Genomic DNA, 471,452 nt, shown 5'->3' with positions numbered 1-471,452 from the left:
CGAAGCACTCTATTGGGGTGATATGGTACAATGAGGTCCCTAAGATAAGATGGGACCTGATTATTCAAAACCTTATAAGTAAGAAGAAGAATTTTAAATTCTATTCTAGAATTAACAGGAAGCCAATGAAGAGAGGCCAATATGGGTGAGATATGCTCTCTCCTTCTAGTCCTCGTTAGTACTCTAGCTGCAGCATTTTGAATTAACTGAAGGCTTTTCAGGGAACTTTTAGGACAACCTGATAATAATGAATTACAATAGTCCAGCCTAGAGGAAATAAATGCATGAATTAGTTTTTCAGCATCACTCTGAGACAAGACCTTTCTAATTTTAGAGATATTGTGTAAATGCAAAAAAGCAGTCCTACATATTTGTTTAATATGCGCTTTGAATGACATATCAGATATATGTCATTAACCTGGTAAGCTGACACAAATGTATACTAGCTTTATCATTTTAAGAGAAAATGATCCTTGCACAATACTAGTTACATAATAGGAGACTGTGAATGTTAAACTTCTACTTTTACATTTTTGAGTTTGTAAACTTTAATGTCATGTATGAGTAGAGAAAATACCTCTTTGTAATAAAGGTATACTGGTATAAAAAAGTTTTGACTTTTGCATTTACAATGATCGATTTGATAACCTCACAGAATGTGAAGATACTTAAAACTGTGCATGTAGTAATTAACTTTATGCTAACAATATGTTCTATCAATTGATATAGTCACAAACTACATTTTATCATCTCAGATGCTAAAAGTCCTGTTAAGCACAAAAGATATGTGGAAAAATTGTAAAATTTGAGAATGACCTTGACCTTTATCAATGACCTCGACCTCTAATCACCAAAATAACCCTATAAATTGATTCTGCATACTGGAAAACATAGGAAAGGCCATCTTATGTGCTGAAATAATGAGAAATTGACTGATTTATGAGAAATGTCAAATTTCCCGCTCACCCAGATTTGATCCTGAAAGTGCTCACCTATAGGATTCAAAAAGTGTCAATTACAGAAATATAGGGAAATATGCCACAGAACAAACAGTGGTTTTTTGAAGGTCACTGACACCCCATATGAGGAATTACACTCACCTTTTCTGTTTACCCGTTAAGAATTGAGAACTGATATGTCAAAGTTGGCCATTTTTACTTTATTTTAATGTAACACAATTCTGAGGCCATTTTGACATCAAATTTTGAACTGACCAAACTCAAATAAAATTTTGCCTGATGGAAAAATAACTTTGCCATTCCTAATCAATCTACTTGAAGGGTATATAGTGAAAATTGAATCAAATCAGAGTCGGCCATCCAGCCACCTCCGCATGATTTTCTCAGAGACAGCTCATTAATTATTTAAACATAGCAAAATGTCCCTTCACGTCACTGTGCATGTATTTCTGTTATATTTTGTTGTACCATAATGCATTGCTGCTGAATGCTCTCTGTATTCATGTGTGAATATAAGAGACCTTTGATCTGTGCTTTGCAGCCCAGTACTTTGCAACTACCATGGTGATTGTGGGTCTGTCTGTCATCGCCACGGTTCTGGTTCTGCAGTATCATCACCACGATCCGGATGGCGGACACATGCCACAGTGGGTCAGTCTGTCCACTTTTTCTCCTCCACCTTCTTCTCTTATTTTGTCCCTAGCCGCTGCCATGTCGTCTGCAGTCAGCTTCAGGATATAATGAGCCAGAAGGTCTCAAGATGTGTGCTGCAAACCAGCACCGGCAGTTAGAAGGTTCACTCCCATGTCTTACTTTTATTTATTTATTTATTTAATGTTTCACTGATTAAGGTGCTTGATCCTCACACAGTTCTCACTTTATTGTTAATACCCTCATTTTAAACCAGGAATTACAGTAACTCAGTGGGTTCCATGGAGACAAGCCCACTTCTTTATGAAAACACATTGAAAACTAGAAGACACATCAAGAGCACATCCCTCCACCAAAGACACATATTGCTTAAAAAAGATCTTCTGGATCCTGGATCCAGCATATGTTCCATAACAAATTCAAAATAAAATCCCTCATTTTCTAGGACATCATTCATCTATCCATCCATCCATTTTTCTTCCGCTTTATCCGGAGTTGGGGTCGCGGGGGCAGCAGCTCAAGCAAAGCCACCCAGACCTCCCGATCCACCACACACCTCCTCCAGCTCCTCTGGGGGAACCCCAAGGCATTCCCAAGCCAGCCGTAGAGATGTAGTCCCTCCAGCGTGTCCTGGTCTTCCCCGGGGCTTCCCAATGGACGTGCCCGGAACACCTCCCCAGCGAGGCGTCCAGGGAACATCCGGAAAAGATGCCCGAGCCACCTCAACTGACTCCTTTCGACGTGGAGGAGCAGCGGCTCGACTCCGAGCTCCTCCCGAGTGGCTCCCGAGTCCTCTCACAACTTTCTGAGTTATGTTCTGCTGTTACTATGTGCCAAATATTCTTCTGGATTTAACTTCCAGAATATATTCCAGATCACCTCCAAATGAAAATCATATATTACCTGTTACATTATCTATCTGCTCACCAAATTTAATTGAAATCTGTGCATTGCTTTTTCAGATCATCAAATAAGCTGCTGATTCATTTAATACTCAATTAAGCCTTTAAACTGTAAAATAAATTGTACATTTCTAATGTATCAGCATCTACGGACACAGAAGCAAGTCTGGATATATTGAATTCTGAAGTAATTTGATTTAAACAGATGTAATCCAGATGTAATCTAAATTGTTCTGAAGAAATCAGATTTTAGATTTAGAAGTTATCTGTTTTGATCTGAGGTAATCTGAATTGATTTGAAGTAATATGACTTGATTTGAAGTAATCTGAATTGATCTGAAGTAATATAAATTGATCTGAAGTAATCTAAATTTTTCTGAAATAATCTGATTTAACCCAAAATAATATGAATTAATCTGAATTGATCTGAAGTAAACTGAAATAATATGAAGTAATTAGAATTGTTCTGAAATAATCTCAAGGAATCTGATATAATCTGAGTTAAAATGAAGTAATCAGAATACTTTTGAGGTAATCTGATTTAATTTGAAGTAATCTGAATTGATCTGAGGGATATGAAGTGACCTGAATAACCAGAAGTGCTCTGTAGTGATCATTCTCCACTGAGTCTGAAGGTCTTGGTTAGTATCATGGTGAGGACACACACACACACACACCACACACACACACACACACACACACAACACACACACACACACACACACACACACACACACACACACACCACACACACACACACACACACACAAACTGATCAGTACAGGGCGCACAGTAATTTGGGATTACAATCTGTGTTTGCCGTTATGTCAGGAATTATGACAGTTTGTTGCGGTTTTGTTCTAATAACAAACCCAGAGTAGTAGACAGAAATCACGAGAAGTATGCAATCAAAACCCAGAGTGATTTATTGGTGAAGCCAAGCGCAAACAATTCATGAATTGCAAAAACAAAATACAAAAGTTAATCCAAAAAAGCAGCGGCAACAACAGGAGAACAGCTGAGCATGCAAACTCAAAACAGTGACAGAGCAGGTGACTACCGATAAACACAGAGAGAAACATAATACTCAATGAGCACATGGAGAAGAATAATGGTGAATGAACCCACAACCAAAGACTAACAGGTGACAACTTAAATACCAGATGACCTAAATGATTACAGGTGAGGGGAATCAGCATGAACAGAAGATACACGGTGGAAATGAACAAACACCAGGTGACTGAACATGAATCAGAATATTAGGTGGTGCAGAACAGCACAACTGATTTCAAAGGATGAGTGGCCATATAAATAAAATAAACAACCATCAATGAAAGAAGGAAAACTCATAACCCACAATACAACATAGAACTCAGGTGTAATAAAGTGCAAGGGTAGAGGAACTAACATAATGACATAACTGATGTGAACTCATAAACTCACAAACCAAGCTAGAACTCAGGAGCAAATAAAGTGCAAGGGTAGAGGACTAACATAAATGATGTGAAAAAGAACAAAGCTTATAAGGACTAATAATGACCAATACTTAGGATTAAGCATTGTGGAACCAGACTGAACAGTGGAGGATAAAGGGGTGGGACAAGGGGGGCCCAGACCACTGACAGGAAACAATCATGAATAAATAACCTATACAGAAAAACCACCATACATCAAATCCACAAAAACCGAACACATATAAAACATAATCTTTAATAGAGCATAGACAGGGAGCAAATCCCAACAGTGCCCCCACCCCAAGGGACAGCCCCGATGGCCCACAAGACCCCCCCCCCCCCCCCCCCCCCCCCCCCACACACACACACAACACAAAACGGAACCAAAAAACACAGGGGGAACAAAAAACAGACACCAAGAGCAAAACAGCAGAAAAAACCCCAAGACCCCCAAAACGACACAAACCCAGGAGGCAGGGACCACCACCAAACAATCCCGGAACACCAACAAGACATGCAAAGTATAATACAGAACTAAAACAAACAGTCCAAGGGTCTGCAGGAACCTAAGTCCATGTTCCCTGACCAGCTGGAGGCGAAGGCAGGAGGCGGGGTCTGACCGTGCAGACAGGCAAGATCCAAAGCAACAGTCGAAGGGTGACCATGTGGCTGCCAGCAGAGGCCGATGGGTGACCGCATGGCTGGTAGGAGTCTACAGCAGCATCAGGAAGGCAACTATGTGGCTGGCAAGTGTCCCAAGCAGGGTCAGGCGGGTGACCACATGGTCGGCAGGAGTCTACTGCAGCATCAGGAGGGTGACCAGGCTGCCGGCAAAAGTCCACAGTGATGGCAGTGGTGTCACAGGCAGGCCCACAGAATTCTGCCCCGCCACAGGTGGTTTACTGGACAGTACCCTGGGAACTGCCGCTGCCCTGGGCGGATTGTCTGACGGCGCCACTGAGAACCACTTCAGCCGCAGGCAGATGCTGGATGAGCCGCCGCGGCCATAGGCGGATTGCCGGACGGTGCACTGAGAACCGCCGCGGGCAGATTGCCGGACAGTGCACTGAAAACCGCTGCTACCACGGGCGGATTGCCAGACGGCACAATGAGAACTGCTGCTGCTGTGGGCAGATTGCCAGACAGCTCACTGAGAACCACAGCGGGCGGATTGCCAGACACCGCACTGTGAACCACTGCTGCCGTGGGCGGATTGCCGGATGGTGCAAAGAGAACAGCTCCGGCAGTGGGCGGATTGCCGGACGGTGCACTGAGAAACACCCAGCTACAGGCGGATTGCCGGATGACATGCTGAGATGCCAAAGTCGACCCAGGTGTGTGACCAACCGGACAACAGAGGCCCACAACAACATCAGGAGAGTGGTCACCAGGCCCACAGCCAACTGCATTGAACAGAATGGCTCATCAGAGACATCCATGTCATCTGAACCAGGGGCGGACGGCTCCATCCGGGCACAGACACCCCTGAGCATGAAGCTGCTTGGCTCCTCTGTGCTCCTGACCCTCTCGGGTGCTGGATCTGGTGATCCCATGTCTGCTGACTCCCCAGGACCACTAAGGTGGTAGGACCTGAGGGAAAGCTGGCCCTTCAGAAACGATGCAACCTGTAAAAGTCCAGACTCGTTCCCGGACCTGCAAAAACACAGCAGAGGAGGCGCATCACCTTGCGACTACCCCCAAACTGGAACAAAAAGCAACAGATAGCTCACTGACTGCTCCCAAGTCAGACCATGATGGCGGTCTTGGCTCAAGAGCAGCAGCCCCGTCAGAAGTTGGCTGATGGTCCTTCCTGCCGGATTTGGGCCGGCGTTTCTTTCTTTGTTTGGGAGTGCTACACAAACCGGAGAGACCTTGAGTGCGGGCGGCAATAGCAGAGCAACTGGTGGCTGGGGGTGCCAGCCTGGTTACCGACGGCGATGGGAGAATGTGGTGCGGCAGTTGTGGTAGACAAAAAAACAGAGTCAAGGTGCTGTGGAGGTGAGTTAATTGGGTCTGTGTCTGTTGTAAGAGAGCGGGGCAAACAGATCTCAAAGTGAGGGCTTACTGATTGTGATATGTTTGTCAGTCTGGGTGTCTGTCAGTAAGGGGGACACTAAATAGGAAGGGAAAACAAGGGAAGATGGACTTTGGGCCAATGAGGAAGTCAGACAGGACGTGGACCTCCCTACTATGGAGGTCTTAACACAAAGGTCAGTGGAATCCTGTGGGTCCGGTGAATACAAAAAATCCATGGGGTTGTCAGTGTATGGGGTCTTTGTATGAAAAGAGATCTAATATGGTGGAGGTCTGGATAACTGTCAGAAGGCCAGGTTCAGCGTGCGTGAGGTTGTCTACTGAATCCAAGACTGAATATTGTTCAGTCGGATCAGTGCTGTCTACATAATCTCAATAAAGATCTTGAATCTGAAAAAACACCTCTGCTGTGTTACGGAGGTCCAGGACTTCAGAGTCCTCTTCAGCCTCCAGGAAATGGTCCCCTTCCTGGTCAGAAAGAAACCCGTCCTCTGATTCAGAGCAGTCATGATCAATTTGTGGAGGAACAGTTCCAACTGGCTGGTGGGATTCTGGGTTCCAAACCCAATCTGGAAGCTGATCTGCCTCAAACAAATCATCCAACTCATAGAATTCTGGAAACTGATCAAAAATCCAGTTATTTTCCTCCACTAAATCCACACCTAGACCAAAAACCCATACCGCCAGCCCGGTGTGTAACTGTGAGAAAAGCTGTCGAACAGCTGAATTAACCGTGAAAAAATGGATTGGATTGCTCTCCAGTCTGAATTAGTGGGCGCGTTTTGCTCTGCAACACACTGGCTGTGCCGGGGGGCGTGGCTGAAAGGCTGACGACAGCCAACTGTCAGGTGTGGTTTAGAATGATAAAGTTCGTGGGACCAACAGTACTGTTCAGGATCCCATGCCCATTCGGGGAGTCTGTCCTGGGCAAAAAGCCCCTCCAAAGTAAATAATTCTGGGAAGAAATCAAAAGCCCAAGCATATCTGTCCAAATAAATCCCACGTTTGAGCCAAAAAGTCCTCCGTGATAGCAACAGCGATAACAACTGTTCACCGAAGGCTTTAAATGCCACGACGTCGGGGTAACTGTCTGCTGGGTCCATATGTGTTGGTAGGTTCATTTCTGTGACGGTTTTGTTCTAATAATGAACCCAGAGTAGTAGACAGAAACCATCAGAAGTGTGCGATCAAAACCCCAGAGTGATTTATAGGCAGAGTCAAGAGCAAACAATTCATGAAGTGCAAAAACAAAAGACAAAAGTTAATCCAAAAAGGCAGCGGCAACAACAGGAGAACAGCTGAGCATGCAAACACAAAACAATGACGGAGCAGGTGACTCCGTCATTGTTTTGTGGGAGAAATCTAATACTCACTGAGCACATGGAGAACAAATAATGGTGACCACTGACCACTGACAGGAAACAATCATGAACAAATAACCTATACAGAAAAACCACCATACATCAAATCCACAACAACCGAACACATACAAAACATAATCTTTAATGGTGTATAGACGGGGAGCAAATCCCAATACAAATAGTAATTTAGAAGTATTTAGAAGTCACTACTTTCTATAATTTTCTGTTTAAAGAAGTATTCATCTGGTGGATGTAAACTGCGGACTCACTGAAAACCTGACAAGTGACACTTTTCTTTCCAGATGTCTTTGACAAACTTCTACCTCAAAGACAACAGGCTTCTTCTGGTGGCATAATCCTGCTGACAAATAAATGTTGCATGACTGACTGACTGACTCCCTCCACATGGTGACGTCCAGCCCATTGGCTGCACCGTGGCCAAAAGAAAACAACGATATGTAAACTGAATCGGGTTGAAGCACAATTTCAGGCAGAAAGAAACCTTCCGAGTAAGTATCCCACAAAAAAATTAAAAAATTCAACAGTTCAACAACAAATTGACTAAAGATTAACAACTATAATAATCATAATTGTGCCTGTGACAGAGTAGCGTCTTGTCCATGGTGTACCCCACCTTATGACCTGTGACTTCTGGGATAGGCTGCAGCCCCCCGTGACTCTTTAATGGAGTAGGCGGGTATTCACTGCTTTAACATTTCCCATAATCCTCTTGGTGGCCCTTTGCACTTCCCAGAATGCACCAGCAGAGTTCTGGCATTTCAAAACCATGTAAACAATGCCTAGTGAGGATGTGGATGGCGTCAATGTAGTGAGTTCACGGGCGATTAGGATGATTATATGCCATCCCAAGTTGAGAAGGTTATCTAGAGGAGGTGCAGCACCTGTGATGAACTTCTGCTGTGCTCCGATGTTGTCTTGTTGTCCTTACTTGATGAGTGAGTGTTTTTACAATGTGCCCTAAACCGGAACACTGCTGAAACCGACCTCTCACATAAGTCACAGACCGTGAGATAGCATGAGATTCACAACTGCAACACAGCGAATAGAAACCCAGGTATACCAACATGTTGTTCTTGGACTTGACAATTCATCTGCACTTTCCCAGTCCACCCAGCTGTAAATGGGTGCCAGTCTTGGGTGGGGAAGTGACCTGTGTCTGAATGGTTTGTCCAGATTGTGATCCCAGTGGACCTCAGAACCTGGGCAGGTCTTGAGTGTCGGAGATGGACACTTTACTCAATGTTTAAATTGACTCCGAATGAAGTCTTTAAGTTATTTTTGTTTGCTCTCTGCTTTTCATGCAGGTTTCGAGTGATTTTGTTGAACTGGTGCGCCTGTTTCCTGCGGATGCGACGTCCCAGTGCGACAAAGGTTCGTGTGGCGTGCCACAACACCACCAGACGTCGGCACGGCAGCCTGTCCAGCCTCGAGCTTAGCGTCAGTCAGCAACGCTGCAGCATCACCCACAGGTAACCAACGGTAACCTCCTCTATGTAGGCTTCCGCGGCATTGAGGGCTTACACTACGCCTCATCAGCTGAACCGGAATGCCTCTGCTCGCAGTTGGTAGAGGGAGTGTGAGTGAGGAGGAGGTGCTGAGAGAAGGAGCAGCTGGAGTTGGAGGGAGGGGCCGAGCCGCGAGCTTCACGCTGGAGACAGAGCTGAACCAGATCCTGGAAGAGGGTCCGCTACATTGCCAGACGTTTCCCGCGGACAGGATGAGGAGGAGACAGTCTGCAGCGAGTGGAAGTTTGCTGCGGCGGTAATCGACCGGATGTGCCTGGTGGCTTTCTCACTCTTCACCATCCTGTGCACCATCGGCATCCTCATGTCAGCCCCCAACTTTGTGGAAGCCATTTCGAAAGACTTCTTCAGCTGAGGAGGAGAGCGACGGGAAGACCGACATGAGTTGTGGCGGAGGAGGTAAAGACTCTTACCGTCAAGGAACCGTTCTTCACTGGGTGTTTTCAACACCATCCATTGTTCTGGATTGTGCATTTTCACATTATAGCTTAAAGAGACGTTAGTGACTTTATGTCATTTACAGCAACACCTTGTGGTGAGGTTTCAGATTGCAACCCAACCAATGCCCTACACGTGGTGAGAAAGTCGTAGAGCCTGTTGACACCAATCAATTGCTAACTGAGCTAAACTGACGAGATAGTTAATACCATAGTTTGAAAAAGTTTCAGTATAAAGTGAGATCATCTTTATTCACAATGGTTGTCTTTTGTACCTCTGCATATCTGTGTTTCAGTGATACCAGAATGCTTATTCATAAGTGACATTGACTGAATAAGTGCAGTCTGACTGTAAACAACATAACGCACCTTTAAAGAAGTCAACAGACACTGATCAGTCATACCATTGTGACCACGTGCCTAATATTGTGTAGGTCCCCCTTTTTCCTCCCAAACAGCCCAGACCCGTTGAGGTTTGATCTCCACTGGGCCTCTGTAGGTGTGCCGTGGTATCTGGCACCAAGATGTTAACTGACAGTTCTGTACGTTGTGAGTTTAGGTCTCCATGGATCGGACTTGTTTGTCCAGCACATCTCATAGATGCTCGCTTGGATTGTCCACAAGTTTTTCTTTCTTGGACCAATTTGTTTTTGTCAGTACTACATACTACAGCTTGGGAACATCCTGTAAGAGCCGTAGTTTTGGAGATGCTCTGACCCAGTCGTCCAGCCATCACAGTTTGGCTCTTGTCACTCAGATGTTTATGCATCCCCGCTTTTCCTGCTTCCAACACATCAACTTCAAGGACAAAATGTTAACTTGCTGCCTAATATATCCCACCCACTGGCAGTTGCCACTGTAATGAGATAATCACCATTATTGACTGTGGTCACAGTGTGATGGCTGATCTGTGTACATTCCTACATGATTCTGTGTTTCCTTCAGCTTTCACTGGAGCCACTTTCTACCTTAAACATTTCAAACCTTGGTTGGGGTTCTCGATGAAAATCAACCTCAAGAACTAAGAGAGTTTTATATGAGTATTTCTACAATTATCTTAAATGTTTTGTGTTTTTTATCATGTGTAACACTTCTGAAGGAGCTCGTGCCATGTGTGCTGTTGGCTGTGTAGCCAGACAACCGGCCCGGCTATGAATTGGGCCGGAAACTGGCCTCCATTTTGGAGTGAGATTCCCCACTCCTAAACGACCAAAAGGAGATCAGTGCTCGTGCCCCATCAAAGTGAGGCTGGCGTCAGCGTCTCGCCGACCAATCACAAAGTGAGCTGTCCATGGTGCTGATCACAACAATATGTGTGTGTTTTATGTGGTGCTGACAGGAATTATTCTAATAAATGTATATGCTATTAGATATTATTTCAGAATTAAAATAATACATAGATATTGTCTTTTTGAAAAAGAACACATTGCACAGTCTGGATTATGTGTAGTAGGATTAAAAAACAAATAAAACCTCAAACTGATCTGCAAAACATCAGGAAAAGCATGAGATCAGTAGGATGGAACTGATATACGAGGGCTGTCAATAAAGTAACGGTCCTTTTTATTTTTTTCAAAAACTATATGGATTTCATTCATATGTTTTTTACGTCAGACATGCTTGAACCCTCGTGCGCATGCGTGAGTTTTTCCACACCTGTCGGTGACGTCATTCGCCTGTGAGCACTCCTTGTGGGAGGAGTCGTCCAGCCCCTCGTCGGAATTCCTTTGTCTGAGAAGTTGCTGAGAGACTGGCGCTTTGTTTGATCAAAATTTTTTCTAAACCTGTGAGACACATCGAAGTGGACACGGTTCGAAAAATTAAGCTGGTTTTCAGTGAAAATGTTAACGGCTGATGAGAGATTTTGAGGTGATTCTGTCGCTTTAAGGACTTCCCACGGTGCGAGACGTCGCTCAGTGCTCTCAGCTGCCGTCGTCAGCCTGTTCAAGCTGAAAACCTCCACATTTCAGGCTCTATTGATCCAGGACGTCGTGAGAGAACAGAGAAGTTTCAGATTCAGCATTTTATCCGGATATTCCACTGTTAAAGGAGATTTTTTTAATGAAAGACGTGCGGACGGGTCCGCGCGTCGGGACGCAGCTGCCGCGACGCTCCGCCACAGGAAAAACACCTCTGTTGGAAGCCTTAAGGACAAGTTGGAACATGTCCTGCCTGTTAAACAATTTCTCATATACTCACTCCACTGAAAGCCATCAAAGGCCGCCTGGATTTTACAAATGGTTATCAACACGGAGGTGTTTTTCCTGTGCCGCCGCACCGCGTCGGCTGCGTCCCAACGCGCGGACCCGTCCGCACGTCTTTCATTAAAAAAATCTCCTTTAACAGTGGAATATCCGGATAAAATGCTGAAACCGACTTCTTCTGAAACTTCTCTGTTCTCTCACGACGTCCTGGATCAATAGAGCCTGAAATGTGGAGGTTTTCAGCTTGAACAGGCTGACGACGGCGCCTGAGAGCGCTGCGCGACGTCTCGCACCGTGAAAAGTCCTTAAAGCGACAGTATCACCTCAAAATCTCTCATCAGCTGTTAAAATTTTCACTGAAAACCAGCTTAATTTTTCGAACCGTGTCCACTTCGATGTGTCTCACAGGTTTAGAAAAAATTTTGATCAAACAAAGCGCCAGTCTCTCAGCAACTTCTCAGACAAAGGAATTCCGACGAGGGGCTGGACGACTCCTCCCACAAGGAGTGCTCACAGGCGCTGACGTCACCGACAGGCGTGGAAAAACTCACGCTTGCGCACGAGGGTTCAAGCATGTCTGACGTAAAAACATATGAATGAAATCCATATAGTTTTTTAAAAAAATAAAAAGGACCCTTACTTTATTGACAGCCCTCGTATGGTAATATTATATCATTAAATCCACTAATAAAAGAAGTGATAATATCCTTAAGATAATACTATTAATTAATTAATTAATTAATTAATTAATTAATTAATTAATTAATTAATTAATAATAACTACAGCACCACGCTCGTAGAGCGCAAACCTCCGCCAAAACTACTTTCCAATTCCACTAAATTTTACCATGGAAAACATTTTTAAGGTCAAAGTCCTGTTATACGTGGCTATTCATAAGCTAAATTGGATGTGATCAAATGTCAGGCGTATGTGCTAATTAGTTCATGCACTTGAATCCAAGTTTTGTTGTGGCATTGTCAGGGTTTTTTTTTTTTTCTTTCCACTTTTCGGTTTCTGAATTCTAATTTTCACAGAACATTGGTTATCTCTGCTATGCACAATTTGTCATTGCTTTTTGCCACTTGGATTCCGACTGATAAGACAGACAAATAGGCGTAAAAATGGAACCTCCATCCATTTTTGGTGGTGTAGGTAAATCCAGAACAGAAAGATGAGAGTGATTGAGGCACGTTTGATTAAGATATAATGTAAAATATACATTAAATGGGGTTTTCAGTGTTAAATTTAAATGGCCACAAAATCTGTCATCTGGATCAGATCTGGATCAAACGTCAGTTGATACCAACCTACAGTACATAAGGCTCTCAAATATTAAAGAAATTCTATGTTTTATGACAGAGTTATAAGTTTTTGAAAATTCATTCAATGTTAAAGAAAAGGGATTTTTTCCAATTCCCCAAGATTTTTCCTGACTTTGACCTTGACCTTGAAAACTGAATCAGTTCTTGCCTATCAGGATATGAATCCTCTGTAAAAATGTCATCTGAAAAATTGTGGGTTCCAGGCTGTTCACAAACAAACGGGGTGAAAACATAACCTCCACCCAACTTGGTTGTCAGAGGTAATAATAATGCTGGTTAGCACTGTTGCCTCACAGTAAGATGGTCGTAGGATCGCTACCCGCCTGTTCCTTTCTGTGTGGAGCTCGCATGCTCTCCCTGTGTTTGCGTGAGTTCCCTCCAGATGTTCCGGTTTCTTCCCACTTCCACAGACATGAAGGTTACGTAGGTGAATTGGGAACTTTAAATTGACCATAGGAATGAGTGTGTTTTGTTTGTCTGTATGTGGCCCTGTGACAGACTGGCGTCCTGTCCAGGGTGGACCACGCCTCTTACGCCTCCTGTGACTGCCAGGCTCCAGCCTGTGATTTTTACGACGCAGGGATTACGTTTTGTGTAACTGCACATCCACAACTCCACTATCCACTGTAAATTTTACTGAGTAAAATTCACTCTGCCGAGGTGACGGTTGGTTCCATTCTGAATAAAGTTTCATAAACTCTATAGAGTGAAATCAACTCTGTCGTGGTGTAAATGACTCTTATTATACTGTGCGTTGCTGAAACGGGGTATGTTCTCACTAGTGTGAGATAATAATGATTTATTTTCTTTTGCAGAATGAAATAAATTATAATAAAGTTATAAGAAATGAGTAAACATGTCATGTTTAGATAAGATAATGAACTTGTTGAGCATGTTTGTGATTAAATGGTGTATCCTGCTAATGTTAGCCTATTTCTAGAACATTATATTCCTAATTAAATTATCTGCAGTTGTGTGTTTAATTACTGTGTGGTGATTAGCTTCAGGTCTGGAACCACAAACGCTGCTGCACAGTCCACTTAAACTCAGTGTGAGTGGCTGAGATGATGCTGCTAACTGCTGTGCAATAAAGATGTGCGTATGTATGTATGTGCTGGTTTTTTTTTAAAACTGGGAACTGAGCTGTAACAGTTGAGGGAATGCTCCAGTTCTATTCACAGCATGAAGTGACATCTGATTCCATGATCTCAAACTGCATCTAGCAACAAAGAAAATGGCTGCAATGATCGTGAAAAGCCGTGTACAGAGTGCTAGAACAGTCTTTGGGCGAGGTCCTGGTCCTTGTGGTGAAGGGGTACGTTGGTTTAAATAAAGACCAACTGGTGGCGGAGGAAGCATGTCCATCCAGCCACTGCAAGCACCAGAGAGGTGACTGAAAACTGGCCTTTTTAAATAACATGTACATCTCCTATCAGCTGTGAGTTGATGACCAAAAAGAGGGTCAGCTGCTGGTCAGGTGAATCTGAATGAAAGCTTTGAAATCTGAGTCTTCTTGGGAGAACTCCCACTATGTTACATTTTTCAACAATTGAGCAGGCATGCTGCAATTAGACAAGTGAGGGAAGCCACCAAGAAACCCAGACAGCTTTGTAATCATTCTCAGTTTCTGTGGATGTGAGCAGAGAAACTGGGAATGGTGCAACATCCACATTAGTATCTTATTGTTGGAGTGGAGCAGAGAACGACTGTAAAACAAGAAAATTAGATCAAATCTACGTTTGGGTTTGTCTTTGTGCCTTCAGAGTTCATAGTTTTCTGGGTGTCTTGGTGGCTTCCCTCCCAACTCTCCTTCCAGCATGGTCACTCACATGAAGTATCTTCGGTTTATATCATCTGCAGTCAAACAGAAATCAGAGCAAATGTCAGGATTGCTGTGTTTTGTTTTTAAATGTGTATTTTCCACGTCGTCACCAGCTGCTTCTGATTTGGGGCTGTACACAGTGTGTGTGGGCCTGATTCTGCTCTGTCAGTGTGAGCGACGAGAGAACACACAGCGGATGAAACATCATACATCTGAGTGATGTATGAGAAACTTTGTGGTGGTTTGCGGGGTGCCAACTGAGCTCTGAGGGTGGTGCTGGTAACCGTTGCTAACCCCGCTGGAGCTGGCAGACAGACAGACAGAAGAGCAGCAGATGTTCAAATCGTGTCCTGATAAAAAACAACGAAAAGATGCGGGTTGTGAGAATCTGACAGTATTCTCTGTCTGTGTGAATAGAAGTCATTCTGCAAATTGTTCTCGAGGTGGGGGGGCGGCAACTCATTTCCTTTCCCTCTTTTATTATGTGTCATTTCCAATTTGGCCGGCTGCAGTGGCAGAGCCGAGGCAGAATGAGCCCCGCTGTTATTCACTGACCGCTCAGCCAGCAGGAGAAAAACACAAGCAACTGGCTCCATATCTGCTGCAGGATTCCAGCTGTCAAAAAGCACGTTCTGGAACAAGATTCCACAAGAAATCCAGATCATCTGTATGCTGTAAATATTGTTAACGTGCAACAAGAAGGAGCAGGTGTGGGTCCGTATCCACAAAAGCCTCCAAACTAAAATTCTTAGAATCGTGGGTGAAGATCAGAGTTATTCATAAAGTGTCATAACCCTTAAAGGAGCTCCTGAGATGATTAAATGGTTTGGAGTTCAGGAGTTTCTTCAGCAGAGGAGAAAACCCGATCAGGCTGACGGACAGAGACAGAAGAGTGAGTTAGTAAAGTTACACTACTAAACTTACTCTAGATTACATCTCGCTTGTGACTGATTTCATTAAAGATGCATCTACATCTCCAACACAGCGCAACAACACCATAACGTGTTGACCTTTGACCTTTGCAAATCTCCCCATGTGGGACTAATAAAGGAATACCTTATCTTGACCAAATTACTCCAGAATGCAATCACCTCTCGGTGTCTGCCCTTGTCTCCATTATATGGAGAATGAGCAGGGGTGGGGTTTGAACCCGGGAACCTTCCACACTGAAACCAAGTGCACTAACCACTTGGCCATCAACCAATACGCTACTCATAATTACAGCATTTTCAGAACCTCATACTGTGTCACAGTTCATTTCTTTTCCACTTGTATTCATGAATAAAGCAGATGTTTCAGTGTTCTTGGAGTAATTAATGGAACCCACATCCCAATTATCACAGTCACACAAAATTGAGGAAAAATAAATAAATAAATAAAAATCTACATTTTACAGAATTATTGGCACACTTGTTTTTTAACTATAAAATTTTTAATATTTTCTGAATTTAATGCGAATGAACAAATTGTGTATATTTGGAATATTTAAATGTCTAAAGTTAATGAACACCAGCAAAACTACATTGATATAGTAAAAACAAAAATAAAGACATCAGCGGATGGATACAAGTTAATTTACATTAATGCAAACTGTGGTGAATCTGTCTGGAGGAGGGTGTTCTCAAAAACTAAACCACCTTGTAAAAAGGAGACTAATGAGGGAAGCCACCAAGACAACACTGAAATGTTTGTGTGTTTGTGGGTGTGACTGGAAAAACAAAACAAAACACTGTACTAGTTTGTCAGTCACAGCAGCGGGAGTGGAAGAGGGAAGAAAATGCTTCCGCTCTAAATTGAGATAAATTCCACAAGGAACCTGAAACTGATTCATCATGTTCTGACCTCAATCTTAGCGTGATAGCTCCTTCTAGTGATAAGCTTCAGCAGTGCAGCCAAAAAAAAATTAAAAAAGAAAAAGCTAATGTTTCAAAAACAGGAAAAGTCTGGAATACTGTCATTGTGTTTTTGGTGTTTTTGTTTTGTTTTTTTAAGCGCACTGGTGCATGTGCCCCACAGCCACATGCGCTCTCTGACTGCACTGATGCTCTTGTGCCTGATCACATTATAAATGAGTGCAAAATTCTTTTTTCCCCCCTGAGTTTTACAAGATCATCAAAGGTGCCATTCTCATTTCTTTCTACTGCATCCTATCACCCAATCAAAAGCTGTGCTGTCACGTGGACAGGTGTGTCAGGTTGCACCTGCTCTTATTTGTCTCACTTCACCACCTGTCTCTGTCTTTGTCCTCGGGGTGTCCGGTCTGTCAGGATGGGCAGCGGGGCATCAGTCTCTGAACCCTACAGGCCTGAGACGGAGGAAACCGGATCCACAGAGCCCGAACCTGCTCAGGCAGCCACACCGGCAGGATGCAGCGATGATGACACCATGCAGGTAAACAAAACAACAACAAAAAACTCTATACGATCAATTTGACTATAAATGTTTATGTGACGTTTATTTTCAAGCAGTGAAAAATCTGATGACATCACATAAGTCTGATGTCACAAAGGATTGAAAATTTAATTAAAATATGTTCAGAAATAAATACAAATGAACCAGTTTTGATTAATCGGACTATATCATGAACTATTAAAAGACATAAATGTACATGTGTGCGTTACTGTCACAATTTGATGAATTTACAGTAAATGATCACTTTTACAGCCAGTATTCACTGAACAAGTCGAGGGTGAATAGTCATGAAGAAATGCAAACAGGAAGAGACCGCATATTAAATCTGTGCAGTTGGTAGAAAAAGTGACCATGCAAGAAAGAGTCTAGTGAGGGAAGCCACCAAGATGCTGCACAGGGCAAATGGCACAAGCCCACTTGGAGGGTGTGTCCTAGCACAGTTTGTTATTAAAGTGTAAAGTCAGGTGCAAAATGGTTGTTTTTTACTGTGTGTATTATTCATGGGCATTTTATAGTTTGAATGTGATATCAACCAATCAGTGAGTCATCTGTAATTTGTTGAGTTCGACCAAACTTTGTATGTCAATGCAAGTTGACCCTGAAATTGCCCTTAAAGAATTTGTTTTGGCAAAGCTCAAGGAATTTGATTTTTTTTTAACCCAAGTTGGCCCAAATGTGGCCCACACTTAGGTGGATTCCAGAATTGCCCTGGCAAGGTTGGCCAGCTGCCTATCATTTAGGTTGAGGTCATTGGGGTTAAATTCCCTTTCACCTTTATTGTTGGGACTTTGAACCACCTACAGTCTTGCACATATACTTGCAGTTATGTCCTTCAAGTTCTCTGGAATAGTATTCCTGCAACTTTACCAGATCATGTCTGATGGGATGAAGTGCTGTGTGGTGTTTGAGATTAGAACCTGTGACCTTGTCCTTCACGTGTTTTTTCAGGCAGATGTGGAGGTGCCGCAGTCTGAGAGTCACGCTGTGGAAATCCAGTCTGTAAAAAATGAGGGGAACAAAACACAGTCCCAATGTGAAGATGAGCATGGAGGAGGAGGAGAAGAAGAAGAAGAAGAAGGAGAATAAGAAGGAGAAGTGCATACGATTCAGAATCCAGGCGTGACTGTGAGGTTTTAAAATATTCACACAAACATCAATAATGCAGCTGTAATGTTCTCGATTACAACAGCAGATTATCACGCTGCTACATGTAGTTAAGTTTAACCTGATACCATTAAATGGCTTATAAAATATTATTATTATTATTATTATTATTAATAATAATAATAATAATAATAATAATAAAAATAAAAATAATAAATTATACTTATTATATTCACTATCCTACATATTATATAAGCATGTATTATTTGTACTACACTCTCTATAGGTTTAATATAGTATACTTTTACTTTCATTACCGGGCATGGCAGCAGTAGTGCAGAGTAATGTAATCACACGTGTATGTTTGTGCACAAAATAACTCCGACATGGGTGAGCATATTTTCACCCAGCTTTGTAGGAATATTCTTTAGGTGACTATCTCCAGATGATTAACATTTGGAGTAGATCAGTGAAAGGTCAAGGTTATAAAAACACACACAAAACAGCATATCTCTGCAAACCAAAGGGCTGCAGACACAATGGGAAGCTTACATTAATCAGAAAATCATCTGATATCAAAAGGTATGAATGACATTAAGATAATGTCACAAATATATCACGAAGTTGTCATACTCGTATTTTGCTGAAAAACACATTTTTTTCCCAGCATATCTCTGCAAAACTTTGACTAAAGAGGTGATCTAAAGTGTATATTGATTTGCTAATCATCAATCAAGTGACACTGTGAAATGTAGACACTGATTCTGTGCGTCAGGTATCCCTCACACCAGTGCCTTGCTGTTATACTAAATTACATGATAAATAGTTAATTTATCTGCATTATACTACATTTTCTTTTGCCATGTTATACCCGATCATATTTAATTTTTATATTATAATGTGCACACTTGGCTCCTGTTATATTAAAAAGTGTTAATAATATGATGAATAATAACAACAATAATGGTGTCAGAATATAGAAACTGTTTCATTCCTGTGTGTTAACCAGGAATAACTTTATTAATTTGGTTGTGTTATTATTATATGTTTTCTCTGTCTTCAGGAAAATGTGTCGGAAGGTGAGGAGATGTCTCTGGATTTTGAGAGTTTTCTCCACAATAACGGGACACTCTACAGCTGCTTCAATCTCCACTGCAACAGAGTTTATGTGGACGAGGCACAGGTGCAAACATCTGTCAAACTGATCAGTAATTGACTGCAGATTATTGAACGTACACTCAAAATATAACACAATGCTAAAATACCATTGGCCGTATGAGCATTGTGTTCTTTATAATTTGCAGTTGATTAATTTGTACATGTTCAATAAAGCCCCTCTATCAATCAGTCAGTCAATCAATCAACAATATTTACGTTTAAAGAGCATAAGTTGTGCAAATCAAGGAATATTTGTAGATCACTCTCTGTGCATTTGCAGGTGAGGCAACTTTTGAGGCAAATTTTACTCCATAGCAAGTTAGCTTTGAGTTAGCAGAAGTTACGGTGCACGCTATGTCTGCAAAATGTCTTGTATATTACTACGGAGGTGTTATCAGGTTACAAAAACAGTGTTTTCAGTTTTAAAAGTGTTTATTTCTCGCTAGCTTTTACATAATATATGACAGGATATATTTACACACAAACGAAACAGTTTTACAGCTAGCTAACAGCCTGTGACGTCACCATGCTAACATCCGCGAAATGTCTCGCAAATAAGTTCAGAGGTGTTATTAGTGTTTATATATATATATATATATATATATATATATATATATATATATAGCTGTCGGATCCACCGGAACCCATCGTACCGGAGTCCACTACCGTGGCCACCCTTACCTGGGACGTGGAGAAGACCGTCCGGGAGGCCCTGGCACGGAGCCCGGATCCCGGAACAGGGCCAAAGTTTTCCGCGCAGGTTTGGAGAAGTTTCTGCCGGGAGCTGGGGGCCACCGTGAGCCTCTCGTCTGGGTATCACCCTCAGACCAACGGACAGGCTGAACGGGCTAACCAAGAGCTGGAGCAGGCCCTGTGATGTACCACATCCGCACACCCGACGGCTTGGAGTGAACACCTGGCCTGGATCGAGTATGCGCATAACAGCCAAGTGTCCTCTGCCACTGGCCTCTCCCCGTTCGAGGTGTGTCTGGGGTACCAGCCCCCTTTGTTTCCTGTGGTGGAGGGAGAGGTCGGTGTACCCTCGGTCCAGGCCCATCTGCGGAGATGCCGTCGGGTGAGGCACACCTCCCGGTCTCACTGCGGATCCATCCAGTTTTCCACGTTTCAAGATTGAAACCACATCACACCTCACCCCTCTGTACACCCGGTCCGGCGCCGCCTCCTGCCCGTATCATCGACGGGGAGCCGGCTTGGACAGTGCGCCAGCTCCTGGACGTCCGTCGAATGGGCCGGGGTTTCCAGTATTTGGTGGACTGGGAGGGGTATGGACCCGAAGAACGCTCCTGGGTGAAGAGGAGCTTCATCCTGGACCCGGCCCTCCTGGCCGATTTCTACCATCGCCACCCAGACAAGCCTGGTCGGGCGCCAGGAGGCGCCCGTTGAGGGGGGGGTCCTGTTGTGTGGGCCGCCAGAAGAGGAGGTACTGCTGGCCCACCACCAGAGGGCGCCCTGCCTGAAGTGCGGGCTTCAGGCATGAGAGGGCGCTGCCGCCTCACAGGAACAGCTGAGGTGACAGCTGTCACTCACAACTATGACAGCTGTCACCGATCATCTGCACTTCACCCCGGATAAAAGCAGGATGACACCTCCACCACGTCGCCGAGATATCGTTCTCCTACGGAGGTAATACTCTCAGCCTGAATAATATTGATTCCAGTAGATACATTGTTGCAGCTGTCTCCCCGGAGGACCGGCGTGGGCCGCGACTGCTTCGCTCTGCTTTCCGTCAGATAAGTGTTTGAGACAGGAGCTGCACGAGTGTGTTAGAGGTGGAGGTGGAATTCCCACCGTTGTTGTTACTGGGTGTACACACACCCACACTTGACTGTCTTTGCTCTTCGCCAGCAGTACCAGATCCGACACGCGGAGATGGTGGCCACCTGGGGGACTCGGGACCTGGCGGCTCCAGTATCCTTCGAGTTCGGTGGCGGAGGACATCGTGTGGTTCCGGTTCTTCTCTAGACGGGCGTCTCCTATCGTCGAGCCTGCCCACACGACACCTTTATCCATTGACTTTGTATTTATTCTATAATCTGCTGTGTGTGGTTGTGGCATTCACAACAGTAAAGTGTTCAAATTTAACTCCTTCTATTGTCCGTTCATTTACACCCCCTGTTGTGGGTCCATGTCACTACACTTTCCCAACATGAGTGGCTGAGTATTAGGACCTCACCCTGAACACTTGAGGCTTGTTTTCACGTGCAGGTCATCAGGGCTCACAGCTGTGGTGTATTCTGTCTTGATCAGAGATTGCTGCACTTAGACCTTGAATGCACAGTGTGTGATTGCCAGAGACTCGACCTTGTGAGCAGACGTGTGAGATCGACGTCAGGAGAACAATCTCACCATTACGGACGCAGAGACCGCTCCAGGTTTGACGCCACAGTCTGTGAAGGAGGATTGGGTGAGGTCTCACGCTCTTCAGCACACTTCCTGAGGTAATTTGGTTTTGGTGACTTTTATGAAGTAATGACAGTGGATTTGGTGTCCCTCACACCTTGTGTTATTGAGCTGTCACGTTATGCTAATTGTCTAATCAGCTTCTGCTGCAGTGGAGATTTGAACTAAGTTGTTCCGTGCCTGCAGGGTGAGAAGCTGATATATATTTAAGCCAGGAAGTGTTTGCTGATTGTGTGCACCCTTTTGAGCTGTGTCTCTCTGGGTGGAGAGTGGTGGACTCACCTCATGTTTTCTTTCTTCACAGACTCGGTTTGTCGCGGCCACCTGGGGGGTGTCGGCGGGGTCCCTGGGTCCAAACTGCTGTGGCTCCGGACCGTTTGCGCTGCTGAGAGCGCGCCGTGTTTTCACCTCACCAGACCCGCGGACATTTTTGGTTGTTTATCACTGCACTTATTATGATTATTAAATTCTGTTATCTTTTGAACCGTGCTCTGCTTATTTCGTGCTGGGTCCTGTCAAACGCTGGGTCGGTGCGCCGACCGCGTCCGACACATAACACTTAGGAGTGGTTAGCTTATCCATTATTGGTTAGCTTGTGCTTGCTTGGCTATATTCTTGAATTTCCTAGTGCACAAAGTACACTACTTTACCTACTTATCTACCTCCATAAATCCTACGTGATGTTGGAAGATAGGGTTGCTCTCTTAGAGAGCCGTGTCCGTAAGATAGAGCAGCTTCTTAGCGCAGTGGAGTTAGATGTTACGGGCACCCCAGATGAGGTTAGTGCTGGGCCTGCTAGTGAGCCCATTAGCATTAGCCTAGAAACGCCGGCTGTGGAGGACGGTTTGCAGACTGTGTCGAGGCGGAGGAAGCCCCGTAGGGCTTGGTGCCCAGTTGTGGCACCCCGATCACACTCGCCACTGCGAACTGTGAATCGGTTCTCCCCCTTGGATTGACCTGATGTGAATTCTCCGAGCCCACAAGTGACATCCACTCCTATCTCCAGGCCGAAACTGGAGACGTCGGCTGACGTTAAATGTATTCCTGGGGCCAGAGCTCCCAACATTGCATCCCATCTTAGGGTGCTGACGCTGCAGAAGGGAAGACAGACGAAGGAACATGACATGAGATATAGTCACATAGTTATTCACGTCGGCACCAATGATATCAGGATGAAGCACTCAGAGGTCACAAAAATGGACATAGAGAGGACTTGTGACCTTGCCAGAAAGATGTGTCGGCAATAGTCTCTGGTCCCCTCCCCTCCCAGGGTACTGATGAGGCATTTAGCAGGCTGACATCATTAAATAGGTGGCTGGCGCAGTGTTGTCAACAGCAAGGCTTTAGCTATATTGATAACTGGCCTTCGTTCTGGGGCCGCCGTGGCCTGCTGATGCCGGACGGCCTCCACCCTACTGGGGAAGGCGCCGCCATCTTGTCTGCAAACATAGATAGAGTTCTACAGGGAGGGTAACATTAGGAATCTACAGCAGGCCACGGAGCAGGTGATTAGAGACCCTGCAAGGCTTATGACAAATGTGGGTGTGGAATCCATTAGCTTAGTGGGGAAATTAGTGCAGAAAATCCACTGTGGTGATAGTGCAGTTTATCTGCCAGGGAGGGAAATTCAACAAGTTGAGGCTGTGGCCTGCTCCCGTAGACGTGTCCATAAAAATCATAGAGGGATATGCTTTGCAAACTTAATACCAATTGCTATATTGGATCATATTGAAATTGAGGATGGCCCAGTGGTTGTTCCAGTAACAGCAAAGATTTCGTGTCTGCTACCTACAACACACGTGGAATGTCTCAAACCTAAACCTACTTCTAGGCATCTTATATATGCCACTCTGGAACCACCCCTAAACCCAAACAATTCAACTGTCAACCCCACTGAGGTCCTTAGACTGGGTCTCATTAACATAAGATCACTGTCCTCAAAATCATTGTTGATTAATGATTTAATTATTGATCATCACTTAGATATGATTGGGTTATGTGAAACCTGGCTTAAACCTACAGCTGTCCTCCCCTTAAATGAAGCCTGCCCACCAGCATACACATTTAGTCACGTCCCTCATGATGCGAAGCAAGGCGGGGGTGTTGCACTTATTTATAAATCTAGGTTTAGCTTATTAGCTGTTGGGGGTCACAAATATAACTCGTTTGAGCATCTGATTCTCCGCTCTGCTCAGGATATTACACATTGCCAAGGTCAGAAGAATAAAAATCAGCCTCCTGGCCCATATTCTGAATTCTTAAATGAATTTGGTGTGTTCATCTCTAACTTGTCAACTAGAGCAGATAACATTCTGATCATTGGTGACTTTAACGTTCATATAAATAAGCCTTCTGATCCCCTCTGCAAATCATTTATGGAAATTGTGGATACATTAGGATTTCGGCAATGCATTCGGGATTCGACGCACATTAGTGGAAATACCCTGGATCTGGTTCTTGCACGTGGTATTGCTGTTACGAATATTGACATCATGCCTCTTACATCAGTGGTGTCTGATCACTCACTTATTAAGTTTACAGTTTCGCTGCCGTGTTTAGTGGAACAACAACCTTATTTATCACTGCAGCAATGCATCAACTCCTCAACTAAGACTGAACTAGAAGCTAGACTGCCTGATGTCTTAGACTCACTTTTGACAAATACCCAGTCAGTAGACAGACTTGTGGATAGTTTAAACTCAGTGCTCAAAACGACACTCGACATGATTGCACCACCTGTGTTAAAACCCAAATCCCCCAAATCGCAGTCACCTTGGTTCAATGATTACTTGCGTGACCTCAAGCATAAAGCAAGAGGTCTAGAACGGAAATGGCGTCGTTCAAAATTATAAGTATTCCACCTTGCGTGGCGTGATGCTATCTTAGACTTATCACACCCATTTTGGCATCTTTGCACTGGCTCCCTGTCTCTGTGAGAGCAGATTTTAAGGTTTTGCTATTGACTTATAGGGTTGTTCATGGACTGGCGCCATCTTATCTGGCTGATCTGGTGGAACTCTACGTGCCGGCCCGGGCTTTGCGGTTGCAGGATGCGGGACTTCTCTGTGTTCCCAGGGTGAAGAAGAAGTCAGCAGGTCCAAGAGCCTTTTCGTATCGTGCACCCACCCTGTAGGAACAGTCTTCCTGCGACCGTGAGGCAGTCTGAGTCTGTGGACATTTTTAAGTCAAGACTCAAAACCTATTTTTATTCTCTTTCTCATGGATAGTTTTTATTTTTATTTGTTTTATTCTTTTACTTCTGTTTTTATTTATGTATTTGATTTTTTTTTATTCATTTTTAATTATTTATTCAATATTATGTTGACTTGTTTTATGTAAGCCTCCTTGAGACGGCTTTTGCTGTGATTTTATAAGCTAATTAAATTAAATTAAATTAATTAATTAGACTATAAGCATGCATTATTGGCTACAAAGCGGACCTATTACTCTGATTTGATCAACAAAAACAAGCATAACTCAAAGTTCTTGTTCGACACGGTGGCAACACTTATTCATGGGCAACCACCTGTAGCTCGCTCTCCTTTTACAGCACAAGATTTCCTAGATTACTTTGAGAAGAAAATAGATGACATTAGGTTGAACATATCCCAGCATGCCTTAACCCAGCCACTACTGTTATGTGTAGGACGCTGGTGAGAACCGATCCAGCGTCTAATCGAACCCAGCGTTAAATAACCAGAAGCAGTTCCAAAAAAAACCCAAATTTATTTTCTTTCCCCCTGTGCTGCACACAAAATACTAAATAATAAATCTGGTGAGGTGAAGAGGCGGCGCACTCTCTCAGCGTCACAACGGATCGGAGCCCGAACATTCTGGACTCAGGAATCCCGCCGACACCCCCCAGGTGGCTTTTCCCAGGACTGTACTCTGCGAAGCAAACCAGACAATTTTCACCAATATTTAAATATAACTGCGCAAAAATGCCAAATTACAATCACATATGATCTCAAAAATAATCACCTTTGACATGTGCTGACAGCGTTTGCCTCTCAACCTCGTCCTCCTTCACAGGCGCGATGTCAGGACCTGGAGCGGCCCTCAGCGTCCCTCAAACGGTCGTCACAAGGTCGTATTCTCCGGCAATTCAGCCCTGATCACTGCTGGCTTAAATGCAGTTCTTCGTTTCTTCATTGGCATCAGCTGAGAGTCCTTAGGTCCGCACGTGAATGCCACAGGTGTCGTAGATCGTCCTGATGGAGAGCCGCACGTGAATGCAACAGGTGCAGCAGATCGCCGTGACCGAGGTGAGAGACTCTTCTGCAGCACACTCTCCCCAGAGATCAGTGTTGTGTGGGCCGCCAGAAGAGGAGGCACTGCTGGCCCACCACCAGTGGGCGCCCTGCCTGAAGTGCGGGCTTCAGGCACGAGAGGGCGCTGCCGCCACGTACACAGCCGGGGGTGACAGCTGTCACTCATTATCTCTTGACAGCTGTCACCCATCTACTCTACATCATCTCACTCCATAAAGACCAGACGTCATCTCCACCTCATTGCCGAGATATCGTACTTCTTTGGAGGTAATATCCTCAGCCGTTTGTGTTACAATATCATCTGTATATTGTGAGTGTTTGCAGGAGTACCGGTACCTCTGTCGGTGGAAGCTGAGCGAGTGCTGGACGGCACTCTTTTCCCCTGAGAAATCACTGCGGTACTCTGCAGAATATTGAGTGAGAGGTGGAGGTGGCATTCCCACCGTTGTTGTTACAGGGTGTACACACACCCACACTTGACTGTCTTTGTTCTTCGCCAGCAGTACCAGATCCGACAGTCGGGGACGGTGATCACCTGGGAATTCGGGACCTGGCGGCTCCAGTATTAACCAGGTTCGGTGGCGGCGGAAATCGTGTGGTTCCGGCTCTTCTCAGGACAGACGTCTTCTATCCTCGAGCCTGCCCACACATCACCTTTTTGGATTGACTGTAATCATATTCTGAGATTGTCTGTACGTTCGTTGTGCACCTTCACAACATTAAATTGTTATTTTTTGGCTCATCTATTGACCGTTCATTTGCGCCCCCTGTTGTGGGTCCGTGTCACTACACTTTCAGGATATCTCGGCCAGCGTCATGGACTCCGAGGGGCGTCACCCGGCTGTTGAACGACCAATGGGAGAGCAGGGAGCACAGGCGTCTGCAGGAGGCGTGATTGGTGAGCTGCAGCACATTCTCACTGCCTTTACGGCTCGGTTGGATCAAATGACCGAGCAAAACATCCTCCTGAACCGCAGGGTGGAGGCTCTCTCCGCGCAGGTGGCGGCGAGCGCTCAGGGCGCTGCTGCAGCTCCTCCTCCTGCCGACCCTGTGTAGGATATGAACGTTCCAGTGGTGGTTCAACAACCCCTCCCACCATCCCCTGAAGCATACATAAGCCCTCCTGAGCCGTACGGAGGTTGTGTGGAGACGTGCGCGGACTTTCTCATGCAGTGTTCGCTCGTCTTCGCACAACGTCCCGTCATGTACGCGTCAGATGCTAGTAAAATAGCTTATGTGATTGCTCTGCTTCGGGGTAAGGCACGCGCCTGGGCTACGGCGCTCTGGGAACAGAACTCACGGTTGTTATCAGCATACACTGGGTTTGTGGGGGAGTTCAGAACAGTGTTTGATCACCCTAACAGAGGAGAGACCGCTTCAACAATGCTGCTGTCAATGCGACAGGGGCGCCGGTGCGCAGCCAAATATGCAGTCGACTTCCGCATCACGGCTGCGAGGTCCGGCTGGAATAACGTTGCGCTCCGCGCCGCCTTCATAAACGGACTGTCATTGGTCCTGAAGGAGCATCTGGTAGCTAAGGAGGAACCGCGGGATTTAGATGGGCTTATCGATCTCGTTATACGGTTAGACAATCGGCTGGAGGAACGCCGTCGGGAGCGAGGCGAAGGACGTGGCCGGATACGCGCCGTCCCTCTCCCTTCCGGGTTCGAAAAGGGGCCGCCCTCCCCACGCTCCACAGCCGCAGCGCTCTGTGGGGCAACAGCTCCCCCTGCTGACGTTGTTAGGGAAACGCACAGGGCCAAAATGAGGAGGCTGATCCGCGGGGTGTGTTTTCTCTGCAGCTCAACAGAGCACATACAGAAAAACTGCCCCAAACGGCCACAACAACAACCGCCCTCAGAGACTGGGCTAAGGGGGGGTCAAAACATTCACGTGGGACACACACAGATTGCCACACGACTCCCAGTTACAATCCTGAGCGGGGATTTAACCCTTCAAGCCCCAGCACTGGTGGACACGGGGTCAGAAGGGAATTTGCTAGACAGCAGATGGGCAAGGGAGGTAGGGCTCCCTCTGGTGGTGCTTCCTTCGCCATTGCAGGTGCGGGCACTAGATGGCACCCTCCTCCCTTTAATCACACACAAGACACAACCAGTAACTCTGGTGGTGTCTGGAAACCATTGGGAAGAGATTGAGTTTTTTGTAACTCCTTCTACCTCCCGCGTGATTTTGGGCTTCCCATGGATGTTGAAGCACAATCCCCGGATTGATTGGCCGTCTGGGGTGGTGGTTCAGTGGAGCGAAACCTGCCATCGGGTGTGTTTAGGATCCTCGGTTCCTCCCGGTTTACAGGCTAAGGAGGAGGTCAAAGTCCCTCCCAATCTGACGGCAGTGCCGGTTGAGTACCACGATCTTGCTGACGTCTTCAGCAAGGATCTGGCACTCACCCTTCCCCCGCACCGTCCGTACGATTGTGCCATTGATTTGGTTCCAGGCGCTGAGTTCCCGTCCAGCAGGCTGTACAACCTCTCACGACCTGAGCGCGAATCAATGGAGACCTACATCCGGGACTCATTAGCTGCCGGGCTGATCCAGAACTCCACCTCCCCGATGGGGGCAGGTTTCTTTTTTGTGGGCAAGAAAGATGGCGGACTCCGTCCATGCATTGATTACAGGGGGCTGAATGAGATTACGGTTTGCAACCGATACCCGTTGCCATTGTTGGATTCCGTGTTCACCCCCCTGCATGGAGCCAAAATCTTTACTAAGCTGGATGTGATAAGATACCTCCTCAGAAGAACAACACTCTTATGCCTCGCTCCCTGGTCTTCCCCCCTCCCCTCAGCTTCTCCAGCTCTGACGTGAACTGTGACTGTCCAGGACTTTCTCAGCCTGCGCAGGGCTGTTCCCTCCCCCCCCCCCAGACTGTCGAACAAGGCCGTCGACGGCGCCGAAACTGGCTGCCTTCCGGAGTGTTCTGATAAACTGGTCCTTTCAAATCTCGGTTGTCGTCCTGTGTCCTTGTTTGTCTCTGTGATTATTGTTTTTTTTTGTGCTGATGGGATTTTTTTTTTTCCCTCATTGCCACTGTGTAATGCAGCGGCTATGAGGGTTTTTTTTTTTCTTCTCCTTTTCCCTCGTGTTTTGCTTTATATATATGTTTTATGTACCGGGCCGGCCTATGTGTTGTGTGTTATGTGTGTTGTTTGTTATGGGTCGGTGTTGGTTTGCTCAGCCCTGCTGTTGACCAAGGCAGGGATGTACATCTGGAGCTGGTCCCCGGGCGCCTAATGGCGACCTCTGCTCCTACTGGCAAATAGGATGGGTTAAATGTAGTAGCCACATTTCATTGTGCAGGAAAGTTCTTCTGTTCTGTGCATATGACAATAAAATTTCCTTGATCCTTGATCTTAGAAATGCGTATCACCTGGTTCGGATCCGGAAGGGAGACGAATGGAAGACTGCATTTAACACCCCGTTAGGTCACTTTGAGTACCTGGTCATGCCGTTCGGCCTCACCAACGCCCCCGCGACGTTCCAAGCCTTGGTTAACGACGTCTTGCGGGACTTCCTGCACCGATTCGTCTTTGTATATCTGGACGATATTCTCATCTTTTCTCCGGATCCTGAGACCCATGTCCAGCATGTACGTCAGGTCCTGCAGCGGTTGTTAGAGAACCGATTGTTTGTGAAGGGCGAGAAGTGCGAGTTTCACCGCACGTCTTTGTCCTTCCTGGGGTTTATCATCTCCTCTAACTCCGTCACCCCTGATCCGGCCAAGGTTGCGGCGGTGAGAGATTGGCCCCAACCAACAAGCCGTAGGAAGCTGCAACAGTTCCTCGGCTTCGCTAATTTCTATAGGAGGTTCATTAAGGGCTACAGTCAGGTAGTTAGCCCCCTGACAGCCCTGACCTCTCCAAAAGTCCCCTTCACGTGGTCGGATCGGTGCGAAGCCGCGTTCAAGGAGTTGAAACGACGGTTCTCTACTGCGCCAGTTTTGGTGCAGCCCGACCCTAGCCGCCAGTTTGTGGTTGAAGTGGACGCCTCTGACTCAGGGATAGGAGCCGTGCTATCCCAGAGCAGAGAGACCGATAAGGTTCTTCACCCGTGTGCCTACTTTTCACGCAGGTTGACCCCGGCTGAACGGAACTATGACGTCGGCAATCGAGAACTCCTTGCGGTGAAAGAGGCTCTTGAGGAGTGGAGACACCTGTTGGAGGGAGCATCTGTGCCGTTCACGGTTTTCACTGACCATTGGAACCTGGAGTATATCAGGACCGCCAAGCGGCTGAACCCCAGGCAAGCCCGCTGGTCACTGTTCTTCTGGCGTTTTGACTTCCGGATCACCTATCGCCCCGGGACCAAGAACCAGAGGTCGGATGCCTTGTCCCGGGTACACGAAGAGGAGGTCAAAACCGCACTGTCGGATCCACCGGATCCCATCCTGCCTGAGTCCACTATCGTGGCCACCCTCACCTGGGACGTGGAGAAGATCGTCCGGGAGGCTCTGGCACAGAGCCCGGACCCAGGCACAGGTCCGAAGAACCGCTTGTACGTCCCACCAGAGGCCAGAGCTGCAGTCTTGGACTTCTGTCACGGTTCCAAGCTCTCCTGTCATCCAGGGGTGCGAAGGACCATGGCAGTTGTCCGGCAGCGCTTCTGGTGGGCGTCTATGGAGGCCGACGTCCGGGAGTACATCCAGGCCTGCACCACCTGTGCCAGGGGCAAGGCAGACCATAAAAGGCCCCAAGGACTTCTCCAGCCGCTACCTGTGCCTCATCGCCCCTGGTCCCACATCAGCCTGGATTTTGTCACGGCCCTCCCGCCATCCCAGGGCAACACCACCATCTTCACGATAGTGGACCGATTCTCCAAGGCGGCCCACTTCGTGGCCCTCCCGAAGCTCCCAACAGCCCAGGAGACAGCAGACCTCCTGGTCCACCACGTCGTCCGTCTGCATGGGATACCCATCGACATCGTCTCTGATCGTGGTCCCCAGTTCTCCTCACACATCTGGAGGAGCTTCTGCCGGGAACTGGGGGCTACTGTGAGCCTCTCGTCCGGGTATCATCCGCAGACCAATGGACAGGCAGAACGGGCCAATCAGGAATTGGAGCAAGCTCTGCGCTGTGTGACGTCCGCACATCCGACGGCCTGGAGTAAACATCTGGCCTGGATCGAATATGCGCATAACAGCCAGGTGTCCTCTGCCACCGGCCTCTCCCCATTTGAGGTGTGTTTGGGGTATCAGCCCCCGTTGTTTCCCGTGGTGGAGGGAGAGGTCGGTGTGCCCTCAGTCCAGGCCCACCTGCGGAAGTGCTGTCGGGTGTGGCGCTCCGCCCATTCTACCTTGTTGAAGGCCCGGACGAGGGCGAAGACCCATGCAGACCGCCGGCGATCCCCGGCCCCTGCTTACCAGCCCGGGCAGGAGGTGTGGCTTTCCACGAAGGACATCCCCCTCCAGGTGGACTCCCCGAAACTTAAGGACAGATATATCGGACCATTCAAGATCCTCAAAGTCCTCAGTCCTGCCGCAGTGAAGCTCCAACTCCCGGCTTCACTGCGGATCCACCCGGTTTTTCACGTGTCACGGATCAAACCTCACCACACCTCACCCCTCTGTGCTCCCGGACCGGCGCCGCCTCCTGCTCGGATCATCGACGGGGAGCCGGCTTGGACGGTGCGCCGGCTCCTGGACGTCCGTCGGATGGGCCGAGGGTTCCAGTACTTGGTGGACTGGGAGGGGTATGGACCCGAAGAACGCTCCTGGGTGAAGAGGAGCTTCATCCTGGATCCGGCCCTCCTGGCCGACTTCTACCACCGTCACCCGAACAAGCCTGGTCGGGCGCCAGGAGGCGCCCGTTGAGGGGGGGGTCCTGTTGTGTGGGCCGCCAGAAGAGGAGGTACTGCTGGCCCACCACCAGTGGGCGCCCTGCCTGAAGTGCGGGCTTCAGGCACGAGAGGGCGCTGCCGCCACGGACACAGCCGGGGGTGACAGCTGTCACTCATTATCTCTTGACAGCTGTCACCCATCTACTCTACATCATCTCACTCCATAAAGACCAGACGTCATCTCCACCTCGTTGCCGAGATATCGTACTTCTTTGGAGGTAATATCCTCAGCCGTTTGTGTTACAATATCATCTGTATATTGTGAGTGTTTGCAGGAGTACCAGTACCTCTGTCGGTGGAAGTTGAGCGAGTGCTGGACAGCACTCTTTTCCCCTGAGGAATCACTGCGGTACTCTGCAGAATATTGATTGAGAGGTGGAGGTGGCATTCCCACCGTTGTTGTTACAGGGTGTACACACACCCACACTTGACTGTCTTTGTTCTTCACCAGCAGTACCAGATCAGACAGTCGGGGACGGTGATCACCTGGGAATTTGGGACCTGGCGGCTCCAGTATTCACCAGGTTCGGTGGCGGCGGAAATCGTGTGGTTCCGGCTCTTCTCAGGACAGACGTCTTCTATCCTCGAGCCTGCCCACACGTCACCTTTTTGGATTGACTGTAATCTTATTCTGAGTATGTCTGTACGTTCGTTGTGCACCTTCATAACATTAAATTGTTATTTTTTGGCTCATCTATTGACCGTTCATTTGCTCCCCCTGTTGTGGGTCTGTGTCACTACACTTTCACAACAATCAGCCCCAAACCACCTGGGAAGGAAAACAAACACAAAAACAGCAAACAATGTCCAGCCAAACCCCCCAACACACAACAGTACCCCCCCTTCAACGGGAAGCCTCCCGGCGACCGCACAGACCTGGCCCGAAAACAGCCCCTCTCTCCGGGGTCCAAAGCAGAAGTCAGGCAGTGACGAGGCCCCCAGTGTCCACAGCAGGCAACAGGGCCAGGAGATGCAGCTGGAAGCCCGGCTGGCACCAAAACAAAAACACTCCCAAACAGCCCCAAAAGAGTCCCAACACAAGCCAACATGAAAATAAAAACAGAAAAAAACCCCAACATACCCCCCCCCCCAGATAACAGTACAAACACACCCCAGGAAAGCATACCGGGGAAAACACAAGATAAAAACACAACACCCACCCCAACACCTCCCCAGAGGACCGTCCCATCAAACCCCGGGGAGAAACGAAAAACATACAAACCCAAAAACCCAACAAAGCCCCAATAACTCAATATAACACAAGCAGCAGCAAGAAAAACCACAAACACCCTCCCTCCAACACGCAGAGCACAACACCCCCCAGAGGACATTACCACCAGCTCCAGGAGTAACAACCATGGCCGGGGCCATCCAGAAATCCCCAGGCATACACGGGAGTCTCAACGCCCCCCAGAGGACCGTCCCATCAACCCCAGGAGACACCCCCATGACCCAGAAACCCCTACCCCAGCCATACACGGCTAGTTGGCCCCACAGTCAACTTCCCCCCAGAGGACCGTCCCATCAAACCCCGGAGGTGGAAAACAGGAGGAAACATAAATTACATAAAGATCCCAAACCCCCAGGGGACCCCAAAAACCACCCCAGGGCCAAATAAAAACAAAAGGGAGCCCTGTTGACCCCCCAGCACCCCGAAAGACCCCAGAACACCCCCAGAGTCTATCGGCAGTCACGTCATGGCAATCGGCTCAGGACTACTGAGCCGGGTGGAGACAACAGGAAAAACTTAACCCAGTCCACCCCCAAGTGTAGAGGAAAACCGGAAGTACGTCCAGTGTCGTCACTCCGACTATACTCCAGCCTACCGGGAGGGGTGGACAGCGGAAAAGGCGTACGGCTCAGATTGGCCCCATCGCTCCGACTGAAGCATGTTCCCACTGCACTACACCTCAGTGACGCCAATGGCGAACGGTCAGAGGCTCACTGAGGCTGGAGTGGAACCGGGAATCAACTAAACCTAAATAAGGACCCTGACCCCCCCCCCCCCCCCCCCCCCCCCAGGTGCAGAGGTTTTCTCGGAGACGCCCAGCGTAACCAACCTGCACCACCCCACAACGCTAAAGACGAACGGTCAGAAGCGTGTGAGGTTGGGGTTAGGGGACAGGGAAATAAAAATCAACAAAACAAAACAACCCACCCCACTAACAAAAACTAAACAACTACAAATAATAAAAACTCACACTTACCTGAGTCCAACGAACTCCGATCTGCCAGCCTGTTCACTCCACCAGAACTGCCTCAAGTGCTGTAGTTCACAAAATCAGTCAACAAGAAAAACAAACAAAAACAGACCAAAAAAAATAAAACAAAAACATGTGGTCTGTTTTTTTTTCTTTCTTACTACGCGATACACAAAAATTTCCCCATTTATGTCCTAATTAATTTCCAAAAACACCTGTTTCCTGACGCTCATTTGATCGGGGCAATATGGCTGTTCTAACCCTTCCGAGTTGCATTGGCTCATCTACTAGAGGAGCTAGAAGTCCCGTCGGAGGAGTCTCAGTGGAGCGAAGAAGAGGCGGTCCGGAGTGGTGTCGGGGAAAGCCCCGAGACACAAAACCCAGCTCGGACGTTCGCCCTCTCTCCCGTCCACGCTCCTTAATCCGACCGTCTAGACGAATAACCAATGATATCAACTCATCTAATTCATTCGGTTCGTCACGGACTGCTAGCTCGTCTTTCAGGGACTCATTCAACCCGTCTACAAACACCCCCCTCAAAACGGCAGCATTCCAGCCGGACTGTGCGGAAAAGATTTGAAAATCCACAGAATAATCGGCTGCGCTTCGCCGCCCCTGTCGGAGGTTCAGCAACCATTGAGCCACGGTATTTGTTTGCTTCATTTGGATCGAAAGGTGCTGTACTTGCTCCCAAATCATCTCCAGGTGTTTTTGGACTTTTTCCTGAAAAGGAACTGCCTCTGCCGCTGGGTCCATACTGGTTTGGCCGGAGAATTCTGTTATGTGTAGGACGCTGGTGAGAACCGATCCAGCGTCTAACCAAACCCAGCGTTAAATAACCAGAAGCAGTTCCAAAAAAACAACAACTTTATTTTCTTTCCCCCTGTGCTGTACACAAAATACTAAATAATAAATCTGGTGAGGTGAAGAGGTGGCGCGCTCTCTCAGCATCACAACGGATCGGAGCCCGAACGTTCTGGACTCAGGAATCCCGCCGACACCCCCCAGGTGGCTTTTCCCAGGACTGTACTCTGCGAAGGAGGAACAGAGGTGAGGTTATTCAACACTGTTGCCAAGAAATACTATTTAGAGGCACACTTATCAGCAACACGTTCAGGTCTGACTATGGTCTTAATCTAAAAGGGCAGCTGCTCACAACCAGTGGAGGATTATTGATCCACGCGCCACAGCCGTGAGGAGCAAACCAGACAATTTTCACCAATATTTAAATATAACTGCGCAAAAATGCCAAATTACAATCACATATGATCTCTTAAAAATAATCACCTCTGACATGTGCTGACAGCGTTTGCCTCTCAACCTCGTCCTCCTTCACAGGCACGATGTCAGAACCTGGAGCGGCCCTCAGCGTCCCTCAAACGGTCGTCACAAGGTCGTATTCTCCGGCAATTCAGCCCTGATCACTGCTGGCATAAATGCAGTTCTTCATTTCTTCATTGGCACCAGCTGAGAGTCCTTAGGTCCGCATGTGAATGCCACAGGTGTCGTAGATCGTCCTGATGGAGAGCCGCACGTGAATGCAACAGGTGCAGCAGATCGCCGTGACAGAGGTGAGAGACTCTTCTGCAGCACACTCTCCCCAGAGATCAGCCCCAAACCACCTGGGAAGGAAAACAAACACAAAAACAGCAAACAATGTCCAGCCAAACCCCCCAACACACAACAACTACACCCTGCTATTGAGGTGGGCGCCACTACTGAGGTATTACCTAGATTTACAGAATTTGATAGTATCTCTCTAGACATGCTGACGAAACTCATAACATCAACAAAAAGCGCAACCTGTTTATTTGATCCTATACCAACAAAACTGTTTAAGGACCTGTGGCCCACTTTTGGGCCGATTGTGCTGGAAATTGTTAATCTTTCTTTAACTTCTGGATCTGTTCCTAAACATTTCAAATCTGCAGAGGTGTCAAGTAACGAAGTACAAATACTTTGTTACTGTACTTAAGTACACTTTTTAGGTATCTATACTTTACTCCATTACTTATTTTTCTGGCTACTTCTGACTTCTACTTATTACATTTTCACACAAGTATCTGTACTTTCTATTCCTTACATTTTTAAAACAAACAGCCTCGTTACTCTTGGCTTCAGCGCCGGTGGATGTGCGCAGTGCAGCGCAGCGCACATCCACCGGCGCGGCTCCACCTGAAGCCCGAGGCGCCAGCGCAGTTCCACTGGCGCGGCTTTACCGAGGTGCCAGCGCGGATTTATCTGACCATGGGTCCGAAGAAGGCACTGACGGCGGAAGAGGGAGACGATATCAAGAAGTCCCTGGACTTTTTGTCTGAGGAAATCTCTGTTGTTAAAATGCAGCAGAAATCCATTATGGAGCTGGTGGAAGAAGTGAAGGCTCTCCGGATCCAGAATGCCGAGAAAGACCGGCGTCTGGTGTACCTGGAGAACCATGTTGCGGAGTTGGAACAGTACACAAGGATGAACGACGTTATTATTACAGGAATTCATATTAAACCTCGATCCTATGCACGGGCGGTGTCAGAAGACAGCGGAGGGGAGGCCAGTGAGCAGGAGGCCAGCTCAGTGGAACAACAGGTGGCTGACTTCCTGCAATCTAAAGGTATTCAAATGGACTGTAATAACATTGAAGCGTGCCACCCCCTGCCCAGGAGAGAGGATGGAGACAAGCGAGCAGTTATAATGAGGTTTGTCAACAGAAAACATAAAATGGCATTGTTAAAACAGGGACGGAAACTCAAGGGAACAAACGCATTCATCAATGAACATCTGACCAAAAGAAACGCAGACATCGCCAGGAAAGCTCGTCTCTTAAAAAAGCAGGGAAAAATTCAACAGACATGGACATCCAACTGTAAAACATTCATCAAACTGAACGGAACACCAGAACAAGTGAAGGTTATGGTAATCAGGAACATCGAGGAACTGGACAAATACGATCAGTAAGGTATGAGGACACAAACACATCACAACACCATGACACAGACCAGAGGAACCTATTCATCTACTACATCATCTACATCTGGAGACAAGAAGGATATAACTCAAAGGCTTGCTGATCATGGAAAACTAGAACTGAGAACATTTAAATACACAGAACACAATGTACTGGACTTGGAGCACGATATAGACCCGGACAATAATTTCTTCTCAAATATTAATGACAGTTGTTGCTATTATACAGATGGAGACGATATCAAGAAATCCCTGGACTTTTTGTCTGAGGAAATCTCTGTTGTTAAAATGCAGCAGAAATCCATTATGGAGCTGGTGGAAGAAGTGAAGGCTCTCCGGATCCAGAATGCCGAGAAAGACCGGCGTCTGGTGCACCTGGAGAACCGTGTTGCGGAGTTGGAACAGTACACAAGGATGAACGACGTTATTATTACAGGAATTCATATTAAACCTCGATCCTATGCACGGGCGGTGTCAGAAGACAGCGGAGGGGAGGCCAGTGAGCAGGAGGCCAGCTCAGTGGAACAACAGGTGGCTGACTTCCTGCAATCTAAAGGTATTCAAATGGACTGTAATAACATTGAAGCGTGCCACCCCCTGCCCAGGAGAGAGGATGGAGACAAGCGAGCAGTTATAATGAGGTTTGTCAACAGAAAACATAAAATGGCATTGTTAAAACAGGGACGGAAACTCAAGGGAACAAACGTATTCATCAATGAACATCTGACCAAAAGAAACGCAGACATCGCCAGGAAAGCTCGTCTCTTAAAAAAGCAGGGAAAAATTCAACAGACATGGACATCCAACTGCAAAACATTTATTAAACTGAACGGAACACCAGAACAAGCGAAGGTTATGGTAATCAGGAACATCGAGGAACTGGATAAATACGATCAGTAAGGTATGAGGACACAAACACATCACAACACCATGACACAGACCAGAGGAACCTATTCATCTACTACATCATCTACATCTGGAGACAAGAAGGATATAACTCACAGGATTGCTGATCATGGAAAACTAGAACTGAGAACATTTAAATACACAGAACACAATGTACTGGACTTGGAGCACGATATAGACCCGGACAATAATTTCTTCTCAAATATTAATGACAGTTGTTGCTATTATACAGATGAACAGTTTAATCGTATCATTAAAACGGATAACAAATTATCAATAATCCATTTCAACAGCAGAAGTCTGTATGCAAACTTTAACAACATTAAAGAATATTTAAGTCAATTAAAAAATTTTTTTAACATAATTGCTATATCAGAAACATGGATCAATGAAGATAAAGGAATGGATTTTGAACCGATCGAAGCAGTGGTTCGCAGATTGAAGCAATGCTTCGACCTATTGTTTCGTTTATTCTTTCTTTCTTTCGCTTAATTTTCCCCCGCTAAAACCCTAAAGAGCATACTTCTGTGAGTATTATTTACCTTTTCTATGTTAAACCGACCTGTTATGGTCTTCTGAAACAGTTGATAGATTGATAGATTTTATAACTTAAAAATGGGAGCGACGCTAACACGTTAGCATGTCTATGGCATTTTCAATGTTAAAAGTTAGCATGAAGCAGTTCCAGCTGTCTTCACGTTCGGGTGCATTTGTTTCAAATTGTAATATTTCTTAAATTTATTTTTGTTTATATATTAATAATCTAATGATTATTATATACAATTTCAGAGAAAGAGACAAAAAGAACCTGAATAGAAACACAACAGAAAATAAAATATAAAAGCAACTAACAATGAACATACATACATACAGAAATAAATAAATGTTTCCTGTGAACACCTAGTGACTCTTACACCTCCATTTCATCCCCGTTTTATTTAAGTTTAATGACAGTTTGTTTCGGTCAAACCATATTTTCAATGTGTTAATTTCTTCAGTGATTTCCTCCAGAACTATCTGACAAACTAGAAAACTGCTGCATCCTAGTAAGAGCAGAATACTACTGGAATGAATCTGAATAAGGAAAGTTGTTTTTTTTTTCTCACTAAATGTGCTGCACTCACTGCAGTTTATTGTCTGATAGTCCCAGATTGCATTTCAGAGCTTCTTGAATTGAAACATTTTCATGCAGGTGGTGTTGGGGGTAATTTTGGGTTTTGGGTCTGGGCCACATGTAGAACGAATCAGTTTTAAATTAAGCTTCAATTCATATAGTGGCATCTACCTTCTTTTTTTTTTCTTTTTTTTAAAGGTTACTTTAGTACTTTTATACTTTAGTAGGTTTGGAGGCACAATACTTTTTCACTTTTACTTGAGGTAAGAGGTCAAGTTGATACTTCAACTTGTAACAGAGTGTTTTTAACTGCAGTATCTTACTTCTACTTAAGTAAACAAATGTGTGTACTTTGACACCACTGCAAATCTGCAGTGATTAAACCATTACTTAAGAAACCTAATCTTGACCCTAGTGTATTGAAAAACTATCGGCCGATATCAAATCTATCATTTTGCTCTAAAATTTTGGAAAAAGTGGTGTCACGGCAGCTCGTAGACTATCTTACTGAGAATAATCTCTTTGAGCCAATGCAGTCTGCTTTTAGAAAATATCATTCCACAGAGACGGCTCTCACTAAAGTGGTGAATGATCTTCTGCTTACAATACCACCCTCTACTGTCCACAGAGTGGAAAAACAAAAAAATTGAAAGTCTTATGGCACTTGGTATTCCCTGCAGAATGAGTCGCGTGGAGGAGTGACAAAACATCTCCAGAGCTCTGTCTTGTTGAAAAAGTCAATATCACCCTCGACTGTCTAGAGTGGAAAAACAAAAATCAAAAGGCACCTGCTATTTTCAGGTGGTTTCCCATCCAAGTACTAACCAGGCCTGACTCTGCTTAGCTTCCAAGATCAGACAAGAGCAGGTGTTTTCAGAGTGGTATGGCCATACATGGAGAAACTGCTAAATTGTACTGCTTTTATAGCTGCTTTAACAATGCAAATTAACACTTTTTTGGATCTTTTGTTTTTTAACAGATCATTAGCATCTTCAATTCTGTTAAGCCTTTGTTGTCAATGCATGCTGAACACTATGCAATTGCACGTGCCCCTTGGTGCTACAAAATTCATGTAAAACAATGTCAATGCACTATATAAAAATCTTAAATGAAATTAAAGAATACAATATCAGTATTGCAGTATGTATGTGTGGATACTATTTTACATTCTGCTGGTCCCGATCAGATGAGATCGGTCGTTTTCAAAGTGGTATGGCCGTAAGTGGTGAAACCACCAAATTGTACTGCTTTTATAGGTGCTTTAACAATGCAAATTAACACTTTTTTTGGATCTTTTGTTTTTTAACAGATCATTAGCATCTTCAATTCTGTTAAGCCTTTGTTGTCAATGCATGCTGAACACTATGCAATTGCACGTACCCTTTGGTGCTACAAAATTCATGTAAAATAAAACAATGTCAACGCACTATATACAAATATTAAATGAAATTGAAGAATACAATATCAGTATTGCAGTATGTATGCGTGGATACTATTTTACATTCTTCTGGTCCCACACGATCATACTGGCTAATGCGCATAGAAGTTAAGCTTACACAGTACTGAGGGATATTACACAGACATACAAATTTTTAGAAGTTGTCTGCTTTGGAAATAAAATGTGCCAAGTATTGTGGATATAATTCCACTGTCTATAGATGATAATTATGCAACAATATGTTGATGACTAACGTTTTTGTCCAAAGCTCTGTCTTGCTGAAAAAAGCCAATAGCACCCTCTACTGTCCACAGAGTGGAAAAACAAAACAATTGAAAGGCTTATGGCACTTGGTATTCCCTGCAGAATGACAGTCGCGTGGAGGAGTGACAAAACGTCTCCAAGACATCCAATGATTTTTTTTACTTGATTTCTAGATAATTTTCTAGTCCTAAATGATTGACAACCTTCCTTGGCTGTTTAAAGTAGACAACATGCAAACCACCACTACGGTTCTGCTGCTGTTAGATCTCAGTGCTGCATTTGATACAGTGGATCATCATATTCTACTTGATAGGCTGGAAAATCATTTTGGGATTACTGGGAGTGCCCTTGCATGGCTGACATCATACTTGACCTGTCGTTCTCACTGTGTTTTGTACAGTAACACTACCTCTAACTTTAGTGACATGAAATTTGGGGTTCCTCAGGGGTCTATCTTAGGCCCCCTGCTTTTCTCCCTTTATATAGCACCCCTTGGGCACATATTGCGGTGTTTTGGGATTACCTTTCACTGCTATGCAGATGATACTCAGTTATATATGCCGATAACTGCTGGTAATCTCGTTCACATAAAATCCTTAGAAGATTGCCTTGCAGCAGTGAGAGGTTAGATGTCTAGAAACTTCCTACATTTAAACTCTGAAAAGACTGAAATGATGGTTCTTGGTCCAGTGAGACATCGGCGTCAATTTGACCAGTTAACACTCAGCCTAGGCTCGTGTGTCATACATCATACTGACAAAGTGAGGAACCTTGGGGTAATTTTTGATCCTTCATTGTCCTTTGGCCTCCATATTAGAAATATTACTAGGACTGCTTTCTTCCACCTGCGAAATATAGTGAAGATTCGTCCCATCCTGTCTATGGCTGATGCTGAGACCCTGATCCATGCGTTCATCTCTTCTAGATTGGACTACTGCAATGTTCTATTTTCTGGTTTACCGCAGTCTAGCATTAGAGCTCTCCAATTGGTTCAGAATGCTGCAGCCAGACTTTTGACATGAAGCAGTAAGTTTGACCACATTACACCCGTTTTGGCCTCTCTTCACTGGTTTCCTGTCCCAGTGAGATCAGATTTTAAGGTTCAGCTACTAACCTATAAAATTATTCATGGACTGGCACCTCCCTACCTAGCTGACCTAATTAAACCTTACGTACCGGCCCGGGCTTTACGTTCTCAGGGTGCAGGACTACTTTGTGTCCCTAGGGTGAATAAGAAGTCTCCGGGTCACAGAGTTTTCTCTTATCATGCCCCTGTTCTGTGGAATGGTCTCCCTGCGTCAATAAAACAATCAGATTCTGTGGAGATTTTCAAGTCCAGACTTAAGACGCACTTATTTTCCAATTCATATGGCTAGCATACTGGTACAGTTTTGTTTTACGCTTTTTCTCTTTTAATTCATGTTATTAGTAATTGGAGCGGGCCGCAGCCTCAACTTCACCTAAATTCTGGGTCTTTTAGTGAAGCTTAGGGCTAGCGGCTGGCGATCACCTTAGTATTTCTTCTGGTTTTCTTGTTGATTAATGCTGGCAAATTATGCAGTATTTTTTGTCTTTCTGATGCCTGATTCTGTTTTTTCTCTGTTTAAGGTGCAGCTCCATCCAGAGATGGGAGTTGTTTGTGTTGGCGACTCTCCTGTCCTGTGCACCAACAGCAATTCTTGTATATTCGTCCGTGAATTGTTCTGTGAATTGTTTCTGTAATTTATGTTTGTAGCATGGCCCAAGCAGAGGGTCACCCCTTTGAGTCTGGTCTGCTTGAGGTTTCTTCCTCAGAGGGAGTTTTTCCTTACCACTGTTGCTCTTGGGGTTGGTAAGGTTAGACCTTACCTGTGTGAAGCACTTTGAGGCAACTCTGTTGTGATTTGGCGCTATATAAATGAAAATAAATTAAAATAAATTGAAATTGTTTCCTCTTTTTTTTAATCTGCATTTTGGTAATTTGTGGTGACTGTTTGTCTCCTTGTTGTTGTTGCTTATCAGAGGCTGCAGGCATTTCCAAAGGACTGGTACAGTCAAGGATGCTTCATCACCCCCAACAATCAGGTGGGACTATTGATTATTAGTCACATCAAATCAATAATCATTAATTTAGCCCAACAGTCGACAGAGCAGCACATTTGTTACATTCACACAACAGGAAAAAGGAACCCCGCATTAGGTCATTGAGTCATTGATCGACAGGAACAATGATTGATCAGTGATTGATCAGAGTTTAATTGAATGTATCAAAAGTAAATTCCAAACTTGAATTTTTCATCAACAGTTGTCTTTGAGTTGTCATGATTGTACAAGTTACCGTACTAAGCACTGTAACTTAATGTTTTTTTTTCTGTTTCATGATAAAAATGTATTTTTTGGCATATTTGGACATTTCAAATTAGATTTCCTGTTGATATATTCATGAAAGAAACATAAACATTTAAAAAATATATAAAAATCAAACTTCTGGGGTGCATAAAACAAACTATATGTGTTGCAGCCCTAAAGTTGTGCATAATTTATATGCAAAGCCTGTGTTACTTCTGGAGAGGCTTTTTTAAACATTTTATTTATACATTTATTTACTTTTACAGTGAATGCAGGTTAATTTTGAGATCATTTTCACATCACTGAAAACACAAACAGTTCGTTGAGACAGGATGTGTTGCTGGGCATGCTGGGTCAAATGCCTCATCAGTATTTGGTCCGTCAGGTTTGGGGTCAGCTGCAGACGTTGGCCGGCAGTCAGCCACCTGTCAGTGAGGACGACCGGCCCGGAACGGTCTACATCCACGGCAAAGGAACGGTGACGACCTACATGTTTGAGGTGAGAGGAACGCATGCGAATGTTCAATACTGCAGGAAGAAAACTGACTTCCGTAAGCTCAGGATCAGAATGCATAATCAGTTTAGGTCAATGCATGGGATCAAAGATCAGTCTTCAGGATATCAAAAGTGGTTGAACAGGATCAAAGTGCTGTGATCAAAATAAACTAATGGTAATATGAATTAAATATTAACATTACGTTCAAAGTTTAGGATCAGCGCCATTTAATCAGGAACAAAGGTCATCAAGCAGGATAGATGCTCTGTGACCAGGATTGATTACTAGTACTTGGGATCAAAGAATAAAGTCGGGATCAAAGGTTATGATCAGCATCCTACTGTAAAACTGGGATCAAAGATGTTTGATCAGGAACAACTAACTGTAATCTGAATCTAATATTAACATCAGGATTAAGGGTTAGGATCAGTACCCTTTAATAACACTCGAACAATGGTCATTCATTGGTATATCAAAGGTGATAGATTGGGATCAGTGCTTTGTGATCAGGATTTAATAGTAGCAATTAGGAACAACCATTAGTGTCAGGATCAAACGTTATGATCATCATCTTATAACTGGGATCAAAGCTCTTTGACTGGGATCAAATTATGGTAATCAGGATCAAAGGTTAGGATCAGCACATTTAATCAGGAACAAAGTCAACACTCAGGATCAAAGATCATTAATCAGGACATCAAAGGTGACTGATTGGGATCAACTAATAGTAATTACATTAATGATTACTGTCAGCATCAAAGGTTATAATCAGCATCCTATAACTGGGATCAAAGCTCTGTGATCGGGATCAAATTATGGTAATCTTAATCAAATAGTCATCAGGACCAAAGATTAGGATTAGCACATTTAATTGGGATCAATGGTCAATAGTCAAGATCAACGAACATTAATTAGGATATTAAAGATGATCAACTGGAACTGGGATTGAAGAATAGTAATTAGGATAAAAGATTAGCATAAGGATTAAAGGTTATGATCAATATACTACTATAAATGGGATCAAGGCTCTGTGACTGGGATCAATTTATGTTAATATGGATCAAAGAGTGGCACTGGGATCAAAGGTCAACACTCAAGATCAAAGATAATTAATCATGATATAAAAGGTGATTGATTGGGATGAACATTTTGATGATAGTGAATGCGATCAACAGTTAGCCTCAGGATCAAAGGTCAATGCTCATGATCAAAGGTCATGATCACTCAAATGTAATCATAATAAAAGGCAAGAGGATACACTGAGTGCCCTTCTAATTTAACAATGACATCACTATCTGCAGGCATGTGTTGTGACATGATTGTCTCAACGTATCACAGGTTTCTGTGGGTTGGGAATAAGCTCATGGAATCATGAATAAGGTGATGAGAAAAAGTCCTGATGGTGCTCCATTAGTGATGGAGAGAAAAAAAGATTCCCAGAAAAATGTTTTCAAAAATGAATTTACCACAAAATATAGCTGCTGTTTAAATACTGAAAAGGTCTGTGAGAATTTATGTCTTTTAAAGGTTTGTGTGACCTGATTGCTTTAACTTTAAATATGAAAACTATCTGTGTTCCATCTGTATGTTTTTCTGCTTTCTAGGAAAAAGTGAACATCTGCAGGTTTTGGGATCCTCACTCAGGCGTCTGGCTGCTGCTGCCGCTGCAGTGGGAGATGAACGTGGACTTTGTCAAAGCCCGAGTTCAACAAGTCACAGTGAGGAAAACTCCGGCCCTGCTGCTGGTTTGTCTTCGGTAGTCGGGCTTTAAGAGAACCCGGGTTCTAAAAGGGAACTCTGTCATTAATTACCCATCACTGAGACACAGTCACACACAAGGCTTTCCAGACTCAGAGAAGACTTTAAAAATATCCATGTTAAACTTTATTTTTATGCTATTATTTTTGCAAATTATTTCTGTTATGAGACTTGGGTACTAACCAGTGAGCTAAGGCAATGACTGGGTGTGTTTGGGACCAGGTCTCTTTATACAATCCTTGAGCAGTTACTTAGGGAGACTCCAGTGCAGAATATCACTTACACTGCGAGGGAATGTCAGCTACAGCAACAGTTTGTATGTCAGTCAGGTCCATTACGTAATTTTGTTCCATTTTCCTGAAATTCACCGTGGTGCCCATCTTGGAGTTGTAAAAACAGTGGCTTAAAATGGAATGTTTTCATAAAATCCTGGCTTCCAGATGACCTAGAATCTTGATTCTAGTGGCTAAATACACATTTTCACAGACAAGGAATCCAATGGTTCCAATTACAACAAAATACATTGTGGCTTGTATTTTTTTATTTATTTATTTCAAAGGCTTTCAGGTCAACTCAGATGCCAATTCCAGTGATTAATCATGTCATCCACACTTGAAAATCAAAATTGCATTAATTCAATCATTTATTTTCTGGCAGTTTTCTGGGTCCAGGTCATGCAGGAAGCAGGCCAAGCAGCTCATCCCACATTTCCCTTTCCTCCACCAAGTCCTCTAACTCTCCCTAGTGGAGCAGTTACAAAATCTAATATAGCCACCCACAAATGTGACTTTTCCAACATATGCATTTTGGTAATTAGCACCACTGGATTCCTTGGCTCTGAAAATGGAATCAAGATTCTAAGTCATCTGGAACCTGAGATATTGAGAAAAAAAAAACAAAAACAAAAAAACAACTCCAGTTTTAAGCCACAATTTTTCTAAATCCAACTGGCTACTGTATGCACTTTTCAAAAATGTACATTTTTGAAAATCCACACGAAATTCCAAGAAAAAATAGCACCTGAACATAGTGAACCTGACTACACGTGTCTCTGTGCAGTGTTGAGGACCCCAGTGACTGAAGAAGGCCAAGGACACTCTCCAACTGACTGCAGCAGATACAGTACATCCAGAAAATGTTCACAGCACTTCACTTTTTCCACATATCATTATGTTACAGCCTTATTCTAAGCTCCCATAGTTGACAGTGCATGTCAGAGCACAGACCAGGCATGAAGTCAAAGGAATTTGTAGACTTCCGAGACAGGATTGTCTCGAGGCACAAATCTGGGGAAGAGTACAGAAACATTTCTGCTGCTTTGAAGGTCCCAGTGAGCACAGTGGCCTTCATCATCCGTAAATGGAAGAAGTTAAGATCCACCAGCTCTTCCTAGAGCTGGACGCCCGTCTGGAATAAAGCTGTAACATAAAATGTGGAAAAAGTGAAGCGCTGTGAAGACTTTCCAGAAGCACTATAAATGGTTAGTTTCAAGTGGTGGAGATGGACGTGTTGTCTGCCTGGGTGGTTGCCATACAGGATGTGATGACACGCGGCACAAGCACATGCTCCCAGACCGGACACATCCTTCATTAAGGAAAACAACATCCAGCTCTTTTTTGTCAGGCACTGTGCATCACGATGCAGCCATACAGGCGCAGCCAATGTGGTGATACAAACAAATCAACATAGTTGGAGATGGTGCAGCAGGACCTCTGTCTGAATGATCGCACACTGATTGAATGAAGTTACTCAGTTGCATGTTACTGTACACTCTGTTTTTCTGGGTAAAAGGTGATCTGAGGTGTGATTGTTCTAAACTGTTTGTGTAAAACAAGAGGTGGTCTTGGAGAAGTAGTGTGTTTGATTTTGTGTTCTAGGCGGCCCTGCCTGGCCTGGTTGACCAGAAAGAGATCACTGCAGCGCTCAGACAGTGCAACTACGTCCCTGAAGAGGTTATCTCCGTCTACCTGACCATGTTTGGAGACATCCTGCTGCAGGCCTCCTCCAACAGATATCATAACTACACCGACCTCAACTCCTTTAGGTTCATAAACAGGGCTAGCGCTGGAATCAGACGGCTTTTAGAGTAACAGTCTTCTTAAATTTCTACAACCTCTTCAGGAGTCATATTCAGCTGCACGAAGAGCTCATAACTTCAGGTTCATATGCAAATATGCCCATGTGCACAAACCTTATGGTTGGTGTAGGTCCAGGAAAAATGAAATTTGGTTGGATTTGGCTTGGAGTAGATCTCATTACAATTTGGGTCTAATCCAGATTGTACCCTTCAGTGGATAAGGAGCTGGCCTGCCAATATCTACATTTGACATGTGTCCTTTGACAAGACACTTAGTTTGCATTGTCCCAGGACATCCAGTTGAAAAAATGGGTACCAGCCTTGGGTGGGGACTTGTGTTCCACCTGGAGCAGCTGCAGACTCTAATAAACTTCATACTACAGTATGTGGAGATAAGCACCAGCACCAACAGGCATCGGGGCCTATAGAGGACTCTCTAGCAGGGCATTCGGGCAATGCCCAGGTATGAGATTTCTGAAACATGTATTTGCTTTGCCTCTGACAGTATGGTTGTTTGGCAACCAGTGAATTAATTGCTTTTGATGAAAGCCAATAGCATCAAAAATGGAACTGAGTGAGATTAAAGGCAACTTTTAATCCTTCTCACTGAGCACTCATTGATCAAGACTGATATATATATATATATATATATATATATATATATATATATATATATATATATATATATATATATATATATATATATATATATATATATTTAACATTAGGATCTAAAGTTTGCTAAGCATTTGGACACTGCAGACAGGAACAAAGGGAGGAAGGAAACATGGAAGAAGGAAGGACGGAAACTTGGAAGGAAGTAGTACTTTTAGTCTGGAAAGTCTATAGTTATTTGGACATTCTTTGTCACATCCCTGTCTTTGGAATTAATTAGTTGCTTAGCAATAGGCCAGTCATCATTTGGATAGGCAGACACACACACATATACACATCTGACCTTTATATATGGCACAATGTAGAGGTATTGATATAACAAGATGTTTTAAGACCATCTGTCCTTGAGCCATAAATTTATCTTGACCCAGCAGAGCCCTGCTAGAGAGGGACCGAGTCATTGAGGATCTGAAACAGAAGCTCCAGACCAAAGAGAAGGATGTGGATAATCTCTTGCAGAGGAACAGCTATCTGACCAGGGAGGCCGCTACCTGTCTGAGGTTGTGCAGCACCTGAATCAGAACCTGGCTGAGCTGGAAACTGACCAACGAGAGGCACGAGAGAAGATACGATCCCTTCTGTCCCAGCACGCACCTGCAACACCGCCAACCAAAACCACCCCCAAGCCTTCTGTGGATCCTGGTCAATTCCGTAATGTCCGTCGTCTGACTCGGGAGCTGAACGTTTCCAACAAGCGGCTTCGATCAACCGTTCGACAGATGATGACAGACATGCAGAACCAGCTAGAGCAGCTGAGAGGCACTGTGGGGAAGTTGGCCCACGTGAAGCAGAATGTGGCTATGGAGGTGGAGGAGCTGCGATCACTCTATAGGAAGCAGACGCTGGAGAGGAAAAGCCTGTACAACAAGCTGCATGAGCTGCAGGGAAACATCCGAGTGTTTTGCCGCTGCAGGAGGAGCTCCACCTCCAACTCCTGCCTGGAGATAACCGCTGACCAGGAGGTAGTGGTCGTCCAGGGAGGAAACAGGAAGAAGTTCCAGTTTGATAAAGTGTACTCTCCTAGTAGCACACAGGTAACAAACACACTGCTGCGTGACTGACACTTGGTGTACTTTTTATTTCCTGGACCTAAGATTTAAGGGGGAGGGGCACTTTGCAAAATCCCTGGCAAAAATAAAAAACTACTACAAACTGTACTATAAACATAAAAATAAAACAATAAAAAAGTTAAAGTCTTTTGAAAAGTTCCAGGTAAGTATCTACAATTCCAAATCAGACAGTATTTTTACCACAATGAAAGAAGTTATGATTTTGTGTCGTCTTTCTGTCGGCAGGACAGGTACGTTGCCAGTTATAATGTCCTGCGTGGATGGATACAATGTCTGTATACTGGCCTGTGGTCAAACTGGATCTGGAAAGACCTTCACCATGATGGGCACCAAGGAAAACCCAGGAGTTAATATCAGGTCAGAGCTGGTTCGTGTTTTTAGATGTAAGCAGTGCTGCCCCATAACATGTTTTGGATATGAAAGTTCATTTTGTCCCTTTTTTGTGTGAACCTCTCTCTATGTATGATCCATTTTCAATTTATTTTCTTTGTTTACGCCTGGGTATTGGGGGCCAAACCCTTGGCACTGGGGATTAAAGCCTTGGACTTGCCAAAGTTTGGACCCTGGCTGTCAAACCTTTGGCCTTGAGGGGTCAATGCCTTGAGCTCAAACGGTGAAACTCTGAGTCTTGGGGGGTCAGTTTTGTCTTGGGTGTCAAACCCTTGGCCTTGAGGGGTCAAATCTTTGACCTTTAAGGGTCAAACCCTTAATCTTGAGGAGTTAAAACCTTGGCCTGGAGGGGTCAAATTTTTGAGCTTTAAGGGTCAAACCCTTAACCTTGAGGGGTTAAAATCTTGGCCTTGAGTGGTCAAAGCTTGACTTGGCTGTCAAATCTCTGGCCTTGAGGGGTCAATGCCTTGGGCTCAAAGGGTGAAACTCTTAGTCTTGAGGAGTCAGTTTTGTCTTGGGTGTCAAACCCTTCTCCTTGAGGGGTCAAATCTTTGACCTTTAAGGGTCAAACCCTTAATCTTGAGGAGTTAAAACCTTAGCCTTGAGGGCTCACATCTTTGGCCTTGGGGATTTAAAACCTTAGCCTTGAGGGTGCAAAGCCTTGGTTACAAAATTGGAACACATCCTACATAGAGAGCCTGCAGGCCACAAATCCACCAAACTGATGTTTGGTACCCAGAAAACAGCACATTAGCCATTATGTCAATGTCATCTTGTTGTGCAACTCCTAATTTATACTTGGAATGGTATCATTATGATCAGCAGGTCTCCTTTCATCTGTTGGGCCTTAACATTAGTGACACAGTTTGTTTGGGTTTAAACTAAACAGGGCTTCAAGTGTCTCATTCAGTCTGCTTTCATAGAACAAACATTGCAAACACTTTATCTACCAAACATTTAATGTTTGTGCAGTTGGTCGTCTTGCTGCTTGCCCCAGGATTTGCTGTCAGAGGCCAATTGAGACAATTTGCGTGTCCTTATGTGAGGTGCTATCTGATTAATATGTGATGAAATGGAGCCACAGTGCTGTTCTGCCAAAAACGAGTTGGTTTACATGGAGGAGCTGCAGCAGGAAACCACCTTATACTTATCATGGTGTCCAGTTTCCTGGTGTAAAAAAGAAATGTGTGACTGCTGGAAATAATGTGTTTCCTCAGGTCTATCCGAGAACTTCTATGTATCTGCAGAGATAAAGATACGGTCTCCTACACTGTGAAGGTATGAACTGATCAATTATAGATGTTTACATGCAACCAAAACCATCTGGTAACTTGAGTCTGTGGAATAAAAATCGGTTCGACCTTTGGTCATGACCGTTACGTTTTTTGTTATATTATTGAGCACTATGTCCTGTACCACGTCTTCAGTGATCTACTTTCTCAGAGGTGAAGATCAAAGAACAATGCATCTTGGCGTCTGCAGTGTCTCACTGCTGCCAGCTAAAAAATTTTTTTAAGTTTGCCTGATGTCATTGATGACATTATTGTTGTCAGAAGTTTAGACAATGACATGTTTTGAGACTGACCTTCGATCTATGACCTTGACGTCCCCTGTGTTGCAAGTGGATGGTTTGGACCTTTGACCTCAATCTTATCTATATTGTGAGAGGACAGTCCACCAACTTTATCCACAGACTTTCTTTGCATTTTGAACATACTGCACCGGAAAGGTGGTGTTGATAACTAATATGACCTTGACAGGGACAGCGTTGGAAGAACAAAGCCCACTGAGTTGACCCATCAACTTTGTTTTGAAAAAGCTCTTTACATTTTGGAGATTTTGCAGCAGATAAACAAGCTAAAATTGCATTGCAAAAAGCATGCATTATGCATTCTATAACATCAGCACGGCCTCAAGAAAAAAAATCCTTAAATAATGTCAGTTTAAAAATCAGAGCTGAGCTCATTGTGCTTGCCATCATTTTAGCTTCAGTTAAAGTGTTCAAAATTTGGATTGTTCGCGTATCTGTGTGTAGCACACTTTCTGTGAAGTAACAAACTGTCACATGAGTTAAAGTGGAAGATACAGTATGTAGTTTAGCATTGATGATACGCTGAGTTTTGTTGTAGAAACTGTTCAACACTTCACTCAGTACCTCTCAATGTCCGATCGGTTTATTTATCCATTTCTCTCAGACTAACATACATTTGTGCTCAAATTCAGATTTCAATGCTGGAGATTTATAATGATGGCTTAAATGACTTGCTGACCAAAAACGCCAATGCTGCACTGGATATCACAGTCCAGGGCAAGTCAGTGTCGGTCCCAGGACTGACCCAAGTCCAAGTCCAGACTGAGGCTGACATCCTCAACGTCATGGAGATGGGCGAAAAGAACAGGAAGATTGCCTCAACCAAGATGAACATCCAGAGGTAAAGAATCATGGAGACACTTTTTGTCTTTGGTATTAATGTCAACATTTGGTTCTTGTTGGTCAATAATAATACAGTATTGAATGAACTCAGAAGAGATTTAATTTCCACCCTTTTTTGTAGGAGTTCATAAAGTTCCACACTCTTCAGAGTTAAATTAACACTATCTAGAGCTCAATATTCAACACTCTACCAGAGTACAAACTATACTCAAAACAGTGTTATTTTCAATACTATGTTTTAACACAGAAATATCAAGGACAAAGGCTTCAGGCTGGGTTTGAACCCACAACCCTCTAGCTATGAAACAACAAAACTGGCATAGGAGCGCCAGTGGAAAGTGTTATTTCTCACTCAGCTCATGGACAGCGTTAAGATTACACCCTTAGAGAGTTGGATCAACACTGATGTGATCAAGCCTGAACCACTTTATAAGGATCAGCAAGGTTTCATTGTTAAAAGAACACTAACTCAAGTTTTACTCTGAAACGTTCGCACTCCAGTTTTATTGCTGTGTCCATGTCAGCCACACCTGCTCAAAAAGATGCACAACTCTTCAATCTTTTCCTTAGTTCTCGTTCCCACCTGGTGGTGGCGCTGAAGGTGGAAGGCTCAGATGAGCTATCGGGATTGACGTCACGTGGTACCTTGACCCTTTGTGACCTGGCTGGTTCGGAGCGGATCTCAAAAACGGAGGCTGAGGGTCAAAGGCTAGTGGAAGCCGCCGCCATCAATAAATCGTTGATGGCACTGGGACAGGTGACGACACCTCCAGCTTCAGATTGTCACATGACCTTTACCTGGATCACATCAAACTTATAAATATGTTGACAAAGTGGTGACCCATGTTGGTCCAAACAGCTTATTCCCATTTTTTGCAGATGTCTCATAATAGGTCACTGCGTTTTGTCCTTTAGGTGTTTGGTGCATTAAAGTGCAACGCGCTTCACGTCCCATACAGAAACTCCAAACTGACCCACCTCCTGCAACCCTGCCTTAGTGGAGACGCAAAAGTAAACGCTGAAACTGACGCTAAGGTTTCACTGACACAGTGGCTTCATGCTGGTGTTAACCGAGTTGTCTTCTGCTGTGCCTGCAGTGCTGCGTCTTCGTGAACATCAGTCCGGACACAAAGGATGTGGCGGAAACACTAAGCACTCTGCAGTTCGGTTCTGCCATACGACAGGTTTCACTCGGTAAAGCAACAAAAAACATTGTACCAATGAAAAACACCAACACCGCCGAGTAGACAGAACCCACAAGTGTTTTCAGCCACAAAAAAGTCTTTAATCCTCGGTGCGCACTTTGACTCAGATGTGGACCATTTAATCTGTGGTCCTGTCATAAGGATGAACCGGTAGAATGAAAAACAGAAAGAAGCGTTTTCATCCTGCAGTGTGTGTCGGCCTGCTTTTTGCTGGTTTTCAGACAGATCCAGTTGGTTGCAAATGAAGTTTGTCCACTGTTTGAGTTGTCTTTCATCACAACTACACAGAAGGATCCACAACATTTACGTTGTTGCAACAAAAATCCAGCCTTCATGTGATGCAAAAACCAAGCATCATTACATTTTAAAGAAAGTACAAAATAAGTGATCAGGTTTGTTTTGCTCAGAAGGTTCCTGAAGAAATGTCTTTCTGAAAACTAGAAACTTTACCTCCACCAATGACAACATTCAAGTTTCCAAGCTCCACCCCTTTTTTGCTGAGCCACCTGGAAAAGTTTATTGCTTCTACTCCAGTAAACGTTTGAAGCTTTTTAACATATTTCATGGAAATACGCTCAGTCAAATTGCATGATCTCAAGAACAGAAACCTCCAGGCTCCGCCCACTTTGGTAGACTGTCTCAAAGTGTGATGACATTGATTCAAAGTTACAGCGCACCACGTTTGGTGAAACCTGGTTAATTAGATTATGAATAATCCAGCTAACAAAATCTCTGTGAGAGGCCAGAAAATGTCTCAAGAACCAGGAGAATCACTGAAGCACACAAATCCTGAAGTGTACTTCGAGCTAACCCGTTCTATTAAAGAGGAACTACAGTTTCCTCCAGAACAAGTTTTAAGTTCTACAAGAGGCGGTGTGGTGTTCCTGAACGTTGCAGCAAAATCTCTGCACTGATGGTTGTTTTGTTAATGATGCCTACTTATGTTGGACAAAAAAATAAGAGGGTCAACTAATAAGAGGAACCACATTCTGGAGAGCAAAGATCAAGCATCCAGTGTCAAAAAACCAAAACCAGTCCATCTGCCTTCCAGCCATCACCTTAGCTGCAGGAGCCTCTGTTCTTCAGGAGCTGTTTTAGGACACTTGTCTGTTTTAGTGCTCTCAGGTTGGCAATGTCTTCGGCGATTACTGGGACATCCTGCCCGTGGGTCACGTCGTCGTTTTCCTCGTCACTGTCTAACAGCGTACACAGGAGGGTGTCGTTCTCATATGTGGGGAAGTAATACCTGAGAACAAACAAAAAAGGTCAAGTACTTTGTTTAGTACATCAGCCAGCTAAAAGCACGTATCCTGGTCATCCAATAGGGGGCGATAAGTCTCCATAAGAAAACCTATGATCCCTCACTAGCTTTCTGCAACTACTTCACTTCTTCAGTGAGATTGTGGCAGAATGAATTTTATTCATTTCTTTTAAATGCATTAATTTACTGGCTGTTAATTTTTGAAGGAAACATCATTTTCTGCAAATATATAGTTTTAAAAATTAAAAGTTTCACTTACCTGAAGAAATTTTATGAATTTCATTCACATATTACAATGGGTCAGCGATTAATTTTAAAATACTGAGTTACTAGTTATTGTCCGTACAAAAATTCTGCATCAGGTATGTAACACTGTCTCTTAGTGGCTTCAAGTGGTAAGGGCATTCAAGTCATGTCAGGAAGTGAAATATGTTTTAATATGTAGAATATGGATCAAAATCATTCCCAAACTGATTCAGAGGAGCACAGACCCATTAAAAATGTATTTTATAAAAACATCCAACTAACATTGTGAGATCCTTTGGGTAATAATGGAAACGAAGTGGAAGAAAACCAGCAGAACGGCAATAAATGAAAAGTACTTAACATGATGAAAAAACAAACAAACACAGCAACATTATAAATGTTGTACACAAGTGCCGTGTCTAAATGGGAGTTGTCTGTTGGACGTACTGCGGTTGGTCCCAGGTCGACTCATCTGGGAGCTTCATCACGTGGCCTTCAGAGACTATGTGATGGAGGACGTCGGTGCTGGAGCTGAATTTTTCCTGACAGCCATAACAGCGGCTCTGGTGAATCTGTCGCCGGATGAAGTTCACCAGTTTGACCTGCTGGTAAAACCTGAGATCTGAAGACATGGAATACAACACAAGTTTCAATTTCAACACCAGCTGGATGTACAATAAGTATTTGTTTTCTACTGAGAATTTACTTACTGAATTCCATCTTCAGCTTATGGAGGTCAAAACCATGAGCTCCCTACAAACATAGATATATATATTTATTTAAAAAGACCATGAATCAAGACTGAATGTTAACATCACAGTTGTTCCAGTCAAAACCGGTACCCAATTTACAGCTGAGTGGACTGGGATGGTGCAGATGAAGTAAACAGGTCAACTGACTGGGAATCAACCCAGATCTACATATTTGTAGCCCAACTCCTATCCCATTTCTCTACCTGAGGTACAGCCAGAGGAAAATCCATGTTTTATTTTAAACTAAAATATTTTGAGGTTGTTCGAGTATCTGGTGAGGATACCCCCTGGTTGTATCCTTAGGGAGGTCTTCCACTTGTGTCCAATTGGGAAGAGGCCCCGGTGAAGATCCACGACTTGCTTGGAGGGATTATATTTCCTAGCTGGCTTGGGATCGCTTTGGGTACCCCAGGAAGACTTAGAGGACTTCACCGAGGATAGGAAAGTGTACTGCCACCGTGACCCGGATAAGCATCATAAAGTTAATCAAATATTTTGGCTTCTGTGCAGTGTCCATATTAGTAGGGTGACCATATTTTGATGACTGAAAACCAGGACACCTGGCCCTGCAAGGAGATACTCAAAAGCAGGTACTAATCAGCAGAACCGCAATGATAATACAGTTGACGGAATGATTGACAGAACAGCACTTTACTATGCCCCCTACCTCCCAAGCTCCGTGTATTGATAACCAATCTCAATCTCAAGATAATGTAATAAAATGTTATTATACAAAGCAGAAAATCCCGTGTCATGTTCAAAGCACAAACTTATCTCTTTTCAAATCTCCGGAATGGCAGATCGCCATATTGGGAAATTACCCTCACTAACACTAGATGGCACCACACAAGCTCCCATTCTGCTATTTGATCACTGTTCTGTCAAGCGTTTGGGGACCTAAAGCTTTATATAGTGGCTAAAAAACTTGATTTATTTTAGTGGTGAGACCTGATCATCTAAACAATACTTATTCTGGGTGTAATATAAGCAAAAACGCCCCATTCCGCCAATTGTCATCCATTCTACCAAATTACCAGTTACTCCGGTTCCATTCTGCCTGTAGTTCTGCCTAAGTTTTCTCAAAGATGCTCAAAGATGAAAAAAACAATGAAAATCAGGACATTTTCATCACTTTCTAAAAAAAACAAAACAAAAGAAAAACAGGACGGCCTGGACAGGATGTGAAAACAGGATGTTTGGTCACCCTAATTTTAGGAGATCTTGTTCTGTTTGATTTATCTTTGAACTAGGAAGTAGGAACTTGGGTCAGGGTCTCTTGGAATATATGTGCATGCAAAATGTATTAAAAATGGCCAACTCTGTGAAAACTGATATTTCAAACATTAGCCAGAATACTGGCTCGCTCGGCTAGCTAGGCTGCCTACAGTTAGCCAACATTAATGTTTGTTTCGTCTGTCCAAAATAGATAGATGTATTGTTGGATTATAGCTTTATATGGATCCATTTTGGAATTGTTCTCCAGAAAATATATGTCAGAATACTGATTTAAAGAAAACTGCACCTGTATTATTGTTATTGATGTAACCATTCCCACTTCTATCTTTGGGGTTCAGAAATCAATCCAACATCTTCATGACATAGTGAACACTGGACTTTCTGTGACTGAATTTGGGGTATTCAAAAGAAGACTTGGACTCTGACCTGCTCAGACAGCACCCTCTATATGGTCACTCAGAAGAAGTACAACCCCAATTCCAATGAAGTTGGGACGCTGCGTAAAATGTAAATTAAAAACAATACAATGATTTGCAAATCCTCTTCAACCTATATTCAACTGAATACACCAAAAAGACAAGATATTTAATGTTCAAACTGATAAACTTTATTGTTTTTGTGCAAATATTTGCTCATTTTAAAATGGATGCCTGCAACACATTTCAAAAAAGCTGGGACAGTGGTATGTTTACCACTGTGTTACATCACCTTTCCTTCTAACAACACTCAATAAGCATTTGGGAACTGAGGACACTAATTGTTGAAGCTTTGTAGGTGGAATTCTTTCCTATTCTTGCTTGATGTACGACTTTAGTTGTTCAACAGTCCGGAGTCTCCGTTGTCGTATTTTGTGCTTCATAATATCTTTTAACTCAATGCTAATGTCTAGATTCTATTATTGTATCACATGCTGTTCACAAGGAAATAAACCACTTTGAAGTCGTTAGAATCCATTCACAAACAAGCCTTAAAAATTTTGGACCGGACAACAAGGCAGCAGCATCACTGCCATGTTCTGAAAAAATACAGATTGTTGAATTTTGAAAACATTCAAAGAATGGCTAGTATCTGATTAGTGCATAGAATTATACATAACTCTGCACCTGCTCCTCTTCAGAACTTTGTCCAGTTAACATCTCAAGTGACAAAAAGAAATACATGCTCCAATACCAGGGAGCAGTGTACTCTTCCAAAACATAAAACAACTTTTGCAGACAGCTTTTTCATATAGAGCGATTAAAGAATGGAACAATCTTCCCACTGCACTAAAAAGCCAAACAAATTATTTTATTTTCAGCAGTGAATTAAAAAAGTGACTGTGGAATGGTCAGACCTGTCAGCACTGACTGTTTTGTCTGTCTGTTTTTTTTAAATCTGTATAAGAAATTGTTCAATGTCATATCCATGTTTTCATACATACAATCTATTTTGTTTTTAGATGTGTAATAGTACAGCCTCTAGGGGGCATGGATTTTAAAGTAACTTAAGATGTGTTGTAAATACTAGTAGAAATGAAATTGATTAGTAATGTGTAGAGAATGGTGAACTGTTCTGTGGTAGATGAATGTATGTGATATGATCTGATTGTGACTGACTGTGATATGGTCTAACTGTCTGCCTGTGAAAGTGATTTATTGTGGCAGAGGAATTTTAGAATATTGTGCAAATTCATTGTTAAATTATTTGATGTACCCAGGGACTGCGGATGGAAATGAGCTATTTAGCTATAATCTGGTGCAACTCATCTCTGTCTCACTGATCTTAATGATGCTGTACATTGTCCCTTAAATAATCTAATAAACTAAACTAAACTAATAATGCGCCACACATTTTCAATGGCCGACAGATCTGGACTGCAGGCAGGCTAGTCTAGTACACGCACTCTTTTACTACAAAGCCACGTTGTTGTAACACGTGCAGAATGTGGCTTGGCATTGTCTTGCTGAAATAAGCAGGGACGTCCCTGAAAAAGACGTTGCTTGGATGGCAGCATGTGTTACTCCAAAACCTGGATGTACCTTTCAGCATTGATGGTGCCATCACAGATGTGTAAGTTGCCCATGCCATGGGCACTAACACACCCCCATACCATCACAGATGCTGGCTTTTGAACTTTGCGCTGGTAACAATCCGGATGGTCTTTTTCCTCTTTTGTCCAGAGGACACGACATCCATGATTTCCAAAACAATTTGAAATGTGGACTCATCAGACCACAGCACACTTTTCTACTTTGCGTCTGTCCATTTCAAATGAGCTCAGTGTCAGGGCGTTTCTGGATGTTGTTGATGTATGACTTTCGCTTTGCATGGTAGAGTTTTAACTTGCACTTGTAGATGTAGTGACGAACTGTGTTAACTGACAATGGTTTTCTGAAGTGTTCCTGAGCCCACGTGGTAAGATCCCTTACACAATGATGTCGGTTTTTAATGCAATGCCGTCTGAGGGATTGAAGGTCACGGGCATTCAATGTTGGTTTTCGGCCTTGCCGCTTACTTATAGAAAGTTCTCCAGATTCTCTGAATCTTCTGATTATATTATGGACTGTAGATGATGGAATCCCTAAATTCCTTACAATTGAACGTTGAGAAATATTGTTCTTAAACTGTTGGACTATTTTCACGCAGTTGTTCAGAGTAATGATCCTCGCCCCATCTTTGCTTGTGAACGGCTGAGCCTTTTGGGGATGCTCCTTTTATACACAATCATGACAATCACCTGTTTCCAATTAACCTGTTCACCTGTGGAATGTTCCAAACAGGTGTTCTTTGAGCATTCATCAACTTTCCTAGCCTTTTGTTGCCCTGTCCCAACTTTTTTGAAACACGTTGCAGGCATCAATTTCAAAATGAACCAATATTTTCACAAAAAAAAGTCTCATCAGTTTGAACATTAAATATCTTGTGTTTGTGGTGTATTCAATTGAATATAGGTTGAAGAGGATTTGCAAATCATTATATTGTTTTTATTTACATTTCACACAATATCCCAACTTCACTGGAATTGGGATATTGTGCGGGAATGGGTTTACTTGAAGGATGCTGGTCCAACAAATGGGAGTGAGGGAGGAGTGCGCCAGGAAGAACAACTGTCCCCCACAGCAATGTGGTGTCCAAGTCAGAATCCCTGAGGTTTTTCGGTTTGTATACCACTCCCACTTTCCAACACTTCACCAAATCAAACCACCTAAAATAGATCCTGTGCAAGTATCCTGTTTCACTTGGAAAATCATCACATTAAGAGGGCAAAAAACAAAAAAACAAAAATAAAACATCAAAACACAAGCAAAGCAGCGAATGCAGATCTTTAATCAACAAAGAATGATCTTCTCATGATTATCCGTATCTTTGAACGACTGGCGTTTGCTGCTGTACCTTCATGTGTGTGTAGATCTGGTCCATGGTCTCTGACTGATGTTCACAGAACAGACACACAGCAGAGACTGGATGAGCCTGCCAGTCTGACCAATCGCTGCACAGAATACAGAGATGTTAAACCCTTCAGGGAATATAGCAACATCTTCATCACATGTGCTAAAACAGCTTTACACAAACTGGGCCCACTTGTGTTGTTTGTGGTAGGATTCAGTCAGTTTTTCCATCAAACGATGGAATACTATACGACTTCACATGACTGCTACAAACAGGCCTCTTATCAACTAAGCAGACAGTCTCCAGTGAGTGGTGTTCATTAGGGTGGTCCATAAAAATGGTCAAAAAATTTTTTTCAAAAAACTTCAAGTCTCACCCTCTAAATTTGTTGTACCTAACATAAAAACACATCATGTACAATTTCATAAAACTCTAATAATTTTTACTGGTAGCACACAGCCCTTAAAGAGTTTGCTGGCAATAACTTTGTCATATAGTATGTGTTGTGTGGGCTGCCAGAAGAGGAGGTACTGCTGGCCCACCACCAGAGAGCGCCCTGCCTGGAGTGCGGGCTCCAGGCACCAGAGGGCGCAGCCGCCTCACAGGAGCAGCTAGGGTGACAGCTGTCACGCATCACCTGCAACAGCTGTTACCAATCAGCAGGGGTACATCAGCAGGACGACGTCTCCACCTCTTTGCCGAGATATCGTTCTACCTGGAAGGTAATATTCTCAGCTGACTGCTTGACAGTAACCTTTTGTGATTTTTGTGAGTGATAACAGACCTTTTTTCCAACGAGAGGTGGAGGTAGCTTTCCTGCCGTGCGGATTACTGGGTGCAAACACGCCCACCTTTAATTGTGTTTTTGTTCCTCGCCAGCAGTACCAGGTCCGACACGCGGAGGCAGTGGCCACCTGGGAGTTCGGGACTTGGCGGCTCCAGTATTCCCGGGGTCTGGTGGCGGAGGAAATCGTGTGGTTCCGGTTCTGCTTTGGACAGATGTCTCCTATCTTCGAGCCTGCCCACACGACACCTTTGTGAATTGATTCTGATCTATTGTTGTAATCTGTTGTATTTGTTGTGCACATTCACAACAGTAAAGTGTTATTTGACCTACTCCATTGTCCGTTCCTTTGCGCCCCCTGTTGTGGGTCCGTGTACCGACACTTTCCCAACAGTATGGTCATTTCCAGATATTTCCAAATTATTTGTCAGTTTAATATTGATATGTCAGGACAGAAATTATGGCAATACATTGGAAAATCAAATCTTTTCATATCCCATAAAATAGTTAACACTAAAACATGAATTGTGAGATGCAGTTCTTCTCGTACATGTATCATGCTCCTACAATACCTACATACTGGGGTAGCGAAGATTTTGTAACAATCAAACATTGCATTTTCATTTTACTGATGAAATACTGTTTCATTATTGATAAATTTAAATAAGTCTATGCTTTATATATTTCCACATATATTTTGATCTAGCTCCAAACAATAATATTCTTTATGCCTTGCAGTACTTAATATTCAAAATGTATGAATCAGCACAAGAACCAATTATACAGCTGTGTAACATAAGAGAACATCCTTTACATGATAATGATATTTGAGTTGCTTGCATCATGACCAAGACTTGCTGCCGTTTCAGTCAGAATATAGGTGTTGTGTGTTGGGGGGTTTGGCTGGACATTTTGGTGTTTTCTTTTCTTTGCTCTCCAGGTGGTATGCAAACTGGTTTTTGTCTGTGGAGAAGGTGCTGGCAGAAGAGTCCTTCACCCTCATCAGCATTATTGGCTGCACTTGTGGAGGATGTTCACGTGCAGGCCTAATGACTTGTAGCACCTGTGGATGATGCTCACGTGCAGACTTAAAGACTTTCAGCTGAAGCAGATACTGAGATGGCGTTCTGCATTTAAGCCATGAGTGATTCGAGCAGAATTGCCGGGAACTCGACCTTGTGACGTTCGTTTGTGAGACGCTGAGGACCGCGCCTGGGTTTGACACATCGTGCCTGTGAAGGAGGACGGGTGAGGGACACATGCTGTCAGCACACATCAGAGGTAATGATTGTCTGAATAAGTGTTAACAGTAATTTGGTATTTTGTTACGCAGTATATTTGAACATTGATGAGAATTATGCAGCTCGCTTCTCACTGCCGTGGCGTACGGACTGATGATCCTCCACCTGTTGTGAGAAGCTGCTCATTTACATAAAGCTTAAATTCAGACCTGAATGTGTTGCTGATAGTGTGTGCCTTTGAAGGATATTTGTTGTAGCTGTTGACTTACCTCACCTTTTCCATCCTTCACAGAGTTAGTTTGTCGTATCCACCTGGGGGGTGTTCGGCGGTGAGTCTGGGTCCAGAAGCATCGGGCTTCGATCCATTTGGGCGCTGGAGAGCGCGCCGTCCTTCACCTCGCCAGACAAACCGCACATTTATGTTGTACACAATTATTGCACAGACGGGAAATAAACTTGTTTTGTTTTTGGAACCGCTTTCTGGTTATTTTAGCGCTGGATTCAGTCAGACGCTGGTCGCGCTCCTCAACTCGCGTCTGCACATAACAATAGGTGGCACTTCTGTCTGTTGTTTTGGTCCTATCCAATGCTGCTGCAAGTCCTGGTGTTACAACAGCTTTAATTTTACTGGCTTTTTGTGGCACTGGCATAACAAATTCTTCATCTGGACTTTCTGTGTTCTCTTCACTCTGGCTGGAGACAGTGTCAGGTAGTGAGACATTAGATGGTCCAGGCTCCTCCAGTTTCTCTTTGTATTTTGCTTCTGCAGCTTTCCTTTTTTCTGCTCTTTGTTCTTTGGCAGTTTGTATTTTATCTATGCCTGCCATGCATCCCCTTCTACCTTTCTCTCGCTGAGCAAGTAGGAACTGTCTGTCGTCATCAAACTTTATCATTGTTAGGACATCCTGATGTGCCATGTCAAACAAGTCCTCCAAAGATTCACAAAACACTGTTTCATCTTTCTTCTGCTTGTCTGTATTGCGATTCTTGGTCTTTTTCAATGTTTTCCATTTTCCGAACACCTTTTCTAACTTTGTGATCAGATGCTGCTTTGCCCTCAGTGGGATTCTAGCTCTCTCCCAAAAAGGAATTGCCATGTCTATAGAGGTCACAGCAGCATCATGGACAGTTTTCTTCAAATCAGTGTGTTTGAAGAAAAATACCTTGAGTATTTGCCCATTTGAGGGCAATTTGTTTCCCTTTATTTCAGTTGGTGGAACCAATAAGGTATACAAATGTTCTACTTCTAGTAGCTGACATGTTTTACTGAAGTTTCCAGTTAATGGTTAAGCATGTTAAGTCAGCAAGTGTCTCTTTTTACATTTATCTCATGTTAGATTCACCATCACCAAATATCTGAAAGAAAAGAAGCTGTGAATTGAAGTAAAATTTTCAGCTTGTAGCCTAAAATAACATTTTTGAAAGTATGTTGTTTGTGAGAAATATTTAAACCCAGGTATAGTTTTAAACTGAATATAAAATTATACTTTAGTTACACTCAGGTGGTTAACTTCTATCCTCTTTATAAGTGATGTGATTAGATACTGGATAATGGATAACCTACTGCACAGGCACTCGGGCAGTGATAACTGATATATTTACAACCTTCAGCTATGATGTGCTACCTCTAAATATTAATGTATGACAAAAATATTTGGCAGGCTTTCTTTTTTCCCAAAGCATCATAAAATGAAGGGGTGAGAGTAATGAATTTCCAACTTTTATTTTTTTGAACCACCCTAGTGTGTAAGAAAGTCCTCTGTGAAAATATACACTGATCAGCCATAACATTGTGACCACCTGCCTAATAACATGTAGGTCCCATTTTGCTAACAAACAGTCCTGACAGGTTGAGGCATGGACTCCACCAGACCTCTGAAGGTGTGCTGTGGTATCTGGCACCAAGGCCTTAGAAGGTGGGGCCTCCAACAATTGAAATTGTTTGTCCAGCACATCCTACATAACCCTGTTGGTGGTTCTCCAGTTTTCCTTCAATGGACCACTTTTGGGAGGTACTGACCTCTGTAGACTGGGAACATCCTGCAAGAGCTGCACATTTAGAGATGCTCAGTCATCCAGCCATCACAATTTGGCCTTCGTTCGGCAGCTGTCAAACTGTGATGGTTTGCGGAATGAAAACAAAAGTTACATATCAGTTTGTAACCATTTTTGTCCTGTACAAATCGTTTTCATTCATTAAATATGTTCACTGCCAGCTGATGTCCAGCGAGTCCATTGGCAGGTTTTGTGCATGCTCAAAACGTTGAGTAGACATGAGAGACATGAGGTGGTTGCACATTTGTTTGCTGTTTTGACCTGTACTTGTTCATGAGCTTGCCAGCCGACATCTGGTAGATGTTAGTTTTATCTGGATGTCTTCTGTTCATGTCCAGAAGCACTGCACACCCACATTCGTTGGTTGTCATCAGAGCACCACATTCACCAGAGTCTGATTGATTATGCGATTTTTGCCAGCGGACAAATTATTTAAACTTGTTCTACTCCGTCCCGCGACCCGACTCCGGATAAAGCGGAAGAAAATGGATGGCTGGATGTTCTACTCCGTTTACTCAATCTGTCACAGTGTCGCTACACCTTTAAAGTCACTCAAATCTATTTTTCCAGTTTCCAACAGATCAACTTCGAGGACAAAATGTTAACTTGCTGCCTAATATATCAGTGACAGGTGCCACTGTAATGATATAATCAAAGTCAGACTTTACCAGTCAGTGGTCACAATGTTATGGCTGATTGTTCTACGTTCTTCCCATAAATGTTTCTGCTTTTGTGGCGGATGCAACGGTAGTAAAATTATTTTCTCTGCATTTTTACAACCTCAGTGTAATATGTGCCTGTTGGAAGAAAAAGGGGTTTAAATGGATGAGATGGAGGCACAGGAGTTGCAGGAACAAGGTGCTGAAAAGACAGGATAGGTGGGGAGATGCTCTCATAAATCACACAAATCTGCTTCCTCAACAGAAAACCTCTCACTACATCAACTTCCAGCACACTCTTGGCTCTCACTCTCACTCTCACGGCTCTTAAACACCATGACAGACTCATGATTAATTTACAGAATAAACAAAACCACTTCGCACCACAAGGCCTTAATTTGAACTCAAATGACGCAATGTCAAGTTGGACATGCCCCAAATGCGCTTCACACAGTCTGCTATCGATCATCAAGACGAGGTCTGAAGAGGTCATTTTTGCAAATGGTCCCATGTTTGTTGGCATTGTAGAATTAACTACAAACAGAGTTGGTACCTAAGATGTAAAATGTTGTTAGAAAGTGTTTGGTATGCAGGATAATGTGGATTATGTGTTCCTGCTGTGCGTACTCACTCATCCTCATCGTCCACCAACTCACGGTCATCCTCACTCTGCACCTCCTCCCAAGTCTTCCCAAGCTCCTGGAAAGATTTTGTTTAGTGCACTTTTTAATTTTACAGGATGTGAACATTAAAACAACAAAGAACATTGACGTCAGAGAGCTGAACCTTTACCAGGTAATTGATGACGTAGAAACGGTCGTACTCGTGGTTGTTGGCATTGATGCGGCGGTGAGATTTCTTCCTCATGTGATCCTTCAGCGTGGTTTTATCTCGAAACGTTTTCTCGCAGTATAAACACTGCAGACTGATGGGAGAAACAAACCACTCACTGATAAAAGTTTAATTCCAGTAACTGCAATGCAGATAAACAGTATGTGACAGTGAGAGACGTTCCATCAGTATGTCTAGATAACAAACCTGATTAAAGGTTGTCTAAACTTCACTCATTTTACTTTAGAGAGTCTGTCTGTGTGAGGAACATAATGCTCAAATAGTGGTTGCAAATACGGTGCAAGAGGAATATAAAAGTAAGATGAAACTCTTCAGATTATGCTCATTATGATTCAAAGCTCACAGTTGAATTTTGTAAACGTAAGTTTAATGGTGCATGCATGTGCACCACGGAACCGCCCTGGGTCCTGGATGGCAACCACCCAACTGGTCTATCCTCAGTCTCTAAAGTAACCATCCATCTGCTGCAGCCGAGTGAAGTGTGGGCGTCCGTCTGGCCTTTTCCAGCCTCTGTGGTCCTCAACACAATGCCCCAAACACATTGTCAAAACTCACAATGCAAGTGATCCTGTTCATCTTAGTCTCCCTAAGTAACCTCTCGTTTGACACAAAGCCATTCCAGCGCTACTCAAGGATGTTTTGAAGAGACAGAACACAAAAAAGTCATCCCCTTAGGTCACTGGTTAATGTCCAAGTCTCACAACCATACATTTAAGACAGGAAGCACCAGGAACCTGAGCACTTGGACCTTCATTCTCCTGAAAAAATATTGGGATCAGCAAACACCTCTGTACAGAGACCAGTGTTGCCACAGTTACTTTGAAAAGTTACTTTTTAGTTACTTCATTAGCTGCTACTTTATTTGCAGCTATAGAGAACGTGTAACTAATAGGCAATGTAACTAATAAGGTAATTAGAAATCTTACTTGGTTACTTTTAAGACTAGGTAATAGTCTTGTCATTGAGTACGTGAGTAATCAGCAACGTAACTAGTCAGCAACATAATTAATAGTTACTTTTCTGAGTACTCAATCTTAAACAATAACAAAGTTAGATTACTAGTTACAATCAGCAGCTGCCAACAAGTTGTCCGCAGCTGCTAATAAAGTAACTGTAAAATGTAACTAATAAAGTAACTTTTCAAAGTAACTGTGGCAACACTGCCAGAGACTGCATGACTCCATACGTTCTTCATAAGTAATTCATTTAAGGCTGATTTGATTAAAATAGTCATGATATGATGAAATGATAGTCTTGTATCATCATTTTCCCTGTCTTCCAATCATCATTTGCAATACAAAATTGTTAGTCATCATTTCAGGAAAGTGTCCTGAAGGGCGGAAGCAACAAAAATACTTCAATTCACAACTCAGGAATCGATCATATCGACTGAGCTCTTCACTGTCACTCCTGGAGGAGGCTTTAGCTCCTAAATGCATCACAATGTGAGAGTTTAACACTGTCTCGGGTCTTACTTGTCCATTTTGCCTTGCAGAGTGTCCAGGAACTCATTGCAGTAGACGATGTTATCAGGCAGCCCGATGCTGAAGGAGTGTTCTCTGGCCATGTGGTTCAACAGCACTGACCTGAAAACACACACAAAGAGTGACACTGGTGTGTGAATCAGGAGAGTTTAATGGAATATTGTTTTTAAATGGGTACTACGGGGTGTCTGCAGAGATCGTAAAATAAAATTTAAGACCTTTTAATTTCAAACACAACATAATTTAAGCTTTTTCAATAAGAAAAATGGCCAAAACCACAACAAAAAAACCACATACTCAACACATTTTTATTCCACTGCTTTACTAATTTTATGTCATATATCAAAGTGTGGCCGATATTATCACTGAAAGTAATAAGAGAACAACAGCTTTTCCACTTTCTCAATAATACACGCCCACTCATGATGTCATCATAGTTGCCACTCCAGGTCCTGATATTTTCTGGTTTGAAAAGAGAAGCAAATTTTTGAGCTCCCAAACATTTTACACTAGGGTCTAATTCCCTGTGATTAGCTGCGCATGCATAGGCATAATCAAGCCTGCAAAATTTCCATTAACTCCTTAAAAACTACTGTGTATTCAGCTCTGGAATTCCAGCTTCTGACAAATACAGATGAGGACCAGTGAACCTCCCCTTTTGGGCCATGTTAGTGTTGTGTGGGCTGCTGAAGAGGAGGTACTGCTGGCCCACCACCACCAGAGGGCACCCTGCCTGGAGTGCGGGCTCCAGGCACCAGAGGGCGCTGCCGCCTCACAGGAGCAGCCGGGGTGACAGCTGACACTCATCACCTATGACAGCTGTCACCACTCATCTGATCTGCATCGGTATATCAGCAAGACGTCATCTCCACCTCTTTGCCGAGATATCGTTCTACCGAGGAGGTAACGAACTCAGCCGTTGTGTTGTCTTTCAGACAGTGACTTTGTTGCTTGTGTTTTGACAGTGGTTGGTGAGTACTTGCAGCTGGAGACTGTATTGAACCCTTTTTTGATAAGTACTCACATTTTCCTGACAAGAGGTGGAGGTGGTTTTTTTCACCATCCGTGTTGCTGGGTGCAAACGCACCCACATCTAACTGTTTTTGTTCCTCGCCAGCAGTACCAGATCCGACAAGCGGAGGCAGTGGCCACCTGGGAGTTCGGGACTTGGCGGCTCCAGTATTCCCGGGGTTCGGTGGCGGAGGAAATCGTGTGGTTCCGGTTCTGCTTTGGACAGACGTCTTCTATCTTCGAGCCTGCCCACATGACACCTTTGTGAATTGACTTTATTATTTTCTATTGTAATCTGTCGTGCTTGTTGTGCTTATTTCACAACAGTAAAAGTGCTATTTGACTTCCTCCATTGTCCGTTCATTTGCGCCCCCTGTTGTGGGTCCGTGCTCCAACACTTTCACAACAGTTAGTGTATTTTAACATAATCTGCAGTTCTTCTTCTGTATACATGGTTAACATAACTATGCTGACACATGTCTGGGCTTGTTCAGGCAGGAACCTGATATCTGAACTAATCCAAATCAAACTTGTTGCAAACTGATGCAAACATGACATGAGGGTAACTTGACCCAAGGACTGTTTGGATCCAGGTTGTCTGGTGTACCTGTTTCCTGTGAACTCCTCATTACAGAACATGCAGAGACGATGGAAGCTGCTATCATCTCGTTCTTTCTGCTGCTGCTCCAGAACTTCCTCCTGTGGAAGACCAGCAGTGTGAAAGCAAACAGCACAGAAGAAGCTCCTGCTGAGCACGATAACGGCAACACAACTGGACCAATATAACTGTAATTAAATAAATGTAATTTAAAAAGCAGGACGGTGGCTTCATGGTTAGCGCTGGTGCCTCACAGCAAGGAGGTCCTGGGATCGCTTCCCACCTGGTCCTTTCTGTGTGGAGTTTGCATGTTTTCATGGGCTTCCTCTCACTTCCAAAGACATGCAGGTTGGGTTAACTGGACACTTTAAATTGAACAGAAGTGTGAGTGAGCGTGTATAACCGCAGGGCTTATATATGAGTTACTTCTTCATCAACCCTCAGGACCATTTTTAAACAGCTCCAGTCATAAGAAAGCGGAATAACAAATCTGTTGATTTAAAATTCAGTCATCCAGCACTGCCAGTCACAGACTAGCAGGACAACTCAGCTCTCAATCTTTATTCAACAACACTGAACATGGGTCCAGAAGACTCAAAAAAGGAATACACCTTTTAGAGTCCATTTCTAGTCCCTCCCCATTTCCAAGATGTGGTTGAGGTCAGATCGAAAACTTTCATGGGGTCGGGTCAGAGAGCATTTGGCAGTGCTGGGCATTGCCACATCCAGCACACCATGGAACCGCCCTGGGCTTTCATGAGGCTTTGTGTATATATATATATATATATATATATAAATAATAAGTTTGAGAAACATTTCACAATTTCACGATTTTCCTGGCTGTACCTAAAAATGTAAATGCACCTATTCCTAACTATGCCCAACGTTTTTGATATATTTAATTAAATAAGTACGTAAGTAAATAAATAAATAAATAATCTGCTTGTATTTGAAAGTGATCCTCACCAGCCGCTTCTGCTGGAGCTTCTCTCTGAGGATTCTGTCTTCAGGCAGAACATCACACAGCAAGAAATATTCCTCCTGTTTTTCTGGTGGCAGAATGAATGAAACGTTCCAGAACAGAAAACAATGTTCAGGTTAGAGATTAGATTATGAGAGGTGCAAAATATGATATTTAACTGAAGGTATAATTTGTTTCCAATAGATACAGAAAGTAATGATTGATGGACTAATTTTTACCCCCCATAAATAATTTGAAAATAATACTTGTTTGGAGAATCGCACAATGCAGACAGGCTGCAGAGAGAGATTTTTGCAGAGGGTCTACTGGATGTGGAAGCCGATGCTATGAACTCACCAGCTGGGCCTGTAGAGTTTGTCTTGATCACGCTGCAGAAGTCTGTGACAGGCTGCTCCAAGAAGCGGCCCTTCCAGTACAACATGTACCTGATGGAGAGGCAACAAGCAAATGGACAGAAGTCACTCGTGAAATGTGTTGGCCTCTCAATGCCAAAACAACCTTTATTTCTGCACCAAATATCCAAAGAAAAATAACTGCTAGTGGGACAGAACACCATCATATTTTAACCAGTAAATGAGCTGAGACAGATTTACACAGCTTTAAGTCTTGGATGTGAGGTGAGAAATATACATCCACTAGAAATCCACTGCAGATCTTGGTTCTAATGCAAAAGTGTGTTACTCTGTATTCAACAGACCCACAGCTCTGAGATTTAAAGAGGACGCACGGCTTTCACAAAAAGCAGAAAAGGGGCTAAAGATGTTTGAGGAAAGACAACCATATTTTGAAAAGAAAGAAAAGATTTGTTGGAATGTCAAAATAAAATATAAACCTGTATTTGTGAAGAACCTTTGATTATTAACTACAATATGAAATGAGTCACTACCAAATGTGGACCAAGGTGCAGATGGAGTGCAGGGTTCTTACTTTGGGAGGTCTGCGATGAGCTTGACATCAGCGATGACCAGCTTGTGCTGCAGCAGCAGGTGTTTCAGTAGTCCATCTTTCTGCACCACAGTGACGGACTCTGAGCAGAACAGACACAGGAGCACCTCAGCACCACGATGCTGCAGACTGGAAGTGCTGGAGTTGTCCACCTGCTGATCTGGAAAACACAGTGGCTCCAGTATGCTGTCCCAACCTGTGACATGGATTAAATTTTCAGTGATTAAATTTAATCACTCAACCGTTTAGTTCAAATTTAGATGATGCCTAAAAATGCCTTGTGGTCCAATCAATAATCAAAAATAAGAACATTTTCAATATATATATATATATATATTTTTTTTTTTTTTTTTTTGATACATGTACATATATATATTCAGTAATCATTATAACTTCCTCTGAAATGACTGAGAACGCAGGGCAGAACACACCTAAAGGGTTCCAGTCGGACCTTGCTGTCCAGGCCCATGGCCTTAATTGTCTTCCCTCTGAATTGAGCCTGTATGGGTAAAATTCCTGCTCAGTCTCCTTTTCAGGTTTAATTTTCTATTAATCTACTAATCAATAAATTAACTAATACTTGATAACAAGCAGCCATTCTGATGTGAAAAATGAGATTAAATATTCAGGCTTTGAAAAATGAGATTAAATATTCAGGCTTTGATTAATCAAATATAAATTTTATGCTGCTGCAGTATATTGTAATCGGAAGGCAAGAATAAACGAAACTATTTCAAAGGAATGTAATCCTCAAAATTAAATGCACAGTAATTATATTTAGAATTTACAGACTGTTGACGGATTTATTGCGAAATGTGGCTGCCATAATTTTTTTAGACTGATCTGGTGGAATATTGTTATTATTAAATGCCAAACAATCTGTATATTCATTTTACAGCAACAAATAATCAGTTTTAGAAGCTGGAACCAGACGTTTGTACATCTGACTTCATAAATTACTTAAAGTATCAACGCATTAACCGAATAACTGCCGGTCTATTAATCATTAAGTTATTTCAGAAGATGTGGAACTTTATCCACGTAAACAGCTGGAAAAACCAAATTGGACAGACTGCTAGTTAGCCTGCTAGCCTAGCCGGTTAGCTTCATGTTGCTTGGCATTATTGCGGAAAAGAAAACAGCCGAGTCATTTTTCAGTGCCTTTATCGGATTCAGACTTTTATTTATTCTGACTACTATTTATTTACTTTTGAATCTTTTCAAGACTAAATCGACTTCATTAAATCCCCCGATATAAATTTCGACTTACTCTCATGAATCAGCTTGCAGGCGGCCATTCTCGGTATCATGTGATGTAAACATGAACTAATGAACCAATCAGAGCTCGCATATGTTTGCGCGTGCTGCATTCAAGTTATCACTGACAAACTGGGTCCTGATGAGTTTACGTTTTTGGCAAATGTATTAAACAAAATGTTTTTTTAATTCAATTTAAATGCGGAACCCAAAATCAGTTAAAAATTTGAATACAAGAATATCAAAGAATGGAAATCCTTTTTCATCATAATTCCAACCAAATATCTGACACTAAGGAACAATAAAGTTTGAGGAGAAAATCTAATCTATTGATACAAAACGAAAAAACAAGCAATACATACATACATACATACATACATAAAAACTGTGATAATAACATAACATACATTCCAGAAAGTGTTGTAATAAATGTCAACTAACAATAAAACTATAATAACAGAATTCCAAAAACAGCCTCTGCATGTGGCACCTCAGCAATAGTGCCCGTCTTACTATAGGCTTGAACCTATGACAAAGCCACTTGTCCAACCATTTTTTTTTTCTTTATTTATTTCATTCATTTAAAAGAAAAAGACAGAAAAGCAGAAATGAAATTTACAAGACAAGGAGCAGAGAGAATAACGTCATATTTTCTGCCCCTTTTTACAATGCAATCTTTCAATTTTAAGTATCATTATTCAACATTATTAAACAGATTACATTTTGACGTCACATACCACTGACTTATTTCATAATTTTAACCATTATTTAAAAGATTACATCCCTAACAGGTTACATTTTAAACTTAAAACATTCTAGACATCTGATTTCTTTGTTGAGGTTGTTCCATAATTTTACACCATTCACTGCAATACTGCGTTCTTTTACTTTGGTTCTGAATCTTGTTTTTTTAAAGACTTCTATTCCTTTCAAATTATAACTACTTACTCTTTTTTTCAAACATATTTTGAATGTTTATTGGTAAGGTATTTTTGTTAGCTTGATACATTGTTTGTAATATTTTCAAATCAACTAAATCATGAAATTTAAGTACCCTATACTTAATGAACAATGGATTAGATGGATCTCTAAAATGACTATTACTAATCATTTTAAAAGCTCTTTTCTGCAGAACAAATAATGGTTGTGTATAAGTTGTACATGTTGATCCCCAGATTTCTACATAATAAGTTAAATATGGGACAATCAATGAATTCTACAATGTTAATAAACCATAACTATTTAATGAAAATTTTACTTTATGCAAAACAGCAATGGCTTTCGCTATTTTTCCTTTTATGTAATTTATGTGTGACTTCCATGTAAAATCTTCATCAATCATGACTCCTAGAAATTTTGTTTCTTTTACCCTTTGTATGTCCATTCCATCTATTTTTAATGACACATCACATGACAATGTGATGACAAATAATGACACATTTGACCATCACTGCCCTTTCCACACACGTCAAATCTGCCAAAAAAAAAGTTATTTAAATGAATCTTGATTCTGTTTGCATGTGTTTACATGTGCAATACTGATGTGTATATACTTTTTTATTTACTGTGTTTTATTTACTGTTTTATTGATGCTTTATGTACTGACAGTAAAGTTTCTCTTCTCTTCTCTTCTCTTCTCTTCTCTTCTCTTCTCTTCTCTTCTCTTCTCTTCTCTTCTCTTCTATTCTAGTGTGCTCTGGTGCTGCATTTTTCACACAAAGCCTCTAATTAAACCCCGGAGTGGAGTGAGGAGGAGTTGGGGAATCAGGGGATGGCATAGTCAGGGAGGATGTGCTGTGTGGATTACTGATATTGTTACCCTGCACGTCGTTGGAGTGGCAAAAGCAGGGTATTGTTTTCAGTGGTGTGTGTGTGTGTGTGTGTGTGTGTGTGTGTGTGTGTGTGTGTGTGTGTGTGTGTGTGTGTGTGTGTGTGTGTGTGTGTGTGTGTGTGTGTGTGTGTGTGTGTGTGTGTGTCCTCACCATGATACTAACTCAAAAATGGCTGTGTGGATTTTCTTCAAACTACGTGAGAATATTACTTGGGTACATGTGTAGTAGAGGTGATTAGATTTTGGAGTAGTTTGGTCAAAGGTCAAAGTCAAAGAAAACATTGTCTGAAAATTACCCCTTTTTTTGGTATATTGCAACAACTAAGAAGCCTAGGGTCAAGCCTGGTGAGAATGTTTCTTGGATAGATATGGTCAAAGGTCAAGGGCACAGAAAACATGGTCAATAAAAGGGCTTATTTATCTATTTATTTATTTTATCACTCAACAACCAAGAGGCTTAGATGGGTCAAACCTGGTGGGAATAAAGGTCAAAATCAAGGGAAACATGGTCTGAAACACACTTTTTGTTGGGGGGGGGGGGGGGGTGTCTCAAGAAGAAGGCCAGGTGGATGATCTAAAGCATATACTGATCACCAAAATATTTGTGATTGATTTGGTATGAATGACCTCATGTTAAAGGCACACAGAAATCATATGATGAAGTCATACACAGTCAAAGACACTGTTACAGACACATGTATAGTTACTTATACATTTATACTGGGGTGTGTAGATTGCATGCATGAGCCCCGTGATGCCTTTGTACTATTGATGTTTCAATATCAGCTTTTAAAAATTTGTTTATTTTTTGGTTAATTTATAATTAATTTTGTGTTTTGACATTGTAAAGCGAGTAAAAATGTTTGACCTGCTGCACAAATAGCTTCCACATTGAGAAATGGTGGAAATGATGGCATGAGCACTGCAGGCTGCTGGTCTGATAATAGCTTCTGCACTTAAGTTTTAATTAAGCCCTGCAGCAGAGTCCAGGCTCCTTATCATAAGAGTGTTATGCCTTTTTTAAAAGTTGGATTAGTGCTGCTTTTTCTTCTTTTTTGAGGAGGAAGAAACTGTTTGTACTGACACTGTATTTGATCACAACCATAACCTGTTCAGTGAAGACTGTTTAGCCCTTCATCAGCATCTATTTGACAATGCTTTTGAAAATATGTTCAGTCTTTTGTCCTTTTTTTCCTCTCTCTCTCTTCTAGAAAATAATCAGTTCTGCTCCAGAGACTCTGCAGAAAACTAACAACTTCTCAACAGATGAAAGTCAGAGGTGTCACAGGCCAGGTGAATTTAATTCCAGGACCACAGAGAGCACAGATAAGCTGCTTTACTCCTTAGAGTACAAGTATCTGATTTGTGGAGGTGCAGGACTAATTGTGGGAGTGGTACCTCCTTTTTGTAGCCCATAGTCCCTATCTTTTAAAATCACACTGGTGTGTGTAAGCTGGTTGTGTGTGTTTGGATGTCAGTTGACAAAATCCTTCTTTCCATTTCTCCAATTCAAGGTCTAAATGATCTGCGTTTTTTCATATAGAGGGCTGGGTACATCAAATTTAGAAACCTCACCGACAGTTTGTGAGACCATACATTTTGTACAAATACACAGACTTGTGTTATGGTTTCATGCCAAGAAAAAGCACTACAGATGCAATGGTTGCACTGAAAGTGCTGATGGAGAAATACGTATACAGAAGGGTCATTGCACACAGATGCACTCAAGGTGGAGGAGGGATTACATCAGGGATGGGTTCTGAGCCCATTCTTGTTTGGAATGGCGATGGACAGTTTGACGGATGAGATCAGACAGGAGTCTCCATGGACTATGTTTTCAGATGATACTGATCTGTAGCATGACAGTAGAAAACAGGTTAAGATGAGTCTGAAGAGGTGGTGATATGCTCTGGAAAGAAGAGGAATGAAAGTCAGTATGAGCAATATGAAGTACGTACATGAATGAGGGGGAGCACAGTGGAATAGTGCAACTGCAAAGAATTGGTAAAGGTAGATGAGTTTAAATACCTGAGGTCAACTATTCAAAGTATTTGAGACTGACAGTACAGACAGGGTGGTGTGGAGACAAAGTCAGACAGGTGAGCTTGAGATGGAGAGACCTGTGGTATATATGGAGAAGGATGATGAGGATGAATATACTAGGCAGGAGGAGAAGAGGGAGGCCAAAGAGGAGGTTTATGGATGTGCTGACTGAGGGAGGACATGCAGGTGGTTGGTGTGACAGAGGAAGTTAGAGAGGACAGGGTGAGATGGAATCAGATGATCTGCTGAATGGATCCCGAATGGGAGCAGCCAAAATAGTAATAAGAAGAAGACACAGACTTATGCTGTTCTCAAGGCCATGGTAAACTCTATAAATCCAAGCTGGGACCTTCAGAGTTTGCCAAAGTATGCATTCACTTGAATAACTTGGAAAGCAATATGGGTGTTTGTAGTAACATGGGCTTTGTTTTTGACTTTACAAGGAACATATCAACAAATTATTACAGATAAATGTTGTGGGTGCACAAGATGGAGAATTCCTCAGTTGAGTGCATTTCTATTTGTAGTCTTGACTCACTGATGACATCAACTATTGCAGATGTCTGCAAAAACTGTAACACCAACAACTTCACTAATACATAAGGAATGGAAACGTTCATACAAATATAAAAGATTTATTCATTCATTTTAAATATTACTGCTATTATTGTAGTTGTTGTTGCATCAAGTTGGATAAATCATATTTTCTGCACGTTTCCAAGCAAAAAATTCAACCTGACTATGCATTCAATCCATTTTTTTTAAGTTGGAACTCATAATTCCTATATGTTGACAAGGACTGCTGCCAATGTGACAGAGTATGTGAATACTTAGTATACATTTAGTAGTAGTCAATGATACTACTACCTCCATAGTGGGCAAACAGGCGACACTATGCTATCCCATGAGGCAGGCGGAGCCTGTTAAGCAAAGAACATAACTTCCTGGGAACACAAGCTAGTGGATATATATGAAAATGTAATAGCATCCAAGCAGTTGTGGAGTTGGACAAATATACATTAAATAACTGTCAGGAACCATCTGCTGTTACAAAACAGACATTTTCGTGGCAAATGTGGTGATGTTCATAAGCATAATCTGTTAACATCGGGGCCAAAAGGCAAGAAAGATGGCGGTGGCATAGTACATCCGAATTGTGTCCCTACAACTCCCTTGTTTAACTTCTCATACATACTCCAGTAATGGTTGGGTAGCATGTATGTACTAACCGCCGTTAGTAGATACTAAGTATTTGGTTGCAGGGCAGGAAGGGGACTCAAGTCTTGTGCACTGATGATTTGGAATTAGACTCGATGGACTGCATTCAGAAGGTGGAGGGTCTTTTTAAAGAATAGGCCATAATAATTTGGTGTGAGATATTGATACCTACAACCCCAATTCCAATGAAGTTGGGACGTTGTGTAATATGTAAATAAAAGAGAATACAATGATTTGCAAATCCTCTTCAACCTGTATCCAATTGAATACACCACAAAGACAAGATATTTAATGTTCAAACTGATAAACTTTATTGTTTTTGTGCAAATATTTGCTCATTTTGAAATAGATGCCTGCAACACATTTCAAAAAAGCTGGGACAGTGGCATGTTTACCACTGTGTTACATCACCTTTCCTTCTAACAACACTCAATAAGCGTTTGGGAACTGAGGACACTAATTGTTGAAGCTTTGTAGGTGGAATGTGGCTTGGCATTGTCTTACTGAAATAAGCAGGGACGTCCCTGAAAAAGACGTTGCTTGGATGGCAGCATGTGTTGCTCCACAACCTGGATGTACCTTTCAGCATTGATGGTGCCATCACAGATGTGTAAGTTGCCCATGCCATGGGCACTAACACACCCCCATATCATCACAGATGCTGGCTTTTGAACTTTGCACTGGTAACAATCTGGATGGTCTTTTTCCTCTTTTGTCCGGAGGACACGACGTCCATGATTTCCAAAAACAATTTGAAATGTGGACACAGCACACTTTTCCACTTTGCGTCTGTCCATTTCAAATGAGCTCAGGCACAGAGAAGGCGGCGGCGTTTCTGGATGTTGTTGATGTATGACTTTCGCTTTGCATGGTAGAGTTTTAACTTGCACTTGTAGATGTAGAGACGAACTGTGTTAACTGGCAATGGTTTTCTAAAGTGTTCCTGAGCCCACGCGGCAAGATCCTTTACACAATGATGTTGGTTTTTAATGCAGTGCCGCCTGAGTGATCGAAGGTCACGGGCATTCAGTGTTGGTTTTCGGGCTTGCCGCTTATGTGGAGAAAGTTCTCCAGATTCTCTGAATCTTCTGATTATATGGACTGTAGATAATGGAATCCCTAAATTCATTGTAATTGAACATTGAGAAACATTGTTCTTAAACTGTTGGACTATTTTTTCACTCAGTTGTTCACAAAGTGGTGATCCTCACCCCATCTTTGCTTGTGAACGACTGAGCTCCTTTTATACCCAATCATGACACTCACCTGTTTCCAGTTAACCTGTTCACCTGTGGAATGTTCCAAACAGGTGTTCTTTGAGCATTCATCAACTTTCCCAGTCTTTTGTTGCTCCTGTCCCAGCTTTTTTGAAATGTGTTGCAGGCATCCATTTCAAAATGAGCAAATATTTGCACAAAACAAAAAAGTCTATCAGTTTGAACATTAAATATCTTGTCTTTGTGGTGGATTCAATTAAATATATGTTGAAGAGGATTTGAAAATTATTGTATTCTGTTTTTATTTACATTTCACACAACGCCCCAACTTCATTGGAATTGGGGTTGTATTTTAATAAAGTAATAGGGACTTAACTCAGACTCTTCTTTAGTGACTTGGACTCAAAAAGTGAGGTCTTGGGACAAAATTACAAATACACTCTTTTCATGTAGCTAAACTGTAAAAGTATTGCATAAGCTTAGCAACTACTATGTTAATTAGTGTGAAAAAGTTGAAATATTACACTCATTTCTTAGATATTACAAAGTCTTTCCAATCCAGATGTGAATTTGCAACCACTAACAATTATCGCCTATTTGACTGGCTGTGTTAGTAAATATTTATTACAGTTTTGTGAAGATTCATGAGTAGAATGTCTATTGGAATGTCACCTTTATGAGTTTCATTAAAAAAAACCCCGAATAAATCAGATATGTTGAATGACCAATCAAAATCTGTGCACAAATATCTCTTGTAGTAACAATATATCAATTTTTAAAATTGATGCATTGATGTAAAGTTCAACAGAAAATAGTTTAATGTCTGTGAATGTGCTAATTTGTTTCCTACAGAAGTCTGCTCGCAGTGAGAAATCAGTTATTAAGACAATCAAATATGATATAGCCTGAAGAGAATAAAATGTATGGACTGATTGCAGAATATTAAGTGACGCCCTAGTGGCCAAAATACGAAATACTGTAAAAAAATGCAACACTGAACGTTGCGGCTCTGTTGGATGGGCGCTAGGACCCGGGGGAAGCCGCGTGGATTGAGGTTCACAACAGGAAGACAGAAGGCACGTTGCTGGTAGGTGTGTTAGCATTTTGAGCTTTGGTTTATTTTTTTGAATGAAAACTGACGTTTTAAATATCAATAATCAAACGCTGAGCAACGCACCAGCTTATAGTGGAGATGTGCTTTTAACTAACAGCTGTTTGTAAACGTGACACTGTTAGAATGGTTGTTAGTCAGTAGTTAGCAGTGATTGACAGCTGCCATAGAGTTCATACACTCAACAAAAATATAAACGCAACACTTTTGGTTTTGCTCCCATTTTGTATGAGATGAACTCAAAGATCTAAAACTTTTTCCACATACACAATATCACCATTTCCCTCAAATATTGTTCACAAACCAGTCTAAATCTGTGATAGTGAGCACTTCTCCTTTGCTGAGATAATCCATCCCACCTCACAGGTGTGCCATACCAAGATGCTGATTAGACACCATGATTAGTGCACAGGTTTGCCTTAGACTGCCCACAATAATAGGCCATTCTGAAAGGTGCAGTTTTATCACACAGCACAATGCCACAGATGTCGCAAGATTTGAGGGAGCGTGCAATTGGCATGCTGACAGCAGGAATGTCAACAAGAGCTGTTGCTCGTGTATTGAATGTTCATTTCTCTACCATAAGCCGTCTCCAAAGGCGTTTCAGAGAATTTGGCAGTACATCCAACCAGCCTCACAACCGCAGACCATGTGTAACCACACCAGCCCAGGACCTCCACATCCAGCATGTTCACCTCCAAGATCGTCTGAGACCAGCCACTCAGACAGCTGCTGAAACAATCGGTTTGCATAACCAAAGAATTTCTGCACAAACTGTCAGAAACCATCTCAGGGAAGCTCATCTGCATGCTCGTTGTCCTTATCGGGGTCTTGACCTGACTCCAGTTCGTCGTCGTAACAGACTTGAGTGGGCAAATGCTCACATTTGCTGGTGTTTGGCACGTTGGAGAGGTGTTCTCTTCACAGATGAATCCCGGTTCACACTGTTCAGGGCAGATGGCAGACAGCGTGTGTGGCGTCGTGTGGGTGAGCGGTTTTCTGATGTCAATGTTGTGGATCGAGTGGCCCATGGTGGCGGTGGGGTTATGGTATGGGCAGGCATCTGTTATGGATGAAGAACACAGGTGCATTTTATTGATGGCATTTTGAATGCACAGAGATACCGTGACGAGATCCTGAGGCCTATTGTTGTGCCATACATCCAAGAACATCACCTCATGTTGCAGCAGGATAATGCACGGCCCCATGTTGCAAGGATCTGTACACAATTCTTGGAAGCTGAAAATGTCCCAGTTCTTGCATGGCCGGCATACTCACCGGACATGTCACCCATTGAGCATGTTTGGGATGCTCTGGACCGGCGTATACGACAGCGTGTACCAGTTCCTGCCAATATCCAGCAACTTCGCACAGCCATTGAAGAGGAGTGGACCAACATTCCACAGGCCACAATTGACAACCTGATCAACTCTATGCGAAGGAGATGTGTTGCACTGCATGAGGCAAATGGTGGTCACACCAGATACTGACTGGTATCCCCCCCCAATAAAACAAAACTGCACCTTTCAGAGTGGCCTTTTATTGTGGACAGTCTAAGGCACACCTGTGCACTAATCATGGTGTCTAATCAGCATCTTGATATGGCACACCTGTGAGGTGGGATGGATTATCTCAGCAAAGGAGAAGTGCTCACTATCACAGATTTGGACTGGTTTGTGAACAATATTTGAGGGAAATGGTGATATTGTGTATGTGGAAAAAGTTTTAGATCTTTGAGTTCATCTCATACAAAATGGGAGCAAAACCAAAAGTGTTGCGTTTATATTTTTGTTGAGTGTATGTACGGTGCATCCATAAAGTATTCACAGTGCTTCACTGTTTCAACATTTTATGTTACAGCCTTATTTCAAAATGCATGAAATTCATTTTTTTTCTCAAAATTCTACATACAATACACCATAGTGACGATGAGAATTTTGCAAATTTATTAAAAATAAAAAACTAAGAAACTAAGAGTTTTTTTCTTCAAAACTTTATTTCAACAAATGCAATAACAAATAGTAAAAGAAACTAAGAAAGTATTCGCAGCCTTTACCATGAAGCTCACAATTGAGCTCAGGTGCATCCTGTTTCCAGTGAGTATGCTTTAGATGTTTCTACAGCTTAATTGGAGTCCACCTGGGGTAAATTGAGTTGATTGGACATGATTAGGAAAGACACACACCTGTCTACATATAAGGTCCCACAGTTGACACTGCATGGCAGAGCACAAACCAAGCATGAAGTTAAATGAATTGTCTGTAGACCTGTGAGACAGGATTGTCTTGAGGCACAAATCTGGGGAAGGGTACAGAAACATTTCTGCTGCTTTGAAGGTCCCAATGAGCACAATGGCCTCCATCATTCATAAATGGAAAACTTTGGATCTACCAGGACTCTTCCTAGAGCTGGCCGCCCGTCTAAACTGAGTGGTCGGGGGAGAAGGTTCTTATTCAGGGAGGTGACCAACAACCTGGTGATCACTCTGTCAGAACTCCAGCATTCCTCTGTGGAGAGAGGAGAACCTTCAAGAAGGACAACATCTCTGCAGCAATCCACCAATCAGGCCTGTATGGTAGAGTGTCCTGATGGAAGCCACTCCTTAGTAAAAGGCACATGGCAGTCCACCTGGAGTTTGCCAAAAGGCACCTGAAGGACTCTCAGACCATGAGAAACAAAATTCTCTGGTCTGATGAGACAAAGATGGAACTCTTTGGCGTGAATGGCAGGCGTCATGTTTGGAAGAAACCAGGCACCATCCCTACAGTGAAGCATGGTGGTGGCAGCATCATGCTGTGGGGATGTTTTTCAGTGGCAGGAACTGGGAGACCAGTCAAGAGTGAGGGAAAGATGAATGCAGCAATGTACAGAGACATCCTGGATGAAAACCTGCTCCACAGCACTTTTGACCTAAGACTGAGGCAACGGTTCATCTTTCAGTAGGACAATGACCCTAAGCACACAGCCAAGATATCAAAGGCGTGGCTTCAGGACAACTCGGTGAATGTCCTTGAGTGACCCAACCAGAGTCCAGACCTGAATCTGATTGAACATCTCTGGAGAGATCTGAAAATGGCTGTGCACCGGTGCTCCCCATCCAACCTGATGGAGATTGAGAGGTGCTGCAAAGAGAAATGGGCAAAACTGCCCAATTATGGGTGCACCAAGCTTGTGGCATCATATTCAAGAAACCTGAGGCTGTAATTGCTGCCATCAACGAATTATTGAGCAAAGGGTGTGAATACTCATGTACACGTGATTTCTTTTCTTTTTTTTTTAATTGTAAAAAAAAAACTTTTCTCATGTTATTATGGGGTGTTGTGAGTACAATTTTGAGTGAAATTATTATTTTTTTAACTGTAATTTTGAAATAAGGCTGTAACTAGGGATGGGGCCGATCCAATCCAATATCGGTATTGGGTTCCAATACCAATGCAATTCACATCTTGGAAATCGCCTACAACTTGTAGAGTTTTCCGATCCAGGAGCTACAGCTTTGTGTGTGTGTGTGCGCTTTGCTGAAATGTCTCCACAAGTACTGCTGGCTGCTCTGCTGGCTAGCTGTGGAGTGTGGGGGGTGGTGGTTTCCTGAGCAAAGGCGAGTCTCAATGAAGAGTGCGCTGCCACAACTGACTCCAAATATGAGTAAATTAGGTACTTTTTATTTATTTTTTGGTGGTTTCTTGTGGCATTTTGGGAATGTGCTCTTACCTCAAAAAGGTACATGTACTCGGGACGGGTGTGCCATCTGGTGTTCAAGAGATGAAACTTCAGCCACTGACCCAACAATGGCCCAGTTTACATGTACAAAAACACATATACCATTAATCATATTTTTTTCATTCTTTTACATTTGCATGGTTTTCAGCATTCTAAAAAGCTAATTTCTTGGAGTGAGAGAGAGATGTATGTATGTATGTATTTATTTACATCTTCTTAATTTTTACTGAGGCCAACATACGAGGTCTATTAGAAAAGTATCCGACCTTATTATTTTTTTCAAAAACCATATGGATTTGAATCACGTGTGATTGCGTCAGCCAAGCTTGAACCTTCGTGCGTGAGTTTTTTCACGCCTGTCAGTTGCGTCATTCGCCTGTGAGCAGGCTTTGAGTGAGGAGTGGTCCACCCCTCTCGTCGTTTTTTCATTGTTTAGGAATGGCTCAGAGACTGCCGCTTTGCTTGATCAAAATTTTTTCAGAAACTGTGAGGGACATAAAAGTGGACACCATTCGAGAAATTCAGATGGTTTTTGGTGGAAATTTTATGGGCTTCGCTTTAAGGATGACCCAGAGTGACTGGTGGTGTGCCACGCTCCGAAGCCGCCATCGACAGGCTGAGGGACCATTTCATTTCTAAACGGATGGCTGTATGGATCCGTGACCATCGTGTGCAATTTCTCTGGTTATCACAAGAGCTGAACATCAACCATTTTCTGGCAGATTTCACTTTTAACAAGAGATTTTGTCATGGAAAGCCGAGCGGAGGCTTCGCGCGTCACGATGGATTCGCTACTGGAGTGAGACAAAACCACCTCCGTTTTGGTCTCACAGGACGGTTTTGAGATGGCGTTCAGACAGCTGTCAGTGGTTTTTCAGTCGAGTGATTATCCGAGAAATTGTGGATGTGCCTGGACATGCCAGAACATGCTCTGTGAGGCTTCATCACGGCGTTGCTTTGCGCCATGCAGCACCGCCGCGATGCGCGAAGCCTCCGCTCCTCTTTCCATGACAAAAACTCCTGTAACAGTGGAATGTGTCGTTCATTTCCAAACTGGACACTGTGTTTTATCCGGGATGTCATCTGGCTAGCACAGGAATTGTGAAAAGACATGGACATCAGCACTTTTTCGGCACATTGAGATAGATGTGCGGAGGAATTCCGCGCGTCGCGGCGGTGCTGCATGGCGCAAAGCAACGCCGTGATGAAGCCTCACAGGACATGTTCTGGCATGTTGTTATTGCGTTTATTTTATGTAAACATGAATACAATGATTTGCAAATCCTCTTCAACATATATTCAGTTGAATACACTACAAAGACAGGATATTTAATGTTCAAACTGATAAACTTTATTGTTTTTGTGCAAATATTTGCTCATTTTGAAATGGATGCCTGCAACATGTTTCAAAAAAGCTGGGACGGGATTTGCAAATCATTGTATTCTGTTTTTAATTTACATTTTGCACAATGTCCCAGCTTCATTGGAATTGGGGATTGATCTATCTGTCTGTCTGTCTGTCTGTCTGTCTGTGTAATAGCTCGTACTCGGACTCTCATCAATGAGATACCTGGCTGTGTCTTGGATTGAATAAAAGAAAAACACCATCTGGCTGTTAGTGCAGCTGATGCTCTTTCATGATGAAATTAATGTGCCTTGTCTGGTTCTCGCTGCAGCCATGCCGTTCTGAGCACACCTGATCCCATGAGATAAGGTGTGCTGGAAAACTGCTTTGGAACACCAGGAGCTAGAAATATGTTTCTCCTTGTAGTGCTAGAGTTGCATCAGGAAGGGCACCCCGTCTTATACCTTGTGTCAGCTCCCAGTACAGATGTACGTCTGAACATTTTGGAGAGGATTAATATGTAAGAAGTAGTATTGAACATAAAATGACACCACGTGTGAGTGAGTACATTCAATTCCACTTAATAACATATGTTAAAAAAATGCCAGTTAGATGTGTTAGTGAGCCATAATTAGTCCAGAGGGACTGTTCAATTGTTAAATACGAGGTCTATTAGATAATAAACCGACACTTTTATTTTTTTTTTAACTATATGGATTTGAATGACGTGCGATTACACCAATCATGCTTGAACCCTCGTGCGCATGCGTGAGTTTTTTCACGAGTGTCGGTGACGTCATTTCCCTGTGGGCAGGCCTTGAGTGAGATGTGGTCCTGCCCTCTCGGCTGAATTCCTTTGTTTCACACGCTGCTCGAGACGGCGCGCGTTGCTTTATCAAACTTTTCTGGACCTGTGAGGAATATCCGAGTGGACACTATTCGAGAAATTAAGCTGATTTTCGGTGAAAAGTTTAACGGCTGATGAGAGATTATGGGGTGTTTCTGTCGGTGTAAGGACTTCCCACGGAGCGGGACGTCGCGCAGCGCTTCCAGGCGCCGTCCTCGGCCTGTTTCGAGCTGAAAACATCCTAATTTAAGGCTTAATTCACCCAGGACGTCGTGAGAGAACAGAGAAGATTCAGAAGAGGCTGGCATGAGGACTTTATGCGGACATTCCACTGTTTAAGGACATTTTTTAATGAAAGACGTGCGCGCAAATTCGCCGAGTCATTTCCGTGACGACTGGGCGAATCTGTGTGCGCCGCGACAGGAAAAACACCTCTGTGTTGAAAACCATTTGTAAAATTCAGGCAGCTTTTGATGGCTTTCAACAAGTGAGTAACTGAGAAATTGTTTAACAGCTTGGGCATGTTCCAACTTGCCGGTTAAGGTTTCCAACGGAGGTGTTTTTCCTGTCGCGACCCCCCCGCGGTCGGGTCCGGCCCGACATGTGACTCTGCCCGCACGTTCTTTCATTACAAAATGTCCGTTAACAATGGAATGTCCGAATAAACTCCTCATGCCGACTTCTTCTGAAAGTTCTCTGTTCTCTTACGACTTCCTGGGTCAACAGAGCCTGAAATGTGGAAGTTTTCAACTTGAAACGGCGAGACACTGCCGCCTCGAAGCGCAGATCGCCGTCAGGCACCGTGGGCCGTCCTTACGGCGACACTACCAGACCAAAATCACTCATCAGCCATTTATCGAATGGTGTCCACTCAGTTGTGCCTTACAGTTTTGAAAAAAATTTGATCAAACAAAGCAGCAGTCTCTGAGCCATTCCTAAACAATGAAAAAATCGACGAGAGGGTGGGCCACACCTCACTCAAAGACTGCCCACAGGCGAATGACTTAACCGACAGGCGTGAAAAACTCACATGCCCACGAGGGTTCAAGCATGTCTGATGTAATCACACGTGATTCAAATCCATATGGTTTTTGAAAAAAATAATAAGGTCAGATACTTTTCTAATAGACCTTGTATATGCTGATTTAGATCTTATGAGTAGATCAAGCCACATATTTTCATCAGTGCACCGCAGCTTTATGGGGGACAGGACTACTCAAGTAGGAGTAGTCTACTAAAGTATCTAGTATTTATTGTACTTAAGTATGACAATTAATGTACAACTATATGTACTCAAGTATTGAAAGTAAAACTACAAGTAAATGTTAATAATCAAAAACGGACTTTTTTTTTTTTTTATATTACAAAGTTTATCTAGGCTTGTAAATGACTGGTAGTATTAGTCAGAATACTGAAAACTGTGCACTTCACACAAAAACACTTCAGAAACAAGGTTTCAAAACCTAAACGAGAGTAGGCTACTCACTAGGTGTTCACAGAAAACAGTTATTTATTTTTCTATATGTATTTATTTATTTTCATTGTTACATGGTTTTATCTTTTCTGTTGTGTTTTGTTTCATTAGATTCGTTTTGTCTCTTCTGCAAAGCTGCACTGTAGAAAAGTTGATTACAGACCCGCTGCAGGTCTGTAATAGAGAAATGTTCATTTTCCTGATAAACAAGTGCGCACGTGCGCAACTGCAAAAAAGCCTATCGGACATGCCTCATGATTTTTTTTTTTTTTAACGAGTAACGGCATGGCGCATAGTGAATATATTGGAGTAGAAGTATGGAAGTATGCAATTAAGATTGGAAATGTAGTGAAGTAAAGGTGAAAGTAAGCTGAATTTAAAAAACTCAAGTAAAGTACAAAGTCTCCCAAAACGTACTTAAGTACAGTAGTGAAGTATTTTTACTTCATTACTATACAACACTGATTATCACCATCGCTTAGGTATGGTCCTGCCTGCTATACTGGCATGAAACAAATTGATTCCCTTTTGTAATTTTTTATTAAAAATGGGACTGCATTCTTTTCACTGAACGACTTGGAGAGATTTTATCTTAGTAAAGACAGCAGCATGATTATGTTACAGTGTTGTCGGACAACTGTAACGATAAATAATTGTGTAGTTATTTGGAAAGCTCCATTGTGGTTCTTGTGATGAGCTTGTTAAAGCTTCTCAAAGGTATTTCTATAACTGACTGATGTCAAAATTAAGAAGAAACATGCAGCACCATGAGTGAATGGTCATTATGAATGGTAATTGGTATTCCAAACTACTTGTAGGCTCACTCTCATCACCTCGTGTTTCCACTTGCAGCATTTATTGGTTTTTGTGATTTCTGTTTCAGAATTTTTATTTTTTTTTACTTCCTCTTGGTTGCCATGATAAGTATGTTTCAGGCTTCATGTGTATGTTTGAATAGTCATGAAGTGTTTTGCATTGACAATTTATGGTTGAATGTGCCTAATATGAGGGAGACTCGCATACACAAAATTCAAAGTTAGTGTTTGATGCAGGTATTTTTGCTTGCAGCTGCTATTTTTTTTTCTTTTATTCATATGTATATTTTTAGTTTGAGTGTATTTATCAAACACAGTGTTTGATAAATGAGGCCCCAAATCCGCTATGGTGACCGCAGGGAAGCACAAACCAAAATAAACATACAAATAAATCTGGGTATCTTTGTCTTTAGTGTCCACATTTCCAGTTAGGTTCCAGATATAAATTTGGAAGCAAATGGCATCTGAAGCTGCAAAAAATGGTGGCGCTGAAGCTGGCAGTGACCTTGCCACTGGTGACACTTATTCATAGGATGGAAAATTTAACCACCTGCTTGCTGTTCTGCCAGGGTGAGCTTTAGGATAACAGATTGGGTACAGATTTGCATCAGTGATTGGTGTTATTGGTGCAAGTCTAATTCAGTCAGCTTGCAGCAGGGTACCCGGTGCGCTGCAGACGGCCCGGTTAAGTTGCCGTGATTCCTGATGACTTCTGTCGTTTCTGAAATTTTGAACAGTCCAAAATTTTGTTCCAGATTGACCTGCTAATCCTGATAGTACAGATGGTGTCTTGCCTGTCCTGACCATGTATGCTTGCAGTTGGGTTGCGGTGGGGTTCGCGGTTATCCCGTGAGTTTGCCCTTTTGCAATTTTTTTTTTTTTTTTTTTTTTGATTGGAAACCCAACTGCAACTGAACCAGACGCATGTGGACAGGAGGTTTAAGGCATGAATCAGTTGGCACAAAGTTGTTTCCAAGGATGCCAAAGGTTAGGTTACCAGTTAGTAAAAGTCAGAAGGGTCCTGCCATTAATATAGAAATTTTATTCATGATTTTGTTCTGACATTTGTTGAGAAGTCCATCCGCAAACCTGGTGTTTGCTTTGCTTGCTTTGTTTGCTATGGGAGAAAGTCATTAGCGGTGGGCTCAGCTTTGCTTCTGTTGGGAGTTCAAGTCTGTGGAGATGCTTTCAGCCTGCATTTGTGCTGTCGAGTGGTGGTCTGGGCTAATACCACCTCCCCCAGCACAAAACTACCTATTGGTCCTCCAAGGTGAGCTGAAGCAGGGATGGTTGTAATGCTTTTCCTGCTGTCCAAAGCCCAAAGAGCCATGATTGATGTTCTGCATGAGAGACAAATCCCATTTGTGTCCTGGGCAGTGGACCTGGATCCTGCTTGCTGACAGTCAACACTGAAACCCATCCAGTAATCACCTTAGTTTTGGCTCAGTGAGCATGTCATGGCTGCCGTTACAGTGTTCACTCGGCAGTGTGGACATGAATAAATATTCAGTGATCAGGCAAAAGAGAAGAGTTGGCAAATGACTTATTTTATTTAATTACCATATGCAAAGTCAGACCAACTGGCACTCCCTGAAATCAAATCAAGTTTCATTTTTCTTTCTTTCTTTATTTATTTTTAACATGTGGATGGTGGTAAATGTCTCCAGAGCTTTGGTGTAGATAATGCTGTTACACCTACAAGCTACGGCATTTGTCTCATACTGATGACTGATAAAACTACATTTAATAATATTTTCTCAACAAAATGCAGCCCATGTTTTACCCATTTGTGTGCTGGATAACGTTTGTTGTTTTGTGATTCATCTGCCCCCCAGTTGTTCAGGGTCGCCACAGCAGATACAGCACAGATGTGCACTGGGTGTTTGCACACATTTTACGCAGAGTGGCTTTGTACTGGGTAATGTTTCTGCTTCAGTAAATGCATTTAATCAAAAACTGTATTTTGTGTTTACTCAGGTTACCTTTCTTTTATGTTATGTATGAAAATCTGAAAGATGTACACAAAAATGTACATCCTCTTCCACTTTCACCAAAAGAAATGGTCTCTTTTCAGAAATTGCAGCAGGGTGATGGGTGAAGTTATGCTGCAGCCTACAGATCTCTGTCTTCATTTGTATCTTGTATAGGACTCTGTTGATGCATCAACATAATTGGCATAATCGACAGCGTAAATTGACTTAATGTGTATCAACACTTTGCAAGGAGGGAGTAATATGGCTGCGCTTCGTCAGAGCATGGACTTCATTAAAGAGCAAGCTGTACACTTGGCCTAGTTTGGAGCCAGGCTTTCTCGAGTAGTTACCAGGCACAACTCACAAAGACGTCTGAGTGAACCCGGCACAAGTCGGGGTACACTTAGCACAACTCTGCATGACTGCAGACAGCTTGGTGTACATTCTGGGCAAACTTAGTGGATGAAAACTGGGTGATTGGATGTGGCGATCTTACCCCGAGCTACCCAAGCTAATACTTAAGTGGTGTTAGTTTTGAGTTTGACCAAATTACTGAAAATTCTGAACATGTTCAAAACCACTACGACCTCTCCTGATGGTGTCAGTCCACTCTGAGCAGCATGCTCAGTTCCCCCTGAGGCACAAGTCACTGTCGAAAACTCGACTACACCCACATTTGCAGTCAAGTAAGAGAGAGAAATAAGTTCATGAGCCCTTGTCTGAGTGTAGGCGGAAGAGGTGAAGTCTGATCAGGGCAGAGCACAGAATACCAACTTTTCAGAGACCAGGACTGACACTTCCCTGCTGGTAATTATAAGTAATCCTTGGAAAAAGTCACTCAGATATTGAAAGAAAAAGTCCATTTCTGTGCCCACCTATTTATTAAGGCACCTGCCTTAAGGAGAACTTTTGGTCTTGATGAGGCTGACATTTCCTGCCCTGACCTTTTACAATCTTCCCAACATGAAAGCAGTAGTTATGCCCAGCTTTAAAGGACAGTTTATTTCTCAATGGTATTTTTTTCTTGTTTCCTGCATCCTTTTACAGTTTCCCATCTTCTGTATGGTGAAGAGAGTGACTTATATGAAGCCACTGTAAAAGGTGAATTTTACTCAACCCAGATGCAGATTGATGGTGGTCACATAATTTTACTGACGGCAGGGCATTCGGGGATGTCTTGTGGATTTGGGACCTTGACATTTTGTAGTTTTGACCTTGTGTACTATTGCCAAGCAACCATCCCAGGCCATTAACAATTTGAATGAAATTTTAAGGGGCGGGGTACTGGAAAGAACCAAGTTAATTTTTGAATTAACTTGGTTAATTCAAAAATTGGTAAAATTGAATTGAATTGAAATTGAAAATTGTAATTTTATTGCAGATCTCATTCCAGTAATAATAATGGATGGCCTCTTTAACTCCCAGAGTCAGACTTCTATCTGCAGCCTACAGCAGCTTCTGTCCTCATGTGGACCAGAGACTACTCTTCGGCCATCAAGCCTGCCTCTCCTACACTGAGGCACTTGCATGTTAGATCCATTGTCACAGAAACGTGCCACATGACCAAAATGTCATAACCGCACAATGCACTCAAGCTTGGGACTCTGGCAAGGGCGGTCGCATTCCTCCCCTTTCTGCTCTGACTTTCAAAGTCCCAGCTTCACCAGACTGTGAATTCTTCAAATTAAGATTTGGATTAACCATGGAATTGATCAGATGGTCTCTCAACGCTATTGACACCTTTTTTTTGGACAAGGAAATCAGGGCTGGGGGACCCTGCGTGCCCTGATGGAACCTACCCAGCGGGCTATGCTCTCGACACCTGAGAGAAATGGAGCGTGGCATGCTTGGCTCCACTCTTTGTGGAAGACGTTGGGGATTTATTTCTATTCGCTTTTATGGTGGGAGGTTTGGCGCTGATTGGTTTGTGCGCTGCCCTGACCTACAGGAATATTAGCAAGACGGCTGCTACCAAAATCTCATCCCCTCATCTGTCCGTCATGATTAATGAGTTTGGCAAGCCAATGCAATCTCAGACTGCTTTAACTCTTGAACTCAAACGCAAAATGGATACCATCTTGGAGCATATTGCTGCATTGCAAATGAATGTGTTGTTGAGGACTGGAGAATATTCTTCATAAATTTGGACTCTAGATGGTCAGAGGTCAAGTAAATGGAATTCTGTATCTCTCCGCCTAACATCAACATGGCAGCCTTAGTGGCTCCTGAAGGTCAGCCCTGCTCTTCCCCCAGAAGGATCTATGGCCTTGGTGAAGACATTTGGCTTCCCCTTCTTATCTATCCTCCGTTCCCCCAAGCTGGCTGTGCGATCATGTGTTGCTGTTCCCCCCCCCCGCACTCACATTGCCTCAATTCGGATGACGGACTGTTTCAAAGTTTAGCGTACATAAACAATCAAATGTACGAGGTCTATTAGAAAAGTATCTGACCTTATTATTTTTTTCAAAAACCATATGGATTTGAATCATGTGTGATTGCATCAGCCAGGCTTGAACCTTCGTGCACATGCATGAGTTTTTCACGCCTGTCGGTTGCGTCATTCGCCTGTGAGCAGGCTTTGAGTGAGGAGTGGTCCACCCCCTCGTTGTTTTTTTCATTGTTTAGGAATGGCTCAGAGACTGCCGCTTTGCTTGATCAAACTTTTTTCAGAAACTGTGAGGGACATCAAAGTGGACACCATTCGAGAAATTCAGATGGTTTTTGGTGAAACTTTTATGGGCTTCAAAGAGATTACGGAGTGTTACTGTCGCTTTAAGGATGGCCCAGAGCGACTGGTGGTGCGCCGCGCTCCGAAGCCGCCATCGACAGGCTGAGCGACCATTTCATTTCTAAACGGATGGCCGAAAAAGTGCTGATGTCCATGTCTTTTCACAATTCCTGTGCTAGCCAGATGACATCCCGGATAAAACACAGCGACCAGTTTGCAAATTAATGGCACATTCCACTGTTATAGGAGTTTTTTTCATGGAAAGAGGAGCGGAGGCTTCGCGCGTCGCGGCGGTGACGCATGGCGCAAAGCAACGCCGTGATGAAGCCTCACAGGACATGTTCTGGCATGTTCAGGCACATCCACAATTTCTCGGATAATCACTCGATGGAAAAAGCACAGACAGCTGTCTGAACGCCATCTCAAAGCCGTCCTGTGAGACCAAAACGGAGGTGGTTTTGTCTCGCTCCAGTAGTGAATCCATCGTGACGCGCGAAGCCTCCGCTCGGCTTTCCATGACAAAATCTCTTGTTAAAAGTGAAATCTGCTGGAAAATGGTTGATGTCCAGTTCTTGTGATAACCAGATAAATTGCACATGATGGTCACGGATCCATACAGCCATCCGTTTAGAAATGAAATGGTCCCTTAGCCTGTCGATGGCGGCTTCGGAGCGCGGCGCACCACCAGTTGCTCTGGGTTGTCCTTAAAGCGACAGTAACACTCCGTAATCTCTTTGAAGCCCATAACATTTTTCACCAAAAACCATCTGAATTTCTCGAATGGTGTCCACTTTGATGTCCCTCACAGTTTCTGAAAAAATTTTGATCAAGCAAAGTGGCAGTCTCTGAGCCATTCCTAAGCAATGAAAAAAACGACGAGAGGGGTGGACCACTCCTCACTCAAAGCCTACTCACAGGCGAATGATGCAACCGACAGGCATGAAAAAACTCACGCATGCGCACGAAGGTTCAAGCTTGGCTGACGCAATCACACGTGATTCAAATCTATATGGTTTTTGAAAAAAATAATAAGGTCGGATACTTTTCTAATAGACCTCGTATATGTGCGGTTGTTTTAATTCTGATGTGTGTCATTATTACATTCAACTAGTCATAATTGTGGATTATTTGCTGTATAGTTGTTTGAGGTAATTGGGTATGAAATGAATTGGCCTTTTGGGGATCAATAAAGTTGTCTGAATCTGAAAGTGCTACGCTTCATCTGAGTCTCCCTAAGTATGCATTCGTTTGAAACAAGTCAATCCAGCAGTAACCAAAAATTCCCCAAACAGACCTCTTACGAAAGATGTTCCACATTAAGACAGGAAGCATCAGGCTCTTAAAGACATGGACCTTCTGCAGGCATCTCTGTCCACTGACCTCATGACTCTGTAAGCTCTTCCCAAGTGTTTCTTAATCTCAAAGGGTGAAGACCCAGAGACATGAATGTTACTGCTGAGATAAGTGAATGTCTCTACAAGTTTAACACACACACATGCGTCTGATGGCCGGGTCCAGGAAGTCATTGAAAGCCTGTATCTTAGTCTTAATCCAAGACAGTTGCAAACCCAGCACTTGTTCCAAATTATTTTTTAAACTTTGTGGGTCAGGGTTTGTATCTGGCTCCCCGTCTGCTTCCCTGACAAAGAAGAGAACTGCTGTGGATGCAGAAGTGGAAGTTGTCCGGGGGAAATTTCACAGCAGGCATCTGTAATCACAGTTCCTGCTGTCTTTCTGTTTCCTCCCCCATGGATTTATCTGTCTGGAAAAGCTTTGGAATGCCGACATTAGTCACATCTTAGAGTGCAGCCCACAGACCCCGAAATTCAATTCTGGCAATCGGAACAAAAGCACGCCACAGTGTCTTCAGCTGATGGTGTCTGATATGCTGAAGTGAGGTCTACTTTGGGCTCTCTGCTGAGTGGATTTCATATTTTATACCTTCCGTATCGAGTTCATCTGAATAAATTGGAAATGGTCAGCAGAATTGGGTTTGTTGAACTCATGGGAGAAGCTGCTTTAAGAGTTGAGGCCTCTGCATCATGCTAGTCCTTTGCACTGTTCTTTGACATCAGTTCATTTTTTTATATAGCGGTATGTCAAAGAAGGAACTGTTATTCTACAACTGGTGCCATCTAATAACCACCAATAAGTGTTTATGATAACCTGTCGACTCCATTACCACCGTTTCTGTATATTGGGCGGCGTTGTAAATAGCAGTGTAGTGCGACATTTGCTGCATTAAGCCATTTGTCACTGTGTTGACTATATTAATGTCTTCTCTGCAGATTTGATAAAGGCTGTTCTCCCAGTGGAGTTCTCTTTAATGTGCTGGAGAGCAGTTGTCACCACGTCATAAACAACAGCGGGGCGGCTCGCTGCTGATACTGTAGTACCACAATCGCAAAGAAACTGTGCCGCTCAGACCACGTCACTGAGTGAGAGGAGCTTGTGTTTCTTGAGGTTGTCCTGCTTAATTCAGTAGACTTCACTGGATTTTTCACTTCAGATACTGTGACTGGTGCATCACTGGTTTGATCCCTAAAACAATAATTCTAATCCAATTGTATTTTTTCTGTAAATCTGAATGGATAATCGTGTGAGATTTCAGACTGTATAATATCGGGTAATGGTGGCAAAATATTCGACCATTTCACATTTGGATGTATTACTCCACACTCTGACTGGTGTTCTGACGAGATGTCATTCCTTTCGAATATCATTCCTGTCTTGGAGGATGCAGCTGTGTACGCATGCGCTGTATTGTCTGGATGTGGAATTGTCAATTTATGCGATGAGACGCACAATTCGACAGAACACCGGCCGTGCGCGCTGCTAGCTGTTAGCTGAGAGTGAGAGAAAGTCGCATGCCACCGCTATCGATATGGGTGAATTTAAGCTACCATACGAAAGTATTGATGTGGATTCTGATACAGAATTACCATTTCACATTTGATGGATTTTCAGTCTGCGCCCTGACTGCTGTTGGAGCGACGCTGCCTCACGGTAAGCCTCGCCGACCGAATTACCTACAGAAAAATAAACCGTGGAAACGATGGAATTGGATTAGAATGGGAATAACCCATGTGTCTGATGATTTGCGTACGTTCATGCCGTGATATGGTCGCAAATATCCGTTTTACCGTAAAACTCCTTCTTACCGGCTCCGCTAACGCATCACTGGTAAAGCTCAATTTGCGACCGTATAACCATCATGAACGTCCACAAATCATTAGACACAACAGGATATTCCTTAAATGTGCAGTGTGGGAGATGAAAGAGAAACATTTGTCCCACTTTCTTTAACACAACTTAGCCTATTATATAAACCAGGGCTGTGTTCCACATTCAAACTTGAACGGTTGTGAGATCACACTTGAAAAGAGCAGTGGAGCAAACTGCCGCTGAGGACACTTAGTTCAAATCCACCTACATTGACTTCAGTGTGAGCAGCTGTTCTGACATTAATTGGTGTGGTAACACCTCTGGAGTGCTGTCATTGTACACTCCTGGTCAAAATTTTGGCACCCCTGGTTTTCATTTACATGAATCAGAATAGCTTCTGAAATAAATGCAAAATAACCCATTATCTTTTTGCAATTAGAATAATAATGGAATCAGTCAGTGAGGGTTTCTGCTAATTTCTACCAGTAACTCTGTTAAAAACTACTGCATAATCAACTTAGAAATTTTGGACACTGAGATATTTACATCTGCCAAGGATGTAATAAAGTGACCGGTGTTTATTTGTCTGTCTATTAGCAGGATTACGTCAAAACTACTGCACAGATTTTGACGAAATTTTCACCACAGTTACATATTAGGCCAAGGAAGAACCCATTACATTTTGGAGGTGATCTGGACTCTGGATCAAGTTTCACTTTATATAGGCTTTGAAAGATTACTGTTAGCAGGATTACGTCAAAACTACAGCACAGATTTTGACAAAATTTCACCACAGTTACATATTAGGCCAAGGAAAAAGCCATTAAATTTTGGAGGTGATCCGGACTCTGGATCAAGTTTCACTTTATATAGGCTTTGAAGGATTACTGTTAGTAGGATTACGTCAAAATTACTGCACAGATTTTGACGAAGTTTTCACCACAGATAGATATTAGGCCAAGGAAGAACCCATTAAATTTTTGAGGTGATCTGGATCCGGATTCTGGATCAAGATTTCCCTTTTATATAGGCTTTGAAGGATTACTTCAAAACTACTTCACGGATTCTCACCAAATTTGAACCACAGATAGATATTAGGCCAAGGAAGAACCCATTAAATTTTCGAAGTGATCCAGATCCGATTGTCAGACGTCAGAAATCTCTGTTTGCTCTTGTTGAAAATAATTTTCAGTTATTGTAGCACAATCACAGTGGGCACAGCAAAGTTGTATCAACTTTTTTTGTTGTTGATGTTGTATTACATTGGGACATTGGTGAACATAATATCAATGTCGCTTCAGTGTCTCTTTTCTGATGTTGTAACCACATCACGATATGACACTGATGTGACTTTGAAATGTGGTTAGACTTTTGCCCAGGGAGTCCTTCTTTTTTTATAGTGTGTGCACACACCATTTGTTTTGGACAGAAAACAGTCACCCCAGATTGAGCCTGTGCATTATGCAGCACTCTAGATATCTTGCGCGTTTGGTTTTTCACAACACAAACGGGACCAACCTTCTGTTGCTGAGTTTTGTTAACCACCACGCTGTGGAAGCATGATGTCACCTTTATGACTTTGAAACTTCTTGATAACATTGTGAACCATTAAAACAGTGACATTGGCTTTGGTTTTATATCTTTTGTTAAAAGCACTTCTGATGCTCTCAAACATTTGTTTCTTTGCTGTTATGATAAAGTAACAGGGCGCGATCATCCCCTTGACAATCAGGTCCATCAATAATTGGACTGCAACGGTTTTTGTCATTTTGCCTGTGTAGACCTCCACAATGGACTTAAAATGAAACAATCAACATGTGTTTGTCGTGCCAACTTTCAGCTTTAATTGAAGTTTTATAAAATATCACCTTAATCATTTAGACAAGTCAGGGGAATGATCATTTGAATATGTCTTGGACTTCATTTACAATAATCACCATGAAATACAATCAGTATGATAGTAAATCTGTCTGGAGGGGGAGCCTCTCAGAATCTGAGTGACTGTTCATGTAGATAGATAGATAGATACTTTATTGATCCCAGAGGGAAATTCAAGGCATCCAGCAGCTTGCACATTAGACAAGACACACACATTGCACCAGACACACAAAATAGGGTTAAGTAAATAAAAGAAAAATAGACTAATCAATAAAAGCTACTAACTAAAAATAAAAATAAAATTTGTGTGCAAGTGCAGCATCCAGTCTCAGAGAATATGACGGAGGAGTAAATGTAGTAGTGCAGTAGTGAGGAGGTAGCACAGATGTAAACAGTAAACAATGTGAACAGTGTAGGTTGTGCAAAGAAGTAAGCAGTGTAAACAGTGTTGGTAGTGCAAAAGAAAGCAATAAAAGGTCAAACAGATGTGTCACAGGATTATTTCTTACTGAGATGGGAAGAGTTGAACAGTCTGATGGCCTGAGGGACAAAAGACTTCCTGAATCTGTCCATGTGGCAGGACTGGGACAGCAGTCTGCCGCTGAATGAGCTCCTCTGCCTGATGATGGCGCTGTGCAGAGGGTGCTCAACATTGTCCATGATGGCCAGCAGTTTACTGAGGGTCCTTCTCTCTGCCACTGATGTTAGTGTCTCCAGCTCTGTTCCCAGCACTAAACCAGCTTTCCTCACCAGCCTGTCCAGTTGCCTGGCGTCCCTCCTCTTCATGCTGCTCCCCCAGCAGACCACCGCAGAGAAGAGGACTCTGGCTACCACAGACTGGTAGAACATTTGCAAGAGTTTATGGCAGATCCTGAAGGGCCCTAACCTCCTCAGGAAGTACAGTCTGCTCTGTCCCTTCCTGTAGAGGGTGTCAGTATTGGCTGACCAATCCAACCTATCGTCCATAAGTGTCCCCAGGTATTTGTAAGTCTGGACCACCTCCACATCGACCCCCTCAATGGAGACTGGCTGCAGAGTGGGCCCGGACCTTCTGAAGTCCGCTACCATCTCCTTTGTTTTGGCAATGTTCAGCTGCAGGTGGTTTGATTTGCACCACTCCACAAAGTCCTGTATCAGGTCCCTGTACTCTCTTTCCTGTCCCTCTCGCACACATCCCACAATAGCAGTGTTGTCCGAAAACGTCTGCATGTGGCACGACTCCGAGTTGTAATTGAAGTCTGATGTGTACAGAGTGAACAGAACTGGAGAGAGCACAGTTCCTTGTGGTGCTCCAGTGCTGCTGATCACTGTGTCCGAGGTGCAGTTACTGAGTGTGACGTATTGTGGTCTTCCAGTTAGATAATCAGTGATCCAGGTGACCAGATGAGTGTCCACCTCCATCTCCATGAGCTTGTCTCTCAGTAGCAGGGGCTGGATGGTGTTGAAGGCACTGGAGAAGTAAAAAAACATGACCCTCACAGCGCTGTTACCCCTGTCCAGTAGGAGACTCCCAAGACACCCTGGGCAACACACTTTAGGCTTCTACAAATGTAATTAGTCATGTGCTTCCTGGCAAACAGTACACAGCAAAAAAGGGGTGTCTAAAAACAAGATAAAAACACTAAATCTGAGGGAAATTATCTTGCTGAATGGACAGATAACTTCACCTGACAAGATGTCTTGAATTAAGTTTGTTAAATCTAGAAATAAGCACGTCAAACACTTTAAATAAGATACATTATCTAACACAGTGGTTTTCAAACTGTGAGGTGTGAGAAGACAGAGTTTGGGGCAACCCAAAAAAGAAGAAAGTAGAGGATGATCTTCATTTTCTCCTCTCCACAGTCCATCCCCGCATCAGCAGCATGTGCTCATCAAAGACTCCTTTCTCACACTAAACAAGAGACTAAATAGATGAGAGACTAAATATGTATAACAGTTTAATTAATATTATTTATGTTAAAATGTGTTAGTTATGTCAAAAGACATTTAAAAATGTTTAAATGTTAAAAAATGATGTTTAAAATATGACAAAAGGTAAGAATAGAAAGCTTTTTAAAAACATGTTTGAAAAGGGTGTAAAATGTGTGAAAGAATAAATAGTTTATATATGTTTAAGATGTTTACAAAGGCTGTATAATGTGTAAATGCATAGACAGTTCCTTAAAAACGAATAAATATATTTAAAATCTGTTTAATGTGTAAAAATAAAATAATTTTAATAATAAAATGAATGCAATTATTCTGGCTTGGTCTCCTACTCTTCTGTCTTTTTGCGGTGACTCTTCTTGCCTTTGCATGGTGTTTCCATTTCAGGTATTGGATTTGTGTATAAGCTCCATGAGGAACATCGTAAGATTTTTAGGATTTACAAGTGTTTTTGACTGTTAAACTTTATTTAAGAATTTAGCTGAGTTAAAATTGGTAGAACTAAATTTAGTGGAAGCTAATTGGTTTGCTAGCTAATCTGCTAATGGAAAAACATTAGCCTCATTAATTAGCTGTTAGCTGAGCTGTGCCCACCACGGGTTTTTGACCATCTGAAAAAGTGTGTTGGATGAAGTAAGATGCCAGTGCAAAGGTTCAGTCAAGAGGTGAGGATACATACAGTCTGGTCCATAAGTATTTGGACAATGACGCAATCACTTTATCTTGACCTTTGCCAGAAACAAAAATTTTTAACGGAGTTCAATATTGTGCCAATTTCTTAATGATTGATGTAAATTAAGGCCAATGTGTATGTCATGTATCATCCCCTTATATCTACAAAGAAAACTGATAAAGTGGCAATTGAATCCTTATATTTAGAGTTATGTTAGCTTGTACTTATGGGCTCTGAATGAAATGACTAATGCCTCATCTGTCAATAACACATTTTTCTTTTCTTTTGAATTAAAGCAGAAAGTCTACACTCCAAGCATATCTTTATTATATTTATTTTCACTTATTTGTGGTGGTATACACGGGCAACTTAAAAAAAAAAAAAAAAAATTGCAGCAGTGTCCAAATACTTACAGGCCTGAATGTATACAAGAAAATAATAGTCAGTGCAATCTTACTGTTAAGTTCAGAACAAGTTCACACGGGTTCCCTAAGTGACATTGTGGTGATGCAAGAGTTTTGCCCGACTGCAGTGATGTGAATTTAATATGGTTATAAAGCACCTCTGTTGGCATAGGTGGCTTTAAATGGATAAATCCAAAGGAAGAAAAACATGCCGTATCTCTCCCCCCACACCTCTTAATAAAGCCGTACATCACGTTCTGGACAGTTGGCTAACAAGGTGAGAAAGTAATTTTTCATTTCACTCTGGCTTTGATGTGGCGCCTGCTGCGTCAGCCACATCGCTTAAATGTGCCGACAAGAAACTACAGGAAGCAAGGTCGTTCTAATGTGAGCCGCTGCAGGGCGCGGGAGGTGTCAGCGCAGAAACGAGCCGACTGTAAAAACCCAGCGGAAACCTTGAAGCTCCACGCCAAGCTTTGTCTGATACAGTTGTTCTCCGAGAAGGAAATTATGCAGCGGGCTGCACGGAAGCGTAATGGCAATATGTTCGTGTCAGGATGGATTTTTATGCTAGAACAGATTTTTCTGCTCCACTGCTGGAGTTTTCCTCCCTCCAGCACATGGTGGGTAACTGATGTCTTACAAAACCCAGCGGAGGCAGATCACAGTGGTTAATAGAACGTAACATACACTGAGGCCAGGAACGCTCTGCTTTATTTGTGGAGGCTGCAGCAAAGTGCGTGTGGCGCCTTTGTAGAAGTGCAGAGTTTGACTGGGTGAACAGGTCACTCTGTCAGCAAAGGGCAGTTTATGTAAAAATGTCATTGTGTCAGACTGTAGAGTGCTGCATGTGGGTTTGTGTGTGTGTGTGGTCGATAGGGGCCACAGCAATAGAAAATACACACAAAGAAACCACACCACAGCCGGTGTCGCAGACCGAACGGTCCCCCACTAAAAATGCGTCCGCCCTGCCTCCACTGTGCATGCGTCATTTGGAACCACAGCAGATTGTCTGAGACTGAGTCTCTACACCCAAAGCAATCAAAGGGAATAATGTAATTATTAACCATCAGATGACAAAGTAAAACCTCATTCTAAAGTCAGTGTAAAGCATAAACGAGGCCGTTTTAAGCATAAACGAGGCGTTACTCTGTGACACTTTGAAATGACGGACGCACATTGAACGCATCAGCTAGCAACTTGTGTAGCTGCCGTCCTCTGATTGCTTCCTCTGTCTTTTTGATGAAATAATGCTGAATTTATGTGGAAATGATTGTTGTACAAAAACATCAGATATCAGTCGCTGAAATAGATCATGACTGGAGGCAGTTTTAAGCAGAAATGAGGTGTTAATAAGTGAACCGTGGCTGATGACACATGCGCAGTGAAGGCAGGGCGGACCGATTTTTGGTGGGACCGTTCGGTCTGCAACACTGGTAGTTAATCAAAAAAAAAAAAAAATGTCTTGCACATTGAAAAAAAAAAAAACAAGGTCATAGTACCTGTGGGCGTGAAGGCTGTAACAGCTAAGTCTGCAGCAGTCTGACACTTGACCCTCGTGACCCTTACCATCTCCCATATGATTGACCTCTGGGTGACCTTGCTAGGCCAGTTTTAAAGTCCACTTAAGTGTCTGCCACTTTTCTTCCAAATTGGGGAAAAAGGTAAAACTCCTTGACCTTGACCTTTGCCCCAATGACAATTTTTAACAGTGATTTTTGGAGCCAAACTTTATTTTCATCCCAAGTTTGACGGAAATCATGACCATGGTCAACAAACTGACAGGCAGCCATGACCTTGACCCCAATGATTGATTTTCCAGAACTTGTCTCCATATATGTGTTGTGTGTGGACTGAAAAACTTTAATTTTGATCTTTGACCCACATGACCTTAGCTGGAGTCGCTTTTATCTGATGTTGGTTTGTTGTTTTTTTGCCTCCTTGCTCTCGGCCGAGACGGTCGTATTTTTCTCTTCTCCCTCCCTCCTTATCTTTCCTGCTTCTGTGGTGTGTTGTCTGTGAGGCTGCCAGCTTTGTTCTTCTGGAAACAGCAAAATGGATCTGTTAAAGTGGTCTCTGAACGCAGTTGACACTATTTTTTCTACAAGACACTCGGGAGTGGAGGACCCGACCTGTCCTGCCGGGACACGTGATGGGTTACGTGATGAACAGTTGGAGGCAGGTCATGTGCCTTTACATGCTGTCTGTGGAGGACGTCGAAGATGTGTATATATTTGGCATGGTGGTGACCAGCTTCCTGCTGTGTGGAGCGGGTTATAGTGCTGGTTTAACGGAAAATTAAGAAAGTGGAAGCGGCAATAATTGGCCCGTCCAGGTTGCCCCACATGATTGATTCAATTGGAAGGGCAGTGTCAGCTCAGTCGGCGGGTGTTAACCGCGCGTTGGATACCATCTCCGGAAGAATGGCTGCACTGGAAAATCGCATTGATTGTCAGTAATGACCACATCTCCTCTCCTAATTCAGATGTATTGAAAGCCACTCAGACTGAAAGCCTCTCAGACTGTGGAATCTTTCAGGCGTCTGCTAATCTGGATTTTCATTCGGCTTCGCAAAACACAGCTGCACTTCAAGGCCGCTGTGATAAAAACCTCCTGGAGAAGAACAACGCTTATGCCTCACTCCCCTGGTCTTCTCCAGCTCTGATGTTGACTGTGGACAGTGGACTGTTCAGTGCTGGGCCCCTCCTCCCTCCAGAATGGACGAACAAGGCCGTTGATGGCGCCTAAAGGTGGCCTCCGGGTGTTCTGTCTGATAACTGGACTCTTACAAATCTCGGTCGTCGTCTCTCGTCCTGTTGTGTGTGATCATTGTTCATTGTGCTGATGGGTTTTTTCCTGCATTGCTGCTGCATGATTCAATGCAGCAGCAATGAAGGTTTTTCTTTCCCAAGTTTTACCTTGTGTGTGCTTTTTATATGTGTTCATGTACCGGGCCGGCTTATGTGTGTTGTGTGTTATGTGTGTGTCGTCTGTCGTCATGAGGCCGGTCATGGTTTGCTCAGCCCTGCTGTTGACCTAAGGCAGGATATACATCTGGAGCTGGTCCACGGGCGCCTAAAGGCGACTTCTGCTCCTAACTGGCAATTAGGATGGGTTAAATGCAGTAAACACATTTCATTGTGCAGGGAACATGTTCCTTTGTGCATATGACAATAAAATTCTTTTGAATCTTTGAATCCTTTGTTGTTGTTTTGTGTCCAGGTGATGGCGCAGCAAGCAGGACGGCGGTATGTTCGGGCATTTCTTAGTGGCTTCTTTGTTGCTGTTCCTGTTACCGTCACTGTGCTCGACCGCGTCGCCTACGTGGCACGAGTCGAAGGAGCATCGATGCAGGTGAGGCAGTCGCGCTGTAATTTCATTCACTTAAAAAAACAAAACAAAAAAATGCAAAATCCCTATTAGAATGACTGACAACTGCATCAGTAGACCTCAGTAGTAGGGGATGATCTGACACAATACTGCAGTAATAATTAGATAAACAATAATTTGCGTGATCACAAGCAGTGGTGACTTGGTGACCCCTGTACCAGGTTTCAGAAATGAAAGAAAATGACAATTAGTTCAAGCTCCATGCAACTTCAAGCACACCTGCTCCTAATTTCCATCATGTGTGTGATAATATTCTTCCCTGCAACACTATCAGATGTGGGGCACATCTCTACAAAAAGAATGAGCCTCTGCCTCACCTTGAATCATTGTTGAGAAAAACAAACAAACAAAAGATCGAATGTCCAGTTTTTTTTACCTTCCAGCTGTGGTAGGTGGATTTTTTTTATTTTTTTATTTTTGACTGTCCTGTTCCTCCCTTGCAAAAATAAAACTGAACAGCATGTCTTTTTCCTGGTTCTCTCCCTCAGCCCCAACCAGTCCCAGCAGAAGACTGCCCCTCCCTGAGCCTGGTTCTGCTGGAGGTTTCTTCCTGTTAAAAGGGAGTTTTTCCTTCCCACTGTAGCCAAGTGCTTGCTCACAGGGGGTCGTTTTGACCGTTGGGGTTTTACATAATTATTGTATGGCCTTGCCTTACAATATAAAGCGCCTTGGGGCAACTGTTTGTTGTGATTTGGCGCTATATAAAAAAAATTGATTGATTGATTGATTGATGGTTTGCTTCACGCTGTCAGCCCATGAATGCAGCTCAAGTCAGCCTTTGCAGTCTTGTGACAACTTCAGTTTCTGGGTAAATAAAAGTGGAGCCATGAGGCGCACGGCATGTGCTGTTCATCTTCTTGCTCCTCACGGGGCCCAAGAATCGATCGGACCCGTCATCATTAAAGGCGTTTTTCTGCCCAGAGGATTAATAATACTTCCTGCCGTAGTCTTCAGGGAGGAAACTGCAGCCTGTAATCCACAAAAAAAGCAATCAGCAGAACTCTTTTTAATGTTGTCTTCAGTACAGGAACAAATAGGCTTTCGGTTCAAGCTCCATGCAACTTCAAGCACAACTGCTCCTAATTTCCATCATGTGTGTAATAATATTCTTCCCTGCAATACTATGAGATGTGGAGCACATCTCCAATAAAAGAGTGAACCTGTGCCTCACCTTGAATCATTATTGAGAAAAACAAACAAACAAAAAAAAATCAAATGTCCAGTTTTTTTTCCTTCCAGCTGTGGCAGGCGGATTTTTTTTTGCCCCACCCCCTGTCCTGTTACTCCCCTCAGTTTGGGTGTTCCCACTTCCATGGATTCCCTGCTGGCCGACATCCAGATGGAAGTCCAGTTATAGACGGGGGAACGGGAAACGATCACTCCACATTCAGCTCAGGTTGGGACAACAAGCTCGGGCTGGCTGACATTCAGGAATGGAAGCCATGTAAAGAAGGTAGAACAGGAAAGGTTGTGCCCACATCCACTTCAAGCTAGAATGCCGTGCTGGCCCAGGTCCAGCAGAATTTGAAATCCATATACTCCGATGAGCATGAGGGCAGCGAAGACGAGGATGATGATGATTAGTGGAACTGAAAGACATTGTTCCCATCTGGCCAAGTTTGTTTGTCACTATAATAAAATGATTATGGATAGTATTTAATTTATTTTGTCACTTTTTAAAAAAATATTAATTGGAATATTTCTCCCTCAAGAGCTTTGGGTTTTTTTTTGTTTTTTTTTTGTGGAGAGCCATATTGTTAATGTGAAATATGTAAATAAATTCTTGTTTAGAATTCTACAGTGGATGCATGTTTAATTTGTGAAAATCTTTTGTGTGGTCCTGAAGTAACAAACCAGCGCCCAAAGAAAAAAATCTTAAAAAAGCACAATTTTGGAATTTAATTATTTTGAGGCAATATTGACAGTAATGGTTGTATGGGGTCTGTAAATTGGGACCCTGATCGGACCCTTGGGTCGACAAAGTTTGTACCTCGCCTGTCAAAATGAATGATGAGCGCTCTTGAGGTCAGGTCACGTCTGGGAGCACGTGCACCCACTCAGACAACTGGTCCTTCTCTGCCTCTCAGAAGTAACCATCTGTTTGCTGCAGCCATGCGAATCAAGGTCGTCCCCTTGGTCTTTTTCAGTTTCCGAGGTCCTTAAAACTGAGACACCTGAGTGCTGGATCATAGTTTAGACAGAATTCATGAATATTGGCTTTATGAAAGGTTAACCAGAATTTCTGAGCTGTATTGTTTTTAACTTGTTCAAATGGTCCAGTTGATAGAAAACTAGGATACCAAGCTAACATTTTTATTTTTAGCTTCTAAATGGACAAGAAACATACACGGTAGATGAACGATAAATTTTAAGGAACATTTCTATGTATTTTCCTGAATAACATCATGACAAAAAAACATATCACACTGAAAATGTTGAGTAAACACAATGAACATCTTAATTCGTTACTTCTACATGTTCTGTGCCATTTCGTTAAGAAGTTATAGCTGATGTTTGTAATTTATTGATTTAACAGTGGTTGCGGAATACCGCTCATGAGGAACAAACTACTAACAAGCGGTGCATGTATTCTGATGTCCAGGTTATGTTTTTTAAATCATGACCAACACATAAATGAATAAATTAGACCAAAAAAAAAAAATTAGACCAAAAATAAGAATTACAAACTAGAGTTTTGCCTGTGGGGATCCACAGGCTCTAGATTGGGTAGTGTTTATAAAATAAGTAGCTGACATTTTTTCAAGGGAGGTAATAAATTAAGCAAAGCTTGTATAATGAGTTGGAATGGCGTGTGCATCCAGAATGTTTTTAGAACCTTAGACCTCAACCATTTTTAGAAGAAGAACACAGCTTTTTTAATTTCCTGTTAATTATGTATTTTTTATTGTTATTTTACTGTCTTAATGTATTTATAAATTGTTTACGTTCTTGTTATCATATACACACATTATTATTTTATTTCTGCTTCTATTTTGTCATTTGATTTTTAAATGGACCACAATGGAAATAAGTGTTTTCACTTTCTTGTGTCCATGTATTTTTAACGTATTTACAATTATACTATGTACTTGCTCCCCTCCACAGCATGTCTTTTTCCTGGTTCTCTCCCTCAGCCCCAACCAGTCCCAGCAGAAGACTGCCCCTCCCTGAGCCTGGTTCTGCTGGAGGTTTCTTCCTGTTAAAAGGGAGTTTTTCCTTCCCACTGTAGCCAAGTGCTTGCTCACAGGGGGTCGTTTTGACCGTTGGGGTTTTACATAATTATAATAATTATTGTATGGCCTTGCCTTACAATATAAAGTGCCTTGGGGCAACTGTTTGTTGTGATTTGGCGCTATATAAAAAAATTGATTGATTGATTGATTACATTGAAATGATAAATGGACTGCATTTATATAAAGCGCTTTACACAACAATGCCTCACATTCACCCCGATGCCAGGCTGCTGCCATACCAGGTGCCCACTACACACCGGGAGCAACTAGGGGATTAAGGACCTTGCGCAACACCCTTTAGTGGATTTCTGGTCATGCTGGGATTTGAACCGAGGATCCTCTGGTCTCAAGCCCAATGCTTAACCACTAGACCATCACCTCCCCTGAACATTAAACTTAAACTTAAACTTAAAACTCACCACACTCATGCTTTTAATATATAGTTGACTTAGCACTCCCTGCTGGTATGGTGTGAGTCCAGAAAGCAGTTAGCAACACGCACGCATGTACAGCTGCTGTAAGCAGGCGGTTTTAACTTGACAAACAAAGACAGTGGCTGAAGACATTATTAATCATTCCTTAATTTCTGGATCTGTTCCTAAATGTTTCACATCTGCAGTGATTAAACCATTACTTAAGAAACCGAATCTTGACCCTAGTGTATTGAAAAACTATCGGCCGATATCAAATCTATCATTTTTCTCTAAAATTCTGGAAAAAGTGGTGTCACAGCAGCTCGTAGACTATCTTACTGAGAATAATCTCTTTGAGCCACTACAGTCTGCTTTTAAAAATATCATTCCACAGAGATGGCTCTCACTAAAGTGGTGAATGATCTTCTGCTTACAATTCATTCCGACACCACTACGGTTCTGTTGCTGTTAGATCTCAGTGCTGCATTTGATACAGTGGATCATCATATTCTACTTGATAGGCTGGAAACTAATTTTGGGATTACTGGGAGTGCCCTTGCATGGCTGACGTTGGATGTCTAGAAACTTCCTACTTTGATAACACTGATAAGACTGAAATGATGGTTCTTGGTCCAGTGAGACATCTACATCAATTTGACCAGTTAACGCTCAGCCTCTGCTCGTGTGTCATACATCACACTGACAAAGTGAGGAACTTTGGGGTAATTTTTGATCCTTCGGTGTCGTTTGGCCTCCACATTAGAAATATTACTAGGACGGCTTTCTTCCACCTGCGAAATATAACGAAGATTCGTCCCATCCTGTCTATGGCTGATGCTAAGATCCTGATCCATGCATTTATCTCTTCTAGATTGGACTACTGCAATGCTCTATTTTCTGGTTTACCGCAGTCTAGCTTTAGGGCTCTCCAATTGGTTCAAAATGCTGCAGCCATACTTTTGACATGAAGCAGAAAGTTTGACCACATTACACCCATTTTAGCATCCCTTCACTGGCTTTCTATTCCAGTGAGATCAGATTTTAAGGTTCTGCTACTAACCTATAAAATTATTCATGAACTGGCACCTCCCTACCTAGCTGACCTAATTAAAACTTACGTACCAGCCCGGGCTTTACTTTCTCAGGGTGCAGGACTACTTTGTGTCCCTAAGGTGAATAAGAAGTCTGTGGGTCACAGAGCTTTCTCTTATCATGCCCCTGTTCTGTGGAATGATCTCCCTGCGTCAGAATTTGAAGCACTTATTTTCCCTTTCATATGGCTAGCATACTGGTACAGTTTTGTTTTACGCTTTTTACTCTTTTAATTCATTTATTAGTAATTGGAGCGGCTGCGGCCTCAACTTTACCTAAATTCTGGGTCTTTTAGTGAAGTTAAGGGCTAGTGGCCGGCGATCACCTTAGTATTTCTCTATTTTTCTTGTTGTTTAATGCTGGCAAATTTTACAGTATTTTTGTCTTTCTGATGCCTTATTCTGTTTTTTCTCTCTGTTTAAGGTGCAGCTCCATCCAGAGATGGGAGTTGTATTCATGTTGGCGATCCTCCTGTCCTGTCAGCCAATAGCATTTCTTGTATATTCGTCCGTGAATTGTTCTGTGAATTGTTCTGTAATTTATGTTTGTAGCATGGCCCAAGCAGAGGGTCACCCCTTTGAGTCTGGTCTGCTTGAGGTTTCTTCCTTAGAGGGAGTTTTTCCTTACCACTGTTGCTCTGGGGGTTGGTAAGGTTAGACCTTACCTGTCTGAAGCACTTTGAGGCAACTGTGTTGTGATTTGGCTCTATATAAATGAAAATAAAGTGAAATTGAAAAGACATTAAAACCATTAAAGATTTTAGTCATGGTACCAACATGAAACTAAGGTCACTCATGGTAATAGCAACATGAGACTTATCTAAACTGACTAAAGTACTTGAGCTACAAAAACACAATAAATCAATTACATTAGCAACACTGTTAAAATAACATGAACCATAATAACATTTGAAACCTCAAAATCCCGAGCTCCCATGGTACATTGCAGCACAGCATTCATTTATTTATTGGTTAGATAAAATTGCACGTCAAATGGCAATTGTCAGGTCTCCCCAGTTTTTGCATGATTGAAGCCATGCACACGCACACAGAGGCCACTTGGCTGTTTTATATATATATATATATATATATATATATATATATATATATATTCATCCATCCATCCATTTTCTTCCGCTTTATCCGGAGTCGGGTCGCGGGGGCAGCAGCTCAAGCAAAGCCGCCCTGACCTCCCAATCCACACACACCTCCCCCAGCTCCTCCGGGGGAAACCCAAGGCGTTCCCAAGCCAGCTGAGAGATGTAGTCCCTCCAGCGTGTCCTAGGTCTTCCCCGGGGCCTCCTCCCAATGGGACGTGCCCGGAACACCTCTCTTGCGAGGCGTCCAGGGGGCATCCGGAAAAGATGCCCGAGCCACCTCAACTGACTCCTTTCGACGTGGAGGAGCAGCGGCTCGACTCCGAGCTCCTCCCGAGTGACCGAGCTCCTCACCTTATCTCTAAGGGAGCGCCCAGCCACCCTGCGGAGGAAACTCATCTCGGCCGCTTGTACTCGCGATCTCGTTCTTTCGGTCATGAGCCAAATCTCATGACCATAGGTGAGGATCGGAACGTAGATCGATCGGTAAATCGAGAGCTTTGCCCCCCTACTCAGCTCTCTCTTCACCACGACTGTCCGATACAGCGACCGCATCACTGCAGATGCTGCACCGATCCGTCTATCGAGCTCACGCTCCATTCGTCCCTCACTCGTGAACAAGACCCCGAGATAGTTAAACTCCACTTGAGGCAAGGACACTCCACCGACCTGAAGAGGGCAAAGCACCTTTTTCCGGTCGAGAACCATGGCCTCGGATTTGGAGGTGCTGATTCTCATCCCGGACGCTTCACACTCGGCTGCAAACCGCCCCAGTGCACGCTGAAGGTCCTGATTTGACGAAGCCAACAGAACCACATCGTCCGCAAACAGCAGAGATGAGATTCTGTGGTTCCCAAACCAGACCCCCTCTACACCCTGGCTGCGCCTAGAAATTCTGTCCATAAAAATAATGAACAGAACCGGTGACAAAGGGCAGCCCTGGCGGAGGCCAACGTGCACTGGAAACAGGTTTGATTTACTACCGGCAATGCGAGCCAAGCTCCTGCTGCGGTCGTACAGGGACCGGATAGCCCTTAGCAAAGGAAAGCGTACTCCCGGAGCACTCCCCACAGGGTGCCGGGAGGGACACGGTCGAACGCCTTCTCCAGATCCACAAAACACATGTGGACTGGTTGGGCGAACTCCCATGAACCCTCGAGCACCGATGGAGCGTGTAGAGCTGGTCCAGAGTGCCGCGACCAGGACGAAAACCACACTGCTCCTCCTGAATCCGAGGTTCGACCATCGGTCGAATTCTCCTTTCCAGTACTCTGGAATAGACCTTACCGGGGAGGCTGAGGAGTGTGATCCCCCTATATTTGGAACACACCCTCCGGTCCCCCTTCTTAAACAGAGGGACCACCACCCCGGTCTGCCAATCCAGAGGCACTGTCCCCGATCGCCATGTGATGTTGCAGAGGTGTGTCAGCGAAGACAGTCCCACAACATCCAGAAACGTAAGGTACTCAGGGCGGATTTCATCCACCCAGGAGCCTTGCCACAGAGGAGCTTTCTAACCACCTCTGTGACTTCGGCCTGGGTAATGGATGAGTCCGCCTCTGAGTCCCCAGTCTCTGCTTCCTCTTCGGAAGACGTGATGATGGGATTGAGGAGATCGTCGAAGTATTCTCGAAGTAGTCTTTATACATGCTTCCCTTAGGCAGTATTATTAGACAGCATTGCTTAAATTTTCATTGTTACACAGATGATACCCAGCTTTATCTATCCATGAAGCCAGAGGACACACACCAATTAGCTAAACTGCAGGATTGTGTTACAGACATAAAGACATGGATGACCTCTGATTTCCTGCTTTTAAACTCAGATAAAACTGAAGTTATTGTACATGGCCCCACAAATCTTAGAAACATGGTGTCTAACCAGATCCTTACTCTGGATGGCATTATCCTGACCTCTAGTAGAGAAATCTTGGAGTCATTTTTGATCAGGATATGTCATTCAGGACTACTTCAGGACTACTGTCATGTAGGACTACTTTTTTGCATTTGCGCAATATCTCTAAAATTAGAAAGGTCTTGTCTCAGAGTGATGCTGAAAAACTAATTCATGCATTTATTTCCTCTAGGCTGGACTATTGTAATTCATTATTATAGGTTGTCCTAAAAGTTCCCTGAAAAGCCTTCAGTTAATTCAAAACGCTGCAGCTGGAGTACTGACAGGGACTAGAAGGAGAGAGCATATCTCACCTATATTGGCCTCTCTTCATTGGCTTCCTGTTAATTCTAGAATAGAATTTAAAATTCTTCTTCTTACTTGTAAGGTTTTGAATAATCAGGTCCCATCTTATCTTAGGGACCTCATAGTACCATATCACCCCAATAGAGCACTTCGCTCTCAGACTGCAGGCTTACTTGTAGTTCCTAGGGTTTGTAAGAGTAGAATGGGAGGCAGAGCCTTCAGCTTTCAGGCTCCTCTCCTCTGGAACCAGCTCCATATTCAGATCAGGGAGACAGACACCCTCTCTAGTTTTAAGATTAGGCTTAAAACCTTCCTTTTTGCTAAAGCTTATAGTTAGGGCTGGATCAGGTGACCCTGAACCATCCCTTAGTTATGCTGCTATAGACTTAGACTGCTGGGGGGTTCCCATGATGCACTGAGTGTTTCTCTTTTTGCTCTGTATGCACCACTCTGCATTTAATCATTAGTGATTGATCTCTGCTTCCCTCCACAGCATGTCTTTTTCCTGGTTCTCTCCCTCAGCCTCAACCAGTCCCAGCAGAAGACTGCCCCTCCCTGAGCCTGGTTCTGCTGGAGGTTTCTTCCTGTTAAAAGGGAGTTTTTCCTTCCCACTGTCGCCAAGTGCTTGCTCACAGGGGGTCGTTTTGACCGTTGGGGTTTTTCCGTAATTATTGTATTGGTTTGCCTTGCAATATAAAGCGTCTTGGGGCAACTGTTTGTTGTGATTTGGCGCTATATAAATAAAATTGATTTGATTTGATTTATTCCTTCCACCGCCCGACAACATCCCCAGTCAGTTTCAACAGCTCCCCACCCGAACCGTAAACAGTGCTGGTGGAGAGCTGCTTCTGCCTCCTGAGGCGCCGGACAGTTTCCCAGAATCTCTTCGAGGCCGACCGATAGTCCTTCTCCATGGCCTCCCCGAACTCCTCCCAGACCCGAGTTTTTGCCTCTGCGACCACACGGGCTGCGGCACGCTTGGCCTGCCAGTACCTGTCATCTGCCTCCGGGGTCCCACCTACCATCAAAGATAAGTAGGACTCCTTCTTCAGCTTGACGGCATCCCTTATTTCCGGCGTCCACCACCGGGTTCAGGGATTGCCGCCGCGACAGGCACCAGAGACCTTGAGACCACAGCTACCAGCGGCCGCATCAACAATGGAGGTGGAGAACATGGTCCACTCGGACTCCATGTCTCCAACCTCCCCCGGGATCTGGGAGAAGCTCTCCCGGAGGTGGGAGTTGAAGACCTCTCTGACAGAGGGTTCCACCAGTTGTTCCCAGCAGACCCTCACGATATGTTTGGGCTTGCCAGGTCTGACCAGTTCCTCCCCTCCCAGCTGATCCAACTCACCACCAGGTGGTGATCGGTCGACAGCTCTGCCCCTCTCTTCACTCGAGTGTCCGAGACACGTAGCCGAAGATCAGATGATACGACTACAAAGTCGATCATCGACATCCGGCTCAGGGTGTCCTGGTGCCACGTGCACTTATGGACACCCTTGTGCTCGAACATGGTGTTCATGATGGACAAACTGTGACTAGCACAGAAGTCCAACAACTGAACACCACTCGGGTTCAGATCGGGGAGGCCGTGCTTCCCAATCACCCTCCTCCAGGTCTTACTGTCGCCGCCCACGTGGGTGTTGAAATCCCTTAGGAGAACAATGGAGTCGCCAGTCGGTGCATTATCTAGTACCCCTCCCAGGGACTCCAAAAAGGTCAGGTACTCTGCACTGCCTCTCGGCCCGTAGGCCGAGACAACGGTGAGAGACCTGTCCCAGACCCGAAGGCGTAGGGACACGACCCTCTCGTTCACTGGATAAACTCCAACACATGGCGACTGAGCTGGGGAGCAATAAGCAATGCGACCCCAGCTCTCCGCCTCTCCCCATGGGCAATGGCAGAAAATTGAAGCGTCCAGCCCCTCTCCAGGAGTTGGGTACCAGAGCCCAAGCTGTGAGTGGAGGTGAGCCCGACTATCTCTAGTCGGTATCTCTCAACCTCCCGCACAAGCTCAGGCTCCTTCCCCCCCCAGCGAGGTGACATTCCACGTGAGCATGGACCGGGCCGCCGGGCCACCAGCCCTCGACCTCCACGCAATCCTCTCTGCACCCGACCCCCATGGCCCCCTCTGCAGGTGGTGAACCCACAGGAGGTAGATATTCAACATCCACATAATAAGAACATGCATGTTTGTTGCTGAGAGAACACGTATTTTATATACTGTCATTCAAACATTGATCATGTCCTGCTGCTTTTCAACGAATGCAAACTTGATAAACTTGATGTTTCCCACCTGTTTGACAAGACAGAATCAACTGTGGATGGATACTTTATTTTTCCATGTGTTTGAAATTGCGAGCTGATTGGTGAGCTCAGAAGAACTTTCTCTGCTTTCTTTCTGTATTATTGAAGCATGAATAACAATTTGATGAGCAGAGCAGCACTTTGAATCCTCCAGCTGAATTATTTTTTTCATTCTTTTAATCTCAAAATATCAACACTCAGAATTTGTCTGCAGCAGCTTGCACATGAAAACATACAGTAAAAAAACAAATAAGAATCCACTTTGATGAGAGACCCGAACAGGAGTTTAAAAAGTTCTGGAGTTTCTGCAGGACCACCCACAGGTCTAATTCATCATAGCCACCCAAATCCATTTCCACTTGAAAAAAACAGTATATTCATTCAAAACTATTAAGTTTTCACAGTGCATCCGGAAAATAAACTTGCTTCCAACGGATTGTTTGCTGTTGTGACACTCTAACAATCTTTACACGGTTGTATATGTTTCTTTTATTTCTGTTGAACACTTCTTTTGGTTTTTAAGTGTATCTACTCTGAATCTTATTTAACTACAGTCCTGTTGTGAATTGCTAGTGTGTAGCTTTTGCTAGCGCTTAGCTAGGTCAACCCCCCCCCCCCCTTTTCTCTTATTACTGTTTTTACCAGTCTAATACCTCTGATAGTTTTTCAGTGTAACAGATGTGAATTTTAGCTCATTACTTTATTCTTGTGTTAAATCTTAGGGCCTCTTCACATATAGTGTGAATTTGGTCGATTTGTGCATAAGTGCGCATGAAGCAGGAATCGTATGCAAAACGTGTAGAATCGTATCTGCTTCCAACGCCTCGTACACCTGTTGCTACAACGTTTTGCGCACACCAGCGGCTGAAAGACAGAGTGTGCGCTGTGCAAGCCCATCGAACCCTCTCGTGGCAGGTGTCGGCCAAATTCCAGCTGACATGCACGAACATCTAACACTGCTCGCATGGCACTTAGAAAATGTGTGGCCATTCATACTGTTAACACAGCAACAGTCAGCTGACAATCACTGTCGTGCTGGCAGTGAAATTTGTCTAAGTGCCCCATGAGTGTGGCTTTGGAATGTGCGCTGAACAAACAGGGGGCGTGGCTGCCGACAGAAGTGGCTGTGGAGATCTGTCCTTTTGGACATCCCAGCTGGACAACGTGTACTGTGTTTGGACGGATATGGACTAACAACTGCCCTCTGTGAAGCGCGTGTGTCTGCTTGCTATCATCACATGGATGTAAATAAAAACATGTATCACTGACATGTGTCAGGCAGGACATGCATGCAGGGTGGCTGGACACGTGATTGGACATGTGAGACGAGCGAACTGCTTCTTATTCATGTCATTTCATGACTGTATGTCTGTGACCATGGGTCAGCTACAGAGGAACGGATGGCTCATATTTGTATTGCCCGCTTGATAAGAGGGATTTAATATAATGCGATGTTTATGTATGGTGTGTGGTTTTATTTTTTTATATATACGTCCATGTCCTTCCTGATATCAGGCAGTTTCCTACATCTTTCACAGGCCAGCAATGGTAGCTCAGTGGTAAAGTTTCTGACTGGCAATCAGAGCTTTTGGAAAGCATGGGTTCGAATCCCGTGGGTGACATGTATTTTTTTATTTATTTTATTTTCACAGCAGCTGTGTGATGTGGTTACACATCGCACTGTGTTCCCGCATGCACGAACTGTCGCACCGGCATTGTGCACCCCGCCCGTCAGCGCGATGTTTCGTGGTGCGCTCATATGAGCTGTTCCGACGGGAGTTGCCCTGAGTTGTACATATTTGCGAAGGGGCCCTTAGGAGTGGTAGTCTTAGGAGTTCCTCCCCTCCCCCATTTCTTTTATTACTGTTCCTACCAGTCTAATACTTCCGTTACTTTTTCAGTGTAACTGCTGTGAATTTTAGCACATTAATTTACTCCTTTATGAACCTTAGGAGTAGTTAGCATATTCATTAGTGGTTCACTCACACTTGTTTGGCTATACACTTGAATTTTCTGGTGCACAAAGTACACTACTTTACGTAAATCCTGATCCTGGCAGATAGGGTGGCTCTTTTAGAGAGCCGTGTCCATAAGCTAGGATAGCTTCTCAGCTCAGTGGAGATAGATGTTACAGGCACTTAGTGTTGGGCCGGCTAGTGTGCTCATTAGCATCAGCCTAGAAACAACGGCTGTGGAGGACGGTTTACGAACTGTGGTTAGGTGGAGGAAGTCATGTAGGGCTTGGTGCCTGGTTGTGGTACCCCGTTCACAATCCCCACTGCGAACTGTGAATCGGTTTTCTCCCTTGGATATACCTGATGTGAGTTCTCTAAGCCCACGGGTGACTTCCACTCCTATCTCCAGGCTGAAATGCCGGGCTTTAGTGACAGGGGATTCTATCACCTGCAAAGTCAGGTGATAGACGCTGGCTGACCAACTGTCAACCCCACAGAGGTCCTTTGTCTGGGTCCCATTGATGACTGTTCTCAAAATCATTGTTGGTTAGTGATCTAATTATGGATCATCACTTAGATATGATTGGGTTATGTGAAACCTGGCTTAAACCTACAGCTGTCTCCTTGAATGAGGCCTGCTCACTGGTACACACATATAGTCACATCCCTTGTGATGCAAAGCAAGGCAGGGGTGTTGCTCTTATTTGTAAACCTAGGTTAAGCTTATTAGCTATTGGGGGTAACAAATATAACTCGTTTGAGCATCTGATTCTCCACTCTGCCCACAAGGCTACGTATTACCAGAGTCAGAAGAATAAAAATCAGCCGTATTACTTTGTCACTGTATATAGGCCCCCTGGCCCATACTCTGAATTCTTAGATGAATTTGGTGTGTTCATCTCTCACTTCTAAACTAGTGCAGATAACATTCTGATCATTGGTGACTTTAACATTCATATAAATAAGCCTTCTGATCCCCTCTGCAAATCATTTATGGAAATTGTGGATGCATTCAGATGTCAGCAATGCATTCAGGACTCAACGCACATTAGTGAAAATACCCTGGATTTGGGTCTTGCATGTGGTATTGCTGTCACGAATATTGACATCATGCCTCTTGCTTCGGTGGTCTCTGATCACTCACTTATTAGGTTTACATTTTTGCTGCCATGTTTAGTGGAACAACAACCTTATATATCACTACGGCGATGCATCAACTTCTCAACTAAGACTGAATTTGAAGCTAAACTGCCTGATGTCTTAGCCTCACATTTGGAAAATACCCAATCAGTAGACAGTCTTGTGGACAGTTTAAACTCAGTGCTCAAAACTACACTCGACATGATTGTGCCACCTGTGTTAAAACCATGCTCCCCCAAAACACAGTCACCTTAGTTCAGTGATTACCTGCGTGACCTCAAGCATAAGGCAAGAGGTCTAGAACGGAAATGGTGTAGTTCAAAATTAGAAGTATTTCACCTTGCGTGGTGTGCCGCTGTCTTAGACTATAAGCATGCATTACTGGCTACAAAGTGGACCTATTACTCTGATTTGATCAACAAAAACAAGCATAACTCAAAGTTCTTGTTTGACACGGTGGCAACACCTATTCATGGACAACCACCTGTAGCTCGCTCTCCTTTTACAGCACAAGATTTCCTGGATTACTTTGAGAAGAAAATTGAAGACATTAGGTTAAACATGTCCCAGCTTGCCTTAACCCAGCCACTACACCCTACTATTGAGGTGGGTGTCATTACTGAGGTATTACCTAGATTTACAGAATTTAATAGTATCTCTCTTGGCATGCTGACAAAACTCATAACGTCAACAAAAAGCACAACCTGTTTATTTGATCCTATACCAACAAAACTGTTTAAGGTCCTGTGGCCCACTCTTGGGCTGACTGTTCTGGAAGTTATTAAGCTTTCTTTAACCTCTGGATCTGTTCCTAAATGTTTTAAATCTGCAGTGATTAAACCATTATTTCAGAAACCTAATCTTGACCCTACTGTATTGAAAAACTATATGTTGGGAAAGTGTAGGAACACGGACCCACAACAGGGGGCGCAAATGAACGGACAATGGAGTAAGTCAAATAACAACGCTTTACTGTTGTGAATGTGCACAACGAATACAACCAATCACAGAAATGGACAACAGTCAATTTACAAAAGTGTCGTGTGGGCAGGCTCGAAGATAGGAGACGCCTCTCCAAGGTAAGACCGGTACCACACGGCTTCCTCCGCCACAGGACCCCGGGTATACTGGAGCCGCCAAGTCCCGAACTCCCAGGTGGCCACTGCCTCCGCGTGTCGGACCTGGTACTGCTGGCGAGAAAACAAAGTACAGTCAGATGGGGGCGCGTTTGCACCCAGGACTCTGAACAGCAGGAAAGTTACCTCCACCTCTCGTTGGAACAGTAATCCGAATAACTAGCTTAATCCAAAAGCTACACTCAGTTAGCGTCAATACGTTACCTCTCCGGTAAAACGATATCTCGGCAATGAGGTGGAGATGCCGTCCTGCTGATATACCCCACTGATGATTGCCGTCAGCTGTCTCAGGTGATGGGTGACAGCTGTCACCGAGGCTGCTCCCGTGAGGCGGCGGCGCCCTCTGGTGCCTGGAGCCCGCACTCCAGGCAGGGCGCCCTCTGGTGGTGGTGGGCCAGCAGTACCTCCTCTTCAGCGGCCCACACAACACTATAGGCCGATCTATCATTTTGCTCTAAAATTCTGGAAAAAGTGGTTTTACGGCAGCTTGTGGACCACCTTACTGAGAATAATCTTTTTGAGCCACTGCAGTCTGCTTTTAGAAAATATCATTCCACAGAGACGGCTCTCACTAAAGTGGTGAATGATCTTCTGCTTGCAATGGATTTGGACACCACTACAGTTCTGGTGCTGTTAGATCTCAGTGCTGCGTTTGATACCGTGGATCATCATATTCTACTCGATAGGCTGGATAATCATTTTGGGATTGCTGGGAGTGCCCTTACATGGTTGACATCATACCTGACCAGTTGTTCTCACTGTGTTTTGTACAATAACACTACCTCTAACCTTAAGCCCCTTTCACATTGGCGTATTCGTAGACCTGTGTATTGCGGCATTGTGTTTCATTTAAATATGCCCGAAATGCGCACATAGTCAGCTTTTTTCCGCGTTTGTAGATCTGCTTGCAGCTGCGTGTGTTCCCTTTTTAATGTGTGCACAAAGTCGCATGTAGACCTTGCCATTATTTAAAACTAGTTTCCTCCTGCCGCCTGTGCGGAACACATCAGTGCACTTGGAAAACAGTGGACTGTTGGACTGTATCAGGAGGTTTTTACAGTTTCATTATTGCCACATATGTAGCCAAAGCTGCTATTCTCTGCCTCTGTGGAAGTGCGCTCTGTTCTCTACTGCACGGTGTGGTACACATCAGAGACAGTCAGTTAACGTTATTATTATTTTTATTATTATTTTATTATTTTTTGTCTTGGTGGATCATTTTTCATTGTGTACAGATGCTACTAAGTCTGGCTGTGGTAAAAGCTGCTGTGAATGAAGCACTGTGACTCGTTAAACTTTTAAAGCTCCGGCTGCTCTGATCAGGTCCGCTGATTTGACAGACCTGATCGATCAGGATATCTGATGAGCGCACCGACATGCAGGTACGGCACTTTTATTTTTAAGAGTCACAGCGCGTATTCAGGTTTGATCAGACCTGATCAATCAGACTGTTTGATGATCGCAGCGATGAGGCTTTTATTTTAAAGCCACAGCGCGTATTGTTTGATCAGAGAGAGAGAGAGAGAGAGAGAGAAACCGACCTTCTGTTTCTGGATTTCTCAGTTGAGGTTTGATTCCCTGTTCTGAGCACACACAGGCGCTGTGGGCTGTATGATCATGTTCTCAGCTGATTCCTTTGGATTCACGCACTCAGTTTTTGGTTGTGTACAGGAGCGCCGTGTTGCACAGACTTGCATGCAGTAACACTGTGCTGCGCAGACCTGCTTAAAACTGTGTCCAGCGCTCTATGCCGAAAGAAATTAAACATGTTTAATTTCTTCCATCCTATGCGCGTAGCCCTCAAACATACTACTGCGTAGGGAGCAAAAACTTGACATAGAGCTGCTAAAGTGGGCGGAGAGCTGCTCAACTCGGCATAGATGATACGCCACAGTGAGCAGCTCTGTGAATACGCCAGTGTGAAAGTGGCTTTAGTGACATGAAATTTGGGGTTCCACAGGGGTCTGTCTTACGCCCCCTGCTTTTCTCCCTTTATATAGCACCCCTTGGACACATATTGCTGCGTTTTGTGACTACCTTTCACTGCTATGCTGATGATACTCAGTTATACATGCCGATAACTGCTGGTAATCTCATCTACATAAAATCCTTAGATGATTGCCTTGCATCAGTGAGAAGCTGGATGTCTAGCAACTTCCTACATTTAAACTCTGATAAGACTGAAATGATGGTTCTTGGTCCAATGAGACATCGGCATCAATTTGACCAGTTAATGCTTAGCCTAGGTTTGTGTGTCATACATCACACTGACAAAGTGAGGAACATTGGGGTAATTATTACTGATCCTACACTGTCCTTTGTCCACCACATTCGAAATATTACTAGGACTGCTTTCTTCCACCTGCAAAATATTGCAAAGATTCATCCCTGTTGTGAAAGTGTAGTGACACGGACCCACAACAGGGGGCGCAAATGAACGGCCAATAGATGAGCCAAAAAGTAACAATTTAATGTTGTGAAATGTGCACAACGAACATACAGACAATCTCAGAATATAATTACAGTCAATCCACAAAGGTGACGTGTGGGCAGGCTCGAGGATAGAAGACGTCTGTCCTGAGAAGAGCCGGAACCACACGATTTCCGCCGCCACAGAACCTGGTGAATACCTGAGCCGCCAAGTCCCGAATTCCCAGGTGATCACCGTCCCTGACTGTCGGATCTGGTACTGCTGGCGAGAACAAAGACAGTCAAATGTGGGTGTGTGTACACCCAGTAACAACAACGGTGGGAATGCCACCTCCACCTCTCACTCAATACAGCGATCCCTCAGAGGAAAAAGAGTGCCGTCTTGCACAGCCTCCACAAAAAGGACCGGTACTCCTGCAAACACTCACAATAAACTGATTTACAAAATACCACAAAAAGGCTGAGGATATTACCTCTAATGAAGTACGATATCTCGGCGATGAGGTGGAGATGACGTCTGGGTTTTATGGAGTGCGATGATGTAGAATGTGTGACAGCTGTCAGGAATTAATGAGTGACAGCTGTCACTCCTGGCTGTGTCCGTGGCGGCAGCGCCCTCTCGTGCCTGAAGCCCGCACTTCAGGCAGGGCGCCCTTTGGTGGTGGGCCAGCAGTACCTCCTCTTCTGGCGGCCCACACAACAATCCCACCCTGTCTATGGCTGATGCTGAGACCCTGATTCATGCAATTGTCTCTTCTAGATTGGATGACTGCAATGTTCTATTTTCTGGTTTACCACAGTCCAGCATTAGGGCTCTCCAATTGGTTCAAAATGCTGTTGCCAAACTTTTGACAGGAAGCAGAAAGTTTGACCACATTACACCCATTTGGCATCCCTTCACTGGCTTCCTGTCCTTGTGAGATCAGATTTTAAGGTTCTGCTACTAACCTATAAAATTGTTCACGGACTGGCACCTCCCTACTTAGCTGACCTAAATAAACTCTACGTACCTGCCCGGGCTCTGCATTCTCAGGGTGCAGGACTACTTTGTGTCCCTAAGGTGAATAAGAAGTCAGCGGGTCACAGAGCTTTCTCTTATCATGCCCCTGTTCTGTGGGATGATCTCACTGCATCAATAAAACAGTCAGATTCTGTAGAGACTTTCAGGTCCAGACTCAAGACGCACTTATTTTCCCTTTCGTATGGCTAGCATACTGGCATGGTATATTACCATGCTTTTTACTCTTTTAAATTATTGTCATTAGGAAACTGAGCGGGCCGCGGTTTCAATTTTATCTAAAGTCTGGGTCTTTTAGTGAAGCTTTGGGCTAATGGCCGGCGATCACTTTAGTATTTCTTTTGTTTTTCTTGTTGCTTAACGCTGGCAAATTATACTGTATTTGTTGTCTTTTTCATGCATAATTCTTTTCTTTTCTTTTCTCTCTGTTTGAGGTGCAGCTCCGTCCAGAGAGGGGTGTGGTATCTGTTCCTGAAACCCTCCTGTCCTATGCACCAGCAACATTTCCTGTATATTCATTTTGTGAATTGTTTTGTAATTTCTGTTGGTCTCTGTTCTTGCTGTGGGGGTTGGTAAGGTTAGACCTTACTTGCGTTAACCACCTTCAGGCAACTTTGTTATGATTTGGTGCTGTATACATGAAAATAAATTGAAATAAAAAAAAAAATAAAAAAAAACTTTTTTTTTTTTTTTAGATTTTTGCAAATTTACTAAAAATAAAAAACTAAGAAATCATGTACATAAGTATTCACAGCCTTTGCCATGAAGCTCGTAATTAAGCTCAGGTGCATCCTGTTTCCACTGATCATCCTTGAGATGTTTCTACAGCTTAATTGGAGTCCACCTGGAGTAAATTTACTTGATTGGACATGATTTGGAAGGACACACACCTGTCTACATATAAGGTCCCACAGTTGTCAATGCATGTCAGAGCACAAATCAAACATGAAGTCAAAGGAATTGTCTGTAGACCTCTGAGACAGGATTGTCTCGAGGTACAAATCTGGGGAAGGGTACAGAAACATTTCTGTTGCTTTGAAGGTCCCAGTGAACACAGTGGCCTGATTCATTCATAAATGGAAGAAGTTCTGATCCACCAGGACTCTTCCTGGACCTGGCCGCCCATCTAAACTGAGCGATCGGGGTGAAGGGCCTTAGTCAGGGAGGTGACCAGGTGACCAATGGTCACTCTGTCAGAGCTCCAGCATTCCTCTGTGGAGAGAGGAGAACCTTCCAGAAAGATAACCATCTCTGCAGCAATCTACCAATCAGGCCTGTATGATAGAGTGACCAGACTCCTTTTACTAAGGTTTGGCTTGTTTTGAAATCAGGCTGTAACACAATATGTGGAAAACGTGAAGCACTGTGAATGCTTTCTGATTGCACTGTACTTTAAAACATACTTAGAGTTACAATTTACAATTAAGCTTCCAAAGTTCATGCTGCACATCAAGTAATTTTACATGTTTTGTGAAAAATTTGTTTTTTTCCAGACAGACTGATATAGACACACAGATTTGGGTCTTAGATAATTGTACAGATATTTCAATAATGTTAATAGCAGGGTGGTGGTGGTTTGACTTTACTGTACAAAGAAAAAAAAAAGCGTGTTTTTGTGATTTCTCTGATGAAAAAAATATGCCACATCAAGTTTCACCCTCACTCTGTCAATCAAAGTTCTCAACTTCCATGTTTTGGTTGACAGCTTCATCCCACGCTTGTCTACGTACCCGCACCCCTGCTTCCTCCACAACAACAACCCAAAAATAATTATTCTTACTACATGGCTTGTGTGACAACGCCCACTCACTCCAACAAGCAACACAAACGCTCGGCTACTGTTTCATTAAACAGGATGCGTGTAGGCCATTTCACGCTTGCCAAGGTAATTGACAGAGCATCTCTTATCTGTCGGAACAAAAATAAATATCACTGTGAGTGCTGTCAGCCTGTAAATTTATCAGCTAGGGTTACATACTTCATCAGCTTCCCTCGCAGTCATATTTCATAATATTGCATGCCGGATTGTTTTAAAAACTCCTGCTGTAGAGGATGTGAATTTACAGGCAAACAGAAACAGCATCACAGAAAGGTTGCAGCAGATCCATATCCAGTGAAAGTGTCAAACTTGTACAGACATTCACTTGTCTCAGCAGTGATGCTCCTGTCTCCGGATCCTCAGCCTTGGAGATCCAGAGATGCCTGAGAAGAGTTCATAGAGTCATGAAGTCACTGGACAGAGGCATTTGGCAAAATCGATATCTTTGCAGAAAAACAAAGATACATGGCTTTCAGGTCCTGGTGGTTACTGTCTTACTGTATGTTCATGCAACTTGGACATGAACCAGTGACCTAAGGTAATGGCTGGATGTCTTTGCCACTACGTCTCTTCAGAGGATCCTTGGGTACTGCTGGAATGACTTTGTGTCAAACAAATGGTTTCTTAAGGAGACTCAGATGAGGAGTATTACTTGTACTGTGACATAATGTCATATATGACACTTTGGCCATGAGGAGTGTTTCTTGGGGCATGATCCACCACACAGGTCCCCCAGTGTTGAGGACTTCAGCAGCTGAAGGAGGACAGGGACACGCCGATTTCTTTTTTTAGTCGTGGCAGATAGCGTGTTACTTTCAAGAGGTTGGAGTGGACCATTTTCTGCTTTAGTGGTTGCCATCCAATGTGGTTCTTTAGTGTGGTAGATGCAGCAATGCGTGACACCAGTGTAGGCTCCCAGACCTGACCTGACAATGGATGCAAACTGAACTCGCACGAATGCCATCCCCTTTACTTTGTTGATCAGAGGAAATGGAACAGTTGGAAATTAGAAGTGGTAACTGATGATTTGTGTGTATATGAAATTCCACCAAACACATATGGTACAATACAGAGTTACATACGATTCCTATAATTTGAGACGCATTCAAACCATGTTTTTACTTTAGACACCATAAAAGATGGCAAATGATGCATCGGACACAATTCCAAGAAACTATTAGAGCTCTGGGTAGTGATGGAAAGAACAACATCGAAATAAGCAACAGAAATGAGGTTCCTCCTTTGGGTATCTGGGCTTACACTCGGACAGGGAAAGAAGCTCGAATGTCTGTGAAGGACTCTGATTAGAACCGTTCCTTCTTTACTTTGAAATGAGCCAGCTGAGATAGTTCCGGCATCTGGCAAGGATGCCTCCTTTATGCCTCCTTCAGGATGTTTTCTATGTACTTCCAAGTTCCACCTCAGAAGAGGCCCCAGAGAATCCCCAAAACACATTGGAGGGATATTGCATAGCTGGCTCCGGAACACCTCAGGATCCCCTAGGAAGAGTTTAGAGGGCTTGGCTAAGAATAGAGAAGTGTGGGATGAGCTGCTTGGTCTGTTGCACCACGACCTGGTCCCGGATAAGTGGCATAATGAGTTATTGAACATCAAATGTATGACATTTGACAGCACAGCGACTTAGTTGTTAGCACTGTTGCCTCACAGCAAGATGGTCATATGTGTGGGTTCCCTCCAGGTGCTCCGGCTTCCTCCCACTTCCAAAGACATGCAGGTTAGGTGAACTGGAAACATTAAATTGGCCGTAATTTAATTTGTCTATATGTGGCTGTGGAATAGACTGGCATCCTGTCCAAGATGTTCCCTGCCTCTCCCCTTATGGCTGATGGGATAGGTTCCAGACCCCCTGTGACACATAATTGGAATAAGCAGGTGTGGAAAAAGAATGAATGAAATGTCACACAAGTTAGAGTACTACAACATTAACCAGAAGCATTCAAACAATGCTTTTATCTTAGAAAATTCAGAAAGATGGTAAGTGATGTTTCAGGTGCAATTCCACCAAACTGCCAGATGGTGGCGTTGTACACTTAACACACTGTTTCTATACAGGCAATAGCTGGTGGAGTACAACTGCTTAAAAAAAATCAGAAGATGTTTCATGTGCAATTCTGCAAAACGACTAACAGAATATTTATGGCCATAAATTAGCAATGAACCAGTTCTTGAAGTTGAAATCTTGTGAATAACAATGAAATTATCAAACAAAATCCATGAAGCGGATTTACTCAAATGTTTGACAAAAGTGGATCTTTGTTGTTGTAGTTATTGTTTTAGTTTATCTATGCCTGGATGTGTGTTGGAACATGATTAGTTATTTTATTTTAAAGGTTTTGATCTTCATTTCCAGCAATATCCTGGTAAAAGCATGCTGCCATTTGCACTGAATCATAGCCGCTTAGTTATGGAAATTCAATAGATGTTGGAGAATCCTATCTTTAAACAAAAACAACCAATAATAATAATAATCCATCACTCAATCTTATAAACATTTCATGCAATGAGCCAGTTTTATCTGACTGACACTCATTTAAAAACAGCTTGTGTTTGATCAAACCAAGATTTTATCAGTTATTTTAGAACTAAGAGCTTCACATCCCAACTGAGATTTATGACAGGAAAACACAACAAGAACACCAAAACATGACGTTTTAATATGCACGCTCATAAACAGAGAGCAAGCTGTTTCATGCATAATTCAACACCGTGATAATAAACAGCATAAAAGAAAAGTGCCAAACTCTGACAGGACTTTTTTTTTTAAGATTTCTAACACAGGTAGTTTGAAATTTGTATAGTATACAGTGGCTTGCAAGAAAACTGACAAACTGATTAGTTGCAGGTATTATACCAAATGGGCTGATTACTTATGCAACCCATCATCTTGGCTTTTATATTTTTAATTAATTTATATCAAGTTGTAGAGATTTACTTTCAATTTGAGTATAAGGAAGCTCATTTTAGAAATTTTTATATTGAGAAGCCTGATTTACTTTTTGTATTTGAAATACCAAAAACAAATTAAAATGCGTGAAATACCGAGGAGCTGAATACTTTTGCAAGCCACTGTATGTTTGTGAGATACCAGCAACTGAAATTCACCTGTCAGTCCCGGGGGGGCGGGGGGGTAATCTGCCCACAGTTAACCGTCTAGAATCAAACTTGACATAAAACCAATAACATTTCACATTTGGAAGAGGTGAATTAATTGAAACTAAGATGCTTGTCCAAAACCTGTTGAATACTTAAAAAATTAAGCCATTGCCAACACGTCCTGAGTGGAATTAGTTTAAATATTTTTAATATTAAATTAAGAAAAATTTTTAGACCCTAAAATCAACTTATGCAGTGCAGAAGGATGCAGATATATTTCTAAAATTTCCTGTAAAAACTTATATTTTCATACTTGGGTACATTATGAATCTCATTGCTCACAATAAAGGCTCTCTGTAAACTCACTGTCTTGATATAACACAGAAATGTGGCAAAGTCATGGAAATAGTCCACAAGGTAAGCAGGTTTTTGGTACCACTTAAGGAGTCTAAACAACACTAATAATAAGACCTCTGTATATGATATACAGAGGCCTTATTATTAGTGTTAGTATTATTAGTAGTATTAGTATTATTATTAGGGCGTATACAAGAATGTATGATGGCCATCTTTGTTTGGATTTGTTCTCTTCCTCTTTGGATTTCCGTGGTGGAAAGTTAGCCTTATTCACAAACTCATTTCTGTGTCGCTTTGTAGTTGTTCGTCGTGATATTTCTTTTGTTCAGATACCCGGGAATGTTTTTCAGTGATTGTCTCTGTGACATAAATGTACATACAGGGTGTCCCCAAAAAAGTGCAGCAAAATAATTTGACTCTAATTCTGCAACATCTAATCTGAATTCTGGTGTTTTTTTTTTTTTCTTCAGATGTCAAGATATACGAGGGCTGTCCATAAAGTATAGGTCCTTTTTATTTTTTTCAAAAACTATATGGATTTCATTCATATGTTTTTACGTCAGACATGCATGAACCCTCGTGCGCATGCGTGAGTTTTTCCACGCCTGTCGGTGACGTCATTCGCCTGTGAGCACTCCTTGTGGGAGGAGTCGTCCAGCCCCTCGTCGGAATTCCTTTGTCTGAGAAGTTGCTGAGAGACTGGCGCTTTGTTTGATCAAAATTTTTTCTAAACCTGTGAGACACATCGAAGTGGACATGGTTCGAAAAATTAAGCTGGTTTTCAGTGAAAATTTTAATGGCTGATGAGAGATTTTGAGGTGACACTTTCGCTTTAAGGACTTCCCACGGTGCGAGACGTCGCGCTGCGCTCTCAGGCGGCGTCATCAGCCTGTTTCAAGCTGAAAACCTCCACATTTCAGGCTCTATTGATCCAGGACGTCGTGAGAGAACAGAGAAGTTTCAGAAGAAGTCGGGTTCAGCATTTTATCCGGATATTCCACTGTTAAAGGAGATTTTTTTAATGAAAGATGTGCGGACGGGTCCGCGCGTCGGGACGCAGCCGACGCGGAGCGGCGGCACAGGAAAAACACCTCCGTGTTGATAACCATTTGTAAAATCCAGGCGGCTTTTGATGGCGTTCAGTGGAGTGAGTATATGAAAAATTGTTTAACAGCTGGACATGTTCCAACTTGTCCTTAACCCTTCCAACGGAGGTGTTTTTCCTGTGGCGGAGCGTCACGGCGGCTGCGTCCCGACGCGCGGACCCGTCCGCACGTCTTTCATTAAAAAAATCTCCTTTAACAGTGGAATATCCGGATAAAATGCTGAAACCGACTTCTTCTGAAACTTCTCTGTTCTCTCACGACGTCCTGGATCAACAGAGCCTGAAATGTGGAGGTTTTCAGCTTGAAACAGGCTGATGACGCTGCCTGAGAGCGCTGCACGACGTCTCGCACTGTGGGAAGTCCTTAAAGCGACAGTGTCACCTCAAAATCTCTCATCAGCCGTTAAAATTTTCACTGAAAACCAGCTTAATTTTTCGAACCGTGTCCACTTCGATGTGCCTCACAGGTTTAGAAAAAATTTTGATCAAACAAAGCGCCAGTCTCTCAGCAACTTCTCAGACAAAGGAATTCCGACGAGGGGCTGGACGACTCCTCCCACAAGGAGTGCTCACAGGCGAATGACGTCACCGACAGGCGTGGAAAAACTCACGCATGCGCCCGAGGGTTCAAGCATGTCTGACGTAAAAACATATGAATGAAATCCATATAGTTTTTGAAAAAAATAAAAAGGACCTATACTTTATGGACAGACCTCGTATGTCAGGAATTTCTTATGATGTATTTTGAGACTGATCCAACGAGGATGCTGCTGACAATCGAGCTAAAAGGGAAACTGATGGAATCGATCGTGCAAAACAAATTACATTATCAATGTTATTTTGCAGTTAGAAAAGCTCCAGACAGAAAGACAATATGGAATTTCAAACTGATATTGGAAACTTTGCAGTGAGGTTGAATGAATGTCTGAACCGCTGTGCTGCACATCTTGTGAATGCCAAAACTCTTACAAAATGAGGTGAAATTAGAAATGAACACCAAAGATAAAATTCCCCATTGTGCTGTGTGATAAAACTGCACCTTTCAGAGTGGCCTTTTATTTTGGGCAGTCTAAGGCACACCTGTGCACTAATCATGGTGTCTAATCAGCATCTTGATATGGCACACCTGTGAGGTGGGATGGATTATCTCAGCAAACGAGAAGTGCTCACTATCACAGATTTAGACTGGTTTGTGAACAATATTTGAGGGAAATGGTGATATTGTGTATGTGGAAAAAGTTTTAGATCTTTGAGTTCATCTCATACAAAATGGGAGCAAAACCAAAAGTGTTGCGTTTATATTTTTGTTGAGTGTATATATATTCTATTTCTACCTCATTTTCTTATTTTGTTGTATTGCTATAAGTATTATTATTGCTTATCCTTGCACACGCTGTTTAATGCACATTTTCCTCCACTCGCACCCATCTTGTATGTTTTAGGGGAGGTGATGGTCTAGTGGTTAAGGTGTTGGGCTTGAGTCCAGAAGATCATGGGTTCAAATCCCCACCTGACTGGAAAATCATTAAGGGCTCTTGGGCAAGGCCTTTCATCCCCTGTTTCTCCCGGTGTGTAGTGAGTGCCTTGTATGACAGCACCCTGACATCGGGGTGAATGTGAGGCATAATTGTAAAGCGCTTTGAGCTTCTGATACAGATGGAAAAGCGCTATATAAATGCAATCCATTTACCACTTTAAGAGCTGACATAACATGTGAATTTCTCCACTGTGAGATCAATAAAGTCTTATCTAATTTAATAAATTTACTAGAATAGACATTTTTAAGTATTTTGGACCACCACGCTGCCATGATCAGTTCTTTATTTATTACATTGTTGTTATAGTATTCATGTAAAGTGTGCATCTCTGTGTCTGTGTGCTAACAGCCCTTCCTGAACCCCGACGGGAGGTCTGAGGCTGACGTTGTCCTTCTAAACCGCTGGAGTGTGAGGAAGTACCAGGTCCAACGGGGTGACATAATCTCTATTGTGTGAGTAACATTTTTAATATAAGTGCTATGAAAAGTTAAAGTTGATCTGCAAAGAAGGTGAAAACGTGGTAAAATGAGGGAATTAATATTGATTTTAGAATGCACAAATGGAATCGCCCTAGTATTGTTGGGAAAGGGTCGTAACACGAACCCGCAACAGCGGGCGCAAAAGAACGGACAATGGATAAGACAAAGAGTAACAATGTTGTGAATCGCACAACTAAATACAGATACAGATAGTGCCAATTGTACACAAGGTGACGTGCGGGCAGGCTCGAAGATAGGAGACCTCTGGCGATCTGAGAGCCGGGACCCACACAGCTTCCACCACCAACGGCCTGAAGAACACCGGAGCCGCCAAGTCCTGAGTCCCCAGGTGGTCACCGTCTTCTGTTGCAGACCCTGGTACTGCTGGCAGAAGATGACAAAACAGTTAAGGTGAGTGTGTATCCACACACCCAGTAATCCTTGGAACTAGTTCCTTCGGGAGGGAGAACCTCCACCTCCAATAAAGAACAAACGTGCAGCTCCTGTCAGTCGCTTCCTTAGGAGGAGTGAGAGGCGAGGACGTCGCTGACTCTCACTGTATACCACTCCAGCAGGGACTGAGACGCAGGAACACGGCTGCAAAGCAGAATAATAATGATAATAATATCGTTAGATACAGCAGAGAAGATTACCTTTGACGGTAGTAGATTTCTCGGCGAGGAGGTGGAGTAATGATCTGGCTTTTATAGAGATGACGGTGATTGTTGACAGCTGGTGTAAATGAGTGACAGCTGTCACTCTGTCTCGGCGCCCTCTCATGCTTGAAGCCCGCACTCCAAGCAGGGCGCCGACTGGTGGTGGTGGGCCAGCAGTACCTCCTCTTCAGCGGCCCACACAACAAGTATGGCTATTCAGAGGAGTGGAAATGACGTCTTCATGCAAAAATCAATATTTGAAATAATCCTACTGCTTGTTTGGATCCATTGTGACACATGCTTGTTTGTTTCCATACACTGCTGACCCTCTTGCTTGACATTCATCCCAGCAACTAGATTAGGGCTCTATTGTTTTTCAAATCCCGATACAATACATATCTTTGGATCTGCAATATTCAATGCATATCACGAAAACTGATACATATGTAGCGCCCTTACCACCACTCTATAATACTCATACTTGAGAATGGGAGGGTGCTTTGGGTCCAATCTCCAGTTGAGGGTATTAGGTCCTTCCCATCATGTGGTAAGGAATGCTGTCCTGGTAAGTGAATTTTGATTCAGAGAGGAAATATTTGTTGCCAACATATAAATTCCTTTATTTCATTTCTTACCACACAAATAAGCACATTTTCAAACCCACCAATTAATCCCATGTTTGCTAAAATGCCAACACATCACAATAATTAAAACAAACCCACACTGACTACGGTAATTCCCAAGTCTATAAAAATCACATCCCCAACGTTTCCAAGGCCCCTTGAATGCACCACAACCTGGGCCCACACACACACACACACACACACATACACATACATTCACACACTCCAGTCTTATACTCACTCCGTCCAGGTGAGAGGAACTGATGAAAACAAAAATAACTTGCCACGCAGGCCATTCCGCGGCCTGCCGTACAGAATCCACCAACTGTTCGCTTTGAGTGCGTTGAAACGTCTCCGGCCACCAGGCGATGTGTGGATACGTCACGACAAACCTTGCTGCTACAGCAGACCTCGGCACAGAACACACAAACACTCTGTAGACGGTAAAAACACAGCCACAGCTAGCGCGTGGAAACAGGCTACCTGGTTGACATCTTGGAATCTGCTGTATCTCTCCTCCACCCGTCTCGGTGGCGTCTCCGCCGCTCCAGGCACACCTGCACCTCCAGCCGCTCTGAATGCGTCCGTCTCCCCGCTCAAGGTTGTCGGGCTCTCCCGTCTCGCCATCCGGCGTTCCTACCCACTCTCAGCCGTGGTGACTCTCCAACGATTTACATCAAACAGGAAAAGATACACACATTTCCTTCGTTCATACTCTGATTTTCCACCGGGCTACACAATAATGTATGTTCTGTAGCAATAATTTGTTATTGTTCTGGTATTTTCTTTTGCACATTTTCAGCTTTTCTTTGCTTTTACCCTATCCCACATTGACTTCACAACAGTGTTGCCACAGTTACTTTGAAAAAGTAATCCAATGAGTGAATACTCCTTGAAAAAGTAAATTACATTAAAGATTAAATAAAGTAACTAAATTATATTACTAGTTACTTTATTATTTACTTTCAGCAGTTGGCGACAACAACCCCCTGCCACCTCACCATGAAAATAACCTGACTTTGTTGAATGTGCATTTTTAACAGTAGTGTAAACAGTGGATGCCCTGACATTTTAAGTTAAACTTAAATACTATTTTCTGGAAAAAAAATTGTAAAACATGAAATAAAACCTCATATTTAACTGTTGAAAGCACTGTAATGGTAAAACGTACAATTTATAATCTACATTATTTATAAATGTAAGACATTCTTTCTACCATTTTTCTACCATTTAAATTATTTCTAAACATTTTAGTTCTTGAAATTATTCTTCTTATAATAATAATAATAATAATAATAATAATAATAAGTAGTAGTATGAAAAAAGTCTTCAAAAGTGGACCTTTAATCTAGGGGTGTTGTGGGGAGCTGTGTCCCTCCTTTCTCCTTCCCCATGCCCCCCTTTCTGTCTGGATCCTCCTCCCAGCCAGCTTTGAGTTTGTCTGAGGAGGCACGTTTCAAGGCCAATGATTCACTGTGAATGGACAAAATAAGATGTTTTTTTTGTTAGGGTTTAAAGAAAGAACAGTGTCAATAATATTTCTATCTGTTGGGATGGATAAGATAGAAACATGTGAAGTGATAAAATGCCGTATTTGAAGATACCTAAAGAAGTTTGACTGGGGAAGGCCAAATGTTTCACTATTGAAATGATGTGAGCGTGTTATTCAAAAACATGTCCTTGAAGCGTACTATGCCCTTTTTCTACCATTCTTTAAAACAAAGTCCCTGAGATGAGGGTTTGAAAAGGTAGTTAGACATGACAGGGATGTAAAGAGAAAAACTAGGAAGATCAGAACATTTTCAAAATTGTGCCCAGATTTTTAGTGAATGTTTCATAACCGGATGTGTGACGGTTTTAAGTGGTGGAAGTGGGAGCGAGGATCCCAAAAAGGCCAGAGTGGACCATTCCCCACAGCGTGACTCCATCGCCACCCAGTCAGGACAGTCAGGCCTGTTGTAACAAATGGCCAAAATGCAAGACAGCGTAAATTTGCTGCCCAATAATAAAGGCGGAAATTTTGGAGAACAAAGCCGCCAATGGCCTTAGTTTTTTTTGAAGGTGTGTCTCACTTAAGCGAGGACGTTTTCCCTGCCACAGATGTGATGAGACGATGGAGTCCAGCTGCACAAAAAAAAACAAAAAACGATCCAGGAATAAAAACAGGAATGATTTGGAAAAGGTACAGAAATTTAGACAACGTGGCCTATAAGCAACATGTCAGAAACATAATGAATAAGTATGACAGAGTGAAGCAGAGAAAAAAACATTCCTTGCTCATTCGACAAACATCACTTGAGACTTTTTGTTTCTTTGTCCAAACTCTGACTTGAAGGTGTCATTCATCTGTTATTTGTCTTGATAGTCAGAGAAAAGCTTCTCTATTAAACTTTCCTGTTTGAAAAGTCTTTGCATTTGAAAGAGTGGCTCATCTTGTTCAAAGTGGAGACACTGGAGCCCGTGGGCTGCTCCGAGGCCAACCACACTGAGCCTTCGAGTGAGGAAATTGACAAAATGAACTATTTAATAGTGTGAGAAGTATGCTGTCACTTTGTTTATCTGGACTTGTTTGCTGTGCAGCTTCTGGAGTATGAAGTGTTTGTGCTTTAACAGATGATGGCAGTCTCATACTTTCTCCATCTGGTAAAAAGAATGCTTGGATAAATCTGTGTTGAGCAGAAAGTGGCTCAGAATGTGATAGTAAGAGCCGTCCTATGCTCGGCAGTGGCTAATGATCCGGCTGTGCAGGGAGCATATAAAGCTTAATCAAAAGCTTTCAGAGACCCAGAGACTCTGATAATGTAATGTTCAACTATGGCATTTAAATTCAATCTGTGGTTTTCATGGCATCTTCCCTCTTTGTGTCAGGTTTTCAAACTCGAAAGTCTGGAACAAGATCGGCACTGAGGCTCAAGTTATACATTTGGTCCCGTGAGTGTGGTTTCATGTTGCAATTTTGTGATTGCACTAAGGAACTTTCCACGATGTGCTAGAGTCCTGTCGACATTGTCTATGTAGGCTGCATCTCCATACGCTTAAGGCCCCTTCACACATAGTGCGAAGTTTGGTCAAAGTGCACATGATGCAGGAATTGTGTACAAACCGTGTAAAGTGGTCCCCGCCTCCAACTCCTCGTACACCTGTTGCTACAACTATTTGCGCACACCCATTGCACCCTCTCGCAGCAGGTGTCGGCCAAATTCCAGGTGTCGAACACGAACATCTAACACCGCTCGCATGGCGCTTAGAAAATGTGTGGCCAGTCGCACTCTTGGCACGACAGCAGACTGCAGACAATCACTGTCGTACTCGCAGTGAAATTTGTCTAAGTTCCCCATGAGTGTGTGCTCCACTCACCAGAGTTGTGGCTTCCGACAGGAGCAGCTGAGGGGATCTGTTGTTCTGGACATTCCAGCTGGACAACACCTACCGTGTTTGGACAGACATGGACTAACAACTGTCCACTGTGAGGCACGTGTGTCTGATTGCTGTACATACGTGGCCATAAATAAAAACAAATATCGCCATGGTGACAAGCTGCAGCGAGCGAGTGCGTGCACGGAGCGGACAGCCTGCCAGCTTGAAATGGACTATCAGATCAGAACACGCAGTGGGCGATCTGACCGTCACGTCACCCACATGAGCTGTGTTCCACATGACGTGGTGTCTGTGCTGCGGTGTGCCATCCACCAGACGGGTGTCGGGCAGAGCTTGCGGCAACTGGATGCACAGGACCAGTAGATGTGGACATGATCAGAGCACACTGCTTCTCTTTCTTGTCATTTCATGAATGTATGTCTGTCACCCATGGTCACAGACGAGAGGAACAGATGGATCATATTTGTATTGCTTGCGTGATAAATGCGGTGTTTTTATATGGTGTGTGATTTCAATTTTTTTTTTTTATAGTGCTTCCATGTCCTTCCTGATATGAGGCAGATTTCCACAGCTTTCAAAGGACAGCTCCTTAGCTTAGTGGTACAGTTTCTGACTGGCAATCAGAGCTTTTGGATAGCGCGGGTTCGAGTCTTGTGGGTGGTATGTTTTTTTTTTATTCTACATAAGTGGCATGATCATCATACATCATCATACGAAGAAAAATAATTGACATAAAGCCTCCAGAGTTCAGAACATAACATCTCAAAACACTTTAATTCCTTGTGTGGCTGAAAAAACGTCCTCTGTGACTTCAGCACTTTGCTCTGCAGTTCCTCCGTCAGACCTCCGATCAGGGCTTCAGCGGCGAGGTCGTCCAACAGGTGGTGAGTTTCAGCCCATTGTGTGGGTGTTCAGGCGTCTTAGTCTGATACAGGGGTAATCCGTTTGTGGAATCTTTGTGCGCTGCGTTCGGAACCTGTGCTTGCTTCCACGAGCTGCTTATCGATTCTGTCTGAGCGTGAGGAATTTATCCAATGAAAAAATAAAATAATGTTAAAATTACTATGTTTCTGTCTCGTGTTGCGACACCGCGTGTGTGCGCTGCTGTGTATGTGCACGCCATACTCCCCCAATATTTAAATGTTCCACCTTTGGGAAAAGCCATTTACGGTTTGTATTTGTGTATGTTACCGGTACATATTTAATTAAAAGTTAAAAATAGTGTGGAGTGTGAAAAACTGTTTAGCTCAGTGTTGTAGATAAAAACAGAAACAGGCTCACAGCTAATTAAGCAGAGAAGCTGCTTTTCATCAAAAAGAATCTGCCCCTCATATTTTCAAAAAAGGCTTTTAGTCCTCACAGACATAAATAAAGTTATTGCTGGACAGTTTCAGTTTTTGATGTATATTTTATCTTGCTGAAGTTCACAGGTTACATTTCAGTCAGATGTCTGACAGTGTCATGTTTGTTAAGGAACACAGTTAATGTGTGACAATTTGTTGTCAGAAAGTGAAGTTACATGATTTAAGTGCAATGTTTGTGAATAAAAACAAAGCTAATTATGTTGGTAGGAGTTACAGTCAAAAAGTAAGGAACAACTGATGAATAAAACATATTTTCAAAGTCATCATAAAACTATAATGGTATTGTTAAGTATTCGATCGTACTGTGTATCGACGAGTACCAGAATGTATGTACTCGTACTTGTACTCAGTCTGGAAAAAAGTGGTATTGGTGCATCCCTGTCTGAACCTTCCAAAACATGTTTTCACACTGCAGACATTTTTGCCATACTCGGATAGGAGCGGCAAAAAGAGCTTTGCACAAACTCCAGCTCTTCTCAGCAAAGGGCTGAATGTACAACTGAAGAAGAGAATTATGAAAACAGAAGAAGAGTAGGGGAGGAAAGAAAGTTAATCAAGACATGTAAGCAGAGGCAAAAGCAGTAGATCGGATATATGCTTAGGTGCGCTGGATTACTGAAAGATGCCATTGAGGGAAGCATGGAAAGAAAAAGGCCAAGAGGGAGGAAGAGAATAATGATGGTGGATAACATCAAAGACCAAAGGCTGAAGGAAAAGGTGGACAGATCTTAAGATATAAAGCCTGCTGTGTAGCAGTACACTAGGGAGATTACAAATGAGCTTGACCGTGGTTCAGTTTCAATGTCTGCATTTACAGTTGTGCTCAAAATGTGGCAGATTTTTGGCCATTTTTCAGAGAATATGAATGATGACACAAAAACTTTTTTTTCCACTCATGGTTAGTGGTTGGGTGAAGCCATTTATTGTCAGATAACTGTGTTTACTCTTTTGAAATCATAATGACAACAGAAACTAACTAAATGACCCTGATCAAAAGTTTACATACCCCCGTTCTTAATACCTTGTACTACCCCCTTTAACACCAATGACAGCTTGGAGTCTTTTCCAACTGAATCAGAAGCTCAAAGCACTTTACAATGATGACACACACACACACACACACACACACACACACACACACACACACACACACACACACACACACACACACACACACACACACACACACACACACACCAGGAGCATCTCGTGGAATAAAGACCTTGCACAAAGGCCCTTAGTGATGTTTCCACCCTGATGGTGGTTTCAACCAAGGATCTTCTCAAGCCCACAGTTTAACCACTAGACCATCATGATTCGGTCTGGACTGAGACGACCTCTTTTGGTTGGACCAAATGTTGGTCCTTTGGTCCACTCTGTGGTCTGAGGCAGTTTGCAACCTTATTATTTTGGTTTGTACCAAACTTAAAAATCCAAACATTTGTGCCAAAGAATGTAGGTGTGAAAGCACCCTAAGAGTATGTGTTGACCTTGCCCTCCTTTGAAAGAGAATTATTTATTTTAACTTTTAATTTTAAAATCTATGCAGCAGTTAATCGAGTCCTCCCAACGTGAAACAGATCTGTAACAAGTCGCCTCATTGGTGGGGATTTTGTCAAATTCGTTCATAAAGCTGCATACATCATCTGCCAACAATTTCTGCTTGGATTAAAACGTAAAATGTGATACAGCTCAGCTGCAAAAATAGTGACTGCTGCTTATAATTGGCACTCGTTTTAAAGATAAATTCTTTGAGGAAATACGCCAGGCTGTAGGCTAATATCTTATTTGCAGAATGCCTTTCATTTCCAGCGCATGCAGTTTCAGAAAAATGATCATGCTTGTGTATTTCTGAGCAAGCACACAGAGAGCTCAGTGTTTGTCATGCTCTCACTGCAAACCATTACAAACATGATTGATTTTTTTTTCTCCCTCCCCTCTGGCTTTGAACAGAACCATTTGTGTCCAGTTTACCTCAATACTGATTTGTGAAAACATAGTTTTCCGTAGGACTAGGAGGAAATGTTTGTGTCAGGTTAGAAATTGGGATCACAGGAGATGCATCAACTTCTGTTAGTGTCTTGTTTAATGTTTTTTTTTTTTTTTCTTCTCCCCTTTTGCGGGTTTGGCTACTGTCATCTTGGACCAATGGGGGTTTTTTAATTTAATGACTGTTCACTGGAAACCCAGCAGCCATGGAAACCTTCACATCTCCCTCTTCTGATCCTCAGAAGTGATGTGCTTTTGCTGTTTGCTTTGAATCGGGATACAAGCAACAGCAGATGTTCCTCTGTAGCACTGAGATGCTGTCTTTGTCTCTGGGACACATGCTAGTCCTCTTCTCCATGAGGTCCTGCTTGTGGTTTCGGCCCATATCTTCTGCCCTGTGAAAAGCGGTGCACAACACAACACAACCGACAGTTTACACTTTACACATTGTTGTCGTTGTGTCCAACACTTATATACTCTTAAAAAATATATCAGTTGCACCATGAGCATGGCCAACCACTGCAGAGCTGATGGAGTGATTATAATCCAAAAGTATTTTTGACTTAAACTAGCAAAAACCAGGTCTAGAGTCTTTCATATCTATATGAATAGCACAGCACTCAGACCTGCCTTACATAAGTGGGTTCACAATGGACGTTTACCGTACTGGTCTGCACGAATCATCACCAGCTGTTTGCAATGATTCAATATTGCGTTTGATGACAAATTAGGGACGCTATAGGGAGAAAAAGCGGAGCAAGAGGAGTGAGGAAACAAATATTTTCTTTGTTTGAGAGCAAGCCCCCAACATACACAGAGCATGAAGCCTTACACTTGAACTGTGGTGACAAGAATATGTCTGCACATTTAAGTGTTTGTGCATGTAGTTTTAGTTGTGATTCCACAGAGAGTTATAAAGTCATGTGTACACATAGTTCTCATTGATAAATCTCAGTTGTCATGGAAATATACGTGTATACACAGGCCTGCTGTCCACTCCCATCTTTTGCCATGAGTGGATGAAGATACAGTCTCAACTCATTTGCATACACAAGCTAAATTACATCACACCTTATTTTTTCTTTTCTTCTTCATCATGTCAGGCTTGACGTGCCCTAAATAATTTGCATACATCTGGTTTGAAGAATGTGTGAGGTATGCACATTCTTATGGCACATTCTATCTTTTTAAATGCCAGTTCCTGTGTAGAAAAGGTACATTTGTGTGTGTGTGTGTGTGTGTGTGTGCGCGCGTAAATGACATTTATAGTTAAGGCTACCGGAGTTAGAGATTCACCAGTATACCACGATTGATGGAGATTTTATGAGTTATCATTTATTTAATTAATCATTGCCTGCTTACATGATATTCAGTGTAATCAAAAGTAGTCTGAGTTAAGTTTCTGCTTCTTGTGAAATGAACTGTATCAACTATCTGTTATCTGTGTGATGTGGGAGTGAAACCAGCCACAAGACTGAAAGAATATGTGTCTTAGCTGACTTGTTAATGGATTCTACATTTATTATTGTCTGAATTATATTCTTTTATATTTCATTGACTCATTTAATTATAATAATTATGTACCCATTCATATATGCTGCATTTAAGCTAAATGATTGATCAGCCACAGTGATGAACTAAAGGTTGTTTCAGGACTCTGTTGACATCGAAACTTAACTGCTTACTCCCTTCTTTCGGTGAAAGAAACGAACATGTTTCACAGGAAACCGTAACTCACAAGCAACCGTTCACCCCTCCCTTACCCAAACACAATGTACCCTGATGCTACGTTGTATTGTTTATGATTTTTTTCTTTTCTAATAAAAGAGCAAGCGCCGGAGGGGCGGCAGAGAGGAGCAGGGAAAGCAAGGTTGGTCTTAGGTTTGTACGCTCTCTCCGAAGCTTCTCCCCTTTGCGCAAAGCTCACAAAAGAGATCTCTGTCTAATGTTGTCTCTTTTTATGTGATTGTGCTTTGAGAAACTGTGTTTTGCAGGATACGATCTCAGGCACAGTTTAAGTGCCAGGTCCAGCTAGAGCGACGGACCTGACAACGATCTTAGATTTGGAGGTGCTGATTCTTCTCAGAAGTTCATGTTTTGAAGAAGCTGTCAGAACTGCTGATTCCACTTTAATAGATAGGCTTTATTCTTTGGATTAAGATTTTGTCAATCAAAATCACAATTGGTGATAAATATCAACTCAGTTCATAACAACATATACTGTAAAACAGAAGCCTAGCGAATCCTCCATAGCACCTGGAACAAATTTTGCCACAGTAAGCACTTACTGGGTTAATCAATCATCAGGCTGGTGAACACTTACTTTTGTAATCATCTATTTTCAATCAAACCAATAGCTTAGATGTTGTTGTTGGCGAGGAAAGGTTAACTGACCTTGACTTTGCGGACTGTGGTGTGATCTTTGCAGCAGTAACGGATACCCTGATTGCAGCACTTGAGAAGCAGAGAGGAGAATCTGAGTGTCTGTATTTTCTGGATCAGCACTAAAATCCAGGCTTATCCTGGACTCAGAAGCCATCAGAAGCGTATCTGTATGCGGTGAACATGTCATACTTGTAGAAGGATTAATTTATCTCGGCAGTGATGTTCACGTCTCTGGCTCCTCTGCCCTTTGGATTAAGACATCTTGGTCATTGGACAGAGAGGGAAGGTTGCAGTATCTTTGCAGAACAAAGGTCCAAGTGTTTAGGGTCCTGGTGCTTCCTGTTTTACTGTGCAGTTGTGAGACTTGGGTACTAGTCAGATATTTAAGGTCTTTGGTACCAGGTCTTTTTGGATGATCTTTGAGTTTTGATCTTACTCTTGTGAAGCAACGTGGGGCAACTTATGTTGTGATTTGGTGCTGTACAAATAAATTGAATTGAGACTAAGGTCAGGAGCATCATGTGCATTGTGAGGGAGTGTCAGTCACAATGTTTTTACCATGTGGTGTGATCCTCACTGAATGATTCAGCATGTAGGTGCCTCACTTTTGCGGACCCCAGCAGCAGAAGATCGATGGGACGCCCATCTTTCACCTGGCTGCCGCAGAGAGATGGTTTCTTTTGATAGTACAGTAGATAACTGTAAGAATCATTCAAATACGGTTACAAGCACTAAAATTTGACTGTGTATACCTTTTGGTACATATTGTAGAAAAATAACTTTAGTCATTTGAATTTTCAACAGGGGGCTAAGTAGGGATCAATTGAAGAATTAAAATTAAAAAAATGTTCCAATCATGTTGAAAGTGATACCACACTATGTATCTGATGACAATGATTCCAAAAAGGTATAGTTTGGACTATCTATAACTGAATGTTCTGGAGTTATGGGGTAAAAACAGCAAGAATGGTGACAAAGGTCAGTTTCAGTTTGTACAGGGGTCAAAAGTTAAAGTTGCTCCAGTTTTGGTCAAACCTGGTGCAAATTATTGGTTAAACTAATAGGATTAACAAATGGAATAGTTCTGACTGTGTTGAATGTTTGGTCTCCAAAGTAAAGGTCAAACAGTGTTGACGTCCATTGGATTCTATGACATGTGACATATGTTACCCCGTAACATGATAACTAAGCATGACACATGGTGCAAGCTATTGCTTTTTAAAATCCTACTAACTCAACCAATAATTTGCATCATGTTTTACCATAATTGGAGCAACTTTGACATTGGTGCTTGTAACCGGATTTGAAGGATTCCTCTGCAAATATTCTGTTATCTGCTGCACTATGAGTGGTGTGGACAGACTGGTGTTCTGTCCGGGGTGTTGCCAGGACCTAAGATAGATCTGTGGTGGGTTGGATGCAGTGACCAGTGCATGCTCCCAAAGCTGAACTGATCAGCTCATCATCTTAGAACAACCTTTAGTGTCTCTTCTTCTTCACAGCACTTTGCTTTTCTTTGTGAATTCACATTTTTCTTGCCTCATTGTTGAAGTTGGGATTCCAGACTGCACAAACACGCACGCACCCACACACACACATACATTTGTATGGTTGGGAGGAAATTCACAAGAACGTGTGATATGTTTACACTTTAAAAACTATAAGTTGTCTGCCGACAAACCACTACAGTGGTGAGAATGTTTTTGTGTCTCAGCTGGTGTGAAATACACTCTGGTTGTTTCTATTCATAGTTTTGTATAACGCTGGCTTTGTTTGCTTTAAGTGTTCACCGCTGCAGATGAATTCCAGTCGGGGTCAGGAGAGCAATTTTCATCATGTCTGCTTTAATAAACACAGCTCGGTTTTGTGTAGTTTAATTTCCTGCTGTCTTTTATTTTGTTTCCAAAACATTTCGAACTGCAGCACTAAACAGTTCTGTTCAGTCAGATATAATGTACGCCGCTCCTTCTGTGCCATTTTAAATTTTGTCCCAAGTCCTCTTTGAGGCAGGCGGTTGAATCCTGACTTCATTTAGTGCATAGGTGTGGAAGGCTATAACTCATTAGACACCTGCACTAAAAATAAAACAAGATTAAAATGTTGAAATAATATTTTTAAATTTATTTAGGAAGGGATTTGTTGAAGAAACCTCCAAAGCAGAGAAGCCACCACATGTTTGCTGAACACTTTTTCTCTCAGTAATATTTTATTGAAAATTTATGTGTGATGCACATAATATTTCATCCTGAAAATCCAGGGTACTGGGAGGAAATAAGTGTTTGGCAGGCAGCACACATGCTGTGTTTGAGTAACAGACATCATGTACTAGCAGGATGAAAGATTAGGACATTTGTGATATGCACCAAGCCCAAACTCCAGCTATCAAAAATGAAGCCTATCCAGCAGTGGCGGCTGGTGAAAAACAGTCTTGGTAGGGCTGCTGTGCCAATAGATTCCCTTGCCTTGTCCAGTACAGGCATTCAAGAGAACAGTCAGAAAATTACTACAATTCCACAATAATCATTTCATGTCCTTCTCAAAATCAGCAGTTTTATAGATAAAGTTAACCATTTACAGCTATATTAGGCCCCATTTCTACTTTGGAAAGGAACAGTATCAAATACAACACTCAAGTTCTTGAGCAAAGAACATTTCACCATTTGACACCAATTACACACATAGTACACCAAACTGTACTGAACTGCCTTTATCTTCAGACAAACAGATCCTGGGGTTCACAATGACACTGACCTCAACAGAAGAGAAAATATCACCAAATTTACACACTTTAAAAATGTGGAAAAATTCTTCAATTGACAAAAGAACATTATGTACGAGGGCTGTCCGTAAAGTATAGGTCTTTTTTATTTTTTTCAAAAACTATATGGATTTCATTCATATGTTTTTACGTCAGACATGCTTGAACCCTCGTGCGCATGCGTGAGTTTTTCCACGCCTGTCGGCAACGTCATTCGCCTGTGAGCACTCCTTGTGGGAGGAGTCGTCCAGCGCCTCATCGGAATTCTTTTGTCTGAGAAGTTGCTGAGAGACTGGCGCTTTGTTTGATCAAAATTTTTTCTAAACCTGTGAGACACATCGAAGTGGACATGGTTCGAAAAATTAAGCTGGTTTTCAGTGAAAATTTTAACAGCTGATGAGAGATTTTGAGGTGATTCTGTCGCTTTAAAGACATTTCACGGTGCGAGACGTCGCGCAGCGCTCTCAGGCAGCGTCATCAGCCTGTTTCAAGCTGAAAACCTCCACATTTCAGGCTCTATTGATCCAGGACGTCGTGAGAGAACAGAGACGTTTCAGAAGAAGTCGGTTTCAGCATTTTATCCGGATATTCCACTGTTAAAGGAGATTTTTTTAATGAAAGACGTGCGGACGGGTCCGCGCGTCGGGACGCAGCCGACGCGGCGCGGCGGCACAGGAAAAACACCTCCGTGTTGATAACCATTTGTTAAAATCCAGTTGGCTTTTGATGGCTTTCAGTGGAGTGAGTATATGAGAAATTGTTTATCAGCTGGAGATGTTCCAACTTGTCCTTAAGGCTTCCAGCAGAGGTGTTTTTCCTGTGACGGAGCGTCGCGGCGGCTGCGAGCCGACGCTGCAATCCGCCCGCACGTCTTTCATTAAAAAAATCTCCTTTAACAGTGGAATATCCGGATAAAATGCTGAAACCGACGTCTTCTGAAACTTCTCTGTTCTCTCACGACGTCCTGGATCAACAGAGCCTGAAATGTGGAGGTTTTCAGCTTGAAACAGGCTGATGACGCTGCCTGAGAGCGCTGCACGACGTCTCGCACCGTGGGAAGTCCTTAAAGTGACAGAATCACCTCAAAATCTCTCATCAGCTGTTAAAATTTTCACTGAAAACCAGCTTAATTTTTCGAACCATGTCCACTTCGATGTGTCTCACAGGTTTTGAAAAAATTTTGATCAAACAAAGCGCCAGTCTCTCAGCAACTTCTCAGACAAAGGAATTCCGACGAGGGGCTGGACGACTCCTCCCACAAGGAGTGCTCACAGGCGAATGACGTCACCGACAGGTGTGGAAAAACTCACGCATGCGCACGAGGGTTCAAGCATGTCTGACGTAAAAACATATGAATGAAATCCATATAGTTTTTGAAAAAAATAAAAAGGACCTATACTTTACGGACAGACCTCGTACATACTACAATGTTCACACCACCTTCAGAGAGAGAGAGAGAGAGAGAGAGAGAGAGAGAGAGAAAATTAAGGTAATATTTTGCATTACTGAGTGGAATGGAGGCAAACTAAAGAAGCTTGAAAACTTAAATTAAATAACTTGACTAACTAATAACACCAAAACCTTTAAATTAAATTGGTTAAAATGAATTAACAGTGTAGAGGACAAAGCAAATTAAGTATACAAAACCACTTAATTAAATGCGTTGCTAAACTTGGGTTTGTCTTACTATAAGTGTCTTGTGTGTACTCAGTGGCTGAGTTAGAATTTCTTTAAAAAACATGCAAATTGCTATTTTAGGCTGTTTTGTTTTGTTTTGTTTTTAAACTGAGCAAATAATTTGTTTTAGAGTGTGGAATACTCCAAAGAATATTTCACTTCTGTGGACTGATCCTCATAATGTGTAAAGTGAAATCAAAATACCAGCATGGCTGCAGCTTTGAACACTGTTACAAACAGTCCCGGCCTCCCCTATTACCATTATAACTGGTCTGCTGTCCCAATAAAGATCACAGCTTTGACCCCCTAAAACAAACAAACAAACAAAAAAAAACATCACTCATTCGTTTTATCTTAAATTTTCACCCTCGTTTCCACACCAGGAGCAACATTCGGGAATAAATCCAAGCAGCTCGTCAGGTCACCTGAGCTGAAGAGGTGGATGTGCTCCTTTCCACCTGCGCAGATCAGCAGCCTCCGTGACATGTGCGCGCTGACAGTGTGAATGAAGCCTGACACGGTTTATAACGAGTCAAACAAACGTCTCTCCTCCAACCGGGATGTGCAGTTGTCATTAAACCACGAGAAAGATCTGATGTGCGCACCTCCATGCGCCTCCAAAAGGATCCCCGCCAAACTTTGGTGTCATTGATTTGATTAGTTTTGTCCCGTTTTAAACCTCCGAAGAGTTCTTCAACTTACTCCAGCAAAACACACGGAGACAAAATAAAAATAAATAAATATATAAGCCAAACGTCGTCATCACCGTCATCTCTTCCTGACTGACTGACAGCAGCAGCTGCAGAGTCACGTGTATCACTGACTGTAATCTAACATTCCCGCATTTTTGTAGCAAGGGCTAAAATTCCGGTGCCCCAAAGCCATTAATTTTGGCAGTGTTGATTTGCCAAATATTTATTAATTTTCCCTAGCAACTACATACAATTGGTTATTTCGCTGCACTTCAAGGGCGGTTGAATGAGCGCCCAAGATGAGGAATGATACGTTCTCTGCTTTTGTCGGTGGAAATGTACTCTTGAATGAGAGTCAGTTGGAGGAAATGTTGTTTTAATCATTCATATTACATGTAGGCACATACTATTAAGTAAAACTGACATTGATAATACTTTTTAAATATATATTATGACTTTTCCTCTCCACATCTAGGAGGGCAGCGCCCGAGCGCCCCCTATGGGCCAGCTGCCACTGCTATCCAGAAATGGATAAAAAAAAATTGCAGTTTCTTGAAGGGTTGTTTGAGGCTGGCTCCAAAAAGGAGCACATGTGCCATAGAAGCCCATGGGAAAATGTCCAGCTTTAGAGGAGAAATAAACATGTTTACAGCTTGATACACACACACACACACACACACACCTATATATTTATATTTATATATATATATATATATATATATATATATATATATATATATATATATATACAAGGTCTCTTAGATAATAAACCGACCCTTTTATTATTTGTTTTAACTATATGGATTTGAATGACATGCGATTACACCAATCATGCTTGAACCCTCGTGCGCATGCGTGAGTTTTTTCACGCGTGTCGGTGACGTCATTTCCCTGTGGGCAGGCCTTGAGTGAGATGTGGTCCCGCCCTCTCGGCTGAATTCCTTTGTTTCACACGCTGCTCGAGACAGCGCGCGTTGCTTTATCAAAATTTTTTCTGGACCTGTGAGGAATATCTGAGTGGACACTATTCGAGAAATTAAGCTGGTTTTCTGTGAAAAGTTTAACGGCTGATGAGAGATTATGGGGTGTTTCTGTCGGTGTAAGGACTTCCCACGGAGCGGGACGTCCTGCAGCGCTTCCAGGCGCTGTCGTCGGCCTGTTTCGAGCTGAAAACATCCTAATTTAAGGCTTAATTCACCCAGGACATCGTGAGAGAACAGAGAAGATTCAGAAGAGGCCGGCATGAGGAATTTATGCGGACATTCCACTGTTTAAGGACATTTTTTTAATGAAAGACGTACGCGCAAATTCGCCGAGTCGTTTCCGTGACGACTCGGCAAATCTGTGTGCGCCGCGACAGGAAAAACACCTCCGTGTTGAAAACCATTTGTAGAATTCAGGCGGCTTTTAATGGCTTTCAACAAGTGAGTAACTGAGAAATTGTTTAACAGCTTGGGCATGTTCCAACTTGCCCGTTAAGATTTCCAACGGAGGTGTTTTTCCTGCCGCGACCCCCCGCGGTCGGGTCCAGCCCGACATGCGACTCTGCCCGCACGTTCTTTCATTACAAAATGACCGTTAACAATGGAATGTCCGAATAAACTCCTCATGCCGACTTCTTCTGAAAGTTCTCTGTTCTCTGACGACTTACTGCGTCAACAGAGCCTGAAATGTGGAAGTTTTCAACTTGAAACGGCGAGACGCTGCCGCCTCGAAGCGCAGATCGCCGTCAGGCGCCGTGGACCGTCCTTAAAGCGACACTACCAGACCAAAATCTCTCATCAGCCGTTAAAATTTTTACCGAAAACCAGCTGAATTTATTGAATGGTGTCCACTCAGTTGTGCCTTACAGTTTTGAAAAAATTTTTATCAAACAAAGCAACAGTCTCTGAGCCATTCCTAAACAATGAAAAAAATCGACGAGCGGGTGGACGACTCCTCACTCAAAGACTGCCCACAGGCGAATGACGTAACCGACAGGCGTGAAAAAACTCTTGCATGCCCACGAGGGTTCAAGCATGTCTGATGTAATCACACGTGATTCAAATCCATATGGTTTTTGAAAAAAATAATAAGGTCGGATACTTTTCTAATAGACCTCATATATACACACACACAGTGAGGAAAATAAGTATTTGCCCCCCTGTCAGTTTTGCAGGTTTTTCCACCTACAAAGAATGGAGAAGTCTGTAATTTTTATTGTAGGTACACTTCAACTGTGAGAGACAGAATCTAAAAAAAAAAAAATCCAGAAAATCACATTGTATGATTTTTAAATAAATAATTTGCATTTCATTGCATGAAATAAGTATTTGACTCCCCCTACCAACCAGCAATAATTCTGGCTCTCACAGACCTGTTAATTTTTGCATGTCCACTATGAGAGACATAATCTAAAAAAAACAAAAAATCCGGAAATCACAATGTATGATTTTTTATTAATTTATTTGTATGTTACTGCTGCAAATAAGTATTTGAACACCTACCAACCAGCAAGAATTCTGGCTCACACAGACCTGTTAATTTTTCTTTAAGAAGCCCTCTTATTCTGCACTCTTTACCTGTATTAATTGCACCTGTTTGAACTTGCTACCTGTATAAAAGACACCGTTCACACACTCAATCAATCACACTCCAGCCTGTCCACCATAGCCAAGACCAAAGAGCTGACTAAGGACACCAGGGACAAAACTGTAGACCTGCACAAGGCTGGGATGGACTACAGGACAACAGGCAAGAAGCTTGGTAGAAGACAACAACTGTTATGATTATTTATTAGAAAGTGGAAGAAACACAAGATGACTGTCAATCTCCCTCGGTCTGGGATTCCATGCAAGATCTCCCTTTGTGGGGTAAGGATGATTCTGAGAAAGCTCAGAACTACACAGGAGGACCTGGTCAATGACCTGAAGAGAGCTGGGACCACAGTCACAAAGATTACATTAGTAACATTTACAGACCTCTCCATTCTTTCTAGGTGGGAAAACCTGCAAAACTGACAGGGTGTCAAATACGTATTTTCCCCACTGTAGGTACACTTCAACTGTGAGAGACAAAATGAAAAAAAATCCAGGAAATCACATTGTAGGATTTTTAAAGAATTTATTTGTAAATTATGGTGGAAAATAATTATTTGGTCAATAACAAAAGTTCAAATTAATACTTTGTTATATAATCTATGTTGGCAATGACAGAGGTGAAACGTTTCCGGTATTTTGGCCCATTCCTCCATGCAGATCTCCTCTAGAGCATTGATGTTTTGGGGCTGTTGCTGGGCAACACGGACTTTCAACTCTCTCAACAAATTTTCTATAGGGTTGAGGTCTGGAGACTGGCTTGGCCACTCCAGGACCTTGAAATGCTTTCTACGGAGCCACTCCTTCATTGCCCGAGCAGTGTGTTTGGGATCATTGTCATGCTGGAAGACCCAGCCACGTTACATCTTGAATGCTCTCACTGATGGAAGGAGGTTTTGGCTTAAAATCTCATGATACATGGCCACGTTCATTCTTCCCTTAACATGGATCAGTCGTTCTGTCCCCTTTGCAGAAAAACAGCCCCACAGCATAATGTTTCCACCCCCATGCTTCACAGTAGATATGGTGTTCTTGGAATGCAACTTAGCATCCGTCTTCCTCCAAAATGTTCTGTTTTGGTTTCATCTGACCACATGATATTCTCCCAGTCCTCTTCTGGATCATCCATAGTCTCTCTGGCAAACTTCAGACGGGCTTGGACACGTACTGGCTTAAGCAGGGGGACACGCCTGGCACTGTAGGATTTGAGTCCCTCTCTGCGTAGTGTGTAGCCTTTGTTACTTTGGTCCCAGCTCTCTGCAGGTCATTCATCAGGTCCCTCTGTGTAGTTCTGAGATTTTTGCACATTGTTCTCATGATCATTTTGACCCCACGGGATGACATCTTGCGTGGAGCCCCAGATCGGGGGAGATTATCAACAGTCTTATATATCTTCCATTTTCTTACAGTTGCTCCCACAGTTGATTTAGTCACACCAACCTGCTTGACTATTGTAGATTCACTCTTCCCAGCATGGTGCACATCTACAATGTTCTTCCTGGTGTCCTTCGACAGCTCTTTGGTCTTGGCCATGGTTGAGTTTGGAGTCTGACTGTTTGAGGCTGCGGACAGGTGTCTTTTATACAGATAGCGACTTCAAACAGATGCCATTAATACAAGTAACAGGTGGAGGACAGAAGAGCTTCTTAAAGAAGAAGATACAGGTCTGTGAGAGCCAGAAATCTTGCTGGTTTGTGGGTGACCAAATACTTATTTTCCACCTGCATTACCTTTGTTCATATTTTCTCACATGGTTTAATCTTCTGTCATGTGTCACACAGCAGACAGTTTGGCAACATGTTTCATAAAGAGACATGAGCAGAGAAACTCAGACTCTTCACAGCACATTTAAAAAATAACAAAGTTATCAAATCAAATCGATTTTATTTATATAGCGCCAAATCACAACAAACAGTTGCCTCAAGGCGCCTTATATTGTAAGGCAAGGCTATACAATAATTATGGAAAAACCCCAACGGTCAAAACGACCCCCTGTGAGCAAGCACTTGGCAACAGTGGAAAGTAAAAACTCTCTTTCAACAGGAAGAAACCTCCAGCAGAACCAGGCTAAGGGAGGGGCAGTCTTCTGCTAGGACTGGTTGGGGCTGAGGGAGAGAACCAGGAAAAAGACATGCTGTGGAGGGGAGCAGAGATCAATCACTAATGATTAAATGCAGAGTGGTGCATACAGAGCAAAAAGAGAAAGAAACACTCAGTGCATCATGGGAACCCCCCAGCATTCAAAGTCTATAGCAGCATAACTAAGGGATGGTTCAGGGCCACCTAATCCAGCCCTAACTATAAGCTTTAGCAAAAAGGAAAGTTTTAAGCCTAATCTTAAAAGTAGAGAGGGTGTCCGTCTCCCTGATCTGAATTGGGAGCTGGTTCCACAGGAGAGGAGCCTGAAAGCTGAAGGCTCTGCCTCCCATTCTACTCTTACAAACCCTAGGAACTACAAGTAAGCCTGCAGTCTGAGAGCGAAGCGCTCTATTGGGGTGATATGGTACTATGAGGTCCCTAAGATAAGATGGGACCTGATTATTCAAAACCTTATAAGTAAGAAGAAGAATTTTAAATTCTATTCTAGAATTAACAGGAAGTCAATGAAGAGAGGCTAATATGGGTGAGATATGCTCTCTCCTTCTAGTCCCTGTCAGTACTCTAGCTACAGCATTTTGAATTAACTGAAGGCTTTTCAGGGAACTTTTAGGACAACCTGATAATAATGAATTACAGTAGTCCAGCCTAGAGGAAATAAATGCATGAATTAGTTTATCAGCATCACTCTGAGACAAGACCTTTGTAATTTTAGAGATATTGCGCAAATGCAAAAAAGCAGTCCTACATATTTGTTTAATATGCACATTGAATGACATATCCTGATCAAAAATGACTCCAAGATTTCTCACAGTATTACTAGAGGTCAGGGTAATGCCATCCAGAGTAAGGATCTGGTTAGACACCATGTTTCTAAGATTTGTGGGGCCAAGTACAATAACTTCAGTTTTATCTGAGTTTAAAAGCAGGAAATTAGAGGTCATCCATGTCTTTATGTCTGTATGACAATCCTGCAGTTTAGCTATTTGGTGTGTGTCCTCTGGCTTCATGGATAGATAAAACTGGGTATCATCTGCGTAACAATGAAAATTTAAGCAATGCTGTCTAATAATACTGCCTAAGGGAAACATGTATAAAGTGAATAAAATTGGTCCTAGCACAGAACCTTGTGGAACTCCATAATTAACCTTAGTCTGTGAAGAAGATTCCCCATTTACATGAACAAATTGTAATCTGTTAGATAAATATGATTCAAACCACCGCAGCGCAGTGCCTTTAATACCTATGGCATGCTCTAATCTCTGTAATAAAATTTTATGGTCAACAGTATCAAAAGCAGCACTGAGGTCTAACAGAACAAGCACAGAGATGAGTCCACTGTCTGAGGCCATAAGAAGATCATTTGTAACCTTCACTAATGCTGTTTCTGTACTATGATGAATTCTAAAACCTGACTGAAACTCTTCAAATAGACCATTCCTCTGCAGATGATGAGTTAGCTGTTTTACAACTACCCTTTCAAGAATTTTTGAGAGAAAAGGGAGGTTGGAGATTGGCCTATAATTAGCTAAGATAGCTGGGTCAAGTGATGGCTTTTTAAGTAATGGTTTAATTACTGCCACCTTAAAAGCCTGTGGTACATAGCCAACTAATAAAGATAGATTGATCATATTTAAGATCGAAGCATTAATTAATGGTAGGGCTTCCTTGAGCAGCCTGGTAGGAATGGGGTCTAATAGACATGTTTGTTGTGAAAGTGTAGTGACACGGACCCACAACAGGGGGCGTAAATGAACGGAAAATAAAAGAGTCGAATATGAACACTTTACTGTTGTGAATGAGCACAACACAGAGGAATGTGAAATTTTACAGACAGTCAATCACAAGGGTGACGTGTGGGCAGGCTCGAGGATAGAAGACGTCTGTCCTGAGATGAACCGGAACCACACGATTTCCTCCGCCACCGAACCCGGAGAATCCTGGAGCCGCCAGGTCCCGAGTCCCCAGGTGGCCACCGTCTTCGAAGGTCGGATCTGGTACTGCTGGCAGGGAGCAGAGACAATAAGATATGGGTGTGTGCACACCCAGTAACAACAACGGTGGGAATTCCACCTCCACCTCTAACACACACTCATGCAGCTGCTGTCTACCCACTTATCTGGTAGAGGTGTGAAGCGAAGCCGTCGCTGATCACACCAAACGCCCATCTCACAGATAAGGAACACCACAGGAAAGCGGCTGCAAAAAAGAGTTCAGACTGACACACAGTTTACTTTAAGACTGAGAACAGTACCTGAACGGTTCGACGATATCTCAGCAATGAGGTGGAGATGACGTCTGGGTTTTATGGAGTGAGATGATGAAGCATGAATGGGTGACAGCTGTCAAGAGATAATGAGTGACAGCTGTCACCCCCGGCTGTGTCCGTGGCGGCAGCGCCCTCTCGTGCCTGAAGCCCGCACTTCAGGCAAGGCGACCTCTGGTGGTGGGCCAGCAGTACCTCCTCTTCTGGCGGCCCACACAACAATGTTGATGGTTTGGAGGAAGTAACTAATGAAAACAACTCAGACAGAACAATCAGAGAGAAAGAGTCTAACCAAATACCGGCATCACTGAAAGCAGCCAAAGATAATGATATGTCTTTGGGATGGTTATGAGTAATTTTTTCTGTAATAGTTAAAATTTTATTAGCAAAGAAAGTCATGAAGTCATTACTAGTTAAAGTTAAAGGAATACTCGGCTCAATAGAGCTCTGACTCTTTGTCAGCCTGGCTACAGTGCTGAAAAGAAACCTGGGGTTCTTCTTATTTTCTTCAATTAGTGATGAGTAGTAAGATGTCCTAGCTTTACGGAGGGCTTTTTTATAGAGCAACAGACTCTTTTTCCAGGGTAAGTGAAGATCTTCTAAATTAGTGAGACGCCATTTCCTCTCCAACTTACGGGTTATCTGCTTTAAGCTGCGAGTTTGTGTTATACCATGGAGTCAGTCACTTCTGATTTAAAGCTCTCTTTTTCAGAGGAGCTACAGCATCCAAAGTTGTCTTCAATGAGGATGTAAAACTATTGACGAGATACTCTATCTCACTTACAGAGTTTAGGTAGCTACTCTGCACTGTGTTGGTATATGGCATTAGAGAACATAAAGAAGGAATCATATCCTTAAACCTAATTACAGCGCTTTCTGAAAGACTTCTAGTGTAAAGAAACTTATTCCCCACTGCTGGGTAGTCCATCAGAGTAAATGTAAATGTTATTAAGAAATGATCAGACAGAAGGGAGTTTTCAGGGAATACTGTTAAGTCTTCAATTTCCATACCATAAGTCAGAACAAGATCTAAGATATTATTAAAGTGGTGGGTGGACTCATTTACATTTTGAGCAAAGCCAGTTGAGTCTAATAATAGATTAAATGCAGTGTTGAGGCTGTCATTCTCAGCATCTGTGTGGATGTTAAAATCGCCCACTATAATTATCTTATCTGAGCTAAGCACTAAGTCAGACAAAAGGTCTGAAAATTCACAGAGAAACTCACAGTAACGACCAGGTGGACAATAGATAATAACAAATAAAACTGGTTTTTGGGACTTCCAATTTGGATGGACAAGACTAAGAGTCAAGCTTTCAAATGAATTAAAGCTCTGTCTGGGTTTTTGATTAATTAATAAGCTGGAAGTTATCTGTTTACATTCTTGTTCAACAGAGCAGGAAACTGGGTATTCACATCATTTTCCAGTGATGAATCCAGGTTTATAGATTGTCATTTATCTGCAAGATAAATGACATGTTCTGCTGTAGTACAGTAAACTGTACACAGAATAAGCAGTAGAAGGTTTGAATCCAACCTGGTTCATTCTGTGTGGAGTGTGTCATGCCTGTGTTAAACTATACACCGTGTACAGGGTGTACCCCGCCTCTTGCCCAGTGACCGCTTGGATACACTCCCCCTGTGACCTTAACTGGACTAAACGGGTTTGGAAAATGAATGAATAAGCAGAGGGTATTTGTTGGAGATGGGATCAGTTATTTTAATGAAATGTCACCACTGAGGCTGTTTTAAAATCTCTTCTCCCACAGTTCCATGTGCGCTTCACCTCGTAGATTTGATAGATTCATTTTAGAGTATTTTAGAGGTTGTTTAGAACTAGTGCTTTTCTGGCACAATATTACACACACATTTGTTTAGCTGAAATGATGAACACACCCTACAAAATTAACAATTGTGCCCCAGCAGACTGTAAGGCAGGAACGGGGTTTTGTTTTTGTTTTGTTTTTGTTTGTTTTTTTTTGGGGGGGGGGGGTTGGGTGGGTACATTTTAATAATGTTGCACAGTGGAATTATTGGTTAGTATCTCAGAACAGGTATTTCAGAATGTTTTATATTTGTTATCACACTTTTTAACTTGTTTCCACTTCCGTGGGTTAGATTTAGCTTTAGGGGTGTACTGTAACTGACTTTATGCCTGATCGGCTCCTGTGCGATCAGATCAGTGTGTCCCAATTATTTTTATTACCTGTTCACATTCCTGTCACCCCGGAAAATCACTACAGGCCTTTGGGCAAGGTCTTAAATCCTTTAATTTTCAGCTCAACCCTTTGGTAGAGCATATTAATAGACATTATATTGTACTGGAAAAATGTGAGGATGCCATATCACCAATCATATGGTGTGCAGTTGAGCACCTTGTTTGACAGCACGACAACAGTGTGTGCGAGTTTGTGTGTGAATGGTTGAAGGTGAGGTGTCATTTTAAAGTGCTTTGAGTATGAAAGCGCTATAAAAATGTGGGCTGCAGGTTAGGCCATCATGGTTGCCTAGCATGAGGTGGGTCACCCCTTTGAGTCTGGTTTGCTTGAGGTTTCTTCCTCAGTGTCATCAGAGGGAGTTTTTCCTTACCACAGTTGTCTGTGTGCTTGCTCTATGGGTTGGTAAGATTAGACCTTGAAGCAGCTTTGTTGTGATTTTGTGTTATATAAATGAAGTGAATTAAATTGTTTTTTTCTGCCTCACTGTGGTCTTTTACAGCTTGCTGCAGTTCCGTATCTGACCACATTTTACATGTTAAAATTCTGGGGCGCTGTGAAGGTTCTGTGACAGTCAGCCATTTTTTAAATGAACACCGTCATCTAGTGGGCTCAGGGAAAAAAACAAAATTCTCTGTGACTCCTCGTTTCGCCATCACTATCTCATTGAGGAATGTTATGCAAGGTCTGTTTGTGGTCATTTTATGACGTGCAGCTAAAATGTTGTCAACATACTGTTGTGTCAGTGCTGATTTGTTGCTGTTTGTTGTCTTTTTTTTTTTTTTTTTTTTTCATTTTTCAAGATTAAGTGAAATTCTCATTTCTTTTATTACGGAGGCTGTTTTCAGCTTAATTTTCCAAAGCACCTTGTATGCATGTTCTGTCAGGAAAGCATCTTTGCTTTTAAATATATTCTGCCAAAAGAAGCATATAGAAGTTTTCATTATATTTGCAACCTGTTCATTCGTAAAATACTGCAAGGAAATGACACATAATATAACACAATGTACTTTGACAAGACATTGTCCATGGCTTTCCACCCAGATTCATGTTTGGACCTTCATAGGAAAGACTTTGAGCACCCATGGTGTAAATTCAGTTCATTTATCAATTATTCTGACCATTCAAATGAATGCCTGGTCAGTAAATTGTGTTTGTGCACACTGGTGTACAGTATGCACAGCTTTAACTATGGTAGAACAGTTCATGAAACGTGCACATGATCAGTTGTGTACAACACTAACAGATACAGTTTTAGAGTACACTATTTCACACAGTTGGTGCAGCACAAATTCTAATTTCAGCACTGAAACAGAATAGCTTGGAGTCTGTAATCTATAGGACTACACATGGTATTCATGTGGGGGCCACAAAGTAATTTCCATTAAATTAGTATTAATGCTGCACTAATTAAATAGGCCCACGGAGGCTTCACTGTTAAAGAGGGGAAAATAACAGTCTTCAGTTTTTCAGCAGCTCATCCAATTCAAATGTCACATTCACTCAGACAAACAGTGTGTTAACTGCTTAGAGCTGCAGGAAGAAAACCAGGATCTCTGCAGAGCAGAGGTCACACTCTGGGAGGTCAGACCCGCCCCCGAGCCACCTCTCTGTGCTCTCATCTACAACTACCAGAGGTGCCCGTCTTTTCCCGGATGACGAGTGGTTACAGAATTGACAGTTTTTCCATTTAAAAAAATGTAAGTACATTGTTAGAATCAGCACATCAACACTGTGCTTTTAGGCTATAAATAAACTACAGCACTCACAGACTGCTGCTGTTCAGTCTTTTAACAGTGCTGTATAGTAAGACCCTTCAGCTGCTCCCTTGTTTTCACTTGGGGTCCCCACAGCAAATCTGAGGTCCATCTGCATGCTGAATTGCACACGTTTTATGCCGGATGCCCTTCCTGGCGCAACTCCACATTACATGGAGAAATGTGGCAGGGGTGGGGTTTCAACTGGGAACCTTCCACACTGAAACCATGTGCATTAACCTTTTGGCCGCCACCCCCTACTTAACAGTGCTGTATAATTGTGCTAAAATGATAAAACTTGTGGTGTTTTCTAAGTGCAAAGACATTTATTGCACAGTTTGGTTACATTATTTTTCTTTTCATTGTTTCACATTCTGTATTGCATAGACAAATGGTGTCCAAACTATTCCAGAAAGGACTGAGAGCCTGCAGGTTTTCTTTGCAACCACTGACTCCAGCAGGTGATTTCACTGATGAACTCATCCCACCTGTTCAAAGGGATGTTAATCAGTGAAATCACCTGCTGAAGTCAGTGGCTGCAAAGAAAACCTGCGCCCTCTTGGCCCTTTCTGGAATAGTTTGGACACCACTTGTATAGACAGAATAATTAAGGACATTATTCCACACACTCCGATGCTATAGGTGGCAGTGTGCACCTTGAATCAGCCTTGTTTTATTCTTCGAGGCTGATTGATGACAATACTAAGTCCAAGGCCAAGGCATTAAAAAAAAGGCCCAGAGACCTCCAGCAATGCAATTCACCTAACCTGCATGTGTTTGGAAGTGGGAGGAAGCTGGAATACCTGGAGGGAACCAACCCATGGAATCGCATGTCGAGTATGCAGATTTCACATAAAAAGCATCATGTGGGAAATGATCCCATGACCTTGCCAAGAGGCAACAGTGCTAACCACAACAACATGCTGACCAACAACAAGAAAAAGTATATGACTGAGCTCTACCTGCGTGCTGACTGATTGTATATTCATGTTGATAAATAATGAAACATTGTTTTATTAAGAGGAGATGATTTCTATTGATTTTTGCTGTGATGCGTTGCTGGGTTATAATCGCAATGGATTTTGTTCCTCCCGTGTATCCACATCAAACACAGAATCCTCTGCAGGAGAGATCCAGGATTTACCTCCCCTTGTAAGTTTTCCTCATTTGGCCGTTTAGTGGCAGCAGATGCTTCCCTCCCAAATGGCGTTCTTCAGTTGACACATTGAGGGCACAATGACGGCTGCACATTAACGCCCGAGAGAACGCCACACTTTGAGGCAGCAGGTGGAAAAAAGGAAAAGCTGTGTCTTTTCATCCTGTCAGAATACAGTTTTTCAGTTTGCACAATGACAGGCAGCTTTTGTTTGAATGATTTAATGTCATTTATTAAGTAAATGTTGAAATAGTGTTTAATTTAAATGGAGTTTATTTTTTAATATTGCATTTCATCCTGTCACCACTGCAGAAGAGTTATTACATCAGTTTGCATAAGCGCATATCATTTTCAGTCCTGTGTAACTGTGCAAATGTGATCAACATAAGTTTCTAGGTGGAATGATTGGAGGTCAGCCAAGGACAAAGTGATTTCAGTTTGAAAGAAATCTGATAAAAGACAAGGTCACAGGCCAAAGTCGGAATTTTGGCCCAATGCTTTTATATATGGAATATATGAGAATGGCTTTTTTTTTTTTTTTTTTTTTTTTTTTTGAGGAATTTGTTGAAAAGGTAAAGGTGAAGGTAACTTTATTTCTACCCAAAGGTAGATTGGTTTACAGCAAAATGAGTCAGCTTTCAACACACACACCACTTAAAATACGATTAAAAAACTGTGACAACAATACTTCAAACTAAAAAAAAAACAGGGATCAGTGCAAGTAAGTAAAATACAAAGAAAAAACCATCCTAGCAGATTTAAACAGGATAAGAATAAATAAATAAAAACTATACAAAGAGCTTTACTAAAAGAGTGAATTCTATAATTACACCCATGGTTCCTATTAAACTGTAATAGGTCATGTATCATCTTTCTACTGGTTATATGGCATTTCACCTTGGGTGACCTTGAAGGCCAAATTCAGTTTGAGGAATTGTTATAGAACCGCCTATGGTTCCTCTGACACACGGATATGAAACCATATATACTTTAACACCGTTATAGTCATTTGGCCTTGAATGACCTTGAAAGGTCAATTTCAAGGCCATAGCTGCTTAGCTCAAGCAGTTTGGAGCCAATATGAATCAAATGTAGCAGCAAGGTTGCGTGTTAGTTACAGATACAGCGGCTCACTTTTGATTTTGAATTGATCAAATGTCAAGTAAAATGAATGCTTGCTTTCAGTTAAATCTGGTGTGTCATTTGTGTCCCACAGACACTGACAGATGTAAGCCTTTGTCAGAGGAGCCACAAGGGGACATAGTAACAAAATATGTATTGTTATGAAAATACTTCATTGGAGTTGCATCAACGAAGAGAGCAAAAGTTGTTGTTCCAAATATGAGCGGGTATGGAACTCTTCGGAAACCACAACATACTCAGTGTTTAAAGCTGCTGTGTGTAGGATTTACTGTCATCTAGTGGTTAGGTTGCTGATGGCATTATGCCATTGGTGGTCACGATTTTGTTCCCCTTCACATTTTTGCTTCTTTAATGGTGGGGATTCTGTTGGGAAAGTGTAAGTACACGGACCCACAACAGGGGGCGCAAATGAACGGACAATAGAATAGGTCAAATAACAACACTTTACTGTTGCGAACGTGCACAACAAACACAACAGATTCCACAATAGATCAAAGGTCAAATTACAAGGTGTCGTGTGGGCAGGCTCGAAGATAGGAGACGCCTGTCCAAAGCAGAACCGGAACCACACGATTTCCTCCGCCACCAGACCCCGGGAATACTGGAGCCGCCAAGTCCCGAACTCCCAGGTGGCCACTGCCTCCGCGTGTCGGACCTGGTACTGTTGGCGAGGAACAAAAACACAATTAAACGTGTGTGCGTCTGCACCCAGCAATCTGCACGGCAGGGAAGCTACCTCCACCTCTCGTTGGAGAAAAAGTCTGTTATCACTCACAAAAATCACAACAAAAAGGCCTTTCTATCAAGCAGTCAGGCTGAGGATATTACCTTTCAGGTAGAACGATATCTCGGCAAAGAGGTGGAGATGACGTCTTGCTGATATACCGATGCAGATCAGATGAGTGGTGACAGCTGTCACAGGTGATGAGTGTCAGCTGTCACCCCGGCTGCTCCTGTGAGGCGGCAGCACCCTCTGGTGCCTGGAGCCCGCACTCCAGGCAGGGTGCCCTCTGGTGGTGGTGGGCCAGCAGTACCTCCTCTTCAGCAGCCCACACAACAGATTCATCATTTTTTGCCTTCTCTTGTGAAAAGCAGGGTGCATGAGCTGCCATTTCAGAAAAATTAGCATTCTGCTTGTTAGCCTGCACTAGCAACCAGTAGATTGTATATGGGGGGGACCTCTGGTTCCTCTTTTTTTTTTCCTTCAGTCTTCCAGCCACACTGCAAAAAGCAGAATGAGTGAGTCCCTTTTGGACTGTCATTATGGCAGGGCAACATGGCAGCCTTCATGAGTGGTCCCGCTCCAATGTGGATATGAAAGACTCATTCTAAAAATCATAAAAACATTTCATTGTTGCAGGCAATTGTATAGTAATGAACAGATATTAAATAATGAATGTTTCTGAGTTCAATGGTATGAATATTTCATAAGGTGAAAGCTGGAACATACTATTCAACTAGGCGAAGCCCAGTTGAATGGTATGTTCCAGCTTTCACTGAATTAAATATTTGTTCCATTGAAACAATATAAAAACATTCATTATTTGTTTAATATAATGGCTGTGTAGTTCCTCAGTCCAGCCAAAAATCACTTCAGCTTTTCAGCTTTTCATCTGAACTGTTCTTCATGCATCCAGGCAGCTTACAGCAGAGTGGATTTTGTGTGTGTGTATGTGTGTTACAACAATTAGCAGCGTCATTAGCTCAATCAAATTGTCGTCTCAGTAGAGTCGTTGTCCCCTGCATGTGCGCACACACACAACCGGGTCAGTGCTTGTGCGTGCATGTACTACCAAAAAAAAGACTGTGTACATCCTCAGTGCAGCGAAAACAAATCACGTCAGAAATTAGTCCAGCTTTTTATTCTAACTTCCTGCTAACAACCTCCAGACAGCACAATGGATTTGTTTTGTGTGTGTGTGTGTGTGTGTGTGTGTGTGTGTGCGCACGTCTGCAGAGTGCAATGATACCAAACGTATGGAATCAAATTTGCACTCTAAATGGAACCAAACTGCACTCTAAATGCAATGCAACACAAATGGGACAAATAATCCATGTCATGTGACATACAAAGCACCAATCAAATGACAAGGATCCACTCAGCCGTTATACAAATAGCTATATTTAATTTCAGTAAACACCCCTGAATCCTACACACTGTAGCTTTAAATTGATGCGGTGTAAGATGCCTCTCATCCACATCGTAATTTTATTAATCGAACATAATCCAGGCTCCAACCACCTGCCTGCTATCTTTTCCCGGATGCATCCTCCAGTAACTCCTGGGGGATCCCGAAGCATTTCCAGGCTGAATAAACTGCATCAGCCGTGGTACTGGATTGGTGTTGGAAGCACGATTACATACAGCAAACAGGGTTTTAGTCATTTCTGAGCCTTGTCCTGTGATGGATTGTTTAGTAAATTGTCCCTGATATGAGGAAAGCAAACTGAAGCCATCATGATGTTGGAATATGGAAATGGCTTTAAACAGATCATGTTGGATTGTGCCAGGTTTCACAGCTGCTGCAGGTCCTGAAAATGAGAGTTGATCCTGGTTATTTCTGCTGCTGCTGGACCTCAACTTCAGAGCAGGCTTAGTGTCACCAGTGTTTTTCCTTGGTCAGTCCTTGGTATTCTCTTATTGCACATTTTATTTTACTTGCACATTTCATTTGCACATTTTGTTACTGTCAAATATTCAATGTTTAGTGTATATTTAAACATGCCGTACAGAGAGAGAGCAGCTTAAACCGAAGTCAGATTCCTTGTATTCTGTGGATACTTGGCGAATAAAGGCTTTTCTGATTCTGATGCCTGTTCTGTGAGGTGATATGGAATTATGACGAAAAATTCAACAGATTATATCAACACACTGAAGCATGTCCTTGAACATTTCATAAAAAATTCATTCCCTCAGATTCTGAGCAACAGTAACACATCAGGAAATATACAGGGAGTGGTTTTAATTAAATAATCATGTTAAGTACCACATAGCAACAACAACAACAAAAAATGGATCTCAGACGCTAAGTAGGATAGGTCCTGATAAGTACGTGGCTGGGAGATCTCTTGGAAAGATCAGGGATTGTGCCTGTTTCTCCGGGTAGAACTGGATCCACTGTGGCGACTCGGTACCAAAACGTGGGCAGCTGAAGGACAAAGAGCAACATAAAAACATCCAAGTCTGTGGGTCCACAGCCTTTGAGATTGAGAGACTCCTGGGAAAAGCTTATGGGGTCATGAGGTCCCTGGACAGAGACGTTTGGTGATGCTGATATTTTTCCAGGTGAATGACGGTTGGACTCTTTCGAGTCCTGACACTATAAAGAATCACTTTAATGCAACATTATGTGCATAAATTCCCAAATCAGAAATCCTAAAAACTTACAGCACAGACCATTTGGAGAATTGTAAGAAATATATCACATATTTTCAATCTTTCGCTTGCTCCATCTGTAATTCCATCATATGTTTCCTGGAATCCACGATTATCCCTGTCCCGAAGAAAAACAGAATCAGATATCATACTATTTCACTCACATCTGTTGTGATAAACAAAAGCTTCAAGCATCAAGTCAAGGTTACTACTTATTGGACACTATGCAGTTCACCTGTAGGAAAAATTGACCATCTGATGATGCCATTGCCCCGAGTACACCCTCTACACCCCAACCTGGAATGGTGTCAGCTCTGTCTGGTAAAGCTGGATCCAGGACTCTATAAGTAGTAGGTCTCTGATAAGGTCCTCTAAATCGATGCTCTGGACTAAGGTCCCATACGGTTGTGTGTCTGTGCACCGGCATGAACTCCCAAAATCTCCAAAAATTTTATGTACAATTTCCTGTATTGTCTGTTGTGTCAGTAGCATGGCCCAAGTAGAGGATCACCCCTTTGAGTCTGGTCTGCTTGCGGTTTCTTTCTCAGTATCATCAGAGGGAGTTTTTCCTTCCCACTGTCGCCTGTGTTCTTGCTCTGGGGGTTAGTAAGGTTAGACCTTACTTGTGTAGTAGTCAGACGACGTCCCAGATCAACACAGCGTTCAGTTTGGAAATGATCTGGTTGTTTCAGCCTGTCGATCACCGCTCGGAGCGCGGCGCGCCCTCCACCATTGTGCGCCGTCTTCAAATCGGTTGTAACACTCCTTAATCTGTGTGAGCCCCATAGAATCGTCCCTGAAAGCCGTCTGAATCTTCCGAATGGTGTCCACCTGGCTGTCTCTCACAGTTTCTGGAAAAGTTTGATGCAGCAAAGCTCCAAATCGTTCAGACATTTTCCTCACAATAAAAATCAGACGAGGAGGGTGGACCACTGCTCACTCAAAGTGTGCTCACAGGCGAATGACGCAAGCGACAGGCGTGAAAAAACTCACGCATGCGCACGAAGGTTCAAGCTTGGCTGATGCAAGCGCACATGATTCAAATCCATATAGTTTTTTAAAAAAATAAAAAGGTCGGATAGTTTTTTAACAGACCTCATATAAATGAAATTGAATTGAAATTGTGTTCAGCCCCATCCTGTACTCCCTCTTCACACAATTGCATGTCACCTTGAGCTTCAGTGGCACCATTGCCAATGGCCTTATTATGGACAGCAACAGGAAAGAGGTTAGATCCCTGATTTTCTGGTGTGAAGCCAACAACCTCTAACTGAGCATCAGCAAAACAAAGGCAATGGTTGTGGATTTCACAAGGGGGAGATAATGTGCAGTTCTATCTGCATCCATGGGATGGTAGTGGAGAGGGACTCCACCTTCAGGTACTTTGGAGTGATCATCAATAAGCATATCACAGATTTTCATGGGGTGGCGGGGGGTTGCTGGAGCCTATCCCAACAGTCATAGCAGTCATGGCCATAGCAGTCACAGTGGGTTAGCACTGTTGCTTCACAGCAAGAAGGTCATGAGATCAATTCCCACCTGTGGCCTTTCTATGTAGCGTTTGCATGTTCTCCCCGTTGTTTGCATGGGTTCCCTCCGACTTCTCCCACATCTAAAGACAGGCAGGTCAGGTAAAAGTAAGTCCCTTCGGCTGCTCCCTTGTTTTGTACTTGGGGTCACCACAGCAAATCCAACGTGGATCTGCATGTTGAACTGGTACAAGTTTTACGCCGGGTGCCCTTCCTGACGCAGCTCGACATTACATGGAGAAATGTGGTAGGGGTGAGATTCGAACCAGTAACCTTCCTCACTGAAACCAAGTGCATTAACCACTTGGCCACCACCCCTACACATGCAGGTCAGGTGAATTGGAAATTTTTTAATTTGTCCAGGTCTCTCTTGTAAAAGAAATCTCAATCTCAATGGGACTAACCTGGTTAAATAAATGTTAAATAAAAAAAAAAATAGGGTGTGAGGCAGGGTACACCCTGGACAGGACACCAGTCTGTTGTGTGCCTTTTGTGAGTTTAACCATTTCACACCCACACGCACATCTAGGGACAATTAAGTTTTCCGCTTCACCTCACCTGCATGTCTTAAAGCCGGACCACTTCACTGTCTGCAGTGATGATGCAGTCTGCTTCTGTATGGTGCATGCAGGTAACAGTAAAGAACTTTAATTCTGGTCATGTTGACGTGGGCGAGTAACGATTGACTCCGAGGTCGGTGTTCAAAGAACCGTGCTGCACAATCATCCATCACGTACAGGCCTGTTTCCTAAACTCTGTTCTCTGTGCAGCTTTCAGCTCCAGCACTTACCCGACATGTTAACCCGCTTTTTCTACAGCAAAGCCTGTGTGATGAATGATCTGGCTGTTTGGTAGTTTGCCTGGCGTTGGTGCTTCATCCAGATGAGTATAAACGGCAGACAGGGCGCTCATTTCGTTGGAACTGTGAGCCTCCCCTGGTGACATTACAAACTGTGCCCTGCCTGGCTGTGTTGGCTGTGGTGTGGTCCTCGGCGGGGGTTCCTCAGAGAGCCTGAATCACCGATGTGATGAACAGGCCTCAAAGCTTGTTGGCGTGAAGCCTCCCACTGTTATCTCTGATCTGAGCTGGGTAGCAGGGAGTGTGGAAGAGATGCTTGGCTTAAATGATAAAATACAACCCATAGCCTGAGGCTGGGTGCCCTCCACAACAAGTCCCTTCACTCCCTTGACAGCCCTGCTTAAAACATGACAAATGACAAAGGCACAGCAAGGGCAGCGCTGTGGTAAAATGAGAATCCCAAGTATCAACGGAGGAATTATCCCACTAATCTCCGACTGAATGCAACACACACAGGCCTCTGTCTGCAGCACATTTATATTCCACCTCCGCCGTGAAACTTTAACGCAGCATCTGACAACACTAACGCACAGCCCAAAAACTCCTACCGTCGGATATTATTCTCATTCTGCATGCGGAGAGGTAAACAGGAATAATCCATGTGAAGCAGATCAGGGTTTGTCATGTTGAATCTCACAGCTGTCGTCTGTGAACCTCTTTCATCTCACTCACCTTGTGCTACATACTGCCACTTCCGCTGTCTCCATGTGTTCTGCACCAGTTCTATCAATCATGCCGTCCTCGCCCTCTCTAGACGACCGGCATTTCTGTCATTCCTCCCCCTCACTGCTCTCTCTTTTGGCTGTGTTGCCGAGGCAACGTGCGGATGCTGCGCTCTGCTATCAGTCATCTCTGCCTCTTCTCTGCTGGTGACACACAGTTCTTTTCCTGCAGCTGAAGCTCAGCCACCCAGTCCCAGTTGTCACTGGATGCAACGTGTAATTTAGATGATTTAGATGACATTTGAATAGCAGATGGATGAGAGTTGTGAGTGCCTTTGCTTTAAATGGGAAAACATTTTTTTTTTTTTATGCCAGAGAAGATCACTGTCACGGTAACAACAGCGAGGAGATGTCAAAAAAACACAATCAAGGCTGTTTGTTCTAAGTGGTGATAATGACTGCCACTCGGCTGATGGAGTGCAACCTCTGCATGTGTGTTGCATTGAGTGGTATTTAAAGTATCCTTACCAGATGCCCGTACCTCCTCAGCTGGCTCCTTTCAACGAGACGGAGCAGCGGCTCTACTCTGAGCTCCCCACTGATGACCAGCCACCCTCCTAAGGAAGCCCATTTCGGCCACTTGCACCCGCAATCTAGTTCTTTCGGTCGTGACCCAACCCTCATGATCATAGGTGAGAGTAGGAACAAAGATTGACCAGTAGATCGAGAGCTTCACCTTTTGGCTCAGCTCCGTTTTCATCACAACAGTACAGTGGAGCGAATGCAACACCGCCCCTGCTGCACCGATTTTCCGGCCAATCTCACACTCCATTGTCCCCTCACTTGTAAACAAGACCCCAAGGTACTTGAACTCCTTCACTTGGGGCAAGACCGTATTCCCTACCTGTAGTAGGCAATCCATCGGTTTCCTGCTGAGAACCATGGCCTCACATTTAGAGGTGCTAATCCTCATCCCAGCTGCTTCACACTCGGCTGCGAACTGATCCAGTGAGTGTTGGAGGTCACCGGGCGATGAAGCCAACAGGATCACATCATCTACAGAGATGTGCTTTGTCTTTGGGTTGAATTAGAGTTTATGAACAACCTGGTGCTTTTCAGCCTCTCACACAGACAGCACTTGAGTGGGGTGTTTGTGGCATGTAAAGGGTGACAAGTGGAGTTGAGTGGGGAGTGTTTTGAACATGATCAAAACCCTCACCAGGATATGGTGTTCTGTGACATGTTTGTGGCAAATACGAGGTCTGTCCATAAAGTATAGGTCCTTTTTATTTTTTTCAAAAACTATATGGATTTCATTCATATGTTTTTACGTCAGACATGCTTGAACCCTCGTGCGCATGCGTACGTTTTTCCACGCCTGTCGGTGACGTCATTCGCCTGTGAGCACTCCTTGTGGGAGGAGTCGTCCAGCCCCCTCGTCGGAATTCCTTTGTCTGAGAAGTGCTGAGAGACTGGCGCTTTGTTTGATCAAAATTTTTTCTAAACCTGTGAGACACATCGAAGTGGACATGGTTCGAAAAATTAAGCTGGTTTTCAGTGAAAATTTTAACGGCTGATGAGAGATTTTGAGGTGATTCTGTCGCGCAACGCTCTCAGGCGGCGTCATCAGCCTGTTTCAAGCTGAAAACCTCCACATTTCAGGCTCTATTGATCCAGGACGTCGTGAGAGTCGGTTTCAGCATTTAGTCCGGATATTCCACTGTTAAAGGAGATTTTTTTAATGAAAGACTTGCGGACGGGTCCGCGCGTCGGCTCGCAGCCGCCGCGACGCTCCGCCACAGGAAAAACACCTCTGTTGGAAGCCTTAAGGACAAGTTGGAACATGTCCAGCTGTTAAACAATTTCTCATATACTCACTCCACTGAAAGCCATCAAAAGCCACCTGGATTTTACAAATGGTTATCAACACGGAGGTGTTTTTCCTGTGCCGCCGCACCGCGCCGGCTGCGTCCCGACGCGCGGACCCGTCCGCACGTCTTTCATTAAAAAATCTCCTTTAACAGTGGAATATCCGGATAAAATGCTGAAACCGACTTCTTCTGAAACTTCTCTGTTCTCTCACGACGTCCTGGATCAATAGAGCCTGAAATGTGGAGGTTTTCAGCTTGAACAGGCTGATGACGCCGCCTGAGAGCGTTGCGCGACGTCTCGCACTGTAGGAAGTCCTTAAAGCGACAGTATCACCTCAAAATCTCTCATCAGCCGTTAAAATTTTCACTCAAAACCAGCTTAATTTTTCGAACCATGTCCACTTCGATGTGTCTCACAGGTTTAGAAAAAATTTTGATCAAACAAAGCGCCAGTCTCTCAGCAACTTCTCAGACAAAGGAATTCCGACGAGGGGCTGGACGACTCCTCCCACAAGGAGTGCTCACAGGCGAATGACGTCACCGACAGGCGTGGAAAAACTCACGCATGTGCACGAGGGTTCATGCATGTCTGACGTAAAAACATATGAATGAAATCCATATAGTTTTTGAAAAAAAATAAAAAGAACCTATACTTTATGGACAGCCCTCGTAATGACAAGTTGGTTGGTGAGTGCCATCTGTACTTAACATGGTCTGGATACTTTGAGTGAGCTCATAGGCCAGACGAAGGAGACTGGAAAAACCTTCATATGCTGACTTCTTTTGATAGCCCACACTTCAGTTGCACAATAATATATTGCAGCTGTTGCATGAGAATACAAGTTGTCAACTCCTGCAGTTTTTATTATCTTGCCAAAATGAAGTTTTGCAAGAGATGTTTATCAGTATATTTTTTTTGTAATCATTGCATTTTTCACCTTTAACTCATTGTGCAGCACACAGTTTACATCACAGACTCTTGCAACTTCACATATAGCAGCCCTAGCAAGGTACCTATCAGCACACAAAAGGATCAAGCTCAAGGTCAAATGTCAAGGTCACAGCAAGGTCAAACACTAAATTGAACAAAACAACTTTCCTGGTCGCAATTTTGTGAAATTGTACCTCCAAATTTGGCATGAAAATTGTGATTGGCCTTGCCCATAAGCCATTACCTGGGATAAGCAATAGATCTTGACCTTCAGGGTTTCGCTTGAGGTCAGAGGTCACATAAATTAGGTCAAACTTTAGATTACAGTAAAACATATCGTGTAATACACCAAATTAATGGGCTTAATGAGAGGATCCAGAATATAGCCAAATGTTTAAGTTATGATGTAATTTGATGATGTCATCAATAAAAATGTGCACAATTTAGATTTAAGGGTGTGACAAAGCGTGTAAATCATCATTGCAGTCTCTTGTAAGTTCACATATAGCAGTCCTATGGAGATACCTTTCAGCACACAAAAGGACCAAGCTCAAGGTCAAAGCTCTAGGTCACAGGAAGATCAAACACTAAATTCAGCAACAACAAAAAGCACTTTCCTGGTCGCACTTTTTTAAATTTTGCCTCCAAATTTGGCATGAACATAGTGATAGGCCTTGCCCATTAAGCCATTACCTGGGATACGTGGTCAACCTTGACCTTCATTGGTTACCTTGACGTCAAAGGTGACATTTCAAATTACAGTAAACCATGTTGTGTAATAGTCCAAATTAAAGGGCTTGATGAGAGGATCCGGAATATAGCAAATGTTTTAAGTTATGATGTAATTTGATGACGTCATCATGAAAAAACTTGCAAACGTTTGACTTTTTTTTTTTTAAGGGTTTGACAAAGTATGTAAATCATTATTACAGACTCTTGTAAGTTCACATATAGCAGCCCTAGCAAGGTACCTTTCAGTACACAAAAGGATCAAGGTCAAAGGTCAAGGTTACAGGAAGGTCAAACACTAAAATCAACGAAACAATTTTCCTGGTCACAGTTTTTGAAATTTAGCCTCCAAATTTGGCACGACCATAGTGATTCACCTTGCCCATAAGCCATTACCTGGGATAAGCAATTGACCTTGACCTTCAGGGGTTACCTTGAGGTCAAAGGTGACCTACAATTAGGTCAAATTTCAGATTACAGTAAAACAAGTCATGTAATACACCAAATTAAAGGGTGTGATGTGAGGATCCAGAATATAGCAAAGGTTTTAAGTTATGACATCATTTGTTGAGGTCAATGTTGAGGTCAATGGTCACAGGAAGGTTAAACATTAAAATCACAAAAAACTTTGCTGTTTGCAATTTGTGCTTTTTTTTTGCTTTTTTTTTTACTCCAAATTTAGCATGAATATAGTATATTCCCTTGCTCGTCAGTCCTTCTTCATGGTGGTCGTTCCTCGTGGTAGTCTCTTTTCTCCTTTTGGTAAGATACCGGTCACCTTCAGGGTGACAGTTTTCATTTATTTTTGTTCCTGTTGTAAGTACCAAGCGCTATATTGGCCCCAAACCCATCGTGTGTGCCTGGAAACCATAGCATGAAGGTGATGAGAGTCTGTGAGTCCCATTGGATAGACTAGTCCATCACAGGTTGCTTCCCCAGCCCACGCTGGTACCTGATTACGGCTGGGTGGACTACCACAGTGCAGGACTCAAACACACACACACACACACACCTTGAATTCAACTTTATAGCTCCCACAGAACCATCTACTCTGCACCGTTTATCAAGAAAAGAAAGAAAAATGCCAATAAAACAGCAATATTTGAATATCTATGTAAAGTTTACATTCTCTGTCAGAAACATGAGCCCAAGCACACTTTATAATGATCTGAAATAAGTCCAATTAAATGGCACAATGGACTAAATCACACTGCTCTCACTTTCTGGTGACATCACTTCAGGAGAGCTTTAAATTTTAAAGTCCTCCACTGCAGTTGTTTGGTACACAAGCAGGGGATTTGACCAATGGGCTACTATTGACCCTGATCTTGTTTAGCCAGGGCAACAGGCACGCTTTCCCATACATAAAATATCCTTCAAATGACAGCAAAATGGACACCATTCCCATCATGTGCCAAGCAGCAGGACAACAGTTCAGTTTTTTTATTCAGTTTGTTTAATGAGTTAAATTTTTTTGCAAAATTGCAAACAATAATCCAACAAGATACTTTGTTGTGTTTTTTAAATACCATTTGTTTTGATACTGTACTGAGAGGTGAGAGGTTTTCTGGTGAGGGAAGGTTTCTGCTCACAGTGTGAAACAGCACAATCCGATCATTGTCAGAAGCGACAGTTATCCACCACAGCTCCCTGAGGTGAAGCATTTGAGCACATTGATGCAGATAACAAGCTAGCTGGGTTTCCATTTCACATTTGTGCAATGTTAAACAGTATTTTCACAATCTTGACAAAAAAAACAATAGAGAAATGACAGTATTTCCATTGAGTGATTGAATGTGACTGCTGGGTTTTGTCCTCTTGTGGTAACACACATTTCTTGTGTCCTGTCAATCTAGCAAGGCTCTTGGAAGAATTGTACTTCCATTAGTAATACTGATAGAATGGTAAATCCCTCTAAATATTTCCATTGCATTTTTTTTGTGGTCATAATGTCATCTCTTAAATTTAACAAGCTCGCCACCTCTTCCTCTGTCCACATGTCATGTGACTGGTTCTGTATATCACGTGACCTCTATTAGCAGAAAAACTGTTTCCATTCCAGTTTTTCAAAATAAGGCTTTTTTGAAGCATGTGAAAAACCACATCATGTGAGTGTAAAAACTTATTTTTTGCGCTATTTTTATTTATTTATTTATTGCAATACACACATTTGCATTTCATTTTGCTGCTTCATAGTGGGCAGTTTGGAGGGTAATGAATACCCACTTATTTTCTGCTGCTACATAATGGCAGTGCACAAGCACTGCACCTGACCACACATCATTTGTACACCAACAAACCCACTGGTGCAAGAATAGGAATAATTGCTACTTTCATAACATGGGCAGTGGGCATGACAGCTGTATCGGTTGTCGACTACCAATTCCACGTGCTGCACTGTGCTGCTTTGTGCCAAATGAGACCAGTGTCCTTAAAAAAAAAACAAAACAAGAACAGAGGAACAACTGCCGAGAAACTAAAAAGCAAACAACACAGACAGGAGCTGCTTTAAATGCATGAAATGTTATGTGCAGAATTATTAAGCATCCCACAGGAGTTTACAGCAAAGACCAGCTGATGCTTTTGCTGTCAGTGGATCCAGCAGTGGATTGATGGATCATTTAGTGATCCAGGTAGAAAGCAGTAATATCAGTCACATCCTCCAGCTCCTCTTGAACCCTGGGCTTTCTTTCTGTTGAAGGTGTCTGAGAGATACGTCCAGGAGACATCCTAATCAGATAACTGAGCCGGTTCAGCTGTTATCTTTCAGCATGTCAGAAGCAGAGGCTGTGCTTGAGCTTCTTTGAAATGTCAGAACTCCTGTCCTGTCACCCAAGCATGTTTTTGGCCACCCTAGGTGAGATAATTTTTTTTGTTTCCATGTACCTTTGTATTAATTTTCAAGATTTTGTTTGAATCTAACATCATTAATATGCAAACAACAGTGTGGCCAGATGGGTCAACAGTCTTGGTATTGTATAGGGTTATTAGTCATCTTAACTGTGTTCAGGTACTTGCTTTCATTGGAATTTTGTAGAGATTTGGAAAACTACATTTTTCAAAAGTTCAGAAAATGGTTGACTCCATTTTCCAGAAGTCACCATGGTGCTCATCTTGGATTTGTGATAATGTCATCTTAATCAATCAATCAATCAATCAACTTTTTTCTTGTATAGCGCTAAATCACAACAAACAGTTGCCCCAAGGCGCTCCACATTGCAAGGCAAGGCCATACAATAATTATGAAACACAGTCTACGTCTAAAGCAACATAACCAAGGGATGGTCCAGGGTCACCCGATCCAGCCCTAACTATAAGCCTTAGCGAAAAGGAAAGTTTTAAGCCTAATCTTAAAAGTAGAGAGGGTATCTGTCTCCCTGATCTGAATTGGGAGCTGGTTCCACAGGAGAGGAGCCTGAAAGCTGAAGGCTCTGCCTCCCATTCTACTCTTACAAACCCTAGGAACTACAAGTAAGCCCGCAGTCTGAGAGCGAAGCGCTCTAATGGGGTGATATGGTACTACGAGGTCCCTAAGATAAGATGGGACCTGATTATTCAAAACCTTATAAGTAAGAAGAAGAATTTTAAATTCTATTCTAGCATTAACAGGAAGCCAATGAAGGGAGGCCAACACGGGTGAGATATGCTCTCTCCTGCTAGTCCCGTCAGTACTCTAGCTGCAGCATTCTGAACCAACTGAAGGCTTTTTAGGGAACTTTTAGGACAACCTGATAATAATGAATTACAATAGTCCAGCCTAGAGTAAATAAATGCATGAATTAGTTTTTCAGCATCACTCTGAGACAAGACCTTTCTGATTTTAGAGATATTGCGTAAATGCAAAAAGGCAGTCCTACATATTTGTTTAATATGCGCTTTGAATGACATATCCTGATCAAAAATAACTCCAAGATTTCTCACAGTATTACTAGAGATCAGGGAAATGCTATCCAGAGTAACGATCTGGTTAGACACCATGCTTCTAAGATTTGTGGGGCCAAGTACAATAACTTCAGTTTTATCTGAGTTTAAAGCAGGAAATTAGAGGTCATCCATGTCTTTATGTCTGTAAGACAATCCTGCAGTTTAGCTAATTGGTGCGTATCCTCTGGCTTCATGGATAGATAAAGCTGGGTATCATCTGCGTACCAATGAAAATTTAAGCAATACCGTCTAATAATACTGCCCAAGGGAAGCATGTATAAAGTGAATAAATTGGTCCTAGCACAGAACCTTGTGGAACTCCATAATTAACTTTAGTCTGTGAAGAAGATTCCCCATTTACATGAACAAACTGTAATCTATTAGACAAATATGATTCAAACCACCGCAGTGCAATGCCTTAATACCTATGACATGCTCTAATCTCTGTAATAAAATTTTATGGTCAACAGTATCAAAAGCAGCACTGAGGTCCAACAGAACAAGCACAGAGATAAGTCCACTGTCCGAAGCCATAAGAAGATCATTTGTAACCTTCACTAATGCTGTTTCTGTACTATGATGAATTCTAAAACATGACTGAAAACTCTTCAAATAGACCATTCCTCTGCAGGTGATCAGTTAGCTGTTTTACAACTACCCTCTCAAGAATCTTTGAGAGAAAAGGAAGGTTGGAGATTGGCCTATAATAGCTAAGATAGCTGGGTCAAGTGATGGCTTTTTAAGTAATGGTTTAATTCTGCCACCTTAAAGGCCTGTGGTACATAACCAACTAACAAAGATAGATTGATCATATTAAGATTGAAGCATTAAATAATGGTAGGACTTCCTTGAGCAGCCTGGCAGGAATGGGGTCTAATAAGCATGTTGATGGTTTGGATGAAGTAACTAATGAAAATAACTCAGACAGAACAATCGGAGAGAAAGAGTCTAACCAAATACCGGCATCACTGAAAGCAGCCAAAGATAACGATACATCTTGGGATGGTTATGAGTAATTTTTTCTCTAATAGTCAAAATTTTGTTAGCAAAGAAAGTCATGAAGTCATTACTAGTTAAAGTTAATGGAATACTCAGCTCAATAGAGCTCTGACTCTTTGTCAGCCTGGCTACAGTGCTGAAAAGAAACCTGGGGTTGTTCTTATTTTCTTCAATTAGTGATGAGTAGAAAGATGTCCTAGCTTCACGAAGGGCTTTCTTATAGAGCACAACTCTTTTTCAGGCTAAGTGAAGATCTTCTAAATTAGTGAGACGCCATTTCCTCTCCAACTTACGGGTTATCTGCTTTAAGCTACGAGTTTGTGAGTTATACCACGGAGTCAGACACTTCTGATTTAAAGCTCTCTTTTTCAGAGGAGCTACAGCATCCAAAGTTGTCTTCAATGAGGATGTAAAACTATTGACAAGATACTCTAACTCCCTTACAGAGTTTAGGTAGCTACTCTGCTCTGTGTTGGTCTATGACATTAGAGAACATCAAGAAGGAATCACATCCTTTAAACCTAGTTACAGCGCTTTCTGAAAGACTTCTAGTGTAATAAAACTTATTCCCCACTGCAGGGTAGTCCATCAGGGTAAATGTAATGTTATTAAAAAATGATCAGACAAAAGGGAGTTTTCAGGGAATACTGTTAAGTCTTCTATTTCCATACCATAAGTCAGAACAAGATCTAAAATATGATTAAAGTGGGTGGGTGGACTCATTTACTTTTTGAGCAAAGCCGATAGAGTCTAATAATAGGTTAAATGCAGTGTTGAGGCTGTCATTCTCAGCATCTGTGTGGATGTTAAAATCGCCCACTATAATTATCTTATCTGAGCTAAGCACTAAGTCAGACAAAAGGTCTGAAAATTCACAGAGAAACTCACAGTAACGACCAGGTGGACGATAGATAATACAAATAAAACTGGTTTTTGGGACTTCCAATTGGATGGACAAGACTAAGAGACAAGCTTTCAAATGAATTAAAGCTCTGTCTAGGTTTTTGATTAATTAATAAGCTGGAATGGAAGATTGCTGCTAATACTCCGCCCCGGCCCGTGCTACGAGCATTCTGACAGTTAGTGTGACTCGGGGGTGTTGACTCATTTAAAACTAACATATTCATCCTGCTGTAACCAAGTTTCTGTTAGGCAGAATAAATCATACGTTGATCAATTATTATATCATTTACCAACAGGGACTTAGAAGAAAGAGACCTAATGTTTAATAGACCACATTTAACTGTTTTAGTCTGTGGTGCAGTTGAAGGTGCTATATTATTTTTTCTTTTTGAATTTTTATGCTTAAATAGATTTTTGCTAGTTATTGGTGGTCTGGGAGCAGGCACCGTCTCTACGGGGATGGGGTAATAGGGGGATGGCAGGGGGAGAGAAGCTGCAGAGAGGTGTATAAGACCACAGCTCTGCCTCCTGGTCCCAACGCTAGACAGTCACAGTTTGGAGGATCCCAAAAAATTGGCCAGATTTCTAGAAATGAGAGCTGCTCCCTCTAAAGTGGGATGGATGCCGTCTCTCCTAACAAGACCAGGTTAAAATGGGACTTTTTCAATATCTCATCTTCTAGATGGCTGAGTATTTTGATTCCAGTTTCTAAATACACATTTTCAGTGCCAAAGAGTCCAACTATGCTGATACAAAAAAGTATATGTTGGCAAATATCTTGGTGGCCATCTTGGGTTTTTGAGTGTAGTTTGTTGGATTTTTAACTGTGGTGTTTTTTTTTTACTGGATTCTTTGGCCTTGAAAATGTGAATTTATGTCACTGGAATCAAGATCCTAGGTCATCTAGAGGCCAAGATTATGAAAACCCTCCTGTTTAAGGTGTAATTTTTTCAAATCCAATATGGCCACCATGGTGGTGTCTGGCAGAATGGAATCATTCATTTTCTGATTTGTCATTGCATGCACTTTCCAAAAATGTACATTTTTACTAATCTCAAAGAAAATTACGTAACAAACCTGATTCTAATCCCAAGAAGCAAAGTAGACCAGGTTAACAGCCAACTGACCTCACTTGCCCAGGATTAATCAGAATACACAGGATTTACACTTTCAATTCGTAACCTGCAGTAAAAGGACTACAAGTAAGAGAGCAAATAGGGATCCATGGAGCGGAAACATGTCACATTTCTGAGGACCATAAAGCTCACTGGTTATCAACAAAGTCTTAAAACCACACAGTAAGACAGGTATCGCCAGGATCCTAAAGACTTGGCTGTTCTTTCTCCTGTGAAGTCATCGACATTGCCAAACACATCTGTCCAGCAACCTTATGACTCCTTTGGCTCTTCCCACCTCTTCCTCGATCTCAAAGGCCAAGGCCCGAGAGACATTTAGGTACGTCACTGTTGAGATAAATGAATGCCTCTACAAGTTTCATACTTTCACCACATAGAGATACACATCTGATGGCTGAGTCCATAAAATTATTAAAAGCCTGTAGCTTAGTCTTGATCCAAGACAATCGCAAACCCAGGCACTGTGATTCCTCACACAGCTTCTCAAGTGCTGCAATCAGAGTATCCTTCAGTTTAGCAAAGATCACAGCATCATTCACAAAGTCAAGGTCGGTAAACCTTTTCTTGCGAACAAAAACACCTAAGTCGCCGTAAGTCACTGGTTTCCACCACTCTACCCAACACCCAGTCTACGCAAACATTGAACGCTGTAAGAGCCACAACACGTCTCTTGAGGAACATGAGTTTTCACTGGGGAAAACTCTGTGTCTCTGCCTCCGCTCCATACAGCACTCAGTGTCTGTGTGTAGGCTGGCTATGATGTCCAGCAATGTCTTGGCAATTCCATGAATTTCTAGGATGTTCCAGATAGCAGCCCAGTCAACTGAATTAAATGTGAAAATAAACAGGCTGCGAAGATGTACTTCTGATACTCATGCTTACATTTTATGAGTACTTGCAAGACTGGAATGCGGTTGATTTTTGGCTTCTTGGGTGTGAAGCCAGGCTGTTCCAGCTACTGAGCAGCAATTAGCTGGAACTAAAACATCAGTTCAACTTATTTAGTTTATATACCGCCAAATCACAACAAAGCTGCCTCAAGGTGCTTCACATAAATAAGGTCTAACCTTACCAACCCCTAGAGTAAGCACACAGATAACAGTGGTAAGGAAAACCTCCCTCTGATAATTTGAGGAAGAAACCTCAAGCAGACCAGTGTCAAGGGGTGGCGCACTGCTTAGGCCATTCTACCAAAAACTTTACAATATTAAAAATAATATTAATATTAAACATATTAAAAATAATCCTTGCAAACACCTTCCCTGGCACAGATAGGACTGTCACACTCTATTTGTCCAGATTTCCCTTTACTGCCCAGATTGTGATGACAAGTCCTTTCTTCCAATCTGTAGGGATGATACTCATCTCCTTACACAACAAAGATAATTTGCAATTCCACAAAAACAGCACCTCCACTCTTCTGGAGGTACTCAACCCCGATGCCCTCAGCTGTTTCACAGCCTTTGCGATTTCACCATAATTAGGTGGTTCATAATTGGCTGGAGATTCACCCAGAAGGACACTGACACCAGAGATATCTAATATCCCAGCTGGAGTCTACACCTACAACTGCTGAATGTAGCCAACCCAACATGACAGTACAGCAGATGCAGCTGTCAAACCTGTTGACATTGCCTGTTTAAAATAGCATCATTGAATTTTTTTTCCTCCTTCATTATTACTAGCCCTAAATTGGTCCCTGGCCCAACTTGTTTTTTGGAGTGTTTTACAGAGCCTGGAACGCAGGAGTGGATGTACGAGTATATTAATAAATGAAATTAAGTTCACTACACAAAACATGAAAATATCTTGTTTTGTACTGTCTGCAATTAAATAGAAGTCAAAGTAAATGTAAGAACCACTGTGTTTTCCACACCATCCCAACCTTTTCTGATTTGGGGTTGTAGTCAGGGTCGGACTGGGAACAAATTTCGGCCCTGGCATTTTTCCTCTGGACCAGCCCACTATTGGCCCGACGAATCCACCCCCAGACACGCACACCCACCCGTCCATACTGAACCCCCAATGACAAATACTATACACCTAAACACCATGAACACACACCTAAACACACACCTTTCACTGTCATTTCACCTTGATCATAGTACAAAACGCGGAACTGGCGCCACGAGGGGGCGTCCTGATAACATTAAAGGCAATTACATATTTTGACGAAATTACAAGTTTAAATGACTATATATATGTTCCTGTGACATAAACCTCATGTTGTTTTATATATATATATATATATATATATATATATATATATATATATATAAAACAACATGAGGTTTATGTCACAGAAATCCTACTTTACAATCACACTGCAGTCATTGTTAAATTATTTCCTTTTGCATTTATAATAAACACTTGTATTTATTTAGTGTTTGTTTTTCTGGTTGAAATAAGATATAAATAATCTACCAGACTTCAAAAAATATACAAGTTTCCATGTTATTTATTTGTCTAAAAATAAATGTCTGAGGTTCCTTATGTTAAACAAGAAATTATCTAATCTGAAATACAGGTGGTTTTAATACAGATGAAAGGTTTCTAAAGAACCATTTATTGATTTATTTACCTATTTTAATTACAAGTGTTCTAAACTTTTTAACAGTAATCAGAAATTTTGAGGTAACAACAACAAAAAAACATTTCCAATGATTTTTCTTCAGAAAACTGCTCTATAAATGAGCAGTCCTGTCACACGTTAATGTTTTGTACAGATCAGTGGTTTCTGCACCAATCGTATTGGTCCGATCCATTTTGTACAGATCAGTGGTTTCTGCCACGAGTCTTCCGTGTTTTGGCCCGACGCATCATTCCTGTTGGACAATGTGAAGGTACGTCACAGCTCAGAGTGTCGAAAGTTGGCGCACCTCATCTCGACAGAACACCGGCTGTGTGTGGAATGCAGGAGATCACGTGACCGAGGGTCTATATGTTCAAATATAATTTTAAAAATACTGTCATCACTCTTCACTCTTAGTCAGTCTCTTACAACGGTGCAGCGTAAATACACGAGCTTTACAGGAGTGCACGTCTCCTCCGGTGCACGCTATTTTTTTGGGGGGGGCAACCCCGCCCCCTGTGATAAACTCATCGCCCTCTTAATTTGTTTTTTTTTTTTTTCTGGCGCCGGGTCTGACAAAACGGAAGCAAATGTGTCTCCAAAGGTGTGTGTGTGTGTGTGTGTGTGTGTGTGTGTGAGAGAGAGAGAGAGAGAGAGAGAGAGAGAGAGGATTCACACAGCAGCAAATTAAGGAGCTGAAGTCCGTAGCTGTTGCATTTAAAGATTAACAAAAGTAAAGCACAGTTAATTAAGATAAAAGAAACAATTCCAACCTTGTGTCAGTAGAAGAGCGGAGAGAAGTCCAGGCGCCGAGGACTCCATCCATTCACAGGGGCTTGAGCGGCCGCCTGCTCTTCCTGCAATCTGATTGGCCACCCTGTATGCGTCTCCATTGTCATTGGCTGTTGGTCATGTCAATCATTGTGCTTGATGTAAGTCTCAGTTGTGTGATCAAACGGAAACAAACTGAAACCTAGAATAAGACTGCGCCGTGTATGAAACACTACAGAACTTTTATTTTGACACAAATTCAGGAAGTGGCTCTGCAGCTGCGCCGATTAAATGCTGTACCTTCACCGATTACGGACTTTCCTCGTGTTGACAGCAGCGCGCGGTTCGAGAACACTGTATATTTCCATAATCTCTATAAATATGGGAAGGCCGGTCCACGCACATCTAAATGCCCAAAATCAGAGATTATCAGTCTGAGCCTGGTGGTAGTATAGAATCTGTTATGGAGATCTAGATTCCTAATACATGTGAAATACTGCAGTTTGAGTTTCTAACCCCCTCTTTGGTGTTCATGTCCCGAAGGCCTCTTGTTACTCATCCATCAGTCTCCTGCAGGTGTAACTGGCATGACTACATTGCCTCATTTGGAAGCCAACGATTTACTGTTTCTGAGCCATTGATTTTTATTTGCCTTGTTGATGGACAGAAGCTGTGTGCTAAGAGATAAGAGATTCAGACAATGAACACTTTATCAGATATTATTGGTTTTTCCCCCCTCCTCATATGTATATGATGCACGTATGGCTTTGTCATGTAGGAGCTGGATTATCAATACAGAGAGCCAGGTTTGTTTCCAAGTGTGGGCTGCAGGCTACCTGTCCTTGGACAAGACTCTTGATCTACATTGTCCAAGAACACCCACTTGTAAATGGGTACCAGCCTTGGCAGGGAAGTAATCTGCGATGGACCGGTGTCCTATCCAGACAGGAGTCATAAACTCTTCTAATTCATACTAAAGTGTCCGGGCACCGGCCTGACTGGTCTTAGGTGCTGTATAGGACTTTTTTTTATGGAGTTTGGCTGTAATTGTCAAGTTTCTTTGCTCGATTGACTGACCGGAAAGTAATGAAATAGTTTGTTGGGGTATAATGTAGATCGGGGAGGCCAAGCATCAGATTCTCCATGGCCTTGTTTTTACCTTTTGTGAGCGTTGTCCTCTCAGTGGGTGGTGTAATTTGCTGAGATGTTTTGAAGTTGTGGATGCTGTTCATGATTTGTATTCACAGTTTGCACTCCTTTATTTGAACAGTTGAGTGGATCTTAGGCACTGTGAAAACACTGTCAAACCTTTCAGGCTATACAAACTTTTGTTTATTCCATGACATACGTATGCTTCGATGTGCTGAAGCCCCAAAGCCCACTGGTCAGATTTTTTTTTTTTTTGACAGAAACATATCTCATTTGACATCTCTTCCTCAGACATTGGATAATGTCTATAGCAGGGGTTTTCAAAGTGTGTGAGAGTGAGCCCCCCCCCCCGAGAGAACAAATGAATAGCTGCCCCCCACCAACACCTATATACACACACAATTTCAACATATTTGTGTGTTTCTTTTTGTTCTTTTACACGTTAAACACATTTTGAATATATTTGTGTTTTTAAGGAACTGTCTATGCATTTACACATTTTACAACCTTTGCAAACATTTTAAACATTTTTAAAGAACTTTCTATCCTTTCACACATTTTATACCCTTTTCAAACATTTTAAATGTTTTTTAAAAAAAAATTGTTCTATTTTTACCTTTTCTCATATTTTAAACATTGTTTTTAAATATTTAAACATCTCTGTGTTTTTAAACATCTTTGACATAACTAACACATTTTAACATGAACAATATTAATTAACATTTACACATATTTAGTCTCTCATCTAGTCTCACCTCTTGTTTAGTGCGCGCAATGAGTCTGGCTCTTTGACGTGCACAGGCGGCTGATGCAGGATGCACTGTGGAGAGGAGCAAACGAAGATCGTGCTCTACTTTCTTATTTTTTTAGTTGCCCCAAACTCGTTCTTCTCACTGGTAGATTTATGCACTAAAAATGTATCCATATTGCTCCTGGCATTTTGGCTATGTTTTCTTTTTCTTTTTTCCCCTTCTTTTTTGTTGGTTAACAGTGTTTACAGTTATTTTTCGCTCGATTGCTCGAAGAACTCTGGCGCCCCACAGTTTGAAAACCACTGGTCTATAGTGTAGTTATTGTGACTCTCTCGTTGGTGAATACCAGTCTAAATATGCCAGAACAACTGCTCTGGCGATGTGCCCTTCATTACCTAATGGTGTAGTTTATGAGTCATTGTGGTCAGTGACACGAGAAATTGATAGTTAACAAGAGTTGTGTTCCAACAGTGCTGTCTAAGCACTTCCTTGCTTTATTCCTGCTGGATGAAGACAAGGAGTCCAGTGTTTTTCTTACAGTCTTTTAAAAGCAACAAGAGAACATAAGGGCTTAGAGACGCAATGTTTGTCCACCATGTAAAATGAAAAACTAATTTGAGACAACATGCTAAATGCCAGAAATAATTGTGCTATCATTGTTTTCCTTGATGAACAACTTACCAGTTAATTAGTTATCAGAGTAGTTAAATATACATACACACATCTTCAACTGCTTATCTGGGATTGGTTTGCGGGGGCAACAGCTCCAGTAGGGGACCCTAAACTTCTCTTTCCCAGGTGACATTGACCACCTCTGACTGTGGGATCCAGGCCAGTATGGAGATATAATCCCTCCACCTAGTCCTGGGTCCTTCCCCGGGGTCTCCTCCCAGGTGATGTGCCTGGAACCCTCCCTAGGGAGGCGCCTGGGAGGTATCCTTACCAGATGCCCGAACCACCTCAGCTGGCTCCTTTCAAACGCGAAGGAGCAGCAGCTCTACCTCCGAGCTTCTCAGGAATCACTGAGCTTCTCACCCTATTTCTAAGGGAGACCTCAGCCACCTTCGCGAGGAAACCCATACCAGCCACTTGTACCCGCGACATAGTTCTTTCTGTCATGATCCAACCCTCATGACCATAGGTGAGCGCAGGAACGAAAGTTGACCAGTAGATCGAGAGCGTCGCCTTTTGGCTCAGCTCCCTTTTCGTCACAACAGTATGGTAGAGTGAATACAGCACCGCCCTTGCTGCGCCGATTCTCCGGCCAATCTCGCGCTCCATTGTCCCCTTATTGTGAACAAGACCCCGACGTACTTGAACTCCATCACTTGGGGCAAGACCTCATTCCCTACCTTTTGTAGGGAATCCATCAGTTTCCTGTAGTTAAATATGTTTCGGTCATTCGACTATGTATGTTACTTTCAACTTTAAGAAATGGTATGTTTGCCCATTTAATGGCATAATTTAAACACAAGATAACCAGTAAAACTTTTCAACATTTACTGACCATATCTAATCTGTAATACAAACGGCACTGTGGCTTAATGGTTAGCACTGATGCCTCACATCAAAAAGGTCTGTGGATTGCTTTCCGCCCTTTCTATGTGGAGTTTGCATGTTCTCCGCATGTCTGCGTGGGTTTCCTCCGAGCACTCTGGTTTCCTCCCACAATTTTCAATTTATTTCCTTTATATAGCGCCAATCACACAGAGTTGCCTCAAGGCACTTCACACAGGTAAGGTCTAACCTACCAACCCCCAGAGCAACAGTGGTAAGGAAAAACTCCCTCTGAGGAAGAAACCTCAAGCAGACCAGACTCAAAGGGGTGACCCTCTGCTTGGGCCATGCTACAACATAAATTACAGAAATAATTCACAGAACAATTCACGGACGAATATACAAGAATTGCTGTTGGTGCACAGACAGGAGGGTCGCCAACACAAACACAACTCCCATCTCTGGATGGAGTTGCACCTTAAACAGAGAAAAAACAGAATCAGGCATCAGAAAGACAAAAAATACTGTATAATTTGCCAACATTAATCAACAAGAAAAACAGAAGAAATACTAAGGTGATCGCCGGCCGCTAGCCCTAAGCTTCACTAAAAGACCCAGAATTTAGGTAAAGTTGAGGCTGCAGCCCGCTCCAATTACTAATAACATGAATTAAAAGAGTAAAAAGCATAAACAAAACTGTACCAGTATGCTAGCCATATGAAAGGGAAAATAAGTGCGTCTTAAGTCTGGACTTGAAAGTATCCCAAGAATCTGATTGTTTTATTGATGCAGGGAGACCATTCCGCAGAACAGGGGCACAGTAAGAAAAGCTCTGTGACCCGCAGACTTCTTATTCACCCTAGGGACACAAAGTAGTCCTGCACCCTGAGAACGTAAAGCCTGGGCCGATACGTAAGGTTTAATTAGGTCAGCTAGGTAGGGAGGTGCCAGTCCATGAATATTTTATAGGTTAGTAGCAGAACCTTATAATCTGATCTCACTGGGACAGGAAGCCAGTGAAGAGATGCCAAAATGGGTGTAATGTGGTCGAACTTTCTGCTTCGTGCCAAAAGTCTGGCTGCAGCATTTTGAACCAGTTGGAGAGCCCTAATGCTAGACTGCGGTAAACCAGAAAATAGAAACATTGCAGTAGTCCAATCTATAAGAGATGAAACGCATGGCATCAGGGTCTCAGCATCAGCCATAGACAGGATGGGAATGAATCTTCGCTATATTCGCAGGTGGAAGAAAGCAGTCCTAGTAATATTTCTAGTATGGAGGCCAAAGGACAACGAAGGATCAAAAATTACCCCAGGGTTCCTCACTTTGTCAGTGTGATGTATGACACACGAGCCTAGGCTGAGTGTTAACTGGTCAAATTGATGCAGATGTCTCACTAGACCAAGAACCATCATTTCAGTCTTTTCAGAGTTTAAAAGTAGGAAGTTTCTAGACATCCAAATTCTCACTGCTGCAAGGCAATCTTCTAAGGATTTTATGTGAACGAGATTACCAGCAGTTATCGCATATATAACTGAGTATCATCTGCATAGCAGTGAAAGGTAATCCCAAAACACGCCGCAATATGTGACCAGGAGTGCTATATAAAGGGAGAAAAAGCAGGGGGCCTAGACAGACCCTGAGGAACCCCAAGTTTCATGTCACTAAGGTTAGGTAGTGTTGCTGTACAAACCAGCATGTGAGAATGCCTGGTCAGTATGACATCATCATGCAAGGGCACTCCAGTAATCCCAAAATGATTTCCAGCCTATCAAGTAGATATGATGATCCACTGTATCAAATGCAGCACTGAGATCTAACAGCAGCATAGTGGTGGCCGAGTCCATTGTAAGCAGAAGATCATTCACACCACTTTAGTTGAGAGCCATTTCTGTGGAATGATATTTTCTAAAAGCAGACTGCAGGGGCTCAAGAGATTATTCTCAGTAAGATAGTCTACGAGACTGCCGCTGACACCACTTTTTCCAGATATTTTAGAGCAAATGATAGAGTTGATATCGGCCGATAGTTTTTCAATACACTAGGGTCAAGATTAGGTTCTTATGTCATTGTTTAATCACTACAGATTTGAAACGTTTAGGAACAGATTCAGAAGTTAAAGAAAGATTAATCATTTCCAGCACAATCGCCCAAGAGTGGGCCACAGGTCCTTAAACAGTTTTGTTGGTAATAGGATAAAATAAACAGGTTGTGCTTTTTGTTGACATACGAGTTTCGTCAGCATGTCTAGAGAGAACTATCAAATCTGTAAATCGTAGTTATACCTCAGTAGTAGAGCCCACCTCAATAGCAGGGTGTAGTGGCTGGGTTAAGGCATGCTGGGATATGTTCAACCTAATGTCATATATTTTCTTCTCAAAGTAATCTAGGAAATCTTGTGCTGTAAAAGGAGAGCGAGCTACAATTGGTTGTCCATGAATCAGTGTTGCCACCGTGTCGAACAAGAACTTTGAGTTATGCTTGTTTTTGTTGATCAAATCAGAGTAATAGGTGCGCTTTGTAGCCAATAATGCATGCTTATAGTCTAAGATAGCATCATGCCACGCAAGGTGGAATACTTCTAATTTTGAACGACACCATTTCCATTCTAAACCGCTTGCTTTATGCTTGAGGTCATGCAGGTAATCATTGAACCAAGGTGACTGCGATTTGGGGGAGCGCGGTTTCAACACAGGTGGTGCAATCATGTCGAGTGTTGTTTTGAGCACTGAGTTTAAACTATCCACAAGTCTGTCTACTGACTGGGTATTTGTCAAAAGTGAGGCTAAGACATCAGGCAGTCTAGCTTCTAGTTCAGTCTTAGTTGAGGAGTTGATGCATCGCTGCAGTGATAAATAAGGTTGTTGTTCCACTAAACACGGCAGTGAAACTGTAAACTTAATAAGTGAGTGATCAGAGACCACTAATGTCAATATTCATGACAGCAATACCACTTAAATCCCATATTTCTTCTCATATCCCCATAACAGTATGTTTCATGATATAGTGATTTTTCTGTCAAATCAATGAATTGATAGTTCATATACCACATTATATGCAACCTATTTACTATCTATATATTAACAGCCAAGCGGCCTCTGTGTACCTGTATGTATGCATACATTGCATTGGGGCATGGATGAATGTCGCAAAAATGGAAAGTTGATAGGACTAATATTTTTGGAGAAATTAGGGATATTAGCAAACAACTGTGAACAGTGGACATTGTTAATTAAATTGTGGACTCACTTGCCATTCCAGCAGGGGGCAGTAAATCATCTACGAGGTCTGTTAGAAAAGTATAGACCTTTTTATTTTTTTGCAAAAAACCATATGGATTTGAAATCACGTGTGATTGCATCAGCCAAGCTTGAACCTTTGTGCGCATGCGTGAGTTTTTTCACGCCTGTCGTCATTCGCCTGTGAGGCAGGCTTTGTGGTGAGCAGTGGTCAACCCCTCTCGTCGGATTTTTATTGCGAATAAATGTCTGAACGATTTGGAGCTTTGCTGCATCAATTTTTTCCAGAAACTGTGAGAGACCTCCAGGTGGACACCATTCGGAAATTTAGATGGCTGTCAGGGACATTTTATGGGTATACACAGATTAAGGAGTGCTCCAGCCATTTAAAGACCGCCCACAGCGTCTGAGAGCGCGGCGCACTCCGAGTGCCGATCAACAGGCTGACACCCTGCTGAAACAACCAGCTCATTTTCAACGTGAAGGCTTTGTTGATCCGGGACGTCGTCTGACTTCCACAAAAAAGGCATAAAGCGTGGACATCAGCACTTTTTCGCCATTCCATGTTACAGAGTTTTTTTCATGGAAAAAGCGGACGGCTGCGCCACCGTGCCGTTCATGGCGCGGGACAAACCACCTCCGTGTTGGTCTCACAGACAGTTTGAGATGGATTTCAGACGGCTGTCGGTGGCTTTTAGTTGTGGACTATTGAAATTGTGCATAGAGCTGGACATGCCCAACATGTCCTGTGAGCTCATCACGGCATTGCTTTGCACCATGCGGCTCCGCCGCGACGCGCGGAATTCCTCCGCATGTCTGTCTCAATGTGCCGAAAAAGTGCTGATGTCCACGTCTTCCGCAAATCCTGTGCTAGTCAGAGGACGTCCCGGATAAAACACAGCGTCCAATTTAGATATTGAATGGCACATTCCACTGTTACAGGAGTTTTTTTCATGGAAAATGAAGCGGACGGATGCGCCACTGTGCCGTTCATGGCGCGGGACAAAACCACCTCCATGTTGGTCTCACAGGACGGCTTTGAGATGGATTTCAGATGGCTGTCGGTGGCTTTTTAGTCGTGTGACTATCCGAGAAATTGTGGACGAGCTGGGCATGCCACAACATGTCCTGTGAGGCTTCATCACGGCGTTGCTTTGTGCCATGCGGCTACCGCCGTGACACGCCGGAATTCCTCCGCTCCTCTTTCCCATGACAAAACGCCTGTAACAGTGGAATGTGCCATTCCCTCGTGACCCTTGATTGGAATAAGTGGGTATAAAAAAATTAATCATTACATTACTAAAATTAATTTTGATATTTACCACCATTGGGTATGTAGCATCATGGAGAGTGAGGTAATGGAGAGTGTGGTAGAGAGGTGAAGAAGAGAGTGCAGGCAGGGTGGAGTGGGTGGAAGAAAGGTGGCAGGAGTGATTTGTGACCAAAGAATATCAGCAAGACTGAAGGGGAAAGTTTACAAGACAGTAGTGAGACCAGCTATGTTGTACAGCTTAGAGACGGTGGCACTAACAAAAAGACAGGAGGCAGAGCTGGAGGTGGCAGAGCTGAAGATGTTGAGATTCTCTTTGGGAGTGACGAGAATGGACAAGATTAGGAATGAACATATCAGAGGGACAGCTCAGGTGGGACGGTTTGGAGACAAAGTCAGAGAGGCGAGATTGAGATGGTGTGGACATGTGCAAAGGAGGGAACCAGGGTATATAGGGAGAAGGATGCTGAGGATGGAGCCACCAGGCAGGAGGAGAAGAGGGAGGCCAAAGAGGAGGTTTATGGATGTGCTGAGGGAGGACATGCAGGTGGTTGGTGTGACAGAGGAAGATACAGAGGACAGGGTGAGATGGAAACGATTTGATCTGCTGTCACAACCCCTAACGGGAACAGCCCGAAAGAAGAAGAAGAAGAAGGGTTATGTAGTGTCAGACAATTAAACATCTCCAATTTTCAAAAATCAATATAAAAAAACTCCATCTGCTCTTTTACCTCTATTTTTTTTAGTGTTGGTAATGGATGTACTAAACTGCAAGAAAATGTGGTATTTACATGGATGTATTACATTCGGAAAAAAACAGCTTCTGTGCAGTGTAGGTGGACACCTGCTTGTGAAAAAAAGTTCCTTTTTCTCTCTTTGCTTTGTGTTCTGAAACTCAGAGGTAATGAAACAATCATCCATTGCATGGAAACCAGGTCAGTTCTGATGCAGGTGCCAGATGACATCAAATGCTGCGTCACCCGTCATTAGCCACAAGATGTTTTTCTGTTGCCAAAAAACATAAATAAATATCTTCTCCCCTTTCATATTCATAAGAAAACTGACAACAGCGGCAAAGTCTGTGCTGTCACCAGGAAGCGGGTGGTTTGACAAAATGCTTTGTTTTTACGGAGGTATTTGGCTTCATTTTTTTCCTTCTTCTTCTTGATAAACACCCCCTGTGTGTTGTCTTGTCACAGTGCTCCTGTTAATACCCAGACTGTTTATCCACCTCACATCTTTGAATAACTTGAATTATTATTGTGGAAATACAGCTAGATGATTTAAGATTCATTGGCAGTTACAAAGGCTTTTGACTCTAGCTGAGGTGTGAATCATCACTGGTGCTACACATGCTTTATTAAATTCGTTTTTGTCCATCCTCTCTCTCTCCTCTCTCTCTCTCTCTCTCTCTCCTCTCTCTCTCTCTCTCAGCACAATCAGACCGATTATTCATATCCTAGATGATGATTGCAACCATGTTAGGTGTTAGAAGTCAAAGCATTCAGGCTGCACACATGATCTCGTCTCACAGAATGCACCGTGTAAGTAAAGGTGTTCTCATTGACATTTTTTTCATCTTTATGTGCATTGTTGTTGAGATAATGGATCAAAAACAATATTGGCCTGAATATATACAGTATTTATCTTCAAAACACATTTGAAAAATATGGAGAGCATTTTATAATTGCAGAAGAAACATGCATGTCATATATGCATAAGAAACATGCATGTCATACACGTGTTTGCATGCTTTTGTGTGTGTTTCATTATTCTGCTATCAATTCGTTCACTAGCAATGAATTTGTATTCTTCCTTTTGTTTGTTCCACAGAGCACCCTGATGGTTTCTCTGTGCTTAGTTTACCTCCAGCGCACTGAGCAATGAACAGGTCTCTCTCTGGTCTACTTTCAGTTTGATGGGTTTGATGAATTTTCAATAGGCGGCCAGGTAAGGGTCAATTGACGAATTACAAGGGTAAAAATTTAAAAATGCTCCAATCATACTGGAAAGTATACCATGTTATTTGACTGATCATAAAGATTCCAAAAAGGTTATACAGTGAGGAAAATAAGTATGTGAACACCCTGCGATTTTGCAAGTTCTCCCACTTAGAAATCATGGAGGGGTCTGAAATATTCATCTTAGGTGCATGTCCACTGTGAGAGACATAATCTAATAAAAAAAAAAAAACGGAAATCACAATGTATGATTTTTTTAAATAATTTATTTGTATGTTACTGCTGCAAATAAGCATTTGAACACCTGTAAAAATCAATGTTAATATTTGGTACAGTAGCCTTTGTTTGCAATTATAGAGGTCAAACGTTTCCTGTAGTTTTTCACCAGGTTTGCACACACTGCAGCAGGGATTTTGGTCCACTCCTCCATACAGATCTTCTCCATATCTTTCAGGTTTGGAGTTTCAGCTCCCTCCAAAGATTTTCTATTGAGTTCAGGTCTGGAGACTGGCCAGGCCACTCCAGGACCTTGAAATGCTTCTTACAGAGCCCCTCCTTAGTTGCCCTGGCTGTGTGTTTGGGGTCATTGTCATGCTGGAAGACCCAGCCATGACCCATCTTCAGTGCTCTTACTGAGGGAAGGAGGTTGTTTGCCAAAATCGCGCAATACATGACCCCATCCATCCTCCCTTCGATACGGTGCAGTCATCCTGTCTCCTTTTCAGAAGAGCACCCCCAGAGTATGATGTTTCCACCCCCATGCTTCATGGTTGGGATGGTTTTCTTTGGGTTGTTCTCATCCTCTAAACATGGTAAGTGGAGTTGATTCCAAAAAGCTCTATTCTGGTCTCATCTGACCACATGACCTTCTCCCATGCCTCCTCTGGATCATCCAGATGGTCACTGGTGAACTTCAAACGGGCCTGGACAGGGAGGATTGATGGGGTCATGTATTGCGAGATTTTGGCAGACAACCTCCTTCTCTCACAGTGGACATGCACCTAAGATGAAAATTTCAGACCCCTCCATGATTTCTAAGTGGGAGAACTTGCAAAACCGCAGGGTGTTCAAATACTATTTTCCCCACTGTAGTTTGGACTATCTATGACTGAATTCTATGGGGTTATGGAGTGAAACTAGTAAACTAGTACCAGTCCATCAAGGCCCACACATCCAGACTCAACAACATGTTCTACCCAAGTGCAATGCGAGTGTTGAATGCACATTAGCCTTCAGTCTGCACCATTCATTGCATTTATTTTTTTTATAAAGGTGAATGCAATGAATAGCACAGACTTCTATTTATATACACCTGCTGGCTCCCTTATAAATACATGTATATATTCTTATTTGTCTTTTTCTATATTTGTATTTTTTATATTTACTTTTGCACCTTTGCACTTCAGGAGTTGTCTTTTTAATTTCGTTGTACCTTATGTATAATGCCAATAAAAAGCATTCTTATTGTATTCTATTTCTAAAATGGGGACCAAAGTCACTTTCAGTTTGAATAGGGGTCAAAGTTAAAGTTGCTTCAATCATGGTAAAAAAGTAATGCAGATTATTTGTTGAGCAAATATGGTTAATAAATGGAATAGTGTAGACCATGTTCAGTGTTTACTGTCCAAAGTAATGGTCAAACAAGGTCCCTGTCCATTAGATTCTATGGTATATGACATATGATGGCATATAGTAATAGCAATATAGCCTTTATTGTCACTGTACATATACACATACAATGAAATTTGTCCTTTCCATTTAACCTATCCTAATTACAGTTAGACACCATCCACTAGGAGCAGTGGGCAGCCAGAGTCCGGTGCCCGGGGACCAACTCCAGATGTAGAGACCTCCTTTCTCTGCCCCTGACCAAGGCAGCATCTCTATACCTGGAGTTGGTCCTCGGGCGCCGGAGTGTGGCTGCCCACTGCTCCTAGTAGTTGGATTGTGTCTAACTATAATTAGGACGGGTTAAATGCAGAGGGCAAATTTTGTTGTATATATGTACAATGACAATAAAGGTTCTTCTTCTTCTCTGTTTGCTGAGCCCAGTAAAAACAGTTCAACAGTCTGTGGAGTAATGGCGTACAAAGTGAATCTAAAATGATGGAAGCAAAAAGACTGATGGACTACCGGCCAGAAACAACTGACAATACCCAGGAAACGCTACAAACACAGGGATATTTCTCAGAGATCACAAAAATACTCACTCACGAAGGGCAGAGCAGCACCAAGGGAAAGCAGATACAAGGGCACGACAAAAGTCATGTCAAACAATGAACTGCCAAGGAACAACAGGACAGGTGTGTTAAATACAGAACCTAACTAAGGAGAAAAAGGTGGCGAAATGAAAGTAGGAACCAAAAACACACATGGTAAGTAACAGAGAACAAAGGTGACAGAACTAAACTGACACGGCTGATGGGGGAAAACAAAAACAAATAACAGAAGCCCAACGTGACAGAACTAAACTGGACAAGGCTGAGGGGGGAAAAAAAACAAACAAAAAAAACAATATACAGCGGGCAACCACAGTTGAATAGAAAAATAAGTGGCTATGTGTTTATAAGCTTTTGCTTCTGCCTACACCCTTTCGGGCACACAAAACTGGGAAATTTGTTTATGAGCTTTTTGGTTTTTGTTTTACGATATTTTTTATTAAGTATGTGTGTCTGCTGAATAAATTCATTCATTCAATAACATTAACCAAACATAACCGTCATCAAAAATAAATAAAAACACGAAAATAAATAACGACACTAAGAGGTGAGCGAGTGCAGCAAAGTTAAAAACAAATATCAACAACTAAGAAAAAATAGTGATCAAACAGAAATGACAATAAGAACAAAACCATGAGAAACAAAAATCCAGAATACCATAGAAAACAATGTGGAACTCAGAATGATAAGAGAAATACATAAGACACCGTGACACAACACACAAGGGACTAGACACCACTCATCCTCAAGACACCGATTAGTCAAGGAGGACACGCCCACACACCAGACACAACAAGGAGGAACGGCCAGCACCACAGACAAGGAGAGACACACCCACACCAACGCACACAGTAGGTGAGGAGGACACGCCCACACAAGGAGACAGGGAACTGAACGGCCCATCCACACCTCCACACACACAGTAGGTGCACACGAAGGACAAAGGGAGACCTACCCACAGCCAATGCACACAGAAGGCAAGGAGGACACACCTACACACCGGGAGCCCAGGAAACAAAACAGATAAAACCCCCAAATCATACAAGAACTAAAAAAACAGCCAAATGGGCCGATGGGCGCAACTGCCACAATAATGCCATAATATTCAGTCATAGATCATTCCAAACTGTAACTTTTTGGAATATTTATGACCAGACAAATAATGTGGTATAGTTTTCAATATGAATGAAGCATTTTAAAATTTTGCCCCCTGGGTCTAGTTACATTTTTTTTCAGCAAATCTAATTGGTTAATCGTGGTGAGATGTCAGACCATAAATATTGCGGTAAACGATGGCAAAATGTTTCCCATTAATGTGTTACTCCGCACCCTGTCCGCATGTTACTACGCAGATGTCAATAATGGCACTGTCAGCTGGAGAGTGAGATGTTGCCAACCGTCTTTAAACAAAAAGAAGAAGAAGAAAGAAGAAGAAGAAAAAACAATTGGCAGAGCAACTACACCAAAATGGATTATATTTAAACTACCATAGGAAGTAGTGATGTGTATTCTGCTCACAGAATTTCCAGTTGGCATGAATACGCTGTTTAAACTTTGATGAGCCGACCACAAACTTTGTCTGCGTAACATTTTTACCAAACTGTATTAATATGCGGATTAAGATGTAGCCTTCAGTGGTGTCACAGGATCCCTGCAAATGTTGAAATTGGATTTGAATGGGGAATAACCCTCTTGTGTCTGATGATTTTTTAGATGTCATGCTGGAATTACCATTGCAAATAGACATTTGTGACATAAATCTAGCATTAACGTCCGCAGTAATCAGACACAACACGGCTATTCTCTAATTGACCCCTACCTGGCCACCATATCGGCTTTTCAAGTGGCTAGTACCTGTTTCTCAAAACTGATTTATGAAGAACATGCATGCCAAATCTGATACGTGTATCACCAAGTGAAGGATTCTGGCCAAAATCATACTTATCTTCTCCACTTAATAGTTGGCTGTAATTTTTTTACCAAAGGTTTTAAAAAAAAGTGTCACGAATGACGCATGTTACTGGGCTTCAAACATGCTGCAGATGTGTGTGGGTGTTTCTTTTTTTTTTTCTTCTTCTTTCTTTTCAAGGTCAAATACCTTCATGAGGTAATTGTTTTTATAGATTTATTTGATTAATCTTGATGAGCGTATTCCAAATGGAACAATTTAGTCATTAGATGTTTCTTTTTTTGTCTTTGCTCGGCTTAGAGATAATGATCCAAATGAATTTTGTATGAGTGAAGGCACATGAGAGCAGCTCTCATTCCTAGTTTAAGCACATCCAACGCAAAAGCAAATGAATGTAAAATTTACCATAGGTCACTGAATTAATTTTCCAATTGGCATGATTTCTACTGGGGGAGATGACGACATTTTAGCTCCTCTTCTCACCTGTTGTGAAATTTGTTGCATGAACATGGCCATCAGTCTCATTTCTACACTGTAAAGCCTGATAATTCATCCAACTCAAATAGTTGGAGGGAAACGGATTATACTGTAATTAAGTTAGCCTCCAATAGGTTGGCACTGATATTATTTTGATAATGTAAAATAACTTGGCTGATTAGTGTTGGGTTAATTTAAATGTAAAAAGTAGTAATAATTCCTCTCACTTTATGGAACTTCATATTTTAAATATTTCCCTGAGCAGTTGCATTTCAGGGACCCTGGACAGCGATGTGTAGCACCATCTTATGCTGCAGACCTGTCCCAGTTATTTTAGAATGAACTGTAATATCTTAAGTAAAATGGAATCATCTCATTCACTTTGTGGAATTTAATGTTTTCAAGTATAGTGCCTGGGTGGTTGCCAGCCAGGACCCAGGGCCAGTTCCGTAATGTCGTGGTTGTGGCGATCATAGCATCACCTTGTTCTTGAATTAACTTCAATATAATAAGTGCATTTTAATGTTTTCAGTTATATTGCATTCATTCATAGTTCAACTATTAATCTACTAATTTAAAGATGAAGATTGAAAGAGAAAGAAGATTTCTGGAGTGAGTTAGATGAGGTGGTGGAGAGTGTGCCCAAGCATGAAAGAGTGTTAAGACTGGACTTCAATGGGCATGTTGGCGAGGGGAACAGAGGTGATGAGGAAGTAATGGGTAGATATGGAATCAAGGACAGGAATGTGGAAAGACAGATGGCAGTTGATTTTGCAAAAAGGATGGAATTGGCTGTAGTGAACACCTACTGGGGGAGGTGATAGTCTAGTGGTTAAGGTGTTGGGCTTGAGACCAGAAGATCCTGGGTTCAAATCCCCGCCCTGACTGGAAAATCACTAAGGGCCCTTGAGCAAGGTCTTATCCCCTATTGCTCCCGGTGTGTATGTGAGCGCCTTGTATGGCCGCACCTGACATTGGGTGAATGTGAGGCATTATTGTAAAGCGCTTTTGAGGTCTGATGCAGATGGAAAAGTGCTATATAAATGCAGTCCATTTACCATTTACATACTTAAGGTGTGGTAGGAGCGCGTAGTGTAGCTAGACGGCTTAGGATGTTGTTTGTAGGATGACTTTAGGTGATGAAGCAGAATAGAGTGAGAGCTCAACAAAGGATCAGATGGTGGAAGCTGAAGGAGGAAGACTGTGTGAATTTCAGTGAGCAGGTGAGAGAAGCACTGGGTGGAGGGAAGCACTTTTGGGAAAACTGGAAAAGTACTGCAGATGTGGTGAGGGACACAGTCGGGAAGGTACTGGTTTGACAACTGGTCGCGGAAGGAAGACAAGGAGACTTGGTGATGGAACGAAGATGTCCAGGAAGGCATAAGGAGAAAGATTTTGGCAAAAAAGAATTGGGATAGTCAGAAAGATGAACAAAGTAGGAGTCAGACTGAGTACATGTGTGTGAATGGGAGGGAGCCCAGTGGAATAGTGCAGTTACAAGGAGTAGAAGTGGTGAAAGTAGATGGGTTTAAATGCTTGGAGTCAACTGTCCAAAGTAATGGAGTGTGTGGTAGAGAGGTGAAGACGAGAGTGCAGGCAGGGTGGAGAAAGGTGTCAGGAGTGATATGTGACTGAGAAATATCAGCAACAGTGAAGGGGAAGCTTTACAAGACAGGAGTGAGGCCATCTATGTTGTACAGCTTAGAGACTGTGGTGCTAACAAAAAGACAGGAGGCAGAGCTGAAGATGTTGTGATTCTCTTTGGGAGTGACGAGAATGGACAGGATTCGGAATGAACATATCAGAGGGACAGCTCAGGTGGGATGGTTTAGAGACAGAGAGGAGATTGAGATGGTTTGGACGTGCAAACTCATTTGAAATCTTAAATTAGTCAGTTAATTATGGTCAGAATTTTTGACTGAACCTTGGGTCCATTTTTAGTTTAGTGTCTTTCTCAAGGACTCATTAACACAAAGGAGTGCTTTGGGATCAGTCCACCAGCTTTCTACTTTACAGCAGCACGTTCAACCGTCTGCTCCGTCTGATCTCCAAACAGTGCACCTTCCTCGCACAAGTGCTGGTTTATGTTTTTACCTTATATGACATTTAATGCCCCCCCCACCCCAAGGAAGTAGAAACAGTGCATTTTAAGAGTTCACTGTGGTTCAGGGGATAGTTCCTTTAACACTCAAGTTTATTTTAATCCAAATAGATTTTGATGGTTGAGTCGTGAGTGAGTGGTTTGAGATCAACAGTTTGGACTAATGAGGTTTTACAGTATATTGTTGTCTTTTCTTGCTCGGCTGTTTGTTAGTTTTCTTTGTAACGGCAAATCGTCAACAGCTGTAGCATGATGAGACGCACTGTGCAGCACAGTTACATGAATACACTTTAAAAGCCATCATTTTAATCAGGTTGGATACTCATCTTGGCTCCAGTGCCATCAATACCTTTTCTTTTCTATGCCTCCATTTACTTAAGTAGTTGCTAAGTAAACTGTATTTTTACTGTTGTGCAGCGATTGCTGTTAGTTGTCACCTGACAGTCTGATTCTGGGCAGTAATCCCTTGAAATCAGCATCTTTTGTGCTCATCTTCCACCAAACCTGACAGCAAAACGATGACATAATTTTGCCAAAACTGTGATTACATCAATAAAAACCTGACCTTTTTTCACCCCTAAAGCTTTTTTCCCCTCATGAACAATTTCTGATCTCATAAAGGCAAAACTGTTAGAGCAAAAAAAAAAAAAAAAATCAAAGAATAAAATTTCTGTCAAATCTGTGTCACTAATAAAAATTAAGGTCAGGACCATATCTCCACTGAATTACACTGAAATCCATCTGCCACTCTCAAAACTGAGTCAGATATTTCAGATTTGTTTTTAACTCCTTTCAATTTCAATTTATTTTCATTTATATAGCGCCAAATCACAACAGAGTTGCCTCAAAGCGCTTCACACAGGAAGGTCTAACCTTACCAACCCCCAGAGCAACAGTGGTAAGGAAAAACTCCCTCTGAGGAAGAAACCTCAAGCAGACCAGACTCAAAGGGGTGACCCTCTGCTTGGGCCATGCTACAAACATAAATTACAGAACAATTCACGGACGAATATACAAGAAATGCTATTGGCTCACAGGACAGGAGGATCGCCAACACGAATACAACTCCCATCTCTGGATGGAGCTGCACCTTAAACAGAGAGAAAAAACAGAATCAGGCATCACTAATAGCAGTGTTGATTTGCCTCTTTACACATGTAATTAAACTCTCTGAAGGTGTCAATTTAATCTGTGTTTAATCTGTCTTGCCTGTGAACGGAGTATAAAATAACAAAACAGTTTTTTTTTAAGTGACTAAATCCGAGTTTTTATTGGTCATGCTGTGACAGTACCTCATAACCAGAAGGTTGTGGGTACATAAACCAACCTGATGAAATTGTCTGTCTGTGGCATTTCTATAAACCATGCTCAAACAATTATACTTTCAGATCTGAAGTGCTGAAGTACTCTCTATTGTGTTAAAATACATTTATTATAAAGCTACACTTTAAAGATGTGCTGCCACTGTGTTTTTTTTTAAAGACTTAAGTCATAAAATCAATTTTCTTTGGCACCACTATAATTTTATTCCAAAGCATTTACATCAGGGATTCATAATATGATAGTGCCAGTATGATCAAAATTCATGCTGTCTGGAAACAATTTAGAATTTCAACCCCCGAGGGGGAGAAATTCAAAGGATCAGATGCTATGACCAACATTTGATAGATTTGGAAGTGATTTACAAGAAATCTGGATGTTAATGTAAGATGGGCCACAAGTAACTCAAAACTTCACACATGCTTGCACGTGCTTCCTCCTGTAGTTAGTCAGCCTGACGGCAATGTAAAAAAAATTTGAAAACTGAAAATTCTGTTTAAGCCCTTCATCCATTTTAGAGAATGTGTGGTTGCTCACAATGCCATGAACACTGCCATCTACTTTTTACAAATGAAAAAAATTCCATATTTACAAATACAGATTTATTTGTAAAACCCACCACACATTTCAGTAACTATGTGTTATACTGACCACCCAACCACCGACATCAGGAAACTAATGTACCCACAATGCGATGCGGCATGTGTCTCTAAACACTAAAACCTTCAAAATGAGTGCATTACTTTAAAACATAGCTGATATTTTCACTTTGTAAAATGACGGACGTGATGTTATTTTCAATAACTTGTTAAAATCATAACCATAAGTCAAAACTGTCTGCCTGTGCAAGACTCCATTGAACTGACCAGCAGGTCCGTATGGTGTGAAGATAATTTTTTTCTTTTTTTTTTCTTCCCTCCCTCTTCCTTTCTCTCTGGTAGTCAGCTCTCCTCTGCCTGCAGAGGATAGAGCTCTACCATTCATGGCTATCTGTCTGCTACAAAACATGTAACAGGCATTAAAATCTTTGATTTCAGAGTTTACAAATGTTTATTCACTATGCCCGCAAAAATATGGTTAGCGGCCCTAAAAGTTATCAGAACTAAATTTATCAGACGCTAAATTGGTCCGCTGATGGTTTTCAGAGTTATCTGGAAAGCTAATCCGCTAATGAAAACGTTAGCTTCGATAATTAGCGGTCAGCAGATTAGCGGAACTGTGTCCACCACTGCCTGCAATGTCGTCTTCATCACCAAACACCTCTGTCCAGACACCTGATAGTGTATGGATTACAGAACTGGAGAAAAAAAAATGTTTTTTGCATATTTTCAAATTCTACATTTAGAATTCTTAAGAAATGCCCTGTTTGCAACCATTTCAAATCCTGACTGCAGGATTTGAACTGATCTTAAAATGTTATTTCTAACATGATCCAAAGACAGATTCTTCATGAAATTGTCAAAATACATAGATTACTTGTTTAGATCATTTGCACTCAGAAAAAGAATGGCCATACATAAGCAATGCACAATAAAGAATGTGTGGATATGTTCAGAAACGTGTCTACTTAAGCTATGCACAATGATTGTGAATAACTTTGCTGAGGTGCTGGTTTGATAATAAAAAAATAAAATAAAATTCCTGGAACAGGTAGAATGTGAAGCTGTGCACTCTCTTTGCTCTGATGCAAATATTTCAGATAAGCGGCAACAATTCCACAAGACTGTCTCCATCAGGGGTTCTTATCTTCATAAATATCACACCAGTGTGTGTGGTGTGTGTGTTGTGTGTGGTGTGTGTGTGTGTAGCGTTATCTCATATTTGTTCCAGAAGAATTTAATATATTTTTGACAATAAGAAACTTTGGTTAATGTTGTTGCCTCATACTATACGAGGTCTATTAGAAAAATATCCGACCTTATTATTTTGTTCAAAAACCATATGGATTTGAATCACGTGTGAGTACATCAGACATGCTTGAACTCTCGTGGGCATGAGAGAGTTTTTTCACGTCTGTCGGTTACGTCATTCGCCTGTGGGCAGTCTTTGAGTGAGGAGTGGCCCACCCTCTCGTCGTTTTTTCATTGTTTAGGAATGGCTCAGAGACTGCTGCTTTGTTTGATCAGATTTTTTTCAAAACTGTAAGGCACAACTGAGGTGGACACCATTCGATAAATTCAGCTGGTTTTCAGTAAAAATTTTAACGGCTGATAAGACATTTTGGTCTGGTAGTGTCGCCGTAGGACGGCCCCCACGGCGCCTGATGGCGATCTGCGCTCGAGGCGGCAGCGTCTCGCCGTTTCAAGTTGAAAACTTCCACCATTTCAGGCTCTGTTGACCCAGGAAGTCGTCAGAGAACAGAGAACTTTCAGAAGAAGTCGGCATGAGGAGTTTATTCGGACATTCCATTGTCAACGGACATTTTGTAATGAAAGAACGTGCGGGCAGAGTCGCATGTCGGGCCGGACCCCGACCGCGGTGGGGTCGCGACAGGAAAAACTCCTCCGTTGGAAACCTTAACGGGCAAGTTGGAACATGCCCAAGCTGTTAAACAATTTCTCAGTTACTCACTTGGTGAAAGCCATCAAAAGCTGCCTGAATTTTACAAATGGTTTTCAACACAGAGGTGTTTTTCCTGTCACGGCGCACACAGATTTGCCGAGTCGTCACGGAAACGACTCGGCGAATTTGCGCGCATGTTACAAAATGTCCTTAAACAGTGGAATGTCCGCATAAAGTTCTCATGCCAGCCTCTTCTGAATCTTCTCTGTTCTCTCACGATGTCCTGGGTGAATTAAGCCTTAAATTAGGATGTTTTCAGGTCGAAACAGGCCGACAACGGCGCCTGGAAGCGCTGCACGATGTCCCGCTGCGTGGGAAAGTCCTTACAGCGACCAGAACACCCCATAATCTCTCATCAGCCGTTAAACTTTTCACCGAAACCATCTTAATTTCTCGAATAGTGTCCACTCGGATATTCCTCACAGGTCCAGAAAAAATTTTGATAAAGCAACGCGCGCCGTCTCGAGCAGCGTGTGAAACAAAGGAATTCAGCCGAGAGGGCGGGACCGACATCTCACTCAAGACCTGGCCCACAGGGAACTGACATCACCGACAACGCAAAAAAACTCACGCATGCGCACGAGGGTTCAAGCATGACTGGTGTAATCGCACCTCATTCAAATCCATATAGATTAAAAAAAAAAAAAAAGGGTCGGTTTATTATCTAATAGACCTCGTAATTTGAGTTTGTATGTTTATTCCCTAACTCCTCCTGGGTCCTTTGGCCGATTTCCAAACTTGATATATGGATGGATATGGATGATGGTCAGCCCAGAGTTGCCCCTTGATGGGTTGTTTTGGCAAGCATCAGGTCACTGAGATCAAAAGTCAAAATTTTGATTCCCCCAAATTTCACCAAACTTGGCACAGATATGTAGGTGGATTCTGGAATTGTACAGGCAAACTCAAGGTTTCAGCCTATCATTGGGCTTAAGGTTATTACCTCCACCAAGGAAGTTATGTTTTTGGGTCGCGTCCGTTGTTTGTTGTTGGTTGGTAGGTTTGTTAGCAGGATTACTCAAGAAAATCCTCAACGGATTTCAATGAAAGTTTTACCAGTGGTGTATCTTGGCCTAACTTAGAAGTCATTTAAATTTTGGTAATGATCCGGAACACGATCTGGATCCAGTAATTTTTTTAAGGATTCTTTATCATTGCAGGATAGGGCCAATTTCACCATTTTTGTATCTAACTTCATGAAGACGGGTCACAAAGGCTGAACAAAAATTAAGTTAAGACACAACAATCATTTATCATTGGTTTCTCCTCATTGAATAAACTTATTACAAAATTTAAAAAAAAAACTTGTGTAGTTCATGCAGTTTCTCTTTATAAATACATTTGCTGAAGATCAAGAGATCTAAGGTCTGGGGCATCGGCCCCAAAGGGTCACTCTGGGGCCGATTGCCGTTGTATACGACAGCTGAGACAAGCTTACTAAATTATAAATAACTTTTTAATGATATGAGATAGGGAGGTGGTGCGTAACGCTTGCACGTTGGACTCTGATGCCAGCGACTCGGATTAGCTCCCGATTGCAACCACACTCCCGACTGGCATCTTAACATCAGTGCTGGGGGGGAGGAGTGACGTCTCATGGGCCCTTCTGGAAACAAGTCGTAGACTTTCGTTGGTTACCCACGTTAGATAAAACAAACTCTCTCTCTTTATAGAAACGTACTTTTTTTTTTTGCTGAAAAGTTAACTCTGCGGACTTTTGAGCCACCGTCCACCATCTTTGTACTCCTCATAGAAGCTGTGTGATGATATGAGCAATGTGAGTGTCCAATCGGAATTGGTTCACTGTCACATGGTTTTCCAGAATCCAATCGTAGGGCAGATTCACCTCACGTGACACACCAAAGATTGTTTTTCGGAGTGATGTGTTACTAGTTGGCCCGTTTGAATAGCCCCCTTGCTGCTCCAATGCGCCCTGCGCCATTGTGCACAGTGAAAGTGAAAGTGAACAGACAGAGAGCCTCTCATACAATCTCAAACAGTGTGAGTATCAGGATTGCTTGACTAGTTTTCCTGTGAATGTTACTGGATAAGTCTGTGGTAAGCTCTCTCACTCCGGCATAAAGCATTGTTTACCACATCGATGGAGCGAGGGGGGAGGGGCCGCTCCTCAAACTGAATGAGCCTCGAATTGTGAATGTTGCTTTCAGAGCAGGAGAGAACAAATACACAGTCAACTTCATAGTAGAAGTTTGTGTTGTAACCTTTGTGTAATAGCAGACAGAAATTGCTTTGAGATGAAGACAAACAAAACGCATAGACCATTTTGTATATATTGTTCAAAATGTGCATTTGTGTTTATTATTTGAACCTTTTTGTTGCAGTCTTTCACACAAGAGCCCAAATTACCTTTATAAAGTGTGAAAACACTTATTATAGTTTGCTGTATGTTTTGAATAAATGTGTGTGGAAAATTATTCCTGATTTACTTTTTCCTTTCTTATTTCTGATTGTTAACCTTTATTACACTTATAAAACACAACTATAGCATGTATATTTTGAAAGTACAGGTTGTCCTGGAAAAAAGAGACATAAAACTTGATTGTGGGATGCAGGGAGAGCTGTTAACAACAACAATAAAACATTATATGCCAGGTGAGTGAACTGTCCCAAAAAATTGCCCTCCGACCCCAGAGGGTTAACCACTGAATCTGAACATGATGGTAGATGCATGAAATGACGTGGAATAAGTCTCCTTGCCAAAGGGTATTCCATGTGAACGTCAGTGACTCTATGGCCTTGGTGGGAGGGTTGCGCTCTCCAAGTACTTCTAGTTGGAGTCTGTGATGACAGTGGACATTTTACACTTGAATTTGCAACTTGACTGACACACATTTGAAGGTGGGTTCCTGAGCTGCCCAGCAGCTGGGTCACCTTGCCCAAAGGTCAGTCATTATGTACCGTCATTGGGTTCAAAGGTCAAAATGTAAAGTGTTTTCACTGTGATTTGCCCCAATGGGCCAAATATGGAAGTGGGCTCAGGATTTGCCAGGTGAGGTCAAATTTGCTAAAGGTCAGTCACTGGGGTTCCAGTCATCAGAGTCAAAGATCAAAATTGAAATTCAGTTGATGTTTTTTTTTCACTCCATTTTGCCCCAAACCTCACTCAAATATGGATGTTGGTTCTGGCGCTGCCCAGGCAAAGTCCCGTTTGGTCAAGCCTGCCTGTGTGTTTTGATAGCATACCCCTCCTAGCTTCTTTACTGATTTTTTTTGCCAAACTTGATATGTCAATGAAGGTTGATCCTGGAATTGCCCTTGAAAAATCAATTTCTGTAAAGGTCAGGAATTTGATATTGAGCTCAGTTTGGACCAAATGTGGCACATGCTTTGGTGGATTCCTAATTGACCTGGGAAGGTCAGCCAGAGATCAGTAATTTGGGTGAAAGGGAAGGCCATTGGTGTCACTGTCACAATTGGCATAGCCCTCATTATTGCCTAGTAAATGTTAGCTGAATGTACATGGGCATAAATCCAACTCCAGTCTATATAAGACACATTTGTTTGTGACCTTTCAGAGCTATTGAATGATCTTGACAGCCCCCCCCCCCCCCCCAAAAAAAACCCAAAAACAAATGTATATGTTAATGAGCTCCACACCCACAATAGGCTTTATGTAGAGATGAGTCTCTAAACAGGCAAATAACAGCTGGAGGCCGGTAGCTGTACTGCTAATGGATCTAATGTACTGGGACAGAAAAAAAACATCTTTGCCCATCAACAACTGTCTCACAAATCCAGCTCCAGCTATTAGTTTAATAGGGCACGGCTGTATTTTTCTCTGCTGGTAACTACTATTGGCATGGGACAGTTTATGTGGTGCTTGTGTAATTAAATCTTTGGATCCTGGCCTCAAATCAATGGAAAGTGCAAGCATAAAACACAGGTGTGGAGACGGACGATGTCTCTGTGTCGGAGCATGGCACAGCCAGTGATTGATGGCGCCGTTGGCCGGTGGAGGGCATGTGATTGGTGGCATCGCTCCAATGTGTCTGAGTCCCTCTGTGGCATCCCCTTGACACTTCTGATTGAAAAACATTTGAGCCACTGTCATTACGCCACTAATTACATCTGGTGTTTTATCAACAAAGCAGCACCGCCTCCACCTTCTGCTGGCTGTCGATCCAGCTTCAGTTTGGAGGAGGTAATGATGGCAATTATCTGCTAAAGGAGGCTCTTAGCAGCTATCTTCTGTCACAACCCACAGCGATAACTCTGGTTAAAGTTGCTCCCCAAAGTGTGCTTCAGGCCGACGAGGAGAACTTTCTTTTTCCGGTGACACATTATTTCCAAAGTCCTCTTTCTGCAACAGGAACATGGCCAGAAAACAAAAACCATACTAGATCATCACATCTAAATATGTTGCTGCGTAAATGCTGACAGGAAACGGCAGTTGTGGAAGGCAGCGAGGAACAGCTCCAACCTCTCGCTTTCCCTGAATGGGTCATTTGAATTTTAGTGTGTTGTTTTATTGTGTGATTTCTGTGTTGATGCCACAGTGACGGGTCATTATGTGGCTGGCTGTGTCAGGACACTCTGGTGCGAACTCAGCCTGTGGTCTGACAGGCCCCGACTTTACACGGTGCCATAGTCATGCCGTCCATGTTGGGCTCATTAACTGTGTTGTGGTGGGTTTTATATCAATGTCACAGCTGTCTCAGTGAGCGGAGGTGGACTGAGAACGAGCTGCCAGACCCAGAGATGGCTCTGTACCATCTAACTCATTTGGAATCACCTCATAGGCATCGTAATTAGAAATAACTACAGAGGCAAACAGTGATGGGAAGCCATTAGAAGATGCACACAGTCTGGTTGCACTCTATTTTTGGTGTAGTATACAGGAGTGCCTTTGTTTTTGGCCATTATTCCAGTGAGTGTGAGTGAATTTCGATTGGTTCCTTCTTTATAATGATGTCTCTGTGGGTTCTTACTCTGTAGCAACTCGTAACCACCCAGGCAGAAAACCGGCCCATCTTTACTTTTCAAAAGCAGCCAGAATTCTGCTCCACACAGGTGAAATGTGGCTTTCTCTGAGCAACAATGACATCTTCCACTGCTGCTTTGGCCATAACTTGAAATAAATCCTTGAACTAGTCATCTGTCATCCCCTTTATTAAGGGTCAGAGTGCACTGTACAGAGGTCGTCTGGAGAGTTAATGGATTTGTGTTAATATATCAGAGTGCGTGAGCAAAGAGCAGCTACCAGCAGGATGCTAAAGCTTTATGTCTTTCCGTTAGTTATAAAACAATCCAGTTCGATATGTAGATACGTGGGCTATGATACAGTTGAGGGACATTGTTATGGAATGATTTGGTGCAATATGATGTAATTTGATACAATTCTTTGTTTAATGAAAACATTCATTTTTAATAATAAATTTGAATAAGCAAATACTGGAATTGCTTACCTTAAATGGTAAATGGACTGCATTTATGTAGCCCTTTTCCATCTGCATCAGACGTTCAGAGCACTTTACAATAATGCCTCACATTCACCCCGATGTGAGGGTGCTGCCATACAAACACCGGGAGCAATAGCGGATTAAGGACCTTGCCCAAGAGCCCTTCTTGATTTTCTGGTCAGGCTGGGATTTGAACCGAAGATCATCTGGTCTCAAGCCCAATGCTTTAACCACTAGATCATCACCTCCCCTTCAAATACATATATTTTTTTTTAAAAAACAGCGACTTTATTCAGGTTTTTACTACAATACTGTAACACATTGGCGTTGCCTCTGCTTGCCTTTTGTTCACCATTGGTGGCAGCACTACATACAGTAGTAGAAATTGCAGCGTAGAAGAAGACAACTGTTAGTAGCATAGCATAAATAGCATTGCATAACTTTCCCTTTCTGAACCGATATGATGGCATTAACAAATGGTGAACCAAATGGGCGCAGTTTGGTGGGAGATAGGGGGTACATGTCTCCCCACCTTTTCAACCAGGGGGGACAGAATATGGTATGCCCTCCCCACCTTCTGACATAGATATGTGTACTTGAAACATGCTGTGTCAGTCTTATGTGCAAAACCATGTCAGAATAGTATCTTTGTTTCTGCAAGTTTGTATTTGTAGCAGCATTGACTTGTTTACAACACCCGTTTCTTGTTTATCACATTTGGAATTTTCTGGGACTGGATTTGCCAGATTTGAAACAAAAAATAGTTGCCTCTAGGGACTAGTGTCTACACATAAGTATCAATGGACCATATGCTAATTTACTAAATTCTGAAAGTTAGAAAAGGAAATCAGAAAAGCTATCTGGGACCTCAGAAAGCCCATCTGCAATTATTGCTTGATCTCCAAAATCAGTCTATGCAAGCGAAATTATGTTCAGTATGAGTGTTGTTATTAGTGGCACTTCGAAAATTAAATTCATGATAAGTAATTTATCCTAAACTTATGATCCGTTGTTTTTTCAAACTTATGCAAAAACAAATCTTGAGGAAAAAAAATACAGTATGCGATAGTTAATAATTATTAAGAGCCTGTTCTTTCATATTTATGAATACATTTTACCACATTGCAGTTGTTCTTTTTAATAAAAACTCAACCTATCCTTTTTCAGTTCTACACGTGGTGATATCTTATTTACAGCAGGATGTTAATAAAATCAATGCTGGATATTCTCAGAATAAAGTACTTATATCCACAGTTTCAAATTGTATAAGTGAAATGGTGTCCACTTTATGGTCTTCTCAAAACATTAAAATTACTGTTCTGGATGCTCAGAATGCATCTGAGCTTATCGAGAACCCGTTGGCTTCTGGGGGCCTAAAGCGGCCCCCAGACCCCCGGCCTATGGGCTTCAGCCCTGCAGGCCTCGCACTTTGTCCCCTCCAATTTATAGTTCTAAATTGCACCCTTGCAAACAGGTACATTTAGCCATCATACCACATGCTGATTTTGATTTTTCCTTCTAAAGCTGATGTTCTTGTGACCATTTTTGCAAGAGCCTCACATCGACGTTTGAACTTCTTCAAGAGTTTAAAGATTTGAAAGAACCAGCACAATTGATTTATAACATTAAAATCGAGTCAATAACTGCCATGTAGTATATTTAAATTAATTCAGGAGTCTATGTATCAATGGAATTGTTTACTTCAAAATCAATTATCAGTTTGTATCAGTTAGTCTTTGCACACTTAGTTTTTACTTTTGTTTCATTGAAATATTGTTTTCAGTTCAGTTCCATTGTTAGATTAGATAATTTAATTTAATTTAATTAGCTTATAATGCACCAAATCACAGCAAAAGCCGTCTCAAGGCGCCTTACATAAAACAAGTCAACATTAAATTTAATAAATAATTAAAAATGAATAAAACAAAAACTTCAAATACATAAATAAAAAACAGAAGTAAAAGAATAAAACAAATAAAAATAAAAACTATTCATAAGAAAGAGAATAAAAATAGGTTTTGAGTCTTGACTTAAAAATGTCCACGGACTCAGACTGCCTCACGGTCGCAGGAAGACTGTTCCACAGGGTGGGTGCACGATACGAAAAGGCTCTTTGACCTGCTGACTTCTTCTTCACCCTGGGAACACATAGAAGTCCTGCATCCTGCAACCGCAAAGCCAGGGCCGGCACGTAGAGTTCCACCAGATCTGCCAGATAAGATGGCGCCAGTCCATGAACAACCTTATAAGTCAATAGCAAAACCTTAAAATCTGCTCTCACAGAGACAGGGAGCCAGTGCAAAGGTGCCAAAATGGGTGTGATATGTTCAGATCTTCTGCTACGTGTCAGAAGTCTGAACCATTCTGAACCAGCTGAAGACCCCTAATGCTGGACTGTGGTAACCCTGAAAATAGGACATTACAATAATCTAGTCTAGAAGAAACAAAAGCATGAATCAGGGTCTCAGCATCAGCCATGGACAGGATGGGGCGGATCCTCGCTGTATTTGTCAGATGGAAAAAAGCAGTCCTAGTAATATCCCTGATGTGGAGGTCAAAAGACAACGTGGGATCAAAAATTATCCCAAGGTTCCTCATTTTGTCCGTATGATGTATGACACACGAACCCAGGCTGAGCGCCAGCTGGTCAAACTGATGCAGATATCTCGCTGGACCAAGAACCATCATTTCAGTCTTATCAAAGTTTAAAAGTAGGAAGTTACTAGACATCCAACTTCTCACTGATAGAAGACAGCCCTCCAGGGATTTTATGGGAGTGAGATTTCCCGCAGTTATTGGCATGTACAACTGAGTATCATCAGCATAACAATGAAAGGCAATCCCAAAACTCTGCAGTATATGCCCAAGGGGTGCCACATACAGGGAGAAAAGCAAGGGGCCTAAAACAGATCCCTGTGGAACCCCAAATCTCATATCAGCAAGGTCAGAGGTAGTGCCATTATACAAGACACATTGAGAACAACTGGGCAGATATGACGTCAACCAGGCAGGGGCACTTCCAGTAATCCCCCCAAAAAAATTCTCCAACCTATCGAGCAAAATATAATGATCCACGGTATCAGCACTGAGATCTAACAACACCAAAACCGTAGTGGTGTCTGAGTCCATTGCCCGCAGAAGATCATTCACTACTTTAGTGAGCGCTGTCTCTGTGGAGTGATATTTTCTAAAAGCAGACTGCAGCAGCTCAAAAAGATCATTCTCAGTGAGGTGGTCTATAAGCTGCTGTGAAACCACCTTTTCTAAAATTTTGGAACAGAATGAAAGATTTGATATCGGCCTGTAATTTTTCAATACACTAGGGTCAAGATTAGATTTCTTAAGTTATGGTTTAATCACTGCTGATTTAAAACATTTTGGAACAGATCCAGAGGTTAATGACAGATTAATAATTTCCAGCACAGTCGGCCCAAGAGTGGGCCACAGGTCCTTAAACAATTTTGTTGGTATGGGATCAAATAAACAGGTTGTGCTTTTTGTAGATGTCACAAGTTTTGTCAGCACGCCTAATGAAATATTGTTAAATTCTGTCAATCTAGGTAACACCTCAAAGGTAGTGCCCACCTCCATAGCAGGTTTTAATGGCTGGGCTGAGGCGTGCTGAGATATGCTCAGCCTAATATCTTCTATTTTCTTCTCAAAATAATCCAAGAAATCCTGTGCTGAAAAGGGAGAACGACTAACAGGTGGCTGCCCGTGAATAAGAAATGTGACCGTGTCAAACAAAAACTTTGAGTTATGTTTGTTTTTACTGATCAAATCAGAGTAATAGGTCTGCTTTGTGGCCAGTAGTGCATGCTTATAATCTAAAATAGCATCCCGCCACACAAGGTGGAACACCTCTAATTTGGAACAACGCCATTTCCGTTCCAAACCTCTAGCCTTCTGCCTCAGGTCACGCAAATAATCATTGAACCAAGGTGACTGTGCCTTAGGAGGGCGTGACCTTAAAAGAGGAGGTGCAATCTTATAAAGTGTAGTTTTAAGCACTAAATTTAGGCTATCAGCAAGGCTGTCCACTGATTTAGCATTCTCCAGACTCAAAGCTAAAATATCAGGCAATCTAGCCTCAAGTTCAGTCATAGTTGAAGGTTTAATACGACGCTGCAGTTGTAGACAAGGTTGTTGTTCCACTAAACACGGCAACGTAAATATAAACCTGATAAGTGAATGTGCAGAGACTATAGATGCGATAAGCAAAATGTCAATATTTGTGACAGCAAACCCACGTGCAAGAACCAGCTCCAGGGTATTTCCACTAATGTGTGTTGGGTCCTGAATGCATTGCTGGAATCCTAAAGCATCCACAATTTGCATAAATGATTTGCAGAGGGGATCAGAGGGCTTATTTATATGAATGTTAAAGTCACCAATAATCAAAATGTTATCTGCACTAGTTGACAAACTAGAGATGAACACACCAAATTCATCTAAGAAATCAGAATATGGGCCAGGGGGTCTATAAACAGTGACAAAATAACATAGCTGAGCTCCAGTTTTATGACCCTGACAGTACTTAGCATCATGGGCATAACGGAGAGTCAGATGCTCAAAAGAATTATATTTGTGACCCCCAAAAGCTAATAAAGAAAACCTAGATTTGTAAATAAAAGCAACACCCCCGCCTTGCTTCACACCACGAGACACGTGACTAAATGTGTACGCTGGTGGACAGGCCTCATTCAGAGGAAGATAGATAGAACTTTATTAATCCCTTGGGAAGACTCCCTCTGGGAAACTGAGGTTCCAGCAGCATTGTATAGCAGCACACAGGGAAGAAGCACATAGAGTATCAAAAGTGAAAGTAAAAAAAAAAAATTGTGTGTATGTATGCAGATTTTATGTGGGTCATGAACCTGCCTTTGTTAGCCACATATGAATATTTCACTGTATAAATAGCAGGAAAAGTGCAGCTATGCCAGTCTGTCCACGCCTGATTGCCGGGAGTTAAACAGAGTATATCCTGATTATTACTTGACTGGCAAGAACACCAGGAGTTGGATGTTTGCAATGAAACAGAAAATGTAAAACATCAACATTTTAAACCTTTGAGATGTGCAGTCGTGGCATGCTGCGTACCGCTGTCACGGGCAGCAGTGGTCATTTTCTGCCGTCCTTATGTTGAAAACAATGGTCCATCCAGTTCTCCACACACTGCCAGCACGTGAAAGCAGAATTAGGAAGATAAGATGTAAAATATTCCCAGTATCGAAAATGTTGGCAGTAACACAGCCTCTGCAGATGTGATTTAGATAACTGTTACAGTTTGCAGCTGAAATTTAATGACTCTCAGTAACCTTTATATTTTTAAAAGTGCCTTGTCTCCATGTTGACAGCTGAGGTTGTAATATTTAACTAACTTCACTAGGCTCTTTCTTTCTCTCTGCATATCTTAGTAGTTGTTGCCGTTTCTTTTTTCCCCCAAGTGGAAACTTAATAACTGAACAATACCTGGATTAAATGAGTTGCAGTGTGTGGATTGGTGCACAGAATGTGAATGATCAGATGTCTAATTCCAATCGTGCACCATAACGCTGTTACAATTCTGTCATAAATTCTTACATTAACTAGTCCGGTGACTGAGTTACCAAGGCTTGTTTTAGTGCACGGCCATTTCATAACATTAAACTTCATATTTGAGTGGCCTGATGGTTAAAATATTTACAACCCTGCACAGTGATGAATGTGAGGGTTTGTCTTTGTTCCTTTGTGGTTGTGTGAGTGTGAACACCATAACTCAAAGAATTTTGATATATTTTGAATCAAACTTGCTGCAATGATTGAGGGTCAACCAGTGATGCGGTTATAGGGTGTTGCATTCTGATTGCCTCTTGGCTTGCCTCTACTGGTGGTTGGCTCTCACTGCGGTATTGTATCACCTCCTGTTCCGGAGCACAGCGGTGTTTTTCTGTATCTGTTAGCTGTTTAATCTGCGCAGTTAGATTGATCTAGTTAACTAGATAACGATTTGTTTCACAGTGTAATCTTCACGTGCCTTAACTAAAGCACTCCCTCTGCTGAATCACCTCTAAATTATTTACACATTATTCACTTTGTGTGTTTTTAGGAATCCGCTATCTTAGCGCAGCTACTAGCTCTTAGCCAGTTTAGCATGGTGGCTTCTCCTGTCTCTCCCGCACTTTTCTGCTCTGGGTGTGAAATGTTTAGTTATTCCTCGACCTCCTTTAGCAGTAATGGTACTTGTAATAAGTGTAGCTTATTCGTAGCTTTGGAGGCCAGGCTGGGCGAATTGGAGACTCGGCTCCGCACCTTGGAAAATCCTACAGCTAGCCAGGCCCCTGTAGTCGGTGCGGACCAAGGTAGCTTAGCCGCCATTAGTTCCTTCCCGGCAGATCCCGATCAGCCGGGAAAGCAGGCCGACTGGGTGACTGTGAGGAGGAAGCGTAGCCCTAAACAGAAGCCCCGTGTACACCGCCAACCCGTTCACATCTCTAACCGTTTTTCCCCACTCGGCGACACACCCGCTGAGGATCAAACTCTGGTTATTGGCGACTCTGTTTTGAGAAATGTGAAGTTAGCGACACCAGCAAACATAGTCAGTTGTCTTCCGGGGGCCAGAGCAGGCGACATTGAAGGAAATTTGAAACTGCTGGCTAAGGCTAAGCGTAAATTTGGTAAGATTGTAATTCACGTTGGCAGTAATGACACCCGGTTACGCCAATCGGACGTCACTAAAATTAATATTGAATCGGTGTGTAACTTTGCAAAAACAATGTCGGACTCTGTAGTTTTCTCTGGGCCCCTCCCCAATCGGACCGGGAGTGACATGTTTAGCCACATGTTCTCCTTGAATTGCTGGCTGTCTGAGTGGTGTCCAAAAAATGAGGTGGGCTTCATAGATAATTGGCAAAGCTTCTGGGGAAAACCTGGTCTTGTTAGGAGAGATGGCATCCATCCCACTTTGGATGGAGCACCTCTCATTTTTAGAAATCTGGCCAATTAATCAAAAACCCAGACAGAGCTTTAATTCATTTGAAAGCTTGTCTCTTAGTCTTGTCCATCCAAATTGGAAGTCCCAAAAACCAGTTTTATTTGTTGTTATCTATCGTCCACCTGGTCGTTACTGTGAGTTTCTCTGTGAATTTTCGGACCTTTTGTCTGACTTAGTGCTTAGCTCAGATAAGATAATTATAGTGGGTGATTTTAACATCCACACAGATGCTGAGAATGACAGCCTCAACACTGCATTTAATCTATTGTTAGACTCGATTGGCTTTGCTCAAAATGTAAATGAGTCCACCCACCACTTTAATCATACCTTAGATCTTGTTCTGACTTATGGTATGGAAATTGAAGACTTAACAGTATTCCCTGAAAACCCCCATCTGTCTGATCATTTCTTAATAACATTTACATTTACTCTGATGGACTACCCAGTAGTGGGGAATAAGTTTCATTACAGTAGAAGTCTTTCAGAAAGCGCTGTAACTAGGTTTAAGGATATGATTCCTTCTTTATGTTCTCCAATGCCATATACCAACACAGGGCAGAGTAGCTACCTAAACTCTGTGAGTGAGATAGATTATCTCGTCAATAGTTTTATATCCTCTGAAAAAGAGAGCCTTAAATCAGAAGTGCCTGACTCCGTGGTATAACTCACAAACTCGCAGCTTAAAGCAGATAACCCGTAAGTTGGAGAGGAAATGGCGTCTCACTAATTTAGAAGATCTTCACTTAGCCTGGAAAAAGAGTCTGTTGCTCTATAAAAAAGCCCTCCGTAAAGCTAGGACATCTTACTACTCATCACTAATTGAAGAAAATAAGAACAACCCCAGGTTTCTTTTTGGCACTGTAGTAACTATTAGAGAAAAAAATACTCATAATCATCCCAAAGACATATCGCTCTCTTTGGCTGCTTTCAGTGATGCCGGTATTTGGTTATACTCTTTCTCTCCGATTGTTCTGTCTGAGTTATTTTCATTAGTTACTTCCTCCAAACCATCAACATGTCTATTAGACCCCATTCCTACCAGGCTGCTCAAGGAAGCCCTACCATTAATTAATGCTTCGATCTTAAATATGATCAATCTGTCTTTATTAGTTGGCTATGTACCACATGCTTTTAAGGTGGCAGTAATTAAACCATTACTTAAAAAGCCATCACTTGACCCAGCTATCTTAGCTAATTATAGGCCAATCTCCAACTTTCCTTTTCTCTCAAAAATTCTTGAAAGGGTAGTTGTAAAACAGCTAACTAATCATCTGCAGAGGAATGGTCTATTTGAAGAGTTTCAGTCAGGGTTTAGAATTCATCATAGTACAGAAACAGCATTAGTGAAGGTTACAAATGATCTTCTTATGGCCTCAGACAGTGGACTCATCTCTGTGCTTGTTCTGTTAGACCTCAGTGCTGCTTTTGATACTGTTGACCATAAAATTTTATTACAGAGATTAGAGCATGCCATAGGTATGAAAGGCACTGCGCTGCGGTGGTTTGAATCATATTTATCTAATAGATTACAATTTGTTCATGTAAATGGGGAATCTTCTTCACAGACTAAGGTTAATTATGGAGTTCCACAAGGTTCTGTGCTAGGACCAATTTTATTCACTTTATACATGCTTCCCTTAGGCAGTATTATTAGACAGCTTTGCTTAAATTTTCATTGTTACGCAGATGATACTCAGCTTTATCTATCCATGAAGCCAGAGGACACACACCAATTAGCTAAACTGCAGGATTGTCTTACAGACATAAAGACATGGATGACCTCTAATTTCCTGCTTTTAAACTCAGATAAAACTGAAGTTATTGTACTTGGCCCCACAAATCTTAGAAACATGGTGTCTAACCAGATCCTTACTCTGGATGGCATTACCCTGACCTCTAGTAATACTGTGAGAAATCTTGGAGTCATTTTTGATCAGGATATGTCATTCAGTGCGCATATTAAACAAATATGTAGGACTGCTTTTTTGCATTTGCACAATATCTCTAAAATTAGAAAGGTCTTGTGTCAGAGTGATGCTGAAAAACTAATTCATGCATTTATTTCCTCTAGGCTGGACTATTGTAATTCATTATTATCAGGTTGTCCTAAAAGTTCCCTGAAAAGCCTTCAGTTAATTCAAAATGCTGCAGCTAGAGTACTGACAGGGACTAGAAGGAGAGAGCATATCTCACCCATATTGGCCTCTCTTCATTGGCTTCCTGTTAATTCTAGAATAGAATTTAAAATTCTTCTTCTTACTTATAAGGTTTTGAATAATCAGGTCTCATCTTATCTTAGGGACCTAATAGTACCATATCACCCCAATAGAGCGCTTCACTCTCAGACTGCAGGCTTACTTGTAGTTCCTAGGGTTTGTAAGAGTAGAATGGGAGGCAGAGCCTTCAGCTTTCAGGCTCCTCTCCTGTGGAACCAGCTCCCAATTCGGATCAGGGAGACAGACACCCTCTCTACTTTTAAGATTAGGCTTAAAGCTTTCCTTTTTGCTAAAGCTTATAGTTAGGGCTGGATCAGGTGACCCTGAACCATCCCTTAGTTATGCTGCTATAGACTTAGACTGCTGGGGGGTTCCCATGATGCGTGTGTCTTTCTCTTTTTGCTCTGTATGCACCACTCTGCATTTAATCATTTGTGATTGATCTCTGCTCCCCTCCACAGCATGTCTTTTTCCTGGTTCTCTCCCTCAGCCCCAACCAGTCCCAGCAGAAGACTGCCCCTCCCTGAGCCTGGTTCTGCTGGAGGTTTCTTCCTGTTAAAAGGGAGTTTTTCCTTCCCACTGTCGCCAAGTGCTTGCTCACAGGGGGTCGTTTTGACCGTTGGAGTTTTTCTGTAATTATTGTATGGCTTTGCCTTGCAATATGAAGCTCCTTGGGGCAACTGTTTGTTGTGATTTGGCGCTATATAAATGAAATTGATTTGATTTGATTTGATAAAGTGGTTAAAAGACAAGATCACAGACCAAGGTCAAAATTTGCAGAGTTGCAAAACTGAACTTAATTTGCACCTTAACAAATACACATTCTAATAAAATAGATGATGCAATGAAATAAGAAAATATAGTGATATGCTTGGTCAAAACAGTTTTTCTTGCATGGAATTCTGGTGTTAGTTTTTGCCAATCACATCATGTTTTTGAGTTATAAAAACATATTTTTTGTATCAAGCATTAAAAGATGCAGTTTCCCACACCTCTTCAGCGCCATAGACGATATTATGGCTCATTTTTAAATTTTCCAAACCTGGTTTAAAAACTATGCTTTTGAAGCTGTTTTTGTGCGTGATTAGTGGCGTCAAACTCGCGCGTGAATGAGCAACTTTTGTGTCCATCAATACGGCATATGCAGATTGTAAAAAATGCAGTGTGATAGAGGAAATCTGAGCTCAGATTCGGATTCAGCAACCCAAAATTACCATAAATCATTTCTCAAAGTCCATGCAAGAATTTTTTTTTTTTAACCAGTGAATTCAAAGGGAGAGGGAAAATCTGGGTGTTGCATCCTCTGACTACCCTTGTTCTTTCTTTAAAGGTGCCCTAAATTATTTTTCTGCCGCTCAGTCCTGTCCCCCTCCTTCTTCCTCATTGAGTAGAAGTAACAGCAGTTGGAGCCTTTGAACAGGTCTAAATGTTCCATATGTGGGAATTGGCCAGAGGTATGGGGTTCTGCTCTGATCATGTTCTTGATCAGATGCCTTTTTACAACCTTTAACTGAAATTTTTTTTTTTTATGTATTTCTGCACAGTAGCTGCTGTCTGCCACCGTGGGGACAAACAACACAACAAAAATGCTTACTAGCCATTGCAGTGGTAGTGCTGAGTACTGCTGCCTCTTTATAAATGTGAAGAGGGGCCCCGGTTTCACAGTGCAGGACATACAGGTTTCACATGCAGTAATTGTGCATGTGCTGCCAGAGGTAGAATGGTAACAGGGGACAGAAAAGCTCAGAGCGCAGAGGGAGTGTTCCTTCATTCTCTCTCTACACCTGATTCCATTAAACCACTAAATCTTGACAGAAAAGTAATTGTTGGCTGCTATATTGATCCATAATATGTCATTTAGGACACCTTCAGTGTTTTTACACTTCAATTGACTATTGCCATATTGTGAAATATTTCAGGTTGTTTCACTGACTGAAGACACTGATTGTGTCCAAACTTACTTGTAGAGAATTGTTGTTTATTTAGATGTTACCCATATGGAGAGCCATCTAAACGCTGGACGGATGACCATACTTAGACCTCAGTACGCCAATGAGTGTTTAACAGTAAACTTAACCGCACCTATTCCACAGCACACATGTGTAGTGTCATGGTGGCTGCAGTATATTAATATGATCTCTCCTGTTGATAGAGCTGCAGCTGAGGATAAATTGTTTGTCCTCTGCAGCTTGTGTTTAGACATGCAGGAGGTCCTGGGTGACTGATTTATTATGTCTTCTTATTTCTGCTCTGGCGGCAGCTCATCCAGGTGGACGGTGGGGCGTCTCCGAGTCTTGACGGTGGAACCTGCAACCACAGATTGCTGTTGAAGCTTCGCAGCTGGAAGCTGAATGCCTGACTTCATCTTTCGGCTTCTTACGATTGAATTCTGCTCTGTAATTTAGCTGGTTGGGGCCCCTGCTCCCTGACTGACTGAAAAACACTCTTTTTCATGTGAACAGCCGTTTTGAATTGGGTGCTTTCCGTTTTCCTGCTCTCCCTTATTTTTTTTTATTTGAATCGTTTTCCGGAGTTTTTTTTTTTTTTTTTGGAAGCTTTTGCAACCAAACAGCCCCACAGGGTTTTGGTTTAGTACATATAAACCTGCAGTTTATGTGCTGCACTTTGAGATCCTACAGGCCTCTTTGACTGAGGTTTGTTTCTTTACTTTCGTTGGAACTGGTCAGTCTCCTTTGTACTGGTGGAGGTGAATGGCCACCAGCACACCAGGAGTTCATCTGTCGCTATTGGTATGACGATTCTTCTTCCAGCCATGGATGTGAAGCTTCATCAGCACCAGTCCACTCACTTAAAGGAGACATCTGCTACTTTGTAGATCCTCTCTTCACATTTGTGCATTTATTGATTCCCTGCATTTGTGATTCCCTACAAACATCAGATTAATGAGATTAGTGAGTAAGGAGGTCCACAAAATTCCATAAGCAACTCCATAAAAACTACATTTTCAACTCTGAAAATTTTGGTTCTGATAGATAGAGGGGAGGATCTGTGAACTTCATATTTTGGTATGGAGTCTTTTAACGCAGTAACTTCCAGTTATTCTTTTAGCTGCTTCAGTTCACCACAGCAGATCATCTGTCTCCATCTCACCCTGTCCTCTGCATCTCCTTCTGTCACATGAATCACGTGCTTGTCCTTCCTCAGTACATCCATAAGCCTCCTCTTTGTCCTCCCTCTTCTCCTCCTGCCTGATGGCTCCCTCCTCTGCATCCTTCTCCCTATATACCCTGGGTCTGTCCTCTGTACATCTTCAAACCATCTCAGCCTAGTTTCTCTGACCTTGTCTGCAAAATGACGTACCTGTTCATCCTCATCACTGCCAAGTAATTTACAGGACTGGAAGGAATTTGTGGTTATTTTTTATAAATTACAGTGGGGCCAAAAAGTATTTAGTCAGCTCCTGATTGTGCAAGTTCTCCTACTTAGGAAGATGAGAGAGGTCTGTATAATTTTCAACATAAGTACACTTCAGTTATGAGAGACAAAATGAGAAAAAAATCCAGAAAATCACATTGTAGGATTTTTTAAGGAATTTATTTTTAAACTAGAAGCACTCGGAGAGCGCAAACCTCTGCCAAGACCATAGGGTCACTGACGTCACATGGAATGCCCTTTGGCAAAGAGACTTATTCCATGTCGTTTCACGCATCTTCCGTCATGTTTCAGATTCAGTGGTTAACCCTCTGGGGTCCGAGGGCATCTTTTGGACAGTTCACTCGCCTGGCATAAATGTTTTATTATTGCTGTTCACAGCTCTCCCTGCATTCCACAATCAAGTTTTATGTCTCTTTTTTTCAGGACAACCTGTACTTTCAAAATATATATGCTATAGTTGTGCTTTATAAGTGTAATGAGGTTTACAATCAGAAATAAGAAAGGAAAAAGTAAAGTGGAAATAATTTTCCACACAGTTATTCAAAATACACAGCAAACTATAATAAACAACTGTTTTGACACTTTATAAAGGTAATTTGGGCTGTTGTGGGTTCAAACAATGGGTTCAAAAAGGTTCAAACAATAAACACAAATGCACATTTTGAACAATATATACAAAATGGTTTATGCGTTTTTGTTTGTCTTCATCTCAAAGCAATTTCTCTCTGCTATTACACAAAGGTCACATCACAAACTTCTACTATGAAGCTGACTGTGTGTTTGTTCTCTCCTGCTCTGAAAGCAACATTCACACTTCGAGGCTCATTCAGTTTGAGGAGCAACCCCTCCCCCCTCGCTCCATTGATATGGTAAACAGTGCTTTATGCCGGAGCGAGAGAGCTTGCCACAGGCTTATCCAGTAACATTCACAGGAAAACGAGTCAAGCAGTCCTGATACTCACACACTGTTTGAGCACGTGAGATTGTATGAGAGGCTCTTCGTCTGCTCCTTCTGCTCTGTCTGCTCTGTCTGCTCACTTTTGCTGCGCGTAATGGCGCAGGGCATATTGGAGCAGCCAGGGGGCTATTCAAATGGGCCAACTAGTAACACCTCACTCCCAAAAACAATCTTTGGGGTGTCACGTGAGGTGAATTTGCCCAACGCTTGGATTTTGGAAAACAATGTAACGGTGAACCAATTCCGATTGGACACTCACATTGCTCACATCATCACACAGCTTCTGTGATGAGTACAAAGATGGTGGATGGTGGCTTGAAAGTCAGCATAGTTAACTTTTCAGCAAAAAAAAGTAAGTTTCTATCTCATATCATTAAAACGTTATTTATAATTTAGTAAAGCTTGGTCTCAGCCGTTGTATACGACGGCGTGGGCCCCAGAGGGTTAAACCTTTAGATCTTCAGCAGATGTATTTTTTAAAGAGAAACTGCATGAACTACAGGTTTTTATTTTCTAATAACAAGTTTATTCAATGAGGAGAAAAAAATGCTAAATTATTGTTGTGTTGTAACTTAATTTCTGTTCAGCCTTTGTGAAGTTAGATGCAAAAATGTTGAAATTGGCCCTATCCTGCAATGATAAAGAATCCTTAAAAAAATTACTGGATCCGGTTCGTGTTCTGGATCATTACCAAAATTTAATGACTTCTAAGTTAGGCCAAGATACACCCCTGGTAAAAATTTAATTGAAATCTGTTGAGAATTGTTTGAGTAATCCTGTTAACAATCCAACCAACCAACCAACAAACAAACGGATGTGACCAAAAACATAACTTCCTTGGCAGAGGTAATCATGGTGGAAAATAAGTATTTGGCCACCCACAAGCAAGATTTCTGGCACTCACAGACCTGTAACTTCTTTAAGACGCTCTTCTGTCCTCCACCTGTTACCTGTATTAATGGAACCCGTTGGAAGTTGTTATCTATATAAAAGACACCTGTCCACAGCCTTAAACAGCCAGACTCCAAACTCGACCATGGCCAAGACCAAAGAGCTGTAGGACACCAGGAAGAACATTGTAGATGTGCACCAGGCTGGGAAGAGTGACTCTACAATAGTCAAGCAGGTTGGTGTGAATAAATCAACTGTGGGAGCAACTGTAAGAAAATGGAAGACATACAAGACCATTGATAATCTCCCTCGATTCGGGGCTCCATGCAAGATGTCATCCCGTGGGGTCAAAATGATTATGATAACGATGAGCAAAAATCCCAGAACTACACGGAGGGACCTGATCAATGACCTGCAGAGAGCTGGGACCAAAGTAACAAAGGCTCCACACTACGCAGAGAGGGACTCAAATCCTGCAGTGCCAGGCATGTCCCCCTGCTTAAGCCAGTACGTGTCCAGGCCCGTCTGGAGTTTGCCAGAGAATAATGGGAGAATATGGTCAGACGAAAACCAAAATAGAACATTTTGGTAAAAATTCAATTCGTCGTGTTTGGAGGAAGAAGAATGCTGAGTTGCATTCCAAGAACACCATATCTACTGTGAAGCATGGGGGTGGAAACATCATGTGTTAGGGCTGTTTTTCTGCAAAGTGGACAGGACGATTGATCTGTGTTAAGGGAAGAATGAACGTGGCCATGTATCATGAGATTTTTAGCCAAAACCTCTTTCCATCAGTGAGAGCAGTGAAGATGCAACATGGCTGGGTCTTCCAGCATGACAGTGATCTCAAACACACCGCTTGGGCAACGAAGGAGTGGCTATGTAAAAAGCATTTCAAGGTCTTGGAGTGGCCGAGCCAGTCTCCAGACCGCAACCCCATAGAAAATTTGTTGAGGGAGTTGAACGTCCATGTTGCCCAGCGACAAAATGGGTCAAAATACCAGCTACAGTGTGTGCAAACCTGGTGAAGACTTACAGGAAACATTTGACCTCTGTCATTGCCAACAAAGATTATGTTACTAAGTATTGAGTTGAACTTTTGTCATTGACAAAATACTTATTTTCCACCAGAATTTACAAATAAATTCTTTAAAAATCCTACAATGTGATTTCCTGGATTTTTTTTTCTCATTTTGTCTCTCACAGTTGAAGTGTACCTGTGTTTAAAATTACAGAACTCTCTCATCTTTCTAAGTGGGAGAACATGCACAATCAGGGACTGACTAAATACTTTTTTTCCCCACTGTAGCTTAAATAGGAATATTGGTAGAGTGTCTGAACTTGTGCAGGCAGGAAGGTGTAAAGTAAAACTTTTGTTTCCATGTATTTTGTGAATGTTGTTGCTTATTGCAGGGTCCTGGAGGGCTCAAAGGCCACTATTGCTTGTCTACAGCACTGAAAAGAAATCTTCAAAGTAAACATCACACCTGCGTCAGAATCAAGGACGGAGGGCTTTTAGTTAATGTAGGGTTTTTGCCATCAGGCAAGTTGACGGCTACTGTGTGTGGTTTTTACAACAAATTCCATTTGGAATAGTCCTTCTAAGGTAACTAAAATAATAAGATTTTTTTGTTTTAAATGTTATTAGCTCACAGGCCAAGAAAATAAATTGCATTCATGAATAATCTACCATTCCATTAAGAATAAATCTTAAAAAATAACCTCAAAGTAATATCAGTGTAATTGCATCAGGTGTTATGAATAGTGTCAGAATTACATTCAAGAACTGCACAGCAAATATGGCAAAGCTTCTACCATCCCCTCTTAAATTAATTGGTAATTTGCTGTACAGCTGCTTCATTGTCAGGTGTGTGTGTGTGTTATCCCCTTATTGTTTCATGGATAGCTAAGCAGATAAAACCCTGAAAGTTGATTTACAAAATTTGCATTTAGAGTATGTGGCTTTTTAACTATTAATAAGAAGTTCAGTGAGTAGACAGGTATTTGGTACATTCACACAAAAGAAAGCATGTAGTGGTGTGAGTTGGAACACCAAAAGACCAACCCAAGGCCAATTATGACCTAATCTATACCACTTAAGGGGATTAAATAACACTTATAATCCAGCCTCGGTACCACCATACATAAAAATGTATGCTTGCCATCCCAAGTTGGCAGCTATAGCTAGGTTGGGGTCAATGAATGATTACACATAGGTAAACATTTTTAAAAAGTGCTTCAATCATATTCAAAGATACCACATTATTTGTCTGATCACAAAGATTCCTAAAATGTATGGTTTGGACTATCTATAATGGAATGTTGTGGAGTTATTGGTTAAAAACAAAAATGGTGACAAAGGTCAATTTTAGTTTGTACAGGCATCAAAAGGTTGCTCCAGTTTTGGTCAAAAAGTGATGCAGATTACTGGTTGAGCTAATAGGATTTATAAATGGAATAGTTTTGACTGTGCTGAATGCTTGGTTTCCAAAGTAAAAGTCAGACAAGTTCAGCATCCACTGAATACTTATATCTTTTTATTAACTTCACTTCCTGAAAAGCTATAGCTGATTTTGAAATGCATGTTTTTGTACCAAAGTATGGTGTACGGACACTACAATTTCATCATTTGTTAAATGATAAAGTGCTGTTATTTGGGGAGCAGCATATAATTATGTAGTGTTTCTTTATTAGGGAAAATATAACATGTTTTCTCATACATACATTACAGCATGGAAGTGAGCTTTGCATTATTTATTGTAACTCCAATACATCCAGTTTCTGTGTTTGTAGACCAGACTTGCAGCATAAAATATCTTGGTGTACGGACACTACATTTTGCAAACCTGAATTCCAAATCTGCCTTGCTGATTTACACAAAATATCAGTTGTTGCATGTAGATCTAATTTTAGTTGTTACTAAAGAAATTTGAACTTTTCAAATAAATAATATTGCTAACTAGATCAATCTAAACCATTTAAATAGTGGTGTAAGGACACTATGATTTTTGTGAAATATTAAGGGTCATATTTCTTGAGACATAAATCTAGAATTTATCGAGAGAATGGTCACAAAATCTATTTCGATCAAAGTGTCATTGTGTATCAAATAACAGTGTTATGGTCACTTAGAAATATGCATATTTGTTTTAAAACAGAACATTTTCTGTCAATGATGTGAAGAGATTGATTTCATAACGGCAAACATGAATACAACAATCAGCCATATCAGCGTTGCTTCTCAGCAATAAGTAAAATACAAATCACACATTACCAATCCAACAACCAAATTTAACTTGCAGAAGTATTAAACATTGTTTGCCAAAGTTTTACTGCATATAAGATACATTCTTTGTACTAATTTGATGAAATCAGCACCACAATAACATCAAAACAATGGTTTATAGTTGTTTAATAATACACCATAATTTTAAAAATAACATTGCAAATTTCACCAAACTGTGCATTGTGGTTCATTTCAGTAACATGAAACTAACGAACACATGCAAATCATTCACTGGCAAGACATTAAATTCTAAATCACGTATAACAAAGATTTGCTTAACCTGTAGCCCTGATTGTGATCTGGCTGAAAGTGTGTTGAGAAGGCAGAGGGAATATTTTGAGGAGCTGATGCATGAAAAATGAGAGAGAGAAAAGGCTGGATAATGTGGAGAGAGTAAATTAGTAAGTACAAGGAATAAGTAAAGATGAAGTGAGGGCAGCTATGAAAGATGGCAGCTATGAAAAGGATGAAGAGTGAAAAGGCAGTTGGTCCTGATGACATTCTGGTGGAGGCATGGAAATGTTTTGGAGAGATGGCAGTGGAGTTTCTAACCAGATTGTTAAATAAAAATCTTGGAAAGTGAGAGGATGCCTGAGGAGTGGAGAGGAAGTGTGCTGGTTCCTATTTTTAAGAACAAGGGTGATGTGCAGAGTTGCAGTAACTACAGAGGCATGAAGTTGATCAGTCACAGCATGAAGTTATGGGAAAGAGTAGTACAACCCCTGGCAAAAATTATGGAATCACCGGCCTCGGAGGATGTTCATTCAGTGGTTTAATTTTTGTAGAAAAAAAGCAGATCACAGACATGACACAAAACTAAAGTCATTTCAAATGGCAACTTTCTGGCTTTAAGAAACACTATAAGAAATCAAGAAAAAAAGATGTGGCAGTCAGTAAGGGTTACTTTTTTAGACCAAGCAGAGGAAAAAAATATGGACTCACTCAATTCTGAGGAATAAATTATGGAATCACCCTGTAATTTTCATCCCTAAAACTAACACCTGTATCAAATCACATCTGCTTGTTAGTCTGCATTAAAAAGGAGTGATCACACCTTGGAGAGCTGTTGCACCAAGTGGACTGACATGAATCATGGCCTCCAACATGAGAGATGTCCGTTTGAAACAAAGGATGAGGATTATCAAACTCTTAAAGAGGGGTAAATCATCACGCAATGTTGCAAAAAGATGTTGGTTGTTCACAGTCAGCTGTGGTCTAAACTCTGGACCAAATACAAACAACATGGGAAGGTTATTAAAGGGCAAACATACTGGTAGACCAAGGAAGACATCAAAGCGTCAAGACAGAAAACTTAAAGCAGTATGTCTCAAAATTGAAAATGCACAACAAAACAAATGAGGAACGAATGGGAGGAAACTGGAGTCAACATCTGTGACCGAACTGTAAGAAACCGCCTAAAGGAAATGGGATTTACATACAGAAAAGCTAAACGAAAGCCATCATTAACACCTAAACAGAAAAAAACAAGGTTTACAATGGGCTAAAGAAAAGCAATCGTGGACTGTGGATGACTGGATGAAAGTCATATTCAGTGATGAATCTCGAAGCTGCATGGGCAAGATGATGATGCTGGGAAACTTTTGTTTGGTGCCATTCCAATGAGATTTATAAAGATGACTGCCTGAAGACAACATGTAAATTTCCACAGTCATTGATGATATGGGGCTGCATGTCATGTAAAGGCACTGGGGAGATGGCTGTCATTACATCATGAATAAATGCACAAGTTTACGTTAATATTTTGGACACTTTTCTGATGTTTAAGGATGATGAAATCATTTTCAAGAAGATAATGCATCTTGCCATAGAGCAAAAAACTGTGAAAACATTCCTTGCAAAAAGACACCATAGGGTCAATTTCAGACATAGGGTTTTAATGTCAACGAGCAGATGTGATTTGATTGCAGGTGTTAGTTTTGGGGATGGAAATTTACAGGGTGATTCCATAATTTATTCCTCAGAATTGAGTGAGTCCATATTTTTTCCTCTGCTTGTCTAAAAAAGTAACCGTTACTGACTGCCCACAATCTTTTTTCTTGATTTCTTATAGTGTTCTTAAAGCCAGAAGTTGCCATTTGGAAATGACTTTTAGTTTTGTGTCATGTCTGTGATCTGCTTTTTTTCTACAAAATTAACACAGAATGAACATCCTCCGAGGCCGGTGATTCCATAATTTTTGCAGGGGTTGTAGAAGCTAGCCTTAGAAAACAGGTGAGATCTTTGAGCAGCAATATGGTTTCATGATGAGAAAGAGCACTACAGATGCAATGTTTGCTCTGAGAATACTGTTTGGAGAAGTACAGAGAATGCCAGAAGGAGTTACATTGTGTGTTTGTGGATTTAGAAAAAGCTTATGATAGGGTGCCAGTAGAAGAGTTGTGTTATTGTATGAGGAAGTCCAGAGTTGCAGAGAAGTATGTGAGGGTAGTCAGGACATGTACAAGGATAGTGTGACAGCAGCAGCAGAGATGCACAGTAGGAAAGACAGACTCATTCAAGGTGGAGGTGGGATTACACCAAGGATCAGCTCTGAGTCCTTTCTTATTTGCAGTAGTAATGGACAGGTTGACTAATGACATCAGACATGAGTCTCCATGGACTATGATGTTTGCAGATGACATTGTAATCTGCAGTGAAAGTAGAGAGCAGGTTGAGTCTAGCCTGGAGAGAATGGGAATGAAAGTCAGTAGGAGGAAGACTGAGTGCATGTGTGTGTGAATGAGAGGGAGCCCAGTGGAATTGTGCAGTTACAAGGAGTAGAAGTGGTGAAAGTAGATGGGTTTAAATGCTTGGGGTCAACTGTCCAAAGTAATGGAGAGTGTGGTAGAGAGGTGAAGAAGAGAGTTCAGGCAGGGTGGAGTGGGTGGGGAAAGGTGGCAGGAGTGATCTGTGTTCGAAGTATATCTGCAAGAGTGAAGGGGAAAGTTTACAAAACAATCGTGAGACCAGCTATGTTGTACGGCTTAGAGACGGTGGCACTAACAAAAAGACATGAGGCAGAGGTGAAGATGTTGCGATTCTCTTTGGGAGTGACAAGAATGGACAAGATTAGGAATGAACATATCAGAGGGACAGCTCAGGTGGGACAGCTTGGAGACAAGGTCAGAGAGGCGAGATTGAGATGGTTTGGACATGTGCAGAGGAGGGACACAGGGTATGGAGAATGATGCTGAGGATGGAGCCACCAGGCAGGAGGAGAAGAGGGAGGCCAAAGAGGTGGTTTATGGATGTGCTGAGGGAGGACCTGGCATTCCATTTCTTCCTGGCATTTAGTCTTTTATTATTATCTGAGGGGTTTTTTTTTTGGTTTGTTTAGTGCTTTGATTCTTGGGAAAGTTCTACATAAGTAGTCATTATAATTACTATTATTAATTGGCAGGAGTCGTGACCAAGTGGTTAGTGTGCTTGGTCAGTGCGGAAGGTTCCGTCTTCAAACCCCACCCCTGCCACAGCTCCATGTAATGTGGAGTTACGTCAGGAAGGGCATCCAGCGTAAAACGGGTGCCAAATGACCCCGAGTGAAAACAAGGGAGCAGCTGAAGAGACTTAAGTATATGAAAAATGTTATTAATCCTGAAGGAAACTGTTCATCATGCAGAAGCGGGAGGAGTTATATGTTTGCCACAGGTAGGAAAGACCTCCTGTGGCGTTCTGTGGTGCACCTCGGTGGACTCAGTCTTTTGCTGAAGGTGCTCTGACAGGACATCAGTGTGGCATGCAAGGGGTTGGAGGTGTTCTCATGGAGGGTAAGCAATTTCCTCAACATCCTCCTCTCCAACACCTCCATCACAGACTCCAGTTCCTCCCTCAGGACAGAGCCAGCCATAATTACTACTAATAGTGACAACCTTGTGAATTTTCAGTATATAAGTCACACCAGAGTTTCAGGGTCTCCCAAACTAGTAAAAAAAAAATACTGTGACTGATAATTATTGACACATTCCATTTAAAAAAAAGAGTCTAATATATTTTGAACTAAAGTTAAATAAATGGCAGTTATTACTGGCTGCAAATAGTGAATCAGAGGGTCTTTGTGTTTTTTAGAGTTTGGACAGCTGGCTGAAGGTGTCTGCCACACTCATCCATCTTCCTCTCTTGCCCTCCCACTCAGGGTTTGATTAGAACGGCGCCTCTGCGAGAAACATCGGGTCACCTAGAAAGATGCAGCATGTCACAGTCGTAAATACCAGTTTTATTGTTTCATTGTCACTGTGGCTCATCATAATTTTAATTAAGCAAGACAAAGGTGTTGGGAACAGATGGATGAGGTCAGAGGTTGTTGGTGCCTAGGTGTGTGAAAAAGCTTGGTGAGGACCATCAGTGTGACACAGCCACCAAATTTCAGTATTGTGATTTCCCACCATCTTTTTGGGTTTTGATCAAGCTTGTATTGCTGGTTGTCATGGTAACAAGTTGCTGTCATAAGGATAGTACACTTTTACAGACTAAGAGGTAGGTCAGATTTCACTCTGGGTGCGATTTATCTTCTGAAGTTGCTACGATCTTCAGTGATGAGAGATGAGGCCAGATTGTAGACAAACAGGAGAGCTGAAGACTTCAGTTCATCCCACCAAATCCACCTCTCTCCTCTCCAGTGAATGGCACCTTACAGCTGTGTTTGTATGCGGCGGCCTTGTGTTCAGTCTGTGTGGAGGTCTGGTTTCACAATCAGCTAATGGCCCTGTCCCACTGGCATTTAGGAGGATTTGCGCATGAAATGAGGAGACAAAAGCTGAGCGTCCGCAACAAAGATGGTCGGAAATGACAAATTTCCCGGGGTGGATCAGCGAATACATGAGGAAGAAAAGCGGATATAACAGGGAACAGAAGCGAAGGCGGCCGCGGAGGCACCCAAATGAGGGGCACAGCGGCCGTGATGCACTCGCTCCATCCGTGCCCACTCTGTCTGCATGCGCGACATACCATTTGCGACCGTGATGTGGCCGTGCTGGGCACGCGTCATATCTGTTTTGCACGCTGTCCCAGTCCGCCGCCAAGCCACGCCAACCCGTCGGTTGCAGATATCAGCGGATGACAGGGGATATGCGGCGCGTTGGTTGTGTATGTCCTGCGTATGTCTTCAGTATGTGTTCAGGCAGTGATGCGGATCTCATCCGCAGCAGGATTTTTGAGCCGCTCAAAAATCCTGGCTGTGGACATGCGTGCCTCTGCGGATGATCACGGACGTGTTCGGATGGCGGCCGACTCATACAGGAATGTTACACGGTTATTGCGGTTGTTTGGCGGATGTGGGCCACTTTTGTGCGCATTCCATCCGCAAATCCTTCTAAACGCCAGTGGGACAGGGCCCTAAGAGATCATGTTTGTTATGTCTCCAATAACTGTGACTACTTTCTCGACAGTGACTGGATCAGTAACAGGTTTGCAAACTACAACATGTTCAGTCCCCTTTGCATTTCATTAATATTTGATTTCAGTTCCATTAATGACCAGTGTCTGCAGATCTTTAAAAAGTTGAAAAAGTTGTGGGATTACATACCGTTAAATATATTAAATGCATTTCTTCTTAAAAATGGCTCAAGTACTGCAAATGAGAATCTTTTTACAAAGAAAGGAGACCCAACAATTGTTTATAAGAGGTAATAGTACCAAAGGGGATTAAAAAAATTGGTCCAAATTGGGTTGAAAATCAAATTCTTTGACCTTGACTTGTGCCAAAATTATTATTTTTTTTAATGGTAGTTTCAGGACTGACCTTCATTGACTACGAAGGCGTTTTAGGGCCACATTGAATTTTTTAATTTTTTGTTAGACTTCTAGAAAAAAGTCGTAATATTACGAGAATAAAGTCGTAATATTATGAGAAAAAAACTTGTAATCGTGAAAGATAAAAAAGCTTGATTCCAGAAATGAAACATTGACAGCACACAAAACAGCCTCCGTGACTCCTCTCTGTTGCGTTGCATCCACGTCAAACTTCTATAGAATGGTTTTGCTTGTTCATAAACCCGAGTTTGAGGCACTGTTTAGTTAACTACTTCTAAGGCTGTTTCCAAAAAAAAAAAAAAAAACCTTCTAAGGCTGCTTCCACATGATAGCGTTAGCTGTGCTGATGTGTGTCGACCGGGAAACTTGTTTGTTTTTTTTCTCGTAAAATTACGAGTTTTTTCCTTATAATATTACGACTTTATTCTCGAAGTCTAAAAAAATGAAAAAACTCAATGTGGCCCTAAAACGCCATTATAATTGACATACCAAAGTTAATAAAAAAAAAAAAATCAGCAAGAGGACTTGGCAAGAGAAGGTCAACAAACAGGCAGATATGACATTGACCATCCTGATTGACCTTTCTGGATCCCTGGAACCCACCCCCATATTTGTGCCAAGAAAAGGTTTTGACATTTGATCCAGCAGCATTCACCCCAATGATTGACCTTTTGTTATGTTTGTCTATTCAAACACAGTCAAAATTGAGCCCCCAAAATGCAAGCAGCCAAACACAAAAGTTTGGTGCAAAAGCCAAGGTGATTTATTTTCCCACTACAATATCCCACAGTGCAAACAAGAGTTCAAAAACAAGTCCAACAAAGAGCTGACGGAGCAGAGTTCAAAAAACAGAAGACACTACACAAGAACCAACCCCAACAAACACAGAAACAGTCAACCTGCATAATCACCAAATACTTGCAGAGAAGAACGGCTGGAAAACAATGAATCCACAGTCAACTGAACTGAGGACAGGTGAGGACTTAAATACAAACCCACTAATAAGAAACAGGTGTGTCTAATTAGGGGAAGGAGGAGAAGCAAGAGCATATAGGGCAGGGGTGGGCAGCAAGGGCCGAGACATTGCAGGTTTTCCTTGCAACCAATCACCTCAGCAGGTGGTTTGCTGATGAGCTTCTCCCCTGAACATAAAGACCCGATCGTCAATGAAATCACCTACTGAGACACCTGATCATTAATGAAATCACCTGCTGAGACACCTGATCATTAATGAAATCACCTGCTGAGGTGATTGGTAGTAAGGAAAACCTGCAGTGTCCCGGCCCTTCATGGCACATGATTACCCGCCCCTGATATAGAGGAACTGACTGAACAAAATGGAGGACAGATGTGTGAAAGGTCAAAGGACAAGTGACAACTAACAAATTAAAGGTGAACAGAAACTAAACGGACATCTGCAGGTGAGTGGAACGTATTTAAACAAAATGATTACAAACTACAATAGGGGAAGCAACAAAACCAACATAAAGACTATAAGAACTAAACCCAAAATCCAGAACTAAAGCAGAAAAGTTAAGTGGGACTCAGACATGAGAAAGAATGCAACAGGAAGGCGTAACAAGACAGACAGGTGAGGATGCAGGGGTGGAACACGGGCGACCCAGATCGCAGACAGGGATCAGACAAGTATAAATGAACCTATCTATACAGAAAATAACACAAAAAGAAAATACTAACAAATGAACACATACCAAAAATAATATTATTAACAGAATACATACAGCACAAAATAATACCTAAAAGTGCACAGACAAGCATACCCACAATACCTTTGGCAAATGTGATGCTGTCTTTGCAGTTCCAGAACCCACTTCCATGTGTGCATCCGGTTTGGTGGATATTGGAATAAAAATTGTATTTTTGCCTGTTGACCCCAATGACCTTGACCTTTGCCAAAACAAACCCTTTAAAGTCAGGTCTGGGGTCAGCCGGCATACACACTGCACATTTGGTGGAAATTGGCCAAAGCACCTCAGAGGAATCTAAGTCATTTCCATAGTTTTGTAACATTTGCACCTTTGCATACAAAAAAAAAGATAAAATATGAAATGTAAAATTATTATTATTGATTGTTTTGGCAATTTTTTTGAAATAGGGAAATTATATTCTGTCATACATTAAAGTTTTTTTTTATTATTATATAGATACCAGTAGCCTCTGTTTGTTGAAAACCGTTTATCAAAAACAAACAAATAAATGGATGACTCATTCAGGTTAAAAGCTTGAAAAGAGTCTCAGCTCCCCAATTTCTGTATTTTATTTGTATTATGAGGGAACAAAATGAAATGCCATTGTGAAATTAGGCCACCTACTGTAATTGGCTGGCTAATGAGTCGATAGAGGAAAATTAAGGGAATGGCTGTGCAGTCATTTTAGATATATACCACCACACTTGGTGCTTGGCGCCTGCAAACTGATGTCATTATTTATGGCAGCCTGGGCAGGAGAGGCAGCTACATGTGAAGACTGGATGGCTATGAGAAGAGTTTCTTCTTCAGGGGGTCTACTGATGCTGTCAAAAGGGCAGCAGGCAGGATGGCAGATGGACTGCACAGAAACTAAGACAATGTCTTTTACTCTTTTATATCTTTCCCTCATTAAATGTCAGTAGACATCAGAACCAGTTTTCTGGTTACTGAGACTCTTATCTTTCCATCCCTAGACATGATTTCAAACTCCCACACCCATTTCCCTTTATTGACTTTTTAAACGGTAAGGTCAGCATGTTTTTACAGTGCATTTATGAGCTTGTAAAGAACTGGTAAAATAGAAGTCGTATTTCTGAGTGAAACAGGATATTTGCAGGGTTTATAACACAGGTCTTTGTGACTGAGCCAGAAGAGTCTCTGATCTTTTTTACAGTCCATCCAGAAAGTATTCACAGGACCTTTTCCACATTATATGTTACAGCCTTATTCCAAAATGGATGACACTCATTTTTTCCCCCTCAATGAAATTATTTTTTTTTCCCATTCTACACACAATACCCCATAATGACAATGTGATATTTTTTTTCATGTTTGAAATTGCGAGCTGATTGGTGAGCTCAGAAGAACTTTCTCTGCTTTCTTTCTGTATTATTGAAGTATGAATAACAATTTGATGAGCAGAGCAGCAGTTTTAATCCTCCATCTGAATTATTTTTTCATTATTTTAATCTCAAAATATCAACACTCAGAATTTTCTGCAGCAGCTTGCACATGAAAACAGACAATAAAAACAAATAAGAATCCACTTTGATGAGAGACCCGAACAGGAGTTTAAAAAGTTCTGGAGCTTCTGCAACACCACCCACAGGTCTAATTCATCAAAGCCAGCCAATTCCATGTAATTGATTGATTGATTTTTATTCGTATAAAATGTAAACGTGTAAGATAATGCAGTATAAAAATGTATGACATAAACATGGATACATAAATATACAGGGTAACACAAAAAACATAAAGCAATTGTTTCCATTCTGGTCCAATGTGCACTTGAAGAAACATGATTATCATTCAAAACTAATTCGTTTTTACAGTGCATCTGGAAAGGTTTTTTTTTTTTTTTTTGGTTTTTGCAAATTTATAAAAAATAAAAACACTAAGAAATCACATGTACATAAGTATTCACAGTCTGCCATGAAGCTCAGAATTGAGCTCAGGTTCATCCTGTTTCCACTGATCATCCTTCAGACATTTCTACAGCTTAATTGGAGTCCACCTGGGGTAAATTCAGTTGATTTGACATGATTTGGAAAGACACACACCTGTCTACATATAAGGTCCCACAGTTGACAGTGTATATCAGAGCACAAACCAAGCATGAAGTCAAAGGAATTGCCTATAGACCTCTGAGACAGGATTGTCTCGAGGCACAAATCTGGGGAAGAGTACAGAGGCATTTCTGCTGCTTTGAAGGTACCAATGAGCACAGTGGCCTCCATCATCTGTAAATAGAAAAAGTTTGGATCCACAAGACTCTTCCTAGAGCTGGCCGCCCGTCTAAACTGAGTGATTGTGGGAGAAGGGCCTTAGTCAGGGAGGTGACCAAGAACCTAATGGTCACTCTGTCAGAGCTCCAGCATTCCTCTGTGGAGAGAGGAGAACCTTCCAGAAGGACAACCATCTCTGTAGCAATCCATCAGTCAGGCCTGTATGGTAGAGGCAAGACGGAAGCCACTCCTTAGTAAAAGGCACATGGCAGCCCACCTGGAGTTTGGCCAAGGTACCTGAAGGACTCTCAGAGCATGAGGAACAAAATTCTCTGGTCTGTTGAGACAAAGATTGAACTCTTTGGCATGAATGCTAGGTGTCATGTTTGAAGGAAACCAGGCACCATCCCTGCAGTTTTTCAGCAGCAGGAACGGGGAGACTCATCAGGATTGAGGGAAAGATGAATGCAGCAATGTACAGAGACATCCTGGATGAAAACCTGCTCCAGAGCTCTCGACCACAGACTGGGCCGATGGTTCAACTTTCAGCAGGTCAATGACCCTAAGCACACAGCCAAAATTTAAAAGGAGTCACTTCATGACAACTGTGAATGTCCATGAGTGGCCCAGCCAGAGTCCAGACCTGAATCTGAATGAGCATCTCTGGAGAGATCTGAAAATGGCTGTGCACCGCCGCTCCCCATCCAACCTGATGGAGCATGAGAGGTGCTGCAAAGAGGAATGGGCAAAACTGTCCAAAGATATGTGCACCAAGCTTGTGGCATCATATTCAAGAAGACCTGAGGCTGTAATTGTTGCCAAAGGTGCATCAGCAAAGTATTGAGCAAAGAGTGTGAATACGTATGTACACATGAGTTCTTAGTTTTTTATTTGTAATTACTTTGCAAAAAAAATAAAAAAAAACTCTTTTCATGTTGTTATTTTGGGGTGTTGTGAGTAGAATTTGGAAGGGGGAAAAATTAATTCATTTTGGAATGAGGCTGTAACATAAAATGTGGAAAAAGTGAAATGATGTGAATACTTTCTGGATGCACTGTAGCTCCCACCTAACTCCATCTTTCTTTCCTGGCATCCATCCCTCTCCAGGAGACAATGGTATAGTGTTCAGTTTGTTTTTTGCTTTTTTTTTTTTTTGTTTGGTTTTCTTTGTTTTTTAATACACTTTTTCAATTCAATTTCAGTTTATTTCATTTATATAGCACCAAATCACAACAAAGCTGCCTCAAGGCGCTTCACACAAGTAAGGTCTAAACTGTAGTGCAATCACACAGGTGACAGTGGTAAGGAAAAACTCCCTCTGATTTGAGGAAGAAACCTCAAGCAGACCAGACTCAAAGGGGTGACCCTCTGCCTGGGCCGTGCTACCAAGACAGTTGACAATACAAATATACTGGAATTTTTTTTTGTTTCTGTTTGCACTTGCGCGAATGACTTATCAGTCCAATGAGCGAGTGACAATCTCTGCTACATTTGTTGCACGTGTACTGTGATGCCTGCTGAGGCTGCCGCTGTCACTCCTTCCCCCTAGCTTGTTGCTCAGCAAGGCCTTGGTTCCTCTCCATGTAGATGATTATAACAGAATACGTCCAACAAGATTCCCAGATCATCATTGTCAGCAAGAGAAGAGTCATGACATTAAATACGAGGTCTGTTAGAAAAGTATCCAACCTTTTTATTTTTTTCAAAAACCTGATGGATTTGAATCACGTGTGCTTGCATGAGCCAACCTTGAACCTTTGTGCGCATGCGTGATTTTTTTCACGCCTGTCGGTTGCGTCATTTGCTTGTAAGCAGCCTTTGTGTGAGGATGGGTGTAGTAGTCTCTCGTCGTTTTTTCTTTGCAAGGAAATGGCGGAACGACTGGAGCAGCACGACTGCATCAAATTTTGCCAGAAACTGGGCTACAGCCAGGTGGAAACCATTCGGATTATTCAGACGGCTTTCGGTGACGATGCTATGGGCATCACACAGATTAAGGAGCGGTACAACTGGTTTAAAGATGGCCGCGCAACGGTGGAGAGCGTGCCGCGCTCCGGGCGGCCATCAACATGCTGAAATGACCGGATCGTTTCCAAAGTGAATGCTGTGATGATGTGGGACCGCCGTGTGGCTATCCGTGGAATTGTGGAAGAAGTAGACTTCAGCAGTTTTTCGGCACATTCCAGTGTGACAGAAGATTTTGCCATGAAAAGAGTGGCGGCGAAATTCATTGGCATGAAGCTGAAGGCGCAGCAAAAGTGCCTCCGTGTTGAAGCCTCACAGGACATGTTGTGACATGTCCAGCTCGTCCACAATTTCTTGGATAGTCACATGACTGAAAAGCCACCGAAAGGCGTCTGAATCTTCCGAATGGTGGAAGAGCTGGGCATGTCACAGCATGTCCTGTGAGACTTCAACACGGTGGCACTTTTGCTGCGCCATCAGCTTCGTGCCGATGAATTTCGCTGCAACTCTTTTCATGGCAAAATTTTCTGTCACAGTGGAATGTCCCAAAAAATCCTGATGTCCACCTCTTCCACAATTTCTTGGATAGTCACACGACGGTCCCACATCACCACAGCGTTCACTTTGGAAATGATCTGGTCATTTCAGCATGTTGATGGCCGCCCAGAGCGCGGCGCGCTCTCCGCCATTGTGTGGACGTCTGTAAACCGGTTGTACCGCTCCTTAATCTGTGTGATGCCCCGAGGATCGTCACTGAAAGCCGTCTGAATAATCCGGATGGTTTCCACCTGGCTGTTGCCCAGTTTCTGGCAAAATTTGATGCAGTCGCGCTGCTCCAGTCGTTATGCTGAAAATGCTGAAACCGACTTCTTCTGAAACTTCTCTGTTCTCTCACGACGTCCTGGATCAATAGAGCCTGAAATGTGGAGGTTTTCAGCTTGAACAGGCTGATGACGCTGCCTGAGAGCGCAGCGCGACGTCTCGCACCGTGAAAAGTCCTTAAAGCGACAGAATCACCTCAAAATCTCTCATCAGCTGTTAAAATTTTCACTGAAAACCAGCTTAATTTTTCGAACCGTGTCCACTTCGATGTGTCTCACAGGTTTAGAAAAAATTTTGATCAAACAACGCGCCAGTCTCTCAGCAACTTCTCAGACAAAGGAATTCCGACGAGGGGCTGGACGACTCCTCCCACAAGGAGTGCTCACAGGCGAATGACGTCACCGACAGGCGTGGAAAAACTCACGCATGCGCACGAGGGTTCAAGCATGTCTGACGTAAAAACATATGAATGAAATCCATATAGTTTTTGAAAAAAATAAAAAGGACCGTTACTTTATTGACAGCCCTCGTATAGTAAGACCAGAAGCACCACAACCTCAAATATTTTTAACCTTTGTTTTCCTGCAAAGATATTGGCATTGCCAAACACCTCTGTCCAGTGATCTCATGACTCCATAAGTTCTTCCCAAGTGTCACTTGATCTCAAAGGCCAAGGAGGCAGAGACATGAATGCCACTGCCGAGATAAGTGAATGTCTCTACAAGGTTGACACTTCACGACATATAGATACACTTCTGGTGGCTGACCACAAAGTCTTTGAAAGCCTGGATGTTCATCTTTACCTCAAGGAGTCACAAGCCCAGACACTTTGACTCCTCCCTCAGCTTCTCAAGTGCTCCAATCAGAGCACCACTTCATCACTACAACCCTACCCAATACCCAGTACATGCTTGGGTGAAAAATTGCTGTTTCCCCATGTCTGCAGGTAGGCACAGCATAGTGGGCCAGGGTCATCCCTCACCTGCTTGTCTTTGATGACTTGATGTCTTGTTGATAGAACACTTTGTGTTTCTCCAAGTTCACAACTAAACATCTGATCATGGCCCAGACTAGCCAAAGGCCATGTTTGTATTATGAATTATGTTTGCATTGTGGGAGAGGGCCTTAACATGGCTGTCTGAGCATGGAAGCCAGAAGGCTCTTTGGTACATTGCATGTGGTACCCATTGGAGTTTCTCCACGTGCGCCAGTTTTCTGCTTCAACCACAATTAAATCTCTCTCCATTGTATATCTGAATCCTGCGTGCTCCTTGCTTCACCTGTCTCATACTCACGGCTGACATCTTGAGAGAAATTTAACAACACATGCCATTTTTAAACATTGAAGGAACCAGAACTTATCCTTGACAAACACCAGCATTGCCTGGGAAGAAGTTACCAAAGTAACTGAATTTAATGACGAGTGAACTATAAGTTGAAGAGAGGCTCTGTCAGTTTGTTACATTTTCGATAATTTGTGATTAATTGTCCACCCCTATTCCCAGGTGTGTGTTTCAGGCTACCTTTCTGCGTCCTTGGACAAAACATTTTATCTGCATTGTGCCAGTCCACCCAGCTGTAAATAGGCACCAGCAGGGGAAGTAATCTCCCATGTCCTGGTGTTCCATCCAGGAGTAGTCATGGACTTTCACATCCACTGCGTGCTGTGGTGTTCAGGGATAAACACCGGCTCATCGTGGCCTGTATTGTACTACTTCTTCTAATGTAGTGTCAGGTGTCATCTCAGGTCATGGTCTGCCTCTGTTTATTGCTCTGACCTCAGGCCCTCTCATCAAAGCTTCACTATTCATCATAAGAAAAGAAGGCACCACCTTTCTGTTAGTGCCGTCCTCTTGTCTTGACCTCAGGTGCTTTCTACCGCCGGGAGTCTGCTTATCACAAGAGGAAGCGTACTACATGCAGATCTTCTCATTCACTGTTTTGTTATTAATTATCCTCTGATGTTCTCCTTTTGAGCAGCACCCAGTCTCTTACATTCACACAGTGTCTATCCGTGTACAGCCCCAGTGTTTTTTCTTCATTCTTGCTTGGATCTGCAGATCGCTGTACATCTGCTGGTCTCCACACAAGTCCATTTGACCGCAAATGATCCAGATAAAATTCAAATAAAGAAGTCCTGAGTCTGTCACTTTGTTGATGCTGATCTTTACCACACTCATAATTTTTTTTTCTACAGTAAGAATTCTATGTTTTGAAACAGTGAACTAATGTAGAGCAGGTGGCTCAGGGAGATAAAGCGTTGTGCTAACAATATATACAGTAGATGTAGGTTTGATTCTCAGTCACATTTCCACTCTGTTGCAAATGGGTCCAGGGCCTTGGCTGGGGACGTAACCTGTGATGGACTGGTGTCCTGTCCACGGGGAGTTGTAGGCTCTCATCTGTTTCATGCTACAGAATCCACAGAGAAGTACTTCCTATTTTGCCAACTAAATCTTTTATCCAGGTTACTTTGGATTCCTGGCTGTTCCTGTTTTTTCTTGGGTCACCGTAGTGGAACAGGCACGGATCCACATGTAGATTTTGCACAGGATTTGTGCAAAACCCCCTTCTTGAAAATTCCAGGCTTCTTACTGGGAGACAAAAGCACTACCACACTGCACCACCGTGTTCATGATTTCATACTGTCATCTAAATATTCATAATACTTTCATATACTTCCCCAGGCACCGGACTGTGGCTGCCCACTGCTCCGAGTTGCTGGATTGCGTCTAACTATAACTAGGAAGAGTTAAATGCAGAGGTCAAATTTTGTTGCATGTCTGTATATGTACAATGACAATAAAGGCTGTATTCTATTCTAATGAACACCAACATCCAAACTTTAAATATTATACTTCATAACTAAAAAGAGCAGATGTATACAGTTACTGAAAGTTAAATGTAGACATACTTCAGTAAGGAAGCATGAGCTTGTACCGCGCCTTTGTCCCATCGCAGAACCGCCACGAGTAACCACATGTGAAAACAGGCTGACGTATGCTTATTCATACGAGCGTGTTGACACAGATCTATGAGCTCAAAAATATTCTCCATAGAGTTAATATCCTTTTTCACTCTGCAGTTTCTACACAGGCTTTGAAACGGCTGAATGTGGTAAAATTCCTCATTAACTGCATCGTGCATAAATTTTGTCAGGATTTGTTGCATTTTATGAAATGCTCCAGATCATTCTGTAGCATTTCTTTCTGAACAGATTTAAAATTTTGTACTTAAAAGTCAGAGTTGCTAATAATTTGGACCAGGGTAGGAAAATTTAGTCGAACAGTATTTTTGCATCATGCCTACTGAAGAAGAAGCCATTTTAAAACTTGAGTTGGCTCTTGCTATTAGAAGTAAGTCATAGCTGTCTGTGACTGTTTGTTTTTGCTGTGAGCCACCCTGACTTCTATAATTCTGTTTACTGTAAGCCTGGACAGAGGTTGAGAGATCTTCTTAATCTGTCTCATGGTGTCCTGGCTCTGAAAGGAGGGCAACAGGATGACAGCGTATTACTCGCTAATCATGTCCCATTACATAATTAGCCCCTGATTTACTGCCAGGCTCCCTTTCTCATTAAAACCTATGAATCAGAACTTGCATGCTGATAAAACATCACATTAGCAATGTTGCGGTGTTAATGCATGCAGTATGTGGGGTGGGGTTGATGCAGATTTAGTAGTTCTGCAGAGGACTGCAGAAGGTTTGCAGGAAGTATCATTTCCAGGCTAAAAAAGTGAGGGCTAAGATAAAGTTTTCTCTCCTATGAAGCAAAAACAATATCACATTTATAGTGGTATGTAAATTGTTTGACACCCTTCAGCTTTTATACATTATATTTTCTTTATTACATAAAATTTTCAAAATGAATTAGGGCTTGTCGATATTAAAATGCCTAAAACAGCATTTACTGACCAGCTTTCAATGTCTCCCTCTCTCACTTACATACAGTTGTATGCACACGTTTAGGCACCCCTGATAATTTTCATGATTTTCCTTTATAAATCATTGGTTGTCTGGATCAGAAATTTCAGTTAAATATATCATATAGCAGATGAACACACTGATATTTGAAAAGTGAAATGAAGTTTCTAGTATTTACAGAAAGTGTGCAATAATTATTTAAACAAAATTAGGCAGGTGCATAAATTTGGGCATCCTTGTCATTTTATTGATTTGAATACATTTAGCACTAATTATTGGAACACAAAATTGGTTTGGTAAGCTCATTGACCCTTGACCTCCTTACACAGGTGAATCCAATCATGAGAAAGGGTATTTAATGTGGCCATTTAAAAAATTTTCCACTCTTTGCATCTCTTCTAATGAGTGGCAAAATTGGAACCTCTAAACAACTCTCAAATGACCTGAAAACAAAGACTGTTCAACATCATGGTTTAGGGGAAGAATACAAAAAGCTATCTCAGAGATTTCAGCTGTCAGTTTCCACTGTGAGGAACATAGTGAGGAAATGGAAGACCACCAGGGCAGTACTAGTTAAGGCCCGGAGTGGCAGGCCAAGAAAAATCTCAGATAAGCTGAAGTGAAGGATGGTGAGAACAGTCATAATCAACCCACAGACCTGCTCCAAAGACCGACAACATGATCTTGCTGCAGATAGTGTCTCTGCATAGTTCAACTATACAGCACACTTTGCACAAGGAGATGCTGTATGATGCAGTAATGCAGAGGAAGCCTTTTCTGCGTACACGCCACAAAGAGTCACTTGAAGTAGCTACAGCACATTTGGACAAGCCAGCTTCATTTTGGAATAAGGTGCTGTGGACAGATGAAACTAAATTTGAGTTCGACATAACAAGGGGCAGTATGCATGGCAGAAAAAGAACACAGCATTCCAAGAAAAACACTTGCTACCTACAGTAAAATTTGGAGGTGGTTCCATCATGCTGTGTGGTCAGTGCAGGTACTGGGAATCTTGTTAAAGTTGAAGGTCACATGGATTCCAGTCAATATCAGCAGAATCTTGAGAACAATGTTCATGAATCAGTGACAAAGATGAAGTTGTACCGGGGCTGGATCTTTCAACAAGACCCTATATAATGTATGCACCTGCCTAATTTTGTTTAAAGAATTATTGCACACTTTCTGTAAATCCTGTATGCTTCATTTCACTTCTCAAATATCACAGTGTTAGTCTGCTATATGATATATTTAACTGAAATTGCTGATCCAAACAACCTATGATTTATAAAGGAAAATCATGGAAATCATCAGCGGTGCCCAAATGTTTACATACCACTGTGTGTGTGTATATACGAGGTCTGTGAGAAAACTATCCGACCTTTTTATTTTTTTCAAAAACTATATGGATTTGAATTATGTGCGCTTGCATCAGACAAGCTTGAACCTTCGTGCGCATGCGTGAGTTTTTTCACACCTGTCGGTTGCGTCATTCGCCTGTGGGCAGGCTTTGAGTGAGCACTGGTCCACCCCCCTTGTCGGATTTTTATTGTCAGGGAAATGGCTGAGAGGCTGCCGCTTTGCTCCATGAATTTTTTTTCAGAAACTGTTAGAGACAGCCAGTTGGAAACCATTCGAAAGATTCAGGTGGATTTCGGTGAAGATTCTGTCGGCGTCACACGGATTAAGGAGTGTTAAAACCTTTTTAAAGATGGCCCACAGTGGCGGAGGGCGCGCGGCGCACCGAGCGGCTGGAACGACCAGATCATTTCTAAACTGAGCGCTGTGTTGATCCGGGACATCGTGTGACTACCACAGAAATGGCAAGAGAGCTGGACATAGCACTTTTGCGGCACATTCCACTGTTACAGGAGATTTTGTAATGAAAGACGTGTGGAGGATTTCGCGCGTCGGAACGGAGCCAACGCGCTCAACAAAAAAAACGCTCAACAAAAAAACACCTCCGTGTTGGAAACCATTCGTAAGATTCAGACGGCTTTCGGTGGCTTTTCAGTTGAGTGAGTATCCGAGAAATTGTTTAACAGCTGGGCATGTTCCAACTTGTCCTGTGAGACTTCCAACATGGAGGTGTTGTTTGTCCAGCGGCATGAGTGGCTGCGTCCCGACGCGCGAATCCGTCCGCACGTCTTTCATTACAAAATCTCCTTTAACAGTGGAATGTGCCGATAAAGTGCTGATCCCGACCTCTTCTGAAACTTCTCTGCTAGTCACACGACGTCCTGCATCAACAGAGCCTTAAATTTGGAAGTGATCTGCTCGTTCCAGCCTGTTGATGGCCGCTCGGTGCGCCCTCCGCCGCCGTGGGCCGTTTTTAATCCAGTTTTAATGGTCCTTAATCCGTGTGATACCGATAGAATCTTCACCGAAATCCATCTGAATCTTCCAAATGGTTTCCATCTGGCTGTCTGGTAGAGTTTCTGAAAAGATTTTCATGGAACAAAGCGACAGTCGCTCCGCCATTCCTAAAGAATAAAAATCCGATGAGGGGGGTGGACCAGTGCCCACTCAAAGCCTGCCCACAGGCGAATGACGCAACCGACAGGCGTGAAAAAACTCACGCATGTGCACGAAGGTTCAAGCTTGTCTGATGCAAGCGCACATGGTTCAAATCCATATAGTTTTTAAAAAAATAAAATGGTCGGATACTTTTCTAACAGACCTCGTATGTATGTATGTGTATATATATATATATATATATATATATATATATATATATATATGCACTGCATGTGTTCCTAGCTTGTGACTGCATCTTTAATTTTCACCCATACAAACGCGCAGTGAGCACTCTATATTAAATAATGCTGGTGAATGCAGTCCCGTTGTTCAAACATCTGGACTGAGTTCTTTCCCAGTGGGGCAGATGAAGTATTTGCCTCCTCGATCCTCAGCATCAACCCAGTACCAATTCAGTCTAATTTCCCCCTATGGGGCAGTTAACAAGACCTCCCCTCCACCCTGACAAACTATCCAGCCCACACGTTCAGTAAATATTGGACCTTGTTTGCAGTAGTAGGAGTGTTTTTGCTGTCTGGTCACACAAGGGATTAGTAAAGTGAATTTTACCTGTGTGTACTTGTAAAATAGGCAAACCAGGAGTTCTGTGTGTGTGTGTGTGTGTGTGTGTGTGTGTGTGTGTGTGTGTGGTGTCATCACAACTGACAAGTTATATTTTTAGTGACCAGAATACGTTATTTTCACACAGCCTTAGCAGGCTTTTTTTTTTGATCTAGCGACACATTGGCTAGGCAGGCTAGCATTTCAGACAAATTGGGCGAGGGTAGCTAGCTAGCTCCACCTTCAAGATTACAAGTTAAATACTGGTTGAGGAGGTATTTACATTGTCTAGTCTTATCTTTCCATTGATTGGACCGCATTTTTTCCACAAAAAAGAAGAACAAAATTCCGAGACGCACGTTAGCTCATGATTATGTTCTCCATTTTGTAGAACTGGCAGACGGTTCAGATAGAGTCCTTTTTTTTAGATTTAAGGACACTGAAAGACATTTTAAAGCACAGAATTGTACTCTACTCATGAAAAGACACTTTAATAGCCTGACAAGCATGGTGGAAGCTGATAACAGTAGTTTGCAATAAGACAGATAATGATAGCTGGCATAACAATTGGGAGAAGAGGTCAGAGCATCTTGGAATAGGAAAGAACACAGCAAATGAACTGCTCATGGACTGTATTTTTATTTATTCATATATTTTTGTCATAAACATTAAAATACTTATACCCATGAACTGTTGTATGCCCATGTCAGTTTAAAGGCGTGCATATCCATTTTGGAGCCCATTCTCTTTGGTTACCTCTACAGTTAACAGCATCAAGACAACTTATAATTGTATGTCAGCACAACTTTTGTCACATTTGATGATATTTCAGCTCTGCACAAATTAGAAATGCTGCGTGCTTCAGCAACTGCTTTGCTTCCTTGCACAAATCAAAGAAAATCCATCATGATGACTTCCATTTAAATGAATTCAAAGCTGCTCATTCAGTGCATGAAACCAGGAGCATCAGTTGTAGATAAATAGCATTGGTAAAATCAGTACAAGTGTTAGAATTTGTGGGGAAAGCAGGAATATCACAAATCAAAGTATTAGTACAAATGGTATAAGTAATAAATAAGACACAATCTTTCATTCTGGAAGATGGATGTGATGCCTATGGATTGGAGGAAAGGACTTGTCCTACTGTAAGGGAGGTGATGGTCAAGTGGTTAAGCGCTGGGCTTGAGACCTTGGGCAAGGTCCTTAATCCCCTAGTTGCTCCCTGTGTGTAGTGAGCACCTTGTATGGCAGCACCCTCACATCGGGGTGAAGGTGAGGCATTATTGTAAAGCACTTTGAGCGTCTGATGCAGATGGAAACGTGTTATATAAATGCAGTCCATTCAGCATTTGCTGTGGAAAGCAAAGGGTGATCACCTGGAATACAACTATAGGGTTATTAAGGTGCCTTGACACTTGCATACATTTAATCCCTGCACTGCCGCGCAATTTGTCGTGACGATGTGTTCCCAGATGGATGTCACGCTTTGTGCCGCTGGACGCTGCTTATATAAAAATTATTATTTTGTAGCAGATTAATCACTTTCTCTCAGTTTGGCTGAGGAAAACACCTCTAATCGCTTCCCGAATCACAGAGGACCGTTACAACTGCAGCTTCTCTCTCTCTCTCTCTCTCTCTGTCTCTCTCTCTCTCTCTCTCTCTCTGTCTCTATCTCTCTCTCTCTCTCCATGAGGTGGAGAACACATTTGGTATAGCCTAAAAGGTAATTATTTGTAATGTTTATATTGTAATAGCTCAGTAAAACAGTTGCATTTTCATTCCTGCTTATGAGTATCTGTAAAATTATGTTTATGATAGATTTAACATCTTGTTATAATCAGTCAGATGAGCTACGCTGTGATGTGCTGCGCTGATGCAATGACTCACAGTGACACTCAGTATTTTTTTATTGTTTGCACAGTGTTCACGTGAAATTCACAGAATTAATTTGTGACAGAGATGTTGAACATTTCAAAATTTTCTTTGCGCACTTGCAGGAACTGTTTCTTGTAAACAGTTTACAAAGGTTAACGAGTTTACTCTCTGCCACGGCAGATTGCGTACCAGTGCCCGGATCAAAGTGTCAAAGCACCTTTTCACTGCTCTCTCTGGAGAGAAGGTGTTGTAAAGCTTGTTCTTAACAGGATTCAGTCTGCAATCTGGATTTGCACCAAAGAAGTCAGCCGTTGACTGTGCGTATTTACTTCCGTCCTATAAACCGGTCCTAAAGAAACACAAATTGGTGCGACGTTTGGTTCCGGTTTGGTCGGAGGAGGCAATTCACAATCTGCAGGCCTGTTTTAGCTGCACAAATTGGGACTTATTTAAAGGCGTATGCAGCAATCTAGATGAACTCACAGAGACTGTCACTGTATACATAACTTTTTGTGAGGACTTGGTTATCCCCTGTAAGCATATCTCCGTCTATCCTAATAATAAACACTGGGTGTCCAAATCTATTAAAAATATAATTAATCAGCGCAATATCTGTTATAACCAAGGTTACACCAGCAGGTACAGAGAGTTACAGAAACAAGTTAAGAGGGAACTTAAACTTGCTAAACGTAACTATAAAGAGAAAGTGGAGTCATTTCTCCGCAACAGTAATTCGCGCCCAGCTTGGGATGGGGTAAAGGCAATGATGGGAATGCAGTCCAGGAAAGGACCAATCTCCCTTGGGGATAAGTTGGACTATAATTTGTCCAATGAACTGAATGATTTTTATAATCGCTTTAACATTCATGATTTTAGTAAAGAACAGTCCCTCTTCAAGGTTGCAGTTCCTGGACAGAACTCCATCCATGTCAGTAAGGACGTGGTTCAGAGGCTTTTCAGGACCACAAAGGAGAGGAAAAGTCCGGGCCCCGATGGCATTGGTGGTCGCATTCTATGGAACTGTGCTGATCAGCTGGCAGAGATCTTTTCTTTTCTTTTTGAATGTTGTTTTTGTCTCCACAAGGTCCCCAGTTTATGGAAAGGCTCAATAATTGTTCCTGTGCCAAAAATCAGTGTACCTAAGCAGCTAAACGATTATAGGCCTGTTGCACTTAACTCCTTGGTGATGAAGACATTCGAAAAAATTGTGAAAAATGCTCTTTTAGACCTTGTCAAAGATGATTTGGATTCTCTTCAGTTTGCATACAGGTCAGGTAGAGGAACTGATGATGCACTCTGCACTTTACTTAATACAGTAATTGCACATTTAGAGGGCTAAAACCTTTGTACGTCTTTTATTCATTGATTTTTCTTCTGCTTTTAACTGCATTCAGCCACATATCCTAGCAGAGAGTTTAAAAAATGAGCACTTTTACCCAGGAATTTTAAGCTGGCTTATGGATTTTTTAACTAACAGATCTCAACGGGTTAGAGTCAATGACGTTTTATCTGATGCTCTAATTTCTTCCACTGGTTCTCCACAGGGTTGTGTCCTTTCACCTCTTTTATTTGTTCTATATACAAACGTGTCAAAGTCAACGTCAAGGTCAACTTATCCTTAAATTTGCTGATGATTCTGTCATTGTCTCTTTTAAATTCAGATGATCATGACCATGGCCCTATGGTGTCAGATTTTATCAGCTGGTGTAAGTCATCCTTTTTAGATATCAACGTGAACAAAACTAAAGAGATGTTAATTGATTTTAGGAAAAAGCAGGATGACATTTCTCCTGTAGTTATTAATGAACTGGCTGTGGAAGTTGTACAGAACTATAAGTACCTTGGAACCTTTATTGACAGTGGATTAACCTTTGAGCACCAGATTGACCAGGTATGTAAGAAAGCTCACCAGCGCATGTATTTTTACCATAAACTCAGGCATTTTAATGTGGACTGTACTTTTATGAAGATGTTTTATTCCTGTTTTATTGAATCTGTTCTTACCTTTTCTTTAATCTGTTGGTATGGGTTTTTAAATTTGAAAAACAAAAACCGTCTGGATTGTATTGTAAATGAGTGCAACAAGATTGCTGGCGTTTCCTTAAATGACCTGCCATCTATATATAAAAACAGATCAGTTAAGAAGGCGAGGTTGATCATGGACAATACCAGTCGCCCCCTGTACCCTGAGTTCGCAATGCTTCCATCTGGTCGTAGATTTATGTCTAAGAAATGTAAGACCAATAGGTATAAGAACTCCTTTATTCCTATTGTTATTAGATTTTTAAACACTATCACATGAGTGGTTTTTAACTAGGTTTTCTTATTATTGAGTTATTATGTTTACTGTGTGGTGAGTTTTCATGGTGAGTTTTTATGCTATATTTTAGATCATGTTATGTCTATGTATGTCCGAATGTGTTCTACTGCTGGCTGCACAACGAATTGCCCCTGGGGGGCTAATAAAGTCTACTTGATACTTGATACTTGATACTCTGCAAGTATGCGTTGAAAGCAAGAGAGAATGTTGGCATTGCTTCTTTGCAGCCTATGTTGATTTTCACAAAGAATGTTTTTCGGAGGCTCTCGTAGACCTCGTGAGAATTTGCAGGATCCCCACGTCTTGGTGGACATCACAGCCTGATGAGATCCGGGCCGTATCTATGGGTCTACAGACCATCATGTGGTCAAAAAGCTGTGACAGGGTCTAAGTAGGGTCTTATGTAGTGTAGTCCATTGTATTGGTACTCTGCTCTTTACCTCTTGTCTTTTGAAGCATCAGTCATTGTTATCACTGGACTCTATATGCGTATGGTTGCTAAGCTGCTTCATTTCAATTGCTGCATGTTTTGGCGATTTCTTCATTGATTTTATTGAATTGTTTTGTGTTCTGTTCATATGGCCAAAGCATTCTGTTCTGCTTGAGGTTTCTTCCTATAGTCAGAAAACACCAGAGGGAGTTTCTTCTTACCACTCTTCCCTGTGTGCTTGAGGTTTAAAATTTGATTGTGTGTAGCTCCTTGGAGTGAGTAATGCTGTGATTTGTTGCTGTATAATCAGAATTGGAATACTTTATTAATCCCAGAGGAAATTGTTTGTTCCATGCGCTCAGTGAAAAATGGCTCAGTGAAAAATGGAGAGGAAGAAAATGGAATAGAAATAGAATTTTAACTACACAATAGTACACAGCAATTTTAAATACACAGCAGTACAATATAAACAACAAATATACAATATAAATAGGATGTAGAAATAAAAAATGAGTCCAGTCTGTAGAATTAAGGTGCCTCACATACAGAGGGAGGAGTTATACAGTTTGATGGCCACAGCTGGGAAAGATTTCCTGTGGCACTCATTGGTGTATTTAGGTGGAAAGAGTCTGTAACTGAAAGTGATCCTGCATTCCACCAGGATGTCAACATCCTGGTGGAATGCAGGAGCAATGGACTCCTTCACAGTGAATATGTTCTGGTTTTGACTCTGTTCAGTGCTTGCATGGGGCGGCTCTTGGGTACAGTTAGGTGCCGTTGTCGGTGAGGAAATGGGTGGATGGATGATGGATGGATGAGATTTATTGTCATTACAAGTGCAGCAACAACGAGATTACGTCCACACTCACATTTCCACAGACAAGATACAGCAATTACTTGACAATTATTACTTGTTTACCGTAATAATGGCACACATCAGAATTAAGACAACACATATACATTTGACATTGTTTATGTGCACTAAACTTGAAAGTCCATTTTCCAAATTGAGGCGATGTGAGTGTGTGGTAGCCACTGCAACAGGAGTCGCGCTGCTGCCAGCTTTGGGGGAACGGGGACCTTCGCAGCTAAAACCGCACAGCCCCCAGAGTGGAGAAGGGGTGGCGTGAACGGTGGCCGGGATCGGGTGTGTGATGAGGGGCAGGAGGTAAAGTGGAGCATGCGTCAGTCTTTGTTCATGTGAGCGTCTGTTCTTGTACTGGAGTCAGAGAGATAAGGAAGCAGCCAGTGTTCCCCAAGGCCATAGAAATTCTTCTGGAGGAAAACAACAGGGAATTTTGTCCTTCAGAGGCTGATAAGCCTGCCGTGTTTGTGGTTGAGCAGTGAAAACACTTTTACAGCTTCACATGAACAAACCAGATCCCAAATTATGGATATTCCCTGGTCTCTGAAATCTTCTTCACCTTCCCCTGCAAGGTGCACATTTCTTCTGAGATGTTATCCAACTTGCGTCTGAGTTCAAGGGTTAACGCAGTCTGAGAATGCATCGCCTTGCCCAAGTCATTAATCATGACGGACAAGTGAGGGGTCGTGGTTTTGGCGGCAGCCGTCTTGCCAGTTTCCCAGTAGGTCAGGGCAGCACATAAGCCAATAAGTACCAGCCTTCCTAATATGAAACTAAATATGAATAAATCCTCGATGTCCTCCACAGAGAATGGCACAAAGCATGTGACACGCCACTTCTCCCAGGCGTCGAGAACATAGCCCGCAGGGAAAGTTCCATCTGGGCACGCAGGGTCCCCTGCCCCTGATCTTCTTGTAGAAAAATGGTGTCAATAGCGTTCAGAGACCAGCTGATCAATTCCATGGTTAATTCAATATAGTTTTGAAGAATTCACAGTCTGGTGAAGTAAGGACTTTGAAAGTTGGAGCAGAGATAGAGGAGAGTGGAGGAGATGCGACTGCCCTCGCCGGAGTCCCAAGCTGTTAAATGGTTACCATCCTTGTCTTTGCGGATGATGCTGTAATTTTTGCAGAATCAATGGATCCTCTGATTGATCCCAGACCTCAGCTCAGTAATATATATAAGGAGTGTCCATTATATTATTGCCAGGAAGAATATCTGCTAGTATAAGCAACAGGTTGGTTGGTCATCATGTCCCATGGCAGTCTGTAACCAAGGTTCTTGACATGGAGCAATAGCTACACCTGGTGGACATTTACCGTTAATTCAGTTAGAACAGAATTTTGCTAAGAGGTCCATCCATCCATCCATTTTCTTCCGCTTTATCCAGAGTCGGGTCGCGGGGGCAGCAGCTCAAGCAAAGCTGCCCAGACCTCCCGATCCACACACACCTCCCCCAGTTCCGCCGGGGGAACCCCAAGGCGTTCCCAAGCCAGCCGAGAGATGTAATCCCTCCAGCGTGTCTTGGGTCTTCCCCGGGGCCTCCTCCCAGTGGGACGTGCCCGGAACACCTCTCCAGCGAGGCGTCCTGGGGGCATCCGGAAAAGATGCCCGAGCCACCTCAAGGTCTAGTTAGTAATACCTAGAGTAGTAGCAGTTAAGACTAACAACAGGCTCAGCACAAATAATCTATGCTGCCTTATCTTCTCGTGGTTTCTAAAATCTGTGCTCTGACTTTTACCTATCTGCTGTTTCATGTCAGCGGGAGTCCATTAAATGTTATTTCTGTACAAACAGTGACACTGCATCTGCTGCGCCACTCCGAACTGTTGACTGTGTTTCTTTGCCAGCACAGTGATGCTGTCTGCCTGATCAGCAGCTGTAGTTCATTACAGCAGCTGTACATATTGACTTTGGAGCTTTTTTTCCTTCTGTCTATTAACCTTTCCTCTGAAGTGAGGTTTTTCTCATCATAAATGTGATCCTGCAGGAGATCTTCCTTTAAGTTTTTGGGAATGAAGCCAAACATTGGTTGTGATATTCAAACTGCATTCTCTTTGAACTTTTTATGCATCTCCTTCGAAGCAGGCTGACCTGCTGGGTGCTGACACTGCAGACTGACGAAAAACAAACCAAAGCACCAGACGTGTCCTTTTGAATCTTGGCCGCTTGTATTAAGTATTAGACTTTGATGTTTGCGGACAGCAAGAACCTTTTTTCTCTGCAGTGTCCTTGCTGCAGACAGTTCTTTACCCTGGATAATCAGTGGCTTCAGTTGGACACCTTTTCTTATAAATGTACAGGTGCTCATGTGTGGTGTGTTAATGATGACACAGTTTGCCTCACAGTTTTGGATGAAAGAAACATGAACTTCACATCTTCAGTGTGACTTGGAATCATTTCAGTGGAAGTATGTTTTCTTTTTCTTTCATTTTTAATCCACATTTTATGTTTATGTGGGGGAAATTCACCCAGTCATTTCATGTGTCTATTGAGTGAATGGAGAATCTAGTTTAATTTATTAATTATAATTAAGTAATTTAAACTGGGTACATTTAATTGGTCATCAACCAAAACTAGTAGTACTAGGAGCAACAGTCAGTCCGATCATTGCATCAGGTACCAAGCGGCAACCTCCTGTGCTGAAAACTTAAGACAATGCGGAAGTGCTGAAACCTACAGTTCCTTACGTGGCCACTTGAGGCTGGCTCCATAAGTGAGACACTCCCTCAACTCATACACTGAAGTTATTTTAAGGCATAAAGTTATGAATAATTAGGGGTGTGGTCACTTGGAGTAACAGGTAGTGTGTGCTGGGTCCAGCTGCTAGCAGAGGCTGCTAGCTGCAGTGGACTTGATTGTGTTTGTCCTTTCTGAGCATTCAGTTACAAATTTCTGAAATTACAAGAGAATTGTTAGGAGCAACACCAGCCACTCTACATGGCCCTTACAAATTTGACAAAGGCATTAGACTCAGCCAGGTGAGAAGCTCTGTGGCAGATCTTCGCAAAATATGGATGCCCTAAAAAATTTTCTTAGTTCTCAGACTATTTCACAATGACATGTCAGCCAAAGTCCTTGGCAGCACTGGTAACATTGAGGCTTTTGAGTTGCTCACTGCTGTGTCATCGCACCCACCCTGTTTTCCATCTTTATATCTGCTGTTTTCCACCTAATGCAAGATAGACAACCTGACAGTGTAGAGGTTGTTTATGGAATGGAGGGAGAGCTATATAATCTAAGAAAGCTGAAGGCAAAAACTAAGACCGCCACCACCTCTATAATTGAGCTTCAGTATGCTGCTGATAACTGTGTCTGCACAACCTCAGAGGCTCAACTTTAGGCATTCTAGATGCCTTTGAGTATGCATACCAGAGGCTGGGCCTCTCCATCAATATGGGAAAAAAGCAGAGCTCTTCTACTAATCAGTTCATGGCCAAGTGCATATCTGTGCTTCTCTTGAGATTGATGGGTCCATGCTTAAGAACGTCCAGAGTTTCTCCTACTTGGGCAGCTGCCTTGCCAGAGCAGCTAACATTGATGCCGTGATCCAACATCATCTCCAGGCTGCCAGTTATGATTTTGGCCAGATGTGCGTGAGAATTTTGAATTGAGAGATATAAGGACTGATACCAAAATACTGGCATACAGGGAGTTATGCTACCTTCTCTCTTTTATGGTTCAGAATCTTTGACCACTTACAGACGTCACCTTAAGGCCCTTGAAAAGTACCATCAGAGCTGTCTTTGTCGTATTCTGGGTGTTAGCTGGCAAGATCAACAGAGGAATAATAGCATTTCGGGTGGAGGCTAACTGTACAAGCATTGAAATGGTGGCGATACAAAATCAACTCCACTGGTCAGGACATATCCTCAACATGGTAGACTCCTGCCTTCCAAAGCAGGTCCTCTATAGTGAACTTGGCTTGGGTACAAGATCTCAAGGTGGACAGAGATAACATTTCAAGGACAATCTTCAAGCATCCTTGAAATTATGTAGTATCAGCATAGATGGTTGTGAGGAGCTTGCTCATGACAGAACCAGATGGTGGAACGCTTTCCAAGAGGGTATAGTATGTTTTGTGAAAGAGAGATATCACAAGGGTGAGTAGAAACACCTACGGCACAAGGAACGTGATGAATTCTTGTGGACAATCTGACTAGTTTCCTGGGGTATTCCTAATGATGGTATGCTGTGTGAGTAATTATACTTGTAGGCTGTCTAAGAAACCTGTGCTCCAATTGTGAAATTTTAGTGTTATTTAATTTGTATTTTAGCATCATTAGCATTAATTTGCAGACATCTGTAGTTACACTGACAGTGTCACAGTTATTGAGGTGATGTGCTGGTCATAGTTTTTAATATCCAGCCACATGGGGTGTTTAGCCAGTAAATTAAGAGTGCTTGTCTCAAGTCCGGATAAATGAGGAGGGTTGTCAGGAAGGGCATCTGGTGTAAAATGCGTCAAAGCTAAAGATGCCAATCGATCGAGGCCGGGGTTAACAACGACTGCTACTGGTGCTGTTGCCCAACAGGGTGCCGGCAGAAATTGGGGTACTGCTGGGCAAAAAAGAAGAGGGGGAAAAAAATGTGTCCACAGACAGTGGGAGAAGAGGAAAGCTAGAAGGGTGGAAGTGAGAGTCGGGACTTTGAATGTTGGCAGTATTACTGGTAAAGGGAGAGAGCTGGCTGATATGATAGAGAGGAGAAAGGTAGACATATTGTGTGTGCAAGAGACCAAGTGGAAGGGAAGTAAGACCAGGAGAATAGGTGGTGGGTTCAAGTGGTTGTATCATGTGAGGATAGGAAGAGAAATGGTGTTGTGGTCATTTCAAAGGAAGCGTATGTTAAGAGTGTGTTGGAGGTTAAGCGAATGTCTGACAGGGTGATGATGAGTGTGAAGTTGAAGGTTGAATGGGTGATGATGAATATCATCAGTGCATATGCCCCACAGGTAGGTTGCGAGATGAAGGAGAAAGATTATTTCTGGAGTGAGTTAGATGAGGTGGTGGAGAGAGTGCCCAAGCATGAAAGAGTGGTGATAGGAGTGGACTTCAGTGGACATGTTGGTGAAGGGAACAGAGGTGATGATGAAGTAATGGGTAGATATAGTATGGAGGGGAAGCTATTTTGGACAACTGGAAGAGTACTGCAGATGTGGTGAGGGAGACAGCTAGGAAGGTACTGGGTGTGACATCTGGACAGCGGACTGAAGACAAGGAGAATTGGTGGTTGAATGAACATGTCCAGAAAAGCATAAGGAGAAAGAGTTTGGCAAAAAAGAATTGGGCTAGTCGAAGAGATGAAGAAAGTAGACAGGAGTACAAGGTGATGCGGCATAAGGCATAAAGAGAAGTGGCAAAAGCTAAGGAAAGGCATTTAGCGAGCTTTACAAGAAGTTGAATAGTAAGGAAGGAGAAAAGGACTTGTACCGATTGGCCAGACAAATGTACAGAGCTAGAAAGGAAGTGCAGGTTAGGGTGGCAAGGAAAGTGAGTTGAAAAGGTGGAGGGAATATTTTGAGGAGCTGATGAATGATAAAAATGAGAGAGAAAAAAGGCTGGATGATGTGGAAAGAATAAATCGGGAAGTACAAGGGATAAGTAAGGATGAAGTGTGGGCAGCTATGAAATGGATGAAGAGTGGAAAGGCCGTTGGTCCAGATGACATTCCGGTGGAGGCATGGAAATCTCTTGGAGAGATGGCAGTGAAGTTTCTAACCATATTGTCTGAGCTCCAAGATTAATAAGACTTTCCAAGATTAATAAAATCTTGGAAAGTGAGAGGATGCCTGAGGAGTGGAGACAAAGTGTACTGGTTCCTATTTTTAAGAACAAGGGTGATGTGCAGAGCTGCAGGAACTACAGAGACATAAAGTTGTTCAGCCACAGCAAAGAGGAGGTTTATGAATGTGCTGAGGGAGGGCATGCAGGTGGTTGGTGTGACAGAGGAAGTTACAGAGGACAGAGTGCAATAGAAATGATAGATCTGCTCTGGCGCCCCCTAACGGGAACAGCCGAAAGAAGGAGAACAGTTTTCACTACCCAAGCCAACCGCCCGGTCCCCAGAAATATGTGTTAATCAAACACCCGAACCAAGGTTTCCTCATCTGTTAGCCTCAGTTAGGTTGGCAACTTTGAGATTGGTGGATGTGTTCTGGCTTCATTCATCCCACCCAGCTTGCACACCCAACCACTTTACCCATTTAGGGCTGGCCTGGAGTTAGATAGAGTCAAGAACTGTCAGGAGGGTTAAATCTACAACCGCCTCTTTTGAACTTCAAGCCCATTCTTCAGAAAGTCCATTGGCGACATTATGGAGGGTTTGTCTAGCATACATCCTATGAGAGGTACACACTAGGAGTACAACTGCTAGGATCAAATGTAGTTGTGTTTTCACTCAATGTGGGAGTAGCAGAAGTACTGTAAAAGGAGAAACTGGTGATAGTATCAAGTGTAGCATTGGCAGTAATATTTTGAGCAACAGAAGTAGTCGAACTGTTGAGTAAGTTGTGACTTTATTTTAATTCCTGGATTAACAGGATTTTTTTTCTATGATAGCAGCTCTCATTTGTACTCCTCTTTCATTTAAGAACTATAATTCATTATCTATTTATTGTATTTTTAGGCTTTATAGACTATTAATAATGCCAAGCATTAATCTTCTGCTATCATGGCAACGGCTCCGTATCAAAACCAGCTGTGCAGGACTGTTTTTATTTCTTTTTGCCCCACATAACTCGTAATCTAATTGTTGGAAATAAATAGAAGCTTTAGTGGCCATGTTGCAGTCACTCTTGTTAGTGTTTGCAAATACTGGAAACAGTCAGTGAGGCACCGTGTCTAAAAAGGTAATTAGTTGGCTGTAATTGGACAGGAATCTAGTGGAGAGTTACTGTGGTAGTGTGATTTCTCCCGGGAAAAACTCCTTGTTATTAGCCTGTAGCTCATTTGAATGCTGAAGCGTATTGTGGAGGTTTCAGTCTGAACTAGACTGTTCTCATCCATTACCATGCAGGGAACCTCCATTGACCTCTGTAAACTCAAGCTCCTTCTCAGGGTGGCTTAACTCAGGGTGAAGCAAAAGACATGGGTATTTCCATTCAAATGAGGTTATTAGCCATGCTAATGAAATGGCTGTAGATTTGGCCAAAGTGACAGAATTTAAAGAATATTTAAATGTGCAAACTTTGACCCTATTCAGATTGGGGTTGGCAGTCTGGCTCAAAACATTTGAGTCAAATCTGTTTTAAAATGGATAGGGGTTTTTTCCTGAATTTGAAAGGTACTGTTCAAATTTAAGGTGGATTTGAGCCGGATTCACTGAGGTCTGCATTGCAAACATGGCTTGAATGTAGCTAGCTCAGGGGATGACCTCATACAGTGAGGAAAATAAGTATTTGAACACCATGCAATTTTGCAAGTTCTCCCACTTAGAAATCATGGAGGTGTCTGAAATTTTCATCTTAGGTGCATGTCCACTGTGAGAGACATAACCTAAAAAAAATATATCCGGAAATCACAATGTATGATTTTTTTAATAATTTATTTGTATGTTACTGCTGCAAATAAGTATTTGAACACCTGTGAAAATCAATGTTAATATTTGGTACAGTAGCCTTTGTTTGCAATTACAAACATTTCCTGTAGTTTTTCACCAGGTTTGCACACACTGCCACAGGGATTTTGGCCCACTCCTCCATACAAATCTTTCAGGTTTGGAGTTTCAGCTCCCTCCAAAGATTTTCTATTGAGTTCAGGTCTGGAGACTGGCCAGGCCACTCCAGGACCTTGAAATGCTTCTTACGGAGCCCCTCCTTAGTTGCCCTTGCTGTGTGTTTGGGGTCATTGTCAAGCTGGAAGACCCAGCCATGACCCATCTTCAATGCTCGTACTGAGGGAAGGAGGTTGTTTGCCAAAATCTCACAATACATGACCCCATCCATCCTCCCTTCAGTACGGTGCAGTCGCCCTGTCCTCTTTGCAGAAGAGCACCCCCAGAGTATGATGTTTCCACCCCCATGCTTCACGGTTGGGATGGTTTTCTTGGGGTTGTTCTCATCCTCTAAACATGATAAGTGGAGTTGATTGCAAAAAGCGCTATTCTGGTCTCATCTGACCACATGACCTTCTCCCATGCCTCCTCTAGATCATCCAGATGGTCACTGGTGAACTTCAAACGGGCCTGGACATGTGCTGTCTTGAGCAGGGGGACTTTGCTGCCCTGCAGGATTTCAAACCATGACAGCATCATGTGTTACTAATGTCATCTTTGTGACTGTGGTCCCAGCTCTCTTCAGGTCATTGACCAGGTCCTCCTGTGTAGTTCTGAGCTTTCTCAGAATCATCCTTACCTCACAAAGTGAGATCTTGCATGGAATCCCAGACTGAGGGAGATTGACAGTCATCTTGTGTTTCTTCCACTTTCTAATAAATAATCGTAACAGTTGTTGTCATCTACCAAGCTGCTTGCCTGTTGTCCTGTTGTCCATCCCAGCCTTGTGCAGGTCTACGGTTTTGTCCCTGGTGTCCTTAGACAGCTCTTTGGTCTTGGCTATGGTGGACAGGTTGGAGTGTGATTGATTGAGTGTGATAACAGGTGTCTTTTATACAGGTAACAAGTTCAAACAGGTGCAATTAATACAGGTAAAGAGTGCAGAATAAGAGGGCTTCTTAAAGAAAAATTAACAGGTCTGTGAGAGACAGAATTTTTGCTGGTTGGTAGGTGTTCAAATACAGCAGTAACAGTAACATACAAATAAATTATTAAAAAAATCATACATTGTGATTTCCGGATTTTTTTTTTTTATTTTTTTTTTAGATTATGTCTCTCACAGTGGACATGCACCTAAGATGAAAATTTCAGACCCCTTCATGATTTCTAAGTGGGAGAACTTGCAAAACCGCAGGGTGTTCAAATACTTATTTTCCTCACTGTATACTATTCTGTTTTCTGAGACTCTGCTTGTCACTATTTGGATTTCTTTCTTTCTTTCTTACTTTCTTTCGCCCTCTGGTTGGGACCACTTGACTCTGTTTGCTAAGTTGCAACATTTCTGTCGCTGCATATTTCACAGTTCTTTGTTGTGTTTTGTTTTATCTAATTTGTAATTGGTTGTATGGCCAAAGCAGATAGGCACCCCACTGAGTCTAGTCTGCTTGAGGTTTAGAGCAAGGTCTAGAGCAAGCACACAGGCGACATTGGTAAGGAAAAACTCCCTCTGATGATTTGAGGAAGAAACCTCAAGCAGATGAGACTCAAGGGGGCGACCCCCTGCTTAGGTGATTCTAACAATTACAAGGTTTTTACAAAGCAGAAGAAACATAAAACAGGAAATTATTATAAGAGCAATCAGAGATTTCTGACATCCACCAATCTGGATCCTGATCACCTCCAAAATTTAATGGAGTCTTCCATGGCCTAATATCTATCTGTGGTGAAACGTTGGTCAGAATCTGTGAAGCAATTATCCAAAGCTATTTTAGATTTGGATCCAGATCACCTTCAAAATTTAATAGATTCTTCCATGGCCTAATATGTATCTGTGTTGAAAATTATGTCAAAATCCATGCAGCAGTTTTGACATAATCCTGCTAACAGTAATCCTTCAAAGCCTATATAAAGTGAAACCTGATCCAGAATCCAGATCTGGATCACCTCCAAAATTTAATGGGTTCTTCTATAGCCTAATACCTATCTGTGGTAAAATTTGGCGGACATAATAACAAAAGAGTATACATTTGATGAGAAGTCCATGGAAGCGGTTATGCCACAGGCAGGGGTCATCCAGCAGTCTTCATGCCATCAGTGAGCCTGTCCCTACAGCCGTGTCCATTGCAGAGGCCAAAGTCAGAGGTCAGGGTCATTAATTTGGCCCAATATTTACTTACATATCAGAGACGTAAGTCACGCTGACTGGCTGAAGCCAACAGGTGACTAAAAATTTAACAACATTCACTTGCTACACATGAACCCAGACTCTTTTTGTGCACATCGCACAGTACAAAGTAGCGAGAAGGTGCAGAGTTTTATTGCATCTGATCACCTTGGCAGCGGACTTCTTCAAGGAGCGCAGCTTAGACGTGAGGGGAGGAACTCATTCGTGACATCACCTGGAGAAGTTGTTGCATCTACCTGATGGTCTGCAGCATCCTTGCTGTTTGTGTTGTGCTCACAGGAGGACCAAATCCAAGCACAGCTGTAACTGATGAGAGCTCAGACAGAAGGGAAAACAGCATTTTGGGGATTTAAACCAACAACCTTCCTGCTCTAACTCTGTACTATGTTCAGCTTGATGTTGGTGCCGGGGTTGGTTATTTGGTTGTGTTGATCTTGCTGCACGACATCACGGGTCAACCTGTGTACCTGTGTATTTAATACAGTATCTCTGTGTTTTGTTGTCTGAGCAAGTAGTTACCATGGCAACGGTGATGTCCAAGGCTGCTCCTGATGTGCCGCCCACATTCCATTCTGCTGCATTCGTTCTTTCTTCCACACATACGCACATGCTTATATTTCTGTCTTTGTGAGGACCCTATAGTGCAGCAGATAACAGAATATTTACAGAGGAATACTTCAAATGGTGATACAAGCACCAAATTTGGCAAAAGTACACCTTAGATATTACTCTTGTGATTAAACCAACGGGCCACTTGAATTTTCAGTAGGCGGGCATGTAGGGGTCAATTGAAGAATTACATAGGGGTCAAAATATAAAAAGGCTCTAGTCATATTGAAAACTTCCCTTCCATTTCCTGGGGGTCTGGATGTGCACGGGTCCTTTATGGGGCTATTCCATGGAGCGCCGTTCCTTCCCATTTAATCCCGAATAGTAAATTGGGGCACGTTTTGAAATGTCATAGTAACTTCTTGATCCATCTTTGTCAATCTTGAACAAACATGGTATGTATAGTTGTGGCCCTCATTGGCAGCAGACTTCAAAACTGGATCCAGTGTTTCAACTGTTTAAAAATTTCATCCCGATTCTCAAAATAGTTGATACTACATGGTATCATCCAGGTATTTGTTGTCTCAAAGCCTTCAGACATGTTTGAACTTCTTTAAACGGGGTATTCATAGTGACTATGGCTTGAAACTTTTTTGATCGTGCTCCATCAGCATAAAAAATCTGAATCTGAGGCAATGTTTATTGCGGGTTTGTTCAAAGTAGAACAGTTTGATCACGTCTGGCTGAAGGTGCAGCTCCTTTATTTTGTTGGGGAGTTGCCAGGTCTACAGTTTATAAGACAGCCTGTTAGGAAGCAAGCCAGATTAAGCTGTTTCATCATGTTTTTTTGCACTTTATTGGACTGTGGATGATTGTAGTAGAAAGGCACCCTATGGAATAGCCCTGTTACATAGATAATAGGAAGGGTGATTGATGGGGATGGGGAGAACAGTGGACATTCCAAGCATCCCCTGCCCTTTGAGATGAAGTCGTAAGACAGTTTTTGTACTGATACCCAAGTCCTTTTTACTTTACATGGAGCGTGGGCATTATGGGTTTTCACGTATCCCATAATCCCTTGCATGCCAGAGAGTCGCTGCAGTCCAAACAACATAGAGAATCCACATGATGACAATTGTAAATGAATATTATACTACAAAAATGTAATTTTTTATGCTTTTCATCACGTTAATAAGAGACTGTCGCATGATATCCTGAAAACTTGGTAAAACAATTATAAAAAATAATCCGTGTCTGCTACGTTTAATCTGCGTGGAATTTAGTAAGCGCAAACCGAATTTCAGACATATTATATATATTAGTCTGGAACAAAGAGGACAGACAGTGTTGTAAAGAACAATAATCAAGACGTTAAAGAGCAAATTTCACTTTCTCCCAGAACAACATGATCAGAAAGCAAGCGTAGCCCACAGCAGCTCCCATTGAAAATAACGGAGAGACAGCCTGTGATTCTCCCATGTTTACATAAAACAAATGCAATAACAACGTCTATAAACCCAGAGAATATATTCACGAGAGTTTTAGGCAAAATATAAAAATAGTTATATGTTGCGATGTTAATGGTGTTGTCCGTGTGCAGCGGTTAAAGTGACGCCTGATCAGAGTGTCTCTATGCAGTTCTCAATGTTACTGAAATCTTGCAGCACGGCGACCTCTCCGAGGTTTTGCGGGATTTGAAACCTGAAAAGCCTCAATTACTATAGAGGCAAGTAAAGAGGACTGGGAAGGAAGAGACTTTGCAAACTACAGTGAGAAAAATACGTATTTGAACACCCTGCGGTTTTGCAAGTTCTTCCACTTAGAAATCATGGAGGGGTCTGAAATTTTCATCTTAGGGGCATGTCCACTGTGAGAGACATAATCTAAAAAAAAAAAAAAAATCCGGAAATCACAATCTATGATTTTTTAAAATAAATTATTTGTATGTTAAAGCTGCAAATAAGTATTTGAACACCTACCAACCAGCAAAAATTCTGTCTCTCACAGACCTGTTAATTTTTCTTTAAGAAGCCCTCTTATTCTGCACTCTTTACCTGTATTAATTGCACCTGTTTGAACTTGTTACCTGTATAAAAGACACCTGTTATCACACTCAATCAATCACACTCCAACCTGTCCACCATAGCCAAGACCAAAGAGCTGTCTAAGGACACCAGGGACAAAACTGTAGACCTGCACAAGGCTGGGATGGACTACAGGACAACAGGCAAGCAGCTTGGTAGAAGACAACAACTGTTATGATTATTTATTAGAAAGTGGAAGATTACATTAGTAACACATGATGCTGTTATGGTTTAAAATTCTGCAGGGCAGCAAAGTCCCCCTGCTCAAGCCAGCACATGTCCTGGCTCATTTGAAGTTCACCAGTGACGATCTGGATGATCCAGAGGAGGCATGGGAGAAGGTCATGTGGTCAGATGAGACCAGAATAGAGCTATTTGGAATCAGCTCCACTTACCGTTTTTAGAGGATGAGAACAACCCCAAGATAACCATCCCAACCGTGAAGCATGGGGGTGGAAACATCATACTCTGGGGGTGCTCTTCTGCAAAGGGTACAGGACGACTGCACCGTATTGAAGGGAGGATGGATGGGGTCATGTATTGCGAGATTTTGGCAAACAACCTCCTTCCCTCAGTAAGAGCATTGAAGATGGGTCATGGCTGGGTCTTCCAGCTTAACAGTGATCCCAAACACACAGCCAGGGCAACTAAGGAGGGGCTCCATAAGAAGCATTTCAAGGTCCTGGAGTGGCCTGGCCAGTCTCCAGACCTGAACTCAATAGAAAATCTTTGGAGGGAGCTGAAACTCCAAACCTGAAAGATTTGGAGTAGATCTGTATGGAGGAGTGGACCAAAATCCCTGCTGCAGTGTGTGCAAACTTGGTGAAAAACTACAGAAAATGTTTGACCTCAGTAATTGCAAACAAAGGCTACTGTACCAAATATTAACATTGATTTTCACAGGTGTTCAAATACTTATTTGCAGCAGTAACATACAAATAAATGATTAAAAAATTATACATTGTGATTTCTCGATTTTTTTTTTTTTTTTTTTTTAGATTATGTCTCTCACAGTCGACATGCACTTAAGGCTGGGTTCACACGGCAGGATAATTAGGCCGATATCGGACCCTGCCGTCATTGCAAAGGCTCATTTCAGTCTATGGTCCAATGTGTAGTGCTAACCAACGTACATATGTAACGTCCATATTTTCTGGACAGTAAGTTGCTGGTGGGGGGAGTGGTTTGCTTTTTAACCAGTTTGGGATGTCTTATAACTTGTGTCAAAACATAGAGAAGTGTTGATACACAAAAGACACTGTTTGGTACGTTATTTTGTTCAGTGGAAACAAAAAACACAACATTAAAGATATTTATCTTATGTTCACTAGGCTAATGTCTGACTGAATAGTCTTTCCAGATTGTTGCAAAATGTTTTCTTAAACTCTTGTGAAATATATGTTTCAAAAGTAAATTTGATTTATACTCTGGAGGGACTTGAATAGTGTGTGTGTGTGCTTTTTATATATATATATATATATATATATATATATATATATATATATATATATATATATATATATATATAGATATAGATAGATATATATAGATGTGCCACCTGTTCAAGGCCGTGTGGATGGGCTGCTGGCGCGGGTATGGGTTGCGAGGCCAGCAGCCCATCCACACGGCCTTGAACAGGTGGCACATCTATAAGGGGCGTCAGCAGAGTCAGGAGCTTTCCGCCTAAGGTGGGCCAGGTGGATGTTGTATGCCCTCTTTTCCTCAAAGGAGGAAATTCCCTTTCGGATGATGGCTTTTTGCAGAGTGGGTGGTTTTGCAGTAGCAGGTCGAGGTCACAAGCAGCAATGCCACACTTCTTAAGAGAGTCCTTTACAGAGTCTTTGTCCCCCTTCCTGGACCTTCCAACTCGGCGCTTGCCGCTGGCGAGCTCACCATAGAATAATTGCTTGGGAGTTCTATGGTCGTTCATACAGACAAGGTGACAACCTGTCCATTAGAGTTGTTTCTTTGAGATGACACTTTCAACAGATTGACACTTGGATCTGCATAACACTTCAAGATTTGACACGTTCTATTCCCAGGATATCTTAAGAGTCTTTCTAAGGCAACATTGCTGAAATGCCTCAAGTTGCTGTATGTTGTCCAGCACTGTCCTCAGTAGGGAAGGGTACTTAAGACCCTTCACTACTGGGAGGTGATGGTCTAGTGGTTATGGTGTTGGGCTTGAGACCAGAATATCCCCGGTTCAAATCCCCACCTGACTGGAAAATCACTAAGGGCCCTTGGGCAAGGTCCTTAATCCCCTAGTTGCTCCCGGTGTGTAGTGAGCGCCTTGTATGGCAGCACCCTGACATCGGGGTGAATGTGAGGCATAATTGTAAAGCACTTAGAGCGTCTGATGCAGATGGAAAAGCGCTATATAACTGCAGTCCATTTACCAATTAAGATAACGGCTCGATACACAGCAACTTTTGTGGATGTAGTTATGGTGTGGCTATTCCACACCCTCTTTTGCAGGCATCCAAAGGATGCGTTTGCCTTTGCGATGCGGCCGGAGATCTCTCTGTCCAGTTGGGCATCACTCAACAGAATACTCCCTAGATACACGAAGGTGACTGTGTTCTTCAGAAGCTTGCCATCAACACATACTGCTGGATCGATGTACTGTGCATTGGGGGGTGCTGGAAGAGAACTTCTGTTTGCTCAGTGCTCACGCAAAGGCCGAACTGCTGCGAGGCAGCAGAGAAGCTGCTGACCAGTAATTGCAGTCCGTCCTCACTGTGGAAAAAAAAGTGCACAGTCATCAGCAAAAAGTAAATCTTGGACCAGCTGGTGGTTGACCTTGGTTTTGGTGTGCAATCTTGAAATATTAAATATGTCGCCATCAGATCTAAACCTGATGTAGACACCTTGGTCTCTGCAATTAGCCAGTGCCTCGTCAAGCATAGCACCAAAGAAGATGATAAACAATATAGTGGCAATCACGCAACCTTGTTTGACCTCAGTAAATATATATATGTGTGTGTGTGTGTGTGTGTGTGTGTGTGTGTGTGTGTGTGTGTGTGTGTGTGTGTGTGTGTGTGTGTGTGTGTGTTCTCTCTTCATGATGCATTTTCTGTCAGATGCAACTTGTAGTCTGGAAAATACGGGTTGTTTAATACACTTTCTTACTTTTAGAGGTTCTAAAATAGATTGTGTCAGGTGTCTACGGTTCAGTGCTGTTAACATTAAGTTGCAGTTTAATTCACTAACGTTCGCGCACTATAACTAATATTTGCCTTCACTGTGGCTGCGCGACACAATGCTGGACATATGACGACGATACACGAAAGAAGAAGCCTTTGGCTGTGGTTTAGTCTTGCACTCTTTGTGTGCTCTTGGTTTTTACTTTCACAACTAACGGTTGGCAGTTATTGCAGAATCTTTTTTTTTTTTTTTTTGGAAGGGTTGTGTTATTTTTAGACACATGCATGAAGGAAACTTACTGAAAAAGAATTCTATGAGGTTTGAACCACCGGTTGCCCACAGGTCAGCAAGATCAGACTTACGCCAGTGACATGTTAAGGGGCTGCTTGGGAGAAATGGATTACAATATTGAATACTGTTTTGAAAACATCTGACCTGTGACCCAAGGTGAACACTGGATATCTTTGGTACTAGGTCTCTTCTGCAACAAAACATGCATAGCAAGTCTCAGATGAGGTGTAATACTTGTATGGTGAGGGATCATCAGCTGCAACATTTCAGTCATACAGTGCCGTTTTGTGGCACGAATTCAGCACACAGGTGCCTCAGTGTTGAGGAGCCCAGCAGTTGGAGAAGGAAAAGGACACGCCCATGCTTCACCTGGCTGCAGCAGAGAGATGGTTGCTTTCGAGAGGTGGGGATGGTCCAGTTGTCTGCCTGGGTGGTTGCCATTCAGCATCCGGAGTGGTTCTTTGGCGTGGTAGATGTAGCTAAGTTGAACTTTCCCTCAGCAGCCACTTGAAACTTTCTCCCATTTCCTTATCCACATGTGAGCAGTTATTTTGTTTTGTTTTGTTGTTTTTAATCCACGTTTACTCAAGCTATCTGACCATTTTTACTTCAAATCATCACCACTACCATTCTGAAATGTATGCAAATATAATAATAATGAAAAGTTTTAAAACCTGGATAATTCCATTAAAATAAGTTTCTCAAGTGCAGAACAGTGTACAGAGCCTCCAGAGGAGATTAGACTGTGATGTTCAAGCAAGGCGTGGGCTGTCAGTGACAAACCCTGACATGCTTTCATCTCTCATGAGGTCAGAATCATCACTAATCTCTTTGATCAGGACATCAGACACCATCGGCTCAGTGCACAGGGATTCCCACTGCACAATGGTGGAAAATATTGAAATCCCTCAAGACTTCTTCAGCATGCACTTATTTGACAGGAAGTATAGAAAAGGCTTTTCAAACAAAACAGAATTGAATTTTGGCAGAATAAAATATGCAAGATGATTAATTATACACTTGAAACAAGCAGTACTGTGTAAATGTTTTTTCCTTTTTCCAGTTTTAGTTTTTATCCCCCGCTGGCTGAAGGGGGGTGGTTGGGGGGGGGGGAGTGGTATGACATGGTGACTTCCATCGATGTGTAATGTGTACATCAGTGTTGCCACAGTTACTTTGAAAAAGTAATCCAATTACTGATTACTGATTACTCCTTGAAAAAGTAACTTAGTTACTTTACTGATTACTCAATTTTAAAAGTAACAAAGTTAGATTACTAGTTACTTTATTAGTTACTTTCAGGAGCTGTCGAGAACATCGCCCCGCCACCTCAACATGAAAATCATAACCCTGTGTAGTCAGATATCTAGTAACATCTTACTTTTAAACTGTGATAATATTGAAATGATGGTTCTTGGTCCAGCGAGACATCGGCATCAGTTTGACCAGTTAACGCTTAGCTTAGGTTCCTGTCATACGTCATACGGACAAAGTGAGGAACCTTGGGGTAATTTTTGATCCTACATTGTCCTTTGGTCTCCACATTAGAGATATTACGAGGACTGCTTTCTTCCACCTGTGAAATATAGCAATGATTTGTCCCATCCTGTCTATGACTAATGCTGAGACTCTGATTCATGCTCTTTTTTTTTTCTAGATTGGATCATTGTAATGTCCTATTTTCAGCGTTACCACAGTCCAGCATTAGGGGTCTCCAGCTGGTTCAGAATGCTGCTGCCACACTTTTGACACAAAGCAGAAGGTTTGACCACATTACACCCATTCTAGCATCTCTTCACTGGCTTCCTGTCTCTGTGAGAGCAGACTTTAAGGTTTTACTGTTAACGTATAAAATTGTTCACGGACTGGCGCTTTGCTACCTGGCTGATTTGGTGAAACCCTGCATATCGGCCCAGGCTCTGCGTTCGCAGGATGCGCGACTGCTTTGTGTTCCTAGAGTAAAGAAAACGTCAGTAGGACAAAGAGCTTTCTCTCACCGTGCCCCTGCTCTGTCGAACAGTCTCCCTTTGTCAGTGAGGCAGACAGATACACTTTTAAGTCTAGACTCAAAATGCATTTGTTCTCCCATGCCTATGAATGCCATTTTATGTGATTAATTTTTATTGTGTTAATTGCGTTTTATTTCTTAATTTTTTTCTCATTCTTTTGTGTCTTTTATATTATGCTTTTTAATCTTTTAATTCATTTTAATTTGTTTTTGAATTGTGTTTGTGTGAGGCGCCTTGAGACAACGTTGTGAGTTGGTGCGATATAAATGGAATAAATTGAATTGAATTGAACCCGTTTTGCCAATACTCGATTAATAGTCACCCTTTCTTGACTTCAATGAACATAAATAGTTGTTTTATAAAAAAATAAAATAAAGACATCTTTTTTGACCTTATATTTAACTGTTGACAGCACTGTAATGGTAAATCTTACAGTTTCTAACCTACATTGTTTGTAAATGTAACTATTAAATTATTTCTAACATTTAAATTCTTTCTAAACATTTTAGTTGTTGAAATTATTATTATCATTATTATTATTATTATTATTATTATTATTATTATAAGTAGTATTAGTAGTAATAATAGTATGAAAAGATGTCTTCAAAAGTGGACCTTTAATCTAGGGCTGTTGTTGGGAGCCACGTCCCCCCGCACACGTTCCCTTCCTGCATGGATTCACCCCTGGTTTGCCATTTGAGAAGAAGACTGGATAACATAGTAGAGAAGCTTGAATCCTTGACTGGACTGGGTTGCTTGACGCGAGAAGAATCAAGCTTCTCTACTATGGAAACCACCTGGACAATTGAGAGCCTTCACAGAAAAAAATGGATAATGCTTATTTATGCAGAAAACACGACCAGATTGACAGGTACAAAAGTTTTTATCAGTGTTTTTTACGTCATGTCAAACTCAGAAACAGACTTCGGTGCATTTGGGTGATAAAAAAGCCTTAGTATTTGCGCGTTGCGGATCAGCTGTTTTTAACGAGGACACCCACAGAGGAGCACAGAGTTTTAAAGAAAAAAAGCGTAAAAATTGTCTTTGTAAAACCATAGCTCTGAGTGTCACCGTGCTTTGAGAGACAACTGTTTTTTTGAGCTCGGAACTGAGCTGCACGATGGATGCGGCTCTGTGCATCAGCTCACTGAAAGTGAACAGTTCAGACCTCCAGATGCATCTTGTCGGAACACCTGTTTTAAAGCTGCAATCGACCCACAATACAAATATAATAGTCACGCACAGTGACTCAGAGAAGTAACTTTTAATCTGATTACTGATTTGGAAAGATTAACGCGTTAGATTACTCATTACTGAAAAAAACGGTCAGATTAGAGTAACACGTTACTACGTAAGGTACCGGCATCACTGATTATCATATTGTTCGAGTTGGGCCACTCAGTTTCTGCAATCAACCCCTCTCACACTTGTTTGTCTGTAAACTAAATGTACAATCAGACAATAAGCATCAAGCTAATGAGAAATATGATGCAAAGTTTTACTTACTTACATAATGGATCATCTTCAGAATCATCATCACATTCATGTGTTTCATTCATGATTCAAAATAACCTCCAAAGCCTCATTAACTGTATAAAAAATTATTTTGGGAGGTCTTTCTATAAATCTCAAACAACACAACCTACTTTTACAGTACTTTCAGCTCTTCTCTCTGTTGACGTGTCCAGCACAATGAGGCCAGTTACTTTCCTGTGCACTTTACACAATTAAACAAAAACTTGTTTGATAGGGCCACTCACTTTTCAATCAAATTCTCTGTTCATCTACTGTTGAATTACAGAGGACCTGTAAGTACTTTTGCATTTTACTCGTGGTGTTATAAAATGATGTGCTGAGTCTAACTTTGCTTTAGAGAGCCTAAGCTTTCTTGAAATATCCATACGTTGCCATTATGTTCAGAAAAAGCAAATATAAAACATTGCAAAAGCAATTTACAGTTTGTTTGTTTCAGCCCCGGACCGCTCTAGTTTTATGGGTTTAAAATCAGACCTCAAATTATGTCCATTAAAAATGAAGCCAACTGGAAGAGGGAAAACTGTTGTAATTCTTTGAATGGCCACTTCCATTCTTTGAATGGAACTTGCTCCAAATGCTAGCAAGTTCCTGTAGAAGCCCATGTTAAAGTGTTCAACTTCATAGCAGAAATAAACATGTATACAGACTGGTACAGAAGATGGGTTTGGTCTCTATAGTTTCCTGTTCCGTGACAACTGTAGAGACAGTGATTTTTTTTTTTTATATATATATAACTCATTAGTTTAAGACTTACAGTTCTGCTTAATTAGGGGCGTGGTTACTTTATTGACAGATACTATGTGCCGCTGAGCTGTGTTCAGACCCCCTGTTACAGGGACTGCTACCCGTGGCTGCTACTTGTTGAAGACTCCGTCTTTGTGTTCTGAGCATTTTATGTAATAATATGTCTTGTTGTGTGGTGACAAATTTGTGCACCAGTATTTCCGTCGAGTGAAATTGTCAAGTCAATTTAATTTTGCATCTTAACACCGTTATCACTTTTAGCAGCTATCAGTAGCTTGATGATAGGCCCAGTTAATCCACGATTACTGAGGAATCTGTCATAATTTTTAATGCCCACACCCGACTCAACCATCATGGAAGCCACTACCCAGTCTCACAAAATATGCTTGAACCAAGGTTATCCTGTTAGGTTAGCTTGATCAATAACACAAAAACGGGGGCATGTTCGGGCTTCATTTGTCCCACCTAGGTCATACACTACCTCAATCACGATCCACCTCTCTACTCATTTATGCATTGGCTGGAAATAAAGGGGCCATCTAAAGTGTTGGTGGATGTATAGAGTAAAAGAAGTGTTGAAAGAAAAGGGGCTCCATGAATATAATAATGGGCCCTGTGGTAGAAACCATTCACTTTTGGGGTGGCCCTAATAAGGGGTGCATCCAGGAATTTCTTTAACGTTTCAAGATAAGACATTTTTCAACATTTTTGGGCATTTCTTAAGCAATAACACACAGCTATTTATGAAAAATCAGGCATAAGTAGAGTGCTAATATCTACATTACCTCTTCATATGTCTGTTTTTTATTACCCTGCCCAGTTGGGGGCATTATGTGTTCACCATATCTGGGCATCTGTCTTCAAACTTTTCATTCAACACAATAACTAAGGAATGCGTGTGATCAAAACTGTTTCTTGGTGGTGTATTGGGGGAGGCTAGAGGAAGCTTCCATTTGAAAATCTCAGACATCCGTTATTGAGTGTGGCTGCTATGGATGCAATCTTCAGTTTCATTTCCTCCCAATAATTAAAGGATGCCTTGTCTTATTGGAATTTCTTTCTTTTTTTTTGGGTGGTGTATTGGGGGGCGCTAGAGGAGGGTTCTTTTTAAAAATGGGGGTCATCCACAATCCATTATGGCTGCCACACCAAGAATAAACCATTTCTTGGTGGTATATCGGGGGAGGCTAGAGAACATATCATTTTGAAAATGGAGTCAGTACACCACATACTAATTGTAAAGCAGCAGTCTTTTGCTATACAAAATATAGAATAGAAATCATTTCTAGAGTCATTGTCACTTCTACACTTGGCGTTGCTGTTCTTTTTCTAAAGATATGAACATTATCACTTGAGAAATTCATGAAAATGTTGAATGATGCCCTTCTTTGTAATGTTAAGGAAAACGGAGGCGGGGGTGCGGATCCTTGGGTTTGCCCCTTTTAATCTTTATTTAACCAGGTTAGTCTCATTGAGATTGAGACCTCTTTTGTAAGGGAGACCTGAGCAATTATAAAGTTTTCAATTCACCTAACATGCATGTCTTTAAATGTGGGAGGAAACCTTGAGCACCCGGAGGAAACCCACATAAACACTGGAAGAGCATGGAAACTCCTCACAGAAAGTCCACAGGTGGGAATCGAACTCATGACCTTCTTGCTGTGAGGCAATCCACTGTGCTGCCCTTAATCAGATATGCTACAAAGCGTACTGGTTTCTTCCTTGGCCCATACTCCACTCTTTCCTCAAGTTTAAAAAAGGGTTTAGTGGTTTTTGCGTGGTCTTGCTTACATGTGTGTACTGTTGGCAGAGTTGCGTGTTCTCAGAGCACTGTTTAGTTCCCTCACGTTTTGGTTCCAGCAATAATGTAAGTCAAGCGTGACATGAAATTGCACCCCTAAATTTCTACTCGCTTCTTTCTCCAACAAGCATCTTCTCTTTTTAAGTTTTGTTTTGCCTGAGGAAAATCATCTTGGCTTGAAATATCAGAGATAAAGCCAAATGGGATTTAATCCCATTTTGTGGGCAGATTTCTGTTGGATATTCTACAGCTAAAGTTTTCATCCTGCTCCTGAAGACATCACATGGCTGCACTCTGCTGGCGTCCTGTTGGTCTCAGAGCTCTGATCTGGTGTAATTCAAAAACACAGGAGCAAGAAGTGGGGAAAACAAAAGAAATGCCTCGTACTTTGTTGCTATGACAACTCATATGGCAGCCTGGAGCTGCAGTGCGCCAACACAAAAGCCAATATGGTCACTTTTCCGCTGTAGGCAGCAAGCCTAGAACATCAGATTTGAAACGCAAATTGGATTTTATTTTTGAACAAAGTGGCCAAGTTCCTGTCGAGGTGTCTTAGAGCAGCACAGCCGCGTTAAAGTAGTTTTTGAATTTGCAGTACGCACTGGCAAAGTGAGCCGCGGTGCGCTTAAGGCATAATAGCCTGTTGCAGCTAAAAATTCACCTAATTTCCCATCCAGAGCAGACTACGTCTCTGTTGTGTGTTTCTGTGATTGCTTTCAACAATGTCTCAACTAGGCTGCAGATCCCTTGATGAGGCTCCCCAGAGGTGCCTGATTCACAGCAAACTGGCTCCATTTTTACACCCACCATTCTTCTTGTTCTTTTCATGAGGTTCTACTGAGCAGTGAGATAACTGTCCAAATCTCCTTTGGGCCCACAGAGGACAACAGTTACAACCTGTTTGCTGTTTGTGAATTCTCAGTTCTGCCATGTAGCATCCACAGGCCAGTCTATACTGAGTTTGTCTGAATAAATAAGGCATCGGCCCCGAGAGGCAGAGAAACCCGTGTGTTTGTGCTCCGTCTGATGAAAACCTTTTTCTAAATTCTGACATGAAAGGAATTGTGCATCATGTTCACACACATCTGAGCACAAAAGAGGCATCTTGCATTCCAAAACTTTCACCGAGCAGAAAACCCGGCTCTTGTATGCTGTTAGAGCTATGGGAAGCAACGGGAAGTAAAGCACCGGAAAACACTGGAAGAAATAGCGAGAACATGACAGCAAAGGACTGAGAGACACACGGGGGTTTAAATACACTGGGAGTTGATTACAAATTGAAGACAGGTAAGGGTAGGCATAATGAAAACCAAGTGGGGAAGAGAAACAGGAAGAAAGCTATCAAAATGTACAAGGAAACTGGGGGTGTCAAAATTAAACAAGAAGTGGGCCAAAGACCATTTAACCAAGAGTTAAATACTTCAACACAAAGCGAAAAAGTAGCTAAATGGACACAGGGAAATCATTTATAACAACACTGCAATAAATGATAAAACCTAGGTCGGGATAGACACTAATGGGTGGCAGAGAACAAGAACTGGGACAGACATTAAAACCCACAACAACCCCAAATAATATCAAAACTAGGAACAGTCGGGGGGGGGGGCAGAGGATAAGGACAGACACAGACATGATAATTACAGTTTTGCCTTTGTAATATCCCATAGATGGAAGCTAGACACGTTGCCTCCATTCCATTTGGCCATAATATAAACTGCCATATATCAGACACTTGTGTTCATTGCTTTAGGGTTAGGGTTATGCTTATGCTTATGCTATTATGGGGTGAAATAGCACAGAGGTTTATAAAACCCATAGACATGTCTGCCACCTACAGGATGTTTAGTGGATGTTGGATGGATGAAGGATTCGATGCAGGTGTGGTTATCAGTAGAAGAGGAAAGTTTTTCTGCAAGGAAAAGTAATAAATCAGCTAAAAAAACTGTTACTTTCTGATTGTTTCACAACGGTTACGTCCAGAGAAGTGATGGCCTGGTGTTTAAAGTAGTGGGTTTGTGACCAAAGGATCCTTGGTTCAAATCTCAGTCAGATAACATAACATTACTAAGTTGCTCCCAGTTTGCAGTTGAGTGCCTTGCATGTTGCAACATGATGACTTCTGTATGTGTGTCTTAGATGGAAAAAGGTCAATACAAATGCCCTCCACTCAAAACTAAAATAACATGGTTGCACCTCCACACAACCCTACAAAAAAGGACTTTGTATGAATTTAGCAAGCTGTCCAAATGAAGCGTACCTAGAACAAGAAAATGTTGCAGTTGTAGCAGACATTCAACATGTATTGCACATTGTGGACATAATTCACCATATCAGGATGTTCATACTGAATTTTTCTGTCTCTGCAATGTGACAATTCTATGCATATAAAGCTGTTTAACAACCTGTGGATGATGTCACACAGGGTTTGTCCCACATATACAAAGTCTGTGGATGTTGACGCTGAAAGTGAAAGAGGGAGATGGTTAAGTGAGATACGCAGTAAATGGGGGTCCATGAGATATAGAACCATTTCTGCACAAAAGTTTGTAAATTAGAGTAGCAAACATATTTATAGTGTTGTATGGCTGGGGGTGCCTGGCTGCCTTTTGTTTCTGTCTTTTGTTTTTCCTTCCAGGTGGCACGCGTTTAGGACTAAGTGGCTGTGTGGCTGAGTTATCAGGACCTCACCCTGATCACCTGAGGCTGATCATGTGCAGCTCGTCAGGACTCACAGCTGTGGTGCATCTATATGGATTGGAGCATGGTGGCATTTAAGTCTGGAGTACACAGTGTGTATTTGCCAGAGACTCGACCTTGTGACCAGACGGGTGAGATCGTCGTCTTGAGAGCCATCTCATCATCATGGATGCAGAGACCGTCCAGGTTTGATGCCATGGTCTGTGAAAGAGGAGGGGGTGAGGTCTCACGCTCGTCAGCACACTTCCTGAGGTACGTTAGGTTTTGTGACTAACATTAGTACAGTCAGTAAATGTGGTGTCCCTCACACCTTATTATATTGAGCTGTTATGTTAGTCGTTTAATCAGCTTCCACTGCAGTTGAGAATGTGAACTGGGTGTTCCATGCCTGCAGGGTGGGAAGCTGATTAGTGATTAAGCCAGGAAGTGTTTGCTGTTTATGTACACCTTTGAGTGGTCTCTCTGTGTGTGGAGTGTGGACTCACATGATGGTTTCTTCTTTCACAGACTCGGTTTGTCGCGGCCACCTGGGGGGTGTCGGCGGGGTCCTTGGGTCCGAACTATTTCTGGCTCCGGACCGTTTGTGCTGCCTGGAGCGCACCGTATTACCACCTCACCAGACCGCGCACTCATTTGTTTGTATTTATCACATCACTGTTATGTTATTAAATTCAGTTATCCTTTGTACCGTGCTCTGCTTATTTCATACTGGGTCCTTCAAACGCTGGTCGGTTCTCCGTCCTGCGTCCGACACATAACATATAGACTGTTTAGCTGTGGTTACATTTTAAAAGTCAAACATGATCACAAATTCACACAATCCTGCAGAAAGGATTTTGTGTGAATGTAGCCAGAACAGACACTTCTTCCCCCATCTTATGCACGCACGCACACACACACACACACACACCACATTTGTGTTTTAGAGGTTCCATGTAACTTTAAATCAGGTTTTTTTTTTTTTATTTCCAAAGCCAAAGTCTTATGGCCAGCACTAATACCCCATTCATTTGTCATGTTGCTTCTATGTGGTTTCACAGCCAACAAGAGCTGCCACTAGAAGAAAAAAAATACACACAGAAAACAAGATTGTGAGGATGTTTATTTTTCACTAATCATGGTGAAAAGGTTTGGTCCTGTCATGCAAATTGTCTTAAGGCTAAAATGGTTTTAGTCCCACTTTAACATACTGAAAACTTCATTTTGAGGCGGATGCACAAAAAGAGGTGCATAAAGAAAATTTCCAACTTTTATTATTATTGTAGTACTATTAAGATTGCAAATATGAGCTGTTATTCTAACAAGTCTCGTTTTATTATTATTATTGTTATTATATTTGTTGTTGTTTTGGAAGAAATGTCACTTTTCAGTTATGTGCTTGCTGATTAAAATCTATATATTTATTTCTATTTTATCACTGATTTAAAATACATTTCATAATTTATTCTTCTAAAACAAGTGGTGATTCAAATATGTGGAGATGCACAGGCTGGTGGTCACACTGCAGTTTGAAGTGTTTGTTTAATTTAATATTTTATTGTAGTGTGTATTGAAAGCAAGTATTTTACTTCACACACACACAGTGCTGTAGGGCCTACATTTTGTTGTTTGACCTCAGTCGTGCGCCACACGTGTCTGATCAGTCAGTCAGCCGATGGTGCACAGGTGCCAGAGAAACTATCGATTAATGCGGTTAGTTGTTACTGTTATCTGATGGTCCAAAACCAACACTTTAGTAGATCTATAGTGCCCTTGAGATAATAATGGAGATCACAAAGAACAATCACATCTTCCTGCAAAGAACAATCACATCTTCCTGCCCTTCAACACACACACACACACACACACACACACACACACACACACACACACACACACACACACACACACACACACACACACACACACACACACACACACACACACACACACACACACACACACACACACATCCTCCTCCATTATTTGCACAGTGGAGCAACTGTAATTTGGCTCTACACAACACCACATTGGAGTTGAAATGGAATAATCAAGATGTGTTTGTAGTGTACATTTATATCTTTATTTCAAGTGGTTTCACAAATTCTTGTTACCCATAAAGGAAATAGCCAGCCATTTTTATATATAGTTCCTCCATTTTTATAAGAACAAGAAGTAAGTCCTATATAGGCCTTGAGGCCCTTTGGTACCAGCGCTTATCCCCGAATACCACAGCGTGAAGGGGATGAGAGTCAATAGCTTCCCCTGCATGGGACGACACTCTATCGCAGGACTAAGGTCCAGGCTTTCAATAATGTCCTGGACTTGGCCATCAGAAGTGTATCTGTGTGTATTGAAAGTCTTGTTTTTGTAGAGACTTTCACTTAGGCTATCTCTACAGTGACATTCATGTCTTTGGGTCCTTGGCCATTGATATTGAGAGTTGCCTGGAAAGAGCTTATGAAATCATGAAGTTACTGAACAGACATGTTTAGCAATGCCGATACCTTTGCAGGAAAATAAATGTCCAAGTCTTTAGGTTCCTGGTCCTACTTGTCTTACAGTATGGTTGTGAAACTTGGATGTTACACAGTGACCTTAGATGATAACTGGATGTCTTTAGTACTATGTGTATTCAGAGGATCCTTGGATACCATTGGAATTACTTATTAAATGGTTACTTAGGGAACCTCAGATGAGGAGGAACGTTTGCATTGTGAGGGATCGTCAGCTATGATATTTTGTCTTTGTAGACCATTTCTCTGTGCACGACACAGTATGCATGTGCCTCTGAGATGAAGACCCCAGCAGCTGAAGAAGTGGACACCCACACTTCATTTGGCTGCAGCAGATAGGTTACTTTTGAGAGGTTGGGATGTACTGGTTGTCTGCCTGGGTGGTTCTCCTTTAGGACCCAAGATGGTTCCATAGCATGCTAGATGCACCAACAGTAAAAATATCAGATGTAGATTTAACTCAGACAAAAGGATTACACAACTTCAACAAGTTTCCACACTCACGTATCTCTGAGACGATCATCACTATATACAGTAATCAGTGTTAAAAGTACTTTGTTATAGTTCTATAAAACGAGTCGGGCACTACCGAGCATAGTTCACATCTTGTGTTTTATAAACATTTCTTTAGAAACATTTAAACTCAGCTTTTTGTCAGACTTAGTGTATATGGGGGATTTTAAGTTAATTTAATTAGGAATACAAAAGCACAATAAAGTTCATATTAATGAGCGTTCAACAGCAGAGACCTGAGAAAACAGTTTCCATGACAACTGTCCAAGAACCCCAAATCTCTCTCTCACACACACACACAAACACTTTTGCTGTGTGTTTCTTCCAGCTCTGTGACAGTTTTGGTGCTAAAGGCTCTAAAGTCTGTAAACCTGTTAGAACAACACTCACTGCTGTGCACACACCAGCTCCACAGTAAGGTGGCCAACAGTACGTCACTGATAACTAGTGGCAGCATCGCATACAGGCAGGTCTACAAGAGGTTGGGCACTGACATTTTTTTTTGTAATTTGGCACTTGTCAAACATCACACTGAAGTTGTGATAAAACAATAAAGGTGTGCTTGTATTATAAACCTTCAGTTTTAACCATTGAGTCCTGTGCAGAAAGGCAAATGGTGTTATTTCTCCAGGCGGAGCCGCAACTAACCGTACTGGGCCATTTCTGCTTTTGTCAAAACTCAACCAGTACAGACTGATAAATGTCCACACATGAATGCCATCGCCGTTGTATGCCTGTCAATCAGAGAAAGTTGCACGTGTTGGAAGTTAGAAGTGTGAAGTGATGATTCATGTGTACATTCAGTTCCAACAAACTGTTAGATGTGGTACAATACAGAGAGTTACACACTACTCCTATCATGCCAGAAGCATTCAAACCACATTTTTACTTTACATGCTGTAAAAGCTTCCACCAAACTGTGTGATGTGGTACAATATAGAGTACTACTACATCAATTTCTGTCCATGCGATTTGGACAAAATGGTTTCTCAGTGAAGGCAGCTAGGGGGTGGAGGAGGTCTGTAATCATGGAGTCTGCCATCCCTACACGACCTGTACACCTCCAGGGCCCTGGGACATGCAAGGAAGATTGTGGCTGATCCCTCCCACCCAGGTCACAAACTTTTTTTCACCCTCCCCTCTGATAGGTGGCTGAGGTCCATCAGGACCAAAATCTCAAAACACAAAAACAGCTTCTTTCCATCCAAATAATGCCAGAGACCCCCACTTACCCTGCCCCCCCCACCACTACCACAAAGTACAAATTGGTCATCCCTGCACTGAAAGATACTGTACATCTGTACTTCAGTCACAATCATTCCACTACATTTATATTTATTTAACAGTGAATATAGTTTTGCCTATCTGACTCTTCTTACAGAAGTGTTTTTTTTAATTTTTTTGTTCTTATTGTTTATGCACCAATAACACCAGATCAAATTCCTTGTATGTGCAAACTAATTTGGCAATAAATTTGATTCTGATTCTGAAATTTTATTCTGAGGGATGAGACTCTGAATATAATTTCATGTACACCATAAATTGTGTTTTATGGTGTTGAAGTATTAACGTTGTATGAATTTGTTGTGACTAGCATTGGTATTAATAGTTGGCTAGTTGTGTTCTGTGTAAAATGTTTGTTTTACTGAAGTGGAGACTGCCACTGCTTTGCTCTCTAGTTGGACATTAGTACTGTTACGAGTATGTTTTGCCGCATTTTGTGGTCATTGTTATTTGTATAGTAATTCTCTTAATGTGGAGTCTTTTCCATTGATGTTTTTATGTGTGTAAAGCATTTAAATCATTTTTTGTACTGCTGTATCTGGCACTTCATTGATGGCTGCTGATGCTGCACTGAGGGACTATGGATGAAAATTATGGTTTAGCAATATCTGGTGCAATAAATGTATTGTGCATTGTTCATGCTTGATAAGTATGTAAAATAAAGAAAGTAATTGACGTTTCAGGTGTAATTCCACCCAGTCGCCAGACTGTCATTGCACACTAATGAGAATGCAGTATTTTCTACACAGACATCAGCTGGTGGATTACAGTTCTTGAAAAATCCGTAAAAGAAGTTTGATGTCCAGTTTTACAGAATTACTAATGATGATACTTAACAGACAAATAAAAACATTTATGGCCATAAATTGGCAGTGAACCCGTTATTGAAATCCTTTGAGTTACAGTTAAGTAATCACTCAATTTTACAGTTAAGTAATTACTCAGTTGATTTTCATTTCCTGCACTTTCAGGTAAAATCATTATAGAAACTTTGCATAATTTATCACAACCCTTGAAAAATGTCAGCTACCTATTTTATAAACACGACCCATTCGAGAACCCGTGGATCCACACAGGCAACGCACGGGTGATGTTTGAAATTGATTGACTCCAGTTTTTAATATATCCTCCTGGGTCAGAATATATGACCATGATTAAGGAATCAGGAAGGATGGGTGAGTTATAAATAGAGGGAATCTTAATTTAAATCAGAAGTTGGGGTCTCCGGTATCCCCCATTGTGGCCAATCTGTACATGGAGCGAGTGGAGAAGACAGCCTTGACGTCTTTCACGGGCATCTCTCCCAGTCACTGGTTCAGATATGTTGATGACACATGGGTTAAAATCAAGCAACAGGAAGTTGAGGACTTTACAGAACACATCAACTCAGTGGACGCCAATATCAAGTTCACACATGAGGATGCCAGAAACAACTATTTAGCCTTCTTGGACTCTGATGTTACGATTGGAGAGAACAGGCAGCTCCAGACAGGGGTTTACAGAAAACCAACTCACACTGACCAATATCTGCTCTTTGGCTCAAACCACCCCCTTGAACACAAGCTCGGGGTGATCAGGATGCTTCAACACAGAGCCCTACAGGTGCCCACAACTGCAGAGGGAAGGGCTAAAGAACAACAACTTGTCCAGAAAGCCCTTACAGTATGTAGGTACCCACGATGGTCCCTGGACAAAGTGCAGAAATCCCAGAGAACAAAGAGACCAGATAGATAGGAGACAGAGACAAGAAGAAGAAGAGTGTCTCTCCCTTATTTAGCAGGAGTAGGCGAAAAACTACAGAGGATCTTCAGATACCACAAAATCCCAGTTTACTTTAAACCGGTTAACACCTTGAGACAGAAATTAGTTCACCCTAAGGACATGATCCCTAGTTACAAACAGAGCAATGTAGTGTATTCTATCAGATGTCAGGAAAACTGTAATGAACACTACATAGGTGAAACGAAGCAACCTTTACACAAAAGGCTATACCAGCACTGCAGAGAGGGCGCCAGTGGACCTCAGTCTGCAGTTCATCTCCACCTTAAAGACACTAACCACACGTTTGAGGACAAGGAAGTTAAAATATTAGCCAGAGAGAAGAAATGGTTTGCGAGAGAGGTCAAGGAGGCATTCTTTGTGAAACGTTTGAAACCCAGCCTTAACCGGGGAGGGGGTCTGAGACACGCTTTATCCCCTGTTTACAATGGGGTACTCAGGTCAAAGCAGTTTCAGTCTTTTGTTCATGGTAATGAGTCATTCACGTCATCAGCAGAGTCGTCAAGGGAGCCATCAGGAGATGGTCCGTCCCATCATTAGGAGGGACAGCTGCCCTGTCATTAGGATGGTGCTAACTAGAGCACAATAGGTGCTAATTAGAGCTATTGTTTAGTCACTAGCCTATAGCAGTCTGCCTCTCGGTAGGAGGGGTCTGGTTAGGTTTAAAACTCCAGCTTTTGTGATTTCTGATTATTCTTCTCTACAAGAGTCAAGACAGAAGTCAGACCACCAGAGCAAGAATTTTAGCTGAGGAAGCTTCTGCCATTTGAAGCGAAACGTCCCCGCGTCAAGCAACCCAGTCCAGTCGAAGAGTCAAGCTTCTCTACTATTAAATCAGAAGTGGCTAAATACATTTTTGACTGAACCTAAGAAAAACCCTTAGGATAAATAGGTTTAATGCTACAGCGTTTACTAAAGGTGCAGTAGGAAAATGGAGCCCATCCATACCTGCAGACTCCTGCTGGAGAGTGACAAGAGACGCTCAGTTTAATAAGTGCAGTAGACAGGCCAAGACACGCAGAGTACACACTGAATTAGGGCTCATCTAGTATTTATATATCTACGTATGAATAATTTTTTTGTGCCAAAATAAATTGTATATATACTCAACAAAAATATAAACTCAACACTTTTGGTTTTGCTCCCATTTTGTATGAGATGAACTCAAAGATCTAAAACTTTTTCCACATACACAATATCACCATTTCCCTCAAATATTGTTCACAAACCAGTCTAAATCTGTGATAGTGAGCACTTCTCCTTTGCTGAGATAATCTATCCCACCTCACAGGTGTGCCATATCAAGATGCTGATTAGACACCATGATTAGTGCACAGGTGTGCCTTAGACTGCCCACAATAAAAGGCCACTCTGAAAGGTGCAGTTTTGTTTTATTGGGGGGGGTACCAGTCAGTATCTGGTGTGACCACCATTTGCCTCCTGCAGTGCAGCACATCTCCTTCGCATAGAGTTGATCAGGTTGTGGCCTGTGGAATGTTGGTCCACTCCTCTTCAATGGCTGTGCGAACTTGCTGGATATTGGCAGGAACTGGTACACGCTGTCGTATACGCCGGTCCAGAGCATCCCAAACATGCTCAATGGGTGACGTGTCCGGTGAGTATGCCGGCCATGCAAGAACTGGGACATTTTCAGCTTCCAAGTATTGTGTACAGATCGTTGCAACATGGGGCCATGCATTATCCTGCTGCAACATGAGGTGATGTTCTTGGATGTATGGCACAACAATGGGCCTCAGGATCTCATCACAGTATCTCTGTGCATTCAAAATGCCATCAATAAAATGCACCTGTGTTCTTCGTCCATAACAGACACCTGCCCATACCATAAACCCCACCGCCACCATGGGCCACTCGATCCACAACATTGACATCAGAAAACCGCTCACCCACACGACGCCACACACGCTGTCTGCCATCTGCCCTGAACAGTGTGAACTGGGATTCATCCGTGAAGAGAACACCTCTCCAACGTGCCAAACGCCAGCGAATGTGAGCATTTGCCCACTCAAGTCGGTTACGACGACGAACTGGAGTCAGGTCGAGACCCCGATGAGGACGAGCATGCAGATAAGCTTCCCTGAGATGGTTTCTGACAGTTTGTGCAGAAATTCTTTGGTTATGCAAACCGATTGTTTCAGAAGCTGTCCGAGTGGCTGGTCTCAGACGATCTTGGAGGTGGAGGTCCTGGGCTGGTGTGGTTACACGTGGTCTGCGGTTGTGAGGCTGGTTGGATGTACTGCCAAATTCTCTGAAATGCCTTTGGAGACGGCTTATGGTAGAGAAATGAACATTCAATACACGAGCAACAGCTCTGGTTGATATTCCTGCTGTCAGCATGCCAATTGCACGCTCCCTCAAATCTTGCGACATCTGTGGCATTGTGCTGTGTGATAAAACTGCACCTTTCAGAGTGGCCTTTATTGTGGGCAGTCTAAGGCACACCTGTGCACTAATTAAGATCCTTTAAATCGAGCCCAAAAAGAAGCACTGATGGACCTTCTTGTCTCTGTGGAGGAGACACATAAGCATTTCTAGATTACACAATAAAGTCACACATGACACAGTTAGATGATGGACCAGCATGGTCCTGCATGTGCAACCACCACCCCATGAATTTGTTATCATTAGAAAGCTTAGGATGCCTAGATTACAAAAATACCTGGTAAAAAATACTGGGACTCACTGTGACATATGACACTGGATTACTGCCCTCTCATTAACTACCCAGTTACAGAACACAAAACTGTCAAAGAACGCCTGCGAGTGGCAGAAGAGGCTGCGCATGGAGTAGCTCTAGAGTGTGTCACTACAACCTGTGACATGGGGGTCACAGGCCTTTCAGGCTCTTTCCAGATCAGATGATTTGCCTTCATATAAACCCCCATTCTCAAAGAATTAACCTCATCATTCCAATGCAAGACTGGATTTTTACAAGAATGAAATATAAACTGTAGCACCATGAATTAGACAAGAATATTAATGAAAAACATGGACGTAAAAACACTGCAGATACTTTTGTATCACGGTGTAAAGCTGTTGTCACATTTGGAACAGTGTAGGGGACGCTGTTTCACATGTGGAGAAATAATAATACATTTGGGCAATTAAAAAAAAGCAAATTTCCTGCTTCTGACTAAAAACAAAAACACCTGACATTTTTTTTACATTTTTGTTTGTGATAAATACAACAAAAGAACAACAGGCAGTCATCAGAGCAAAAACTTTTACAGAGACACAAAAGTCCCTCATCTGTATTAAGAAAACTGACCCACCTGCTGAATGAACCAAGGGGGAGTAAAAATAAATAAATTACAAACCTGATACAGTAAAAAAAATCAGTTTTCACAGCAGTTTTATGCAGTTGAATGTTCAGAGATCAACAACAGGACTGACAAGTGTTACAGCAGTGTTACAGGACAAGATGTAAAAGCTTTGTGACACATGAGCCTTTATGACACCTGAGCCTTTGTTGCCTGCTCCTCCCCCAACCAAAGTCAATAAAGTATATTCCTGTTTGGGGGGCATGACCTCAATTACACCCCCCCCCCCCACCCCCTTTGGTTTGTCCAAAGAAAATTATCCTCTATAGTTACTTTTGATTGTTGAAACTAATTTTGAAACTATTGGTTTCAGAACATGTGGACCAGCCATCTCTAATTTGCAGGGCTGGCGAATAGTTTCCCATCATTCCCAGTAACACGTTATTTCTATTGTTTAAGGTGTTTTTATAAGTTCTCATTCTGGTGAATATTTCGTTCTGAATCTGTCCATGAATGAAGCAATGGGGAATAAAAAGAAATAAATGACAAACCTGATGCAGCGAAAAATCAGTTTTCACAGCAGTTTTGTGCAGCTGAATGTTCAGAGATCAACAACACATGATTGAAGATGCAGCACAGTTACAGGACAGGAGGTAAAGCCTTTATGACACGTGAGGCTTTATGACACTTTTTTCTTTGTAGTGCCCCCCCCACCCCAAACAGCAAACAAAATCAATAAAATGAATTCCTGTCAGGTGGAGGGTGGCATGGTCACAGTTACACACCCCCACCACCACCACCTCAAAAAAAAATGATCTATAATTACTTTTGACTGTCAAAACTAATATTGAAACTGTTTATTTCAGAACTTGCTGGACCAGTGTTTCAATGCAGCCATCACTAATTTACAGGGCTACAGTCCCTTCATTGAGAGAGTAGCGTCAGCTCAGAACATGGCACCATTTTGGTTCCAACTGCGCTGAACTACTAAATGAACCTTGTATGTTTTCAACATTTTTTAAAATCAGTTACCACATACAGCAGCAACACATCCAGATACCAGTGCTATCAAAATGAATACAAGAAATAGTTAAGCTATCAAATTTACAGAAATTTACAATTTATGATGATTTATTTAATTAATTTAAAGTCTGATTTATGCTTCTCCAACTCTGTAACTCCATGTCATGCAATGACGTGCGTGGCAGTTTTAAAATTCTCCATCTCTGGATTATGCTTTATTCTGGACTAATTTGACCCTCAATAAGATTTTTTTTTTCTACAGTCATCACCTCCAAATCAAAGGGAAGCTGTACAATTTCCTCTTTTTCCGAGTCTGTGTTGTAAGTTGTGGACTTTTCTGATCCATTTGTAATCAGTATGCGAACTGCAAAAACTATTGAAATATGATGGCAGACAAAGCAGGGAAAGCAGAACGTCCAGGCTGCAGGTCTGAGTTTGAGCACGGTGTGAAAAAAATAGTCTTTTTTTTTTTTTTTTAATTACAGAAATGACTCTGGTCACACTTTCCTCAAATCGGCAAGTGTCAGCGCTGAACTTTAATTTGTACATTGACACTGCGAGGGTTTTTAATGGAAATACATTACGATCCAATGGAACATTTTATCTGATGTGAGCAAAAAATCCGTTATACAAAATCTGTTATATATAGTGTTTATTACATGGAAAACAATACAAAAACAATGGGACGTTTCTTGTCCAGTCCCTGCAAATATCCGGTTTATACAGTGATGGTTTAGGTGAGTTTTACAGTACATGGGACTGAACAATAAATTTGCCTCACAAAGCTTTGATGATAAAGTTGCTTCCATCCCACACGGCTGACTTTAATTTCCAAAATTTTTCTTCTGTTTGGATCTGAAGGGAATCTGTCCATCTTGAAGCCCTTGTTGTGTCTGTTTGTGCATCCAAACACACAGCAACCCGGCATTTTCAGCAAAAAAAATTAATAAAATAGCTGGATTAACATGCAGATAAATTAACAGAGAAATCCTTTGACACATGAGCCTTTGTGAGACAATTCTTTGGAGCTGTCAAAGAATAAAGAAAATAATGAAGCATGAATTCCTTTTGGGGAGGAGCGTTATCATGTCATCCCCCCCAAAAAATGAATTGCTTTGGAGGATGAGCTATCATGTCAAACCCCCCCTCAAAAAAAAAAAATTCTTCTTGGAGGGGGGCAGGGAGAGTATCATGTCACCACCACCACCCTCCCCAACACACACACACACACTTTTCTCTTTGGTTCATCCAAAGAAAATTATCTTTGGAATTAATTATGGTGGTCAAGTGCATGTGTCATTATGACTTTATTTAATAGGTGATCTTTTAATTTTGGTAACCTCATTGGGCACCCCTTGTGATCTTGTCCTCCTCAAAGGAGAGCTTGGACCCCAGGGAAGAAATTTGGTGTGTAAATTACCTGCAGTAAAGACTTGATAAGTTTTCATAAACTTACAGTGAGCCTCTCATCACTGCATTGGAGGGGGCTCCCCACTCATGAAAGCCCCCATGTTACACAGCAAAGTTAAAACAGTAGCTCTAAAACAACAAACCTGTTCCATCGTTTGCATGTCGCAGGACGGCCAGACAACTGAAGAAACTGAGTACCTCTGGAATCACTTTGTGTAAAACTAACAGTTTACTTAGAATAAGATGAGGCCTGACACTTGCATAGTCGTGGCATGTGGGCCACAATATTTTGGGCATGTGGCCTATTTCTCTGGGCCTGATCCTGGTCTCAGGTGCCTCCGTTTTGAGTGCCCTGGCAACTGAACAAGACCAAATGACTGACGTCAGTTCACTTACCTGCAGGAGATAGATGGTTACTCTGGAGAGGTGGAGAAGGACCAGTTGTCTGACTGGGTGTGCATGCTCTCAGATGAGACTTGACCTCAAGAGCACCCATCATCCATATGTATTTTCTGTCAGGTGGGGTACAAACTTTGCCTCCCCAAGGCTCCGATCAAGGGTCCAATTTACAGAGCCCATGCTGTCAGGCAGGCAACACTGTTGATAACCGCTAAAAACAATCCAACTCCCTGTGATAGACTGCTGTCCAGGCCAGGGTGTATCTTGCGTCTTGCCCTATGACTGTTGGGATACTGTGATAGGCTTCAGCCCCCCCCGTTGACCCTTATGTTTGACTGGTTTGTTTCTTCAGGACCACCCAAAGATCTTTACAAATGTAACATACATCCACTGTAGAATTCAGAATTCCAGCCACAATTTATTTACATATTTCACATTAACAATATCATCCCCCATAAAAATAAAGACACCAGAGTTCTTGGGGGACAAATATTCAAAGAAATCAAAAAATACTGCACACAGTAATTATTAAAATGACATAAACAGAACTTGGTCAAACAGCAGTAATGTCAATTTCACTTATTCAATTATTGTTTAAATTCCAACAGGAATAAACATGTAGGATTTTAGGGTTTGCAAATGTTTTTGACTATTAACCTTTATACCCCCCCCCCCCCCCCCAAAAAAAAGTGAGTTAAAGTTAGCAGAACTAAATTGGAAGCTAACTGCTCCGCTAATGACTTTCAAAGTTAGCTGAAAAGCTAATCTGCTTACAAAAAAGGGTAGCTTTGCTAATTTAGTCTTAGCGGTGAAGGGTACAGCTTAGCTAATTAGCTAACACACTCTAGAGAGTTAACACACTCTATTGTACTTGGGGGAGCCATTAGAAATCTCATCTTTAGGAGGTAGAATCAACACAACACAAACGTCTCATCGCTGTAACTAACTTCAAATCTTTTACACGTTTCACCTTTAGTGGATTTCACAGTAAAGCTGGCTGATTTTCTTTTGCGTTGTTCAAACTCTCCTTTATTGTCATGTGTTGCAGAGTGCCTGAATCATGATGCAGAAAAAATGAAGTTACCGTGAAATAAGAAGCAGTTTTCTATTTGCTCAGTCACTCTACTGTTTCTGGTGACTCGGGGAGTATGTTAAGCACACTGTGATCTCTAGTTTATATGAAGGATGGATGATGTTTGTCCCATGAAGCAGTGTGATAATGGACTGTCGTTATTTTCACGTCTCCGCAGGTGCTTAGTTCTTAGAATGCAGGCGATGACAACAGGAACACCTGCACACCATCTGCAGCAGCACTTTCTATTTAGCTCTTGAGAACACAGTGTTTAATTTTCAGCTGGATCTATAATGTGAAAATCCAGTATGACTGAATCTTTTTTCTTCTAATAGTTAAATATATATCATGCATTGTGACCTTCATTTCTTTAAATTGTAATGTATCCAGTTTGTTCTCATTTTGGAGACACTTTGCTGCACACTTCTCCCTTTGCTTGTCACTTTTCCTGACATTTTCTTCACAGTCTGCTGTCGAATGAAGCATAGAAAGAGTTGTGCAATGTACTAAAAACTAGAGGTGGGCGATACTGGGAATTTTGGTATTGATCCGATACCAAGTAAATACAGGCCCAGTATCGCCGATACTGATACAGATACTTTTCATATTTAAGCTTCATAGATCCAAAGGATCCAAAAGACCTAGGATAGAATTTCACCAAACATTGTACATGACAACAAAATACTTTATTATCACAATCAACATTTTTGTTTAAAAAAGTATCACTCAACACAACTTCAAACAAAATCTCCTGAGGTAGAGGAGAGTGCTGAGTGGGCAGGCCAGGCTGAGCCTACCTGCAAGGCTGTTGGCTGGCGCCGCTGAGCCACATGACGGAGCAACAACAAAAGACCAGAGGGGTGAGGGTGCACTGCTCCGTGTTGTGTGACACAGCGCAGCACTGCTCTTACAGACAGAGAGTAGACTCTCATGAATCTGCGTGCACAGCAGTCGGTGCGTGCGGGAGAGAAAAAAAGCTTGACTATTGATCTTTTTACATGAGGATCATTCAATATCAATACCAGCGTTGGTACCGATATTATCGATATTAGGATCGATCCGCCCACCTCTACTAAAAACAACTTGTGGGTTACATTTGGGCTGTGCAAGCATTCACGGACCAGAGAAAGAACTTGGTCAGACAGCAACAATGTCAGTTTCACTTATTCACTTATTGTTTTAATTCCAACAGGAATAAACATGTAGGATTGTAGGGTTTGAAAATGTTTTGGACTATTAACCTTTTTACTTCCCCCCCCCCCCCCCCCCCCCCCAAAAAAAAAGTAAGTTAACTTAAAGTTAGCAGAACTAAATTGGAAGCTAACTGGTCTGCTAATGACTTTCAAAGTTAGCTGAAAAGCTAATCTGCTTACAAAAAAGGGTAGCTTTGCTAGTTTAGTCTTAGCAGTGAAGGGTACAGCGTCGCTAATTAGCTAACTAGCTAACTAGGTTTACACACTTTTTTGTACTTGGGGGGGGGGCATTAGGGAAAGTATGGGAAAGGTCTTGCATAAACAAAGGCTGATTGATGAAAGTTGCTGCATGCACAATTATTTACTTAATTTGCACAGCTCAGCTCATTTGACTGTCCTCAGAAGATTTACAGTGTTTAAAATAAAAATTGTTTAAAAAATGACTAGAGAGTTGGTGTTTAGTTTTACAAATTGCTTTAGTATGCAGGAAAAATGCTATGAATTTTAAAATCTTTCTGAGGGGTGGGGGGTACACGCCCTTAAAGGTGTAGTCCCTTTTCGGTCATAAAAGGAAATTTTTTTGCATTGGGCACCACTCTCATTTTGAGCCTCAGCATTCAAATAAAGGATTCACAATCTTATAACACCAATATAATAAAAATGAGCTTTTTCTAAGGGGGAAGAAAAATTTAATTTTGAACTCTGATGGTCAAGATGACGGCAACAAGATGTCGTGATCCATTGGGAACCTGGGTTTGATTCCTGGTCACTGCATGTTTGTGTCCTTGGACAGGACATTTCATCTATTTTTTTTTTCTTTTCTTTTCACTGTTGTTTATGCACCTATTACTTCTTACAGAATTTTTTTTTTTATTATTGTTGTTTATGCACCAATGACACCAGATCAAATTCTTTGTATGTGAGAACTCTCTTGGCAATAAATTCAATTCTGATTCTGATTTGCATTGCCCCAGTCCACCCAGCTGTAAATGGATACTGGTCGTGGCTGGGAAAGTGACTTGCCATAGCAAGGACAGGACACAGTACAGAATCAGTAGATAACCTCCTGCATCAAATGGGCTCAAAGCCTATATAGAGTGCAAACAAAATTTGTCAAGGATGGACAAGATTGAGAAAGAGCATGAGACAGCGTGAGAGAGGTGAGATTGAAATGGAAGGATGGGGGGAATATATAGGGAGAAGAATGCTGAGGATGGAGCACCAGGCAGGAAGACAAGGAGGGAGGCCAAGCGTATGTTTATTGATTTAGATAGGGAGAACGTGGATGGTTTGGTGTGCAGAAGAAGATTCAGAGGACAGGTTGAGATGGAGATGGATTATCTGCTGTGGTGACCCCTAACAGGAGGAGCCGAAAGAAGAAGTAATAAATAATCGCATTTTGCACCCCGCCCCTATAGTAATCAGTTAAATTAAGTTGTGGCCTTAGTCTGCTCAACAGTTCTTTAAATAAAATGTCAATGAGATGGTGGAAATATCTTATGGAATAGCTTCATGTACTGTATGAATGCTGACTGCTCAATGAGCTCAGTGCTAAGATAAATCACCGCCTTCTGGAATTGGTATAGGTTTAAATTAGCTTTTTCTCAAACCTCATAGTGTAGCTTTAAACATTTATTGACAATAGCAGCACATTGTGACTCTGAGCGCCACAGGGCTTCGTTGAGCAGATCCATCCAGTGATTAATTCGGGTCATTTTCACTTCAGTATAAAGCAACCGTCGAGTTTGAGCTCAAATGTTTTCAACATTAAGTGGAGATTGATGGATCTATTTTCTCGTTGCACCGCCTGTCTGCAGAGTGCAGGCAGTCTGTCCAGAGTGAGTGTTGTCTCCCGCAGCACATGAGGAAATGACTTTTCGGCCTCTAAAAGAACATCTTGGAGCTGATGAACCCGGGGAAGTCATTATGTCATCGATCCCTGAAGCATTTAAGCTGCAGGCAGAATTCACTTGGGCTTTCATAAGGTGACAAATTGAGTAGGGACTGAGGTGCGTCTGGTCTTCAGTGGTCACCACAAACCTCATTGGCTGAGGAAACAATCACATCTAACTAAAATTAAGCTTCCATAAAATACTTTAAAAAGTATCCATATAAAACAAGGCATCCAGATGATTCCAGCACCTTGTTGCCGCCAACTAATAAATCAACTGCAGTTCACGTCATCGTGAGATATCATTGATGTCAGGGGTCTGATATATTTGTAAGCCCCTGGAGAGCAGAGGTCTATGCAGAAAATCACATTTCAGTACGTCATCTAGTTCCCGAGATACGGTCATTAAAGGTGCTATGAATTATTTTTCTGCCACTAGATGTCCCACTTGCACCACGCTTCAGGATGTAAACAAAGCTTCTTCCTGTTCTTCCACTCCTCCTCTTCATAATAGAGCACAATGAACAGCAGTTGGAAACGTTTAATAGGTCTAACAGCTCTGTACATGGACTAAAACATGGACTGGAAACTATTCTTTTCAGACCATGTTCTCAGCCAGAGGCATTTTAGTGGCTGCCGTTCACCATCTTGCGCTGGGAGCAGTGAGTCCTTTTGTCTCTATATAAACAGGGGATGGGAAACAGTTTCACAGGGTGGGACTCACATACACTAAACATACATGAACACCCAACTGAAAATGTGAAGTGGTGTCGCCGACCGATTGGTCCTCCCTAAGAATCATGTGTCATTTCAGAGCATCAGCATCGTCATTTCTGAGTGTCAGCAGCAATTCACCATCACCTTGTTTCTGCTTCAAACTGCTCTCCAGTCATCATCTATCTCAGCGACAGATATCTGAAGCTTTGTATAAGAATTATTTCCACTTAAATTCAGCATTGTTTTCTAATAAAAGATGGGGACCAATCAGAGCGCAGCAGCAACACGTCTGAGTCTGATGTGCTGCTGCTGCACCTAGGTCATTTCGCAGCGTCAGTAGCAATTTACCGATTATCACCTTGTTTTCTGCTTAAAACGGCCTTGTTTTCTGCTTAAAAACTGACTTTAGAAATGATTTTTTTACTTTGTCATCTGATGGTTAATAATCACATTATTCCCTTTGATCACTTTAGATGTAGAGGAGTAAGACTCAGAGTCAGTCCTCAGACTTATGCCGCAAGAAGGCACAGTGAAGGCAGGGCAGATCAATTTTTAGAGGGGACCGTTCGGTCGACGACACCAGAAACAGAAAAGCTTAAACCACAGAGGGAGTGATGCATCATTCCCTACCCAATTTGCCATTGAGCCACAAAATCTTTATGCAGAAAGTAGTTGTAGTCAGCTATAAGCATGAATAAAATTTCATTCATGGCACCTTTAATAGATTTTAGATAAGGACCTCTGACTTGAACCTAGACCTGTGAGTTTGATGTCACCTGTATTATGAGAGGACAGTCCACTGATTTATCCGCCAGTTTGACATCAGACATTAGAGAATGAGTTCTGATTTTGACCTTTGACCTGTATTAGTAAGGATAGTCCACTGGTTTTATCCACAGAATTGAGTTGAAGTTGCTGTTTGTCTTGTGAAGATATCACCACTCACAGTAAGGAATGGCCTCTGATATGAACTTGACCTTTAGCCTGTGACCTTGACGTAACCTCTGTTTATCCACCAAAGTTGATTAAAATAGCTCTTTGTGTTTTGGAGAGGTCATGGACAGACAGACAGACAACGGGCATTACAGTAGCCTGTGTTCGCTTTGCGGTGTGGCCGATGATGTGGCTACCTGCTCACTTCTTGTTCATCACTGTCCAGTTTTTGAGCCTTTAGAGCCTCTTCTCAGCTCATTTAGGTCAGACACATTTCTTCCTTGACTGGCTGGTAATTCGTGGACAGTCTGTTTCTAAGTTCTCCATGGATTTTGAGAGAGAGTTTGGTGTGTGTGTGTGTGGTGTGTGCGCACCGCGCAGCGCGCCTCGGGCATGCTACTGATTTAAGCGTCGCTTACCTGAGCGTAACATCAGACTCCTGTTTGCGGTAAAGCAGCAGGGAGAAGGCAAACAGCTGCTTTCTCACCTTTCAACGTTGGATTTTGGACAGTTTTTTTTTTATCTGTGAGGGATGGGGGGTGCCTCCTGTGTGATTACAAATATCAAAGACAACATGCTTCCCCTTCTGCTTTGTCTCTGTTGATGTTCATCTGTTTCTTCACAGCTCAGAGCCTCAGACATGATGTCGTCTCTTCCTCCACAGATAACCTGCTTCCACTTTGAGCCATCTTTTACTTCTGATCGTGTTTACTGACTGCTCGGACATAAGATGGATGTTTGCATTTACATTATATTACTGAACACATTTGGAATTTCGCCTTTTTTTTATACTTGGGTGGCCAAAAGCAGAATAGGTCTTGGAATTGCTTGACTAAGTGTGTGTGCGAGTATGTGTGGCAACAGGCCAGTCAAAGGCAGACACACATACATACCAAGTTTTATATATAACATACATGTACTTCATTGTTTTACTCAATAAGTGAGGTAATTAAAAAGTTGTTGGGGAATGTTGAGTTGAGGATAGTGTTATCTCCATATAGTTTGATATTACATAAGTTAAATCATGTATTTTGTTTATTTTTGAGCTAGAATTATTGTATGGAGCATCTAGAAAGTATTCACAGCACTTCACTTTTTCCACATTTTGTTATGTTACAGCCTTATTACAGAATGGAATAAATTCATTTTGTCCCTCAAAATTCTACTCACAACACCCCATAATGACATCATGGAAAAAAGGTTTTGGGGATGGGGGATTTTTGCAAATGTATTAAAAATAATCTAAGAAATCACATGCACATAAATATTCACAACCCATTGCTCAAGACTCTGATGTACCATTGGCACTAATTACAGCCTCAAGTCTTCTTGAATATGATGCCACAAACTTGGTGCACCTCTTTGCTGCACTTCTCAAACTCCATCAGGTTGGATGGGGAGCGTCAGTGCACACCCATTTTCAGATCTCTCCAGCGATGTTCAATAGGATTCGGGTCTGGGCTCTGGCTGGGCCACTCAAGCAGTGTTGTGTAGTAACAAAGTAAAATACTTACTACTGTACTTAAGTACGTTTTGTACTTTACTTGAGGTTTTTTTTAATTCAGCTTACTTTCACTTTTACTTCACTACATTTCCGACGTTAATTGCATATGTCTACTCCGATACATTTTCTATGCGCCAAGCCGTTACTCGTTACCAAAAAAAAAAACACATACACACATGAAAAAAGTCATGTTTTCACCCAGAGACACCACTGATACTAGTGACTGCAATGAAGTCAATCAATCAATCAATCAATTTTTTTTTATATAGCACCAAATCACGACAAACAGTTGCCCCAAGGCGCTTTATATTGTAAGGCAAGGCCATACAATAATTATGTAAAACCCCAACGGTCAAAACGACCCCCTGTGAGCAAGCACTTGGCTACAGTGGGAAGGAAAAACTCCCTTTTAACAGGAAGAAACCTCCAGCAGAACCAGGCTCAGGGAGGGGCAGTCTTCTGCTGGGACTGGTTGGGGCTGAGGGAGAGAACCAGGAAAAAGACATGCTGTGGAGGGGAGCAGAGATCGATCACTAATGATTAAATGCAGAGTGGTGCATACAGAGCAAAAAGAGAAAGAAACAGTGCATCATGGGAACCCCCAGCAGTACTACGTCTATAGCAGCATAACTAAGGGATGGTTCAGGGTCACCTGATCCAGCCCTAACTATAAGCTTTAGCAAAAAGGAAAGTTTTAAAGCCTAATCTTAAAAGTAGAGAGGGTGTCTGTCCTCCCTGATCTGAATTGAGAGCTGGTTCCACAGGGAGAGGAGCCTGAAAGCTGAAGGCTCGGCCTCCCATTCTACTCTTACAAACCCTAGGAACTACAAGTAAGCCTGCAGTCTGAGAGCGAGCGCTCTATTGGGGTGATATGGTACTACGAAGGTCCTAAGATAGATGGGACCTGATTATTCAAAACCTTATAAGTAAGAAGAAGAATTTTAAATTCTATTCTAGAATTAACAGGAAGCCATGAAGAGAGGCCAATATGGTGAGATATGCTCTCTCCTTCTAGTCCCCGTCAGTACTCTAGCTGAAGCATTTTGAATTAACTGAAGGCTTTTAGGGAACTTTTAGGACAACCTGATAATAATGAATTACAATAGTCCAGCCTAGAGGAAATAAAATGCATGAATTAGTTTTTCAGCATCACTCTGATACAAGAACCTTTCTGATTTTAGAGATATTGCGTAAAATGCAAAAAAGCAGGTCCTACATATTTGTTTAATATGCACTTTGAATGACATATCCTGATCAAAATGACTCCAAGATTTCTCACAGTATTACTAGAGGTCAGGGTAATGCCATCCAGAGTAAGGATCTGTTAGACAACCATGTTTCTAAGAGTTGGGGGGCCAAGTACAATAACTTCAGTTTTATCTGAAGTTTAAAAAAGCATGGAAATTAGAGGTCATCCATGTCTTTATGTCTGTAAGACAATCCTGCAGTTTAGCTAATTGGTGTGTGTCCTCTGGCTTCATGGATAGATAAAGCTGGGTATCATCTGCGTAGCAATGAAAATTAAGCAATACCGTCCTAATAATACTGCCTAAGGGAAGCATGTATAAAGTGAATAAAATTGGTCCTAGCACAGAACCTTGTGGAACTCCATAATTAACTTAGTCCTGTGAAGAAGATTCCCCATTTACATGAACAAATTGTAATCTATTAGACAAATATGATTCAAACCACCGCAGCGCAGTGCCTTTAATACCTATGGCATGCTCTAATCTCTGTAATAAAATTTTATGGTCAACAGTATCAAAAGCAGCACTGAGGTCTAACAGAACAAGCACAGAGATGAGTCCACTGTCCGAGGCCATAAGAAGATCATTTGTAACCTTCACTATGCTGTTTTCTGTACTATGATGAATTCTAAAACCTGACTGAAACTCTTCAAATAGACCATTCCTCTGCAGATGATCATTTAGCTGTTTTTACAACTACCCTTTCAAGAATTTTTGAGAGAAAAGGAAGGTTGGAGATTGGCCTATAATTAGCTAAGATAGCTGGGTCAAGTGATGGCTTTTTAAGTAATGGTTTAATTACTGCCACCTTAAAAGCCTGTGGTACATAGCCAACTAACAAGATAGATTGATCATATTTAAGATCGAAGCATTAATAATGGTAGGGCTTCCGTGAGCAGCCTGGTAGGAATGGGGTCTAATAACATGTTGATGGTTTGGATGAAGTAACTAATGAAAATAACTCAGACAGAACATCAGAGAGAAAGAGTCTAACCAAATACCGGCATCACTGAAAGCAGCCAAAGATAACGATACGTCTTTGGATGGTTATGAGTAATTTTTTCTCTAATAGTTAAAATTTTGTTAGCAAAGAAAGTCATGAAGTCATTACTAGTTAAAGTTAATGGAATACTCAGCTCAATAGAGCTCTGACTCTTTGTCAGCCTGGCTACAGTGCTGAAAAGAAACCTGGGGTTGGTCCTATTTCTTCAATTAGTGATGAGTAGGAAAAAATGTCCTAGCTTTACGGAGGGCTTTTTTATAGAGCAACAGACTCTTTTCCAGGCTAAGTGAAGATCTTCTAAATTAGTGAACGCCATTTCCTCTCCAACTTATGGGTTATCTGCTTTAAGCTACGAGTTGTGAGTTATACCACGGAGTCAGGCACTTCTGATTTAAAGCTCTCTTTTTTAGAGGAGCTACAGCATCCAAAGTTGTCTTCAATGAGGATGTAAAACTATTGACGAGATACTCTATCTCACTTACAGAGTTTAGGTAGCTACTCTGCACTGTGTTGGTATATGGCATTAGAGAACATAAAGAAGGAATCATATCCTTAAACCTAGTTACAGTGCTTTCTGAAAGACCTCTAGTGTAATTAAACTTATTCCCCACTGCTGGGTAGTCCATCAGAGTAAATGTAAATGTTATTAAGAAATGATCAGACAGAAGGGAGTTTTCAGGGAATACTGTTAAGTCTTCTATTTCCATACCATAAGTCAGAACAAGATCTAAGATATGATTAAAGTGGTGGGTGGACTCATTTACTTTTTGAGCAAAGCCAATAGAGTCTAATAATAGATTAAATGCAGTGTTAAGGCTGTCATTCTCAGCATCTGTGTGGATGTTAAAATCGCCCACTATAATTATCTTATCTGAGCTAAGCACTAAGTCAGACAAAAGGTCTGAAAATTCACAGAGAAACTCACAGTAATGACCAGGTGGACGATAGATAATAACAAATAAAACTGTTTTTTGGGACTTCCAATTTGGATGGACAAGACTAAGAGTCAAGCTTTCAAATGAATTAAAGCTCTGTCTGGGTTTTTGATTAATTAATAAGCTGGAATGGAAGATTGCTGCTAATCCTCCGCCCCGGCCCGTGCTACGAGCATTCTGACAGTTAGTGTGACTCGGGGTGTTGACTCATTTAAACTAACATATTCATCCTGCTGTAACCAGGTTTCTGTAAGGCAGAATAAATCAATATGTTGATCCATTATTATATCATTTACCAACAGGGACTTAGAAGAGAGAGACCTAATGTTTAATAGACCACATTTAACTGTTTTAGTCTGTGGTGCAGTTGAAGGTGCTATATTATTTTTTCTTTTTGAATTTTTATGCTTAAATAGATTTTTGCTGGTTATTGGTAGTCTGGGAGCAGGCACCGTCTCTACGGGGATGGGGTAATGAGGGGATGGCAGGGGGAGAGAAGCTGCAGAGAGGTGTGTAAGACTACAACTCTGCTTCCTGGTCCCAACCCTGGATAGTCACGGTTTGGAGGATTTAAGAAAATTGGCCAGATTTCTAGAAATGAGAGCTGCTCCATCCAAAGTGGGATGGATGCCGTCTCTCCTAACAAGACCAGGTTTTCCCCAGAAGCTTTGCCAATTATCTATGAAGCCCACCTCATTTTTTGGACACCACTCAGACAGCCAGCAATTCAAGGATAACATGCGGCTAAACATGTCACTCCCGGTCTGATTGGGGAGGGGCCCAGAGAAAACTACAGAGTCCGACATTGTTTTTGCAAAGTTACACACCGATTTAATGTTAATTTTAGTGACCTCCGATTGGCGTAACCGGGTGTCATTACTGCCGACGTGAATTACAATCTTACCAAATTTACGCTTAGCCTTAGCCAGCAGTTTCAAATTTCCTTCAATGTCGCCTGCTCTGGCCCCCGGAAGACAACTGACTATGGTTGCTGGTGTCGCTAACTTCACATTTCGCAAAACAGAGTCGCCAATAACCAGAGTTTGATCCTCGGCGGGTGTGTCGTCAAGTGGGGAAAAACGGTTAGAGATGTGAACAGGTTGGCGGTGTACACGGGGCTTCTGTTTAGGACTACGCTTCCTCCTCACAGTCACCCAGTCAGCCTGCTTTCCCAGCTGCTCGGGATCTGCCAGGGGGTAACTAACGGCGGCTAAGCTACCTTGGTCCGCACCGACTACAGGGGCCTGGCTAGCTGTAGAATTTTCCACGGTGCGGAGCCGAGTCTCCAATTTGCCCAGCCTGGCCTCCAAAGCTACGAATAAGCTACACTTATTACAAGTACCATTACTGCTAAAGGAGGCCGAGGAATAACTAAACATTTCACACCCAGAGCAGAAAAGTGCGGGAGAGACAGGAGAAGCCGCCATGCTAAATCGGCTAAGAGCTAGTAGCTACGCTAAGCTAGCGGATTCCTAAAAACACGCAAAGTGAATAATGTGTAAATAATTTAGAGGTGATTCAGCAGAGGGAGTGCTTTAGTTAAGGCATGTAAGGCATTACACTGGAAACAAATCGTAATCTAGATAACTAGATCAATCTAACTGCTCAGATTAAACAGCTAACAGATACAGAAAAACACCGCTGTGCTCCGGAACAGGAAGTGATACAATACCGCAGTGAGAGCCAACCACCAGTAGAGGCAAGCAAGAAGTCAGGCCGATTTGTCATGAGGCATGTCCTGTAGGCTTTTTTGCAGTTGCGCACTTGTTTGTCAGGAAAATGATAATTTCTCTACATTGATTACAGACCTGCAGCGGGTCTGTAATCAACGTTTCTGCAGCGCGGCTTTGCTTTGAACCTTGAACCAATTGAAGCAGTGATTTGCAGATTGAAGCAGTGCTTCGATCTTTTATTTTGCTTTATCCTAATTTTTCCCCGCTAAAACCCCGAAGAGCATATGTCTGTGAGTAATATTTAATAATCGACCTGTTATGGTCTTCTGAAACAGTTGATCGATGTTTTTTATAACTTAAAAATGGGACCGATGCTAACGTGTTAGCATGTCTATGGCGTTTTCAATGTTAAAGTTAGCATTAAGCTGTTCACATCAGCACGTTTGTGTTGATTTGTTTTCTGTATAATTAATGGCTCAGCGTTCGTTGTCGTAAAAGAGTCAAATTGTAATTTTTTAAATTTATTTTTATTCATATATTAATAATAATATCAACAACAATAATAGTCTACATAATAGACAATAATAGTCAATAATAGACTAATAATGTTACAATACAATTTTGGAGAAAGAGACAAAAAGAACCTAATGAAACAAAACACAACAGAAAGATAAAACCATCTAACAAGCCTAGATAAACTTTGTAATATAAAAAAAATCTGTCCGTTTTTGATTATTAACATTTACTTGTACTTTACTTTAATACTTGAGTACATTTAGTTGTACATTAATTGTCATACTTAAGTACAATAAATACTAGATACGTTAAGACTTTACTTGAGTAACATTTCAATCGGTAACTTGAACTTCTACCAAAGTCATTTTTAATGGGTATCTGTACTTTACTTAAGTGTTATTTTCCGGTACTTTATACAACAACTGCACTCAAGGACATTCACAGAGTTGTCCTGAAGCCACTCTTTAATATCTTGGCTGTGTGCTTATTGTCCTGCTGAAGGATGAACCATCAGCGCCAGTCTCAGGTCAAGAGCGCTCTGGAGCAGGTTTTCATCCAGGATGTCTCTGTACATTGCTGCATTCATCTTTCCCTCAATCCTGACTAGTCTCCCAGTTCCTACTACTGAAAAACATTCCCCACAGCATGATGCTGCCACCACCATGCTTCACTGTAGGGATGGTGCCTGGAGTGCAATCTTTGTCTCTTCAGACCAGAGAATTTTGTTCCTCATGGTCTGAAAGTCCTTCAGGTGCCTTTTGGCAAACTCCAGGTGGGCTGCCATGTGCCTTTTACTAAGGAGTGGCTTCTGTCTGGCCACTCTACCATACAGGCCTGATTGGTGGATTGCTGCAGAGATGGTTGTCCTTCTGGAAGGTTCTTCTCTCCACAGAGGAATACTGGAGTTCTGACAGAGTGACCATCAGGTTCTTGGTCACCTCCCTGACTAAGGCCCTTCTCCCCCGATCGCTCAGTTCAGATGGGCAGCCAGCTGGTGGATGTAAACTTCTTCCATTTACGGATGATGGAGGCTACTGTGCTCATTGGGACCTTCAAAGCAGCAGAAATGTTTCTATAGCCTTCCCCAGATTTGTGCCTTGAGACAATCCTGTCTCAGAGGTCTACAGGCAATTCCTTTTACTTCATGCTTGGTTTGTACTCTGACATGCACTGTCAACTGTGGGACCTGATATGTAAACAGGTGTGTGTCTTTCCAAATCATGTCCAATCAACTGAATTTACCCCAGGTGGACTCCAATTAAGCTGTAGAAACATCTCAAGGATGATCAGTGTAAACAGGAGGCACCTGAGCTCAATTTTGAGCTTCATGGCAGACAAGGCTGTGAATACTTATGTAAATGGGATTTCTTAGTTGTTGTTTTTTATTTTTAATACATTTGCAAATATATATATATATATATATATATATATATAAACTTTTTCACATTGTCATTATGGCGTATTGTGTGTAGAATTTTGATGAAAAAAATGAATTTCATCCATTTTTGAATAAGCCTGTAACATAACAAATTGTGGAAAAGGTGAAGCACTGTGAATACTTTCCAGGTGCACTGCACATCATTGATATACGTGGTCTGTTATAAAAGTATCTGACCTTATTATTTTTTTAAAAAACCATATGGATTTGAATCACGTGTGATTGCGTCAGACAAGCTTGAACTCTCGTGCGCATGCGTGAGTTTTTTCATGCCTGTCAGTTGCGTCATTCGCCTGTGAGAAGGCGTTGAGTGAGGTGTGGTCCACCCCTCTCGTCTATTTTTATTGCGAATAAATGTCTGAACGATTTGGAACTTTGCTGCATCAATTTTTTTCAGAAACTGTGAGACACCTCCAGGTGGACACCGTTCGAAAATTAATATGGCTTTCAGGGACGATTTTATGGGGATTAAACAGATTACGGGTGTTACTGCCACTTTAAGGACGGCCCACAACTGCTGAGAGCGCGGCGCGCTCCCAGCCCCCATCGACAGGCTCACACCCCGCTGGAACAACCAGATCATTTCCAACGTGAAAGCTTTGTTGATCCGGGAACTCGTCTGACTTTCACAAAAAGGCAGAAGATGTGGACATCAGCACTTTTTTCCAGCACATTCCACCATTACAGGAGTTTTTTTCATGGAAAGAAAAGCGGAGGCCCTGTGATGGACTGGCGTCCCATCCAGGGTGTACCCCGCCTCACGCCCTGTGACTGCTGGGATCAGCTCCAGCCCCCTGTGACCATCGATCAGAATAAGCGCATATAGAAATTGAATGAATGAAGAAATTAAAGTTCAGAACTGCTTTTAAACAAGTCAAAGAGGTATCAGTAATCTGGTTGACAGTGTTTTGAATTTGCCTTATTTTAGAAAGACGTTTTGACCGATTCTCAGAAAGCAACTGAATATGTTTGGACTTTTTTTTTAATCATAAAAAGTACTTTGATACTTCCTTGGTTGAGAGAATTTGTCATAGGCACTTTGTACCATTAACTTTTTTTATAAGGAACAGGCTGTTTGTAGCTTATCCATCTGTGTGTTTGATATGCAAACCAGCGGCACAGTTTGAATTGATGAAACAATAACCTCATTAAGTTTGTTTAGTTTTATTTTTAAGTACGCTCACCTGCTTTGAAGCCTTTGACCCCTCACCTTCCGTGTGTCCGTTACCTTTTTAGTAGCATGTCGAATTCGGTGTGTTCCACTGCTCATCAGCATGCTGAGACACACTTTGGTTAAATCCAGGCCGCCGGGATTTAGCCGCTACAACCACAGATGCAGCGACAGCTGAGGAGTAATGTTGACTCGAGCGTTGTCCTTCAGGCCTCAGTTTCAACCAGTGCTGTTGAATGTTGTCTGAGTCACATGGCCAGGTGTGTGTTTATGGAGTTCTGCATCACTTAGAAACAGCCACAGATGATAAATTTGTTCTTAAAATCACTACCTGAGACCAAAATACACAACCTGTTATTCTCTGAGGACCACTCTGGACTGCCAGGCTTGCTTACAGCCAGAGCTTTTTATTATTATTTTTATCCCACCATGGAGGTTTTGTTCTTTGGTTTATTTGTCTTTGGACTGGGTAGCTCATAAAAGTCTTTTTTTTTTTTTTTTAAGGGATAGTTACGTCTGCACTCTAACATTGCAAGACGGGGTTTGGGAATTGGTGTCCAATTTGTTTTAATGATCTCAAGGTTTACATGCCTCTAGTGGATTTCTGGCTGTCATTGTTTATTTACTTGTATACCAAAGATTGTGGAATCCATAAATGGGGTACATGTTTAGCATGCATGCTTCCCAAACATCTTAGTGTTTGATGTGTATGAAGACAAGGCTGCCTATATTGAGTCTGAGTCAAGATCAGGACCTAAAAGGGTGACGTATGAGTCAAGACCAAGACTTTGGTGTTTTGGAGTGGTTGAGACCAAGTGAAGACCAAGCTTTTGGAGGAGGCAAGACATGATCAAGGTCACAACCTAAAAAAAAATCTGGTTGACAACCCAAGCAGGTGCAGAAGGCCAAGGATGCTCCAACATTTCTTCTGGATACAGCAGATAAGTGGTTTCTTTCATGAGGTGGGGATGAAGTGCTTGTCCACCCTGGATGGCAACATCTCATAAATATATGTAGTCCAAACTAAATCAAATTAAATGATCTTGCATCGATGTTTCTGGATGTATCTTTTTGAGTTGGGACTACATATATTTATGAGATGGAAATCCTGCACATAATTGAATTTAGTTCATCCAATGAGTCATTTTTCTTTTGAGTATAGTGATGCATGGCACCAGCACTTGCTTCCAGACTCGACTTGACTTCCAGAACAGAAGGTTCCTAGTTCAAGACCATGTGTGTTCCATTCTCCATATACTTCATCTAAGGTTGCACCAGGAAGTGCATCGACATACATAAAAGCTTGCAACAAATCATATGTGGCCACTCTGAACAGAATGCAAGCATCCAAAACAAACTGCAGTCTTAAAGGTCACATATGGAAATATGCACTGGTAACTTAACATTGCAACATCCACCACACTATGGAATTGCCTTGGGTCCTGGTTAGCAACCACCTATATACCGTATTTTCCGGACTATAAGTCGCACCGGAGTATAAGTCGCACCAGCCACTTTATCCATTATAAAGAAAAATAAACCATAAATAAGTCGCACCGGAGTATAAGTCGCACCAGCCACTTTATCCATTATAAAGAAAAATAAACCATAAATAAGTTGCACTGGACTATAAGTCCATGGACATACAGGTATGTTAAACATGAAAAGTTCAGATGATAATATTGTGACGGCTACCGTTTTCGATGCATATTTAACCAGTCTTAACTTGTAATCTGCAGACTATGATTTTCTTTTTGGTGGCATTTTTCGGGCCTTCTCTGTTGGCTTGTTAAGTATCAGTAACGTTGAATTTTATTTTTCTATGGTAGTCAGAAGTCGCAGGAACAGTCACACAAGCCTCGAGTGCCCTCTCGTGAGCTGCATTTTACCTACGATATGTTTGTATTTGCGGACCACATTGCGAGCCAAACCAAGCAGCGCCTACCTGCGCAGCTCATGACCACCCAGCGGTGTCGAACAGCTCCTTCCAAGTGCAGACGCTAACCTCCGCCGTCGCTCAGTGCTCCCATGCAGCTCTCAGGGTCAACTCTGCTCACACTGCTATCCAAGGGTTGAAGCTGTTTGTTAGCTGTCCCGAGATAAACACCATGTTCGTCTGCTTCAAACGCTTTTCACAATCATCAACGCCAGCTCCTTCCAAGTGCACACGCTAATCCTCCACCGTCGCTCACCAGTGCTCCCACGCAGCTCTCAGCGTCAACTTAAACACTCTGCTCACACGGATATCCAAGGGTTGAAGCTGTTTTGTTCGCCATGCTGGAATAACAGCAAGCACCGTGTTCGTCAGCTTCTCACGCTGTGGTGAGGTGAGGAATACGCGTACAACGTTCTGTTCTCTGATTGGTTATCGCGACCAGCATAACCTAATAGGACGGCCACCATACTTCAGGTGCCCATGATGCATTGCATTTCCTTTTCGGGTGGCCATTTTAAAACATAGATTGACTCTGTCACGTAAAATTTGTTTGTTACAGTAAATTAATTGAGATCCTACCGTATATTTGTCATTTATAAGTCGCACCGGAGTATAGGTCGCAACGCCCAGGCCAAAACATGTAAAAAAGTGCGACTTATAGTCCGGAAAATACGGTAGACAACCGGTCCATGACAATGCAGTGATAAAATATATACCACCCTAATTCCAGTGGAAGTCGGGAGGTTGTGTGAGATGTAAATAAAAACAGAATACAATGATTTGCAAAAATCCTCTTCAACCTATATTCAATTGAATTACCACAAAGACAAGATATTTAATGTTCAGACTGATTAATTTTGTTGGTTTTTGTGCAAATATTTGCTCATTTTGAAATGGATGCCTGCAACATGTTTCAAAAAAGCTGGGACATGGGCAACAAAAAGACTGGGAAAGTTGATTGAATGCTCAAAGAACACCTGTTTGGAATATTCCACAGTGAACAGGTTAATTGGAACATGTGGTGTCAGGATTGGGTATAAAAGGAGCATCCCAAAAGGCTCAGCTGTTCACAAGCAAAGATGGGGCGAGAATCACCACTTTGTGAACAACTACAATCAAAAAATAGTCCAACGGTTTAAGTACAGTGTTTCTCAGCATTCAATTGTGACCTTTGATCCCTCGGGCGACAACGCATTAAAAACCGACATCATTGTGTAAAGGATCTTACCGCGTGGGCTCAGGAACACTTCAGAAAACCATTGTCAGTTAACACAGTTCGTCGCTACATCTACAGTGCAAGTTACAACTCTACCATGCAAAGTGAAAACCATATATCAACAACATCCAGAAACGCCGCCACCTTCTCTGGGCCTGAGCTCCTTTGAAATGGACAGATGCAAAGTGGAAAAATGTGCTGTGGTCTGATGAGTCCACCATTTCAAATTGTTTTTTGGAATCATGGACATCGTGTTCTCTACGGACAAAAGAGGAAAAAGAGCATCCAGACTGTTACCAGCTCAAAGTTCAAAAGCCAGCATTTGTGATGGTATGTGGGTGTGTTAGTGCCCATGGCATGGACAACTTACACATCTGTGATGGCACCATCAGTGCTGAAAGGTACATCCAGATTTTGGAGCAACACATGCTGCCATCCAAGCAACGTCTTTTTCAGGGACGTCCCTGCTTATTTCAGCTAGACAGTACCAACCCACATTCTGCACGTGTTACAACAGCGTGGCTTCGTAGTAAAAGAGTGCGGGTACTAGACTGGCCTGCCTGCAGTCCAGACCTGTCACCCATTTAAAATGTGTGGGGCATTATGAAGTGCAAAATACAACAACAGTGATCCCAGACTGTTGAACAACTGAAGTCGTACATGAAGCAATAATGGGAAAGAATTCCACCTACAAAGCTTCAACAATTAGTGCCCTCAGTTCCCAAATGCTTATTGAGTGTTGTTAGAAGGAAAGGTGATGTAACACAGTGGTAAACATACCACTGTCCCAGCTTTTTTGAAACATGTTGCAGGCATCCATTTCAAAAATGAGCAAATATTTGCACAAAAACAATAAAGTTTATCAGTTTGAACATTAAATATCTTGTCTTTGTGGTGTATTCAATTGAATATAGGTAAGAAGAGGATTTGCAAATCATTGTATTCTGTTTTTATTTACATTTTACATAAAATCCCAACTTCATTGGAATTGGGGTTATAATAATCTCTTCCCTTTGCTTTGCTTTATGAGATATTTGTCTGCGTTTTATTAGTCAGCTGAAATATGGGTTGAGGCTTGATGCTCTTCATGAAGTTATTTGGCTCAATAAAGGTTCCATTTTTTGGAGGTACCTCCTGTGCATGGTGATGACATTTGCCTGGTCAGTAATGAGCGGAGCTAATGGAGCAGCACTGTTCGGTGGGATGGCACCGTTCAGAACAGGCCGGTCTTAATTTTCTTCTAATCTGCCTCCGTCACCTTGGCTCACAGCTCTAATCACTGTGCTAGAAGGAAGCCTGCTTTTAAATGAAGGCAGCTTACAGGGTGATTAGGAAAAGCTAAATTATTCATTACAGACTGTGTAATCGTAGAGCCTTTGGTGGAGGATGAGAGAATTGACTCTGCCGGAGTGAGACCACGCCTCCTCTCTCCACCATTGATGGCAGCCTTGTGGAACCTGAATGATGAAGGGAGCCACAGAGAGGCCAGGGCGCTGTGTTAATCCATGGCTATAAACTACAGGCCTGAAAGCAGCTCTGGCAACTGTGAAGGATTCTGCCTCACAAAAAGTTTTCCATAGTTCTGTTACTGATGTAAAGCCAAACCATGAATTTGTACTGAAATACTGGACCTTCACAAACATAATTTCAGTCTTGCTTGATCCTACCACCATCATAGTGAAGTGACACCTCACAGCTCGTGCAGGCGTGTGTAAGTTTCATGCACTAGGCAGTGACTGTGATTGCTGCTTCCACTGCCTTTTTTATTCTGCAGAAGTACTTTCTGTAGTACACCATGTTTATGTCAGTCTTGTTCCTTGGAATATCCCCCAACATCCCTGGAGACAAGCAAGATGTGTTTATGCTACCTGTAAAATTGCTTAATTTAATTTCTCACATTTACTTTTTAATCAAAGGGAGGAAGAAACACTGTTTGTAAAGCTGTAAGAGCGTATGATTATCAGTCAGCCTGATTACTTCTCTGCAGAAAATTGTAGCAACATGAATTTCAGATGATTTGTATTTATCTCTCACAAGTTCTTCTCATTGTTTTTCTTCTTTTGTTTTGTTTCTTTTTTTTTTTTTAGATGAAAAATTCCAGTTGTCTGTTAAAGCAATGGTTCCAAACCCAGTTTCATCAAAGTGTGTGGGGGGATGCAAAGGAAAGCTGGTGTTTTGGTGCAACATCTATTGGGCACTAATCATTTGTTGCACCTTTAATATAATGAAATATGGAAATGAGAACCGTGCTTTCGGTTTTTATTAACCTGAGGTATTTTTACAAACTTGATGTTATATATAGTTGAACTGAAGCTGGTGCAGGTCTTAGGGTCCTGGTGCTACCCGTCTTACTGTATAGTTATATGAACCTTTCACAAACATATCAGTGTCAATATTTTTTTGCTGATATGAAACCTTTTATTTTAGGATATAAACAATGTAGAAAAACTCTTGGCTGTTGGAAGTGGTTGCCATTACATAATTTGTCTAGTAGAGGGTGCTTACAAATTGTTCGGCATTGTTCACATTGCGGTCAAGGATGTTTGGGACCCCATCGCCCCTTGGTTACATTAACTACAAGAGACAAAGGAAAAAGCAACCAGCTGCCATTTGTTTTCATTTAGAGTGGGTGATTGTTGGTTATATTTACATTTATTTATAATAAAGTTCATTTTAAAGTGTAAAACATCAAGCCTGTAATACATTTCTTTGTCATAATGTTGAGAATTAATTGTTCTGAATCATTGCCATTTTTATGTATATATTGGCATCAAAATGTCAGTATGACAGAATGAAATCACGGCCCAAATGGCTGTGCTGCAATTTTAATGGATCACTAGGAGTGTGATAAGAAATACTTCAAATGTTTAACTCTATTGTAATGTGTCAGAAGATATCTCATGAAAATGACCAGGATGGAGGGGGAACTGCGATCAGGTCATCTCTACATCAGACTAAGGCCATGTTACTGGTGTGGTTTCGAAGGTGTTCGTCACTTTCCTGTTAGCCCGTTGCTGAGAAACAGAAGGTCCTGAGTCAGTATTCTCGATAAAGATTAAAAAAGTAGCAGCTGCACTGCGCCACAGAGAGCTGAGAACAACAACAAAAAAGACGGAGGTGTCATAATCAATGGAGTGATTCTTTGCTTCTCTACTGGGAAATAACCTTGTCTTTTAAGTGACTGGTATCTGCTTCAGTTTATCAGAAGAGGTTAAGTAAGCGCTCGCCGTCTGCGACTTTCCATCATGAAACGATAATAAAAGTTCAGAAAGCTTCGCCATCCAGATGACCCAAAGTCAGTTGTTGTTGTTTTACCGTAATGGCTGGTAAGCAGGAGAATAATTACTGAAACCCAGGAGGATCTGCAGGAGGCCGCTAGATAAATGTGGAGGCTTTTTCTAGTTTTACTTACCTCGAATCACAAGCTGCAGGCCTGGCCTAGATATCAAACGCTTGCAATTAGATAATATTTCATTAGAACAACGTTTTACTCTGGCTCGAGTCTGTTAGACCCGCAGACGTGCAGCAGAGAAATAGGACGTTTAATGAGACATATTGTTCACTTCATCTGAGATCGTTAAGGCTGCTTTCATGGATTATTACAGAAAATGAAATGAAGAAGAGTGTTGGGTAAACACTGGTAATACAATCATATATAACAGCTAGAGAATATGATTGTGCTGGGACTAAACATGCAGTTAGACCTCATTAAGCTCTGGAACTCGTTTGTGTGTCTGTGTTTGGATAGTTCGTTGTCTTTGTGGAGGCCTGTGTGGTGTGTTGCGCTACAAGATCTTAGCAAGTACATTTGTCCAACTTCGAGTCAAAATATTCTATGAATTAATATAAGACACAATCACTTGAGTTAAATTTCAGTAAGATAAGTAAGGACTGTTTTGAGATAATAAATGGCCAAAATGTTTGTAGCTGACATTCCTTGCTGTACAAAGTGGTACAGCTCATCTGAGTCTCCCTACTTAACCATGCGTTTGACACAGAGTGATTCCAATAGTACCCATGGGTAGAACCAAAGTCATCACTTGAGATCACAGCTTGCCGTCTAAATCTCACGACCGCACAGTAAGACGGGTAACAGCAGGACCCTGAATCTACAGTCACATTAGCTACGAATGACAGCGACAAGCAGTTAGCTTTGTCGATTTGATGGGTGTTTCGGGAGGTGCACATTAACACCTCTGTTTCATTTTAATGGAGCTTTATAAATATACGTTTACACTGTCAAAGCAAGCAAAAAATAAGAATTAAGAAGATCTACATACAGTCAATATTCTACAGTAAATAAATGTGTAAACAGGAGATGCAGGGTTGAAATAATAGTAAAAATTGTGCTTTTGGTGTAAAATTATACTATCCTATAAAATGTGCTGTGTTGTATGTAGATAAGTGACATAGCAGTTTAATCTCCTGTTTGGGTTTATGATAGTTTATGTCCGTTGTTTCTTCCTTCTTTGTGTCACAGAAGCTCACAAACCTTCCTACTGTGTTTGCACACTGTTTGTACTTTATCCAACAGTTATGGAAGTTTGTCCATGTCGGTCATGCTCTCAAAGTCTTTGGGTGTTTGTGATCTGTGGGGAAGTATGTCTCTGATGTCTTGGTACAGGGAGCAGGTGGTTAGGAAGTCCAGCTCGGTCTCCACCTCGTGTTATGTGCACTGGTTTTTAGTTGATTTTTTTCCAATGCGTCACATAGTTTGTTTTCTTATAATTTGGTTTTGTCTAATAGGGTTGTGTTTGGTGGCTCTGCTTGTGTTGTTTTGTAAATCACTGCTGATTTACAAGCTGTCTTGTAAAGGTGTTATCTGCCACACCTAGCTGGCCACAGGGCTACCATTATCATAGGTAAAAAACTTGGATCTTTGTTCTCCTGTAAAGATATCAGCTCTGTCTGGCAACAGGATAACTCTAGAAGCTCGTGAATGGAAATGGACCGCATTTACATAGTGCTTTTCCATTTGAATCAGAAGCTCAAAGGGCTTTATAATAATGCTTCACGTTCACACAGACACTCACACACCTATGTCAAGGTGCTGCCATGGCAGCTCAACTCAGCTGCAAGATGTTCCAGGAGCAAACTTGGCGATTAGGACCTTGTCCGTTAGTGATTTTCTGACTTGACAAGTTTGAACCGAGGATCCTCTGGTCTCAAGCCAACCACTTAAACCACTAGACTACTCACCTTGTCTCAGGGGAAACTCTCCACCTCAAAGGATGAAGATGCAGAGACATAAGTGTTACTGACAAGGTCAATGAACCTCCGTGCAAGTTGAGCACTTACAGATATTTTGATTGGGGTTTACTGGTTCACCACCTTGAAAAACAACAAATAAGCATGAAAATATTTGTCCAAGTGTAAATCCCTCCAGCAGCAAATATTAATTCAGTGTTCATAGAAAAAATAATACTTTGGATTAGGCTTACTGATCACACCTAATCAATGGTGGAGACAATGCTGCAAGGAGCGACTAGTTTAATGAGGAGTTAGAAATGGGCAGTTCTACCAGCCTGGCAGCTGATACGGTCATTCAGTTTGCAGATCATGTTCAGCTTGGGTCTGCTTGTCATGCACAATATAATGAGCTGGTTTATTTCTCAGAGGAACATCGTCAGTCACTTGTCTGCAGTGGAACATCATCCACCTTTCTGTGGCTGCTGCTGGACAATGGAATGTTTGAGCCTGAACACCATCGGTTTTCATTCATTTGATGAGCCGGCTGCACATATCACAAAGTTACACTACAAGGGCACTTTACAAGAGGATCGAACATAAACGCAAGCCAGTGCGTTTGTTTAAACTGTGATAGGCTCTTATATTTGGGTAATTAGGTATTATTATTGGGCACCGCTAATCAAAAAGTTAGCTTCGTAACCATTAATCGATAACTGAAAAGTATCTTATTATGACGCTAAATCGATAAACTGCTACAATCGGTTACTGTAATACAAGATATACATGATAACCAATAAACTTTTAGTATTGATTCGGACGCAGCCACATCAGATTAAACTGTCGACTTCTGATAAACCAGGTTCACTTTAAGTGCCGCAGGGGCGGCTGGGTGAATCAAGATCACAAACACAAAAAGAATGCATGAAAAATTAATGAATAAAAAATAAAACCCAAACACTGTCATCATCTTTCAAAAACAGTAAAACACAGTATATCTCGGTATTATAAACACAGTAATTTATGAACTAAAGCTGCTTTTTGCACACGCTTTGAACCTTACGGCTTAAACAACCGAAATACAACCCCTGGCAAAAATTATGGAATCACCGGCCTCGGAGGATGTTCATTCAGTTGTTTAATTTTGTAGAAAAAAAGCAGATCACAGACATGACACAAAACTAAAGTCATTTCAAATGGCAACTTTCTGGCTTTAAGAAACACTATAAGAAATCAGGAAAAAAATTGTGGCAGTCAGTAACGGTTACTTTTTTAGACCAAGCAGAGGGAAAAAAATATGGACTCACTCAATTCTGAGGAATAAATTATGGAATCACCCTGTAAATTTTCATCCCCAAAACTAACACCTGCATCAAATCAGATCTGCTCGTTCTGCATCTAAAAAGGAGGATCACACCTTGGAGAGCTGTTGCACCAAGTGGACTGACATGAATCATGGCTCCAACACGAGAGATGTCAATTGAAACAAAGGAGAGGATTATCAAACTCTTAAAAGAGGGTAAATCATCACGCAATGTTGCAAAAGATGTTGGTTGTTCACAGTCAGCTGTGTCTAAACTCTGGACCAAATACAAACAACATGGGAAGGTTGTTAAAGGCAAACATACTGGTAGACCAAGGAAGACATCAAAGCGTCAAGACAGAAAACTTAAAGCAATATGTCTCAAAAATCGAAAATGCACAACAAACAAATGAGGAACGAATGGGAGGAAACTGGAGTCAACGTCTGTGACCGAACTGTAAGAAACCGCCTAAAGGAAATGGGATTTACATACAGAAAAGCTAAACGAAAGCCATCATTAACACCTAAACAGAAAAACAAGGTTACAATGGGCTAAGGAAAAGCAATGTGGACTGTGGATGACTGGATGAAAGTCATATTCAGTGATGAATCTCGAATCTGCATTGGGCAAGGTGATGATGCTGGAACTTTTGCACTGGATGCGTCATTACATCATCAATAAATGCACAAGTTTACGTTGAGGATGATGGGGATGATGAAATCATTTTTCAAGATGATAATGCATCTTGCCATAGAGCAAAAACTGTGAAAACATTCCTTGCAAAAAGACACATAGGGTCAATGTCATGGCCTGCAAATAGTCCGGATCTTAATCCAATTGAAAATCTTTGGTGGAAGTTGAAGAAAATGGTCCATGACAAGGCTCCAACCTGCAAAGCTGATCTGGCAACAGCAATCAGAGAAAGTTGGAGCCAGATTGATGAAGAGTACTGTTTGTCACTCATTAAGTCCATGCCTCAGAGACTGCAAGCTGTTATAAAAGCCAGAGGTGGTGCAACAAAATACAGTGATGTTGGAGCGTTCTTTTTTTTTCATGATTCCATAATTTTTTCCTCAGAATTGAGTGATTCCATATTTTTTCCCTCTGCTTGGTCTAAAAGAACGTTACTGACTGCCACAATTTTTTTTCCTGATTTCTTAGTGTTTCTTAAAGCCAGAAAGTTGCCATTTGAAATGACTTAGTTTTGTGTCATGTCTGTGATCTGCTTTTTTTCTACAAAATTAAACAACTGAATGAACATCCTCCGAGGCCGGTGATTCCATAATTTTGCCAGGCGTTGTACTTCCATTAATGCATTGATTGGCGGAGTAAAAGACATGTCGTAAATATAAATTCTTACCTGTTAGTTTCAGTGGGATGCATGAAGAAAATAATCCATATAAAGCTTCCTGATTATCCAAAACTGTGTCTAAAACAGTGAAGAAAAGTCCCTCTGTAACACAGCTGCGCCATGAGATCTCCTCTCCCCCACCGAGTGGCTTGGCTATTAAATTATCCAGTCAGCCACAAAGAAATAAAATAAAATAATGTTAGAATTACTCCGTTTTGTTTGTGTCGAGCGGACGGTAACAGTGTAACATCCAAAGTGAACCGGAACCACCGCAGCACTGCTCTTACAGACAGAGAGTAGACTCTCATGAATCTGCGTGCACAGCAGTCGGTGCGTGCGGGAGAGAAAAAAAGCTTGACTATTGATCTTTTTACATGAGGATCATTCAATCAATACCAGCGTTGGTACCGATATTATCGATATTAGGATCGATCCGCCCACCTCTACTAAAACAACTTGTGGGTTACATTTGGGCTGTGCAAGCATTCACGGACCAGAGAAAGAACTTGGTCAGACAGCAACAATGTCAGTTTCACTTATTCACTTATTGTTTTAATTCCAACAGGAATAAACATGTAGGATTGTAGGGTTTGAAAATGTTTTGGACTATTAACCTTTTTACTTCCCCCCCCCCCCCCCCCCCCCAAAAAAAGTAAGTTAACTTAAAGTTAGCAGAACTAAATTGGAAGCTAACTGGTCTGCTAATGACTTTCAAAGTTAGCTGAAAAGCTAATCTGCTTACAAAAAAGGGTAGCTTTGCTAGTTTAGTCTTAGCAGTGAAGGGTACAGCGTCGCTAATTAGCTAACTAGCTAACTAGGTTTACACACTTTTTTGTACTTGGGGGGGGGGCATTAGGGAAAGTATGGGAAAGGTCTTGCATAAACAAAGGCTGATTGATGAAAGTTGCTGCATGCACAATTATTTACTTAATTTGCACAGCTCAGCTCATTTGACTGTCCTCAGAAGATTTACAGTGTTTAAAATAAAAATTGTTTAAAAATGACTAGAGAGTTGGTGTTTAGTTTTACAAATTGCTTTAGTATGCAGGAAAAATGCTATGAATTTTAAAATCTTTCTGAGGGGTGGGGGGTACACGCCCTTAAAGGTGTAGTCCCTTTTCGGTCATAAAAGGAAATTTTTTTGCATTGGGCACCACTCTCATTTTGAGCCTCAGCATTCAAATAAAGGATTCACAATCTTATAAACCAATATAATAAAATGAGCTTTTTCTAAGGGGGAAGAAAAATTTAATTTTGAACTCTGATGGTCAAGATGACGGCAACAGATGTCGTGATCCATTGGGAACCTGGGTTTGATTCCTGGTCACTGCATGTTTGTGTCCTTGGACAGGACATTTCATCTATTTTTTTTTTCTTTTCTTTTCACTGTTGTTTATGCACCTATTACTTCTTACAGAATTTTTTTTTTTATTATTGTTGTTTATGCACCAATGACACCAGATCAAATTCTTTGTATGTGAGAACTCTCTTGGCAATAAATTCAATTCTGATTCTGATTTGCATTGCCCCAGTCCACCCAGCTGTAAATGGATACTGGTCGTGGCTGGGAAAGTGACTTGCCATAGCAAGGACAGGACACAGTACAGAATCAGTAGATAACCTCCTGCATCAAATGGGCTCAAAGCCTATATAGAGTGCAAACAAAATTTGTCAAGGATGGACAAGATTGAGAAAGAGCATGAGACAGCGTGAGAGAGGTGAGATTGAAATGGAAGGATGGGGGGAATATAGGGAGAAGAATGCTGAAGCTGGCAGCACCAGGCAGACAAGAGGGAGGCCAAAGCGTATGTTTATTGATTTAGATAGGGAGAACGTGGATGGTTTGGGTGGCAGAAGAAGATTCAGAGGACAGGTTGAGATGGAGATGGATTATCTGCTGTGGTGACCCCTAACAGGAGGAGCCGAAAGAAGAAGTAATAATAATCGCATTTTTGCACCCCGCCCCTATAGTAATCAGTTAAATTAAGTTGTGGCCTTAGTCTGCTCAACAGTTCTTTAAATAAAATGTCAATGAGATGGTGGAAAATATCTTATGGAATAGCTTCATGTACTGTATGAATGCTGACTGCTCAATGAGCTCAGTGCTAAGATAAATCACCGCCTTCTGGAATTGGTATAGGTTTAAATTAGCTTTTTCTCAAACCTCATAGTGTAGCTTTAAACATTTATTGACAATAGCAGCACATTGTGACTCTGAGCGCCACAGGGCTTCGTTGAGCAGATCCATCCAGTGATTAATTCGGGTCATTTTCACTTCAGTATAAAGCAACCGTCGAGTTTGAGCTCAAATGTTTTCAACATTAAGTGGAGATTGATGGATCTATTTTCTCGTTGCACCGCCTGTCTGCAGAGTGCAGGCAGTCTGTCCAGAGTGAGTGTTGTCTCCCGCAGCACATGAGGAAATGACTTTTCGGCCTCTAAAAGAACATCTTGGAGCTGATGAACCCGGGGAAGTCATTATGTCATCGATCCCTGAAGCATTTAAGCTGCAGGCAGAATTCACTTGGGCTTTCATAAGGTGACAAATTGAGTAGGGACTGAGGTGGCGTCTGGTCTTCAGTGGTCACCACAAAACCTCATTGGCTGAGGAAACAATCACATCTAACTAAAATTAAGCTTCCATAAAAATACTTTAAAAAGTATCCATATAAAACAAGGCATCCAGATGATTCCAGCACCTTGTTGCCGCCAACTAATAAATCAACTGCAGTTCACGTCATCGTGAGATATCATTGATGTCAGGGGTCTGATATATTTGTAAGCCCCTGGAGAGCAGAGGTCTATGCAGAAAATCACATTTCAGTACGTCATCTAGTTCCCGAGATACGGTCATTAAAGGTGCTATGAATTATTTTTCTGCCACTAGATGTCCCACTTGCACCACGCTTCAGGATGTAAACAAAGCTTCTTCCTGTTCTTCCACTCCTCTCTTCATAATAGAGCACAATGAACAGCAGTTGGAAACGTTTAATAGGTCTAACAGCTCTGTACATGGACTAAAACATGGACTGGAAACTATTCTTTTCAGACCATGTTCTCAGCCAGAGGCATTTTTAGTGGCTGCCGTTCACCATCTTGCGCTGGGAGCAGTGAGTCCTTTTGTCTCTATATAAACAGGGGGATGGGAAACAGTTTCACAGGGTGGGACTCACATACACTAAACATACATGAACACCCAAACTGAAAATGTGAAGTGGTGTCGCCGACCGATTGGTCCTCCCTAAGAATCATGTGTCATTTCAGAGCATCAGCATCGTCATTTCTGAGTGTCAGCAGCAATTCACCATCACCTTGTTTCTGCTTCAAACTGCTCTCCAGTCATCATCTATCTCAGCGACAGATATCTGAAGCTTTTGTATAAGAATTATTTCCACTTAAATTCAGCATTGTTTTCTAATAAAAGATGGGGGACCAATCAGAGCGCAGCAGCAACACGTCTGAGTCTGATGTGCTGCTGCTGCACCTAGGTCATTTCGCAGCGTCAGTAGCAATTTACCGATTATCACCTTGTTTTCTGCTTAAAACGGCCTTGTTTCTGCTTAAAACTGACTTTAGAATGATTTTTTTACTTTGTCATCTGATGGTTAATAATCACATTATTCCCTTTGATCACTTTAGATGTAGAGAGTAAGACTCAGAGTCAGTCTCAGACTTATGCGCAAAGAAGGCACAGTGAAGGCAGGGCAGATCAATTTTTAGAGGGGACCGTTCGGTCGACGACACCAGAAACAGAAAAGCTTAAACCACAGAGGGAGTGATGCATCATTCCCTACCCAATTTGCCATTGAGCCACAAAATCTTTATGCAGAAAGTAGTTGTAGTCAGCTATAAGCATGAATAAAATTTCATTCATGGCACCTTTAATAGATTTTAGATAAGGACCTCTGACCTTGAACCTAGACCTGTGAGTTTGATGTCACCTGTATTATGAGAGGACAGTCCACTGATTTTATCCGCCAGTTTGACATCAGACATTAGAGAATGAGTTCTGATTTTGACCTTTGACCTGTATTAGATAAGGATAGTCCACTGTGTTTATCCACAGAATTGAGTTGAAGTTGCTGTTTGTCTTGTGAAGATATCACCACTCACAGTAAGGAATGGCCTCTGATATGAACTTGACCTTTAGCCTGTGACCTTGACGTAACCTCTGTTTATCCACCAAAGTTGATTAAAATAGCTCTTTGTGTTTTGGAGAGGTCATGGACAGACAGACAGACACGGGCATTACAGTAGCCTGTGTTCGCTTTGCGGTGTGGCCGATGATGTGGCTACCTGCTCACTTCTTGTTCATCACTGTCCAGTTTTTGAGCCTTTAGAGCCTCTTCTCAGCTCATTTAGGTCAGACACATTTCTTCCTTGACTGGCTGGTAATTCGTGGACAGTCTGTTTCTAAGTTCTCCATGGATTTTGAGAGAGAGTTTGGTGTGTGTGTGTGTGTGTGTGCGCACGCGCGCGCGCCTCGGGCATGCTACTGATTTAAGCGTCGCTTACCTGAGCGTAACATCCAGACTCCTGTTTGCGGTAAAGCAGCAGGGAGAAGGCAAACAGCTGCTTTCTCACCTTTCAACGTTGGATTTTGGACAGTTTTTTTTTTTATCTGTGAGGGATGGGGGGTGCCTCCTGTGTGATACAAATATCAAAGACAAATGCTTCCCCTTCTGCTTTGTCTCTGTTGATGTTCATCTGTTTCTTCACAGCTCAGAGCCTCAGACATGATGTCGTCTCTTCCTCCACAGATAACCTGCTTCCACTTTGAGCCATCTTTTACTTCTGATCGTGTTTACTGACTGCTCGGACATAAGATGGATGTTTGCATTTACATTATATTACTGAACACATTTGGAATTTCGCCTTTTTTTTATACTTGGGTGGCCAAAAGCAGAATAGGTCTTGGAATTGCTTGACTAAGTGTGTGTGCGAGTATGTGTGGCAACAGGCCAGTCAAAGGCAGACACACATACACCAAGTTTTATATAATACATTGTACTTCATTGTTTTACTCAATAAGTGAGGTAATTAAAAAGTTGTTGGGGAATGTTGAGTTGAGGATAGTGTTATCTCCATATAGTTTGATATTACATAAGTTAAATCATGTATTTTGTTTATTTTTGAGCTAGAATTATTGTATGGAGCATCTAGAAAGTATTCACAGCACTTCACTTTTTCCACATTTTGTTATGTTACAGCCTTATTACAGAATGGAATAAATTCATTTTGTCCCTCAAAATTCTACTCACAACACCCCATAATGACATCATGGAAAAAAGGTTTTGGGGATGGGGGATTTTTGCAAATGTATTAAAAATAATCTAAGAAATCACATGCACATAAATATTCACACCCATTGCTCAAGACTCTGATGTACCATTGGCACTAATTACAGCCTCAAGTCTTCTTGAATATGATGCCACAAACTTGGTGCACCTCTTTGCTGCACTTCTCAAACTCCATCAGGTTGGATGGGGAGCGTCAGTGCACACCCATTTTCAGATCTCTCCAGCGATGTTCAATAGGATTCGGGTCTGGGCTCTGGCTGGGCCACTCAAGCAGTGTTGTGTAGTAACAAAGTAAAAATACTTTACTACTGTACTTAAGTACGTTTTGTACTTTACTTGAGGTTTTTTTTAATTCAGCTTACTTTCACTTTTACTTCACTACATTTCCGACGTTAATTGCATATGTCTACTCCGATACATTTTCTATGCGCCAAGCCGTTACTCGTTACCAAAAAAAAAACACATACACACATGAAAAAAGTCATGTTTTCACCCAGAGACACCACTGATACTAGTGACTGCAATGAAGTCAATCAATCAATCAATCAATTTTTTTTTATATAGCACCAAATCACGACAAACAGTTGCCCCAAGGCGCTTTATATTGTAAGGCAAGGCCATACAATAATTATGTAAAACCCCACGGTCAAACGACCCCCTGTGAGCAAGCACTTGGCTACAGTGGGAAGGAAAAACTCCCTTTTAACAGGAAGAAACCTCCAGCAGAACCAGGCTCAGGGAGGGGCAGTCTTCTGCTGGGACTGGTTGGGGCTGAGGGAAGAACCAGGAAAAAGACATGCTGTGGAGGGGAGCAGAGATCGATCACTAATGATTAAATGCAGAGTGGTGCATACAGAGCAAAAAGAGAAAGAAACAGTGCATCATGGGAACCCCCAGCAGTCTACGTCTATAGCAGCATAACTAAGGGATGGTTCAGGGTCACCTGATCCAGCCCTAACTATAAGCTTTAGCAAAAAGGAAAGTTTTAAGCCTAATCTTAAAAGTAGAGAGGGTGTCTGTCTCCCTGATCTGAATTGAGAGCTGGTTCCACAGGAGAGGAGCCTGAAAGCTGAAGGCTCTGCCTCCCATTCTACTCTTACAAACCCTAGAACTACAAGTAAGCCTGCAGTCTGAGAGCGAAGCGCTCTATTGGGGTGATATGGTACTACGAGGTCCCTAAGATAAGATGGGACCTGATTATTCAAAACCTTATAGTAAGAAGAAGAATTTTAAATTCTATTCTAGAATTAACAGGAAGCCAATGAAGAGAGGCCAATATGGGTGATATGCTCTCTCCTTCTAGTCCCGTCAGTACTCTAGCTGAAGCATTTTGAATTAACTGAAGGCTTTTTAGGGAACTTTTAGGACAACCTGATATAATGAATTACAATAGTCCAGCCTAGAGGAAATAAATGCATGAATTAGTTTTTCAGCATCACTCTGAGACAAGACCTTTCTGATTTTAGAGATATTGCGTAAATGCAAAAAAGCAGTCCTACATATTTGTTTAATATGCACTTTGAATGACATATCCTGATCAAAAATGACTCCAAGATTTCTCACAGTATTACTAGAGGTCAGGTAATGCCATCCAGACTAAGGATCTGGTTAGACACCATGTTTCTAAGATTTGGGGGCCAAGTACATAACTTCAGTTTTATCTGAGTTTAAAAGCAGGAAATTAGAGGTCATCCATGTCTTTATGTCTGTAAGACAATCCTGCAGTTTAGCTAATTGGTGTGTCCTCTGGCTTCATGGATAGATAAAGCTGGGTATCATCTGCGTAGCAATGAAAATTTAAGCAATACCGTCTAATAATACTGCCTAAGGGAAGCATGTATAAGTGAATAAATTGGTCCTAGCACAGAACCTTGTGGAACTCCATAATTAACTTTAGTCTGTGAAGAAGATTCCCCATTTACATGAACAAATTGTAATCTATTAGACAAATATGATTCAAACCACCGCAGCGCAGTGCCTTTAACCTATGGCATGCTCTAATCTCTGTAATAAATTTTATGGTCAACAGTATCAAAAGCAGCACTGAGGTCTAACAGAACAAGCACAGAGATGAGTCCACTGTCCGAGGCCATAAGAAGATCATTTGTAACCTTCACTAATGCTGTTTCTGTACTATGATGAATTCTAAAACCTGACTGAAATCTTCAAATAGACCATCCTCTGCAGATGATCAGTTAGCTGTTTTACAACTACCCTTTCAAGAATTTTGAGAGAAAAGGAAGGTTGGAGATTGGCCTATAATTAGCTAAGATAGCTGGGTCAAGTGATGGCTTTTTAAGTAATGGTTTAATTACTGCCACCTTAAAAGCCTGTGGTACATAGCCAACTAACAATATTGATCATATTTAAGATCGAAGCATTAATAATGGTAGGGCTTCCTGAGCAGCCTGGTAGGAATGGGGTCTAATAAACAGTTGATGGTTTGGATGAAGTCTACGAAAATAACTCAGACAGAAACACAGAGAGAAAGAGTCTAACCAAACCGGCATCACTGAAAGCAGCCAAAGATAACGATACGTCTTTGGGATGGTTATGAGTAATTTTTTCTCTAATAGTTAAATTTTGTTAGCAAAGAAAGTCATGAAGTCATTACTAGTTAAAGTTAATGGAATACTCAGCTCAATAGAGCTCTGACTCTTTGCAGGGCTACAGTGCTGAAAAGAAACCTGGGGTTGGTCCTATTTCTTCAATTAGTGATGAGTAGAAAAATGTCCTAGCTTTACGGAGGGCTTTTTTATAGAGCAACAGACTCTTTTCCAGGCTAAGTGAAGATCTTCTAAATTAGTGAGACGCCATTTCCTCTCCAACTTATGGGTTATCTGCTTTAAGCTACGATGTGAGTTTACCACGGAGTCAGGCACTTCTGATTTAAAGCTCTCTTTTTAGAGGAGCTACAGCATCCAAGTTGTCTTCAATGAGGATTTAGACGATACTCTACTCACTTACAGAGTTTAGGTAGCTACTCTGCACTGTGTTGGTATATGGCATTAAGAACAGAATAAGAAGGATATCCTTAAACCTAGTTACGTGCTTCTGAAAGACCTCTAGGTAGTTAAAACTTATTCCCCACTGCTGGGTAGTCCATCAGAGTAAATGTAAATGTTATTAAGAAATGATCAGACAGAAGGAGTTTTCAGGGAATACTGTTAAGTCTTCTATTTCCATACCATAAGTCAGAACAAGATCTAAGATATGATTAAAGTGGTGGTGGACTCATTTACTTTTTGAGCAAAGCCAATAGAGTCTAATAATAGATTAAATGCAGTGTTAAGGCTGTCATTCTCAGCATCTGTGTGGATGTTAAAATCGCCCACTATAATTATCTTATAGCTAAGCACTAAGTCAGACAAAAGGTCTGAAAATTCACAGAGAACTCACAGTAATGACCAGGTGGACGATAGATAATAACAAATAACTGTTTTTTGGGACTTCCAATTTGGATGGACAAGACTAAGATCAAGCTTTCAAATGAATTAAAGCTCTGTCTGGGTTTTTGATTAATTAATAAGCTGGAATGGAAGATTGCTGCTAATCCTCCGCCCCGGCCCGTGCTACGAGCATTCTGACAGTTAGTGTGACTCGGGGTGTTGACCTCATTTAAACTAACATATTCATCCTGCTGTAACCAGGTTTCTGTAAGGCAGAATAAATCATATGTTGATCCATTATTATATCATTTACCAACAGGGACTTAGAAGAGAGAGACCTAATGTTTAATAGACCACATTTAACTGTTTTAGTCTGTGGTGCAGTTGAAGGTGCTATATTATTTTTTCTTTTTGAATTTTTATGCTTAATAGATTTTTGCTGGTTATTGGTAGTCTGGAGCAGGCACCGTCTCTACGGGGATGGGGTAATGAGGGGATGGCAGGGGAGAAGCTGCAGAGAGGTGTGTAAGACTACAACTCTGCTTCCTGGTCCCAACCCTGGATAGTCACGGTTTGGAGGATTTAAGAAAATTGGCCAGATTTCTAGAAATGAGAGCTGCTCCATCCAAAGTGGGATGGATGCAGTCTCTCCTAACAAGACAAGGTTTTCCCCAGAAGCTTGCCAATTATCTATGAAGCCCACCTCATTTTTTGGGACACCACTCAGACAGCCAGCAATTCAAGGATAACATGCGGCTAACACATGTCACTCCCGGTCTGATTGGGGAGGGGCCCAGAGAAAACTACAGAGTCCGACATTGTTTTTGCAAAGTTACACACCGATTTAATGTTAATTTTAGTGACCTCGATTGGCGTAACCGGGTGTCATTATGCCGACGTGAATTACAATCTTACCAAATTTACGCTTAGCCTTAGCCAGCAGTTTCAAATTTCCTTCAATGTTCGCCTGCTCTGGCCCCCGGAAGACAACTGACTATGGTTGCTGGTGTCGCTAACTTCACATTTCGCAAAACAGAGTCGCCAATAACCAGAGTTTGATCCTCGGCGGGTTGTGTCGTCACGTGGGGAAAAACGGTTAGAGATGGTGAACAGGTTGGCGGTGTACACGGGCTTCTGTTTAGGACTACGCTTCCTCCTCACAGTCACCCAGTCAGCCTGCTTTCCCAGCTGCTCGGGATCTGCCAGGGGGTAACTAACGGCGGCTAAGCTACATTGGTCCGCACGACTACAGGGCCTGGCTAGCTGTAGAATTTCCACGGTGCGGAGCCGAGTCTCCAATTGCCCAGCCTGGCCTCCAAAGCTACGAATAAGCTACACTTATTACAAGTACCATTACTGCTAAAGGAGGCCGAGGAATAACTAAACATTTCACACCCAGAGCAGAAAAGTGCGGGAGAGACAGGAGAAGCGCCATGCTAAATCGGCTAAGAGCTAGTAGCTACGCTAAGCTAGCGGATTCCTAAAAACACGCAAAGTGAATAATGTGTAAATAATTTAGAGGTGATTCAGCAGAGGGAGTGCTTTAGTTAAGGCATGTAAGGCATTACACTGGAACAAATCGTAATCTAGATAACTAGATCAATCTAACTGCTCAGATTAAACAGCTAACAGATACAGAAAAACACCGCTGTGCTCCGGAACAGGAAGTGTACAATACCGCAGTGAGAGCCAACCACCAGTAGAGGGCAAGCAAGAAGTCAGGCCGATTTGTCATGAGGCATGTCCTGTAGGCTTTTTTGCAGTTGCGCACTTGTTTGTCAGGAAAATGATAATTTCTCTACATTGATTACAGACCTGCAGCGGGTCTGTAATCAACGTTTCTGCAGCGCGGCTTTGCTTTGAACCTTGAACCAATTGAAGCAGTGATTTGCAGATTGAAGCAGTGCTTCGATCTTTTATTTTGCTTTATCCTAATTTTTCCCCGCTAAAACCCCGAAGAGCATATGTCTGTGAGTAATATTTAATAATCGACCTGTTATGGTCTTCTGAAACAGTTGATCGATGTTTTTATAACTTAAAAATGGGACCGATGCTAACGTGTTAGCATGTCTATGGCGTTTTCAATGTTAAAGTTAGCATTAAGCTGTTCACATCAGCACGTTTGTGTTGATTTGTTTTCTGTATAATTAATGGCTCAGCGTTCGTTGTCGTAAAAGAGTCAAATTGTAATTTTTAAATTTATTTTTATTCATATATTAATAATAATATCAACAACAATAATAGTCTACATAATAGACAATAATAGTCAATAATAGACTAATAATGTTACAATACAATTTTGGAGAAAGAGACAAAAAGAACCTAATGAAACAAAACACAACAGAAAAGATAAAACCATCTAACAAGCCTAGATAAACTTTGTAATATAAAAAAAATCTGTCCGTTTTTGATTATTAACATTTACTTGTACTTTTACTTTTAATACTTGAGTACATTTAGTTGTACATTAATTGTCATACTTAAGTACAATAAATACTAGATACGTTAAGACTTTTACTTGAGTAACATTTCAATCGGTAACTGAACTTCTACCAAAGTCATTTTTTAATGGGTATCTGTACTTTTACTTAAGTGTTATTTTCCGGTACTTTATACAACACTGCACTCAAGGACATTCACAGAGTTGTCCTGAAGCCACTCCTTTAATATCTTGGCTGTGTGCTTATTGTCCTGCTGAAGGATGAACCATCAGCGCCAGTCTCAGGTCAAGAGCGCTCTGGAGCAGGTTTTCATCCAGGATGTCTCTGTACATTGCTGCATTCATCTTTCCCTCAATCCTGACTAGTCTCCCAGTTCCTACTACTGAAAAACATCCCCACAGCATGATGCTGCCACCACCATGCTTCACTGTAGGGATGGTGCCTGGAGTGCAATCTTTGTCTCTTCAGACCAGAGAATTTTGTTCCTCATGGTCTGAAAGTCCTTCAGGTGCCTTTTGGCAAACTCCAGGTGGGCTGCCATGTGCCTTTTACTAAGGAGTGGCTTCTGTCTGGCCACTCTACCATACAGGCCTGATTGGTGGATTGCTGCAGAGATGGTTGTCCTTCTGGAAGGTTCTTCTCTCACAGAGGAATACTGGAGTTCTGACAGAGTGACCATCAGGTTCTTGGTCACCTCCCTGACTAAGGCCCTTCTCCCCCGATCGCTCAGTTCAGATGGGCAGCCAGCTGGTGGATGTAAACTTCTTCCATTTACGGATGATGGAGGCTACTGTGCTCATTGGGACCTTCAAAGCAGCAGAAATGTTTCTATAGCCTTCCCCAGATTTGTGCCTTGAGACAATCCTGTCTCAGAGGTCTACAGGCAATTCCTTTTACTTCATGCTTGGTTTGTACTCTGACATGCACTGTCAACTGTGGGACCTGATATGTAAACAGGTGTGTGTCTTTCCAAATCATGTCCAATCAACTGAATTTACCCCAGGTGGACTCCAATTAAGCTGTAGAAACATCTCAAGGATGATCAGTGTAAACAGGAGGCACCTGAGCTCAATTTTGAGCTTCATGGCAGACAAGGCTGTGAATACTTATGTAAATGGGATTTCTTAGTTGTTGTTTTTTATTTTTAATACATTTGCAAATATATATATATATATATATATATATATATATAAACTTTTTCACATTGTCATTATGGCGTATTGTGTGTAGAATTTTGATGAAAAAAATGAATTTCATCCATTTTTGAATAAGCCTGTAACATAACAAATTGTGGAAAAGGTGAAGCACTGTGAATACTTTCCAGGTGCACTGCACATCATTGATATACGTGGTCTGTTATAAAAGTATCTGACCTTATTATTTTTTTAAAAAACCATATGGATTTGAATCACGTGTGATTGCGTCAGACAAGCTTGAACTCTCGTGCGCATGCGTGAGTTTTTTCATGCCTGTCAGTTGCGTCATTCGCCTGTGAGAAGGCGTTGAGTGAGGTGTGGTCCACCCCTCTCGTCTATTTTTATTGCGAATAAATGTCTGAACGATTTGGAACTTTGCTGCATCAATTTTTTTTCAGAAACTGTGAGACACCTCCAGGTGGACACCGTTCGAAAAATTAATATGGCTTTCAGGGACGATTTTATGGGGATTAAACAGATTACGGGTGTTACTGCCACTTTAAGGACGGCCCACAACTGCTGAGAGCGCGGCGCGCTCCCAGCCCCCATCGACAGGCTCACACCCCGCTGGAACAACCAGATCATTTCCAACGTGAAAGCTTTGTTGATCCGGGAACTCGTCTGACTTTCACAAAAGGCAGAAGATGTGGACATCAGCACTTTTTTTCCAGCACATTCCCACCATTACAGGAGTTTTTTTCATGGAAAGAAAAGCGGAGGCCCTGTGATGGACTGGCGTCCCATCCAGGGTGTACCCCGCCTCACGCCCTGTGACTGCTGGGATCAGCTCCAGCCCCCTGTGACCATCGATCAGAATAAGCGCATATAGAAATTGAATGAATGAAGAAATTAAAGTTCAGAACTGCTTTTAAACAAGTCAAAGAGGTATCAGTAATCTGGTTGACAGTGTTTTGAATTTGCCTTATTTTAGAAAGACGTTTTGACCGATTCTCAGAAAGCAACTGAATATGTTTGGACTTTTTTTTTTAATCATAAAAAGTACTTTGATACTTCCTTGTGTTGAGAGAATTTGTCATAGGCACTTTGTACCATTAACTTTTTTTATAAGGAACAGGCTGTTTGTAGCTTATCCATCTGTGTGTTTGATATGCAAACCAGCGGCACAGTTTTGAATTGATGAAACAATAACCTCATTAAGTTTGTTTAGTTTTATTTTTAAGTACGCTCACCTGCTTTGAAGCCTTTGACCCCTCACCTTCCGTGTGTCCGTTACCTTTTTAGTAGCATGTCGAATTCGTGTGTTTCCACTGCTCATCGCATGCTGAGACACACTTTGGTTAAAATCCAGGCCGCCGGGATTTAGCCGCTACAACCACAGATGCAGCGACAGCTGAGGAGTAATGTTGACTCGAGCGTTGTCCTTCAGGCCTCAGTTTCAACCAGTGCTGTTGAATGTTGTCTGAGTCACATGGCCAGGTGTGTGTTTATGGAGTTCTGCATCACTTAGAAACAGCCACAGATGATAAATTTGTTCTTAAAATCACTACCTGAGACCAAAATACACAACCTGTTATTCTCTGAGGACCACTCTGGACTGCCAGGCTTGCTTACAGCCAGAGCTTTTATTATTATTTTTATCCCACCATGGAGGTTTTGTTCTTTGGTTTATTTGTCTTTGGACTGGGTAGCTCATAAAAGTCTTTTTTTTTTTTTTTTTAAGGGATAGTTACGTCTGCACTCTAACATTGCAAGACGGGGTTTGGGAATTGGTGTCCAATTTGTTTTAATGATCTCAAGGTTTACATGCCTCTAGTGGATTTCTGGCTGTCATTGTTTTATTTACTTGTATACCAAAGATTGTGGAATCCATAAATGGGGTACATGTTTAGCATGCATGCTTCCCAAACATCTTAGTGTTTGATGTGTATGAAGACAAGGCTGCCTATATTGAGTCTGAGTCAAGATCAGGACCTAAAAGGGTGACGTATGAGTCAAGACCAAGACTTTGGTGTTTTGGAGTGGTTGAGACCAAGTGAAGACCAAGCTTTTGGAGGAGCAAGACATGATCAAGGTCACAACCTAAAAAAAAATCTGGTTGACAACCCAAGCAGTGCAGAAGGCCAAGGATGCTCCAACAATTTCTTCTGGATACAGCAGATAAGTGGTTTCTTTCATGAGGTGGGGATGAAGTGCTTGTCCACCCTGGATGGCAACATCTCATAAATATATGTAGTCCAACTAAATCAAATTAAATGATCTTGCATCGATGTTTCTGGATGTATCTTTTTGAGTTGGGACTACACTATATTTATGAGATGGAAATCCTGCACATAATTGAATTTAGTTCATCCAATGAGTCATTTTCTTTTGAGTATAGTGATGCATGGCACCAGCACTTGCTTCCAGACTCGACTTGACTTCCAGAACAGAAGGTTCCTAGTTCAAGACCATGTGTGTTCCATTCTCCATATACTTCATCTAAGGTTGCACCAGGAAGTGCAATCGACATACATAAAGCTTGCAACAAATCAATATGTGGCCACTCTGACAGAATGCAAGCATCCAAAACAAACTGCAGTCTTAAAGGTCACATATGGAAATATGCACTGGTAACTTAACATTGCAACATCCACCACACTATGGAATTGGCCTTGGGTCCTGGTTAGCAACCACCTATATACCGTATTTTTCCGGACTATAAGTCGCACCGGAGTATAAGTCGCACCAGCCACTTTATCCATTATAAAGAAAAATAAACCATAAATAAGTCGCACCGGATGTATAAGTCGCACCAGCCACTTTATCCATTATAAGAAAATAAAACCATAAATAAGTTGCACTGGACTATAAGTCCCATGGACATACAGGTATGTTAACATGAAAAGTTCAGATGATAATATTGTGACGGCTACCGTTTTCGGATGCATATTTAACCAGTCTTAACTTGTAATCTGCAGGACTATGATTTTCTTTTTGTGGCATTTTTTCGGGCCTTCTCTGTTTGTCTTGTTAAGTTATCAGTAACGTTGAAATTTTATTTTTCTATGGTAGTCAGAAAGTCGCAGGAACAGTCACACAAGCCTCGAGTGCCCTCTCGTGAGCTGCCATTTACCCTACGGATATGTTTGTATTTTGCGGACCACATTGCGAGCCAAACCATGCAGCGCCTACCTGCGCAGCTCATGACCACCCAGCGGTGTCGATACAGCTCCTTCCAAGTGCAGACGCTAATCCTCCGCCGTCGCTCAGTGCTCCCATGCAGCTCTCAGGGTCAACTCTGCTCACACTGCTATCCAAGGGTTGAAGCTGTTTTGTTAGCTGTCCCGGAATAAACACCATGTTCGTCTGCTTCAAACGCTTTTCACAATCATCAACGCCAGCTCCTTCCAAGTGCACACGCTAATCCTCCACCGTCGCTCACCCAGTGCTCCCACGCAGCTCTCAGCGTCAACTTAAACACTCTGCTCACACTGATATCCAAGGGTTGAAGCTGTTTTGTTCGCCATGCTGGAATAACAGCAAGCACCGTGTTCGTCAGCTTCTCACGCTGTGGGTGAGGTGAGGAATACGCGTACAACGTTCTGTTCTCTGATTGGTTATCGCGACCAGCATAACCTATAGGACGGCCACCATACTTCAGTGCCCATGATGCATTGCATTTCCCTTTTCTGGTGGCCATTTTAAAACATAGATGACTCTGTCACGTAAAATTGTTTTGTTACAGTAAATTAATTGAGATCCTACCGGTTATATTTTTCATTTATAAGTCGCACCGGAGTATAGGTCGCACCCCAGGCCAAAACATGTAAAAAGTGCGACTTATAGTCCGGAAAATACGGTAGACAACCGGTCCATGACAATGCAGTGATAAAATATATACCACCCTAATTCCAGTGAAGTCGGGAGGTTGTGTGAGATGTAAATAAAAACAGAATACAATGATTTGCAAAATCCTCTTCAACCTATATTCAATTGAATATACCACAAAGACAAGATATTTAATGTTCAGACTGATTAATTTTGTTGTTTTTGTGCAAATATTTGCTCATTTTGAAATGGATGCCTGCAACATGTTTCAAAAAAGCTGGGACATGGGCAACAAAAAGACTGGGAAAGTTGATGAATGCTCAAAGAACACCTGTTTGGAATATTCCACAAGTGAACAGGTTAATTGGAAACATGTGAGTGTCATGATTGGGTATAAAAGGAGCATCCCCAAAAGGCTCAGCTGTTCACAAGCAAAGATGGGGCGAGAATCACCACTTTGTGAACAACTACATCAAAAAATAGTCCAACGGTTTAAGTACAGTGTTTCTCAGCATTCAATTGTGACCTTTGATCCCTCGGGCGACAACGCATTAAAAACCGACATCATTGTGTAAAGGATCTTACCGCGTGGGCTCAGGAACACTTCAGAAAACCATTGTCAGTTAACACAGTTCGTCGCTACATCTACAAGTGCAAGTTAAAACTCTACCATGCAAAGTGAAAACCATATATCAACAACATCCAGAAACGCCGCCACCTTCTCTGGGCCTGAGCTCCTTTGAAATGGACAGATGCAAAGTGGAAAAATGTGCTGTGGTCTGATGAGTCCACATTTCAAATTGTTTTTGGAAATCATGGACATCGTGTTCTCCGGACAAAAGAGGAAAAAGAGCATCCAGACTGTTACCAGCTCAAAGTTCAAAAGCCAGCATTTGTGATGGTATGTGGGTGTGTTAGTGCCCATGGCATGGACAACTTACACATCTGTGATGGCACCATCAGTGCTGAAAGGTACATCCAGATTTTGGAGCAACACATGCTGCCATCCAAGCAACGTCTTTTTCAGGGACGTCCCTGCTTATTTCAGCTAGACAGTACCAACCACATTCTGCAACGTGTTACAACAGCGTGGCTTCGTAGTAAAAGAGTGCGGGTACTAGACTGGCCTGCCTGCAGTCCAGACCTGTCACCCATTTAAAATGTGTGGGGCATTATGAAGTGCAAAATACAACAACAGTGATCCCAGACTGTTGAACAACTGAAGTCGTACATGAAGCAATAATGGGAAAGAATCCACCTACAAAGCTTCAACAATTAGTGCCCTCAGTCCCAAATGCTTATTGAGTGTTGTTAGAAGGAAGGTGATGTAACACAGTGGTAAACATACCACTGTCCCAGCTTTTTGAAACATGTTGCAGGCATCCATTTCAAAATGAGCAAATATTTGCACAAAAACAATAAAGTTTATCAGTTTGAACATTAAATATCTTGTCTTTGTGGTGTATTCAATTGAATATAGGTAGAAGAGGATTTGCAAATCATTGTATTCTGTTTTTATTTACATTTTACATAAAATCCCAACTTCATTGGAATTGGGGTTATAATAATCTCTTCCCTTTGCTTTGCTTTATGAGATATTTGTCTGCGTTTTATTAGTCAGCTGAAATAATGGGTTGAGCTTGATGCTCTTCATGAAGTTATTTGGCTCAATAAAGGTTCCATTTTTTGGAGGTACCTCCTGTGCATGGTGATGACATTTGCCTGGTCAGTAATGAGCGGAGCTAATGGAGCAGCACTGTTCGGTGGGATGGCACCGTTCAGAACAGGCCGGTCTTAATTTTCTTCTAATCTGCCTCCGTCACCTTGGCTCACAGCTCTAATCACTGTGCTAGAAGGAAGCCTGCTTTTAAATGAAGCAGCTTACAGGGTGATTAGGAAAAGCTAAATTATTCATTACAGACTGTGTAATCGTAGAGCCTTTGGTGGAGGATGAGAGAATTGACTCTGCCGGAGTGAGACCACGCCTCCTCTCTCCACCATTGATGGCAGCCTTGTGGAACCTGAATGATGAAGGGAGCCACAGAGAGGCCAGGGCGCTGTGTTAAATCCATGGCTAATAAACTACAGGCCTGAAAGCAGCTCTGCAACTGTGAAGGATTCTGCCTCACAAAAAGGTTTTCCATAGTTCTGTTACTGATGTAAAGCCAAACCATGAATTTTTACTGAAATACTGGACCTTCACAAACATAATTTCAGTCTTGCTTGATCCTACCACCATCATAGTGAAGTTGACACCTCACAGCTCGTGCAGGCGTGTGTAAGTTTCATGCACTAGGCAGTGACTGTGATTGTGCTTCCACTGCCTTTTTTATTTCTGCAGAAGTACTTTCTGTAGTACACCATGTTTATGTCAGTCTTGTTCCTTGGATATCCCCCAAACATCCCTGGAGACAAGCAAGATGTGTTTATGCTACCTGTAAAATTGCTTAATTTAATTTCTCACATTTACTTTTTAATCAAAGGGAGGAAGAAACACTGTTTGTAAAGCTGTAAGAGCGATGATTATCAGTCAGCCTGATTACTTCTCTGCAGAAAATTGTAGCAACATGAATTTCAGATGATTTGTATTTATCTCTCACAAGTTCTTCTCATTGTTTTTTCTTCTTTTGTTTTGTTTCTTTTTTTTTTTTTAGATGAAAAATTCCAGTTGTCTGTTAAAGCAATGGTTCCAAACCCAGTTTCATCAAAGTGTGTGTGGGGATGCAAAGGAAAGCTGGTGTTTTGGTGCAACATCTAGTGGCACTAAATCATTTGTTGCACCTTTAATATAATGAAATATGGAAATGAGAACCGTGCTTTCGGTTTTATTAACCTGAGGTATTTTTACAAACTTGATGTTATATATAAGTTGAACTGAAGCTGGTGCAGGTCTTTAGGGTCCTGGTGCTACCCGTCTTACTGTATAGTTATATGAACCTTTCACAAACATATCAGTGTCAATATTTTTTTGCTGATATGAAAACTTTTATTTTAGGATAAAACAATGTAGAAAAACTCTTTGGCTGTTGGAAGTGGTGCCATTACATAATTTGTCTAGTAGAGGGTGCTTAACAAATTGTTCGGCATTGTTCACATTGCTGTCAAGGATGTTTGGGACCCCATCGCCCCTTGGTTACATTAACTACAAGAGACAAAGGAAAAGCAACCAGCTGCCATTTGTTTTCATTTAGAGTGGGTGATTGTTGGTTATATTTACATTTATTTATAATAAAGTTCATTTTTAAAGTGTAAAACATCAAGCCTGTAATACATTTCTTTGTCATAATGTTGAGAATTAATTGTTCTGAATCATTGCCATTTTTATGTATATATTGGCATCATAAATGTCAGTATGACAGAATGAAATCACGGCCCAAATGGCTGTGCTGCAATTTTAATGGATCACTAGGAGTGTGATAAGAAATACTTCAAATGTTTTAACTCTATTGTAATGTGTCAGAAGATATCTCATGAAAAATGACCAGGATTGGAGGGGGAACTGCGATCAGGTCATCTCTACATCAGACTAAGGGCCATGTTACTGGTGTGGTTTCTGAAGGTGTTCGTCACTTTCCTGTTAGCCGTTGCTGAGAAACAGAAGGTCCTGAGTCAGTATTTCTCGATAAAGATTAAAAAAGTAGCAGCTGCACTGCAGCCACAGAGAGCTGAGAACAACAACAAAAAAGACGGAGGTGTCATTAATCAAATGGAGTGATTCTTGCTTCTCTACTGGAAATAACCTTGTCTTTTAAGTGACTGGTATCTGCTTCAGTTTATCAGAAGAGGTTAAGTAAGCGCTCGCCGTCTGCGACTTTCCATCATGAAACAATAATAAAAGTTCAGAAAGCTTCGCCATCCAAGATGACCCAAAGTCAGTGTTGTTGTTTTACCGTAATGGGCTGGTAAGCAGGAGAATAATTACTGAAAACCCAGGAGGATCTGCAGGAGGCCGGCTAGATAAATGTGAGGCTTTTTCTAGTTTTACTTACCTCGAATCACAAGCTGCAGGCCTGGCCTAGATATCAAACGCTTGCAATTAGATAATATTTCATTAGAACAACAGTTTTACTCTGTGCTCGAGTCTGTTAGACCCGCAGACGTGCAGCAGAGAAATAGGACGTTTTAATGAGACATATTTGTTCACTTCATCTGAGATCGTTAAGGCTGCTTTCATGGATTATTAGCAGAAAATGAAATGAAAGAAGAGTGTTGGGTAAACACTGGTAATACAATCATATATAACAGCTAGAGATATGATTGTGCTGGGACTAAACATGCAGTTAGACCTCATTAAGCTCTGGAACTCGTTTGTGTGTCTGTGTGTGGATAGTTCGGTTGTCTTTGTGGAGGCCTGTGTGGTGTTTGCGCTACAAGATCTTAGCAAGTACATTTGTCCAACTTCGAGTCAAAATATTCTATGATTAATATAAGACACAATCACTTGAGTTAAATTTCAGTAAGATAAGTAAGGACTTGTTTTGAGATAATAAATGGCCAAAATGTTTGTAGCTGACATTCCTTTGCTGTACAAGTGGTACAGCTCATCTGAGTCTCCCTACTTAACCATGCGTTTGACACAGAGTGATTCCAATAGTACCCATGGGTAGAACCAAAGTCATCACTTGAGATCACAGCTTGCCGTCTAAATCTCACGACCGCACAGTAAGACGGGTAACAGCAGGACCCTGAATCTACAGTCACATTAGCTACGAATGACAGCGACAAGCAGTTAGCTTTGTCGATTTGATGGGTGTTTCGGGAGGTGCACATTAACACCTCTGTTTCATTTTAATGGAGCTTTATAAATATACGTTTACACTGTCAAAGCAAGCAAAAAATAAGAATTAAGAAGATCTACATACAGTCAATATTCTACAGTAAATAAATGTGTAACAGGAGATGCAGGTTGAAATAATAGTAAAAATTGTGCTTTTGGTGTAAAATTATACTATCCTATAAAATGTGCTGTGTTGTATGTAGATAAAGTGACATAGCAGTTTAATCTCCTGTTTTGGGTTTATGATAGTTTATGTCCGTTGTTTCTTCTTTTTGTGTCACAGAAGCTCACAAACCTTCCTACTGTGTTTGCACACTGTTGTACTTTATCCAACAGTTATGGAAGTTTGTCCATGTCGGTCATGCTCTCAAAGTCTTTTTGGGTGTTTGTGATCTGTGGGAAGTATGTCTCTGATGTCTTGGTACAGGGAGCAGGTGGTTAGGAAGTCCAGCTCGGTCTCCACCTCGTGTTATGTGCACTGGTTTTTAGTTGATTTTTTTCCAATGCGTCACATAGTTTTGTTTTCTTATAATTTGGTTTTGTCTAATAGGGTTTGTGTTTGGTGGCTCTGCTTGTGTTGTTTTGTAAATCACTGCTGATTTACAAGCTGTCTTGTAAAGGTGTTATCTGCCACACCTAGCTGGCCACAGGGCGACCATTATCATAGGGTAAAAACTTGGATCTTTGTTCTCCTGTAAAGATATCAGCTCTGTCTGGCAACAGGATAACTCTAGAAGCTCGTGAATGGAAATGGACCGCATTTACATAGTGCTTTTCCATTTGAATCAGAAGCTCAAAAGGGCTTTATAATAATGCTTCACGTTCACACAGACACTCACACACCTATGTCAAGGTGCTGCCATGCAGCTCAACTCAGCTGCAAGATGTTCCAGGAGCAACTTGGCGATTAAGGACCTTGTCCGTTAGTGATTTTCTGACTTGACAAGTTTGAACCGAGGATCCTCTGGTCTCAAGCCAACCACTTAACCACTAGACTATCACCTTGTCTCAGGGAACTCTCCACCTCAAAGGATGAAGATGCAGAGACATAAGTGTTACTGACAAGGTCAATGAACCTCCGTGCAAGTTGAGCACTTACAGATATTTTGATTGGGGTTTACTGGTTCACCACCTTGAAAAACAAACAAATAAGCATGAAAATATTTGTCCAAGTGTAAATCCCTGCCAGCAGCAAATATTAATTCAGTGTTTCATAGAAAAAATAATACTTTGGATTAGGCTTTACTGATCACACACTAATCAATGGTGGAGACAATGCTGCAAGGAGCGACTAGTTTAATGAGGAGTTAGAAATGGGCAGTTCTACCAGCCTGGCAGCTGATACGGTCATTCAGTTGCAGATCATGTTCAGCTTGGGTCTGCTTGTCATGCACAATATAAATGAGCTGTTTTATTTCTCAGAGGAACATCGTCAGTCACTTGTCTGCAGTGGAACATCATCCACCTTTCTGTGGCTGCTGCTGGACAATGGAATGTTTGAGCCTGAACACCATCGGTTTTCATTCATTTGATGAGCCGGCTGCACATATCACAAAGTTACACTACAATGGCACTTTACAAGAGGATCGAACATAAACGCAAGCCAGTGCGTTTGTTTTAACTGTGATAGGCTCTTATATTTTGGGTAATTAGGTATTATTATTGGGCACCGCTAATCAAAAAGTTAGCTTCGATAACCATTAATCCGATAACTGAAAAGTTATCTTTTATGACGCTAAATCGATAAACTGCTACAATCGGTTATCTGTAATACAGATATACAGATAACCAATAACTTTTAGTATTGATTCGGACGCAGCCACATCAGATTACACTGTCGACTTCTGATAAACCAGTTTCACTTTAAGTGCCGCAGGGGCTGCTGGGTGAATTCAAGGATCACAAACACAAAAAGAATGCATGAAAAATTAATGAATAAAAAATAAAACCCAAACACTGTCATCATCTTTCAAAAACAGTAAAACACAGTATATCTCGGTATTATAAACACAGTAATTTACGAACTAAAGCTGCTTTTTGCACACGCTTTGAACCTTACGGCTTAAACAACCGAAATACAACCCCTGGCAAAAATTATGGAATCACCGGCCTCGGAGGATGTTCATTCAGTTGTTTAATTTTGTAGAAAAAAAGCAGATCACAGACATGACACAAAACTAAAGTCATTTCAAATGGCAACTTTCTGGCTTTAAGAAACACTATAAGAAATCAGGAAAAAAATTATGGCAGTCAGTAATGGTTACTTTTTTAGACCAAGCAGAGGGAAAAAAATATGGACTCACTCAATTCTGAGGAATAAATTATGGAATCACCCTGTAAATTTTCATCCCCAAAACTAACACCTGCATGAAATCAGATCTGCTCGTTCTGCATCTAAAAAGGAGGGATCACACCTTGGAGAGCTGTTGCACCAAGTGGACTGACATGAATCATGGCTCCAACACGAGAGATGTCAATTGAAACAAAGGAGAGGATTATCAAACTCTTAAAAGAGGGTAAATCATCACGCAATGTTGCAAAAGATGTTGGTTGTTCACAGTTAGCTGTGTCTAAACTCTGGACCAAATACAAACAACATGGGAAGGTTGTTAAAGGCAAACATACTGGTAGACCAAGGAAGACGTCAAAGCGTCAAGACAGAAAACTTAAAGCAATATGTCTCAAAAATCGAAAATGCACAACAAAACAAATGAGGAACGAATGGGAGGAAACTGGAGTCAACGTCTGTGACCGAACTGTAAGAAACCGCCTAAAGGAAATGGGATTTACATACAGAAAAGCTCAACTAAAGCCATCATTAACACCTAAACAGAGAAAAACAAGGTTACAATGGGCTACAGAAAAGCAATTGTGGACTGTGGATGACTGGATGAAAGTCATATTCAGTGATGAATCTCGAATCTGCATTGGGCAAGGTGATGATGCTGGAACTTTTGCACTGGGGAGATCGCTGTCATTACATCATCAATAAATGCACAAGTTTACGTTGATGGGGATGATGGGGATGATGAAATCATTTTTCAAGATGATAATGCATCTTGCCATAGAGCAAAAACTGTGAAAACATTCCTTGCAAAAAGACACATAGGGTCAATGTCATGGCCTGCAAATAGTCCGGATCTTAATCCAATTTAAAATCTTTGGTGAAGTTGAAGAAAATGGTCCATGACAAGGCTCCAACCTGCAAAGCTGATCTGGCAACAGCAATCAGAGAAAGTTGGAGCCAGATTGATGAAGAGTACTGTTTGTCACTCATTAAGTCCATGCCTCAGAGACTGCAAGCTGTTATAAAAGCCAGAGGTGGTGCAACAAAATACCAGTGATGTCTTGGAGCGTTCTTTTGTTTTTCATGATTCCATCATTTTTTCCTCAGAATTGAGTGATTCCATATTTTTTCCCTCTGCTTGGTCTATAAAGGAACTGTTACTGACTGCCACAATTTTTTTTCCTGATTTCTTAGTGTTTCTTAAAGCCAGAAAGTTGCCATTTGAAATGACGTTAGTTTTGTGTCAGTCTGTGATCTGCTTTTTTTTCTACAAAATTAAACAACTGAATGAACATCCTCCGAGGCCGGTGATTCCATAATTTTTGCCAGGCGTTGTACTTCCATTAATGCATTGATTGGCGGAGTAAAAGACATGTCGTAAATATAAATTCTTACCTGTTAGTTTCAGTGGGATGCATGAAGAAAATAATCCATATAAAGCTTCCTGATTATCCAAAACTGTGTCTAAAACAGTGAAGAAAAGTCCCTCTGTAACACAGCTGCGCCATGAGATCTCCTCTCCCCCACCGAGTGGCTTGGCTATTAAATTATCCAGTCAGCCACAAAGAAATAAAATAAAATAATGTTAGAATTACTCCGTTTTGTTTGTGTCGAGCGGACGGTAACAGTGTAACATCCAAAGTGAACCTGAACCACACTACCCACAACGCTCCCTGCGTCGACCGGCCAGTTACGTCTTGCACTTAATGATCTGCCACAAACCACTGACCTACACACGACAGGAACTAAAATGTTTGATTTTAGAGTTTCCAAGGATTTTTGACCGTTAAACTTTGCTCACTTTATAAGCAAAAAAAAAATGTTAGCAGACTGAAAGTTATCGGAATTAAATTTATCGGAAGATAATTGGTCCGCTGATGGTTTTTAAACTTATCTGAAAAGCTAATCAGCTAACAAAAACATTAGCTTTAATAATTATTGGTTATCGGATTAGCTGAACAGTGCCCACCACTGTGCACACCACAGGGCATCGGAATGACCACGAGATGCCATGGCTGAAGCTGATGCAGCACACTGCAGTCTGCTTTTGGAATATACTCTACCAGGAGGATGGGCCCAGTGATGACATGAGGGATGGAGGCTGGTCCTGCACCCCAGGGTGCTGGATGACCCCCTGCCTGCAGCACAATTGCCTGCTTGGACATCTCAATAATGTACTTTGTTTTTGATGTTATTCTGGTTTTCTGTTTTCTGTTTCTTCAGCTTGTAAAAACTTTGTAAAAGCCTCGTAGCTGTTAGAATGTCCTAAGCAGGGGGTCACCCCTCTGAGTCTGGTCTGCTTGGAGTTTCTTCCTCAACATTATCTGAGGGAATTTTTCCTTACCAATGTCACCTGTGTGCTTGCTCTATGGGTCTGGTAAGGTTAGACCTTACTGGTGTGAAGCGTCTTGAGGCAGCTTTGTTGTGATTTGGCGCTGTATAAACCAAATAAGTTGAATTAAATTGAATTGAAATTGAATCACCTCTTAATGATTCTGAGCAGGGAGCTCATTTGTAGAGCTGGGTTTAATTCCCAGTCAGGCTGTCTGTCTGCATCCTTGGACAAGGCACTTCATCTGCATTGTCCCAGTCCACCCAGCTGAATCTAATAGACTGAGGAAGTAACCTGTAATAGACGGGCATCCCATCCAGGGGAAGTCATAGACTTTAATCCACTTCATGCTACAGAATCCAGGGATAGGCACCGGCACCAGTTCAGTTTATTTATACAGTACCAAATCACAACATAAATTACCTCAAGGCACTTCACAATAATCATGTCTAACCCTACCCACTGCATGATATTGACAACAGTGGCAAAGAAAAACTCCCTCAGGAGCTTTTTTTTTAATTACAGGGAAAAAAAAAATCTCAAGCACACATGATTCAGCTAAACTACCATTATTAAAATAACAATGCATAACAAAGAAATGTCAAACATGCAAAGACCGAAATGTTACAGAAAAGTAAACCATATACATATCGAACCCACTGGTCACAACAACCTCATGGTTCCAAAAACATTCAAATGGCAAAGAGCAGAGTCCCTTCCATGGAATACTAATGGCTATTCAGTGTTTCATTCCCCTTTTCCAAAACAAAGACATAGTAGGACGTGCTCCAGAACATTCTTCTCTGAATCATGTCCTGCATACATTCCAGAGTTCCTCACCACCAATGGGTCTGAGGTCCTATATAGGACTACTTCTTCTTATTCTTCTTCTTGACTACATGCAGATAAACATAGCCTCTGCTCCTTCTATACCAGCTTCCCACATACCCATCAAATGTTTAAAGTATTTTCACACCTGCTTGTTGCTGATCACATTTGTGCTTTGTGTGCATTTGATCCCATCAGAGCTCAGAACTGAAGTGGAGTCATGCCTGATTAGTAAGTGGCTGGAAGACCGCTTGGGTGCACCAGGTGCTGTGTGTGCACGTTTTCCCATGTATAACTGGCATTCCCAAATCCCGATGCAGATCTGTACTAGATCTGCTGTGGTGACCCTGAGCAACCTGGGGGCAACCAAAATACAAACAACATGCTACTGACCCCACATTTCCCAAGTGCTACCTACTGGTTGAATCTTTTTCGCACACCTGGTCGGATAATAATCATAGCTGAATTTTCATTATATTGAAGTTGGCATCCAGTATTTCCATAACTCATAATGTAATGAACTATATATGACCTTGTGGGGATTTCATTTGCCTTTATAATGACAGTTGTTTTATTTGAAAAAACCCTGATGGTGTAATAATGTGGCAGATCCGAGTCCTGGTTTCAGAATAATTTTTGAGTCTGGATTTAATTTCTCCTGTCAGATGTTGTGTGTGCTGCATAGAAAACCTTCCTATTTGACAGATTCTCTCTTAATCTGCCAAAACACATGGTTTGCAATCTCAGTAGTGAGTAATTACTCAGCTGGAGGAGCTTTGGTTGAATATTGCTTCAGCTGAATGGAATAAACCTGTTTTTATTTTACTTTGATGCAAAGATTCCACAGCAATGAACCATTTGCTGCTTTCAGAGTTCACCTGTGGTTGAACCCAAATGCACAAATCCTTTAGAAGAATCTGACATTTCATTGATAAAATCCTCACTTTGTCATGCAGCTGCTCTTCCAAATACCCAGAATGCACTTCACTGTGAAGGGCTACATGGCACCGGGCTCATGAATGAACTCAGGTGTGTGTGTTATCTTCTGCAGGAGAGCACATCAGTAACATCACTGGGCTCTGTCTTCCTCCATCCTGTTTCAGACTGAAACTACTTTGTCCTGGTTTTGAGGAACATTTGTCTCTTCCACATCCTTGCAGTTCGATGTGAGGCATTTAACAAACGAGCCCAGTAGTTGCTGAGCTGTTCCTGCAAACCCAGCAGTGTCTCTCTAGGGTCACACAGGAAAGAGGTTGGTTTCAGCGCAGTGTACTTGCTGACCTGTTCACTACCTGCTTCTAATGGGTCATATTTTAACTTCTGTGTCGGTGACAAATGGCCTTGCTCTAAAAGCCCTGTCCAAGGTGCTGAAACTCAGTTGATCTACGACTGAGTCCCGTTGATAAATGCCTCCCATCAGTTTGCACATGACGCCGATTCATCACCTTGCTGAAGCTTGTGTTGGGAATCCATATTGGATTTTTAATGAAAGCGAATATAATGCAATTCAAAGTCAATGGGTTTGCCAATGTCCCCACAATTACACAAACACAGTTACATACACAAACACGGTTACATTCACACACAAATAAATTACCTTGCACCCACTTAAAGCATTGTACCATTTGCAAAGGTATTGAATTTCCCTCATGGTTCTAGAGAAGCTCTGCAAATGTGTTTTTTCTGCAGGAGATCTCCCACTTCTGCTCCCATCTATTCAAACAAAACCTTAACAAGGTTTTTGAGGACCAAGAGCCTCTTTAGTGCACATGTACCTGATCAAAGCAAGACTGTCTGTTTCAGGAATGTTCTTTGACTATCCCTGTTACACTGGCAGCATTGTAGTGTGTTCTGCACTGTTCAGTCTGTAATAGGTGTTTACTTAAGTCCCCTTCTCACTTTCACAGATTAGTGGAGCATATACGAGGTCTGTCCAAAAAGTAACGGACCTTTCTATTTTTTTCAAAAACTATATGGATTTGAATCACGTGTGATCCAAGCTTGAACCTTCGTGCGCATGCTTGAGTTTTTTCACGCCTGTCGGTTGCGTCATTCGCCTGTGGGCAGGCTTTGAGTGAGCACTGGTCCAGCCACCTCGTCGGATTTTTATTGTCAGGGAAATGGCTGAGAGACTGCCGTTTTGCTCCATGAAATTTTTTTCAGAAACTGTTAGAGACAGCCAGTTGGAAACCATTCGAAAGATTCAGATGGATTTCGGTGAAGATTCTGTCAGCGTCACACGGATTAAGTAGTGTTAAAACCTTTTTAAAGACGGCCCACAGCGGCGGAGGGCGCACGGCGCACCGAGCGGCCATCGACAGGCTGGAACGACCAGATCATTTCTAAACTGAACACTGTGTTGATCCGGGACATTGTGTGACTACTACAGAAATGGCAAGAGAGCTGGACATAGCACTTTTGCGGCACATTCCACTGTTACAGGAGATTTTGTAATGAAAGACGTGTGGAGGATTTCGCGCGTCGGCACGGAGCTGTTCATGGCGCGCAACAAAAAAAAACACCTCCGTGTTGGAAACCATTCAGAAGATTCAGACGGCTTTCGATGGCTTTTCAGTTGAGTGAGTATCCGAGAAATTGTGTAACAGCTGGACATGCCACAACATGTCCTGTGAGACTTCCAGCACGGAGGTGTTTTTTTGTTGCATCCCAGAAGCTTACAGTTTTAAACCTTGTCCATACCTTAGAGCAGGGGTGGGCAACTTGTTCCACAAAGGGCCAAAAGGGTGCAGGTTTTCTTTGCAGCCACTGACTCCACCAGGTGATTTCACTGATTAATATCACTTTGAGCAGATGGAATCAGTTAATCAGTGAAATTACCTGGTGGAGTCAGTGGCTGCAAGGAAAACCTGCACCCTCTTGGCCCTTACTGGAAGAGGTTGCCCACCCTTAGAGGGTCTATCAAGGTATCCACGGTGAACGGGTCACTGTACCACGGTCTTGTTTGAACTGTGACTAAACTTCAACATGTTTGAAAAGTTCTTTTTGTCCATCACAAACTTTGATATGTTTAGGTAATTCCTTGCATTTCCATGGCTCCTGAAACACCATACATACTGTGACATCACCAGGAGTTTTTCCAGAAGCGCTACCATTCTGCAAAAGCTTCTACAGGCATACCTCTGTGTCTATGGCTATGCTATGGTTGCTTTTGCAAGTACTGCATGGTACAAGCCCACTGCTTGACCAGGACGTTAGGCCTTCAAACCACATGTTAGAGCAATGCCGTGAGCAACTTTTACCATGTTTATAGACTGAGTCCAGCTTTGACGCATATCCGTGAAAGTGAAAACATGAGATTTACTTGTGAAAGAAAGCTATGCATGTATCATAGATCCAGCGGCTTCTGTCATCACCAACTCATCATCAGGTTGTGTGTTTACCCTGTTTGTTGCCTTCTATGTTCGGAAAGTGTAGTGACACGAACCCACAACAGGGGGCGCAAATGAACGGTCAATAGATGAGCCAAAATATAACAATTTAATGTTGTGAATGTGCACAACGAACATACAGACAATCACAGAATATCATAACAGTCAATACACAGAGGTGACGTGTGGGCAGGCTCGAGGATAGAAGACGTCTGTCCTGAGAAGAGCCGGAACCACACGATTTCCGCCGCCCCAGAACCTGGTGAATACTGGAGCCGCCAAGTCCCGAATTCCCAGGTGATCACCGTCCCCGACTGTCGGATCTGGTACTGCTGGCGAAGAACAAAGACAGTCAAGTGTGGGTGTGTGTACACCCAGTAACAACAACGGTGGGAATGCCACCTCCACCTCTCACTCAACACGTTGCAGTGGTCTCAGAGGAAAAGGAGCGCCGTCATGCACAGCCTCCACCAAAACGACCGGTTCTCCTGCAAACACTCACAATCACAGATTTATAAATCTCAAAAAAAGGCTGAGAGTAGTACCTCCTATGAAGTATGATATCTCGGCAACGAGGTGGAGATGACGTCTGGTCTTATGGAGTGAGATGATGTTGAGTAGATGGGTGACAGCTGTCAAGAGGTAATGAGCGACAGCTGTCACCCCCGGCTGTGTCCATGGCGGCAGCGCCCTCTTGTGCCTGAAGCCCGCACTTCAGGCAGGGCGCCCTCTGGTGGTGGGCCAGCAGTACCTCCTCTTCTGGCGGCCCACACAACAGGACCCCCCCCCTCCACGGGCGCCTCCTGGCGCCCGACCAGGTTTGTCGGGGTGTCGGCGGTAGAAGTCGGCCAGGAGGGCTGGATCCAGGATGAAGCTCCTCTTCACCCAGGAGCGTTCTTCGGGTCCATACCCCTCCCAGTCCACCAAGTACTGGAACCCCCGACCCATCCGACGGACGTCCAGGAGACGGCGCACCGTCCAAGCCGGCTCCCCGTCGATGATCCGAGCAGGAGGCGGCGCCGGTCCGGGAGCACAGAGGGGTGAGGTGTGGTGAGGTTTGATGCGGGACACGTGGAAAACCGGATGGATCCGCAGTGAAGCCGGGAGTTGGAGCTTCACTGCGGCAGGACTGAGGACTTTGAGGATCCTGAAGGGGCCAATGTACCTGTCCTGAAGTTTTGGGGAGTCCACCTGGAGGGGGATGTCCTTCGTGGAAAGCCACACCTCCTGCCCGGGCTGGTAAGCAGCGGCCAGGGATCGCCGGCGGTCTGCATGGGTCTTCGCACTCGTCCGGGCCTTCAACAAGGCAGAACGGGCGGAGCGCCACACCCGACGGCACTTCCGCAGGTGGGCCTGGACCGAGGGCACACCGACCTCTCCCTCCACCACGGGAAGCAACGGGGGCTGATACCCCAAACACACCTCAAATGGGGAGAGGCCGGTGGCAGAAGACACCTGGCTGTTATGCGCATACTCGATCCAGGCCAGATGGTTACTCCAGGCCGTCGGGTGCGCGGATGTGACGCAGCAGAGGGTCTGTTCCAAGTCCTGGTTGGCCCACTCTGCCTGTCCGTTCGTCTGCGGATGGTACCCGGACGAGAGGCTCACGGTGGCCCCCAGTTCCCTGCAGAAGCTCCTCCAGACGTGTGAGGAGAACTGGGGACCACGATCAGAGACGATGTCGGAGGGTATCCCATGCAGACGGACGACGTGGTGGACCAGGAGGTCTGCTGTCTCCTGGGCTGTTGGGAGCTTCGGGAGGGCCACGAAGTGGGCCGCCTTGGAGAATCGGTCCACTATCGTGAAGATGGTGGTGTTGCCCTGGGACGGCGGGAGGCCCGTGACGAAATCCAGGCCGATGTGGGACCAGGGGCGATGAGGCACCGGCAGCGGCTGGAGGAGCCCTTGGGCCTTCTTATGTACTGCCTTGCCCCTGGCACAGGTGGTGCAGGCCTGGATATATTCCCGGACGTCGGCCTCCATAGACGCCCACCAGAAGCGCTGCCGGACAACTGCCACGGTCCTTCGCACCCCTGGATGACAGGAGAGCTTGGAACCGTGACAGAAGTCCAAGACTGCAGCTCTGGCCTCTGGTGGGACGTACTGACGGTTCTTCGGACCGGTTCCAGGGTCCGGGCTCCGTGCCAGGGCCTCCCGGACGGTCTTCTCCACGTCCCAGGTGAGGATGGCCACGATAGTGGACTCCGGAATGATGGGCTCCGGTGGATCCGACAGCTCTGTTTTGACTTCGTCTTCGTGTACCCGGGACAAGGCATCCGATCTCTGGTTCTTGGTCCCGTGGCGATAGGTGATCCGGAAGTCGAAACGCCCGAAGAACAGTGACCAGCGGGCTTGCCTGGGGTTCAGCCGCTTGGCGGTCCTGATATACTCCAGGTTCCGATGGTCAGTGAAAACCGTGAATGGCACAGACGCTCCCTCCAACAGGTGTCTCCACTCCTCAAGAGCCTCTTTCACCGCAAGGAGTTCTCGATTGCTGACGTCATAGTTCCGTTCAGCCGGGGTCAACCTGCGGGAAAAGTAGGCACACGGGTGAAGAACCTTATCGGTCTCTCCGCTCTGGGACAGCACGGCTCCTATCCCTGAGTCAGAGGCGTCCACTTCAACCATGAACTGGCGGCTAGGGTCGGGCTGCACCAAAACTGGCGCAGTAGAGAACCGTCGTTTCACCTCCTTGAACGCGGCTTCGCACCGATCCGACCAGGTGAAGGGGACTTTTGGAGAGGTCAGGGCTGTCAGGGGGCTAACTACCTGACTGTAGCCCTTAATGAACCTCCTATAGAAATTAGCAAAGCCGAGGAACTGCTGCAGCTTCCTACGGCTTGTTGGTTGGGGCCAATCTCTCACCGCCGCAACCTTGGCCGGATCAGGGGCGACGGAGTTGGAGGAGATGATAAACCCCAGGAAGGACAAAGACGTGCGGTGAAACTCGCACTTCTCGCCCTTCACAAACAGTGGGTTCTCTAACAACCGCTGCAGGACCTGACGTACATGCTGGACATGGGTCTCAGGATCCGGAGAAAAGATGAGAATATCGTCCAGATATACGAAGACGAATCGGTGCAGGAAGTCCCACAAGACGTCGTTAACCAAGGCTTGGAACGTCGCGGGGGCGTTGGTGAGGCCGAACGGCATGACCAGGTACTCAAAGTGACCTAACGGGGTGTTAAATGCCGTCTTCCATTCGTCTCCCTTCCGGATCCGAACCAGGTGATACGCATTCCTAAGATCCAGCTTAGTAAAGATTTTGGCTCCATGCAGGGAGGTGAACACGGAATCTAACAATGGCAACGGGTATCGGTTGCGAACCGTAATCTCATTCAGCCCCCTGTAATCAATACATGGACGAAGTCCGCCATCTTTCTTGCCCACAAAAAAGAAACCTGCCCCCATCGGGGAGGTGGAGTTCCGGATCAGCCCGGCAGCTAATGAGTCCCGGATGTAGGTCTCCATTGATTCGCGCTCAGGTCGTGAGAGGTTGTACAGCCTGCTGGACGGGAACTCAGCGCCTGGAACCAAATCAATGGCACAATCGTATGGACGGTGCGGGGGAAGGGTGAGTGCCAGATCCTTGCTGAAGACGTCAGCAAGATCGTGGTACTCAACCGGCACTGCCGTCAGATTGGGAGGGACTTTGACCTCCTCCTTAGCCTGTGAACCGGGAGGAACCGAGGATCCTAAACACCCCCGATGGCAGGTTTCGCTCCATTGAACCACCACCCCAGACGGCCAATCAATCCGGGGATTGTGCTTCAACATCCATGGGATGCCCAAAATCACGCGGGAGGTAGAAGGAGTCACAAAAAACTCAATCTCCTCCCGATGGTTTCCAGACACTACCAGAGTTACTGGTTGTGTCTTGTGTGTGAGTAAAGGGAGGAGGGTGCCATCTAGTGCCCGCACCTGCAATGGCGAAGGAAGCGCCACCAGAGGGAGCCCTACCTCCCTTGCCCATCTGCTGTCTAGCAAATTCCCTTCTGACCCCGTGTCCACCAGTGCTCGGGCTTGAAGGGTTAAATCCCCACTCAAGATTGTGACTGGGAGTCGTGTGGCAATTTGTGTGTGTCTCACTTGAATGGTTTGACCCCTCCTTAGCCCAGTCTCTAAGGGCGGTTGTTGTCGTTTTGGCCGTTTGGGGCAGTTTCTCTGTGTGTGCTCAGTTGAGCTGCAGAGAAAACACTCTCCACGGATCAGCCTCCCCATTTTGGCCCTGTGCGTTTCCCTAACAACGTCAGCAGGGGGAGCTGTTGCCCCACAAAGCTCTGCGGCTGTGGAGCGTGGGGAGGGCGGCGCCTTATCGAACCCGGAAGGGAGAGGGGCGGCGCGTATCCGGTCACGTCCTTCGCCTCGCTCCCGACGGCGTTCCTCCAACCGATTGTCTAACCGTATAACGAGATCGATAAGCCCATCTAAATCCCGCGGTTCCTCCTTAGCTACCAGCTGCTCCTTCAGAACCAACGACAGTCCGTTTACGAAGGCGGCGCGGAGCGCAACGTTATTCCAGCCGGACCTCGCAGCCGCGATGCGGAAGTTGACTGCATAAGCGGCTGCGCTCTCGCGTCCCTGTCTCATTGACAGCAGCACAGTTGAAGCGGTCTCTCCTCTGTTAGGGTGATCAAACACTGTTCTGAACTCCCCCACAAACCCAGTGTATGCTGATAACAACCGTGAGTTCTGTTCCCAGAGCGCCGTAGCCCAGGCGCGTGCTTTACCCCGAAGCAGAGCAATCACATAAGCTATTTTACTAGCGTCTGACGCGTACATGACGGGACGTTGTGCGAAGACGAGCGAACACTGCATAAGAAAGTCCGCGCACGTCTCCACACAACCTCCGTACGGCTCGGAGGGCTTATGTATGCTTCAGGGGATGGTGGGAGGGGTTGTTGAACCACCACTGGAACGTTTATATCCTGCACAGGGTCGGCAGGAGGACGAGCCGCAGCAGCGCCCTGAGCACTCGCCGCCATCTGTGCGGAGAGAGCCTCCACCCTGCGGTTCAGGAGGATGTTTTGCTCAGTCATTTGATCCAACCGGGCCGTAAAGGCGGTGAAAATGTGCTGCAGCTCACCAATCACGTCTCCTGCAGACGCCTGCGCTCCCTGCTCTCCCATTGGTCGTTCAACAGCCGGATGACGCCCCTCGGAGTCCATGACGCTGGCCGAGATATCCTGTTGGGAAAGTGTAGTGACACGGACCCACAACAGGGGGTGCAAATGAACGGTCAATAGATGAGCCAAAAAGTCACAATTTAATGTTGTGAATGTGCACAACGAACATACAGACAATCACAGAATATCATAACAGTCAATACACAGAGGTGACGTGTGGGCAGGCTCGAGGATAGAAGACGTCTGTCCTGAGAAGAGCCGGAACCACACGATTTCCGCCGCCCCAGAACCTGGTGAATACTGGAGCCGCCAAGTCCCGAATTCCCAGATGATCACCGTCCCCGACTGTCGGATCTGGTACTGCTGGCGAAGAACAAAGACAGTCAAGTGTGGGTGTGTGTACACCCAGTAACAACAACGGTGGGAATGCCACCTCCACCTCTCACTCAACACGTTGCAGTGGTCTCAGAGGAAAAGGAGCGCCGTCATGCACAGCCTCCACCAAAACGACCGGTTCTCCTGCAAACACTCACAATCACAGATTTATAAATCTCAAAAAAAGGCTGAGAGTAGTACCTCCTATGAAGTATGATATCTCGGCAACGAGGTGGAGATGACGTCTGGTCTTTATGGAGTGAGATGATGTTGAGTAGATTATTACCTCTTGACAGCTGTCACCCCCGGCTGTGTCCATGGTGGCAGCGCCCTCTCGTGCCTGAAGCCCGCACTTCAGGCAGGGCGCCCTCTGGTGGTGGGCCAGCAGTACCTCCTCTTCTGGCGGCCCACACAACATTCTATTCTTTTTATGTCCTGGAAAGTTACCCAGGTCACATCGGTACAGTTGCTGCAACAATGCTTCCAGTATTTAGCTCTGAGGAGAATTATTACTTAATGGTGTTTATTTCAGTTGCATGAATGTTTGCTGAGTGCGTCTGTGCCTGAAAGCAGTTAAGCAGTCACAGTGGAGGGCAACTGGTTTATTTATTTATTTTTTTTATTTATTTTGAAGACATCTTGTGACTCATATTAGAGACCTCTTCAGTTTTCCAAACTGATTTTGAGCCACGGATATTTAACACTCCCAGTTTGGTTGTTCACATATTGATAATTATGGTTTGTGTGCTGTCACTTTCTCATAATCTGCCTCTCATTGTCATTAGTCTATTAGATCACTAGGTATCGAACCTTGTGGAAAATGAATGCCACATACAACCATATTTTTGTGACTGATGCAGCAGGAGCTAACACAGGTCCTGTCGGCAGAACCAGAGGATTTGTTCAAGCGGGACTGAATTTACACAGCTTTTGCAATCATAACAGTTCTCTGCAGTAACTGTTAGACTGTATCTTGCAAAAACTGCAATTGACAGTTGTTGAAATGTGCCATAGAGCTCTGGTTCTTAAACTGGCGTCCCTTCCCAGTGGGTTGCCAAAGATCACAGGAGGCATGCTACATAATATTTGTTAAAGTTCATTTTTGTCAAAACAAAGACAAAAAAAAAACTGGAATTAATTACTTTACTGAGGCAGGGCATTGACCTTAAAGTTTGTCAAATCTCAGCCACATGGGGCGTGTAGCCAGTCCCAAGGCCAGATAAATGAGTAGGGTTGTGTCAGGAAGGGTGTCCAACATAAAACCAGCCAAAAACAAAGATCCAGAGTACAAATCGAATTTCCATACCAGATCGGTCGAGGCCTGGTGCTCTTTCCCAACAGGGTGCCGATGGAAATTGGGCTACTGCTGAGTAAAGAAGAAGAATAGGAGGAAAACGTGTCCAGAGAAAGTGGGAGAAGAGAAAAAGTAGAAGGGTAGAAGTGAGAGTCAGGAGTTTGAATGTTGGAGGTATGACTGGTAAAGGGAGAGAGTTGGCTGACATGATGGGGAGAAGAAAGGTAGACATATTATGTGTGTAGGAGAACAAGTAAGACTAGGAGGTTCAAGTTGTATCATGGTGAGGACAGGAAGAGAAATGGTGTTAGGGTCATTTTAAAGGAAGAGTATGTTGGAGGTTAAGCGAGTGTCTGACAGGGTGATGAACGTGAAGTTGAATTTGAAGGGGTGATGATGAATATCAGTGCATATACCCCACAGAGCACTACAGATGCAAGGTTTGCTCTGAGAATACTGATGGAGAAGTATAGCGAGGGTTAGAAGGAGTTACATTGTGTGTTTGTGGATTTAGAGAAAGCTTATGACAGAGTTCCTTGTGGTATTGTATGAGGAGGCCTGGAGTGGCAGAGAAGTATGTGAGAGTAGTGCAGCACATGTACAAGGATCATGTAACAGCAGTCAGATGCGTAGTAGGAATGACAGACTCATTCAAGGTGGAGGTGGGATTACGCCAATGATCAGATCTGAGGCTTTTTTTGTTCACAGTGGTGATGGACAGGTTGACTGATGAGATCAGACAGGAGTCCCCATGGACTATGATGTTTGCAGATGACATTGTGATCTGTAGTGAGAGTAGAGAACAGGTTGAGTCTAGCCTGGAAAGGTGGACATATGCTCCGGAAAGAAGGGGAATGAAAGTCAGTAGGAGCCAGACTGAGTACATGTGTGTGAATGAGAGGGAGCCCAGTGGAATAATGCAGTTACAAGGAGTAGAAGTGGTGAAAGTAGATGAGTTTAAATATTTGGGGTCAACTGTCCAAAGTAATGGAGAGTGTAGTAAAGAGGTGAAGAAGAGAGTGCAGGCAGGGTGGAGTGGGTGAAGAAAGATGGCAGGAGTGATTTGTGACTGAAGAATAGCTGCAAGAGTGAAGGGGAAAGTTTACAAGACAGTAGTGAGACCAGCTATGTTGTACGGCTTAGAGATGGTGGCACTAATAAAAAGACAGGAGGCAGAGCTGAAGATGTTGAGATTCTCTTTGGGAGTGATGAGAATGGACTGGATTAGGAATGAACATATGGGAATAGGGTGAGATGGAAACGATTGACGTGCTGCGGTGAGCAGTCGGGAGCAGCTGAAAAAAGAAGTGTGATTCGTGTGGATGGGGGGATCTCCAAGGAAAAATTGTTGTCATAGAGAATGTTGGTTCAGGAAAGACAATTGCCTCTTTACGTCGCTTAAAATCTCATTTCCTGCCTTTATTGTTTGTGGAGTTTATAATTTCCTTTCACACTGTTGTTTTCAAAGGATTAAAAGGTCTTCTCCAAAAGTGCTGGAGTGACAAACCCATTTGTTTTCACTGTACGTCGAAGATGAAGGCATGAATATGGAAAAAAGTGATTGGGATTTTTTTTAAATGGTTATTTTTCTTGGTTGTCCAGTTTGATGTTTGTTGCACCGGTGGTTTCTTTCTATTGTGGTACATTCCAAATTGTCATCTTGGCTGTGCTCACTGTTTGTGCAAAGCCTCTGATGGATTTTTGGCTCTTTTTTTCAGCTTCAAAATGTTTTGATTTTCTTCTATATACAGTTCTTTAGCTGTTGTGTTGGCTGCGCTTTTTTGGGGAAGAAATCGAGACGCAGGGCACAAGTGCATGTTCCCAGATTTGACTTGACTTAGCATTTAAACAGTCTGATAAGAAACTCCTGTCAATCACATGCTTCGGTAGTTTTGCTCATAAAACACTGAGTGCTCTGATACAGTAGATGCAGGGCTTGATTTACTAAAGGTTTGTGTGTGCAAAAACATGCACAAACACCATAGCTCCTGCAACAAAAAAGGAAAAAACTGCATGCTGATTGCATTCTGCACAATATTTAAAATAGGGCTTATTGTCTACTTAACATGTTTGCCTTCATTCCAATGCAGTTTGGGGTGTGTCCACCTGAATGCCCAAAACTGTGTGTTTATTATGCAAATAGGTGAGGTTTCCACACACAACAGGATTTATCAAGGCTTAAAGAAAATTCAGGGGCTGAGATTACATCTGTGATTTTGCATGTTTGAAACTTTGGTGCTAACTTAACCAGTGTTGCGTGAAAATGCAGACGTGTAAATCTTATTCTAACTCATTCCCTGTGAGCTATTTGGGTATGCATTTCTTTATTGTCACTCAGTCTTCTTTAACACAGAAAACACCACAATTAAACATTAATTTATAGTGGCCTATTTTTTTTAACCAAAGTGAAACATCTGCTGCTTAAATAAATAGAAATGTGACATTTTTAATGTATTTCTATGTAATCATAGTATAAGTAGATCATTCTGTGCTTGTCTGTTCAGCACAGACCCTGTGCGTGGTTGCGTATAGGAGCTGTCAGCATTCAGCATCACGGTCATATACAGCTCCGTGGACAACATGGACAAGAGCAGTGGACAGCCATCTTCATATAAAACACAAAAATGATTCTGATCATGCGATTATGTGACACTGAAGAGAACACATTGTAGAAACACACATTTGAAGATTGTCTTCTAAGGGCAGCAGTGCTGAATTTGGGCTTGTACAAGAGCAGACAAATCATTTTCACAGCACGTTTATTTTTGATTTGGTGAATGTTCAATAAATGGGATTTTCAGTTAAAATACCTGCAAGTGGCTGATTGAATTTCACTTTCTGCCTACAGCCATTAACACAAAATCCTCATTTACATCCCGCTTTCTACGTCACGTAACCACCCGCTGTCACATGCACAGTTATTCTTAGTCAATAAATTCCCTTTGGCTGCTCCCTTGTTTTGTCACTCGAGGTGTCCACAGCAGATCCAAGGTGGGTCTGCGTGTTGATTTGGCACAGGTTTTATACTGGATGCCCTTTCTGATGTAACTCCACATTACATGGAGAAATGTGGCGGGGATAGTGTGTGAACCAAGAACCTTCTGCACTAAAACCAAGCACAAAGTTATTCTTAGTAAATCACCAAAAAAAATGCATAAAAGTTTGGAAAATCCACACAATTTAGTGCACTTATTATGTGGGATCTTCTTTAATCAGGCCCTTAATGATTTGTGTTCTTTAACATATTTACATATAATGCCACATTCGGAGGAGGAGGAGTAACAGGAAGACAGAGGACAGGAAGGAGAGGAACAGTAGTAGCCAATAAACCAGTATTGATCAGTATGTCTTACTTTCACTTTTGATACTCTGTGTGTTTCTTATCCTGTGTGCTGCTATACAATGCTGCTGGAACCTCATTTTCCCTGAGGGGGTCTTCCCAAGGGATCAATAAAGTTCTATCTAATCTCTTTCCATGTAAATTTTCTGGTTTTATACTGAAGACGTTACTTGGATGAGTTCCAAAGGATACTGAGCTGAAAATAATTATTGTTGGTTGAGAATAAGTGCTAATCTACTTGCCTTGAATATTGTCACCCCTTCCTGGATGATATAGATTTTGGTTTATTTCTGTGGCGTTCAAAATATATTAAAAGGCATGTGTCAGTGTAAAAGTAACATTCAATGTTTTAAATTTAAAACAGAAAAGATTTTACTTCCAACACACCACACGGGTTTAATGAAAAATGTATTTGTTCATAAAATTGTTTACATTGTATTCAGTTTTATTGTACACTCGACTAAATTGTTTTCTGCAATAATAAATGTCATCTGCACTTGGCACTGTTTAATGTTACACAGCAAAGAAAAAGCTTCTGCAGCCATCAAAGCCGAGTCCACCAGGATTTTAAGACCGTGTCATTTCTGTGCTGTGCTTTACTCTAGTCGCACTGCATGGATGAGCAGTAGCCATGTGGATTATAATCAAGATATCAGCCTGTGTAAGCTTCTTATCATGGCACAATTTGAATACAAAATAGTCTCTGCTTTTAGCCGGTTATGTAAATGTGTATGAGTTTTTCCTCTGATGCCACCTTGCCGAATTTCGGAGCAAAATGTTCCATCCGCGGTTAATGAAAAACGGGCATGTGAATGTCATTGTCCAGTGTCCATCACGATTCATGTTGTCTTAATCCCAAATTGCCTTCACAGACGAGGACATTTGTTACACGGAGTCATCCGATAAGTCTATTACCGTTGCCTTCACCTTGTCTCCAGACGTGCCAAACTCCAGGAAAGACAAGGAAAAGGAGGAATGAGTGGGGATCACTGGGGTTTCAGCTGAGTCAACTACGAGTTTCCTGTAAAACACTCGGTTGTACAAAGAAGTGTAGATAACAGAGCAAGCCATGGCGAGCACGATAAAAAATACAGCACAAGCAGCCATCACGAAACTGTCCTGACTCTCACTTTTTGACACCTGGACTTCCTCTTCATTTGTAGTCACATTGACACAGTCCCTGCTGTGCCCGCGTTGTACCGCCGTGACCTCGACACAAACCTGATACCGAGTAGACGGGTTGAGCTCTTTGATGTGGTACTCTTTGACATCAGGTGGAAGCCTGGCTGTGAAGGCCACCGAGAGCCAACTTGCATCGCCGAAAGCCGCCCACTTTAGTTGCGATACCAAACCACCAGAGCATTCCCAGGAAAGCGTGACAGAATATGACTGGACAGATGTGATGGCCACGTGTAAAGACTGGTTTGAAGATTGGGGAAAATAACCATCCACCACCACGGTCACAGATTTGAGGTCTGCCCCAACTAGATTGTGAGTGATGCAGGTGTATGAGCCAGCTTCCTGCTCTGTGCTGTCGTAAATGTCCAAAGTTCCCTCGGGGTGCATATAGTATTTGTCAGACACGGTCCCAGGCATAAACCGCTCGCCCACCGGGGTCACCCAGTAGATCTCAGGCTCTGGTTCACCAAACGCTCTGCAGTGCAGTGTCACTGAGCTCCCTTTACTAACATCAACACGATCTGGGAGGCTCCCAGGTGAGATCAGAGGAAGGCAGATGTCTGCCATCTCCCTGAAATGCACCCGTTGGACATGTTGGCCTTTGTACTCTGGAGGTTCCACACAGAACAGTGAGTCGGGCTCCATGAAGCGAAGACCAGTTCTGTTCATGTTGACCCAACGTATGACGCAGTCGCATCGGATGGGGTTACTGTGCAGACTGATCTCTCGCAGTTTGGGCAGGGCCTCCACGTTGTTCTGGTGAAGTGCACTTAGAGCGTTGCTGTTCAGCATCAGGGTCTCCAGCCTGGGGAGCTTGTGGAAGGCTCTGGGATGAATGTAGGAGAGTTTTGGGTTGTTGGTAGCCTCAATTTTTGTCAGCTCAGGCAAGTTGTTGAGGGCAAAACTGTCGATGGACACAAGTTTGGGCATGCTGTTAATGCCCAGCTCCTTCAGATGCATCATGTTCATGAAGTCACTTCTCTGAATCCTTTCAATGGGATTCTTATTCAAATCCAAGAATTTCATGTTCTCGACACGCTTCAGAGCTGTTCGAGGGACTTGGCTCAGCAGGTTGTCAAAAAACGAGATACTCTCCAAGTTCTCAAGACCAACGAGAGCATTTTCAGGGATTTCAGTCAAATTCATCCTGGCCAGCACAAGGCTGCGCAGATTGACCAGTGGTTTAAAGTTCATGTCTGAGAGCTCTAGGATAGGGTTTTCTCCCAGCATCAATATCTCCAGGTTGGAAAGTGGCTGGAACCATTGACTGTTGATGCTTGTTAGGCGATTGGAGTTGAGATGAAGCCTCAGAAGCCTCCCCAGTCCCTGGAAAGCTCGGGGGCTGATTGAGAAAATCAGGTTGTGGTTGATGTAGAACTCCTCGAGACTGGGCAGGGAGGCGAGGCAGCTGTCAGGAAGTTCCTGGATCCAGTTCTCTTCCATGTGGAGTGACAGCAGCTGGGGAAGAGAGCCCAGATAAACATTGCTTACAGAGGAAATGTTATTCTGAGACAAGTCAATTTCAGTGATATTGTCCAAGTACTCCAAAGTTTTCTCCACGCTGACGATGTTGTTTGTCTGCAACAGCAGTATCTGTGTTTGTGAAGGGAGTCTCTCCGGTAGCACTGAGAGGCCCAGGTCATTACAGTCCACAGTAGCTGCCTCTGTGTAAATGGAGCTGGGTGAGAACCAGGGTCGTATCTCACATCGACACAGTGCAGGGCAGCGAGCGGCCCCCGCAGAGGCCGGAACAAAAGCAGCCAGAGACAGCTCAGCCAGCAAACAAGCCACGACTGCTGTCTCCTTCATCTTGGCCCTGTATTCCCTTCAGCCCGTAATTGGCCCTTATGGAGTCAGCTGTTAGCACTGTTAACTTCACAAATAAAAGCTCATTTGTTACTGCAGCAAGACAGAGTGGATTTCTGCTGACGCCTGGTCCCCAAAGCCTCGGCCCTGTTGTCTTCCAGCTCTTGGCAAAGAGAGGAAACCTTTCAGCTCAGCCCGCACCAGGTTGTCATGCAAGCTGGATATGTCAAGGTCAATGTATTCTACAGAGAGTGACGCTGTGCAGCAAAGGAGCGGCGGAAGAATGCTGCGGCGCCGACTAGAGACGGATCACTTTGTCTTCTATCATTATTATCCTCAGTCACTGTCACTTGTGTCAGTTTCCATCTGTAGAGATGAGAGACAAAAAAAGGGGCACCGTATAAATAGAGTGATTGCAATATGAAGATACGTTGACATTTAGCAATACAAAGACTTACGACTTCTCAGGTTCATTTGATTTCGCTGCTTCCCATGTACCATCAAAGTCACGAGGTGTCATTAAATTGATCTCATGTGGATTCGTCAGGTTTGAATCAGGTTCACTCAAAGCAATAAAATAAACTGTCACAGAAAAGAAGCCTCTGAATTTATGCCCCACAAATGTGTGGAGTCAAGAAATAAATCCAAATTTGTAACTGTCTTAGGGGTCATTCATCATTTTCAAGGTAGTACAAAAATTACAATAAATAAATAAAACAAAATAAAAATATATATTTATATTTTTTATATATATTTTTTTATTTATATAGCGCCAAATCACAACAAACAGTTGCCCCAAGGTGCCTTATATTGTAAGGCAAGGCCATACAAAATACAACGTGGTACAAATAAAATTCAGCCTCAGTGCTTAAGAGGTTTTTTAAAGTAATTTTACCAGGATTTATAGTCAGTTTATGTTCTTCTTCATATGGTTTATATATGGTTCTATGGTTTCTTGTGTACTGCTGTTCATGTCTCCGTGTGTCATCAGCAGTTTCCTTCAGGATTAATTAAGTCTTCTGGTTCTGATTCTGAAAACATGCAACTTTTCAATACTTGCCTCCAAGCTCATTCAAGGAAAATGTTGATTTTGACACAGATGAGTCCAACCTTTTCAGCAAACATGTTTTGTGTTCGGTTAATATCGTCAATAGTGTTGTTATTACCTTTTCTGCATGCCTTATTAAATAAAACTGCTTGTGTGCAGAAGCCAACCTTTTTTCCAAAATAATTGAGTCAATATCTTGTCACAAATTGAAGCAAAATGTAATAATAATAAATACAACATGAACATTTAGCATGACTAGTAATACCTTAAAACAGTAGCTCCTAAAGTGTGTGTGGTGGGGGGGCTGGCAAGGCAAATGAATTTGGTTTGTTAGAAACAAATTGTTTGCTGTAACATTTTATGTACTCTGCAACTGCGTTGCTTTTTATGGTACACTAAGTAATCGGAACAGTTAAAATATTTATATTTGGTTAAAATATTACATATATATGTATTATATATGTACATCATTTTTCTTATTGTGTACCTTTCTGTGTGTTTTGACAGTTTAGTTTTTTGAACAGCTTTTGGGCTGGAAACCATAAGCTGTATCTGGCAACAGTAAAGATGATCATGCTTGAGCTCTGTTGGCAGAACATGGACAAGTTTGTGAGAAATAAGTAAAAATTAAGACACATAATGTATGCCACCTTTAATAATTTCATTCTAATTTATTGCATTATTAATTTTGTTTTGTTAAATAAGAAGCTTTCATTTTGTTATTACAATATTTAAAATAAATTCCAGTGGAGTTTGGAAGCAAAAGACACAAAAGTGTTCATGTGAGTTGCAGTTTTTGGGGGGGTTGCTGCAGAAAACATTTGGGAGCCAAAACTTTAAAACATAATTGCAAATGTTCTCTTGCAAAGTGGAAAATTTAAATACTGGACTCACAATGTATACACATTCAGTAAAAATGACTGATCAAATCATTTTTTTGTTAAAGATGTAGAGGGTGTTCCCCCAAAAAAGTGCCACAAAAGGAAAGCCATAGAAAATCTATACACTTTTGGATACTGATATCTGTCATATGTCATCTTGAAGCATATCTCAGGGAATTTTATCCCTGGTGTTCATTTCTAATTTCACCTCGGCTTGTAAGAGTTTTGGATTTCACAATATGTGCACGATTGATTTAGTCTCAAAGTAGAATTCCAGCAGTTTGGCTTTTTGCTCGATTGTAAGCGGCATCCTCATTGGATCGGTCTCACACTACAAAAGAAGAAATTCCTCACATATACCTTGATGTCTGGGAAAAAACAAAGAACAGAATTCAGATTAGCCGTTGCAGAATTGGAGTCAAATGATTTTTTGGCACTTTGTTTGAGACATCATTGTGATTGACCCTCCCCTGCTCCCTTGTGGAACATTTTGTACCACCTTGAAAATGCTGAAAACAGTGGAGGAGCCCTTTAATTAAGTGTTGCGTTGGTATCCTCCAGTGGCACATGCTGATCAAGTTCCCCACCCAGTAGAAGCGGCACTTTGCCTTGAACTGATACATGCTGTGGAGTCTCCAGAAATATGTCACACAAGCTCGCTGCAGGTCTTCTGCTCCGTGCATTATTCATGAGGCGCTGATTCAACGTTGTTGGTACAGGTGACAGGTCTACAGCAGGATTTGCCTGTGTCAACTGCACATATTGATGTTTTGATTAATTTGTGACCTTGAGTGCCGAAGCCACTGATGAATGTATGACAGCAGACAAAGCTGTCAGTAAAGGCTGCAGGAGCCGACTAGTGATGGGGACGAGCAGCGACATTTCATGCATACATTAACTTGTTTTATGGAAGCCAGATTTGGGAAACCAAAGGAAGTTCCTCGCTCACTTCATTACCTCTCTGCTAAGTAGATTTCCTCAAGCAAAGGTCGAGCTGCTGATTGCAAAATGTAGTTGACAAAGTAATGATCATGCAATGGACAGATATTTCAGCAAGAGTCTGATTTTTAAATTGCATTTCCTTTTGCCAAGAGAAAGGTAATGAAAGGCACCAGACGGGTGCAAACGCTGCATAATCTGCACACAGAGATATTATGTTTATTATGAACTGAAAACAATTATCAGCAATACACACAGTGAGCTTCGAGTATAGGTCGTGAGTTTTTTTGTTTGTTTGTTTGTTTAATAGTTTGGGATATACAGTCCTCTGATTTATACTCCAGTGAAATGTATACAAAATAATAATAACAATAATAATTACTTTCATTCTTAATAATAAAAATTATGGCTATTTATATTGAACTTTTATGTTGAACTTTCTAAGGAATCAAATCGCAAAACAGAATAAACTGCAATAATGAAAGACTAAATGGCAATAATAAAAAATGCAACAATGCACAAAAATCTCAAATTATGGAGCTGAAAATAAAGAAAATAGGTGTAATTTATACTCTGGTGTGACTTGAATATGGGTTTTTCCTCTTCAAGAGGCATTTTAACAGGTGCACTCTGTGCGACTGTTTATTTTGTTCGTCTTTCTCTGTCTCTTTTTTTTAGTCTTTGTGGACACCAATTGATCACAAATACTTTACCCATCAACATATGGTTTTGATCACTTCTCTACTAGTAGACATAGGGGGAGATGGTGGTTGGCTGTGTTTTGCTTGACCTTCACTATGACCTTTGACCAATCTGTATCAAACATTAACCATCTGGAGATGATAACCCAAGAAATATTCTGACTAAGTTTGATGAAAGTCCGTCAAGCTGTCTTTTAGTTATTTTGTTCATACATCCACACATGCACACACGAGCGATTACAGTACGCTGCTCGTACGGTGGTGCACAGGGTAAGTGTAATGTAAGCAGAACAAGAAAAGAACCTTTCAGGATTTGTTTTAGATCAACTTGGACGTATTGGCGAGTGTGGTGGCAGACGTGTGCAATGGTGCGGGTCACTTAACAGCAGGGGTCTGTGGGATAAGAGTCAGACTACCAATACACAGACCAAGGTTGGATTTCAAGTGTGTGTTTCAGATCATCTGTTTGTGTCCTTGTACAAGACACATCATCTGCATCATCCCAGTCCACCCAGCTGTGAACGAGTGCCAGCTTTGTCTAGGGAAGTAACCTGTGATGGACTGGAGTTCTGTACAGGGGTTGTCTGTACTGTATATGGAAATAAGCACCGTCCAGATAGACCTCAGGGTCTATTGTCTTTGGGGTCCAATGTCAAGGTCACTGTAGTGTACTTTGTAAAAATTTTGTGAGCACAGTTACGTCTTTCCTAATTGCGTGATTGTGACCTCTTGATTATGTTAGGGCCCTATCATGACAATCTCTGGTGCATGTTGTAAAGTTCATAGCACATGTGCATTTGAAGCGTGCGTTTTCATTATAATCAGTCAGATTGTAGTTAACCATTGCATTTAAGAGCAGTGTGTGCTCAATATTTTGTACATCACTATTTAGATGGTGGGCTCTGTAGGTGACAGTGGTGGGCACAGTTCTGCTAACCGCTAATTAGTGAAGCTAACATTTTTCAGCTAACTTTGAAAACCAGAAGCGGACCAATTAACTTTCGCTAAATTTAATTCCGATAACTTTCAGTCCGCTAATTTTTTTTTTTCGTTGTTGTTTTTTGCTGGCATAGAGATCAAGCTGAATGGTCAGAAACATCTGTAAAGCCTAAAATCCTACATGTTAATTCCTGTCATTCCTGTCATGACGCTCCTGTTATAAGACAGTGATTGTAGCGCAGTGATAAAACTTCCGTCCAGTAATCCGAGGTTTTGTAAATTGCAGGTTTGAATCCCGCGGCATTTATTTTTTATTTAACCAGGATTATTTAACCACAGGGTTCTATATTGTGTCCTCTTTTATTTATTATTGATATCAACCCAGTAATTTTCAGAAATTATACAACTGGTTTTTATTTTATTTTTCTCCACATCAGCAGCGCGATGTGGTGCAACACGTTCCAGCTGTGTTTGTACACACGCACGAGCGAACATGCGTTCCTCCCGACAGCAGGTGGAATGTTTTGTGGTTCCCCATGTCGTGTTTGGTTCATGGATTTTCTTCCGGTTTCCGTGTTTTTCGTGTTATGCGTGAAGGGGCCCTAAGAGACTGCTGCATGAGACCCTGAAAACTTGCTTAAACAAATATTCCAAATATTCAGTGTCTGGTACGTTGAACCTGCATGGAACTTCATAAACACCAACCGAATTTCAAACATTTTATATTACTCTGGAACAAACAGTGCTGTAAAGGACAATAAGCAGGATGTTAAAGAGCAAACTTCAGTTTCCTCCAGAACAACCTGAACATGAAGCGATTGTGGCTCTCAGCGATTCCCCACCCACTTTAAATAACGGTGAACAACCTGAGCTTCTCGCAGATTTACATAAAACAAACACAATAACAATGTCTATAAACCCAGATCATATATTCACAAAAGTTTTAGGCACAATATACAAAGAGTTTTATGTTGGGATGATGTTATTGTTGTTGTTTGTGTGCAGCCTGATCAGACAGTCTCAATGCGAACTCTCTCTCAATGCGGGATTTGAAAATATGAAAGTTTGCTGGAAGGATGTACAGAACGATGAAATTTATCCTGACAAACACAACTTACACTTGTGGGGGGGGGAAAATTATATATAAAATACCCTCGGCCATATGAGCATTGTGTTCTTTATGATTTGCAGTTGTTTAAGTAATTATTAGGTTCCAAAAACTGAGTTTGCAGCTAGCAACCAGACTGTGATGTCACGGTGCAGTTCTACTCTGGTTGGCTGTCACCCCCGCCACTCAAAAACTAAAGTGAACAGATTTAACACTAACATCTGCTAAATGTCTTTTAAATCACTTCAGACGTGTTATTAGGTTCCAAAAACGGCATTTTCAGTTTTAGAAGTATTTATTTCTCGCTACCGTTTCCATAATATATGAGAAACATGTATATAAACACACAAAATGAAGCAGTTTTGGAGAGACCAGCCAGTGACGTCACTGTACAGCTCTTCGTTGATTGGCGGTCACTCCCGCCACTCAAAAACAAAACGGAAAAGGTTCACACACAATATGAGTTTTTAACCTCTCAAAATACCTCTTAAAATATGTCAAGGTTAGCCATGTTTGAACTTGTCCAAGGTCTGTGTCCCACGAATTTTCCCTGTGAATTTGAAGACTGTGGCAGTAATAGAACTGAAGTTATGCTGTACACAGACAGACAGACCCCAGGTCTTTGCAATACCCGATGGCCATATGTTGGCTTTAGGTAAAAATGTAAAAACAGATATCAGCGATAATACAACATAATTTTCCTTTCAGTTAAGTATTTATTGTTGCTCTCGCTCCTTGGCGATGCTTTTTCTCTCTCTCTCTCTTTTTTTTTTTTAGCACTCAGCCATCTGTGTGAAATTCCACAAAGTGTACATCCAAGCTGCTCCATAACAAGAACGTCAGTACAAATTAATTTTCCATTACTGCACACAACTCTCTTCATTTAGTCAATATATATGTAATTAGGTATATTGAATGGGCTTTTTTCTCCATATTTGCATATTGTTATTGTTGCACAGTTATGTCCTGTTTGCAATCAGTCTTTGCTTGTTTTGATGAGCTCATCTGCAGCTGATTAAAGTCATTTTCAGGCGTCGCTGTGAGGATGCCACGATGCTCTTCAGATCTTGTTTATTATTTGAATGTTTTGCTTTTTGTCATTGCTGAGTTGTTTTTTTTTTTTTTTTTTTCTTTTTTGCACCAACCAGCTTATGTAAAGTATTTAGGTAAGACCAAAAACAACTTATATGCTAATGAAGCGAGCAGGGTTTGAATGTTAAATGGACTGTTTAATAGCGGTTGCTTTCGCTTGTAGTGGAAGAGTCGTCTTGGGAGATGCTGCTGTGCGCTCACTTAATTTGGCCTTTTTATTTTCACTGTGCTCACACACATGCACATTTCTTTCATATTACTTAACACACGCAGAGTCTGCAGTGGATTCTTCATTTTGTCCTGCGTGTGCACATCGCCGCATAAAGTGCAGAAAGGAAATCGCAACCTTTGACAATATGTAAAATATAACATGGCAAGACACTAAAAACAAACGCAAACCGTGCAGATTGTGTTTGGTTTACGTGTCCCTTTTTTATCAGACATCTGTATTATGTAAATGAAGTTGGCTGTTTTTATGGAACTTGTAGAATACCAGCTTTTGTGTTCGTCTCGTTCTCAGCAGTAATAAAGATCATATAATTGGTGGCAGGGATTCAAATGCCGAACAGGAGGCGGAAAAACGTGTCTGAAGCTGAAAAGTGTCAACAGTTTGACTCATTTTAATTTCTGTCATCTACCCGCCTGAAACTGAACATTTATCTGAACACTTACTTTACAACACAAAAATATCTGTTTATCAGTTCTTATACCACAAGCAAATATCAGTTCTTCTGCATAAAAGAAATATCTTCATAAATGTCTCAGAGAGACACTGTTCATTTCGGTGATTTGTTTTAGGTAGTCTTATAAATGTAACAGTTTATTTTGAGTAATTTCCTTAACTACTTTGCACTAAAGCAAAGTCCTTAATCCCTCTCCCCTTCTTCCCAACAGGGGATTTTAGGCCCCATGAATTGAATTGTATTGAATGTATTGAAACAGTGCACAGAATTCTCTTGTCATATTTATGGTAATGAAAGAATTCTGTGTTTGCCATTAATACCACATTAACACCATGAAAATATCACTGTGGAGATGGTCATGCCCAAAAAGCACCGGCTGTCAAGATGGAGCTCTAAATTCCTACATTTTTTTTTTTTTTTTTTTTTGCATTTGTCCAAAAATGCATTATGAAGAGGAAAAAAACATACATACATAAGTTGTACAGGAGTGTAAGTCACATTTATTTTTATAATTCACAAGAACTCAAAAAACAATAATTTTGGAATCTATGAAGACTATTCAGTCACACACAAACTGAAAGAACATAAGCTAAAAAATCTTTAATGTTGTGTTTCTTGTTTCCACTGTAGTGAAAACATACCAAACTGAGACTTTTGTGTATTACTACACCCTGCTTTTTTAATGCAACTTAGAGTTCAGAAAATACAAGATTTGGTGTACCACATTCCGATTTCAATCCTCATGTGAACTTATTCCCAACGGTGTTCACTTATTTTTGATTGAACTATATTAGTTATGGCACATGATTGTCTATATCAGCAACCACTACTGACAATTTGTGTCCGAGACAAAAACAACACAAAGGGCAAAGTATAAATGTCTGACTGGTTTAAAGACAGGACATCAATCTTAAAAATCCAAGATCACAGTGGTCTCCAGAATTCTACAATAGAAGACATTTGGAACAAACATAAATTTTCCACAAAATGTCAAAGGCCAAATTAGGCAATAATAAGAGAGGTGACAAAGTGGACACCACCACCACTTCAGAGAACATTTACAGTGATGGTTGTCCTTTTAGAAGCTTCTCCCATCACCACACAGGTTGTCTGAAGCTCAGCCAGTGAGAAACTGCTTCATAAAAGCAGCTGGTTGATGACAAATGGATCACAACAACGAGAACAAGGATGGACCAGTGTACACTGAAGGGAGAGTACACTGTCTGTAAAAATAGAAACGTGAAGGTTTCTCCACCCGGGTCTGTCAGAGCGTTTCTCCGGTGAGGTAACTGTAACATCCCACCTAAAAGGTTTGGTAGGTGCCTTTGATGTATGTCTCCACTTTGAGCTTTCACTCTGTTTTTAGATCAGACCCAGAGACGCGCACGCGCACTGGCGGCAACAATTTCCATCACCAATGAAAGAGCAGCAGCAACCTCTAGGAAATGACATTGCTTCAGTGTCAATAATAAAATGTTTTTTTATGCTTCACAGACAGAAGTCACTAATTTATTTATGTATTAAATTCAGCAAAGTTATAAATTCTGAAAATCTCCCTCATTTAATGGCATTAATGCCAAATAATTAGACACGATTTGATTTGAAAATTAAAGTCTACAATCTGGATTTAGCTCTTGTGACTCTCTTTTTGCATGAGCCATGATTTAAACTGCAACCTTTTTTCACATTTTGCTGAACGTACTGAGCCGCAGTGCATCGTAAAAGGCCGTGTCTTTCCGGAACACCATAACGTCAGAGGTCAGATTTTGTGATCTGAATTTATTTCACTGACCGCAGAGGAACTGTCTGCTGAAGGAGCAGTCTCCACTAAATCCAGCCACGCTATTAGACACAAACACCCTGCCAATGCAGCAACTCGGAGACAAAGAATTTCCTGCTGTTACGTGATAAACGTATTTAGAAATGCATTATAGGACCCCAGAGTTGCTATGTTTAACCTGGCAGGACTGTGAGCCTGAGCTTTTTTTTAAGTGCTGAGTATTGACATTCTGTGAATGGATTAAAGCTGCACAAATGTAAAATATTCATGAATTTTTCATACAGTGGTAGGATAGTCTGAGGGCTAAAGCTCTTAAGGCCCTGCTATCCTAATGTAGCAGACGTCTCATAAAGTGCTCCCATTCGGCCCTGTTTTATTCAGCACACACTGATACGGCGCGGCGGCAGCCCGCTGTTAACGCCGCAATGGCACTGTGTTCAGGTAAACACCACTCAAATCAAACTCATGCTAATTTCCATGCTTTTATTTCAACGTACTTCTCTTAGGACTATGTTTGAGTCTTTCATTAAACACTGTTTCAAAGCATAAGGTCAAAAATGTTTGAAAAGTTAGTGTTTTTATCAGTCGGCCTTTATTAAGAATGATGTAGATGAAGTGTCTTATCTAAGCATGAAGTGAACACGCATGGAATAGCCGACAGTTCAGGTGGGATCATAGTTTTAAGTTGCCGATTGTATCAATTTTTTGGATCAGCAAAAAAAGAAAGAGACATGCATAGCTTTGCTTTCTGAGTGGTGCAACACTCGGTGACAAATTTGTCTTTTGTTTTCTTCCATCTACCTCGGGTTTGTCCACACTCAGCTCATTGAGCTCAGAGTGGCACAGAAAAAACACACCAAACACTCCATCTTCAAATTCGGATATTTCATGATTCTTTCCATGCGTGCACACTGACATGCGTCAATCCTGCACCAGGCTGCCTCAATCTGAACACAAGGCAGCAGAGGCCGTCAGCTTTTAACGTGTTGCTCATGTTGAGACACTGGTTTGATCTGGTTTGAGTTCAATTCTGCTTTGAGATTTACACAATTTTCACTTTAAAAACAATTCACCGCTGCAATTAATCTGTATTTCCAGGGTTCTAGCTAGGATAAAATTTTAGGGTAGTGGTAATGTTGAGGGAGCGAAGCGACCGGGGGGGGGGGGGGGGAGCTTTTGAAAATTCAAGCTAAAAATTGGCCATTCTAGGGGTACCCAAAGGGGAAATGCCAGGTACGACAGCCCAAGTCCCTTCATCATGTCCATAAGGCTGGGGAAGTTTGTTGAGTGGCCAATCTCATTCTGGGTTAGCCAGTACATGGCCCTCAGTGAGGCAGTCGGAGTCCGTGGACATTTTTAAGTCAAGACTTAAAACCTATTTTTCTTCTCTTTCTTATGAGTAGTTTTTATTTTATGTTTTATTCTTTTACTTCTGTTTATTTATTTAAATTTTTTTTATGTTGAACTTGTTGTGTGGGCCGCTGAAGAGGAGGTACTGCTGGCCCACCACCACCAGATGGCGCCCTGCTTGAAGTGCGGGCTTCAAGCACTAGAGGGCGTCATAGCAACCGGGAGTGACAGCTGTTACTCGTCATCAGCATCAGCTGTCACTCATCCACATCATCACCACCACCTTAAAGGCCGGACTGCAACTCCACCTCCCCGCCGAGAAATCAGCTACCGTTCAGGTAATTTCTCTGCTGTATTTAACGCTGACTAATAATCTGAACTTCTTTGCAGCCGTTTTCCTGTGGTGTTTTCCTTATCTGTGGGATTGGCGTTTGGTGTGATCAGCGACGGCTTCGCTTCACACCCCAACCAGATAAGTGGTTAGACAGGAGCTGCACGAGTGTGTGATTGGAGGTGGAGGTTTTCCCTCCTAACTGTATACAGACTGTGGGATTACTGAGTGTGTGAACTCACACTCATCAGGACTGTCTCTGTTCTCTGCCAGCAGTACCGGGTCTGACTGCTGAAGACAGCGGCCACTTTTGGCTTATCCATTGTCCGTTCATTAACGCCCCCTGTTGTGGGTCCGTGTCCACCTTGAGACGGCTTTTGTTGTAATTTTGCGCTTTATAAGCTGATTAAATTGAAATTGAACAACATTTTATTGAGTCTTAAAGTAAATAAATATGAAATTTGTTACTGGATCCTTAGACTCTGGACATAATAAATTCTATATGGTGGATCCTTGATCTTTGGACATAAACATAAATAAAATCTGCTTTTGTCAAAAGCATTTCCTTTCAGACATTATTATTGACGTGAATGTATTTTCATACCTATGAGCTGAGCTCTTGCAGCTGTCCTGCAGGTCAGGTTTATAAAGAATGCAGGATGTCTCATTTTGGGAGGAAAAAAACATTTTAGTCGATTGTAGTTTATTGTCTGTATTGCAACATTTGTAAGAGGTGTCATTTTATTGAAAGCGGCAATTCGTTTTGAAGTTATTAATTCTGAGTGGACTCTGTCTCAGCAGAGAGCCATGCAACGTTTGGAGCTGTGGCAAAACGGAGGACAATTCTTGTTTCTCGACTGCAACAAGACAAGTGTCCCAGTTAGTGACTTTAATCCACACAAAAGTGACTCATGATATTTTAATGGCTTTCAGAGGGGTTAAGAAGCAAACTTACCGCTTCTGAAGAGCAGCGAATCAAAGAGCCACGAGCCATTGAATTGAAGCATTGCTTTGATTCATGCTTCAAACTGCAGAAACGGTTGATTACAGACGCTGTATTGAAAATAAGAGTAACGGTCCAAAATAAGCGTAACGGTCCAAAATTATAGCGTAACGGGCCGTAACGCAAGTTTGCGCTAGCTAGAACCCTGATTTCACATTCAATTTAAATTTATTTTCATTTAAATAGTTTCAATTTATTTCATTTATATAGCGCCTGATCACAACAAAGTTGCCTCAAGGCGCTTCACACAAGTAAGGTCTAACCTTACTAACCCCCAGAGCAAGAACACAGGTGACAGTGGTAAGAAAAACTCCCTCTGAGCAGACCAGACTCAGAGGGGTGACCCTCTGCTTGGGCCATGTGAACCGACACAACAGACAACACAGGAAATTATACAGGAAATTTTAGAAGATTTGGCAGACAAGACTAAAATGATGGTTCTTGGTCCAGTGAGACATCTGCATCAATTTGACCAGCTAATGCTTAGCCTAGCCTCGTGTGTCATACAAACCCAATTCCAATGAAGTTGGGACATTGTGTAAAATGTAAGTAAAAACACAATACAATATTTGAAAATCCTTTTCAACCTATATTCAATTGAATACACCACAAAGACAAGATATTTAATGTTCAAACTGATGAACTTTATTGTTTTTGTGCAAATATTTGCTAATTTTGAAATGGATGTCTGCAACACATTTCAAAAAAGCTGGGACAGTGGTATGTTTACCACTGTGTTACATCACCTTTCCTTATAACAACACTCAATAAACGTTTTGGAACTGAGGACACTAATTGTTGAAGCTTTGTAGGTGGAATTCTTTCCCATTCTTGCTTGATGTAGGACTTTAGTTGTTCAACAGTCCGGGGTCTCCGTTGTCGTATTTTGCACTTCATAATGTGCCACACATTTTCAAAGGGCGACAGGTCTGGACTGCAGACAGGCCAATCTAGTAACACGTGCAGAATGTGGCTTGGCATTGTCTTGCTGAAATAAGCAGGGACGTCCCTGAAAAAGACGTTGCTTGGATGGCAGCATGTGTTGCTCCAAAACCTGGACGTACCTTTAAGCGTTGATGGTGCCATCACAGATGTGTTAGTTGCCCATGCCATGGTGTTGTTAATGTATGGCTTTTGCTTTGCATGGCAGAGTTTTAATTTGCACTTGTAGATGTAGCGATGAACTGTGTTAGCTGACAATGGTTTTCTGAAGTGTTCCTGAGCCCACGCGGTAAGATCCTTTACACAGTGATGTCGGTTTTTAATGCAGTGCCGCCTGAGAGATCAAAGGTCACGGGCATTCAATGTTGGTTTTTGGTCTTGTACAAAGTTCTCCAGATTTTCTGAATCTTCTGATTATATTATGGACTGTAGATGATGGAATCCCTAAATTCCTTGCAATTGAATGTTGAGAAACATTGTTCTTAAACAGTTTTCAAGCAGTTATTCACAAAGTGGTGATCCTCGCCCCATCTTTGCTTGTGAATGCCTGAGCCTTTTGGCGTGCTTCTTTTATACCCAATTATGACACTCACAATTAGTGTCCTCAGTTCCCAAATGCTTATTGAGTGTTGTTAGAAGGAAAGGTGATGTAACACAGTGGTAAACATACCACTGTCCCAGCTTTTTTGAAACGTGTTGCATCCATTTCAAAATAAGCAAAACTTTGCACAAAAGCAATAAAGTTTCTCTGTTTGAACATTAAATATCTTGTCTTTGTGGTGTATTCAATTGAATATAGGCTGAAGAGGATTTGCAAATCATTGTATTCTGTTTTTATTTACATTTCACACAACTTCATTGGAATTGGGATTGTACATCACACTGACAAAGTGAGGAACCTTGGGGTAATTTTTGATCCTACGTTGTCCTTCGACCTCCACATTGCACAGATTATGAAGACTGCTTTCTTCCACCTGTAAAATATAGCGAAGATTCGTCCCATTATGTCTATGGGTGATGCTGAGACCCTGATTCATGCATTTGTCTCTAATAGACTGGACTACTGCAATGTTCTGTTTTCTGGTTTACTGCAGTCCAGCATTAGTGCTCTCCAATTGGTTCAAAATGCTGCTGCCAGACTTTTGACAGGAAGCAGAATGTTTAATCACATTACACCCATTTTGGCATCTCTTCACTGCCTTCCTGTCCCTGTGAGATGAGATTTTAAGGTTCTGCTACTAGCCTATAATATTGTTCACGGACTGGCACCTCCCTACTTAGCTGACCTACTTAAACCCTATGTACCGGCCCAGGCTTTGTTCTCTAGGTGCAGGACTACTTGGTGTCGCTTGGATGAATAAGACAACTGTGGGTCACAGAGTTTTCTCTTATCATGCCCCTGTTCTGTGGAATGATCTCCCTGCATCAATAAATCAGTCAGATTCTGTGAAGTTTTTTTTTTTTTTTTTTTTTTTTTTTAATTTACTTAAAATAATAATAATAAAAAAGAAATCACACATACCTAAGTATTCACAGCCTTTGCCATGAAGCTCAAAATTGAGCTCAGGTTCATCCTGTTTCCACTGATCATGCTTGAGATGTTTCTACAGCTTAATTGGAGTCCACCTGGGGTAAATTCATTTGATTGGACATGATTTGGGAAGACACACACCTGTCTACATATAAGGTCCCATAGTTGACAGTGCATGTCAGAGCACAAACCATGCATGAAGTCAAAGGAATTGTCTGTAGACGTCCGAGACAGGATTGTCTCGAGGCACAAATCTGGGGAAGGATACAGAAACATTTCTGCTGCTTTGAAGGTCCCACTTAGCACTGTGATCTCCATCATCCATAAATGGAAGAAGTTCAGATCCACCAGGACTCTTTCGAGAGCTGGCTGCCCATCTAAAATGAACTATTGGGAGAGAAGGGCCTTAGTCAGGGAGGTGACCAAGAGATCCAGCATTTCTCTGTGGAGAGAGGAGAACCTTCCAGAAGGACAACCATCTCTGCAGCAATCCATCAATCAGGCCTGTGTGGTAGAGTGGCCAGACAGAAGCCACTCCTTAGTAACAGGCACATGGCAGCCCACCTGGAGTTTGCCAAAAGGCAGGACTTTCATACTATGAGATACAAAATTCTCTGGTCTGATGAGGCAAAGATTAAACTCTTTGGTGTGAATGCCAAGGGTCATGTTTGGAGGAAACCAGGTACCATCCCTACAGTGAAGCATGGTGGTGGCAGCATCATGCTGTGGGGATGTTTTCCAGCAGCAGGAACTGGGAGACTAGTCAGGATTGAGGGAAAGATGAATGCAGCAATGTACAGAGACATCCTGGATGAAAACCTGCTCCAGAGTGCTCTGACCTCAGACTGGGGCGATGGTTCATCTTTCAGCAGGACAATGACCCTAAACACACAGCCAAGATATCAAAGGAGTGGCTTCAAGACAACTCTGTAAATGTCCTTGAGTGGCCCAGCCTCTGGAGAGATCTGAAAATGGCTGTGCACCGACACTCCCCATCCACCCTGATGGAGCTTGAGAGGTTCTGCAAAGAGTAATGGGCAAAACTGCCCAAAGATAGGTGCACCAAGCTTGTGGAATCATATTCAAGAAGGCTTGAGACTGTATTGAGCAAATGGGTGAATACTTATGTGCATGTGATTTCAAAAAGAAAATATACCACCATACTAAAATACCCTCAGCCATATGAGTATTGTGTTATTTATAATTTTCAGTTGTTTAGTTAATTACGAGGTCTGTTAGAAAAGTATCCAACCTTTTTATTTTTTTCAAAAACCTGATGGATTTGAATCACGTGTGCTTGCATGAGCCAACCTTGAACCTTCGTGCGCATGCGTGATTTTTTTCACCCGTCGGTTGCGTCATTTGCTTGTAAGCAGCCTTTGTGTGAGGATGGGTGTAGTCTCTCGTCGTTTTTTCTTTGCAAGGAAATGGCGGAACGACTGGAGCAGCGCGACTGCATCAAATTTTGCCACAAACTGGGCGACAGCCAGGTGGAAACCCTTCGGATTATTCAGATGGCTTTCGCTGATGATCCTCTGGGCATCACACAGATTAAGGAGCGGTACAACCGGTTTAAAGACGGCCGCACAACAGTGGAGGGCGCGCCGTGCTCCGATCGGCATCAACATGCTGAAACGACCAGATCATTTCCAAAGTGAACACTGTGATGATGTGGGACCGTCGTGTGATTATCCGAGAAATTGCGGAAGAGGTGGACATCAGCACTTTTTCGGCACATTCCACTGTGAAAGAAGATTTTGCCATGAAAAGAGTGGCAGCGAAATTCATCTGCACGAAGCTGATGGCGCAGCAACAGCGCCTCCATGATGAAGCCTCACAGGACATGCCCTGACATGTCCAGCTTGTCCACAATTTCTCGGATAGTCACACGACTGAAAAGCCACCGAAAGCCATCTAAATCTTCTGAATGGTTGACGAGCTGGGCATGTTACAACATGTGATTCAAATCCATCAGGTTTGTGAAAAAAATAAAAAGGTCGGATACTTTTCTAACAGACCTCGTATTATGATCCTATTGTCTTACATACAGTTTGTACATGTTTAAATCAAATCATTTGTTCATGTTGTGCAAATCAAGGAATATTTGTAAATCACCCTCTGGGCATTTGCACGTATTAATATTAATTAGAGTTTTAGAAGTGTTTATTTCTTGCTTGCTTTTACATAATATACCAGAAACAAAGCAGTTAGCAAGTCACTAAACTAGGAAGTGACATCACCATGCTAACCATACCTAGCCACATGCTAAAATGTTTTATAAATAAGTTCAGAGGTGTTAATAGGTTCCAAAAACAGCATTTTCAGTTTTAGAAGTGCTTACTTCTCGCTAGCTTTTACATGATATATGAGAAACACACACATATATATATATATATATATATATATATATATATATATATATATATATATATATATATATATAAACACACAAAGTGAAGTGGTTTCGAAGAAACCAGCAATTGACGTCACAGTGCAGCTCTATTCTAATTGGCTGTCACCCGGGTCACTCAAGCACGAAATGGATCAGCTAACAGAATGCAACTTTTTAAACCACTTAAAATACCTCTTCTGTTGTGAAAGTGTAGTGACACGGACCCACAACAGGGGGCGCAAATGAACGGTCAATAGATGAGCCAAAAAGTAACAATTTAATGTTGTGAAGGTGCACAACGAATACACAGACAATCTCAGAATATGATTACAGTCAATCCACAAAGGTGACGTGTGGGCAGGCTCGAGGATAGAAGACGTCTGTCCTGAGAAGAGCCGGAACCACAGGATTTCCGCCGCCACCGAACCTGGTGAATACTGGAGCCGCCAAGTCCTGAATTCCCAGGTGATCACCGTCCCCGACTGTCGGATCTGGTACTGCTGGCGAAGAACAAAGACAGTCAAGTGTGGGTGTGTGTACACCCCGTAACAACAACGGTGGGAATGCCACCTCCACCTCTAACACAGACTCGTGCAGCGTCTGTTTAACCACTTATCTGACGGACGTAGGACGAAACAGTCGCAACCCACGCCGGTCCTCTGGTTGACAGCTGCAAAACAATAGCTCTTAGAATCAATTAATATAGGCAGAGAAAGTTACCTCCAAAGAAGTACGATATCTCGGCGATGAGGTGGAGATGATGTCTGGGTTTTATGGAGTGAGATGATGAAGAATGAGTGACAGCTGTCAGGAATTAATGAGTGACAGCTGTCACTCCCGGCTGTGTCCGTGGCGGCAGCGCCCTCTCGTGCCTGAAGCCCGCACTTCAGGCAGGGCGCCCTCTGGTGGTGGGCCAGCAGTACCTCCTCTTCTGGCGGCCCACACAACATCTTCAAATACATCAAGGTTAGCCAGGTTTCTACAATACCCGATAGCCATATGTTGGCCTCAGGTAAAAACAAAAACCTTTTTTCATGTTGTCATTATGGGGTGCTGTGAGTAGAATTTTGATGGAAAAAATGAATTTACTCCATTTTAGAGTAAGGCTGTAACATAACAAAATGTGGGCAAAGTGAATACTTTTCAGATGCACTGTAGATTAGCTGTGCCCACCACTGATTTCAGTGTTTCTAAATTTGCTATTTAGGCCTAATTTTCTGCAGCTTCATAGTTTTGGTGCTTTTTTTCCTTAACTACTCTGCCTTTCCTTTTATCCTTATTTTTCCCCCTTAATGGCTGCAGCAAAGTAAACATTAAAAATGCTATCACTGAAGTGTTAATTGGGTCAATTTAATGCCACAACAAGGCGCGTTGGAAGCAGAAATCTGTCTCTTTTGTCTCTTTCCATCATCCAGCACTGGAGCTGATAATTCAGATGGATAGCACTTGGTGTTTGTTCTCGTGCAGTGGTTTTGTCTTTCACTAACACTCATGTACGTAGAGCTGACGTCTCTGACCTTTCCGTTTTTGCAGCAACTTTCTTCTCTGAAGACAGATAGTGGAGCAGCCAGAAGATCTACTCTGTTTATTAGCTGCTGTTCTATCGTCTTTCTCTAACTGTGGCGGTCTGCACTGCTGGTTGCACAAACGGCGCTGCAAAAACTCCACCCTTTTAACAGCTCGCCAAGTAAGCGCAAGCTGCTGATCTGCTGCCTTGACCTCTCTCAACTCTGTGGGCAACAGATTGCATGTATGAAATGGGGCTTTAAGAGAGCATACCGCCAAGTTAATTCTGGTAACATGCGCTGGTGTCGCGCTTTGCCGCGTGCACAACACCATGGAACCGCCTTGAGTCCTGGATGGCAACCACTCAGGCAGACATCTGGTTTGTCTCCACCTCTTTAAAGTAATAATCTATCTGCTGCAGCCAGGTGATCATGGGTGCCCCTTGGCCTTCTCCAGCCACAAGGGTCCTCAACAGACACTCGTGTGCTCGATCACGCACAGAACTTGTGCAAAACGTGTAATAGTGCAGCAGATAACTGAAACAGTCCTGCAAATGGTGATACAAGCACCAAAGTTGGCACAAATACTCCTTAGACATTATTCTTTTGAAAAAAAAAAAGAAAAAAAAAAAACGACAAGCCACTTGAAATTTGCCAAATTAAAATCTACACTACATTATTTGTCTGATCATAACAATTCCAAAAACGTATAGTTTGGACTATCTATGACTGAATGTTCAGAGGTTATAGGGTAAAAACAGAAAAAATGGTGACAAAGGTCAGTTTCAGTTTGTACAGAGGTCAAAAGTTAAAGCTGCTCCAATTTTGGTAAAAAAAAAAAAAAAAAAGATGCAGATTATTAGCTGTATTAACAGGGTTTAAAAAAGGAATAGTTTGGAACATGTATCTTGCTTAGTTATCATGTTACGGGGTAACATATGTTACATGTCATAGAATCCAATAGACATTGACCTTGTTTGACCTTTACAACAGCTCAACAGCACCCAGAACTGTACTGAGGGGCACATTGGTGAGTTTCCTCTCCCAGTTTTCTCAGTTGATTTAAGGCAGTAGGCTGTTACTGGGACATCCGTTGGGGGGCAGGTCTGAATCGTTTCAGCGATATTTGGTCTTTTTAACCGGATATTCAGTGATTCACTTCCAAATCAATATGAACTTTTTATACAAGGTAGGAGATCACTGTGCCTCAATACTCTTATGATATTAACCAGATTGAGATCGAAACCCAGCTTCTGTTTTTAAACATTTAGTTAATATTACATGTTTCCAAATGCAACATTTAGCTTTGATTCTTGATGATGTGAAAATTTTACACAGTGCAAGACCACAGCTCGGTGCCCCTGGGTACTAAAAGAAAAGTTTTTTTCATAATGCACTTAGAGCTCGAGCCACTTTTGATATTATGACTTGAGTAATTCTGTCTTTACATCTTGTCGTACTCCTGTGTAGGCCGTCTTGTCCGTTGGAGGAAGTTTTCCAGGGCAGTTTGTCTGGATTTGGTTCCACATTTTAGCTTTTGACTGTGGTAAGACCACACGTGACACTTTGAAGGAGCTTCCAGTAAAATGCTCTTTGGTTTTGGAAGGTCTCATGTTCTCACAGTCAGTGTCCTCCTGCTCCTGCAGAGAGCTGCAGGCTTGAGACTGAAAAGCTTCTCTGTGCAGGCCTGAAGTTAGCCCTGAATAAGTCTGACGTCTGCAAGCAGATGAGTTTCATCATCCTGTATTCATATTAAAGTCCTTCTCAGAGTTACTGCCACCCTTGGACTTTAAGCACAGCATGAATTCATTTTGTTTTATTCTTCTATCTTGATGTTTTATTAAGTTGGGCACATTATAATTTTACCTACTTTAAAGTGATATATTATTTATTATTATTATATACTATATTATTATTATTATTTACAGAAATTACTGTTAACAAACCAACATCTATAAAAGAATGGATGATTTTGTTCTTTTGCTGGCACATCAATCATTTATTTTACATTTATGTTTCAGTAGAACTGATTCAGAACTTCTGCTTTGTGCAAGATGACACTCAACTGCACTTTACATTTTTAGCATGGATTGGTTCTTTATTATTCTCTTCAACTTTACAACACTGAGCAATTCATTTTTTTTCTAAATAACTTTGCTTAATAAGGAGGTGGCACACAAGGAAAAAGGTCTGTTAGATTTGCATAATTTAAATATGTAAAGTGATTGCACATAATCAGAATATGTCAACATAATTTTCGTATGTTTTTAATTGAGAAATATAAAAAAATGTAAGTCATTCTTCCTTTTTTCAGTGTGTTTAAACATAATGATGAATGTGGTTTTCTGCAGACATAAATTTGCATAGCATGTTTTGCATATGTGTCCCTTCTATGTGCACTGAGAAATGATTAGAATATGAATTATATGTGCAGTAGGCATCTTTAACAACAATCACCTCACTGCTCTATCAGTGGGGCGACTGCACACCATCATAATACACTATGTGAATAAATGGATTTCATTTGTGAAATTGCACTTCAAATTTTAATTAATTTCATTGTAATTCTCTGAGATTTTGCTTGGACTCTCACAAGGAGCGCTGGCGTTAAAAAGCACAAACGTGTAAAAATAACGATTTATTATCAGCACTGATTGTTGAACTTTAGGGCCCCTTCACACATAACATGATTGAAGCCGACTCGCGCACGGAGGAGGAATTGCATGCCATTTGTGAAAAATCGGAGCCGCCTCTAATGCCTCATACACCTGTCGCTACAACTATTCATGCACAGCAGAAGTCGAAAGACAGAGAGTGTCTTGTGAGTGCCTATTCGATCCCTCTCACGGAAGGTATCGGCCAAATTCCAGGTGACACACACGAACATCCAATATCACTCACGGAGCACTTAGGAAATGTGAGGCCATTCGCGCATTCAGCACGAAAATACTGAGCAGACGACCACTTTCATGCTGGCTGTGAAATTTGTCTAAGTGCCCCCACAACTGTGGTGTTGCCAAACAACACACATGTGGCGTGCCAGAGTGTCGACTCCCACCACAACGCATGTGGCGTGCGTGTGTGTTGGGCCTCCCGCTCCCCCAACACATGTGGCGTGCGGGGGGGCACACTTGCATAACATGCTGATATTTATGTACAGATAGATCGCATGGGGAGTGGCCCACCACGTCTGAGCGCACACAGCACTGCAAGATGCCTCTCAGCTGTTCACCGGCCAGAGACTTACTGACAGCTGGAAATGACGGCTCAGTGCATGCGGCGTGTTACATTCAAAACGCAGAGACCACCGCCAGGACAAGTATATAAATAAGTACTACAATAACCCATAACTAAAAATAATTAATCACAGCACACAAACAGAGAGTGACACTTTGTTCTGTGAGCTGGACGAAAAAGTGGGCGTGTCTGCACATAGCAGCAGCTGTTGAGATCTCTGGACCCGCGAGTCGCAGCTGGAGAACACGTACCGTGAGGCATGTGACTGTGCGTGCTGTCCTCACATGGAAATACATAAAACCATATCGCCTTTGCCACAGGGTGGAGCGGCTGCTCAGTGCGCACACCAGCAGGCTGCTCCATGTGAAAAGGACTGTCTGATCATGTGAACACTCTGATGATCACATCACTCACATCAGCTTTGGTTCACATGATGCAGTGTCTCTGGCTGGTCACGTGTGCTGCTCGCTGGACACGCGTGGGGCCAGCAAATGTGAACATAAGAGCACACTGCTTCATTCATGTCATGACTGTTGGGAAAGTGTAGGAACACGGACCCACAACAGGGGGCGCAAATGAACGGACAATGGAGTAAGTCAAAATAACAACGCTTTACTGTTGTGAATGTGCACAACGAATACAACCAATTACAGAAATGGACAAAAGTCAATACACAAAGGTGTCGTGTGGGCAGGCTCGAAGATAGGAGACGCCTCTCCAAGGTAAGACCGGAACCACACGGCTTCCTCCGCCACAGGACCCCGGGAATACTGGAGCCGCCAAGTCCCGAACTCCCAGGTGGCCACTGCCTCCGCGTGTCGGACCTGGTACTGCTGGCGAGGGAAAAAGAACAGTTAGATGGGGGCGCGTTTGCACCCAGAACTCCGAACGGCAGGAAAGGTACCTCCACCTCTCGTTGGAACAGTAAACCAATAACTAGCTCAGTCAAAACTGTGTACTCAGTAGGCTTTGATATGTTACCTCTCTGGTAGAAACGATATCTCGGCAATGAGGTGGAGATGCCGTCCTGCTGATATACCCCACTGATGATTGCCGTCAGCTGTCTCAGGTGATGGGTGACAGCTGTCACCGAGGCTGCTCCCGTGAGGCGGCGGCGCCCTCTGGTGCCTGGAGCCCGCACTCCAGGCAGGGCGCCCTCTGGTGATGGTGGGCCAGCAGTACCTCCTCTTCAGCGGCCCACACAACAATGACTGTATGTTTATCACATGGGTCATCTACAGAGGAACAGACTTGTATTGTCCACTTGATAAGTGGGATTCAGTAAATTGCTGTGTTTTTTAATGGTTTGTGGTTTTTATTTTTTTCTCCACAGGAGTGGCGCGCTATGGTGTCACACACTCCAGCTGCTTGTACTGTGTTCATGCACGCTCGTGCGTGTGCACAGAATCATCACCGCTGTATTGTGCACGCCTGTCTAACCGTGTGTCCCTCCAGACGTCGGCTCGATGTTTTCGGGGTTCGCTCATCCGGGATGTTTCGTCGTGATTTGTACCTGTTTTGTGCTGCATGTGAAGGGGCTCTTAACATGCAAACTTGTTTAAGCGGCCCGTCACACCAGTCAGGTCCAGATAGTGAACTAAACATTCAGGGTACGTGGCAAATACAAAGAGAACCAGAAATCTGTAAGCAAAACATTTTGTTTCCAATTTATCGTAAATTATCGTCATCACATTTTCCAACAATTGCCCAAATATCGATCACAGTGTAATGAAATGTCAAAAGAACAGCAACAGTTTAACTTTTTGTAAACACAATGCATGTTTAGCCTTTACAGTCACTGCGTCAGTTAGTCTCTCTCTCTCTCTCTCTCTCATCCCATTGATTTACTATTAGTCTGGTCCTGTGTGAATCCGGTCTACAGGCTTGTTCTGTCCTCCTCCTCCTCATGTCCTACCAGCTCATTGACAGCCTGAGAATTCACACTAAGTTGCTGTAATTTTAATCTTTAATTACCCTCACACTGAAGCATGCACGCTAACACCGTGACCGGTTTGACAGTGCACGTGTGAAGGTCAACTGTGTGTGCAGTGTGCACGTGGCAGCAGCAGATGGGTTTCCGTATCTGCTCTGACAGGTCATTGTGTGGAAAAGTGATGATGTCGTGTCACATTTTCACAAACCTTCGACTTAACCCAAACTCAGAATGCACAACTTCAACACGGATTCTCTCCTCACGTATTGTGTTCATGTGTTTGTGTGTCTTCAATTTTTGGAGGGTGTGTGTGGGGGGGGGGGGGGGGAGGAGTCTCTTCAGTGAATAGGAAAGGAGGAGTCATGACTAGACAGTGACAAACGGGAATAGATCTTTAAATCACGTCGTGATGCAAGATGAACAGCAAACATACCAGAAGCAACCGCAGCCAGATTATCTACAGTTTAACAATTTAAATATTATCAAAAAGACCCTTGAAGTTTGCACTTTTGCTCAGTCTTTATTCTCATAATGTTCAGGTGTCTATCCCTGATTTGTCCAAAGAAAATGTAAAAGTGATGATTTATATGAATAATAATCCTTGTGTTTAGTTTGTCTAAAAATGGAGGGGCTGTACAAAAATGGCTGTAATTCTTAAATGACTTGTGTGATACTTTTGTTAAACCCCTTGAATTAAAGCTAAAAGTCAACACTAAAAGCACAACTTGATTGTTTCAATACAGGTCCATTGTGGTGCCTTACAGAGTAAAAATTACAAAAAAAAAAAAATGTAATTGCTGCAATACTTGTGGACCTGACTGTAAATTATTGGATATGACCGCTGTCATTAACACGTATTTTAAAGCCAAAAGTAAAAATGCTACAATGGTCAGGACATTGGGAAATGAGTGGAGCATCCAGAACCAGCGGACCCCAGGGGCCTATATATAGAACATTGAGAATATTTCTTGGTATTGCTTGATTCTTGATTTTTTTTTCTAACCCTTAACTGTTTGTTTGTTTGTTTAGCAGAATTATACAAAAAACTAATCAACTTTCAGTTTTAATTGAATTTGGCATAGGGGTGGGGCCTGGGCAAAGGTAAAAACCATAAAATTTAGGTATTTAGGTATGCATCTGGATGTAGGAGTGGATCAAAGGACAAAAATAAAGATTGAAGGTCATCACTCAAGATGACAAGCCACTGATCGGAATCATAATTCACTTATCTGGATCAAAGATCGGTGCTCAGGGTTAAAGTTCAGCAATCAGGATCAAATATCAAGACCACCAGACAGCAAACAGAAACAAGAGCAATCAAGATCAAAGTCATGATCAGGATCAATGGTGAGTGTTCATATCCCACGACTGTCCGTCTATAGTTATAATAATATAATATAACCTTTATTTAACCAGATAAAAAGCCCATTGAGATCGAAACCTCTTTTACAAGGATGATCTGGCCAAGAAAGGCAGCAGCAAACGTCATAATAAATGAGTTAACAACATCAAAAGAACTTTAAAACAAGTAAAATCCAAGCAATTTACCGATAAAACGAGATAATATGAGCTTGGTCATAGTAACAAACTTTTCACAATTTAAAATTTAAAAAACACAGGCACTGCATAAAAGAATTCCATTCACGATTTCTTGAAATAGAGTGGAAAGCCTTCAAAAAAATCAACCCAGACAGTTTCAATTCAGATTGGAGGACATTCTGAGCAGAAAGACTAAAAGCTTTCTTTCCCATTTCAGTGTGAAAATGATATACAAGGAAGCACAAAATGTCATTTGTACACAAAGCATAACGGCTTTCAGATCTCCAAAATAAACTGGATAAATAAATCAGAACCAGCTGAATAATAACCTTGTGAACCAAAGTCCAGATGATGATCATGAGCTGGATCTCGTAGACAAAAGTGTGTTTTTGTTTGGACTGGGGTGGTCCACTAAAATGGACTAAGCTTCAGAATTTGGTTTGAAATCTTACATAAAATTAAGAAGTTTACAAATCCTTTTTAGTGCTTCAGGCCCGGTTTCATAAAGCGCTTAGTCGGCTAAAGTTTTGTGTTACCCGACTAAAGTTTTTAGGCTGGTACAGTGGAGGCTAATCTTATTTTATGCAACAAAACTTCATGTCTTACCTCAAAAATGTCACCTGTGGGACCTTTCACCAGGTTATCAGCGACACTATCCACGTCTCGGGCTGACCCGAATCGTGAGAGATATTAGTTTGGCACATATAGAGCGGACAGCAACAGGTACACATACAGCGACAGACACAGCCACGGCAAGAGTTACCGTAGCAACACTGCATGCCCATATATGGCACACATATGAAACCGTCTTTAAACTAAATGGAAAAAAAAAAAAAAACACAGGCCAGGGAAACAAAACAACCCCACAAATCTCTTTGTTAATAACCTAAATTATGTGTTTTCTTCAGCAGGAGGGGAGAAAACTCAAAATCAATGCATGTCTATTATTGTGTGGGGCAGGCATAAATTCTCAGAGTCTCGCGGGTGTGGGCGGGACTGAACATACACATCACAGGGGAGTCTAACATGTGTTGCGGTTACAACCAACCCAAATGTAAACAAAACTCTCGCACATTCTTGGCAACAGCACTCGCGAGGCCGTTTATGCCTGTGAAAATCGTCGACTAACGGTAGACAGCTAATCTACAAGTTTAGCCGTCGATGTGAAATGGAGATTAGATGGCTAATGTTGGGCGACTAACCGTAGTCGACTAAGTACGTTTAGTAGACTAAAGGATTAGACCGCTTTGTGAAACTGGGCCCTAGACGAATAAGAAAACCGTGCAGAGCAGGTGGATAAGTGGGATAAGGTGTTGGCCAGTCAGTATGTAGGTGTGGGTTTGATCCCTGGTCACATGACCTGTCTTTGTCCTCTCAAAAGACACTTCAGTCCACCCAGATGTTAATGGATGCCAGCCTTGGTTGGGGAAGTAACTTGCATTGGACTTGACATCATTTCAGTGGACATCGTAGGCTCTCAGCGGTTCAGAGCTATTTAGCAGTTACTTCCACTCTCTTTGAGAGAGAGAGGATACTTGGGTGGTAAAGTGTGAGACAAACCAAAGATTGAGCTGTTCAGATGTGGACTCATTCTCATGCCTTGCAAAAGCAGACTATGAAAGTTTGAGTATGAGCAAAATACCACATGCCTTTTTCCAGTCAGCGTAAATAAGACACAAGAAAAGTTATTTGTAACAACAAATAGCTGCTGTCGGGCAGCTAGTCTGTTCATCAGGAAGGGCATCCGACATAAAATGTGCCAAATCCCAATGTGGATTTGCGCTGGATCCGCTGTGGCGAAGCTGAACAAAACAGGGGCAGCTGAAAGGCAAAAATATCATATCTGTCTTCAAATTTGCAGTATTTTCCAGAGTATAAGTCACACATGCCAAAAGAAAATGCCTCTTGAAGAGGGTTAAAAGCATATATCACACTTTTTTTTCATATATTGTCACCACTTTCATTTTATTTATTATTGTTGTCTACATTTAATGCTGCTATTTATTATTTTATTATTGGAGTTTATTTTGTTTCATGCTTTGATTTCTGGGAAAGACACACACACACACACACACTATATATATATATATATTTATATACAACCCCTGACAAAAATTATGGAATCACCGGCCTCGGAGGATGTTCATTCAGTTGTTTAATTTTGTAGAAAAAAAGCAGATCACAGACATGACACAAAACTAAAGTCATTTCAAATGGCAACTTTCTGGCTTTAAGAAACACTATAAGAAATCAAGAAAAAAAGATTGTGGCAGTCAGTACGGTTACTTTTTTAGACCAAGCAGAGAAAAAAAATATGGACTCACTCAATTCTGAGGAATAAATTATGGAATCACCCTGTAAATTTTCATCCCCAAAACTAACACCTGCATCATATCACATCTGCTTGTTAGTCTGCATCTAAAAAGGAGTGATCACACCTTGGAGAGCTGTTGCACCAAGTGGACTGACATGAATCACGGCTCCAACATGAGAGATGTCAGTTGAAACAAAGGAGAGGATTATCAAACTCTTAAAAGAGGGTAAATCATCACGCAATGTTGCAAAAGATGTTGGTTGTTCACAGTCAGCTGTGTCTAAACTCTGGACCAAATACAAACAACATGGGAAGGTTATTAAAGGCAAACATACTGGTAGACCAAGGAAGACATCAAAGCGTCAAGACAGAAAACTTAAAGCAGTATGTCTCAAAAATTGAAAATGCACAACAAAACAAATGAGGAACGAATGGGAGGAAACTGGAGTCAACGTCTGTGACCGAACTGTAAGAAACCGCCTAAAGGAAATGGGATTTACATACAGAAAAGCTAAACAAAAGCCATCATTAACACCTAAACAGAAAAAAACAAGGTTACAATGGGCTAAAGAAAAGCAATCGTGGACTGTGGATGACTGGATGAAAGTCATATTCAGTGATGAATCTCGAATCTGCATTGGGCAAGGTGATGATGCTGGAACTTTTGTTTGGTGCCGTTCCAGTGAGATTTATAAAGATGACTGCCTGAAGATAACATGTAAATTTCCACAGTCATTGATGATATGGGGCTGCATGTCAGGTAAAGGCACTGGGGAGATGGCTGTCATTACATCATCAATAAATGCACAAGTTTACGTTGATATTTTGGACACTTTTCTGATGTTTAAGGATGATGAAATCATTTTTCAAGAAGATAATGCATCTTGCCATAGAGCAAAAACTGTGAAAACATTCCTTGCAAAAAGACACATAGGGTCAATTTCATGACATAGGGTTAATGTCAACGAGCAGATGTGATTTGATGCAGGTGTTAGTTTTGGGGATGGAAATTTACAGGGTGATTCCATAATTTATTCCTCAGAATTGAGTGAGTCCATATTTTTTTCCTCTGCTTGGTCTAAAAAAGTAACCGTTACTGACTGCCACAATCTTTTTTTCTTGATTTCTTATAGTGTTCTTAAAGCCAGAAAGTTGCCATTTGAAATGATTTTAGTTTTGTGTCATGTCTGTGATCTGCTTTTTTTCTACAAAATTAAACAACAGAATGAAACATCCTCCGAGGCCGGTGATTCCATAATTTTTTCCAGGGGTTGTATATATATATATATATATATATATATATATATATATATATATATATATATATATATATATATATAGTTGTTTTTGTTATTCATTACAAATATATGACTTTTTCAGTATCTGCACTGGAGTATAAGTCACAGGACCTCACAAACTACAAAAAAAATAAAGTAATTTATTTTAGTGCATTTTCCAAAACACGCAGCTTATGGAGGAAAAAAAAAACTTCAACTCCATATCTACGTATTTACAGGAGTGAGACAGATAAAACAAACGCAATGGAGTAGGCATACATTTTTATTATTATGATTATTTATTTTGGTTTGTTTGTTTTCTTTGTTTTATATCATAGTTGTACTTATTTTAATTAACTGGTTATAATGCTTAAAAGAAGAACATGTTTCTTCAAGCAAATGATCAAAGTTTTTGTGAATGATCCACACTGTTTGAATCAGTACTGATCTCAAAATATATTAAACATTCTGCTCTACAGTGAAAAGGACTATCTAAAGAAAACAGCTTTCTTTTTTAATTTGCATTAACTCAGGGTGGCACAAGCTCTGTGCAGTTGAAAATTAAATGCAGATAATTGGCTGTTGTGCTCCTGCTGTGTAATCAGAGTAAATGTGCTGTGAGCCCTCAGAGGAATCACACGATGAAAATTAAGGATGCACAATGACCCACTACTTGTGGAGCCCCGGAAATGACTGCATTTAAAAATAAATCAATAAAATAAATAAGAAACACATCCCAGCTGATGTTCAGCTGCACCAGAGCATCACTGCTGCATGTTGACGATGACGGTGTTCTGTCAGCCTTCCAGAGTTCACCTGATTTTAGCTGTAGAATGTTAATGTGCTGGTTTCAGACGCCTCAGAGCGCTGCCATTAGATATGAGTGGGGGGGGCAGAGGTTATGGTAAATTAGGCAGACAGTGGTGGGAACATCTTTCCTGCAATTAGTGGAAATCACCCTGCAGCCAATCCTGTGACCCGCATGTCTCAACTCTGCTTGCACCCGTCCAAGTGGAAGCAGCATTGTGGTTTCTCCTGACTCTGTCTGCTCTGACTTTAAGCAGAGCAGAAGATGCTTAACGAGGCTTCTTTCACCTCGTTAGCGCCTCGGGTTCCCATGAGGGTTGTATTTTACACGGGTAAACCTGGCTGAGACATTTGGTGCAGCTCACTCCTGTCCTCGCCGGATCCTCCGCGATTTGATCTGACTCACAAAGGCTTGTTTGATATTCTGCAGTTTGACTCATCTTTGACTTCAAGGGGACAAACCTGTGGAGTGACGGTGACTCTATCGCAGGGAATGCGCCACGGAACTGACAACAAATGGCCTGAAATAAGACACAATACAGGGAACGTTACAGATCCTCCGTGAGCCAAAACCTAGTGACGGGCGAGAGTCTTGAACCCCGATTCCAACCTCACCATCCCCTCAGCTGTCAGAATCACAGGCTGAGCCACCACAGCGCTCAAGGACTGCTGCAGTCCCCCCAAAAACACACACACACACACTCACTCACTCACCAGCAGAAGCAGGATCCATCACGTCCCGCGCGGCAGTGGATATTCAGCAGGTATTCCCGGCATGTCTGCAGCAGCAGCAGCGTGGCCACGCTGCACTGCATGACAACATCCAGCAGGAGCAGCACAAACAGCTATTTCCCAGTTTTTATTTGAATATCTCCAAGAACAAACACCTTCTCTCTTCTCTCGCCGCGGCAACGGTGGCGAGAAGGAGTGAGATAGGGATGGAGAGGAAGGAGAGGAGGAACTGAAGCCTCCTACATGCTGTGTTTGTGTGAGGGCGAGAAACTTGGAGGGAAAGAGAGAGAGGAGAGAGAGAGAGAGAGAGAGAGAATTTAAAGGAGAGGAGAGAGAGACCCTGAGAGTGAATGATGGGCTGTGTTCCTCTCCTCTGCTGTTGGAGGGGAGCTCATCCATCACTCAATTACACACACCGGCATAAACACAGCAGCCGTGCACACTGAAACACACACCGATGGATTCCAGCTCCCCAGAGCCCAGCCAATGTGCGCTCAGCACGCGGGAATCCAATTGGCGTAGGGAGCTGTCAGTCAGCCGTGAGCCCATCTGTCCCCACAGCAACGGGGAGGAATTGGAGGAAGTACAGGAGAAAGGAGAAAGAAGAGGAGGGAGAGAGTAAGAGTCCTTCACAGAGCCACTTTTTCAAACTGGTGTCTGAATTGGATCTTTAAATCAGTTCTGGATCTGAAACAGCCCTTTGATGTGAAACCTGAACCTGGAATGCAAATCTTCGATATTGTTTATATTTGTTTTGAAATGCATATTGTTTTAAATGATCTTCTTCACTAAAAAAAAAAAAAAAACAGGTGGCAGTGTGGGATTGGAGTTGGACTACCAATATTTAGATTGGGGTTCGATTCCAGGTCTGCACTTCAGGGTACCCGTCCTTCAACAGGACGCTTCATCTGCATTGTCTCAGTCCAAGTCAAGTAACGTCTGGGAGCATGCGCTGGTGCTGCGCTTAGCCACATCCACAACATCATGGAACCGCCTTGTGTGCTGGATGGCAACCACCCAGGCAGGCAACCAGTCTATTCCCACATCTCTCAAACAGCCATCTATCTGCCACAGCCAGGTCAAGTGTGGGTGTCCCCTTGGTCTTCTCCAGTTACTCAACACTCATGCACCTGCCTGCTGGATTATGCACAGAAAAACGGCCCACAGGGCCAAAATGTCAAAGCTGACACTCCCTCATAATGAAAGTAATACTTCTGAGGAGTCTCAGTCCACCCACCTGTTAATGGGTAACATTAACAGGTTACTTGGTTGTGGAAGTAACCTGTTATGGGTAACATTAACAGGTTACTTGGTTGTGGAAGTAACCTGTTAATGGGTAACATTAACAGGTTACCTGGTTGTGGAAGTAACCTGTGTTGGACTGGGGTCCCAACCTCTCATCCACTTCACACTACAGTTTCTGGGGATACGCACCATCCTAATGGACCACAAGGTCTGTATAGTTCTTCATTCTTGTCCCCTGGTGGACAGACATAGAAATGCTATCTGTCTGAAATTCTGTACTCCCTATAACTTTTTATAGATTTGAGACAGGTTTCCCAAATTTGCAGCAAAGATGCTTCCCTTAAAGGTCTGGCTCGAGTTTGATGATGAGCAACCTTGTCTAAATACTGAAGGTCACAGAGCCAAAGCTAGTCTCTCTGTGTGTTGAAAACTGTACTCTCAATAAGGATTTCAGACAGGTTCATCAAGTTTGCAACAAACATGCATCCCTTCAACGTCTAGAACACCTTCAATTATGACTGACCTTGACCTAATTTTGAAGGTCATAGGGCCAAAAATGTCTGCAGCACTGTACTCACAATAACGTTTGAAATAAATAATAGGCATTTACCAAATTGGGAGCAAAGATACTTCTCTTGAAGGTCGAGGTCAAGTTCAGTGACTGACCTTCACCTAGTTTCACTATTGCATTTTTTTCTGCTGTGCTTTTGTACTATCTGCATCATGGTGGTCCTTATTTTGCAAAGTCTTGACATTTAATACTCTGCCACTGATCATCCTTGAGATGTTTCTACAGCTTAACTGGAGTCCACCTGGGGTAAATTCAGTTAATTGGATATGATTTGGAAAGGCACACACCTGTCAGGATTCGGCCTTCTGGTGGTATGTGTTCTGTTATATTTCTGTTTTTGTTTGTATTTATGATCTGTCTGTTCTCTTGCTCTGTCTTTCTGCTTGGGTTTCTCTGTCCTGCTCTTTCTTGCTTCTCTGTCTTGGTTCTTGGTGGTGGGCGTTTCTCTCTGTCTGACCACACCCCGGTTCTGGAGGTTTCCCTCACACTTGTTCTTGATTTGCACCTCGTCACCTGGGTGCTATTTAAGCCTCAGTTTGCTCTTGTCCCTCACTATATCGAAGTGCCTTGTGCCTCTTTCCAGCTCAGTTTTGCCTTGCTGTGATTGCCTCATTGTGTTTTGTACTACCTGCCTGTGTACCTCGACCACGCCTAAGCCTGATGGTTTTGTTACTGTTGCTCTTTTTGGATTGCCTTTCTGTGTATCAACTCCAGCATAGGAACCCAGTAACTCTTTAACTCTACTGAGCTGTGTACCTGCATCTTGTATTTGCGTCTGGCCTGCTCTGCCAGCCAAACTTGATAAAGTCCTGCAGTTGACAGTGCATGTCAGAGCAGAAACCAAGCATGACGTCAAAGGAATTGTCTGTAGACCTCCGAGACAGGATTGTCTGGAGAACGGAATAAATAAGAGTGGGTTATCAATAATGTGCTTCAGTGTTTGATTCAAGATTGCTGCCAAGTGTCAACATGTACCTGTGAACGAAACTATCTGAGGTATGTCGTCCCCAACATGATGGCACCAGAGTGAGGTAGAGGACAAGAAAAGGGTTTTACTTTCATCAATACAAACAGTGCAGTACTCTTCTTTCCTTTGAGAAGTCGAACAACTTAACATATAGGACCAAAAATGGGAGGCTGCTTCTTTTTTGCTCAAAATCAGAACGCGGTGCTTCGTCATCTAGACAACCATAACAGAGTTTTTAACTACTGCAGTAAAATTTTAGATTTTAAAGATGTTAAAACTAGGGATGTCCCGATCAGGTTTTTTTGGCCCCGATCCGATTCTGAATCATCTGATTTTCATTTTAATCATCTTATTTTATTATTTATCACTTAAACAGTGCACTACTTGAGGTAGCTTGAACAATCAAGTAATAATCTACCAGACTTAAAAAATGTACAAATTTCCATGTTATTTTATTTGTCTAAAAATAAATGTCCAAGGTTCCGTATGTTAAACAAGAAATTATATAATCTGAAATAACAGGTGGTTTTAATTTACAGAAGAAAGGTTTCTAAAGAACCATGTATTGATTTAGCTATTTTAATTACAAGTGTTCTAAATTTTTTTTAAAATAGTAATCAGAAATTTTGAGGGTAACAAACAACAACAACAAAAAACATTTCCAAGGATTTTTCTTCAGAAAACTTCTCTATAAAGAGCAGTCCTGTGACACGTTTCTGTTTTGTAGAGATCAGTGGTTTCTGCACTGATCTGTTTGTACAGATCAGTGGTTTCTGCCACTAAGTCGTCCATGTTTTCGCCCAATGCATCGTTCCTATTAGACAGCGCAAAGCTACGTCACAGCTCAGAGCGTCGGAAGTTGGATTTGGTTGAACTTGATCACGTCAGCCTGCGACAAGCGGCAGTGTGCGCTCCCGTCAGAAGCGTCGCTTTAGCTCGGCTTTTGACGCGACGCTTCTCATGTATCTAAAAAGCAATGCGTCTCATTGAAAATATTGCTTTTTTAGACCAATTCTTGACGCTTCAGACGCGTGAAAGGCCCATTAATCTGCAATAATGAGCTTGAAATAGAGCTGATCAAAATAATGAGGATAAAATCTATATCGACGCAACGTCCGATTTTGATCAAGTCTGAAACCACATGATTGGGCCCGATTTCCGATCATGTGATCGGATGGGGACATCCCTAGTTAAAACATGAGACTGAGTGTCCTTTCAAACATAAATCGATTGATCAACCTTCAGACTTTTCAGTTTGGGCCAAACCAAAATAGTAGGTGTGAAAGTTGTCTCGTACCAAGGTCCCAAACAAAGCACCAAAATTTGGTCCAACCAAAAGAGGTTATCTTGAACCAAATCAAACTGAACCATGATCCAGTTTATTTGCAGTGTGAAAACACTTTTTGGATGATTTGAACTTCCAGACAAATGACAGGAAGTTGAGGCAGGTTATTGTCACACGTTGAACAGTTGACGAAGAAAAGAAACTAACAACCAAATCAATAAATTTATCTCCTTAAAATGAAATAACTCTGTGCTGCTGTCTGTCTTTAGTGTGATTTCTGTCAGAGCTTCATAAAACATAACCAATGATGAATTTGCTTTAAAATCATGACTTTTATTTAGACATTATATGTGTATTTCAGACAACCTGCAGGTGATTGAAGATCAGCTGCAGGCTGAGGCTGGATCTGAAATCACAAAAACCAGCTCACTCAGCTGATTTCATCGCGCTCTTTTCATTTTTGTTGTCTTGTTTGAATGCTTATCTGTGGTTATTGTGCCCTCAGGTCCCCCAAGAACCCCCAGCAGAAGATCATTAAGCGGGTTATTGGTCTGGAGGGAGACTTCATCAGGTAGGAAGCAACGGCGATTCGCCGAACCGCTTAGACCGTCAGAAACAGAACAGCCGATATGTTTCTGAAACGGCTTTATTAAATACGGCTTGAAGTAACCTGTTGATTGGTAATTACATGACTGTTTTCTGTCATATCGCCCAAAGTCACAAGTGCATCACGCTGATTTCTAATCAGATTTACCGCCATCACTTTGTGGCAAAGACGTACCGCTACTACTGCTGCTACATAGTGGGTTCATATTCACATTATAATTCTATATTATACAATAATTAATGTTTATGAGTTCAATGGTACAAATATTCATTGAATGGCATGTTCCAACTTTCACCTAATTAAATATTCGTTCCATTGAAAGAATGCAAAAACATTCATTATTTGTTTTATATAACGCTAAAATACGAGGTCTGTCCGTAAAGTATAGGTCCTTTTTATTTTTTCAAAAACTATATGGATTTCATTCATATGTTTTTACGTCAGACATGCTTGAACCCTCGTGCACATGCATGAGTTTTTCCACGCCTGTCGGTGGCGCCTGTGAGCACTCCTTGTGGGAGGAGTCGTCCAGCCCTCGTCGGAATTCCTTTGTCTGAGAAGTTGCTGAGAGGACTGGCGCTTTGTTTGATCAAAATTTTTTCTAAACCTGTGAGACACATCGAAGTGGACATGGTTCGAAAAATTAAGCTGGTTTTCAGTGAAAATTTTAACAGCTGATGAGAGATTTTGAGGTGATTCTGTCGCTTTAAAGGACTTCCCACGGTGCGAGACGTCGCTCAGCGCTGTCAGGCAGCGTCATCAGCCTGTTTCAAGCTTAAAACCTCCACATTTCAGGCTCTGTTGATCCAGGACGTCGTGAGAGAACAGAGAAGTTTCAGAAGAAGTCGGTTTCAGCATTTTATCCGGATATTCCACTGTTAAAGGAGATTTTTTTTAATGAAAGACGTGCGGGCGGATTGCAGCGTCGGCTCGCAGCCGCCGCGATGCTCCGTCACAGGAAAAACACCTCTGCTGGAAGCCTTAAGGACAAGTTGGAACATCTCCAGCTGATAAACAATTTCTCATATACTCACTCCACTGAAAGCCATCAAAAGCCAACTGGATTTTAACAAATGGTTATCAACACGGAGGTGTTTTTCCTGTGCCGCCGCGCCGCGTCGGCTGCACGACGTCTCGCACCGTGGGAAGTCCTTAAAGCGACAGAATCACCTCAAAATCTCTCATCAGCTGTTAAAATTTTCACTGAAAACCAGCTTAATTTTTCGAACCGTGTCCACTTCGATGTGTCTCACAGGTTTAGAAAAAACTTTGATCAAACAAAGCGCCAGTCTCTCAGCAACTTCTCAGACAAAGGAATTCCGACGAGGGGCTGGACGACTCCTCCCACAAGGAGTGCTCACAGGTGAATGACGTCACCGACAGGCGTGGAAAAAACTCACGCATGCGCACGAGGGTTTCAAGCATGTCTGACGTAAAAACATATGAATGAAATCCATATAGTTTTTGAAAAAAAATAAAAAAGGACCTATACTTTACGGACAGCCCTCGTAGATCCTTCTCATTTTATATTATATTAATTTACAAACAACAGAAAAGGGACTTACATTTTGGTACCTCCTCAGTGCTGCGAAAAGAATATTGTCAGAAATTAATCCAGTTTTGGTGCGTCACTGCCACTTTGACATCAACAATCCAACACAAACTTTAAATAGGAGTACAAAAATAATTGTGACGATGAAGTCCGCCATGCCGTGCTTCAAATTGTCATCCGTCAGCAAAACAAACTCTGCCATGTTTGTTTAAAAGCTAAGCGCCGCCCGGCTTGTGTGAGTGTGCACACACTGCGGGAAGCAGGAAGTGGGAAGGCGCACTTGTGTGTGCGTGTACTACCAAAAAAAAGAAAAAGAAAAAAAAAGACTATATTTCCTCAGTGCAGCGAAAAAAATCACGTCAGATGGCTTACAGCGCAGTGGATTTGTTTTGTGTGCGCGCACGCGTTGTGTGCATATGTGCATCCACGCGTGTGCACGTGTGTGTGTGTGTGTGTGTGTGTGTGTGTGTGCAGAGTGCAATGTTACCAAACGTATGGAACCAAATTTGCACTCCAAATGGAACTAAACTGCACTCTAATGCAATGCAACACAAATGTGACGAATAATCCATGTCATGTGACATAAAAAGCACCAATCAAATGACAAGGATCCACTCACCCATTTTCTATACGTATATAGAATTTTTAACACACACACAGCAGGAGGTTTGTGGAGCTACATACCTACATACAACTAAATCAAAACTTTGCAATTCTCAGCACATTTTAAAAGACTCTCATTAAAACTATAAAAGTAACTGAGTATCTTTAATTTCACTTGTCATTTAATCAGTCAGGCAATAATTAATATACTTTGATTAATTGAACAGTTCTTTTCACATTGATAGAAGATCTCTTCATACTCTTGTCTGTGTGAATCAACCTGGGAATAAATTCCTTCAAAAACACTGTGATGCTGAACCTGGCGTTGTCAGGATGTGCCTTTAAATATGGATGTAAAATAGAATTAAGCACTTTCATGTTGCCGTTTAATCTACATGATTTATTCTGAGGACCATCACTAAATTACATACTTTTTTCTTTTTTTTTTCTAATATTTATTTCATTCATTTAAAAGAAAAAAACAGAAAAGCAGAAATAACAAAACATTACAAACCGCTGAATGAAAAGGAGCAGATTGGAAGAACAAGTCTTATATTTTCTGCCCCTTTTTACAATACAATCTTGCAATATCAAGCATCATTAATCGACATAATTTTAACAGATTACGTTTCTATGACTTTGTCACATGCCACCGACTTATTTCATAATCTTAACCATTATGTAGAAGATTACATCCCTACAGATTACATTTTAAACTTCAAACATTCTAAACATTATCAACAGATTACATTTTTGGCTTTGTCACAGCCCACTGACTTATTTTATAGTTTCATATTACTAAATACATCTAGTTTAATACGTTTTTTTAAATAATTTAAACAACCTTGATTCTTGATTTCTTTATTGAGGTTCTTCCATAATTTTACACCATTCACTGCAATACTCCGTTCCTTATCTTGGTTCTGAATCTTGGTTTTTTAAGACTTCTATGTCTTTCAAATTATAACTACTTACTCTTTTTTCAACATATTTTGAATGTTTAATGGTAAGGTATTGTTATTCGCTTGGTACATTGTTGTAATAATTTCAAATCAAACTAAATCATGAAATTTAAGTACCCTATACTTAATGACAATGGACTAGATGGATCTCTAAAATGACTGTTGCTAATCACTTTAAAGCTGTTTTCTGCAAAATAAATAAAGGTTGTGTATAAGTTGTACATGTTGATCCCCAGATTTCTACACAATAAGTTAAATATGGACAATCAATGAATTATACAGTGTTAATAATCCATAACTATTTAATGAATATTTTAACTTTATGCAAAACAGCAATGGCTTTCGCTGTTTTTCCTTTTATGTAATTTATGTGTGACTTCCATGTAAAATCTTCATCAATCATGACTCCTAAAAATTTCGCTTCTTTTACCCTTTGAATGTCCATTCCATCTATTTTAATGACACATCTTTTTTTTTACTCTGTTATTAAACAATATGAAATTTGTTTTATTAAGATTTAGTGACAATCTGTTTATATCAAACCAATATTTAACTTTTTTCAACTCTGTATTTATCATTTGTGCTACTTTCTGTATCTCTGATCCAGAGAAAAATAATGTTGTATCATCAGCAAATAAAATGCTACCAAGTACCAAGTACACGTACTTAGCTCTACCGAGACCAAACACCCTGTATCCCCTTATCCCAGTACTGTAAGTAAACTTTTTCAGTTTATCACTCAAGATCACACAAAACAGTACCGCAAACAAATGTTGTGGCAGCTCTGCTATGCTGGAGATCTTCTCCTCAATGTGGATTGCTGTTCCATTTCTCCATCCCTGGAGGTCCATAAACCTGTGTGTTATTTTGGACTCCACCTTCTCTTTCTACTCTCACATTAATCCATCATCAGGTATGTTGCTTCCCATGTGGCATTCAGGGAGGTTACCTACTCTGAAGAGGTTTGAGTAAGAACCCCAGCAGCTGAGTTCTGGGCATCCTGGAGTCTGTCCATGGCTTAGTCTGGTAAACCGAACATACACATCTTCACTCCTCAACTCCTCATATATTGACAGTAAGGGGTTAGGGGTCAGGTAGGGTTTTGGTTTCATATTTACCAATTACACTTCCTGTCAAAAGTTTGGACAGGACTTTCTTATTCAACTAAATGGCAAAGTTTGTCTCCACCCACACCCACACTATCTATCTCTTCTTGTGTTCTATTCCTTAAAGAAACTTCATTAAATCACATTATGGTCTAGCATTTTAAATCTTGATCTGTTCATTTATCATCACTGGAAATGAGAATTGGTTCTCAATTGATTTTACCAGGTTAAATAAAGGTCAAATTAATACATTTTAAACTAAGGCCTGTCTTTAACCCTATACTCCACTTTGTGGAAAGTGTCCTTGGTTATTGTGAAATGTGCTGATACATTTTTGTGATATTATTATTATTATTATATTATTATATTAATATTATTATTGTACGACACCATTCTGACTTTGTTGCCCAGAACGTCAATGGCACCATACAGGGCTTTAGTTAGGAATGTAAATGTAAATGGACTGCATTTTTATAGCACTTTTTCCATCCGCATCAGACACTCAAAGTGCTTTACAATAATGCCTCACATTCACCCCGATGTCAGGGTGCTGCCATTCAAGGTGATCACTACACGGGGAGCAACTAGGGGATTAAAGACCTTGCCCAAGTGATTTTCCGGTCAAGCTGGGATTTGAACCAAGGATCCTCTGGTCTCAAGCCCAACGCTTAACCACTAGACCATCACCTCCCCAACATAGCTTCAATAATATAAAAAGAACATAAATGTGTGAAGATAAAAGATAAGATAAAGATATTACAGATAGTGAGAAGAACAATCTTGTCAAGTAGAAAAGACGTGTCCACCTCCTGAACACGAGGATCAGGTCCTTGACTTACTGGTGCCTAACTCTGATGGTCTGAGACTGAGTGGAGGACAGTCAGTGGTTTCAGTAATCGAGTGTAGAGTGAAGGGAAAGCGCCACGATAATAGAAAGACCTGTGGCCTGCTGACGTGATCTTGACAGCCCACACGTAACTCATCATCCTCACGTTGACTTTTTGTGTTGGTGTCTTGACCTCGGCATTGGGACAATCTCATATGTGTGCTCGGTGGCCGTGAGTCTCACTGTTCTCTCTGCGTTAGCTGCAGGAAGATGTGGGAGCTGTTCTTACATCTGTTACACTGTGTTCTCCTGAGGAAATGAACTCTATAGTTCTGATAATGAGACACAGTGGGAGAATGGGCCACACGGCTCACTCTGATACAGTTTTGTAAATTTGCCAACTGATTATCGGAAGTCTTTTTTTTAATATTCATTACAGACCATCGTGTTCTCAGTCTGTTTCTTTACTCACTCGCCGTATGATGAGGGTATTGAGAACCTCTGTATTTGTTCACATAATCTATGGAGGACGTTCTTGCAGAAATAATTAAATACACAAGTAAACATGCGAGGATGCTGGAGGCATTTTTTTTCTCATTAACCTCTGTTAACAGTCGTGAGGTCTGTCACATCTTGCCTGGCACATAAGTATGTTTTCTCTGGCCCAATGTGGAACAGGTAGCTCAGACGTTCAGGAGTTGGGGTACCAATATGCAGACCAGGGTTTGATTACCATTCGTACTACATGTCTGTATCGTTGGGCAAAAGACTTCATCTACATTGTCCCAGTCCTCCAAGCTGTAAATGGGTCCTGGTCTTGGCTGGGGAAGTAGCTTGTGACAGACTGCTGCTCGTTGTTATTGTGGCAATCCGTCGGTGGTGAGGAAGATTGTCTCTTGATAGATTCCCAGATGGGATTAGATTAGATTAGGTTGAACTTTATTAATCCCTTGGGAAGGCTCCCTCTGGGAAATTGAGGTTCCAGCAGCATTGTATAGCAACACAGAGGGTAAAAAGCACACAGAGTATCAGAAGTGAAAGTAAAAAAAATTGCAAATATAAATACCAGAAATCCTGCTCGCTACTGGTTTACTGGGTACTATTGTTCCTCTCCTTCCCATCCTCTGTCTTCCTGTTACTCCTCCTCCCCCTGAGTGAGGAGTTGTACAGTCTGATCGTCCACATTTTGTTAAGATTTACACTCCCGTGTGCGTCACTGCTCCACAACTGATTCGATAGTTCCAGTTGATGGAGATTGTGCTTCAGGAGGTTCTTGTAGTGTTTCTTCTACCCTCCTCTGGGCCATTTTCCTTTGCTCAGCTGGTAGTAAAAGATCTTGGGAAGTCAGATGTCACCCATCCTAACAATGTGACCCGCCCACTGAAGCTGGTCCTTGATAATAACACACTATGCTCTGGAGCCTGACTCCAGCTAGGTTGCCTGATCTTGGTATGGTAGTCTTCTCATTTGATAGGGAAGATACTCCTCAGGCACTGGTGGTGAAATCCCTCAAGGGTCTTCAGCTGGCGGCGGTCGGTGTCCAGTTCTCAGGTTCATACAGCAGGGTTGGCATGACAAGAGCTTTGTACATGAGGATTTTCATCTTGTGTCAAAGGTCTCTGTTGTTAAAACATGGGTGCAAAGCCGTCTGAAGGCAGTTACTGTGTGACAGAGGCCAGCAGGAGGCGCTGTGCATGTAGTAGTCAGTAAACCTCACTGCCCAGCAGCTTCTGGTCAGCGCGTCCGCCTCCCGTGCCGGAAGCCGTGAGTTTGTATCCAAAGGTGGTGCGACAGAGTGAAGAGACACATAAACAACACAGAGGTTAAACCTGCATGCTTGAGCCTGTGTTGGACCTTATCATCGATGTTGGCGTTTGATGACACATGGTGTCCAGGTAAAAATTGGTCACATTCTCCAGGATCAGTCCATGTATTTGCACAGCAGGATAGCTTTGTATTGACCATGTTAGGTGGAGGCCGATACAGGACCTGTGTCTTCTTCAGGTTGATGTGAAGACCAAGCTTGGTGTAGGCTGACTCCTGCTACATCCAGGGGAGTGATAGACTCTCATCTGCTTCAAGTGGCTTAATCTGGTGATAAGCACCTGCACCAAGGGGCCTCAGGGTCTATACATGACTTCTTCTTGGTTGGAGAAGTAACCTGCGATGGACTGGCGCACTATCATGGGAGAGTTGTAGGCTCTCATTTGCTTCACTCTACAGTATTCAGGGATAAACACCAGCATTAAAGGGCCTCGGGTCTTTATTTGCTGTTTGGCAGTTGTGAATCTCGCGCCATCTCGCGGTCCATGACTCACACAAGAGGTCAATTTCAGCAGAGTTCCAGTTTAGGGCAATGTAAACACACCTCGTGAAATATGGACAACAAGACAACATTGGGGTGCGGCAGAAGTCTGTCACAGGTGCTACGCCTCCTCTAGATAACCCTCTCAACTTGGGAGAATGTGTCATAATCACCCGTGAACTCGCTGGATCAACGCTATTCACATCCCCGTGAGGGATTGTTTATATGTGCTGTGAGACACTGGAACTCTGCTGGTGCCACGGTGGATTCTGGGAAGCCCTGGGGCAGCCAGGGGCATTATGGGAAATGTTAAAGTACCAACTGGCGCCGCCTTCTTCTTCGTCTCTTCTTCTTCTCTTCTTCTTCTTCTCTTCGCGTCTTCGTTATTGTAGCAGAATGGCTGTTGGTGTTAATTGAGGATAAGAGGGTTCCAGGTTAAATAGTTTCTACCGCCCTTCCCAGCTTGAGCTTAGTTTATGTAGGCGAAGTCTACACTGCAGGGGCTACGCTTATAAAAAGCGTTGCACATTTCATAAGAAATATAAAACTGTGTACAGACTATGTCAGTGTGCTGAAGTGTTGGAATAACATCTGCTTTCCATCAGCCAAAAGTGACAACAACCTCTAAATGTCAGGATCACTTTGAGAATAGATTTTTAAAATAATAACTACTTTATCAATGTCCCAATATTTATTGACCTCAGTCTGACAACCAAAGTTAAAACAGTCCTGCTGACAGACGGGAAACACGATCAGACGCTGAGGAGATGTAGAAGGGAGTCTGATTCAGTCGTGTTCAGATTTTCCTAACACGCCGTTATCGTGGGAGTGGTCCCGGGAGCTGTTTGCATATGCTGCCACCACGCAAATTACAGGGCACGGGCTGGGGGGGATGAATTAACAGGGCTGTAATGGCTTCCCTGGCGGAGGTCGCACTGACAACGCTGGCTGTCTTCATGCATTGTCTTTGGCGGACCCGTTGGAGGTAAATCAGTTTTAATCCAGACAGTCTGCCAGCCACATACAGTAACTGTCTGCTGCAGAGAGGATTGTTTTACAGATTTATCTCCAAACTGAAAGGCCGCCTACATAAATCTCCATCGCTGTTCTCAGGCCAGAGCACTAAGTGGGGAGTGTTAACTGTGGCCCGGGAGAATCTCCAATGAAGCCACGTTAACTCATAATACACTTTATTTACATTTTAAACCATAGGTGTCAAACTGATTCCAGAAAGTGGGGTGCACCCGCTCCACCAGGTGGTTTCACTGGTTAACATCACGCTGAGCAGTTGGGATTAGTCCATGAGCCAGTCATCAATTTTGACCTAATCAGTACCACTGAAGGTGACTAAACGACACTCAGAATCCAGCCTCAGTGTATCATGGCCTACACAAAAATGTATGAAAGACAGCCCAGGGTGGTAGCTGTAGCCAGGTAGGGGTCAATGAAGAATTACACAGGGGTCAAAATTTAAAAATGCTCCATTCACGTTGAAACCTATATAGGGTTGGGTATCGAGAACTGGTTCTTTTCGAGTATCTTTAAGAAATTATTCGAGCCACCGATATCAATAGTCTTTTTGCTTAACGATTCCCTTATCGGTCCTTCAGAGCAGCTTTTGAGGTGTTTGTCGGTAAAATGATCATTCGTCTACATTGATTACAGACCCTGCAGCGGCTCTGTAATCAACTGTTTTTGCAGCGCGACTCCACTTTGAAGCGTGAACCAATGAAACAATGCTTCAATCCACTAGCTCGTTGGTTCTTTGATTCTCTTCAGAAACAGTGAGTCCGCTTCTTAGCCCCTCTCAAAGCCATTAAAATATCGTGAGTCACTTTTGTGTGGATTAAAGTCACTAACTGGGACTCTTGTCTTGTTGCAGTCAAGAAACAAGAATCATCCTCCATTCCATTGGCACAGCTTTAAACGCTGCGCGGCTCTCTGCCGAGACAGAGTCTGGTCGGAATTAATAACTTCAAAGCAAATCACTGCTTTAAATAAAATGACACCTTTTACAAACGTTGTAATACAGACAAGAAACTACAATCGACTAAAATGTTTTTTCATCTCAAAATGAGACGTGCTGCATTCTTTATGAATTACATCCTGAAGTGCAGCACAGCTGCAAGAGCTCAGCTCAGAGGTATGGAAAGACATTCAAAAAAGACAAAAAAACATTGAAAGGAAATACTTTTGACAAAACTACAGAAGGTTTAAGGATCCAGTGACCAATTTCATATTTATTTACTTTAAGACTCAATAAAATGTTCTATTTCAATTCAGTTTAATTGGCTTATAAAGCGCCAAATTGCAACAAAAGCTGTCTCAAGACGCCTCACATAGAACAGTTCAACATAAAAAACATTAAAATAAATAAATCAAAATTTAAAAATTCAAATACATAATTAAAAACAGAAGTAAAAGAATAAAACAGATAAAAAAAACTAAAAACTATTCATAAGAAAGAAATTAAAATAGGCTTTAATTCTTGACAAAAATGTCCACAGACTCTGACTGCCTCACGGTTGCAGGAAAACCGTTCCACAGAGCGGGTGCACGATAAGAAAAAGCTCTTTGACCCGAAGACATAGAAAACCTGTAAAGAGGTATCGATAAGGAATTGGATCGATAAGTGGAATCAATAATGGTATCGATATCAATAAACTCTTATCAATACCCATCCCTAAACCTATATCACATTATTTGTCTGATCATAACAATTCCAAAAAAGTATAGTTTGTACTATCTATGATGGAATGTTTTGGAGTTATGGGGTAAAAATGGCAACAATGGTGACAAAGATCAGTTTCAGTTTGTACAGGGGTCAAAAGTTAAGGTTGCTCCAATTTCTGTAACGTGAAAACTAACCATGACAGATGGTGCAAACTATTCCTTATTAGAACCCTATTAACCCAAACAATGAGGATGTAGCATAACCAGGAATCAAACCCACAGCTCAATGTTGGTACCCCAACTCCTTACTCCATTTCCAAAAAGTACTTAGACAAACTAAATGTAGGGACTATTGTTCATATAGGCCATCAGTTTTACAGCCAGATTAATCAGTGGATGAACACATGAACACTTTACTGAATATGTCCTGGACTTCATTTACATCCATTTTTAAGAAAAACAGCACTATGGTACTGTTTGGTAATTGTGTGTCAAGTAGGCATTTCTCAAAAATTAAGTGACTGTGCAAGAAGGGGACGAGTGAGGGAAGCCACCAAGACATCCAGACAACTCTGATGGAGTTCTAGGCTTCTGTGGCTGTATTTAGACAAATTTGTGACCAGTGCAGCTACTGTCTACCCTACTGCATCACCAGCTGAGTGGAACCGAGAAGGATGTTCATCCAAGAAACCAGATCAAATCTAGGCTGTGCTGGAGCCTATCCCAGCACTGGAGAGGCGGGTTCACCCTGGACAGGCTGTCAGTCGATGGAAGGACTGACACATACAGACAGACACCTTCACTCTCACGTCTACTGACAATTTAAAGTTTCCAGTTCACCAAACCTGCATGTCTTTGGAAGCCGGAGGGAACCCACGGAAACACGGGGAGAACATGCAAACTCCACACAGAGAGCACCAGGTTGGACTTGAACCCAGGACCTTCTAATCATGATGCAGTATTGCTACCCGCTCATTCACCGTGCTGCCACATATCACCCTGGCGTGCGGCTGATCAAGAGATATTTGCTTAATTTCATGGGGTGAGATAACGTCAAGGTCACACATCTCCACTGAGCTCAGCTGAAAGGCATTCTGGGACATGTGAGGAATTGATAATATGTGTGAAGCACACTGCAGAAAAGTAGAGCGCTTCATCAGAACCTAAAGCCAGGATTAATATAAATACGCAGATTGATTGCATAACTATGAATATTTTCTCTGGCTGTTCTGTTTCTGTGTTCTTCATCTCAACCAGACAAAAACAGTGAAATAAATCAACCTTGATTCTGTTAAAGAAAAAAAAATCCAGTTTACAGATGTAGCAAAGAACTGGTGCCATGTACTCTGTAACCTTCTTTATTTTTTATTCCTGTAAAAGTTCACCCCGCCGTGGCTAAGTCAGTATTTATGTGTGGGAAAGCCTCGTCATCGTCTGTCAGTTCTCCTGAACCTGCACTCCTGAAATTAAATATAAAACAAATTTCTATTTTAAAAAGTTGACTGTGGCCATAATTCACAGTGTGCCCCCATTAAATGTTATACTGGGGCTGGAACAAGCTCATAACGGTCCAGAGGATGATGAAGGGCGCTGGACCTTCTCCTCATAAACCCCATGGCCAGACTGAATGAGCTGCAGGATTATGATCCTCCAGTTCACATTCAGCTGAGTCAGACCTCAGATCAGGTCTTTGTTTGAGCAACATGGCGGCGACGGGAAGCAACGCTGCGGCGGGGGGCTTCATGGCTGATGATGAGGGATAATGAAATTAATGTGATTGTTTGTTGTCCCAGAGATTCTGTCAGCCACTGAAGATCTTTGTCACCCTTTTCTCCTGAATCATTAGCTTTTTCTTTTTTTGAATTAACAATCAGAGTGTCTGGGTTTGCAGTTGTCCTGGATCAAGACTAAGATCCAAGCTTTTATTGACTTCCTGGATGCGGCCATCTGATGGTGTATCTAGATGTGGAGAAAGTGTTGAACTTGTAGTTATTCACTTAACAAGTGGCAAAACCAACATGGGTTAAACAGACCAGGATCTCTGTCCAGTCCAGTGCCTGAGACATTAGAATGTTTTTAACTCTCATGGAAAGGAATTATTAAGGAGTAACAGGAAGACAGAGGTCAGGAATGAGAATGAGAGGAACAGTAGTAGCCAGTAATCCAGTATTGATCAGTATATCTGGTATTTATATTGTGTATTTCTATTTATATTTGCAAACTTTTTTCTTTCTTTTTTTACTTTTTATACTCTGTGTGCTTCTTACCCTGTGTGCTGCTACACAGTGCTGCTGGAACCTCAATTTCCATGAGGGAGTCTCCCAACAAATCAATAAAGTTCTGTCTATTCTAAAGTCTTGAAAAATCATGAATTTTGACATACGCGTCCCCCTTTTCTTCTGTCCACCTCTTCAGGACTCTGGGTTACAAGAACCGATACGTACGAGTTCCTGACGGCCACTTGTGGATCGAGGGGGATCATCACGGTCACAGTCTGGACAGCAACAGCTTTGGACCGGTAGGATTTATAAAACCAATGTTTTATTTCACGCCTTCTTCCTCACTTTGAGAATATGTTGGTGCAACGTTTAGCAACTAGAAGAACAAGCGAGCCTCACAGCGCAAACCTCCAACAACATCTCTCAGGGTGATTTTATGACATGTTATCTGGATCTGCTGCACAGTTTTATAGTTTCAGTTCCAGGCTCATAGAGCAGGTAACTTAGTGGGATAAGGAACTGGATGACTAACATGTGGACCTCGGTTTGATTTCCAGTCACTCTACTTTTCTGTGTCCTTGGTCAACACACTCCAACTGCTACCAAATAATCCTTGCAAAAAGGTTTCCCAGAAATAGTGTAATTCTCCACTATGAAAGACATGTTAATAAATCAAGAAATTATTATTGGCTGAGAGCTACATCATTATTGTGAAATAGTTGTCAAACGAAATTCTGGACTCCAAGCTGGAGATTATTTTGCCCGTAGACAAAGGAAAAATTTATTACCAGGTGTTATGTAATTTAAATCAAAACAACGTGAACGCTTGCAGTTATTGTTGAAGAATAGAGATAATCGGCACACAACTCGTCCACCAATTCCAACGGACCACAGCACCCTCTGGTGACCGCAAGCGAAAAACTTCTCTGACGACTATAGTAGGAGATGTCTGCATCCCAATTCAGCAGTCGCATCCTTCAAAGTCTGGGTCCTCTCAATACCACGACGTACCACGACGTGACCGCAGAGGCTGTTTTGCATAATGCATCATTAGCTTTTCCCAGCCCAACCTCTTGCCACCCAGCAACCTTGACAGCTGCATGCGACAAGCTAGCGTAGTGGGCGTATCCTGTAGTTTAATATGAATTTTTCACTACCTATTTATACTGTAGTTACATTACTATTATTGTATGGCTTTTGCCTTACAATATAAAGCGCCTTGGGGCAACTGTTTGTTGTGATTTGGCGCTATATAAATAAAATTGATTTGATTTGATTACTTATTTACATATACAATTGCATTTTTTGTTGTTTTTTTTTAATAATAATAATTTTATCTTTGAGGGGAAAAACACCATCACTCTATTTGGGCCACAAAGGATATATTTGTTGTATGATTTGTTTTGGGGGGATAGAAGGCCAAACACTTCTACTGCATTCATCAGAGCCTTTGAACAGCACAGTCACGCCACTTATGACATGACTGGACGACAAATGCAGCCTTCGAAGGATGCAGCCACTGAGGGTGAGTCTGTGATGTTACTTGTTGTAGTTTCTTCTTCTCTTTGTACTTTTCTGTATTTTTTGCATCATCGTTGTACTACTGCCCCCACTCTTCAGCCCACAGATATTGCACATTGTGGATGTCTCACAGCATTAGTTTGAAACGATGACTGACAGTGAAGCAATAGGTTGTTAGCGATATGACACCATTATTACACCAGAGTGAAACTGAAGATGGGCTCATGCATGCGGCCAAACCGAAGATCTCTTTGCGATTCTTTAAACTCCTCCTCGTCTTTTCACTGCTGTTGTCTCTGTGGTGTTTGTGGTTTGAACCTCACAGAGTTTAAAAGTTTCTGCAGTGAGTTTGTTGTTTGCTATGGGCAGCACATTGCAGACCAGACAGAGGTCGCAGAACTCCAACCGAAGAGAATTAAAGCCGAGAAGCTCCTAAGAAATCCCTCGGAGCTGCAGCTCAGATCACACAGAGCCTCAGATCTTCTCAGGTTTTGCGTTTTATTCCCAAGACCTTTCTGTGAGGGCAGTCGGTCTCAGTGGCAGCATGCGTTACTCATTTCAATTTTTGGAGGGTGTGTGTGGGGGGGGGGGGGGGGAGGAGTCTCTTCAGTGAATAGGAAAGGAGGAGTCATGACTAGACAGTGACAAACGGGAATAGATCTTTAAATCACGTCGTGATGCAAGATGAACAGCAAACATACCAGAAGCAACCGCAGCCAGATTATCTACAGTTTAACAATTTAAATATTATCAAAAAGACCCTTGAAGTTTGCACTTTTGCTCAGTCTTTATTCTCATAATGTTCAGGTGTCTATCCCTGATTTGTCCAAAGAAAATGTAAAAGTGATGATTTATATGAATAATAATCCTTGTGTTTGTTTGTCTAAAAATGGAGGGGCTGTACAAAAATGGCTGTAATTCTTAAATGACTTGTGTGATACTTTTGTTAAACCCCTTGAATTAAAGCTAAAAGTCAACACTAAAAGCACAACTTGATTGTTTCAATACAGGTCCATTGTGGTGCCTTACAGAGTAAAATTACAAAAAAAAAAAAAATGTAATTGCTGCAATACTTGTGGACCTGACTGTAAATATTGGATATGACCGCTGTCATTAACACGTATTTAAAGCCAAAAGTAAAAATGCTACAATGGTCAGGACATTGGGAAATGAGTGGAGCATCCAGAACCAGCGGACCCCAGGGGCCTATATAGAACATTGAGAATATTTCTTGGTATTGCTTGATTCTTGATTTTTTTTCTAACCCTTAACTGTTTGTTTGTTTGTTTAGCAGAATTATACAAAAAACTAATCAACTTTCAGTTTTAATTGAATTTGGCATAGGGGTGGGGCCTGGGCAAAGGTAAAAACCATAAAATTTAGGTATTTAGGTATGCATCTGGATGTAGGGATCAAAGGACAAAATAAAGATTGAAGGTCATCACTCAAGATGACAAGCCACTGATCGGAATCATAATTCACTTATCTGGATCAAAGATCGGTGCTCAGGGTTAAGTTCAGCAATCAGGATCAAATATCAAGACCACCAGACAGCAAACAGAAACAAGAGCAATCAAGATCAAAGTCATGATCAGGATCAATGGTGAGTGTTCATATCCCACGACTGTCCGTCTATATAATAATATAATATAACCTTTATTTAACCAGATAAAAAGCCCATTGAGATCGAAACCTCTTTTACAAGGATGATCTGGCCAAGAAAGCAGCAGCAACGTCATAATAAATGAGTTAACAACATCAAAAGAACTTTAAAACAAGTAAAATCCAAGCAATTTACCGATAAAACGAGATAATATGAGCTTGGTCATAGTAACAACTTTTCACAATTTAAAATTTAAAAAACACAGGCACCTGCATAAACGAATTCCATTCACGATTTCTTGAAATAGAGTGGAAAGCCTTCAAAAAAATCACCCAGACAGTTTCAATTCAGATTGGAGGACATTCTGAGCAGAAAGACTAAAAGCTTTCTTTCCCATTTCAGTGTGAAAATGATATACAAGGAAGCACAAAAATGTCATTTGTACACAAAGCATAACGGCTTTCAGATCTCCAAAATAAACTGGATAAATAAATCAGAACCAGCTGAATAATAACCTTGTGAACCAAAGTCCAGATGATGATCATGAGCTGGATCTCGTAGACAAAAGTGTGGTTTTTGTTTGGACTGGGGTGGTCCACTAAAATGGACTAAGCTTCAGAATTTGGTTTGAAATCTTACATAAATTAAGAAGTTTACAAATCCTTTTTAGTGCTTCAGGCCCGGTTTCATAAAGCGCTTAGGTCGGCTAAAGTTTTGTGTTACCCGACTAAAGTTTTTAGGCTGGTACAGTGGAGGCTAATCTTATTTTATGCAACAAAACTTCATGTCTTACCTCAAAAATGTCACCTGTGGGACCTTTCACAGGTTATCAGCGACACTATCCACGTCTCGGGCTGACCCGAATCGTGAGAGATATTAGTTTGGCACATATAGAGCGGACAGCAACAGGTACACATACAGCGACAGACACAGCCACGGCAAGAGTTACCGTAGCAACACTGCATGCCCATATATGGCACACATATGAAACCGTCTTTAAACTAAATGGAAAAAAAAAAAAAAAACACAGGCCAGGGAAACAAAACAACCCCACAAATCTCTTTGTTAATAACCTAAATTATGTGTTTTCTTCAGCAGGAGGGGAGAAAACTCAAAATCAATGCATGTCTATTATTGTGTGGGGCAGGCATAAATTCTCAGAGTCTCGCGGGTGTGGGCGGGACTGAACATACACATCACAGGGGAGTCTAACATGTGTTGCGGTTACAACCAACCCAAATGTAAACAAAACTCTCGCACATTCTTGGCAACAGCACTCGCGAGGCCGTTTATGCCTGTGAAAATCGTCGACTAACGGTAGAACAGCTAATCTACAAGTTTAGCCGTCGATGTGAAATGGAGATTAGATGGCTAATGTTGGGCGACTAACCGTAGTCGACTAAGTACGTTTAGTAGACTAAAGGATTAGACCGCTTTGTGAAACTGGGCCCTAGACGAATAAGAAAACCGTGCAGAGCAGGTGGATAAGTGGGATAAGGTGTTGGCCAGTCAGTATGTAGGTGTGGGTTTGATCCCTGGTCACATGACCTGTCTTTGTCCTCTCAAAAGACACTTCAGTCCACCCAGATGTTAATGGATGCCAGCCTTGGTTGGGGAAGTAACTTGCATGGACTTGACATCATTTCAGTGGACATCGTAGGCTCTCAGCGGTTCAGAGCTATTTAGCAGTTACTTCCACTCTCTTTGAGAGAGAGAGGATACTTGGGTGGTAAAGTGTGAGACAAACCAAAGATTGAGCTGTTCAGATGTGGACTCATTCTCATGCCTTGCAAAAGCAGACTATGAAAGTTTGAGTATGAGCAAAATACCACATGCCTTTTTCCAGTCAGCGTAAATAAGACACAAGAAAAGTTATTTGTAACAACAAATAGCTGCTGTCGGGCAGCTAGTCTGTTCATCAGGAAGGGCATCCGACATAAAATGTGCCAAATCCCAATGTGGATTTGCGCTGGATCCGCTGTGGCGAAGCTGAACAAAACAGGGGCAGCTGAAAGGCAAAAATATCATATCTGTCTTCAAATTTGCAGTATTTTCCAGAGTATAAGTCACACATGCCAAAAGAAAATGCCTCTTGAAGAGGGTTAAAAGCATATATCACACTTTTTTTTCATATATTGTCACCACTTTCATTTTATTTATTATTGTTGTCTACATTTAATGCTGCTATTTATTATTTTATTATTGGAGTTTATTTTGTTTCATGCTTTGATTTCTGGGAAAGACACACACACACACACACACACTATATATATATATATATTTATATACAACCCCTGACAAAAATTATGGAATCACCGGCCTCGGAGGATGTTCATTCAGTTGTTTAATTTTGTAGAAAAAAAGCAGATCACAGACATGACACAAAACTAAAGTCATTTCAAATGGCAACTTTCTGGCTTTAAGAAACACTATAAGAAATCAAGAAAAAAAGATTGTGGCAGTCAGTAACGGTTACTTTTTTAGACCAAGCAGAGAAAAAAAATATGGACTCACTCAATTCTGAGGAATAAATTATGGAATCACCCTGTAAATTTTCATCCCCAAAACTAACACCTGCATCATATCACATCTGCTTGTTAGTCTGCATCTAAAAAGGAGTGATCACACCTTGGAGAGCTGTTGCACCAAGTGGACTGACATGAATCACGGCTCCAACATGAGAGATGTCAGTTGAAACAAAGGAGAGGATTATCAAACTCTTAAAAGAGGGTAATCATCACGCAATGTTGCAAAAGATGTTGGTTGTTCACAGTCAGCTGTGTCTAAACTCTGGACCAAATACAAACAACATGGGAAGGTTATTAAAGGCAAACATACTGGTAGACCAAGGAAGACATCAAAGCGTCAAGACAGAAAACTTAAAGCAGTATGTCTCAAAAATTGAAAATGCACAACAAAACAAATGAGGAACGAATGGGAGGAAACTGGAGTCAACGTCTGTGACCGAACTGTAAGAAACCGCCTAAAGGAAATGGGATTTACATACAGAAAAGCTAAACAAAAGCCATCATTAACACCTAAACAGAAAAAAACAAGGTTACAATGGGCTAAAGAAAAGCAATCGTGGACTGTGGATGACTGGATGAAAGTCATATTCAGTGATGAATCTCGAATCTGCATTGGGCAAGGTGATGATGCTGGAACTTTTGTTTGGTGCCGTTCCAGTGAGATTTATAAAGATGACTGCCTGAAGATAACATGTAAATTTCCACAGTCATTGATGATATGGGGCTGCATGTCAGGTAAAGGCACTGGGGAGATGGCTGTCATTACATCATCAATAAATGCACAAGTTTACGTTGATATTTTGGACACTTTTCTGATGTTTAAGGATGATGAAATCATTTTTCAAGAAGATAATGCATCTTGCCATAGAGCAAAAACTGTGAAAACATTCCTTGCAAAAAGACACATAGGGTCAATTTCATGACATAGGGTTAATGTCAACGAGCAGATGTGATTTGATGCAGGTGTTAGTTTTGGGGATGGAAATTTACAGGGTGATTCCATAATTTATTCCTCAGAATTGAGTGAGTCCATATTTTTTTCCTCTGCTTGGTCTAAAAAAGTAACCGTTACTGACTGCCACAATCTTTTTTTCTTGATTTCTTATAGTGTTTCTTAAAGCCAGAAAGTTGCCATTTGAAATGATTTTAGTTTTGTGTCATGTCTGTGATCTGCTTTTTTTCTACAAAATTAAACAACAGAATGAACATCCTCCGAGGCCGGTGATTCCATAATTTTTGCCAGGGGTTGTATATATATATATATATATATATATATATATATATATATATATATATATATATATATATATATATATAGTTGTTTTTGTTATTCATTACAAATATATGACTTTTTTCAGTATCTGCACTGGAGTATAAGTCACAGGACCTCACAAACTACAAAAAAAATAAAGTAATTTATTTTAGTGCATTTTCCAAAACACGCAGCTTATGGAGGAAAAAAAAAACTTCAACTCCATATCTACGTATTTACAGGAGTGAGACAGATAAACAAACGCAATGGAGTAGGCATACATTTTATTATTATGATTATTTATTTTGGTTTGTTTGTTTTCTTTGTTTTATATCATAGTTGTACTTATTTTAATTAACTGGTTATAATGCTTAAAAGAAGAACATGTTTCTTCAAGCAATGATCAAAGTTTTTGTGAATGATCCACACTGTTTGAATCAGTACTGATCTCAAAATATATTAAACATTCTGCTCTACAGTGAAAAGGACTATCTAAAGAAAACAGCTTTCTTTTTTAATTTGCATTAACTCAGGGTGGCACAAGCTCTGTGCAGTTGAAATTAAATGCAGATAATTGGCTGTTGTGCTCCTGCTGTGTAATCAGAGTAAATGTGCTGTGAGCCCTCAGAGGAATCACACGATGAAAATTAAGGATGCACAATGACCCACTACTTGTGGAGCCCCGGAAATGACTGCATTTAAAAATAAATCAATAAAATAAATAAGAAACACATCCCAGCTGATGTTCAGCTGCACCAGAGCATCACTGCTGCATGTTGACGATGACGGTGTTCTGTCAGCCTTCCAGAGTTCACCTGATTTTAGCTGTAGAATGTTAATGTGCTGGTTTCAGACGCCTCAGAGCGCTGCCATTAGATATGAGTGGGGGGGGCAGAGGTTATGGTAAATTAGGCAGACAGTGGTGGGAACATCTTTCCTGCAATTAGTGGAAATCACCCTGCAGCCAATCCTGTGACCCGCATGTCTCAACTCTGCTTGCACCCGTCCAAGTGGAAGCAGCATTGTGGTTTCTCCTGACTCTGTCTGCTCTGACTTTAAGCAGAGCAGAAGATGCTTAACGAGGCTTCTTTCACCTCGTTAGCGCCTCGGGTTCCCATGAGGGTTGTATTTTACACGGGTAAACCTGGCTGAGACATTTGGTGCAGCTCACTCCTGTCCTCGCCGGATCCTCCGCGATTTGATCTGACTCACAAAGGCTTGTTTGATATTCTGCAGTTTGACTCATCTTTGACTTCAAGGGGACAAACCTGTGGAGTGACGGTGACTCTATCGCAGGGAATGCGCCACGGAACTGACAACAAATGGCCTGAAATAAGACACAATACAGGGAACGTTACAGATCCTCCGTGAGCCAAAACCTAGTGACGGGCGAGAGTCTTGAACCCCGATTCCAACCTCACCATCCCCTCAGCTGTCAGAATCACAGGCTGAGCCACCACAGCGCTCAAGGACTGCTGCAGTCCCCCCAAAAACACACACACACACACTCACTCACTCACCAGCAGAAGCAGGATCCATCACGTCCCGCGCGGCAGTGGATATTCAGCAGGTATTCCCGGCATGTCTGCAGCAGCAGCAGCGTGGCCACGCTGCACTGCATGACAACATCCAGCAGGAGCAGCACAAACAGCTATTTCCCAGTTTTTATTTGAATATCTCCAAGAACAAACACCTTCTCTCTTCTCTCGCCGCGGCAACGGTGGCGAGAAGGAGTGAGATAGGGATGGAGAGGAAGGAGAGGAGGAACTGAAGCCTCCTACATGCTGTGTTTGTGTGAGGGCGAGAAACTTGGAGGGAAAGAGAGAGAGGAGAGAGAGAGAGAGAGAGAGAGAGAGAGAATTTAAAGGAGAGGAGAGAGAGACCCTGAGAGTGAATGATGGGCTGTGTTCCTCTCCTCTGCTGTTGGAGGGGAGCTCATCCATCACTCAATTACACACACCGGCATAAACACAGCAGCCGTGCACACTGAAACACACACCGATGGATTCCAGCTCCCCAGAGCCCAGCCAATGTGCGCTCAGCACGCGGGAATCCAATTGGCGTAGGGAGCTGTCAGTCAGCCGTGAGCCCATCTGTCCCCACAGCAACGGGGAGGAATTGGAGGAAGTACAGGAGAAAGGAGAAAGAAGAGGAGGGAGAGAGTAAGAGTCCTTCACAGAGCCACTTTTTCAAACTGGTGTCTGAATTGGATCTTTAAATCAGTTCTGGATCTGAAACAGCCCTTTGATGTGAAACCTGAACCTGGAATGCAAATCTTCGATATTTGTTTATATTTGTTTTGAAATGCATATTTGTTTTAAATGATCTTCTTCACTAAAAAAAAAAAAAAAACAGGTGGCAGTGTGGGATTGGAGTTGGACTACCAATATTTAGATTGGGGTTCGATTCCAGGTCTGCACTTCAGGGTACCCGTCCTTCAACAGGACGCTTCATCTGCATTGTCTCAGTCCAAGTCAAGTAACGTCTGGGAGCATGCGCTGGTGCTGCGCTTAGCCACATCCACAACATCATGGAACCGCCTTGTGTGCTGGATGGCAACCACCCAGGCAGGCAACCAGTCTATTCCCACATCTCTCAAACAGCCATCTATCTGCCACAGCCAGGTCAAGTGTGGGTGTCCCCTTGGTCTTCTCCAGTTACTCAACACTCATGCACCTGCCTGCTGGATTATGCACAGAAAAACGGCCCACAGGGCCAAAATGTCAAAGCTGACACTCCCTCATAATGAAAGTAATACTTCTGAGGAGTCTCAGTCCACCCACCTGTTAATGGGTAACATTAACAGGTTACTTGGTTGTGGAAGTAACCTGTTAATGGGTAACATTAACAGGTTACTTGGTTGTGGAAGTAACCTGTTAATGGGTAACATTAACAGGTTACCTGGTTGTGGAAGTAACCTGTGTTGGACTGGGGTCCCAACCTCTCATCCACTTCACACTACAGTTTCTGGGGATACGCACCATCCTAATGGACCACAAGGTCTGTATAGTTCTTCATTCTTGTCCCCTGGTGGACAGACATAGAAATGCTATCTGTCTGAAATTCTGTACTCCCTATAACTTTTTATAGATTTGAGACAGGTTTCCCAAATTTGCAGCAAAGATGCTTCCCTTAAAGGTCTGGCTCGAGTTTGATGATGAGCAACCTTGTCTAAATACTGAAGGTCACAGAGCCAAAGCTAGTCTCTCTGTGTGTTGAAAACTGTACTCTCAATAAGGATTTCAGACAGGTTCATCAAGTTTGCAACAAACATGCATCCCTTCAACGTCTAGAACACCTTCAATTATGACTGACCTTGACCTAATTTTGAAGGTCATAGGGCCAAAAATGTCTGCAGCACTGTACTCACAATAACGTTTGAAATAAATAATAGGCATTTACCAAATTGGGAGCAAAGATACTTCTCTTGAAGGTCGAGGTCAAGTTCAGTGACTGACCTTCACCTAGTTTCACTATTGCATTTTTTTTCTGCTGTGCTTTTGTACTATCTGCATCATGGTGGTCCTTATTTTGCAAAGTCTTGACATTTAATACTCTGCCACTGATCATCCTTGAGATGTTTCTACAGCTTAACTGGAGTCCACCTGGGGTAAATTCAGTTAATTGGATATGATTTGGAAAGGCACACACCTGTCAGGATTCGGCCTTCTGGTGGTATGTGTTCTGTTATATTTCTGTTTTTGTTTGTATTTATGATCTGTCTGTTCTCTTGCTCTGTCTTTCTGCTTGGGTTTTCTCTGTCCTGCTCTTTCTTGCTTCTCTGTCTTGGTTCTTGGTGGTGGGCGTTTCTCTCTGTCTGACCACACCCCGGTTCTGGAGGTTTCCCTCACACTTGTTCTTGATTTGCACCTCGTCACCTGGGTGCTATTTAAGCCTCAGTTTGCTCTTGTCCCTCACTATATCGAAGTGCCTTGTGCCTCTTTCCAGCTCAGTTTTTGCCTTGCTGTGATTGCCTCATTGTGTTTTGTACTACCTGCCTGTGTACCTCGACCACGCCTAAGCCTGATGGTTTTGTTACTGTTGCTCTTTTTGGATTGCCTTTCTGTGTATCAACTCCAGCATAGGAACCCAGTAAACTCTTTAACTCTACTGAGCTGTGTACCTGCATCTTGTATTTGCGTCTGGCCTGCTCTGCCAGCCAAACTTGATAAAGTCCTGCAGTTGACAGTGCATGTCAGAGCAGAAACCAAGCATGACGTCAAAGGAATTGTCTGTAGACCTCCGAGACAGGATTGTCTGGAGAACGGAATAAATAAGAGTGGGTTATCAATAATGTGCTTCAGTGTTTGATTCAAGATTGCTGCCAAGTGTCAACATGTACCTGTGAACGAAACTATCTGAGGTATGTCATCCCCAACATGATGGCACCAGAGTGAGGTAGAGGACAAGAAAAGGGTTTTACTTTCATCAATACAAACAGTGCAGTACTCTTCTTTTCCTTTGAGAAGTCGAACAACTTAACATATAGGACCAAAAATGGGAGGCTGCTTCTTTTTTGCTCAAAATCAGAACGCGGTGCTTCGTCATCTAGACAACCATAACAGAGTTTTTAACTACTGCAGTAAAATTTTAGATTTTAAAGATGTTAAAACTAGGGATGTCCCGATCAGGTTTTTTTGGCCCCGATCCGATTCTGAATCATCTGATTTTCATTTTAATCATCTTATTTTATTATTTATCACTTAAACAGTGCACTACTTGAGGTAGCTTGAACAATCAAGTAATAATCTACCAGACTTAAAAAATGTACAAATTTCCATGTTATTTTATTTGTCTAAAAATAAATGTCCAAGGTTCCGTATGTTAAACAAGAAATTATATAATCTGAAATAACAGGTGGTTTTAATTTACAGAAGAAAGGTTTCTAAAGAACCATGTATTGATTTAGCTATTTTAATTACAAGTGTTCTAAATTTTTTTTAAAATAGTAATCAGAAATTTTGAGGTAACAAACAACAACAACAAAAAACATTTCCAAGGATTTTTCTTCAGAAAACTTCTCTATAAATGAGCAGTCCTGTGACACGTTTCTGTTTTGTAGAGATCAGTGGTTTCTGCACTGATCTGTTTTGTACAGATCAGTGGTTTCTGCCACTAAGTCGTCCATGTTTTCGCCCAATGCATCGTTCCTATTAGACAGCGCAAAGCTACGTCACAGCTCAGAGCGTCGGAAGTTGGATTTGGTTGAACTTTGATCACGTCAGCCTGCGACAAGCGGCAGTGTGCGCTCCCGTCAGAAGCGTCGCTTTAGCTCGGCTTTTGACGCGACGCTTCTCATGTATCTAAAAAGCAATGCGTCTCATTGAAAATAATGCTTTTTAGACCAATTCTTGACGCTTCAGACGCGTGAAAGGCCCATTAATCTGCAATAATGAGCTTGAAATAGAGCTGATCAAAATAATGAGGATAAAATCTATATCGACGCAACGTCCGATTTTGATCAAGTCTGAAACCACATGATTGGGCCCGATTTCCGATCATGTGATCGGATTGGGACATCCCTAGTTAAAACATGAGACTGAGTGTCCTTTCAAACATAAATCGATTGATCAAACCTTCAGACTTTTCAGTTTGGGCCAAACCAAAATAGTAGGTGTGAAAGTTGTCTCGTACCAAGGTCCCAAACAAAGCACCAAAATTTGGTCCAACCAAAAGAGGTTATCTTGAACCAAATCAAACTGAACCATGATCCAGTTTATTTGCAGTGTGAAAACACTTTTTGGATGATTTGAACTTCCAGACAAATGACAGGAAGTTGAGGCAGGTTATTGTCACACGTTGAACAGTTGACGAAGAAAAGAAACTAACAACAAATCAATAAATTTATCTCCTTAAAATGAAATAACTCTGTGCTGCTGTCTGTCTTTAGTGTGATTTCTGTCAGAGCTTCATAAAACATAACCAAATGATGAATTTGCTTTAAAATCATGACTTTTATTTAGACATTATATGTGTATTTCAGACAACCTGCAGGTGATTGAAGATCAGCTGCAGGCTGAGGCTGGATCTGAAATCACAAAAACCAGCTCACTCAGCTGATTTCATCGCGCTCTTTTCATTTTTGTTGTCTTGTTTGAATGCTTCATCTGTGGTTATTGTGCCCTCAGGTCCCCCAAGAACCCCCAGCAGAAGATCATTAAGCGGGTTATTGGTCTGGAGGGAGACTTCATCAGGTAGGAAGCAACGGCGATTCGCCGAACCGCTTAGACCGTCAGAAACAGAACAGCCGATATGTTTCTGAAACGGCTTTATTAAATACGGCTTGAAGTAACCTGTTGATTGGTAATTACATGACTGTTTCTGTCATATCGCCCAAAGTCACAAGTGCATCACGCTGATTTCTAATCAGATTTACCGCCATCACTTTGTGGCAAAGACGTACCGCTACTACTGCTGCTACATAGTGGGTTCATATTCACATTATAATTCTATATTATACAAATAATTAATGTTTATGAGTTCAATGGTACAAATATTCATTGAATGGCATGTTCCAACTTTCACCTAATTAAATATTCGTTCCATTGAAAGAATGCAAAAACATTCATTATTTGTTTTATATAACGGCTAAAATACGAGGTCTGTCCGTAAAGTATAGGTCCTTTTTATTTTTTCAAAAACTATATGGATTTCATTCATATGTTTTTACGTCAGACATGCTTGAACCCTCGTGCACATGCATGAGTTTTTCCACGCCTGTCGGTGGCGCCTGTGAGCACTCCTTGTGGGAGGAGTCGTCCAGCCCCTCGTCGGAATTCCTTTGTCTGAGAAGTTGCTGAGAGACTGGCGCTTTGTTTGATCAAAATTTTTTCTAAACCTGTGAGACACATCGAAGTGGACATGGTTCGAAAAATTAAGCTGGTTTTCAGTGAAAATTTTAACAGCTGATGAGAGATTTTGAGGTGATTCTGTCGCTTTAAGGACTTCCCACGGTGCGAGACGTCGCTCAGCGCTGTCAGGCAGCGTCATCAGCCTGTTTCAAGCTTAAAACCTCCACATTTCAGGCTCTGTTGATCCAGGACGTCGTGAGAGAACAGAGAAGTTTCAGAAGAAGTCGGTTTCAGCATTTTATCCGGATATTCCACTGTTAAAGGAGATTTTTTTAATGAAAGACGTGCGGGCGGATTGCAGCGTCGGCTCGCAGCCGCCGCGATGCTCCGTCACAGGAAAAACACCTCTGCTGGAAGCCTTAAGGACAAGTTGGAACATCTCCAGCTGATAAACAATTTCTCATATACTCACTCCACTGAAAGCCATCAAAAGCCAACTGGATTTTAACAAATGGTTATCAACACGGAGGTGTTTTTCCTGTGCCGCCGCGCCGCGTCGGCTGCACGACGTCTCGCACCGTGGGAAGTCCTTAAAGCGACAGAATCACCTCAAAATCTCTCATCAGCTGTTAAAATTTTCACTGAAAACCAGCTTAATTTTTCGAACCGTGTCCACTTCGATGTGTCTCACAGGTTTAGAAAAAACTTTGATCAAACAAAGCGCCAGTCTCTCAGCAACTTCTCAGACAAAGGAATTCCGACGAGGGGCTGGACGACTCCTCCCACAAGGAGTGCTCACAGGTGAATGACGTCACCGACAGGCGTGGAAAAACTCACGCATGCGCACGAGGGTTCAAGCATGTCTGACGTAAAAACATATGAATGAAATCCATATAGTTTTTGAAAAAAATAAAAAAGGACCTATACTTTACGGACAGCCCTCGTAGATCCTTCTCATTTTATATTATATTAATTTACAAACAACAGAAAAGGGACTTACATTTTGGTACCTCCTCAGTGCTGCGAAAAGAATATTGTCAGAAATTAATCCAGTTTTGGTGCGTCACTGCCACTTTGACATCAACAATCCAACACAAACTTTAAATAGGAGTACAAAAATAATTGTGACGATGAAGTCCGCCATGCCGTGCTTCAAATTGTCATCCGTCAGCAAAACAAACTCTGCCATGTTTGTTTAAAAGCTAAGCGCCGCCCGGCTTGTGTGAGTGTGCACACACTGCGGGAAGCAGGAAGTGGGAAGGCGCACTTGTGTGTGCGTGTACTACCAAAAAAAAGAAAAAGAAAAAAAAAGACTATATTTCCTCAGTGCAGCGAAAAAAATCACGTCAGATGGCTTACAGCGCAGTGGATTTGTTTTGTGTGCGCGCACGCGTTGTGTGCATATGTGCATCCACGCGTGTGCACGTGTGTGTGTGTGTGTGTGTGTGTGTGTGCAGAGTGCAAAGTTACCAAACGTATGGAACCAAATTTGCACTCCAAATGGAACTAAACTGCACTCTAATGCAATGCAACACAAATGTGACGAATAATCCATGTCATGTGACATAAAAAGCACCAATCAAATGACAAGGATCCACTCACCCATTTTCTATACGTATATAGAATTTTTTAACACACACACAGCAGGAGGTTTGTGGAGCTACATACCTACATACAACTAAAATCAAAACTTTGCAATTCTCAGCACATTTTAAAAGACTCTCATTAAAACTATAAAAGTAACTGAGTATCTTTAATTTCAACTTGTCATTTAATCAGTCAGGCAATAATTAATATACTTTTGATTAATTGAACAGTTCTTTTCACATTGATAGAAGATCTCTTCATACTCTTGTCTGTGTGAATCAACCTGGGAATAAATTCCTTCAAAAACACTGTGATGCTGAACCTGGCGTTGTCAGGATGTGGCCTTTAAATATGGATGTAAAATAGAAATTAAGCACTTTCATGTTGCCGTTTAATCTACATGATTTATTCTGAGGACCATCACTAAATTACATACTTTTTTCTTTTTTTTTTTCTAATATTTATTTCATTCATTTAAAAGAAAAAAACAGAAAAGCAGAAATAACAAAACATTACAAACCGCTGAATGAAAAGGAGCAGATTGGAAGAACAAGTCTTATATTTTCTGCCCCTTTTTTACAATACAATCTTGCAATATCAAGCATCATTAATCGACATAATTTTAACAGATTACGTTTCTATGACTTTGTCACATGCCACCGACTTATTTCATAATCTTAACCATTATGTAGAAGATTACATCCCTACAGATTACATTTTAAACTTCAAACATTCTAAACATTATTAACAGATTACATTTTTGGCTTTGTCACAGCCCACTGACTTATTTTATAGTTTCATATTTACTAAATACATCTAGTTTAATACGTTTTTTAAATAATTTAAACAACCTTGATTCTTTGATTTCTTTATTGAGGTTCTTCCATAATTTTACACCATTCACTGCAATACTCCGTTCCTTTATCTTGGTTCTGAATCTTGGTTTTTTAAAGACTTCTATGTCTTTCAAATTATAACTACTTACTCTTTTTTCAAACATATTTTGAATGTTTAATGGTAAGGTATTGTTATTCGCTTGGTACATTGTTTGTAATAATTTCAAATCAACTAAATCATGAAATTTAAGTACCCTATACTTAATGAACAATGGACTAGATGGATCTCTAAAATGACTGTTGCTAATCACTTTTAAAGCTGTTTTCTGCAAAATAAATAAAGGTTGTGTATAAGTTGTACATGTTGATCCCCAGATTTCTACACAATAAGTTAAATATGGGACAATCAATGAATTATACAGTGTTAATAATCCATAACTATTTAATGAATATTTTACTTTATGCAAAACAGCAATGGCTTTCGCTGTTTTTCCTTTTATGTAATTTATGTGTGACTTCCATGTAAAATCTTCATCAATCATGACTCCTAAAAATTTCGCTTCTTTTACCCTTTGAATGTCCATTCCATCTATTTTTAATGACACATCATTTTTTTTTACTCTGTTATTAAACAATATGAAATTTGTTTTATTAAGATTTAGTGACAATCTGTTTATATCAAACCAATATTTAACTTTTTTCAACTCTGTATTTATCATTTGTGCTACTTTCTGTATCTCTGATCCAGAGAAAAATAATGTTGTATCATCAGCAAATAAAATGCTACCAAGTACCAAGTACACGTACTTAGCTCTACCGAGACACAAACACCCTTTATCCCCTTATCCCAGTACTGTAAGTAAACTTTTTCAGTTTTATCACTCAAGATCACACAAAACAGTACCGCAAACAAATGTTGTGGCAGCTCTGCTATGCTGGAGATCTTCTCCTCAATGTGGATTGCTGTTCCATTTCTCCATCCCTGGAGGTCCATAACCTGTGTGTTATTTTGGACTCCACCTTCTCTTTCTACTCTCACATTAAATCCATCATCAGGTATGTTGCTTCCCATGTGGCATTCAGGGAGGTTACCTACTCTGAAGAGGTTTGAGTAAGAACCCCAGCAGCTGAGTTCTGGGCATCCTGGAGTCTGTCCATGGCTTAGTCTGGTAAACCGAACATACACATCTTCACTCTCAACTCCTCATATATTGACAGTAAGGGGTTAGGGGTCAGGTAGGGTTTGGTTTCATATTTACCAATTACACTTCCTGTCAAAAGTTTGGACAGACTTTCTTATTCAACTAAATGGCAAAGTTTGTCTCCACCCACACCCACACTATCTATCTCTTCTTGTGTTCTATTCCTTAAAGAAAATTCATTAAATCACATTATGTGTCTAGCATTTTAAATCTTGATCTGTTCATTTATCATCACTGGAAATGAGAATTGGTTCTCAATTGATTTTACCAGGTTAAATAAAGGTCAAATTAATACATTTTAAACTAAGGCCTGTCTTTAACCCTATACTCCACTTTGTGTAAAGTGTCCTTGGGTATTGTGAAATGTGCTTGATACATTTTTGTGATATTATTATTATTATTATTATTATTATTAATATTATTATTGTACGACACCATTCTGACTTTGTTGCCCAGAACGTCAATGGCACCCATACAGGGCTTTAGTTAGGAATGTAAATGTAAATGGACTGCATTTTTATAGCACTTTTCCATCCGCATCAGACACTCAAAGTGCTTTACAATAATGCCTCACATTCACCCCGATGTCAGGGTGCTGCCATTCAAGGTGATCACTACACGGGGAGCAACTAGGGGATTAAAGACCTTGCCCAAGTGATTTTCCGGTCAAGCTGGGATTTGAACCAAGGATCCTCTGGTCTCAAGCCCAACGCTTAACCACTAGACCATCACCTCCCCAACATAGCTTCAATAATATAAAAAGAACATAAATGTGTGAAGATAAAAGATAAGATAAAGATATTACAGATAGTGAGAAGAACAATCTTGTCAAGTAGAAAAGACGTGTCCACCTCCTGAACACGAGGATCAGGTCCTTGACTTTACTGGTGCCTAACTCTGATGGTCATGAGACTGAGTGGAGGACAGTCAGTGGTTTCAGTAATCGAGTGTAGAGTGAAGGGAAAGCGCCACGATAATAGAAAGACCTGTGGCCTGCTGACGTGATCTTGACAGCCCACACGTAACTCATCATCCCTCACGTTGACTTTTTTGTGTTGGTGTCTTGACCTCGGCATTGGGACAATCTCATATGTGTGCTCGGTGGCCGTGAGTCTCACTGTTCTCTCTGCGTTAGCTGCAGGAAGATGTGGGAGCTGTTCTTACATCTGTTACACTGTGTTCTCCTGAGGAAATGAACTCTATAGTTCTGATAATGAGACACAGTGGGAGAATGGGCCACACGGCTCACTCTGATACAGTTTTGTAAATTTGCCAACTGATTATCGGAAGTCTTTTTTTTAATATTCATTACAGACCATCGTGTTCTCAGTCTGTTTCTTTACTCACTCGCCGTATGATGAGGGTATTGAGAACCTCTGTATTTGTTCACATAATCTATGGAGGACGTTCTTGCAGAAATAATTAAATACACAAGTAAACAATGCGAGGATGCTGGAGGCATTTTTTTTCTCATTAACCTCTGTTAACAGTCGTGAGGTCTGTCACATCTTGCCTGGCACATAAGTATGTTTTCTCTGGCCCAATGTGGAACAGGTAGCTCAGACGTTCAGGAGTTGGGGTACCAATATGCAGACCAGGGTTTGATTACCATTCGTACTACATGTCTGTATCGTTGGGCAAAAGACTTCATCTACATTGTCCCAGTCCTCCAAGCTGTAAATGGGTCCTGGTCTTGGCTGGGGAAGTAGCTTGTGACAGACTGCTGCTCGTTGTTATTGTGGCAATCCGTCGGTGGTGAGGAAGATTGTCTCTTGATAGATTCCCAGATGGGATTAGATTAGATTAGGTTGAACTTTATTAATCCCTTGGGAAGGCTCCCTCTGGGAAATTGAGGTTCCAGCAGCATTGTATAGCAACACAGAGGGTAAAAAGCACACAGAGTATCAGAAGTGAAAGTAAAAAAAAATTGCAAATATAAATACCAGAAATCCTGCTCGCTACTGGTTTACTGGGTACTATTGTTCCTCTCCTTCCCATCCTCTGTCTTCCTGTTACTCCTCCTCCCCCTGAGTGAGGAGTTGTACAGTCTGATCGTCCACATTTTGTTGAAGATTTACACTCCCGTGTGCGTCACTGCTCCACAACTGATTCGATAGTTCCAGTTGATGGAGATTGTGCTTCAGGAGGTTCTTGTAGTGTTTCTTCTACCCTCCTCTGGGCCATTTTCCTTTGCTCAGCTGGTAGTAAAAGATCTTGGGAAGTCAGATGTCACCCATCCTAACAATGTGACCCGCCCACTGAAGCTGGTCCTTGATAATAACACACTATGCTCTGGAGCCTGACTCCAGCTAGGTTGCCTGATCTTGGTATGGTAGTCTTCTCATTTGATAGGGAAGATACTCCTCAGGCACTGGTGGTGAAATCCCTCAAGGGTCTTCAGCTGGCGGCGGTCGGTGGTCCAGTTCTCAGGTTCATACAGCAGGGTTGGCATGACAAGAGCTTTGTACATGAGGATTTTCATCTTGTGTCAAAGGTCTCTGTTGTTAAAAACATGGGTGCAAAGCCGTCTGAAGGCAGTTACTGTGTGACAGAGGCCAGCAGGAGGCGCTGTGCATGTAGTAGTCAGTAAACCTCACTGCCCAGCAGCTTCTGGTCAGCGCGTCCGCCTCCCGTGCCGGAAGCCGTGAGTTTGTATCCAAAGGTGGTGCGACAGAGTGAAGAGACACATAAACAACACAGAGGTTAAACCTGCATGCTTGAGCCTGTGTTGGACCTTATCATCGATGTTGGCGTTTGATGACACATGGTGTCCAGGTAAGAAAAATTGGTCACATTCTCCAGGATCAGTCCATGTATTTGCACAGCAGGATAGCTTTGTATTGACCATGTTAGGTGGAGGCCGATACAGGACCTGTGTCTTCTTCAGGTTGATGTGAAGACCAAGCTTGGTGTAGGCTGACTCCTGCTACATCCAGGGGAGTGATAGACTCTCATCTGCTTCAAGTGGCTTAATCTGGTGATAAGCACCTGCACCAAGGGGCCTCAGGGTCTATACATGACTTCTTCTTGGTTGGAGAAGTAACCTGCGATGGACTGGCGCACTATCATGGGAGAGTTGTAGGCTCTCATTTGCTTCACTCTACAGTATTCAGGGATAAACACCAGCATTAAAGGGCCTCGGGGCCTTTATTTGCTGTTTGGCAGTTGTGAATCTCGCGCCATCTCGCGGTCCATGACTCACACAAGAGGTCAATTTCAGCAGAGTTCCAGTTTAGGGTGCAATGTAAACACACCTCGTGAAATATGGACAACAAGACAACATTGGGGTGCGGCAGAAGTCTGTCACAGGTGCTACGCCTCCTCTAGATAACCCTCTCAACTTGGGAGAATGTGTCATAATCACCCGTGAACTCGCTGGATCAACGCTATTCACATCCCCGTGAGGGATTGTTTATATGTGCTGTGAGACACTGGAACTCTGCTGGTGCCACGGTGGATTCTGGGAAGCCCTGGGGGCAGCCAGGGGCATTATGGGAAATGTTAAAGTACCAACTGGCGCCGCCTTCTTCTTCGTCTTCTTCTTCTTCTTCTTCTTCTTCTTCGTCGTCTTCGTTATTGTAGCAGAATGGCTGTTGGTGTTAATTGAGGATAAGAGGGTTCCAGGTTAAATAGTTTCTACCGCCCTTCCCAGCTTGAGCTTAGTTTATGTAGGCGAAGTCTACACTGCAGGGGCTACGCTTATAAAAAGCGTTGCACATTTCATAAGAAATATAAAACTGTGTACAGACTATGTCAGTGTGCTGAAGTGTTGGAATAACATCTGCTTTCCATCAGCCAAAAGTGACAACAACCTCTAAATGTCAGGATCACTTTGAGAATAGATTTTTAAAATAATAACTACTTTATCAATGTCCCAATATTTATTGACCTCAGTCTGACAACCAAAGTTAAAACAGTCCTGCTGACAGACGGGAAACACGATCAGACGCTGAGGAGATGTAGAAGGGAGTCTGATTCAGTCGTGTTCAGATTTTCCTAACACGCCGTTATCGTGGGAGTGGTCCCGGGAGCTGTTTGCATATGCTGCCACCACGCAAATTACAGGGCACGGGCTGGGGGAGGGGATGAATAATTAACAGGGCTGTAATGGCTTCCCTGGCGGAGGTCGCACTGACAACGCTGGCTGTCTTCATGCATTGTCTTTGGCGGACCCGTTGGAGGTAAATCAGTTTTAATCCAGACAGTCTGCCAGCCACATACAGTAACTGTCTGCTGCAGAGAGGATTGTTTTACAGATTTATCTCCAAACTGAAAGGCCGCCTACATAAATCTCCATCGCTGTTCTCAGGCCAGAGAGCACTAAGTGGGGAGTGTTAACTGTGGCCCGGGAGAATCTCCAATGAAGCCACGTTAACTCATAAATACACTTTATTTACATTTTAAACCATAGGTGTCAAACTGATTCCAGAAAGTGGGGTGCACCCGCTCCACCAGGTGGTTTCACTGGTTAACATCACGCTGAGCAGTTGGGATTAGTCCATGAGCCAGTCATCAATTTTGACCTAATCAGTACCACTGAAGGTGACTAAACGACACTCAGAATCCAGCCTCAGTGTATCATGGCCTACACAAAAATGTATGAAAGACAGCCCAGGGTGGTAGCTGTAGCCAGGTAGGGGTCAATGAAGAATTACACAGGGGTCAAAATTTAAAAATGCTCCATTCACGTTGAAACCTATATAGGGTTGGGTATCGAGAACTGGTTCTTTTCGAGTATCTTTAAGAAATTATTCGAGCCACCGATATCAATAGTCTTTTTGCTTAACGATTCCCTTATCGGTCCTTCAGAGCAGCTTTTGAGGGTGTTTGTCGGTAAAATGATCATTCGTCTACATTGATTACAGACCCTGCAGCGGCTCTGTAATCAACTGTTTTTGCAGCGCGACTCCACTTTGAAGCGTGAACCAATGAAACAATGCTTCAATCCACTAGCTCGTTGGTTCTTTGATTCTCTTCAGAAACAGTGAGTCCGCTTCTTAGCCCCTCTCAAAGCCATTAAAATATCGTGAGTCACTTTTGTGTGGATTAAAGTCACTAACTGGGACTCTTGTCTTGTTGCAGTCAAGAAACAAGAATCATCCTCCATTCCATTGGCACAGCTTTAAACGCTGCGCGGCTCTCTGCCGAGACAGAGTCTGGTCGGAATTAATAACTTCAAAGCAAATCACTGCTTTAAATAAAATGACACCTTTTACAAACGTTGTAATACAGACAAGAAACTACAATCGACTAAAATGTTTTTTCATCTCAAAATGAGACGTGCTGCATTCTTTATGAATTACATCCTGAAGTGCAGCACAGCTGCAAGAGCTCAGCTCAGAGGTATGGAAAGACATTCAAAAAAGACAAAAAAAAGACATTGAAAGGAAATACTTTTGACAAAACTACAGAAGGTTTAAGGATCCAGTGACCAATTTCATATTTATTTACTTTAAGACTCAATAAAATGTTCTATTTCAATTCAGTTTAATTGGCTTATAAAGCGCCAAATTGCAACAAAAGCTGTCTCAAGACGCCTCACATAGAACAGTTCAACATAAAAAACATTAAAATAAATAAATCAAAATTTAAAAATTCAAATACATAATTAAAAACAGAAGTAAAAGAATAAAACAGATAAAAAAAACTAAAAACTATTCATAAGAAAGAAAATTAAAATAGGCTTTAATTCTTGACAAAAATGTCCACAGACTCTGACTGCCTCACGGTTGCAGGAAAACCGTTCCACAGAGCGGGTGCACGATAAGAAAAAGCTCTTTGACCCGAAGACATAGAAAACCTGTAAAGAGGTATCGATAAGGAATTGGATCGATAAGTGGAATCAATAATGGTATCGATATCAATAAACTCTTATCAATACCCATCCCTAAACCTATATCACATTATTTGTCTGATCATAACAATTCCAAAAAAGTATAGTTTGTACTATCTATGATGGAATGTTTTGGAGTTATGGGGTAAAAATGGCAACAATGGTGACAAAGATCAGTTTCAGTTTGTACAGGGGTCAAAAGTTAAGGTTGCTCCAATTTCTGTAACGTGAAAACTAACCATGACAGATGGTGCAAACTATTCCTTATTAGAACCCTATTAACCCAAACAATGAGGATGTAGCATAACCAGGAATCAAACCCACAGCTCAATGTTGGTACCCCAACTCCTTACTCCATTTCCAAAAAGTACTTAGACAAACTAAATGTAGGGACTATTGTTCATATAGGCCATCAGTTTTACAGCCAGATTAATCAGTGGATGAACACATGAACACTTTACTGAATATGTCCTGGACTTCATTTACATCCATTTTTAAGAAAAACAGCACTATGGTACTGTTTGGTAATTGTGTGTCAAGTAGGCATTTCTCAAAAATTAAGTGACTGTGCAAGAAGGGGACGAGTGAGGGAAGCCACCAAGACATCCAGACAACTCTGATGGAGTTCTAGGCTTCTGTGGCTGTATTTAGACAAATTTGTGACCAGTGCAGCTACTGTCTACCCTACTGCATCACCAGCTGAGTGGAACCGAGAAGGATGTTCATCCAAGAAACCAGATCAAATCTAGGCTGTGCTGGAGCCTATCCCAGCAGTCACTGGGTGAGAGGCGGGGTTCACCCTGGACAGGCTGTCAGTCGATGGAAGGACTGACACATACAGACAGACACCTTCACTCTCACGTCTACTGACAATTTAAAGTTTCCAGTTCACCAAACCTGCATGTCTTTGGAAGCCGGAGGGAACCCACGGAAACACGGGGAGAACATGCAAACTCCACACAGAGAGCACCAGGTTGGACTTGAACCCAGGACCTTCTAATCATGATGCAGTATTGCTACCCGCTCATTCACCGTGCTGCCACATATCACCCTGGCGTGCGGCTGATCAAGAGATATTTGCTTAATTTCATGGGGTGAGATAACGTCAAGGTCACACATCTCCACTGAGCTCAGCTGAAAGGCATTCTGGGACATGTGAGGAATTGATAATATGTGTGAAGCACACTGCAGAAAAGTAGAGCGCTTCATCAGAACCTAAAGCCAGGATTAATATAAATACGCAGATTGATTGCATAACTATGAATATTTTCTCTGGCTGTTCTGTTTCTGTGTTCTTCATCTCAACCAGACAAAAACAGTGAAATAAATCAACCTTGATTCTGTTAAAGAAAAAAAAATCCAGTTTACAGATGTAGCAAAGAACTGGTGCCATGTACTCTGTAACCTTCTTTATTTTTTATTCCTGTAAAAGTTCACCCGCCGTGGCTAAGTCAGTATTTATGTGTGGGAAAGCCTCGTCATCGTCTGTCAGTTCTCCTGAACCTGCACTCCTGAAATTAAATATAAAACAAATTTCTATTTTAAAAAGTTGACTGTGGCCATAATTCACAGTGTGCCCCCATTAAATGTTATACTGGGGCTGGAACAAGCTCATAACGGTCCAGAGGATGATGAAGGGCGCTGGACCTTCTCCTCATAAACCCCATGGCCAGACTGAATGAGCTGCAGGATTATATGATCCTCCAGTTCACATTCAGCTGAGTCAGACCTCAGATCAGGTCTTTGTTTGAGCAACATGGCGGCGACGGGAAGCAACGCTGCGGCGGGGGGCTTCATGGCTGATGATGAGGGATAATGAAATTAATGTGATTGTTTGTTGTCCCAGAGATTCTGTCAGCCACTGAAGATCTTTGTCACCCTTTTCTCCTGAATCATTAGCTTTTTCTTTTTTTGAATTAACAATCAGAGTGTCTGGGTTTGCAGTTGTCCTGGATCAAGACTAAGATCCAAGCTTTTATTGACTTCCTGGATGCGGCCATCTGATGGTGTATCTAGATGTGGAGAAAGTGTTGAACTTGTAGTTATTCACTTAACAAGTGGCAAAACCAACATGGGTTAAACAGACCAGGATCTCTGTCCAGTCCAGTGCCTGAGACATTAGAATGTTTTTAACTCTCATGGAAAGGAATTATTAAGGAGTAACAGGAAGACAGAGGTCAGGAATGAGAATGAGAGGAACAGTAGTAGCCAGTAATCCAGTATTGATCAGTATATCTGGTATTTATATTGTGTATTTCTATTTATATTTGCAAACTTTTTTCTTTCTTTTTTTACTTTTTATACTCTGTGTGCTTCTTACCCTGTGTGCTGCTACACAGTGCTGCTGGAACCTCAATTTCCATGAGGGAGTCTCCCAACAAATCAATAAAGTTCTGTCTATTCTAAAGTCTTGAAAAATCATGAATTTTGACATACGCGTCCCCCTTTTCTTCTGTCCACCTCTTCAGGACTCTGGGTTACAAGAACCGATACGTACGAGTTCCTGACGGCCACTTGTGGATCGAGGGGGATCATCACGGTCACAGTCTGGACAGCAACAGCTTTGGACCGGTAGGATTTATAAAACCAATGTTTTATTTCACGCCTTCTTCCTCACTTTGAGAATATGTTGGTGCAACGTTTAGCAACTAGAAGAACAAGCGAGCCTCACAGCGCAAACCTCCAACAACATCTCTCAGGGTGATTTTATGACATGTTATCTGGATCTGCTGCACAGTTTTATAGTTTCAGTTCCAGGCTCATAGAGCAGGTAACTTAGTGGGATAAGGAACTGGATGACTAACATGTGGACCTCGGTTTGATTTCCAGTCACTCTACTTTTCTGTGTCCTTGGTCAACACACTCCAACTGCTACCAAATAATCCTTGCAAAAAGGTTTCCCAGAAATAGTGTAATTCTCCACTATGAAAGACATGTTAATAAATCAAGAAATTATTATTGGCTGAGAGCTACATCATTATTGTGAAATAGTTGTCAAACGAAATTCTGGACTCCAAGCTGGAGATTATTTTGCCCGTAGACAAAGGAAAAATTTATTACCAGGTGTTATGTAATTTAAATCAAAAACAACGTGAACGCTTGCAGTTATTGTTGAAGAATAGAGATAATCGGCACACAACTCGTCCACCAATTCCAACGGACCACAGCACCCTCTGGTGACCGCAAGCGAAAAACTTCTCTGACGACTATAGTAGGAGATGTCTGCATCCCAATTCAGCAGTCGCATCCTTCAAAGTCTGGGTCCTCTCAATACCACGACGTACCACGACGTGACCGCAGAGGCTGTTTTGCATAATGCATCATTAGCTTTTCCCAGCCCAACCTCTTGCCACCCAGCAACCTTGACAGCTGCATGCGACAAGCTAGCGTAGTGGGCGTATCCTGTAGTTTAATATGAATTTTTCACTACCTATTTATACTGTAGTTACATTACTATTATTGTATGGCTTTTGCCTTACAATATAAAGCGCCTTGGGGCAACTGTTTGTTGTGATTTGGCGCTATATAAATAAAATTGATTTGATTTGATTACTTATTTACATATACAATTGCATTTTTTGTTGTTTTTTTTTAATAATAATAATTTTATCTTTGAGGGGAAAAACACCATCACTCTATTTGGGCCACAAAGGATATATTTGTTGTATGATTTGTTTTGGGGGGATAGAAGGCCAAACACTTCTACTGCATTCATCAGAGCCTTTGAACAGCACAGTCACGCCACTTATGACATGACTGGACGACAAATGCAGCCTTCGAAGGATGCAGCCACTGAGGGTGAGTCTGTGATGTTACTTGTTGTAGTTTCTTCTTCTCTGTACTTTTCTGTATTTTTTGCATCATCGTTGTACTACTGCCCCCACTCTTCAGCCCACAGATATTGCACATTGTGGATGTCTCACAGCATTAGTTTGAAACGATGACTGACAGTGAAGCAATAGGTTGTTAGCGATATGACACCATTATTACACCAGAGTGAAACTGAAGATGGGCTCATGCATGCGGCCAAACCGAAGATCTCTTTGCGATTCTTTAAACTCCTCCTCGTCTTTTCACTGCTGTTGTCTCTGTGGTGTTTGTGGTTTGAACCTCACAGAGTTTAAAAGTTTCTGCAGTGAGTTTGTTGTTTGCTATGGGCAGCACATTGCAGACCAGACAGAGGTCGCAGAACTCCAACCGAAGAGAATTAAAGAGCCGAGAAGCTCCTAAGAAATCCCTCGGAGCTGCAGCTCAGATCACACAGAGCCTCAGATCTTCTCAGGTTTTGCGTTTTATTCCCAAGACCTTTCTGTGAGGGCAGTCGGTCTCAGTGGCAGCATGCGTTACTCATGCCTTCAAACACGCCAACAGGCAGATGGCCGTCCGAGCTACAATAATAATAATAATAACATTAAATACACTTTTGATTTCGCCAAGTTCTGTCTAGTTTGATAAAATTGTAAAAACGATATACAAGTTGACACAGTCATTGCAGGTAAATAATGACTTAAAGCCCATTTCCAGATCATTTTAGGGGGTCTGACACCTTTGTGCGTGTTATGTATGTGTGTTTAATGTGAAATATAGAAGACCACCATAAATAATTCTTGGATAAATTAGAGCTTTGTTAATGAACACGATGATGAATCCATGTTTGAATCACTGTACTCTCAAACAGCTCGGCTCACAGTGTCTGCTTCAGCTGCAGTCATACAAATCCCTTTCTGCAGAGTTGTGAGTTTGTGAACGTGTTATTTCAGTTTTAGAAAGTAACTGTGTTAAATATTCAGAAAATAAGTTTATTTCTCTGGTTTTGTGCGTTTAGCCACAGAAATGGTCTCTTTTGCCGCCATGTTCACTGTGTTCCTCCGTCAACTGCCTCTTGTGTTCTCAGACAAAATCCTTTCAGCAGGGTTGTGCGGAGGTGCTGCTTAGAACATAACCACTGTGAAACAATCAGAAAATAATGGTTTACTTCTCTGATTTAGTACATTTCTGAGCAGAAACTGACAACCACACCTGCTCCTAATTTCCACCATCCATCCATCCATCCACTAAGCATGCAGCAGGTGGCAAGTGTGTCTATGGGATTTTACATGAGCTGCTGCTGATCTACTGATCTTGTGCATTAATGTTTACCAGATTTTAATCAATGTGCCCTTTATTTTGAAGACGTTCATACAAGACAATAGCAGTTATTGATTTTGAGTTGTTGTTATTGAGTTAATGTGTTAACAGATGAACAGGATGGACCATCTGTCTGTTCATCGTTAGATCCATCAGCGAGTCAGTGGGTCTGTCAAATATCCCTAAGCTCCAAAATAACCTCCTGCATCTTCACTGTTGAAAGTGTTGCCCAGCAGACCTCTTCTTTTGGGCTGTGTTTGCATCTTTTAACATAATAATGTGCAGTTGTATATGGATTAATTAATATAGGAGCGCTGGTACAGCGTGTGGACCTGTTCGAGCAGGAACACGTAAAGTAGGTCTTTGTTTGTGATTCATGATGTCTTGTTGCAGGATCCTGGTTTCAACTCAGGCCTCTGTTGCTTTTATTCTATAACACAGGAACATCTCACTAGTCCGAAGGTTCACTAGTCCGAACGTTCGGGTCAATAAATGAATATATTTTGATGCCAAGTTTCAGTCGGCTGCTCTACAAGCTGATGTGCTTTTAATTTCAATTGAAAAGATCTTTCTTTCATCTGTGATGTGAGAGTGAATGTTAGTTTAACTTTTTAACTTCGCTTGTTATAAAGATGCACCATACACTGAAAATGTCATATACAATATTCTGTAATTAAGACTTTGGCATTTAATTGAAATGTCAGTTATCCAACCTCCACAGGTCACTCTGTGAATTGTGATTTGGAGTAAATACACACACAGACTACTGAAGAACCTTTGAACTACTGAACCTTCAGACTACTGACCCTTCAGACTAAATCAAATCAAATCAATTTTATTTATGTAGCGCCAAATCACAACAAACAGTTGCCCCAAGGCGCTTTATATTGTAAGGCAAAGCCATACAATAATTACGGAAAAACCCCAACGGTCAAAACGACCCCCTATGAGCAAGCACTTGGCGACAGTGGGAAGGAAAAACTCCCTTTTAACAGGAAGAAACCTCCAGCAGAACCAGGCTCAGGGAGGGGCAGTCTTCTGCTGGGACTGGTTGGGGCTGAGGGAGAGAATCAGGAAAAAGACATGCTGTGGAGGGGAGCAGAGATCAATCACTAATGATTAAATGCAGAGTGGTGCATACAGAGCAAAAAGAGAAAGAAACACTCAGTGCATCATGGGAACCCCCCAGCAGTCTAAGTCTATAGCAGCATAACTAAGGGATGGTTCAGGGTCACCTGATCCAGCCCTAACTATAAGCTTTAGCAAAAAGGAAAGTTTTAAGCCTAATCTTAAAAGTAGAGAGGGTGTCTGTCTCCCTGATCCAAATTGGGAGCTGGTTCCACAGGAGAGGAGCCTGAAAGCTGAAGGCTCTGCCTCCCATTCTACTCTTACAAACCCTAGGAACTACAAGTAAGCCTGCAGTCTGAGAGCGAAGCGCTCTATTGGGGTGATATGGTACTATGAGGTCCCTAAGATAAGATGGGACCTGATTATTCAAAACCTTATAAGTAAGAAGAAGAATTTTAAATTCTATTCTAGAATTAACAGGAAGCCAATGAAGAGAGGCCAATATGGGTGAGATATGCTCTCTCCTTCTAGTCCCCGTTAGTACTCTAGCTGCAGCATTTTGAATTAACTGAAGGCTTTTCAGGGAACTTTTAGGACAACCTGATAATAATGAATTACAATAGTCCAGCCTAGAGGAAATAAATGCATGAATTAGTTTTTCAGCATCACTCTGAGACAAGACCTTTCTAATTTTAGAGATATTGCGCAAATGCAAAAAAGCAGTCCTACATATTTGTTTAATATGCGCATTGTGAATGACATATCCTGATCAAAAATGACTCCAAGATTTCTCACAGTATTACTAGAGGTCAGGGTAATGCCATCCAGAGTAAGGATCTGGTTAGACACCATGTTTCTAAGATTTGTGGGGCCAAGTACAATAACTTCAGTTTTATCTGAGTTTAAAAGCAGGAACTTAGAGGTCATCCATGTCTTTATGTCTGTAAGACAATCCTGCAGTTTAGCTAATTGGTGTGTGTCCTCTGGCTTCATGGATAGATAAAGCTGGGTATCATCTGCGTAACAATGAAAATTTAAGCAATGCTGTCTAATAATACTGCCTAAGGGAAGCATGTATAAAGTGAATAAAATTGGTCCTAGCACAGAACCTTGTGGAACTCCATAATTAACCTTAGTCTGTGAAGAAGATCCCCCATGTACATGAACAAATTGTAATCTATTAGATAAATATGATTCAAACCACCTCAGCGCAGTGCCTTTAATACCTATGGCATGCTCTAATCTCTGTAATATAATTTTATGGTCAACAGTATCAAAAGCAGGACTGAGGTCCACTGAGATGAGTCCACTGTCTGAGGCCATAAGAAGATCATTTGTAACCTTCACTATTGCTGTTTCTGTACTATGATGAATTCTAAACCCTGACTGAAACTCTTCAAATAGACCATTCCTCTGCAGATGATCAGTTAGGTTGGAGATTGGCCTATAATTAGCTAAGATAGCTGGGTCAAGTGATGGCTTTTTAAGTAATGGTTTAATTACTGCCACCTTAAAAGCCTGTGGTACATAGCCAACTAATAAAGATAGATTGATCATACTTAAGATCGAAGCATTAATTAATGGTAGGGCTTCCTTGAGCAGCCTGGTAGGAATGGGGTCTAAAAGACATGTTGATGGTTTGGAGGAAGTAACTAATGAAAATAACTCAGACAGAACAATCGGAGAGAAAGAGTCTAACCAAATACCAGCATCACTGAAAGCAGCCAAAGAGAACGATATGTCTATGGGATGGTTATGAGTCATTTTTTCTCTAATAGTTAAAATTTTATTAGCAAAGAAAGTCATGAAGTCATTACTAGTTAAAGTTAAAGGAATACTCAGCTCAATAGAGCTCTGACTCTTTGTCAGCCTGGCTACAGTGCTGAAAAGAAACCTGGGGTTCTTATTTTCTTCAATTAGTGATGAGTAGTAAGATGTCCTAGCTTTACGGAGGGCTTTTTTATAGAGCAACAGACTCTTTTTCCAGGCTAAGTGAAGATCTTCTAAATTAGTGAGACACCATTTCCTCTCCAACTTACGGGTTATCTGCTTTAAGCTGCGAGTTTGTGAGTTATACCACGGAGTCAGGCACTTCTGATGTAAGGCTCTCTTTTTCAGAGGAGCTACAGCATCCAAAGTTGTCCTCAATGAGGATATAAAACTATTGACGAGATAATCTATCTCACTCACAGAGTTTAGGTAGCTACTCTGCCCTGTGTTGGTATATGGCATTGGAGAACATAAAGAAGGAATCATATCCTTAAACCTAGTTACAGCGCTTTCTGAAAGACTTCTACTGTAATGAAACTTATTTCCCACTGCTGGTCAGAGTAAATGTTATTAAGAAATGATCAGACAGAAGGGGGTTTTCAGGGAATACTGTTAAGTCTTCAATTTCCATACCATAAGTCAGAACAAGATCTAAGGTATGATTATTGGCCTCTCTTCATTGGCTTCCTGTTAATTCTAGAATAGAATTTAAAATTCTTCTTCTTACTTATAAGGTTTTGAATAATCAGGTCCCATCTTATCTTAGGGACCTTGTAGTACCATATCACCCCAATAGAGCGCTTCGCTCTCAGACTGCAGGCTTACTTGTAGTTCCTAGGGTTTGTAAGAGTAGAATGGGAGGCAGAGCCTTCAGCTTTCAGGCTCCTCTCCTGTGGAACCAGCTCCCAATTTGGATCAGGGAGACAGACACCCTCTCTACTTTTAAGATTAGGCTTAAAACTTTCCTTTTTGCTAAAGCTTATAGTTAGGGCTGGATCAGGTGACCCTGAACCATCCCTTAGTTATGCTGCTATAGACGTAGACTGCTGGGGGGTTCCCATGATGCACTGTTTCTTTCTCTTTTTGCTCTGTATGCACCACTCTGCATTTAATCATTAGTGATCGATCTCTGCTCCCCTCCACAGCATGTCTTTTTCCTGGTTCTCTCCCTCAGCCCCAACCAGTCCCAGCAGAAGACTGCCCCTCCCTGAGCCTGGTTCTGCTGGAGGTTTCTTCCTGTTAAAAGGGAGTTTTTCCTTCCCACTGTAGCCAAGTGCTTGCTCACAGGGGGTCGTTTTGACCGTTGGGGTTTTACATAATTATTGTATGGCCTTGCCTTACAATATAAAGCGCCTTGGGGCAACTGTTTGTTGTGATTTGGCGCTATATAAAAAAATTGATTGATTTATTGATTGATTGATTAAAGTGGTGGGTGGACTCATTTACATTTTGAGCAAAGCCAATCGAGTCTAACAATAGATTAAATGCAGTGTTGAGGCTGTCATTCTCAGCATCTGTGTGGATGTTAAAATCGCCCACTATAATTATCTTATCTGAGCTAAGCACTAAGTCAGACAAAAGGTCCGAAAATTCACAGAGAAACTCACAGTAACGCCCAGGTGGACGATAGATAACAAATAAAACTGGTTTTTGGGACTTCCAATTTGGATGGACAAGACTAAGAGTCAAGCTTTCAAATGAATTAAAGCTCTGTCTGGGTTTTTGATTAATTAATAAGCTGGAGTGGAAGATTGCTGCTAATCCTCCACCTCGGCCCGTGCTACGAGCGTTCTGGCAGTTAGTGTGACTCGGGGGTGTTGACTCATTTAAACTAACATATTCATCCTGCTGTAACCAGGTTTCTGTAAGGCAGAATAAATCAATATGTTGATCAATTATTATATCATTTACTAACAGGGACTTAGAAGAGAGAGATCTAATGTTTAATAGACCACATTTAACTGTTTTAGTCTGTGGTGCAGTTGAAGGTGCTATATTATTTTTTCTTTTTGAATTTTTATGCTTAAATAGATTTTTGCTGGTTATTGGTGGTCTGGGAGCAGGCACCGTCTCTACGGGGATGGGGTAATGAGGGGATGGCAGGGGGAGAGAAGCTGCAGAGAGGTGTGTAAGACTACAACTCTGCTTCCTGGTCCCAACCCTGGATAGTCACGGTTTGGAGGATTTAAGAAAATTGGCGAGATTTCTAGAAATGAGAGCTGCTCCATCCAAAGTGGGATGGATGCCGTCTCTCCTAACAAGACCGGGTTTTCCCCAGAAGCTTTGCCAATTATCTATGAAGCCCACCTCATTTTTTGGACACCACTCAGACAGCCAGCAATTCAGGGAGAACATGCGGCTAAACATGTCACTCCCGGTCCGATTGGGGAGGGGCCCAGAGAAAACTACAGAGTCTAACATTGCCCGACTACTGAACCTTCGGACTACTGAACCTTCGGACTACTGAACCTTCGAACTACTGAACCTTTAGGCTACTGAACCTTTAGCCTACTGACCCTTCGGACTAGTGAACCTTCAGACTACTGACCCTTCGGACTTGAACTAGTGAACCTTTGAACTAGTGAATCCTTGAACTAGTGAACCTTCGAACTAGTGAACCCTTCCCCTATAACATCCTTCAATAACAGCAAACCCTCAGTGTTGATGGAAAGGGTTTTTTTTCCCAGGTGTCCTTAGGGCTGCTTCACGGTCGAGCTTCCCACATCATCTGGCCCCCGAGTCGATGGCAGAGAATCAGACCGGCGCTCCCGCCGAACCGAGGGCCGATATACATGGAAGAAGCAGACTGATGACCAGAGATCAGCACACGTTCTATGTCCAGTAACGTTATCGTCGGTGAAGCGACAAGCCACAGAACTCTGAAGGACTGAATCGTCAGACGTTCTGCAGAACTCACACGCTGCAGTCTGCAGCTCCTGGCATCAGATTCTGACGTCTGCACTCACCTGCTCAATCCCAGTTTCTCACTGTACTATAACCTTAACCCTCCATTGAAGCTGAACGAAATCTGTAATGGAGCTTTTTACATGTCTCCGGCCTCAATGCTAATAACTCAGCGTCTGTTCACATTACGCTCATTAAATCTCTGTTTCAAATCATTTCATGGTTTCGGTGCATAAAATGCTTCATGAAAATAAGACTTGATTTCTTGTATTAGTTTACCTTGTTCGTAAGAATGCTTTTGTAACAAGAAAATTGTTGGAAGTACAAATACGTAAAGTCCACATGGTTGATGTCTGACTGAAAAAAAACTGGCTGTAAAAGTTATGATTTAGTTTTTATATTAAGAATAAATATGCAAGAATGGATGCATATTAACACATTAAATGATGTTTACCACACAAAACATGAAATCTGTCTGGTTCATACTGTCTGGAGTGAGGTAGAAGTCAAAGTAAGTGTAAGGATTACTCTGAGGTTTTTATAAATGCATTTTCTACTTTTCATTTTATAGATCGTCTCAACTTTTTCCTGATTTGGCAAGGCATTAATGCCACTGTTCCAGTTGTAACACGTTAATCACACATCCCGGCCTTCACGATCCTTCAAGTGCTCTGCAAGAAGAAGCGCACACTTAGCCTCTTGCATCATTTAGGTGATCTGAATTCTTAATTAAACGGGAACCACACATGTGCCAGCTGACTTCTGCCGAGCTCTCCAACAGCTGCACCGCTCTTTCTTTTAAGAGGCACATCGCTGATTTGGATAAATCAAACTGAGGGGAGCACTTGTGGTAAATTCTGCAGAATGGAGCTCTCAGATGTAGCTGTGGTGCTAACAGCTGTGTCACAGCGACCTCGCCGTCCTCCTCCATCACTTAGCATGCAGAGTCTCCCAGTAACGGTGCAGAAATGATCACCCGCTGCGTCCAAACTGTATTAAATCTTTGCAGAGCGATTTTATGATGAAAGGATGTGGAAGTGGTAAATCTGCAGACAAAAGTATCATTCCCCCCACCACATATGAATGTAATGTTCATCCTCAAGGACGGCGCACCTCGTTGTGACTGCATTACTGCATGTCTTACCGTTGCTTTATGTCCTACGAGTCGATATTAGGCTGACAGATTTCCCAGCCACACCTCAGCCTAAAGACAATGACACCTTAAAAGCAGCACGAGACGATCACTGCAGCGTGATGATTGAAACCAGTCGTTAGAGGGTGAAAATTTATCCTCATATCAGCATCACATGGCCATGCATATTACAACAGTTTGCTCCATTACTGCCCTGCACCGCCTTTTTTTTTTTTTTCTGGATCCCTAATGAAATCGACGCACCTATCTATAAATGTTGCACGGCCCATTTGACCGTTTGATTGCTTTGCACTTGCTGCCATCTTGACCAGTTTGAAATGCAATTATGCTAATGGTGCAGCGTGCAGGGTCAGTCCCGCGCTTTGGGGCCCTCGGCTGTGAATAGCCGAGGCCTGGAGCCTTGTGGATGAAGGATGTATCATCCAGTTCTGTAACAGATGTTAAACGGTGCTCGGCTGCGAGGGGAATTAACCTTCGTGGGTCCGAGGTCACCCGCTGAGCTGTACGGAGGAAACGGCACAGACTGTCCGTAAGTCCAAATTGATTCAGTGATGACAACGCTGCACACACAGCCTGGGCGTGCACACTGGGAACAAGCAAAGACAGCAAATTGGGAACAAAGAAACATCAAGCAGTTCAGACTCAGCGGGGGGGCATCTGCACAACCATCAATAATTTAATTTTAGAAAGTTTGTCTTTTATTATTTTTTAAAGGGTGAGTTTTCATGTCATTTATGCATCGTGACTCAAAGTGAGTCACATATAATTACCATGCATGGGTTCTCTCCAGGTGCTCTGGTTTCCTCCCACATCCAAAGACACGCCGGTTAGGTGGATTGGAAACTTTAAATTGTCCGTAGGTGTTGTGTTGTGTTTGTGGCCCTCTGACAGACTGGCGTCCTGTCCACAGTGTACCCCGCCTCATGCTCTATGACTGCTGGGATAGGTTCCAGCCCCCCACGACCCTTAATTGGACTAAGCGGTTGAAGATGAGTGTGTGTGTGTGTGTGTGTGTATTCATCACTTTGCCAAATGAGGAAGCCACACTGATGACCTTTACAGATCTGAATGGTTGACGTTATTACTTTGGTAATGACAGTAATTACTCAGCATTTGTGCAACGTTTTAAAAGTAAAGCAACAATGAGATATGCTTTTGTTCACCAATTACGACTTATTATTCAGACTAACTCAGCCAACTGCTTGCAAATTAGCGAAACATCCACAGGAAGATGAAAACCATAAATTACTGCTCGCTTTCATTTCGGCTGCCGACTTTTTAACGATGCAAGTTTTGTAATTGTATTTCTGAGAGAAAAGTTAAAAGACCATTTGTGGAAATGAGGTAAAAAGTTGTTGAATCTGTTTTTGTTCAGTGGGGCTGCTGCCACTGCGACCTGTGAACGTCCTACTAGTCCTAGGGTCCACTAGTCATAGGGTGCACTAGTCATAGTATTAAGGAAAGCATATTGAAGTTGTTTACATTTTTGGTAGGTTACACGTTGCACTAATGTAGGTTATGTAATGTTACAAAAGTGTGACAATTTAAAAAAATTATGGTATTTTATATTATGGTATTTAATTATGGTAAAGCATTATTTGATGATTTTAAATTCAACAGATTCATAGACAGCAGTACAATTAAAGGTGATTAATGGTGTATGTCAGCAGAATCATATGTTTTATTTTTGTAAATTGAACAAAGCTGGATCTGGTTTGTTAGCTATTTGAAAGTATTACATTCATTTGTGAACTTTAAAATCAGTTTGGGGTTGTAATATACACCATCAAATAATATAAAGAGGTTAGGACCCTGGGACCACTGGACCCTAGGACTAGTGGACCCTCCCCCTCTGACCCATTGTCATATAAGCAGGTGAAATTGGAGGGACAGTTTTGGCTTATAATTGTACTGCTTTGTCAAAAAAATACATTTAAAGCTACAGTGTGTAAGATTTGGTGTCATCTAGTGGTGAGGCTGCAGATTGCATTATGTCATCACAGAGCATGATTTTGTTGCCTTTCATATTTTCGCTTCTTTGGCAACGGATATTCATGCTCCCTCGCCTTCTTTCAATTCAATTTATTTTCATTTATATAGTGCCAAATCACAACAAAGTTGCCTCAAGGTGCTTCACACAAGTAAAGTCTAACCTTACCAACCCCTAGAGCAAGCACACAGGTGACAGTGGTATGGAAAAACTCCCTCTGATGATTTGAGGGAAGAAACCTCAAGCAGACCAGACTCAAACTCTTACAATAAACTGTTTGATCCTCCATTTCACAAAAATTAGGGTTCTCAAACTGGTTAGCCAACCAGTAGACTGTTGGGACTTTTGGGGGCAATCTGAATCTGCATCGTTTTTTCCTCCCCTCAGTCTCCCAGCCACGCCGCAAAATATGAAAGCTGGAGTCAGTATGTCCTGTTCGGACTACTGTAATCAGCATGGCGACCTCCATGAGGGGACCTGCTCCTGTGTAGCTATGAAGGGTTCATTCTACACTCATGAAAACACATTGAGTTGTTGTTCCAGGTAATTACCCACTAAATAACAAATGGTCATAAATGCTAAATTCCATTTCTGATCAGAAACATTCCTAAATCCTGCACACTGTAGCTTTAATTAAAAATATAGCATGCAATGCTAAAGTATTCTCAGCAGTATGAGTATGTAATCAATGAAAGTGAGTAGAAAGAATGTGACCTTTTGACAGTTTAAAATATGTCAAGCTTAGCCATCTCTTAAGTTGTGCAAGGTCTGTGTCCCAAGAATGCTCCCTGTAAATTTGAAGACCCTGGCAGTAACAGGACTGGAGTTATTCTGAGCACAGACAGACGGACGGACGCAACGTCTTCACAATACCTTATGGCCATATTTTGGCCTCTGGTAAAAATAAAACTGTCTACTTACATATTAAATTACAGCCATTAAATGGCTTTGTTTGTTTATAACATCAGTGAACGCGAGTTGTATTTGTGGGCAGTTTGTCATGAGATAAACATACATTTCTGTTTTGTTCCATAAAGTGTTATTTCTCCTGAATTCAAAACTAGATCATCACCACTCTTAATGAATTTATTCCACTGCTCACGATACAGGTTTTTGTGAAAATCGACACCTTCACCTTTTGAGTATTTCTAACAAACTGAAGAAAGTTACCTCCTTTGAAAATGTAATTTAATGCTGTATTTCACACCAGTTTATTCTTGTAGGCAAAACAAAAGCCAGGTGTCAATAAACAGATGTAATTTGGATGCAATCCAGAGTAACGTCCCTCCTTTTACCAAACTTAATTCTGTGAACCAGCTGTCAATTTTCTATCACATGGTCGTCTTCTAACTCATGAGTGCTTAAAACGAGTGCTGCAGACAATTCATCCATCCACATTCTGCTCTACTACTGTAAACAGTGCATGTTTAATCCAATAACGACCAAAGAGCTCTTCGTGAATACATTTGGCTGTGAAAAGAAGAATGTTTATGATCCCTGGACATCATAAAATTGGCCTTTATTGGACCACTTTCAAGCGTCTCATAATATCATCATACTGTCAGTGTTACTATTCATTTGTTCATTTTCTGCTGCTTGTTCGGGTTGCGGTAGCAACAGTAAAAAAATTTCATCCCACACTTCCTTATCCTTGTCCATGTCCTCTTCATGGGGGATCCCAAGGTGTTCCCAAGTCATCTGAGAAATCTAATCCCTTCAGCATGTCCTGGGTCTTCCCCAGAGCCTCCTCCCAGGTGGACATACAGTAGTGTTCAGAATAATAGCAGTGCTATGTGACTAAAAAGATTAATCCAGGTTTTGAGTATATTTCTTATTGTTACATGGGAAACAAGGTACCAGTAGATTCAGTAGAGTCTCACAAATCCAACAAGACCAAGCATTCATGATATGCACACTCTTAAGGCTATGAAATTGGGCTATTAGTAAAACAAAACAAAACAAAAAAATAGAAAAGGGGTGTTCACAATAATAGTAGTGTGGCATTCAGTCAGTGAGTTTGTCAGTTTTGTGGAACAAACAGGTGTGAATCAGGTGTCGCCTATTTAAGGATGAAGCCAGCACCTGTTGAACATGCTTTTCTCTTTGAAAGCCTGAGGAAAATGGGACGTTCAAGACATTGTTCAGAAGAACAGCGTAGTTTGATTAAAAAGTTGATTGGAGAGGGGAAAACTTATAAGCAGGTGCAAAAAATTATAGGCTGTTCATCTACAATGATCTCCAATGCTTTAAAATGGACAAAAAAACCAGAGACGCGTGGAAGAAAACGGAAAACAACCATCAAAATAGATAGAAGAATAATCAGAATGGCAAAGGCTCACCCATTGATCAGCTCCAGGATGATCAAAGACAGTCTGGAGTTACCTGTAAGTGCTGTGACAGTTAGAAGACGCCTGTGTGAAGCTAATTTATTTGCAAGAATCCCCCACAAAGTCCCTCTGTTAAATAAAAGACATGTGCAGAAGAGGTTACAATTTGCCAAAGAACACATCAACTGGCCTAAAGAGAAATGGAGGAATATTTTGTGGACTGATGAGAGTAAAATTGTTCTTTTTGGATCCAAGGGCCGCAGACAGTTTGTGAGACGACCCCCAAACTCTGAATTCAAGCCACAGTTCACAGTGAAGACAGTGAAGCATGGTGGTGCAAGCATCATGATATGGGCATGTTTCTCCTACTATGGTGTTGGGACTATATATCGCATACCAGGTATCATGGATCAGTTTGGATATGTCAAAATAATTGAAGAGGTCATGTTGCCTTATGCTGAAGAGGAAATGGGTGTTTCAACAAGACAATGAACCCAAGCACACTAGTAAACGAGCAAAATCTTGGTTCCAAACCAACAAAATGAATGCCTTGCAGATGTGAAGAAATCATGAAAAACTGTGGTTATACAACTAAATACTAGTTTAGTGATTCACAGGATTGCTAAAAAAGCAGTTTGAACATAATAGTTTTGAGTTTGTAGCGTCAACAGCAGATGCTACTATTATTGTGAACACCCCCTTTTCTACTTTTTTTTTTACTAATAGCCCAATTTCATAGCCTTAAGAGTGTGCATATCATGAATGCTTGGTCTTGTTGGATTTGTGAGAATCTACTGAATCTACTGGTACCTTGTTTCCCATGTAACAATAAATATACTCAAAACCTGGATTAATCTTTTTAGTCACATAGCACTACTATTATTCTGAACACTACTGTACCTGAAAGACCTCTCAAGGGAGACATCCAGAAGGTATCCAGGATGTCTCCCTAGGGGATGCCAGATGCCCGAACCACTTCAACTGGCTCCTTGAAGTTTCTCCACCCGTCCCTGAGTGTAAGCCCAGATACCCTGCTGTGGAACCTGTTCGTATTAGCGAACTTGTATTTTTGGTCATTACCCAAAGCTCACGACCATAGGTAAAGATAGGAGCGTAAATCAACTGGTAAATCAAAAGCCGTACCTTCTGGTTCAGCTGTTTCTTCACCATGATGGTCTGATACAGTATCCACAGGACCTCAAACACACCCCCCAAACCATATGTCGATCTCATGCACCACCTTATCCAAACTTGTGAACAAGACACTTAAACTCCTCCACTTCTGTCCAAACTCTCCCCTAACCCAGAGGGAACAATCCGCCCTTTTCCGACAGAGGACCATGGACTCAGAATTGAAGGTGCCGAGCCTCCTCTCAGTCATGCTTCACCCCCCCCCCCCCCCCCCCCATGCCTTTACTCTTAGTGTTGAATTAAATTTCAGAGATCCATAACTGCACAGTGCTCACCTTGAATCAAAGCCTTCTAATGGCACACATGCTTCATAAACTATAATCTGCTGCACGATAAAGATGCCGAGCTCAGCCTCACATTTAAAACTATCATGTTCATCTGTGCTGTCTGGCTAATATTTGCTCTCAGAGTCTGTCACCCGAAAGGATGGTGTTTGGAGGGACAAGTCACTCGTGTCCCAGCAGAGGTTTTCTCTTTCTCAGAGAGGTGAAATCTGCTGAGGCATCTGTTGTCCTTGACTAAACTGTCAGGGGGACACAAAGCCTGTTCCAGGCCTGGCTGTTCTCATTTATCTGCCCTCAAGAGTGGACCGGTTCTAACGCCACCACACACTGGGACCTCATGTGAAACCACGTGGCTGTGACCTCCTGAGCACAGCCACTGGCTTCAACACTGTGACTGACCTCCACCACCTGCGGATGATTAATTAACACTAAATCCATGAGAATGAGCCCAAAGGTGTGCTGTTTGTGGCGCTCAGCCCGTGTAGCGCACCTCAGCTGAGCTGTAAAACAAACCATCACTGATCAGTAAATCATAAAACACCAGTTGCCTCATTGAAATAATTCATTTTGCAGAACACTCAGGCAGAATCATATTAACATCACTTGAATACTCGTGTGCAATATTATGAAACATTCTTTCTGCTTGTATATAGTGTCATCTATTCTACTGTACACATTGTTATTCCGCATAGAACTTGACTTCTGCATTTATAGCGCTTTTACATCTGCATCAGACACTCAAAGCGCTTTACAATAATGCCTCACATTCACCCCGATGTGAGGGTGCTCCCATACAAGGTGCTCACTACACACCGGGAGCAACTTGGGGATTAAGGACCTTGCCCAAGGGCCCTTAGTGATTTTCCAGTCAGGCTGGGATTTGAACCAAGGATCCTCTGGTTTCAAGCCCAACGCTTAACCACTAGACCATCACCTCCCCTTTCTTCTACTTTATTTTTGCATGCTTGCACTGCTGTTCTGTGACCGTTCCTGTGCTGCTGTGACATTGTCAGTTTCCCCGTCGTCGGACTATTAAAAGGTTATCTTATCTATTGATTTGCTCTGAAAATCGTGTGTGACGTACAGTGTGCATGATGCCTGCACATTCTCACTGCACATTTTTCAATAAATCCCACTTCGTGTGGAAAATGATGCACGCTCACATATATTTGATTTTATTTATTTATTTATATTTAATTTTTTGTGCATACACATTGTCAATAAATGAGGTTCCTGCTGTTACAGCGCTAAACACTCCCACTTTGCACTTTGGATGACGATGCAGCTTGTTGCTGACTGGCTGACAGGACCGCGTGCATCACTCAGTGCAAACGACGTGCTGTTTTATTTTGTCGCCTCTGCTTTGAACTGGCAAACACTTGGGAGCATGGCAGCTTCGCAATTATGTTTCCATGGCAATCCCATAATAGTCAATAAGCACAGCGTATTGGCAGTGTCATTAGTGTGTGATATGGATGCCATTAATGCCAGATGAGTCACCAGCTGGTAAGCGTGTGCATGTGTTTGGTACTTTTAAAAGTCATTTTCAGGCTTGGATGAAAAGATTAGAGTCTAACGGTGAAGGACTGATTTCAGGTCAGTGAAATGTGCTCTGCGATGTTAAATGGACTGCATTTATGGGTGATTCTTAGACTACGGGCACTTATTATGTCCTTTGATCATATTGTATGAAAAACAGAAAAAGGGGAAAGTTCACACTTTTATAGTTATCTTTACAATGAAAGTGTGTTAAGAAATTTGTTCTAGTAGTCTATGATGACTTTTTCACCTTTTTTCAGCATCATTATATGCAAATATTGCCGTTTTGTGCTTGTCCCACACCCAGACTTTTGATCTTCAATGATAAAAATGAATGGTAAAGAAACGTTTTTTCTAATGTTTTAAAATATCTCTGAATAAAATATCAATAAAATAATCAAAACATAATTGGGGTATTCAGTGTCATACAACTGTTGTGATTTTTTTAAACAAAATGTAGTCCCACACTATTACCGTAATTTCCACCACAACACCTTAATGTCCCTTTAAACAGTTTGTATGAAAGATTGTTTGGGTAGTTTCTGTGGAGATAAACAGTGACATCAGAGCACATGTATATAGCGCCAAATCACAACAAACAGTTGCCCCAAGGCGCTTTATATTGTAAGGCAATGGTGTGGTGGAAATTACATTTACAAGGCCAATAGTGGCCGTAGTTAAAGAATCACCCTTATATAGCGCTTTTCCATCTGCATTTACAATTATGCCTCACATTCACCCCGATGTCAGGGTGCTGCCATACAAGGTGCTCACTACACACCGGGAGCAATAGAGGATTAAAGGCCTTGCTCAAGGGCCCTGAGTGATTTTCCAGTCAGGCGGGGATTTGAACCCATGATCTTCTGGACTCAAGCCCAACACCTTAACCACTAGACCATCACCTCCCCTGATGATGCAGACTCTTCAGGTGACTGACTGATCTGATTTGTTCTGACACTTTGAATGGTGGAGGTTAGTGAATATTTCATGAAATCGATGCAGGTGATCATTGGCTATCTGAGTTTGAACAGATAAATTCCGGTGCAGATCCACGCTGATGCAGTGCTTTTCTTTTGTAGCTGTGAAAAGGTGGACAGTGGAATGAAAGAAGAGGAGAGAAAGCCGTGAAGATGAACCCAAGTTGAGGTGACCTTGGATGAGAGTCCATTAATTCTCCAAAGATCTGAGCTTCATCCACTCAGTCAAGGTCGGTAAACTTTTCCTCACCACCAAAAGTATTTAAGCCTCCGGTCTAATCGGCCCGACCCAACATCCAGTCCACGCAAACCAGAGCCAGATCACATCCCTGGTGATAGACAGTTTTACTGGCAAACAGAGTTTCTGCCTCCTTCCTGCACAGCACTCAATGATTATGATTTGACATCATTTGTGATTTTCCATTTTCTTCTACAGTTACAACCGGGTATTTCGCGATCCAGTCAAAAATCATATCAGGTCCGATCAGTTAATATCAGCTTTATTAAACACAAGTCTTACCCTGGTTCATCTGAGGTCCATTTCGTAAGTCCTGGCGAGCTCCCAAGCAACCTCACTTAAACCTCCAGCTGCATTTCAAGATCATATTTATGCTCTGCTTCACTTCATACACTCAACAAAAATATAAACGCAACACTTTTGGTTTTGCTCCCATTTTGTATGAGATGAACTCAAAGATCTAAAACTTTTTCCACATATACAATATTACCATTTCTCTCAAATATTGTTCACAAACCAGTCTGAATCTGTGATAGTGAGCACTTCTCCTTTGTTGAGATAATCCATCCCACCTCACAGGTGTGCCATATCAAGATGCTGATTAGACACCATGATTAGTGCACAGGTGTGCCTTAGACTGCCCACAATAAAAGGCCACTCTGAAAGGTGCAGTTTTATCACACAGCACAATGCCACAGATGTCGCAAGAATTGAGGGAGCGTGCAATTGGCATGCTGACAGCAGGAATGTCAACCAGAACTGTTGCTCGTGTATTGAATGTTCATTTCTCTACCATAAGCCGTCTCCAAAGGCGTTTCAGAGAATTTGCCAGTACATCCAACCAGCCTCACAACCGCAGACCACGTGTAACCACACCAGCCCAGGACCTCCACATCCAGCATGTTCACCTCCAAGATCATCTGAGACCATCCACTCGGACAGCTGCTGGAACAATCGGTTTTCATAACCAAAGAATTTCTGCACAAACTGTCAGAAACTGTCTCAGGGAAGCTCATCTGCATGCTCGTCATCCTCATCGGGGTCTCGACCTGACTCCAGTTCGTCGTTGTAACCGATTTGAGTGGGCAAATGCTCACATTTGCTGCCATTTGGCACGTTGGAGAGGTGTTCTCTTCACGGATGATGCGAAGGAGATGTGTTGCACTGCATGAGGCAAATGGTGGTCACACCAGATACTGACTGGTATCCCCCCCAATAAAACAAAACTGCACCTTTCAGAGTGGCCTTTTATTGTGGGCAGTCTAAGGCACACCTGTGCACTAATCATGGTGTCTAATCAGCATCTTGATATGGCACACCTGTGAGGTGGGATGGATTATCTCAGCAAAGGAGAAGTGCTCAATATCACAGATTTAGACTGGTTTGTGCACAGTATTTGAGGGAAATGGTGATATTGTGTATGTGGAAAAAGTTTTAGATCGTTGAGTTAATCTCATACAAAATGGGAGCAAAACCAAAAGTGTTGCGTTTATATTTTTGTTGAGTATATATGCACCATGATCATTTTTCTCAGATGTCACTTCCTTCCTCGAAGTTTCCTTTAATTAGTTTATCCAGTTTGTATTTATGCTCTGGTTCACTTCCTATGTGCACTATGTTCATTTTTCTCAGAGGTCACTTCCTTCCTTGTAGTTTCCTTTTATTAGTTTATCCAGTTTTGTGTTCTTCTACTGCATTCTCCTCTCTCCTCTCATGCATTTATTTCCTCTAGGCTGGACTATTGTAATTCATTATTATCAGGTTGTCCTAAAAGTTCCCTGAAAAGCCTTCAGTTAATTCAAAATGCTGCAGCTAGAGTACTGACAGGGACTAGAAGGAGAGAGCATATTTCACCCATATTGGCCTCTCTTCATTGGCTCCCTGTTAATTCCAGAATAGAATTTAAAATTCTTTTTCTTACTTATAAGGTTTTGAATAATCAGGTCCCATCTTATCTTAGGGACCTCATAGTACCATATCACCCCAATAGAGCGCTTCCCTCTCAGACTGCAGGCTTACTTGTAGTTCCTAGGGTTTGTAAGAGTAGAATGGGAGGCAGAGCCTTCAGCTTTCGGGCTCCTCTCCTGTGGAACCAGCTCCCAATTCGGATTAGGGAGACAGACACCCTCTGTACTTTTAAGATTAATCTTAAAACTTTCCTTTTTGCTAAAGCTTATAGTTAGGGCTGGATCAGGTGACCCTGAACCATCCCTTAGTTATGCTGCTATAGACTTAGACTGCTTGTTGTGTGGGCCGCCAGAAGAGGAGGTACTGCTGGCCCACCACCAGAGGGCGCCCTGCCTGAAGTGCGGGCTTCAGGCACGAGAGGGCGCTGCCGCCATGGACACAGCCGGGGGTGACAGCTGTCGCTCATTACCTCTTGACAGCTGTCACCCATCTACTCAACATCATCTCACTCCATAAAGACCAGACGTCATCTCCACCTCGTTGCCGAGATATCATACTTCATAGGAGGTAATATCCTCAGCCTTTGTGGAAATATTGAGAATCTGTTTATTGTGAGTGTTTGCAGGAGTTCCGGTCCTTTTGTGGAGGCTGTGCAATACGGCACTCTTTTTCCTCTGAGGACACGCTGCAAGTATTGAGTGAGAGGTGGAGGTGGAATTCCCACCGTTGTCGTTACTGGGTGTACACACACCCACACTTTACTGTCTTTGTTCTTCGCCAGCAGTACCAGATCCGACAGTCGGGGACGGTGATCACCTGGGAATTCGGGACTTGGCGGCTCCAGTATTCACCAGGTTCTGGGGCGGCGGAAATCGTGTGGTTCCGGCTCTTCTCAGGACAGACGTCTTCTATCCTAGAGCCTGCCCACACGTCACCTCTGTGTATTGACTGTTATGATATTCTGTGATTGTATGTTCGTTGTGCACATTCACAACATTAAATTGTTACTTTTTGGCTCATCTATTGACCGTTCATTTGCGCCCCCTGTTGTGGGTCCGTGTCACTACACTTTCCCAACACTGCTGGGGGGTTCCCATGATGCACTGAGTGTTTCTTTCTCTTTTTGCTCTGTATGCACCACTCTGCATTTAATCATTAGTGATTGATCTCTGCTCCCCTCCACAGCATGTCTTTTTCCTGGTTCTCTCCCTCAGCCCCAACCAGTCCCAGCAGAAGACTGCCCCTCCCTGAGCCTGGTTCTGCTGGAGGTTTCTTCCTGTTAAAAGGGAGTTTTTCCTTCCCACTGTCACCAAGTGCTTGCTCACAGGGGGTCGTTTTGACCGTTGGGGTTTTTCTGTAATTATTGTATGGCTTTTGCCTTACAATATAAAGCGCCTTGGGGCGACGCTATATAAATAAAATTTATTTGATTTGTTAGCACATTACCACCACCCACAGGACAGGAGTGTGTACTGCTACCTTCTGTTCCATCTTACACTAACATTACAGCCACCTATTGGTCAGAATTCTAATCCAGTTACATTTCTTTCCACTAATCTGATTGGTTAATTGTGTGAGATTTCAGACCATAAAATATTGCGTGGATGGTGGCAAAATATTAAAACTGTTTCACATTTGATGTGTGATTCCATCCCCTGAATGTGTTGCTGCGCAGGTGTCAACAATGGCGCTGTCACCTGAGACCGACAGAAACTAGTGCAGCAACGACGGTCCCAAAATACGTGGATTTAACTGGATTGATTGATGGATTTACCGTGGATTTAACTCAGTACAGCTGATGAGATGGATAAATCTGTGGGTCTGCTCACAGAATTTCCAGTCTGGCATAAAGACGCTGTTGTAACGGTAAGCTCTGACGAGCTGAACACATCCTTTCACAACGATTTGCTGACCGAATTACTTTCAAAAAACTGTGCAAATGATGGAATTGGATTAGAATGGGAATAATCCTGTTGTGTCTGGTAAATTGTGGATGTTCATGTTGGATTATGGTCGCAAATATCTGTTTTAAAACTCAATTTACAACCGTAAAATCCAGCATGAACGTCCGCAAGTCATCAGACACAGCAGGGTTATTCCCTAAGTAAAATACCATTATCATCATGCCCCCTTTCATCATCACAGTCCAAGAAGGCTAAATGGTGGTTTCTGGCATCCTCATGTGTGAACCTGATATTGGTGTCCACCGAGTTGATGTGTTCTGTAAAGTCTTAGTCACTGGTTCAGATATGTCGATGACACATGGGTTAAAATCAAGCAACAGGAGGTTGAGGACTTTACAGAACACATCAACCAGCACCGCAGAGAGGGCGCCAGTGGACCTCAGTCTGCAGTTCATCTCCACCTTAAAGACACTAACCACACGTTTGAGGACAATGAAGTTAAAATCTTAGCCAGAGAGAAGAAATGGTTTGAGAGAGGGGTCAAGGAGGCATTCTATGTGAAACAGTTGAAACCCAGCCTTAACCGGGGACGGGGTCTGAGACACGCTTTGTCTCTTGTTTACAATGGGGTACTCAGGTCAAAGCAGTTTCAGTCTTTTGTTCATGGTAATGAGTCAGTCATGTCATCAGGAGAGTCGTCAAGGGAGCCATCAGGAGAGGCGTCCGTCCCATCATTAGGAGAGACAGCTGCCCTGTCATTAGGAGGGTGCTAACTAGAGCACAATAGTTGCTAATTAGAGCTATTGTTTAGGCACTAGCCTATAGCAGTCTGCCTCTCGGTAGGAGGGGACTGGTTAGGTTTAAAACTCCAGCTTTTGTGGCTTCTGTTTATTCTTCTCTACAAGAGTCAAGACAGAAGTCAGACTACCAGAGCAAGAATTTTAGCTGAGGAAGCTTCTGCGATTTGAAGCGAAACGTCCTCGCGTCAAGCAACCCAGTCCAGTTGAAGATTCAGGCTTCTCTACTTCTATTCTTGTCATTAATTTGTTGTGTGCTATATTTCAACTTGATTCATATAATGGCACTTTCTTTACTTTTGTGCGATGTCTCTGATATTCCCAGGGTAGACTCTGACATTTCAAACAAATATAGAACTCTGAGTCACGTTATAAAGAATAATATTTATAATGTGATCAATAAATGTCGGTTAATAATAAAGTGTTTTGATGTGTCATATTGTTTTATTATTATATCTTAGCAAAAAAAATAAATAAAAAAAACCTGTGTTTGCACGATGACCTGAATATTGAGGAGCTGAACCCTCTCAGTTGGTTTTAAACTGTATCAACACATCGGATTCACAGCAGGAGGTTTTTCAGATGGACTCCGACGCGTCTGCAGCACAGCCAATTAAAAACACTCGGCCGAGCAGCTGAAAGTCCTGCTGGGAGAGTGATGGTGTGGTTGAGCCGATAAGCAGCTCAGTGTTCACACCTCCTGGATTACATCATCATCCTTCAGGAAAAGAAAAAAAACTCACAGTTCTGTCAATGCAACACCTACAGCACCTCTACCTCCTCCCGGCCTATCATCAACACCTCCACATCCACCCGGCCTATCATCAACACCTCCACATCCACCCGGCCTATCATCAACACCTCCACCTGACCTATCATCAACACCTCCACCTGACCTATCATCAACACCTCCACCCGGCCAATCATCAACACCTCCACATCCACCCGGCCTATCATCAACACCTCATCCGCACATGATTCAAATCCATATAGTTTTTTGCAAAAAATAAAAAGGTCGGATAGTTTTCTAACAGACCTCGTATTTAGCGGTATTAATATTCGCGTTTACATTATGAATATGTACGTATATGTACTTTATGTATTAAAATAGCGGTATTTAATTTGGCGACCTTGTTTAACTCGTGAATTTCGCATAATAAATCCCACGTGAATATTTGCACCTTTACAGTATTTGCAACAGCAAGGAGAAGCTCCCTTTATTTCTCAGCTTATAGATACAAACATGTTTTTACAAACCAGACAAGTGTAACTGTGTGTGTACATGGGTATTTACAAGCCTACTAATCTGTTTGACATCAGAAGAGGATAGGGACCAGGGAGTAAAAATTCTCAACCCCCATGGGAAAAGTTTCCCCTTTCATCACTTAAGGGATTACTCTGGCAGAGGAAACTGAAACTTGAGGGTGTGTGTTAATAGCTGTGTAACAGTTAGTGCTTGTTGCTTATTATCAATGAAAACAAAATACATAACGTTGATTTACAGATCAGAAAAAAATCAGCAGAATTCTGGGGGGGGGGGGTTCGGTTGAACCCCCTTTATATACGGGCATGCAGATAAGGAATACCACGAAAGCAATAACCCAAATGCTCAAACCTGCATACAATTAATACAAAAAATAAAGACAACTCAAAAACCCAGCCAAATGGGCTCATGGGCAGAATTACAACAGTCATACCCCCCCACAACCCTCCAGAAAGGATTGTATATGAATTTACATGCAAGAGAGAGACTGTTTCAGCACAGAAATGTACTAAATCAGATAAATAAACCAATTTCTGATGGTTTCACAGCGGTTATGTTCTGAAACTCAAATAACACGGTCATAAGCCCACACAACGCCACGTAAAGGATTTTGTATAAATGTTGCCAAAGCAGACGCATGACAGTGGGATGAATGTACGCAGGTTGAAATTAACTTTTGTATTGGGTGCTGCTGATCGTGTTGTTGTTGTTGTAAATTAACAAAACATGCTAAATTCAGTGATCAAGATTTGAATCCACAAAAATTTTGGTAAATTGCCTTTGTAGTTTCGAAAAAATATTTCCAGTATTAATTATTTGGCCTAAATATAAATAATGTGATTTTGCACCACTGACGTAACAGCATTGAACTGTCTCTGGAAGATGATTTTATATATATTTTGTAAAGTGTGATCATTCCTTGACAGACGTACTGTCTCTGCGGGCTTCACTCTGTTTCTTTAATGATGCTGTCAAAAGGCTGATTTTCTTTGGTTTATGTGTCAGAAACATGAAGATAAAGATTTCCCACGAAGCGGCTGTAATAATTAAAGTAATTATAAATTGTAATGCTGTGTAGTGATCATAGACTAACTAAGGCCAGTGGGTGTGAGAATAAAAAAATTACTCATGTCTGCAGCTGTACAAATGTTTTCTCTCCAGGAAACACACTGATGTGTGACTGCCCCCTGCTGGCTGAATACTTTCTTTATTTACAATTTATGGTGATCAATACAATTTAGGTACCTAAACAACAGGCACGATACATAATACTACTTTTACTAGAAACAGCTGGTGTTCCTGAAGTTACTTTTATAAATTTCATTTTTTTTATTATAAAAGTACATCTTCTTTGTCTCTTTTTGGTATGTAACTCCATCTTATCCATATGATCCATCTTCACGTTTTTCCCTCATATTTATGCTTTGGCCTTGAGGTTTCAAGCAATTTGGGGGATCAAAGCCTCGGTCTTGGGATTTGGGTTTTGATTAAAACACTGAAGAATAAATTAATAAGACAAATTTCACAAAATAGCAATAACATATGTTCCCCCCAATTTTTCATCCAACAAACAATCAATAAAAAAGAAAATGTTGCGTGCGCGCACGCACACACACACACACACACACACAAATTAACTGTACAGAAAAGAAATGCAAAATGAAATTAAAACTTTTTTTTTTTTCTTTTTTACATTTTGGGCATCTAATGAGGATGCCCCTTGCTCATCTGCCAAGGGAGATCTTCCAGGCATGTCCAACTGAGAGGAGATCCCTGGGAAAGATCCAGAACATGCTGTAGAGATTCTCTTTACCAGCTGACTTGAGAACATCTTGGGATCCCCCAGGAAAAGTTAGAGGACTTGGCCAAGGATAGTGAAGTGTGGGATGAGCTGCTTGGTCTATGATGAAGATGTATAACCAGATGTGGCATCACTTTTCTGTTCTATTGTTAGTGTAGAATTCTGGTAGGAAATCTTGTCAGTGTCATTCTTCATACTTTAAACTTCTGTGGTGTTTTAATCTTAATGTTACATTTTTATATCTCACAAATCAGCAGACCCGAGAGGGTCGCGTTCCTACGCCTTCGGGTCAGGGACAGGTCTCTCACCGTTGTCTTGGCCTACGGGCCGAGCAGCAGTGCAGAGTATCGGACCTTCCTGGAGTCCCTGGGAGGGGTACTAGATAGCGCTCCGACTGGGGACTCCATTGTTCTCTTGGGGGATTTCAGCGCCCACGTGGGCGGCGACAGTGAGACCTGGAGGGGGGTGATCGGGAAGCACGGCCTCCCCGATCTGAACCCGAGTGGTGTTCAGTTGTTGGACTTCTGTGCTAGTCACAGTTTGTCCATCACGAACACCATGTTCGAGCACAAGGGTGTCCATAAGTGCACATGGCACCAGGACACCCTGAGCCGGAGGTCGATGATCGACTTTGTAGTCGTATCATCTGACCTTCGGCCACGTGTCTCGGACACTTGAGTGACAAGTGAAGACAGGGGCAGAGCTGTCGACCGATCACCACCTGGTGGTGAATTGGATCCGTTGGGAGGGGAGGAAGCCGGTCAGACCTGGCAGGCCCAAACGTATCGTGAGGGTCTGCTGGGAACGACTGCCGGAACCCTCTGTCAGCGAGGTCTTCAACTCCCACCTCCGGGAGAGCTTCTCCCAGGTCCTGGGGGAGGTTGGAGACATGGAGTCCGAGTGGACCGTGTTCTCCACCTCCATCGTCGATGCGGCCGCTCGTAGCTGTGGTCGCAAGGTCTCTGGTGCCTGTCGCGGTGGCAATCCCCGAACGCAGTGGTGGACACCGGAAGTAAGGGATGCCGTCAAGCTGAAGAAGGAGTCCTACTTATCCTTGTTGGTAGGTGGGACCCCAGAGGCAGCTGACAGGTACCGGCAGGCCAAGCGTGCCGCAGCCCGTGCGGTCGCAGAGGCAAAAACTCGGGTCTGGGAGGAGTTCGGGGAGGCTATGGAGGAGGACTATCGGTAGGCCTCGAAGAGATTCTGGCAAACCGTCCGACGCCTCATGAGGCGGAAGCAGCTCTCCACTAGCACTGTTTATAGTGTGGGTGGGGAGCTGTTGACCCTGACTGGGGATGTTGTCGGGCGGTGGAAGGAGTACTTCGAGGATCTCCTCAATCCCATTGTCACGTCTTCTGAAGAGGAAGCAGAGACTGGGGACTCAGAGGCGGACTCATCCATTACCCAGGCTGAAGTCACGAGGTGGTTAGAAAGCTCCTCGGTGGCAAGGCTCCTCGGGTGGATGAAATCCATCCTGAGTACCTTAAGTCTCTGGATGTTGTGGGACTGTCTTGGCTGACACGCCTCTGCAACATCGTGTGGCGATCGGGGACAGTGCCTCTGGATTGGTAGACCGGGGTGGTGTTCCCTCTGTTTAAGAAGGGGGACCAGAGGGTGTGTTCCAACTATAGGGGGATCACACTCCTCAGCCTCCCCAGTAAGGTCTATTCCAGAGTACTGGAGAGGAGAATTCGACCGATGGTCGAACCTCGGATTCAGGAGGAGCAGTATGGTTTTCGTCCTGGTCGCGGCACACTGGACCAGCTCTACATGCTCCATCGGGTGCTTGAGGGTTCATGGGAGTTCGCCCAACCAGTCCACATGTGTTTTGTGGATCTGGAGAAGGCATTCGACCCTGTCCCTCGGGGCACCCTGTGGGGAGTGCTCCGGGAATACGGGGTCCGGGGTCCTTTGCTAAGGGCTATCCGGTCCCTGTACGACCGCAGCAGGAGCTTGGTTCGCATTGCCGGTAGTAAGTCAAACCTGCTTCCAGTGCACGTTGGCCTCCGTCAGGGCTGCCCTTTGTCACCGGTTCTGTTAATTATTTTTTATGGACAGAATTTCTAGGCGCAGCCAGTCTGGTTTGGGAACCACAGAATCTCGTCTCTGCTGTTTGCGGACGATGTGGTTCTGTTGGCTTCGTCAAATCAGGACCTTCAGCGTGCACTGGGGCAGTCTGCAGCCAAGTGTGAAGCGTCCGGGATGAAAATCAGCACCTCCAAATCCGAGGCCATGGTTCTTGACCGGAAAAAGGTGCCTTGCCCTCTTCAGGTTGGTGGAGTGTCCTTGCCTCAAGTGGAGGAGTTTATCTCGGGGTCTTGTTCACGAGTGAGGGATGGATGGAGCGTGAGATCGATAGACGGATCGGTGCAGCATCTGCAGTGATGCAGTCGCTGTATTGGACCGTCGTGGTGAAGAGAGAGCTGAGTAGGGGGGGCAAAGCTCTCGATTTACCGATCGATCTACGTTCCGATCCTCACCTATGGTCATGAGATTTGGCTCATGACCGAAAGAACGAGATCATGAGTTCAAGCGGCCGAGATGAGTTTCCTCTGCAGGGTGGCTGGGCGCTCCCTTAGAGATAGGGTAAGGAGCTCGGCCACTTGGGAGGAGCTCGGAGTCGAGCCGCTGCTCCTCCACGTCGAAAGGAGTCAGTTGAGGTGGTTCGGCATCTTTTCCGGATGCCCCCTGGACGGCTCGCTGGAGAGGTGTTCCGGGCATGTCCCATTGGGAGGAGGCCCCGGGGAAGACCCAGGACACGCTGGAGGGACTACATCTCTCGGCTGGCTTGGGAACTCCTTGGGGTTTCCCCAGAGGAGCTGGGGGAGGTGTGTATGGATCGGGAGGTCTGGGCGGCTTTGCTTGAGCTGCTGCCCCCGCGACCCAACTCCGGATAACGCGGAAGAAAATGGATGGATTGATGGATGGACAAATCAGCAGTTGGTCGGGTCTGTGCGTTGCGCCAGATGTCCAGCAAACTCTTCCTTGACCTTCAGTGTGGCTCCTGAAGTTGTGTGTGTGATGCCCAGCTTCCTGGTTGGACCTTTGATGATTGCTTTGTGTCTATTAGGTGTGTTCAGGTGTTGTGGTTTGTCTCCAGCCTCGCAGATCTTGTTGCTCAGTAGGAAATGAACTTTTTGGTTTTGCCTCCGCTTCTTTGTCGATCTTATCTGGTGACATATCGCTTGATGTTGTCGATAACCAACAGACAGTTGCCAACAGGTCATGTTGTGTTGATGAAGTCATCAACAGAGATGCCAATTGACCAATCACAGATCAGTTACACTTCCATTCATCTTAAAAAAAAAAAAGCAAAAAAAACACTCCTCCCCCAGCTCTCAAATGAATCGTCATTGGTCCTTATCTGTTATGTTCTACACAGTGGAGACAGAAGGATCTAAGCAGTTTTATCAACGATTCCTTGGTTACCATGGCAACCATCTAAACTCCACCTCTCTTTTTAGCTATGTTTCCCAACTTCCTGAGCTACCATGGCAACCACCTAAAAACCTGTCTATGTATGCAGACTTGTTCATTTGAAAACCTTTACAAATCACTCATCCATAATTTTGAACGTACATAATACATAGCTTTGTTTGACACTGTTTCACTGAGGCAAAATATATTATATTACAGTACTGAGGTAAATGTGGAGTGTTTTATATGGTCTGTGGAGCTGTATGCTGAGAGACAGGTCATGTTTTGGTTTTCGTGTTGTAAGAATAATTTTTATTATATATTTTACCTAAATAAAATTCCCCATCCAGAAGGGCTCATAAAGCACACAATATTATCACAATAATAATTCGATTGAAATTTATGGTGCTGAAGGGCAGTGCAACAAATAAACATGTCAAAAATTTTGAGCGTTTTTGCCTTTTTTTTTTTTTTTTTTTTGAAAGTTGAATCAATCCTCTTTTTTCAGAAGTATCCTAAACCAGTTCAGAAAAAATGTCAATAAGCTTTTTCTGATTTTATAGGCTACCAATAATAAATTAAATGCATTTTCAGAGATTATACCCACATTTTTCAATATTACACTCGCCGATGGACTACACTACAGGGACCAAAAAATGTTTTGACATTCAAAACAACAACAAAAAAAAAAGTTAAGAACCATAAAATACCAGTGTATTAGATAAATGGCGATAATAACACAAGAATGTCAAATATTTCTTTCCATTTTTTGTCCTAAAAAACAACAAAAAAAACCTTGCGACACAAAGAAGGAAGTGTAGGCAGTGTATGTTTTGGGTGAGCCAATATGGCGGACAGTGACTTCATTAGCTGTGACCCGGATACAGCGCCGCTAGTCCAGATGTGTTTCCGGTGGGTGAGAACATGGCGTCTTCCAGCAAGGAGGTAACGCTGATCGGTGTGTGTGACGGATGGATCGATGCAAGATCGTACCGCACGTCATATCTAACTAACAAAGTGGGAGGCCAGCCGGACTCGCTCCCGGTCATCTCCCTGCCGCGTGCCCGCTGCAGCCGCTGCGGAACTCCGTTAGCTCTCGTGGTGCAGATATACTGCCCCCTGCAGGCGTCTCCCTATCACAGAACTCTGCACGTGTTCGCCTGTCCCGGCGTGCAGTGCGGCGGCTCTGCAGACAGTTGGACGGTGTTCCGCTCTCAGTGTACGGAGCCGGAAGCAGCGCGGACGTCTAGGAAGCCGCTGCCGGCTCCGCAGGCTCAACAGCGCGCCACCGACTGGTGCGAAGCAGCTGACGACTGGGGGGAGGAGCAGGAGGACCCGGGAGGAGGCGGGGAGACTGACGGCTCTGGTGAAAAGGAGGAGGAAGGTAGAGATTTTAAAAACTGTTGCTTTAAATGGAAAGGACCTTTGGTTACGCCCCTTGAGAGGGGCGGGGGGCAGGGTCACGTAATCCGGTTAAGAGCTGACGTAACGCATCACGTGATAAATCTGTTTCCGGGTCCAAAGACCTCCAAGTTTACAATTGAAGTTACGTCTGTAAGGATTTACAGTTTGTTTAGTTTGTGTTTACATTGTGCACAAACCTCCGTCCCTCCCTTCTCCGCCTCCACATCCATTAACCGCATTCGTCTGGTTCTATGGTCAGAACACTTAATAACTTTTTTTTTTCTTTTACTTTACATATTTTATTAGGCACAGGTAAAATATACATTTGTTTGTTAATTAAAAAAATATTTATTACAATAAACAGGACGTTAAAGTGCAAACTTCACTTTCTCCCCGAACGACATGAACAGGAAGCGATCGCAGCTCACAGCAACTCCCATTGAAAATAATGGAGAAACAACCTGAGCGTCTGACATTTTTACATAAAACAAACACAGTAACAACGTCTAAAATCTAAGTTAATATATCCAGGAGAGTTTTAGGCACAATATACAAAGAGTTTTATGTTGCGATGTTAATGCTGTTGTTGTATGCAGCGGTGTAAGTGCAGCCTGATCAGATCGTCTCAGTGCAGTTCTCAATGTTAATGACAGCGCGCCTTTTTTGTTTGGAGCCGGATGTTGAAAATCACATGATGCGTTACGTCACACTTAACAACCGGATAAAGGCTTTTCATGGTCATGAAGCTGTGACCCACAACCATTTAAAATTCACATGCATGGTTGCAAGGCAACACATCAGCACAGAACCTTGTTGAAAATCCAGATGCTCATATCAGGAATAAATCACTCAGTTCCAGGAACGCAGACTGTACTAGTTAGCCAGTTACAACACAGAACAAAATCAAACGTGTGGCTGCTTCAGGATGTAGCGTTTAAAAAGTTGATTACATTTTGAACCAGATGCAAACTTATGGCAACTTCAATACTTTTTTTTTTTTTTTTAGATGATGTCATCTTATATTAATTTCCATTTTATCCGTGTTGATAAAGGTTTTTAGCCATCCAGGTTGGAGATGTTTTAGAAGTTTACAGCCACTGGAGTTCTCACTGGTCTTCAAGACTTTTCACAACAAATCCAAGTGGGTCCTTTGCAGAGGTCTTTGAACTTCTTTGAAGAAGTCACATGACTGAATGCCAAAACGTCTTGAAGACCAACAAGAAGTTCAGCTGCCGTAAACATATTATTATCCATGGAAGCAACGACTGTTCCTTTCTGCTGTTTGGCTCAGGGTTTTTTTTTTTTTTGATGAAAGAAAGTTTATTGACAGATGTCATCATGACCATAATTACAACCCTAGTTCCAATGAAGTTGGGATGTTGTGTTAAATGTAAATAAAAACAGAATACAATGATTTGCAAATCCTCTTCAATCTATATTCAATTGAATACACCACAAAGACAAGATATTTAATGTTCAAACTGATAGACTTTATTGCAAATATTTGCTCATTTTGAAATGGATGCCTGCAACATGTTTCAAAAAAGCTGGGACAGTGGGATGTATACCACTGTGTTACATCATCTTTCATTCTAACAACACTCAATAAGCGTTTGGGAACTGAGAACACTAATTGTGAGTGTCATGATTGGGTATAAAAGGAGCGTCCCCAAAAGGCTCAGCCATTCACAAGCAAAGATGGGGCAAGGATCACCACTTTGTGAATAACTGCTTGAAAACAGTTTAAGAACAATGTTTCTCAACATTCAGTTGCAAGGAATTTAGGGATTCCATCATCTACAGTCCATAATATAATCAGAAGATTCAGAGAATCTGGAGAACTTTCTACATGTAAGCGGCAAGGCCGAAAACCAACATTGAATGCCCGTGACCTTTGATCCCTCAGACGGCACTGCATTAAAAACCAACATCATTGTATAAAGGATCTTACTGCGTGGGCTCAGGAACACTTCAGAAAACCATTGTCAGTTAACACAGTTCATCGCTACATCTACAAGTGCAAGTTAAAATTCTACCATGCAAAGCGAAAGCCATAAATCAACATCCAGAAACACTGCCACTTTATCTGGACCTGAGCTCATCTGAAATGGACAGACGCAAAGTGGAAAAGTGTGCTGTGTCTGATGAGTCCACATTTCAAATTGTTTTTGGAAATCATGGATGTTGTGTCCTCTGGACAAAATAGAAAAAAGACCATCCAGATTGTTACCAGTGCAAAGTTCAAAAGCCAGCATCTGTGATGGTATGGGGGTGTGTTAGTGCCCATGGCATGGGCAACTTACACATCTGTGATGGCACCATCAATGCTGAAAGGTACATCCAAGTTTTGGGGCAACACATGTTGCCATCCAAGCAACATCTTTTTCAGGAACGTCCCTGCTTATTTCAGCAAGACAATGCCAAGCCACATTCTGCACGTGTTACAACAGCGTGGCTTCGTAGTAAAAGAGTGCGGGTACTAGACTGGCCTGCCTGCAGTCCAGACCTGTCGCCCATTGAAAATGTGTGGCGCATTATGAAGCCCAAAATACGACAGTGGAGACTGCGGACTGTTGAACTGAAGTCGTACATCAAGCAAGAATGGGAAAGAATTCCACCTACAAAGGTTCAACAATTAGTGTCCTCAGTTCCCAAACGCTTATTGAGTGTTGTTAGAAGGAAAGGTGATGTAACACAGTGATAATAAACATACCACTGTCCCAGCTTTTTTGAAACATGTTGCAGACATCCATTTCAAAATGAGCAAATATTTGCACAAAAACTAAAGTTTATCAGTTTGAATATTAAATATCTTGTCATTGTGGTGTATTCAATTGAATATAGGTTGAAGAGGATTTGCAAATCATTGTATTCTGTTTTATTTACATTTTACACAACGTCCCAACTTCATTGGAATTGGGGTTGTATTTTGTAAACTCGAGCAAAATACTATTGTAACTGCATTAACGGTAAATGTCCACCAGGTGATGTTGGGACACAATGACAACCAACCTGCTGCTTATAGTCACAGATATCAAAACTGTCCATCAGCTGGTTAACATGACGTTTTATTTATTCATTTCACTCGTAGTCATCCACACTGATGTTAGCAACAGGCTTGAGGACCTTCACCTGGAAGGACCAGAGGACACACCCGTCTTCTGTCCGTACTTCATCAGTGTTATTGAGGAGTCTGATCTGGAGGAAGAGGAGGATGGTTTGGCGCACGCCCAGGAGCTGCTGAGAGAGTACGAGAGGAGAGAAGGAGTGGCAGTCGGAGAGCTGATGGGTGGCGAGGACGGCGCTGCAGAGGAGCAGTACGAGAAGACCAGGGCCAGACACGGAGACGACGTCTTCTCCAGGTTCATGAAGATGATCTCGCTGTGTCCGGAACAGATCTTGCGTTACTGCCATGGTGGGCAGCCGCTCTTAGTCTCCCAGCTGCCATCAGACATGGAGCATGTGGTTTTGGCATGCGGCTCCTGTGGAGGCTCCAGGATGTTTGAGCTGCAGCTGATGCCCGCTCTGGTCAACCTGCTGCAGAGACGGGAAGGCGGAGCTCCGGCCCAACTGGAATTCGGGACGGTGCTGGTTTATACGTGCACAAAGAGCTGCTGGACGGTCGGCGCTTGTTCGGCTGTGGAGGAGTTCTGCTTCGTCCAGATGGACCCAGACCAAAAGTTCTTTAAATGACAGCAGGCAGGTTACGCTGATCCTCACTTTGGGTGTTGGGGACGTTAAAGTTGACACCAAAGATCAAGCTACTGTCCACACAAGAACGGTCAACAACACAACAGATTTTGTTAACCTTGTTTTTATTTCAACCTCTCATTAAGTTTCTACGGCTCGCACCAAAACTGATTGAACAGAATTATGTCATCCAGCAAAAAACATATATATGAATGCAGTCACATGGAGGATTTTGTTTTCACTCGAGCAGATCCAGACTGTCCAATAAATAATGTCACAATTCCTGTTTTGATAAGATTTCAGAGTCTATAACGACATTATAGATTTTTATTATTATTGTTATTGTAAACCCTCTACAGTTGGGACTAAATGGCTCAAACAGATCTGGATGTTCTGCAGTGAGGTGAGTCTACTGATAAAAGGATCAGTTTCAGACTTTTTGGATGCTGGTTAAACCTATTTTGTAACCATGTACCTGGGATCTAGGTCTGTACTGGGTCTGCAGACTACACACATCACTGCCACACCAGCAGTGGATATTTCCTTAAATTTAATGAATTTAAACCAGTTCTATTAATTTTTCTCCCAGATTTTCTGTTTAAACACGACTGGACCATATGAACCCAAACAGATGGTACCACTATGCTGATGGTACGAACGTCACCAAGACCACCCAAAAACGCATCTGGTCTCAGGTGCTCTCAGTTTCATCTGGGTTTAAGGTGCACAGTGTTGCTGTTGCGTGAGTGTGTAATAACGGTCTTCTCCAGTTGAAACATTTACAGCAGTGTGAACCTATGGAACCCTGTCCAAATCCAGACGTGCATAAAACCTCCAGAGACCAGACCTGAAAGTAACTCGAGACTCTTAGGATCCAGTTTGAAACATCCCAAAATGAAACGCACTAGAGTTTAAATACACTCCGTTCAGAACAGGTGGTACTCTGCAGTGCATTGTTCTTTAACGAACAATAAGCTATTAAACACGCAGCAACAGACTCCTACGTTATGTCAAGTTTAGGAAATATTGTAGAGAAGGAACAAATGATCAAATGTGAAGGAGGCAATTTACCTGGTGGCATCTGACCTGAGGGCTCACATTCATCTCTTCCCACACTGACAGCAGTGCAGCCAGGTGTCTGTTGGCAGGTGTGTGTCATGGGCTTCATTTACATCAATCAGTAATTAATACAAACTGTGTGGTCAAGCTGTCTGGAGCAGGTAGTGCTCAGAAGCCAAATAAAGGTGCAAGACAGACGCTAGTGAGGGAAGCCACCAAGACACTCAGACTTCTGTGGTTGGAGAAACTGCAGAGTATAACTTCTGTCTGTTGCTATAGCTCTCAGATTTTGAGAGCTACCTACTCCAGACAGATTTACTATACAGTACCACGCTGTTTGTGTTTATTAATGAAGTTGAAGACATATTCAGTGACTAGGAATTGTTAAAGAATCCATCCACTGACTTGTCCTGCTGTAAAAGTAATGATTTGTACTAAAATTAATCATTGTACTAGTTTGTTTCTTTATTTATGGCCTCTGAAAACTGAGGGACTGTGTGTAAAATGGCTATCATTCTTAAAATAGTGATGTTTTTATGAGACCCCTTGAATAAAAGCTGAACGTTAACACTACGTCTCATTTTATTTCAACTACATTGCAACGGTGTGCAGACACAATGTTACAAAAATGACCACAGTCTCAATAGTTATGGTGCTGACTCTATGTAGACACCAAGGACAGCCTTAGAGCTACAAAGAATTCCATTATCCTTGGATCATCTGCCTGAATATTCCACAACTTTACACACATGAACTTGGATACGGCAAAGAGGGGGAGGAAGAGTGCATCAGTAAGTCCTGTTTAGAAAAATGAACATGAGATGATTTTCTCAACAGGATCAGACAAAGTGAGGTAACTGGACAGACAGCGAGTGTGGAACTGATGTGCTGTTCAGATCTCAACATCTGTCATATTTTGCATGACTGCCACATGTCCTCCTCCACACTCTAGATCAAATGAAAAGACTAGCCAGGGCTTGACATAGCCATTTGCCCGCTGCCGCAGCGCCGATTTGACCCATTTTCGGGCCACTATGGGCCAGTACAATTTATCAAATCATGACCCACTCGGGACGCTACAAAAATACGCAAAATTCTATTTATTTTACCATATTTTGCGGTGGCAAAGTCGAATTTCTTCACATCTCCATGTCATCAAACTTGACCGAGTCCATCACGTTTGTTTTGGTCTTGCACCACGTTCCATGTGCCCGCAGAATCTCGCGCACATTGAAATGTATGTTGTCGATGCGTGGAGCGTGTGTTCGGCCGTTTCTGTCACTGATCTTCGGCAATGTTTGTTAGCATCTTTAAATGCGCGAGAAGCTGCAGGAAACAAAGATGAACAAGATGCAAATCTAACAGAACGCTTTGAAATTCGAATTGAAGTGTATTTAAACTACATCCACCCAAACCCGGACAACAACCGGGAAAGAGTTTTGCTAAAGGAATTGGCCAGAAGAGGAAGGTTCGTGATCAAATCAAATCAATTTTATTTATATAGCGCCAAATCACAACAAACAGTTACCCCAAGGTGCTTTATATTGTAAGGCAAAAGCCATACACTAATTACAGAAAAACCCCAATGGTCAAAACGACCCCCTATGAGCAAGCACTTGGTGACAAGCACAGGCTCAGGGAGGGGCAGTCTTCTGCTGGGACTGGTTGGGGCTGAGGGAGAGAACCAGGAAAAAGACATGCTGCGGTAGAGAACAGAGATCAATCACTAATGATTAAATGCAGAGTGGTGCATACAGAGCACAAAGAGAAAGAAACACTCGGTGCATCATGGGAACCCCCCCAGCAGTCTAAGTCTATAGCAGCATAACTAAGGGATGGTTCAGGGTCACCTGATCCAGCCCTAACTATAAGTTTTAGCAAAAAGGAAAGTTTTAAACTTAATCTTAAAAGTAGAGAGGGTGTCTGTCTCCCTGATCTGAATTGGGAGCTGGTTCCACAGGAGAGGAGCCTGAAAGCTGAAGGCTCTGCCTCCCATTCTACTCTTAAAAACCCTAGGAACTACAAGTAAGCCTGCAGTCTGAGAGCGAAGCACTCTATTGGGGTGATATGGTACTATGAGGTCCCTAAGATAAGATGGGACCTGATTATTCAAAACCTTATAAGAAGAATTTTAAATTCTATTCTAGAATTAACAGGAAGCCAATGAAGAGAGGCCAATATGGGTGAAATATGCTCTCTCCTTCTAGTGATGGTGAGTTAAGGGAGAGAGACAGGCTATATGAAAGAAACAAGAGGAAGAGAGGTTTTGTCCCGACCAGGCTACAGAAATAGCCGTGGCTTGGTCATGACCGAGAGAAGAATGAGGTTTTCTGCCAAATCTGTAGGGCCTATCCATCGTATGCTGACAATTAAGTAAAGTATATGCTTGGTCCTGGTAGAACCTGGCTGTTTTTAAGCTGGTTTAAAAGTCTAACCAGCGTGCCTTTGTGGAAACCCCACAGTGACAGCATTAGTAAAGGAGCCAAGCTTTTTGTTTATTTTTAGATCTATAACTCCAATCCAGACAAGGCATACTTTTTAGTTCTGATATGGACCTACATCTGTATTTTACATTTCTGACTGAGTTAAGCCGTGGTCACAACCCGCCGTAATTGCACGTGCGTGCAGTCTACTTGCAAAAACGTGGGCTAAATTTGGAGATCCGTACGTCATAAGTACTGCCTCAGTACGAATTTAGGAGCACGCAGACACACCGTAGAGGTTTTAGTGCATACAGAACTTTCACTGCAGTCAGGCTGCGGATTCACCAGCAGTACAGATGATGCACGTTGTGAGTACTGCCTCAGTACGGATTCAAAGCAGCACATTTTCATTCAATTACTAATGAATTAACCAAATCCGTACGGAGGCAGTAGGCTACTCAGCACCAGTGATGGGCACACTTCTGATAATCGGATAACAGATAATTATCGAAGATAATGTTTTCATTATCGGATTATCTTTTTAGATAACTTTAAAAACCATTATCGGACCAATTATCTTCTAATTTTTGTCCGGTAACTTTTAGACCGATAAAGTAAACAAAGCTGAACAGCAACAAGCATTTTTAAAATTTAAAATCAGTTCAGCACCTACCTGTTAAAAGGTTTGTATCAGATGGACAGTTATACCATCTGCTAACAGAAGAGAACTGCTTCTATGAAAAGCATCTCTATCCTCTGTAGACAAAGATAAAAAGACCAAAAAAATATTGGCAATATCACCTAAGTCATCCAGAGGCATACATTTTTAACTTATGGTTCAAATTTTAACCAAACTAATTTTGGACAAGTTATTTAAAATTACTGTCATGTCTGAAGTTTTATAAAGTGAAAATATCAGATATATGTTTTAGTTTTAATGTAATGTGCTAATTTTTAAGGTTTTGTGAGCATATGCTGTGCCCAGCAGTGCATTATGGGTAGGATGATGTAATCTCAGTACGATCACGACAGGACAACTGCATTTCAGACACTCTGTTCAGGCTCCATGGACAACAGCATTAAACTCTAGTGCCTAAAACTTTCGTGAATATATTCATATTCTCTGGGTTTATAGACGTTGTTATTGTATTTGCTTTTGTTAAATTCCACGCATTTTAAATGTAGCAGACAGGGATGATCTGGAATTTTGTTTTCAAGGTGTCTACTGCCATCTACTGGCCAGTAGTGTTCATGGCAGTATTCGCCCTAAGTACTAAGCGTCTGGGAATCAAATCAACTTTTTGGCTTTGCAAATGGCTTTTTTTTTTTTTTTTTTAACAAATGAAGTTTAAAAACAAAACAAAACAGCAAAAAATAAAATAACATTATAAGACAGCTCTGCGGTGTTTGCACAGGCACAGTGGGAGCGGTTAGATGCTTGTAGCTTTTCAGCAGCAGGAAACCCTCACTATGGGCGCCGACCACAATAATATCAAACAGGTTTGATTCTCATTCGACCGGCGATCAGGAGGTGGTCATCACATGTTGACCGCAGCTCGATACAGGACGCACAATTAACCTGAAACTCGGTCCAAAAAATTCCTGCATGAAAAATCATCTTGCACAGTGTAAAGCACGTATTACAACATCATAAAACGTGTGCACATTCTCTCCACATGCAAAACATTTTGCGATGACACTTCCAGGGCTCCGTAAAAATGCCTGTTTTTACAAATAAAAAATGGAATATTTTACAAAAGCACATTTATCTGTAAACACCAACACATGACAGACGTCACATTAACGTGTTGGTTTACATAATGAATGACTGAACCAATTAGTGTTTAGCAGAGGCACTTTTACCCAGAATCCTTTGCGATCTGTCTGTTTGTTACAAAACCTCAGAATTAGTGCATTATTCAACATTAAAAGATATATGCTATATTTTATCTTTGTACAAATGACAGAATTGACATTAATGGAGTTATTCTATCGGTATTAATGTTATTTATAAATCAAAACCATAAGTCAGCATGACTTTATTTTTCAAGACCTCCGCCTGGCCGAAGTGCCTCTGTGCTGGGAGCTCTGTAGTAAACAAGAACTTCCAGCAGAATGTTCAAAGACAAAAGTGTGGTCTCATTGTTTAGGTCTGTTACTTTTAATATTACTAGAAGCTATTGTGTCATTAAAACTTAAATTTGTTTTGTTAGTAGTTGTAAATGTACCAGAGACAATATTGGAAGTGATCTGTTATCGGTTATCTGTAACTTCCGATACTGATTATCTGTTATCGAAGTTAATTTTTTGGTTATCTGTGCCCACCACTGCTCACCACATACTATGAAATTAAATTGTAGGTATCAGATCTTAAAGACTGTGATACACATATATAAATTAGAATTAAGTTGAAATTTAAAAAGCTGGTAATCAAGTGTGTAGTGAATATATTCCTCTATCAGTGTTTCACACCTTGTGTGACTTCACTAACAGGCTGGACATGCTCATGCATCGCCGACGCCAAAAAACACCTGCCACTCCGGTCCCGCTCATAACACACACATCAAAAGAAAAGCCGACCCCACACACATACACTGCTTTATTGTCAACTCTCTTTATCGTTACACTCCTAGAGACGTGCGTTGAACGTACGTACTCCCTCCCTCTTGCTACTGCCTCCGTACGTTTTCACAAAAACGTAGTGGCCGTGGCATCCGCAGAAAACGTACGGCCAAAAAAAAAAAAAAAAACGCACGGTGGGTTGTGACCGGCGCTTTAGCTAACTCTGAGGGTTGCTAAAAATGCCCTCTAAATTTTATGGGAGTCACTTTATTTTTTTACACTTGAGAATGCCCTCTGATAAATTCTATTTTTTTTAACTTCATGGTCCATAGACTATTTTATGCTTTTTCTTGATTGGTTTATATTGCATAAGCAGTTTTATTTGCAGGACTTCAGGGTGGAATATCATGAACTCGCACGTGCAAAACCATGGGTCAGTGCTCCTACACAGTGGGCCACTAACCTCTAAATTCTACTGGCCCCATGGGCCGGTGGGGCAAATTGGTTTATGTCAAGCCCTGCTAGCTGTTCTATATCCCTCTTTTTTCACCGCTTCTGAAACCTACTTCCTTCAGGGATGGCCGTATAAAGCTTTACCAGCGGGACACATCGTCAGTTGTGTACCTTAGCATCACTGGGTGGTTCGGCCAATTATCACAAGACACCCTCTGCTGAGGCAGGCCCACCACACGTTGATCAAGCCTGGGTGTGTGTCCCGTGGTTAGCTGTTAGCTTTAGCAGCCCAGATGGTGTCATTCCTCTTTAGCCACAGCCATTTGTCCTCTCAGCAGTATCGGCCAGCTCTTTAATGGCCTGTCTATGAGCTTGCCCCCCTGACTCCAGTCTCCCTGAGGAACACTCTAATATAGTCTGTTTCAGTTCCACAAAGGTACACTGCGCTGAAAACAAGTGCAGCGCTTGCTCAGCTCAATTCAAATACACAGCTCCAAGATCTGAACTGACAAAGTAAAATACAACCTGGTCTCATGGACACTGATCTTTAGGCCTGGTCTGGTTTGAATCTTGGACTAGGTCTCTGACTGGCAGACTTGTATTATGGTACAGGCACTGTGATCCATTTTCTGACAACACAGGATACCTTGGTCTAACCCACATCAGGAAGAGATCAAATATGATCTGCATCATGACCCTCGTCTGAAAGTGGTGTACAGTGCACCTGGAAAGTATAAATTTTTTTCCACATTCTTTTATGTTACAGCCTTATAACAAAATTGAGTAAATTCATGTTTCCCCCTCAAAACTCTACTCACAACACCCCATAATGACAATGTTTTTTTTTTTTTTACATTTTTACAAATTTATTAAAAAAATTAAGAAATCAGATGTACGTAAGCATTCACACTCTTTGCTCAATACTTTTTTGACGCACCTTTGGCAGCAATTACAGCCTCATGTTTTGAATATGATGCCACAAGCTTTGCAGCACCTCTCAAGCTCCATCAGATTGGATTGGGAGCATTGGTGCACAGCCATTTTCAGATCTCTCCAGAGATGTTCAATCAGATTTAGGTCTGGGCTCCGGCTGGGCCACTCAAGGACATTCACAGAGTTGTCCTGAAGCCACTCCTTTGATATCTTGGCTGTGTGTTTAGGGTCATTGTCCTACTGAAAGATGAACCATCGCCCCAGTCTGAGGTTAAGAGCGCTCTGGAGGCCAGCTCTAGGAAGAGTCCTGGTGGATCCAAACTTCTTTCATTTACAGATGATGGAGGCCACTGTGCTCAATGGGACCTTCAAAGCAACAGAAATGTTTCTGTACCCTTCCCCAGATTTGTGCATCAAGACAATCCTGTCTCAGAGGTCTACAGATAATACCTTTGACTTCATGCTTGGTTTGTGCTCTGACATGCACTGTCAACTGTGGGACTTTATATGTAGACAGGTGTGTCTTTCCAAATCATGTCAAATCAACTGAATTTACCCCAGGTGGACTCCAATTAAGCTGCAGAAACACCTAAAGGATGATCAGTGGAAACAGGATGCACCTGAGCTTAATTTTGAGCTTCATGGCAAAGGCTGTGGATACTTATGTACATGTGATTATGTATTTATTTTTTGCAGTTTTATTTTTAATAGTAAGTCCCTTCGGCTGCTCCCTTGTTTGCACTCGGGGTCGCCACAGCAAATCCAAGGTGGATCTGCATGTTGAATTGGCACAGGTTTTACACCGGATTCCCTTCCTGACGAAACTCCACATTACATGGAGAAATGTGGCAGGGGTGGGATTTGAACCCGGAGCCTTCTGAACTGAAACCAGGCGCATTAACCACTTGGCCACCACCCCGCATAATTTTTAATAAATTTGGGAAAAAAAAAACTGTTACACATTGTCATTATGGGGTACTGTGTGGAGAACTTTGAGGGAAAAATTTTCATCCATTTTGGAATAAGGCTAAAAAGTGGCACTGTGAATATTTTCTAGAAGCACTGTATAAATGTTCCAATTTGGTTCTGAGAACATAATGTCTTTGGTTTGACAGTGAGGTACAAGACAATTTTTCTCTGAGAAGCTAAAATTCCAAAGGCAGTTGAGTGAAATGGAATCTATAACGGGGTATTACAGCCACTGCTGGAAGGGGGTACGGTTAGACTTCAAGAACAAAGCCACAATGTTTGGAGTAAAAATTAAAAAACAGGTACGATTATGAGCATCGGTGAAATCTTTCGGACAACGCTCAGCTAAATTTGCTCTATAATACGCTCACATTACATGATCAATACACACCATCAATTAGCTTCAAGAAAACAGATTATACAAGACTGCTGCTATGGAGAAACAGAATTTGGAAAAGTTACAAAACAAAATCACAATGTTGTTTCGAGTTGTTAAGTTTCTAAGTGGGTTGTATGAAGCTGTTTTCTGATAATCTGTCATTCACGCGTCAAAAAGTTTTAATCGCATTTTTTTACATCTCCCCAAAAATACTTTTCAGAAACAACAGTCAAATAAAGAAATACACTTGTTTTATGAGTTTCAAAACCAATTTCAAGGTTTTTTTTTTAAGTTAAAAACCAGATTATTATTTACTACAACAACAACAGCAACAACAACAAAATAAATATTTCACTGTTGGATTCGAGCTGCTTTTAAGATGTACAGTAAGTCTCGCATATAATGGATTCAGGTGGACCAGCGAATTTTGTCCATTATAATCCAAATCCTCTATATGTATAAAACAGACAAAATCCACTGTACATATAAAATGGACAAAATCCGCTATAGATATAAAATGAACAAAATCTGTTATCTGTATGTACTGTATTAGTTACAGTCAGGAGGTGCCGAACGATTTATGGGGAATCTCCAACACCAATTACCCCTCGTTTACACTGCCTCCGGTGTTACCGTTGCGGGGTACAGATGTGGGGACCTGCAGAGAATCCAAGTCATTAAAAAGATACAAACCTCTCTCAGTGGCCACGGAGCTCTGCGGCTGCGGTTACCGAGACCCTGCGGTGCTGCGGATTTTTCCGCAAGAAGTCTATGCCGGAGCGCTCCACCACAAAACAGGAAGCATTTCCATGCCCGTTCATGTAGAAATGTTCGAGCAGTCTCTGGACCTGTTGCCGGAGTTGGCTGCAGCTCTGCACAGCACACACGGGGGCAATGTGAGTGGCCCGCTGCGGTGATTACTGAGCCCCCAGACTCCATAAGCGCATTGGAGGCAGTGAGAGCGAGGCTTTAGCCTTACGTATTTCCTTGATTAAAAGCCTGATCTTGAATTGGGCCTGCCTCATTTAATGACCAGGTCAAAACTTCATTTGAAAAAATAAACACCTGCCTTAAATAAGTACTGGACATTATGTGCATTAAAAAGATTACATTTGGTTTAGTCACTGTTTTTTCTGTCTGCTGTAAAATGGTACCTTAAAATCCTAAAGCCTGATTTATGCTTCTCCATATAACTCTGTGGCCATGCAATGATGTCGACGTGTGTAACCCTTTTAAAGTTCTCCGCTGTGTCTTTATGCAATTTACCACAGGAACAGCGGATTTTTATGGATTAATTTGTCCCTCAATCAGCTTCTTTATACAATCATCAACCTACAAACCAGCGGTACGGTACGTACAATTTTTCTCCATGAATTGCAGGTCATTTGAGCAAATATTGTGGCTTTGTAGACTTTTCTGCCAAACATATTTGATCCATGATCGAAATGTAATCAGAGTGCACACTGCAAAAACTTTTAAAAATATGACGAGCGAGGAAGGTGTGAAACCGGAAAAGTGACAAATCACAGCCCTTGCGGTCTCTGTCATTTAGTAGGTGTGCGGGTTCGCAGCCCTGCAGAGGGCTCTGATCTAAAGCAGTTGCTTTTGGTTCGCCACACCCAGGGATATGTGTGAAACTTAACACCATATTACAGAGCAGGCAACAAGCAGTATTTTCTTAATAATCACTGGCCTTGAATGAAGGCCTGACTCATTTAGGCACCGGGTCTGAGCACGGTTTGAAAAAATAAACACCTGGGCTTTTAATTAAGGAAATGCAGTACCCACTTTCCTTGAATCAGAAAGTGTCAGTGCTGAACTTCATTTTGTATCTCTGTTACTGGGCACATCCAGACTGCTCTGTGTACATGCGAGGGGTTTTTAACTGAAATTCATTGCGATGCGACGGGACGTTTTGTCCGATGTGAACGAAAAGCCGTTTATACAAAATCCGGTATATAAGGTGTTTATTACATGGAAAATTACAAAGACATTGGGACTTTTGCTTTTGTTTGGTGAGTAGGAATAT

The 471,452-nt window shown here is 42.2% G+C and overlaps 7 protein-coding genes, 2 long non-coding RNA genes and 1 pseudogene across 9 annotated transcripts; 5 read left to right on the top strand and 5 right to left on the bottom strand.

Annotated features, from left to right (window-relative positions):
• Positions 1-18,179: 18,179 nt before the first annotated feature.
• LOC117516215 lies at positions 18,180-49,112 on the top strand. Its single transcript, XM_034177132.1, has 7 exons — positions 18,180-18,228; positions 19,271-19,390; positions 42,793-42,855; positions 43,505-43,618; positions 45,220-45,333; positions 47,251-47,417; positions 48,500-49,112. Exons 2-7 carry the CDS (start codon positions 19,295-19,297, stop codon positions 48,639-48,641), a joined length of 696 nt encoding a protein of 231 aa, XP_034033023.1. The 5' UTR covers positions 18,180-18,228; positions 19,271-19,294; the 3' UTR covers positions 48,642-49,112.
• Positions 39,866-39,984, bottom strand: LOC117516417 (annotated as a pseudogene).
• LOC117514968 (kinesin-like protein KIN-14J) lies at positions 48,642-49,186 on the top strand. Its single transcript, XM_034175531.1, has one exon. It carries the CDS (start codon positions 48,845-48,847, stop codon positions 49,184-49,186), a length of 342 nt encoding a protein of 113 aa, XP_034031422.1. The 5' UTR covers positions 48,642-48,844.
• Positions 49,044-53,532, top strand: LOC117516214 (kinesin-like protein klp-3). The gene is made up of 7 exons (XM_034177130.1): positions 49,044-49,160; positions 49,419-49,552; positions 50,803-50,863; positions 51,809-52,017; positions 52,590-52,776; positions 52,935-53,030; positions 53,117-53,532. Exons 2-7 carry the CDS (start codon positions 49,443-49,445, stop codon positions 53,264-53,266), a joined length of 813 nt encoding a protein of 270 aa, XP_034033021.1. The 5' UTR covers positions 49,044-49,160; positions 49,419-49,442; the 3' UTR covers positions 53,267-53,532.
• A 189-nt stretch (positions 53,533-53,721) lies between these two features.
• Positions 53,722-72,080, bottom strand: znf277 (zinc finger protein 277). Its single transcript, XM_034177129.1, has 12 exons — positions 71,970-72,080; positions 70,682-70,895; positions 70,091-70,179; positions 69,739-69,821; positions 68,782-68,873; positions 67,155-67,265; positions 65,620-65,752; positions 65,459-65,526; positions 60,092-60,188; positions 55,442-55,484; positions 55,179-55,353; positions 53,722-54,470 (listed from the first exon to the last, which is right to left on the bottom strand). Exons 1-12 carry the CDS (start codon positions 72,067-72,069, stop codon positions 54,284-54,286), a joined length of 1,392 nt encoding a protein of 463 aa, XP_034033020.1. The 5' UTR covers positions 72,070-72,080; the 3' UTR covers positions 53,722-54,283.
• A 7,224-nt stretch (positions 72,081-79,304) lies between these two features.
• On the top strand, positions 79,305-435,150 carry immp2l (inner mitochondrial membrane peptidase subunit 2). Its single transcript, XM_034177128.1, has 6 exons — positions 79,305-79,352; positions 103,550-103,681; positions 130,021-130,124; positions 388,392-388,457; positions 400,936-401,038; positions 434,545-435,150. Exons 2-6 carry the CDS (start codon positions 103,553-103,555, stop codon positions 434,665-434,667), a joined length of 525 nt encoding a protein of 174 aa, XP_034033019.1. The 5' UTR covers positions 79,305-79,352; positions 103,550-103,552; the 3' UTR covers positions 434,668-435,150.
• LOC117516212 lies at positions 173,996-190,995 on the bottom strand. The gene is made up of 3 exons (XR_004562332.1): positions 190,865-190,995; positions 180,495-180,499; positions 173,996-174,006 (listed from the first exon to the last, which is right to left on the bottom strand). It is a non-coding gene; the product is annotated as an uncharacterized LOC117516212 (long non-coding RNA).
• LOC117516209 (leucine-rich repeat neuronal protein 3-like) lies at positions 351,346-354,122 on the bottom strand. Its single transcript, XM_034177127.1, has one exon. It carries the CDS (start codon positions 353,755-353,757, stop codon positions 351,655-351,657), a length of 2,103 nt encoding a protein of 700 aa, XP_034033018.1. The 5' UTR covers positions 353,758-354,122; the 3' UTR covers positions 351,346-351,654.
• Positions 435,151-456,475: 21,325 nt separating the features above from the next.
• On the top strand, positions 456,476-460,840 carry pdcd2l (programmed cell death 2-like). Its single transcript, XM_034177126.1, has 2 exons — positions 456,476-456,935; positions 460,047-460,840. The coding sequence occupies exons 1-2, from the start codon at positions 456,476-456,478 to the stop codon at positions 460,646-460,648; spliced, it is 1,062 nt and encodes a 353-aa protein (XP_034033017.1). The 3' UTR covers positions 460,649-460,840.
• A 1,454-nt stretch (positions 460,841-462,294) lies between these two features.
• Positions 462,295-465,929, bottom strand: LOC117516208. Its single transcript, XR_004562331.1, has 3 exons — positions 465,918-465,929; positions 464,107-464,110; positions 462,295-462,602 (listed from the first exon to the last, which is right to left on the bottom strand). It is a non-coding gene; the product is annotated as an uncharacterized LOC117516208 (long non-coding RNA).
• Between the last annotated feature and the right edge of the window lie 5,523 nt (positions 465,930-471,452).

This window comes from Thalassophryne amazonica, chromosome 8 (assembly GCF_902500255.1).
Source record: "Thalassophryne amazonica chromosome 8, fThaAma1.1, whole genome shotgun sequence".
NCBI lineage: Eukaryota > Metazoa > Chordata > Actinopteri > Batrachoidiformes > Batrachoididae > Thalassophryne > Thalassophryne amazonica.
This window is presented reverse-complemented; position numbering and strand designations above follow the sequence as displayed.

Coding starts and splice junctions, on each gene's coding strand:
- pdcd2l (XM_034177126.1), top strand. CDS start 456,476: ATGGCGTCTTCCAGCAAGGAGGTAACGCTGATCGGTGTGTGTGACGGA. Junction 456,936..460,046: donor TGGTGAAAAGGAGGAGGAAG/GTAGAGATTTTA, acceptor TTTCACTCGTAG/TCATCCACACTGATGTTAGC.
- LOC117516214 (XM_034177130.1), top strand. CDS start 49,443: ATGTCCTGCGTGGATGGATACAATGTCTGTATACTGGCCTGTGGTCAA. Junction 52,777..52,934: donor CGTTGATGGCACTGGGACAG/GTGACGACACCT, acceptor TTTGTCCTTTAG/GTGTTTGGTGCATTAAAGTG. Junction 53,031..53,116: donor GCCTTAGTGGAGACGCAAAA/GTAAACGCTGAA, acceptor CTGTGCCTGCAG/TGCTGCGTCTTCGTGAACAT.
- LOC117516209 (XM_034177127.1), bottom strand. CDS start 353,757: ATGAAGGAGACAGCAGTCGTGGCTTGTTTGCTGGCTGAGCTGTCTCTG.
- LOC117516215 (XM_034177132.1), top strand. CDS start 19,295: ATGTCTCTGGATTTTGAGAGTTTTCTCCACAATAACGGGACACTCTAC. Junction 19,391..42,792: donor TTTATGTGGACGAGGCACAG/GTGCAAACATCT, acceptor GTTGCTTATCAG/AGGCTGCAGGCATTTCCAAA. Junction 47,418..48,499: donor ACCGACCTCAACTCCTTTAG/GTTCATAAACAG, acceptor TTGACCCAGCAG/AGCCCTGCTAGAGAGGGACC.
- LOC117514968 (XM_034175531.1), top strand. CDS start 48,845: ATGATGACAGACATGCAGAACCAGCTAGAGCAGCTGAGAGGCACTGTG.
- immp2l (XM_034177128.1), top strand. CDS start 103,553: ATGGCGCAGCAAGCAGGACGGCGGTATGTTCGGGCATTTCTTAGTGGC. Junction 103,682..130,020: donor TCGAAGGAGCATCGATGCAG/GTGAGGCAGTCG, acceptor GTGTGCTAACAG/CCCTTCCTGAACCCCGACGG. Junction 401,039..434,544: donor ACAGCAACAGCTTTGGACCG/GTAGGATTTATA, acceptor TTTTTTTCCCAG/GTGTCCTTAGGGCTGCTTCA.
- znf277 (XM_034177129.1), bottom strand. CDS start 72,069: ATGCAGCACGCGCAAACATATGCGAGCTCTGATTGGTTCATTAGTTCA. Junction 65,753..67,154: donor CTGCAAGGCAAAATGGACAA/GTAAGACCCGAG, acceptor TTCTCCCATCAG/TCTGCAGTGTTTATACTGCG. Junction 55,354..55,441: donor TAAGCTGAAGATGGAATTCA/GTAAGTAAATTC, acceptor CCATGTCTTCAG/ATCTCAGGTTTTACCAGCAG.